The sequence below is a fragment of the Drosophila kikkawai genome, chromosome 2R (genome assembly GCF_030179895.1).
Source record: "Drosophila kikkawai strain 14028-0561.14 chromosome 2R, DkikHiC1v2, whole genome shotgun sequence".
NCBI lineage: Eukaryota > Metazoa > Arthropoda > Insecta > Diptera > Drosophilidae > Drosophila > Drosophila kikkawai.
Genome location: NC_091729.1, coordinates 8,515,308 through 9,076,330, shown reverse-complemented (window position 1 = coordinate 9,076,330; position 561,023 = coordinate 8,515,308). Strand labels below are relative to the sequence as shown.

Sequence of the window (561,023 nt, the reverse complement as noted above, 5' to 3'; positions counted from 1 at the left end):
CCTAGAGATAGTCTCGTTACCCTTATCTGTGGGTGTAGTGACCAACTAAGCTTACACTTACAGAAACTTTTCGACCCACCCTCGCACTTAAAATTATAGGAACTTTTCCATAGCGAAAATAGCTCATAACTGGCTATGGCCAATCGCGATTGACAATGATCGTACGATTGAACAGTTAGTCTAAGGAAAGCTCAGAACCGCGGTTACCTGCAGTCAGCTTCCCAAAGCTTAATTCACTCTTTGATAAAAACCCTTTGGAAAACGTTTATATTTCTCGGCGCTGCCAAAAATTAAGTCAATATTACACGCGGTAATTAAAATTTATTAATTGAGAAAACCGAGTGAACCCAGAGTGGTATAGCCAGCTATATCTTGTTGTGTGAATTTGTGCGTGGAGAAAAGGTGAATAATTGCCAATTTAGTGCGTTTCAATGCTAACTCAGTTTTCATAGGGATCCGACTTCGAAGGCGTGACGGAGGCCTAGGCCTCGAAAAGGCAGATTTCCCTGCTCTACGGCCGTCTTTAGCCGATTCCGCCAACCGTCAGCAGTGGATCTCAGTTGACCTCCAGTTTCACTCCATAGTCAGCGGCCCGGACGGACTTAACCTCCGGCCGTTGCTTACATAACCGCCCACGTTTGGATGAGAGCGGAACCACCCCAAGTGGAAGACCTGAGCGCAGCCAACCAATTCCGCTGCCGCAGTTTTTTTATTAGACCGGAGCAACTGCTTGGTTATCACCATCGGCAAGCTGCAGTGAAAACCCCCTCCGCTCCCCTCATCTGGCCGATGAAGGCCTAAGCTATTGACATACGCTTATCGCCAGCGCAGTGGATGCTGCCTAAGACCCGTTAGGATCGCCTAGACGGACACCTGCCGTCGCGGGAGTCGACTTTTTATTTTCTTTTTGTTTTGATTATACCTTTCTTATATATTCCTAATTAATAATGATTTAAATACTCGCAGAGCAACTGGAGTATGGCATTCGGTAGAAGTTTGACTTAGGGTTCTGTAAATTTGACCCACAGCTCTTCAATGTCAACGTGAACTTGGGCCCAACTTTACGCACATATCATGGAGTGGATAATTAAAAGGTCGTGAGTACTAAATAAAACAACAAAAACAACAACAAATACCCATTATAAAAAATTTCTATAAAATGCCGCTCTACTGTCCCTTTTGAAATCTTGCTCTGTTCCTTAATTATTTGAATTTTCTTTAATTGATATATAAATACTTATTACTACTTTTTATTAAATACTATGAATTAAACTATGGGTTAGGAAATAAATATGAAAGGTTAGAAGATAGGTTAAGATTTGTTAATTATAATTAAAATTAAATTTAGAATCAATGAAGATAAATTTGGAGAAATGGAATTACAAATGAAATAGAAATTTATTGAATATGAATGTTGAATAAATAGTTATAATGGTTTGTCGAGTACTTTTGTCGGACATTTACTTTATTATGTGGTAGGGTTATTTGAACTCGGCCAAGGGACAATGAAGAATTTAAGCAACATTGTCATGGTAGGGAGGGTAAAGACTCGTGGAATTATTAACACCTTAATTCCCAATACCTATCAGAATCCTTAGTTCAGATTTAACGCGAGTCGGCGTGCATCCGTAGTATATTTATAGATTCATTCTCTGATATTATTTCTCTAGTTCAGCTTGATTATGAATTATTGTTTTGAATAAGCCGCACTAATTAAATGTAGTAGCGTCGTACTATCCTTAGCTAAAAGAACCCCGACCTACGGCGAGCTAGACCCGAGCATAGCAAGAGTGCGCATCCCTAGCGAAGGAAGTACAAGGTCCTCTTTTATAGTAACTAACACCCTCTATAAAAAGGCCACATAATAAAAATATTTAAAACTACGTACACTACAACCTACAGGCTATTATTATAAATCAGAAACTCATGAGAGGTTAAAGTGGCACCTTCGCTGCTCACTCAAAATAAATTAACATGAATGAAACTTTAAACTAAATTCTATTAAATGGGACAAGACTCTATTCAAAGATTTATGTCCAATCTAATATCTACTGTATGGCAAGAGGATCTACGCAAAGATTTACATGGCTTATTAGCTCAAACGTCAACCAAAAGGGTATGCAAAAGGTGGGTAGAGATAGCTAATTATATATTGGTGATCACATCAACATGAGAGACATTTTGCCATGTCCGACCGTTAGGATCACCAATAATTTTTGAAACCATTCTAAACATGACACAAAAGTCCAATTAATGGGGCTTAAGTCTTAAAGTTGTGTCCTTGAATTTCTGTAGAATTTAAATTTATATGGTATTTTGCTAAAGATTTTTTACCATATAAAATGGGATCATAAATAGAAGACTTATTTGGCAATACAGGGAGAAAAATCGATATATCTAGCATACATTTTTAATGAATATTTTTTGTTTTCAAAACAGTGACTTTAGAAAATCGTAGAGCTTTGAATTCTTGACTACTTAAGTGAATCATATTTAAAGTTTAGATTAATTCTCCTAAAGCTTGTGTTTATCTTGTAATTAATGAAACAAAACTTAGGGTACCAACTGCAGCTTTCTTACTTTTCTTATTACAATACATAGTTTTTTGTGTAACAAGCTTATAGTTAAATGCTAATGGGTTTGAATAAAATTTAAAATACAATTCAATGTAGTAAAAAAAATGTATCTTTAAAATCTACAAAATCTCTGCATATCAACTTCCATTTGAGCCGTTTAAATGAATTGATTTTTGTAAATATTTTGCCGTTTTGGGCAATTACATGTCTGTGGCTCCAAATCGCTAATTGCAACAAGAAGACTTGCGCTGCGTCGCCCTGGCCTCAAATTCCCAGACGCCCCCCGGCCGGGGCTTATCGGCACTTCCGAGATACTACGTGATTGGGCCAGAACGAGTACGAGTGGCTATCTGGGAGCTTGGTGTCGGATTTGCCATTTCTGGATTCGATAAGCGGGTGATTCATGCGAATCAGATGCATCTCCATCTCTCCGCTGGCATTTCCTCGTGTTGCCAGCAACACTTTCTCTTTCGGATTGCGGCGCGCTCTTTGCTTTCTCTTAGTGCCGTGTTGCTGGCCGGCTCGTTTGCTCTTCGGCCGATGCGGCGCAACATGTTGCTGGCCGACGGGCACTTGTTGCTGGCGACGCGGCGGTTGCGGCTTTTTGGCATCTTCGTCGCGAGCTTGGCTTAAATTGTTACCAAACGTTTAATGATCTTCAGTTAGGCTCCGAACTTTTACCAGTCAGGTCGTGTCCGCCGCTGCTTCCATTGGCCTGGCCACCTCAAAAGTCCCCAACGCGGCTCAAACGTTAACGGAATTTAAAGTCGAGGGAAAGAGAAGAAAACAGAAACTGCATCATTTGCATAAAGCAAATAGAAAACGTAACGAAAATACGACTAAAGTTGATTCGGATTGTGTGTTGTTTCATGTCGCATTTCTGACATTTTTTCGCGCCACCATTTCTGGGATATTTCCCCCAGCGACGTGTTTGTTTGAACGGAAAACAGTGCATCGACATTAAATCGAATTGACTGGAAAAACAATAATAGAAATTATAACCCTTGACTGAACAAATATCATAGCCGGAAGTGAACCATGCGTGTTTCATTGGCAGTTTGGGGCACCCTGTGCCTGTGGGTGGTCGCAGCAAACGCACAAGGATTTATACCGCCGCCCAATGTCGGACCGCACAACGGGGTAAGTCCTTCAGCTGGCTCCTGAAATAGGCTAAGAAATGTGGCTTAAAATATGTCACTATGCCCCATGTTCCACATTCCCAGGCACAAAGGCAGTTCCCTCACAAGCGCCAGTCCAAATATGTGCCAAATAATCATAAAAAGAGTAAAATATTTATCGCTTGATTTGCATTTCCATTGAATCATATGCAAATATCCATTGTTAAATCTATCTTTGTGGGCCCTCCGCTTGTCCCGACCAAATTGACACAGTTTTTAGATCTTTTCGAGTTTCGGCCGAGAAGAAAGTTGCCGTGCCTTGAGTAGTACTCGCATAAATATGTCGAACAGCATTCATTTTTCGATCCCCCAAAGGCTGGTCGAGTCTCAAAAATTCCACGGACTTGCATAAGACTTTCTACCAACAAGAAACCAAACGTTCGATCTGATCGCAGTTCCCAAGCTGCTCATTTGAAAATTCAATTATTTAAATATTTGTATTCGGATCTAAATATTAATTGCTGAAAAATTTATGGCCGCAACTGAAAACGAAAACGATTTTCAACGCCTCAATGAACTTTCCCTTTTCACAAATATATTTTTATCTCTGGCTCGGCGGAGTGTGGGGGACTCGATTAAATGAAGATGCAAAGGAAGAGTAAGAGCTGAGCCGAGACATCGTTTAAGGCAAAACCTGTTCGCTTGGAGTGGTCAGGAGACCAAAAACTGAACATAAAAACCAATCTTCCCAGCTCCAAATAAACCGCCAAGTCATCTGGGATGTTCAGAATTTCTCGGCGGATTCTGGCCAGTTGATAATGGCAACCATTAGATAATTGATGGCCCTGCCCAGCTAGATCCATTGATTTTCCCGTTTTGATGTAACCCCATCAAGTGGGGCATGCGATGTTACAGTTTTCACTTTCGTGGCTAAGTCCGACAAAGATTTGGCCAAAACCACAACAATTTATGATGTGAAATCAGCAGCTTTGTTGTCTCCCATTTTTTCGGCTGTTTAAGCTTTGCTTTGAGACGAACTAATGCCTATAATTGAGGCTTGGATTACGTAAAAGATTTATTTCGATGTTGTTCAAGCTGCAGGCAATGTTTTGATACGGGATTATGGCTGAATGGAGAGACAGATGAAAAGGCCCTGATCACCGCGGACTCTTGCAGAATGCCAGTGCAGTCAGGCGGCAAACAAAAGATGACAGCTCCGCGTCCCTTAAATGACTTTCTTTTTGGAGCCAAGCTCTTCGGTCGTCATCCTCGCCCGTGGCATTGTCCTTAACCTTTCCGTGCATCCGTCGACTTGGCGATTTCCTCTTCGGCAACTTGCACAATTTTTCCCATAACGTAAGAAAAACTTGTCCCGGACCAGATTTCTGCCAACATCATCTCTCACCATTGACATAAGTTGGCTGCGGCCAGCGATTGCATCTTGGCCTTTTCTTTTTATTGAGTTTTTGGTAAAACAAGCAATCACGCGGAATGGAAAAAGTATCATCATCTTCCTTTTGTCTGGCAGCGAACAGGAACTGGTTGCAGTTGCTGCTGGCCCAAGAGGTTTTCGCTCTTAGGATTCGGCATCGATTCGGTGGCGGCTGTGCAATTTCTTTTGTGCGCCTGGGCTTTGTTTTTGCCATTGCCTAATTTTAACTTTTATTATTTTGTATATATTGCCTCACGTAGCGTTCGCAATTGTGTCTTGTCGTGTAAACTTGGCAGCCGGCAGCCGGGCAGCCAGTCAACTGCTCAGAAACATCTGGTGTCCATCGGCAGATCCCAGTTCCCGGTTTCCCAGTTCACAGCGCAGGCGCTGCACAACACAAATCCCCAACCCGACAGAAACAACAATTTACCATCCTCGAACATGTTTTCGCTGGGCCTGCCAAATAGCCGACTTGCTGGTTGTTTTGTATTTTTTTTCTTATTTATTTGTGTATATTTAGCGTTTATTTAACACATTTATGTTGGTTTTCCGCGCTCTGCTTTCACTTTTGTTGGGGGGTTGTCTTGAAAAGAATCTCTAACAAGAAGTACCACATCAAGGACTTGGGAAATAATACCAAAATAAATTTAATTTGAAGGGAAATCAGCTTAAATGAAATGACTTAGTTATGGTTATTCTCAAGTCACACTATTTTGGCTTCCGCTTGAACTTCCCCATAAAATATTACCTCTTTTATAGGTATCCCATTGATGACAGTTTTAAATACAAGTTCATTGTTCTTCTAACTTATCACATAACATTATTTGGCTTTTATAATGCTCTTAACGTATCCATAAGCTCAGCTTGTTAAGCCATTAGTGCGACTCAAAATATGCGTAAACTCGCGTTTTATTACGAGTCTTGGGAAGCACTCACTCTCTCTCATATTACATATCTCTTTCAAACTTTCCTGGGGCGGGAAAGACAGATCTGAAATTGATTTACGTTGCGAGTCCATTGAAACGGGTTGCCAATAATTTTGTTCATCTGACAGGGCCCTACAACCTGTTCACTTTCGGTGCGGCTTTGTTGTGTCGAAACAACAAAAAAAACCATAACAAGAAGCCGCATTTCATTGTAATTTCTTTTTGCGAGCTGCGTTCTGCTCGTTTTGAAGGCAAGTGGAAAGTGGGTCAATCGAGAGATCTTTATAAATATCGCTGCTCGGTTGCATATTTATCTGAAAGATATTTCAGTATCTGGGCGGAGAGGTGACAAACTGTTAATGGATCTAGCTTAAAAATGAAAGTTGTTTTTGTGGTAACAGAGAAAAAAAGACGAAGACGATGGCACTTGCCAGTACTCCAGAGCTAATCAGGCTCAGGGCCCCAATCATCGCACCTCAATCGCCTTTGATTGGCCCCCTCGAGTTTTCCCACTTCAACAAAGTAACGAGCTGCCATTAGCCGGGCGCCACTTTAAATCGAATCGCATCAAAATAAAGCCCATAGAGATCGCCATTCAGCTGCTAACCACAAACAAATAAAATAATTGAACGCTAATCAGCGGGACAGCGAGGGTCTTTCTTTCCTTTCTTCGGGTCAATTTGCCTTGCTGCGCACCCAACCGCTTTTCAGTTCGATTGAGAATTAAATCAATTTCGTTTTTGAATGAGAGGGAAATTGCCTGAAAAGTGAACGAAAACCAAGGTGTCATGCCCGATTGGGCAGAGGAGACCGCAGGGTTGGCCAGGAAACGCAGCTGAAAATTTGTAATTCCATCGGTGATATAACGTGCATTATGAAATCTGTTGGGGTACAGTTTTCCACCTGGCTGTTGGGATTCTAATAACAATCTTGTTATTTTAAGGTCTTTGGTCTCTGCAACTTTGTATTTGACCCACTTTGGCGTAGAACGTGAGCTGGGTAAAAGTTGAATACAGATTTCTTCCGAGAATTGCGGATCGCCCGCTGTCAAACTCATAGGGGTTCAAGGCATCTTCCGCTTTCTATGGCTTCTCATTACCCCGCGAGATCTTCTCAATTATTAAGCCATTAACATAGTTAGTGAACCGCTGACTCTGTTCCGCATTATTTTATGGAAACGATCGCCAGAAATTAGCTCGGTGAAAAATAAAAAAGGTATTACCGGGCAAAACGCTGATCGTTAAAATGACGTCCGAGCTGGGAAAAGAAAGTAAAAGGGCTCGGCGACATAATTCATCGCTGCCGCTGGTTATTGACAGCCCGCCGGATGGCCTCTCTTCTTCCAGGTCATTAAAAGTCGCTTGGATTGGCCACATATCGGGGATGCAGCAAAAGCAAATGGGTTTTGTCATGGCTCTCTGTTGCCTAATTGCAAGTTGCCGCCTGACGAACGCCGCACTTAGCCGAGGTATGTGCAGTAAATATATCAGGGAGATTTTCACCCGCCGACGCCGTACCCAGCACCAAGTGCAGCAAGTGTCAACTTCCGCGTTACTCATACGCCGCGTGGTGCGGCAACGGGTTCCTCAGCTGCATCTTCTTTCTCGCCATAACTCAGCGCAAATATGGCCAAAAGTCAAACGATCCTCGGATCGCTAACGTAATGCAATAGCCAAGCCCAACGCCGCGGCGGTTCAAACTGGGCAACCAGTTATGGCCCGCCGCCGCTGCACTTTCGTTTTCGCATTCGCTGGGCCTTTGTGTCTGGGCGGAAAGTTTATTGCGCGAAAATGAAGAAGCGTTTGTTGCTGGCACACAGTTCCAAAACAAGATTTGAAACAAGCTGCTGCTGCTGCTGCTGCTGCAGCAATGGCATCTGCAATTGGTGGACGGGTCGGGATGGGTCTGGTCTGGTCTGGTCTGGTCTGGTCTGGTCTGGCCGGGTCTGCCGGGAGATGTTGCAAGCCGCAACAGAGTTGCATAACCTGTGTGTGTTTTCCTTTTGCCTGCCGAGGTGGGAGTTGAAACTCTGAGCCGCCCGCCATGCCTAACAGCGCTAAAAACTTGTCCATCGATTTGCGTTTCATTTCTGCCTGCCTGGAGCTGAGGAAAATGCGCAGCGAAATTATTTAATGACATTTTTGCGGTTTGGCAATGTGTAATGGAAAAGTGGTGGATAACCATCTTGCAGTTACCCGGTTTTCAAGCAAAAATCCGAGGGGTTGGGCCACTAAAGGTTAGGGGTTGTGGGAAATTTTACTTCGAAAGAAAGCATTGCAAGAATGTAAGTCAAAGATCCTTAACAAATTTGTTATTTCGAATATATATGGAGCAGGACTGAATTAGTTGGGGGGTTTAAAGACATTTTGAAGACAGTAATTCCTAGAACACAACTATTTCCATATAAAGAAGGACTAACTCCATGTTTCCACTAACTGCCATCATATTTACCCAAGTCTGATGCAACGCTCTCGGCACTTTTCGCCACCTTGAAGGGTTCCCTGCCCGTAAAGTCAAAGTACTCGCTGCGAGAGATACATATACCCTCCTTAGTACCTGTCAGGTGCTGTACGCCCCCAACTTGCGCTGCAGCCCACTTCACACTAGAGTGCTGCCGCTGGCAGCGGCTGCTGCATGCCACATTATCGCCAGCGACCGACCGAATAGCCCAGTGGGCCGGGCCCCTGCCGCAGCCTCTGCTGGCACTTTCCGTTGTCTGCGTCCGAACGAGAGTTGCAGGGAAAGAAAACACTTTTCGCAAGCCTGGCTGATTTTCTGCACCGCAGAAGTTCCATGGCTGGCATTTCAGTTGCATTTTCCATTCGCTTCTTCGGCACCCAAAGTGTTTCGTTTTGTTGCAAATAATAAATTTTAATTTGCTCGGCGGTTTTTGGTACTTTTCCTTCTCATTCCGCTGCGGCTGCGGCTGCGCCTGCGCATTTAAGTGCATCAGCTGAGCATGCAAGGCGAAATGCACATCGCTTTCGATTTCTGCAAGAAAAACTAAGGCCCAAATGAGTCTGGCCGGGGTGAAGAAATTTTGAATGGATAGCGACCGACTGGGTTCAATGGGGAAATCTATACAGAGGGACGAAGACTTCCTTAGAAAATATTTTAAGAAAGAGCTCGAAGGGCTATTATTGATGCAAAGACTGGTACCCCTTTGACAGCAGACGGCTATCTCATGATCCATTTGTAAATACTCTATGGTCAGCACTGTTTCAAGTCTTCCAAAACCCTCCAAGGTCTGGAAAATCAACCGCCAACTTCAGGCAGGGTTACTAACCGCTAAACAATGGTCAGCTGGGTCCCCAACTTGTCGCGTCGCTTTGCGTCCCATCCGGGTAATTGCTAAAAACTGTCACGAACTGCAGCAACACAGTTTACTGACTCCGGCTGCGTCCCACTCCGAGACGGTGGCAATTCGAAACATTTGCCAGACCCCGGGACCCCCGACCTTGTAAGCGACCCTCCGCAATTTGCATGTGCAGACCCGGCGAGCTTCGCTTTTCGGTGCCTCAGCTCCAGAGCTTGCGTGACCAAAGGCGGGCACGAGACCAGCAGAAAGTCAGCAATGTGAGCATTTGGCGAGTCGGGAGCAACGAGGTGGCTCCGATACCATCTCGAAATGACTTAATTGGTTCCTCCAGCGAGTAAATGTAATTAAAATTATAAGAACTTGGCTTTCGAATCCAAAGCATTCGGCTCTGGGGCACTGCTAACCCATAAATTATGGATTCCAGCGAGCACGAAATGGCAAACAGCAGCTGAGGAAATCAGAAAATCAAAAGTTTTTCATTCCACTCCAAACAATGGCGGCCCATTTGACAAATGATATGGCGGGAAGTCTGAGGTGCACGGTGGCATCGCATGTCTGGGAATCTGAGGCAATGCTAATACGTAATTAAGGCATTAGACAAGCGTTAAATCGGATCTCAAGAAAGATCTAAGACGCCATGACATGAGAAAGCAGCATGGGGATGGGTGAGTTGGTACTGAAAAATCCATTAAGATATAAAGATCGGCCAACGCAACCCCTCAAATACAGCTTATGTTCGACCTTATGCCTTCACACTTTCCCACAATTCGTCAGCCAAATTGTTGGCCAAGGTCAAAACCCGTATAAATAAAGATTTCGGCCGGAGTCGTCTAACAAAACATGGCCCATATACTTGCAATAGACGAACGCGACAAAGCCTTTAGAGTTCGCATCAATTGGAATCGAGGCGCTTCAGTTCGAGTGACAGCCCATGGAAACGAGTGGACAAACAATCCCCTCTCGATGGCTCTGAAGTCACTAAAGTAAATACGAGTGCGAAATACAAGAGTTGGCAGAAATACGCGCTTTTAAGGCCTTTGTACAATTCGGAATATTGGCGCCATTGAAGTCCCCAGTGACAGCCCAAAAGAGAGGAGAATTGCACAAAGATTACAAGAGCAGGGGATGCCGACGAGTGTAACAAAGGCTCCCAATTCGGACAGATGATGAGCGTGGAAAGGTTTTGGGCGTTTTGGCGGCTCTGTCAATGAAATTTCACGGCAGAGTTTCGTAACGAAATCTGACGAATGCAAATCCCAGGTACACGCCTTTTGACTGAGAGAAATTGTAATATTTTCGGCGGTTCCCTTGATTGTCCGCTACTGACTTAGCTGATCTAAGCGGAGTGAATAAATCTTTGGCGCCAACAGACCCGTCTGAAGATCGAGATATATGGCACGCAATTTGCGCGGCTGCGTGCGCCAAATTTATTGAATTGGAAAGTAAAAATTGCAGCGTATTTAAATTTATTTCCAACAATAATATAATTTTTAGAGGTTTGTGTTTTATGTTCGACTGGCACGCAATTTGCCATTGATAATTACGAGGATCTTTCTGGCGATTGTCTGCCAAATAATAATTGTGTTATTATATTATTCGGCTGATGTTGTGGTTTCGAAATGGAAGGTGTGTTGAGGTGGAAAATTGAGTTGTTTGTCTGGGAAGATATTTGGCTTTGATATTGATATATGATATATAATTCAAATACGTATTTAAATCGACTGTTCACTTTCTAGTTAAGTTACTTTCAAGGCAGGCATCCCAAAATAGCTAGAAACTATCTTTACGCGATTTAAAAAACTCACAACTCACTGCAATTAGCCATATGAACATGTTAATTACCCAAAAACAGATGGCCCATAAACCTACATTTTCTCATGCCCAAATCCAAGAGCCCAAAGAAGTGGGTTTATTTAAATTACATTTCTTGCTTTAGTTTAGTAGTTGTCAGATACCCAGCAGCAGCAGCAGCAGCAATCCGCAGATGCTGCCCCTGGCAATGCTAATGATATAATAAATCTTGCAGCTCGTAAAAAGTGTCAGAGTGTGTCAAATTAAGCATATGAGCAGTCTTAGTCGAGTGTCGTCGGATGCACTCGCTGAATTCGGATTGGGAAGCGAATTTGGATTCGGATCCGGAGCCACCTGTGTGGGCCGCGTGGGTGTCTAGCTGCAGTTGAAGTTGCAGGGGACTCTGCCAGGAAACGACAAGCATTTTGCTTGATTCACAAACTCATTTGCCGCATCTTCAATTTAATTAAATTAAATTTGTATGCCACTCAAGTTTGAGTGCCAAGATTGCATTAACTTAACACTTTACCCGCGGTTATGCAATACTTCCAGAGCTCTGTGGATGCAACCAAACTGGCAATTAACTGGGAGAAGCAGTTTGCTGGAATTATATGCCTTAGCTCACTCATTCGAGAGAGTAAAAGTCTACAAAGAAATCCAAATTCAAAATTGAAATTGAAATTAAGTTTTTCTGAGCAGTACACATCAGAAGCAGCTTAATGCTTAAGTTTATAAACAAAATTCTCGCCATCTTCCTTTTTCTGTATGTATAAACATTTGTACTATTGCATAACTGGCATTTATGGATCCGATTGCCAAGATCGGCCACAGTAATTAACCAGACAATCATTCGGAGATCATCGGTATGGGTCTACCAGTTAAATTGTCCTAATTTGTAAAAGTGTTTAGCAGCACTCTCCCCGTCTGTCCGGCGATAATATCTGGAGATTAGTACGCGAACGGTAACCGAGCTGGCCAGGTTTCTTTTGCCGCACTTTTCTGGTCTTAAAGCGATGGTTAAATAACTTTTGTTTTTGTTTCTGTTTGGGCTGCTCTTTGTTACTGCTGGAACCTTTTCATTGTTGCACTACAGTTTTTGTTACCGCTGGCCGGTGGCTTCTTTTGCTTTCATGTGGCTGGTGGCCCCTTTTTCGGGTTTCGGGGAAGGTGTAGGTGTTGGCTAAAGCTCCGCTCGAGGCAATTTCTTATTTACCTCAGTTAATTACACAATTTTATGTAAATTTCACTTTTTGCTGTTACTTGGGGCTGGTGCTGCTATTGTTCGCCGAGCATTCTTCTGTGCGGCCGCAAATTAATTACTTATTTGCTTAGCCAGCTAGCTATTTTGCTGGCAATTAAAATGCCTTTAGGAAATCCACACAAATATTTTGTTCGCCTTTTTTTTCGGGGCATCTCTTTGCAAGCAGCCGTCATTTGTCGATAGCCGGAAAAGTGAAAGGGAATTGCCAAATCCTCGGATTGACCAATGCTGCGAGTCGCCGAGCCACAAACTAAGCCATCAGCTGCCATTAAAAGCTTATTATGCACATTTGCTGGCATGGGGAAACTGTCAACAGGGGAGCCGAAGGAGGTTGTCTTCGATTTAACCAGTTCTGGCAACAGCCGCGATTTCGACGCTACTTCAACTTCGTTCTGGACTTTATTCAGATGCCATCGATGAGATGTCGAAATGATGTGAGCACGATTTCCAAGATCTAGCTGGGGCCGAGATGCCTTGCGAAGATAAACAAGACAAACAATTTAATGAGGCGTTTAGTGTTGGTTGTCAACTAACAAATCATTTTAAGCAGTTGCCCCAGTTTTCGATATCATTGAAGAATCAATCAAAATAATAACTTATTACTCCACAAGCAGTCCTTATTTTAATTTAAAAAATTCTAATTAAGGTCTCTAAAACTTACAGTGATGACCGAGCTGACATCTCGCATGAGCATCCCTTTTTATGGCCGTAGCACAAATTGCAAAACTTCCCACAAAAAAGATCCTCTAGTCTACGAGGCATTTGGCAGAGTTTGAGGCAGCCTTGGGACTACACGAATTGCCAAAACAAGCTCGAGCCGAAAAAAAGAAGCCAGTAGCAAATGCATCTGAAAAGTCCAAAACAAAGAATACACCGAGATCCAGTGCAAGCTGGAGGCCAGATGCATTCAGTTTTTCTTAGTTGGCTGTGGGGCAGACAGGAAATCCGAAAGGCAATCGGGGAAAACGAGGCCAGCTTTGGTGCCATTGGCCATTGACAAGATCCAAACCAAAACAAAAAAAAAGTAGGAAAACTAGTAAATTGTGCGACTCGAGAAGAATCTGTCAGATGCCAGAGGCCGTTGTGCAACTCGCAGAATTTACGGCCTCTGATTTTTGGTAACTCTTAATTAAGCGAACCATATCTTGGGGCCTGAAAATCTCGGGGCTCGATCTATTAAATTCTAATTAACATAAACTGCTTAAGTGCCTACTAAATACTGGCAAATCACTTTCACTGCAAAATGAAACTGAGCCCAAAAACGAAAAGAAATTTCCGAAATTCGCTTTCGTTTTGTTTCTCATCTGGCCGAAGGCAGCTCTCGTAATACCCGTCCCGACCCGATGTGTGATGGGAAATCAATTATGAATTATTAACAAATTAGCCGGCAGTTCGAGTCATGTAACTGACAGATACATCACGGATCACAACGCCCCAGCGAGCATGTGAAAAATGTGGACGCGAACTGGTTTCCAGCTGGTGGAATGCAGCAACTTCTACCTGTTGCCGGCTATCTCTTGGAGTATCTTCACCGATTAGCATAATGCTCATTTGATTTGACAGCCCTCGAATGGAAAAGTTTACGTAACGAAATGGAGTTTGTTGTCGCAGTCCAGCCCATTTGTTGCTTTAATGGAACTTTCTTTGTTTAGCCAAGAAAATATTTCATTTGTTAACAAATTTTTACGATTAAGTCTTGAAATATTATGTGCAATAAGGGAAGTATTTTGTTTGGGATCCGAGATCCACAGTTGAATGGAAAGAAGTTAGTGTTTCTTGTTGACTATGTGACAAAATAGATAAAAAATAGATTAAATTTTAAATGTGGTATTGAAGAAGTATAATCGCTATCTCAGAATTAAAAAGTATTTTCTGTAGGCTTATTAAGCTTCCAATTTGAATAATACACCAAATATGTCGTATATTATGACTTCCACACATTTCCAATATTTCTGCCACCGTTTGTCGAGCCGTGACACTTGATTAATCCACATTTGTTCATTTTCTGACACTCTTTGGATGTCACTCGCCTGAGGTGCGGTGGCGATTGGTGACAGCAACGACTTAGTCGACCATGGACGTCACCTGCATTAATGGGTTACCGCGCATGCGCGACCATTTATTGGAGGCTCTCACTGCGGCGGTGCTTGAAAACGAAAGCGTTTTGCATACAGGCGCCGAGAAAATATTGAATGAATACGCTAAACCGAGAAATTGACACGTTGAACACATGTCGGGTATAGAAGGGCGAGGAGGCTTACTGGGCCCGCTTGAAGACTGGGTTCAGTGGCTCTTGGGCCTGGGACGCTGATTGCTTTGGCACTTGATTGATGATTGATTGTCGTTTTCACCAGCCAGCCAGGCAAGTCGTAGGGAAAAGTCATCTCTGCCGATCCAGCCGAAAGAAAATTGTGGCTGGTGAAAAACTCAAATTGGAGATGAAGATGCATGACAGAGCAATGGATTTTTTAGATTGAATTAATACTGGCAACGGCTCTGGGGTGAGTCGTTACTTGATTACAAAAGCTTATTCCTTCACCTGCTCGAACATCTTGTACTTTTCTCCCGGTTAATCGTGGCGCTGTGATTAGGTTGCATAATCCAGAGACCTCCGTCCCAGTGCCAGCTTTTGCCAGCATCATCGGGCAACAGCTCCGCGTCATGATGAGGCGCGGCGTTAGCGGCAACAACATAATTACCATGCGAAAAGAAAGAGTCGGGGCTCCCAAGCAGCCTGATAACGCCTCAATCGGCATCGGCATCGGCAGAGCCCGCAAAAAAGAAGATTTATTGCCGAGGCAATTAAATTATACATACAGCAGTTTAGCCATAAGCCAAAAGGCAGACTACAGCCAAACAGTACCTGGGCCTATAGAGAGGCTCAGCGGAGTGCTTGGCCTGCTACTCCTGGGGCCGCTTTGGCAATGATGTTGGATAACTGTTGTTAAACAATTGCCCGATGTGTGACCACCGCCAGGTCTCTTGATTGGTAGTACGTATACGCGGTGTGGGTAGGACAGCTTGGCCACAAGATTGTAGGGGGAGACACACTAATGACAACTACAGATGGGAGACAATAAAAGTGGGTTACCCAGTGAATAGAGTGGACTTTAGTTGGGCAAGGGCCTGGGACTGTTATTATCCAGACAGATTACTCACAATTTGCGTTTATCTTTGGCCGAGATACCATCATTTAATCTTTGGAATAACGAGATCCATTCATATCCGCCACTCAAGGCGGGGGCATAGTGAACTTTCTTCTTCCGTAACAATTTCGCTTCGCAAGGTGCGATTGCGCCAAACAAGTTTGCCATTTTCATGGACTTCAACTTGACCGAGTGCCCGCTAAAAAGGACCCCTCAGCTGAGCCAGACGCACAGGCTACTCTTGCCGAAATAGAGCAGAGATTGCTTTGGAAATCACCACTGAAACTGGTTCATGTCTATTTTAGGAGCGCTTTGGGGGGATTGCTCAGCGCCGACTTATCTGTGCGAGCTGATGAAAGATCTCGCGCCAAACGAAGCTGGTTTTCTGCACCAGCCTGGATGACGCAACGACAGTGTGCATTTGCAGAGCTCGTAACTTACTCCGCTCCGTCTCCTTCTCTTTGCAGCCGCCCTTTCATAACTCGCAGCGCCGTCAGTTGAACCTGCAGCAGTACAACCAGCAAAACTTTGTCCAGGCGGGAGTGGAGCTGCCCATTCCTCACCGTCCGCAGCAACAGCACACACACCATCACCACCAGGCCCCGCAGCAGCAACACCGCTTTGGGCAGTTCCCACACCAGCCCCAGCAGCAGCAGCAGCATCAGCCCCCTCACAGCAATCAGCAGTTCCAGCGCTCGACCCAAAACCAACTGCAGACTGCTCCCCAATTTCCGCAGCAACAGCAGCAGCAGCACCAACAACAACAGTTGACCTCGCCAGCCACCGGCATTGATCTGCATCATCAGAACTTCTTGGACTTGCGCAACTTCGCTGGCTCCCAGCAGCAGCCTCAGCAACAGCAACAGCAACAGCAGCAGCAGCGCCACAAGCAATTCGGTGAGTGCAACTCTTGATCCTCCACCCGATCTTTCACCTCTGACCGAAGCCCTAATATCCCCTAGACTCCCGCCTGCAGTCAACAGCCTTTCCACCCCAACCTTCGCTTGAAACTTACCAGCAGCAGCAGCATCAGCAGTTTGCCTACCAGCAGCCCCAGCAGTTTGGACCCCATGTGCTGCCCCAGACCACCCAGAAGTTGCCTAGCCAGGCACCAGTGCCCACATTTCAGACTATTTCCCAGCCACAGCAGCAGCAGGTACAGTTCAACTACCAGCAGCAGGCCACGCAGCAGCAGCAGCAGCAGCAGCAGCAGTACCAGCTGACTCCCCAGCTGGGTTTGCCCGTGCCACAGATATTCAACAACCTGCAGGCCACTCCCTTCCCAGAGCCCACCCGAGGCACCTTTCAGCCTCAAGCTCAGCAACAGCCTCAGTTCCAGCACCAATTCGTCAACGCCCAGGCACCAGTCCAGGCTCAGAGCCAGCCCACCGACCAGGAGTACAAGCAGAAGCTGATCCAGAAGCACGAACAGTTCGTGGCCAAGCAGTACGAAAAGTCGCAGCACAAAGTGCGCCAGCAGCATGAGGAGTTCCTGGTTAAGCAGCATCAGATCAAGCAGCACATCCTGCCCACGATCATCACGCAGCACAACGGCAACTATCAGCACTCACCCTACGTGGGAGCACCAGCTCGTGGAAGGCCTGTGGCCCATCCCACAGAGTACAACCAGTTCAATAGCGCCCTGCAGCAGTACTACAAAGAGCACCCGACGACGACGACAACTACCACCACGACTACGACAACTGAGGCAACCACCACGCCGAAGAAGAATATCTATGCGCAAGTGAAATCCGAACTGGGCAAGTATCCCAGCCAGAAGAGCAAGAAGCCGGTGAAAACCATTGCGCGCGAGGACCTGCTTAAGCAGCTAAAGGCTGCCCTGTCCGAAGCTCCACAGCAGCCGCTGACAGGCAATAAGACGTACGATGAAATGGACCTGGTGCTGCCCAATGGCCAGAGGGTTCAGGTCATCCGCACAACAGATCCCAACCTTGTCCAGGGCCAGAAGGCCTACTCCCAGGAGCAACTGCAGACTTTGCTTGCCCAGCAGGCTTTGGGTGGAGATGCGAAGCTCAGCCTGAGCGATGTGGCGCCTAGCAAGAGCAAGGACCTAGAGCTGCCGGGTGGTGGTAAGGTGCAGATCCTGCGATCCCCAGATCCCCAGGAGTCAGACACTCTGCCGTCAGGTGGTCTTCCCGGTGGCGTGGACCTCTCCAGCCTGGCTGCCCTCTATGGTGGAGGCGCAGGTGACATCCAGGGTATCAGCAGTGGAGCGAACAGCATTGCCAGCTCGGCGGTGATTACTTCGGACTCGGACGATCCACCTTCCCTGGAGGAGTTGGCCAAACGAGGCCTCATTCCCGATGGCTACGAGATCGAGGGTCTCAGCTCCAAGTCGCAAGCTCCAGCCACCGCTGCCCCAGCCCCACCGCTGCCCCAGCCGAAGAAGAAGGCCACCTATGTGTATCTCGAGGAGCAGGCAGATGGCAGCTTCAAAATTCAGGGAGTTAAGGCCAATGGCGAGAAGGAGACCAAACAAACGGGTAGCGAAGTGGAGAGCATTCTGGAGCGTATCAGGAGTGGGGAGATCAAGCTGCCACCCTCCGTTTCGCGCCTGACCCTGCCCAACGACGAGCTTGTGGAGATCAAGAGCGGCAAGATCATCCAGACCACGCGGGCTCCAGCTACAACTTCCACGAGCACCACCACGACAACGACAACGACAACCACTACCACTCCCACGCCCTTCGTTTCTCGGGGAACGCCCAGCAACCACCGGCAGTACCATCCATCGAGGACCTCGACCACCAGCACTACATCCGCCCCGACCACAGCTCGCCTCAATCTGGTTTTCGAGAGCAGTACTCCCGATCACGCAAACGCTGCCAGCCTGATTCGCACCACTCCGGCTCCCGTGTATAGTGGCTCCACGGTGACGGGTTCCCCCTATTTGGGAGGTGCCTCCACCCACTTGCCAGTGGTCACCGAGCGTCTGTCCGACGTCGTCAACAGCCCCGATCTGCTGCCACCCGTGTCCCAGTACGCAGATGCCCTCGTCCAGGAGACTGAGAATACGGAAAAGGCGGCGCAGGCCAGTCCTGCGACCAGCTCTGTGCTGTCCAATCCCAGCGAGGATCTACTGCAGATTCTGAAGTCGAACGGCCTGTTTGCCATGGCGAAGTACCTGCGCCAGTCGGGCCTCGACAGCATTCTCAATGAGACGGGACCCTACACCATCTTTGTGCCCACAGATAAGGCCTTCAAGAACCTGTTGGTGCAGTTGGGAGGTCCGGAACGGGCAGAGGAGAAGTTCCAGTCCAATCCCAGGCTATTAAGTGGGGTAAGTTTGAGTAAAATGAATATATTCCGTATTGAATTGATTTATTGGATACTTCTACTGTGATATTATGATCAGCTGCTGCTACACCATGTGATTCCGGGAGCTTTTGAAATCGCCACCTTACAGGACGAGATGACCGGCGTCTCACTGGCCGGAACCCAGCTGCGAGTGAATCAGTACAACATGCATGACCAGGAGTGGAACGATGTGACTGTAAGCTTGTCCCGTGCGATATTCAGTTCCCATGGTGCTAAACAAATTACTTCCCTTTCAGCTCACCACCATCAACGGAGCCATGGTTGTGTTGAACAAGAAGGACATCAAGATCCCCCAGGGTGTGGCCCATGCCGTCGATCGCGTTATGTTCCCGCTGCCCGTCGGGGACCTCTTGCAGACTCTGCAATCTGATCGCGAGGGCCGCTTCAGCAATTTCCTTAAGATTCTGTACACCTCTGGACTATCCGAGAAGCTGCAGAGCAAGGGTAAGGACTTATGAAACTCAGAAAAGTTATGACTCTGAACCTTGATGCTACCATTTAGGAGTGAAAACCTACACCGTCTTCGCCCCCGTCGACAAGAGCTTCAGCGAGCTGGACTCAGACACACTGGAGAAGCTATACATCGACAAGGAGGCCGCAGAGCAGTTCGCCATGAAGCACATTGTGCCGGGTGCTCTCTTCTCGGCCGGCATGCGGTTCTACCAGGTCAAGGACTCGCTGTACACGGGCAAGACCGTGATCCTGCAGAAGACTTCGGCTGGAAAGATCAAGGTGAACGATGCCCAGATGGTCACGTCAAATATACCAGCCACCAATGGAGTGATCCACGCTCTGGATGGCGTCCTGGCGTGAACAAATGCAAACTGCCAGCAACAAGAGTAGCCACTCTGTAGCACAGTTTTCGTTTAGCCCGTAAGGTTTAGGCTAAGCTAGGAGGAGTGTTCATCAACCACATCGAAAATTGTTAGTGAAATCTTGCCAAAGTCCATGGCTGGACTTGAGGAATTGCAATCTTGTATAAACCTGGTGCAAAACGATCGAGTTTAAGAGAATCATACAAACAATTGGTGCTTCCACGAACTTTTCTGTATTTCTCCCTTTCGCCTTCACAAAACAGTCATTAAAAATAGTTCAATTTAAGGAAGAATCAGAAGTATGTAAAAAAGCCTACAAGCAATGGAATCTGACCGGGATTTAAGTTAAGTTCATATCTAATTTATTTTTGGCATTAAAGTGCAAATTATGTAATTTACAAAATTCTGTAAACTTAATAAAATATAGTTAAGTAAAACTCTTAATTCGTTAAATAATTTCGGGGCAAGGATCAAAGCAGATTTTTCATAATATAATTGAAAAAACTAAAAAAAACCGGGTATTAGGGTACTCAGTATATATTCGATAAAGAAAAATCTGAAAGTATCCAATAGATCGAACAGTTAATTTATATAATAATCAGAAAATTGTTATGGTTTAGAGCTTGCAGTACTAAAATATGATATGCTTTCCAAAGCCACCTTCCGGACTTTTGACTTCATATATAGAATAATTTTTAAATTTATAAATATGGAATTTCCAGGAGTTGGGAAAAGTAATTATAATATATTTAAAACGACAAGAGTTTTCAAGCTGTTGATAAAAAAAAGTATTATAAATCTTCAAATGTTCCGCTATTTAAAGAATTTAAAATATCGGAGAATGTACTATAAATTCCATTCCTGGGAAACCAAAAATAATCACAAGTCGATCATGTTACCTAAGAAGCTTCAGAGCATTGAACCATTTATTGTTCAATTGTAATGGACAATAGTCATTAGTTTATCTACCTGAAAACAAAGAAGCCTGTTGGTATTTTTTTACATAAATAGTTTTTCAAAACTTCACGGTTTCAGTACGCACATTGAAGTCACGATGGTAAGAGCTAGTCTGCTTTAAAAGTTCATTTGATAATTATATTTTTTTTTAGACTATGCGCTCCCGTTTGCTAGTTCTGCTGTGCGCTGCACTGGCGATATCCACTTGCTCAACTCAAACCACCACAACGGACTCAACTACAACTGAATCCCTTTTATGCATTATCTTTCCCGTGTTGTGCACAACAACAACTACTACCACCGTGGCTCCTACCACAACTGCAGCAGAAACAACAACTGAATCTCTTGAGTCCGTATTATGCAGACTGTTTCCGCAATTGCCTATTTGCTTAACAACTACTTCTCAAGCGACGACAACAACAGTCGCGCCAACGACGACCGAAGAAGTAACGACTACTACTGATGAAGTAACGACTACTACTGATGCTTCAACGACGACCGAAGAAGTAACGACTACTACTGAAGAAGTAACGACTACTACTGAAGAAGTAACGACTACTACTGATGCTTCAACGACGACCGAAGAAGTAACCACTACTACTGAAGAAGTAACGACTACTACTGAAGAAGTAACGACTACTACTGATGCTTCAACGACGACCGAAGAAGTAACGACTACTACTGAAGAAGTAACGACTACTACTGATGCTACAACGACGACCGAAGAAGTAACGACTAGTACTGAAGAAGTAACGACTACTACTGAAGAAGTAACGACTACTACTGATGCTTCAACGACGACCGAAGAAGTAACCACTACTACTGAAGAAGTAACGACTACTACTGAAGAAGTAACGACTACTACTGAAGAAGTAACGACTACTACTGATGCTTCAACTACGACCGAAGAAGTAACGACAACGTCTATTGCAACAACTGAATCCATTGAAGACATATTATGTCGACTTTTTCCGCAATTGCCAATATGTTTAACCACGACAACCGAAGAAGTAACGACAACTACTGATACTTCAACAACGACCGAAGAAGTAACGACTACTACTGAAGAAGTAACGACTACTACTGAAGAAGTAACGACTACTACTGATGCTTCAACGACGACCGAAGAAGTAACGACTACTACTGAAGAAGTAACGACTACTACTGAAGAAGTAACGACTACTACTGATGCTTCAACGACGACCGAAGAAGTAACGACTACTACTGAAGAAGTAACGACTACTACTGATGCTTCAACGACGACCGAAGAAGTAACAACTACTACTGAAGAAGTAACGACTACTACTGAAGAAGAAACGACTACTACTGAAGAAGTAACGACTACTACTGAAGAAGTAACGACTACTACTGATGCTTCAACGACGACTGAGGAAGTAACGACTACTACTGATGCTTCAACGACTACTACTGAAGAAGTAACGACTACCACTGATGCTTCAACGACGACCGAAGAAGTAACGACTACTACTGAAGAAGTAACGACTACTACTTATGCTTCAACGACGACCGAAGAAGTAACGACTACTACTGAAGAAGTAACGACTACTACTGATGCTTCAACGACGACCGAAGAAGTAACAACTACTACTGAAGAAGTAACGACTACTACTGAAGAAGAAACGACTACTACTGAAGAAGTAACGACTACTACTGAAGAAGTAACGACTACTACTGATGCTTCAACGACGACTGAGGAAGTAACGACTACTACTGATGCTTCAACGACTACTACTGAAGAAGTAACGACTACCACTGATGCTTCAACGACGACCGAAGAAGTAACGACTACTACTGAAGAAGTAACGACTACTACTGATGCTTCAACGACGACCGAAGAAGTAACAACTACTACTGAAGAAGTAACGACTACTACTGAAGAAGAAACGACTACTACTGAAGAAGTAACGACTACTACTGAAGAAGTAACGACTACTACTGATGCTTCAACGACGACTGAGGAAGTAACGACTACTACTGATGCTTCAACGACTACTACTGAAGAAGTAACGACTACCACTGATGCTTCAACGACGACCGAAGAAGTAACGACTACTACTGATGAAGTAACGACTACTACTGATGCTCCAACGACTAATGAAGAAGTAACGACTACTAGTGATGCTTCAACGACGACCGAAGAAGTAACGACTACTACTGAAGAAGTAACGACTACTACTGATGCTTCAACGACGACCGAAGAAGTAACGACAACTACTGACGCTCAGCCACATAATGGATATCATCATCATCATCACTATCATGAGATTGTTGGAGCACCTGGCCTTCCATTTCCACCACCATTACCACCTTTACCGTTCCCAGGAAATTTGCCAGAAGCCGAATCTGCTGTGATAGGTCTGCTGCCCTTACCTTTACCTCCTTTGCTTCCAGCAAGGCCAATACATCACAATTCGCACCCAGCAAAACCTCATATACCTTTTGGAAACCTCTTTGGAAAATAATATATTCTAACGTAATAAGTGGAACTAATATAATAAGTTAACATAACTCTAAGCAAAGTCTAAATTCTGATACAAGCGAGTGGTGAAGTCCGATCTGTAGTAATACAGAATGTAAAAAAACGTTCCCTTTCTATCACAATAATATTTTTAACAGCTTCTTACAAAACTAACTTCGGCATGCCGAAGATTGTTTACCCTGGCAGTTTGCTATCATTTAGAATCGAGCCATTTAGGTTAAATTGATAGAAAAAAATTAAAGGCAATATGTAAAAGTTGTATAAATAATACAAATCATTTAAATGCTGAAAAACACACAAAATAAAGTTTCATTACATTTTACCTAGACTTATAATATTTTCAGTTTGACAGTTAATATCTCAAAAATAATAAAAATTCGTTGAAAAACAAATAATTTATAACTTCTTCTAGCAATGTCCCTATCGGTTTTATTGCAGCCATAAGATATAGTCGTCAGATTTCCATAAAATTAAAACCATAATTCTGAAATAATAAAAAGTGACCATATCTCAAAAATTACAGACGGACATGGCTAGAACAACTCTGCTGTTGGTGCTAATTAAGAATATACGTATACACTTTATAGGGTCGGAAAGGAGACATCACTGCGTTGCAAACATCTGACTAAAATTATAATACCCTGCAAGGTTACAATAAAGATAGGAGCTCGATTTAAAATATCCTTCAAAACAGACTTTAAAAACCATGTTAAATCCATTTTATGAATCAGTTTTAATGTACAAATTGTTCTTAATTTGTATTTAAATATAGATTTTCGGGATTATCTTTAATTATCATTAGAGACGCAGCATGTGACATCACGTGACTAGTCTGGCCTCCACACAGGCAGTGATGGTGGACTAAATTTCCAAAAATGATTTCCAAGGGCACAGCTAGGGGGTAGAAACTGGAAGGTCTGACAAGTTAAAGGCTCCATTGATAAGTTTTCGTAGTGTGGCTCTGTATGGGGGCAATCGAAGTCCCACCAGGAGAATCCTCTTAATTCTCTATCATTTGAGAAAACTTTGGGAAACTGTTTCTGGACGGATATTCTTTTCTGGTGACATAATGGTTCAGTATTCCAGTCTGGGACGCTCTAGGAAAACGTTATGGTGTTCGTTTTGGTGTAGAAATCGTCATATTCCGTCGACCAGCGGCTGGTGACTTATAGACGATACACTAGACCTCAAGGTTTTTTAAGTCTATCTGGTGAAAATATATATTCATAATATAATAAATTCATTATGACTGATAAATAAATTGCTGCCAATCAAAAATCATAATTACTTTGCCTTTAGGTAAGTGCCGCAACTAGTGGCGGTTCATGTAAGTGTTGCTTTTGAGCTTTGTAAAAAAGGTAAAATTTAAAATCTAATTTCTTTAAGCTAGAAAATTTTATTATTTTGTTTAATATAAATATGTAAGATTGAATTATAAATTTAGTAATTTAGTAATTAATTTTTTTTTTTTTGTGAAATGCCATATAAAAAAAGAAAAATTCATAAAAAATGTAATTTGTGAAAGGTTAAACAGAAATAATTTAACAGGATCTCCAAGCCCATAAGATCTATATTTTCTGAATCAGCATCACCAGTCAATTTGATCTTTATATGTCCTGTCCGTTCATTTGTTTGTATGCATTACAAACCTTTATTTTTAGAAAGAGTCTTTTAAAGATGAGAGCCTAAAGGCAATGAGACCGAGAAATAAAAAGTCATTTGACACTCAAAACAAGAATTATTGGTTTTTTCAACAACATTTGCAAATCGCACATTCCTCAAGATATATATCGATAATATCTCTTGACTTCACTAAGGCTTTTGAAACTCCCCACTAATAACTCTAATAAACTTAACTTTGCGAACGTCGCTGGGAACAATCTGCTCTACATCCACCTTTAATCTGTACCTAGAAGCCAATATCGAACCTATTGAAATAGAAATAGAAACTTAGAACTAAAAACAATCAACAGTATCATTCACTCTAACGACACCCTTCTGAAACAAATTATTAACCGGATAACCAAAAATAAAACAAAAAAATACCGATCATCGCCAGTTAATTATTGCGTTACGCTTGGAAAAAGGCTCGAACTTCCTACCTCTTTTCCTAATAAAACTTAACCAACCATACCCCCTGGTTCCTGAATAACAATCACATCGATACCCAATTAAGCGGACTAAAATGATCCAGCACAAATAAGGACATATTTGTAAAAGAATTTTTTGAAACTTCAGACTTCTGTTCACAGACGGATCCTTGAGTAAGGAAATTATTGGCTTTGCGATAACCACAGAAGATAAAATACTCAAACAAGCAGTTTTTCGGGGCTACTTATGGGTATATACAGCAGAGGTGATTGCTATTTTGGAAGCCATCAAAATAGCAGTAGTGCTTATAGGGAGATCCTGCATCTGCTCAGACCCAACACTGGAAGCACTTTTAAACATAAACAATACAATCTTCTATTTAACATACATCCGCGAAATAAAATCAAGCTCCTATGGGTACCCAGCCACATCGCAATCAAAGGCAACGAAAATTCCGATGCAGCAGAGATAAAAGCGACAATCGCTCCATTGATCACAATAACAAATATTAATCATGGAGACATAAACAATAAAGTTAAAACACACACCAAGTTTATTGCAAACAACTTAGCAATGGTACCAACAGATCAACTCAGAATCTATAAGCTTAGCTGACTACACAAAAACTTTACAAACCTATAACGCACCAAGAAGAGAAATCACAAAAATGAGCCACACAGTCTGACCCACGAACATCGTTTCGCTCAACCACCAACTACCAATGCCAGTTCCGCACCAAGGAGAACATATCGATCCCCCATATCCTCAACGACTGTCCCGCTCTACAAACACACACATTAAATTTACCAAGTATTAAACTTACTGATCTCTTAATTAACCCTAGTTTTGCAAATATCCAGCTAATTATAAACTTTCTTAAGTCAGCCAACCTTCATAATTTATAAATCTATCTTTTTTCCCTCAACTCTTAAAAAACTGTTAATCAATCTGTAAATATATAGTGAAATTTGTTAGTACCATTGTAAAAATAAGTACTTAAGCTAATATATTATACATTCCGGCCGAAAATCACCGCTACTATGGCCGAGATTAAGTTTGCAACTTTTGCGTACAGTGAACAACAAATAAATAAAAAAGTCATTAGTTAATGTACATATAATTCTCATAAATTCTTTATCCATTCGATTTTTAAAATGTCTTTTGTTTTTTGTTTCGCCTTGTGTTGGTTTACTTAGTTAATTTACTCTTTTATGCAAATGCCACACATTATTACTCTTAATGCGTTAAATAATTAGTTATTGTTTATAGTTGAATTTAAACAACTAATAAAAAAAACAATTGTATAAGCTTTCGCAGTATTATTAAAATATATTAAAACTCTCGCAACGAATATAATAATTTTTATGTTTTATTCTTGGCTAGCTAACCCGTCGAACTTAGTACCGCGCAAATTAAATGTATTTTTTTAATCTTTCTGAGACATGTTCTTAAGAACCTTCTACAGTTCACTAAAAAATTACACATAGGTTAGCCAAATCGGTCTAGCCGTTCTCGTTATGGCGTGACAACGGGAAACAGGTTTAATTTTTATAGATATAGATTAGTATGAAAAGCCGATTCAAACTAACCAAATCTGCCTGCCCGCCTGTCTGACGGTCGCATGTATAATTTACTTGTTTTTAAAGATATTTAGTTATTAGCGTATTCTGTATATATATTGATAATACAAATCGGAAAGCTGTCAAAGGATTGATCAGTCAATTTATAAAATAATCAGAAAATGTTAATATTTTAGACTTTGCAGGACTTCATTGTAATTAAATTGCTTTAATAGCCAACTTGCAAATTTTATGAGTAAAATATTATATACTTTTCAAAGTTACCTTCCGTTCTATCGACTACATATTTAAAATAATTTTTAAATTTGTATTTATGGAAATTCCAGGAGTTAGAAAAAGTAATTATTATATATTTAAACCGGCAAGAGTTTTCAGGCAGTTGACAAAAAAAAGTATTATCAAATGTTCCAATATTTTAAATTCTTTAAAATAGTGATTATCAACACTATTTTAAAGAATTTAAAATTTTGGAAGATATACTTTAAATTCCAAACCAAAAACTCAAAATTATTATCAAGTAGATAATGTTATCTAAGAAGCTTCAGAAGAACGACCAATTTATAGTTCAATTGTAATGGACAAAAGTCATTAGTATATCTCCCTCAAAACAAAGAAACCTGTTCAGACTTTTTTACATAAATAGTTTTTTCTAACTTCACGAATTCAGTACGCACATTGAAGTCGCGATGGTAAGAGCTAGTCTGCTTTAAAAGTTCATTTGATAATTATATTTTTTTTTAGACTATGCGCTCCCGTTTGCTAGTTCTGCTGTGCGCTGCACTGGCGATATCCACTTGCTCAACTCAAACCACTACAACGACCTCAACTACAACTGAATCCCTTTTATGCATTATCTTTCCCGCGTTGTGCACAACAACAACTACTACCACCGTGGCTCCTACCACAACTGCAGCAGAAACAACAACTGAATCCCTTGAGTCCGTAGTATGCAGACTTTTTCCGCAATTGTCTATTTGCTTAACAACTACTTCTCAAGCGACGACAACAACAGTCGCACCAACGACGACAGAAGAAGTAACGACTACTACTGAAGAAGTAACGACTACTACCGAAGAAGTAACGACCACTACTGAAGAAGTAAAGACTACTACTGAAGAAGTAACGACTACTACTGACGCTTCAACGACGACCGAAGAAGTAACGACTACTACTGAAGAAGTAACGACTACTACTGATGCTTCAACGACCACTGAAGAAGTAACAACTACTACTGATGCTTCAACTACTACTACTGAAGAAGTAACGACTACTACTGAGGCATCAACGACGACCGAAGAAGTAACGACTACTACTGAAGAAGTAACGACTACTACTGATGCTTCAACGACGACCGAAGATGTAACGACTACTACTGAAGAAGTAACGACTACTACTGATGCTTCAACGACCACTGAAGAAGTAACAACTACTAATGATGCTTCAACGACTACTACTGAAGAAGTAACGACTACTACTGACGCTTCAACGACGACCGAAGAAGTAACGACTACTACTGAAGAAGTAACGACTACTACTGACGCTTCAACGACGACCGAAGAAGAAACGACTACTACTGAAGATATAACGACTACTACTGACGCTTCAACGACGACTGAAGAAGTAACGACTACTACTGAAGATGTAACGACTACTACTGAAGAAGTAACAACTACTACTGAAGAAGTAACGACTACTACTGATGCTTCAACGACTACTGAAGAAGTAACGACTACTACTGATGCTTCAACGACGACCGAAGAAGTAACAACTACTACTGAAGAAGTAACGACTACTACTGAAGAAGTAACGACTACTACAGATGCTTCAACGACTACTACTGACGCTTCAACGACGACCGAAGAAGTAACGACTACTACTGAAGATGTAACGACAACTACTGATGCTTCAACGACGACCGAAGATGTAACGACTACTACTGAAGAAGTTACGACTACTACTGATGCTTCAACGACCACTGAAGAAGTAACGACTACTACTGATGCTTCAACGACTACTGCTGAAGAAGTAACGACTACTACTGACGCTTCAACGACAACCGAAGAAGTAACGACTACTACTGAGGCTGCAACGACGACCGAAGAAATAACGACTACTACTGATGCTTCAACGACGACTGAGGAAGTAACGACTACTACGGAAGAAGTAACGACTACTACTGATGCTTCAACGACCACTGAAGAAGTAACGACTACAACTGATGCTTCAACGACAACTACTGAAGAAGTAACGACTACTACTGATGCTTCAACGACGACCGAAGATGTAACGACTACTACTGAAGAAGTAACGACTACTACTGATGCTTCAACGACCACTAAAGAAGTAACAACTACTACTGATGCTTCAACAACTACTACTGAAGAAGTAACGACTACTACTGACGCTTCAACGACGACCGAAGAAGTAACGACTACTACTGAAGATGTAACGACTACTACTGACGCTTCAACGACGACTGAAGATGTAACGACTACTACTGACGCTTCAACGACAACCGAAGAAGTAACGACTACTACTGATGCTTCAACTACGACTGAAGAAGTAACGACTGCTACTGATGCTTCAACGACTACTACTGAAGAAGTAACGACAACTACTGAGGCTTCAACGACGACCGAAGAAATAACGACTACTACTGAAGGAGTTACGACTACTACTGACGCTTCAACGACGACCGAAGAAGTAACGACTACTACTGAAGAAGTAACGACTACTACTGAAGAAGTAACGACTACTACTGATGCTTCAACGACTACTGAGGAAGTAACGACTACTACGGAAGAAGTAACGACAACTACTGATGCTTCAACGACGACCGAAGAAGTAACGACTACTACTGAAGAAGTCACGACTACTACTGAAGAAGTAACGACTACTACTGAAGAAGTGACGACTACTACTGAGGCATCAACGACGACCGAAGAAGTAACGACTACTACTGAAGAAGTAACGACTACTACTGATGCTTCAACGACGACTGAGGAAGTAACGACTACTACTGATGCTTCAACGACTACTACTGAAGAAGTAACGACAACTACTGAGGCTTCAACGACGACCGAAGAAATAACGACTACTACTGAAGGAGTAACGACTACTACTGACGCTTCAACGACGACCGAAGAAGTAACGACTACTACTGAAGAAGTAACGACTACTACTGAAGAAGTTACGACTACTACTGATGCTTCAACGACGACCGAAGAAGTAACGACTACTACTGAAGAAGTAACGACTACTACTGAGGCATCAACGACGACCGAAGAAGTAACGACTACTACTGAAGAAGTAACGACTACTACTGATGCTTCAACGACGACTGAGGAAGTAACGACTACTACGGAAGAAGTTACGACTACTACTGATGCTTCAACGACCACTGAAGAAGTAACGACTACTACTGATGCTTCAACGACTACTACTGAAGAAGTAACGACTACTACTGATGCTTCAACGACGACCGAAGAAGTAACGACTACTACTGAAGAAGTAACGACTACTACTGATGCTTCAACGACCACTGAAGAAGTAACAACTACTACTGATGCTTCAACGACTACTACTGAAGAAGTAACGACTACTACTGACGCTTCAACGACGACCGAAGAAGTAACGACTACTACTGAAGATGTAACGACTACTACTGAAGATGTAACGACTACTACTGACGCTTCAACGACGACTGAAGATGTAACGACTACTACTGACGCTTCAACGACAACCGAAGAAGTAACGACTACTACTGAAGATGTAACGACTACTACTGATGCTTCAACTACGACTGAAGAAGTAACGACTACTACTGATGCTTCAACGACTACTACTGAAGAAATAACGACAACTACTGAGGCTTCAACGACGACCGAAGAAATAACGACTACTACTGAAGGAGTACCGACTACTACTGACGCTTCAACGACGACCGAAGAAGTAACGACTACTGCTGAAGAAGTAACGACTACTACTGAAGAAGTAACGACTACTACTGAAGAAGTAACGACTACTACTGATGCTTCAACGACTACTGAAGAAGTAACGACTACTACTGACGCTTCAACGACGACCGAAGAAGTAACGACTACTACTGAAGAAGTAACGACTACTACTGAAGAAGTTACGAGTACTACTGATGCTTCAACGACCACTGAAGAAGTAACGACTACTACTGAAGAAGTAACGACTACTACTGAGGCTGCAACGACGACCGAAGAAATAACGACTACTACTGAAGAAGTAACGACTACTACTGATGCTTCAACGACGACTGAGGAAGTAACGACTACTACGGAAGATGTAACGACTACTACTGATTCTTCAACGACCACTGAAGAAGTAACGACTTCTACTGACGCTTCAACGACGACCGAAGAAGTAACGACTAGTACTGAAGAAGTAACGACTACTACTGATGCTTCAACGACGACCGAAGAAGTAACGACTACTACTGAAGAAGTAACGACTACTACTGAAGAAGTAACGACTACTACTGATGCTTCAACGACTACTACTGAAGAAGCAACGACTACTACTGACGCTTCAACGACGACCGAAGAAGTAACGACTACTACTGAAGAAGTAACGACTACTACTGACGATTCAACGACGACCGAAGAAATAACGACTACTACTGAAGAAGTAACGACTACAACTGACGCTTCAACGACGACTGAAGAAGTAACGACTACTACTGAAGATGTAACGACTACTACTGAGGCTTCAACGACGACCGAAGAAATAACGACTACTACTGAAGAAGTAACGACTACTACTGACGCTTCATCGACGACTGAAGAAGTAACGACTACTACGGAGGCTTCAACGACGACCGAAGAAGTAACGACTACTACTGAAGAAGTAACGACTACTACTGATGCTTCAACGACCACTGAAGAAGTAACGACTACTACTGATGCTTCAACGACTACTACTGAAGAAGTAACGACTACTACTGACGCTTCAACGACGACTGAAGAAGTAACGACTACTACTGAAAATGTAACGACAACTACTGATGCTTCAACGACGACCGAAGATGTAACGACTACTACTGAAGAAGTAACGACTACTACTGATGCTTCAACGACCACTAAAGAAGTAACGACTACTACTGATGCTTCACCGACTACTACTGAAGAAGTAACGACTACTACTGAAGAAGTAACGACTACTACTGAAGAAGTAACGACTACTACTGAAGAAGTAACGACTACTACTGATGCTTCAACGACTACTACTGAAGAAGTAACGACTACTACTGATGCTTCAACGACCACTGAAGAAGTAACGACTACTACTGATGATTCAACGACTACTACTGAAGAAGTAACGACTACTACTGAGGCTTCAACGACGACCGAAGAAATAACGACTACTACTGAAGAAGTAACGACTACTACTGACGCTTCAACGACGACTGAAGAAGTAACGACTACTACTGAAAGTGTAACGACAACAACTGATGCTTCAACGACGACCGAAGATGTAACGACTACTACTGAAGAAGTAACGACTACTACTAATGCTTCAACGACCACTAAAGAAGTAACGACTACTACTGATGCTTCAACGACTACTACTGAAGAAGTAACGACTACTACTGAAGAAGTAACGACTACTACTGATGCTTCAACGAGGACTGAAGACATAACGACTACTACTGATGCTTCAACGACGACTGAAGAAGTAACGACTACTACTGACGCATCAACGACGACCGAAGAAGTAACGACTACTACTGAAGATGTAACGACTACTACTGATGCTTCAACGACGACCGAAGAAATAACGACTACTACTGAGGCTTCAACGACGACCGAAGAAATAACGACTACTACTGAAGGAGTAACGACTACTACTGACGCTTTAACGACGACTGAAGAAGTAACGACTACTACTGAAAGTGTAACGACAACTACTGATGCTTCAACGACGACCGAAGATGTAACGACTACTACTGAAGAAGTAACGACTACTACTGATGCTTCAACGACCACTAAAGAAGTAACGACTACTACTGATGCTTCAACGACTACTACTGAAGAAGTAACGACTACTACTGAAGAAGTAACGACTACTACTGATGCTTCAACGAGGACTGAAGACGTAACGACTACTACTGATGCTTCAACGACGACTGAAGAAGTAACGACTACTACTGACGCATCAACGACGACCGAAGAAGTAACGACTACTACTGAAGATGTAACGACTACTACTGATGCTTCAACGACGACCGAAGAAATAACGACTACTACGGAGGCTTCAACGACGACCGAAGAAGTAACGACTACTACTGAAGAAGTAACGACTACTACTGAAGAAGTAACGACTACTACAGAAGAAGTAACGACTACTACTGATGCTTCAACGACTACTGAAGAAGTAACGACTACTACTGACGCTTCAACGACGACCGAAGAAGTAACGACTACTACTGAAGAAGTAACGACTACTACTGAAGAAGTTACGACTACTACTGATGCTTCAACGACCACTGAAGAAGTAACGACTACTACTGAAGAAGTAACGACTACTACTGAGGCTGCAACGACGACCGAAGAAATAACGACTACTACTGAAGAAGTAACGACTACTACTGATGCTTCAACGACGACTGAGGAAGTAACGACTACTACGGAAGATGTAACGACTACTACTGATGCTTCAACGACCACTGAAGAAGTAACGACTACTACTGATGCTTCAACGACTACTACTGAAGAAGTAACGACTTCTACTGACGCTTCAACGACGACCGAAGAAGTAACGACTAGTACTGAAGAAGTAACGACTACTACTGATGCTTCAACGACGACCGAAGAAGTAACGACTACTACTGAAGAAGTAACGACTACTACTGAAGAAGTAACGACTACTACTGATGCTTCAACGACTACTACTGAAGAAGCAACGACTACTACTGACGCTTCAACGACGACCGAAGAAGTAACGACTACTACTGAAGAAGTAACGACTACTACTGACGCTTCAACGACGACCGAAGAAATAACGACTACTACTGAAGAAGTAACGACTACTACTGACGCTTCAACGACGACTGAAGAAGTAACGACTACTACTGAAGATGTAACGACTACTACTGACGCTTCAACGACAACCGAAGAAATAACGACTACTACTGAAGAAGTAACGACTACTACTGACGCTTCAACGACGACTGAAGAAGTAACGACTACTACGGAGGCTTCAACGACGACCGAAGAAGTAACGACTACTACTGAAGAAGTAACGGCTACTACTGATGCTTCAACGACCACTGAAGAAGTATCGACTACTACTGATGCTTCAACGACTACTACTGAAGAAGTAACGACTACTACTGAGGCTTCAACGACGACCGAAGAAATAACGACTACTACTGAAGAAGTAACGACTACTACTGACGCTTCAACGACGACTGAAAAAGTAACGACTACTACTGAAGATGTAACGACAACTACTGATGCTTCAACGACGACCGAAGATGTAACGACTACTACTGAAGAAGTAACGACTACTACTGATGCTTCAACGACCACTAAAGAAGTAACGACTACTACTGATGCTTCAACGACTACTACTGAAGAAGTAACGACTACTACTGAAGAAGTAACGACTACTACTGAAGAAGTAACGACTACTACTGAAGAAGTAACGACTACTACTGAAGAAGTAACGACTACTACTGATGCTTCAACGACCACTGAAGAAGTAACGACTACTACTGATGATTCAACGACTACTACTGAAGAAGTAACGACTACTACTGAGGCTTCAACGACGACCGAAGAAATAACGACTACTACTGAAGAAGTAACGACTACTACTGACGCTTCAACGACGACTGAAGAAGTAACGACTACTACTCAAAGTGTAACGACAACTACTGATGCTTCAACGACGACCGAAGATGTAACGACTACTACTGAAGAAGTAACGACTACTACTAATGGTTCAACGACCACTGAAGAAGTAACGACTTCTACTGATGCTTCAACGACTACTACTGAAGAAGTAACGACTACTACTGAAGAAGTAACGACTACTACTGATGCTTCAACGACGAGTGAAGACGTAACGACTACTACTGATGCTTCAACGACGACTGAAGAAGTAACGACTACTACTGACGCATCAACGACGACCGAAGAAATAACGACTACTACTGAAGATGTAACGACTACTACTGATGTTTCAACGACGACCGAAGAAATAACGACTACTACTGAGGCTTCAACGACGACCGAAGAAATAACGACTACTACTGAAGAAGTAACGACTACCACTGACGCTTCAACGACGACTGAAGAAGTAACGACTACTACTGAAGATGTAACGACAACTACTGTTGCTTCAACGACGACTGAAGAAATAACGACTACTACTGAAGATTTAACGACTACTACTGATGCTTCAACGACGACTGAAGAAGTAACGACTACTACTGATGCTTCAACGACGACTGAAGAAGTAACGACTACTACTGACGCTTCAACGACGACCGAAGAAATAACGACTACTACTGAAGAAGTAACGACTACTACTGATGCTTCAACGACGACCGAAGAAGTAACGACTACTACTGAAGAAGTAACGACTACTACTGATGCTTCAACGACGACCGAAGAAGTAACGACTACTACTGAAGAAGTAACGACTACTACTGAAGATGTAACGACTACTACTGATGCTTCAACGACGACCGAAGAAGTAACCACTACTACTGAAGAAGTAACGACTACTACTGACGCTTCAACGACGACCGAAGAAATAACGACTACTACTGAAGAAGTAACGACTACTACTGACGCTTCAACGACGACCGACGAAGTAACGACTAATACTGAAGAAGTAACGACTACTACTGAAGAAGTAACGACTACTACTGACGCTTCAACGACGACTGAAGAAGTAACGACTACTACTGAAGATTTAACGACTACTACTGAGGCTTCAACGACGACCGAAGAAGTAACGACAACGTCTGTAGCAACAACTGAATCCATTGAAGAAATATTATGTAGACTATTTCCGCAATTGCCAATATGTTTAACCACGACAACCGAAGAAGTAACGACAACTACTGATGCTTCAACGACGACCGAAGAAGTAACGACAACGTCGTTAGCAACAACTGAATCCATTGAAGCGATTTTGTGTAGACTATTTCCGCAATTGCCTTTCTGTTCAACAACGACGACCGGAGAATTAACGACAACTACTGATGCTCCAACGACGACCGAAGAAGTAACGACTACTTCTGAAGAAGTAACAACTACTACAGATGCTTCAACGACGACCGAAGAAGTAACGAATACTTCTGATGCTTCAACGACGACCGAAGAATTAACGACTACTACTGATGAAGCATTTTTATGCAGACTATTTCCTCAACTGCCGTTCTGTTTAACAACGACGACCGAAGAAGTAACGACTACTACTGAAGAAGTAACGACTACTACTGATGCTTCAACGACGACTGCAGAAGTAACGACAACGTCGCTAGCAACAACTGAATCCATTGAAGCGATTTTGTGTAGACTATTTCCGCAATTGCCTTTCTGTTCAACAACGACGACCGAAGAATTAACGGCAGCTACTGATGCTCCAACGACGACCGAAGAAGTAACGACTACTTCTGAAGAAGTAACGACTACTGTTGATGCTTCAACGACGACCGAAGAAGTAACGACTACTACTGAAGATGTAACGACTACTACTGATGCTTCATCGACGACCGAAGAAGTAACGACTACTACTGAAGAAGTAACGACTATCACTGAAGAAGAAACGACTACTACTGACGCTTCAACGACGACCGAAGAAGTAACGACTACTACTGAAGAAGTAACGACTACTACTGATGCTTCATCGACGACCGAAGAAGTAACGACTAGTACTGATGCTTCAACGACGACCGAAGAAGTAACGACTACTACTGAAGAAGTAACGACTACTACTGATGCTTCAACGACGACCGAAGAAGTAACGACTACTACTGAAGAAGTAACGACTACTACTGATGCTTCAACGACGACCGAAGAAGTAACGACTACTACTGAAGAAGTAACGACTACTACTGATGCTCCTACGACGACTGAAGAAATCAGAACAACATCAACCAGTGAGGACACAACTCAGGCCACAGGTCCCCAGCCGCATCATGAACATCATCATCATCATCACTATCATGAGATTGTTGGAGCACCTGGCCTTCCATTTCCACCACCATTACTGCCATTACCACCATTACCAGCATTACCAGCACTACCACCATTACCATCATTACCATCATTACCACCATTACCACGATTACCGCCATTACCGATTCCAGGAAATTTACCGGAAGCTGAATCTGCTGTTATAGGTCTGCTGCCCTTACCTTTACCTCCTTTGCTTCCAGCAAGGCCAATACAGCTCAGTTCGCGCCCAGCGAGACCTCAAATACCTTTTGGAAACCTCTTTGGAAAATAATATATTCTAATATAATAAGAGATTTTGGAACTCTCAGCCAAGTCTGTAACCTGATACATGCGATCTGTAGTAAAACAGAAAGTAAAAGAAAAACATTTTGTTTCTACCCTATCATAATAAAAATTTTGCGATCTGACTCAAATCGACCTAGAATTAAAAAAACACACCTTTTAGAAGTTCTTACTACTCGTAACAGCTTCTTATAATCTATCTTTGAAATTAATTTGAACAATTTTGGGAAAAATCTTAATTAACTTTTAATTAATTTTTTTATTTGAAACTAGTGGCTTTTAAGTATATTTTTATAGGTCTATTAAAAACGAAAATTTTTAAACTCATTAGAAGATCCAAAAGAGGCTTTTCGTGTATTGGATTTAATAATCTTTTAATTCTTTACCATCTAAGAAAATTTAGGTAAACCATTTCTTGACGGATATGATCCTGGTCTGGTATCACAATCTATTGGTGTTCAGATAATGGATCAGTATTCCAGTCTGGGACGTTTTTATTGTTTTATTCTATTCATTACGGCTGAGTATAAAATTTCTCCTTGGTCACTCTGAATTTCAAAGTAAAATGTCAAAACAGAGTTTTACATGCTTGGGGTCGAATTCTCATGTAGAATGTCAAATGTAAGTACCGAAAAGTCTGGCAACGCTGGTAGCTGGGACCGAAAAGTCTGGCAACGCTGGTCTAAGATGTCTAAGATGGCGCCACTAGTGGCAGTTCACGTAAGCGTAGTTTTTGCGCAATTATTTCGGTAGGGGGCGCCATGAATCTTACATGTAAGATGTTAAAAACGTGTAAAATTCTATGTTAAATTTCTTCAAGCCAGCAAATTCTATAATTTGGTTTAATATAATTGTGAAGACTTAATTAAAAATGTAGTAATTTTTCTGTGAAATGCCAAATAAAAAATATACAAATTTAGAAAAAAATCTATTTTGTGAAAGTTAAAAAAGTAATAATTGAACAGGATTTAACGCCTGGATCTCCAAGCCCATACCCCACCATACCCAACATCACTAGTCAATTTAATCTGTCTATGTCCAGTCCGTCCATTTGTTTTTTTGCATCAAAAACCTTAATTTTCTTTAATAATCGATCGGAGCAATCTTTGCAAAGAGTCTTTTAAAGATGCGAGCCTAAAGCCACTGGGACCGATAAATAAAAAGTCATTGGTTAATGTACATATAATTCTCATAAATTCTTTATTAATTCGATTTTTAAAATGTCTTGTTTCTTTTGTGTCGCCTTCTTTTGGTTTAATTAGTTTACTCTTCTATGCAAATGCCACACATTATGTTATATTTAAGTATTCCGTATAAATATCTGCCCTCCAAGCAATCATCGAGGTTCTTTCGAGTATTTATTTGGGTTTATCCAATAATTATTTGTTGGTTAAATAATTTTAGCAATTTATTTATATAATTAAATTCTATAATTTGCCTTGCATCGCGCTTCTCCATTCCACTTCACACTCATACATAACCGATGTTGTAAGTGATTCTACGTGTTTGGTTCCTTATCTTATGCACATTTATATTTGCAAAAAACATGAATGGCTATTTTGTATTTAAATATTTATTCAGTATCTATTCAATAATCGAGTGTGAGTAAAAAGCAACAGTCAAACTTAAAATGTTTCAGAATAAATCCCTTAAAGTATATACACCTAAAATAGAGGAGGTCGGACAAAACTCAATGGATATTAATTTTAAAACAATGAATCCTGGAAAACAGTATACAAATGTAATTTCTAAACGTTAAATACACATTTACCAACATCTATGCCATACTTCAGATCCATTTTTTTTACGTTTTCTTGTTTTTCCTCTTATTAATTTTTAGCTTATGCATTTTAATAATTTTTCAAAGTATCACCCTGTGTTTTCTCATAGTTTTACGTTTTTTTTCTTTTGTTTTCGTTTTTCTTAAAAGTTTTTGTATCAATTTGCTTAAAATTTACAACAATACTTCAACTTATTTATTAGTTATTAGTTTTAACCTTTTTCAACAAATCGCGCACTTTGAAAACGGGCCCGGAATCGTCGGCTCTCCGAAGAACGAGAGCCTAAAAAATGCGTAAAAATGAAAGGTCCAAACAAAATCGATGCGAGTGTTAGTGTATGGCTATTGTAGGTTTACTTTTAGTAGACACTGTAGTATGTTGAACTGTTGCTTGGTTTTATTACTATTAGAGCTGCTTTGCCATCTGATTTGTAGCTAGTATCGATAATTTGCGAAGAAATAGTTCGAGGATAAGACTATGGCCTTATTTACGCCAAAGTAATATGATTTCACGACTTTCTCGTGTATCTCGTGTATCTGTTCCAATTCGAATTAATTAATTTATTGTTACCCGATATTAGCAGTTTCAAACAAGGTTACGTTAAAGCCAGTCAGAGGTTCAGTGTTGAAATGAAGTTCGGAAACAAGTCAGCGAATCGCGGCAGCTCTAATGTCCTTACTGTTGTGATATTTTCAATATTTCTTTTGGTTTTTGTTTATCGTTAAATTCTATTTTAAGTATGCTGTACGTAGTGGAGGAAAAAACACTTAAAATGTTTCGTTTGAACGAGCTGCTTTGACTATCGGCCGGATGGCTCTTTCTTCGTTTGGCTCTACGGTTTGACTATTTTCGCTTAGTTTGGCTTGTGTGTCGGAGAGTGTAATTCATTTTAAATTTCATTTAAAATAGGAACAACCCGCGCGCGCCTGGCACCGCTTGGGTCTCGAACCTAGGGGCCACGTCCGCCGCCGCCGCCGCCGCCGTCGCCTACTGCTGCTGGACGAGCAGCTGCTCCACCTGGTCGGCGGTCCGCAGCAGGAAGGCGGCGCTCTCGCGGTACGCAGATATCACCTGCCGGGCCGCGGTCACCTCGTTGGCGCTCAGCTTGTGCGGCAGGATGGGCGGCGCCCGGTTGGCCTGTGAATCCAGGCCACCGCCTCCGGCGCCCACGAGCAACTGCTGCTGCTGTTGCTGCTGCTGTTGCTGCTGTTGCTGCTGCTGCTGTTGCTGCTGGAGCTGCTGCAGCTGCTGGGTGGCGGTCACCAGGGCGTTGTTATTGTTCACGTTGCTTAGGCTGGCCAAGTTGGCGGCGCTCAGCTGCGAGTTCATGTTGCCTGCCGCGGAGTTGCTGCTGTTGTTGCTGACCAGGTTTCCGCCGAGACCGCTAGCCAGGCTGGTCGGCTTCATCGAGAGATCGGTGGGCGTAACTAAAATGATACCATCAAGATTACTAATATACTCTATAAAAGACGATTGGCTACTTACCATTTCCTAGGCCAGCCACCCCCGGAAAATAGCCGGGATAGCTGGGAGCCCGACCTGCAGAAACTGCCGCCGCCGCTGCCGCTGCTGCCGCTACGAATGGCGAGGCTGTCGAAGGTGAGCTAAAGTCCGTAGTGTAGGGACTGCTGGCCGGCAGTCCGGCTCCGTTCGAGGCCCCGGCCCCATTGGCCAAAGTTAGGCCGGTGACACTGGCGCCGCCACTTACGCTGGCGTTCGAGCTAAGAGCCAGCGGAGAGCTGCGTGCGGAACTCATGCCACCACCGCCCCCACCGGCAACACCCCCGCTGGTGCTGCCGCCACCCCCACTGCCAATGCCGCCCACAGTGCCCACCGCCCCGAAAGGCAGCCCGTCCGCGTGCTCCGAGTTGGGTGTGGATCGGGCAAAGCCGACGGCACTGACGAAGGGCAATGCTGCGGCTGCTACGCTTGTTAGACCGGCGGCATCCGCGGCTCCGCCCACTCCGCCGCCACAGGTAACCGTGGCGTTGCCCGCAGAGGTGGTACTGGTGCCGCCGGCCCCGGAGCTAGTAGCTGCCACGACAGCGGCGGCTGCCGCTGCCGCTGCTGCTGCTGCCACAGCACTGCCCGGCGCCGGAACTGCATGGGTGATAGGCTCCAGGCCAATGCGCATCCGCTTGGCGTTCATGGACTCGTTCTCGCAGGCGATTGCCAGGATTTGTTCCGCCTGCACGGACGTCAGGTGGGCGGGCGTGGGTCGGGTCTGCAACAGAAGCAAGCAGTGCCGAAATGATAAAATCAGTTAAGGGACTGAAATGGTCACGATATGTTGACCGTGGAGCCTCCACTTACCGTATTCTCCCATCCATCGCGGGTCTTCTTGTTGCGCCTGCACGACTTGAGATAGGTCCGGATGCGTTTGCGGGATCGGTCACTGAACTCGGGGAACTGTCGGGCACACGAGTCGATGATGGCCTGGATCTTCTCCTTCGGCTGCTTCGAGATGGGAATGATGCGGTCCAGGTTCTCGTCGACGAACAGCCGCACGAACATCTGAAAGGGATGGAGGGTAGGGTTAGTGACCCGACTCCTAACCTTGACCAGGATCTCTGGCGAATCTTTGGCAACGCTTGGCTTTACATTCGCCGCTCACTCACAGCTCTCGCTTTACTCACATTGAAGGCCTTGAGCCGCTCGGGATCGTGGGTGGTGGCCAGCTTCTCGTCCAGCTTGTCGTCGGAGTCGTCCTCAGACACCTCGTCCTCCTCCTTCTGGCCCGACGAGTTCGTCTCGTCCTGCGTCTCCATCGGCGAGTGGGCGTCCTGCCGCGGCACCGGCGACAGCGAGCTGTCCATTTTGACGCTGGCCGCCGCTGCTGCCGCGGCGTTCTGGGCTAGGGCGTTCTGGTACTGCGCCCACAGGCCACCCACCACGCTCAGGTCCGGACCCTCGGTTCCGTTGCGCACCGCCGTCGAGTTCTGGTAGTTCCAGGCCAGCAGCATCAGCTTCAGCTTGTCGGCGTCCTTCATCAGTCCAGCGTAGGCCTCCGACTCGCTGGCTCCGCCGCCGCCCAGGCCGCTGACCACTTCGCCCAGGAGACCCCCAGCGCCGGCAATGCCGCCACCGCCGCTTCCAGTCCCAGACCCGCCTCCTCCTCCTGCGCCGCCGACCGCGCCCACACCGACCAGGCCGGTGGAGGTGTCGGTGCTTACGACCGGTGTTGCCGGAATAGTTTCCTGTGAAGAAAATGGCAGAATGAGTACACAAATTTTCGTCGAAATATATTGTTTAACGTTTATATATATAAAATTTTTTTAGCTTAACCCGAAAGGCCAAGGTATTTTTTTAAAATCATTTTTATCTTCGGTCTTTCCTTTTTTTTAGGGGGTCCATAAGAGAGCTTGGCGGAGACCGCAAAAAGTTTCGGGACTGCGTTCGATATGCCAAATCCCAATGATTAGAAGTAGAACCAGTTGGTGGAAGTTCGTTAGACCATTCAAAAGAATGCAAAAAGACGCAACGTCAAAGAAAGCTTCCCGAGCTACCCCGGCCAGAGATTCAAGGGGAAAGTTTTTCCGACTTTCATCTTCAGGCCAGGTCCAGTCCACCCTCAATCTGCTCCTTTTCCCTGCTGTCCATTCTTGGGGTTGCCTTTTTTCACAGTTCGCTTTTGTGCACTGGAAATTAGTCTACTTGGGTGCCGGGGGTCGGGTCACTCGGTGGCTCGGTTCCCTTCCTGCCATTTGCGGCCAACATGGCTCTAATGAAACATTTCGCCCAAGACGTTGGCGTCCGACACACAAGCTTTTTTCCTCCGCTCTCCTTTGGTTTTGTGGTTGAAGGACACTCCCGATGTGGGGTGGAGTGGGTTCTTAAAATGGGACTGGGACTGGTGCTGGCAGCACAAATAAAGCTGTGTTCCGTGTGGATGGCCATCGAGATTGATGCTTCCTCATTTTTCCCTTTAAATGTAGAAGGACTGCGAGTCTTAATTAACATTAATTTGCTGGATCTCAGGGACACATGGGTGGATAGCCCCAGGGAATGATTTTTGACGTGCTTCGAGGAGCAAAATGGAGCTGTAACTTTTTTATCTGTTTCCTGGTCTGTAAAGCAGGCTGTACCTGCCTTATTCATAAGTTAATTACGATGTGACATTTTTTTCGGGGGGCCCCCAGTAAACTTCATTTCCCTTTTCTGCTCTTCTGTGGAGTTTGAACAAATATTTTCGAGTCTATTGCCAGAAAGTGAAACAAATATTTGCTTTATTGCTTACAGCCTCCAACCTTCCGCCCACCTTACGTGTACACATATGTACATCATTCCGTTCGATACCCACAAGCGCCCCCACTCAAACACATCATGTGCAATTTCTTTTAATTTCTTCAGCACGATTGCGTAGTTGGGTTTCGAATTTGAATTCTCATTAGACTAAGTTGTCAGGCCACAGCTCGAGACCGACTCGAGACTGACAGTCCGCCCCGCTCCCCGCAGCCTTTCCCGGCCGAGCCCGTCTCAAGCATCCACTCGCACCTCCCCCGAAAACCGATGTCGTAACCACAAAAACTTTGGAGCTACCCCAAGCCCCGGCACACACACAAGAGCGCTGGGGGAGCGATGGAGTGGGACTGAGACAAAAACTAATGCATATGTTTAGGCATTTTAATTTATATACGACACACACACTCGAGGAGAGGAACTTCTAAGAAAGCTCACACACACTAGCCCCACACTAGTAGCACTCCGAATCCAGAACCCCAGACCCCAGCCCCGACCCCAGTCCTCCGCCTTCGTCGTTGATAAAAGCAACTTCCATTTCATTTAAACTACAATTTCCTTGACAGTGCACAGAGGCAACCCCTTGGCAGGGATGTTGTTCACTCTGGATCTGGGGAACTTGGAACGGGAGTGGGCTGGCGTTGGGGACTGGGACTGGGGCCCAGGACCTGGCAACCCTTTCACGCACTTATGAGCTAAACGCAAATTTTCTTAGCTGCCTTCTAGGCGCAGCTCCTGCCTCCGTCTGGAGAAATATGTCATCGGCAGTTGGCGGCGGGAGGGGAAGGATCGCAGGGCCAGGCAGCTTCCTGGCAGGGCGGTAATTCATTATGGGTGTGCTTAGAGGTTGCCGGCATTGTAGTGGTAGTGGTGTGCTCCAGACTCACACACACACAGACACCGACACTGGCGAAGTCAAAGTCTGCTTTTAGGCTGGCAGGCAGGAGCAGCAGCACATGTTTATCCTCCACCCTGTCACCTCGTTGGGCTGTTAGTTTTGGGAGCTGGCTTCTGCATCGAACTCTGAGCACACCGCCTCCTGCCACTGCTTACGGCAAAGGACTTTGCTCGTAAGATGCCAAAAACCCGCATATTTCTGATATTCCTAGGAGCTTCCTGCTTTCCCCAGCCGAAAAAGGGTTACAAATTTGTGTGAGACTTCAAAAGCAACTTTCCCCAGCTCGCAGACGAGACGAGAAATGGAAATAAATGCTAGGATTTATGGCCCGTCTCCGAATATTCCAGTGCGTGTGCGTATGCGTGTTCGTGCGCTTCTCTGGCTGGCAGGTGTTACTCATACGCCTAGTGGGCTGCTGTCAGGCCCAAAACAAATTACTTGCCAGGCAGGGACTGCCCCTCATCTTTGGCATGCGGCTGCTGGCTAAGTCAAGGTTGCCCTGGATGAGTTCCTTAGCCAAAGTCGTGCAAGAGGAGCTCAAGCAGAGTCCTGGCCCCGACCGCGTTGAGTCACAAGGACTCCCAACGGAGTTGTTCCTTTTCTGTCTCAGGCTTGGACTTCGAAAAATGTTGTAACTTCCTGGACATCAAGTCTTTGTCAAAGTCCAGTTACTTACCTCTTCTTTCACCTTTCTTGTTTCGTTTTAATTAATGGAAATTTTGTATGTTTTCTTATTGTGGCTGGTCCTTCAATAGCCAAAGATACGGCTAGGTGGAGACCCTTTCCTACTCGATTGGCAAAAGAAATTGAAGAGAAATTGAGGTAGTTTCCTCTCTGCTTAGGAATATGTCTTGGCAGCTAAGGAACTGGAGGTAGACTCATTTGCTAACACTGTACCTCTTCACATGACTTCCAATAGAGAATACCTATTCCAGCCTTCCCGCCTAGGGACACTGCATATGGGTTAAAAATTCAACTGCAACCCTCGAATGCATTAAATCCATGTACAGCCATAGAATACCCGTATATGCAAATATGTCTATATATATATATTTATGTATTGTATATAAGCCCGAAAAAAACGAAAAACTTACACAATAAAATAATATCTACGCTGGTCAAGGCAATTACAAAAAAGAGCGCCGCACAACATGGAAACGGCAGTTTACGTGATGGGAGGCGGTGCACCAATAAAAAATATAAGTCGGGAATATAGAAAAAATCACGAGTTGGAAAGAGTACGGGCCGGGTACGTTGGGCCACTTTCAAATTAGTTACCAGTCACGGTTTAGTCGGGCGGAGAGGGTGTCGCGGCTCACAACAAATACATGTCGTGTATATGAAATATTGAAAGCGATATACATAAGTGATATGTATACGTTTACATAGGTGGCATGTGACTCTGATATTTGTGTAGAGCGGCAAGTTATTTATTTGTTCAAAGCCCAAAGAGGCGACAAAGGGCGTGTGATGTATCAGGTAATAACCGGCTTAGTCTGATAGTCCAAAATGGGGATTATGGCAGGCTAAGCTGTGCCTGGATTTTAAAACGTCGAAGGATAATTAAAAGCCAGTTGACAGCTATTAGTGTTTTGATTCACAGTCCCACGTGATTGTTGATCGTTAACAAGTAACAAACTGAAGGTGCGATCCTCTATTCAGAGTTCCCACTACTTAATACCTTTGATGCTTCTATGATCTGACCCCCATACATCAGTACCATAATGTCAGAAATATCCCTCCAGTCTATTGTTCTCGCATCATCTGCATAAATTGCATGTGAATGTCGGCATGGCAACTCTAGCACTCATACGCTCCGTGGGCGCCATTATAAAATTTTGCGTTTCCGTTGAAATTTCTATTTTATTTTGTTACTGTTTTTTTTTTTTTTTTGCAGCCACACGCATAAAAGCAAGGGGGCGCAGGGTGGAGCTAAAGCGAGGTGAAACTGTTGTGCTGCTCATGCTGCTAAAAAGCGAATGCAGCTGCGGGTGGAAAGTGAAAAGCGGGATGAGTGCCACTGCTGCTGGTGGGATTATACATATTTTAATGCTTTGCACTTCCAGCGAGAAATAAACAAACAACAGTTGCCAGTAAAAAATGTAGTTGTAGAAAGGGACAGATTTAGTGGTAGTCAAGACAGGAATTCGTTATAGTTGATATTCAACATTTCACCAAAATTTTGTTTTGAAAACAAATATCCCTGATTATATGTTAATAAATTATACAACTTTTTGCATTAACAAATGCAGTTTTAACAGACTTATGGAATATTAAATTCTACAGCTTATTGGAAATGTAGATTCTTCTCCTAAGTGGAGAATTGCGAGAAACCTTTTCTAATCATCGATAGAAATTCAACCCAGCAGTCATACCACACATAAGAGCATCGTGAATCGCATTGTGCAACGGAAAAGGGAGGCTTGGCGAACGCTTAGAGGTGGGTGCACGCCCCTAAGCTCAGCCGCTGGCTGCGCGCCTTCCACAAATCCCACCCCCCCATGTTTGACTGCATTGATGTTGTTTTCCTTTTCCAGTTGCCACCCATCGGTAGGCAAAGTTATTTGTCAAATAAGAAAAACTGAAAAAAATTGAAAATCGTTCCCTCTGTGCACTTGATTTGCTTTCTTTTTCGAGTTTTCCGCTGCTGGCCACAGAACGGGGCAAAGTTATTCACATTGGATCGCTGTCGGGGGAGGTCGTGTAATCGCCGAGCTTGTTACACATATATTTTTGGGGGCCACTGTAACTAACGGTACATGCCACTCAAAACGCAAAACAACAATGCTTTTTATGCCGCACGCGAATATTATTTGTCCGGAGGCATAAAGTATGCAACATTGGGTTGACCACCAGGGAGGTGGAAGAATTGATATGGGAGCAGCGTCGCTCCTTCCTGTCCGGTATGATTAGGTAACGACGAGGTCAGGACGAGACAGCGGGCCAGCAAACCAAAAAGTGATACGAGTATTGGAGTTATCAATGATACAGCTTACTTAATAATTTTTATAAGTGATAAAATCATATTAGATACTATCACTTAAGGAGACAATCAACTTTGTCTAATTATGGTCAAAGGAAGGCAGAAGAAAATGTTGATAAATAACAACCAATGTTGACAATTGCTGGGAACATGTTGAGAAAACCCCATTGATGTTGTTATCACAAATTCAGATGTTGCTGAAGTTCAACAAACAGATTACCTATTTTCTCTAATAATTATAATTATCAGACTTATCAGGCTTATCTAAATCGACTTGCCTGCTACTAATTCAGAATATGTGGTAAGAGATGCCTTTTTCTGCCTGTTATAAAAATTCCCGATTGGCCCTAAGCTATAATAATCTAGACCCTACCAGGTCTGTACTTTTATCTTTCTGTTTAGTTGAAGAGATCTGAATTGACGTATATATTCCTTAACAATTTGGATATTTTATTTAAATTTTCATTTACTAAAAAACAATAAACTTTCCGAAACAAAGGACTTAATCATTGAGTTTCCTTGATGCCTGTGTGTTTATTGCACTTCCTTTGGCGCAGAGTCTTTTTATTCTTCAATAATAAAGTCAAATTTGGCGCTCTCCCCCTCGCAGTCCCTTTGCAGCGCATCATTTGTAATTTGTCCCACCTCACTATATATATATATATATATCGTTTTTTACACGCCCCCGACCACCGCCTCGTGTTCCGAAATTGAAACATAATATTGTCAGACATTGATGCCCGCTTCCTTCGGCGACCGCAACCGCACATTCTCCTCTCGCTCGCTCGCTTGTTCTTTCGTCTCTTTCGCCCGCCACTTAACCACAGCGGCCCTGCCTATTTTCCCACATTGCCACCAGACCCAGACCCAGACCCATCCTCCCCAGTGCCCCCCGCCGATCCGATCCCCGATCTGCCGCAGAGGTGCGTAAATAAAATACAAAAAAGAACGCCTACAAGTATGTAAAGAATACCCCGCATATGGTCGGGGATGCCCCATATGGACCAGTTAACCGAACGAGAGGCTGCTTCTTCGGCCATCCGGGTGAGTTTTTTAACGCTTTTTGCACTTGCCATTTGTGAAACGGCCTTCCCAACTTTTTCCCTTATTTTTATTCCCATTTACAACAACAATGAGGCGGCGAGCGTGGGGGCTGCATCCTGCCGCTGCTTATCAGTGATTGCAGGCTGCGTGCGTGATGCGTGAGAGCAAAAGGGAGGAGAGTACAGAGTCACAAATGGCAATTGGTGCGCACACATTTTTAAAGGCGGAGCTTTTTTGGTCCTTTTTTCGCTGCAGCCGCCCTGCTCACACACACGCACGCACTCGGCTCTCACTGGACGGCGGCGGTAGGCTCCGCTGCATCGGTGTCTGTGTCCGTGTCGGCGTGTAAAAATATTACGCACACAAAAATATATACACATATAAATGGAGAAAAAAAGAGGACCACCCGACGACCGCCGAGCGATGGAGCGATGAAGAGATGACGCGACGCAGCGATGCAGCGAGTGCAGCAGCACAAAAAAACAGGAGCATGCAACTGGGGGCATTATTATCAGTGAGGCGACACCACCTCCCACAGCGCGGGGGGGGGGGGGGGGGGTGGCGAAAAAACGCAGGTCCACATACAAGGAAATCTACTTACTCATCTCCTGGGCTCAGCCTGACCAGGCCAGACATCACAATTAATGCGCACCACGCAAATGCACGCACACTGGCCCGGCTGTAGGTTCGCAGGGTTGTTGCCCAGTTAATGCCACCCACTGCCACCCCCTGGAGCCTCCACCTCTGCCCCACCCAGCAGCGCAGCCTCCCCCACTTGCAATAATTTCTACACCCCATTTCGGACAGCAAACAAAAATTGCATTTTATTTTTGGTTTTTGCGCCTCGTGGCGTACGCATTCCAGTCCTTTTTTCCTTTTTTCCTACCCCTACAAATCACAACCCCCGCCCTCGCACCTTAACTGCACGCATGACGTGCCCGTTAGTCAATGCATTAGGCTGGAGTTGAGAGGGGCGGAAGAGAAGGGAGGCGTGTGGGGACAGGACGCAGGAAATGATGCGTGTGTGGATTGCCCAAAAGTTGGCAAGAGATTCGGCCAAAATCGGAGCAAATGATAACGTATTCAGAGCTCCCAGTCACCACTTGATGAAGAAAAAAAGAAGACCTTGGAAGAAGGTATTAGAAAAAAATATCGTTTCTTAGATGACACATTCGGGATCTATTTAGCAGCGGAATAAGAGCTCATCTAGATCAATTATTACCTCAACTATTTAACCTATTGAATTCATTAACTTTAGTATTAGATTGGTGTTCTTTTAGACACCTAAATAAAGTTAATTGGTTTCTATACTCTGCTTAATTCTCTAGAAACGTTTCCGGCGCACTCGTAGCGCATCGCTATATATCGGCTCATAAGTGCATTAACTGCCGCTTATTATTTGCCGAGCTGCATTGCCAAGCAGGCCCGTCCTAAGTCCCTAGTCCTAAGTCGTCTCCGTAACCATTCTTTGAGTCCCGACTCAAAGCCTGCTGTTGCTGCTGATGAGAGCCAAGTTCCGATGCTGATTTGCATATGAATCCGCATCATGATGCCGATGAAGATGGTGCCGGCGATGCTGTTGACGACATCTGCAAGTCGGCAGTGCGTTGCAGTTAAGTGAAATCTATGGCCTGCCGCTTCCTCCACTCACGCACATTCCGCATACGCCGTGTGTGCGGCAGGCCAATAGCATCGTTTTGGGCATACGAGATGGCGAGACTTTGTCACTTCAGGTGAGAGGGAAAGGAAACAAACCCCCACCCAAGGGCACTGCAAGGCATAAGGGAGGCGAGTCGATCGACTGCACTTAACCTGAATGCTAGGGTGGCCTAAGACAATGAAGATGTGCTGCGTATCACGGGCACACCTTGCGCTTATTACAATAATGCATGGGCATGGTGTTGGAGGTATGTCGATTATTGGTTGGTTTATAAAAATTTGCCAATGACTGAAATAAAGGCAGTTAAAGCTCTGATAAATAGTTCTCACATATCTATAAAAAAACTCGAAAACTAACCCTTAGTTTAGATTGTTTATCTATCAATTTCCAGATCGATTTCTTGCCAACAAATTTTGCTCGGTGCACTTATTTATAAAATATTATTTGAATATGCAAATGCCCGAGAAGGAATCGCTTGGGCAAGCATTTAATATTTTTTTCCCCAATCGTGCCAGTTTAATTGTGTTGCTGTATTTGCACGAAGTGCTATTTTTGTGTACGCCGACTTATGTAACCAACTGTACAATGGAATAGCTCAGTGGAGCTGTATTAAATATTAAACGAATGAAATATTAAAGCAAACTAAAAGAATGAACAGCTAAAAAATCATAACAACCCAAATGCCAAATTAAACAAAAATGCATAAGACCTAAAATATACAAATAGAGAATTGTGTATTCGTGGATAAATATATAGAAAATATTTTCCTGTGCCGTCGACGCTGATTGATGCGGTTCGCTGCCTTTGACATTTTTTGTCAGCCATATGCCATAAATATATTTATGAAAACTAAAGAATAGAACGCACCTTAATAATGCCAAAAAAATATGCTGTGGATTGCGAAAACAATATGCATCATGGTGAAAAAGCAACTGTGTTTGCATACCAATATGTATTCGGATGCAATTTTAAAGGGATGGCTTTATTGAATTTGCACTATTAATATACAAAAATTAACCCTTAAATTTACCTTTCTAGGGATAAATAATATTTCAGCCCAAGGCGACGTGTCCTTGCCATAAGAAAATTCTGTTAGAGAAAGCCTTTAAAAAACTGGGTCTCCATCGAATGTGTTCGATCCCAGCACCTTGACAATCGCCAGGCAGCGGGAAAATTATTTTCAACCTCCGGTGGCAGTCAGCCATCACGATTCCCATTCGAAGCGGATGTGGAGGTGCTCCGCTTTTCCCTCGGCTCCCTCCAACGCGACTCGGCCATCGCCTTCGATCGAAACAAATCATAATCAAATCGAATTTCAGTTGATTTTCACTCGCACAGACAGTCGCAGTGGCTCAGTGGCCTGCTCCCTAAACTAAAGCCCGGGACGGGGACTCATTTCCAGGAGAACTAAAGAGAAGCTGCAAAAGTTGAGGCATGGAATGGGGGCAAGGGAAATGCCAAGCGGAGAGAAAAGCGCAAACAAAAAAAATAAAAAGAAAATCGCACATAAAATTGATGATAAACCATTCCAAATAATATTTTCTTCTTTGACGCTATGGGGCCCCGGCTCGGGGGTGGACTGGGGGTGAAAAGTTCTTGCCAAAAAGCTGCGTGGCATTCCTAACTCCACGGCTCAGGATTTTGGCAGAGGAAATACTCTGAAGTCTGAAGGCAAAATGATGAATTATTTGCTGCCTCTTTCGTTAGGCGTCAAAGTTTCTCCGGATGATGGGGGGTGTGGCCGGAATCGGGCGATGCTACGGCAGGGGAAGGACTGGGTCTGGGTGTTGGGTTTGGGTTTGGGTTTGGATGGGCAAAAACATAAAAATGAATGCGCAGCCCAAACAAACGCTTCACGGAAGGTGGAACCCGTAGTAGGTCCACGGCCCAGCCCCCCAACCGCCCGAACCAAACGCTTTTTGACACAATTTGTGCCACTGTCTGAGTTCGACCGGAGATGGGATGCCGGGGCCGTTGGATTGGGTTTTTGGTGGTGTCTGCTGCTTGAATGATTTTTAAACGAGGCAAGAAATCCCAAAAGATGCGGCAAGCGCTTTGCTGGCATGAGCTTACGTGGGCACCCCTTGGGCCCGCTGTATTTTCTTTTTTCTGGTGATATTTTTCGTAAAAATGGGCGTCCTTTATGGGCAGTTCCCAGCCCCGTTCGCCCCTCGGGCGGAAGATAATACAGGCAACATTCTGGCGAAAAGAGTTTTTATTTGCTGGCCCCCACCATCGATGGCTGCAGAGGGGTGTAGCAGCACAAGGGTTGCGGGACTGGGTCTGAGACTTAATTTGAAAGCGAGTTTCGGTCCGGGTTCAGCAGGGTCTGGAGTTGGAGATGGTTGCTAGATCACAGCTAGATGTCCGGAAAGGGTTACTTTCGAAATGGAAATTCATTTACTAAAAAGGTTTATTTGGTGGCATATGAGTGTGTCTGTTAAAGCGGCGCCAGGGGATGGGGAATACGTTCAAAACAAACCAAAGTGGTAGCGGAATCTATCAAAGATTTTGAAGAATTTAATTTAAGATAGCATACAAGTAGCCAGACGATAAAAACATGCTGAGGTTACAGAAATCGATTAGGTTTTTAGAAAAACCCTAAAGGTGTCAAAAATTAGACTACATCGTTAAGAAAGACAAAGGTACACGGATTCAGTAAGAAAAAGTATGTATTGTGTTTTTAAAGATACACTTTTATAACTCTTAAATCACTATTAATTCATATAGACCCCCTAAAGTTTTTATAAGCTTTAGCTTGACAATACAAACATCATATTTGGCTTTCGTCAAAGACTTATTTTATATTTATCTAATTCAAGTGGCATATCGTTTGAATTGACTTCAAATTTATTTAGTGACTTTGAGTTAAATATCGAGAAATATTCAACCAACCTTCCACTGCCTTTTAATCAACAGGCCCTAGCTCTGAGTCCTGAGTGCTGGCTGTCTGCAGGAGCTAAGGATACGCCACGCCCCGCCAAACTTCGTCTCTTCAGGCGACGCTCGATGGCCGGCGCCATCATAACCAACAACGCCTTCAAGCCTCCCCTTCTCCAGACGACGAACCCCTTGAGCCACCACTCCCTCCCTCCCTGCTCCCCAGTTCACACAATCCCCGAAGCGCACTTGAGTTGGGAGCCCGAGCGCCTGAAAGTTGGCAGCACAAAATTTCAAGCAGCGACGGCGTTGGCGGTTTTACAACCTTCGCGTGTCCTCCGACTCCGGGCGGCTCCCTGCTCTTAGCTCCCGGCCTTCCGGACCCTGGACTCGTCTATTTTGTCGGCCCCTTCCCGCTGGCTGCTTAACACACCTAGCCGTGACGTCTAGCAGCGGCAACCTTCGCAAATGGTTACAATTTCAATTTCGCTGCCGCCTTATCGCACCCGCGCACATATGTGCGGAGGTCTGGCCCGGAGACGAGGCAGACCCAAGTCCAGACCCAAAACCCTCTCAAAGTTACCGACTACCGCTGGGGCGCAAAAAAAGCAGAAAACAGAAAAATCCGCCCGACGAGCACGAAATTATTACAAAGTTGGGGGAGTGGAAGAAGAGCGCGCAGAGAGTGGCAAGGCAAAAATGCGTAGCAGATTAGCGATTTAGGGATGTGGAAAACTCGTACGTCTGGCACCCCACCTCCCCACCATTCCACAACGGGGAAAAGGGATCCCCCGTCAGCGCCAGGGACTGTTGCAACCGGGGAAGGCAAAGCTGCAGCAACCATTATGCCAACATTTTTGGTGGCATTTAAATCCCCGACATCCAGCAAGGACCACCTCAGAGCCCGTTTATATTGAAGAGGACTTATGAAATACCCAAAAAACATATAAACAATAGATCAATGAAAGTGGTTTTATAATTGCTTACTTATTTTAATAAAGTCTCATCTGACTTCCTAGTTTACTGTACTCGCGCTAAATCCTTCAGCTCGTTTTCCTGGGAAACTGGGAAGCTTATGTAGCTGGGCCCCGCAGTTACCACTATAGTCGCGGCTGGCTTCTAATGCGGCTTTGATTAAAAAACGCTGCCGTTTTTAATTTGTGGCAACGCTGAGCCCTCGCCGCAGAACCGCGTGCCCCTCTCTTAACCCGCTCCACTTGCCAATCCTTTGGCAGAGACAAAGCCAGCCAATGATTGAAGTGTATATCCTACTTTTCAATTGCCCCCAGCCTTGGAGGCTGCCCCCCGACCCAACGCAGCTGCCAACTTGTCTGTCACTGTGTTTGCCGGGCACAACCCCTGGCCGCCGCCCCAACCGCTTTTCCATCGCCGGCCCAACCCCAGTTGCCACCGCACGACTATAATTTTTATGTTACCCGTGCACTCGCCTACCAATTAAAATGTCTGCAATGGCAGCGGCCGAGGCAGCGTCGGATGTGCTTATGTCGCTAATAAACCGTATTATTAAGTGCTTGGAGGGGTGCGGGTGCACCCTCCGAGCCCGGGCGGCAGGCAGGCAGTGTGGGTGCCACTGCCGCCACTTTCAACTTCCGCTGGCAAATGTATAATTCTATGCCACTGCACTGAAGTTTTTTCGCCCCCCCGTTCCCACCCCCGGACTCGGTACCACTTTCAGAGAGCTCTCTGCCCATGTAAATTAATTTTAAGCTGCTTAAGGTAGAGAACATTTTTATACCCTTGCAGGGTATTATAATTTCAGTCAGAAGTTTGCAACGCAGTGAAGGAGACGTTTCCGACCCTATAAAGTATATATATTCTTGATCAGCATCAACAGCCGAGTCGATCTAGCCATGTCCGTCTGTCCGTCTGTCTGTCTGTCCGTCTGTCCGTCTGTCTGTCTGTCCGTCTGTCCGTCTGTCTGTCTGTCTGTTTCTACGCAAACTAGTCCCTCAGTTTTAAAGCTATCTGAATGAAACTTTGCATATAGTCTTCTATATGCTCTCACTGCTATATATGTCGGAACGGGCCGGATCGGACGACTATATCATATAGCTGCCATACAAATGTTTGATAAATTTTTAGAAAAAAAAGTATAACTTGGCTGTTTTTCAATATTTTTGCATCATTTTTGAGATATAGCCATTTTATATTATTCCAGAATTTTGGTAAAAATTTTATGAAAATCGGACGACTATATGATATAGCTGCCATAGGAACGATCGAGAAATTAATAGAAATAAAATTATAGCTTCGTTGTTTTTCAACGCATTTTTATTTACTCTGAGATATACGTTTTTTTTATTATTCTAGAATTTTGGTATAAATTTCATAAAAATCGGACAACTATATCTTATAGCTGCCATAGAAGCGATCGGTAAATGTATAAAATATATAAAGCTGAGAATGTAAAACTGTAACTGTCAAACTGTAAACATAATAAGTATAGGTAAAATGTAATGAAACTCTGTTTTGTGAGTGTTTTCAGCATTTAAATCTATAAAATAAACATCAAAACCAATCTGCAAGGGTATACAAACTTCGGCGTGCCGAAGTTAGCTTCCTTTCTTGTTCATTTTCATTTTGTGCAGCGCGTGGCTAGGAGGACCTGCATTCAGGCAGTTGCAGGGAGTTTCCGAAAAGGAGGAGTTGCAACTGTTGCACCGATCAAAACGGTGCGGAGATGGAAGGGCAGGATGGAGCTTCAATTTTGAGCTTATCAAAACTGGCACGGACAATGGAGTTGTTTCACATAGCAATGTACTTACAAATAGACAACCGAATTTGCACTATTTTCGGTCACAAGAAAACGTCTATCGTTTGCTTACCTAAAAAGAGAAGAAAGGTGTGTGTTTTACTATTAATTTTAATACTGGGATATTTTTTTAAATTTATTTGATTTACAACATTAAATACTTAAATAACTCTGAGGTAACTGTCTTATATACTCAAAATTACTATTTTAAAAATACTGCAATTAAATGTCGAAACTTTTATATACTTTTAAATACAGCTACTGAAGAATTATATTCTAAATACGATATAGCAAATTGTACACTTTATACATTTTCTCAAACATAAACAATTTATTGAGTATTAAGCCAAATACGCGTCTGTTTTTTGTAAAGTCTGGTTTTGGTTTAAGTTTATCAACTAAGATTCAAAGAACCAACATTAATATTAAACTTACTTTATTGAACTGCTAACAATCTATCAATAAAATGATTTAAATCATTGAAACATTTTTTTAAAGGCAGTTCAATTATATAAATTTACTATAAAAGCTTTTTATATTTTATATTAAGCTTTAATTTAATAATAATTACAATATTGTATTATAACTTTTTCCCTTTATTTTTGTCACCTAAGACATTTTGTTTGGAATGCACTTTGATAATCACTTATTTTGCCATTAATTCTCTCCCCCATATCACTCAATCCATCATTATCGGCTCCTCTATTGGCACCTTACCCCCCGCAACCCCGCCGGCTCCTCACTTATAGAGGTCAAAAGTAAGACAAACAAGCGGTCGGTCGAGTTGCGGATTTCTTTTTTTCGGGCCGAAACTGGAACTGGCATACGATGGCAACAGACAAACACGCTGATAAACTTTCGACCGGGCCGCAAAAAAAAAAGCCAGACGCCAAAAGGCGAGGGGTGTCCTCGCCTCTCTTCCCTCTTTGGATAAGGCAAGAGAGAGGGGGGCGTAGGGGGTGGGATTTCGGGAATAGGGGGTTGGCAGCATGGGGTCAAAATTTATGTGGGCAGCTCGACGGCGATGCAAAAGTTTTGCATTGAATTTGAGCGGGGCAAACAAGTTCTCTATTTTTACTTTTTCCACAGCAGTTTTTTCGGTTTTTTTTTTTTTTTTGCAGTGACGAGGGGTGAGGGATGCGTGGAAAACAAAAGGATTTTGCAGCTAAAGCGAACGGATTTTTAGTTAGTTGTTATTATTTTATATGGCCAGAGCCCTGCGACTCGGACAACTGCAACTTTTCCCGAGCCATCGCCACTGCGTCCATCCCGAACGAGTTGGTAGCCCTGGCAACGAACGAAATGTTCCGCAGGGGTTGGGGCTGGGGCAGGATTGGAGCCGGAGCCGTTAGAGGGGTGGAGCGCTACCATTTTCCTCTATTTTTTCACCCCTCCCGGAATGTACGCCAAAGCATAATAATAAAAGCGAACGGAGCGCAGGAGCGGGGGAACGTTGGCCGGGCAAGGAGTAACATGCTCGTTAGTCCCTGCTAGAGAAACCGTGGCTGGCAGGGGGCGAAAAAAGAAGGAAGGAGCATTGGACAGCAAGCGGCAAGGAATAATCTAAAAAATGGAAACCCAAACGGAACGCAAGACAAACTTTCCTGCCAGCGTGGGTACAAAATAAATGAGGGCCAGGCCCCGAGCCGGCGAGGGGCATAGGGGTGTGTTCAGGAGGGCTGGCTGAAGGACTCTGCGCTGGATGAGTGCCACGGGCAGAGCTCGAACTTAAAATGGACAAACGTGGGAAGGCGGTTTGCGGAGTGGCGGGCGGGGCGAGCACAGTGCTTGGGGTGGGGCTGAAGGAGCAGCCTGATGAACGAGGACGCTGCCTCCGCTGCCAGGAGACTCCGGCTGAGAGCTGGCTCGAACGGAGGGTTCCGGTCCACACCCCAAATGTCGTACATAGAAGGCAGAAGACTGGGGGCGGGGGTAAGTACCAGGAAGGACTAGGAAATGGGCAAGAAAATTTTTGTATAAAAATTGCGCTGGCAAAGTAAGCAAACGGCAGGCGTCCTAGGGCAGGCGAAGGGAGTGGCCTCCTGCTGGGGGTGAAGAAATGCCTTGTGGAGGGTGCGGACCGAGCAAAGGGTTAGTCCGTGGTTGTCTGTGTGCGGGTCTGCCTGTAATCCCAATTCGCTGGTGTTCGTGTGGGACCAGGGACCAAAAACTGGAAGGGGTGCCGGAGATAGTTCTGCCTGAAGGAGGCAAAGCTGAGTGGGGGATAAAAACTCTGCGTCAGCATCGGTCTGTGAAGACAGGGTCAGGCGGTGGCGAAAGAACGCGATGATTTCTCTATGCCAGGGATCCCACTGGAATCTTTCATTCCTTTATCGAAAAAAATGGACTTTTATTCAGACCGAAATACGAGTTTAATTATATAAAGCAACATGACTCCTCTCATGCTTATTGTTTACATTCTATAACTATACTTCAGCTTATTACTTTTTCAGGCCGCATATATAATGTTGATTTAATACGAAAGGATAACAAAAGTTAGGAGCAATTTTAATCAGAATATCCCAAATTTAAACTTCAAGGAATTTAAATAAAATCTTAGCACAAAATATGACTTAAGAAAAGAGAATGTGAGCTGTATGAGTTCCACAGTGCACGACAGTGGTGCTAAGGATGGGCCCATCCTTAGGTTTGTGTCCAACATAGAGCCCTCCATCTCTCTTGGAAAACGAAGCGCACGTTCTCATAAAAGCCCCTGCAGGATAGTCTTTCCCCCTCATCGTTTCAATTTTTTTTTTTTTTCGGGGTGTCCGGGTCTTGGAAACGAGGCGAAAGCGGCTGTGAATAGAGGCGGAGGCGGAGGTGAAGACGCAGGAATAGAAGGAGTGGCAAGGGTGCGATATGAGAGCGTTGAAAGGGTACAAGGCAGCGCTCTCGGTTGAGGAGCTGAAATGTTGCTGACTGGCACTAGTTGGGTCCGACTCTGGGACTTGAGTAATTCGATAAGGCGGCAGGAGAGGCGCGGCGTTTGACTCGGTCCTTGCCCCGCTCCCATCTGGGGAGAAAGTTGCCAGCCAGCGCTATGTGGCGCATTTCATTAGCAGTTGTATTATCAAGGAGCTGGGCTCCTGGCATGAGTAGCTTGTTTCGTTGAGGGCCGCTATAGGCATCCACATACATAGTTGTAGGTGTGACTCCCGCTTAATTGTGTATTTCAGCTGGCTAGACTGGGGTTGATATGATTAGGTCCTGGAAGATAGCCCTGCAAGGGGGACTTTAAAGTTGGCTCCACTCCATCCAGTCCATCCTGCCGTCCTTCTTATTTTCTTCGTTTTTCTTCCATTCGCCGTTTCCTCATTCATTCATTACGTTGGGGGACTGTGCATAAATTTTTTCCAATATCTTGTTCCTCGAAACTTTTGCCCACGAGTCCGGCCCCGAGTTCTCTAATTTGTGTTTGAGTTTCATCTCTGTCCGAAGGAAGTAAGGAACATTGGCGCAACCGGAAACCTTTTTTCCCCGCTCCTCTTCTGCATCCTCTTTTGCCTGGGGACTGAAAGTGGAGACAGAGACCGGACCGTTGGCACAAGCAAGGAGCAGATCCTTTTCGTTGCCTGCCAACTCCGCCTCCATGGCTGCCCAAAATCTTGTCGGCAAAAAGTGGAAGACCCAAGTCGCTAAAAAGAAAAAACAGCAAGGACGAGCGCTTCGGCTAAGCGGAGGGTCGCCTCCCCGATGGGCCTGGACTCTGGACTGGGTGTCGCCCGAAAGCAAGCGAAGATGAATCGTTTCGTGTTGGCGTTTTGAGCACTCAAGTGGGCGAAGTCCTGGCCAGCACTTGGCCAAAGGTTATTGCCTATTTGGTGGTGGTGGTAGGTCTTGGTGCCCTGAGTGTGTGTGTTCCATCTGCACATCAATCGTGAGGCCTCTGCCGGACCAAGGAGCCCCTCTCGTTTTCATTAAGCCAGAAACCCCTCGGAACGGGTGTGCCAGTTGGGGGTTTTGTCCCGAGTAATAAATGTAAAATGTGGCTGATGAAACACTGCACAAAGACGGAGACCGAGGCGGAGACGGAGCGAAAGAGGGCAGAAAAATTTGTAGATGCTGGCTTAGCTCATCAGCAGCCACAGCATCGGTAGAGCGGCAGCAAAATGGAAAATAATGAAGGGTATGCGGAGGAATAGGGCGAGGAGTAGTGGCTCGGATCAGGGAGTCGGAGCGACACTCGGCTACGACATGACGTGGGTTTCATTTGTATGCTGCCTGCCGGCGACAGGCTGGAAGGGGCAGACTCTGGGGTCGCTCCACCTCCACTCCATCCTGCACGTGTGTGTGTGTGTGTGCCGGCACCCCTTTAAGATGTCTCGGGTCTCGAGTCACCGGCACTAAAAACCATCACAAACTAACTAAACACGAGTGGGGAGTGCGGGCGGGAAAGGAGGAAGCGGCTTTTGCGGGGGTGTGTGTGCGGTGGCTTTTAAGCAAACGTCTTTCACAAGTGAAAGGCCCGAGGGGTGGCTCTCCGGATAAGGGCTGGGGGCGGGCGGGCGTTCATAAAAGGAGCTGGCATCAGTGGTAAAAGCCAAAAACGTAACCTAAAACTGCAAGAAAATTAACCAAAAATACTAAGCCAAAGTCGAAGACGCAAACACACATGGGCTATGGGCGGTTCGGGGGTTTTGTGCCTACGAAAAGTGTAGCACACAATTTGGGGCAGGAAGAAGGCAAGTTGGCCGGGTAGAGGCGAGACCGGAGCGGGGGCTTCATGCATGCCAAGGCAAAGACTTTGGCTTGGCAACATTGAGGGGCGGCCAGGAGTGAAGGTGAGGTCGAGGCGCTTGTGTAGAAACTTTTGGCATTGTTTTTGTGCCATTGTGAGTGTGTGGGTAGATTGGGCGAGGGATGCAGGAATCGTTTCTCTTTCTCGCTCTCTGTCTCTATCTGCAGCAGGGGATGAGCCAAGTCTGGCATCGGTCCCTGGTCCCTTCTCCAATTCTCCAATCCTCCATGCCCATCATCCCCTTCCACGCCTGTGAAGCAACTTTGATTGTGGCTGAAGCTGAAATACATCGTTGCCTTCTTCATTTCCTTCTCCCTCTCCTTTTCCCTCCCCTCCCTCCTTTCAGCTCCTCTTTTTTGGCCAAGATGGAGTTGAGTTGGCAGATTGCTTGTGCGACTCGGTCTAGGGCTGTGCTTGTGTGTGTCTGGGGGGTAGCCTGGATGGTCTTGGGTGGTTCTGCGCGTAAAGGTTCCTGGGCTTGTCTGTTGTGCTTCGGGTGGGTGGTGAGTTCTTTTTTTTTTTCCTTTTTATTCGGCTCCGCTTTGCCATGAGGAGGGTTCCGAGGTGGGGAGTGAGCTCTGAGGTGGCCCAAAGCTGATGGTTCTTACTTTTGTGGGCGTGGAAGTGCCACTGAGAGAAATGTTGCAATCGCTTATCGATTAAATGTCTACTCGGTAAAACTAAAGGCTTTCGCTAATTGAAACCGATTATTTTTAGCATCTTTAAATACCGAAGCCTCAGATAAAATATCGACATTATCAATATTTCTGGATCCAATATTATTGCTTATCCACTACGCCTAGTGCTTGTTTTCAGTGTTATATCCCTGAAACCAACATAAGCCCGTCGAGCTCGTCGTTGCCCTTAGCCAAAGTCGTTGTCGCAATCGAGTCTTCTGCCCCCGCCCACTCCAACATTGCCCATCCAACCCGTCCCCATCCCGGTCCGGGTCCCTTGCCTTGTCGTCTTTGGTGTTCTTGTCATCTATTTCTATTTTCGAGCAATGGCTGAGCAGATGAGGGTCTTGGGCTGTCTAACTTGTCTGTTTGTATGATGGCATATCACACACCCCCAGCCAAACCCATCCCAAGCCCAATCCCAATCCCATCCATTCTCTGTTCATGTGTGTGCTACCCTGTACATGTGGCCATGTGTATGTGGGTGGGTGCAAAAAAGCGTAAGCAATTTTCCGTAACATCTAACCGAGGTGGAGACCCAGAGGCAGAGCCGGAGCCGGTGCTGGAACTGGAGCCAGTCAAGACAGTCGACAGACGTCTTAAAAGATGCTGCTCCTTCTGCATCACCATCCCCGGTTTGGTCCTTTTTGCAGGTCCTGCTCCATCTACGGAATCATCTCCGCTCCCCAGACTGTTGTTGACGACATTGACTGGTTTTCGTAGAGATTCGCCACCGGATCTCGCACCCAACCTTGGCGTCTGCTTCGATTCGCTTGGCACGTTGTCTGCAAGAGACACTAATTCTGAGATGTGTAACGGTGGCACAGCCAGAACAGAATCAGGATCAGGATCAGGACCAGGACCAGGACCAAGACACAGACTCACGCCCGTACCCTTCGATTCAAAAAGTTCGATGATGGGCTGATGACTGACTCCCATTCTGACTGTACCAAATCATGTTTGATTACAGCTGAGCAGCATAACAAGTTGTTCCCGTGGAGCGGGCGACCTCAAACTTTTTCAAAGTCTTTAAGTTTTCCCTGGAAATATTTTGAGACTCAGATTAAACAAGAAGACGCTCTCCTCCCTTGGAAACACACGCTGTCCTGCGGCGGCTTATGTGCGCTTAGTCCGAAATCTTGACCCGTCCGCCCACAAAGGGTTGATGGGCTTGGACTTGGGTGTGGGCGGGAGTGGGTCTCATGGAGAGGGGTTTCCTTTGACAAACACAAGCACATACATGGTTACTCAACTATTTATATACAAATGTCGCTGGCTATATACAAAAGTCAATGCTTTTGTGTGTTTGACCGCCGGCTTGGGGACCGGGCGCATTCACGGGTCCAGGCTGTGGAACTGGTCATGGCTTCAGGGAAGGGGTAACGGAGCGCCAATAAGCAAGCAAGCAATGAGCATTTATTTAGGGTTAAAAGAAGTACAGGTGCCTTAAATAAGATCTTAAATTTTTAACTATTAGAGCATCCTTTTAGCTTTAGGAAATAATTATGTAGGATAACCTACATATCAAAATTATAGGTTTATATATATAGTTTAACAATGTATATTTGAATAATATTAATAATAGTTCTACGTTAATATGTGACTTATTTGGAAAATGGAACATTACAAATGAAACCACCATGTATGTAATCCATGATCCAATGAATCATTGAATCGAATCTTCCTGAATCGAATATCCGTAATGCTGTCAGCTTTTTTTACAACCCTTATACCCAATGCAGGAGCACGAGGATTTGCCAGACCCCGAACATAGGCAAAGAAAGTTCACCGGAGGGCTGGTCACTCGCTGGACTCGCTGTGTTTGTGTCTGCCAGTGTGTGTTGGCAGGGAGTAAGACCCAAGAAGCAACTTCTTTTGTGGCGCGCCAAGGAACCCGCAACCCGAAACCCCTCACCCTCTTCCCTCTTCGTCTGCGTCTTCGCCTTCGTCGTTTGATGAATTACCGTGCAGGGAAAATGTGCGAGGGGTGCGGCGCTTTTGAGGGGTGCAGAACTGTGGCTGTGGCTGTGGCTGTGGCTGAGGGTGTGAGTGTGCGTGGGGATGTGGATGTGGGTGGCACTATGGTGTGGGCGCTTTGCGGCGTGCTAGTGTGTGTGCCTCGTTTCGTTTTCGGAGGCTAGCCCCTACGGCCGTGGCCCACACCCTTAAGCCAGACCACCCCAATGCTGTTACACGAGCACCCCTTCCTCCGCCGCGTTGACAGACACACGCACACTTTGCACCCCTCTATTCCCTCGTCCTAGTCCCGATTCGCGCTCCTTTATGTGTACCAAGAAGCAAACACACACACACACTTGGACACCGGCAGCCCAGCGTCGTATATCATTAGAGTGCCTTCCCTCCGCTGAATGGTAAATCCCCCGGCGACCCCATCTAGGCGCCTTTTTATCCAAAAAGGCATTATGAGCAGGTTTTCTTTTGCGATTGCCGCCTACTCTGCGTATTAGCAATATTTTTGCAACTGTCTACGTTTCTTCCGTTCCTTTTTTGCTCCTCGCACTCTTCAAACATATTTTTTCGAACTGTTTACTCTGCGGCTGGGTAAATGTGTCTGGTCTGCGGTGAGTCTCAGAGTGGAAGAAAAGAAACTGGGTTTGGGGCAAAATTGATGCGATATCAGTCTGAAGGCGGACGTAAAGAAAAAAGGTTTTGCTAGGTCTGAGATAGCTGAGTAAGGTCTGAAGGTCTATGGTAAACTGCTTCAGTCAAGTTGAGGTCTATAGGTGACCAAATAATGAAGATAAGACCTACAAGCCTAGATCCAGATATCCTGAAGTTTATGGTTTTGCCTCTTAGGTTAAATATCATTCCCGAGTGTTGAAATGGATACTATTCAAATTATTTTGTGCAAGGAATCCATAAAATTATTTGGATAAGTCGAAACGTGATGATTAATTTTATATCCTCAATATTTTCAGAAATCACGTGACTTCTATAGGTGTTAAATTACAATAATTTAGTATGATTCCTGGGAAAGAAGTCTTTCTAAACAAAATATTTCCAGGGAAATTATTATGTTTCCTCTACTCAAAACAAAAGAGTTCAACTGACGTGAACAAGACAGTCATTGGATGCTGAGTCCACTCTTGTGTAAAGTTTCCCAGATCCAGGGACACTCACCTTGTGCAGCAACACCGAGGCTTTTCTTTTAGATGCCATCTTCGTGCTGGTGGTGGCGCCTCCGCCAGCACCTCCGCCACCGCCACCGGTTGCCGATGCGGTACGTGTCGATGTTTTTGGGGTTTTCCTCGGATTCTTCGGAATCTTGGCAGTTTTTCTGAGTGCCTGCGTGGGTAGAGGAGCTCCTTGGCGCCCGAAGACCAGACAGTTGAACTGGACCAGGCGCTGCCAAAATGCGACGATATCAAAGCTGCAGCTTAGGATGCACCCCGGCTCGCTGGTCTCGTTAGCACTAAACACACTTGTAACACTTGTTCGGATCGAGTTCGTACTGGCTGCAGCGTGTTGGCACTTGTCAGGACTTTTTGGCGGGTTTTTTCGCTCACAGCTCACAGTTCACTGGGATGCACAGTTATGGTTATTCACGGCCCTTGGCACACTTTCAAATCACTGTTCCGCGCCTGTGGCATTCGCACTCGTACTCCTTCTGCAATTTATGCTTTTCGGCAACTCTTGTTTTGGTTTGTTTTGGTTTTAGTTTTGGTCCTGGCTCTAGGATCTGGGTTTGGGCTTTGGCTCCAGAGGCGAACCAAACACGACGAAAGCCAACTGCTGACTGACCAAAACAGAGACGGCCAAGTGGGTTTTGAGCTGAGGCGCCAGGACCTGCGTCGACGTCGGCAGCGCGAGAGAGTGAGAGTACGAGTGCGAGGACCTTAGGTGGCAGCGCCTGCGCAGAGAGGACGAACGGTGAATGTGGGACGCCGCCAAAAGCAGAATGTGCGTGTGCAGGCGAAATGCCGAAAAGTGTGCAACACACGCGGACCCCTCGCCCACTCACTACGCCCCTGCTCCACACCCTCCCCGCACGCCCACTCCCCTCTCCACACTTTTCTCCGGCTCGCTCTCTTCGCGACGAGAGAGTGAGAGTAGAGGGATATGAGTACAAAAACAGAGAAACGCCGATAACGCGGCGCTCGGCGTCAACGAACCACGTTGTCCACGCTGTCCAGGGGCGCCCGATGGGCTGCCAGGGGGCAGCGGGGAGCGGGAGGCGGAATCAGCCGGATGGCGGCGCGGCAGATGAGTTGACAAACAGCTGAGTGCCGACGGTTTTGTGAATGGGATGGGTGCTCGAAAGTGGGGTTGGGGAGAACCACGCGGAAGAGTGAGTGCACGGGAGAGCGATTCGGAGAGGGAGCAATTATTTTTGTTGTTTTTTCTCCTTTTTTTTCGCCTCAACCCACAGTTTGCGGGTGGAGGGTGGAGGGCGGCTGGCTTTCGTTGTTGCTTTTGTCTTTTGCCGGCATGGCGCAAGAAAAAAGGCCGGCTGGATCGTCGCAGGGGTGGGAATGAGAGGGGAGAACCAGCATGGACAGCCGATGGGGGGCGCCCAGAAGCGGGAAAAGGGATGGTGAACAGTGGGCAGTGGGAAGCGAGAAGTGGGCATGGAAAGGTGGTGTCGGCGTTTCGGATATGAAAAACGCACAAAAAATACGGGGAGTGGGTCCGGGAAAAATAAATGAGAAAAATATATGAGCCGGCTACGTTGTTGCTGTTGCTGTTGGCATGGACAGCACGAATTCCGCAACGGCTTCCCTTGCTCCCTCGCTCTCTATGTGACTCCCTCTCTCTCTGTCTCGCTCCCTCTGCATTGCAAGGGCGGTCGTGGGAGGGGTGCGAAAGTGGACAACGTTGTTGTCGCTTGTCTGCCTGAATGGCAACGGCGAGGGGTGTGGGGAAGGTGAAGGCAGAGTGGGCGGAGGGGGGGCCATGGGCGTAAAGTTTTTGAAAAGAATAAAGAAGAAAAAAGCGGCGGGGGACTGTTTTCGGTACTAGTGGGTTTGGGTGCGAAAAGGGTCAAGAGCGAGGACCACGACCATCTTCCGAGGGGGGTGGAGGGGTTGTTTGAGCAGGAAAATGAGAAGGATGGAGGCGAACAGGATCCGTTGCCGGAGTCAAAATTGTCGTTCGACGCCATTGCCGTCGCTATTTCATCGCTTTATTCGTGGTTTTCCGTGGAGCGATCATAAAACTTGACGGATTTCCCAATGATGACTCAGTGCGGTTTGAGTAGAATTCCCTAAAGCGACCTAATGCAAGTTTAAGTTTTATTAAACTTACTTAAATGTTTAATATTTAATTTCAAAGGAGATTTAGACTGAGAAGACCACATTATCAAACACTTGAGTCTGATTTTCTCAAATAACTTTTTTTTTAAATGCCAGCTACAGCAGAAACTATTGAAACATTTACATACAAAACAAGTCAAAATCCTACAGTCGAGTGTGGTCGACTGTGAAATATATGGTACCCAATGCATTGTGGGTGAGGTTATGAGGCAGTCATGTTTAGATTATAAAATCTAAAAATGAGAGTTATTAGTTAATAAAGTCATATGTCTATTCCTATTTAAGGTATTATAACTTTTTAAGTCAAAAGTTTGCAACGCAGAGAAAGAAACATTTCCGACCCTAGGTAAGTATATATATTTATATATATACTAGGTAAGTATATATATTTTTTTTATCAGCATCAAAGGCTATGTCTGTCTGTCCGTTTCTACGCAAACTAGTCCCCCAGTTTGTAAGCTATCTAAATGCAGATAGATTTCTTGTTAGAATTTAATATCCTCAATTCCGCACAGATCTTATTTGTATACCCTTGCGGGATATTATAATCTTAGCCAGAATTTTTGCAACTCAGCTAAGGAGTCATTTTCGACCCTATAAAGTATATATATTCTTGATTAGCATTAACAGCCGTCCTTCTGTTTTCTACCAACATCTATATTTTTCCTTATCCACATATTTTCATCTGCTTTGGGATATGGCCATTTAGTATTACTTCAGAATTTCTTTTTTAATTTTATGAAAATCAGAGATCATTTATAGCTGCCATAGGAACGATCAGTAGATGTAGAGAAAAATGTAAAGCTGTGAAAAACCAAAACTGTAACACTTTAAATATAATATGTATAATAGGTAAATTTAATAAAATTTGTTATTACTTTGTTTTTGATAATTTAAATGTGATTCCAATAAGAGATCTTTGAGATCTGTTGTTTTATACGAAATGGCAAAACGTACAAACGAACATGGCTAAATCGAGTTGGCTGGTGATGCTAAATAAAACCAGAAATATTAAAATTGAATAAAATTTTGAATAATGCTAAAAGCAGCTCAACTTTGAATATGAATATGAAAAGTATTGGGGTTTTGAAAAACGAAGCTCTCTGAAATTGTGGCATGTAAATGTAATGCAAGTATGAAGACTACCACAAACCCAGTTATCAATAGAAATCGAAATACATCAAAATTTTTGTTTAGCAATATTAAAAAATATACCCATAAATATTAAACCTCGGGCCACGCATATGCCAAAGTGGCCATTAGTTGTGGGGATGGGTGATTATTCAACTAGAGATTGTTTAGGCGTTTTCGAAGTCTTTGAGAACTTAGGTGTTTTTGTCAAAGTTTTCGTAATTTTAATATAATTTAGCCCACAGAAAACTAATTTCACGTGTAAAATGTAACTATGTATATATAAAGTACTAATGTTTTCCTTTAAATTAAGTATTCAAAATCGAGCTCATTTGTGGTTGTTCAAACATGAACACGGTTTTAGATAAGAACGCATCTGTTAAGCATTAAATAAATCTCTGCCGCAGTGCACGGTCTAGCACTTGTGTGCATAGCTATAAGAAACAGCCACTTGAACCTATGTAACAAGTAACCCGAAATATGACCTCCTGTGAGCGGTCTGGGATTGTTTAAGATATGTGCTATCGGGTTGACAGTATGCACCCTTATCTCACTTAAAATACTTCCCACGATCGGGAACTGTCCGATGCGTGGGTCTAGAACTAAGATCTACAATGTACATTCTCATGTTAGCTATATAAGCTAGGGTTTGAATGGAATAAAATCAGTTTCTTACGAAAACTCAGCAGATGAAGACTTCTTATTTATTTTGGAGCTCTTTCAGTGGTAGTAAAAAAAAAAACAGGCTCAAAATCAAAGGAAAGTTTATTTATTCTTCAATTATTTGATTTGCACTTTTTGTCTGTTTATAAAAATGGTGCTAATCAATAATCCAAAGACCATTTTTAAATTTATATTTTAATATTGTGTTGTTGGCCGTACTAACGAAGTGCAAAAAGGCTAGTTTTATTAAGTATAGTGCACATCAAAGGAAATCTTTTAATCAAACAAGACCCCGGGATCTAGAGTAGGATATGTTATATGACTGTTTATATACATTACAGTCGGGAGTATGTATAACAGGCAATAAAGGAAGTCTTGGATCTCGCAAACTGTACATATATATAATATATTAAAAATTGTCATTAACAGCTAAGTCTGTCTGTCCGTATGAAATAACAAAACTTGGAGAGTTAGGGAGTAAGAGAGACAATAGAATTCAGAGCAGAGTTCTGCTTTTGAATTTGACAAAACGAAGAATATATATGGTTAATATATGACCCAACATACTTAATAAATAGGATAATAAGCATGTGAGTTACAAGTGCCAAGATCACATACAGATCATTATATTAGTAAGGGTTTTCTCGTTTAACTTTATGTGGACAATGCTTTGAGTGCTAAAAATGTGATAGTGGAGAACAGCCAATATCAGGTTTCTCACCAATGGAGTAGCTGCTAACATAAAACCAGGATCTATAAAAGTTATCTCATGATCAGTAAGCAGAAAGCATTTTAAGTGTTAGTATATTGATTTTACCAAAGGATCGCAAAATGTTTGTAGAAATACCTATACCTTTAAAATGAGATTTAAAAACCTTATGGAAATCAGCAATTGATGACTAAATCAAAGAATTTACTCAGGTCGCTAAAGATCACATCAATATGCCTTAACTTTAAGTCCTTAGATATTAAGGTGGCAGTATTGTAAAGCATTCGTGAGTTATTAAAAATTGCAACTAGTAGGCCTGGCACACTGCTTAAGAACATAGTTACCTAAGTGTCACTGGAACTTGGAGAAAAGCTTTTTATTATTTATTATTAAGAAATAGCAAACATCTGCCATTGTAAAACTATATCTTTACCTCTGACCGGATAAGGAGTGACTCACATCAGGTGGACAAAGGCAAGTGTAGGTGTCATAAGATATTTCGTTTATTAAAGTCATTTCAGCATACAACAAAGAGTTCAGGTCGTTGTAAAGCGAACATGAAAAGATCACGCGCCTCGAAGCTATATGCTAAAAGTAACGTGATAGTCTGGAAGGCACTGAGAAACGTATTTGACTAAGAAGATAACTGAAAAAATATATCCGTTGATTAGTTTATGAAGGGTTAGTTGGTGTAGGGATCATTAAATTCCTTACATCATCATTTAAGAAAGCCAAAAAAAACCCTCTAGCTTTAAGTAAAAGCTCCAGTAGTGGGTAAATAGAACTCTAAGATCCGTTTTTTAAAAAGGGTCCAAAAAACGGGTTTTGAATGAGAAGACCCCCTTAAGTTCGAGAAAGTATGCTACATCACCAGTCTGAAGATGGAGTCAGTCCGGAACAGGAACAAGAATTTTAAGTTTAACATTTTGCGCCTACTTTAAAATATTGCAGATTCTTTTATTTGAAACTCAATTAAATATCTATATTAATTTCAAAAAGTCTAGTGATATGCTGACCGGGGTACTCATAAAAGCAAAGAAAAAATGCACTAATATGATTCAAAAGCGCCACTGCCAACTTTATTCGATGTATTATATCAATTAAAGGGGAAAACAGGCAAATCAAAACGCATTTATAAAATAATAAACCCATGGCCGGAATCGCTTTGTAAATGCGGTAAATCTTTTAAAAATTTCCAGGTACCTAGCTACCGCATAAATTGACGCGGTGTTGCCTCTGCTCATTTATCCCCCTCACTCTGCTGAATAAAACAATAAGAAGTTTAAAAAAATGCGATAAAATTAGTTGCACAAAATCCAAAAACTATTTCATCAAAAATGCATAAAATAATAATAAAAACGAGGCTGGAAAAATAAGAGAACCGAAAATAGAAAAAGTTGAATTAATGAAATATTTATATAGTACACAAAATGAAAGCGCAAAGCACAAAAAAAAAGTTGTTATATGTAAAATAAATAATGTATAAAATATTTATATAAATTGCAAAATGGGCACCTCCGCATAAAAAATAAAATCAGCGTAAAGTGCAAAATGCGCAGTCGCCTCTATTTTTCTATTGAGTGGGCGTGGAAGGAGGCCTAGAGGGGTCCTGGTGTGTATGCATATATGCATCTGCGGATATATAATGGAATATATATAAAATGTCAAATGATTTGTTTGTTTGCTCTCTTTTCCCCCTGTCACGAATGCAGCTGACAAAAAACTAATGCAAAAAACAAATGGTTAGTAATATGGTAAAAAAATCTGAAACCGTGGGGGGTTTGGTTGTCAACTTTTAGGGTGGGCTTCAACGCAGCAGCAACTGCAGCCAATTCAATTAAAAACCTGCCACTTAAGCTCCTGGAAAGAGGTAACGCGGTGGCCTGACCAGGAATGCATAGTTGCATTTGACAGAAGCCCGAATTTCACAGGACACACGCAGCGAAGGATATTAGAAATATTTTTTCCCAGAATGTCATAATAACAATAATACCGAAAAATACATTTTCGATATTTTCTGATCAAAGTTTAAAGAAGCTCTGCTATTTTTTTAGGTCCCAACACAATTCTTTTTTATCCTTTGAATTTAAAATTTACAATTTGAAAGCCCCTTCCATTTCCATTGATCTTGACACAAAAATATTCGACTGGCTTAGATAGAGATCGTATCCCTTCACAATGGCTCCAACAGAGCATCAAACTAAAATCCAACTCGCACTCGCAAACAGACAGCCGACCTGCACACGGTCGCAATTTTGTATATAGCACAAATTTTATTTGAATTTATTTTTAGTGCTTTTTTTGTGCCGCAGTCTCCCTGTTGGAGGAAGGCCGCTCGGGGGGCTGAATGCATTTTGTTTATATTTTTTTGGGCGACAACTACAACACTAAACTGCAACGATACGTGCAGCGCGAGTGTGTGTCCGTGTGGTCATAATAAATAATAAAATACAGGCACGCACACTGCCACAAAAAACGGGGTAACTGGGCTTGGAGGGAGGCCGGCAGGGGACGAAAAAAGCGTAAATGCTGTTTGAATTTTGCGCACATTTTACGCCTGATCGAAATATTTTGCGCCATCCAGGCGGTAAGACCGTTGAAAAAAGTCAGGCGCAGGATCCCCCTATGCACGCGCCTACAAAACTTTTATTGTGCCCACCGATGTTTTTTCTGCTTTGACGCGTCGACCAAAAATTGCCAATGGGTTTTGTTCGACGGAGGCCAGGGGTTCAAGGCTAGGACGGGGAATGGGGAATGGGGCTGGGGTCCTCGTTTAGACCACGACCACGGTTATGGTTATGATTGTGGTGTGATGGCCCGCTCGAGTTCCATTGGCTGGTCTGCTGTTTGTTTTGCGTGGGCTCCCTGCATTGAGGTAGGCTAAGCAGCTGAGAGCGGCATGGAACTATAGACTGTTGGCGCACACAAATGTTTGGTTAATCAGTTATAAATCCCATTTATGGGTGTGGTCTAAAAGCTGTATGCCTGCACTTATTGATGCAGAGCGCGCCGATTTCAAAATATTTACAGAAAAGTGTGTCTGTAAATATTTCAAACTACGTTTGGGACTATTATTTGTACTTTAATCTAAGCTGATCAGTTTCTGTTTTGCGGTTTCTTAAATTATAGTTAAGTTGTAGCTCGGAAATATGCATTCTCTTAAGAACTAACTAAGAAAATTGATCATTCCCAACGACAAGTAATTAGAAATCGTTCACCGAAAAGACTAGCACTTTAATTTCGGCACAAATCGCAACACTTGCAAGCCATCAGCGATTAAAAAAAATCCAATTCCATTTATTTGCTTCAATCAATTTTAATCAAGTCCAGTCGCAGGATGCACACGTAGAAGGAGACAGAGTCCGAAAATACCGAGACACGGGCGACGTCCCGACTTGGCAGAGTCATCGCATCTTAGGCACTTTCCCTCCCCAGACTGGGACAGGTGTGGGTTTATCTTGGGGTTATTACCGCTGAGTGTTGCCACACAAAATAATGCATTAGGGGTGACAGGGCCAGGGACACGGAACAGGGCAACGACAGCAGCTGCGTCGACTGCTGGGGGCGGACAACTGCAAGAGCCACCCCCCAAAAGGGCACACTGCACTCGGCTCCCCAGCCTCCTGAGCACCGCACGCTCGGTGATTTTCCACCCAAGCCCGACTCTTTGCAAATTGATGTGACCGAGTGTGGGTTTTCTTGGGCCTTTTCGGCCAATACATGGCCAATACCTATGTACAACAAAAAAGGCAAGTTGTCTTAAAATTTAATGAATCCTCGTGCTAGAAAGAGAGAGACCACACTCCGGGACTACCAAATCCTTGGGCCTACTTGCAGGCCAATCTTTTTATGTACACGCATACATATGCAGCTGCCTGCACTTGTTGTTGCCTCTCTTACTTGTCAGAGCCTGCAATAATAAGTTTTCCATGCACTTAATGTCAAGTAAACAGAACACCCCTCCTCCAGCCGCACCACCCCTTCTCGGCCGGCTCATCGACTGCATTTTCGGCTGCTTGCTTCGGCCAACGACACTCGGCACACTAGGGGTGCACAATGCACCCACACTGGTGCAGCAGGAGGCCGACTTTTGCATAGTTTTAGGCGCCTTCCAACACATTACGCATACGCACGGTTGCCCGGCAGGCCCCCAGTGTTGATGTTGTTTTTGTAAGTGCAAGTGCAAGTGCAACGACAACGACTGCAGCTGCAGCTGCATCTGCATCTGCATCAGTAGCAGCAACAGCAAAGGCAACTGCCACTGCATCTTCGAATTTCTTGTGCAATTTCTTAAGATCCTGCCCAAGCTTGCCGCACTACTCGCACGGGCCAGCCAGCCCAGCCCTTCTCACTCGCACCCACAGCTAGCAGGCATTGCAGCGTCTTCCTGGGATTGGAAAATTTGTTGCTGCTTCATTTTCTTAAAATTTTGTTCAAATATGTGAATAATTGCAAAAGGTTCGGGCTCGGGCCTATGTGCCTGCCATTTAATTTTCGTAGACGAGAGCGAGTGCCAGGGGGGAAAGGGGGGATTTTCTTGAGATATTACCAGTACATAATATGGAGAATATATTTTGCAATTTGCAATGCAATTTTCCTTTGCTTTGTCAACCCGCCTGAGATTTACATAAATAACTAAAATTTTAATATATGTTTATTAAAGCTCCACTCTTAAGCAGGCCTCTCCCAGCAAAAAGCATTTAGACTAATTGCGTTCAACTTTTGATTGGTTGGCCATTGATTGTGCAAAGTATTTTCTGTATACAAGCCTCACAGTGTGCGATAAACTGGGGGCAGCATTAAATTTGCAACTGCCGATGAGCAGTAAAAAGATCTGCCCGCTTTCTTGGGGTTATTGTATGCTCATTCATGCACATTAGACAGAAATGTTTCGGCAAATGTCCAAGGTACTGAAAATTACAAATTAATATTTAAGTTCAATGCTTGAACGAATCCAAAATTGACATTATTTAATAAGCGAATTGGGTACTTCTTTTATAATCTATATATGGATTGATCGAATGTATTATGTAGCTTTATTATAAATCATTTTTTACTTCTGATTATCTGGTCACTAGTCTTTTTATATAAATATTTTTTATGCGGCATAACTAATGTACTATTTTTCTTAATCATGAACAGTATGTTCAAATCGCTGTACCGTTTTAAAACAGTTGTTGAAATTTAAATAGTAAAGCTCTATAAGCTCTAATTTTTTCACCCAGTTGAATATACTACTTGTGAACTATTTCCTTGATGACTATTTTAAATGACTATTTTGTCTCCTCTGATACATTCTTTTTCGAGTGGAACTAAGATACCCTTGTATTAGGGGACCCCAAGCTAATGATCAAATATTCAGATAAAATTTATTTGAGAGCTACTTTTATAAACAGAGATTGAGTAACCATTGTGACTTTCAAGTATACAAAATAGCAGACTATGAACAATTTTTCCGAATCGTGTTCAATCCAATGCAAGGTATTATTCCTCCTTGATAAATCCCGGTGTTATATGACTTTCCTCACTACTAGCCGTATCCAAGAATTCCCCACACATTTCGTAGCTTTGAGGCTCTAGCCAAGGAACCGGCAAAAAGTGACCGAAATGAAATACAAGTATAAATTGCGTGCGCATTGCCAGCGGCAAGGGCGACACAGCAACGTAACAGAAAAAAGCAGCACATAATGGCGCAAGACATATCCCTCGAAAATCTCACAGCCAGTCAAGGCGATGCGATGGAGACTTGGGGACCCAAAAAGGAACGAAAACTGGAAGTGGGACGGGCTGGGCCGGAATGGGACACATGCGCTGGCCGTACAGGGCACCCCGAAACCCATCAAATCTAATCTCGCAGCGTAGCTGCTGATGCTACCCGGACTCTGGACTTCGGACACTGGACATTGGTTGCTTAGGACTCCGACCTTCTCCCTCCGTTTTCAGACCAGACCTTTGCTGAGCATTCGAAAAACTAAGCGGACAGCTTTCTTGGAATGCTCCCTGCTCCTGCTCCGGTTCCTCCAGCGGCCAGAACGAAAATTGATGACCGGCCAGGGTCTGCTGGTCGTTCTGCCTTTGGGTCGCGGGTATTGGAGTGGGAATGGCAATGGGAAGGGACTGCCGTCCAAGGTGCGGGGGGTGTTTGCCGGATTCGGTTTGGTCATTGGCGCTGCGGCCAAAAGAAGTAATTCATCTTATTTTTTCCCCACAGCCCCTCGTCCTTTCCATTCGTTTAGCCTCTCCACCTTCTCCTTCTGGCTTTCTTTTCCCCTTGCCCACTTTTGTGACCTTTTTTCCCATTCGCCTTGGCGACGGCATCTCAAGACGCCCACATGAGTCAGGGCGAGGATACGCCAAAAGGATAATGAAAGGAGCGCCAGAACTTTGCCATAGAAGGGGGTTAGGTGGACCCGAGAAGGCGGTGTGGCGGATCCAAGGGCCCGGACCCAAGCGTTGAACTTAAGTGAACTCAAACAAAGCGAGCTGGCGACTCGGGGTGCTCCTGGAGAAAAAGACGCAGGACTCACCGAGCTGATCCCTCCGACACACACACACACACACACTCACAGTGGTGGCTGCCTCCAGGCATCATTACATCAAATGTCCTTCGCATTTCAGCAAAACAACAAGATGGCGGCTCCCAACCAGAGGACGAAAAGGCAGCCAAAGAAAAACCCCAAAAGCAGTCGGTTCAGAAATCAGGGGGGATGGGGCTAAGAGCTGGGGGTTACCCAGACGAATTCAAGGCTGGGGAAAACGGAAGCCGGGGCTGGGGAAATCGCCATGGTCGCGCCAGAGACGAAAGGGGCGAACTTGGCGCCCCAAACGCCAAGGCGAAAAGGACTAAGCTGAAATAGAAGTGGATGCCGGGAGACGGGACACGGAAGGTGGGAGTAAGGATGGTGGAAAGGAGAGCCAGCTCATTGGCGCAAGCAATAAACGTTAAATTTTTTCTTGCTTCTGCAGCATAATGGCAGAAGGGGAGGGCATCGGACTCCGCACTCCCGGACAGCACAAGAAGTCCTGCGAGCGGTCCAAAAAGTCTGACGTGCAATAAAAGACCAAAATCCTTTCCATTGCGCTAAGCTCGAAAATGTTTGAAGGGTGGGATGATGGCGAGAAAGAACGGAGCAGAGTTCGGTCCAGGGGGGGGGGGGCAAAAGCAGTCGCTGAAATTTCGGCAGAAGGAAAAGTTTCGGGGCCGAGGGGCAGCTCAAGCTGACGAGTCCTTTTAGGGGGTAGGGGTATAAATGGTATAAAAATAATCGTCATAAGAGGGTGACTGGGCTAGATGGGATGCTCAGGAGTGTACTGAGTGGGTGGGTGGTTACCGTGCTGGCACAGTGGAATCCTTAGCATTCCCGGACTGTTAATCCAAATAGACGGGGTAGTACCTTTTAAAGGAAAAGCGTTGTCTTACGATAAAAATAAGAAATCATATATTAATCAACTTTAAATCAATTTTTAATATATATCGTTTCATTTACTACTTCTCATTAAACTTTAAACTGTACATTCTCTGTAAATCTCTGCTGAGAACTTCAACAAACTTAGTTCAGGGTACAAATTCTAATGGAAATCGCTACTTCTTCAAGGTTATGTAAACTTGGATTAGTTCCCGACTACTTTGAGCTGAGCTTTATAGTTGAATTATAAAAAAAATAATTTAAGACAGCACACTGCTCGTGCTGCATTCATTTATTCCTAATCTACATATATAAAGATACGATCAAGTCATCTTATTCAATAGCAATTAATAGCTACCAGTTTTCGGTTGATTGAATTATTCGACTCGAAGTTACATGCATTGAGTTTGAGGTATTCCACAGTAGTTGCTCGCTGGAGGTAAGAGAGGACAGTACACATAGAAAACCCTGCCAAGCGGTCTCTACTTGCTGTCACGGAGCAGGAATAGCGAAGCGCCACCACGGGCAACTCGTAGTCCCTATTGATTCCCCTCCTGTCCGCGCCTTGGCTTCTGGCCAAAGTCCCTACCATTTTCCATTCCCTGTGTTGCATTAATTTTTACCATTTGCTCTTTGTGCTGCAGCGTATATTTCCCCCTGTTCCGTTCGTTATTTTTTCTTTTTCAGCCAGCTCCGCTTTTTGGATCTGGATATTTTAGAGCTGGGCGCCTAGTTTTTGGAACACATCGCGCCGGAGAGTCCCAGCCCCGCGCCCTCCCAGTTGCACTGTTTGACCAGGGCTTTGTTTTCAACCTATTCCCAAATAACCCGAGGCCATTAAATTGTCCCTCGGTGCACACTCACAGACGCACACACCGACGAGCTGGTCCTTACACACGCAAGGGATAACTATGTTAGGTTGAGCCGACGGCTATGAGCCCTCGGACCCGCGCCGCACATCAAAACTCATTTCATGTAACGCGCATTATGCTTTCCACGGCATTTCGCGTCCACAAACTGACAGTTGACGGATTGGAGGGGCACCACCTCGTACCTCACACCTTGCACCCCCATTCACGGGGCCTTGGTCAATGTTGTATTTGCTATACATAAAGCATTTGAAATCGGTACAAGCTTTTTAAAGCTCCATTCGGGGGGCGCCCGAGCAAGGCAAAGGCGCCTGGATCCGGGGATATGGGTTCCGGGGACCCACACATAAATTCCATTTATATTCCAGCTGACTGCCGCGCCCCAAAGTCGGTCTCCACCCTCACACGGGTTAAGCCACAATTTGATATGTCCATTGTGTCTTATCAGGCGACATGGTTACCGCAGCGAACCCCCAGCGAACGCTCCGAGCTGCCAGAGGGTCTCGACTCGCCTCGAAGTAACACTCTGTGGCCCGGGTCCCCTGGCAGATCGTTGCGGCCTTGCCCAAATAAAACCCCCAATCCCCACGCCTCTACACCGTACCGAGTGAACAAAAAATACCAAAAAAAATGGGGAAAAGGAAAGGCACTCAGAGAAAAATTACACAACGATATGTCAGTTCTAAAAGAGCAATCAATAATACTTGTTTTCTAAAAGGTCTATAAATAGGGCCACTAATTAACTATTAAAAAATATATTTTGAATACCACCGGCTTGGGAAGGAAGAGTACTTGGTCGTTAGGCTGATTGATATTGTCTGGACCCTTTACCTTGTGAATTGCACTAACTACATCCCTTACTTTTAGGTTAAAATAAATACTTTATCTCTATTTTATTTTTAAATAAAGCTTTACACCATCTTTACACATCTTTTATCTAAATTTAATTGATAAAGTATTAAAAACTAAGTTCGGCGATATCTAACCTCATTTAATATAAAAAGCTGTTATATACACATCTCGTCTAATCATTTTCCTAATTATATCTAAGCTTAGAGCAACTTTTATGTAACAAAAACACCTTATATTTTTCCCAGTGCAGGACAACACACTCACAAGGGCGAAATGAAAACGCGCGCTCGTCAGTCAGCTAGGTCCCTTTACCTTTCCCTTTCCACTCGAAGGGGCGAGGCCAGGGCCCAGCCCACATCAGAGAAGCGTTTTTTTTTTTTCAGAAATCCCCCCTTTCCCTTCCCCGGCCACTGATTCCACCCCAGTCCACCACCCCACACCCATCCTTGGCTCGTTTCCTGCTCAACAAATGCCAAGAAAAAGTTTTTTCGACATCGTTCCCCAACCGCCAGCCACCCGACTCCGTCCTCATCATCATTGTCGTTGAATTTGAAACGTTGTTGCAGCCACTGGGGTGGGCGTATATCGGTCTGCGAGGGGGTCAGTCGTCGTCCTCAGCGCCCTCTCGTCTTCGTTTACGTTCTCGTACTCGGTCTCGTCCTCGTCCTCGTCCTCGTCCTCGAGCCAGTGCTCACTCGCTCTCCTTGCGCGGCATGAGCACTAGCAGCGCCACATGGCTGGCCAAAGCAAAGGCAACACATTTGAAGAGGGTCGCACACATCGCCGGAGTTTGAGTTTGAGGCAGGGGCGAGCAAAGAAATGGGAAACTAAAATGAAAGAAATCCAGGGACAGGAACCAAGTGCACTGCACGAAATACAGTGTTTGATCTACAGCAACATCTAAAGATATCTGTTAATAAATTGAACTCTTTCACAATAACAGAAACTTCAATAAATACTTTAGTTTATAAATACCATTATCTTTTTCTTATATCACTTAATCATCTGCAATAAAGCATTTACTATACTTTTTCTCACAGTATTGGAGAGGGGTTATTGGACCCGGGTGCATGGGAGCCCCAGCTCCAGCTGTGCTTGTCTGCTCGTTTGTTCTTCGATTTAATGAAGGATATGCCGCATGGCTCACCTCTAAGCACCCAATTCCAGATCCCAGCCTATTTCTTCAACTTTTTTTTTTTTTATATATAAATTTCATAACTTTTCCCTGCTTGCTCGAAAAAAAGTTTTTGCTTTTAGGCCTAAAAAGCGGGTTGAAGCCAGCCCTCCTTTCGTTCACCCGTTTTTCATGCGGATTTTGGGTTTCGTTATTTCTTTCCATTTTTCCCATCCTTCCCCCGGATTTTTTTGCCAGCTGCTTTGCATAATACGAGGGTTCTCGGGCCAAAGAAAAAGAGTTTGAATGGGGTAGAAAAATGAGTGAAAAAACCGGGCCCACCTTGGAGAGGTGGAAAGAATGGAGAGGAAGATGCCAAAACGATGGCTCAAAAGACAGTGAAAATGTGAGCAAGGCAAGGATAAAAGGCAGAGCGCTGAGATAGATGAAGAGGCTTAGCTGGAGAATGATTGTCATCAGTGAAGTCTTTTCCACCGCCTAACTTACTCTTCGAATATGAAAGTGAAAACAAAACCAACTCCCTGACCACTTACCTACACCTCCGGTCTGTGTCCTAAGCTGGTCCACTGAATCCAATGTCAAAAGCAATATTATTTCAGTTCCTGCATGCAGAGTTCTTCAATTATGCTCCTTAGGCAGCCCCCACTGCCCAGTCGATAAAAGTGGTTGCTTGGGGGAGGGAGTTCCGAAAAACTCTGACTGCAGGAGATGGGATGGTGCGGGTGGGACCCTCTCTCGATATTGTCAAAAAGTAATTAGATTCGAGGTTATTACATAAGCGCAAACGAGCGTCCAAAATTGGGAACCCTCGCACACACAGACACAAACACAGAACGAAGGAGGGGTGGATCTGGGCACAGCCCGATTCCGTCTCTGCCCATTTTTATTTTATTTTTGGGCACGAAAAATGTGAAACAAAGTTACAGAGACGGGCCAAGTGGTGACGTCGTTCCCAGTGCCTGTCCTGCTGTCCCCCTGCCTGCTCCTGGCCCCTGCCCACTCGCATCCTCGTCGTCGCAGGCAACAAATTAAATGCTGAAAATAATACAAAGACATCCTCCCTCCTGGCGGCGCTAACGATTCTGGTGACGCGGGCTCAGTTTACGCTTAGCGTGGAGGCTTACGGCACATGGCACTGGCTGATGACGATGCCGGGCTGATGGGGTGGTGGTGGTCGTGCCTGGTGGAGGTGGCTGTCTTCACTGTCATGACAACAAGGCACAGAATCTTTAGACCCAAAATACGGGTAGAGGTTCTGGCTTGCGGGAAGTTGGGTGCGACTTAGTGCTAGCTATCTTGCACGGGGATAGAGCCTATAATGGATGGAGCCACTGATCTGAACAGCATTCCATTCGCTAACCATACCCAAGAGGAGTACTCCCAATCAAGGTTAAGTATTAAGTTTGCAAGCAGCAGTGAATACAAAATAAAGCATGAGATAATAAAGGTAAAAGGTAATAAATAAAGGTAGATTATTTTCTATAACCGTATAATCACTTTACACTTTGGATAGTAGTGTAACAATAGTTCAATACTAAGTTTAAATTTATTTAATTCCCTGCTACTTCAAGAACTCCTACTATTAAGACAGAGCCTTTGGAAAGGAGCGAATCTTAACGAAATTAGACTCAGAATGCCATTAGTAATGCAGTTGGTTCTTAGGAATATAGAGAAAGCAGTGGCGCCTGTAGCTTTCTTACTAGTTTAGTTCTAGCTTCTTCAATATATTTAAAAAGATTTAAAAGTTTCCAATGTTCTATATACAATCGTTGAACTACCAACTTATTATCCTTATTTGATATTTATTTTACTTGTAACATTCAAATACATATTTCATTAAAAATCTCTAGCATTTGGCTTGGAATTTCCTTTTTTTTTTTTTTGAGAAAATGTATCTGATTTGCATTTTGGTTCAAACAGACCCAAAAAAGGGTTCGTCATGCCCTGGTTAAGGGGTGACAAAGTGATTAAAAAGTGTGGAAAGGGGAAAAGAGAATTTGGCTGTGGAGAGCCCAAGATGCAGGTGAAACCCTCAAGGAAGGCTGGGCGGATGAAGAGCTGCGAGAAGGGGTGAGAACGGAACTGGAACTGTGGTAAACACGGCAAGGGTTGTTCGGCCTGAGATTGTGCCTAGTTTAATTTCAGTTAATTGTGTTTTGCTTCTGAGTAAAACATTCGACTATTTGATGAAAATAATGCCGGAAAAGCGGTGAAATTTCCAGATTCGGTGGTTGGAAAATTCATGAGGGTGGCACGTGAAAGGGTTGAGCCGAGGGGAAGTTTCTATGCGAACTTCTTTGATATAAATAAGTACATACATACGTGTATATACGGAAGTAGTTTGTGCCAAGTCATTTGTGAATCTTATGCTAATGCGAATGGGAAAGCAGCTAAAAGCTTCGGGGGGTAACATGGGGGTGTGCTATTCATTGGAATACTGAAATTTCTTAATTGATTAAATTTATAACTGACAGAGCCATCTATGAGCTTATAGTTTTATAATTTTTGCATGAATAATGCAGTTCCTGAGAGTAAAATTTCTTTGGGTATAAGAGATTAGGTTGAAGAATTATCGATATATATTTATAAATAAACAACTCATTTAGTGTAAATTAATTTGGTTTTTGCACTTGCTGTCAGATAGTCGCTATTATTTCTAAAGATTTCGACCTATTGATTTACATATAAATATTAATATTTAAGTACTAAGTTATTGACAAATCTCAACTATATAACTTGGAATATTTAATTTAATAAAAAGTACAAATAAAAAGTGTTATCCCCTTGTTAAGTCTTGTTTTTTTTTTTTTGGGGCGTTGATCTATTTGGCCCACCATTTCACACATCATTAATCATATGATACTATCAGATTATATGTCGGCATCATCTTTACCCCTGATTTCTAGGAGCGGAGCATGAAAAATCTCTTGTGGCGGCCGTACTGAAAGTTAATTGAAAATCAAGTTAATGCGTTTAATTGAATAGCCATATAAGCATATGTGCTGTCAGGGGCCCAGCGCTAAAAACCTGTACACAGAAATGCAATAAAAACATTAAGCGAAAAAAAAGAATCGAGTACACAAACATAAAGCACACATAATTGCTTACACACACAGAGACACACCTCGGCACACGCACAGCGGGTGTCCGAAGAGGGCTACGGGCGGATGTCCTGTCGATGCGTGGAGGAGACAGAGGCCCATGTGCATATTTATATGTGGGAAATTATATACAAACACAAACACCCACGCCCTCGCGCCCCACGACCCACGGCCCACGGCCCAATATGCCCCGCACAACGCACACACAATATATAGAAAATCATAATGACGACGATGCATCATCGCAGAACAAAGGCGACACGCACAGAGCCAGAACCAGAACCAGACCCATGACCATAACCATATCCAGAACAAGGACCAGGACCTTAGCCCCTGCCCTACGCAGGCCGAGCCCTAGCCCCCTTCCAGAGCAACCCTTTCGGGCAGGTGTGAGTGGCACACTATTCAGGGAATAGGTTGCGTGTGGGCCGGGGAATCCGCCCCAAAGTGTCCCAATCAGACAATCGATGCGATTAGGGGAAGAGTGCTGTTGGGCAGCCACATGGATCGGCCTTAAGAAAGTGTCCTCTTGGGGAGACAGGCGAACCCGCAATTGCTTAGAGCCTTGATAAATAAATCCCGCCGACAGCTTCTTCTAATTATTATTATGGAAATTTCCTCTCTAAAAACCAGGAATCGGTCTTAGAGCCTAAAAGCATGCAATGTTATCGATTTGAGGCCTTGTTGCTTCAAACGCCATCTCGCTCTCTCGCACACACACACAGGAGCCAGCCCTCCCATTCGCTCTGTCTCGGTGCGGTGCGGTGCGGGGGAAATCCATTTTTCTTAAGATGAATTTTGATTAAAATTTTCGACCAACACACACGAGCGACTCTTCCGTCTCGCTCTGGCCCTGTGTAGCTCTCTCGCTCGCTCTATGTATCACTCCAGCCTTTTTGATTCGGGCGTTCCGGTGAGTGTACATGTGTGAGGGGTGAGGTGTGCGTATCAGATGTTTTGGCCCCCTCGAATGTCTTAAGAAACAGCAGTGGCTTGGAAAACTGCAACGAAAATGAATGCAACTCCTTCGATGACCGGGGTGTGGCATTCCTTATATATAAATAGGCAATTTACTTTGTTTTTTGATAAATGGCAGTTGCCACTGAAGACCAACCTAATCAGTGACTACCTTATGAAGGCTTTACCTCATCATTTGCTGTCTGAAATGTCTTTTGTTCAATATCAAACAAGCATTTTGCAATGGGGGATATCAGAGTTATCAGAGTTATTGGTATTATCAGAGTTATCAATATAATCCGAGTTATCAAAATTGAAGATACCCAACTATATTTCTCTGTTGTTGTGTCTCCATGGTCACTGCAATTACGGCTGACATTAGATCTGGACGAGGCGAAAAATGTGATTTTGTTGTGCCGAGTCAGCAGGGGATGTCCAAGGCCCCAAACCAGTGGCTCAATCATTATTCTCGGGCCCCCAAAAGTGGCAGCCACAAACTTTAGTGCACTTTCTTCGTTCCTATAGCTGGCTCGCTCTAGCCACCGCAAGCACAACACACACACGTCCACGAACACTTGCCCTCTCACTTGCTCACTAATAAGAAATTTCCGAATTAGGCCCTCTCGCTCTGGCAGCTCGCATGCCGACTCTGTCTACGGAAAATGCAAAATGCAAAAATGTGCATTAGGCAAAGTCCAAGAAGCAAAACGAAAACTTTTTGGGGCGACATCGGAGGGGCAGGGCAGAAGGAAGCGGCGGAAGGGGGCGAGAACGGAAGCTGTTGCAGCTGCATGCGGTCAGCACGTCTCTGTGTGCGGGTGGGGGTGGGTGGCATATGCAACTGGAGGGGGGCGGGGAGGGCGTGTGTGGTTAGCTTCTTAAAATACAAGCATACGAAATGCCGAGTCCCAAAATTCTTACAAGCCAGAGTGCAATCTCTCGCTCTCTCTACATAACTGTATATGTAAGGATGTGTGTGGTCAGCTGATGTATGGGAAACTCTTTGGTCAGTTTTCTTGCAAGAAAATCTAATCAACACACACACACACCAACACGCACACACACACACACAGACGCAGACTCAGGGCACTGCAGCGTGTTACGTATACGCAGCGTTGGACGAACGTCGTTTGTGCATAATTCGTTCTTGTATGAGAGGGGGCGGGCAGAGGTCCTACTGCAGTTTGCCGGCGGGGGTAATTTCTCCCAGGAGGTAGCCCACAAATACAAGTATATATAAATGCTTTTAATTTGCACAGTACGCACACACAAAGGAGTGCAAAATTTTGAAGAAAATCCAGCAGAACAACTTGCTTTTCGGAAGTTGCTTGCCGGCAGTGGAGAGCCGGTGCTGCTGGGACTGGGTAAGTCTTACGACATTTGGCCATCTGCCTGGGAGGAGGAGTGTGTGTGCGTAATGGGGTAAAAAGAGAGGAGCAGAGAGAGCATAGTGCTGTGCTGTCTTATCTTTTTACTTGAAAGCCACCTCACCTCCTAGAACTACGCAAGGGCCGGGATCTGGATGGGGCTCAGGCGGGGATTGTACATCCACAGTTGAGTTTTGGGCTTTACGCATGCATAATCAATGCATTTTCTTCAAAGTGTCTACGCCCGAGAATCTCGGAGAGGGATGCAGTGTTTCGGGGGCGGGAGATGCGTTCAGCTTATAAATTAGTTGCAAAATATAATTTATGTTATATCTGTGTGTGGAACTTCTTTTGGGCTAATGCACAGCCACAAGACTGATTGCAATTATTGAAAGGTAAGTTCTATCTACAATTATTGTTACATTAATTCACATTATGGCAGAGAAATTTAATGAAAAGATACGTAATGGTATGGTAGGTAGATGTACGTTTAGTTATTTCTTGGAATATTATCATTAGATCTCTTTATGGTAAAACATTTTGGGAAAGGATTCATTTGGAGTTGCTAAGCTTCACCACCGATCGTACTATTTAAATTCTATAAAGCAAGCCTAAGTGAGCTTCTTGGCCTTATAAAATACTGTTGCCTTAAGGTAAGTATTATAACTCAATTTACTTCAATGTGTGCTTAATAATGTGTGCTTGTAATGTAATAATGAAATAACACCAAAAAGAAGCAAAGCATTTCTGGAAAAATCATATTCAGACCTAGTGAATATCCACTAGGTCTTGTTCAACGTGAATTAGAAACAATTTTAATAATTCCGATTACGGTTATTACTCTTAATACCAATAGTTTCCTTTAGATTATAGATCTTATTACGCCCAAAATTTAAAATTAAGCCAAAAACATATCATAACTCTCCAAGTCTCAACCCCCTTCTCGGGTCTTTTCAGTCCAATAAAAACCAATTACAGCCCAATCAATCGGTCATACCAATGGCAAAAATAACAAAATAACTCCAGCGCGAACCGCGGCACAGACTCGAATGATAAATCAAAAAATTGTATTTGCAAAATGACTAAAAATAATGGGGCAAATCCCCCTCGAATATGCAAATAGAGCACAAATATCTTACCCAGCACCCTTTTGTCTGGCTTTGGTTTTTATTTGAATCCTTTTGTGGCCGTCTGCTGGTTGTGCTCCACTTTTGAATTGATTTCGCCGAAAGTCGTAAATTCCTTTGGCAACTTTCGCTCGTTGAATTCTGCATCCTTTTGCCCGGCGTCGATGTTTGTTTTGGAATTGTTTTCATGTTTTATTTTGTTGCACGCCGCGCTTGGCTTTTTGTTGCCGTTTTTACGGCCAAGGAAAATGGAAAAAAGCGTTGAAAGTCGGGATCCTCCATAATAATATTCAAAGCCATGTGTGTGCGAGCGGCCGCGAGAGAGGGAGAGAGAGCGGGTCACAAATACAATGGCACAGCGCTCATCGTCCTTTTCGTCGTCGCGAGTTTCTCTTTGCTGCCTTTCGTCCTCGTTTCTCGCCTCGTGTTTGTTTATTTGCATTTCCGCTTGAGCTGCAGAGCTCTCTCCTGTCTCCTGTCTCCTCTCTCCTCGAGCCGTGTGGGCTTGTGTGTGTGAGTGTGTGTGTGCGCGCGAGGGCTCCACAGGTGGTTGTGTCTGTTGCTTCTCTGCCTTCATCCTCTGGCATTGTCATTGAGGACTTTTTTCTGTTGTTGCCCGCTTTCTAGTTTGTCTTGCTTGTTTTTTCGTCGGCTCCCAAACACTTTTGCCTTCGCATTTCTTTTCCGCTCGCCACGTGTGAGTGTGCGAGTGCGTGCCGGCCCGAATATGTGTGTGTGTGTGTGTGTGAGTGTAGCCTCCAGGACATGCCCATCATCTTCTCTTTGCATTCTCTCGCATTGTCGAGCGGCGTCTCGCTCTCGAGCCGCTTGCTTATTTGTTTGTTTTGCCTCCACTTTGCTTTTTCCTGTTTCTGTTGTCCTTTGGCCGGATTGGGGGCAGTGTGGCGGGGTCGGTTCCGAAGGATAATTTTCTTGGTCGCCCGGTTTGTTTTTTGTGCTCTTATTATGCCGCACACGGCTCAACTTTTCAACTTGTTCTTTTTAGCTTTTTTCGATGGCGGCAAAATAAAATGAAGTAAAAAGTACAATTTCGTCAAGGACGTTAATTGTTTTGCTTCTATTTTTTCGTCTGGCCTGTATGCTTGTATGTGCGAGAGGGACGGCAGCCGGAGGTCTGTCTATGTGTGCGTGAGTCCTTTGACTTTTATTTTTGCTTTTATTTTCTGGCGCTGCTTGTTTATGTTGTTTTTGCATTGCCACCTCAATTTGCGTGCACTTTGCGTCTGCTGTTTCTGTTGCTGTTGCTGGCTTGGCGCTGCGTGTCCTTGCCATTATTTTGATTTCTTTTTTTCCACTTTCTTCCGGTTAGAGCACTCACACACACACACACACATTCTGCCATAAGTGGCGTTTAATTTATCAATTTGTCGTTTGCCAAAGGAATTCATTATTTGATTGTTCTCTCCATTTTTTTTGCCGCTTTCCGCCTCGTCCTTTCGGTCTCTTTCATGAGGTTTGTTTACTATTGTCTGGGCTTAATCTTTTGTTTATTTGCCATCAACGTCACCGTTCCGTGTCGGTGTCGTCTGTCTTTGTGTCTGCCGCTTTGTCGCTGCATCGGAAGCTCAATCGGTAGCCATGAAATCCTTTTTAGCCCGCCCCACCGCCACCCACTCGCTGCGTGCTTGTAGTGTTTCGGTAATTGAAGTCAAATTGCTTATTGAGATGGATGCCATGTTGATTGAGGTTTTTAATGATTGTTTGTCTTCAAAGAGTTATACATTTCGTAGTGGTTCGATTTTTCATTATGTTATCTGTCTTTTATAATTAATATTAGATTTTAATATAAGTTACTAGTATTCGGTAAAGCTTAAATTAAGCTAATTTCTTTATTGGAGCATTGAAATATTAATATATGTTCAAGAAAAATAGAAATCTTCGAGACTTTAAAGTAACTTTACCGGATTTTGTCTGTAAAAGGCAATTTTTTTATAAAAGATCTTAAAAATCTATCTCAAAACAGATGTCTTTTCATACTCCTTAACACAAATCCCTGTTGCTCTCATTCAAATCGTACAAATAATTAAAACGCAAGCCGAACAAGTCCAAATAAGTAATTGCCACCTTGTAGGACAAGTCGTCAGCAAACCTGAACATAGACCATCAAAAGTACCAAAATAAAAAAAAGGGAAAATCAGAAAGACTTCGACGAAGAACACCTCGAACCGAATTGACAAATTAAAAGGGAGAATAAGGCAAAGGAGAGCTCCGAAAGGGACACTGGCTGGGACCCAGTGGACAATTAAGCAGAAGGGTGACTGACAATTAGAGGGATGGCTGAGGAATCGACAAGTTTCGGGCGCGCAATTATGATTATGGGTGCGTCCCCACCCAAATCCCTCCTTAATTGTTTTTTTCTCTCTCTCTCATCTCTCGGTTTCCTTTTGCCAGGGATGCTGCCCAGTTGCCTGGACGGAAATTCATTAGAGCAGCGGGGTAACTGGTCCCTGGCCATGTCAAAGCGGCTCCAAGACGATGTCTTGGCTTTTTTCCTCAGCGAAAATTGCAATTTTTCCAGGACTAGACTTCGACGGGGCTGGGCTGGGACAATTGTCCCTGCCTGGCAGACATCCTCGAGCCCCAACTTTGCTATAAAAAAGGGCTTCGCGTCCTGCTTACGGCACAGGAAGGGGGGGGGCCTGGAGGACAGCTAGACGGGCGGACGAGCAAACATAAAAATGCGTTTTTGCCTTCTGAAGTCCCTTTTTGAAGGGCGGCCCTTGGGGTGGGGCTGGGGAGCGACTTGGACGGGCACCTAAACAGAAAGTAATCAACTCACACACACATACATATATACTTGTATATATATACACACAGTTTCACAGATATAAATAGAGAGACAGGACAAGAACGGCGTCTCCACCTTCGCTCATTTGCACAAAACACACCCACAACTTGGGTCCGAGCTGGAGAAACTTTTTTTTCGCTTTCGCCGCTCCAACATTTCTGTTTCCTCCTCATCGAAGGACGAAACGGAGGGGGAACGGGATGGGCGGGGCATTGTTCTTGTGCCGCCATGAAAATTAATGAAGAAGTGCCCGACCCATGTTCCAAAGGCACTAAAACTCCGTCCTCCGCCCATCCACCGACAGACAGACTGACGTTTTGGTCCCCTGGTTCGTCGGGGTGTGGGTTCTGGGACCTGGGTCCTGGATCCTGTGACTTGGGACTTGGTTGGGGTATGGATGTGGTGGGTCGGCAACCGTGGCTACGACCGCCTCTTGGGGGTGCGTGCCCATATCTCCTGGTGTCCAATTTTTTTTTGACTTACCCTAACTCTAAAGCGGGATTAATTCTGGTTGTCTTTCAGTTTGAACTTATTTATGCTTGAATTTAAATAATTGCAATATCTTTTAAGCAACAAAATTTTGAATAGATATGAAAATTGAGTAAAAACAACAAAAACAGAGTTCTAATTGGCATTCTGTTGAGAAATAAAATATTGAGTTAATCATTGAAATAAAAAATCAACTTGATCCTTAAAAAAATGCTTATTAAATCTGAATTTTTATATTAAATAATACATTAAATTTATATTTAGAAAATAGATAAGAGGTTTAGCAGTATTTAAAATTTGTATCAGAACTCAAATAGACCAACGTTTTGTATGTTGAATCAATGTAATTTAATAAATTTCGGAATTTTTTCATTGGATGAATTTTTTGCCAATAGCAAATGCAATGTTTACAGGTCGCTTGAAGAGAATTTGAATTTTGGGCAGGGCCACTGGGGCAATATAAGCCCACTTGAAACAGCAGCCACACACGAGGCTAACTGGACTTCTCCACCTAGAGGCGAAAATCTGTTAAAAAATGTCACAGACCCTATGAAAATATCTGAAACTAGACGGCCAAGGGGTCCGCCAAAAAACCAGGAGCGAAAGACAATGGAAAAGCGATTTCGACGGGCACACGGAGCATTGGGCAAGCCAAGCCCTTCGGGTGAGTGGAGGATTGTGAATTTGTGGACTGCGGGGGTGACTCACCCAACTGGAACGGGCACCACACACATGGTCAAGTGGGTGTTGACCCGTCCGCATTTAGAGGTGCACGGACTCGGCCAGTGTTGGGTTTTTTTTTCGGGAGGCTAGTCGCCCGCCCGACTGCGGCAACTGTCGCTAGATGGCGCCGAACAGGAGCCGAGCAGCAGCGAAAGGCGGACACGGACACGGACATGGACGAGGACGAGGACGACGCCTTTGCTTTTAGCTTGATTGCCAAGCCTAGTTAACTGTAAAGTTTTATAACTTTGGCCGGTTACCACCAGCCCCCACCCAGTCCCCCAATCACCCAATCACCGCCCCCTCTCAAGCACAGACAAGCCTCACCTGCCGAGCGTTGAAATCGGTTGGTTTATAGCACGCGCCAACGCAGCCCTTGGTCGTTGGTCGTTGGTCCCTTTGCCTCCTAAGCCCCGCCTGGCCGGGCTCTAGCCCCCACCCGTATCCCTGACAGCCCCGACTTTCGCTCGACCCTTTTAAAAAGTCGTCAATACTCTGGCCCTGCTGCGAAAGGGTTTTGGGGAGACGTGCAACGTCCTCTGAACTCGGAAAGGACTGGGTCCGGGAACAGACCAGAACAAGGACCTGAGCTCGGGCGTCTATCAAATTCCAATTTCGGTCCCTTTTTTTCCTCCGCTCCGCTGGCATTCAAGGTTTATGGCGTCTTTTTAGCGTAAATCCTGCATGGCCACACCCGGAGTCCAGTCCTGCTGCTGCACCCTTCGGGGCACCCTTTGTTCCGCACCCCTGAGTCAACCTAATGCTCCACCTCCCGTTGGGGCCACATCTTTACAGCCTCCACCCTCAGACTCACAAACTCCAATGGAACAGTAAAAAAGGCAGTACTGTGTATTTACATCTATTACTTTTGATTTTAAAATGTGGAACGAAAAACTTATATTTCAAAATGTTGGTTTTTTATATTATTAGTTGATTATTTAATTCAAAGTTTAAGTAAATTAATAGAACTTTGATTGCGGATATAGAAGCTTTAGTAAATATTTTCTCTTTATATCAACACATTTGCTTTCAAGCTGATTTCTTTGTTGAAAAATTTGCAAGTTAGCCTCACGATCTCCATTGGGATCATCGAGCCAGTATGATGCAAGCAAAATTCATATTAATCGAACAATGAGAAATTTACCTGCAATGCTATAAAGTCTTAATTTTATTATTACTTTATGCAATACCCTGCTTCTGAGCTCCCACATATATTGGAATATTTTCGTAGTAAATTTAAATTAAAAGAGTGTCAAGGCCATATTATTGAATGATTGATTTTTAACTAGAGAATCTCGACGTAAGAGTTCGAACGATTTTTTTTTATAAATATTTAGTTTTTAAGTTCTGATGAGTATCCACAAGTCAAAGCAGTCTGACTAGTTTTTGATGCAAACATTTGTTGGTTGTATTGTTGGAAACCGGTATTTTTTGTTGGCAAATATAATATATACAGACATACGAGCCATATGCACACTCCATTCATAAAGAACTTTATTTAAGTTTGAATAAGATGTTGGTTATTTACTGTAAACCACTGTAAATTGATGGATTAACCCTTTGAGCTTAAAATGAATTCAAAACCACAAATAAAATGAGCAATACCTGGATTATAATTATATGCAATACTCCCAACTCTATGTAAAATACGTATATTTCCCAGCACAGTGAGAAAAACCCCTCTCAGGGGAGAGATAACCTTTAAATAACAATCAGTATGTATATATCCCCGCGTTGAGAGCGATTAGCTGGCGATTGGCAAGCTCAGTCAGAATTATCAGTCGCGATCAACGCCAAGTTCAGTTCGATTCCGGGATTCAAAGTGTTAACACGTGCCACGCGAAAAATCGAGGATGAGGTACGCCAATCTTGTAGTTAGCTGTGCCTGCTTCCTGCTCCTTCACATTGAGGTAGGTCGTGCAACTCGCCACTGGCTCCTCCACAAGTAACTTTGATGTTCACCTTTAGATGGGAGCAGCCAGAGCCGCCGTCACCGGACCCAGCGAGAGTCTTTACGCCCTGGCCCGGGACCTTGGATTGGATGCTGCCGGATTGGACGAGATATGGCGCACCGGAAAGCCCTTGGTTATCAGAAAACAGATCCCGCCGAATGAAGTGACAACTGTTACCTACAATCTGGGCCCCGACAGACGCACAATTACCAAGAGGGTGGAAAATAAGTTTCACTCTTCTTTCCAATTTCGAGAGAGTTGGGGTCAGCCAGATACCGAGCTCTTTCTTAACCCGTTCCTGAATCCGTTTGGCAGTGGATTTTCGCAGGCATTCTTTGAAAACTGGACGAGAATATTCTCAACGAACCCGTTTATACCTTGCTGCCAGGGGTTTAATGGGCATTATAATCCAAATAATCCGACCCCACCTCCAACAAATGAGCGCTTTCCAAATGAACGCATTCCCATTCAACGCAATCCAACCGCAAACGAGCGTCCCGTCTATACGCCAAATGTAGATGAATCCAATTCAAATGATCCCCAGTGGGTGCCAGTACCAGAGGTTACAACCCGGTTGCCGGTGGTTCCCCTGCCCACTCTGGCGCCCTCAAATAACCCGGGAGCTGATACTGTGATCGACGATTTCCTGGCAAAGGTTGATGTCACCACCACGGATATTAAGGAAGAGGATGGGGAATATGTCAGAACGATCGTGGATAAAAACGGGAGAGTTCTTAAAGCCAAATTCGAGCTGGTCGAAACCAAAAGTCAAAATGGAAATCAGCCCACCAAGTAAATTATTAAATACTATTAGTTGTTAATTAAACATTGCTTGTAAATAAATTCAGCCGCAAAATTGTTATTAAAGTTTCTGGTTTTTCATTTCAAGAATAACATATAAACTCCGTATATATTTTTTCAAGGAAACTTATTGAAATTATGCTGTGAATAAAGATGAATGCATTTCGAGGTCGCCACCTCATAATGTAATTCTCGATTATCTCTGGCAGAAAAACATTTTTGCTTTGCGGTAGGGGTAGAAAAACAGTTTTTTTTTTCCTAGACGTAATTTTGTTGATGTCAAAACTGCATTTTTATAAGAAAAAAATAAGCAAAGTGTATTTAGTTTATAGTGTTCGTGTGTGGCAGGAGTTCCTCTGCCGATTCTGTGACCCGCGGAATAGGGCAGTGCCGACCATTTCACCACTTTTTCTTAAATCGAATCGATCCAGTTAAAAACTGCAAGGGTATATAGTATATAGACAGATATTCGATAATGCTTTGCAGGAGCTTATGACAATGCTGAAATTATTTTAAGGGTATTAAACGATTTGCTTCCAAAGCTATCCTCGTTTGCTTATTTTTGAGCTTTGAGGCCCCTGTTTCAGAGCGATAACCTTTGGGAGGAAAGCTTAATTTTTGAATTTGAAAGGGAGACACCTACACAAGCTCACATCAGACTCTTGAGCGTGATCAAGTGGCGATCGGCCAGCTGAGTCGCCACAATCAGCGTCAGTCAGTTTCTGACAATCAGAGTGTTTGCAAGTGCCGCGGAACGACCGACAATGAAGTACGCTAATCTCTGGGCTAGCTGCGCCTGCTTGCTGCTCCTTCAACTAGAGGTAGGTCAGGCAACTGACCTTCAATCCCCGATTAAGTAAGGTATTTGTTTGGTTTTAGATGGGAGCCGCAAGAGCCACCGTCAGCGTACCCAGCGAGTCTCTCTACAACATGGCCCGGGGAATGGGCCTAGATGCTGCTGGCCTGGACGAAATTTGGCGCACTAGACAGCCGTTGGTTACCACAAAGCAGGGGGAGGCCGGAGAGCAGACTAGAGTGACCTACGAGCTAAGTCCCGATCGCACAGCGCTGTCCATGCACAGGCTCACGGAGAAGTCGACACCGGCTAGGATAGAGGCTAGTGCCACCTCGCTCTCCAAGCCGCAAGAAGAAGAATGGGAGTACGTGCCTAATCCCGCCCGGCTCCCAGCTTCCCGGTTTCCCGAGCAAAATTTTGGTTTCGACAGCTCCGATAATACCTTCGGTGATCCGTTTGGCAGCGGGTTCCCCCACTCATCGCTTTTCCCCAGGTGGGGGCTTCCTGAGGGAGTAACACCTCGATTCGAGACCAAAACGGAGTTGGACGACCAAGGTCGAAGGGTGACGACAACCACCAGCACCTATAGCGGTCCTCTTTCCCCCGGACACAGTTTCTTCAACTCGCTATTCCCCGATATCTCCAGAGCACCCGGTCCCATTCAACCCGAAAACACTCCCCAGGCACAGAGCCCGCCCGTTGGAGCCTTTCCCTCGCTGCCAGCCGGAACGTTCTTCAGAAAACCCGCCTTTCTGCCGCCACTGAATCCTTCGAGCCCTAGTGATCACACAGAGCCCACCTGGGTTCCAGTGCAAGACCCGACTACCACCCAGAGACCGGTGGATCTACTCCCCCCGGCTAGTGGCGCTGAGACAGACTCTACCATTGACGACTTTCTGGCCAGGGTGAACATCTCTGCCGCGGAAATCGAGGAGAAGAACGGGGAGCTCGTCAAGACGATCGTGGATAAGAACGGAAGAGTGCTGACCGTGAGGTTTGTGCTGAGCACTGTCAAGGGGGACCCGGAGAAGCCCAAGCAGGAGGAGCCCACCAAGTAAATCATTTCTAATTTCCATTGGTTAAAGCTTTGATTGTTACTCTAGTATATAATCAAGAAATGTGGATTAAAGCTTATAGTAAACAAATTAGAAAAATAAAAAGGCTCTTGAGTTCATTTATAAAAGTACTTATCAGTCGGGGCTAAGCCCCGAGATAACGCCGGACGGCCTGAGTCAATCTTTTACCGGGAATTTCGCATTAAACAAAGTGATAAGGGTGTTTTTAATCATAACGTGTTTCCGGCTCAATTGGGGAAAAGTTCAAATCGTTCGTGTAAACTTACCTGCTATATTCAAGACATAGAACCTTGTCTCTCCTTAAATATTTATAATATGTATAAGCAACTACAAAGCGCTATAACTTATTCAAATGCTAATCGCATATATACGTTTTAGAAAATTACAATTGTTTTTTATTCAGATCGCTGGCCAAAATTAATTAAAAAGCATTAATAGTTGCGTATGGCTAATTTATTACAATAAATATTTTGGGCGTTGGCTAACAACTGAGCTGTAAAAAATCGAGAGAAATAAATATATAATGGCAATAATAAAAAATCAACATATACAAAACGAAAATAATAACATTAATAGATTAAGCGTGTTAACAACATAATATATGCAATACATAAATTGCAGCCAAAAATAATTCAAGCATTAAGAGATCAAAACTATAAAAAAAACACAAAGGGAGGCGAAACGGGAGATTCAATTTGAATTTCAAAGCAAAATTATAAAAATACGTGAAAGAACTATTGCATAATTTTGTGCGATGCTCAGCGCAGAACGCATTTGGTGGCCGAAAGCGTTTGTGGGTGGAAAAGTTGCTGGGGGTGGTGTTTGCCGTGTACAGTGGGTGGCGAGGTTGTCTGTCTGTCGCTGCCCTTCAGGCTCGATGGCATTGCATTAGTTGGGTTACATTTATAAGCCAAGCATGTCATAGAAAAAAGAAACTAGATTAGTAAAAATTTGTTGGCGGATCAAGTGTATGAAAATCGCAATAAGCAGTGGTTCTTAAATCTAATCTAAATAATTAAGCATTAAAATCAACTATGCGTTAAATAAGTAAGACATAAATATTTCAAGTAGTACTACGTGCGTCATTTCGCTTGTAAAACATGTATATTGTGTAAAATTGTACGTTTTTTGTAAAAGAGATTTCAATAAAATTTATATATCGCCAAGGGCTTTCAAATGTAATATGCAAATGTAATAAAAAATATATGTATATAAAATCGAATTGTTTTAATAAATAAAAAAATATATATAGCTTTTCTTCATCAGCCATTTCTTTGGCGAAACAAACTGGGGATAGTCAGATATTGGGTTATATAAGTTCTGGATTGCTCATTTGAGATCGAATAATTCGAATACGAATTCGAGATTTCAAAGGTGTCCTTAGACTATAGCGAGTACTTAAAGTCCTTACTCACCAAGTTGTCGAAGCGCAAGGCATCCTCGTCGCTGAGGCCCATGCTGCGCGTCAGCTGCAGGTAAGTCGAGGTAATGGGCTTCAGTCGCTCCAGATCCAGCGGCGGCAGCGGCAGTGATAGCTCCACGGGCGGCAGGTGGCGGAGCTGCGGAATCCGCATCTCCGACAGCGGCTTGGGCGGACTAGGCAGCTCCAGCTTCAGCGGCCCATGGGCGGCCACGGGCGTCGATGTCGAGGCCGGGTTTCCACTCTTGAGGCTGCAAAATAGAGATTTCGTTAGATTAATCGGAGTGAGAGGGGCTGTGTCCTTGGCGACGAGGGGCGTGGCTGTTGAGACGGTCGGAGAGCGTGCCTGCACCGAACTGTCCGGAGAGTTCTTAGGCAGGGAGGGATTGGCATTGGTATTGGGAGCAGGAGAGGCGGCCTTGGGAGGGTCTAGCGGCCTGCCCTGAGAAGCGGTGGTGCTGCTAGGGATAGGGGTAGGGGTTGCCGTGGCAGAAACTGGGGTTGGATAGCTGAGGCTCTGCAGCAGGCTGCTGCCATAGAGGGGCGGCGCTAAGACCGGTTCTCCGGCATAGAAGCGCCTCATGAAGTCGTAGTATCGCAGGAGATTGTCCCGCGACTTCAGCAGATGGGCATCAAAGCCCTGGGAACTGGCACTGGCCTGGGACTGGGAAGCCGTATTGGGGCTTGCCTCGACTTGGTCTTGAACGTGGTCCTGTGGACTCGGCGGACCCTGCAACTGGGACTTGACCCGGATTTTTGGCACGCTAACCGGCAATGTTTCGACAGCCGCCTCTGTCACCGTTGGCTTGGGATTGAGACTGGGACCGGGACTGGGCGGTGGTGCAGCCTTCGGCCCATCCTGCTGGGTGGCACTGGAGCCGCTGGCGCCACCATACATCCCGGTACCCACACCCAGTCCAACACCCCCGGTCAGGCCACTGGCCCCCGCAAGCGAGGCCTTGAGCTCGGCGCTCGAGTGCCGGCGGCGCTTGGCCGTGGGCCCCGCCTCCAGAGAGCTCTCCGTGTGCGATGAATAATTCAGGTAGTTCTCCACTTCTGAGGAGCTCTCGTTGCCGGCCAGGTCGGCGTCTTTTCCGCCCACCGAGGGCGAGGAGGGGCGTAGGTTCTTCTTGCACTCGGGACAGATGGTCAGGAAGCGGGTGACCGCCTCACGGGGCAGGAACGCATAGGTTTCGGTAATCTGTAAAAAGAATGCAATATTTATTAGAAAATTTTGATTAACCATCTTTAACTTCCAGCATTATATTATTTATTATATATTATTTTATAATTGCAAACAAAGTTTAAGAAGGACACAAAGAACACAAGCAAAGAAAGCTAACTTCGGTAAGCCGAAACCCGATGTTGATATTAATATAATATCGTTATTAATTAATTAATTAATAAATGATTCTGAAATCCTTTCAAGATTTTACATATTTAGTAATAAGGTCAAGTTCCTATGGAAGCTATATGATATAGCCGTCCGAGACGATAGAAGGACAACCGGACCTAGCTAGTTCGAATTTTCTTTTGATGCTGATAATTATATTATATATTAATATTATATATTAATTATATTATATACACTTCCTATACTTATTCTTCTATATAAAAGTTGGAAAGATTGAAAACATTACTAAGGACAAGAGATCTTAGATAATTAATTTGTTTAATATATAAGAATAGAAATTATAGTTAGGGATGATTTCATTAAAAAACAGGTAGCTACATATGAGCTTTGTACACTACACTCACAATGCGATAGGTGCGCTTCTGACCCGCGTGCATGCCACTGCGTCCGCCCAGCTCCATGTGCACGTTGTAGATGATGTCGAAGAACTCCTCCACGCAGGCCACCTTGCGGTAGATCCGACGCCCGAACCCCTTGCTGGTGGATGCGGCAAAGAGGTCCACTTCCCCGGGATTGTCGGACAGAATGGCCGAGGTGGGCAGGGGCTTCAGGCAGCGCCGACTGCCCGGAGCCTCTTCAAAGCCGTCGGGACGGTTGGTGGTGAAACCTGGGATGAGAGGTTTACCGTAAATGAAGGTCTACCTTTTGAAATCCCCGTTGCCCGTCCACACTCACCCTTTGTCTTGACCCAGAATCGAAACTTGGAGCTGTCCGGGCGACTGTGCTCCTTGCCCTCGAGCGCCTTTAGGATTCGTGCCTTCTTGCGCAGCGTTATCGTCTTGGTCTTGGCCTGATCGCCGTAGGTGCTGAGGGCCCAGGGCTGGAAAAGCTCGTAGATGATTTCCCGCTCACCTGCAGGCTGCTCCAGCTCATCCACGTCCGCATCGTAGGCTAGATCCGCATCCACCTTTCCCACAGTCACCGGCGAGCTCTCCTCTCGCTCATCGATGGCATAGAGCTTTCTCTTGCTGCTCCAGGTCTCCGACGAGGGAATCGCCGCCGAGGACTGTGGCTGGAGTGGCTCAGACATGTCCACACTATGCTTGCGACTGCCATTAGATTGCTCCATGACGTGGATGTTCTGGTTACCAACTCAAACAACTCAAACACTCGGAGAATCAAAACCAAGTCCAAGCGACAGATGACATGGATGTTATTATTCAGATTGAATAGCTAAAAGCTTTTCTCAATTCTTCGTTTGGTGGGATTTCTTGGGAGGTCCTGAAATGGGTGTTTAAAAGTTTTTAAAACTGCACTATTTGTTTGTTAACACTTGTAGAAATTCACGAAAGACAAACTTGTTTTACACGCATGGTACACTTTAAATAGAATTTATAATTTACCTTTGTTTTATTACTCAATTAACGATATGGATTAAACGAACAAACAAATATTTAAAAATAATTATGTAACAAAAAGTTAACGAAAACAGTGTAATTTGTAACAATATAAAGTTAACAGAAATCCCACATTAACGAAAATCAAGCTCCCAGCTCTTTTCGGCTCAACAAATAACCAATGGCCAAAAAGAAAAGAACAACAGCGAACGCGACGCGACCGAATGGAAGTTCAAACTCAACTGACTGGCAAACTGATCTGCGTCCCGCCGAGAACGTCTCGAGGAGATTCGGATGCTTGGCCGCCTCGAAAGATGGTCCTGAGGTCCGGTCGAAGACAGGCTGGTCAAGATGCAAACCGGTATCTGTGAACTTTGAACCACTGCCCCGAAGGCCAGACAGCAGAAAAGCCAAGGGGTAGAGTCCTCGGAACAAGCTCCTCAGCAGTATCTCTCAGATAACCACCGAGGTGCCTACCTCAATAAGTTGCGCAATTGCCGGCCAGCAAATCAGCCTAGCCCAACTTCTTGTTGCCGAGCTGAGCCAACCCGATGATGGTGGCAAAATCCACCCCTAGCCACGGTCCTGCTCTGAACTTTTGCTAGCATACTTTTCGGCAGCCACGGAACGAGGAGGGCCAGCTAACTGTTGCGTTCATTTTACCCCCTCAACAGCAGGAAAGGATGACATTTAGACGCCTGTTGCACCTTATAAAGCCCTGAAGTGTGCACAAGTTGCTTCAATAAAAACGTTAAAGCTGGTAGCGCAAAAAGAAAACACTGCTCTACACCTAAACTGCGATCGATCTTATTCGAGCTTGGGATAGCTCTTAGGTGGTGGTTACTTCTTAGGGGTGTCAGTCATTGTTCTGATCTTCTGAGTTCCTTCTCCTCAACCCAAAATTATCTTATCTTCCCATTGGCTAGCACTGTCCCAGAACCGGCTTGATTCTTGTGCCGCCCCGTTGATGTGACTTCTGTCTGCATCTCAGCATCCAAGGGCCCAGGGCTTTGCTTAATTACTGGACCAGACCAAAAATCACAGTGAAACTACAGAAAACTGGTTGATTTTGGGACTTGAAGGGCATTTGTCTGAATTATGCATTATGCTGTCAGCTGCCTTTGTAACGATCTTTTTCAAAAATCTAGAAGTTTAAAGGACTTGGAATGGGTGATTATTCGTCGAGATATTTTGAGAAACTGGATTACAAGCTTGGATTATTTTTAAAATATATTGAAATTGCAAAGCAGATAGATTCCTTAGTTATATCTTATCCTTTACGCATGGGATCATAGGAAAATATAATTATTTGCACAGTAAATGTTTTTATTTATTTGTTGTTATTTATTGGATATTATTGTGTAGACTTCTGAAAATAATTTGGAAATTAAATATATTATTAAGACAACAGTTTGGATGCCAGCTGGAGTGGTTATATATTAGATTTAGATATAATTAAGAATTATTTAAGAGCGTATCGAAATACCCAAAAGTTTAGGATATATGCCATGTTAAAATGATATTTCATATTTTAATTAAATGCACTGACTTTTGATAAAGAAAACACTTTACTTGAGCATTCATAATTATTTTTAAGCATTGCGAAATTATATTATGATCCTTTATTTATTATAATGTAAGTATATATTACCTTAAAGAGAATTAAACAAAACAATATTATTTTTAATGCTGCTTGTATGCTTACACGCTATTGTAGAAGTTGTAGCTTCAAATATGAACTTTATTTGATTGATTACGTAATTCAAACGGCAGAATTCAAATTTCCCTACTAAAGAAAATGAAAAACCTGTCGAACGTATTTCGTAAGGTATCTCGGAAACCATTAATTTCGGCCAGTTTTTAGTAAATGAGGGGCTGGCCAGCATCAGCTCATTAGTGGCCACGGTCTCATCGCTTATGCATTGAAATTGGCAGTCACTTGTGAAAAAATCAATGCATGTCTGAGTAATCAATGCGCCTAATGGAATATCTAAGCTAATAAGGTCGAGCACGTCATCCACGAGGAGCGACCCAGGTCGGAGCTAAATGGTGACTCCGTTCGAGGACAATTATCGAGGCAACTTATAGACAAACAATGGATGGCTTTTGGCCATTTGGTGAGCTAATGTTTGGCCGGCAGGACGGCTGCCATTAGCCAACTGGCCAAATAGCATGAATAAATCGGCTTGCCGACTAAGTACTTAGTTGATCCAAAGGAGCTACTGGTTCCAGGCGGGAAGGCGGGTCAGGAGTGCAGCATCTGCGACAGGACATAAGATGCAAACACGTTTGGTTCCGCAGCAAGACTTTCCCACGCTCGATCCCAGCATCAGCATCAGCTTCGGCTCCGGCAGGACACGGAACTTTTATAGGAAATCCCTTCATCGTTTTGCTGAACTTTCACATCAAAATTTCAACGGATTCGGACCCAGAACGAGACGGGGCCGATCCCGGCCGGTTTTAAAAACTGGACAACAGCATCAACTGCCGTTGAACTTTGACACGCATCCCGGCCAAGATGAGCATCCACAGCTCGGCATCAACCCTTCCCATCTCGAGAGCAACCAGTTTGCCGCTGGTCACTGCTCAGCCTCCGCTGGTCACTTGGCCCCCGGCACAGCTCTTCGGGGTTGGTTTACACCAGCGGAGGCCTCTGTTGATTCCGATGCTGATGTTTGCCGATGATTTGGCCCGCATGACTCTTCCCTTTCGCTTTTCGGCAAAGATAATGTCCAGTTTTGGTTCCTTTATTGTCTGTCCCTGAACTGCTTGCCATTTGCGTCACTTTTGAAGCGATCGCGCTGCTGATGCTGAGCCAAAGGACACCAATAAAAAGTCCACACATCCCGCCAGTGCGAGAGCTGCAGCCTCACTTGCGGAAGGATAATGAATCAAACCAGTTGTGCTTCCAATGGCCTGTTTCTGGGTACGAATTTTGTGAATTCTTAAGGTTTTCCCACTCAAAAAATTTTAAGAAATATCCGAAAAAAGGGGAATGGGTGATATATTCCACAGGGTGAGGAACAGATACAATACTTTGAAAGGCGAATTAGTGTTATATTTGTGTTCCATAAAAATCAGAAGATATTTTTGTCAAAAGTTGTAGCTTGTTTTATAAAAGCTTTGCTTTTCATGCAATAACTTTAAGCCTGCACGATAAACCATAACCATTGTGGAATGCGTGGCCAACTCAACAACAACAATTTTCACTCAATTAATAAAAATCAATATTGTGATAAACGATACGTTTGGCCAACTATTAAATTGTAGCAGCGGATTCTAGAGATTTAAAAAGAGGAAACAAACGGAAGGAGCGGTTGGGCGTTGTGCTGCTGGTGCCACCTAAAGGCTCTCGATGCTACCGGGGTTGGGACATGGGGGCCAGCTGGAAAAACTGATTCGTTGTCGACTCTGGCGGGCAGATAATGAGGCTGCCGGGAGGGGATTTTCCGAGGGAAAGGCGCAATTTTACGCACAAAAAAACAGTTGTACGGGGGCGTGTGGGGTTGGGGTGTAAGCTTAACAACGCAACATAAATTAACGCATATTTCAGTTGGAATTTAAAAAGCGCACAAAGCGAACGGAACTGCACAGGACGAGTGCGATGCCTGCTGCGCTGCCAGCGTTTCAATTATTTGTTGTACCTTTTCGAGTTATAGTTGTTGTTATCATTACCGTCGTTGTTGTTGTCAAAAGCACCAGCTCAGCGCTTTATTTCAGTTCGCCGCTGCACGCACAAAAAACGAATAAAACCGACAACGCCCCAAATACAGCAAAAAATACCCCCACAGCCTCTGTAAGGATGCATCGATGCGGCTAAAAGTATGCAATGCATCGGCTGCCCATCTGTCTGACTGTCCCTGCACCTCGTCCCACACCACCCACTGTCCACCGCCCATCGCCCATCGCCCAACCCTCTTGCACGACCCACTCATACCACTCATACCACTCGACTCATCCGCCGACACACACACTCGCACGCACACACTCACTTATTCGCATATTCGTCGCTGTACATTATTTACCTCTTGTTCGTTTTTTCCCGGGCAGCGGCAACGTTTTTTACAAGTTTTATTGCATGCGTGCGCGAATGAAAAATAAAATATATAAAAATATATAACGGTACCGCTCAAACCGTCGACGCCACCATTGGCCTCGGTGGCGGCGGCGAACGAACGCTCAAAAAATGAACAAAAAGCAAGAGAGATGCCCAAATGCGAAAACGCGTGCAAGCAAACGGGCCAGCAATGTCCTGTGCCCAGGATCAGGGTACATAGGTGCACTGATTGCCACCATCGAGATGGGCAGGGTGTTGCAGCAGGAGCAGCAGGAGCAACAGGGGCGTGCAGTAGCGCCAGCAGCGACGGCGACGGCGATGGCAGCGGTGGCCATAAAAAACCTCGGGACAGACGCAGGGGCCAACGGTGCGTATGTGTGACGTCGGTAAATGTTGGGCGACAACAACAAAAACTGCAGCAACAACAACAGCAACGAGAACAACAACAATGACAACAACGAAGCGGGAGAGAAAAAATAAATTAAAAATGGTTTGGGCCGCTGCTGCAGCATTTTCCACTGCCATTGTTGTTTCTGTTTTAAGCTCAGCGCAAATATATTGAAAATATTTCCCTTTTTTTTATGCCTACATTTATTATTTTATTTGATTTTTTGTTTCGCCTTTTTTATTGTTTGCTCGCCTAAAAGCGCACAACATTTTTTAATTGGGTTAGTAATTGAAATTTATCGAGAGGCTTCCACGCACAGCGAACTCCACGGCCAGGCGAGGGACTCCAATCGAATATACAAAGCCAAATGAATTCAAACGCGTTTTGATCAATTCCAGATACAACCAGGCAAAGCTATTCAAAAACTAAAAGAAAATACGAGAAGTCCGTTGAATTGGCATAAAAATATTGCAATTTTTTTCAAGCAATGCACTTTTAAGTGTTGGCTCCCGAGAGATGTTTGGCAGATGGTCCCATGAGATAAACGCATAATCAACCAAATTTTTCAAAATAAGAGATTACAATTATTGATTCTTTTGAGGAATTTAAGGAACTTGTGATTGGAATTAATATTTAATTGTTTTTAACGCATTTTTAAAACTAATCTTATGGGAATAACTATTTTTATTTACTTTGGGGAGTACATTAGCAGTTGGACTTAAGTTCGGTATTCTCTTGAAATCACAATTTTAAAATCTATTTAAAATGATAAAAAGGATAAAGTAAATATAAAATAAAAATATTATTAAAATATTTATTTTAAGTGTTTAAAATAATATTTTGATGACAGAAAAAGGGTTGCTAATCTGACTTTAGCAGGGAGATTAACTCCACCATCCCAAATTTCCATCTCTTACTAATTAATAAGCCTGAATTTTAAGTAATAATATTATTTATTATGTATTATTGCAGTACATTGAAAATATAGACAATGACAAGCAAAGAAAAGAGCAAAGTTTGCATACCATCCGCAATTGTAAAAGCTTATTTATCCATACCCTTTGCTGCTCACCTGTACAAACGGCAGGAAAGATGTCCAGGTGTGTTGATGGTCCAGCAGCCTCTTGAAAATTTCAGCCAAGGAAAATCTAAGCGCAAAAAAGTTATTATCGTAAAATAAATTACAAAGCTTCGGCAAGACACTCCATATCCTTATAATGCATGCTGTGCATATTTATTAATACCATTCTCTCTCATCCGAAATTAGAAACAGTGATACACAACAGAACGCAGTGCAATGTATGTACATATGCCTTTGAAAAGCAAGCCAAGCCAAGAATTTATGGCCCATTGCAGCTCTGGTTTGGGTTTTCTTAAGAAAACTTACCAAAATAACCCCGAGAGAATACGCACAAGAAGCAAAAACTGCATAAAGTGCAATGGAAACAACAGCCAGAGCAACGGCAACAACGACAAACACAAAAATGCAATTACCGAAATGATAACAAGGCCTACAAGCGTATAAGGCTTCGATGGACATTAGACGCAGGACACTGGACGGAGTCCTTCATCTTGGTCTTTGCCTTTCAAGCTCAAGATGTTGCTAAGGCTTTATTTCTGCGCCTGTGTGTGTGTGGATGAAGTGGAGCGCAAAATATATATTAATATATATGTATATGTATGTGGCGGAAAAATAAAATATGCGATCCTTAAATACCTTGAAAGTGTACTTATAATACAAGTAGGTAAGGGAGTTACATGCTGCCACTAAAAAGGTAACTTGTTTTAGAGTTACTAATATGAAAAATCAATTAAAATACATTAATTGATTCTATAAAAGTTTTTGGCTATTGTTATTTCATTATATTTAAATATTTATGGTTTATTATAATTTGGAAACCCATTGTTTTATAAAAATATTAATAACTTTCGTTTGATGGAAGGAAACTAAGAGTTTATTTTAGATTAAAGTCAGCAGGATTATGTTGGTATTCCCCTAAGTAAACATTATATATAATTCTTAAGGAAAATCTGTCAAAATATTTTCGATTTTCCAATTTATATATCCATAAAATCAGTTGTTTTAAATGTTATTTATGTATATTGTTCAACTATCCTTAAAGGTTATGTCTCTGACTTATAATTTCAAATTCAAAATTAAGATCTTTTTCTTTTATAAATTGACTAGTTCTGACCTCATTTCAAATGGCAAACAGTTCAAGAAAGTTTTCATACCTTGCCCCATCAAATGTCAGAGCATATTTATATGCCTCTGTAAATATCATGTGACTATATATATGCACATATATATCATATATAAAGATATGCGTCTGCTCCTGCACGTGTGTGTGTGTGTGTATTTTTGAGCAAGTCAAAGATTTTCTATTAAATTTTAAATAATTCAATTTTACATTTTACCAAAAACATTGCAAATGAGTAAAGTAAACCCAGCACAAACACGCACACGCATGCACAAGTGCAAAAGTGCACAATGCAGCTGCATCTCTAGACGTTTCCTCTTACGTGTGTGTGTGCGTGAGTGCAGGGATGGGGGCGGCTCAAGGGTGGTTGGGCATTGAGGGGCTGCTGCATCTTGTCCAAAAATGTTTCATTATGTTTGCCTTGCATCTCGCATTGTCCACTCGAAGAAAATCTTAAGCCTACTTGCAGCTCCCCGATCCGCCCCGCTGTCTTTGTGTTTTGTGAAAATATACTGCATATGCTTAGACTTTGCCTTTTCACACTCACACTCGTGCATGTGCGTGTGCGTGTGTGCTTTTGTTGTGCGTCCAGCTGTGGGTGTGGTGGGAGGGGCATTTTCATTTGGTTTTTCACCGCACCACTCGCCCCACCAGAGGGCACACATAAGTTTCTTCTTCTGGCGCTCTGTATATAATTAGGATGTGCCTTGTGCCGGGTACAGTTTTCTATGTACCGGAGAGTCCTTGCATTACATAAGCAGTCAAGTGCCAGTGTGTGTGTGTGTGCCTGTGTCCAAGTGCATTAAAACAATCGCTGTGGGCATCGGCATCTGCAACTTGAAAATGCCTAAAGTCGCTTTTTTGTTTATGACGCCCCAAATACATACCAGCCTCCGCATTATAAAATTAGTGGCCTTAGGACGGAAGTAACATCAGGCTCAAATAACGATACATTTAAGTATCGCTTTGTAGATAAATATACCTAAGACTTTGATACATTTTGATATCCGGTACTTGCAGAGTTAATGCATTGTGAATTTAAATATGAAATAAATAAATCGAAACTCTTACGATATTTTTAATACCACGTCTTGAAAGCGAATAGAAATATCTTTATCTCTCTGTCGGCCATTTCTAGGGAATGTCTAGATGTCAAGCATCATAAGCATTTTTAGGGATCTATGATGGTCTTCAGTGCTCATCTTCACGGCACTGTATCTTCGGGACTCAAATATAATCGCAAACTTTCTAAAAAAAATTTACTAAAATGCCGGGTAATGTTTCTAAGGTGAGAAAAAACAAAAATTATTAATAAACAGTTCTGTTCTGCATAGCACAACTCATTATTGTTTCAAAAAACAAATTAACTAAATTTTAAGAATATATATTTTACATAATTATATGTTATCTATATTTTATGTAAAAATAGAAGGCTTGTGTGCGATAAAACGAATCACGAGGCCATAAGGAACTATAGATTATATATATCCTATCAGTTTATTCAGATATAGAAACCGAAGTCGACGATATCAATGAGAGAAAACTTAATTTTTCCAATTTTATGTCCTGTTTTTAATTTGCTAATTTATTTTTATTTAGTTTTTTCTTTACAATAGAGACAGAATTAATTCGAATTGCATCTAACTTATGAAGTAACCTTAAAGCACTACTTGACCTTGCCCAAAGTTTTGTTCGATAGCTTCATGTATACTAATCGGTGAATCGATTTCCTGAATCGATTTAATTTTCAAAACATCTTGTTGACCAGTTGAAAAAACATAGTCACACAAAAAAAAAAAAAACAAAAGAAACATAATTATAGGCGTAGGATAATCCGAAGAGCATTTCTTTCAAGTGCTGAAACTCTGTAAGGACACTGAATATTGAATTTTTATTTTACTCAATTATCATAACTTTATAATCTTAAACATATTTATAGAAATGTAGCACGCTCAAAATCTTGGGTTCAATAATCTGTTCGCTGCAGTATAACGACGTAACACGTTATGTGACATGACTGCTCTACAGTAAATGAAACCACGCTTTTACGGTTGAAAGCCTACGAAAATAGTGAAATACACTATGTTACTATATCACTGTACAGTAATTGCAGTTCAAATTACCACCAATATAAAACCAAAAATTATAAAAAAATGTTAATTAGTATTTCTTAATTGCTTTATTTTTAAAAATATTTACACAGGGTCTAAATATAATAATAATACTAATATTGTGGACTTATATATAAATTAAAATACATTTATAAATAAATAATTAATTATTAAGTCAAATGATGATTAGCAATACTAACAAATATGTACATATGCTGTTCTTTCCAATTAATATTGAATATTTACCCGAATATTTCACATCCGAACTGGTACTTTTGTCTCGACTATAGCTTTCCTGAAAAATAAATTGGATTTAAATAAATAAATTTATTTATTAAAATTTAAAGAAAATGGCCAAATAATTTTACTTACATTTTGTTGTTTCCATTTATATAGTTATGTTTTATAGTTATATCCTGAACTGAAAACCAAATAGAGAAGGAGAAAATAATTATATCAGTTAAATAGTGATTAGGTGCACATGAATTTTTAATATATACCATAAAGGAATACTTACAAAAATGTCCCTTGCACTCTCTGAACTTTGTGGAAGTTTCACATCTAGACTATTATCAGGACTTTAATCTAGAGTATTGGTTTCGTGAAAGAATATTTGGATTTTTTTAAATTTATTATTTATGTATTATTTTTTATTATTTAAAGAAAAAATCGAAATAATTACAGTTGGTTTCCTTCATTCCAGAAGCTTCTTATTTTTTCGCCCAGCCTGCTGTTTTTGAAAAGAAACGCTAAATCTGCCTCATTTAGGTCCTTTAACAAATCACATCAACTTGGAAAAATAGGAAAATAAAAAAAATATTTAACATAACCGAATATATGTATACATATCAGAGAGTTGCAACGATCATTTACTTAACCCACCAGAATTTTGTCTGTGTAATATTGGTTTAAAGTGTCCACGACAAAAGTCGAACTCGCGACAATGCAACATGCGTTTCAAATGTTTCTCCATATTAATTGTCTTGTAACTCTTATGTTTATCAGTAGATTATTTCTATATATTCAGAAGACAATACATTTTTCATACCTTTTTCATTAAATTAAATTAAATTAAAAAATTAAAATATAAAAGCTTCTAAACTAAAAGGATTTAATCATAAAGCAGTTAAATTTACCGGCTTACGTCTAAAAAATGTCATTCAAAAAGTAAGTAGATTAATTATTTTGAATTTTAAATCATAACAAAACTCCTGGCAATTTTAATAAATAACAAGGACAAGAAGATCGTCGTAAAAGAATGTAAAATCTTTTATTATTCACAGGAATGTGAGTACGCTTATTTTTCATTCACATCTCCAATAATAAGAATCAATTCTCCTGTGTGCGGAAGCACAGATGTATATGCATAAGAAACTGCCCTAAAATATGGCATTCAAGTGCAAGTCACAGGACATTCCCCCTCGTTGCTCTCAGTCACACCGCCACACGTGCTCCAAGCAGCGCCACCCCCTGTGCCGTACTCATCTTAAACCTCGTTAAATTCAGCACACAGTGTCCAGAATGTGACGGCAAATGCATAAATTAAAATTGCACATAAATTTTGCCATAAGAAACGACACCCAAGAAGGACAACGACGGCTCTGACCCCATGTCAACCCCTGAAACTTCTAAGTAACCGGCACTTCCGCCCACAGACCCCGTTCCCCCCGCTTGGGCGAAATGCGTACTCGTAATTTGTGCTTATTGTGCAGTCCGATGTTGGCCAAGACAGCAGGAGAGCAGTGGGGTTAATGGGTGCTGTCCTCTTGAGACTGGAGACTGTGCCAAGATGCACACGAAGTCACAAAAGAACCGGACAGCGGTGGCCGTTGCACCCCTATATATACAGGCATACACGGAAAATAAGTTCTTTGAATTATATAAATTCTCCAATTATTCAAGGGGGAGATTGTAGAATTCTCAGAATATATAGAAAGAATATATTTAAGTATGCATAACTGATGTCTAAGTCACCCTGACACCCTGGAAAAATTAAAAAAGTTTCTAAATCATATTCATAAAATCATAAATCATAAAACTCAGAAGTATATCCTATTTTAAGTAAATAAATATTATTTTTAAATATTATCTGCATCTACACTTTATACTTAAAATCATTATTTGAATTCCTAAATTAAATCGCTACTAATACATAATTTTAATTTTCCTTAATTTAGTTCTTAAACATTAGGTTACGTAATAATTTGTTTTATATCATATTATTAGAAATATAATTTAAGTAAAAAACTTCGTTTATGATATTAAAAACGATAGTTTTGCGGACAATCAATCCGATTCAGGCTCATAATGTTAAGTTAAGTTAATCACCTGTCATGGGTTTTATGACAGAAAATGCTATTATTTTCGGAATTCGAATAAGATTTCAATTGCGGACCTTTTACGACATCATTATCGGGTATAAACCTGAGAATTCGCGATACTCGTCCGCTATTCCTCCGTTTGCGCGTCCGTTTTTGAGCTCTTAGCGAAACTAAAGCGGAAAGTCCGTTTCTTTCCCCGCATTAAATATTTTTAGTTGACATTTTCCGGATCCATTCGCACCCTGTTCGATCTTTGTCTGCTGGGAGAAGATCACCCGAACCCTTACCCCTAAATTCGATGATCGATTTTGAGAAGACTAAAGTTATAGGTTAAACTGCTACTTACAAATAACATTCTTAAACTTAGAATGTACTTGAATATTTTTAATATATTTGAATATATGTGAATTATGCATTATACTCAAATTGATATCTTTAATTCTAGCTAGATTTGCGCCTTTCCTTTTAAAAGAGAAATTGGAGAAAATGGAGAATTTTGTTGTCTAAGAATTTAGAAATGGAGTTCCCAAGAAACACCTTTGTCTTGTTTCTCTGTAAGAGTACCGGGCGATCTCTGTGTGTATGTTTGTGCTAATATTGAGGTAGGCCGATGCATTGGTCGATGTCGGTGGGGGTGGGGATTTGCGTGGAGCGGGCGCCAGGGCCAGGGGTCGCAACTTGCACTCATCATCAACTCAAACTCAATCAGCAGCAACAACAAGAGGAACAGCAGGAGCGGCAGCATCAGCATCGCGAAGTACGTGCGGCTGTCTGCGTGTGTGCGAGTATCTGTGTGTCGCTTTTGACATTTACTTTATGTATTCTTCGCATGTAATGAGGTAAGTGAGGAATGCGCGGGGGACGAGGCTTATGTACGCGAAAGCGGTGAACGCACATTCGCACATACATATGTATGTGCTGGGCCGTTAATTATATACTTTACACGGCACCACGACACACGCACCAGCACCTCACACAGATACAGGCGGCATTTTAATGTACAACAAAAGTGCATTGTTGCTGCTGTTGTTGTTGCTGCAGTGTTAAATTGTGTGCGAGTAAATAGGTGGACACCCGCTCTATGTACGAAGCGACAGCCACCTATATACACATATTTCATAGTCGTATATACACGGTTTTAAACCGCTTTGTTTAACGGCGAATGTGTAAAAAAAAGAGTATATTTTAATTATTTTTTTCACGCACAAAAATGTGTGTAATATCGCGGGAAAAAAGAAGAGCCGCCCAGTACATGCATAGAAGGGTTTGATTTGCGGGGTGGCAACTACCCTTATCAATATGATATGGCGAAGGGGACTGGGTATTTGCGTGCATTTTTTGCAGAGCGCAACATGCCACAACAGCAGCTCAACAGCGACAACAACCACAAAGGAGCTCGTTGTTGCCTTTGGTAATTTGCACTGCTGCCTGCTCATATAAATATATACATATATACATACATCCATTCAAACGAAATTGTTTGATTTGCGAGGGCAGAAAAAATACAGCAAGAAAAACAAATGGCTTTAAGCAAACAAATATTCGATACATATTGCAAAGGGCAGTCCCATATGCCGCCACTCAATGGCTCGTAATGAACCGCTAACTCAATTCAGACCAGGAATCCCGAGCATTACTAATGATTGTATGATATAGTTTTAAATACAACAAAACAATTTGCTCAAGAAATGACCGTTAAGGCGGAAAATCGAATTTGAAATTCCGTTTCATTCCGCAGTCACTTGTCAACACTGGAAGGAAATTGTTAATACTTCAACCCATGGTTTAGCAAAATGTCAAAATTACTCAAGTTAGCTTTGCGAATTCATTTCCCTTTCTTATTTATTTTATTTATTTAAACATATAAAAAGGTTCAAAAGGTTAATTCTATTTCTCTAAATAATGCAGCGCCACCTAGGCAGACACATTAAACTATAAAGGCGCCATCTGTTGTGTGGAATACCAGCAGGTTCGAGTGTTTATGGCATAATTGCTTAACCCTCTAATGCCACTTTCCACAATAAGTCAAGAAATTAAAGTTTTCTAAAGTGATTTAGTCCCTACGTTTTATAATCATTGATTTGGTTATTAGCGTATAAATAAATATGAATTTATATAAAAAAATCTATAGTGATTTGTGTCATCTAAACTTAAATATGTTATTAAAAAGAACGTACAACCTTTCGTTTACCTGTACTGTAAGAAAAAATTAAATAGGCTTTCAATATTTCACTGCTACAACCCATGCCTATCACATATTTGCATATCTACAATTTTTTCGAATTTTAAATTAACTTATTTTTCAGTAAAAAAAAGGGTTTGGTTTAGTTTAATATTTTAAGTTTTAAAATCAAAATAAATTTTACTTTGCTTTCAACGCTTATATACAAATTTAAGCATCAATTCTTAAATGCTAAAAATATTTAAACGTAAAAAGAGCATTTATTATTTTTGGAATTGTGAATAATGTAATAAGTGCCTGACGACTCTTTTAGGTTCCAGAGGGTTAACTGCTGCTGAGAAAAGGTAGCAGCATCGGCTAAATATTTCAGGTATGCCTGTATGAAAGGGTCACACTATTTATATTTAATTTTTTATTATAAACTAAGAAATGATAAATACTAATTTTATATGTATGATTTTATGAATTATAATAATAATATGCTTTTAGGTAAACTACTCTCTTGAAAAATGTTTATTTTGAGCAATGATTTTTTATAAACAATCAATTTTGTCACTGAAGTTGAATTTTTAAGGTTGTGATTTTATGTGAGTATATGTACATCCATATGTACATATATACCTAGCTGTGCCACGCCCCCGCATAGCGCTTAAAGTTCTTTAAAAGCTTTTGGTAGGCGTAAATTATTACTTTTGTACCTATACATATTTATGCATATGTATATGTACATACTTAAATTTTTTTTAATCTGTAAAATTAATTTAATTTAATTTAATTTTTTTTTGTTCTGCTATCTCAACCTTTCCCTTTCGTTAACCTGCATGTATTTCCATTTTTTCAAAGCTTTTGCACTGTAATAATCAAAGATACATTTGTATCTTTAAGCTACCACAGAAACCGTTTAAAAAAAATCCAAAAATCATTTTGCAGTAACACTTGGTTTATTGATAGACAATAGCGGCTTTTTGCTCAACTACATAGAAACGACGTGAGAAGCTTTTTATTTAACAACAATAAACATGAATAGACCTATGCATTTATATTGTCCCAACGTTGCTGGTAGCTTTTGCAAACACAAAAAAAAAAAAATGAATTCGCCGGGGAGGGGGAGGAGCCTTGTCAGTTACGTAACGGTGACCTCTACTGTGCGTGGTGAGTCCCCCGGCCTGGGCGATGTAGCTCAAGTCCTGCGGCTGCGGCGCTTAGTCCTTGCTCTGCATGTACTTGATCAGGTCGATGACGCGGTTGGAATAGCCAAACTCGTTGTCGTACCAGGAGATCAGCTTGACGAACTTGTCGTTCAGCGAAATGCCGGCCTTGGCGTCGAACACCGACGAGTGGGTGTCGCTGAGGAAGTCGGTGGAGACGACCTCCTCATCGGTGTAGCCGAGGATTCCCTTCAGTGGGCCGTTGGCAGCCTCTTGCACCTTGGCCTTGATCTCGTCGTAGGTGGCGCCCTTGCCCAGGCGCACGGTCAAATCGACGACGGACACATTGGCGGTGGGCACGCGGAAGGCCATGCCGGTCAGCTTGCCGTTGAGGGCTGGGATGACCTTGCCGACGGCCTTGGCGGCGCCGGTGGAGGCCGGAATGATGTTCTGGGCGGCGCCACGGCCGTCGCGCCACAGCTTGCCGGAGGGGCCGTCGACGGTCTTCTGTGTGGCAGTGGTGGCGTGAACGGTGGTCATCAGGCCCTCCACGATCTCAAAGTTGTCGTCAATGACCTTGGCCAGGGGCGCCAGGCAGTTGGTTGTGCACGAGGCGTTGGACACCACCTTCATGTCGGGGCTGTAGGCATCCAGATTCACGCCGCAAACGAACATGGGGGCGTCGGCCGAGGGGGCCGAGATGACCACCTTCTTGGCACCGCCCTTCAAGTGGACGGAGGCCTTCTCCGTCGTGGTGAACACTCCAGTGGACTCCACCACGTACTCGGCGCCGGCGCTGGCCCAGTTGATGTTGGCCGGGTCCCGCTCGCTGAACACGGTGATCTTCTGGCCGTTGACCACCAGGAAGCCCTCCTCCGCCGACACGGTGCCCTTGAAGCGGCCGTGGGTGGAGTCGAACTTGAACAGGTAGACCATGTAGCTGACATCGATGAAGGGGTCGTTGACGGCCACGACGGAGGCGCCCTTGTCGATGGCAGCGCGCAGCACCAAGCGGCCGATACGGCCAAATCCGTTGATTCCAATCTTCGACATGGTTACTTCCGCTTGTCTCACTTTCACTCTCGTTTGTCCGCTGTCTGGGAAACGACTGATTGGCCGGAGGAAAAATTCAGCAAATTCTCGGAAGTAAACTTTTCAATGTCAGATGAAGGACGTGTCCGCCACTTATCCAGTTCTGACACCAATTTTGGTTTGGTGCCATAATTTTTGACACAAAATCTCTCCAGCTTTGTGGGAGCCATAATTTTCAGCAGCCAATGCACAAACCATGTCGGAGGTGCCAATTACTTAGCGGTGTACTCAAACTAGCTAGTTTCTAGCCAAACTTTAAATGGCTGCAACGTAGAGCTGAGAAAGGTTCCCGAGAACACACGGGAAACCAATCATGGATTTTGGTTTCCGGTCGTTCGAATGATCCAGAAGCATCAGTTTAATCCGCCAAGGCGATTGCTGGGCAGCGACAGCTCCGGAGTCACAGAGCGTAATTGATGGTATTGGTATAACTATGGCAAGTGGTGAACTGCTCATTAAAAGCAATTGGTCATTTGATAGTATAGCACACTTCACGACACCGAAGTATATACAGTGGCTCCAAGCTTATTTCGTGCAAGAATTTACAACAACTTCAAATTGGCACTGCCGCTAAACTAATAAGGATATTTTAAAAATTTAAACGCAGTATGTTAGAGAAAGTATTTGTTAATTTAATTAACATAAAATTATTTCCCTAATAATTAAAACAAATAATAAAACCATATAAATAGGAAAAAGAGTGCAATTCTCACACCCAAGCTTATTTCGTGCAGTTCAGAAAATATAAAATAACTTGCTTATTTTTAGATTTTACTATATTTTTTTACCTGTCTTCATTCTTTAACAACTTTCAAAATATTCTATACGAAAAAAAAATTTTTTTTATATATGTTTCTACTAGACTATTAAGCCATTATTTCCTTATAGCACTTTTGAGTTAATATTTATTTTATCTCTTTTTTTATAATGACTGAGTCTACTTTTTGGTTAAAATTTGTATTAACACTTCAAAAAGTTGATTTTTGTAATGTTTTTTATAAATTTTGTTCGTTTTCAGACGAGCCACGCCCTCACAAAGCCTGCCGAGCACGTATGATCTTAGTCTGATATTACCAAAAACGACCCCGTAGGCGCAGTTCTTCTGCCATTTTAAGCAAATTTTTCTTTAATTTTTAAGGAAACATATCGCCATTTACTATTTCATTGAAAAAAATTTGTTTCGTCACGCCAATTGACACCATACAGGCCCAACAATGGAATGAATCCGCCTTGCTTCACAAATGCATTGAGGTGCTTATTTTACAGGCAGGAATTCAGTCACCACAGCACATATTTTAGTCCATCCAAAACTAAATTGGCTAATTATTTACTTATATGTAAGGATAAAATCATTCCGAAAGAAAATCGAGTGAATTATAACCTTCTATGCAGATTTTAGACGATCCTTGCTGTAATGTTTGCTTATAAATGGCTGTTTTGATACTACTTGACCTCTTAATATGTGATCCTGCAACATAGGGCGCACCTAATTCACACTACATTTGTTACATATTTTGTGCTCAATATAATGCATCTAATTTGGGAACTGAAAGTATCTCCTGTTCCTTTATTATAAGGATAATACAACACAGCTCACTGAAAAATTTATAAGTATTTGTCTATCTCGACCCCAATCTGCCACCAAATTCCTACAAAAAAATGATTTAATTATGTAATGGAATGAAGTGTGGGTTACGAAAACCATATCGGAAAAATCACGATGATATTTGTCACTTTTAAAGTGATTTTGGAGTAATTTCCTTTGATCACTCATGGTACATGGTACTGCCACAAAGAATTTCTTATATATCCGTAATTATGTAGGGCCAGCATCTAAAACCAATAAAGTATGTATTGATTAGTACTTAAAAAAGTAATATAGAAAAAAAATTTCGATTTTAAAGTCTAAAATAGCTGTTTTTTGTTTTTAAAATATTTGCACGAAATAAGCTTGGGTGTGAGGATTGACACTTTTTTTCTATTTATTTAATTTTTTAATTTATTTTAAAGATTAGGAAAATAAAATTTTCTTAGTTAAATATTCAAAGTGTTTCTCCAAAATACTGCGTTTAAATTTTAGAAATATCTTTGCTAGTTATCCGGCAGGGCCGATTTAAAATTGTTAATAATTCTTGCACGAAATAAGCTTGGAGCCACTGTATATAGAAATTAGAGGTGGGCGCGGGCCTGTATTTTGAGGCCCGGGCCCGCACGAACACGAACTCTTTTTTAAGAGGCCCGGCCCGCACGAACACGAAACTTTTTTACCAAGGCCCGGGCCCGGCCCGGCCCGCACGAAACTTATTTACACATATAAGAAAATTTAAAAGACATGCAATTTATAGGTATATATAAGTACATATTTATTAAGGTAAATCATAAATCAAATCATATCATATTTTTATTTAAAAATACAATTTTTTCCAAATTTGAGCTTTTTAGCCTAGTTTGTTTTTCATTTAAAACATGGCCCGATGTTGAAAATAGTCTTTCGCTCGTAGACGAACTGGCGGGAATAGCCAGAATGGTTCGAGCTAATTTGGAAAGATATTTTAAGTCCGTTGCATTTTTCCAAAACTCTAAAATATGTGTACCAGGAACTGCTGGATAGGCCAAATATTTGTCAATCTCTATGTCGATAGGGTTTTTCTCAACTTTTCGTTTTTTTATATAGCTTAAATCTAAAAATTCGGCAAACATTCCTTTGTCGGAATTATTTGGGCTTATGTTATTAGTTGAGTCAACAAAGCTACTATAGTCATGATTCCCTATAAATTCGGAGAGCATTGCTTTTACCGTAGCTAAAACAGCATCTCTTTTTTCCTCTGAGAGGAAATTCATCTCTTTATAAGGAGGGTTCAAGAAAAGCCCCACCAAATGAGCGATTGCCGGAAGAAACCTTTTTTCTAATGCGCTTAGGGTCATTGTTTTAAACTCACTTATTATTTGGGAATCAAGGGTGCTAGTTCTGCAAAGTTTACATAATTTTTCTGACCACAATGCAAATATTTGCATTGTTGGTTCCTTGTCAGAGTTAAGCGCTTCAGAGCAGTCCTTAAAAGGTTTTAAGAAGCATAAAATGTTTTCAAGTAATGAAAAATCTAAATTACTAATTCGCTGTAGCTCATCTTTTTTAAGTAAAAGAGTTTTTATTTCCTCTTTTACATCAAATATACTCAAGAGCATAAAAAATGTAGAGTTTCAGCGTGTTTTAACTTGCTGTTTCAGCGTTTTTGAGAGCTTACTGTTAAGCTGAGAATGTTTAAAATATTTTACTAATGATTTGCAGCAATCGATTAAAGCCTTAACTTCCGCAAGAGGATTTTTCTCAACGACGTCATCCATGACAAGGTTTAGATTGTGACAAGCACAAGATAGGCGCTTGAAGCTCTTAAATGCCGCAACGACATTTGCACCATTGTCCGTAACAAAAACATCTCGATCGATAGTTTCAAGTGTGTTGAAATCCTGCAAAATGTCCTGAACATTTTTGAGAATATTTTCTCCAGTTTTCTTCTCATCCAAGAACTCCCTGATTCCTGTAAAAGATACACAAATAAGTTAAAAGCTTCATAAACATTTTTAAATAAATATGTAAATATGTATGTATAAAAATATACATTACATGTGATCGTACATACAAATATATATAAAAATTGATTTATATTAGTACCTAAAAGAGCGACGTTCAGTCGGAAGTCATCATCCACATAGTGAGCAGTCAGCGATATAAAATTTCGCTGCGTGTAGTCGTCACTCCACATGTCGGTCGTGTATGCCAGTTGTTGGGACGCCCCTGGGTCCCGGGTTTAACCACGTACAACAAGCGCCTGGTTGTAGTATACTGATAGCAACAGCGCTGAAATCTTTATTTAATCTTGTTAAAAAAATAAAGAAGTTTTACATTTTCTTCGATCTTACGCTTGTGGTTTGCCGCTCTTCAATTCACAAAGTGACGCTTACACATATAGCGGTCTCATTCTCGCAAAAAAGGGTGTTTTACAATACTATATAGTGTTGGTCAGAACCATTTCTGTGTTATACAACGCTAAACAAATTCAAATTACCGCCCTTTTCAAATTGGGCATCTAGCGCGGGCAGCGAACCTTCGCCAGCATCGCAACACCAGTGTTTGGTCTTTCAAACTTGAGATAAGTTGAATTTTCAAAGATTCGTACTCTTTCTCCATAATGGTAGTGCTTAACACTTTACGGGATATAACCAAATCATTAATAGACTGACTTCCAAATTCTGCTCCTATGTCGAGAAGCGCTTGGCTATATTCACGGAAGCCGCTACCTACCAATTCACAAAAAAAAGAGTCAATCAATAAACACGTGCAATGGGAATAGATTCTATTCAATAGAACTTACCTTCGCTAATATTGAAAGGGCGCAAGTCTTTTGCAACTAAGGCTAGCTGCTTTCGAGCTAACGAATCCCGAAATCGCGTCGAAACAACTTTCTTGCCGAACCTGTCCAATGTGGGCTGTGACTTAAGCGCGTCTTGTTGAGACGTGCACTTGTGGCGGCTGAGGGTGCCCGTGCCTTGTTTTGAATTATACGCCAGCACTTGCTTACAGCTTCGGCAGCACACAAAATCGACATTATTGCCATTATAATTAACGCAATCGAACAGCTTCCATACGTCACTCCTGCCCTTTCCGTTTTGTGTTAGCTTTACACATTCACTTTTTTTATTTACAGCGTCCTGAATGGTTTTTCGCGACATATTTTATATTTTAAAGTAATCAATTTCACAATAAGACGCCAACTTTGAATTAGTGGTGTCCAAGCAAGTAAAATATGTGTAAGCACATCGATAGTAGTATCGATAAACAATTAAAATGCGATAAATGGCGTTTCTAATTTGAGCATAACAAGAATATCGCGAACAAATCAAACTTGTTTTCGGGCCTATTTCGGGCTTTTACGGGCTTTTACGGGCCGGGCCTTTTTGTTAAGGCCCGGGCCCGCACGAAGCCCGCACGAATCTTAATTTAAAGGCCCGGGCCCGGCCCGGCCCGGTCCGGGCCTGTGTAAGCCCGCGGGCCACGAAAAAAAGCCCGGCCCGCGCCCACCTCTAATAGAAATTGACTCAACATACCTACATGTATTTATTTATCAATATTTCTTATGGGAAAAATATCATAGTCTGAAACTCCCTAACCTGTTCCATAATCCAGTCAACATAACTGGTGACATCGGTAAAAACTGCTATTCCATGGTATTTGCTTGTGATCCCGAACTGCGTATAACGTTGAATCCCATTTACAATGACCTTTTTTGTCAGGGGACCGCCAGAGTCGCCATCACAGGGATCTCCTACATTAGATCCAGCACATATCTGACTTGAACGAAGATAAACTAATAATATGGTGTTACACAAATTGCGATCGTATCGATCGAGAGTGACTTTCTGCAGGAGGTTGCTTGTTCGGCTGGTATTTGTTCTTCCCCATCCATAGGCGTCAAATGTATAAGCACTTTCGACTTTGCTTCTAACTTCCGGATTCAGAATAATGCAGATCGGAAAGAGATGCCCTGCGGATGAGAAAACATATTAAGCTTCATTGGATAGGGCATATAGGGCACGATAACACTTACAACTAAACTCAATATCACGTGATAGTTGCAAAAGGCCAATATCATCATTCATTTTTCTTAGGTCAAATCCATTGTGAATAATCTTCTTTCTGACACTATACTCCTGGGCTGGAAGCCGTATGTCGTATTCTCCCAACTTCACAAATCTGCAAACAGTACGAATATATTATACGTTCTATATTGAATCGAAAGCATCTTAAGAGACTTACAGGTTTCCTTCTTGTCTGTCTATTAAGCATTGAGCGGCGGTTAATACAAAGCCTGAGATAAAAGCCGAATTTATTTGTTACTTAAATGAAGTATGTAAAAGTATATGTACTCACGTTTGTGAATGACGGTGCCGCCACATATAAAATGAGATTCATAATGTATTCTGGCCATCCAAGCAGCAGTCTCCGGTTCGGCGTTCTCACCATTCCGAATTCTCGTACTCAGTGAAGTTCCGCATGGTTCAAATAATAATCGGGCTCCGCCAAAGTTCTCGGCACCGAAATCATCTGTTTCAAGAGGAGGTCTAATGGAGACCGTATTGACGATGGCTGCTGATAAATGACATGTTGATGTGTAAGGAGAGTCCTTGAACCATTGAAAAATGCTTACGAGTGGGTGAAGAATACTCGGGAAATAGAGATTCAATCTTTTCCTCAATCCAGTCAGCATAGCTAGTGACATCGGTATAAACCCCCAGTCCACTGCATGATCTTAAACCATAGCTCACCATTCCCACCTGCGTCAGATGTCGAGTGCCATTATAATTAACTTTTCTGATGAGCGGACCACCAGAATCACCCCTACAGGTGTCACGGTTTAAGGACCCAGCACAAATCTGATTTAAAGTAAGTGGCGAACGTGCTATCCTGTTGCACCTACTGCGATCGTAGTGATCGAGTGTGACTCTCTGAAGAATTTGACTTAAGCGGGCTGTCCGTGTTTCTCCCCAGCCATAGGCATCGAATGTGTTAGCATTCTCCACTTCCCTCTTCGCCGTGGGACTTAAATCAATGCAGATTGGATAGATTTGCCCTGCGGAGAGGAAAACAAAACTAAGCTCCATTAGGGGCGATTAACCAGTTAAGACTTACCAGTAAACACAATATCAAGAGGTAGTTGAAGAAGGCCAATATCATTTTGTCCCGTTTCGTAAGAGTATTCCCTGTGAAACACCGCATTGCTGATACTGTACTCTACGACATGGAGCGATAGGTTATACGCTCCCAATCTCACGAATCTGAGGTCATTATTATTATATAATCTTATTACGAATATTTTTGATAATAAGCTTTAAGTGTGCTTACAATTTGCCCTGATCTTTAATGCAATGAGCGGCGGTCAACACAAATCCTGAAAGAAACAAAATAATTTTCTATTATTTATTTATATTTATATAGTATATACATATACTTACGTTTATGAATCAGAGTGCCGCCACATAGAAAATGTGTTTCATTACTTACGCCTGCCATCCAAGCAGCAGCCTCCAGTTCAGCGTCGTTACCATTCGTAATTCTTCCCCCCGTTGAGGTTTTGCAGTTGTCGTCCAAGAGTCGTGCAGAGCTCCTTTGAATCAGGAACCCGATGATCAAACTCGGCCAAAATAACGTCTGCATCTTGCTGCCAGCTGGAAGAAACTAAATCAAGCTGAGTGCGATGAGACGAACGAAGAGTGCTCTAAAACCGCTTATCAGCGTTTTAAAATTTGGCACTTCTGATGTCTCACCTTTACCTTATTGAACTTTTAACATGAAATTCGAGGCCTGCCATCCAAGCAGCAGCCTCAGGTTCATCATTCCCGACATTCGTAATTCTCAAATTTTCTGCATTTCCGCATCGGTCGTCCAATAGACGGGTAGAACTGCATTGAATCAGGCGATGAGACTAACGAAAAGTGTACAAAAGCCGCTTATCAGCGTTTTAAAATGTTATTTATGAATTTATAGAAAATCGCAGGGCCTGGCCTTTAGCTACGTAGAACAGATAATGTTGTCACCAAATTTTTGAGCTTTGGCAAGCAATCGCATAATCATACTATTAGAAAGGGACTTTTATAGAAACTGTATTATTTAAAAACAAACAACTTTGCATTTTTTTATACCCTTGCAGGGCATTATAATTTCAGTCAGAAGTTTGCAACGCAGTGAAGGAGACGTTTCCGACCCTATAAAGTAGTGATCAGCATCAACAGCCGAGTCGATCTAGCCAAGTCCGTCTGTCCGTCTGTCCACCTGTCCGTTTCTACGCAAACTAGTCCCTCAGTTTTAAAGCTATCTGACTGAAACTTTGCATATACAGGCCTGCTCCGGTAATCGTAAAATTTTTTCGATTTCGTTTTGGGCGAAAACGAACCGTTTTCGTTTTTAGCTGCTCCGGTTTTCGGCAAATTTCTGCTATCGGATGTTTCGTTTTCTCATCGTTTCTCACTGCTCAAGCAGCTAACTTGTGTTGTTGGTAATAAGCAAACAACGTAAAGTACTGCCTATTATATTTACAATTGCCCTTTTTCTAAGCCAGAAAAAGGCAAAAAATGGTAGAATTAGGCAAATCCAGGCACCTAAGATGCTGCCACACTTTTCACAGTTTTAATTCCGGTGGTCTCAAATAATTATTTGGTTAAGTTGGACCATTTAAGTAATCACATTAAATAGCATTATTTATAAACAACCATTTTGGCGGTCCTTTAAAGTTATTAATGTATTCATTTATATTCTATAAGTATTTTTAACTGGCTGTTTCGTTCCACCAACAATATGGCAACCTTGGCGATAACTTTTTGCGGTGAACTTATCGGCCTATCGCCAAACCGAGAAAACTGGTTGAACACGGCAAAAATTTTGTTGTCAAATCTGAGGTGGGGTCAGAAATAAATTTTTTATAAAATAACTACCTGCCAGAATGATCTTATGGTGTTGTGGAATAAACATCAATAGACCACTGAGTAAACTATGTTTTTCCTTTTGTAAATAAGGTCTGATTTTATATAGAAAAAGCCATTTACTTTTCATTCCGGCCAGAAAAAGATGCCCGTTTTTCAAACCGAAAAAATCTTTCGATTTCGATTACCGGAGCACCAATTTCTCGTTTTCAAAAACGAAAACGAAAAATTCTTGCCGTTTTCGATTACCGGAGCAGGCCTGATTACTAAAGGAAACGCTTGCTTCATCGGCAACCAACTTATTTCCGGATCAGAAGCGAAGGGAATTGATCATGAACTCTTAGACGTTCAATTTCGGCGTTGGTGGAGGTGGAGGTGGAGGTCGCGGCGACGACGGCGACGATTGGAGGCACTGGTGGAACCGCGGTCCCCCAGCCTGGAGGCCAGGACGCGGGAGCTCAAGGGCACGTGGTGTGCCACGTGCCCGTGGACAACGTGGCAACAGGGGGTCACGCGGTTCATCACGTGCCCTTGGACAACGTGGCAACAGTGGGCCACGCGGTGCACCACGTGCCAATGGATTAGGCGACGCAAGCTCTGCAGGCGGTCTCAACAGACGGGAGCGCTGGGCCTTGGCCCAGCATGCCGTGCAGATGGGCCATCCGGAGCTGAGGGACTTTATGCTACAGTTGCCGAACAGAGCTGCTGCTGCTCCCGCGCCTGCTGGGCCGCCAGGCGATGCAGTCGCCGCCGTAACTTCCGGGCCCCCAGGCGATGCAGTCGCCGCCGTAAAAAATAAGGAAGATTTAAGTAATGCAAAATATATATTTTATTTATTTAAATTTTATTTAGTTAATAAGTAACAAAAATAAATACGTCGGCTTTAGTGCAAATGCTCTGACAATTTTTAACATTCGCATCTCTTTGTTAACTACACGATCTGCGAGCTGGAGCCGAGTAGCACTCCAACGCCCGTCCAGGAATCATCACTTCGACTAAAAGAAAAATATATTTTAAATATTTAATGAAGCTTCCAAAAAAGAGCGCTTCCTTACCTTGGCCATGCTGAGATCAAGTTTACTCTGATTCTGTCTGTCGCCGTTTTCCTTCATTTGTCGCGGCTTCTTCACTCTCGGCTCCTTTTTGGCAGAAGCAGCCTTCTTGGTTTTGTTAGAGGCCTTCGCGCCGCTTTCGACCATCAAAGTAGTCCTTGGGTTCCTTGGCAGCCTTGGGCGTCTTGGCCGCCAGACCCATTTTCTTTTTCATTTCATCGGTGACCTTAAACTCAACCTGCTCGCCCTCGGGATCGGGGAAAATGTCGCCACCACCCTGTCCCACCGTTCCCTTTACCTTTCTGCCCTTGGCGGTTGTGGCGCCCTTCTGGCCCTTGAGTGCCTTGGCCGTCTTTATATTTATGCGCAGCCTTCCGCTGTTTATTCTCCACCACCAGCCGACGATCTACGGTCTGGTCCTCTTTATATAGGGCTTGGCAAGGTTTAGTGTGCCCGCCACTTTTGTACGAGATTATACCTTCTTGGTGTGAATATCGCCAGCTTGGGCAAGTGTAATTATAGGCGGGCGCGTCAAAATGATTTGATTTTGAGTGGAAGAAAAATCGTGGCGGGAGGTTCGGTGGTAGCCGGCGGGGATGTTAATATTGTATATTATATTTAATATTAATCTATCTGCCAGAGGTATTTCGACACAAGAACAACATTTAGCTTTCTTTGTCAAAAAATATTTTTTTTCCTCCTTTTTATATATTTTTTCAATTTTATTAAGTTTCTTTTTATTTCTTCAGTTGTAATTTCTATATATTTGTTTTATCTATTTTATTTGTGTATATATATATTCTTAATTTTATTTTTATTTAATTTTTGGTAGTGACTGTTTGCTACAATCAGTCAGTGTGACTGCTTGCTACATAATCAGGCCTGCTCCAGTAATCGTAACATTTGTTTGTTTTTGTTTTGGGCGAAAACGAACCGTTTTCGTTTTTAGCTGCTCCGGTTTTCGGCAAATTTCTGCTATCGGAATGTTTCGTTTTCTCATCGTTTCTCACTGCTCAAGCAGCTAACTTGTGTTGTTGGTAATAAGCATACAACGTAAAGTACTGCCTATTATATTTACAATTGCCCTTTTTCTAAGCCAGAAAAAGGCAAAAAATGGTAGATTTAAGCAAATCTAGGCACCTAAGATGCTGCCACACTTTTCACAGTTTTAATTCCGGTGGTCTCAAATAATTATTTGCTTAATTTGGACCATTTAAGTAATCACATTAAATAGCATTAATTATAAACAACCATTTTGGCGGTCCTTTAAAGTTATTAATGTATTCATTTATATTTTATAAGTATTTTTATCTGGCTGTTTCGTTCCACCAACAGTATGGCAACCTTAGCGATAACTTTTTGCGGTAAACTTATCGACCTATCGCCAAAACGAGAAAACTGGTTGAACATGGCAAAATTGTTGTTGTCAAATCTGAGGTGGGGTCAGAAATAAATTTTTTATAAAATAACTACATGCCAGAATGATCTTATGGTGGTGTGGAATAAACATCAATAGACCACTGAGTAAACTATTTTTTTCTTTTTGTAAATAAGATCGGATTTCATATAAAAAAATGCATTTACTTTTTATTTCGGCCAGAAAAGGTGCCCGTTTTTCAAATCGAAAAAATCTTTCGATTTCGATTACCGGAGCACCAATTTCTCGTTTTCAAAAACGAAAACGAAAAAATCTTGCCGTTTTCGATTACCGGAGCAGGCCTGTTAATAAAAAAAATCCATAAAAAAAGCGTTCCATCGTCAAAAAACTTTATTAAAATTTAAACATATAAGAATTTCTTTGAAACAACTCGAAACTTTGCATTTTTAAGAACAAATCATGGCTAAAAAATTGAATATTATAATTAACTGCCACCCTGAAGTGCATGGGTTTCAATTAATTTGTTACTAATTTTTGTTTACACATATGTATTCATACATATATATACATATGTATATACATATACGTTGTACGTTATACTATGTACGTTTGTGAATCACTGTGCCGCCACATATAAATTGTACTTCATTTTGTATGCCTGCCATCCAAGCAGCAGCCTCCGGTCCGGTCATTCTCGACATGGCTCCGCTGGGAACTTTGTTATCCGGGGTCCGGAGGTTAAAACCGGGCGCTGATGCTGCTGTCACAGTGGCCAAAGTACAATGGGATTTACATTTGTATTATTTAAAAACAAACAAATTTGCATTTTTTTATTCCCTTGCAGGGTATTATAAATTCAGTCAGAAGTTTGCAACGCAGTGTAGGTGACATTTCCGACCCTATAAAGTATATAGATTCTTGATCAGGATCAACAGCCGAGTCGATCCAGCCATGTCCGTCTGTTCGTCTGTCCGTTTCTACGCAAACTAGTCCCTCAGTTTTAAAGCTATCTGAATGAAACTTTGCATATAGTCTTCTATATACTCTCACTGCTATATATGTCGGAACGGGCCGGATCGGACGACTATATCATATATCTCCCATACAAATGATCCGTAAATTTTTTGAAATAAAATTATAACTTGGCTGTTTTTCAACATTTTTGAATAATTTTTTAGATATGGCCATTTTATAATATTTCAGAATTTTGGTATAAGTTTTATGAAAATCAGACAACTATATCATATATCTGCCATAGAAACGATCGGTAGACGTAGAAAAAATGTAAAGCTGGGAATGCAAAACTGTAACTGTCAAACTGTAAACATAGTAAACGAAGTTAGCTTCCTTTCTTGTTTAGGCATGAAATGATATAATTTAAAATTATAAAAATATTGATGATTCCATAGGACTCTTTCATTTTGTTTGAGATTGTTCTAAGAAAAAAAAGAACTTAAAAAAAATACATATACAGTGGGTCGCAGCTTATTTCGTGCAGGGGAATAAAAAATGTTTAAGTCGTTATTGCCGCTGAACGAATAGGGATATTTCAAAAATTTAAACGCAATATTTTAATTTGGGATATTAACATATTTAATAACTAAAAAAAAAAACTTCATAAACATAAAAAAGAAAAGAATAACGTAACAAAAACAAAATCACAGGCATTTTCAGGGCCGCAGCTTATTTCGTGTACTTAATTATACTTAACATAAAACTCTTATTTTATAACTTAATATTTAGTGTGTCCTCCCTTCTGGTTCTGGACAGCCGTCAGTCGGTTTCTCATTGAAGAAACCAATTTTTTGGTAGTTTCCACGGGAATTTTTCCCCATTCTTCCAAGAGCGCCGTTTTTAATTCATTTTTATTGGAAATCTTCCTTTTCCGGATAGCCTGGTCCAATATTTCCCACAAATTTTCTATCACGTTTAAGTCTGGGGATTGGGCTGGTGTTATAACCACGTGGGGACAATTCCAGACGAGCCAAGTCTTCACAATGCTGGCTGAATGCTTCGGATCATTGTCCTGATAGTATCTAAATCGGTCCCTTATGCCCAACTTATCAGCACTTTGAAGCAGGTTTTCCTCCAGCAGAGCCAAATACATTTTGGCGTCCATAATGCCGTCGATGAAAACCAGGTTTCCGACTCCTGAGGCTGCCATACAGGCCCAAACCATTACATTACCGCCGCCATGCTTCACCGTAGCTTTTAGGTGCTTATTGTCGAGCTCCGTATTCGGTCGCCGCCAAACATATTGCCTCCCATCCGATCCAAACAAATTGAATTTGGATTCGTCCGCAAATATGACGTCATCCCAAAACGAAATGGGATGAAGGAGATGCTCCTTCGAAAATTTTAGTCGAGCCGCTATGTTTTTCTTGCTAATAAAGGGCTTCTTCCGTGCTACACGACCATTAAAGTTGTGATCGTGTAGCACGCGGCGCACCGTATCAGCACTGCACGTTTTGCCCATTTCTTGGGCAACTTCCGACACAATTTTTGGGGCGGATAACTTCGGGTTCTCCTTAATTTTTCGTATTATCCGGCGCTCCTCGTGTTCGGTAAAAAGTTTGTTTGGCGCATTTCGGCCCTTATCCTCTATCCTATTCTCCCGAACAAATCGCTGGATGATGTACTGTACAGTACTAGGACTTAAGGATACGATCTCAGCAATGGCACGCTGACTTTTGCCACTTTTGAAGTGGTGCAGGACGAGTTCACGCTGCTCTATTGTTGTACGTGGTGCCATTTTAGTTTTTCCCCGTAATCTTTTGCATTTAGAGTGACCAATCCCCGAGATGGAGATTATATAACTACTTAAAGTTATATAATACCAAAAATCCAAAAAAAAATTGAAAGTTTGGCTTTAAATTTAATATTTTTGGTATATAAATATGCTGCACGAAATAAGCTGCGGCCTTAAAAATGACTGTTAATTTGTTTTTTGGTATGTAACTTTTTTGTTTTTATGTTTATGCAGTTTTTTTTAGTTATTAAATATGTTAATATCCCAAATTAAAATATTGCGTTTAAATTTTTGAAATATCCCTATTCCTTCAGCGGCAATAACGACTTAAACATTTTTTATTCCCCTGCACGAAATAAGCTGCGACCCACTGTAAATAAAACAATTATGTATGTATGCAGATTGATTGAGACAAATTTGATCATATTTTCAATAAATTTTTATTTAAATAAAATATCGAATCTCATTTAAGGGTGTCTTCTCATTCAAAACCCGTTTTTTGGACCCTTTTTAAAAAAATTCTTATTTGAAAACGCAAAGAATAATTGAAAACTTTTTTTTATTTATTGTATTAAAAAAGGTTCAAAGTAAATAAAAAAATATTTTTTGCCTCGATACGAGGGCATTTGGAAAAGTAATGAGACTTCAAACTTGGTGGTGGAAAAAAAAGGTGTCGTCATGGCGGCCATGATTCAGGATCTCCAGAGCGTCCGAAAAAAAACGGGGTTATAATCAGTATAGATATGTATATAGTATACAGTATAGTATAGTATTCTCGGGTGACGGAGGGAAATAATTTTGTAATTTTTTTTCTACAAAATAGCGGTCATTCAAAAAAAAATTCAATTTCGGGCTTTTTTTTTGTAGTTTAGTGTAAAAGAAAAATACTACCAAATTATTAAAATTAAAACCTACCGTCACCCGAGAATGGTGACAATTCTGCCTCGATTCCACTTTGTTTCATGAAAATCGGTTCAGTTGAACTAGATATATCGTGGCCGCCAGTTCGAAAAACGTGGTTTCGAGATAAACGCGTTCGAAGTTTGAAAATAGCTCATTTGCGAAGACCTTGCTTCACAATAAAGGCTGTATCTTCTAAAGTATTTCGAATTTCTAAAAATCCTTTTGGGGACACAACATCTCAAGCTATAAAAAAATGCAAAAAAAAAAAAAAAAAAAAAAATCGAAAAAAAAGTTGCTCAATGAGAAGACCCACTTAAGTCTGTCCCCCTTCTAATTTAACTAAACTTAAACAAGTAGAATCTACTACTCCACGTTCTATAGAAAAGTATTTAATGACTACACCTAAACACACATTTTGAATAAATAAATATGTATAGATATAAAATAATTAAAAATTATTGTAAATATTATTTTAAAAACTATACACTTGGCCCTCGCTTAACACGGGTGTAACGTTGGTAAAAATCCTCGTGTTAAGCAAGGTTTTTAGCGTGTTAAAAAAGGTCTGGGAGCAAATTTGAAACCGTGTAAGACCGAGTCGTGCTAAAAGAGGCCGTGTTAAGCGAGGTCCAGGTGTATATTATAGTCTTACCCTGTAATTTTGTGACGCTTAAGTCTGTAGATTCGACCAAAAGAAAGCTAAATTTTAAGCCGCCAATGTCCTTAAAATGGGGAGCCAATGCATTTGTAATAATATAAGTGCATTTTGTGCGACGCGTTGTTGCTGTCATCAAAACTTTTTCCAAAGGCATCATGTGAAGCAAACAGTGAAACATGGAGGCGGCAACATAATGGCATGGGGCTGTTTCACGTTGGACAGTTGCTCAAAAATGAAGGGATTATGAGAAAGGATGATTTTTGAACATTTTGCAAACCCATCTTCCTAATTTTCTTGACCAGTGTGCGAACCCAGAGCCGGAAATCACTTTTCAGCTAGGTGGGGGATCACAAGCACATAGCGAAAATAGTTTAAAAATGGCTCGGAAACCAAAATTTTAGGATGATGGAGGGGCCAGCGCAAAGTCGCGACCTCAATCCGATTGAAAACCCATTGTCAATCATAAAGCGACGGCTCGGTCAGTATCAATCAAGCCCATCCAACTTGGACGTTCTTTGGGGGCGTGTAGAATTAGAGTGGAATAATAGTTGAGAGTATTCCAAAATGTATAAAAAATATCATAGAAATTAAGGGTCTCTGGACAAAATATTTATAATGAATTTATTTTGAATTTTTTCTTCAATGGTGCAAAACTGAGTACATGCCGCTTGTTTTTGTTTTTGAATTATAACAATTTAATTTCTTCATCTACAATTTTGCTACGTATGCCTAATTGTAAATAATAAACAAGGTGTTCAATAAAAAAAAAGTTTTTATCATTAACTTTATTCATTTAATTTGTATGTGCGCTCAAACATGAAAACGTTGCTCCCCACTGTATGTATATATAAATTTTATATAATAATAATTGGAGGAATTTTTCCAAGTTTAATAATTATTTAACATTATTAATATATATTATTAACTGTTAGTATTAGTATACTATTTATAATTATTTATTTATAATATAATATTAAAAAATCTTATCCAGGTTCAGTGTATTTTCTATATTACATTTGTTAGAAATATAGAAGTATATGGCAACGCCGTCTGTCAACTGATTCCGATAGTTGCCTGCGAGCAACTGCATATCGAGTATCGATGATTCTGTTCTGTAATTTCGCAACGTGTGGACGCGTCTCTCCTAATTTTCTATTCTTAAAACTCGTAAATAAAGCATTCAACATTTCCAATAACATTCAAACGAATCTTGTCTAATAGCTCGTTTTGTTTATGCCCACCATAGCCAGAAGAAGCGAGAGAAGGAGGCCCGCAAGCTGGAACGATTGATCAAGCGCAATACGAAGCTGATCGAGCGCCAAGCCGCCAAGCTGGATAAGCTCAACAAGCACAATAAAAATATCTCACGCAGCACCGAGCCCGACAGCAGCGACACCAATAGCACGAATTCCATGTCCAGTAGCACAGGAGGAGGTGGAGCGGCAAAGTTTCGCCGATTCTGCTTGATTCCTCCTTCGCCGGAGCGAGTGTAGCAGCGGATGGAGGAGCCGGAGCCTGTGGACTTATGAGCTCGGCGAACAAGCTGCAAAAAAAAAAGCAAAAGATCATTGTAAAAAGAGCAGCAATGCGCAAACTTGGGCAAGAAGCACAAAAAGAGTTACAACAACTAAATGAGCCATTGCCCATAATAGCGAACTTATCAGGCTCAAAGCAAATAAGACGCGCAAAGCGCCAAAGGGCAGCAATTATTGCATTAAAAATTTTGAAAAGCAAAGTCCTGCCTAAGCCAGCTGCGCAACAGTCTCCAGATCATAAACAACAAGAGACTGCAGCTAAAATTGCTAGATTAGAAGAAATCAAGCAAAAACTGCCGGAGAGTAACTTCAAGAGCGAGCATTTGAAGATATTTCACGAAATATTGCTTTTAAATGAAGCTTTTGATTTTGGTAATGGACCAATACACCCATAGCAATGCCCGGACTGCAAAGTTTTTTTGAATTCTTCTCGCACAACACATAATTGCCCTGCAAATAAGGCAACGTATATGTGCATTTGTGCTTTTAAAACGAATTTAAATTCATCCATGCTCGGGCATGCGAACAATTGCAAAAGAATGCGTCCAAAAGCAACAAAGATTCAGCAAACAACACAAGATATTCTTTATATGAATGACATAAACGTAAAAAAAAATATTATTGTCATAAAAAAAAAAAAACATATTAAGAACGATACGATATTGTTTTTTAAATTCGCCAGCCCTATAGAATATAGACAGCGGAATCGCTGTTTATTTCGCTACCGAGCTAGTGTGACCAAAAAAATTAAGGAAAAGCCTGAAACGCCACGAAAATGTACTTTTTATAGAGTTTAAGGATTTTCTTTGGTCACACTGGACAGCTGTTTGTAAACAAATATAAAAAAAAAAAAAAATATTAAAAATATTAATAAATATGGCATTAAAATGTCTTTTGTTGGTTAAATTCCATATTATGGGCTTCCCCTTGACAGCCCCTATCAATGCCACTTTTTTCCTTTAACTTTCCCTCCATTAGTGGTGTCTAAATAAATCAAATGAATTATTTAGACAGCGCGATATCAGCTGTTTACTATCTTGATCTGGCAACGCCATTCAATTTTCGCAGGCTTCATTTTCGTCGTCAGAGTACCGGAAAAAACGACGAGGCTAAAAGTCCTTCTTCTTCCTTTTTCGACACCGTTTTTTTTATATGGAATTTGGCCGCTGTCTAAATTTAGACAGCGAATTTTTCTCGTCAGAGTACTAGGCTTAAAGCCTAGTACTCTGACGAGAAAAATCCGCTGTATAAATTAGACAGCGGAATCGCTGTTTATTTTGCTACCGAGCTAGTGTGACCAAAAAAAAATAAGGAAAAGCCTGAAATTCCATGAAAATGTACTTTTTATGGCGTTTAAAGATTTTCCTTGGTCACCCTGGACAGCTGTTTGTAAACAAATATTAAAAAAAAAATTTTAAAAATATTAATAAATATGGCATTAAAATGTCCTTTGTGGGTTAAATTCCATATTATGGGCTTCCCCTTGACAGCCCCTATCAATGCCACCTTTTTCCTTCAACTTTCCCTCCATTAGGGGTGTCTAAATAAATCAAATGAATTATTTAGACAGCGCGATATCAGCTGTTTACTATCTTGATCTGGCAACGCCATTCAATTTTCGCAGGCTTCATTGTCGTCGTCAGAGTACCGAAAAAAACGACGTGTCTAAAAGTTCTTCTTCTTTTTTTTTCGACACCGTTTTTTTTATATGGAGTTTGGCCGCTGTCTAAATTTATACAGCGGTTTTTTCTCGTCAGAGTACTAGGCTTAAATGTTAACTCTGATCTCATACATTTTTTTTAATAGTGGCAGGACCGCTTAAATATTATTTCATTTTTAAGATAGAAAATATGTATCTGTTTTAACATAAAAATAATTTAAAGATTGATATTCTTATTTAATGTTTTTATGTTTTATATATAAACAAGAAATTAAAACTGTCCGACTATTTTTATATATTTTAAGACTTTTACTTTTTAAATTAATAAGGTATACCCTCAACTTTTTTGAGTATTTTTTTAGATGAATATCCCCTTTTTTAAGAAATTTTTTTATGGCGATACTATTGCGATAGTTTGCAAAAAAAAAAAAACTCGAAACTACCGATGGTGCGACTACCGGTAGTTCGACATCTCTAGCGCAGCACCTCTGTCCCCTGCAGGAGTCTCGGGCAATGCCACCATACCAGCCAACGCCGCCAAGATAATTGGTGTGGATCCTCCTCCAAGTGTGCTACATATGATGACCACGATGGCGGTCCATTGCTGGGCACAGCCCGGCAAACAATTTTACACAAAATTATTTGTCATGTTCAACAAGTTTTTCCGTTTTGGCGATAAGTCCATCGCCAAAGCTGCCATACTGTTGGTGGAACGAAACAGACAGTTAAATATAAATGAATACACCAATTACTTTAAAGTAGCGCAAAAATTGTTGTTTATAAATAATGCTATTTAATTTGATTACTTTAATGGTCCAAATTAACCAAATGATTAATTGAAACCACCCGAATTAAAACTGTGAAAAATCTGGCAGCATCTTAAATGTCAAGATTTACATAACTCGTGCATTTTTTGCCTTTTCCTGGCTTCGAAATAAGAAATTGTAAATATAAAGGGCAGTTCTTCACGTTGTTTGCTATTTACCAAAAAATCAAGTCAACTGCTTGAGCAGTAAGAAACGATGAGAAAACGAAACATTCAGATAGCAATAATTTGCCGAAAACCGGAGCAGCTAAAAACGAAAACGGTTCGTTTTCGCCCAAAACAAAAACAAACAAATGTTACGATTACTGGAGCAGGCCTGATTATGTAGCAAGCAGTCACACTGACTGATTGTAGCAAACAGTCACTACCAAAAATTAAATAAAAATAAAATTAAGAATATATATATACACAAATAAAATAGATAAAACAAATATATAGAAATTACAACTGAAGAAATAAAAAGAAACTTAATAAAATTGAAAAAATATATAAAAAGGAGGAAAAAAAATATTTTTTGACAAAGAAAGCTAAATGTTGTTCTTGTGTCGAAATACCTCTGGCAGATAGATTAATATTAAATATAATATACAATATTAACATCCCCGCCGGCTACCACCGAACCTCCCGCCACGATCTTCCACTCAAAATCAAATCATTTTGACGCGCCCGCCTATAATTACACTTGCCCAAGCTGGCGATATTCACACCAAGAAGGTATAATCTCGTACAAAAGTGGCGGGCACACTAAACCTTGCCAAGCCCTATATAAAGAGGACCAGACCGTAGATCGTCGGCTGGTGGTGGAGAATAAACAGCGGAAGGCTGCGCATAAATATAAAGACGGCCAAGGCACTCAAGGGCCAGAAGGGCGCCACAACCGCCAAGGGCAGAAAGGTGAAGGGAACGGTGGGACAGGGTGGTGGCGACATTTTCCCCGATCCCGAGGGCGAGCAGGTTGAGTTTAAGGTCACCGATGAAATGAAAAAGAAAATGGGTCTGGCGGCCAAGACGCCCAAGGCTGCCAAGGAACCCAAGGACTACTTTGATGGTCGAAAGCGGCGCGAAGGCCTCTAACAAAACCAAGAAGACTGCTTCTGCCAAAAAGGAGCCGAGAGTGAAGAAGCCGCGACAAATGAAGGAAAACGGCGACAGACAGAATCAGAGTAAACTTGATCTCAGCATGGCCAAGGTAAGGAAGCGCTCTTTTTTGGAAGCTTCATTAAATATTTAAAATATATTTTTCTTTTAGTCGAAGTGATGATTCCTGGACGGGCGTTGGAGTGCTACTCGGCTCCAGCTCGCAGATCGTGTAGTTAACAAAGAGATGCGAATGTTAAAAATTGTCAGAGCATTTGCACTAAAGCCGACGTATTTATTTTTGTTACTTATTAACTAAATAAAATTTAAATAAATAAAATATATATTTTGCATTACTTAAATCTTCCTTATTTTTTACGGCGGCGACTGCATCGCCTGGGGGCCCGGAAGTTACGGCGGCGACTGCATCGCCTGGCGGCCCAGCAGGCGCGGGAGCAGCAGCAGCTCTGTTCGGCAACTGTAGCATAAAGTCCCTCAGCTCCGGATGGCCCATCTGCACGGCATGCTGGGCCAAGGCCCAGCGCTCCCGTCTGTTGAGACCGCCTGCAGAGCTTGCGTCGCCTAATCCATTGGCACGTGGTGCACCGCGTGGCCCACTGTTGCCACGTTGTCCAAGGGCACGTGATGAACCGCGTGACCCCCTGTTGCCACGTTGTCCACGGGCACGTGGCACACCACGTGCCCTTGAGCTCCCGCGTCCTGGCCTCCAGGCTGGGGGACCGCGGTTCCACCAGTGCCTCCAATCGTCGCCGTCGTCGCCGCGACCTCCACCTCCACCTCCACCAACGCCGAAATTGAACGTCTAAGAGTTCATGATCAATTCCCTTCGCTTCTGATCCGGAAATAAGTTGGTTGCCGATGAAGCAAGCGTTTCCTTTAGTAATCAGGCCTGCTCCGGTAATCGAAAACGGCAAGAATTTTTCGTTTTCGTTTTTGAAAACGAGAAATTGGTGCTCCGGTAATCGAAATCGAAAGATTTTTTCGGTTTGAAAAACGGGCACCTTTTTCTGGCCGGAATGAAAAGTAAATGGCTTTTTCTATATAAAATCAGACCTTATTTACAAAAGGAAAAACATAGTTTACTCAGTGGTCTATTGATGTTTATTCCACAACACCATAAGATCATTCTGGCAGGTAGTTATTTTATAAAAAATTTATTTCTGACCCCACCTCAGATTTGACAACAAAATTTTTGCCGTGTTCAACCAGTTTTCTCGGTTTGGCGATAGGTCGATAAGTTCACCGCAAAAAGTTATCGCCAAGGTTGCCATATTGTTGGTGGAACGAAACAGCCAGTTAAAAATACTTATAGAATATAAATGAATACATTAATAACTTTAAAGGACCGCCAAAATGGTTGTTTATAAATAATGCTATTTAATGTGATTACTTAAATGGTCCAACTTAACCAAATAATTATTTGAGACCACCGGAATTAAAACTGTGAAAAGTGTGGCAGCATCTTAGGTGCCTGGATTTGCCTAATTCTACCATTTTTTGCCTTTTTCTGGCTTAGAAAAAGGGCAATTGTAAATATAATAGGCAGTACTTTACGTTGTATGCTTATTACCAACAACACAAGTTAGCTGCTTGAGCAGTGAGAAACGATGAGAAAACGAAACATTCCGATAGCAGAAATTTGCCGAAAACCGGAGCAGCTAAAAACGAAAACGGTTCGTTTTCGCCCAAAACAAAAACAAACAAATGTTACGATTACTGGAGCAGGCCTGATTATGTAGCAAGCAGTCACACTGACTGATTGTAGCAAACAGTCACTACCAAAAATTAAATAAAAATAAAATTAAGAATATATATATACACAAATAAAATAGATAAAACAAATATATAGAAATTACAACTGAAGAAATAAAAAGAAACTTAATAAAATTGAAAAAATATATAAAAAGGAGGAAAAAAAATATTTTTTGACAAAGAAAGCTAAATGTTGTTCTTGTGTCGAAATACCTCTGGCAGATAGATTAATATTAAATATAATATACAATATTAACATCCCCGCCGGCTACCACCGAACCTCCCGCCACGATTTTTCTTCCACTCAAAATCAAATCATTTTGACGCGCCCGCCTATAATTACACTTGCCCAAGCTGGCGATATTCACACCAAGAAGGTATAATCTCGTACAAAAGTGGCGGGCACACTAAACCTTGCCAAGCCCTATATAAAGAGGACCAGACCGTAGATCGTCGGCTGGTGGTGGAGAATAAACAGCGGAAGGCTGCGCATAAATATAAAGACGGCCAAGGCACTCAAGGGCCAGAAGGGCGCCACAACCGCCAAGGGCAGAAAGGTGAAGGGAACGGTGGGACAGGGTGGTGGCGACATTTTCCCCGATCCCGAGGGCGAGCAGGTTGAGTTTAAGGTCACCGATGAAATGAAAAAGAAAATGGGTCTGGCGGCCAAGACGCCCAAGGCTGCCAAGGAACCCAAGGACTACTTTGATGGTCGAAAGCGGCGCGAAGGCCTCTAACAAAACCAAGAAGGCTGCTTCTGCCAAAAAGGAGCCGAGAGTGAAGAAGCCGCGACAAATGAAGGAAAACGGCGACAGACAGAATCAGAGTAAACTTGATCTCAGCATGGCCAAGGTAAGGAAGCGCTCTTTTTTGGAAGCTTCATTAAATATTTAAAATATATTTTTCTTTTAGTCGAAGTGATGATTCCTGGACGGGCGTTGGAGTGCTACTCGGCTCCAGCTCGCAGATCGTGTAGTTAACAAAGAGATGCGAATGTTAAAAATTGTCAGAGCATTTGCACTAAAGCCGACGTATTTATTTTTGTTACTTATTAACTAAATAAAATTTAAATAAATAAAATATATATTTTGCATTACTTAAATCTTCCTTATTTTTTACGGCGGCGACTGCATCGCCTGGGGGCCCGGAAGTTACGGCGGCGACTGCATCGCCTGGCGGCCCAGCAGGCGCGGGAGCAGCAGCAGCTCTGTTCGGCAACTGTAGCATAAAGTCCCTCAGCTCCGGATGGCCCATCTGCACGGCATGCTGGGCCAAGGCCCAGCGCTCCCGTCTGTTGAGACCGCCTGCAGAGCTTGCGTCGCCTAATCCATTGGCACGTGGTGCACCGCGTGGCCCACTGTTGCCACGTTGTCCAAGGGCACGTGATGAACCGCGTGGCCCACTGTTGCCACGTTGTCCAAGGGCACGTGATGAACCGCGTGACCCCCTGTTGCCACGTTGTCCACGGGCACGTGGCACACCACGTGCCCTTGAGCTCCCGCGTCCTGGCCTCCAGGCTGGGGGACCGCGGTTCCACCAGTGCCTCCAATCGTCGCCGTCGTCGCCGCGACCTCCACCTCCACCTCCACCAACGCCGAAATTGAACGTCTAAGAGTTCATGATCAATTCCCTTCGCTTCTGATCCGGAAATAAGTTGGTTGCCGATGAAGCAAGCGTTTCCTTTAGTAATCAGGCCTGCTCCGGTAATCGAAAACGGCAAGAATTTTTCGTTTTCGTTTTTGAAAACGAGAAATTGGTGCTCCGGTAATCGAAATCGAAAGATTTTTTCGGTTTGAAAAACGGGCACCTTTTTCTGGCCGGAATGAAAAGTAAATGGCTTTTTCTATATAAAATCAGACCTTATTTACAAAAGGAAAAACATAGTTTACTCAGTGGTCTATTGATGTTTATTCCACAACACCATAAGATCATTCTGGCAGGTAGTTATTTTATAAAAAATTTATTTCTGACCCCACCTCAGATTTGACAACAAAATTTTTGCCGTGTTCAACCAGTTTTCTCGGTTTGGCGATAGGTCGATAAGTTCACCGCAAAAAGTTATCGCCAAGGTTGCCATATTGTTGGTGGAACGAAACAGCCAGTTAAAAATACTTATAGAATATAAATGAATACATTAATAACTTTAAAGGACCGCCAAAATGGTTGTTTATAAATAATGCTATTTAATGTGATTACTTAAATGGTCCAACTTAACCAAATAATTATTTGAGACCACCGGAATTAAAACTGTGAAAAGTGTGGCAGCATCTTAGGTGCCTGGATTTGCCTAATTCTACCATTTTTTGCCTTTTTCTGGCTTAGAAAAAGGGCAATTGTAAATATAATAGGCAGTACTTTACGTTGTTTGCTTATTACCAACAACACAAGTTAGCTGCTTGAGCAGTGAGAAACGATGAGAAAACGAAACATCCGATAGCAGAAATTTGCCGAAAACCGGAGCAGCTAAAAACGAAAACGGTTCGTTTTCGCCCAAAACGAAATTGAAAAAATTTTACGATTACCGGAGCAGGCCTGAATATTGCAGCTCGATCCGCATTATTTGGAGAGCGAAAACCTTCTTTTTTAACACCACGTTGCTTTGAGATCACAAGAAAAGTAGTGGGGAGAAATATATAGAGACGATACTACCGCGATTGTTTTCAAACTACCGATAGTGGAAGCTGAATCCAAACCATCGATAGTACCACCGGTAGTTTGACATCTCTATGCTGCGCAAGACCCTAGAATACTATCTGACCCACCGTACGTACACTAATTTTTAGTTGAATATAGACTGCTTTAACCGAAGGTTCTCTATGATGTCTTTCATTTTGATAACTGTCGAGTGAAGCTTTCAGGTACTTTAATATTGAAGATGGAACATTTTTTCATAACATACTACTAACCGGAAAGTATCCATGGATTTTTACCCCAAGTTTTACAACTTAAACATATCGGTGCTTAAAAAAATGGATGGAGTCTCGAAAACGAAGTATGTAAATTACTTTAGCAGGAGACTACTTCTGGCAAGTAAAGGTAAGAAATCAAACAAGTAAATAATCCTATGATAATACCGGTGGTCATTTTTACTTACTTATATATTTATAGGTGGTAATTGATATAATCTTTAATTGTTATTGTTAGAAGACCCTTAATATCGATATATCATTTGAAGAACACCCTTGATATTGATATTAGTGTGTCGTGGCATAAACACAACTAATGGAAGACGTCCACACTATATTCTGCGTGGTCACTTCCTCTTTCGTTTGTAATCTTCTGAGAGAGAAGACGTGTTTTCTGATTTTCATTAAATAAAAAAAAAAGTGCAGTGCGACGAAAAGATTTAAATTAAAAAGGAAGTACTAAACTTGATTTAAACAAGATTAAACCTTTCTACAGGATGGGTGTTGACTAGATGGGATTGAGGAGATATTGCTGGATTCATCGCGCAGCCTTGTTTTCTGAGACAGAAGCTTTTGGACTTTTTAATATTTTTTTTATAATGTATTCCAGATTAAATTAAATTGAAAGTGGTGGTGACAAATATTAACTGAATCCCAAAAGAAAGAGTCTGTCTTCGCGAATATTTGCTTGGATAGAATATTGTTATTAATTATTTAGTCAAAACATATAGTATAATTTTTTTAAAACTTCGAAGCGTATTATAATTCTATTTGAAATAGTTCTAATTTTTATTTGCAAAAAAATCGTACAAAAAACAGTACTATCGAATCCGCATGGTCACAAGGTATGTGTATTTGTAATCAATTATATGGTTCATATGATCTAATTTCTATTTGAAACTTGAAAGTATATGAGATACAACTCGAGTTCTTTTAAGCCGAAAGCATAAAATAGTACAAAATAATCGATGGGTAGAGAAATATCTAGGGAAAAGGTTTAATTTAAATAAATAAATCATTAATGTAAATGTTCAAAGCTAAAAAGATAAAGATGAGGTTAATTTAAATAAATAAATCATTAATGTAAATGTTCAAAGCTAAAAAGATAAAGATGAGGTTAATTTAAATAAATAAATAATTAATGAAATGTTCAAAGCTAAAAAGATAAAGATGAGGTTAATTTATGTTAGTTTTTTTTTTTAATATGTACAAAGAATGTCGTTTTCATTAGTAACATATTTAAATTAAAAAAAAAAGAAATATCCATAGGATCGTCAATGAATTGATAATTTGTTTAAGAAGTAATTAAATCATTAGAGGTATATCAATCCGCGCGATCACTGGAAGTATTTAAATCAAGTCGTAGTGAAAACTGGAATTATTCATTTAAATTAATTCCTCGTGACTTTCACTAGAAATTTTTAAATCCCCCGTGACATTCACTAGAAAAATAAAATCAATTCGCAGTGACAACTAGAAGAAATAAATTTAAATCGCAGTGAAAACTAGATATATTTATATCGTGACTTTCATTATAATCATAATAATCAGCCAGCCCTCGTAATTACTAGATAAAATCAACCAATCCTCGTAATTACTAAATTAAATCAATCAATCCTCGTAATTACTAGATAAAATTAACAAATCCTCGTAATTACTAGATAAAATCAATCAATCCTCGTAATTACTAAAAAAATTAACAAATCCTCGTAATTACTAGATAAAATCAATCAATCCTCGTAATTACTAGATAAATCCTCATAATTACTAGATAAAATCTGGCAATCCTCGTAATTACCAGAAAACTAAAAGTATTTAAACAGTGAAAACTAAAAGTAATTGAATCAAGTAACGATCCAATCAAATATTTATTTTTTTTTTATGTTAAACGATGTTTCCAAGCACCAACAATGAAATTCTTTTACTAGCGTGATCTTCTTCGTTTCGATTATTGCTAAAAGTTACACAAATGAACCAAGAAATTCTAGAGCATTTAATAGAAACTAGAATCCAGGATGAAAAACTACAACCACCATGCACGTACCAAGGAAAGGATAACGACCAACTTAAAACAAAAGCCAGCTTTCAACTCTCTTCACAGTACGACGAAAAGAACTAAATAACAAGAAAGGAAGCTAACTTCGGCACGCCGAAGTTTGTATACCCTTGCAGATTGGTTTTCATATTTATATTATAAATTATAATGCCGAAAACAGACACTAAACAGAGTTTCATTAAATTTTACCTATACTTATTATGTTTACAGTTTAACAGTTACAGTTTTACATTCCCAGCTTTATATATTTTATACATTTACCGATCGCTTCTATGACAGCTATAAGATATAGTTGTCCGATTTTTATAAAATTTATACCAAATATCTATAGTAATAAGTAAAGCTCATATCTCAGAGTAGATGAAAATACGTTGAAAAACAACGAAGTTATAATTTTTTCTATTACTTTCCCTATCGTTCCTATGGCAGCTATAAAATATAGTCGTCCGATTTTCATAAAATTTATACCAAAATTTTGAAATAATACCAGAAGCTCATGTGTCAAAGTAGATTAAAATACGTTGAAAAACAACGAAGTTATAATTTTTTTCGATTAATTTCCCGATCGTTCCTATGGCAGCTATAAGATATAGTGGTCAGATTTTCATAAAATTTTTACCAAAATTCTGGAATAATAAAAAAAGGCTTCATCCCAAAAATGGTGGAATAATATTGAAAAACAGCCAAGTTATAATTTTTTTTCCAAAAATTCATCGAACATTTGTATGGCAGCTATATGATATAGTCGTCCGATCCGGCCCATTCCGACATATATAGCAGTGAGAGTATATAGAAGACTATATGCAAAGTTTCATTCAGATAGCTTTAAAACTGAGGGACTAGTTTGCGTAGAAACGGACAGACGGACAGACGGACAGACGGACAGACGGACATGGCTAGATCGACTCGGCTGTTGATGCTGATCAAGAATATATATACTTTATAGGGTCGGAAACGTCTCCTTCACTGCGTTGCAAACTTCTGACTGAAATTATAATACCCTGCAAGGGTATAAAAAGGAAATATTACACTTGATTTAAACAAGAAGAAGCCTTTATACTGGATGGGTATTAACTAAATGAGATTGAGGAGATATTGCTGGATTCATCGCGCAGCCTTGTTTTCTAAAAGTGAAACTTCTGGACCTTTTAATAGTTATAATATTAATAATACATAACATAATTAAGGCTTCGTTCACCAAAGCAACATGATCAGTGATCAATGATGGACCAGTAATCAGAAACTTTGTCCTGGTAGACGCTTATGATACATTATAGCCTTTTCCCACTGAGATCCAGAGGCAGTTACGATATTTTTGATTGTTCTCCTTCCAAATGCGATTGAGTTTTTAGCCAAGATGTAGTAGCACAATCTGCAAACCTTATGTACAATCCGTTCAACAGATAGTGTATGGCAGATGGATTGGATCTTTGTGGGAGTACACTTTATAATATATAAAAATTGAAGTTCATTCGAATAATTTTATATATACGTTATAAACTTTATTATTCATAAAATAAATTGGGATAACTGAAGTTATACAGCATTTAGGAAAAGAAAAAAACTTTGATTTGTATATAAAAATAACGAAGTTTTTATCCTGGTTATCGATGTCCTTGTATCCTTGAATAGAAGAATTCAATAATTAAATATTGATTTAATAATGTAATGAAATAACTCACCGAGTTTCGCTCCCAATATTTTTCGCAGTCATGAAAAAGGGTAGAGAACATATTTTAGTCGACACGCAGTTTACAACATTTTTTATGAAATGTATATCATGCATAAGCAAATGTTGAACAAGGTGTGCACAAGAACTAGAAAAGCAGATCTGACTTGAATACTAAATATATATTTGAATCGTTTTTAGAAAATCAGGCATATTCAATTAATAGAAGGACTCAAAGATATCATGCCAAAGTATTGGGATAATAGAGAATATATCTTGGATTGGAAATGTTTCAAAAGGGACCATTATACATAATAACTGTTCATACATACACGCAGCATTCCTTTAGCCTTATGGAAGCTAAAATCTCATGATTGGCTAGCTGAATGTATTATTTTTTTGATTTATTCTTTTATCTGTTATTTGAATGTTGTAAAGAAGGGAGAGGCTTTTAATTTGGATTTCAGCTGGTTGTTGACAAACTGCGCAAGAGATCAGAATTTTCTTTTAGTAAAATTTGCAAAAGTTTGTATTTCTGGGAAATCAGATGTGAAATTTTACCACTTTGAATATAAATATTAAACGATGTATGCATATTTCTCCTTCATTCTTTGGGCTACCTTTTGATTTTTACAGTATTTAAAGTGTTGTTTCGCAATGAGTATGTGAACGTTGATAAAAAATATATACAATTTTAGATGGTATTTCCATTATAATACCATACGTCGATCTAACATTTTACTTCTATATCTTTGCATAATTTACCTTTCCATATAGGACTTGTCTCCATCGAAGCCTTCTTCCTTGTGGGATTCGTTGATGGGAATAAAACCTAATTTGTTTTTTTTTTTTTTGGTATTTCTGTCAAATCATTTCTTTTTGTATTTTTATTATTGAATAATAATTAAAATTTTACAATCCCTTTACTCGGGCTTCCATCGGCTTTTTCATTGTTTCCTTTCAATTTTTATTTTAATTCTGTTTTCTATAATTTACTATTTTGGTCAAAATGGCCAATTTAAATTTTCTTCTAATTCTTTATGTCATATATTTTGTGTTCACTTTTATATAATTCTGTATGTTTCTTTATATGCAATTATTTAAATTTAAATACTAATAACGACATAAAAAATCAGCGCTTTCTTCTTTTTATTTTCTCTTATTTTTGTGTATTTTTTTTTTTTTGCATTTTCCACTTTTTTAAAATTAATTTATTTAAATATTTACTAGGTTACGCTTTCATCTCGCTTGATTTGGTTTCTTGGAACCCTTGTTAAATGACTAATTAAATATTAATTTAAAGTTTTGTGTGTTTCCTTTGTTTTTGTTTTTAATAGAGAAAGGATTTGGTTTCTTTTCTTTATTTTTTTTTTTAAGAAATATATACTTTTATGTATATTTTTTTAAAATTCATTTAAATGCAACTAGTTGTAGGAAAAAGTTTCATCGTTTTCTTCAAATATTCTCTTGTGTTTATTACATCCCATAATATATATATTTATATATATATACTTGCTTGCTCTTGTAAAAGAAGTATATGTATATGCACATATATATTCACGTAAATATACAGAATATGTATACATTGTGTTCGCGATGGTTTACGAAAAACTATTCTTCATACTGTTTTATTATGCACTAGAACGTTGCTTGTATTAATCTCAATCGTGGCTGTGACTAATGTTGTCCATTAAGTTAATGCAGCCCTTAGAGCCTCTCTATTTGCTATATATTTATTTACCTTGGTGACATTTTCTTTAAAAATTGCTTATACGAAAACTTGGGTTCAACTTCAGCTAATTGAATGTTGAACATAATCCAGTTATTGGTTGCTATTGGAAAACTGCCATCAGCTATTTCAGTTGGGTTTCCATTGTTGATTTCTTTTTGTGTTTTAAATAAGCACAATTGATGGAAATGTATAAAATATTTAAAATTAGTTATTGTTTTTATTTTTCATGCTGGCAGCTTGTTGCTATGTTCTCTATTATAATTTGTTAATATTCTTAAACGTTATCGTTAATTGTTCTCACCGACATTCGCGCTGGAAAAGCATACAAATTATAAAATATTCTTATCAAAAGGATTAAGAAACTTCCCACAATCCATTGGTTTTTAAGCTACGTGTGGGTGGGCAACGAAATACAAATAGAATTTCACCTTTCATTAAACAATAACAAGGTCTCATATTATTTTACAATTTGAATCGTTTATCAAAAGCTAGACCTTATTTTTACTTACTTGAGCCAAAAGTAAAACGAACCTAATCGGAAGATTGTATAGATTGGCTTACAAAACCTCAGTAAAAACATTTTTCTTGACATTGCAGTTGAATTTGAAATCATACAAAACTTTTTCCTCTATTTGCTCGGTCTGCGCAATATTTGAATTGCTTGTATGTAAATCTATTGCTAACGAGATTTGTTGAGTTCACATTTTCCTAGCTCCTTGGATAGAGTCTTAATATTTTAAGTATTTCCCTTCTGTGCCTAGTCTAAGTTGAATGACATCGTTTAGTTGCTAATCGTATTTTTTATTTATTAGTTTTGAAATTTTGTTGCATTTTTGCTGTGACCTATATATGTATGTTTATAATGGTTTACTTTTGCTTTCCGTGTTCACTTTGTTTATATTCAAAGAAAAATTCTGATTGTTTACATTGCACAAGATTTACAATTAGAAGCAGAATAACTGTAACTTAAAAATTGAAAAGCTCATTCCATTTCGAACGTTTTCTTTGCTTTTGTGTGGAAAGAAAAGTCAGTGTGAAAACTCAGTTGCTTTTTCTTCGATTCTTGGCCATGGGTGTCGCTTCAGCAAATGTGCAATGAACCAAGTAGTGGAGTCTCTTGGGCGGCTCTCTGCCTTTTAATGCAGGAAGATCTATCCTGTGTAGTGATCTCAGGATTGGATCCATCTTCTCTTTCACATTTTTACATTGAACTCCCAGGCCGTGTTAATTTTTAAGATTTTGATTCTTGTATTTCTTGTTTCGCTACAGAAATTGTGTGCTTGGCCAGTTAGCGGACAGAAACATACTGTGAAACTACACTCTTGGGACAGGAGTCTGGTGTGTGGGCGAGTGGGTGTGTTCAGGGTTGGTATGTGGTACAAATATATGAAAAGTGCGGCCGGAGTGACCCCATCATATTAATCTGTATAAAGCTCTTTGGTTATATGTTTCGGTTGTCGTGACTTAGGATCAAGTATGTTTTGTGCGCTTTATATCTAACCAGCACACAATCGCCCGTGCACCGGCATGTTATGTGTTCTGGGGTCCTGTGATTTTCATTGTTATTGGAATGTCTCGAGTACTGTATCTTTCTTTCCAATTGATTGTTCGGTTCGGTTCGGTTTGTGGTATGTATTGTGAATTGCCTTCTGGTGTCGTACAGTGTTCTTAACTTTTAGTATTCGCTTAAAACTGGGATAGTGCGTGAAATCAATACCGAAAGTTAGACTGCTAATAGCTCGCTGTTCTCAATGTGCTGAAGGAGCGAACTCTTGCCCTCTGTCGTGGACCTCGCGCAATAGTTCGATCGATCATCATTTGCATCACCAAAATCATGCAATTCATCAACACGCAGATATTATTGCTCGCAACCATTCAAATTTGATAAGTTCATATCCGCGTACAGCGCCAGTAAAAGTGAAATGCAATCCCTCGGATGCATTTCACTTGCTGATCGCGATCTGGGCTCATTATCTATTGCCGTTTCGTTCGTAGTTATTCTTAATTTGGCTTGCATTCTCTATTATTTTCATATTCTCGGTTGTTATACTCCAGCGAATTTTCGTAATTCCAATTTAGATTGGTTATTCTATTGGTTTTGGTAAGTTTAAGGGGATGAGGGTTTTCTTTAATGGGTTTGCATTTGGTTTCGGGTTTGCCGGGATAGTCAAAATCGGAAGAGGGAGCTAGATGTACTCAGTAGAGGATATGTAGGGTTGTTTGGTTCTGTTCTGGAGATGCAGTTTCGTCTAGAGGGGAAGTTGAATGTGGCGGAATCTCTTAACTGCCCTAGGTACTAATTGGTAGCAAAAAGTTGCTTGGAACAAACCGCTGGACTGACTTCAGTGTCGAGGAGGATTACAAATTTTGCTATCCTTCTGTTGATCCAAAACCGTTGGGTTCTCATTTCAATTGCATGTTGAAAAGCTGTTTTCTACAATTTTTACTATAAAGCTCACAAATTGTAGTCTTCTGAAAGGGTTTTGGGTTTCGGTCTTAGGGTTTTGTCCTTGAAATACTGCCCTTCTCTAGAAGTCGGTCCGTCGAAAAAAAAAAGTTTCGAAAACCTTTGTGACTATTTTACGAAAATGTCTCGCTTATTCTATAAAATATAAGATCCAAAAGAAAATATACCCGTTTTGCTTGCTTGTCAAACATATACGTATATATATATATATATATTTAATGGAAGAAACATAGATAGTGGGTTGTGGGAGCTTGCGGGGAGGGAAGGGTCTTTCGATTTACCATTTTTAGATTTTTGTTTTGTTTTAGTGTAGAATTAGGAAAATTGGAATTAGTTAGTTTTTAACGCTTTAGTATATGATTTTTGGTTTAGTCTCTTTCAGTGTTAGTTCAATGAAAGACTTTTTAAACGAGATTTATTTAAATTATTGTGTGTTTAGAGACAAATGTTGATTTTTTTTTTAGGTTTTTGTTTTGTTTGCTTGTTTATTATTTAGTAAATGGTTTTTAATCATGTATTTTCCTATTTTTTTGTATTTTTTTTATGTTTCTTTTGGTTTAAGTTACTTAAAAAGTTTCGTTATTAATTTAATAATTAACAAATTGATTTTATAATAAAACCAATAACAATAACCACCTCGCCCATATGGCTACGAGACAATAATATGTGGTGCTGATAGTAGTACAGCTATTGTGGCTAATATTGTGAACATTGTGAATATGATAAGGCACAGTCTGTCAACGACCATAGCTGCAAATTTCCAATCATTGGCAATGTCATTGCACTCGTCATCTTTACGTAGCTGTTTGTTGTGTGTTATTCGATTCGATTATTTAGATACAGAGAGTGAGGTAAATGGGGGAGAAAGAGATGGAGCAATTAAAATTAGTCGCTAACTAGAGTTTTAGTGCTAATGGGGCATGCAATGTGGATGGATACTTCATTTTCTTTTCATAGAACTCTATTGCTCAAGGTGTCTATTGAGATAATGGTTAATATAAATGGATAAATGCGATCTTAACCACACACCATGGCGTCCTCCGTGACCGTCGACGTCGACTGTTGAAAGGGGAAAACTGCCGTGTGGCACCAACTCACCTGATCAGTTATAAAGCGGATCTCCTTTAAGATTAAACCTAGTTCATATTCTGTTGACGATTTGATGCACGTGTGATGAGTGACCGCATCCGGCATTCGGGTGCTGCCAATTGGCCCAATGCTGCCATCGTCGCCTTGTCTGCAAGTTGGCCAAGTGGGCCGCATGCGGAGAAAAGAGGCTCGTCAGTGGCTAGATTCAGTTAACCCAACGGGGCCCGGGGGCCACTTGCGATTCGTTACCCGTAAACCGTGCGATAGAAAGCCGGATTGTGTGGCAGTGTTCCGCCGGGCGTCATGGGGCGGCAGTTGTGACGGAAGTCATCGTCGATGTCCAGGACATTTGCCAGCAGTGATTTCGAGGAGCTTCGATTTGGGGGAGAAAAGCAGCTTTAGTGCCCTCAGTGCCAATATGGAATACGAGTTGGGTAATTTACACAATTTTCGCTCTCGCTTTCACACTCAAAGAAAGCCAGGACGAAAAGTTCGGCAGCACAACAACAGTTGAACTAATCGATAACTTATCGAAAATATGCAAATCCCTCATATAAATTATTGATTGGGCAAATCACAATAGAAGCCAAATTATCACGCTTTTTTCATTTTAATTCACTAATCGACGAGTTAACGAGTGAAAATTATATCTATCATAAGTCGATAACTAATCTAATATATTAATCGTTTTAAAGAAATCACTTTTAATTTGTTTTAAATTTAGTTTTCGATTGGTAAAGCCATTTATTGTACTTAATAACCTTTCCTTAAACTTTTTATATTTCAGATATTAAAAATTGAAAGGCCTATTGATAAATTGTTTACCAATCGATAACTAATCAGAAAAGAAAGTCATATCTATCAATTATACAATTATTTAATTTTAAAATTAAAAACTTCGGCGATAATTGAAATGTTTAATGTGATTCACCCAATAAAACAATAATTTGTTGTTAACAATAAAAAAATAGTAATTTTGTGCTCTTATATCGATTGTTAAATACCGCTCTTTCAGCTCAACTTCAGAGAGGATCTGATGCTTCCGCTCGGACGACGTATCCGAGCAGGGCGTGGTCGGAAATTCCAGGATCAACGGTCGCCCCGGTCGACTCATTCGCAGGATCCATGGCAGCCAGCACAAAAACACGATGCGAATCTAACGGCAGGTGGCAAAATTGAAACGTTTAGTGGAACGAGCCATCAAAAATCAAATTTGATGTATATGTGCTCCAATTGCGTGTGTTACAAGTTCGTGTGGTTAGTTGCTGATGATCTGGTCGGGCCTCTGTCTGGGTGTGAGAGACCGCAAACTTGTGGAAATCTAGCTGGGCGCTCCACGATTTATGGCTATTTTGCATGAACGGACCCCACACACAGACAGATGGCCGCGAGTATGATTTATATTCGATTTTGATTACAACAACACAGCAACACTGTGCGGAGCGCCTCCCGGAGAGGCAGCAACACGTTGGTTTGCTCCGGCGGAGAGTGTTTGTCAGTGTACGCTGGGTGATTTGTTATTACACTTGGCCATAATAATGTGTATACGTGTGTGTGTGTGTGTGTGTGTCTAAACGGGTGTACTACGATGTGGGTGTAAGGATATCTGTGGCTTCGTGTGCCAGAGGTGGAGTGAGTTCGCATTTCGCCAAGGACCTGCTTATTTATAGCTACGGTGCATGCAAAATTTATGATCTACAATACGAATACGGTACAACACATAATGCACATATAGAGCACGAATACAAACACAAACACACAGACATATCTATAGAATAACAGTAACAAACATAGCCGATATGGTGTTAACAATCGTCCTGCGCTCCCGAATTATTGCGGTTGCTACAGTTATTCATAGATTATCAAAACATTTCGGCATTTAGCTGATAAATTCTCTAGAGTAAAAACCGCAATAACACTGTCGCCCAGTTATCCTTTGACTTTTGCAAGGACATTTTGGCTTTGACCGAGCCTAATCAGAAGATCTATTGGATGAACTCTCTAAAAAGTTAATTGGCCCTTCAAAATACTTTCGTTTTACAACCGAGTGGCAATAATTTTTAATCAAAAACAAGCTCTGCCTGTTATTCAGCTGGTTAACGGGACCTACTATGCTCAAGCAGAATTCAAGCTCTGCCACAAAAAAATACCCCACCAAAAACCACTCCAATCGATACTCGGGACATGGTCCGCTCCCCTGCTGCTGCTTTTTCCCCAGGCATCGGGGTAGAGTCCTTCACTGCTTCCCACCATCTATGCAGTTGCGGATCTGAAAAACCGACGCTCTTAGTTGACAACCACGCTTGCAGTTTGCCTGAAAATGTACTCCTGTCGCTCGTCCTCGTCCACGTCCTCCTGGCCTCCTCTGGTGGCGGTTTTTCTTTTTCTTTTTGTCAACAACCGAGAAGCTTACATGGAAATGCGCTTCAGAACGTGGTGTGCAAGCCAAATGCAAAGTTAACCATTGCAATCGAGCAACTGGCATTTGCCTTATCCATATCAATGGGTCTGCGGCCCTCCTTCTCTGTGCAAATTTCGTGCAAATTGATTGTGTTGTTATCACACAGGAGCGGGCTTGGCGGTGGCAGCCACTCCTTTGTGGAATCGGATGGGGAGAGGTCTTCTTGGGCATGCACATTTCTAATACACCTGCCCTCCAATTGGCTCAATTTTCGGGGCCGTGTCAGGACAACTCAGAACTGGGGCAGCTGTCGAGGCGGCCCCAACTTTCCGGTTACTTTGTGTGCACTCGATTCCTCGGCTTGGTTTCCCGCTCCGCGTGATCCAAATTCAATTGTGCGACTATACGGAGGGTCGCTTGGGGTGGCGCCATCTCACATTCTTACGACATACCCATACGAAACTTGCCATGCGAGCGGCGGCTCCTTAAAAGCCAATCGACTTCGACTGGGCTGCTCTTATTCTTGATTTTTTCTCTATTTTGTTGGTGAAACTTTTCATTATGCACTTGCAGGCGATTGCAATAATGTTTAGAAAATTGCTTTCCACTTGGCAGTCGTGAAAAAAGTTGTCAAGAGCGGTTTAAATGCTGGCTGTCGGCAAATAAAAAGGACTCTGACGTTTATTGATTACTCTTTAATCTGAAAAGGTTATATGTGACCTGTTAAGCCCCTCTAATGACTTCCTTTACTGATATTGTAAACGTCTACTTTCATTAACCTTCCACCTAAGTTTCTTATACATTACTCTTTAATATTCCCTTGAGATTAGTTTCCAATCCTTATCAACTAAATAACAATTAGCATTCAGACACACACACAACATCCAATACGAGTTTACAGAGACTATGTACAGAGTTAAATTAATCAAAATACTAGTACTTATAGAGAAAAGAATGACTGACAGGGAAAATAGACACGGGGTACAGCACTTGATATTGATATTACGTAAAACACAGTGGGACAACTCCCTTGATGTTGCCTGTTTTGGTCTCGTTTTCGCTTTACAGGATCTTCCACCTTGGATGCAAATTCAAAAGCGTGTGTGCAACTGGTTAGAAAGCTACGAGCAAAAAGGGATTGGGTCTGGTGGGTGGCTGGGTAGTTGGGTGATTTCGGGAGGGGTGATTCTTGCTGGGATCGAGGTTGTGGCTAGCATACACATAAGTTCAAATTATGGGCCCAACATCAACATTACGATATTTTTCATTACATAAATTAATTTATAGTAGACACGTATAGTAGCTAGACATGTTGGTGGTTACAACATTCATTTTGTACTCTGTACATCCGCCAGTCACATTTCGGGTCAGCATTCCCCTCCTTTCACTCTCGCTTTTGCCTTCGCCTCTCCTCCGTTTCATTACGTTTTTTGGTTTTGGTTATTTGGATTTACGATTTGGGGTCACACACACAGGGAATACGTAGAACTCAACTCAACTGACAGTTTTGTTACTCTTTTTGGCTTTGCTTGGCTTTCGGCTAAATTGCAGATACAGTTATGCATTCTAACGAAATCAAGGGGGGAACATAAAATTGCAGCTTGCATAAGTGCCCCTAAGTAGGCATCGCCAACTAATACAAACCGAATTGAAACCGAACAACATAAACCGGTTGATTTTGTGTATGAAACAGAAATGCACGACAACATCAACAATAATAACAATTGAAAGGATAACAAACAACATTTATTTGTGCAACTATTTGCAATGCGATTTCAGTTGTCTTTAGGTATTGTTTTTATATTTTCATGGAGTTATAGGCGCGTTGACAGTGCAAGTTATGAAACGAACGCCCAATGGTGATTTCTTTTTTTTTGGTTCGTTATGATTGTATTATAAATGTGACTGGAAACTGAGGTTCTGTAAAGAAAAATAGGCCAAGTTTTTGCACAGCGGACTTTGGGAACTAGAAATGGATTGTTTTTTATTTAAACACTTTGTTTGTTTCTGCCCAGTATCCTATTTTTCTAGGGAAGCAGACAAATTTATGAGCAAAATTGATTGGTTATTATGTTTAGCATTATGATATTAAGCCAATTTGATGCGTTATACCCTTGCAGAAGATTTTATAATTTTAAGTTTTAAGTTAAGAAAGCAGTAAATGGGTAATTTTCGACCCTATTAAGTACTATACTATACTTGAATGATCTAAAGACCGAAATAAAAAGAGCTCAACGAAAAGCGCTCAACAGAAAACAGAAATGAAGACAGCAAAACTCTCTTGCTCAGAGCGAAAGCGAGAGAGAATGAACTTTTTCGGTTGGGCTCGCAACAAGCTATCTATCAAATTCATATAATATTTATTAGTATTGAAAACTTGTTTAGAGTTTTGGAAAACCCTTGTGAAATATTATCTGTCCATTCGTCTGTTAGTCTCAAACTAGTCTATACTTTTGTTTATTTTTATGATTTAGGAATTCGGGCTTTTAATATTAATTTTAGTCTGCTGTAGGAGCAATCAGTTAAGGTGTTTATGGCGCTCTGCGGAATCGCGTAAAACCTCTACAATATCGTAAGAACCTACTAATCTGTAAGGGTATACACACTTAGGCCTTCCGAAGATAGCTCCCATTTTTGTTTTTATTTGTAGAGCCTAAAACATCATTTATTGGCATTAAAAGGATAAATTATTTATGTTCTATATTTTTAAGTTTCGTTTTTACAATAAACAAATACAACACAAATTACAACAAGTAACTAAACCAGGTGAAAAAAGCTGACAGAAAAACATTTCGCTAGCTAACACATAAGTTATATTTGCATGATTCTCGGGTATATATTTTTGGTTGAATTTTTTGTCTCCTTGCGGAGATAAATCGGATGAAAAATGCTAATTCAATGCGACAATGGCCACAAAACATACAGCAGCAGAGGGAGGGGCAGATGGGGATTCACCCAACATTGGTCCACGGAGTGGGTACCAGGACAAAGCAGGAGGGAGTCCTCCTCTGGAGCTGCACTTCTGCGGCCACTGGAAGCTATAAAGGATGAGTGATGGTCGCTTTTGCAGTTGTTTCATATTTTGATATTGGGTTGGTTGGTTGGAGAGAGTTTTGTTGGTTGCTGTAGTTGTTTGAGATGGTTGTTGGGTTGACCTATTTGCAACTTACCCATTCGGACATTTCGTGCGTATCAGCATTTCGATGATGATAATTTAATATTAAAATCGTTGACACAACGGATGAAGCTACCATAAACATTATGCAATTGAAATATGTACCTGTTGGTTGGTTGGGCGTGTTGTCAATATATATATATATAAGGTATATATATTAATTGTTGAGTGTGTGAATAAATTGTATTTGATTTGTTTTGTGGTGCGTGTGATATCGGGTTATTGTTTTATTTCATATTGTTGTGTTGGTTCGTTCGGGGTTACGCATATTTCAAAGTTCGGAATTCATTCATAGTGTACGGTTTTGGTTTGGTTTTGAGTTTTGAGTCATATGCATTTTGAGAGCACATATCATTATTGCGGAAGGTACATAGTTTGTTTGAAAGAAAGAAAAAGGCAAGAAATATGTACAAAATATTTTAGTTAGTTCATTAAATGCGAAATTTTTCGGTTAGGTTGTTATTCGTTTTAAAAAGGCATAGCAAATGTTATTTTCGAGTGAAAAAAAACATATAGATTTATTTTTTGTTGTATTAAAGCACACACACGAATTTAACGTTAACTTGTATGTTTCAGAAAAAGGTTACAATACATAGAAATTAAACACCGAAAAGTGTACGCCAAGAACGGAATTAGATTAATAGTATTATTTTTAATTTAGAGATTGAATTCATTTTAATCGATCGGTTGTATTTTTATTTGGTGGAACTGTTCCCTTCTGCTATTTTATCAATTTTTAAGTTTGTAAAAATAAATACAGAGAACCTAATGATAGTTAAAAACATACGATTCAAGAGTTATAAAATTTAATATAATTATTATTTTTTAAATTTAATATTTATCTTTACAAATACAAAAAAGGCGTTGTGAAAATTTAAAATCCGATTAATTTAGTTTTGAATATAGCAGGAACAGCCCTTATCTTGACCTTATCTTGACAACCGAAATAAAGAATATTTATAACGTGCAAGAAACTCGTTGTCAAATAAGTGTGCATTTTTCAAACCAACTCGTGTGTAAAATGTACATATATATTGAGCACTTTTCGCTGATTATGTTCACATAGATAAGGGGAATATTTATCATATTTAGTTCTGTTTTTTCAATATAATTAAGGTTTAGTATCAACATTTATATGCCCTTCTAGTTATGATTATTATAATATTCAAGTCTTTTTTAATAAATTTTTTGTTTGCATCAGCTTGTATTTCTCTCAAAGCTTCATAGCCAAATGTTATTGAGAACATTTGACTTTGCTGCCAAAGAAATATTTGAATAAACACCAATGCTGCTAATCAATTTTATTTCGTTCGAGTTTTTAGTTGTGTGTCAAGGTTTTAATATTATAAAATCATCGGATTTTATTTCGATTTAAAATCATTTTAGAAATGCATGGATATATTAAATGGATTTGCAACTGCAACGTTAGAAATATTTATAAACGAGTACAAAGATATATGAGAGTACCATTAATTTATGATTATTTATGAAATGCGTTAAGGAAATGTCCAACTGAAGAGAATATACACAGCGATCACATGATATAGTATAGTATAGGTATACGGTTACAAGCTCTACCATCGAATACTACTGGTAAACAAAATGATCTTACCCAACAGTGGCACCGCATCGGATGTGGCCGGCATTGTCTCGGCAACCATATTGAGGAACACGGTCAGAGAGAGCAAGATGGTAACACCTAGACATCAGATGGGGAGACTCCATTAAGAAATGAGATAAAGTAGAACGCTTACAAGACTTAGCACTTAACAATTCCAGCAACGATCCTTTTTTTCTAACACAACAAGGACCTACCAAAGGCAGTATAAACTTCAAGATGCGTAACACCATCGAGAAAAGCTCAGTTACACATCTTATTACTTATATTGCCTTGATATCTACCTGTCTTACTATCACTAATGGGAATTACAATTTCAAAGCCTTGACATTGAAAAGCAAAAAAATCTCATCAGGAATTGCTAGATTTTATTTTTTGATTTAGTAGTTTCGTCAGTTCCGATAGTCATGCTACTAATTATGGCAGTACATTCTCGAATGCTAGGCAATACAGTGACTTTGTCATATTTGCTACCAATACAAACGCTTTTTAAGGGGTAAGCCTTGCACTTTGCAGTCCCACTTCCCAGTCATTTATTTCTATTTCGTTGCTGTCAAATGGCAGAGGCAGAATCACTTTTTACTACCCAGCCAGTTCAATAGTTTGTTTACCAAGTCGGTGGCGTCAGAGTCAGGCATGGCTAACGATGCCACTAAGGGGCACTGTGCGATGTCAGTCGATCCGTCGGTGGGTCGGACAAGGAGCTTCTACCCGCCAAGGGCTTATTCCCATCAACACCATTATGAAAGGCATCTAATTTGAAATTCGCTGCCAGCGACGCCGACGAGCCTGTCATTATTTAAAAAGTACTTGGCAAATACTTTTCGGAGCGCCTCTTAAGCTGCTTGCATGTGTGGGCGCCCCTCGCCATCCCTTCGCCTCCTTGAGTACGAGTATTTGTGTTGCGTAAGTGGTTTCAAATTAATGTGGCCCACTCGAAGGCACACCCCCCTGCACTCCTAGTTGGTGGCACTACCATGTCACACCCCATTCACTTACCCAGCGATAATTTTTCACCCGAATCCGGCGGCAGGGTGAATCCGAGGAGGGCCATCGAGGCAATCAGTACACAGGGTATGATCAGGTTGAAGAAATAGTACAGCGTCCGGCGGCGGATGATGATGGCGAAGGTGATGTCTATATAGGGTTCCGGGCAGCAGTTGTAATAGATCTCGTTACGCTTGCCAGGCACACCTGCGGTGGTTCAATTGAACACAGAGACTCGTTACGCACATTATTCTGGAGGGGATTGGTCTCGAGGTCGGTATTATTGTTTCGGTGAGATATATGTATGGTATCTCTGGCAGTCTTTACTTAGTAGTACTTGGCATCTTGTTCAGATTCAGAGCGTATTACAAGAGTTAGGTTAAGTAAGGGGTAGATTGGTAAAAGCGTGTTTCAGAGTAACAGAGCAGAGCAGAGCAGATCAAGACTATAGTGGCTGTGAGTGTAATTGAAGCATTATTGCCATTTACAGTTCCCAATAAGGATGGTTGTGGGGTTACATGGGGCGTATGCATGTGGGAAGTATGTGGGGTGTGGGTGTGCAGTGTGGGTGTGCATGCCTGGGTAGTGTTTAGTTGAGTGTAAACTTAGTTCGGAAAGAGTTTTATTTGTCTAGGCAACTAATTGTAAGTAAAGTTAAGTAAGAGCAGAGCAGAGTAGAGGCAAGCCGAGCAATTTACTACGGCGAAGTTTTTATGCACTTCGCTTTCCAAATGTAAGTACGTAGTAGAAAAGTTATTTAGATAAGAAATTTCCTTGCGGTTTGTTCAAGTATGCATATACATATAGAAAATCAGGGTAAGTTAAGTAGTATTGGGGTGGAGTGGTGTAAGCAGGGCTTCTGGGCTGTACATCTCAAGTCACCTGTGCTGCAACCATCAGGAATCAATCATAAGCCTTAAGAATTTTATGCTCGTTAATGGTTTATATTACTCCTTAGCTAGAATCTTACCAAAATTAAATATTGGTTCGCCTAAATTACTCATTCACAAACTTTTCCTTGGCCCAACTAAAATCTTAGGAAGAACAAACAATAAAAGCTTTTCTCGAGTCCCTGTTAAGCTGCGTCATCTTCAATTTAAAAGTGCATCCTTTCAAAGTATCCTCTTCGCCTGCAGCCTCCTAATTGCCTTTCCCTTCGTCCCTTCGTCTCAACTGGCTCGCGAACATATTCGCAATAAAAACTTTTGGGCAAAAAGCATGCCGGAGATTGGCGGACAACGAAACTTCTAGCTAAATTATTTGCTCAACTTACTCCGGATTACCAGGCGGATTACCAGAGGCGGAGAGTGCGAGCAGAATGCCTTGGTTGCGTATTTAAAAATGGCCCAAAAGGACACCTACCGAATTTCCACAAGCAGTTACTCGTTCTGGGAGCACTTGGCCAGCTCAAAATAATTTGCATAAGCTGCCGGAGAAAGGGAAGCCGCAAGTGCGTATTGAAAAAAGAACAGAAGAGATATATGAGGCGAGAAACTTGGAAAGTTTTACTAAAAACTACGCTCAGACACAAGAGAAGAACACAAAAAAGGAGCTAAACTCGAATGCCAGAAAGGGGAAAATTAAGGGAGTTTCGCAAATGAAACTAAAATTTGCTCAACAAATTTTTCTTTTGCACTTTTGTGGCCAGTGTTGAGTTGAAAACTTTCCATGTCTGCATGGGCTCTAATTTATAGTAGATGTGGAGATGCACAAGTATTTGCCTCTTAATTTTTTAATTGGTTTTGCTGCATGGTTCCGAGCCCGTCGAAAGGATAAAACAATTTTGTTTTCTCCGCTCTGGTCAGTTAGCACGCACTCTCTGCGGTTGGATGCGGCTTAGTAGTTTCTATGAAAACTCTGCAATTTAGTCAATTAAGAATGTGTTTTCCCTTTGCTTAGATAGATTTCCCTGACTCACAATTCGTTTGCTACTTCTAGCTTAATTTTCTAACTTAGTAAGCAATTAAATGTTAACAAAAACATTACAGGTTTGGTTAGCTTTATGGTACAGATCAGGCCACAGGTAGACTTCCCTCAACTTAACTTTATACAAACTGATAGTTAGACAAAAGGCAAAATATCGCTAATGACTATATAGTATATCCCGAGACATTTTGTATACGGGATAAGCATTTAAGCAGTTTCTATTGAGCATTCACTTTCGTTTCGTACTTGCTAGCCGCATGCCTTAGCTTCGATTAGGAAAACGGTTCGAAGAGTCCGGAAAAAATAGTCTAAGATAGTTGCATACAAGGGCCGGGCCTTACCTCTTGATCGGGTTTATAAGTTAGTGGTGCCTGCGGTTGGAGCAGCATACTCTGACAGTATGCTCCACCAAGCAGGCCTCTTACTGAGAGTAAACGAAATGTTTACGCGGCTATTTCGGACTTTAGAAGTTAAAGCGCCCAAGGGAGTTTTGAGTTGATTTGGTTGTCTTGTTTTGAAAGTAGAGTGAGTGGGAGAACACTGGATAAGCGTGTGATTCGGGTGGAGTACGAAAGTTTTGAGTTTTGAGTAACTGGGTGGGATTACAACAGGGTTCATTGAGTGCCTTACTTAATTCCGTATTCATTGACCTCGAAATTGAATTGAATGAAATTGAAAGTACACATATAGAACAGTATCAAATAGCAGTGACGTAACTCTTCCATCTCTAGATGATTGAAAGCGATTTCAATCACATATCGATGGGCAAACAGTCGGAGTTTCGAACGGAACGAGTTCGGAACTGTAGTTCGCAGCTTGAACCCTGCTCGAGAGTGAAAGAGAGTAAGTAAGAGATAGAGCGAGCGATAGAGAGAAAAAGAGAAGTATATCTGTGTGTGCGTGTGTCCTCTGTGGGCCCGCAAAAGTATGCTATAAATCAGCCGCAAGGCCGGCAACTCCGCGAAGGAGGAGCAGCGAGTCTTTATTGTCTCTTCGCCAAAGGGAGCTGTGTTGTTGGCTCTACCTCGCTTTTGGTTGTGCTTTTGGCTTTTGGTTTTGCATTTGCATTGGCATTTCCATTTCCATTTCCATTTCTACTTCCACTTCCACACACACACCCAACCGGGAGCGTATACGAGGTAATTTCTCAATTTTATCTGTCTGAAGAGCGGGAGACCGCCTGCTCAGAGTCTGGGTTTGGATGTCGAAGTATGTAGAGGAAGGCTGTCGCCCCAGGACGACGTTGGCTTACTCACCCAGTAGTTCCCACTCGCCGTTGAGCACGTAACTGCTGATATCACCGCCAGTTTCATCTTGTAATTGTAAATCCAGCTTTTTATACGGTATCGGGGAGAGGGGAGAATAATGTAAATATCTCACTCGCATCGAATCAATGCAAAAAAGAGAACCGAAAAAATCATAAATCGTAAATACTCTCGAATAAATCGGTCAAGCATAACAACTACGAGTTCTTTTCGGTAAGTTAAGTACTTCCTGGTTGCCTTGCTTGGGCGGGAGACTGAACCAAACCTGGAATCCGTCGTAGGTCCAGCTGCCGAACTTCATTTCGCAGCGCTGGTCGTCGAAGGGGAACCACGTGATGTCGATCTTGCACGTCGACTTGAAGATCCCCGGCGGCACGTACAGGCAGGATCCGTTGTTCCGCACCACCACGTTCGTCTGGTAGGTCCCGTCGAACCCCTCGTCGGCACTGTTGTACATCAGCACGTCCGGCTTCCAGATGCGGTGCGGCGGTATGCGCAGATCCTTCACTCCGCCGTAGTCGGAGGTGTTCCAGCGCAGATTCATGTCGTTCCACTCCAGTTTCAACCACACATTCGTGACTAGCAATTGATTTTTCTCGTCCTGCGGCGGAAAGAACAAATGGAAGTCACACAGGAAGTTAATTACACACGTGCACATGGCCTGATATTAATAATTAACATGCAAAAAACTCTATATTTATATAAGTTTGACTGCAAATTTCGCGCTGGTCACGAGTTTTTTTAAAAGTATATCCTGCCGCAACGGATACGAGCTGCTGGGGACTTTGGGCTCACGTTGGTTGGCTCACGTCCAGCAAGGATTGTAATTGAAAATATATGAAACACTTTAAGAGAGTTCTTTAAACTTGGTTTATGGCTGAATGTTCTGCAAAATTAATAAGAAATTCCTCATTTCAAAATAATATTTATAGTTTTTTCTAATTCTTAAAAATCTACAAGTCAAGGGATTCAATTCCATCTCCAATTTAAGCTTTAAAGTTATTTTTAAACCAATGTTAAAGCGAGTTGAATTTTTGATAAACAACCTAACCGACCCGCCCGGGGGAGGCAGGCCAATAACCAAAGTGAAACCAGAGAGCTGCGCGTAAAAAATTAAACAGCGGCACACAGGTCGTATGTGTAATTTACAATTAAATGCCTAAAATATTCATGGCTCACTCGGTGAACACACAGAAACAGGAATGAAATGGGAAAAGCAAAACTCGCTTTGGAAAAATGAAAAGAGCTACCAAAAGCCAAATCACAGGCGCTTAACTAACAAAGGGAGCCAGGATCCCAGGGCCACAGGGAGCGAGGCGGATCGTATTGGAGCAGAGCGGAAGCGAAGGATTCGGCATCGCATTGCACAAATACTTTGACCAAATAATTTCCGTTAGTCAGTGTGCGAGTGCAATCACAAAATGGGTTCGAAATATGCGGTAAGAATGCGATGCAAGTGAAATGGAGCCAAGCCTGCAGGCGATAACCAACTGGTTGGCCCTCAATATGCCATCTAGGGGAGTCCGCATAACAAAATCGAAACATGCGGCAGATATAACGCGGCAAAGGAGCGACGTGGCGGGACTCGGCAATATTGCGGTCATATCGCAGAGCAAAGGCAAACATGGAACGTGTCCTGGCTAAATATAGCCATTACATTATTGCACTTGACTGCAGCGGAGTCCGCCCTGTAACTCTGGTTCTCCCACTCGCACCAGCACACACACACAGGACACACACAGGACACACACAGGACACACACTTATGTTTTGCGGTGCACTTTGCAATGGCGACCACAGCAGACAAACAAATGGTTGACGGTGAAAAGTATGCCAGGATTTTACCCGGCCATCGGGCAGGAGCGGAAGTGGTGCCGAAAGCGACCTAATAAAATCCGTTTTCCAAATTGAGTTTTTGTTGACGCTCACTAATTTGGGCGTTCTTCGGATGGAGTGTGTTTTTGGTCCGCATAATTCGTTTGGCCAGATGGGTCTACCGCAGTGGCGGGAAGTTTCATTACAAGAGTTTTTCCTCTGTTTAAGTCCTCTTTAATTTCAATTTAATAATTCTCTCGCCTCACAATCAACGGCCAGCTTTTGATAGAACGTTGCCCGTCTGCTCTTTTCATATTACATTGCATTTTCAGTTGTATATTCCATTGAAATTTTGAGCGCGCATGTTCATTTACACACAATTATAGGACTAACAACCACAAAAACACACACTGTGAGTAGAAAAATAATTAAATTTAATTACAAAACATTGGAGAGACTAACTCTGGTAGAAGGCTTAAGATTCTTAAACCTATAGGTTTGGCTTAAACTTCAGTTATTTAAGTTATTTTGCTATTTGGGTTACCCTTAAAAATAATAAATTAACCTTTTTATTCACATTTTCCGACTGTTTTTTACACTTACTGTCACTAGACGACAACAAACGTGTAGGAGGTCTGTTTTTCTTAGTGCAAGTGCGGCTCAAAAACATTCTGAAAACAGCCCATGTTTAAATGAGGCTTATTCGCATTCAAATAGTGCTCGTATATATGAATGTATATGCGCTTATGTGAGTGTCTGCCGAAGGAGGCAAACGAAATACATATATATAAATAAAAGGCGACTGCGAGCGGCGGTTGTTGAATTTTAAATGAGCAGAAAAAGCAAACGGCAAAATTATTACAGCCCAGGAGTTTTTATTTCGCCGCCGCTCTCGTTCTTTTTTTTTTCAACCCGCCTTCGACCAAGCCAAAGACAAGTTTTTGGGTTCGAGTGCGGGAATTTGCATATGTGTGGCGAAAAAGCATATTTTCGCTGGGCACACACTGGCAGGGCCAGTTCATTGACATGGCAAGCCAACAACGTTCGGAGAATTTAAAAAAAAAGGAAGCCAACTCGAGGTAGACTGAAACTGTAGCATAAAGCGCGGCGCTCATTCCCATCGCACACGCACACTCACACTAGCAAACGCAGTCGCACACAGGCGCAGGTCTAGTTTCACATTGTCCTGTATGCATAAAAAATGGCTGCCCCATCTCTTCATTACTCATTTTCCGCTGATATCCGTTGATATCCGCCGCCGGAATCCGTCGTCCTGCGCCTCCTTAATCACTTCCTTCACTACAGCCTTGCGCGGCTCCTCGCGTCTTGGCCTTTATCTGAGCCCTCCTTCTGCAGCCGCCTTTCTCGCATTGATGCCAATTAATCTGCGCCTCGCTTTGTCTGCTCCTTTTTAATTAATGCGCCTGGGAGTTGTTTATTCGTACTCTCCTCCCTTCGCCATTCTTATTACCACCCCTCCATTGAGGGAAAGCCTTGTCTTTCTGCCTGCTCAACCGCTTTCCCTATTTTTTCTTTCTGGCTTGGCTTATTTTTTGTTCAGCTTAGTTTTCAGTAATTCCCACTGCATCTCGATTGTCGCTAATTCGCCTGAGAAAAATAAACGATTTTTCCTTAGTTTCTAAGTTTGTTAATCTAACTTGACCCTAGGACAAGCTTTCTCTCTGCTTAGTTTACATAAATTTAAGACAACACTAAGGTCTTGTAGTTTGTTTACTGCTCATTTAACATTTTTTTTTTATGCCATGAACATTGATCTGTAATACCTAAAGGAAACCCGATCAATAGTCCTGATGGCAAGTGTAACTGATCAGTCCAAGAGGTTTGACAATGCCTAAAGCTATTCCGGAAACTTGGAAATACCACAACATAAGGAGTGCATTTTTTAACTGCAATAATCAACAGGAAGTGGGAAAGAATAGCAACTAGAGGCGCTCTGAGTTTTACTTTTCACCTGAGCAGGTGACCTCTTGGTATAAAAATTTCTAAGGGGCAGGCTAAGGACTTTCAATGAATAAATTCTATCATCATTAATGCACCAGGGTCCCGCTCTTAACAGAGAGAACAGAAAATATGTTCATCGTCAAGCGCTTGCGTACTCCCAATCCCAATGGCAAACTAATGACATCGGTGACCTGCAATGGTCGGAAAATCGTTTCCTTTATACGGGCAAAAATAAAAGAAAATGCCAGCCAAGATGGGGGGCGGCAAGAGAGCAATATCCTTTATTATCGCACCATATGCAACTAATTTCCTTACGATTACGATTCCCCGTCAGTCATTAACAACTTTTGATTGCCGTGACATCTAAGCGGGCCAGTTACAGTGCGCAATAAAAGTCTGAGTACGCCGCAGGGCTCATAAACCCTAGTTTGGCATCCCCAATCCCCCTCATGTTACCCAAATGACCCGATTTTGGTTTTTATGTTCCCAGTTCCCAGTTCCCTGTTCCCAGCTACCTGTAATTGCCGCCGCTGCTGGGCTGCGTTTCGAGTGTGCGTGCTGCAGTTTTTACTGCCACCGAGCCGGCAACAAACAACGACTGCCACGGCGCATTGTGCCCATTTGCCTCGCTCCGTTCTTTCAACTTCATTTTGCACCAGCAGCAGCAGCAGCAACTCGCACTTCATTGCTTTTCCCGCACGCAGTCCCTGCAAGGCACCGCGCGCCCTCGGGTTTATATGTTTTGGCACAAGGTGTGAAAAGCACATGTGCAAATTTTATTTATTCATTTTATTTGCATGCCAAGTGTGTACGTATGTGTTTTATTATAAATGCACTGACCGAAATCGGTAAATCTCTTGGAAAGGAAGCATCATTAAAAGTCAAACCAATTTCTTGATTTAATTTAATAATTCTTTTCGCCCTTAATAGCCTTAAGATGCTTATCCATGTTACATGTTCCATAAGGTTGGCTTCAAAATCGACAAAGATTAGGTTCAAGAACCTTTAAGTCTTCGTGGTACAATTACAGTTGACTTTTTGCTAAGGTCGAATCTAAGACTTTGTGATAATAAGATGCATAACGGCAATACATTTGAAATGAGATATGCATGTACGCTCTCTTCGCTCACTCCAAGTTATTGGAAAAATATTTCAAAATAGATTGGACGTACTTGTGCAAGAAATACTTACTAAGTATTCACCTATCCAACAACTGCGTTAGCGAGCGTACAGATCTAGCATGCATGAGACTGGCTCTTGACCACTCTTTATCTCCCTCGCCCTCTCTGAGTTTTTAAACAATACGACAAGAGAGTCTGAGGTCAGCTATGGAGTTACCATCAATAAAATCGTATGACGTTACGCATCTTGTTATATTGGTCTATGGTTTTAGAATAAAAGAAAGGGATACAGCTGAACGTTATGATTTTGTCAATTGTAGTACGTTTTTTGGGGTTTTAGTAAAAACTTCTTGTAAAATGTTTACTAAAATTCATTTCTCTCTGTGTAGCTCGCATTGCTTTCTGCTGTTTGCAGTTGTTCAAGTGTAGTTGTTTGCGTATGTGTGACTTTTAGCGCGTCACTGAATGCGCAGTTTTCTAGCGTCTGGAATCGTTTTCGTTTTTATTCCTCCCACCAACTGCTCTGCTGCTGCTCCGCCCTGCCACTGCCACGCTTGTATGTCCTATATGCCAACAGCAACTTTCAGGCGCTGCTGCTGTGTTGCCGTTGCCGTTGCCGTTGCCATCGCCTTTCATGCCTCGTGTGTGAGTGCCTTTTGTTTGTGCGCTCCATTTTGCTGGATCCCAACTTTGTGCGGGATAGGCAAACAAACAAGCCACACTCACGGACAAATGCAATGCAAATCTAATATGAATCGAGGTTGTCTCACTAACAAAGGCAAACGCCTCGCGTCGACTTTTCCGACAGTTTTGCACCTTATTCGTTATCCAGGCCTTGCTCCGGGTTCCCTGGCTCCCCCGTGCTTCCGCCGTGCCCTCTACGCAGATGTGAGTTAGAGAAAAGTTTTTCCAACTGATGAATGCAGTTCGCCCACACGAAAGGTGAAAATGAGCCAACCGCCGCACATGCCACATGACGTTGCATGTAATTTGCTCGACACTGCCAGTCAGGACGGGGCTGTGTAATGTGTAATGTGTATTCGTGTGTCCTGTCTGCAAATAGGCCAGGGAAGCGGCAGGACGGGGAGCCTGCCATTCAAGGAACAGGCGGCAGACAGGACCCACACCCACGTGAGTGTGTGTGTGCCTCTCTGGCAAATAATTAAAATTTCACTTTCTTGGCAATTCACTTTTTGTGAGGGACCAAATTGTGTCATCAGGGATTCTTTTTTTCAGCTGCAAACTTAAAGGCGCCCTCAGAAAAGTGGGGAAAATGGAAAACTGAAAGTGCTTTGCTGGCACAGGATTGGCGCTGACTTAAGCTGGATATTAAAGAGTTACCTTACGTCAAATTTGGTTAAATCAGAAAAAAAGTATCTGTGGTATGTTGGAATATAATGACTTTTATGCTCTATTTGGGAGATTGTGTAAAGATCAAGCTATAGCTATAGTATTGAATTTGGAAGAGTGAAAATATAAGTAATACTTAGATACCTTTCTGCAGACGTTCTCTAAAAATTTGTTCTAAGTCTGACTATAAACCCAAAAAAGAAGGGTATTATACTATAAATATCTAATATTTCCATCTCAATTAACCTCAGACTTGCTTCTGATTTGAGTCTATGAAACTGAGATTACTTTTAAAACTTGTATTTTTGAATTCGGTCACTAATATTAATTTCTGTAGTTTGGCTTAAACTAGTAAATTTATATTAATAGCGTACGAATCTACGCTTTTAAATTCTAGATAATTAATTAATAAAGTCAGGTAAAAAGTCAAGTACTTACCACATCGATAATTTGCATTAAAGTTAAACCAAAGCTTAATTGTAACGGGTCCGATTCGTTGAGAACGGGACGTTCTAGTGTATTATAAGGATCCAAAAGATCATGTAACAGTCTCTTTTCATGATATCCTGCTAGGCAAACTGCAAGTAAATAAAATTCGCATTAGTAGACACAACTTGTGCAGTTACGTGTGGGGGCGGGGACGGGTACTGCATAAGGACTGCAGTAATTGTTTGCCATTTCACAGGAGCGCCGCAAATCAACATCAATAATTTGGCAAGTGGGGGGGAAAAGCGAGCAACTAAAATTTATTGATATGCTAAAGTTTACGAGTTCTGGCTCCCTGCAGCTCTGGGTCTTGCCTCGGTCCTTGGACTTGGGCAACAGAAGAAGGAGTTCTTCGAAAGAACGTTGGCAGAAAGTTTGCATCCTTTTTGCCCTTTTTGTTCATCGCTTTCCCGGCACACACATATGTCTTTGCTGGCTGTGTGAGAGACTATTGTTCTTCGGCAGGCGAATAACAAAGGGAAACTTTTATTGAGCAAAAGTTTTTTACATACAAATTTTCTTGTTACGTTTCTCCCCGGCGATAATAGATGGCCCCGCACACATTCACGGACGGACATATTCGCATCGTTATCGTGGAATTATTTATGCATGAATGTGGGCAGCAGATGAAACTACAAAAGAAACTAGATGAAGTTGCCAATGGTTCTGTGGAGGAAGCAAACTTCCCTGGCTGCTCTTTGCCTTCCAATTTGATAATTTCTTACAAGATTTCCTTCCATTTTTCAGTCCTTGCAATCTCTCACCAATCAGCAATATATACAACGTTTATTAAATATGTGAGCAATACGTGAGTATCAAAGATAAATCGGAGGTTTAGTCACTGGCTAAGGAAAAGTAGTCATTGAAGATCAAAATGTATAGATAAAGTGGAAATTTTAAGTTCTTGGGTGACTTTCTGAAGGGAATTGTGGATTGCATAGAATTTTTAGACCGCAGAAAGTTGAGATTCTGATTTGCCTAGAAAACTTTTCACTTTCTACGAGCAAAAGCCAGCTCAAGCCAAAAGATTTGCATACGAAATGAACAGCGTTTAGAAATTATGCACATGAATTTTTTAGTTTTAATTTGTCTTCAGTTCTCCGCTGGCCAGCTCTCTCCGCGACTTTCACCGCCAAGGAGCCCGAGCCCCGGTTTTGCACATTTCATTCGCTTTTCACGCGCTCTTCCTTGTTCATTTAATATTAAAACAAAATGACGAGCCTGCAGGCTAAGCAAAAAGGCGACAGCAGATGAAGAAAAACTGCAGCTAACGAGCACAGGCCAACAATGAGTGCGAGTGGGCGGTGTTGGAGTCTGGGGATGGGGATGGGGTCCCGGCTGTGGCTGTGGGTGGGTGGGTGGTCATGCCAACTAGTTAGGCCTTTAAGGCAAAGCATTGACACCAGCGAGGCTGCTGTGTGGGAGGAACAGAGGAGAAGACAAAGCAACAGAGGCTCGGAAAAGGACAAAAACAGCAGGGTAAAAAAAGAGGCCAACGTCTGATGAAGTGTCAAAATGAATGTGATAATAAAACAAATATGAGAGCCTGCCAGATCCTGAGTATCGGGCGGCCATTGTAACTGGACACAAAGGCGACTTTTGCCGACTTTTGACTACGCCATCCTGAGACGGGACTTTTGTTTCTATTTACTCTTGTTGTCTAACCATTGTACACAAAGAAAGTAAGTACCACAAAAAATGTAAAAAAAAAAAAACAGAAATATATAGCCAGAAAAGTTAAATTAACTCAAAAATGACACTAGTTCGCAGTGCAAGAGGATTTGTAAGTCATTTCAGATCGTTGACCACTTTTGAAAGTCGTTTCTTCTTGTTGTTGTAAATCCAATACAGAAAGTCACACCGACATTGTGTCAAATTTATTTTAGAAACCAATTTAGGAAACGAATCGAATTTTAAGCGAAATTAACCCAAACAGGAGTTGAAAATGATTTAAACATTTTTAAAAATCGTATTTTAACTAAATTATTTGTAATTAAACCATTGACATTTTGTTACCAAGGAATATTTATTGTAAATTTTACAAAATTAGAACCCAATTCAAAAACCATTTATTTCCTGATAAAAACGAGTGTAATGAGGTTCTCTCTTTAAAAGTTTCCTAACGACTGCCAAATATATATATATAAATATGTACATGAAAAGTCATTAGCTTTTTGGTCTTCGTGACTTTTTTGGCTTTTTGGATAGTCTACTCATCTTCAACTTTAGCCTATGTAGTCCCCATCCCTTCCTCTGCACACTCCATCCTACAGGCTGCGGCCATTTCGAAATGCCTTTTCAATGGCTGCACTTCCGTTTCGTTATTTCCCTGTTTTTGTTGTGCTGTAGCTGCTGACGTTGTTGTTGTTGTTATTGTCCTTCGGCAGGCCGCATAAAATTGCAATTTTATTGCAGTGGAGCATGAAAAAGTAATTGCTATTTCACAAAGCCAAGCCACGCTGTTGGCCAGACAGAGGGAGGGCCGCGGCACAAGGCGGGAGGCGGCAACAGCTGGCGATGGGTTGGCATTCAGTAGGGCAAGGGGCCTCGGAGGGGCTGCGGGGAACCGCAGTAGAGCGAGCCAATTTAATGTGCAAAATAAAAAGCCAGCAAAATTGGTTAGAAAATGCAGCTGCCTACCGAAACACACGCCGCAACAACAGCAATAATAACGAGAGCAAATTGGCCAACGCTCTCAAGGGGCAACAGAAATATGACCGAAAAAGTATACATATGTATAGGAATGCCCTTCACAAACTTAATTCACTTGGCAATAATCGCGCAGAGTACTCGAAGTACTTAACAATATAAAAATTGTTAAGAAAATTCAATACAAATATTTGTGCTGCAGTGACTTCAAAAACATTTGTGAAATTGAATAGCCTCTTACCGTCTGGTTCTTAGATCTTTTTACTTAATTTGCAGGGAAATTTATATTGATTCAAAAATCATTGAAAGGGTTTAAAATAGTATCCAGGCTCTTTTAATATTTGTAAAAAGTCCCATCACTTGACTTCAAATTCCCAGATTTTTCTATGACACTCTTGTACATTCATCGTTTAAGTGGCACCCTGAGATTAGAGTAACAAAGTTTCGACTAGTAAGTACTGAGGGAAAAGGCAGAACTGTCGCGGCGCTAAACCACTCAGGCTCACACAACCAATACAGAAAGGGTGAGAGCGCGCTTTGGAGGAATCGCTAAAGGGACCAAAGTGATGAATCTTAATGGATGTCTGCTCGGAGCCGCGGGTTCTGGGCGGCCAAAAGAGAGCACGGATAGCGGAGGACAAAGGGAAAATAAGGAAACAAGTGCACCCAGAAGCAGGCATTTTAATAGCGCCAAGGTGACGCTTAACCATTCAAAGCTTAATTTATGCAATAAAAATTCCAACGCTAACGCGCCCCTCTCAACACACACCTCCAGTTTTCTCTAATTGGATGGGGCTTGGGGCTGGGCAAACATTTAATTGCTTATGACTTCTTGTTTCCTTTTTCTTTCCCTTTTCGGGCCAGAAACGCTGAGGCTGGAGTAACCTGAGACGGCAGGCTTAAAAATGGAAACAAATCGATAGACAGCTATCGACAAAGAGGAACTGGTGATGGGAGGAAGCACTTGAAGAAACAGAACAAGGTATTTGGTATTATATTATGTTATATGATATTTCTAGTTAGCATCTGGTTAAAAATAATTTTCAGTGTTTCCGATTCTGTCATTCCAGGGGACACTCGACAAGGCGATCAATCAAAATGCCTTGTGTCCACTATTGAAAATTATGAATGCCATCACATTTGATGATTGATTTTAGTCCAGCCCACATTTCTGTGCCTTCTTTCCCCTGAAATCGTCAGCAGCTACTCCAGCAGGTCAGATCCTTTGTAAAACACTCCTCGTAGTGGTGACGGGCCGGGGATTATTTGTGTTTGGCTGATGGGCCCATCATCTGTCTCAACCCCATGTGTGCGAGCATCTGGGCTTGGATGAGTTTCATAATGCAAATGGCAGGCATGACATTGTGTTTTTCTTTCTTGTAGCAGCCTTTAGCTAATGATGGAAGGATTCCTGTGACATTTATCGAATTTCACTCGACAAGCCTGTGTATGCAAGTGCGGATATTTGGGACTCAGAGGAGTTGACATTTCACAAAAATGCCTGAATAATGAATGAGACTTTGGGTTGGGACTAAAGTTGAAAGCACATTGCACATAGGATCGCAGCTACGATTATCTTTAAAGGTGCGATCTTACTTCGTTAGACATCAGCGTCCTTAAAACAAAATCATTACTACTTAAGCGTCAATGATATGTGTTGTTGCTGTTGAAAGACCCCTTTGTTTCATGCCAGAAATCATAAAAACTTAAGAACGAGAATTCTTAAAGTCTTGATGCCTGCCAAAAGCCTTTCCGTGGCAATAAATGTCATACTTACAGAATATGACTACGGACAAGTGGAACGGGCACTTGGCTGGCCAACGGGGCGTATGAACGATGTCATAGGACAAGCGCAGACTCGGCACAATCGTGAAGTCAGTGGCAGTACCAGCAGTGTTGCCATTTCGTCTTCTTTTTGGACTAAAACCTAAATTTCACATTGCTTAGCAGAGTTATCTATCCCTATTTCCTCGTATATTTTATTTTATTTTATTTATTTCTTATAAATGCAACAATGGTAACTACATTTTATGTACAGCATATACATATATTCTCATATCTTGTCGTGCTTTTTAAGCCCCTGTTGGCAGCACTGAAGAGCTGTTACAGTAACACACAAACCCCGAGTCGCATCCGCAGTAAGCAACGCTGGCAACGTAGTGCAAAGTTTAAATCTGATTAGTGATGGCAGCTGGGCGCACAGAGAGGGCGAAGTGGGCCGGGCAGCAGTACAATATGGCCACGGCGGAAACGGAAGTGCTGCCATAAAATCATAAACATGCACACGCATGTGGACAGGCGGCAATTGTTGTCGAAACTGCTGTTGCTGCCGTCGGTGTTGCATGAAACATGAACCCAAAGCCAAAGCGACAGACAGCCGAAGGGGGAGGGGCGAGTGAACGACTTCGACTGCAAACACAAAGACATTGGCCCAACGTATGCCAACGCTCGAATTTATGATCACGTAAGAACAGTGGTTTGATGGTTGCTTATAAATATCAGCTAGGAATACTACCAACTTGTCTTAGGGACCTTTAAGACAAAATTAAAGGCAGAAATCTAATGAAGGGATAAACCATCTATGTAAGTGAAGTGCAAACTTTTCACTAACTGATAGCTCTTAGTAAGGTGTTAGCTCTTACCTTAAAACCTAACTTTCGTTAACTGTCAGTTTGCATTTCCGAAAAATACTAGTTGGATTTTCAAGCGACTCTCAAAGTAAGGGAATTAAGAAAGGGAAATCAGGATAGAGTAATAATTCATGCTGATAGACTTAATTTACAAAAGTACTCCTTCAAGCACTGGCCCCACTGTTCAAAGTGTGTACTTATTTTCGCGTCCATAGGTTGGCACGCCAACAGAGACACGCGACGTGGATTGCGCCAACCTGAAACATTGGCAACACTTTGAATTCTGGGCTTCTTGTTCTGCCTCATATGGGCAACCATTAATAACCCCAATATGTGTAAGTGGCAGAAGAGCCTCGCCGCACGGCGTCTTCTGGTGGCTTTTTCCGACTGCTATTAGAATGGCTGGCATTTGAGCTGCTGGCCAAACTTGGTCCTTGTCTCGTTGAAAATATTGTTGCCGTGACAAAGAATTTTTAAGCTTTTAGTGCAGCACAGGGGCGGGAGGCGAGAAAGAATACCATTAAAAAGATTTTCCAAGCCAAAGGGCTTTGCCACAACCACTTGCATGGAGGCAGCAACAAGAGATGGGAAATTGTTGTGCAGCAAATGCTTGTGAAAGTATTTATGGCATTGCAACTTTTTAGAGCTGCACCAGCAGCCAGCCACACATTGTTCGACATGACTTTGCTTAGTTTTGGAAAATAGTTTTTGTGCCGGCAAATTTGGGTCAACAAGGGCTGGGAATTTGATTAAATTAACCGAGTGGTTTGGCCAGGAGGCGACTCTGGGAATACAAAGATGCATTATTGGAAAAGGCCATTTTGTTCTCAACAATGTTAATTAGAGGGCCAGTCTTTCAGTAGGGCTCACTCAGCTTGATCTGATCCAACGACGTTTATGCCCTTACGACCTTTCAAGCACCTCCACTGCTTTAGCCACGAACAAGGACTAAGGACTCGTGAAGTGGGGGCGACAGAAAAAGAAAGAAAGAAAATAACCTTAGGCGCAGACGCCTTCAAGTGGCAAGGCCTGCTCTAAGCTGATGCTGGGGCTGTTGTCGTCTCACTTTGCTGTCGTAAACGTCACAACTGACAAACAACAATGACATCAGCTTGGGCCCGCAATGTTTCCCACTGCCGAGTGGCATTCTGTGTCAAAGTGACAATATGTTGCTCTTGCCGGTGTGCATTATGGGGTAGCAGAGCAGCGATGCGGCAACTGTTGCTTGCAAGTGTCGTTGCGACGGCCCTCAAGGGCCGCCACTCAAGGTAAACTGAGAGGGGCAAGGGGCTTACTGGGATGGCACTCACCTTTAGCAGATAAATTCAAATATATCAATAAAAATATCCATGAGTGTTTACTAAGTCCGTTAATTATTTGCGTGCTGCCGCTGCTCTGAGTGCCTCTACTCCTCCTGCCCAAGTGGCAAACGAAGGCGGTGGTGCTCAAAACGCTCCCTCTGAGTCGCCGCAGGGCCAGCAGGGCAACCTGCAGCACGTGCAACACCTGCCACACCTGCAGCAGGCCAGGCGATGGGTCATGCTTCGATCTCAGATTGCTGGTGCTGTCATCGCTGGTGCGACATTGCATGTAGGTGGCTGTGGGATGCAGACTGCTGCTGCTGTTGCTGCTGTTATTGCTAGTGGTTGCCGATGTGGCTGCCTCGCTTGGTGCGGCTGGTTTTCTTTTGCGTCGTCGTCGCAATCTGTTTCGCTTGCGTGCACACAGTCTTATGTTTGTTGGTTTTTGAGTTGCTGCAACTGCAACTGATGCTGCTGTCTGCGGCGACAACATGTTGCTGCTGCTGCTGCTGTCTAGCTGATGCTGCTGTTCCTGCCGCTGGTCATTGCTGCGCGCGTGGCAGGCTACATGCTGGTCAGTCGCTGGCGGCCCCTGTGCCTGGTGTGCTCTGATGTCCTGGTGTTTTGTACTTAAGCTCCTTGGTTTCAGTTGTCTAAGTGGCTGGTTGCTCCTTCTACTGTCCGTGCTGTCGCTTCTGGCGCTGCTGTCGCTGGTGGCTCTGCTGCAGGTACTGCTGCTACCGTGAGCTAATCTTACTGGCAGCCACAGCTCATCATCGTCAACTTCAGTCAGTTTCAGTTGTGCATTTTTCATAGTCTATTTCGGTGTTTGTTGTTGCCAGCGGATATGTTGTCTGCCTTTTACTAGATTATAATAATTTGTGTTCGTTTCGGGTTCGGTTTCGGCTTCGGGCTTCGGTTCCTCGGTTCCTCTGTTCGTCGGCCTTATCCAGCAGCTGCAGTTTACATTGTCCTCCTGGGGGATGGGGTGTAATTCCCTTTTGTTGTGTCCACCTGGGATGCCCTTAATACTCCCTAATCTTGTGAAATTTTCGCCGCCTTTCAACGTTTTCGTTTTATATTAATATGGCAAGTATATGTTTTATTGTTTGCAACATTATTATGCTTTTCCTTTGTCTTCTTGTTTTCTTTACAACCCGAAGAGCGTGTTTCTATTCTGTTTATGCGATTTCCTACAATAAAAGTTTATACTTCAGCTTCCCTTCCTCGTTTATGTGCTTGTTTTACGAATTTCTTTTGGCGAAAACGGCAGCTCTTGCTACTCTATTGTAAGCTTTCCTTCTGAAAGTTTCTCTAAATACAAATTCTTAATTTGCTCTACAGTTCCTGTTTTGCTTTTCCCCTTCTCTGGTTTGTCCTTGGTCTCCGATTTGTAAAGTTCTCCCTTCCAGTAGTTGCTCTATTATTATTCTATATCTTCGTATGGATTTGTAAAAATGCGGAGCTATTCAATTGTTAGATCTCACTATGCAATCAGTTGCAGTTGTATATGGCAGTGCTCAGTAGCATTATGTTTCTATTGATGTACTCGTCGCCTCCTTATGTGTTGTGCTCAAAAGAGTGGGCTGCAAAGAGAGGGATAAAAGTTCTTATTAAAGTAAACTTTATAAATATTAATTAATACAAAATCATTAATATATACAAAGCAATCATGTGAATATATTGTTTGGTTGAAAGACTAATCTTAATCTTCATTAGCCATCTGGTATGTCAAGTGACATTATCGTTTGATTTTGACCTTTCGTTTGTAATTAACCCTGAGGCCTTTGCCATTTCAATTTATCTGCATACAGAGACATCGGTCCCTCAGACCCTTGCTTTTCCATTGGGCCCCAGGCAGTCATCAGGAGGAATTCGATTCGACGTTTACGAAACTGCAGTTGACCACAAAAGGCAACTAGGATATGTGCACTTGCAGGAAATTCAATGGAAGCGAGGACAGTCCCCCGAGCAGTGGCTTCATTTGAGTTTCAATTACTCAAACTAATTAGTTTTGCTTAAACAATAGACATACATAGTGCCCACTGCATGCTAATCACTCTCCGGAATTCGTGCAGCTGCTGGCCTGGCCAGGATGTGGTTGCAGCTCCTCAAACTCCGACTCCAGCCTGGAATGGCCGAGAGGCCTACTTAATGCCAACAACGAGTCCTGTGCCGCAGTGATTCCATCGCCCCCGCTGGACTCCTGGCGAACCGCAGAGACGGCCTTAATAAATAATGCGTATGCAAAACGATAAGCACACAAGGATCCGGGCAAGTGGCCGAGCAGGAATTGAAGCAGCGGCAGGATGCAAAATGCAAATGCCGCATCGGGAGCCCTTAGCAGAACTTTCTCCCGACTTTGATGGACGTGAGCGGTGCATTTGCGGCATGTCCTGTTAGGCAGGACTCCGGCAGATCAGGCTGGATGGGGCTTATGCATATTTATGGCACAAGTTGTTGCACTCTGAACCGTTTGCATCCGAAAGTTTTGCATAAGAAAATGACAATCAAACTGGGGGCACGCAATTACTTTGGCCAAAGACCTCGGGCTCAAATGGAGTGAACGGCGCCCGAATGTCAATTGGATTTTTTCCCTTCAAAATGGCGACCGTTTTTTCTGACAGCTTTCGAATCTCTTGGCTGCCCGAGGGGGAAACGATAAATGCATAGAATAGAAACGTCAACAAAGAGTCTTGCATCCTCTTAGCCTGGCCCTATCCCAGATTGTTTGCCACTCTCAATCATTTGAAGCTGTCAGAGGAATTTGAGAATTTGAATTGAAAGAAATGGGCGTGCATTTCCTCTGCCAACTTTCTGTTCTTAAATGCTATGGAAAGATTTTTCTTCCATTTAAAACAAGAACTTCATAATACCATGAAGCCCAACTAGCGTCTCCAATTTGCTAAATAAAAAACAAGTAAAACACCCATCACAGAGTCCATGCGGCCTGGCCAGAAAAATAGTTGGCAGCCCAAAAGTGAGCGCTGCAAAAAATCTCCTTTCAAAAATATTCCGCGGGGAACTGGAAGCACAGAATTTGAGCTGCAATTGATCCTGTCCTTTCCGGCGGAAGGAAGGAGACGATCAAATGGTGTCCATAAAGCGATGACGTTCAGGACTAGGGACAGCTGGTGGCGGGAGTCTGACTTGCAACAGTTGGCGGCGGCAAACAGAGGTGACATTTTATGGGTCACTTGGCTCGGGCGCGACAACAACGACGCCACTCAAATATTTAGTCGGAGCCCCGGAATACGCGAGGCACTTTATTTCTTGGCCACCTGCCCAGTGGCAAATATTGCGCATACGCCGCGTGGCCAAACTGCATAGGTATCGCTTTTATTGCAATCGCTGTGAAATATTCGAGGAGCTCTGGTCCTGCGGTCTTGCGGTCCGCCTAATCAGGCGAAGTGGCAGAGCGCCATTTTCTCGCACTCGCCCGGCCATATTGATGTATGAAATTTTTGTACAATTTATGCGATGGCCGTCGCATAAAATGAACGACCAACTCAGACACGAGTCCTGGCAAATGGAGGGAAAGCGAGTGGAATGGACGGGGCAAAATGGCAACTGTTTGCGTCGCATTGCAGATGAAACCATTTTTTCGGACTCGAGAGACTTTTCCGGCCAGTTTTTCCGTTTGGCGCGTGAGCAAATTAATTTTCAGCGCACAGAGCAAAAAATGGGTTTTGCATGGGCCTGGCCGGGCCCGGCCAGAGATGGAAATGGGCGAAATGCATGGTGTAAATGATAGCCAACCCTTGGTGCGGTCGCCACTTGCCACTCGCCCCTCTGGCTCAATGAATTATGAATTCGCTTCGCCAGAGAAATTGTTTTTTCTCCGGCCAGTTTTTATTTTGCGGCTGGGAAAAAGAATTATGTGCCGAAATGTTCTTAGCCATGTTCCAGCCAGACTTTCTCCACCTCCCCTCCTTGCCGATGCCGGCCTTGTTGTTTTAGAGCCGGCGAGTTCTGACGACAGTTTTCGCACTGCTGGAAAATTAATATTTGTACAAGTGGATTTCCAGCTGTATTTATCTGTTTTTTCTTTTTTTGGACTGCCAGCTAACCGCGAAAAGTTGATGACAAACTGCGCGAATTTTCGGAGGGACAAGGAGGGAGCTCTCAAGTTGTTTCTTTTGCATGTGACGGGAATTTAGTGTCCATTTTACCCGAGCAGGCGAGGCGATTGCCAAGTTTTCGTATTTATTCTTTGGTTCAGGATTATCGCAAGGCAAGTTTATTGTAGTTGTGGCTCATTGAATTTCGTATTTAAGAGGATGTAAGACGCTAAAGCTTTATGCTTTTTTCATTTCCATAGAAATGCCAGCTAGTCTTCCTTGATTTAAAATGACTTAACACTCTTATTTTATCCATCACCTTGTCAAAGAAAAAGAAAATACCACATTAATAAACCCTAAATGACGAAAATGAAAAACTTGATAAATTTAGACTTGCACACACCCATTAAAGCCAACACACACAGCTACACCAGTGTGTGTATTTATTATTTATGCGACTGCTACGGATGATTTATGTTCGGTTATATTTGTCGACAGGCGACACATTGAAAGCGACACAGAGACACCACTCTACATGTGTTTGGTTAAAAGTGTTTGCCCATTTTTAAATACAAATATGCAAACAACAATGGCCGTAAAAGCGGCGGCAGTGCCACGAACATGGCCAACAAACAAGCAGGCAGGCAGGCAACAAACGAACAAACAAACAGCGCCCAGACAAGCAGCCCATCGACATCGGCATCGGCGACCAGAAATATTCACGAGCTTGTCGGGAGATACAACGGCATATGTAAGGGACCCCAGCCACGCCCAGCTCCAGGCTGTCCGCCCCGAATGTAAAATATTTCCTCTGCCCGCCGTTCAGAAAATAATTTATATGCACTTACTCGTACATTCCGAGTCGAAGCCGAGCCAAGCAGGGCCGGAGCAGAGATGCCATTATCATAGCAGCTGGAAAACACCGGCATTGCAATTCACCGAAGCCAAAGTTCAATAGACTCGGACTTGGGCAAGTTGCAAGAGGCAGAAACGGCCAGTACGGATGCAAATGCCATTCATCACTTTAAGTTTTCCATCGCTTAGCGGGAAATTGAATCGGATTCGGAATAGTAGGAGGGATGCAAAAGTAAACTTAAATATCCTGTGGAGAACTCTCCTGAATGATAAGCTACAGGTAAACTATGCAGCTGCGATTATCTGCGTTCAACTAAGAAAGAAATGTATCTATCTTATTTGGAGCATCGAGGTATCTCTGTTCTCAGTCAGTCAGCACACAAGCTATGCCAGCCCTTTTCCATCAAATAGATAACACTGAGGAAAGCCCATCCTGGAACCCATATGCTTACAACCCATTGAGCAAATCTTCTTGGTTCCTTCGAAACCCCAAGCACAGCAAGGGAGCCCGAGTACAAAACATAAACTATGCAATTTCGGCGTCTGCTTATGAGCAAAAAATATAGCTAATTTAATGGGCCAGACCATATGAAGCCGACCCCCAAGACACCACGCATTACGAGCCCTTTCAACGCACCAACGCATCTCGGACGAAACTAAAAATCATAAAAACCAAACTTTGCTGACCAACACACTGGCCGTCCGCCTAGTCCGAGCCACAGGAATTGGAGAGCATGGAAAGGCGAATGAAATATCATAAAGTAAGCGATTTTTTAACAATAAAATGAAAGAAGAGAGCAACAAAAGGTGCGGCTCCGCCCACTGCCCCACCGCCCGGCCAGTGGGGGCTGCGTTAACAACGGCACAGCTTGGCATTTAACATGGCCCATAAGACCAAATATAGAATGTTCAGGACCAAAAATAAATGACATGCCCATTATGGCCAACAGTCCGGTTTTCGTAGATACACACTGGGCCCATGAACGCCATTTTTCCATCCCCTTTCGTACGGCCAACACTTGGCCGGAACGTGATTTACCAAATTAGTGTTGCTGCAGGTCCAAGTGGCGTTGCCCGAAACCGAAATCACATAAAACATGACTAAAACAATCCCTAATAGTCGATACGATGGCAGTAGCACAACAACAGGAGGATTTCTGTTTTTTTAGTACGTTTGTTTTGGAAAAGTAAGGACACACCTAGCTAGAGGTGTACCTAAACTGTGCAACTGTATTCCTTTGGTTTAAAAGTAAAGGTACTTAATGTAAGGTATAATATTATAAAGTACAATTAATATATTTACTTTATGAAATACTTCCAAAAGTTCTTATTCAAACAATTATTCCAAAAATATTATTATAAAGTTTAGGAAATCCAGTGAATTTATACAAAAAAAGTAAGAGGATATAAATAAAATGAACCAACAATATATTTTCCTTATCAAAAATTAAATTCCTCTTATATGTATAATTTCTTTTCATTAATTATAGTACTAGCTCTTAGCGAAGAAATATATTACCAATATATATTTCCAAAATTAACAATGAACTTAAACTACAATAAATAAGCACACAAACCCTCCATCCCCATATACACATTATTACACATCGTTCAGGATAAATTCCAGTGAGCTGCATCAATAAATAAGAATCGTTTTCGGGGCGATTAACTTGGTAAGCGTGGTGGTGGCTGCGGAGGAGCAACGGGGGGGCCCGTCCAATCCAATATATGTATGTTTGTATATATGGGATTAACCCTAAATGTGCTATGGCAATTATTGCCAAGCGGATGACGCTGACTGCGACGCCGACTGCAGCTTTGGTATGCCAACTTAATTTTTAGCGTAGACGGCAGCAACTTGACCCATATTTCCATTGAGCTGGCACCGCTCACCAACACACCCTTAGCGCCACTCGAAGCACACACACACACAGCAGCCACCACCAATACCCCAATACTCCCCCTTCCCGTTCTCCTTCCCCTTCCCCAGGACGAACGGCCAACGGTTCCTATCCCACTGCACATTAGCGTACTGAAAACTGAAATTTTGTCGTCGAAGCGGCAAATGAGCTGGAAGCTGGTGGCACGGGGCGGGGTGTAGGTGGCAGAGAGGGGGAGTGTTGGTGGTGAATGCTGCTAAATAAATATATATATATGTACGTATATATATTGTACACATAAATCTATATAAATCTGTATGTACACGGAGGTATGTTGGTAACGAAAAACGAACGCAAAAGCGAAAACCGAACTGCGGGCAGTGGCGGTGGCTGAGCGAGTGTGGGAGGGGGCTGGGAGGGGGCCAAAGACGCTGCTTTGCGACGGCGCAAAAATAAATTAAGTAAAAATTAATGTCACAACAGAACAGGAACGGCAATGGCAAAGGCAACGGCAAAGGCAACATTGGAGTCCCAGCGTTGCCTTGGCTTTTTTAAATGAATTTTATTAGGCAGATGAGCTGGCTGCTGGCTTTCTCTCCCTTCTTGTCCACTTTCCAAGCACCGCCGGTGCCTCCCAGCCCCCCGGCCACCCCCTGTGCGTCCCGTGCCCCTGTCCCACTTTTCCACGCATAAACAAACACTTAAAGAGCGTATACAGGGTGCCTCGGTTGCAAAATCAAATTAAGCGTTGCTGTTCTATTCTGCTCCACAAAACCCCCGCCCGCCCACCGTCCTACGCCCACCCTGCAAAGAGAGCCACGCTCTCTCTTCGGCCTGGCACTCTCTCTCTCTCGGGGAGTGGAGAGTGAAGAGTGAAGAAAGTGCGTGCGTGAAAGCTCGTTTTTGCTAAAATTTTAGCCCTGGATGATGCTGGAAGTTCCGCCTCCTTGGGCCCTCCCGAATGTTGTTGCCGTCTTTCAGGCACGCATAGGCATAGACATTTTAATGTCAGACCCGTGCTGCCAGAAAAATAGGAAAAATCGACAGATATATATGTATATATTCAAAGGCATGGAGTGGCAGCAGGGAACCCAAGGGGAGAGTGAAAGCCGAGCACACAACTGCACGCAATTTCGTTACGATTTCCACTGCCGTGGCAGTTGTGAGCGGAAAAATGCATTAAGATAGAATGCCAGAGATAGCGCCTGAATATTGCATGTTATTAATGCTGGTAATGCAATAATGTCTGCCTGTCGGCATTCAGAATGCGGAAAAAGCCGAGGAGTCCCAGCAGCAGGAGCAGGAGAAGGACACCCCCGTCGACTTTAATTTGTGGCAATTGCAATTACACTTGGTTGATTGGCTGTCAAAGGATTTTAATACGTCTTGGCTGCTGAGTACTAGACGCAGAAATAGATCCCAAATACAAAATTAGTTTTCAACTAAAAAAAACCACAGTATGTTTCGAAATAGTATTACTTGTAGAAATGGAGATATATATAATTATATACTACATATACTTTGGGTATACATATGTATACTTTACAGACATATACAGAAAGAATTACAATTTGGTGAAAAAAAAAAAACAGTTTTTGAAATTTTGTACATTTTGAGAACGTTTATACAATACTTCTCTATAGTATGTTATGCTACCTCGGAGTAAACGACTTCGAAAAATGATTTTCCTTACTCAATGTAAAATTCTCCCAATATCCTACTTAACCATTCCATCGTAATGTCTCGTATCATGATTCTTAACCATTTTCGATATAATTATATGAGCTTTGTTTAAACAAATTTATACAGACCCACTAGCTACAGCTACTAGCTACTACATCCACCCAGCAGACAAAAACTTTTGTTTATGATATTAAAAACGATAGTTTTGCGGATTTCAAGCGAACAACATGTCAGATTCAGGCTTGTAAACGATAATAAAGTTAATCACCAGTCATGGGTTTTGTGGCAGAAAACGCTATAATTTTCGAAATTTTGGGTATAATCCTGACAATTTGCGATATTCGTTCGCTATTCGTCCGTTTGCGCGTCCTTTATCGAGCATTTTGCGAAACTAATGCGGAATGTCCTATTCTTTGTCTGTATTTAATATTTTTGGAGGGCATCTTTTGGATCCATCCTCACTAAGTCCGCTCTTTGTCTGGTGGGTAGGTAAGATCCAATGGCGTTCAACCCTTTAAATTCAAGACATACTTAATTTCGAGTACCCGGCTTTCAAAAACCAACTCTGTACCTCTAAAATGCACTTAAAATCAAGTCCTATAGCCGTACCTGCGATTATTCATTCACTCCAACCACCCTGATGAGCCATTAACACTGATTAGTAATGCGTCGCTTAAAAAGATGCAGCTGTGTTGACTGCACACGGCAGGAAGTAAGAGATACTAATACCTGCGGGGCAGCTCCTTGCCGCTGATTATCCTCTGCAGGTGGGCCAAGGCAGGTTGCGTGCTTTCGCCCATCGCTGCCCGCGAGGTAATTGACCAACATTTTCAATTAATTTTTGCCCCAATAAGCAGCCAGGCTACGAGGGATCTGCGACAGGCAAGGCAGCAGACGCCGCTCAACCACCTATTTGGCACCCGCTTCGCAGGAAGCATTTACATGGCCCCAGAATCAGAAACTTCGCTGCGGACGCACCGCAGTTGAGTTATTCGCAGCGCAGCTGTTGGCCAAGTCGGCCCATTCCGCCCAGAAGGCGGCTTGTTGGCCAAGTCCCGGGGTCTGGGAAATACGCCACAAAATATGGCTGTGGAACTTTATATATGGCAACTCGTTAACCTTCTTTTCAGCAGCTGGGATATTTATCTTGTTATAACTATATAGTTAAAGGCAGAGTGTCAAATGGGATAAGCACGGGTGCCCAGAGCACCTGGGCTTCCTTCAAGTTTTATGTCAGGTGTTAACCGGCCCATTAAAAAATAGTTATATTAGGGTGTAACGCTAAAAAATTCAATAAACTTACAATAAAGCTTATGGCTATGGCTAATGGGAGTCATTTCAAATTTAAGTTTTAGAAACTTTCCCGATATTATTATTAAAAACATTAAAGATTATAAGGTGACGGAAAATTGTTTGAAGTTCAAGTCATCCGTTTCGACATCTTTTAAAGGTATAATATATCTATTTCAGGTCTTGCAACAGTTTAAATATAAATACGAAATTTAATATTATTATTAGGTTAATATAATTAAGTTGAAGAATCTCAATAAAGTTTCAAGTTTTCATTAAATTTAAATAAATTTAAAGCTAGCCAAAAAGTTTCTGAACTCGAGTTACTTTGTTCCCCTTTCAGTCCACACCAACCCCTCTCTCTTTGCAACTTTGCAACTATCAACCGCATTTTCCAGAATACCAGAGTACACACCGACTTTCTGTATATATAGTATAGTATATATAGTCGCACGCATCTAAACTCTATATAGCACACACACAGGCTCGCGGTGTAAGTGATTCCATGTGCATTAACTTAAATGCTTTGCGGACTGGGCACTTTGCTTTCTAAAAGCAAAACTAAAATAAAATACAGAAAAAGCGAAAGAAAATTGCGGAGGGCGGCAAGGAAAAGCAGAGGAGCTGGGTAAAAACGGCTTTTTCAAACATTTAACGATTTTTTAGGTCAGCCATGAGCGCAGAAATATTTTAGCATAAAGTACGAGTGCACAAACAAATACAAAATTTATGTAGGTGTGGGCTTTAGTTCATGAAAGTCAGACGACGACGCTCCGCTCGCAAATAATAGTGCGGTTCAGTTTATGAGAATTTCCCTTTGGAAGTTCGCAGCGCGACTTATTAACGTACTTCAGGATGTGCATTAGAGGAGCGAGTGCTGGCGCTGCTTCCTCTAATTGCGGCATCCACAAGAAATGAGGCCTTGCCGCAGCTTGACAATGCTTACCATGAATTTCGTGAGTTCTTGAATACGTGAACACAAAAAAGGGACAAAATCGAGTGTAAGGGATTTAAATTAACAGAAATTCCGCACTGTGTATTGCTGTGTATTAGTGAACAAGAACCAAAAGTCCTTTAATTTATCAAATAATTAAATCAATCATAAGTACATCTGCAATTCCACTTCCATTTTCATGCAATTTTAATTGGTTTAATTCTAGTTGGAAACTCTCCAAGTATTTATTTAGAGTTATAATATCATTTCATTTATATGTATTTCTCAATTTCCGTAAGTCCCTGTATCAATAATGCCCTATTTCTCTTAGTTCATGATGTAAATTCATAAATTATGCTTCGCATAAACATAGTGGTTGTCTTTGACAACTATGACTAGTAGTATTATTGTGCCCCGAATGAAATGCCATCTCTATCGAAAATTTATACCTCGCATAAACACAGTTAACTTTCGCTTGCTAGCGATTACATGAAATGCTGATTATAGACACACTTTTTTACCAATTCGTGAACTAAATTAATTAACTATGTTTCATAAATACCGAAATACGAAATAAACAATCGCAACAATCAGAGATACCAACTGTATTCGACAAGTAAACCTTGCATAAAGGCCTAATAGTAAACCTCCGTCTGTAAACGAATACATGAAATGCTGTTGCACACAATTCGTAAAATGAATTCGTGAACTATGCTTTGCGTAATCATGGAATAATAACAATAGATTTTCGAACCATTTGGCGACTATAGATGGTATTGATTGTGTCAGCGGAATGGGCTGTCATCTCTATGCGACAATTAAGCGGGCTGGGAGCACGGCTTGCAAAATGACGAGGCAGCTGAAAAGCTGCGTTTCGTGATTATTGCACATATGGCACGCACTGCACATCCCTCTCTTTCGCCGGCCCCCACGCCCTCTCTTTCTTTGCGCCGCACTGTCCCTTTCTCTCTCTCTCTCTCTCCCTCTCTCGCTCGTTGGGGCTGTAAATAATTTCAAAGTCTGCGTTCCATTGAGAAAAATAGGTCACCAGTGTTGTTGCTGCCGTTAAACTGGGCGTGACGGCAAAAGTGGCGAGCTGGAGTTGCATTCGCCACGCCCACGCCCCGCATCCCCCTGAGCTCCCTCTGAAGTCCCCCCAGGACCCTTTCAGCATAAGGTTGCTACGTGTAGTCCTAAAATTCAGCCGAGCTCCGCACACTTTTCACTCGCTCCCCGCCCAATTAGGTGGGCGTGGCATACATCTCTACACATAAATTGCACAGGATCAACTAGTGGTTAATATTTGATGGCAGCTGCCTGCGTTTTTTTCCGAGCAGCAGAGGCACGGGCCCTGCAACAACTGCATCCGAGCTAACCTGCAGCGACCTACTTTCCGACAATGCATTATTGCAGAAGCTGCAGAGCGACAAGGGGCTGGGATTTTGGGGGCAAAGTGCTATTCGAGAGCTGCATCAACAAGTACACACTGAATAATTTGCAGACCGCCCGCTAGGAGGAGCTGGGCGCTGAGTGAGGACTCCGGCTTGTTGAATCTTCTTCATTCCTGCGTGGTACTACTGTCCATAAAAAAGAAAGTGGCAAACATAAACTCGATTCCTAGAGTTTTACCCCTTGCAAACATCCAGCGCAGATCCAAATGTCTCACTCAGCCGTGTCTTAACTGGTTTAAGTGAAATCACAAAGGGCCGAGAAAATAAAGTAAGAAAATATCTTGAAATAGTATCATAAAAGCGGGGATAATGGGGGAGAACTAAAGAGGAAACGGAATATGGTAAGTTATCCTTGCAGTTCTATCAGCTTGAGTATTACCAAAAACTAGACATTTCTAGACAAGAATTTGTAAGAAGTTAGAACTGATTTTTCAGAATGATCATTTGTATTAATAAATTTGTTTTACTTCTTTAGACACTTTACTCCCTTCATTTGACAGTCTAATTATTAAATTTACATTCTTTTCAACCTCAGAAAGAAGTGTTAAGTATTTTAAATAACAAATATTAACGCCAAACATGGTTGAGTTGATCTAAAAATTTCATAGTAATTAAAAACAATGATCGACCTGAAGATATCCTGTACAGAAAATATGCAGTGTGAAATTAAAATAAACATGGAAATGGCTAATTCACGTTCTGTAATTATGTTCACACGTATTACATTTTAAATTAAATTAAATTTTAAATTAAAATCTTAAGTCAGAAGAAATGAAGATAAATGTTTCTAGGAACATGTTTAGCAACTCCCAAATAACGAGAAATGTTGCTAGGAACATGTTGAGCAACATCCATTGATGCTGCCAAAACAAATTAGAACTCCAACTTTATTGTTCCTATGTTTATTATCTGATTTTTTTTTTAATTTTAAATTTACTTTTAACCGAAATTCACTTGTATAGCTTTTTCAGGATTTGTCAAGGCGCCAAATTTTAAAACCAACTTTATTTGCATGTAAAAGATAAGAATGGTGTCAACTTTTTTAAATTTAGCAGAAATGCTAAGAAGGACAACACTAGTTAACTTCGGTTCGTGATGCTAATAAAGAATTCGGTGAAGTTAAAATTCACTGTTAAATATGCAAGTTTAGTCATTAGAAAAACTCTTCTAGAGTTTTGGGGCTTTTACTGGATTATTTGTGAAGGTGCTTGATATTAGGACTGTTATGGTAGCTGTGCGACAATTTCTCGAGCTCAGTTTCGGCAAAATTGAACAAAAAGCATCTCCAGGTGCTTGAGTTCCGACTTCACTCGCGTAATTGTGTCACAGCCTCTTAATCCTGTCAGCGAACGACCCATGAAAGGGTTGACTAAAAACTATGGAAAAACGCCACCAGCGAGAAGTACTTGAGGTAGCTATTTTTAAAATTCGTTTATTACAGTTTTTGGGTAGTTTACCTAGTACCTCTTCCTCCACCAGCTAGTCTATCAAGGCTGCGGCCCAACTGTTGGCAGGCACTTTTTATTTTCAGAGCTAAAACAACTTTAGCAGAGCAACAAATAATAAATAAATAACTTGGCAGCGAAAGAGCAACTATGCGAAAAATGAAATAAAATGTGGAGAACGGGGCGAAGGGTGGGCGAAAAACAAGGCAGAAGGAAAAGCGGAGGCTGGCTAGTCCGGCGAGTTGAGTCAAGTTGAGTTGAGCCAGGCCATGTCCTTGGGCAACTTCCCACGCAAGGATGTTGCCCAGCAAAGGTTACCCCATCGCACTCGCACTCGCACACGCACACACAGATATGCGCGAAAGCAATCAAAGAGAATGGCTGAGGCAAACACATAGATAGAGGGATACAGACACACTCAAGAAGAGAGAGGAGAAAACAACATAAAAATTAAAGAAGCTTTAAGTATTCCCTCTGTTGTTGTTGTTGCTGTTTTTGTTGTTGAAAAGGGAGAATGGTTATTGGTTTGGCCGCTCTGCTTCTTCTGCTTGCCACATCTCCTTCTTACCCATAAAATTGGAACGCTACATTATACGCTCTCACGCACTTTCTCGGCTCTCCCATTTTGTTGGTCTCTCTCTCTCTCTCAGTCCTTTTCTCTCCGGTCTCAGTTCCCGGCTCTGCTCTCAGTGTTTGCCTTAAAGCTCTGCTCGGTGTCCTGTGTGCGAGGCCCGTATTAATGTGCAGCGATTATGACCAAAGGATCCATAGTCCGCTTCGGGATACACCTCGCACAGGAAAGTTACAAACACAGATACAGACACAGACACACAAGTGCGTTCGTCTATTTAAAATGAAGTCACATAAGCATTCGAATTTAAGATTCAAGTCCTTCTCGGATCAAAGATTATTCGCCAGTAGCGAATGCCTCCTTGTACTGAATTCATCGGTATTCCAAATGGATAATGAATAGACCAACATTCTGATACTTTATCAAGTCTCAATAAACATGGGTACATTTTAAACGTGTGTCCTTTTTATACCCTTGCAGGGTATTAAACTTTCAGTTAGAAGTTTGCAATGCAGTGAAGGAGACCTTTTCGACCCTATAAAGTATATATATTCCTAATCAGCATCAACAGCCGAGTCGATCTAGCCATGTCCGTCTGTCCGTCCGTCTATCCGTCTGTCCGTTTCTACGCAAACTAGTCCTTCAGTTTTAAGGCTATCTGAATGAAACTTTGCATATAGTGTTCTATATACTCTCACTGCTATATATGTCGGAACGGGCCGGATCGGACAACTATATCATATAGCTGCCCTACAATAAATTTTTAGAAAAAAATTCTTCATGATCAAATTGCAATCTGCAAGGGTATACACACTTCGGCATGCCGAAGTTAGCTTCCTTTCTTGTAATCATAGATTTAGATAGAGTAATATTTGCCAAGGTTATTATATCTTTATCTTTGATTTATATATGGCTTTGTTGTTGAAATTTGAACACTATATCAACATCTATACTTTTTGATTTTATATTTTTTAGTATTTCACGAGCATTTGCAATTTATCTCGTTTGCTGTGGCACCGAGTTTCCCGCCCGAATGATACTAATGAATTTTCATTTTATATGCACGACAGTAATCGGGGTATGAGGGCATATTACTGCTGAGGGACCTCCAAAAGAAGCGCGACCTAATGAAGTGAAATGTGTCATAAACTGTTTAAATTTCTCAGCGATATTAATATTATATTAATGTCACAGATACATGAATACATGAACTAATATACAAATAGATCCTTGAACATATTAAGAAAACACTTTACGACTATTTAAGTTTATATTATTTATTCAAACACATACATACATAGATGACTTTAAAACTAACAATCCAAGATGATCTAACACAGCCCAAAGGTAGAGGGAACCACCTCTTGGGGGCCACCTTATGGCACCCACTCGTCCACGTCGACGGTTTTCTGGGAATACTGGCACTCCATCTCCTTGTTGGCTGCCGCTGACCGCTCCCGTCGATACCGCTTCCCTCCGATGAAGCCCACTATCAGGAGCACGAAGAGGGATCCGCTGGCCACCCCGATGATGGGGATGGTCCAGGGATTCAGCTCATCCTCGTCGTCGGTGGCCTGGTTCAAGCCCAGTATTTGGTCGAACAAGGTGCGCTGGCAGCTGAGCGACCCACCCTCCACGGTGGTCTCGTCCGGGACGTATCCTCTTGAGCAGTTGCAGATGCCGGACTCCAGGCAGGTTTGGTGTGGACCGCAGCCGGTCGTCAAGCAGGAGGCCTCGTTGCTCTCGAACTGCTTCTCCCGGCATTCTCCTTGGAATAACACAAAGTCCTCGGGACACTCTAGGGCGGTGAAGGCCGCCGTGGAAGTGGTACTTGGGGCCTCTGTACTCTCCTCCGAGTCCTTCTCCGAGATGGATTCCGCGCTCACTACAGCACAGCGCTCCTCTGCCTTATCCCAGCGATATCCTGCGTTGCATTGGCAGCGCTCCACGCCAACACACTTGCCGTTCTCACAAGACCCTCCCACCTTGCAGGTGGGCACGCAGTCGCCGCTAACACCGTCCCCGGCTGGCTGCAGCTGGGTGTAGCCTTCGCGGCAGGCACAGGTATTGGGGGCCACACACTGGGCGCCCGGGTGACAGGGCGCCTCACAGATGGGTTCGCAGTAGTGCCCACCATCCTGGTGGTTCCTGGCCGAGACGTAGCCAGCGATGCACTCACAGCGATCGGGGGCGGCACAGCTAGCGTGCGCGGGGCAGGCACGACTGCAGATTGGTTCGCACAGGCCCGACTCCACCGGCAAGTAGCCGGGACAGCACTCCCTGACCAGCCGTTGGGTCTCCTGAACCTCCACCGAATCGTAGATCTCCGTCGTCTTCTCGGTCTTCTTCCATATCTTCCACTTGGACTGGGGCTTCACAATGGTCCGCTGCTTGGTCACGGGCACAGAAGTACGAACGGTCTCATTCCTTTCGCAGTAATTATCCCGCAGGCCAGCCGCCAGGACTGGACTCAGCAGCAGAACAAGGGCCAAAACTGTCTTCATCGCTACCACGTTGACTTGTGTGAACGCCACCACTGTCGGCATAGGACTGAATGCAGGCAGCAGACAGCGCTGGCTTGAGAGCTATCCGAGGAGGATCAGAAGGGAGAGCGCAGGCAGGCAGGCAGGCAGATAGGTCACAACAACATCCGCAGCTAGATAAACCCTCTGCTCGCCACACTGGGAGAAAATTCAGGCTATTTCTGGGGAACCAAAACTGATGTCCGTATGAAAATTAACTTGGTGTCATCTATAATAATTATTAACAAATTGCAAGATTTCTATTATACACATTTAATTTTATGCTTTGCGTTTTGGAGTTTTCCATAACTTTGCACTTGTCAGTGGTTTTATCTCGAAGTGTTACCATATCTGAGCCGCTGCCAAAGGTCACCCTCGGATTGAGGAGACAATGCCGAGTTGGTGCCTCGGTTTATCGCAGTGCCCTCTATGCGGTCCTCTGCCACTATCATAATACCCGCTTCATAAGTCGCCCGCATAAAGACACTGATAAGGTCGGAAGCAACATAAAGATGCAATTGTTTTCCATTGAGAATCGGTACCGATATGACTCACAGAAAGCGGAACCAAATGCCATGCAGTGTATGCGTTTTTGCTATACAGTTATCATCGCTACTAGTAAGGAATTATGTGTGATGTTTCTCTACATACTCCATGTTTTCTATCGGTTCTCATGGTTGGAAACAACTTCTCCACAAAATGCAAGTTATTTTTCTGTTTGACCCATATATATATATATTTCTTTTTACTTTCTTAACTGATTTTTATGTTTGCTACCTGCTCATCTGGAATTTTACCTGCTTGTTCTCCAACTGACCAAAAGAAAACTCTAAACTCACACAGTGACACGTTTATTTTTAACCTAATGAACTGTACGAATCCGTTTCTTAAATGACCCGGACTATTCTGTATTGAATAATATTATTTATGAAATATAAATAACATATATACAAAATGTATTTATTTGTAATGTCTATACCTTTGATTTCAAATAATTCCGTTTTTATACAATTTAAAAACTACAACGACTGCATACTTTCTACCAAAAATTCAAATTTCACTTAAACACTCTTTGGCTTTAAGCTGTAAATAAATCAAAAGATAAACAACAAGTTTTTGATTATACTTGGAACGCCTTCTTAGTCTTGTAAACCATTATCTCCATTGATATACAATTCCTAAATATGGCAAAGGTCATTTATTAACAGACTGGCTGTGCCCATGCAGGCGCAATTCAATTTAGTAGGATGAAACACATAAATGTTTCAGCCACTTGAATATATTCTAGCACGCAGGATGCCTGACGTCATCGGAGCTGGAACAGTTACACATTTGTTACTTTTGTCACGCTCGTTTCAAGTCGGGATCTCTGGGACTCTGTTTTGTCGGGCACATTGACACTCACATTCGCATTCGCATTCCCAGCGAACCCAAAAAGAGGAGCGCTCTCAGGAGCACACGAGTGCTCGCTCGTACGTACGTGTGTGTGTGTGGGCAACGCAACTGTCAATGCAGGAGCAGGAACAGGCGACGTATAGGGCACGTATCCTGGGCCGCAGGATGCCCCTCCCCGTTCCGTCCCTTCCTGGCTGGCAGGCCGCCTTTATGGAACATATGAACGGATGAATGACAGCTGACATAGAGACAAAAGTGTGTGTGACACAGTCACATTCTAATCTAAAATAATTGAATTGAAGTCAGATTGCAACTGATGCCTGGCTTTGCTTGTGTGTATCTCACAGATACAGATACAGATACGGCACGGCACGGCACGGCGCGGAGCGGTTGCTTGCGATTGTGTGCTGGGTGTCCTGCCTGTGCAAAGTGTAACTGTTGGATAACAGATAAACGGCAAACTTGTCGTCGCCGGCATGTGTCACTGGCAGTCGGCCCGTATCTGTGTATCGGCTCGTATCTGTATCTGCCGGCGGCGTAAATTTCTGTACACTCGTAAAAACACCTCTTCATATCATATTATCATTATTTCGTTTATAATAATATTAACACAAGAAGTAATCTCTCCGTGTCAAGGTAATACATTCAAAGCTCTAAAATTGGCGTGAAAGAAATATAAACTTTTTTTCTTTTATCCTTTTTTATAGTGGAGCAGTTGCCGACATTACATATGCGAAGCGCCGCATAAGATAATTAATCGTTAGCTAGGTCTTGCTAACTGGATTTCGGTTTGGCATTGTCTGCGAGGAGGCTCTAGCCCCTTTCGGTTCTGGCCGAGATTTCTCACGTCGGCAACTGCAATTAGGCCCAGGGACTAGTCAAAGTTCTGGGCCCTGAGTTATTGCCCCGACTTCGGCTGCGATTCGCGACTCGCTAATTGCCGGCCATAAATTTGCATTATCTCACGTAGGTAAACCTCCGCCGAGGCATTCAAGCGAGTCCCGTCCCGCCCCGTTTCGTCCTGGAGCGCCCCTTTCGCTCAACTGTTAACTTATCTAAGTTGCTGGCGGCCCCCAGAAACTTTGGCCCCTGTCCATGTGACATCTGCTGCTCAAATGCACAGGCACGTAGCTGCCTCTGGAATCAGTTTGGGCCCGGGTTAAGCCAAGGTGGCTGATGGGGTCGGGATTCCCCTGCCACGGACAGTTTAACTGGCAGCATGTTAAGGTATTTCATGGCTAAGCCTCTCTCCTCACCTGAGTGCCCGCCTCCAGCTCTCCGAGGAGTCAAAGTTTTGGTCGCACGAAACTTTGCTGCTCCCAAATGATACGACAATAATTTTAATTATAGATTAGCAGCCAAATCCTCGAGTAAGCACTAAAATTCCTTAAATTATGGGAGCAAAAGGAAGGTGTTTCCATGAAGGAACTCTATTTCGTCGATCTCATGTGAAGTATGAATGCCAGTTTAAGTAAAATATAAATAACTAAAATAAAGAATATTAAAATATAACAAACAGAGTTGCAATGTTAGTCTTCAAATTAAGATATATTTGTAAAAAACAAATTTGAAACAAAATTGCAACTATTCAAGTATTTGCTTCTATATCCATTACCAGCCCAAGGCCTGGCCTACTTACGAAAAAATTAAGTTGGCAACAAAAAGAATAAAGTACAGAAACTGAAACTGAAAATAGTTAACCTTAAATCTCTTTTTCATTCGTGACGCGAAGGTTAATAGAACAAGCGCAGCCATCTGAGGGGAAAAGTCCAACTAAAATTAAGCATTGTTTTTCAGCTTTTGTGCTTCGGACTGCCAGCTGCCAGTTGTCCCAACTACAAAAACCTAAAGAGGGAAAATAAAACAACAAAATAAATAAAAAGGACACGAAGAAGGGGTTGGGGGGGGGGGACACACGTGAGAAACTTTTGCAAATGGAAAAGTGAAACTGAAAGCAAAAAAACTGCGTCGCCGGCTGTGATTAAAAAGCAGCGACGCTATTTGCTGTAGATACACACACACACACAGACACATGCCGCGTAGTACGAATATAATTTGGTTCAGGGGCTCCTCAGTTCTCGGCTGCGGCCATTTTCATCCGCTGCAAAGTTTAAGGTCCTTCATACATAAATAAGCAGTAGGCAAAGCGGCGTCGCCTCAAAGTACGGCGGCGAGGTGCAGAGGCAAAGGCACAGGCAACGGCAACAACTAAGCGGACATGACACCCACTAGAAGAGCGTACTCCAAAAATGGCCAGCAACAACAGCGGCAACGGCAGCCAGGACACTCATCAACAACGGGCCAAACAAGGGCGATAAAAACAAGCGCAACAAGGACTCTGAAACCCGACATGACACATCGTCGTCATCATACACGAGCGCCGCGTAACAGTTGCCGAGATCCTGGCAACGCCTATGCCCCTGTGTGAGTGGGCGGAGGCTGTTCGCCAGTGTGCGTGTCCTTTGAGCTGGCAGTGTGGCAGTATGGCAGTCAGTCATGGCTGCTGGGACATAATTAAGGACATAGCCGGCCAAAGCGAAGGCAACAATGAGAGCGGCGGGAAGTGAATTACTTTTGGCGATACTCTATTCGTATTCCTGCACAGTGGCTGTTGATAAAGGGAGTTTACAATCTGAATTAGAGGCTATTTTCCAAAATAAAAAAAAGGTTATTGCAAGTGAGTCCAAAATTTAAAGTAGATATTAAAGTATGTGAACAACATCGCGTATTCGGATTTAAACTCATCACAAACAATGAGTTTGAAACCGTCCTTCCTGGATATATCCCCTAGATCCACCACACTCTCAGCTGCACTTGTTTTAGTCACCTCGCTGGCTTGATGTTTGCGTTTGTATTTGCTGATGAGCACGGAGTGTGTCTGTGCTGAAGTCTGCATGAATGAATGATGAAAGGAAATGGCTGGGGAGGCTGCCTGGGCCTCAGAGTGGGGCTGAGCGTAGGAGGGTTTCTTGGTCTGAGCTCGGTCACGGAAGACAAAGCCTCGAATAGGCATAATGAGCGTAAGGAGCGCAAGGAGGCGGCGGGCTGAAGGAGCTCTTGGGCTCGGGACAATGCAGCGTGAACTGTGTCATATTATTAATGAAAAAGAGCCCGGGCCAAATGAGCAGCGAGTGCAAATGATGAAAACAAAACAGGATGCCGCAGTTCTTTTCTCTATGCAACAGCCTCTGCCAAATGTGTGCGCACTTGCGGCCGAGTGTGTTTGTGTGTTTTTTCCCGAAAACGAAAATGAAAATCAAGTCCAAGCCCAAAACCGAAACCGAAACCGCGGCACCGGAGCAAATATAAGGACGACGGAGCGAGATTCAAGTTATTTATTTGGCAATTGTCCTCCGAGTGGGTGCTGCCTTGTTTGCTCTTGGGCATTACTCTTGCTCCCGGCCGCCAGAACGTCTTACCGCCCGACCGACCACTCACCAGTCCCCTCCGGCCCCCGGCCTCTCGGCCACCCACTCACTTGCCAGCTGTGTATTTGAATGTGTCGGTGTGGTCGTCGAAAGGTCAATGGAACAATTTTAAAATGCTTGCCCGAGAAATAAAACAAAAAGCAAATCAAGTCCAGCACCGAGCACGGGGACGTCAACTGAAGCCTCGTGGGGTGCGGGCGAAGCGAAAATAATGCCTGCGGTTATGGGGCCTTGTTGTGCGAGGGTTCCTCCACATTTTCTGTGATTATTGCGAGTTTTAAGAGTGTATGTCAACATAAATACATTTGAAAACAGTCCTAGTTTAAGAGTAGATAAGTTTCAGGTCAACCAAAAGATACAAATTAATATTATTAATAATATTAAATAATTCATTTGTATATTTATTACACGATATTTTAAAATCTTTTACAAGGAAAGTCCTTTAGTAAAATTAAGAACCGTAAGCTTATCAGCATCAGTGCTCTTCAAGGTATTTCTTTTTTAATATATTTTCGTAATTTTGTTTCTCTATTAATAATATTATTGGGAATTTAGTTCCACACCCCCTTTTTCAAAATATCTATATAAACGCGTTTAAAAGGTGTATAAAAATGCAATTTTTGAAAATATTGAAATCTTTAACAAACATTTATACACTGAAATTGGTCGTACCAAATTGTATAGCATGTTTTTAGACAAATTTTGAAAAGTTTTAAAAGCCCTAGATATATATGGAGCACCATAATTTGTAATTCTATATACTTATTTATAATTTTAACATTTTTAAGAGAATGTTCAACCTAAATCTGGTGTATTTTGTATTGTTTTAAATGCAAGACTCACCTTCAAATTCCTTCCCAGTTGGTTCAGAATCAAAAGACTATTTGATCAGTATATAAGGATTCAGATGATCTGGTTGAGCGATCGATTAGTTTATAAATATTTAATTTATTGTATTGCGTGTTGAACTTGTTGTCGGCTTGTTCGTTAGTATTATAATTGTATCAAATACTCTATCAAATCGGTCTCCAAAAATTTGTGTTGTCTGATAAGTAGCGAAGTAATGCAATTAATTTTATTTTAGTTCGTTAATGATTATTATTTAGTTAGATGCGAGTATTGATATATGCGTATAAATGTATCGAGTCGACTTGAAACATTTACTTTCAGCTTATCCAAAGTGTTTATGGAATATCCGATCTTAACGGGGTTGCAATTGAACTGTGGTTTCGTTAGCTGGTTCTTAAGTTATAGCTTATTGTTAGTAATAATATTTATAAATCTTGTGCGTATTTCAGTTTCTCGTTGAGAACTTCGAGTTCTGTTACTGCATTTCAAAATAGTTTGGCGAGATAAGTTTCCAATGGAGGAGGCTTTTCCACGTTGAGCTTTTTTATTGGTTTATTTTGCTGTAATATATATTAAAAAGTTTTTCTGGTTTTGCATTTTGGTATATTTTTATATTTTATATGGCTATTACAGTATGCTCCTCCTTTGCATTTTCAAACATTATTAAAGGGAAGTTTTGGTTAATTTTAATTACAAAATCTTTTCGGTAATGGGCTTATGGATTTCACTTTGAAAAGTTATCTATTCAGTTAAATTTTATTAAAGGTTTCACGATTTCATTTATTGATTTGGTATTTTCCTTATACTTGGCGCTTGTTGCCTTCCGAACATTTAGAACTTTAATTTTAGTTTTCCTTTATTCTTCCGATTCTCACTCAATAAAATTAGATATTGCTTAGCATTAAATTTTGTATATAAACTTTAAAGGGTTTATTTGGTTTTAGTTTTGATATCCATTGTTTGTGTTATGCGAGTCGATGGCTGTAAAGGGGAAGACAATAATACATCTGAATTAATCACAAGTTATTTAATATGCAATCATCGGGAACTTCTCACTTGTTGACAATGTCACTGAGTATCCTTTGGCCTCATTCATTCGTACCCCCTTTGGCACAGGCGGCCGCCCACACAATGTGAACATAAAAGTAACCATTGCCATTTATATTTTGGCACCTGTTATACAGACACACACACACACACACACACACACAAAGATGAGGGACAGAGAGCGAGCATGAGCGAGGGAGAGCGAGAGAGTTGCACTTGACATGTGGCAGAAGGATACTTTCTATTTTGAATCTTGATTGCTTGATGGTCAATTAGCAATTTGCCAGGGAATGAATTCGAAAATAATAAAAAATCCAAAATATCGAAGGGAGAGCACGGCGGAATAGATGCAGGAAGGATGTGCGAAAATATCTGTACAGCAATAAGGCAAGGACGAGCAAAATGGTAACGATAAAACCAACGATGATGATGATGATGCTGATGGAATTTTCACAGGCACAAACACGCACACGCACACGCACACACGAGTCCTGGGCCAGAGAGAGAAGGCAAAACGTTTTTGGTCTTTCTTTACCTCCTCTTCTCAGGAATAGCAATAGGAATATCAATTTCCAGGCACAGATATATCTGAGTTTTGTACATTCACGGGTTTCACAAAGGTCTGTTCATATAGTTAGAGCCTAACAGGATGCCAATCCTTATTTGCAATACTTTTGTGGTCCATAATTCACTGCATACTTTTAGGCACAACAATTAAAATATATTGGGCCCCCTTGACTATTACTGATTTCTGGACTAGTTCAATGGGTTTACCTGCTGGAATTGTTGTACATATTTCTATTTTTTATTTGCAGTCTTTTTGCTTGTGTGAGTGTGGGCACGCTAGTATTAGTATATACACGTATACATATATATAGAATTGTTGTGCACACACACAGACATGGCCACGCACTAACTCGCACACTCACACAGCTATACGCGCGCGCACCGTTAGCGACAGACGACAGACACACGCACACAAACGGGGCGAAACGGATGGGCGAGGAGAGGAGAGGAGCACACGGACACGGAGGCGGAGGCGGAGGCGAAGGCGGGCAAGGATTCGGAGGATGCGGATGCGGACGCAGACCACGGGCAACGCAACGCAACGCAACGCGACGCGACTCTCCGGCTCTGCTGGCACACTCTCAATCGTTCAATCGCTCAGTTCAGTCGCTCAATCTCTCGGCCGTGCTTGGAGGCAAAAGGCAGCTGACAGCACAACCCGAAACCGGAACACCAACTGAGCCCGATGCCTGTGCAGCATTGGCAGCCAGGCGCCGCTGGAAGTGACTGCAGAGTCCGCTGGAGGAGCCGAGGCACGACAGGCGGCCGAGCGCAGCCGAGCATCCCACGACACATCCTTGTGCAGACACGACATCCGACATCCCAGTTCGACGCTGCGATGCCACAGCCCCCAGGCTGGAAGATGGGCCACGAGTCCTTGCCAGTCGTCAGGACTCGCACTCGCGACTCCACAGCGCCTGGAAGTCCGTGTGGTGGCACGTGTGTCTGTCTGTGTGGCTTAGGCGGTAGCTTTAAAGCCCTTCCCGGAAAGCTCGCCTCGGCCACGGACTCGGAGGCTGTAAGAGAGCGCCAAAGATGTGCGCAGCTTCTCTTTCCAGAGCTTCGAAAGTATCACAAATACAGGGTGCCAATTCGGAGTGGTTCTGTGACAGTTGTGCATGATCGGGCTCGGATTTTACTCCAATATAATATTTATATATTTCATTTAATTTTTAATTGGGTCAGAGATCTAAAAATTAGAGTTATGAATATAATACAGATAACAGATAACTGTTATTTTAAAATTGTCGATCCCTGGAAATAACAGCAATTTCGTCTAAGCCCATGCCCATTTATGCCCTTTTATGGCTATCCTGAATGATAGAAAGTGTATTAAAGTCGGGTCTAGATGGAAAACAAAATAACAAAGTGCCACAGAAACTGTATTTTAATAATGTTTGATATTCTCGTAAATGGAGTATTTCACACTTTAAATAAAGCTTGTTAGTGCAAAAGCTTCTTCCCACCTTAGACCCCAAACACGTTGACTAAAGGATGTTATTATATACCTGAAAACGTACTTATTATTTTAGTGTTTTGAGGATTTATAGAAAGGTTTTTTTATTTTCCTTCAAAGTATTGAAAGATACTTGGAGAACATTCATTCATACATAAAGGGTCAAATTCACGATACAAAAGCTTACACCCTCGCTTGTGCGGAACGATATACGGACACACGAACATAAGGACGAGCTTACATACAAAAGCAGCATGCGTAGGTCCAGAGCCAAAAATGATTTATGACCCCACAAAAAAATTAATTTAAAGTAAGTTCGTATGAATGAAAAATGGCTTTCACAAACTCAAAACTACAGGGCGCCTGCTGAGCAAGAAACCGTTGCAAGAGAGAGAGAGAGAGAGATACAGCTGGAGGAGGAAGCTGCAAAGCTGCGCTCTCTTTGGCCCTGGACACTTGTGGGCCGGCGTCTCTTAAAAAACGTTACGCTCCCACTCTCTTTTGCTGGGCTTTAAGCTCTTCAGAGCCTTCCATTGCAGCTATTCCTGTGGGTCCTTCCAGTGGCTCCCAAACCTCGTCGGGCTGGTACCCGACGACAAAGTGAACGAAGGACACGGCAGGAGCAGGTCGGAGTACTGCTCGGCTTTTCCCGTTCACCTTTTTCTCGGCCGTTTGCCATCGGTTGGTATCCATGAATGAATGCTGCCGATATTGCCAGTATTCGCACCTGGCATGCAGCGCAGGGCAGACGGCCCAGGCTGGTAGCTGCAGGACATGCATATCCTGAATTTCCACTACAGCCCCGCCCATATGGCTAGGGGGCAGGGATCTTGTTGCAGAGAAAATTTCATCAGGGCTCGGCAATTTACTTTCTTTGGTTACTCAGCAAGGCCAATGCAGGCAGTCGTCTTTAATTACGTATACGTAGTGTTGGCCGCTCTCTTGTTTTTACTTTCTTTCTGGGGGAGTACAGTTACCTTAATTATCTGTTGGCAATTCCTGATGGGAAATGATGGAGATGTCCCTTTTCAGTGAAAATCAATATCTATATATCGATATATGTAATTGGTAAAAACTAATCATTTCTCCTATGGAGTTGTTCTCTGCCATACGAACACCATTTATATTAAAGAAAACTGATTCGAAATGAACTTGGGTAAACCACAAATGCCTGGCTGTAAAGAAAACAGGAGACTGAGCTAACTGACTATTCCTATTATTAGTTTGCACACTTTAATTGAATGAAAAGGGCTCACAAGAGTTGAAGCCAAGAGGAAGTCTAATTAATTTTCCCTCTCTATTCTGGTCTCATTTCACCCGCCAGCCCCGTCCCGCCCCGCCTCGTTCGCTTTCAGCCATTGTTGTTGGCATTTGTCGCGGCTCTTTCAATTGCTTCATTTTTATCACAAACAAAAACAGACACACACTCTCGCATCCTGTGGCTGTGTCAACCGCATCTAAGTGGCCTGCGCCAGTATCCTTGTGCATGTGTATCCTTGTACGTATCCCGTCGCCGCTTCCTCTTTTTGGGGCCAGTCCACAGTTCTTTGTTTGTGCGGATTTTATTTAATTTGCTTGGCACTTTGTTTGCCTGCCTGTTTGCTTATTTGTTTTGATTTTTCATGCTTCGTGTTTTCTCGTTGGCGTTTCGGGCTTTCCCCCAGTTTATTGTTTGTTGCCTTTGTGGGTTGCTGATTTCCAGTTGTCTTAACCTTTGCCTCCGCCTTGGCTAAACAATTTCTGTCAGAATATTATTACACTTTTAAGGTGATTCGAGGCAATGATGAAGATATCACACTTCCGCCAACACGAAGGGAATATCTTGGTCTGGGCAAATAGCTATGGCTGTGAGCGGGAAAAGTTTCTTAAATAAATTTTCCGCTAAGGAAAAAGTTTAATATTTGCACACAGCCAACGTGCCAATCAATCGCTCCGAATTGACCCATTTAACCAATGTCCATTCGATGCAAAGCCATGTCCCTTTGCCCCCAGTCCCTTTAGATGTCTGCTCCACTTGGCAGCCCTGCTCAAATATTAATTCATATCAAGGTTTTGGCATTCATTTTCAATCCATTGCAGCCGCACTCCCGCGAACCTCTTTTCCCTTCGTCCAGTTCCCTTCGTTTGGGATCGTGTAATGAAATTTACAGACTTGTAAGCCGAATTGTGTAATAAATGAACAAGCCACAAATAGAATGAAATGCAGGCAAGAAAACATAGAAAGCTACAAGACAAACTGCATTATCATAGGATATATCCTAGAAGAGTAAAGCTTTAACCTTTCCCTTTGTGACGAGTGTGTTGTTGTTTAGGAGACTACCTATACGATACCGATAGATGATAGGCGATCGACTATTGGACAACGATTACGATTCCGATACCGATACAGAGGAAGAAGAGCAGCGAGAGGACATAGAGGACGCGGTCCAGATTAAAAACATACTCAATAAAGATTACTCCACCACTCGGAAAAGCCATCCCTTCACACGTTCATGCGTTAATTTGCACTGCTATTTAAGGTTACACATCTGGACGATTTCATGAGCTTCTGGCCGGACTACTTTTCCTTTTCGCACCATTTCCAGGAAGTGAAAATTGGTTGCATTCCCTACCCAAGAACCGAGAAAAGCAAAGCGCGGCAATTTCGTGCACAGAGCCCCACGGAAACTGCATTTGAGGCTCGCCCAAATTGACAGTTCCTGACAGCTCTCCGTGGCGCTCAATTGTTTCAATTTGCTTTCCTGATTTCTCTATAATTTATGCAGCTTGATTTCGCTTCTCACTTTTCCAATTGATTTTGTGGCTGTCAAATGAAGTGAATCCGAGTTCAACTTTCCCTCTCCGCTCTTAGCTCCTTGCCGAAAACTGTGTCGAGGACTTTGGAATTTTAAATGGATTAAAAGGTGTTGGCCTTGGGGATCAACCTCAAAAGTCGAACGGTTTTGAAAACTTCATTCAAAATGGAAATATAATATAAATAGAAGTCATATCTTGTAAATATGAAAGTTGTTATAACATTTACAGTTTAAGTTTGATTTACGAAACCTTTTAGATAAGGAATTTCTTTAAGGTATTCAATAACTATGACTACGAACATTGTTTAAGCTAACGTAATCCCCCAGTCAACGATTCATTTTCGATTCCTTTTAAGCACCTTGCACATCTTATATTCCCTTACTCTTATCTTTATTGAGATTAAAGAACTCGACAGCCTTAATTGCCTTGGCTCTTGACGTTCGACAATCATTTGGCATTTCGCTTCGCTGCTGGCTGCACATTCCTCATTTCGAATCGAGTCAAATATGATAAATGATATGCGAAAGGAGGGAAATTTATTGCCACTTCGATGGCCGGTGCTGGTGAATTTTCAATGCAGAGCGGCTTATCGGCAAAGATGAACAGCGGAAAATAAGCCAAACAGGGAGAGGGACTCTATCGGAATTTTAATCCGTATGAAGGCTTCAGAGGCAGCAGGATGTTCAACCCACTGCAGCTACTCCCAAGGCGGGGCACCTGTACGCGAGTATTCCATTAAGTGCTCAAACCCCGCCCAATCCTCGACATAATAACTTTCCAAGGGAAAAGTGCACTCAGTCACGTACAAAAAGGAAAAGAGTAAAATAATTGATAATATATAAATAAATAAAATCCAATAAATAATTTTTAAATACTTTTAACTCCTAGATAGGAAAACTTGATACTTAATTTCCAGGCATCAGGTTCATAGCTTCCTTCAGCTGAACAGTTAGGGTACTGAAGGACCCATTTCGCCACAGATAATTGGCTTATTCGTCCACTCTTCGTCTCGCTTTGTACTCTCAGCCGCGTTCTGGTTGCTATAATGCAATAATCCTTGAATGTCGGACGCACGAACGAGTTGATAACAATTTCAATTTTTATGACAAGTCAACTTGGCCAGCCATCCGACGGCAAGCAGCCAGTTATCCGGCAACAACGCAAGGGCCAAGCGAAACGAACTCAATCGTGCCGATGGCGAGCAATAATAATAATAAGAGCAACAATAATAACATGGCCGATTGCACCAGCACCCTTCTCGGATCCCGCTCCGTTTCGCCCCGTCACGTATATGTGCAGTCCGCACTCGGAGCCATATGATTTATTGGCATGCAACACGGCGTCCTCGCCCGGAAATGTGTGTGCAGTCAGCCATTTTGATGCGAGAAAGGCGCGGCGGGGGCGGAAGAGCCGCTTTATTACGACTGTTGCCGCCGGGTAAGCTGAGATATCACTCAGCTCGCCTTTTGCACACGACTGTCAACGAATTTGCATCTGCATCCATCTGAAAAGCCAGAGAGGGGGGCGGTTCTCGGAAATTAAATGAAGATGAAGACTCTACAAAGGAATGTGGTACTTAAAGCTTTTTAATAACAAGATTTTTGGCAACAATACCAAGTTGAGAGCGTTAAAATATTAAAATAATAAATCTAGAAACTTTGGATCCAACAACTATAGATATTTATTATGTATACAACTGCCTGAATGCATGTTCAGATTTTAATTTTGTATATAAATTATAAATTTGTTTCAATACAACCGCAACTAACCCATACAGGGACATCGATTATTCAATCACTTTTTGTTAATTTTTGTTTCCAGCAATTACCAATGGAATGCACTCAGCTCTGATTTGCTTAAACTTTCGTTGTCAGCAGCAATTAAAACAACACCGCCTACGTCACGTTTTTCCAACTCCTGTGCACTAAAAAATTCATTGAAAACCCTGGAGTTTTCCACAGCGGGAAACAAAAACAGGAAAGCGTAAAACAAAAACAGTCGGCAGACCGCAAATGGAATTTTTTTACAAGCCCGGCAACGGGATTGGAATAGGGACTGCGATTCGTTCTGGGGCTGCGGAAATGAAGTGAAAAAGTAAAAATGGCATGCAGCCCGAAAAGCGCCACCAAAAGTCTGGCAAGTCAGTCAGTTTCAGGAGCTACTATTTCAGGTCCGTGTCCCCGTCCTTATCCGTTTGCGCATACGTGTCCCGGACTCAAATTCGCTCCCATTCGTTCATTGTTGGCATGCCGAAATTTTAATAGCACACCCAAATAAATAAACACAGCCTCACACTGCCAGTGGAAATTGTTGCAACTGCAAAGGCAGAAAGGAAACACAAACTAAATGCAGTCATGTGCTTCCGGTAATGAAAACTTGGTAACTTCTCTCTCTGTTTTTGTTAGGCCAGCCCAAGGGTAACAAAGGAGTCACACTGTACAAAGCATCGAAGGAGTTATATTCTTTTAAACTGTTAAAAAGGGGATGATAACGAGACTTAATACCATATCATATATATCAATATGTTATATATATATATATATTTTTATGGTAAATAAGGTAAAATAGCATTGACAAGCCTTTGAATCATTATTTATATTTCAAGTTTTACTTTTCCAACTTAAAAAAACTGTTAACCCACCAAATATACCCATTAAGAACCTAGTTGATTGGTCTGAGAAAACTATAAAAACGCTAGCAAAATACCTCTAGTGTTCTTCATTTTACTTTGCTTAAGTAAATAGGAAAAACTCCTTTTAAACGTGAAATGGCAAGCATTCAGCTAATAAACCTTTCAGTGAGCTTAGCTACACTTTTTCCACGCCATGTTATGACTCTGCCAATGGTCAGAATTACAATTACAATGAAGCAAGGGTTTCGCTGAGGAAACAGTGAGGTTTCGGAGGAGGGGACATGCATTCCGGATGAGTTCTGTATGGGAGTTTGGCAGAAAAAAAAAGAAAAGAAAAATCTTATTCGTGTGCGGAGGACAATGCGCTTATTGAAATATTTATAGAAAAGAGTAAACTTGCCGGGGTCTTTGAAATGATTTGATTTCCAGGGAAATTAATGTGCAGTGAATAGAAATGTAACAATGGCTAAAACTGAAAATAAACCAAGTAAAGGCAAGTAAATGAACCAACTCTCATTTTTGGCTAAAAATCTGCTAAGCAGATGATTAGTAAATTCATTTCAAAACCAACCCTGTTTAGCAGTTTTTTATTAACAAAAATCTACAGATTGAGTTGACTGCTTAACTTAACCTCCAAGTAAACCGCTGTGATCCAAGGATCAGAGCTAGATTATCCCAGGCTTAAATATTTAATTTGCTTTGCCAAGGAACATGCTTACATCTCATCCCGAGACTTCATTTGACATAAGTATCATTCATGTAAGTAAATAATTTGCCACTTTTATGTTCATTACTCGAGAAAACATTTTAGGAAAACGAAAAAATCACTGAAAACCCTCGAGCTGGCAAAAATGGAAACCAATTTATTCTGCGGAACTAAATTGAAATAATTTTGGCAGCTGAAATATGTACGAAAATATTTTAATACCACAGACACACACACACACACACAGTCGATGTGGCAGAGTCCTTGCAATAGAGCTGGGAATCCCATACTTGCCTGCGAATAAAAACAAGTTGGTAAGTGTGCAGATATCCCTGCTCCTGCTCCTGCTCCTGCTCCCAACCATCTGCAATGCTTCTGGCAAATGTGTTGGCCGTCCTTTCTGCCTCGTCCTGCGTGCCTTGGCTGGCATTGGGCCAAGGCTTGGTCATTTCTTCTTCCTTTTTATTGCATTGCCCAAAAAGGAAAATGCAGCTAAAGCGTCGGGAAGGCAAACAAACAAGCGGCAGACAAGGAGTACATATTAAATTTGTCATTTTAGCGCAAGGACCGACTTTTTATCTGCGAAGACCTAGAAGTCAAAGTTCCTCCGCCGCTCGGCATTGTTGTTCTAGGATAAATTTAAAACCACATCTCGGCTGGAAAATCAATTTGAATTGCTTTTATTTGGTAAGAGAAAGGCAGAGGAAACTTACATGTCCGTTTGTTGCTCTTCTGTCATACAAAATGATTATAATAGTCTGCAATTACCAGCTAGCTTTAAGTTATTTAAGCTTAAAACATAATATGTTGTCTATAATCAATTGATGTGTGCTTAGATACTTATACTGATTTAGGTAATTTTGTACTTAGCCTGAAAGTTCACAATATTATCCTGATTGTGTTATTGTATTTATTGCCTTACAATTCATTTTAAGTGCAATCTTCCCAGCTACGCCATTACCTCTTCATTTAAGCCGAATCAGGTCAGCCGCAACTCAAATATGTGATGGCATTGCTGCGGAAGTGCACTCTCGCACAGGTGTTAAGCTCTCACATCCGCCGGCCTGGGCCCTTAAACATATCAAAATCAATTTGCCATCCAACAACCTCCGAATAAGTAAAAGCGGCAACAATTGCGGAAGGGAGCAAACTGAATGGTCATAATGGTGTTACCTGGTTTCATCGTGTATTTGCCATGTCCACTGCATTGCTTTTTGTGGCTATTGTGTTCTGGTTATCTCTTTATTTGAAACTCCTTCCACATGCAGGGAGGACTCGCTCGACATGTTGTTTATGCCGTCGAGTCCTGCAAACAGGATAATGTAAAGGTTAAAATGCAGGCGAAAACCAAATACATAAATAAAGCAAACTGGGCGTTGCCCAAGCAAAGATATTTCAATTGTGTGAATTGTACATTTCAATTAAAATATTCATAGCTGCAGCCAACCGAAATGATATCAATATAAAATGCACATACACAATAAGAATTTTAAAGTTACATTTAAAGAACACTTCTTTATTACACTTTATAATGTTATTAAAAAATATATATTATATATTACAAATATACCAATTCGTTCTTATAAAATCCACTTAAGCAGTTCAGAACCAAATTGTTTTTAATTAAATTGAAAAAATATTATTTTCCGTGTGCTTTTGGTTGAACAGGATTTTGCGCCATTTCCATTCCAGCTGTGCTTGCATTCATTAGTAATATTTACATTTCTCTTATAGATTTAGCATATTATGTGTTGCTATGAATTCATAAGCAAGAGTGTCACTGCAGTAAAATCTGACATCCGACAAGTGCAGTAAAACTAAATTAAGGAAAAATGATTCCGGCCCATAACTTGTTATATGTATTAGCTGTAGAAATACCTCATGCTCACAACATTTTAAAATAATCTCAATTTGTACGTACTTAAAAGCTTTACTAAACCTTGCGACTATATACTGAAAGATTAACTAATAATAAATTACTTTGCTCAGCGTCAGAGATTCCTCATCATTACCTTGAGAGCCTCTTGTAAAAATATAATTCTTTGGCAAGGCTTTAATCCTCAGGAAAAATACAAAAACTTTGTGATTTCGAGATGGAACTTAAGCACAGGAGCTTTGGTTATTTAGTTGATGAAACTTCGTATTTCCTGTGACTAAGCTCATAATAATGCAGATCTCTGAATAGATTTAGTCGCAACCAAAATAGAACTTCTCAAAATTGCTTCTCACAACGTTTTCAGCATCTAGTAGATGCATTTTGCAAGTTTGTGAAACAGTAGGCAAGCTTTTCCTTCTACTTTGACTAAAAGGTGAGCAAATATTTTCCGTGGACAAACGGCGACCAGTTGATCAACAGATTACCTATCTTGACGGGCTGTCGGCTGAAACTACAGGCTGCTGCAATAAGATAAGGGCTCTGGTTACAGAAGCCCCAGATCTGTTTTGTTAGTCTACGCCCAAGTGTTCCACGGGATGTATCGGCTGCTAGTTAGTCTCCTGCTGCTGTTCAGGGTCGAGTGCTTGCAGCTGAGCAACTGCAACCACACCGAGGTGACCCTGCTCCGGGACACGGAGCTCTTGACTACGCTTACGCTGAGGAACTGCAGCCTGTCGCACCTGGAGAATGCCTTCTTCGTGCGTTTTGGACATCTTCTTCAGATGGAGTTGCAATATAGCGGACTTAATGATCTTGAGGACTTTTCTCTGAATGGACTGGCCAGACTCCAGTCCCTTTCCCTCAGCCACAACAATCTTAGCACCCTTAGGTCCTGGTCCAGTGAGCCCTTAGGTGCTCTCACCTCTTTGGACCTGAGTTACAACGCATTCAGGCGACTGAGGTCCCAAGGTTTCGCGCTGTTTCCCCAGCTGCAGCTGCTTGACCTGAGCTCCAATCAGATCAGTGAAATCGATGAGGAGACCTTTCACGGGCTGTCCCACTTGAAGCATCTGCATCTGAATGGAAATTTACTGCAGCGCATCGACGGCAGCTCCTTTCAGGGTCTGCACCGCCTCGCAAGTCTGTCCCTTCAGCATAACCTAATAGAGCGCATAGAACTGGACTCGTTCGAGACTAATACACACCTTCGGAGTCTTCGCCTGGATCAGAATCTTCTTACTAGCCTTCCATTTCTTAGCCAGCGGGGACTGGCGCGTCTGGTTCACCTGAATCTGTCAAATAACCAAGTGAAGAGCTTGGAACCACTGGGATTTTCCAAGAACTTTGAGCTCCAGAGCCTGGACTTGAGCTACAATAAATTGATAAATCTTACAAAGGAAGCCTTATCGGGCCTGGACTCATTGGAGGTGAGATTGCCAATTGTAATAATAAGAAAGGGTTAAAAATTCTCTTACTTGTTTTATCTATTACCTCTTGTAAGTATGAAATATTTTCAAATTTTTTTAAGTTTTCCAATTTTTAGTTATGTTTAGGACTTCCAATTCTTCAAAACTAATAATGAATGGAGTTGGAAATAGTCCCTTAAGATGATACAATATTTAACCTTTTTTAATCTGCACAACAGCGTCTCAACATCAGCCATAACTCTGTAGAATCTGTACATACAGACAGTCTGGAGACGCTCGTCAGTCTTCTGCAAATAGACGTGAGCTACAATCAACTGAGTACGCTCCCAGAGACATTTTTCAATGCCAACACCCAGCTGGAGGAGATTATGTTTGGTCACAACCTAATCGGACAGCTGCCGCCACTCGCATTGGCGCACCAAAGTCACTTGCGGCTCATTCAGTTCACCGGTAACGCACTTACCGATGTGGACTTCCTGCAGCGACTGCCTGCATCTCTGAATCGCCTCTCCCTCCATGTCGATCTCAGCTCGAATCGCTTAAGATCCATCGATCTGGCCAGTCTGCGCCAGTTCCGGTACCTGAATTTGGCGGACAACAGTTTCAACTGTGGCTGGTTGATCGAAAACTTGGTGCGGGAGCTGCCCACCTCCGTGAACTTTGCTCGTCCCTGGTCAGTGCTGAATGGTTGGAACGACGACTTCAAGAACATCAAGGGCGTGGACTGCACCGAAGGAGACACCAATCGTTCCATTATATTGCTGAATGCCGCAGAGGTTTCGCAGTACAAGACTAGCAAGTGCGAGTGCGCGGTAAGTATCGCTGAAAAGCCTGGAAAATAGGGGTAATCGATGGACTTTCGCTTGCAGCAAACCTATGACGAGGCGAACCCCTCACCGCCCCCTCTTACCTGGCCCAAGATACCCACGGACCGATTCGACTCGCGATCGGTGATCATCTGGATGCTGGCGGCCATTGCCTTGGCGTTTGCCGGATTACGTTGGTTGCGACGGTTCGTCGACCGAAATGAAGGCAGAAAGGGCGGGATGAAGGCGCTTAATAATATGGTTTGTTAAGGCCTTAAATATCTGTACGTTCTTCGGGCCATTTCCTAGTACTTTAACATATCTTGCAAAGAAAAGTTTACTTTAGAGATAGAAAAATCGAGTTTTAAGGCCTAATAGAGAATTTTAAAATGGCATCTAATATTTTGTTTGTCTTTTTGAGTTTTCAGAGCGCTTTGGAATCAAAAACCAAATACAAAACACAACTTATTTTACAAAATACTTATCTTCAAGATACTAAATATTCAATTAAATTACTGTCTAATATTATGGCTTTTATACAAGCAGCTTGTAGTGACTTCTAAAAGTGTAAATACAAAGCGATATTTTTATTTTGAACTGTAAAATAATATTTTTAGATTAATACTTGAACATACTACAAAAATATATGTTTAAAAATTATTTTACTTGAATAGCTTGACTTTCTTCTTTATCAAGAAAAACCTTGTTTATTTCAGTACGTCGACAAAGGTGAATGGCAGCCACAAAGAAACAATAATGAGATCCATAGTCCCCCCTGAAAATACGACAATATATTTCAAAAATAACCAATTTATTCATATATACTTAATAATTATTTTGGTGATTTATAAATACATAATAAAAATAAGTCTAACGTGTAGAAAAATTTAAAAATAACATAAAAACCTAAAAGAACAATTTACAAAAGAGAATATTACTTGTACAGAAGGTCTATGACCTTGGCATATTTGTCGTGAACAATGCTCCGCCGGATCTTGAGCGTCGGACCCAATTCTCCAGTGGCCAGGGAGAATTCGTGGGGAATGAGGGCAAATTTCTGAACCCGCTGCGCGTTGGAGATGGCATTCTTGTTTGCTCGCTTTATACCCTCTTCGAGGGCTTCAAGGAGCTTGGGTTCGGCAATGATGTCCAGGGCAGCAGACACAGCTGCTGCGTCGTTGGGAAGCCGAAGGTCCGACGGAATGTTTAGAAGACTAGAAAGACTGGTCTCGTGGATGTCCAAATCGCGGAGCCACTCGACGGTCTCCTCACGCAATGCATCCAATGGAATCCCCGTTGTGGCATCGGATTTCGTCTTCAGGGACAGCAACACTGTCAGATACTTGCGATGGTCGCCGACTAGCAGGACATTGCTCACGCAGGGCAGCTCCTTCTTTATTAGATCCTCGATCTGCACCGGGGGAATGTTCTCCCCGCCGGCGGTGATGATGAGCTCCTTGAGCCGACCAGAGATCACGAGGTTTCCTTTGGGATCGATGTACCCCAAGTCGCCGGAGTGCAGCCAACCATCCTCCTTGATGACCTCTTCGGTCTTCTCCCGCAGTCCCAGGTAACCCATGAAAATAGTTCGTCCCCGCATCAGAATCTCCCCCTGGCCACTCCCATCCGAGTCCTGGACTTTTATAGTCAGTCCCTTCATCGTAGGACCCGCACTGTGCAAATTGCTCATTTGATTACCGACATTCATAGAGACAATACCTCCGCTCTCCGACATCCCATAGCACTCGCCCAGAGGCATATCGAGGCTCAGGAAAAACTGCTTCACCTCAACGGAAACGGGAGCCGAGCCCGTCAAGATATAGCGACAGTGGTCCAAGCCAATAATCTCACGAATTCGTTTTACAAGGCGAGACGCCAGCCAATACTTAACACTTTCAGACATTGAGGGGGTTTTTCTAAGGAAAAATGAGTTCAATATAAAGTCGTTAATGCATTGTTTTTAAAATCTAAGCACTTATAAGGTCAAGACAAAAATTTTAGAATCACAACATTTAAAGTACTTAAATTAGACCAACAAAGGTCTCTTAAAGATTTACATCAAAAAGATTAACTCGTATAAAACAACAATGAAAAGTTACTATTTGACCTAGGAGTAATAAAAACATGGGCAAGTTTTTATGGGATTTCTAAGCCATATGAGCAGATCAAACCTACACATTTTTTGTGTTTATTATGAACCTTATACAAAAAAGTGGCATTACCCTGACCTTACCCACTTTTTTAATGTTTGAAGGTTAAGCCTTTTCCAACTCACCCCTCAATCAATGTAGTCCTATATTCAGCAACCGAAGCTCGAGCCAGGGCCAGTAGCAGCCTGGAGAGGGGATTAGCTTTCGCCTCTGCAGCCACCAGTCGTTCCTGCATCTTCTCAAAGACTCGGGGCACTCCGAATATCGCCGTGGGCCTCGCCTTTCGGAAGGTCTTTATCAAGGTCCCCTTAAGGGCGTCCTTATCAGCAAATGTCACGCATCCGGCACAGATTAGACCAAACATCAAATCAGTAATCTGGGCAGCCACATGGCTCAGAGGCAAATAGGACACAAGACGCTCCGATCCGATTATCATATTCTCCAGGAAAGCTTTTGCGGACTTGCCTTCAAAGATAATATTGTCGTGGCTGAGCATCACAGCCTTCGGAAAGCCCACAGTGCCCGAAGTGAATATCAGCATGGCGCACTCGTTGGCATACACTCGACCTTCACGGGCCTTTAGCTCCTCCTTGAGCTCTTTGGAAAAGGTCCTTTCCTGCAGATTCTGCCAACTGAAGTAGCCTGGCTCCTGGTCAACAAAGTTCCCGAAAGGTCCGTGTAGCTGGATCACTGCCTTCAGTCGTGGCAAACGCTTCTTGATAGCTCTCAGCTTGGCCATTTGCTGGGCATCATCCACCACACATACGGTGGACTCTCCGGTGGCCAGGACGTGATATACGGCCTCTGCCGAGTTGCTGGGATAGATTCCTGCCACAACAGCACCAGCTCTCAAAGCGCCCAATTCAGCAAAGAACCACTCCGGACAATTGAAAGCAAGAATGCCCAACGAACTCCGCTCCTCGAGGCCCACGCTCAGGAGCATAAGGGCAGCCTGCTCCACCTGCTTCTGATACCCGCGGTAGTTCAAAGTTGTCCAGCCATCGACTCCGGCTCCTGGGGTTTCCCACTCCAAGGCGGGCAGTTCCGGATACTTTTCACACACCTCCGCGAAGAATTGGGGTATGGTGTGAGGGACGACTCCCTGCGAGAAGGATCCCGGCTCGTCCAGGCGCAGCTTGACAGCCTCGTGAAGAGAGGTGCTGGTGTAGCGTGTTGCTGGCTTAAGTTCGTTCATGCTGAAGGCGTTCGCGACTAATAAACCCGGTAAGATCCAAAGCACAGGTATTTATGTCAACCGCGAAACCCCTTTTCGAAACTCAACTAACTCTAGTAAATGAGAGCTAGACGGAGGTAAAAACTTTATTGAATAATAACTCTCTTGTTTATCATCTAATTAGATATACATTTCCAGAGAACGTCAGCGCATATTTACCAAGTAATTACATTTTTACCGGGTATATCATAGTCCAGCACCATTGCCTGAAGCTTTCTTACTTTTATTATACCCTTACAGGTAATTATAATTTAAAATGATTTCTGATTCTACTAATTAGATAAATTCTTCTATATCCAGTCCGTCCGTCTTTTCGTTCGTCTGTCCGTTTGTCTTTGTTTTTTTTTTTTTTGAGCAATAAAATACGGTTTTTGTTCGTTTTTAAAATATTGTTTTACATACCTTATACCGTGTTTTGGGGTCACGAGGTTAGCATAACCCCTTGCTTAGAAACAATTAAAAAACATTTTTGATGATTTTGTTGTATTAAGATGTCCAAAGTGTCGACCCCTTAGTGTCAACTCTTTCCAGTCGCTGTCGAGCAATTTTCTTATGCGTCAGACAGACGGACTGCAACCACAATCTTTAGTTTCTTGATCTTGATTGAAAAAGCAGCTTGGTTTTACAAATAATATTTAACTCCGCCATATGTTGACAAGTTTTTAGGACTAGATACCAAGTTATCCCAGGTTTAGCCTTCCTTGGCTTCTTATGGTATATCGCAATCACTCAAAGCAGCTCTTTTCTTTCTCTACATTTGGCTATCGGATATTGCCGAGCCGGAAACGATTTAACAACGGGCTCCTGTCGATGTTAACTCTGACATTTATGTATTTTTATATAAAAAAAGTTGTAGAATGTGCAAATGGCAATGGATGCTTCAGTTCGATCATATACACATTTTGATCTATCCTTATCAAAATGGGTTTACCCTTAAAACCTACAACATAGAAGTCATTCTTAGTTATCGTTCTAGTGGCAGCTTTAAGATGTTTTGCTCAAAAGAAAACCTTAGTTGGATAAACCGAGGAAATAATAATAAACCTTTTTTTTTACTTTTATACAAAAATATATTAAGTTCACAAATGCTTAAAATACTAATGATTATTACAATTTAAGTCTAATCAAGTCGAAACTGTGAGTATTATATTTGTAGGCTGAGATTACCATCGCTGAGTTACTTGTAGAGGCGCTCAATGACCTTGGCATATTTGGCGTGAACAATGTTCCGCCGGATCTTGAGCGTCGGACCCAATTCTCCGGTGGCCAGGGAGAATTCGTGGGGAATGAGGGCGAATTTCTGAACCCGCTGAGCGTTGGAGATGGCATTCTTGTTCGCTCGCTTTATACCCTCTTCGAGGGCTTCAAGGAGCTTGGGTTCGGCAGTGATGTCCAGGGCAGCAGCCACAGCTGCGGCGTCGTTGGGAAGCTGTAGGTCCGATGGTATGCTGAGAAGACTAGAGAGACGGGTCTCGTGGATGTCCAAATCGCGGAGCCACTCGACGGTCTCCTCACGTAGTGCATCCAATGGAATCCCCGTTTTGGCATCGGACTTCGTCTTCAAGGACAGCAAAACTGTCAGATATTTGCGATGGTCGCCGACCAGGAGGACATTGCTCACGCAGGGCAGCTCCTTCTTTATTAGCTCCTCGATGTGCACCGGAGGAATGTTCTCCCCGCCGGCGGTGATGATGAGCTCCTTTAGCCGACCAGAGATCACAAGGTTTCCCTTGGGATCGATGTACCCCAAGTCGCCGGAGTGCAGCCAGCCATCCTCCTTGATGGCCTCTTCGGTCTTCTCCTGCAGTCCCAGGTAACCCATAAACATGCTACGACCGCGCATCAGAATCTCCCCCTGGCCATTGCTATCCGGGTCCTGGATCTTCAAAGTCAGTCCCTCGATTGAGGTGCCCGCACTGTACAGGTTATTGATATTGACGTTCAGAGTGATTGCACCACCGCTCTCCGACATCCCATAGCACTCGCCCAGAGCAATGTCCAGGCCTAGGAAAAACTGCTTCATCTCGTCAGAGGTGGGGGCTCCGCCAGTCAAGAAAATCCGGCAATTGTCCAGACCTATCATCTCACGAATTGGCTTTATGATTCGAGAGGCCAGCCAGTATTTTGCACTGCCGTAAATCGAAGGTTTTTTGCTGAAAATAAAAATACAGAAAAATATTAGATAAAGTTCTGGATAAATGAACCGAACATATTTTTATACAAAGACCCACAGAACTTTTAAAAAAACCTAACTTCAAAGGTTCAAATCACGTATCAACCACGGGTAGTCTTTAATACTAATCTAGCGACATATATTTTAAGTGTTTGGTACTGAAATCCATTCTTGATGAGTTTCAGATTTGGTGTTTCCAGTGATGTAACTAAGTGTCAAAGTTCGTCCTGGGTAAACTATGAATGGTTAACCCTTTGACGTTAGTTCCAATAACTTAACTGGGATCACCAAGTGTAAATGCAACTAAAGTTGTAAAAAACCCTTTTTAAAAACCTGCATATATTTCACTGGTTCAGCATTCTGTCAACTCACCCCTCAATCAATGTGGTCTGGTGCTCGGCAACCGCAGCTCGAGCTTGTGCCAAAATAAGCCTGGAGTAAGGCTTTGCCTTGGCCTCCGCAGCCACCAGTCGCTCCTGAAGCTTCTCGAAGACTCGCGGCACTCCGAACATTTTTGTAGGCCTCGCCTTACGGAAGGTCTTTATCAAGGTTCCCTTGAGGGCGTCCTTGTCAGCAAATGTCACGCATCCGGCATGGGATAGTCCCAAAAATATATCGAAGATCTGGGCAGCCACATGACTCAGGGGCAAATAGCTGACAAAACTCTCCTTTCCGATTTGTACATCCTTCAGACAAGCTGCCGCTGCCTTGGTATCAAAGATGATGTTGTCGTGGGTGAGCATCACAGCCTTGGGAAGGCCCACAGTACCCGAAGTGAATATCAGCATGGCGCACTCGTTGGCATACACTCGACCTTCACGTGCCTTTAGCTCCTCCTTGAGCTCGTTGCAAAAGGTAATTTCCTGCAGCTTCTGCCAACTAAAGTAGCCTGGCTCCTGGTCGACGAAGGTCTCAAAAGGACCGTGCAGCTGGATCACCGCCTTCAGTCGGGGCAGGCGATCCTTGATCGCTCTCAGTTTGGCCATTTGCTGGGCATCATCCACCACACATACGGTGGACTCTCCGGTGGCCAAGACGTGATAAACGGCCTCTGCCGAGTTGCTGGGGTAGATTCCGGCCACAACAGCACCAGCTCTCAGACAGCCAAACTGGGCAAAGAACCACTCCGGACAATTGAAGGCAAGGATTCCCACGGAACTCCGCTCCTCGAGGCCCACGCTCAAGAGCATAAGGGCAGCCTGCTCCACCTTCTCCTGATACCCGCGGTAGTTCAAAGTTGTCCAGCCATCGACTCCGGCTCCTGGGGTTTCCCACACCAGGGCGGGAAGCTCCGGATACTTTTCGCACACCTCTGCGAAGAATTGTGGAATGTTTTGGGGGACGACTCCCTGCGAGAAGGATCCCGGCTCGTCCAGGCGCAGCTTGACAGCCTCGTGAAGAGAGGTGCTGGTGTAGCGTGTGGCTGGCTTGAGTTCGTTCATGCTGAAGGCACTCGCGACGAATAAACCCGGCAAGATCCCGAGCACGGGTATTTATGCCATCGCCACCAGACGCTGATAAGCCCAAAGAAGGCATATGTAGCAGGCAGAGATGTTGAGTCTCATGCATGTTTCGCACTGTGGCTCTCAGCCACGTCTATGGACACACAAATCTAAAGAACCTTTGGACCCTGGCTTTGGGAATCTGTAGTCTACATGTAGTTAAAGGTACAAGAGGTACAGAGTAGAATATAACATTATTTACAGGTTTGTTAAATAAATATTGATCATATATAACATTTTTCGATGAATGCAGTATTAATGAGATCAAACAGAATGACTTGGCAAATTTTACATGTGAAATGTAATTGTAATTTAAGAAATTCTTAATGCGGTAAGAGCTCTTACAATACAATACAAAAGTTTCTTACGTAGAATAAGGTAAAAATATAAATATTATATTATAGTCAAGATCGTATTCATTCATAGGATAGGATTTAATATTCAGACAAGTTTTACAGGAAAGGAACGCTCTGTAATCTCTTCATAAAGACTATTAGTAGTTTGTGTCTTAATGTGCTCCTATTCCTATCCATTTTACTTGCTTTATAATATTAACTAAATTATTCATATTTATTGTTACTAGTTTAGTAGCTGATTAGATGATAATACTGGAATACCTTTCGTATCATTAATCTGCAATTGATAAATCTTAACTTCAGTCAAAGAATTTCTATAATTAATATATATATATATATAATTATAGTCAGCCCTCTTTATTAAATCGAATATTCTTTTAAAATCCACAGTACAGAAATCTGGCAATCAATCGCAGCGCGGACACCGATTAGTCAAGAGTTCTTGTTTGTCGTTAGGAATAAATTTTCTGATCTTCATACACGTGCAGCAACATCGGGGATGATTCGGGCTTTGACAGATAAGGGATATAGTCTAGGCAATGTCTTTCCCTGCCCCGATTCTCCCTGCTAAGAAGCCCCTCAGACGGATGCCGATAAAGATAATCGGGGGTCGTGAGCTCACAAATTTTGTGGCGGTCGTTGTGCGATAGTAACAGGATTCAGAATCATAAAACCTTTGAATAAAAGTGCTATTGATTTCATGGGATCTAGAGCAAAGATCAGTAGTAGCACGAGATTATATATTTTAGTGTTAATATGAATTAATTGAAACTATTTGGGAACTATGCATTAAAATATAATAATTTCTCTAATAAAAAATGCAATAATCAACAAGTTGTATTTGTGAAATTCCTATAAATTATTGTTTAGGCTAAATAAAAGTTGTATATTTCTAGAATAATTCGTGCAAAATTTTTCTATAATAAGTTAACTGAAAATTAAATTAAAATAATTAAAATAAGTAATATTTTTCCAAAATTATCATATCCTATCCATATCCATTAAGTAGGTAAAGTGAAGGAAAATTAATCTTTATCATAACAAGAAAATTAGATTAATTTAAAAATAATATTTAAAAAGTTTTCGTAGCACTTTAATCAATTTTCAATTTCGTACTATCGTATGAAAACATATTTAAATTGATAATGAACTATTACAATTTATAAATAATTTATTTTACATTTATTTTACTATTATATATTATTTAAAGGTTAAAAAATTTGAATATTATTCGCGGGATCAACAAATAAATAGGGTAATAGAGCGTAGAAATGTTTTATATTCAAATTTCTCTTTACTGTTTTTATGATTTTATCATTTAATATGATTCCATGAAATATTATATGGTTATATTAGTTTACAACTCTCGCATTTTAGTACAAAACTGACCCTGGCCAAGCACTAGTAATGTGATCGAGTCCCAGGTAGTGCAGGTGACGCCAACTCCGCCCATATGCACACATGATGTGTGTTTGTGAGTTCGTAAAGGTAAAAATGAACCCATTGCAGGTACTGCGGAAGGCGGGGTTTCACGGGGATGTCCCCCGTGAAATACCCCCTGAACCCGTACGGCCATTTGCTCACTCGGACGCTTAGACGAGTGCCATAACACTCGCACACACACCGGTTACACACGCACTGCGTCACGTAGAGAGAGAGAGGAAAAAACTTTCTCGCAGGCCAGCTGACAGCAACAACAAGAACAACATTCGCAGTCGCTGTCGCTGTCGGCGTCGCAGTTGAAGTCGACGTCTACGCTGCTGCTTTGTTGGTTTTCCACTGTGCTTGGGTTTCTGGGCGCCTGTTCGACGAACAGTCATTTTTTGTACAAATTTATAATTTATTGTTTAATTTATTTTATTGCTAAATGTCGGAAGCACCTCAGAGCGAATGTGCCCAGCATTTGCGCTGCGTGGAGCGATTTACATACACTGAACGCCACATGTGGTGACTGGGCACGGGAGCGATCAAGGGAAATATTATTAACCCAATTGCAATTGTTGCAATTCACAGCTTATCTGCTGTTATGCTGGCAAGAACAACATTATTATGAAATTATTTACCAATGAACAGCAGCTCATGAATGCCAACAAGTGTGACCATTCACTGCAAAGGCACTGGGGATGAGGCCGGCGGGGGTTATTGCATCAAAACTACAACACAAATAGTTGCAATATTCTGTTTTCCCCGTTTGTTTCTTTTTACTCTACTCGCAACTATATAAATTTATATGTATTTTCGAGTGTGAGGGGGTATGTGCAGCGGCGGTACATGGACTTGTATCGGCTAGTGCAAGAAAATATAAAAATCGGAATATATATGCGGGCAGGGGCTCAGGGGGCGGCGCCCGAGCAAATGTAATCGCATGTGCGGTGCCAGGGTTTGGGGGTAACCACAAAGCGGCACAGGCAGACGTCAGGGGGAAGAGCTCACCTCAAATGCGAACAGGCAATAAAGCTAACAATCAAATAAAACAGGGTGGTGCAGAGCAATAAGTCCTGATATCAGAATATGGGATAAATAATATGTAAAGTAAATCTCTTCGAGAGGCTTTTATACCTTTTTGTGGAAAGTTTGTTTCGACAATGAAATATATATTGGTCACATCACAGAATTCGAATGCTCAGAACATTACCGTTAAAAAATATAATATAATAATAATAGGAGCGGACGTTTACAATACCCTATAAAAACATGTAAATGAAAGAGTCCATCTGCTTAGACCAACAGCAAAGTAGTCAAGGTGGACAAGTGATGACCATAGAATATTATTTTGTAACCGTCTTAGTTAAGTATGAATAAACTCTTGTTTTTCTACTTAGTTCTCTTTAGTCGCATTTTTGAACATTGTTAGTTTTAAACACCAAAAGATTAATATTAATATGTGGGCAATGTTCCGTATACAATTTTATTGCTTTAGATACTAGAAGGTGCAATGTTCGGAAATGTCCTCCGAAAGCGGAATTGATAAAAAAAAGTTTAATATTTAGAATAAAATATTTTAAAGGTAATGAAAGAATATAGTTCATTCCCATATTACTAATTAGTTGACTTATTAAATTATTATTATTATCAGATTGTTTTTTTTATCTGTCCAGCTTTAAATATTAATAGAACTTTGTGCTTGGCAATGAGAATTGATCCCCAGGCCGATATGCAGCGACTTTAGCGGGATTTGCCGATATGCTGGCCCTTATCCATCTGTGCATATACTCATCCATCCATCCATCCATTCATCCGTTCATCTATTGGCCCTGCATGTGTAACGATGTGTTGTTCTGTACATATTTACACGCACATCGAGTGACCTAATGTGCGGGCTGTGGGATGTGGGCAGAGGTCTGGGGGCTGCGGACTGCGACTAGGGGTGGCCGCATGTCTGCGACTTTTGTAGATTTGTTTGTGTACATATAGATATAGCGAAAACACCCGGCGCACAGCATTGATTAGCAGGCGTGAAAGAGGCGAAGCCGAAGCCAGAGCCAAAGCAAAGCAAAAGCAAAAAGTTCATGCGAGCAGAGCAGCCAGCACCGAAAGCAACAATAACAACTAGCGGCAAACAAACAAGTACACACAACAATAAGGAAGCACACTCTGGCATATGTATGTACGTACGTACGTACATCCGTACATACAAGAGGCGATACCCACACACAAGTACTACAAAAGAAACTACTAGAAGGAGGCGGGGTGGGCGAGGGGCTGGCAGAGATAAACAGCATTTATATTCATGTACCAACAACACATCGCAGACATAAAAAGCGAAACGAAAATCAAATAACATGTGTACATATTGACAAACAAGCGAGCGGACCGAGCGACAAGCGTACATACTTACATATGTACATATGTATGTACGAACCAGTAGAAGCCCACAGTCGAGCATACGTACATTAGGGCGATGTACGGGCAGGGTATGTACGTAAGTATGCAGCCCCCCTGGACCCCCCTCTATCATACTCATTCCAACTTATTTCTACACAAACATATCAGTCGTGTTCGCATTGGGATCCAAGACGCAGGCCCTCTTCTCACGTCCACCTTTTGAGCAGTTAGTTGGTCACATTTGCAAATACAAATGGACATACAATAGTTGGAATAGTAGTAATAGAAACCGGTATTTAAAACAAAAGTTAGCTAGGAACTAAGGCAACCCATTTTAACTATAGAAACTAACATATTCCAATTATCTTCGCCTGGATACCATCGTTGCATGTATTCGTCTCCCTAGAATTTAGATCATAAACTTAGTCAAAGACTGCCTCGAGTTCTTCAAGTGTATTTGTTTTGAGTTCAACATCGCACAGTGGAGCCCATTGGCCAAATGCAATTCATTTGTAATCTTTTTATCGAACTCTAGAAGATACTGCACTCAGTTAGGAATACTCAAAGCCTCTTTAATATTAGAAGGAAAGCCTACCGATGTTCTATTTTTGCTTCTGTCGTCAGAGCAGAGTCACGAGTTCATTTTAAGTGCATTTGCCTGATAAGCCCAGAAGCTAATCAGCTCGACCGGGTCGGTTATTGCATCTGAGCAGCCCCCATAATAGGCACCATCATCACTGTCACTATCATCGGAGATAGCTATGGATGCACTGATTATGGAGTCATACTCTCCCTCCCTTTCACACAATATGTCTATCTCTATTTTCAAGGCGTCGTTCTGAGCCGTTTGTTCTGGATGATGCTTCGATTTTCTGTCGTCATTGTTGATCAGTGGAAAATTCTGAACTCGGATTACCCATACTGGTTGCGATAGAGCTCGAATTGTGCGTGGTCATTGAAAGCGACCAATGACTGTTGTAATTTCCCCAAGTGGAGCAGAACCTCCCATGCTCTGTATGTTGAAAAGTATCAGAGCAAGCTGTCAATTTGACAATTTATTTTGGTCAAGCCATTTTTCTTAAAGAAAAGATCTTGCCTTGGAATGTCATATATGTTTAGGATTTCCTTAGTTTGAGTGCGATATCCCAAAGTCAAGCTACTTCTTGGATTTTGAGAAGCATTCAAATTTTCTCATCTTCCAGGAATAAAGTTTTAAAAAGTTGTTAAATATCTCAAAATAAACTAATATTTTTAGTATGCATTTAGTATTACATTTTCCTTTCATAATTCTTTAAAACGTAAATATACATATGTTTATTCTGAATTAAGCCGGTATTTAGGGGTAAAAGGTTATCTTGTGCATTTCGCTATAAGAAATATTGACCTATTAAGAAAAAGCTATTGTGAAAGACCTCATAATCTTTTGTTTAATACAAAGAACAGGTATTTGTTTTTATTTTTCAAAGAAGGTTATCGAACCCTTAAATCTATTATTTTTCCAACTTAACTATATTTTTACTGATTTTCAGATTAATGGTAAGCAAGGGACTTGTAACTGAGTAATAAAGTAAAGACAATAAACTTTTATGATTATTGGATTTAAATATTCGTTGAAAAGTGAATATATTTAAGAAAGAGATCCACTTGGAATTTAAGTGAACATTAAATTTTAATATATATGCATTTATTTATTATTTTTTTTTATTTTTAATATACATATATTTTTTTTTGGTAAACTGTTATTATATAGATTATCACTAAAGGTCTGGTGGTTTCCAGTCAAGTGTCCTTCTTTTCCGACAACGCCTGTGCGCGACATGTCCCACATTTCTGTCCACGTCTGTGTCCGATTAACTAACAGCCGCTGCCGCCGATAATCACAACAAATTGAGTTGCTGCTGCTCCATCGCCGCCCGGCAGCGACGCCAACGCTGGCTGCGACGCTCACTGCGAAGGCTGGCGTGCCATGGCTGCTGCTACGTCATCGCTGTCAGCATGCAACAACAAAAAAGCTGATTGGGGATGTGAACAGGTCGCGCTGCTTATACATGGTTACATATGTACATATGGCTACATACACAAACAAGTGGTCTTACACAAAGAGAAAAACTACAGAAATTGAAGCTTTTGATTACATTTAAACCTCGCTACCATTATGTGCAAGGCAGATAACAAATAAAATAAGGAACTACAGTTACAAAATTAAAATACTTTTAAATTAGATTTATGTATAATTATGCTAATGATGTTTTTATTTATTTTACCAGATGAATATTAATTTTTCCAATATAATATATCTTCAGCCTGCCAGGTTAAAAGGTGCAAGTTTCTCCAACTGCAGCTGCTCTGCATATTTGAATACCCTCCGCCACGCCGCCTATTACATTTCAGTTTCATTTCATTTCTGGTTTCGGCTTTCGCGCTGCCTGCCCTGCCTGCTATTGCTCATTACACACACTCGCACGCGCTTTAGACAGACGGACGGGTATGTAAACATGTGTACGTTACATACCTACGAATTTGCGAGAACGTCGCCCGTTACCGTTTTAGCTTTCATGGGGTAACATTAACCGCCCCCCCACCTCGGACCCCGCACGCCGCACATACCCGTCTACACAATACACTCTCGCAGCAAAAACAACACAACATCGGAGCATTGCACACCACACACAAAGCACACACGCTCCTCTGGTCTTTCGGCCTGCTAATCATTTCTGCTCGCCTGCTGGCTGCTTATGTTTATTTGTATATATCGAGCAACACAGGCGCACGAAGAGCTCATATGCAAAACCCGCCTGGCACATACAACGCTACCGCTGAGCCGATACACCCGTACAGCCGTATTCCGGAGAGCAGGGCATCCGCATCCGTCAGAGCTCGGCTTCGAGGCAAACAGCACTTGTCTCTGGGGTCGAGTTGTACTATGCTGGTGTCCACTTGGAAAAATTGAGTGTGCGAAGTACTGAACAAAAATACATTTTCCACCTGTAACCAGTAGTTTACCTGTCTTATTATTATAATTATTTAAGTTATTACATAAAAGAGTAATAACAGTATTGGTTGTGTTAATAAGTGGCATATTTTGATAAAGAAAGAAGCATGGATTACGTTTAACAGTTTATGGGTTATACCGAATAGTAAGTATAGTATAGTAGTATAGTAGTAGTAGTTAAACAAGGAACAAATCGGGAGCTCTCATTAAGCTACAAAATTAAATTGTTTAAATTCAAATAAAATAACTATATAATTTGTAACTAAATAATGTTCAATAGCTTTATTTCAAGTTTAATAACAGAAAAGTATCTTAAAATATGCAACTAATTTCAGATTTAAGACTTTGTTAGCTGCTTTGTAAAGCACGCTTTTAGGCGGCTGTTCCTTTTAATTCTAACTAAAAATTTAATTGTTTAAGGCTACAATTACATAATTTCCACTTTATGGTGGATTCTTATATTGAAAAACACATTTTTAGTCAATATTTAAAATAAAATGTGTATTAAAAATTAATAAAACTTTATGTTTTAAGGTGTTAACAGTTGCGCTTCAAACTTGTTGCAAGCGATCTAATGGGTTTCCACGACTAGACCGACACTGTAAGGTTGCAACCTAAATACGATACGACAGCCTTCTTTGGCTCGAACATTTTCGAAGCGAGCTCGATGCTCTCCAAAAGTTCGTCTCGGTACATTTCCAATGCTATTGATAAGGACGGCAGCCGATGCAAAATAAAATAATAATAAGAGCTTGACAGACCCCCTCTTATCAGACGATTGAAGCTGCAAATGGTCCGAAGCGAATGTAAGATAATATAAACTGAAAGAAAATTGTTACACATGAAGTTGAATGTTACTTTATACCATACTTCATACTGCATATTTACTCTCAAGGAAAGCTTTATCAGATATTAAAGTCCTAAACATTTTCTATCATAACCCTAAACTAGAAATCAACTCAATTTTATAAACATATACAAGTATTTATGTTTTATCGTTTGTCAGAAATATTTCTACCAATTGGTTTTGGCATGTCGCAGAATTCAAACTTGGGAATTACTAGTTCACTTTATTAAGTATTTATTTACAAATCGTATAAACTAAACTTGCGGGAAATGGAAACTGAGCATGGCATTCGTAAAGCAAAAGCATTTCCCAAGTGCATTTGCACTTGAATTACGGCTTCGATTTTGTTCTGAGTGAACAGCAGCAAAAGAAGCTGATCGGCTTTCACTTTAATCTGCGGCGGCTGCGTTTAGTGCACTCGCGGCGACGTAAACACGATATCCAACATCAAAGATGCTGCTCCAAGTGGTGCCTCCGGTCGCGGGTCTCGTCCTCATCTGGGCGGCAGTGCAACTGCAGGTGAGCGGCCTGGCCATCACCACCGGACACTGCCAGAAGAATATCAGTGTGAAGTATCAAGTGCCGGTGACGAGAGCTCCAGCTCCATCTACTCCCGGAAACTCCAGCCAGGGGAACTACATGGCCTTTGAGGAGCTCGTGCGCTGGGACAACATACAGGTGTGCTGCCCCGGCTACCGCACCATTCTCTTTGGCTTCTGTGAGCCCGTCTGCCAGGAGCCCTGTCCGGCGCACAGCTTTTGCGCGGAGCCGGACCGCTGCCACTGCCAACGCGGCTACGAGTCCTCGCACCTTCACAGCAGCCACCGACTCACCTGCCGCCCAGTTTGCCAGGGCGGCTGTCCAGAGCACAGCCTCTGCGTGGCCCACAACGAGTGCGAGTGCCGGCCGGGCTTCAAGGATGCCAGCAGCTGGTTCAGCCTCGGACTGCGCTGCGAGCGGGTGCAGTGCGGCCACGAGCAGCGCTTCGATCCCGCGCGGCGCGCCTGCGTCCAGATCGAGATGAGCATGGAGGAGCTGATGCAGCGCGTGGCCGAGCGTCTGGCCAAGGGCCTCAAGCCGGAAGCGGAAGCGATCCCAGAGCCGGAAACCGATAAGGCGACAGATTAGGCAGCTGGGTATGGGAATCTTCCAATCCAATCTGAATCATCACCATTGTATTTGAACTCTTAAATAAAGCGAGCATATTTTTTACACTAATTAGAGTGTCTAGACTTGCTTTTGGAAATAAATTATTTGAAATGTCATGGAACGCACTAATTCCTTTCTTGATTCATTCTTTCTGCATTACCCATGACAACGATTTCGAATAAGTCTATATAGTTTCAGTTTATTGTTGCTCTTCAGACAATAAAAAAGTTCTCTTGTTTCAGTTGGTACAACCAATTAGTATTTACGAATTATGGCTTAGGTGCTAGTTTGACAGATCTCTGGATCTGGTCGGGGCAAGCTAAGGTCTAAATGGGCATACGGGCCCAATTGTCCTAAGATGCGGGGCCTTGAATCTAAATATAATATCCAACAGTTAACATCCGCCTATATCCTATGTAAAGTGGCACTCAATTGGCTTGAAAGTCCGTTAAATTCAAAAATTCACATTAAAGCTCAAGTTCCGCTCCAGCGTGGCTCTGCTGTCTAGGCGTACAGTTTCTCGATCTCGTCGGCGTACATCTTGGAAACCACGTTGCGCTTGACCTTCAGAGTGGGTCCCAGCTCGCCTGTGGGAATGGAGAAGTCGTGCGGCAGGATTGTGAACTTCTGCACCTTTTGGGCGTTGGATATGGAGTGCTTGTTGGCGCGCTTGATGCCGTCTTCAATAGACTTCCACACCTTGGGGCAGGGTCCGGCCGCGAGGATCTCGGACACGGTTTTGTGTTCCACTCCCAGCGACTTTACCCACACCGAAGATTCGTGGCTCAGCTCATCGAGGGGTTCGCCAGAGTCCTTGTCCATTTCGGTCTGCAAAGAAGAACAATTCGTTTCAAATTCTTATTCAAATCTTTTATAGATTTTTGACCTACCTTAATTGTGATCAGCACAGTGAGATACTTGCGCTGCTCGCCCACCAGGAAGGCGTTGGAGATGCCATCCAGCTCCTTCTTGATCATGTTCTCGATGTGAACGGGCGGGATATTCTCGCCTCCGGCGGTAATGATGATCTCCTTGGACCGGCCGGTCAGTGAGACGTATCCTTTGTCGTCGACGAAGCCCAGATCTCCGGAATGCAGCCAGCAGTCGTCGTCCAGCGACTCCTCGGTCTTCTCCTTGTTATCGATGTAGCCCATGAAAACGTGGCGTCCGCGGATGCACAGCTCGCCGTGGCCATTGCTGTCCTTGTTGATGAACTTCGACTCGCATCCGGGCAGAGTCTTGCCAATGGAATTGAGAGCCACCGAGTCGGGCAGGCAGATGGTGTGACAGCCGGCCGTCTCCGACATGCCAAAGGCATCCACTATCTTCAGGTCCAGGCTCAGGAAGTACTTCTTCGTCTCCGGTGACATGGGAGCGGCGGCACTGGCCAGGGTCAGCACCCTGTCGAAGCCCAGGGCCTGTTTCACCTTCGACATGATGAGGGACTTGGCTATCTTGTAGCGGAAGCCCCCGGAACTCTTGCTGCAAAAAGTTGCGGGCGAAAAGTTTAATTAGCTTTGTTGACTGATGAGTTTTGTTGAAGGTTGCTGTGAGCAGACGTGGGATGGCTGCACCTCAATAAATATGGATGAGTTTGGGCCGACCAGAAATGCACTATTAAAGTGGCTACCAAAACCAAAAGGTGGTGCAGTTTTTATAAATTAATTAAATCTAAGGAAAATAATGCATTGGAATACTAAACGCTTTCAAATTAAATTTCAGATTACGTTTACAGCTAACTTTCATCAATGTTACTTCAAGTTTTCTATCAAATTGTTAGAGCTTGATGAGTCTGATGGATTTGCTAGACTTCAATCACTGCTCAAGCAGTTTAACATGAAAAGACCTCCTTGTCGCTGCCTTCCTTTTGCTCCTACTTGGAAAGACTTCTCGCTTGGCACGTCTTAGTCCTGGTCCGTGGTTCTGCACCCACTGCTGGGTGCTCTCGTATTTGCTGGGAAATACCAGCAGAAGCAGCAGCAGGAGCAGCGAGAGCTGGCTGCCTGCATGTTCCACGTGACGTATGAGTAATGTTGTTGTCACTGATTTTCGCTTAAACCAGAGCAACGAAGCGCTGCAGGCCCTGCTTGGCTTGCATAATTTAGCGGGTACCAAACACGGCAGGCAAAGTACACCGGAAACAATTCCAACTAAAATATTTTAAAATGTTTACTGTACGTATCATTGAGGATATAAACTTTTAAGGGCTTTCCATTTAATTTATGAGTCTTTATAACATCAACCAAAATCAATTACCAGGGCCTACCGCTGGATTAAGTTCTTTTCTATGTTGTTTACGTTGGCTGTTAATACTTTTCATACTGGTGACTTGTATTTTTTCTCGTGTACGACTTAAAGCGTCTCAGGGAGCCAGTTTCCTGGCCCAAAAGCAGGCTGAGCCATGAAAAATGCAGGCGGGAGTGTAGGAAACGGAGCTCTGTCATTGCAGCCACTTTAACCGTGCATCCCTTTTGCATAATGTATGCGCATATGTAGAGCTGGAGTTCAAGTATGTGAAGTTGGGCCCATCGGGGAATACTTACCCTTGACTCACCATGTAGTGCTTCAGCGTGATGCCCTTGGCCCAGCTGGCAAGCATCTTCTTCAGGCTGCCGCTGGAGCTGGCCACGGCCACCATCCGCTCCTGGAACTTTTCGTAGACGCGCGGCACGCCCATGAAGCGCGTGGGCCGCGCATCCTGCAGCGACTTGACCAGCGTCCCCTTCAGGGCGTCCTTGTCGGCGAACCAGATGCAACCGGCCACATAGGCGCAGGTGTAAATGTCCACAGTCTGGGCGGCCACGTGCGACAACGGCAGATAGGAGACGATCGACTCCGCCCCCGCCACCACGCGGTCCATGGCCTTGACTATGCCGCGCACATCGAAGGTAATGTTGTCGTGGGACAGCATCACGCCCTTGGGCATGCCCACCGTGCCGGAGGTGTACACCAGGCAGCAGCACTCGTTGATCGCGATGTTCTCCAGGCGGGTCTTGAACTGCTCCTCCACGTCGCTCACGTTCATCGACTCGATCTCCGACCACTGTGGATGGGTTAACATTGGTATGAGTCTCAATACTTAACTCTCCTCCCAAAGTATTAGCTCACCCGGTAGTAACCGTCCTCTTTCTTCAGGTATGGAGAATATGGTTCCTGGATCTGAATGGCCGCCTTGAGCTTGGGCAGCTTGTCGCGGATGGAGTGGATCTTGTCCATCTGCTTGGCGTCGTCCACGATCACGATCTGGGCGTGGGAGCTCTCCAGGACGTGCAGGACCGCGTCGGCGGAGTTGGTGGTGTAAATGCCGGCGATTATGCCGCGCGCATGGATGGCGCCCATGGCAGAGTAGAACCACTCGGCACAGTTGAAGGCCAGCACGCCCACCGAGTGGTGTTCCTCCAGGCCCAGCTTGATGAAGGCCTTGGCCACCTGGTGCACCTTCTCCTCGTATTGCCTGAGTTGGGGGGTGGGTTGGATATTAGTTATTAGATTGCAAATTGGCCAGAGATTCGATTAGCGCGACTCACTTGTACGTGACCGTGGTGTAGCCATTCTTGCCGTTCTTGGTGCGCAGGGCGGGATAGTCGCCGTAGTTGTTCACCGTGCGCTTGAGCAGGCCGGGCACCGAGATGGGCTCCTCGGCGCCGATGCCCTCCTTTGCCAGGCGGATCTTGACGGCGTCCTGGCGATTAGTGGTGCGGTAGACGTCCGAATGCCGCAGGCGGTTGGGCCCGGGTCGGTTGTAGAGCGCGTCAATTGAGGACATGTTGAAGGTCTGTAAGGGGTCAGACGGATTAATTTCAATAACTTTAAAATTTCGTTAGTTTCCCTTCACTATTCTCTGAAATCCAGCTTAGGCAAATGAAATCATACGATCTGTGACTGAAGTACATGCGTGTATTTATTTTTACCACCGTTTAAGATAAGACCCCCACTCCAGCTGGCCTATGTCAAGGCTTCCTTCCCAAGGGGCTCTTATCTTGCGCGAATGGCCAACACCTGATTATGACTCGTAGACCATAGTGTCTTCTGTGTATCCGAAAACAACAAATTAGAAAATTCCCAGAGCGATGGCTAACTTGGCTTCACTTTAATATAAATTTGGTTAATTAGAATTTGGAAAATTCCTGCTATTATGGCATAAGAACTTATCGTGTTCTGGTTCTTATCAAGAAGTCGCTGCTTTTCGATGGTTTGCTTTTTCAATGGGTTCTATGGTCCCGGTGCAAAGGCCAAGAATCGTAAGTCTGATATCTACAATAATGTATGAATGTTTTACTTTCCAGTTTTAAGTGTTTTTTTTTTATTAATCAATAAATTCTCGGTAACTAAGTATTGATAAGACCCAAAATAAACAGGAAAATTAAGAATGGAAGACCCAAACAGCTGACATAACAATCAGCTGAGTCCAAAGGGTCAGCAAGTAGTTATCGTTTATGACTGGGAGCAAATTATAACTATTAGCCGTATTTCGCTAAGGTTTTACCGTGTTATTCAAGATTGATTGGCATAGACAGCATAAATGATTGACAGTTAAATGGCGCTGTGGGTTCAGTTGATTCATAGGTAAAGACCCCGAGGGCACGACATTATCAACTTAATGGAAATGCGTCTCGGTTATTTTGGGGCCGATAGGGGAGGTACTTGAGACATTAACATAGTTTGTTCAGGAATCTTAAGTTATGGCGGCCGCTGATAATATTTAAAAGTGCTCAGAGCGGCACGCAATCGTGGCATGTTAATATATGAGTAATATTTAGCTAAACACTAATTATGTAATAAGGTAATCTAAGCCAGAGATGGCTAGTCAAATGGGGAGTACTGTGAGCAAGTTTAGCACTCAACATATTACAAATAACAGAATCTTGGTAACAAAAATCCAGCATTTAAGACCTATAACTACTTTTTATTTGAGAAATTTAGTTTGAAGAACTTTGCAGACTTTTTTAGAGTATTGTGCCCAAAACACTGCCATAAACCATATGTTTTATGATACCAAATTGGCGAAACGAGAACCTAGAGAACTATGTATAGAAAACCGGCTTTCCGATAAGAGAGAGCAAGAGAGCGCCCTGACATTTGTCATCGCGTGACGATTGGGTGGAAATGTTTGGGACCCAGGCCCCAACTACGCACCGAGAACGCTTCTCGCCGCACAGAAGTTGCGTGTGAAAACAAAACTGATAATAGGCCACAGCTTCTAAAAATATTTGGCCACTATTGCGCCTCGCCGCGACAGACATTCCGAGAGAGAGTGAAGGGGAGAAATGAAATCAAACGTTCGACCGTGATGTAAAAGAGGCTCGATCGGAGCGCGAAATTCGGTCGGCGAATTCAGATCGCCGGGCGATGACAATGAACCCGCCCGCAAGTGCACTGACCCACAGGGAAGACGAAGACTGGGACACAACAAATCAACGCACATGGCCCAGAAACTATTCCAATTGATCTGGTGGCACTTCCTCCTCCGGCAGACTTACGTGGTTGCTAGCTTGGGGTTTGGTGGTGAGCTGTTGGTTTCTGGTTCTTGGCGAATGCTCTCGGCCCGCGACTCGATCGATTTCGGTCTTTCACTATTGTTACTCCCACTAGTTCGCTCGAGACGCGACGGAACACACGACCGCTAGAGACGAAGGCGAAGCGTGAACTGAACTGAACGCCGTTCAGGATCGGATGCTATAGGAAACGAAGGCCCTGATCGCTCTGCCCGCTTCGCCGTCGTTGTCGATGTCGTTGTCGATGTCGATGTCGATATGGGGGCTGCTACCTGCTCCCCTATTATCAGCAGCATTCGATCGGGGCTCTCGCTCTAACCACCGTACTGCGTTGCTGTGACACTGGAATAACGGTTCGAGGTCTTATCGCTGGGGCGTAACGGGATATAGTAAAACTAATCAGCGAGCGTCTCAAATATCTTACGGTCCTTTTGGGACTATGGTGCGGGCAATGATAAGAAGATTCTTACTAAAACGTACAACATTTAACATATATGAAAATAATTGTAAAATAGTTTGGCGTAATCAGAAGAACTTTTTGAACAATTTTAAGTGAACTGAAAAATTAAATTAAGTTAAATTAAACTAAAAATACAAATGATATGCAAGCAAATCCTATTTCTAGTAAACTTACAGCAAGTAATGGATTTAGTTTGCGGTGTAAGTGATAACCCCATCGAAAACTAATCTTTGAGAATTAAAATATTACGCATTTGAAAATGAAATTCCAATCTTCTTTCTAATAAAACTAATTGCTTTAATTATATAATAAATACGTATGAGACTGTGTATAAAGAGGCTTGTCTTTAATAAATAAAATAGGAAAAAAAAAACAGAAGCTAAATAGCAGAGTACCAAAAAATGTAATTGTATAAAAGTATGACCTTTATCTATATTTAGTTACTGTTATTAAAATAAAACAGCGTTATACAAACTTGCTATTTCCGTTCCCTACCCACTATAGTATACATTTATATTATATTCTATAATACTAAGATGCGTAACGTCCTTAATAACTCAATAGTAAAAGGACTTGGCAATAGTGTATGATAAGTAAATTCTTACCGTGAAAACCATTTTATGGATTACTTTTTCTATCTAAGAGGAGATTCTCGCGAAAACAATTAAAATATTCACCGCCAAAACCAAACAGGTGTTGCACTGATTATTAACTAATTTTAAATACAGCTGAGTCAAGCCCTTTTATTCAAACTGGGGCGCCTAGATAGCAAACATTCCGGGAACTTTTTATAGATAAATTTAAATAAATTAATTAATTTTAACTGAGAAACAGCTGATCCGAAGGCGAGTCGGAAAAATAAAGAGATAGCTATGAGTATTGAGATGGTAATAGCGCAATGATTCACAAAAATTAGCAAAATATTTAGTAAATAACTGGAGAGAGTGATAAATGGTATTATCGGTACTGCGTCAACAAATATGAGGGCTATATAAACAATAGGGCGATCCACCTATCGATATGCACTGTTGCCAATTGTTATTTCCCTTTGTGGTGGCATTTTTCGGGTCTGTTATAACTCTTATCGAACTACACAAGCTGGAAAACAGTTTATGATCTGATAAACACGGAACACTTGACCAGTTGGAGGCCATAAGTCGCCATAAGTATGCGCATATAAGGCGGCAATTCCTTTTTAAATTTATGCCACTTCTCTGGACGTAGTGCCACCCGTCCATAGGTCCGACTTAAGCCAAATTTTATTTGGCCCAGTCACGATTTCTATACAATGCTGATTATCCCCTGAATTGACCAGGGTCTATCAGCAACCGATTAGATAAGTCAGTTCACGGTTCGTATAAATCACAGTTTACCAGGATCTCCCCGATTAATATGTGTGTATAGCCCGTTCCGATTACATATCTTCTCTGAAATCACAACTAGCTAATCGTCAAATGCAGTTGCCAGTAGTGGACGTAGTACATTCGATTATTCGCAACCTGTATTTCCACATAGATTATATAAAAATCGACCTGTTAAGTGCAGGCTTATCGCCTTCATGCTAACGTAATGCGCGATAATATTTGGGAATTATTTTTAAAACATTCCCAATGCGGGCAGTGGGAACCAGGAGTCGAACATTTAGCTCGTTTTCGGTTATCAGCTAGCGAAAGCGTGTCCACAAATTCGCGTGGCTCCCTGGTCTTTCACCTGCGGGTCACTCCACTTCCCAAAATCATTGATAGTGTCCAATCCCTAATGACAAATACTGCGATACTTTTTCATATTTCTGAAATGTCTAGGCCATGACAACAAACCGGAGGTTGAAAATTATATTTCATTAAATTTTGCACAAAATATATAACAAGAAAAATAGTTACCTTTGGGACACTATAATATATAGTAAATTTTGGTGGGAACAAGACAGAAACGAAGAATTTCTTGAAATAGAGCTGGCTTTAATTCCTGAACTTAAGTTCGTTTTTAATGTAGGTTAAACCTATCTCCCAAGCTTTGTTGCCCATTTATGATATTTAAGATTTCAGGAATTTACATATGTATATGAATGATCTGTATCCTTCTTTGTAGTACCAATAGAGCGATTTGTAGGCAAAAACCAAATGAATAAATATTCACTGAGCAAGTAATCCCTACAGTACTAGAGTTGACCCTATGATAGAAGAGGATAAACGATCTCCGAATAACAGGGAACGTGGAAAACTCCCTTGACTAACCATATAAGAAATTCCGTTTCTATTGACCACACTGACTCGACTACAGGCACCTTTGACATCATACACATCTCCGAGAGGTTGAATGGAAAGACCCACCGATAATAGCGGAACATTCGAACATTTAACGATTGATCAAAGCGATTACATAGAAGCAGTGCACTGAGCAAAACACTAATATTATTAATATATATAAATAAGAAATGAACTTTCTAATCTTGAAACGTAATTGACTTATCTGTTAATGTCTTATATTTCGAATTTCCAAAGTTATAATATAGGTATAGGGTTTGTTTATGGTAACGCCAATGGAACAATCGTAACCACAGCCGCTACTTGACTATTGACAAGTTCTTTTGTTGTTATTGGCTAAAGTCGCGCTTTTGATCTTTATCAAATCGAAGCCGACTAGACCTTATCTTAAAAAAATAGCTTCGCATTATAAATTTAATAAAATGAAACTAAGATAAATATTTTTATATTAAAGCACAGACTGTATGCATGTTTATTTGCATCTAAAGCAGAAAAAAAAATTGTTTATATTATTTTCCGATAACTTTTATTAAAGCTTTAATCTGGGATACCAATGGAAGTCAATGGAACACAACATTTTAAAATTTGTGACAAATTTAGTAGATATTTTAGTATAGCAGTAGTTATAGTTATAGTAGATATTAGTTATAAATAAAAAATAAATAAAATTTTAGCTTATTACTACAACGTTGGCGCACTGTAAGAATTCTCTTCGAAGAGACTGTAAGAACTTGTTTACAGCTTTATCCATTTACCAAACCCCGAAGCGAAAAGAAAGCTTTTCGAAACGCTTTAGTGTAAAATGTCGAGTTGTGTAAAGTAATTGTCTTAAAGTAGAGTAGCTGGTGATGATGATTGCAATTGCATTTCGTGTTGAAAAGACAAGCGCAATTCGATTCGAAATCGCTGTTTATATCGGCGACAGCAGACAAGCGTCGGGCATAAAGCGAACATCTATCATTAAACTGTCTTTCCGATTTTATTCCCGACTTTGTATGTGACACATCTCCCGACGAACCCGATTCCCGATGTCATGTTAATGAGATTGTCGTCATCAAAGTTGGCATCGAATTACGTTCGCCTGAGCTGCCCAAGGTTCCACAGTGTCCCCTCCACCGCCCCCCACTAAACGCATGCAAATGATGTGATAATAATGTCGGAGGGTGTAGGAATATAAGGACTTTACCCCAACATAAGTATATATGTTTAGCGTTTACATAAAAATAACGCTCAGTCCCATTCAAACTAGAGGTAAGCAAAGCTATGGACGTGTCTGGGCATTTCAACAAGTCGCACGGAGGGGCATCATCATCCTCATCATCATCGTGGGGGTAAGCGCAGAAAGTGTTTGGCTAATTAGCTCCGTTTAATTGTGCGACACAAACACAAAGACAGGTCCACAAATATTGCGTTGGGGATGAAACTGAACTGCATATAATTGGCTCGATACGCCCTCGAAATCTAAACAAAGGAACTGAATGGAAATTTCGAAGGAAGCAAGTACTTTTTGACACTCTCACTGTTTGTAAGGACAAGCGATGACGGTTCAACTAACCGATAAAATTAATTAAAGAGGAATATATTATTTACATAAAAAAATTAAAATAAATTATTATTATTAAATCAATTTAATCGTGAAACCAAGTTTAAGTATTTTTACAGTTTGCATTATAAACTATCGCTCTGAAAACAACTACTCTGTCATGCGGTTTTGATTATATGAAGACAAAATTTCAAAAATTATGCTTAAAAATTATTATTGTCTAGTATCTCCTAAACATTTTCCAGCAGTAATTAGCGTTTATAAAAATAAAAAAAATTAACATAGTAGAAGATGGGAATGGGTTGGAAAATGGAAGATGGTTGCGTTGTTTAAATTTCAAGAACTTTTATTGATTTGGATATAAGAAATTTAGATCGAAACGACAGACTTTGAGCTTGCATAATTATATTAATAAATGTATATAATTAGATTAATAAATAGTATCTATTTTTATCCCATAGTAAAGAGCTTTTTTATTCATTTTCCTGGCCTCTTTCAAAGCACTAATTTTCCTACGCGGACCTCATCCGGTTCTATGGTGTAATGGTTAGCACTTTGGACTCTGAATCCAGCGATCCGAGTTCAAATCTCGGTAGAACCTAGTTGCTTTATTTTTTAATTTTCTTTTTATTTTTAATTTTTTTATTTTTGTTGTTATCCTACCAAACATTTAAGTAGAAACATGGCCCCGTCCTGTGCAATAAGCCAAATAAATCCGCAGCTGCTGTCTTTGGCCACTGAATTTTCAATCGCATTTCCACAGCCAGCTTCAACGTCCAATCAAATAAACAAAAGCGAACACAGACAGCCAGCTGCATTTGCATATGTATGAGGGCTCGTCTGTGCCTCAGTTTCAGTTTTCAGTTTCCAGTCTCTGTTCAGTTACTGCTCCTGTTATTTCCCTTTAGCTTTAACTGCACCAAATAGTTTTGGGTCTCCAATAAAACGGCATTGGCCATAAAAAGTGGCAACTCATTTCGCGTCGGAAGATACGAAATGCCTGAAAGCCAAACAATTGAAAATGTGGAAATGTCGAAGTGCGGAGCTCGTTTCATTAGCCGCTCTGGCTGCCAACTTTGGCCCCAGCAACATTGTTTTGAATAATTTGTCAGCTTAAAGTTTGGCGGCAGCATCTCCGGCAGACAAACATATATGTTAGTGTAGAGTAACTATCGGCCAGACCCAACGAACACTTAACTTTAGCCGACACTAAGCTGGCCATTATGAGTGTTTAACTGGCACCAGACAGCCAGAGCCAGTAAGCTTGTATCTGTGGCTTCCAGCTCAAACGGTTGAATAGGTTGAGATGGGTTGTTTAAATGGAGAATAAAGTGGAAAAGATATTACATGATAATTACAGAAAAGGTAAGAATAACAGAAAATACATTTTCCATTAAGTAAAATAGTGAAATATAACGCTATCAAAAAAGCGTTATTAAGAGTACTCTTTGTGCACTTGGAAAGCGGAATATTATAATTAAAATAACATACATCCTCAATACTTTATTAAACGTCAGATATCTGCCTGTGGCAAACATACCTCAACCGTTTCATCTACTTGCCCGCTCAATTGACCTTTGAACTGGCGTTCATCAATAACAGAACCCCTACAAGGGACAACCTTTGAGTGGCTAATAATAGCACACAGAAGAAACCTTAATCAATAATCGATATGTGACAAATTGCGCAACAATTGCAACATCGCACGGCTTTAATTTCACATCTTCAGTGCTGTCCTGTCGAGAGCTAATTAATTAGATCCTTAAATACGAGAGCTGGCCACTTGACCAGCCTCCGGCTTACTTGTAAAATTGTAAAATTCAGCAGGAGCAACAAAGACAAGGACTTTGTGCCCATTTTGTTGACCCCTTTGCCGAACTCGTTCGGGAGATTACACAAGGTGAAGGGTGAGTTAGTCCTGGCTAGGTGGAAAACTGTTAACGTTAAACTAAACAGGATTCGTCTGCGTCGCTTCGCTGAGTTGCTCCTGCACAAAAACCCCCAAAAAATTCTGTTGATTGCATTTAATGTGGCGAGGTGGGATTGTTATGGCCCTCCACGCCATTCACCTCTTGTGGTATCTATATATACAGTGCAATGAAAGGCGAGCATTCGAGGTCTACATTAAAGCTGGAATAGGTTAAGCATCACATGGATTATTAAACTTAATCGCTAATGTGGCAGTGCGACAGTTGCCTCGAATGGATTTATGGCTAATGGTGAGCGAGATTGATTTTTAAGTTGAGTACATGAAGTGGAGATACTTTAAGTCTGTTACTCACATGATTAAATATCCCTTTTCGTAAAATGTTCATATGTTCAGTAGTCAAAATAAGAGCAAATAGGTTATATTCTACAGGGAACTAATGGGTCTCCGTTATTGAAGTAATATAAGCTCTATAAATGTATAAATTATTTAATTGTATAACTTATGAACTTTTAATAATCTTTGTGAGGAATCACGCTATTAAGTATTTTGAAAGTTTTTCTTAATTTAAAAATTATTTTTTTTTGTTTGGCAGTATTAGAAATGCTTACTTTAAACGTAAAACTTTGAAAAGCCTATACTTATATATACTTATATTTTTCCATAAAGTAAAAATGTCTTTTAGCAACTTCTTTTGTAGCAACTTTAATAATACTTAGAATATACTACAAAATCTCAATTTTTAATATGTGAAATGGAAAATATGAAGTTAAGAATTTAAAGTATTAAATATTTTATGAATTTGTGAAACAAAACAGAGTTTATGTAGAGGGTACCTTGATGGAACCACACCACTTGAATCCATTAAATAAAAAACTAGCAAACTTATTGGGCTATTAAGTAGTTAAACAAATAATATACGTGCTTAAAAATATGTAATGTTAATTTTTTATTTTAGTATACATTTCTTCGCCTAATTCTATAAAATAATTCCAGTGTCCTTGTCAGATTCCTTTGCAAAAAAAAAAAAATTGCCGCACTCAACTTTGACCAAGCGCATTCGGCATTGTTCGATAGAGGCAACTTTTCCATTCATTTTGCATACAGAAAACATTTAACTGCAGATTTCCCCACACCAATTGCCTTTCATCAGTTCAATACGGGTTTCAGTTTTGGGTTTCTTTATTTTTTTGGAATTGATAAACAGCTCCGATAAAGAATTATGAGGCGTATCTACAAAGCGAATATGCGGAGTGACCGAAATAAACTTCTGCAAGAATGAACAAAAACTCCATGACAACAAAAAAAAAGAAAGAAAACAATTTGCAATTTTCATAAAAATGAATGCTGCAATCTTTCGCTGTTGCCTCTTTTAAGTGCTTGTATAAATAAATATATTTTCGAATTTTTGGAATGAACCATTTTATTGGACAGGAAAACTTTTGCTCTTATGGGCTGATATTGAAGAGTGGCATTAATTAAAGCAAAAACTGAAAGAGCTAAGAAGTTGAAAGTGTTGGCAATACAACAAGACTTTGTGTTAAATTACAGGATTTGATGTTTACTGCCCATAGGATAGTTTTTTTTGTTAGATACACCTAACACAAAATTTAGTTACCTTGTCTTAGAAGAATATCCATGCGGTGAGAATACATTTATAATAAAGTTATGAGTCCACAAGTTGACATTTTCCATAAACCCATTGAATCTTTATAAGAAAACTTAATTATTTAGATAACGTAACTAGTACATGTGTCCCTTTTAATCAAATAATAAACATGTCTGCTCAATTTTTTGTTAGGAATTATTTTTCTGGCTCAGAAGTCACAGCCAAATCTGATGCCATTTTGTGCCTTTCCAAAGTCAGAGGAAAATTAATTAAGTTCTTATCGCGATTATCAGTGTGACAAATTTAATACAACCATAAAAACAGCCAAGTAAAGTAGATGGAGCTCTTAAATGTAACCTTTAAAAAGCCAACATTTTTGTCTCCTTAAGCTGGGACAATTTATCAACAAATTAACGCCGAAAGGAAAAGAAGCCGCAAAGCGGGGAAAAATTGCCGCCTCATTTGGGCCGGAATGTCAGAGGTTCGTCTTCGCACAAGGTCAATGGCCAAAGGGCCAGTTGCCTAAGCTCTCCGGGAAATCCGCGGTGGGCTCGGACCAGCAATAATAATAATCAATATTTGCTCCGGCGGGAGGACCAAAAGCGAGCACGAAAATCCCAAAGTCGCCTCCTTTGCGTGTTTGACATGTCATTTGAAGCCAACTGGACAAAGTCAGAGGGTTCGGTTCCCTCTTGGCCTGGGGGAGACAGAGCCGCACACGACTTGGCATCGTCAACGGGAAGCACATTAGGCATAGAGGACTCCACCCACCGAATGGGGGAATACGGAAGGCATAATGGACGAGGTGGTGGCGTGGACATTTAAATTGAAATGGCCTATGATTTGACAGATTTTTGTGGCTTGACTTGCTTAAAGCAAAGCCTCTTCAAGGACGACAAAACACGCAGCACGTACCAAACAAGGAAGCAGAGCAACAGCAGAATGGAATGCGTCAGGTCAGAGGGCATTCGAACGATTGGCTTTTATGGTGGTGGGAATAGTTTATAAGAAGATAACAACTTTTAGGCTTAACTTGAATATGAGTTGGGCGGATTCACATATATTTCTTTAATGGCAGAGGTCTAATAGGGTGAAATGAAACCTATATAAAGTACCTAAACTTAAGGGGAGTCCTTTGAACTAGTATTTGTACATAGAGAACTTGGTTTTCTAAGTAAATCGTATTAAAATCTAGACAATATACAGCATTAGATGCCTAGATCTATGTCACATTTCATCTTAATGCAAATCTCAATATAGCAATGCCAGGACTTCTACTACAATCAAGGCCCCTGAAATCTGTCTCCTCGACTGGAAAACTAAATAATAACTATAAATTTTAGTTGTGACACAAGATATTTGCAGCCACAAGCAATCTACATGTAAAACGTTCACATACATGTCTAACTGAGATTTTTGCTATTTATTTTCATTTTGAATTATGTCTCCCGCCCCCCCTGGCATCGGTAAGGAACTAAGCCAAACCGAAACACAAGAGAGGCAAATTAAAAAAAATAAATAAATAAGCCAAAATGGCAGACCAAACAAAAAACCAATACAGATATAGAAATAGAGGGACGCACATACAAAACCTTGTGAAGGGGCGGAGTGGGTGTGACATGGACCGGCAACCTTGACGTGCGTGGGCCCGATAAAAATTGTGTTGTGTTGCCTACTTTTTTGGGCTGCGGACCCTCCCCAAAAGGGTAAAACGGAACTAGTCAAAAGTTTTCTAGTCCAAGGCGCGTGTGTCGGTCAATGAACTCGGCCCTTCTAATGATGATACGCTTTCGTGTGATTTATGTATGTGCCCGATGCCAAATCTGTACAATTCATCGCTTGGCTAGCTCATTTTGAAATGAAGTTCCGGGCTAATCGCAGTTTATGGAAGAAAAGCATACGACAGGGACAGAGGAGCTCCGTGGACAAGCGCCCTTTGGTTGACTGGCGTGCAGTCTATTTGCATATTTATCTTATCCGGGCCAGATTCGCCCAGGCGGTGACAACATCGCCGTTGCCCCTGTCGGATTGGCTGAGGGTTCAAGTGATGTGCTCGGATCTGGAAGCAGGTCATAGGTGCAGTGGCAGCGTTAAAATACTTGGGGATTATGTCGAGCCAGTTCCAAAGCGAGGCTAAGCTGCATTTAAAATAGACATGCACTTTAAGAAAATAATTATGAGAAAGGGAAATCCGTGGAAACCTTGGAAATACTTTGATTTAAAATTTAAGTTAAGAAATTATTATTATTATCTTGGAGATACATTTTCTCAGAATGTATCTTTTAACGTTCTAAAATCCAGTGAACTCTTCATCTCAATATAAAACGAACTTGAAACACTAAAGAGAACTTTAAAGATAAAATTATGTATTTTCAATTAAAATAATAATTAAATAAACATTTTATCCAAAACTTTTACCGGTGTCCAAAACAATTGAGTTGTACAAAAACAGAAAGTAAAATCGAATCAAATATTTGCGCTATGGCCCAGTGGCTCAGTGCCTTTTACAGGCTCTCCCGCGCTTTGGGACTACGCTCCTGACAATATCCTTAGATTGGTTTCTGCTAAAAGAACCCCAGGAACGCTGGTCGCGAAAGCAAAAAAAAAAAAAAAAAAAAATTGTCACGCAGCAGACATGACAAGGCAGACAGCAGCCCAGTTAACCCGGCTAAATGGCAGGGAGCCAGCACATGCAGTGGCATCGGCAAACAGGATCAACAGGAATTTGCATTTTATGGCGTCTACGAATGCACTGCGACCTCCACTCGGGGATCAGCACGAGCCTGACCCTGTAATTGTTTAAATTAAGTTTTGTCGAAAACAGCGAAATGCAATTAAAGTCAAGCTGATGCCGCAAATTATGTGGCACTGTCATTTGATTCGCAGCCGGGAGCTCGGTGGCTTTCAGAGTATGTCCTTGCCGCTACTCCTTCACTTTTCGGTGGCAATTAAAATGTCAAAAATGTTGAGACACTACGCGTCCTCGGTGTTATTTTACAGCTTTAATTGTCTCTGTCGTTGCAGCTTGTTTATCTTGTACTTGTCGGACAAACGAGACAAAGGATGGCCAAAAAAGTCGCTAGGACTCCTGCGAATGAACAGTCCGTGACTAGGACTTGTTCAGAAATGAAATGGTATTTTACTTTTGTCAAAAATAGATTAAGATATAATTTTCAGCTCTATTGCGTCCAAAAATACCATATACAACATACAATACAATATATTTTAGGCATTCAACTTTCAAAACCCCTGAGCTACGATGTATTTTGTAGGAACAAATGCTTAAAATAATTTTGTTTATATTATAATGAATTTGTCAAGTGAAAACCGAAATATATTTAAACGGTTGACTGGTTTGTATACTAAACTCTACCCCAAAGTTATTCCACTTGCAAGCGATATCCACAAATTTGCTGTAATTCGAGTTTTATGCAGCTTTCGACATGCAATTTGTGCGCTCCATGCTCATCGTGGACGTCTTCGGTTACAGTTCTTGCTGTCTCCATGCCGCTTCCAAGGACCTCCGTCAACGCTGGCACACACATAACGAATGAGAGCTAAATGCTGCCCCTTGAATATTTTCTATCCTAGCCATCAATATGCCAGTAGTTGCAAGTAGGTCGAAGTGGCGAGGCACAGAGGAGGAGTGGGTTTCAAACGGCGCCCGCTGCCTTCTGGTGCATATTTATTGTTTAGACATTGTTTTCTTATTTCCCAAATGAACCAAAAGCAAGCGAGTGCTGACAGTAATGTATCTGTCTTGCAAAAAGCATATTCATGACTTCAAAACGGAATTCCTAAATATGCGTTTTAAAGGCTGCTTAAATTTGCATTCAATCGCATTCAATCCCACTCCTCCTTTGGCCATGGAAAATTTATGATAATTTCGAAAACAGAATTGCTATTTATCACTCAATGGATTTTCTTTGAGCCAATAAAATGTTGATGAATTATGGGTTAAACGTGAGCGATTCTGCAGTTGACAGTATTTTCAATGCTAATGAATAGTTTATTATGCGCCATGAATGGAGCCAAGTGAAAAATATGCGAAATGAGTAGCGTTCCCTCGAGGTCATTTGTCAAATTTTTTATTACACTCAAAATATACTTGGGATCTTAAATAATTAATAATAATTTGTTTTTAAACCTTATTTTTTTCGCTGTCATATATCTTTGGAAAATGTTTTGCATCATTCTATCAAGCAAAAACAGACGAACCAAAAAATTTTCAGCAAAAAAAAAACGCTCAAAAAATAACCGTTATTTTTAGAGTTTTATTTTTTCGCTTAAAAAATAACCATTATTTTTAGAGTTTTATTTTTTCGCTCAAAATAAAAAGAATTATTTTTTAAATTTAATTTTTTTGCTTAAAATAAAAATTTTTCAAGTGATTAAATAAAACTCAAAAATTAATAATACAAATTGGTTTAATATACAAAAATCCAGATTATAAAATTAATCTCATCTTGAAAGAACGTTAAAATTGTAGCCGATTGGTATAATTCGTTTTTTACCAGTATATAGATTTGTTGTTTAAAGAAAATATTAATAATAATTTTTTACAGTCCCTGATCTTTAGCAAGATAAATTCTGTTCGTAATTTTAATACCATTTTATACATCTATAATATAATTCAGTTTATTTTAAGAGGACTGTACATTTTAAATAAGAATTTATTGAATTCATAGAAATATTCCTAGCTTTTCCTTGGGTTGCAGTCCAACTCACTGACTAATTGCATAATTGTCGAACAAACACTGCCCAGCTTTCGGCGAAAGTGCAGTTCAGCGAAAAGGGCATAGGACAAGCCTCCTTACAAGGTCATTACACATACTGGCAGGTCCTCGTGGGCTCTCGCCTGATTTAGTATGTGTAAATATTTTGCTCTCCAAAGGCCCCCTTCAACATGAAAGGTTTCCCGTCGTTGCTATCGTCGTTATCCTGCTCGTGTGTGCCCGGTCAGGACTCTTGTTACGAGGACGTCGTCGGCCAACAGCTACCCTTGGTCCCTCTGCTGCTGATGGACTATATTCCGTGCTGGTTGCAGCACACACTCTCAATCTCATACGCCATTTGCTGCAACTTCCGCTTCCGTTTGGGTTGGCCGAGTTCAATGGCGGAGAGACCGGCTATGTGTTAGTGGGTTCTCAGCAGGACATTCTCTTTGGGATTTACGGGGCCCTCGGTCCTCTGTTACATTCCTCAAATTACCGACACGCATATTTTATATTGGGCCCGCATTAAGGACCATGTCGTACCCCTCTTGCTCTGTATCTATGTACTTGGCTTCCCTTTCCCGGCTATCTCGTGCACTTTGTGGCGCTTTTAATTAACGGGAATTTATGCATAATGCGCTGGAAAACGCCTGGCCCTTCCCAGTCCATTCATAGCCGGAAGTTATGAGCCGTCAGCGAAATGTGAAAATTTGCAAATGAAAGTGAAAAACTGCTCCTAGCTCAGTGGGAAAGTATTTAATTTCGATTTTAAATTTGGTTTTAATGTTAGTTAAGTTCAAACTTTGCGTGTGCTGTGAAAATTCTGTATGCGATGTAAAGATACATTAAATAACTGACTAAAAAGACCTTTAATATATGTAATTATTCCAAATTTATTAGTGGTAACTTCTAAATAACTGAGTGACATCATCGACTAATTGAAATTAATGCTCACACACCTAATTTTCCAATAATTACCCCAACTACAATAGAAACATTTCAAACAAAAACATTTCCACATAGCGACCACAAAAACATTTCAAACTAAATGCTTTGCAATTAACAAATGACATTTTCCGTTTGACTTTTTGACAATTTACACATTTTTTGTTGGTGGAAGGGCGGCGGATGGCAAGTGAACTTTTTGTGACCTCTATAGCTGTAGTGGCGTAACAAAAATAAATGAAAATTCCTTAAAATATTTCCAGCAGCTCGGAATAATAATAGCTGCAGAACAAATAAATCGCCCGACAATAACACAATTTTCTAGGTCCACATAAGCCGCTTTAAAATGACTAAAAATAAAGGAAACTTTTCTCTCTTGCACAGGGCCATAAAAAGTTTTCTTTGTAGCCAGCAGATGTAGCAAATGTAGGAAAATCGAAAGCAGGCCGAGACTCCAACAGGAGCCACGCAGCAACAGGTGTTTATGGCCACTCAATGAATGCCGGCGTAAATCTTGCATTAAGCAGCTTGCCTCGTCAGGCTCGCCGAAGGACATGGGAAACATTCCCGAGCAGAGTCCACGGCGGACAAAATAAAATAAAGTGCGTGGAGGCGTCTTTACTGCGCAACCTCTGCAACATGTAAGGCGAAATTCAAGGATCAGTTTGAGAAACTTGTCTCCGAAATGGGCTTTTAGATGATATAAAACATATATTCAAATAAGTTCTTTGTATAGGGTAAAGAATAGAGTTCAAAATGTATTAGCATCATGATCTGCTTAAGGTTTTGTACCATCTTCGTGGGCTTAAACCAATTACGTGGCACTAAATATAAATTAATATTCTTTATTTTGTAGCTTACCATATCATATTTACACAACTTATGTCTTAATGAAGACTACGTTTATATAATGTTGACTCTTTAAAAAAAGCTTTCATACATTTTAAAAACTTGATGAATATATTATATGTAACATTAAATATTAAAATTCTAAAATAAAAAACACAAAACTGCCTTCACCTAAAGGCGACTATTGACTCAAATTATAATACCCTGCAAGGATATAAAATTGATCAAAATTAATCTCCGATATCCAAATTTTTTGTAAAATATATTTATGAATGGTATAGATACCAGGGACCGTAAATAATGATTATCAATGTTTTTTTTAACAAAAAAATCATCCACTTGGAAAAGCGAGAAAAACGAGTTATACCAATCTCTGCAATTTGGACGCTTTCAAGACAGTCGATGATTGCTTAAATCTATATTTTTAAATATTTAGCCAAGTTTAAATATTTATTATTAAGTATTATATTATATAATTGCGTAAAAAATTATCAAAATTATTGTGAGCGAAAAAATAATATTAAAAAAATAATGGTTAATTTCTGAGAGATATTTTTTTGCTCAGAGTTTCGCTCAAACTGCAATATCTTCTTTCTAAGAGGTTTCTTTCACAACAAATTTTACATGATCCTATAGGATTATATATAACCCAAAACAGACGAAACAGACAGGCGTTTCAGAGGATCATGTATTTTTTTTTTTTCGAACAAATCATTTAGAAAGAAGATATTGCACTATGAGTGAAGTTCTGCAATTCTAAAAAATAATCATTATTTTTTATTATTTCGCTCAAATAAATAATAATTATTCTTTGAGCGATGAAGTAAATATAAAATTATAATTATTAATGGTAAGAAAATATACTAAAATTAATAGATAATCATTAAACATTGCCCTGATAGATACACTTGATCGAAGTTCGCTTGAGGCTTATTGTTCAAATCATATGGTTATTTTTTATAGAAACTGGGGTGGAGTTACCTGAGTAAATCTACAAGTTACATAACGATATAAAACATAAAATGCCTTAGGTAAATCATCACAGCGAGTGCTAGTCACAGCCGAAAAGGAAGCCAAAGGAGTGACGCGGCACCGATACTAGCAACATTCCTGCGTGTTGCTGGCAACATGCTGCCGCGTCGCCTTCAGTCGCTGCTTTGGACGCTGCTTTCGTTGCTGCCAGTTGGAGGCTCCTCCGAAAACGCTTTTCGCTTCAGTACGCTTTGTGCGTTCAACGCGTGCGGTTCGCTTTGACGGATAATTGGACAGACGACTGGCCAGCGGAGTGACTCCGACTCGAAGGTGCCACAGTGCTTGTTGGTAGGCGCGTGAACTCGTTACGCATAAATTATATTTCTCGGGCCTGACCGCGATTTTAACGGATCCAAAGTTGTAGCTGCAGCAGCAGCAGTAGCGGCAAATTGTGGCAAGGAGTTGGCTTGGCAGCACTGTTGCCGCTTTGTGCCACTGCTCCGGTGTGTGTGTGTGTGTGTGTGTTCAGAGTGTGTTTTTATTGGCGTTAAAGGTCGTTTACTTTTTGGCGGCATCAACAACTTTTGTTGCTGTTTTGATTTTCATCTCCCCGGCATCTGTGTTGGTGCCTGCATTTGTCACTCGGGCGAGTGTGTGTGTGAGTGTGTGTTTATAACACACTTTCAATTTTCAATAAAAAAGCACCAAAACGACCAAAGCCGCTAAAATATAATAAAAAATTCGCGCACTGATCTATGACGTCGATTTATTCACGCAGCTCGTGACGCTTTAAATGACCAGAATAACGTGATCGTAACAACGTATATAAAATTGAATATATATTTGATTGTATTCGGAGCATATATGACACGCTGTTTAATGTCCGTGGAAACTGTGTCAGCAAGAGTAAATAATTACTGTGAATAATGGTGATGATATCGTGTAATGATATGGAAATTAAATCTACATTCAAAATGGTTGAGATTTTACGTATGGCAAACGAAAGTTAAAGTTTAATAGGAAACTTTCAAGTGACAAATAAATAGATAAAAAGTGTAAATATATAAATTTAAACTTAGGAATAATACGTTAAGGATAAACCTAGAGCTATACTAAATCTTAAAAAAGTTAATTCAGTTTTTACCCCTAATATCTTAAGATTTATCAACTCCCCAAACACAACTTATGCGCAGTTGAATGTCTTTAGAAACAAATTTCCCAGGGCGAGCATAATGCATGTGAATACCTCCTATTCATTACGACTATCTGTAGTCAGATTTCGTTATGGCACAAGGGGAAAGGCCCCGAGGAAAATGTCAATGCACCCGGGGACAGAACAAGTCACCAAGAAGCCATCAAATATGTTGACATCAACCTAGAGACCGAGCCACGAGTGCAATCGTTAATTATGTATGCCAATCTGGTAGCCAGAATTGTTCATAACACTTTAGCGCCAAAGATACCAGCGGACAGCCGAAATCTCATGCATTTTTATTAAGTGAAGCACAAAGGAAAAATGCCAAAACGAGGGACAGACATCGCCGCCTCAGTAGGAACCACCCACTGACCAGTGACCACGGAACACAAAGTGTTGACGCGTGTTTGGATTGCCATTTAGGCTGCCGAACCGAACCGAAAATTCTCCACGATTCCGATTCAAACTCGGTCTGCATATTTAATCAAAGCCGCTGGGACTCTTCCCCGATGCAGGCCGCATCAATCTCAACTTAATTTGTAATCCATCAGCAGCCCTCGAGGATGAGCGGATGGAGCGTAGCCCTTTTCTCTTAATTTACGAGCTCAAAGTTTCGAGAAAGCCATGTCACGCCAGCCAGAAAAAGGTTGCCCTGCTCCGAGGCGTCATCAATTTCGGCAAATGTTCTCTTTCAGAGACCCGCGAAATTGCAGCTAATTGAAAAGCGATTACAAAACAAATAACAAAACCCGAAGCCTAAGTGCATTTCCAAGGCAAGCCGGAGCCGGTTAACGAGCCGCTTGCGAGGGGAGCCAGGGGGGTTTTCTATTGATGACGACAGTTTATAAAAATTACGCATGAACAAACTAATTTTCATTATGAAAAGCCACAAAAACAAAGGCATAGAACAGCCAAAGTGGGATGAAAAAGTTAGGAATAGCGAAATGTAGACTCTCTCACATTTGACTGTAACTGGCATGTATAAATTTATACATAAATATGGATTTAGAATCTATGGGTGTATACATATATTTAAAAATATTTTAAAAGAAAAATTCATTTAATATTTAAATAAATAATAACTTAGTCCCCAAACGTTCTGTGTTTACAAATACTCTCCCTCAGAGAGTGTATTTCTCTAGCAAACAAGTCTGGCGACTGCAATCACAAATTGGTAGCGCAAAAATAAACATTTTCATTTAAAATGTTATATTTATTGAATGGCGACATCGCTTTTGATATGATAACTCAGGCGTGGGCGCGGGTTCTCAGTGTTTTCGTCGGAAATGGTGAAAATTGCACAGGCAATTGACATGATTCCAGAAATATGTGTCACAATATAATATTATATATGGACACACTCAATTATAAAGTTTGCATATATAGAAGCGTGTCCTAGTGTTAATCAAGAGCAGTGCAAGTTTTTAATGACTTGCTGTAATTAGGCAAATGGAACGGAGTGTTGAGGGAAACGGCGAGTGTCGAAGATGCTGACAAAATCGTTCAAGCTGAAAGGAAAACTTTTTCCCTAATGCAATTTGCGCATTTGCCACAAATGGAACATTTTCCACTTGGCTTTGAGAAACTCTGCTCCTCTCTAGGTGTGGCACTTAAAATTTACCCTTCATTGACCCGAGATGAGGTTTCAATTTCTTAACAAAAAAGTTAAGGGTCCTACAGGAATGTTTGATTAAGTTGTTTCATCAATTAAATAAGGACGGCGCTTAAAGATCTCCAAGGCTGTAGTCTAAGGGCTATAAGTGTCAGTGGCAATACACAAACCACAAAACTCAGCCAGCAATTACACAGATAAGGGCACTGGTGGAGGGGACAACCCCCAGTTAGTCCTCCGTTGCCTGCTGCTGACATCTCCCTGCCACTCGGAGGTCACCAATTTGGGAGCTATAAAAATGTCTGCGGCAAAACAAAACAGTAGGGATGGGGAGAGGCGAGTTTTGGTCTCGGCTTTCGACTGGCCCTGTTCTTGTCTGGTGCAGCGGCGGTCAGTGCTAACCGGGTTCAACGGGTCGTATGCGTAATCAATTGTTGCAGCTGTGTCACGTTCTAGCAGAGATAGCTACCCCCAACAGCCACCATTTACTTAATCAAGTTTTGCACACATTTTCGGGTCAGTTGCCAGTTGGCAGCCAGCCGCCTTTGTGCTCGATATTCTATTGATTGCCAGCTAAGAGATCCAAAAAGTATAACCATAATAAACACAGATGCATTTCCATTGCTCGAGCCAAAAAAAAAAAAAAAAACAAATAAAGGGAACAAAAGGTGGCCACAGAACAACAAGGGTCAATTACTTTCGGGAATCTCCGCGAAAGAATCAAAAGGCTATACCAGACACCTTTCATTCGCCAGACAATTGACCCAAACTGCCAATAAAACTGAGTAGCATGAAATGTAAATAAGAAGCATTCTCTCCTTCTGGCTAATAGCTCGATTATGACCGCGATGACGCTGCCAATTTGGGCCGCACACCGTCGAGGAGAATGTAATGAGAAAGCCATAAAATAAACAGTTGAATAATCGCCGATAATGAGAGCTGCCAGCGAGTTGTTCCCATCTTTCCCCGGGGCCATTTCATCTCAAAGATACACGAAATCGATTGGACAGCAATTCGGCAACAATAACATCCCGCGATACGTGTAAGCAGCCTCACAGTGGGGCCCAGAGAAAGAGGTGTGAGATCAAAGCGGTCGAGAGTTACCCGATCAGAGGGATAACATATAAGAGATATAACATAAACGTCTCTGAGGTGTGAACTTTCGCGTGGCCTCTGCTTTGATTGGAGAACTTAGAAGCTTGAAGAAAAACCACATGGCTGGCCAACTGGAATAATTTTGACAGTTTAAGGTTCTTTGTTGGTAAAAATATTTGCGTATCGAATTAAGTATTTTTAATTCTGATTATGAGAACCACTTAATTAGCCAATCGCCCGAGAGCACACTCCTTTGGCGATTTAGTGGAAAATTGCTTTTCTCCTTAAACAGAAATCACATTTAATTATTTCGCTTTCAAAGCCGTTTTGAGCAAGCCAAAAAATTAAATAAATTATGCAACAGCTGTCATTAATAAAGTCGAGCGCAAAAACAAACGAAAAGCAACAAAAAATCCAAAATATCCCCCAATGAATCAAGGCCAGCATAAGGCAGCATAAATGCATCGGCCGCAGCAGCAACAGCGGCAAATTGAAGTTGCGTTTTGTGTTGAAAATCCAGTTTTGTATTTGGTGAGCTGCACTTGTGCAAAAACACGAAAAAGCGGGCTCACGTTCAATGTGTTGGCTCTTGATTTCTTTTACATATCGAGCGAGCTGAAATTGATTTAATCAAGCCACACAAGTTTGCATTTCGTCGAGAGTTTTTGGGGAAATATAAATTCCCCGCCTGTCAAAATCAATTTTCAACAAGAAAATTAAACTCTGGCCATATCGGGCTTCAAATTTTCCATATTTCCCACACTCACAGCCACAGTACGTTCTTTTGGGGCGTGTCAGTGTCTGGGCTCTTGTAATTAATCGCTGCGAATGCAAGAATTTATGAGCTTTTCATGGGTTTTTGAAGCCTTCTGCGGAGTTATGCGGCCTGCCCACGGATCGGCATTGAGTTGCGTGGAAATCCGAAAAACACACTCACGTGTGACTATATGCCAACTGGCCATATATCAATTAAAGTCACAGTCACAACAGCGCCGTCTGACAATTAAATCCGCCAAATGCCGAAGCGATTGACTTGGCACTCGCTCGACTGTGAAAATTTGCATGGCTTTGCGAAAATTGCGATAAACCGCTTTGCCGATTATGTGATAAGCACTCTGATTGATCTGTCACAATACTCAGTCAATGTCGCCAAACTGAGTTATAATTCGTTAATTAAGACCTGTCCAAACGGCATGGAAATTGAACGAAATCGAATGAAATCGAGTAATAGTAAATGCAATGCAATTAATCGTTATATATAAAGAATTTTTTGAAGATTATATGTGCCTTTGAAATTTAAACTTTCCCAAGAAACCTCACTAGAATATGTTAGAACCAAATCAATTTATTGAAATCAATTTATTCATCCTCAGAAACTGGTATTTTTAGACCCATTTATGCATATTAAGTCCTGAGAAAGCAAAATCCTTTCACATGATATTGGTAACAGAAAAGCCTTCAGAAACACTTCAAAACGTCCCAGATATTGGCCCACTTTTATACAAGCAACCTACGAGTTTTTAGCTAAAAAATCCCTCTTTGCTTCTGATTTGTTTTGTTTTACTTTACCTTTTTCCATTTTCCTCACACCCAGTTAAGGGCGTAAATATTTGATTTTTCACATCCGTTTGCAGATTGTTTAAAGTTGTGGGTGAAAGTTTGCCTTGAGGATTAGTTACCAGGATAGTTTAAGATGCACGAAATGGTTTCTATATTTATAAGATATTTTTAAACGTTTTTTTCCCATGTTCACATACGCCTGTTCAGACTCTTTCAAATTCCCATAAAAGATACTAAATATTCGCGTGTATATAATCAATATTCACAGCAAATAACAAACATTCGGTGTTTACAATTAACGAAATCGAGGGGATCGAAGAGATTATTATTCATGAATGGAAATAGGCAGAGCCATAAAATCTTCACCGATTCGATTAGAGAGGCAATTGAAATCATCGTCATCGTCGTTTGTGGTATATTTTTACAGGGTATTCGCAGAGTACTAAGGAATATAGAGTTCGTGAATTTTGTGAAGCCTTTCTGACACCATAAATCTACTTGATTTATGTAGAATTTTAACTGATGAGTTTTAACTGTTAACATTTTCTTATAACTTAGAAAATTCACAGAAAACTAAAAATAACATCAAGAACTTAATGAGTTTTTGCATCTAAGGCTTTCGAACTTCCTTGATGAATTCAAGGAACACAAAACTCTATTTGTTCAAATTGTTTACCCTGAAAAATCATATGATTAACTCAGAATACTGTTATAAATTTGATAGATATATGTATATATATTTCATGTTTAATCGAATAATATCAATTCATGAAAATAGATAGGCGTGGTACCTCATATTCGACTTAGGGAAATTCATATTTTTTTCACTTCTTGCCTTATCCACGGGCCACATTTCCGAGGTGCCCAACTATCCGTTCGGTTGTTGCTGTTTTCGGTCGCTATTGGCGAGGTCAGTGGAACATAAACATGCCATAAATCATCCGGCAAAAGTGTGAGCGATGCCTTGATGGAGGTGGTGGCGGAGGAGGTGCTTCTGCCGGTGGCTCGAGCTGGGAAAATCTCTTTTATTTTTGGACATATTTTTGTCCTTCCTCATCGTCCCTCGACACATCATCGTGACATTTCGGGGGCGCGGAATGTGGAGTTAAGATTCATTTAGTTGGTTGCCATACTTATAAAAAAACGATTCGTCGACACTTCGTAGCCCATTGCACATCTAAAACTGTCAACAGCCTCATTAATTATGACTCGAGGATAGTGTTGAAAAATGGGTCTTGCCTCTCTGCCCGGCACATTTTGTGTCAAATTTGTCATTCATCAGCTTTGTGCAGAGAGTCCTGTCCTGGTCTTTTGTTTCTGACAGGAACACGGCTCGGCTCACTAACGGTCTATGGCCAGCTGCCGAGCCCAACTCTCTGCCCGGCTGATTAGGGCCTAGAGTTTATATAAATTGTTTGATGGGCTAATTTTCTGCACTATGAGTTTGGTTTGAGTTCAAAAACTATCTTTTGTGGCACATGATGACGGTAATGTGACAAAAAGTTTATGGCCGAGGACACATTGGGTTGTCAAGTTGATAAACAATGGCAAACTTTTTCGGCCTTTTGTTTACAGACTATACAGAAATTATTTCCATAACTGTGAAAATATAAATACTGTAACTATGGCTTCCTATTGTTATTATTGAAAATACAACAATTTTAAGTGTATGTTCTCTAGGGTTTAATATGGTGCTAAAGCGAGTTAGCTAATAAAAGAAAATACGGTGAAAGGTACAACAAATTACATGAAATCATTGTATTGAAAGACTTTATTTTAAATTACCATGCAAGATTTTTTTCTGTATATTTTTATAGTTCTTTAATTGCAGAAAGTACTTCCTATCATTTACAAATTCTTGTTTAGCTTCGATCATCATATCGTTTTTTGAAATTTAAGATACCCAGTTAACATCGATTTATTTACTATATCTCAGAGTTTTGGTATATATTATTTTAAGAAATCTTTTTGGATATTAAAAATCGTATTTGCATTACTACATTTTTTGGGCTTCTCCTTTCTAGCTTGAATTTAGTTTTTAAAATGAAATTCCTAGCTTCTTTTATGAAGAATTTTAGCCAAATGTAGGTTTAAATTATTTGCTATGAAAATTGTAAAATATTGTATAATATAGTAATTTATAATTCACAAAAAATATTTTATAAAAGTAAACTAAGAGGACCAGGGAAAAGGTCTATTTGAAATTGGAAGAATCAACTAAAAACGACCGATAAAAAATATGTATAATTTATTTTATATACATACATACATTTTCCGTATCAGTTATATTGAAATGTGTTCAAAATAAGAAAACAAAAATATTTGGATCAAAAAAGTTCCATGCAAATATGTATCTTCTCCTATAACGACATCATCCTTCTAACATCTTTCCCTGACACAGATTTGACCATCATTTCTCGAACACAGTGGAACCTCTGTGTCTGTTCCGTCTAAAAAAGCAACAATTAATGTGAGTTTCAATCGAGTAACGAGAAAACAAAACGAGTAGTGCAAAGTGAGTAACGAGTGAACAAAATAAACTCAAATCGCGGAGAGGCAGCGACGGCGGCCGGGAATCATGACCGAGGAACGAATCGCACACAAAACTGTCATCAAGTGACAAATGCTTGACAGCATCAATCAGCCACTGCGACGACAGCCACGGCGACAGCGACTGCGACTGCGACAGCGACCGAGGCGACGACGATGCGGCGTCGGCAGAGGCTTGCCTGCTGCTGGCGCCGGCGCTGGCTGCTCTGCTCGCTGCTGCTGCGACTGGTGCTGCTGCCAGCGGCGACGTCCGAAACCAAAGAAAGTGCAATCTTGGCCAAGCCAAAAGCGCTGTCCCAGCAGCATCCTCCTCCCCCCACGGTAAACACAACGTCCCCAGACAATGCGGGCGGAGCCAGCCCTGCAACGCCGGCGGGCATCAGGGAGAACGTCATGCTGCCCTCAGCCGATCCCGAGCGTGAGGCTCAGATCCTCTATGAGAAGTCCCTACAGGAGTACCACGGAAGTCAGCTGTCCGCCACCGTCGCCACTGACGTGGCCGGCGGAAAGCGCACACTGCACGCGCTCTGCGAGCGGTGGCAGCAGAAGCACTGCCAGTGTAGCGGCAGCCTGGAGAGCGTGCGACTCAGCTGCCGCGGCATCGGGATCCTGGCAGTGCCCGTCAACCTGCCCGGCGAGGTGATCGTCCTGTGAGTATAAGTATAGCCAGTAAATAATAACATGTTCAAATGAATTTCGTTATATGGGATCTTTAAAAAAGTTAGGTAAACGTTTATTTTTAAGCTACTTCTTAACTTCTAGCATGTAGGTTACGTTAGGTTAGTCCGGACGGACCTCTCGGGGCCAAGCATAGGCCAATATGGACCTCAGTTGTCCGGGAAATTTCTGGATGAACAGTCTAGCATATACATATGTATTTATACTTTTTATAATAACTAAAGGTAGATAATACAAAATTTGTCTTATCGCTTATTTTAAATTCGTTCGGCTTAAGCTATAAAACCTTTATTTGCTCACTTGACAAATAATAAAGTTTTTTTTAATGATTTCAGCTTTTGTTTGAATAATTTCCCTGATTAAAAATGATTCAGTTTATTTAAATTACAAGGGAGTTATATCTTAAGGGCCCATTCCGTTTGGTTTTATCAAAAAAATCGAAATTTTTATTGCACTTTTCGATAGCTAAAGTATGTCTAGGATAACATACTAAAAGGTCAAATCGAAATAAGTAATAGTTTTAAAAATTATGAGCCATCGAGCCGACAGACTCAAATGCGCTTTCTGGAAAACAACATTTTTCGAGCTGGCGACCGTCATATCTCAGTCAATTATTATTAATGTTTTTTTTTGTTAAATACACGTAATTAAGTTATCCATGGAAGGGCCTACAACTACATAGATAGCTTAAATTACATGTTTTCATCGACAAAAAAGTGAAGACAATTTTCAGTAAAAATGACACTAAATTTTTCAAACGTCGCCATTTTGCTATTTTTGATTCAATTTCGATTAAAGTAGTCTATTCCCTATCCACACTTATACAAAACAAGAACATTTTTAATTTATTTTGTTTCAGACGATTTTTACGACCTGTATAAGGGTCGTCAGAAGGGTTCCTTTTTCATGCAGTGTGTCCAGTTTCAGGAAATGCTTTAATTTTTTTGTAAGATTTTACATAATCATTTTTAAACTATTAGAAATATATGTGAAAAGATTGAATTATCCATGTTTTTTTCTACAAAAATGTGAAAAAAAATTTCCTAAGGATAGCCTATATTTTGACTTACATATACCCCTTAATAGAACTACAGCTTTTATGTCTAAGAGAAATCATTTATCTTAGATGTTAAGAGTGGAGAGCAACTTTGAAAACACAGCTTACCAGGCAATTCTTAAAGCTGGTAAAAATATAATTAAAGAAATGTAGGAAGGCACGTTCTTGTCTTTTCAGCGGTCGCAAACGAAGTGTTCTTTATTCATTCTTCCATTCTATGCTTAGCCTATTACATGTATGTATTGGTGTGTCCGTTGACGATCGTGCGAAAGGGACATACAGAGTAGTGTTCCTAAGCACGATCTTCATGTGAGAGCGAGATGTATCTATTGTGCTTATAACTATCGTATAATTCAGCCGTGTATGTACAATAGGTGTGTAAGTGTATAGGGTAGTGTGACTGTTTGCTACCTCGGTTAGTGTGGCTGCTTGCTACAGAAATTAAGTTGATAGAATAAAATATATACATATATTCATTCAACATTTGCCATTTTCTAGTAATATTTAATTGAAATGTGGTTCCATTTAGGTACTATCAGCCATCTAGGAAATCAACGCATTTTGTTATAATATAAAATTTATTAAAATAAAAGACAGCGGAAGTTACATACCTCAAAAATACCTATGTATTTATACTAATAATCGTGATTAATACAAGTCTAATTAAATCCCGAAATGCCTTATGATTTGTGTAATTCCTTAGCTTTAATATGTCTATATATTTTGGCCTAACATTAGCTCATATAAGGACTATGTTAAACTAGGACCCTTAAGATTCCATAAATCCCAATTACGAAGTGCCAACCATTGTCTCTTAATTCCACCGGTTAATAATTCCTAAACTTTCCTTATTGAGCGATTAAGCTCACTTAGATGGCGGGGCATTGGACCATTTTCCGCTGCTGGAATGCCTCAAATCGCATAATTACAACTCAATTTCGCAGTCTTCGCTCCGATTCGGATGCGGGCGATTTGGGCATGCGGTTTAATCTAATTACACATACGCCACGTTGTGCAGCGTTTCGCAATCACCGTCATCGTCGCCGTCGCCGTCACTGTCACAGCTCCAGCGCAGTGACTGCTCACGTATGTGAGTCACGTTTTCTTGCCGCCGACGGGCACTCGCAAAGGAGTTGGGAACCGCTTTTGGCTTAGCCAAAGTTTCGGCTGATTAATGGCCAACTCGAAAGGCCCAAACATAAATAAATAATTTATTAATTAACGCATCGCTCAGGGGCTCGAGTCATAAGCTATTAAGATCACTCTTGCAGCCTTCCAAGACGAATTCGGTGTCCCTGGCAAAAGTTTTCAATTGAGTAGCCGGTATTTTCCAAAATACTGGGGCCCTGCCAGGCAGTTCATCTTCATTTTTATGCAATTTTCCGCCGGTTGGCTCAATATGCTTTTATGCCATTTCCAAGTTGATTGATGGCCCACTGAGATTTACACATTCCCCCGCGCCCCACTGATATGTTTTGGCATCATCATTTAAGCCTCGTTTCATATTCATGGCAATGGCAAATGCCTTCTATTGATGGATGAATTGTTGGCATCCTGAACGGTTCAATAAAGTTATTAATTTGCTTATTGTTTTGTTTCTGTCATTCGTTTCAACAACAGAGATTTGGGAAACAACAACTTGACCAAGCTGGAGGCGAACTCATTCTTTATGGTGCCGAATCTGGAGGAGCTGTGAGTATATGGGATTGAAAAGCTAATATCGAATACGAGTACGGTCCACCATGTCAGTTTTGAGGTCTCTTTAATTAATAACAAGCTTACCAATCCAAAGTGCCCAGATAATCCCTTTCTACCCCCGAAACTACACTGCAGACCGAAAAAACTCGCAACTCCCTTGGGGTGTTTTAGAACCCGCAAACTTCACCATTTTAATCTGCGTCCGACTCGGACAACAAGAGTACAAAATATGACAGCACAGAAACTTTCGTCATTTTAACAGCCAAAGTTGGCTTCGACGGGCGGGCAACTCATTATTCAATTTCACAGCGAAGCCGCCCGCAAAAAATCACAGCGGTCAACGGACGACCCGACCCTGACCAGACCGCAGCCCCGGACCGCAGGTCCTTGGTAATATAAATTACTTGATTACGCTGTGTATTTCAGCGAGTTGGCACGATTAATTACTCCTGACTGTGCTATCCTTGCAATTTCCTGCACTTTGGCCGACGACACTCGACTCTAGCTTGGCTTTATGCCGGCCATCCGGCCATGCTTTAGGTATTATTGTTGACCAAGGGAAGGTTTATTTGCAGAACTTTGTCCGACAATAGCATCATTAATATGGATCCCAATGCATTCTACGGCCTGGCGAAATTGAAACGTTTGAGCCTGCAGAACTGTGGCCTCAAGTCCCTGCCGTCGCAGTCGTTCCAAGGACTCGCCCAGCTGACCAGCCTGTAAGTATGCACCGCCAAGTGTTTGAAAATAAATACAGCCCTCGGTGTGTTTGTGTTGATGTTTGCTTCTGAGCATTGCCGTTTAGCCGAGGATATCGCCGCGAAGACGGAGGAGTGGAGCAGGACCCTCGCAGTCGCAGCAGGATGAATTTGTTTGCTTCCACGCAAACCCACTGCCGTCCACAAACACATCTGCACTCGCTATTTTCCTATATTACTGGCCTCTTCCCCCTGCACCTCTCTAAGTTCTCTATTTTTTGCCCCTTTAATTTGGACACTGGGTAATGGCTTAAACGCAGCCAACTGAATGGCAACGCCCTGGTCAGCCTGGACGGGGACTGCCTTGGCCACCTGCAGAAACTGCGCACCTTGCGCCTGGAAGGCAACCTCTTCTACCGCATTCCCACCAACGCTCTGGCAGGACTCCGAACACTCGAAGCACTGTGAGCCCCTTGTTCCACCTCGAGATTTAAGAGTATTCATGGATCACCTTGCCCTGCATGCCCCTCGAAATCCATAACACCCAATTGGCGATTGCTTAGTGTTCTAATCCTAGCTGCTGCTGCCGCATTATACTATATGTTGTGTGTGATAACCATAGAATTAAGTGTGTTTTTGGTTAATTTGAGAACCAATCAAAACTCCTAGTTATTAAATTATCTAAGTATTCATGTGCCGAAAGAGTGAGGAGTACCACATGGAACCCTCTTTAATCTTATATATAATATGTTAGCTTTCATGAAACCCATTAAATCAAATTGCATGAATAACCGTCCGCGCTTAGTGACTGAGCGGTGAAACCCATATAAACAAACCATTGCCAATAACAATAATTTTATGTGCATGTTTTTCAAGTACATTGACCCCCTTAAACTTCCGACATCCCAAGTATATTTCCATTTTTAATCTATAAACCCACTCGAGCCACAAAAAAGCATTGAGTTAAATGAAAGTTGGGGAATCATAAAGTCTGGCGATTGCTCATAATTTCTGTCTTCTGCTCCCACTTTAACCATCGACAGCAATTTGGGCAGCAATTTGTTGACAATAATAAACGACGAGGACTTTCCACGAATGCCAAACTTGATCGTGCTGTAAGTAGTCGAGGTCTCCTAGCCACTGTACTCATGTGCCCAAGTTTAAGCATTTATCTTCTTTCCTTTCGCAGTTTGCTGAAGCGAAATCAAATCATGAAAATCTCCGCGGGCGCCCTCAAAAATTTAACTGCTTTAAAAGTTTTGTAAGTAACAACAACTACATGCGAGAACTTTGAATACTTTAAGCACTGCATCCCGGAAACACAAACGCCACATGAGCCGAAAAGACACGGCATACACCCACTGACACCGAGGCGCCTTCAAACTCCAATTGATATCAAATAGTAGAACGATACTTGTATTGTAGAGACAAAAGCCGATTGCCAAATTCTCTATTGGCATTTCCGTTTACATTAACCAGAAAATGCGGTATAAATAAGAGGCTAAGAATTATGATTTCCACATTAAGAAATCGTCACATCATAACAATTGATAGTCTATTTTTTGTATATTTTGTCAATGTTAGGTAACAATTAATTTTTAATATAGACTACTTGCGGAAAAAATAGGTACATGCGTATGAGGTTTGTTTCAAGTCCTATAAAATTTGTTTTATAAACTTAATGAAAAAATCTACTTTATTTTTAGTTTTCGTACTTATTCTAGATAATAAAAGTAGCTGTCAACAGGATTTTACAATTCAAATTTAGAGACAGGAATCAATTTTCTCCAAAAAGAATAATATGTACAGACATTTTTCTAAGCCTAGAACTCGGAACGTATTGAATATTTTTCACTTAATTGTTTTTATTAGGGAATTTAGATTAGTATCCAGTATACCCACCCTTATTAAAGGCAACTTTGGCTATTATTTTTTGGCATTCTAGCCATAAATTTGTGGAAAGCCCTTACTAGAAACTGAGACCAGGTTTCTTTACCAAATCTAGAAAATGAATATGTTAGTTCTAATTCGACGCTCCAAGTCTTCCCTTATATTTTCGATCGAGTTTAAGTTCGGTAACTGACTTATCTAACCCATAACGGTTACCTTGTTGTACCTAAACCAGGCCATAATGACTTTTGATCGTACATGAAGATATTGCTTACTTCCGGATTAGTAGAATATTTTTAATAATAATAAATATCTTTTAATAATGTCTCGCAAACTCATGATGAAAACATAAATACCCTGAACAGAATTTTTAAAAAGCGAAGAATACAAAAAAACCGATGCAACTTGAAGCCAGAGCAAGTGGCAAGTGGAAATGGTGTTTATCCGTTTTGCGGCCATGGCTCGAATAAATTTCAATTTCCCAGCAAAAGCGTGGAAAAGTTTTGGTTCACTTTTTTACACCGCCTTCGGTGAGTTGAGTTCAGCTCAGTAGGGTTCAGTTTGGGTTCAGTTCCGACAGCTTAAACTGTCGTCGCCAGCGTTGACGTTCTGCGCTGCTGTTTACCACAAATTTTTGGCTTTTGCGCTGCACGCCCTCCGCGTACCCATAAACCGCTCTGGCTTCCTTCTCGGCCACCCCAAATTCACCGCCCACCGCAGGGCAACAGACAAATATGCAAATTTATGTTGTGGCTGACAGAGTCCCATTCTCTGACTGAACGGGGCTAAGGAGGGCGACACACCAGGAATGCATCAGACGAAAGTGAAAGCTCTCGCCGTGCATCGCGTAAATCTAAACGTTTGCGAAGAATGGGTAAAATTTTCCGTGTGCATTCTTGCATTTGCCTCGAGATTTATGGATGCAATACCTCTAACCAGCAAAAGAGTGTTAGAGTGGGTCATAAATGGAAATGGCGGGGAAAATGATATGGAAAGTTGGTGGCCAGAGAGCATCTGTTGTTTGCCGTCACCACTTGGCCTATAAAACAGTTATCGAAGTTGCCAACAAAGGTGTTTAAAATAAAATGTAGTAAATACTATTCGTACTTTTAATCATAGGAGAAATTTAAGAATCTGTGATCTTGAAAAATAAGATATAACATAAATATACAAGATTTTATGTTTATTTTTAATAAGTTTTTGTAATAAGTCAATGTAACAAAGAGACCAGCTGTAGATGGAGGTTATCTCAACTAGTCTTAATCTATATTTTCCTCTTTTTTAGTAAAAGTTTAAAAGGTTAGTTAAGGTTAAAAATCCCTTTACACTCTACAGAAACTGGCTTTTCCTACAAATCCTTTTGTTTTTTAACGAACTAAAAAGCCTTGTTCATATTTTACTAAAATTCAACATTTTTACTTTATATATTTATAAATAATTGAAAGTTTTGTATAAAAACTCCCGCTAGCTTTATGTTCACGCATAAATTCAGATTCCAGGACCCTCGCAATTGGAAACGCAGGACTCACGCCTTGGTCTACGTGGCGTCACGTAGAAAAACTGACCCCAAACAAAGTCATGCAAATGGCTCTGATTTTTTGAGAAAAGAAAATGCGAGACCGAAATTTGCAACTCAATTTCTATAATCGAAATCAGGAAATATACATAGTTCAAACATCGCTTACTCTTTTTCCGTTGCAGGGAGCTGGATGATAATTTAATAAGCAGTCTGCCCGAGGGACTCGGCAAATTGTCGCAGCTGCAGGAGCTGTAAGTATATAAAATAAATACAAATTCAGGTGGTCGAGCACGATAAGCCCGAGCGGGGAGTGGGGACCTATTGAAACTGCAACTGATGTTGTTGATTTGCCGCAACATTTCCTACTTCGCCCCTGCCTGACGACTAGCAGGGGGATGCCAAAAATCATAACGCATCATTACTTGGCGAATTTATGGCCGCCACCCAGCACCGTTTCCTCCAATAACTTGCCGGCCGAGAATCGAGGACTGCAGTTGCATCTTGTTTTTGTCGCACGCTGGCTTCCTTGAGATGCGATGCCCCAGTGGCAAGACCACAGTCCGCGGCAACTGTCACAGCAATGCTGACATCGTTTGCGATGGCAAGAACTCCCCGAGGAAATTCAATTTCTGGTAAACAGGATAATTATGAGCATGTTAAATGTTGCGATAAAAGCCACGCTGTGCTGCATCTGCGGAGCCATTGCATCCATGATTGGGGTATTACGCTGGAGAGTGAATTTGTACGAGAGAAGGGGCAAAATCCGTCCGATTTCTTGCCATGTGTGTGGCACAAACAAAAAATTAAATTTAAAAGGATTAAGAACCCCCAGTAAGTGTCTGCGTTCTGTTGACTTCGCTTGGAAAAGAATGGCAGTCGATGCCACAAACTTGGCGAGATAAACAGAATGATATTGTTTGCGGAGAGGTTACTGTGAGAATTCAGTTACATTATCGTCTCTCTTGTTTTTAAACTGCTTGCAATCCAATCCTTGCCATAATTTACAACGAATTCAATTCTTAAATCAAAAGTAAATGGTAAAGTAAAACTGTTTGGTATTGATATTAGATTGCTTTTCCCCCCAAATGTGTGCCAAGAAAACCAAAAGACGTTAACAATATGAGCGCCCAAAAGTGTGCTCGTGTCACAGTTTATTTTTGGCTTTGTCGGCGTGTTTGTGGGACTTGACTTTTAAATGCAGCTGCATCCGAGTGCCACTTGCCAGCAGTGTGTATCCGAAAGATACTTTTCTTGGCATTGGGTAAACGTTTTTATTAAGCTTTCCCCACCTCTTTCCCACTATTCTCCCGCCAGTTCCATCACCAGCAATCGACTGCGCTGGATAAACGACACGGAGCTGCCGAGGAGCATGCAAATGCTGGACATGAGGGCCAATCCGCTGTCGACCATTTCCACCGGGGCCTTTCGAGGAATGACCAAGCTGCGGAAGCTGTGAGTATCACTTGGCTCTGTCCTGTTCAGCTATTCGCCACAGCTCAGTGGGTCAAAAGGGCTACTTCTGATATTAAAAGACTCTTTCCCCCAGGACTCTATCGGATGTGCGAACTCTGCGCTCGTTTCCAGAGCTCGAGGCCTGCCATGCCCTGGAAATACTCAAACTGGATCGCGCCGGCATTCAGGAGGTGCCAGCCAATCTATGCCGTCAAACACCAAGACTGAAGAGTTTGTACGTAGGAACAACCCTTTTGAAATTAGTACTTTGCAACATTGATTCCCTTCTTTTACGCACAGAGAACTTAAAACCAATTCCCTGAAACGCATCCCAAATTTAAGTAGCTGCAGAGACTTAAGGCTGTTGTGAGTATTGATGCACCCCCTTACTTTTTCAGACTAGAAATATATTTCAAACCTCTCCTCGCAGAGATCTATCCAGCAATCAAATTGAGACGATTCAGGGGAAGCCCTTCAGCGGTCTGAAGCAGTTGCACGACTTGTTGCTCTCGTACAACCGCATCAAGGCTTTGCCCCAAGACGCCTTCACCGGCATCCCCAAACTCCAGCTGCTGTGCGTTATTATCGAACGTGAAATACGAAAAAACAATTACAGTTTTTGTTACTTACAGAGACTTGGAGGGAAATGAGATCTCCTATATTCACAAGGAAGCCTTCGCTGGTTTCACAGCACTTGAGGATCTCAATTTGGGGAACAACGTGTTTCCCGAACTACCCGAATCGGGACTGAGGGCCCTGCTCCATCTGAAGACCTTCAACAACCCAAAGCTGAGGGAGTTTCCCCCACCAGACACCTTTCCACGCATCCAGACGCTGATCCTCTCGTATGCCTACCACTGCTGCGCCTTCCTGCCTCTGGTGGCGATGTCGGCTCAGCGGAAAACCTCCCAGGTCCAGGAAGCCGTACTCTTTCCCTCTGACGCCGAGTTCGATATGACGCTGTGGAACAACAGCATGATGAATATTTGGCCCCAGATGCGTGAGTACTCGGAACACTAAGGTATCCTCTTAATGCCGAGCACTATATTCCCTTGCAGATAATCTCAGCAAGCAGCTGGGAGCCACCATGCACGATCCTTGGGAGGCAGCAGCCAACTTCAACGAGGACCAGCTGCAGTCGCAGAGCGGAGGTCAGATCGCCACCAGCTTCATGGAGGAGTACTTCGAGGAGCACGACGTGAGCGGTCCGGCCACGGGCTATGGCTTCGGGACCGGCCTGTTCTCGGGCATGTCCGCCGAGGACTTCCAGCCGGGTTCGGTGCAGTGCCTGCCGATGCCGGGTCCCTTTCTTCCCTGCGCCGATCTCTTCGATTGGTGGACCTTGCGTTGCGGAGTATGGGTGGTCTTCCTGCTGGCCCTTCTGGGCAACGGCACCGTGGTGTTTGTGCTGTTATGTTCGCGCTCGAAGATGGACGTGCCGCGGTTTCTGGTCTGCAATCTGGCGGCCGCCGACTTCTTCATGGGCATTTACCTGGGCATCCTGGCCATTGTGGACGCGGCGACCCTGGGCGAGTTCCGCATGTTTGCCATTCCCTGGCAAATGTCGCTGTTGTGCCAGCTGTCCGGTTTTCTGGCAGTGCTTAGCTCGGAGTTGTCCGTGTACACGCTGGCGGTGATCACCTTGGAGCGCAACTACGCCATCACCCACGCTATTCACCTCAACAAGAGGCTCTCCCTGCGGCAGGCGGGGTACATCATGAGCGTGGGCTGGGTCTTCGCTCTGATCATGGCCTTGATGCCCCTGCTGGGAGTCTCCGACTACAGGAAGTTTGCCGTGTGCCTGCCCTTCGAGACGACCACGGGTCCAGCCAGCCTGACCTACGTGATCTCGCTGATGATCATCAACGGCTGCGCCTTTCTCACCCTGATGGGCTGCTACCTGAAGATGTACTGGGCTATCCGAGGCAGTCAGGCCTGGAACACGAACGACTCGCGGATAGCCAAGCGGATGGCCCTCCTGGTCTTCACCGACTTCCTCTGCTGGTCGCCGATAGCCTTCTTCTCCATCACGGCCATCTTTGGACTGCAGCTCATTTCCCTGGAGCAGGCCAAGATCTTCACTGTGTTCGTGCTGCCCCTGAACAGCTGCTGCAACCCCTTCCTCTACGCCATCATGACCAAGCAGTTCAAGAAGGACTGCGTGACTCTGTGCAAGCACTTCGAGGAGTCCCGGGTGGTGGGAGGAGGCGGAGGAGGACATGGGCAGGGGGGAGCCCGGGGGGCGGTGGCGCGCACCAAGAGGGGTGAGCTGCCGCCGCCGCTGCTGCCCGCTGCGGCCGTCGCCCATCCGCCGGGCTGCCGCTGCCTGAGGATGCTGCCCAGCGAGATGCCCAACTGGCACAAGATGGAGCAGACGCCCAGTCTGTGGCAGCGCCTGCGGGCCTTCTGCTGTGGCGACCGTCGGCGACGCCGCAAGCAGCGACGCCAGCCGCAGCCGCGCCGCCAACGGGCCTACACCGCCGCGGCGGCCAATCCATACCAGTACCAGTTCGCCGAGCTACGCCAGCAGCGCCAAAACCGAGCCAGCTCCATCTCCAGCGAGAACTTCTGCAGCTCGCGCTCCTCCAGCTGGCGACACGGGCCGCCCTCCTCGGCCCCCGTGCCGCCTGGCAACTGCAGCATGCCGCTGAAGATGCTGGAGCCGCACGGCTACCCTCACGGCGGCGGGCACGGCCGGAGGCGGCACTCCGCCTGGCTGATAACCCGCAAGACGTCGCAGGACTCGAACCTGTCCAGCTCGAGGAATGATTCCTCGGCCTCGGCCACCACCGCCAGCACCTCGACCTTCCGTCTCTCCCGCTCGAGTGCTGGCAGCAGCACGCCCCTGCCATCCATCATAGGTGAGTACAATGGCTCCTGATTGCTTTCCTATAACAGTAAGATGCGATTTTTAAAGCCCACAACGGGAAGGCCCAACTGGATGCGGCCAAGCCGAGACTAGTGCGCCAGGAGGCTGTCCAGGAGGAGGAGGACTCCTCGCCTCCCCGGCTGGGAGTGCGATTCTTGCCCACCATTCCCTCGGCAGCGGACAGCTCGGTGATTATGGAGGACGGCGACTCTGCCAACGCTGGAGCGCCCAGTTTCCTGGGCATGCCACTGCCAGGAGCCGCCAGCGGCTTCCTCATTGCACCGTCATCGCCAACACCAACACTTTCACCGCCACCCCCAGTGGTGCTGCAGCCGGCGAAGCCTCCGCCCGATCCCAATGACGCCCCGCCATGATGGTGGGACTACGGCTGGCGGGGCATGCGCAGAGCCAACAGGGAGACCTTTCTCTAGGGTAGCGGGAGCAGGAGAAAAGCTGACTGTGTTCGTAGATTGTATGCGGGCGGGAGAATATGACACCTAGGCTAGTAAGACACCAAGTATGCAGAGTCCCATTAGGAGTCTGCGATATATATATGTATATGTAGTGTTAAGTAGTCAATTTGTTAAGTTAGAGCAGGACCCAGTCAACCATTAGATGTCTCACGAAACCCAACAGGGCGACACAGCTTTAAGGAGACCAGTCCGCAGTCCCATTGAATTTTCATTCAGGATTAATACGAAAAAATTATTTTCAGAATATATGGTTTATTCTTTAATGATGTAGAATTTGTTTTTCTCATTTACAAAATTACAAGAAATAGTTACATGGGAAGTTGACACAAAGTATTATGCATAACTTATTAAATTAGATTGCATTCTTAGCTTTTAACCGTAAATGTTAGGCGTAAATATATAGATTAATTTATAGATGCGTGTATTATGTTCGATGATGCCAAGCATTCATCGGTGTATACCTTGAGTGAAACGAGACGATTACATGCAAAACCTGGCCATAAACATTCGAATTAAATAACATTCACATACATCAGACTGTCTTTTGATTGCGAAAGCCATGGACTGTCCTAAAGATTTCTCAGCTTGGTTACAGAAATAAGAAAGAAAAACTCTTCAATTATGAATTTGAGCTGCCAAAGAGTACTAAATATTTCACTTTTTAGAGTTTTCAGGGTTCTAATATCAAATTTTATAGAAATTGAAGCTGAGGTGGAGAACAGTCTGTGGCTCCTGAGATTGCGGAATTAGTCCCCCAGACCTATGGCCTGCTCGCTGGCCGCCTCCTCGCTGTTGGCCAGCACAACTCCGTAGGAGGGGTTCTCGATAAGGTGGGTCCTCTGCTTGTCGCCTTCGCGCCGCCGACGCTGCAGCTCTCGGATGACCAGCAGGGGCGTCATTACCAGGGCCAGGCAGAGGAGGATGGCCAGCACGAACATGGTCCAGTGGAAGGCCAGGTGTCCAGGCTGGGATGAGCTGACACCGGAAATAATTCCCTCGCACGTGTCCGGGGCTGTGCACTCCCAGCCAAAGCGACAGCCCTTGGAGCAGACCGGCTCGCATTCGCTGCTGCTGCCGGGCATCATCTGGTAGCCGGGCAGGCAGACGCACTTTTCGGGCGCCAGGCACTCGGCATTCACGCACTGCGTCGAGCACTGCGGGCTGCAGAAGTTCGGCTCGCTGGCATTGAGCACTACGTGGCCGGGATTGCAGTCACAGTGCCCGGGAGCTGAGCATACTCCGTTCTCGCACCTGGGCCGGCAGGTGGGAACACACTGGTACGACACCTTAGTGTCCTCGAAGCCCGTCAGGCAGGCGCAGGTGTTGGGCTCCACGCAGGTGCCGTTGATGCAGCTGGGCGAACACACCGGGTCGCAGATGGAACTAGAGCCCGTTCGAAGCTTGTAACCTTCATAGCAGCGGCACTGACCCGCTCCTACGCAGTGGCTGTTCACGCACTTTTGCGGACAATGCGGCTCGCAGGAACCGCGCGGCCAGCGCTTCGCGTAGCCCTCGTCGCACTGGCAGACCTCCGGGGCAATGCAGCGGCCGTGTCCACAGTCCTGGCTACAGATCGGCTCGCAGACACTCGATCCCAGGGTGGCACTGGGTCGATAGCCGGAGAAGCACCGGCACTCGTTGGGCGACACACAGCTGCCGTGCAGGCAGGGCTTTGAGCAGATTGGAATGCAGTAGAAATAGAGCAGCGGCTGGTCGGAATGGATAAATGATAAACCAAGAAAGGTTAGTTACACATAAATTTAATTCTTGATATCTAAAAGAAATAAAATTGTCAGCCTTGGGATTATTTAAGTGTTTGCAAATGTGCAGATGAGTTCATTTTATTACAAGAACTTCTTACCGTGTAACCCTCCAGGCAGGTGCACGTCTGAGGACTGCTGCAGATCCCGTTTCGGCAGCCCCTCTGGCATTGGGGCTCGCACTCAAGAGAGCTTGAGTTGACAAAGTCATAGCCCGGATCGCAGCTGCAGGTGTTGGGATCGATGCATTGGGAGTTGGGCCTGCATTCCGGCTGACAGGTGGGCGTGCACCGATGCGGCGAGGTCTTTACAAAGCCCCCGTGGCACTCGCACTGACCGGGAGAGCTGCAGAAGCCGTTCTCACAGCCGGACTTGCAGGTGGGCACGCACACATTGCGGGAGCCGTCGGCGTAGACATAACCCTCGGAGCAGGCACATTGCCCGGGTGAGATGCAGGTGCCATTCACGCAAGCCGGCTCACACACCGGCTGGCAGCCTGAGGTAAGTTTACCGTCCGTGTGGTTGTAGCCGATCTTGCAGTAGCATTCCTCGGGCTCCAGGCAGGCGCCGTTGGCGCAGCCGCTGGAGCAGATCGGATCGCATCTCCAGGGCTGGCCCAGCCGTGGCGCATGGCCGGCGCGGCACTTGCACTCGTTCGGCGCCACACAGTCGCCGCGGAAGCAGGCGTCCTGGCAGACCGGCACGCACTTCTTCAGCTTTTCGTCCCGCTGGTAGCCGACGTTGCACACGCACTTTCCACCCTCCGCGCAGTGGCCGTGGGCGCAGTTCTCCGAGCAGACCGGCTCGCATACTGTCCTGGAACCGTTGACAAACTTGTAGCCGGAGACACACTGGCACTCGTCCGGGGCCACGCAGCTGCCGTTCACGCAGGACTCGCTGCACTCCGGCTCGCAGTGGCTTCGATTCCGTCGATTAGAGTAGCCCTTGCGGCACAGGCACTCATTGGGCGCCAGGCAGATTCCATCACCGCAATCCTTGCACTGGGGCGCGCATTCACTACGGTGGAAGGACACACTGTCACATAATTTGCCAACATGAAATTATTTGTAAGGATACTAACTCGGCTTCATTTCGCTTGTAGCCATCGCAGCAAACTTCTTCGGACGACATATAAGTCTGGGGGAAAAGAAGTAGGTGAAATAACATAATTTCTTTAAAGCAAAACAATAAGATATTCAAATGATTCTTCTTAATATATTTTAGAATTGTGGTTATCATTTTAAAAGAAGTGTATTACTTGGGAAAATAGTTTTTTATACTCGCAAAAATTATATTTGTTCGCTTTGAATACTAACTATTTCATTGAAGGGATTGGTAATTTTGTTTCTGTAATCAATTTTTTATTAATTGTAAATAATAATATTTTTTAAGCAATAAAACCCATAAAAAGATCAAAACACAAACTGTCCAAAGAGAGCCATACTACTTGTTTGGTTATTGTCGTATAATATTTAAATGTTTATCAATAGCTCTCAAAAAAAGGAAAGCAAAAAGAATAAAATTAAAAAAAGTAGAACTTTTTTTTTCGATTTAAAATTGGTTTCAAGCAAAAAAGGATTGATTACTGTACACTTTTTCTTTTAGAATCCAGAATCTGGTTTCCACAAAACATTTTGTAAAGGATAATTTAATTCTTCACAGCAAAACAATTTTATTTCAATTTAATTTTATGGTGGAAATTTTTGAGGTATCTGAATTAATGTTGAAAGATAATTGGAAATCGTAAAAAATGCTTTTAATATATTTAATAAATATTTCACTTCTCAGAGCTGAATGGAAATTGGCTCCAAATAATTTCAAGATTAAGATTCACTTTACTTACTTCGGTTCGAGTTCTGCCCACCAAGGACCCGCAATTCCCAGTGCAGTTGGCCATATTCTGATTCTTTCGCATTGTCACCAGCGTACCGCGCATTTTCACCATTCTTGAGTTTCGCAGGGGTTTTGCTTGGTTAACAAAAATCTTTTGAAAATACCCAGATAAAGTACTCACGGGACTCGTTCGACACAGGCCTGGACCTGCAGTCCTGCACACACTAAGAATACCACTAGGAGAGACCACATATTCCTTTCCGATCCTGGGAATAACTCTTGAATGATGACTGGGTCGACTGCTCACTTGGAAACACACTTGGCAAATGATCAAGCGATCGGCCTCCAATGGATCCGATGAACGAGCAACGCGGACTTGCACGCTTATCGTTCTGTGTATTCCTCCGCCTATCGCCTTTTATGTGGGACAGATACCCATGTGGAATATGTGTTTAATGAACCCAAAGACAGGGAGAACATTAGCCCCAGAGATTGCGATTCGAGTCCAAGTGCAGTCCACGCAAGTTGAGATCCTTAACATTGAATTGCAAGTAAATCATCGTCGTGCGATTCTGGCTATTGTTATCTGTTAAATACGATTGATTACTTTGTTGAACAATTACACAGTTGTATTTTTATTCTATTTTCTGAATCTCTTGGATGCATATGTATTTTCCGCGCCAAAAAGTACTTTATAATATATTTCACAACTTAATGGAATAGGGAATGAAAAGTTTCTACTATCCATTCGGAATTTAATCGATCCGAAGTTTATAGGTCCAACTAAGCCAATTGTTAAGCAAATTTTTAAAAAGGCTGGCACCACAAAAAATGACTAATCAAACAGCCTCACACAGTTTTATTCAACGCTCTGCACTGTGGGTTATGGCAGCCCAAAAGTGAGGCTTAAAAAGGAAATCAAATTGTGCGCTTGATACATTTGAATATGGTTGTCTGATGTCTGATCAATAAATCATTCATTTTATTAAAACATAATTATTATATGCTATGTAGAAATACACCACTTTTATATATTTTCTTTTATTTTTTTAATGATTTGACCAGAATGAATCGATTCCTAACGATACAATTACAAACTGCAAGAGTATACAAGCTAACTTTTCTTGTTTAAGATATAAAATAGTTGATATCAGCATTAATAATAATATTGACTAAAAAGGAAGCTAAATTTTCCTGTAAGATGATCGTCGAAGTAGGGTCATGCTGATCAAGGATTGAAAGAGAACTACAAAATATTATGTTTTTGTTTTTGCGAATTAATGTCGCTAGAACCATTTTCCGTCAGAATAAAAATAAAACAAAAATTAGCAGCCCCAAAAGCTTCGAATTTGAAAACAATAATTTCGCACTTTCACCCCAATATCATCTGAACGATCAATGTAACAAACCTTACTTTTAAATGAAGTCTAGAGTTCCTGCATTTTTTCGTAGTGTATTTCCTCAACGGAGAAATTAGTATAATTTAAAAGTTGATATTACATTGATAGGGACACAAAAGCTTTGCTCATTAATACATGCACAAATATTTCCTTGATAAGCATTTAGTCATGCACTCACTGCCTTTGAACAAATTGAATTATCTGTAACTCGAACAAGAAACAAATTTCTGTGGGATCAAGGCCACCCAAAAAGACTTTTCAATACGCAATACGCAATTTGTGGTGTACCAGGAAAGACAAGTGTTTAAGTAAACTATAGATCTCACAACTGGAGCTCTTTCAAGGTTAATTTTTTATTTCCAAGCCATAGGAATATTTTTATGTTTTCAAGGTCCTCCAGTTTCTAGGAAGTGTAGGTGAAATTTGAAACCAGGATATTCAAATCGCTTCCAAAGACGAAAGCTTTAATATTCGCAAGCACGAAAGTCTAGTTTATCTCAAGCTCAACGGATGCAGTCTACAGGGAGCCACTACAATGGGAATGTTCCAGACTGAGAGCTCAGTTGAATTCGGAACGTTGAGCGGAACTCTTAAAGATAGCTGAAGTGGAATCATACTTATTTTTCGCAGAAATATCCCCAATATGTCCCAGTTTTTCCATCTGGTGCTTGGCCTCACCCTGCTGGTAGTTGCACACTTCGAAGGGGTTCTGACTTATAGACAAAACGTTTGCTCCCGCAATGCCTATGTAACTTACACTCATTCGGTCTACAAGAGCAAAAGGGTGCCTTACCAGCACCATTCCTTTTGGGGTGGCTGGCAGACTAGATATCGCACTCAGTATGGATGGGAAAATGAGGTAAGCGGAACTACTCAATAAGCTTTAGGTTTAGAGTTCAGATATTTTAATAAATGTAATAATAATGATTGCCGTGGAGTGACATTATATGACTAATAAATCGAGTCTTATACTGGATTAAATGTAATTCCCCTTTACCAAGATTTCTTTGTTTGGAGATCCAGGAAACCCTTTGTTATAGTTTCCCCTTTGTTGCAAAGATTGTTCCAGAAATGTTCATTCGTTAGTGTTTTTCAATTTTATATGCTCCGTTATGTCAATTATCGCAAATATCCAGATGTGCCAAATATTTAAATGCAACATTTTTTCATATAATTTAATATATTTCGCTAAGTACTTAGTCTGTGAAACACAAACTAGATATTTATAATTGGCCCGCTTTCCCCCAGGTGGACTACAAATGGGACACCAATTACTTCTGCTGTCAAGGTTACACAGGATCCGTCGATAACTGCAAGCCAGTATGCTCAAAAGACTGTCCTGTGAATGGCTTCTGCGCAGCCCCAAATCAGTGCCAATGCAACGAGGGCTACGCTGGAGCCGATTGCCACCCCCTGTGCCCCGGGGGTTGCGGCAAGAACGAGGTGTGCGACAGACCCAGTCAGTGCATTTGCCAGAAGGGCTACGAGCGGAAAGCCCTCGGTGACAGCTGCCTTCCCGTGTGCGCCGAAGGATGCGGGAACAACAGTTTCTGCGCGGAGCCAGCCATGTGCGAGTGCCTGCCCGGCTACGCCATGTCGAAGGAAAGCTCCGCCTGCCTACCAGTCTGCGAGGGTTGCGGCAAGAACGAAGTGTGCGACAGACCCAATCAGTGCATCTGCCAGAAGGGCTACGAGCGGAAAGCCCCAGGTGACAGCTGCCTTCCTGTATGCGCCGAAGGATGCGGGAACAACAGTTTCTGCGCGGGGCCAGCCATGTGCGAGTGCCTGCCCGGCTACGTCATGTCGAAGGAAAGCTCCGACTGCCAGCCAGTCTGCGAGCCTGCGTGTGGGCCAAACACCCGCTGCCAGGAACCGAACGTTTGCGCCTGCTTAGAAGGATACCAGAAGGATGGCCAGGATCAGTGCGCGCCCTTCTGCGAGCAGGAGTGTGGCAACCACAGTCGGTGCGTGAGGCCAGGAGTGTGCGAATGCGAGACCGGGTATTCCGCCGGGAGTTCTGGCTGCCAACCCGTTTGCTCCAGCTGCCCGGAGCATGGATCCTGCTTCCGGCCGGATGTATGTATTTGCAATCCCGGCTACGTCATGAAGGGTGATCGCTGCGACCCGCATTGCGCGGAGGAGTGTCAGGACTATGCCCGCTGCGTGGCGCCCAACGTGTGCGAGTGCTATCCGGGTTACGAGTCCACCGGTGACACCGGCAAGTGCCAGCCCAAGTGCAGTAAGGGCTGCCCCAACGGCTTCTGCTTCTCGCCCGAAAAGTGCGTCTGTCTAATCGGCCACTTGATGGGTCCCGATGAAACCTGCGAGCCGCAGTGCAGCCTTCGCTGTATTAACGGCAGGTGCACTGAACCGGAGACCTGCTCCTGCGATCCGGGCTATCGATTCAAGAACGGCTCCCAGCATGAGTGCGAGGCGATCTGCGAAGGAGGCTGCATCAACGGGGATTGCGTGGCGCCGGACGTTTGCCTCTGCCACCAGGGCTACCAGCCGGAGGACAACAGCTCTGTTCCCTCCGTATGCCATCCCGTCTGCCAGGCAACCTGTGTGAACGGCACCTGCTCCGCTCCGGATGAGTGCAGCTGCCTGGCCGGGCACGTCAAGTCCTCGGCCACCACCTGCCAGCCTCACTGTTCCGGGGACTGCGGCTTCGGGGATTGTGTGGCCCCGGAGGAGTGCCGGTGCTGGCCGGGATACGAGCGCACAGCCGAGGGCTGTCAGCTGCAGACCACAAGTACCTCCGAGACAACAGAGTCCGAGACAGTTAGCGACACCACAGACGCCACGATACTGGCCGATACAACCAGTTCCAAGTCATCCGCTGACCTTCTACAACTCCCCCACTGGAACTGCACCGGCGGCTGCCTGTGCTGGGTGGAGTACGACGAGGAGGGAACGCTGAATACCGCCAAGTGCGCCAAGGTGTGTGTGGATGACCAGAACAAACCTTGCCTTAATATGGCCCACTGTCGCTGTGACCTGGCGAGTGGCCAGCTAGCTTGCACTGATGACGGCGACGAGGAGTACAGCTCCGAGGAGGTCCGCTATGTCTGCAAGGTGCCGAAACCCAAGGACACGAGGGCGGAGGCCATGGCCGAAGGCAGAGACCTTGTAAAGACCACCACTTCGGCACCCAAATGGCTGATCCTAATGGGCTGGTGTGCAGGTATAATCGTCATAGCGGCCATTGCAGTCGCAGGCACAAAAATGTATCGAAAATCCACTTCCAGACGTAATGATGAAGGCACAGAGGGGATTTACGAAAACACTCTCTAATATTCGGTTCAAAATTTATTTTTAGTTTAAGCTTTTAGGCTTCAAATGTTTTTAATATTTAACCGTTCAATGCAAAACTGTCTCCATTCCATGTTTAACAAATTTCAAATAAAACAAAAATGAGTGAGATACTAAGTATACAATATATTGTAATCTTTGTTATATTTACAAGATATGTAATGTTCAAAATAAAATTTAAATTATTTTAAAGGGACTAAAAAAAAATATTAAGGACATCTTTTAAGCTTCTCGACCTTTCATTTAGCTCTACTACTTTGATTTATACAAGCTCTTTAGTGTAAATCATTCCATTTTCTCTCATTCGGTCGATATTAAGCGACCTCGGAGTCGCTGAATGAGTTTAAATATCATAAAAGCTGTTTGTAGGGGAACAGCTGATTTCAGTTGCCGATATTTTCAGTAATTCAATCCGCATAATTTGCATAAATAAATTATGACTTTGCCAGGTTTTATATCGATTTTAATTTTATGTAAACCGGGGCACTATTTGATTTTGCTGTTATAGGAACAATCGGTAATTGTAATTATTATTTTAATTTGATTGAAAATAAGTAATTATTTGTATTTAATGGACATTCATTTTGCAGAAAGTTAAACGAATCACTTATATTTTTTTTACAGCAGAGAATATTACAATGCTATGTATGTATCAGAGAGGGCTTTGATAGTCTTAAGATTTAATAAAATTTGAATTTAAATAGCACATACAAAATTTAGCCTCAGATATTTTTACAATCGTAAAACAAAGAAAGTTGTGTACTTCTTTGGCATACTCCTACCCTCGCAGGGTATTATAATTTTAGTCAGAAGTTTGCAATACAATGAAGAGTCTTTTGCGGCACTATAAAGGATTAGATGTGACTTCAGTCATGTCAGTCTTTCAGGTTATACGGAAAATGGGATCCCAGTTCTACAGCTATTTAAGTAAATCATTTTAGATAGTTTGTTTTTCAATTGCAGGTAGAATGGTACATAAGGCAGATTGAGATTAAACGAACATCAGAATAAATGTTGTATTTTTATATATACGACAACATTTGTTCACCTTTTGTTTTGCTTCTTAAACCGAAATCGATCGAATGATCCAATTGCTAACTGCAAGGGTATAGAAACTTCGCTTCGCGAAAGCTTGCCTAATTTTCTTAATGTGAGTCATCATTAGAGTAGCTTTGTATGTTGCGAAAGTAGAATTCTCATTTGTAAATATATTTCCGAAAGTGCGATTAGCGAACTTGGACACATACATACATATGATGTTCGTTTTACATTAATATGTATATGTAGCACCAAACGGATGTGACTTAATTTTTTTGTGAAAAAAAAGTCTGTTATCAACTGGATAAAAAATAGCGCAATTCTTAATGCCAAAAAAATGACCCTACAAAGTGCTTTGGCTCAGTTGAGTTTTTGTGCAGAGCTGTGCGGTTTATTCCAATTAAAATTATAAGTATGAATCGAGAGAAATTGCTAATTGTTTTCGCGGCTCTATTTGCTATTGGATTTAACTATACAGAAGCATTAGCTCGACATGTCTGCCAACAAAACGTAAAAGTTCCTTACATTCGAAAAGTTAACAAAACCGAGCAAATCCCTGGAGGGGTCACTTCAGTTGTGGAAGAGGTACAAATTATATAAAAACAAGAAAGGAAGCTAACTTCGGCACGCCGAAGTTTGTATACCCTTGCAGATTGGTTTCGATGTTTATATTATAGATTTAAATGCTGAAAACATTCACAAAACAGAGTTTCATTACATTTTACCTATACTTATTATGTTTACAGTTTGACAGTTACAGTTTTACATTCCCAGTTTTACATTTTCTCTACATCTACCGACCGGTTTATATGGCAGCTATATGATATAGTTGTTCGATTTTTATGAAATTTATACCATAATTCTAGAATAATAAAATAAGCTTATATCTCAGAGTAGATAAACATACGTTGAAAAACAACGAAACTATAATTTTTTTTCTTTTTTATTTCTCGACCGTTCCTATGGCAGCTATATCATATAGTCGTCCGATTTTCATAAAATTTTTACCAAAATTCTGAAATAATATAAAATGGCCATATCTAAAAAATGGTGCACAAATGTTGAAAAACAGCAAAGTTATAAGTTTTTTTCTACAAATATATCGAACATTTGTATGGCAGCTATATGATATAGTAGTCCGATCTGGCCCGTTCCGACATATATAGCAGTGAGAGCATAAAGAAGACTATATGCAAAGTTTCATTCAGATAGCTTTAAAACTGAGGGACTAGTTTGCGTAGAAACGGACAGACGGACGGACAGACGGACGGACAGACGGACATGGCTAGATCGACTCGGCTGTTGATGCTGATCAAGAATATATATACTTTATAGGGTCGGAAACGTCTCCTTCACTGCGTTGCAAACTTCTGACTGAAATTATAATACCCTGCAAGGGTATAATGACTAATTAGAAAGAGTAATATTCCTATATTCATAGAGTATACTACGAGCTTAATGTGTGTAATCTGTATTCTCAATATAGGAAGCATATAAATTTGAAATACAATCGGTATGTTGCCCAGGCTACGTGGGGTCTCCTGAAAACTGTCAGCGAGCATCAACCACATCTAAGGACATTACATCCACGTCTAGCGTTTCACCCTCAACCGTTAATTATGTGGCTTCTGATGGCGACTCTGAATCATCCAAGAAGCTAACCGAAACACCCAGCGATAATACCGAAACATCAGAGATTTCAGTGGCTGCCCAAGGCGATAACACAAATGCAGTTACAGATGAAACTACCGCCTTTCCTAATACAACTGCACAGATCGAGACAATAGCTACCAAGGAAGACTGGTCATCATTTGCTTTTTGGTTTTTCTGCATTGTGGTTCTTGTGGCATTCGTGGCTGTGCTTGTAAAGGTTTTGGTACACCGCAACGATCGGCGGGCCTATGTTGTCAATAAAAAGTGTACAGCATTTGAGTCAAATTGCTAAAAATCTAGTATTAGTATTCCAATTTTGAAATTGTTAATGGTTGGAAATACACATAAAAACTTGTAAGTGTTCTTTTTTTCAACTTATATTGTTTCAAAACGGAATATAAATTAGTATCTATGCCTGTTTATTCAACATGTAATTTCACATATTACAATTATTATACATAATAAAATATATCGATATTAAAACTTGAATATGAATACTTAAAGACGACATTGCACTATTTCTTGCAGAATGTTCTTCTTAATATTAATGAGATGATAAATTGAAATAGTTAATTAACTCTCAATAATACGTTATAATCAAGAAGAAATGCTACAATTGAGTGGTTTCGACTGTGAGATAATTATTTAAAAAAATGTACTTAAACAAGGCGGAATGTAGAAGAAAGCGTTAATAAATACAAACAAATGTGGATAGAAAATTATTAGCTACACTCATTTTTGCTGTCACCACAAATGTATTTCAAAAGTTAAACATAAACACAAATTTTGTAGGCTAGTAACTTGTGTTTTTATTATAAGATTTCACTTTGGAAAATGTAAAAACAAAAAGTATTGATTTGTGTATAAATATTGTTATATTGAATGGAATGTTAAGGAGCAGCAAAAGTTGTTTAATATACAAATTTAAAAAGTGGTTTCAATTTGATATGTTTATATTTCATTTGTCTCTCTTTCTCTTTCGAATAACTTTAAATAAATTCCTTTAAAATGTTCTTTTGATTTTATAACGCGTTCTCAAAAATGTAAGCTTATTTAGTTTAATGCAGCTTTACTTACAAAGTCCCCCAGATTTTCTATTTTGTTTCCGTATTACAACGTCATTGTCATTAGCTTATCGAGAGCTTCGGTCTCTTTTTCCCTCTTACACTCGATTTTTAAGGTATATTCTCAAAGAAAATCTATCATATTTTCCAAATTCTGGTAATTGTATTCTCGACTTTATTAAAATAAGTTTTGGTAAAACCCGATTTCGAGACAGAAATTACAACACTTTCGACATTCTTTAACAAATTTCTATAAGTTGGATATTATAATATAACGAAACAACATAACATATTTAAATAAGGTGAATGAATCTCAAGGTAAAGGGTAACCACGTCTAAAGGGAAAATGCCGCTCAATTAGTGAAATTTACAAAGTCGATATCCATGCGGGGCTTTTGCCGACTTTGTTAGTTTATTGTTACTTAAAACAACCTTAATAATAACGATAACGGGTTTATTCTAATATTGCCTGCACTTTTGTTATCGCCCCTAAGTCCGGATGTTGTCAATGACATGAACTTTAATTTCAATAAAAAAGTTTAAATTAAAGCAAAACAAGTAAACCTTGTGATCAAGTACTTAGTAGATAAAAGCCAAGCAAATAATAATTCATATTAAAATGTTCGTTTTTATAAACTTGGATACTGTTTTTAGTTCTGAAAAGTTTTTTTCATTCATTAGAGTTATGAATTCTATAAATTAAAATTAAAATTATCTTAAACTTGGATTAAATGCTGGTGCAACCTATTTTTACGATTAAAATTATCCACGAATACTCCAACAAAGTCAGAAGACCCGCAAAATAAGTGAGTAATCCTTCTAGACTGGAACACACATGGTGGACTCCTCGTGGTAGCTAAATCCCGGATCGCAGATGCATCGGTTACGGCTTACACACACGCCGTTGTTGCATTTTCTGTGAAAGTGAAAGGATAGTAAAGGTTAATATTGCAAATTGTGCCTATAATTCAAGAAAAAACTCACTGATAGCAGTCAGCCTGGCAGACGCCATCCTTGCGCTTGTAGCCCGGTGCACAGTCGCACTGGTTGTCCTCCTGGCAGAGGCCACCCACTCCGCAGTCCGGCTCGCAGACTGGCTGGCAACCGACGTCCGTTAGCTGGTAGCCTTTGGCGCAGCCGCAGACCTCCGGCTCGGTGCAGTTGTGCCGCGGACTGTTGCCACAGCCGCTGCTGCAGATGGGCCGGCAGAAGCGTCGCGTCTCGTCCAGCTTGTAGCCCGCATCGCACTGGCAGCTGCCGTCAAGGTAGCAGACGCCGTTCTGGCAGCCCAGTGGGCAGGCGAAGACGCAGTCGCCGTTGTCGTTCTTCACAAAGCCCTCGTAACAGTCGCACTCGCCCGGAGCCCGGCAGCTCCCGTTCCGGCATCCGCACAGGGGCCGGCAGGCAGTCACTCCCCTGTAGCGACTGGCCGAGTAGCCCGTGCAGCAGACCTCGATCTGCGACAGGCGCTTGGATTGGTCTGCCTGGATGACACTGGCGTGCGGGTACTTCTCTACGGTTTCAGGACTGCAATGATGGTAGTAAAACTAGCTTTAGTGAGCTTTGCTTAATAGATTGTCTATGAATAACTTAAAATATTTTCCATTACCCTTAATATATTTTCTTGTATTCTTTGAAAAAGATAATAAACCTAATATGTATGCTAAATAAAACTGTTTTATGCAATATTGTATTTGCGTCATCTGTTAAGGTGTTTGTATATATGTATGCAAGTTAAATTGCAATTCTGATGATATGGATTTAGTCATATATGCTATAACTTTTAATCTTTTTGTACTTCGTATTCAGCCTAGTAAATAGTACGTTTTCAATATGCTAGTAGCGTTTTGATGTAAATAGAAATTATCAGAACAAGAAAATGTTCAGGGCTCATAAGTTTAAAAAGTTTGTATAAAACAAGAATATCCGTGTGTTTGTTTGCCTTTCTTCCTTAAATAGCGGCATTTCTTTATAGAGAAACTTGGAACATCGAAAATATAGACTTATGAGGACAATTTGGCAAAGTTTTGTTTAAATTAAATGAAGAAATGATGAACAAAACAGTTGCCAGCTGGTTATAGAAGATATGGCTTGGATTTCAAAGACTAAATAGAAGATTACACATTATAGATTACAGTACTCAAAGACTTTTAGGCCGTGCTATCAATACAATCCATACTTACGGCACCCATATGCGGCACTTGTTGTGCCCCGATGGTGTTTCATGGGAACGTATCAGATACTCGCGACGCGTTCGCTGCTGATCTACGTTTGTGGCATCTTCGAAATTGGCTGCTCCAGGTCTATTATTATTTCTCAGCTGCCTGTTGTCCAAATAGGCGCCACCATAGTTTCCCGGATCCTGGGAATTGGGTCTTCGCGGGCCATATCGAGACTCGTAGTCCCCGAAATTTGGCAAGTGAGCATTAGTACAATAAATGCTTAATAAAAGGTGCAGAAAACTTAGGCCCAAGCTCAGCTCTGGCAGCCGCATTGTGACTTATTTTTAATATGGAAGTGCTCACTATTTGCCAGCTAAAATTGTACTGATTTTGTTTGAGATTTGTGAGTTTGCTACTCGAACGCTGTTTGTTTGGCGGCTTATCAGAAAAGCTGTGCTGATTTCTCATAAACAGAGCGGAATTCGGTTTAGCTTTTTTAAACATAAAACAAAACAAGTAGGAGAGCTGCAGACGAGTGTGACCGACTTTAAAATACCTGTTAGGCAAAGAATAGATGGTGAAATTAAAAGGAACATGGGTACTCCAAATTCACTATGTCTAATTTGTTTAAATTTATTAAAAACCTAAATTAAACATTGTGAAAGGCAAAAGATGTTGACAAATGAAGAAATAGTAATATGTTGCTAGATGCATGTTGCTAGTACTATGTTGCTAGAAACATATTGAGCAACTAGTGTTGCCAACACAAATGTAGATGTTGCAAAAGTTCGAGAACAGATCTTACAGCTATTTGAATTTATAGGAATACTAATTAAAAAAGTTAAAATAAATTATTACATTAAGTGTAAATATAAAAAAAAAAAAAATTGTTTTTTATATCTGCTCACTTTAAGCGCATTAAATTTTATATCTTATAATAATAGGCTAAGCACCAAAGAGCATACACTAAAATCGGTGTAATTACTAGATTACTTGCTCGCACTTTTTATGCTGTTGTTATGTTTAATCAACTTTAAATTTCTAAAATTACCTTTCCAACCTATGTCCATTCGTGTCTATGTTCCCCTCAATATACAGAGTATCAAGACCTTATTGAATCGGAAGCCATTCCTTCGGTTCGCTATTCGGGGCTTAGACTGGGACCCACTTCGCCGCCTCCCTTCCTATGTTGATAGACCTTCCCTCTCTTAAGGATCGTCGGACCTGCCACGGCGTGATGTTCCTTTAGAAACTAATCAAAGGACATATTTTTTCTAGTCAGCTTCTTAGTCAAATACGTTACTCAGTTCCTTCAAGGCCATCACGTTACTTTCGGCCTTTGGATATTTCTAAAACAAATTTTGAGGCACATGATCTATTCCGCGTTTTATGTTTGCTCTACAACGACCTGTACATATTGTTGTATTTTGAAATGTCCTTCGATTTAAAAAAAAACAATATCTTAAGACACTTATCCTAGCCTCTGGCCATCTGATGTGAGTCATTAAAAAACACTCCTTATCCGGTCGGATAATAATAATATAATATAATAATAAATAATAAATAAATAATAAAGAATCGGTTTGAGCAAAAGCCGAGCTGAGACATTAGCTGGCTCGCGAATCGGGCCTGTAGATAACACAGATTTAAAGTAACATTTGTGCTTACTAAAAAAACAAACGATTGCTATTTGTTCAATTAGCTGTAAAGTACCATACAAGTTCTGTAGTTCATTCTCATTTGACATACTTTGGCCTTGTGGTCTCTGGATCTCGTTCGTTACAATTAAAAGCCAAAAGCCCTCTTATCTGTGCCCCCGGCTGCGATTAAAGGCCTGCCCAGCTGCGTCGCCATCGCTGGAGCAGTGAACAATCGCGACTTGAGCGCTTCGGTGGTGCGGTCAAAGAGCTTGAATCGGGAATCCAGGATGTCGCCCCTACTGCGCAGTCTGTGCATCAACTCGCTCCTGCTTCTCCTCTCGGTCTGCCTTCTCCAGGCCCTGGAGCTCCAGCTGCACGAGCGGCAGCTGCAGCAGCAAAAAGACGAGCAGCTCCGGATGCAGGCGGCGCAGCGTCAGCGTGACCAGCAACGGGAGCTGGAGGCACAGCAAAGGCGCCTGTCCTCCACGACCACCAGTCGAAAGCCATACATAATTCCCAACGGGCTGTCCCTGCCCCGCCGAGGAGAGCATCCGGACAAATGCTACCGGGAAGTGCCGTAAGTTGTTTAGCCAAGCCGAAGGATGGAGGTGCACCTATTGACCTCTTGAATATAAATATAGCATCCTTTATTTAACTACAAATATTACTATAGTTCCGCTTCTAGATATATTTTAACTCCTGTTATTGTGCAGTGCTGTCTTCTTTCAGTACGACAAGGAGGTAAAGATTGTGGGCAACAGCACCACTAATCCCTATTTCAACGTGATCGAGGTGTGCTGCAAGGGCTGGCGGCGCTACGAGTACGACTGGAGCCGATGCGTTCCCGACTGCGGCGAGCGCTGCCAGGAGAACGGCTTCTGTGTAGCGGGAGGCCTGTGCCAGTGCTTCGACGACTTTGTGCTGAACTACCGCAACAACTGCGTACCCACCTGCCCACTTGGCTGTCCCCACGGGCGCTGCTTCCTGAACGGCACCTGCCTGTGTGACAAGGGCTACGAGCTGGACGGTTCGCGCCGCTTCTGCCAGCCACAATGCAACGCCACCTGTGGCCACAACGAGGTCTGCCTGGAGCCGGGCAAGTGCTCCTGCGCCGAGGGTTTTGCACGTGGCCTGCGCGAATCCTCAGCACTCGGATGCCAGCCTGTGTGCATTCCCGACTGCGGCTACGGTCACTGTGTGGGTCCGAACGAGTGCGAGTGCTTTCCGGGATATCAGAAGCGGCTCAATAGGAGCTCTTGCGAGGCTCATTGCTACAAGTGAGTATAAAGTGCCGTAATATATGGTGACTTTACCTTTAACAGGTGAAGCTAAGAGGGTCTTGAAATATATCTAACATTTTCACGAACTCAATATCTTAGAAGTGTCCCTTAATTTTGCTTAAACTTTTTTCAGACGCTGCGAGAACGGCTTTTGCGCTAACTTTACGGCCTGCGTGTGCCAGAACGGATATCGCTACGACGAGAATACGACGAGCTGCCTGCCGGACTGTGGGGACACCTGCGATAACGGGGTCTGCATCTCGCCGGGCAACTGTCGCTGCTTCAATGGCTACGTCCGGAACCGGGAGCGCTGCGACGCAGTCTGCGAGCGGGGTTGCGGCTTCTACGGCAAGTGCATAGCTCCGGACGTCTGCGGATGCGCTGTGGTGCCGGGTCCGGACCGCACGTACCAGAAGTGCGAGTTCGGACTCTGCAACGCCGAGGGACGCTGCCGCTGCCAGGTGGGCAAGACGCGCTTCATCGACAAGTGCATGTCGCCGGACACGGTCACCACCTACGCCTCGATGAACCCCGTACGGGTAAACGCCTCGCTGATCCAGGAATTCAATCTGCTCATAGGCAGGCACTTTGTGTTGGGCGGCTCCAACCTCGTCTACAACTCCATGTGGTGGCTCTGAGATAAGCCCTTGTTTTTGCTCGCACTTTCAGCGGCGGAAGAAAACACTAATAAACACTGAAATATTTCTCAATTGTTGTAGCCTTATCAGTAGGTCATACCCATATCTTGAGCTTCCCATTGGTCTATTTTCGGATTAAATAATGCTCATGCGGGGGATACCTCGCGGAGCCACTTGTCAACAGATTTAGATTAAACAGAATGTTGTTTAATTCTTAAGTGACGAGATCAAGGATTTCAGAGTTACGTAAAACATAAGTAGTTAACTAAGAATGAATACGCCCTGCCCATTCAACATACCCGATGACTACTCGGTATCAAAAATATAATTATCTTTATACGAATATAGACAATTTCTTTCTTCGTACATTTAAATGCCGGGCCTGACGCAGACGACAATTTAGTTGCCCCGAGACGTTGGCGAGCGCTGCTCTCGCTTTTCCAACCGACCTCATTCCTAGTCACAGCGCCAAGCGAAATGCACTTGACATCAGTGCTGGCTGGCCTACTTATCGTTTGCCTGGCCTACGATCTGCCCTCTCCCGCCGCCGCCCAGTTTTGGAAAGCGGCGATCCCCACTCCCAGCTGGCGCACTGATGCGCTGGCCGATCGCCCCTCCGGAATCTGCTACAGGGACCTCAAGTGAGAAGTCCACATTCTCTAGAATCCACCAGCGCCTAATCACAATTCGTTGCTCTCTCACAGCGTGGACACCATCAATCCGAATTCCAGGCGACGGCAGATCTCCTACTGCTGCGATGGCTACCTCCGCATTGGCAGCTCCGAGAAGCTAACGTGCCTGCCCATCTGCCGGGAGGACTGCTCCAATGGTCTGTGCGTCTTGCCAGACACCTGCGAATGTGCGCCTGGCTACTATCGACGAGATGGGAAATGTCATAAGGAATAAATAAAATAAATAAATAAATAGAAATCTACCCCAATCTTAATGTACTTTGGTTTTAAGTTAAACCATTTTTGAGGGGCACTAACTATTAGAACTTTCTGTTAAATATGTAATTACAAAATTTTATTCATTTCAGATTTTTAACGAAAACACTATTAAATGAGCTGAAATATTTCTGATATCAAAATTTAATATGATCAACAACAAAGAAGTTAGAAATAATATATAGAAATAAATAATAGAATGAGAAATAATATATCTAGTATCTAATTAGTCGCATGTTTCATAGTTTCATAGCAGCTAAGATATTCTGTTTCAACAATTCAATTTTTTTTTACCTTAAAAATTTCATATTATAAATATTTGAAATTGAAGGTGCCAAGTGAAGCAAACATTTTTGTAGTGTTATTACACCCTTGCAGGGTATTATAATTTCAGTCAGAAGTTTGCAACGCAGTGAAGGAGACGTTTCCGACCCTATAAAGTATATATATTCTTGATCAGCATCAATAGCCGAGTCGATCTAGCCATGTCCGTCTGTCCGTCTGTCCGTCTGTCCGTCTGTCTGTCTGTCTGTCTGTCTGTCTGTCTGTCTGTCTGTCTGTCTGTCTGTCCGTCTGTCCGTCTGTCTGTCTGTCTGTCTGTCTGTTTCTACGCAAACTAGTCCCGCAGTTTTAAAGCTATCTGAATGAAACTTTGCATATAGTCTTCTATATACTCTCACTGCTATATATGTCGGAACGGGCCGGATCGGACGACTATATCATATAGCTGCGATATATTTTTAGAAAAACAAGAAAGGAAGCTAACTTCGACACGTTGAAGTTTGTATACCCTTGCCGATTGCAATTGGATCACTAAGAATCGAGCCATTCTGGTTAAATAATTCGAATTGAATTTCATGCATTTTTGACTGAGTTGTGAACCTTTGAAAATTAGTTTCTTGCTCATTTTTGTTTAAACAATTATTTAAAAATTACAGGTAAGTATTAAAGCAAAACTAAGTAGGCAGTTTTGTTAAGCTTAGAATAACCAACTTAGAACAACTTTCCGAAATGAATTTCATGCATTTTTGACTGAGTTATGAACCTTTGAAAATTAGTTATTTTCCCCAAAAATAAATCGCACCATTTTTGCAAAAATATGTAAATATGTAAATATTAAAATTCTAAAAAATTGAGAAAAAATGAAATTGAAAAGAACCCTAAACGTAGTATGCAGTTTTGTTAGGCTCAGGCAACTCAGAACAGCTTTCCGAATAGAATTTCATGCACTTTTGGCTGAGTTATGAACCTGAAATTAGTTTTGTTTCTGAAAAATTATCAAAATAAATCGCACCCTTTTTTTTAATTTAATTGCAGCAAGCTGCCAGGAACTGAAAGCGGGTGCCGAAGGCGAGACAGAGAGCGTTGGCAAGGAGGATCAGGACGAGGAGGAGCAGAAGTGCCACCAAGACCGAGTCGAAACCACTGGGAACGACCTCCGACATTCCCACATGCCTCACCTTTTCTTCTTTTATTTATTTAAAGTTGAAAGAAATAATAAACCTTAAAAAATGTGTTATTTTTGAGTTATGAGGAGGATGCGGTTTTTTTTTGGGTGGGATAATTTAAACAGGCTCAATGGAAGGGCATTCTTGTGGTGGAAAATGAAAGAAACATCAAAGCAAAATAGCTAGATGAGCATCACTGACAGTTAGTGAAAAGTCATTTTGTCCCAATAATGCAAAATATCTAGACGCGCATCACTGACAGTTAGAGAGATGCCATTTTGTCCCAATAATGAAAAAAAAAAAACTAGATGAGCATCACTGACTGTTAGTGAGAAATAAATGGAAATAATGCAAAACAGGTAGTTGAGCATCACTGGCAGTTAGAAAAATGCCATTTTGTCCCAATAATGCAAAATAGCCAGATGAGCATCACTGATGCAGATGAGCATCACTGATGCAAGTGAGCAAATTTTTTCATTCGATTTGGCCGCTTTCCAAACTGGGGTAACACAGGCGAACAGAACCCAGCAGCAAGCAACTGAAAACTGGTATCTACTGTTATAAAAACTTTTGGGCAAAAATAATAATTGGTATACACTGTTATATTTCATTTTATGCATTTATACCTATTTGTTGCCGACAACAACAGCTTTTGGCTACAACAACCTTTTTACAACAACATCCCTACAGCAGACCATCCAAATTTCCGAAAATTTCCATGCAATTTGCCTGCTTTTCAAATTGGGGTAACAGGCGAACAGAAACCAGCAGCAAGCAACTGAAAACTGGTATAAACTGTTATAAAAAGTCCAAGTTTCGAACCTTATGGGAGCAAGCGAAAGTCAGCGGAGACTCAACCCTGGCTTCTTTCTCAAAATACAACTCTGTGTTGTCTGCTCTCTTCTTTTCTGGACACTTGCTATCCCTCTCTGAGCTGCCTGCCCAGAGTTGAATTTTGGGAAAACAGCCGTTACATTCGCTTGCTCCTAAATGGTCCGAAACTTGGACTTTTTATAACAGTTTTTAGTTGCTTGCTGCTGGTTTCTGTTCGCCTGGTACCCCAATTTGAGAAAGGGCCAAATTGCATAGAAATTGTCGAAAATTTGAATGGGCTGCTGTAATTATTTTTAATTTCTCTAGCTTCAGTTGCGACTTAAATTATTATTTATTTCCCCCGTTAATTGAAAATTATAATATTTAAGAAAATAAAAAATATTTAATTTAAATATTTATTTATTTAATTTATAATTGGTATAAACTATATAACTGGTATAAACATTTATATTTTATTTTATGCATTTATACCCTTTTACCGCCGGCACAGCCATTTGATTGCAACAACAACCCCATTACAACAACCGCTCTACAGCAGCCATCCAAATTTTCGAAAATTTCCATGCAATTTGCCTGCTTCTGAAATTGGGGTAACAGGCGAACAGAAACCAGCAGCAAGCAACTGAAAACTGGTATAAACTGTTATAAAAAGTCCAAGTTTCGAACCTTATGGGAGCTAGCGAAAGTCAGCGGAGACTCAAACCTGGCTTCTTTCCCAAAATACAACTCTGTGTTGTCTGCTCTCTTCTTTTCTGGACACTTGCTATCCCTCTCTGAGCTGCCTGCCCAGAGTTGCATTTTGGGAAAACAGCCGTTACTTTCGCTTGCTCCTAAATGGTTCAAAACTTGGACTTTTTGTAACAATTTTCAGTTGCTTACTGCTGGTTTCTGTTCGCCTGGTACCCATATTTGAGAAACGGCCAAATTGGATAGAAATTGTTGAAAATTTGAATGGGCTGCTGTAATTATTTTTAATTTCTCTAGCTTCAGTTGCGTATTTTTATCTACTCTGAGATGTAAGCTTTTTTTTACTATATTAGAAATTTTGGAATAAATGTCATAAAAATCGGACAACTATATCATATGGCTGTCATAGGAACGATTGGTAGATGTAGAGAAAATGTAAAGCTGGGAATGTAAAACTGTAACTGTCAAACTGTAAATATAATAGGTATAGGTAAAATGTAATGAAACTCTGTTTTGTTTTTTTAGCAATAAAATGTATAATGTTTATTGTATTAGATATGTATTTCAAATCTAAAATATAGTTTTTTTATATGATTAATCTTAATTTTTTTAATACATAAAAACCAAATTATTATATGCTATTTAACCATAATGCATCGATTCTTAATGATCCAATGGCAAACTGAAAGGGTATTGAGATCCTATTTTGAGTCCAGTTCTGCAAGCTGTAAAACCAAAAATAAAAGAGCTATTAAATAAACAATAAAATGATTATAATGAAATCAATGTGTGTTTAAATAATATATTTATCGTTACTTTGAGTTAATTTACCTTTAATGTCAAATCATCAACCTTTGTAAATTATAAATGAGATTCAGTCAAGAAGAGCACCCTTCTCTGCTCTCTCCAACTCAACAGCCTCCAAGTGTTGCTGAAGTCATCGCTGTTCGCTAAGATTTTCGTGGAATTGCCCATTGATTGTTAACAAAAGAAATTCATTATTTACGTCGGAGCAAATATAAATTATCATTTTGTTTTGCCCTAAGGCTGCCGAGAGCAAACCTTCGCTCCGTTCGCCCCATTGATGCGACCAATGGCGAGGTGCTGATTAGGAGACGGACAAGGGGTCGCCGGAGGCGATTTGCGGCTGCCGGCTTTAGATCCGCAGCTTTCGCACTGGCAGCCGACTAGTCGAAGTGCAGCAGTAGTCGCCAACGGACGTGGACGTGGGCGCACTGAAATTTCCATACGTAATCGCAATCAAGTGACATCACCATGAGCTCACCGCCCCAGCTGCTGGCCCTGAGTGTTCTGCTGGCCATCTGCTCCCTGGGCCAGGGCCAGTTCAAGACGGCAGGCATCAAGACACGCCAACCCCCGTCGGGCAACCTCCAGCTGTCCGGAAACGCCACCGATTTCAACCAAAGCGGCTTCAACTGGGGCAGCTACAACCAGAGCACTTATGGCTGGAACAGCCAAAACCAGAGCAATTACGTCTGGAGCAACCACAACCAGGCTGGATCCAGTAACTTTGTTCCGGCGGAAACATACCAACCATCCACCCTACCGCCTCTTTATGGGCACTATGTCCAGCCTGTGACTGTTCCGGCTAATCGCCGACCCCAAGTCCTCGACGAAACAGCGCTGTTCATCAATAGGACCAGATCTGGGATGGCCAGCGGCATCTGCTTCAAGGAAGTTCCGTAAGTTTTAATCAAAGGAACACATTTTTATTTACTCTCAACTATGGTCAGAGAGCACTCGAAAACAAAGCACACAATTAAAATAATGAACTAACGACCTCGACTTCCTCCACTGGCCTGATAATTAAGTGCTCATTGATAGTAAAAGCTAATAATGTGGATGAATTTAGTGTGCAGTCAAGTACTCGTTTTATGCAACGTGAAGCTTCGAAATGCGGTACATAATTTAATATTGATTCAGGTATCGATGGAATATTAGTTGGGGAATAAAAATATTAATATAAATATTTATCTTTTGAAATATATTATAAATTTGTGATATTATAATTTTGCAGTGTTAAGTAGATAAGTCTTTCAAGATCCCTTTCTGTTTCTCAAATTAAAACAATTCTAATTTTTTTCTTTCAAAAATCAGAAAATAATTAGTGAAAACCCTGTTACTTTTAGGGTCAAATCGATTTGAACAAATAGTTTCCTTAAAATTAAACAAGCATAAGTTAAATTTACTATCAGACCTTATGAAAATCATAATAATATTTAGAAATCATTGCTAGCCATAGAACGATGTTTGGCATTGTATTTTTTTCACAAACTAATCCACGGCGAGGTTGAGAGCCCTGCTAGGACAGCTCAACTTTCAGGTTCCTCGAATACCATCTAGGACTTATGTCCCCTTAGTAATAAATCACTATAGGCGGGAGTTTGAAGTACTAGTACACTTTAGGGTTTTACATGCTGATTACAACCGCCTCACACGGCGCTCGGTTGGGTGGGATGTGGGCGTGGGACTCGCGCAAAAAAACTGTATATGTATTGAATTAACTTAAACTTAAACTCACTTTTAGCACCGCTTCGCTCCTGCGCAACTCCCGCGACAAGTTCGTGGGTAACGGCACCACTCCGGACATGAGTCGCATCGAGGTCTGCTGCGAGGGCTACGAGCGTAATCCGCACATCTACCGCCGCTGCGAACCCATCTGCGCTGACGACTGTCCCAACGGCATCTGCACGGCGCCCAACACCTGCGTCTGCATTCCCGGCCATGTGCGTACCGCCGAGGGCAAATGCATCTCCACCTGCCCGCTGGGATGCGGCAACGGGGTGTGTGACGAGGCCAACGAGTGCCGCTGCCGCGAGGGCTACTCGCTGGATCCGGAGACCCGCAAGTACTGCCAGCCGGAGTGCCGCCCAGGATGCGCCTTCGGTCGCTGCGTCGCCCCCAATAAGTGCGCATGCCTGGAGGGCTATCGCCTAGCCGCTGACGGCAGCTGCGAGCCGGTCTGCGACAGCTGCGAGAACGGCAGGTGCACTGCTCCCGGCCACTGCACCTGTAATGGGGGCTACCTCAAGCTGCAGGGCCGCTGTGAGGCCATCTGTACGATGTGAGTAAACTAAGTCTTGAGAGGAGATTGCGAATCTGTATCCTGACAAAATGCCTCCCCTTCCAGACCCTGCAAAAACGGACGTTGCATTGCGCCGGACGTCTGTGAGTGCGCCTCCGGGTTCGAGTGGGACCGCAAGTTGGCCGAGTGCCAGCCCAAGTGCGACATTCCCTGCCTCAACGGCGTCTGCGTGGGCAACAACCAGTGTGAATGCAAGCCGGGCTACGTGAGGGACGAGCATCAGAGGAACATCTGCCAACCCCACTGCCCCCAGGGATGCCAGAACGGCTTCTGCAGCGCTCCCAACTTCTGCATTTGCAGGCCGGGATTCACCAAGAGCGGCATCAAGGGACGCCAAACCTGCCAGGCCACCTAAGCAACCGTCGGACGCAGGCATACTTAAAACTTGCAATCTTTATTGTTTTTACTCAGGTGAAATTAAAGAGACGCCCAATGAGGGCATTGAACTCGTAACCTAGCTGGTGATTCAAGTGCCTCCTCTGCTCCCTGGTGGAGACTTGATGGGTAAGTTCCTGAGGCTTTAGGCAGCGGTCGACGAAGTGGGATTCCCCCGGAGGGCATGCGCAGTGCCCCATCTCGTCGCAGATTCCATTCAGGCAGTGCTGCTGGGACTGCCCGCAGCCGCAGATATTCGGGGCCAGGCAACGACCATACTTGCCACAGGATCTGTGAAAGTTTAAGCCGTAAGCTGCGTATCTATTAACTCTTCCCCAACGATACCAACTTCTCGCACTTGGGCTGGCAGCCCGTGAGGTGAGCTTCGTATCCTTCAAAGCAGCGGCAGACTCCGGGGGCGATGCACACTCCATTCCCCTGTCCGCAGTTATCGGTGCACTCCGGCAGACAGCTGGTGGTGTTCTGGTCGTAACGATAGCCCTCCCGGCACTGGCACCTGTACCTCGACTCACAGAAGCCATTCTCGCAGTTGCTAATCATTTTTACAGATAAATATAGACCTTTTTTTTACACCAAACTGTGCATACTTACATGTAGCACTCCGCCTCGCAGACATTCCGCTGCGGTCGCTTTATGAATCCGGCAAAGCACTCGCACTGATTGGGGGCCGAGCACTTTCCATATCCGCAGTCAGGAGCGCAGACGGGCTGGCATCCGAGGTCAGGAGTGCGGCGGTAGCCCGGTGAGCAGTCGCACTGGCCTGGCGCAGAGCACTCCTCGTGGGTGCCACAGGCCTGGGAGCACTGCGGACGGCAGAACTGGCGCGTCTCCTGGTCGAGGGCGTAGCCTGGGAAGCACGCACAGGTCCCGTTCAGGTAGCACCTGCCATGCTGGCAAGCGATCGGGCAGGTGTGGATGCAGGCACCGTGCTCGTTGCGGACAAACTCCCCGAAGCACTCGCAGCGGCCAGGGGCTTGGCAGAAGCCGTTGCGGCAGTTGTCCGGCGAGGACTCCGAGCAGTCGGGCACACATTCGCTGGAGTAGCGGTCACGTCGGTAGCCCAGGCAGCAGACCTCGACGCGATGATAGAAGATGGTGGAGCCATTGCCGCGTGGCACGGTATCCTTCTCGGTTTGGAAAAACACGGCCCTGTAATCGGAAAATCTCAACAATCGCGCTTTTTGGGGTTTCCCCTAGTCTGTGCTTCCCAGGCATCAAATACATAGAAGGTCATAATGCTCGGCCGTATAGATATAGAATGTTCTCAGTACTTACGGCACCTCGCGCTGACAGAGATGTTGCTGGCGCTCGCGGGTCAGGCTCAGCGACTCGAACTCCCCCGGAGTCACTATGTCCCCGTAGAGCTCGAGCTCTCCAGAATCGGCCTCGATCAGAGCCGGCGCCGTCGCCAACGTCAGCAGAACAGCTAGCAGAGCCGACGGTCCCCTCGACAGCATGCCGCCTGTAGTATCAAGTTAGGGTGTCGCGGACCGAATGAGCGATTTACTGGGGAACTTCGTAGTGCTCGGGGAGCTTATCAGCACCAGCTCTCGTTCTCGAAAAGCGGTCGACCAGCGTACTCAAGAGAATTTATGCAATTGTAGTTATTTCTTTGTTTTTAAACAGCACATCGCTCAAACATTAGTCTCGCAATGTTGTTATTTCCTATTGAAAATGAATCCCAAAGGAGTCGGATTTTTTAAACCAATATAATCACCATTTTCACTGGCAGTTTATATCCAGCTCTTCGAGCGTCAATACATACGTCTTCCTACCATTTCGTGCATTTAGTTGAGTTTAAATAAATAATAACTAAATTATTACTGTGGCACACAATGAATTTGCTTACTTGGATTGCTTTTTTGGTACTATTATGTGCAGAAATCAATTCAATGCCAAAGGAGGCATTACCACATTTGCAAAAGTCGAAGTTGGGCATGCCTTCACGATTCCTAAGAGAACTGCCGAAATATTCATCCGATACTTCAAACATCAAGGAAAATACCTTCGACAACGATTCGATTGCAGTTTCACAAAATAAAGGAAAAGTGTTCAAGCTTTCAACAACGGCAATACTTGGCTTAATTGGATTAATTTTCGGAATAATAATCTTTGCTGGATATTTGCGTTACAAGTATAACCATCGCACCTCTTACAATCGATAAAGTAATTATGTTTATTTTACATAAAGAAAAACTTATCGCAATAAACTAAGAATCATTTATTGTTTGAGAAGTTTCAAGTTAATAAAAAGCAGAAAACTATTTTCAAATCATTTTATGTACATTGTACAGGTATTACTATCAGATATACTTTAAATTCTTTTTCAGAACCTAAGCCTAACCTTTTAGAATAGGATAGAATACATGAGTATGTAAACAGTAGCATGCATAAATGATTTTTAAAACTATTTTCAATCGATATTTATTATATCTACAAAATGTTTACGTCTGATGCGGCTTTAAATATAATCTTTTAATAATATATTTGAGACAGCTGTGTTTATTGTTTCGGTTACCCTCAGAGATGAGCTATTCTCTTGGCTGTTATTTGGGCGGGCACCTGTAGAAAGTTGGAGTTCTGCGGCGGAATTATCAAGTGGGTTACATGGTGGGGTCGCTGATGGGGCTGGTGGCCACCGCTGATGAATTGGTCACTCCTTGGCATTGAAGGCGGCCTGGCCGGCAGGAATGCGGAGACCGATGTGGAGTGTTGAATGTTTTGGTGGCTTCGCGGCTGGTGATGGTGATTCTGAATGTGGACGTGGGTGTTGTGGTGCTGCTGGTGGTAGCGGATCTCGTCGTAGAGATGCGAGTCCAGGCTGCCCTTGCGCGACTTGGGCGAGACCACTGAGTAGAGGGACTCCTTCCTAGCGTAGGCGTAGGGCGGTGTTTTGACCGACGAGTTGTTGCTGGGCGTGTCATACAATTCTGTGAGCGCTGTTTGGTAATTGTAAGATTTTAGGTCAATTTGTTAACACTTTTAAAGGACTTGTACAAGGATATAACGTAATATAACATTATATTGTATAATTAATAAAATTTGAAATATAAATAAAATTGCTAATACAAAAACGATATGTTGGAAACTAAGACTCAGCAATCAGTGCCTGATAAATCATACTAATTGCAACTCGATTTATGTGAATTAATTAAAACTGATAGAAACTCGACTGAAAATCTCATATTAAAAAACCTCCAATTTATAAATGTTTGGATAAAATCGGATAACAAATATTGTTTCCTATGTTTAACTCCTGCAACATGTTTTACTTTTAGCAACACCAATAGATGTTGCTCAACATATTCCTAGCAACATTTGTCTTTGTTGCGCAACAGTTCCTAGCAATTGTCAACAATTTTCTTCATTTGTCAACATATTCTTCTGCCTTCCGCCCTGTTTAATTTAATTATTGTATAAATTTGAGCATTATTGTGTTCCTTTTAATTTCCCCCAACAACAATGCTTTGGCTACGGGGTATCTTATACTCGTCGCACACTTAACTTTAGCTCTCTTCCTTGCGTTATGTTGTTATTTTCGTGATAGCAATTTTTAAGGTCGGCTGAGACACTTACATACCCTCGTTCGAGTGGGGCGTCACCGTGAAGACGACCGGCGGCTCTGGCAGCGGCTCGTGAAAGTTCTTGCCCAGGGCCGCGGCCCCAGTGAGTACTACCTCGGGGTTACTGGCGGGCAGATTGGACACCGAGCCGTTGGCATTATAGACGCTCGCCTCCTTCAGGTGATGTCGGCGATACACGTAAAGGGATCCAGCTATCGATACCAGCAGGAGCAGCATGATGATGACCAGCATGGTCACCAGGCCCGACTGATGATCGGCAGGCGCCTGACTAGTCTTGGTGTCTCCGCCAACGAACCCGGCCAGGTGCTCCTGCGGCGAGGTGATGCCATTGGTGATGACATGGATAACCTCAGGAGCTGGAACACCGGCGGCCGCAGCGGAGTGTAGATTCTCGAGCAGTTCGCTGCCCGACTGGTGCACAATGATCTTGGGAGTGTGCTGGCCGCTTTCCTGTCCTGCAGGCTGTTTGATCACTATTACCTCCGGCAGGGGACTGGATGGGACTGGGCGTGGTATAATGCCCATTTTCTCCAGCGTTGAGTTGACTGTCTCCACGATGACATGGCTTACATTTACCTCCAGCGGATGGTCCTGCAGAGTGCAAGCACCGGTCTGGGGGTGGCAAGGCTTTTCGTCGCAATCGCAGGCCTTGCGGCACATGATGCCGTGGGTTCCTTGAGGGCAGGGCTTTTCACAGCTGCCGAAAAATAAAATAAGAGCAAAGGATAATCCAATCCATAATCGAAGCACTTACAATTGTCCTGTCCAGCCGGCCAAGCAATGGCAGATGCCGGATTTGTTGTCGCAGGCAGCCCCATTTCTGCACTCGCAGAAATTTTTGCAGTCCAGGCCCCAGCGGTCGTGATCGCAGCCTTTAGGGAAATTATAAATATTTTGAATTCACTCAAGTATTGTGAGCTTATTATACTCACGTTGGGTACAGTGCTTCCCAATGTAGCCCTCCTCGCAGCTGCAAATGTCCGGCATTACGCAACTGCCACGCCCACAGCCGCCACGGCAAATGGGCTTGCAAGTGGCCTGGCTGTCGGAGAGATTTCCCTCGTATCCTTGGCAGCAGAAGCGAACTGTTCGCGTCTTGTTTAATTTCTGCAAACAGCGTTATTCCATTGTTATTTAAATATAAATTAAAGGTGCCTGAATCTTGAAAAGCTCTATAAACCCCTTGGTGTCAAGTAAGGTAAGTTTAAAAACTTATACCATATTCGTAATACATCAATAACCAACCTGAGATTTCCTGGGAATATCTCCTTTTTAAAGAGTTTACAAATAGATCAGAAACACTTTTATTAAGACTTAATTTAAGAGCATTTGCAATTACAAAAACCCCAAAGTATGCCATGTAATACACGCGGCTTTCTGCGGGCCTAAAACTATGCAAGATTCAAGATTCCCACTTAAACAGGCCTCAGTTGTGCCACAAATATCTTTGATCTTCACTGACGCTGAAGAGGGCCTCATTACAAGACATCCCTAATTGAATAAACTCGATAAGAACTCTCCATCAGCCCTGTCAACGCCTTAGTGTGGACTTTGGCCCAGCCCTCGCCAGTTATGGATTGAGATGGAGACGGCTGTGAGGAAGGGCACCCACATTCCCGCGAATACCCCTTGAGTTGCCAATTTAATTGAATGAACTGAGTGCCCACCGAGCTTCTCACACTCATTCTGGGAGCGGTAGTTGGTCCCAGTCCGCTTCCCGACTTACGCATTGTTGATGGATTTGTATCTGGAGGGCGGCCCGCGTATCTGGAGCTGTGTCACTGCCCGAGCACGCGGTCACCCCTCGCATGAATAAGGCGGAAATTTTAATATAAACAGAGAAATTCGATTCGAGTCGAGTTGTGTCTCCTGATTCACTGGCTCTGCATAATTGCGGCTGGCTTTTCAAATGTTCGTCATAACAGTAATTGAATACAAGTTGGACAATTTTTACTTGTGCCTCTCGAGTTACAGCACGGCCCGTGGTCGTGTGGGGTCCATCTATCAATTAAAAATGACACTTTACCTTTGCATAATCGGGAAATCCTTCGGGCTTTGTGGCTCAAGGCGGGATCAAACCAGTATTTCCCATTCAGACCCAAAACCTCTGTGGGTCCGTGTTCATGTTAATTAATTAATCGAAATTGGCGAATTAGTGGCTGCATTTTGTGACCAAAAAGCAAGCAAAGTGTTGGCCAAGAAATTTTCTAAGGCGTTGACTTCAATGGCGACAACTGGCGAAATATGCTGTGGGGTGCCAGCCATTAAGGCGATTCTTCTCCTCTCAAGTGCTCCAATTAAAATAATTATGAAATTAATTCGATCCAAGCAGCGAGCGATCTCAACTCGCACAAATCATTAGACACGAAGCCGACAAAAAATAAACTAAGCCAAAACTGGCTGCCTCTTGTCATGGCGATGGCGGTGGCGATGGCGATGGCGACGCTGCAACTCTGCTGCGTGATGCAATCGAAAGTGTGTCAACAGCTCTGGCATCAAGTCGCTGCGCACAAGTGGAGCTCTTAATACCGTCGATCCAGGCCGATCTGGCCATAAGTGCTGGATTTTCCGCTTTTCATTAGCACTTTCCATCACTGACACCATGACATAATTATTTTCGCTTTTCGCCTGCCCCCGGTCCCCGAAATATTTGAAAAAATAAATAACTGAATAGGAAAAACCAGCTGAGCCTGATTAGGCCCCTCGGATCAGGCGACTGCAACCGGATTCTGGCCAAGCTTGGTCAACACTTGGCCGTTGCAGTTGTTTTTTCGCCTTTTCCACTGCGCAGTTTAAAATCAGTTTGCAGTAGGTATTGTGCATAAGATTCAATGTTTGACTACAGTAAACGGTTTGCCATAATTATTATGATTATACGTTAAATGATTTTTATTCAAGCTCTCAAACACTCACAAGAAATGCAAATATTCGACTATTCGTTGGCTGACATTACCCAATAAAATAATTAATTGACTGTATATTTAACTGGACAGTTTTTTTAATAGTTGAAACCTATGTAGCTTCCATTAACAAACAGGTAAAAGAAATGCGCTTAGACGTGCAGTTTCCCAAAATTTTATCTCGCAATATAATATTTTATTATTTTCCAATAATTTCAAAAAATATTCCAGCTAAAATACTTTGCCAACGCTAAGGAATAGATGAATTCTTGAATAATCATATATTTTAAATATTTTAATATATATATTATATATTTTAAAAATAATTTTACATTTGCGCTGCAGTTCTTTTTATATATGGTGGTCCAAATTCTCAAATATATGAAATGGTGTTAATTCACTAACATTTTTGTGGAATTCATGTATTAAATTCAATAATTCCGCCTCGCATAAACTAAAAAAGAGTACACGAAGAAAACCGAATACGCAACAGGTGCCCAGCGGTTCAAGGGGCCTCAGACTCAAGGACACCAATGACTGGTACTTCAGTTTCATGTACAGAGCACAGCTGCCACCAGCCACATGCGCCTCGGGATCTGACTTCCGTTCTCCATAGCAGACTCGGCAGAGACAGAGGAAATCCAGCTCGGCTTCGCCAGAATTGCGCAATGCACCTGTTCGCGAACAGAACCCATAAAGCGCACCAAATATATGAGAAAAGCTATCAAAGTCGGCCATCGGATCGGGGCAATTTATGGATATCGTGGTGAGCGGCTTCCTGGTTGGGCAAATCGAAATCAGGTTTCTGGCGCAGGCTCCCCAGTTGGTGAAAAAGTGGCCACTGCGAAGGTGTTGCCACTGGCTGGACAATGATGACGCAAGAGATGCCCGCAAAGGCAGAGCCGGTAATGGAACACCTGCGACCATTTGGCAGCCTCCCGGAGTCCGGAGTCAGTGTTCCGGAGGCAGGGCAACTCACCTGGACCCTCATCACCTCGCGCAATTCCGTCTTGTAGGTGGCGCACCGCGGCGGGATTTCCATGCACCAGCTGGAGGTGCGCACGCGCACGGGTTGCATCTCCGGCACCTGGATGAGCTCCACGTACGGCTCCTCGCGGATGCAGATGTTGCCGGGGCCCTGGATCGAGGCCAGGGCCACGGGTCCGTCCGCGATGTCCTTCAGATGCGTGTTGATCTTTAGGCTGCTGTTTTGGCTGGATCCCAGAGGGAGCACAGCTACGAATAGCAGGAGCAGTTTCTCCATTTTTAGTTGTTGAATGTTAACTCGATTTCTTGGATTACACTACGTTTAATTCATTATTTTGAAATGATCAAAATATTTAATTTAGAATTTGAATGATTTAACTTGTGCTTAAAACATCATCCAGTTTAGGTTTGATAATTTCTTTTACGCAAGTATTAACTTTTCTATTTTCACTGACATAAATTTCAGGTATTAAATACTTATTTTACTGTTGTATTTAAGGTTTATTTTATTGTAACTTCTTCAATCCGTGCACTGCATTTTGTATATCGCATTCCGAGTTCCGTCCGCTTGATTGGCGCTGCGCGTACGATTGGAACGCGAGTCTCGTGAAAACTGTTTCCCAGTTGGCGGTGATTCAGTTACTCACCCGAATGTTCCTTCTAAAAAACAAACACTACAATAACAGCACCGAACTACGCTGTCATTGCAAATTGTCGCCGAGCTAATAAAGGCCGGCAGGGGGTTACGGGGACGGGACCCGAGCTCGGAGAGCGGAAGTGCGCACTGCCCAGTAAATGCCACAGAGTGAAAGTGAAGCGCAAGGCGCACACGAGACTCAACTCCCCGAACAGAGCCGATATCGGCGAGGGCAGTGATTGCACTTAATTGAAATGTTGATCATGTCCTTAACATGTTGCTGTCATTGCGTTGGGAGCTGCTGCATCATCACTTTATGTGTCGCCTTGCGCTTTTCTTCATCTCTTAGGAGAGTGAAAAATCTCTCAGGACTTAATGACCGACTGTAAATTAAATCATGTAAAAGATGAGACTAAAAGTGGCTTAGCTTAGGAGACAGAACTTCAATCCACACAAGTAAGAAAGCTACATTTGAGGTTGGCTCGACTGTGAGACACCCAGTACCCAAGCCTTTGGAATTTAAATAAAAGGGCAAAAGCTTTGTCAGAGTCAAGCCCAACTCAAGGGTTCTTAAATAAAAGTCTTTGTTTATAAATAAAGTTTATTGTCTATCCACATCCTGGTTTATCATTCGATTGTACTAAATTTTCTGAGTAAGTCCGAAGAATTGTATTTATAACATATCAGTTAACTTATTACCAAATTCAAGGCAATAAGCCAATACAGTGTTATGTTTTTATGATTTAATTTTGTCGTAAAGTTTGGTAGGTAAGGGAAATATGACTTTTTTTATGATTTTAAGATTTCAAGACTTTCTAATTCTTTGCCAATATTTAGGTATTCATTGTTTAGGTATAGAAAATAAAATAGAAAATTAACTAATAATGAAAAGGATTAAAAACTATCTAAGATGAAGGAATGTTTCAGTCATTTAAGGGTACTATTATTAATTAATTACTTTATATATATTTCAACGACTATTTAAATTATTCATTATCGATGGATTACGCATTATTTTAGCTTATATTTAACTAAGCCGACAGCTTTGAGCTCATCAAGTCTTAATGGCTAGCACTTACTTGCGTCTCTGGTTTCAGCAAATTTAAAGCACTTTGCTCACTTACTTGGAACTTCTCTGTTTAAAGCAATTGCTAGTATTGAGGAATCCGACGGGCGGTGCCACCCGGCTCACTTAGCTAAAGTGTCTTATTTCTAAGATAAACTTTAGAACAATGACACTGAGATGGCCGTGCACCGCCACCCGTAACCCCCGATCAACCCACACAAGTGTTGATTGTCTTGTTTACACTGGACTCTTGCAGTGGCTGTAGTTGCTGCCGCTGCAATTTATTAAATCAAAATTACATACCCTGCTAAAAACCAGTTGGGAACTCCGCCAGAAACCGCAGTCGAGGCTGCAGTTCAGCAGGCAGCAGCTGCAGCAAAAACAAAAGCACAGCTTGCAATTGCAGCAGCTATGTGAGTTTATTTATTTTATTTGATTAAATTGCAGGCAACAACAACGAAGGCAGCGAACCCAACAAATGAGTGGACAATGTGCGTGCGACACCGGAGTTCCAATGACCCGCATGGGTTGCACCTCATCCCCATCGCCACCGGCCACCGGCCCCCAGTCCGTCCTGACCCTCACACGCTGCAATACAGGTTTTCCTCAAGGGGTATTCATAGAACCAAGGTGCATGCCAGGATCTTGAAAATCTACGAAAAACTGTATAAGATTATAGTATTATTAAACGTACATTGCTTAGTTCTTTAAGTTAAGTGAGTGATATTAGGGACTTCAAGCTATACAGTTTCAGTCTAACTGACTTATTAGAGAAATACAATATATAGTGTGAATTCAAACCAACTAACAAGTATCCCCAGTTCGACCAACACTAAATGTATCTATTGCATAGTTTGTTGCAATTTTTAGGGTGCCGCCCGTCGAGCAATTTGTCTGGTTTGTTTTTATGTTTTCGTTTATTTAATTTTAGAATTGTGAGTGTGTATTTTTTGGCATTGATTCAAGTTCAGCTCGGTTGTAGGTGCGACTTGAATAAGCGGAAGCAGTAAGTGGATCGGCCTGTTTGCTATCGGAATTTTAACACTGGTTCGAATGCTCTGGAAATTCAAATCAAAAGCGTGCCGAAGTAGAAGCAAATCCAGAAGAACAGGATGCCCAGTGACGAAGAAGCCCCTTGGCGCTCGCCACCATTGTAGTATCCACCGAAGATTTGCAGTCCAGCTGTCTCGATGCTGCGCTTGCAGTAGTCACCGTCGTAGTTCCATCCAACGTACTCGTTCGTCCGGAGATTCTCCAGTCGCAGCCATTCTTCGAGGGGCGCAAAGTATTCCCGCAGAGCGCTGCCATCCAAGCGGCCATCCTGTAGGGTCTCCTCAAGCACCTCTTGCCAGGGCTGGGAGGCGCCTTTGGCCATTAGTTTCCTGTGGAATAAGAAAGAGAGATAGAATTATCAAATCTGGATTCCTTGTATAGTTAATGTCAGAAAAAAATATTCTTTCTTTTATCTTATTCTGGACTCTAAAGTATTTTATATTGCTTATGTCTTCTTTTGATAAATTTTAAAACAATCTATGAAAGAGTAAAAAGGTTATTATGCATCCCACCCCAAACATTGGTCCTACGAGCCGGATTTAATACAATGCAATGCAATTTAAATAATAATTTAAATCAATAAAAGTTAGTACAACTTATATTTAATATATGATATTTTAAGGAAAAAATTATCATTGTGGATTAGTTATTGTTTACGCCAGGAGGCCCCTGCTTCCCCTCTGCCCACCGAGCGTCCAAAAGCTCAAGCGCTTCCAGCTTAGCAACGCTCGCCCGCTCTCCGCTCCTCGGTATTCCCGATCGCACGCTCCCGTGTTCCCGATCGTCGCTCGCTTCTAGGGACGGCTGCGCCGCTCCAATTCCCGGTTCTCCCGCTCTCCCGCTCTCGCGCCGTTAAGCTGGGCTTCTCGGTCGACAGCGGGCCTTAGGCTAAGCTCAAGTTTCAGTTCCAATACGACTGTCAATAAATGCATGTAAAGGGCACTCCGCCGATGTCATTTTTCGACCCCCTAATTTCTGGACTCTTTTTTCTACGTTTTTCTACTTCGTGGGATAAACTTTTATTGATCCTTTTGCGGAGGATTTACCAGCCACCCCACTCCTAAACAGTTATATTTATATTATTATTATAAACCCAAACTGTTCTGATTAAGCCTCTCATAATCTATTCCTAATATATAAATGACATAAAAATGCATATTACCATTTAAATTTTAGTATATGCCATAGGCTCTGTTTACTACTCACTTGAGAATATTGCCGGCCGCTGGCTGTCGGTAGATATCGCATTGATGCAGCGGCTTCCTGGGATCACCGGGAATATATTGGCCTGCCTCGCGACACATTGCGCGGTAGATCTGGAACTGCAGCACCGTGGAGAAGAAGTATCTGCAAGGGAGAGAGAGGGGAAAACATGGCCTTAATAAAACAATAAGAGCAAATTAGCCAAGAACTACCGCTGTCACGCTTCTTGGTCGCTGTAAACGAGGCTTTGACAGTTGTCTCGGGGAGAGTTGCGAGCTTTGCTAGCTGGCTCTGCGGAGCTGCTCGCTTTTGCATTCTGGCTCAAGGTCGAGCTCCAGTTGAAGCCTTAAACTAAGGCAAATCGCCGCTGCCGAGCGACCAAAGTCGTTTTCTTGCAGTTGCGAAATCATGCAAAAGTCAAGTTTTGTGGTCTTGTAATTGCCAATTGCTTTATGCTCATTTAATCACATTTTTGTTTATAGCATTTTTATGGCACTTCTATGGCGACGGCTGCGCAATCAAGGGGCAATTATTCCAGAGCTAAGGTTGTATCAGCTGCCGAAGTTTAAGATCGAATATAAAATCGTATGGGAGCCGTGTTTTCGCAGAAACACTGTATTTATGGCTAGTCATTGCTTACTGATTTATAATAATTATGCAATATTTCCGAAGAGTTTCGGGGATTTTTTAGCATACGAAACTAGAAATGAGCGAAGAACAAGTTCAGCTAATGGTTTTCTTTTGTTTGTTCTCTTCCTAAACGAAAGGGAAGAGCCAATCGAGCATTTGTTTCTGGCCTTCTGCCAGGGGGTTCCCCAGCCAAAGCGCCTTTGATCGTGTCGAGGCGCTAAGCTGAACCCCGACCCCGACCCCTGCCTCCACCAATCCCACACATTCCTCGATCCCACCGAGAATGTTGCAAGCCCGTCTAGGAAAAAAGGCATTTTTAATGCTCGCTTTTCACAACGTTCGATCACGGCTGCAAGACTCCCAGAAGTAGAAACAACGTGCCGCAGCACCATTAAGTGCATCAGCATCGGCAACAACGGCCACTGCAACTGCAACTGCAACTGCTAGTGCGACTCGGCGGTGTGTTATGTTTTTGGCACTTGGCAGCAACGCTGTTGCCACATTGCCACATCGTCGCCACATTTTCCCAGAGACGCGACATGACCCAATAACAGGGATTAGGCAGCTGCCTCGTCGTATGTTTGTGTTGGTGCCCCAACGTTTGCCATTCGTTCAATCATTCAATCAAACACTTGGCCAGCCTCAGCCTCCGTCTCGGTCTCAGTCTCAGCCTCAGTCGCAGTCTCAGCCTCTTGGTCCAGTCAATCAGAGCCAACATTGTCGGCAATTAGTCCAATTTTTGTTGCCAGTGCAGCCAGTGTTGGTGCTTGTGCTAAAATTAAATATTGCGAAAATTCTGCTCAACGTCTTGGACATGGGACACGGAGAGCATGGGGCATGTGTCGGAGAGACTCAACTGCTGAAAAATATGCGAAAAATCTTTAATTTTCCGAGACTACAAAGCGGGTACAATTATTCGGCTGCCACTGCCGCAAGGCGTATGATGTCGTTTATGCGATCGCTGCTAATGATCGGGTTTCGGCAAAGCCATTCATTTGGCCAATTGCTGAATGGGCCAGCTAAACTATCGATGATTGTCTTCCCCTAAGCAGGCAACCGATGGCAATTGACATTTCTGCTGCCGCTGTCTCGTTTCTGATTTCGACTCCGACTCCGGCATCTCTTGCACAATGCTGCTGGGGACTCGCAGCTGGACAGTGGAGCGGACTCAAGGAAAGCCGGCGAGAACTTCCATTGGATAGCGCCGGAGTTCTCCCCACCGCCGTCACTCAGATCGCACTCTAGTTTTCCCTATATGGCCTGGCTATGTATATCTGGTTTGAGTTTATAATTTAATCGAATCTTTCCGACCGATGTGAATGTCACTACTAGAGGTCACCGGTGCCAGTGGGCTAGTGCTACGGCTTAGATCAGTAGCTGCTAGCCATGTCCCGAAAGTGGTTCAATGTCCATTGGCCGAACCGAATGACCAGTCGACTGACTGATTGACTCTCCGACGGACCCATGAATGAATGCATTCAATCGTTTCGCGGGGTACTACTCGCGGGTCCACCTCAAATTACTTTGCGGCCTGTAATTTGCTGCTAATGCGGCTGCTCTTATGGCAAATATCATTTCTTATTGTCTCGCTTGACAAAGCGAAAATAACTTCGGTGGTGCCTGGCTCTTTACGACTTACACATTTTTTGTTTTGTTTTTTGGTTGTTGTGCCGCTGACCTTGACTTTCATGAGCATGTTCATCGGGTGGAAACGGGTCAGGTTTTGTAATGTAGCGGGGGAATCCGAGAGCAATTTCAATTAATTATATCATACTAAATTTAAGACTTTCAAGTTCAAATATTGTGATAAAGTGTTGAGGTTGCGGGTATACGGTTTTAACTCTGCGATTTTCCCCACTTTGCCTTAGCAGTTTGATTTAATCAGCAAGTACATGGCCATCAAATCATTAAATACATTCTGTCTGCCTGCTGTCAAAGTTCATGCAACCTTTCGGAGTTACGATAAAGTATTTCTAGCAAATAAATGTCATTCAAACGTAGGAAATCCTTGCAGTTTTAGGACCTTACCCTACCCTTCTTTAAAAAAAAAAAAAAAACAAATGTAATTTCCCAAAATTCTAACTTATCTGAAAATACCCTCTGAAAAAATGGGTACACAACCTAAAGACTGTAACATTAACCCAGAATTTCAAGAGCTGTTAACTAAACTACTTATCGAAGACATATATGTTTCATTAGGAAATTCGTTAATTACTTTTCCTGTCTCTTCTAATTTACAACTTTTAGATTTATTTAAATTTTAACCAAAATTTATGCGCATTTGTAATGTATATTTTTTGTAAACAAAAAGTAACCAAAGCGCCAAACTGGTTACTTGTCGGAAATCGCTTAAGTTTTTCACTTGATATGTCAAAATGCCAAAACTGTGCACAGAAAACGTGGCTGGCCTGCGATGTCGAAGTGGAGCCAATGGCCGGGCATTAGGTATACGCCCTGTTGGCCGCCCGAATTGGCCCGGCCAGCAAATCATTTAAGCGCCATGGGCGTGGGGTCCACGCGGCCTAAACTGAGGCGACCACGACAACAAATGGTCAACGGCTTCCTTCAAAGATCGCGACTTGGATCTGAGTCAGATGGCCGGGTTTTATTTTGCTTTTATTTTCCTGGCCGACTGTTTTTCTCTTCTCGTTTAGAAACATTGCGGATGCAGTCGCTCCAAGTAGGCAAGAAGTCGGTCCGGTTTTTGTCTTGGCCATAAAAAGAGTTCGAGTTGATGTCGACTTGGATGGCGATGCAGTGCGTTGCACAATGCACTTTCAGTTTCAGCTTCAGGCTCGTATTTCTATTCCAATTCCAAGCCCAATTCCGATTCGTTTGCGAGCTACATGCGACCTGAGTTATTATTGTATTTGTTGTTCTAAGTCCGCCTTTTCGAACCTAATTAGCATTGGATTCGCGATCACTTTTGATTGTGTCTCGTTTATCCGCCAGATCCGTGCGCATAAATCAATAATCCACTGAACCCAATCGCCAGACAATTCACTCGAGGCAACCCAGACTCGTAGCAGCGATCTTGAGCTGATTACTTTTTGAATTGCCACAAAATGTGGTTATGTTTGTAGTTCTGTTTAAGTCTTATTTTAATATTTTATACTTATTTTATATAGATTATTAGATGGAGGCTGTAAAAAGTTTTATTTGCAGATTAAGTTGGCCAACGTATTATAATTATCTCCTGTGGCTAACTATACTAACGAACTCAAAACTGAATAATAATTGAAACCTTAAATTTCACAAAAGGCAAGCAGGAGTAACATTTATTAATAACTTGATTGGTTTCTTTATTATTTAAATTTATTAATTGTCAGTTTCTAATATAATAAGTCACTTGAAATACCCTCCAACTTGTCTGCTTTTTAAATCATACAAGAAAACTCTTTACGAGCTTACATTGTAGCCTCATTCCAGCATTTACTTGCTTTGGCGGAAAGTGTCTTCTTGTTTTGAAAGAAGTATTAGTGCAAAATGTTAGTCATCTCGTGTATGGTGGAAATTCCCAGACCATTTCCCAACAGCCACTGCAACTCGGTCTCTGCATATAAGCACGCTTACAATTGTGTGAATTATCGCATGCCATTCAGCTGAGTGAGTGAGGATTGCCAGCCAACCTGTGGCCCTAATAAGCCGTAATTATATTCGGTTAAGCTGGAACCCGCCAAGAAGTTCGGCAGCAAGTGGACTGGGCAAACTCTAGAAACGGACCGCAACAGCGTGCACCAAAGTCACAACATCAACAAACATTAACACACTGCAAACAATTGGCCATAAATCAGCATGCAGCAAATGTGCAGGGTCGGTGAAACGACGGGGGCTGTGCAGTTATTGTTGTCGTTATAATCAATGAATTACGTCGCATCGGTTGACCACAATTTATGGCGACTTGGAACATGAGAATCCGCACAGCAGAGTCCAAGAAGCAAATAAAAATTCAAACCGAAACCGAAGCCCAAATGCAGTTGGCGACGAGGAAGGTTGGTTTGGATTTTGCAACTTGTAACCGCATACAACAAAAGCATCCACGAATCGCCGTACGGCAATCAGCCTTGCCTCCTTAGCTCTCTCTTACATTGTCAGAAATTTGTATGAGATACGACAACGAGCATAAGGGCTTTCGATAGAGCTAGAACAATATATTTGCCTGTTACAGGGAGATACTTAATAAAACATTTAAAAGATAAAAATATCAGTAAACAAAAATTGTTACTAATTAAAAAAGCCAATGAGGTACAAAAGTATGATGTTTCTTAAATTTTAAACGGGAACATAGTTTGCCAAACTTATAAACTTCAACTTATATAGTTCAATACAATTTCTCTGGCTACTATTGAGTGTTATCAAAACTTTTGGCATTATTAGAAATTTTCATTGATGAATTTTTTTTCCTGTGCATTGATTGTTTCCCGCCTGGCAAAATTGTAACGTTTGCAGCTCTGGGCAAACAGCTGCAGCGACCCAGTCCAGGCAGACTTGGCTCAGTTCCATCTGGACTAACATAGAAAACGACACATTTTCTGCAAAAAGTACAAGTTGTCGGCCAGAGGCCTAAAGTCCAGGGGAGCTGCCTTAATTGGGAATTCCGATTTAACGGAGAGGAAGAAACAGAAAGGAGTGTTTTGTTTTTGGGAAGTGTCAAAATAGTGCCTTTTCCTCGGCTAAGACTTTTTCACAATCTAAAGAATCCTATAAATTAATTTAAATTTGTGGTGCTACTAAATATTTATATTTCAACAATTTAAACAAGTTTCTTTGAAATTACTAAATTTAACAGAGCTCCGTTATAATATGAAAACATATGTAAACCTAGCAATAAGGTCCTTTTATAAACCTGCTGGAGATATTACAATTACAGTTTCAACTATAAATTGAACTGATAGCTTCATAATACACTTATTTTAAACTAAAATCTAACCACATCTGTGGACTATGTCTTTAAGCTTTAAGAGAAACTGTTTGGCCACAATTAGAGGGATATTTTTACATTACATTCCCCTTATCAGCTTTCTCTATTGTACAAAATTTAATTACTTATTACCATATTCCTGATTAGGAAAGTCTTCTTTACAGTAATGAATAAATTAGTCTACAAATATGCTAGCTGGTCTTATTAAGCAGCCCAGAAGTATAACAAGCTCATGAATATGGATCGAACGAAACCATCTTAAATTGCTTCAAAAATAGAGACAGTTTTTAATGCTTTCAATAGTTGTTTGATAAGTCAATAAGGAACAAAGATTTAAACTAAGGCGGCGGAGTACTACTGATGTTCCTCTGCACAAACAAAACAAAGTGCTTTTATACAGGCTTTTTATTTGTTGAAATTCAAATGCTGACAAAATGTTTTCGAATTTGGAAAGCTGCTTTTTATATCGATTTTCGATCGCTAAATGTTTGCTTTAGTTGGAATTGCTTTTGTAGAATCTGGAAAAGACAATAGAAAATGCAAATATCTTTCCCGTCTGGCGGAGCAAGACAATAAGATTAGTCAATCACCACGGCTCACGCATATCATTTGGGCTGTCAGATGGCGCGTCCAATATCCAACTGGTTTCATTTTGCGCATTAACAAATAATTATGCTGGCAATTGCCAAATCACGGACTCGGCCCGCTGATATATAATCTGATTTTGTGCGAATGCAGCGGCAACTGCTCCGCCACTGCAGCGCCGACCCATAAAGGCCTTTCACTTTTGCGGCAGAGTGCAGATCTCACGCATGGCACCCGATCCCACTCCCGGGCGAAGTCCCCGTCCCAGTCACAGATCCATTTGCAATCCCAGTCGGATCGCAGTCACCCGCGAATTGGGTCCGTACTTGCAACATTGTCAATAATCAATAGCACTGGCCTGCATGGTTTTTTACAAATAAAATGGAATATTAATTAAAAATATATATTTTTTAACGAGGAGAAACCAGCAATAGATTTAAAGAAAACACTATTAAATGGAAGTTGAATTGAAAATAAAAACAATTTTTGTAGGGCTGTGCAACATATTGCAAAGACGAAACCCGAGCCCTGGACCCACATCGTATTGATCTGCAGTTGCATCAGTTTTCACTGCTCCAAGCCGCTGCATCTTTTCCGCTTGGATTGAGACATCAAAGTAACCGAGGCACTCCAACACTTCCAACTTCCGTTTTCTGCTCAATTTTGCAGGAAGATCACAGGCGTAATCTGAGACAGTTGGCGGTGCAAGACCGGAAAGCCCTATATATTATTTATCCATGATAAACATGAAAAGCTATCTCTAGTTATCAATCACGTTTCAAGTTATCGATTAAAAGGGATTATGCAAGCGAAATCAGTGTTAGCACAGATATAGGATAAGCCGAATAGATCTCTGATTATGATATGATTTACTTGTTGAAATAAGTAACATATTCCTCATACTTTTATGGATTAGATGGATATTTAATCCATAAATTTATATTTTCTAGATTTAAGATAATTTAATAAAAAATCACAGATAAACCAGAATTGTAAAACGATTTTAAATAATAAATACTAATAAAAGTAATTAACGAAATGAGCAATATTATTATATAACTCTACGATTTGCACACAATTTTCCCAGATTATTATATACAAGTTTAATATTAACAAAATCAAAGTCGCCAGGGTAAATAATAAAACAACGTGTGATTCGTGTTTGTTTAGAAATTAGAGAACCCTTTGTTTTCAGTAAACATTTTAAAGAATTTATTATATTTGCAAGCCGTGGAGATTTCGATTTCGTTAAAACAACAACAACAAGTGTGGCCTAATAAAATGATTATCATTATCAGCAATACCAAACAAAATACTCTTTTTATTGTTCTTTATCAATTTTTATACCCTTGCAGGGTATTATAATTTCAGTCAGAAGTTTGCAACGCAGTGAAGGAGACGTTTCCGACCCTATAAAGTATATATATTCTTGATCAGCATCAACAGCCGAGTCGATCTAGCCATGTCCGTCTGTCCGTCTGTCCGTCTGTCCGTCTGTCCACCTGTCCGTTTCTACGCAAACTAGTCCCTCAGTTTAAAAGCTATCTGAATGAAACTTTGCATATAGTCTTCTATATACTCTCACTGCTATATATGTCGGAACGGGCCGGATCGGACGACTATATCATATAGCTGCCATACAAATGTCCGATAAATTTTTAGAAAAAAAATTATTACTTTGCTGTTTTTCAATATTTTTGCACCATTTTTGAGATATGGCCCTTTTATATTATTTCTGAATTTTGGTAAAAATTTTATAAAAATCGGACGACTATATGATATAGCTGCCATAGGAACGATCGGGAAATTAATAGGAAAAAAATTATAGCTTCGTTGTTTTTCAACGTATTTGTATCTACTCTGAGATATAGGCTTTTTTTATTGTTCTAGAATTTTGGTATAAATTTCATAAAAATCGGACAACTATATCATATAGCTGCCATATAAACCGATCGGTAGATGTATACAAAATGTAAAGCTGGGAATGCAAAACTGTAACTGTCAAACTGTAAACATAATAAGTATAGGTAAAATGTAATGAAATAATATCTGCAAGGGTATACAAACTTCGGCGTGCCGAAGTTAGCTTCCTTTCTTGTTTTTAGATTAAATTGAAATCTTGATTTATAAATATGACATTAATAAGCTATCTCTGTTTGCTTAATGGAATCAACAATAAAGTCTATAAAATTTCTATAATGGATACCATTTTATTGATTTTAAGAATCAGGTTCTATGGTCTTCTGAAACTTTTAAAACAAACAGAACCACAATTTTGATAGACATATGACCTTTCACTACGAGATATTTTGGGAACAATAATAAAGTGTGGAGAGTCTCAAAGATTGTTTACCGAAATCCGAACATAAATAATCGCTGATCATAGGAAGTTCTTCGGGATTTTCCCAAGATAAATATCGTTTCAAGATTTTGTTAATTTATTTAATTGTGCATTTTTAACGAGTCCAAATTTGCTCCAGTATTTTATGATCCAACTCCGGCCCCTAGAGTAGCCAAGGAAGGTAGTGGTATTGGTGGAGCGCCTCTGTGGTGGTGAGCGCTTCCGCTTGCCACTTTTCGAGTGGCTTGCACACACCAGCAAAGCGCACCAACACAGGCACAGAGCCCGGCCTGGCCGGGAGCTTTGGAGAGAGCGTAGTGGCCCGGTGAGAAAAGCTTTCGACCAGCGCTCGACAACTTGGCTCAAACATGGCTCGGCGGCGTTTTCAGTTTCGTTTTGACACAAAAACTCTTTGGGGGTATAAAAGCCCGCCACTGACCACAGACAGCATCCAGTCAAAGGTTTGGAATCGCTAGTGATTCTACAATCCTTCCACAGTCTATTTTGCCTGCTACTGAGTTGCTTGTAAGCCCAAGTTTATTTCGTTTGTTTTAAGAAATGCGAGCAATGCCCAAAGTTATTTACAAACTGAAGTGATTTCAAACAGTGTAGTGTGTCCCGACGTGTGCCTTTAATTTGTGCATCGAGCAATTCCAAAAGCCAGATAAATTGTTTTTAAAAAAATATTTAAATATTCTATAATAACTGAATCATGTTTTCTGTTTATTTGCAGCCTTGGCAAGTCCCAATCGACTCCGCAATGAAAGTATTCGTAAGTACAATAGACATACTTGGTGCAATAAATTAAAAGAAAAATCCATCCATTAGAATGTGAGACATAAACATAGGTGAATAAGTTAGCCAAGGTGAAAGGGAGAATCACAGAATTGCTATTGAGTCTGACCAATTAGGGGGCAACTCCCACATATAGAACAATACCATCTGTAACTCATTTCCATTATAACAAAAGCATACAATTAATGGTTAATACCACACTAGTTGCCTGGGATTTTCACAAGCTTCTTTGCAATGCAAATATACAATATTGTCGGTCCGCCTCCAGTTACTTCCTAAAACATGACGAACCGTTAAATTGACCACCGCAAATGACAAACTTCAACTTGAATAACATGGCTAATAAGAGCCTGCTAACTGATCGATCATAATTGGAGTGCCGGCCACGTCTAATAGCAGGCCGTAATCGCCTCGGTTCATTTGCTCAATTAAAGCCAGCACTCGCACTCGCAACTCCAATGCACCGAAGAGACGCGGACTGCGCATGCGCAACGTAACGCAGCTCCAGGGCGGTTGGGAGGTGGGCGGGACTCTGGGTCGCATCGCTTATGCGCGGCACGCACGAATTTCACCTGGCCATTTGAATCGCAAGGGAGGCCGATGAGACAACAGTCGCCAATTTGGGCGTCACTTTCTAATGCGATTGAGTAATCGATAATCTATGCAAAAGGGGCACACAGGTGTGATTTATCGTTAGGTAATCCCAGGTAAGCAGAATTGGTTCACAGCTACGGGGATAAAGAACAGCATTATAGTAATTTCTTCTTTGGCTGAAATCAATTTTAGTCTTAAAGGAGACATTGAAATTATAAGCATCATTGAAATATTTCAGGACAAAGTAGAATCTCAGGATTGAATGATTTATGCAACTAATATTGACAATTTGATAGATATAAATATATAATTTTTCCTCTTTTCACTTTCCCAGATACATACATAGAAATCACAGCTAAAAAACTACTAAAAACTTAATCAAATCTTTAGTTAAAACTAGTTTATGTCATAAGATAGATAAACAAGCTTAGCTGCTTAAGGAAAACCTAAATAAACCCAAAATCCTTTGATTTTACTACTAAAACAGGATAAAGAATCCTTTGCTTATACATACTCCCCTCCCCGATCCTTTCAGATCTGCTTAGCCGCTCTGCTGGTGGCCTCCGCCTGCGCCAGCAAAACCGAGGGTGAGAAGGTGCCCCTGGAGAAGAAGCTGGACAAGCGCGGCCTGCTCGACCTGGGCTACGGCTACGGTCACGCCGGCCTGGATGTTGGCTACCTGGGACACGGATCTATTGCCGGACACGGCTACGGCCTGACCGGTCACTCCGCCCCCGGCCCCATCGCCGTGGGCCACAGTGGTCCGGCCATCGCCATCGGACACACCGCTCCCGCCGTGGCCGTCCACCATGCCCCCGCCCCGTATGTGATCAGCAAGCAGGCCGATGTGCACAAGACCATCACCATCACCAAGGGCATCCCCGTGCCCGTGCATGTGGACCGCCCCTATCCCGTGGTCCATGAGAAGCGCGTGCCCGTGGAAGTCAAGGTGCCCGTGCCCCAGCCCTACGAGGTGATCCGCAAGGTGCCCGTGACCGTCAAGGAGTACGTGAAGGTGCCCGTGCCCGTGCCCCAGCCCTACGAGGTGATCCGCCACGAGAAGGTGCCCATCCACGTGCCTGTCGACCGCCCCGTGCCCGTTGAGGTGCCCAAGCCATACCCCGTGCCGGTGGCCAAGCCCTACCCCGTCTACGTGGAGAAGGCCGTTAAGGTGCCCGTGCCCGTCCAGGTGGACCGCCCCTACCCCGTCTACGTGAAGGTGCCCGTGGTGTCGCACTCCGTGGTGAAGCACGCCCCCACCGTGGCCGTCAGCAGCTACCCGGTGAGCAGCTACGGACACGACGCCTCCGTCTACGCCGACCACCACGGCTACCACAAGTAAGCGGACGGCCCTTCCATTGGAGCGAGCGGACTTTCTGGAAATGAGCCGAGGGAAATCTAGCAACATTTTCAACTATCCACTCCCCCTGTCAGTCTCCCCTCCAATCCTACCGTCCCGAGCAGACACCAACCCTGGAAGTTCCACTTCCGCCCTGCCACTCTCTGTAGCTGTTAAGACCCCAAGATGAAGCAAGCAACGCCTTTTGTAAATTATTTCCGATCCAGCCCCCCAATGGAAGCCATTGTGCGGCACGAGATCTTGAGTTTAGGGTAAACACCAGCTAACTGTTTGTAGATTTCGCCGTCTATGGACAGCTTAGCCGGCTCCGTTTACCAGTGAGGGCTTTCCGCGCACAATGAATTGAATGGATAACGACAGAATATCTATGTGGAAATCTATTAAGGACAAAATAAATTAAAATTTATAAAATTAAATCCGAATGGCTTTGTCACTGGTTGGCTGCTGGAAGTACTATACAATCGGGTTACTTGCTGTACAATGTCTTGTATATATATTTTGTAAATAAAGAGTTTTATCATTATTAACGAACTGTGTTTGCTGTTGGTTATAATGTTGGATATTTGGCAAGGTATTAAAAATATTGTTATAAAAGAATGCTTCATATATGTGAGAGCCCTGACTTTGTCATAAATAAATCAAAATCAAAACTGATTTACACTTTTGATTATACATTTATCGATTATTATTAATGACTTGCTTCTGCAAAAAATCATAAGGCAATTTATTGTCAAGGCTGTGAACAATTCAATTTAATGTTTCTCTATCAGCTTTATCTTATTAAAGACTTCTTGGACATCTTGCTTGTGATGTGTCCTTGCAGACAGCTTCCTGGTCTTAACAGCTGAAGCTCCTTTCTCCATGCCAGTCACTTGGGCTGACATGACCCGAATTCGCACAGCCTCAAGTAGGAAGGAAAAGTCGTCTTATGGGCTAATCAATTACAGGTGAAGTGATGATGATGATGAAGGGATGCAGATGAGCTACGATCAGAGTCTGAAAAGTCACGCGCAAGGTCGACTGGAGACAGATCCATTCGCAGACTGACGTCAGCGGAGTTCATTTAAAAGTCGGTCGTAAATTTCAGTTACATTTAGCAGCTTGCGTAGGACTGGCAGAGCAGACACTTGGCATTTTCAGCCTTTTACGAGAAGTGAACGAACTTGGCGGGTTTTTCCTCATCAGAAGCCCAAATATCAACTTTCAAACTGCAAAAAGTTCTTAACGTGTTTGCATTTGATGAATTGAATCAATTAAGTTTAGGGGTATTTAGCATTTGTTTACGTCGATTAAAAAATAAACATAAATCCGGTTTGTGCCATCTTGCGTATTAGCCAAACGAGGGCAATTAAAACAGTTTTTCTAAGCGTGCTCACCATATATTAGAGATCAGCGCGTTTATTTTCGGGATGCGGTCCCCCGAAGAGGGGATTTTAATGGGGGCCAAAGCCCTCTTGAGGCCCGGCCCCAAGGACGTTGCTCGCGACAAAGACGGAACTGAAACAACTTTCTAATAAAAAGTCACCCGTTCTTGTTAATTTCTGACTTAATTTTCTTCGGCATCGATTTAGAAACAAAAGAGAGCCGATCCGCCTTGGGACAGAACTGGTTCTCTGGATCCAGCCCAAGAAGTGAACCCCGCCGCGAAGGTCGCCGGCTTTGCGGACCTCGTGTGCCCACATCCATGGGGGAGTGGCCGAGGTACCAGCAGTTGCATGCACTCGTTATTCCATATCTCAGCAGTAATTTGCTGCGAATTGCACTTCTATTTGCAACGTGCTCTTGACTCTCGTAGGTGTTAGTCCGCTCCGATTCTCGCGCTGGAATACCTACATTAATTTTGATCTTGACTTGAATTGTCTTTCGGGTTACGCAACTGCCAGCCATTACAAAGCGGATCTCTCCGTCAAGCTTAATTGCTGTCAAGCTTAGGGTCTAATTACGCCAAATTAGTTTGCACAAGAATGTTCAGACTAGATCAAGATTTCCCTAGCTGCATAGTAATTAAAATATATATTCTTTAATGCTTAATAATTGCATAGAAGCTAAATGTAAATCTAAAGTTAAGGAATGTTATAGAACTCATACCAAATAATATATGAAATGTTTTCTCTTAAAGTTGGAATTATTTAGAAGTAACTTTTATTTTTACATTTAAAATCACAAATAAGTTAAGTTACAGACACAAAAACGTATTATGAGTTGCCATATTCGTTACAAGTTTAATTTGGAAAAAAGCCTTTGACTAAGTTAGTCTTAGCAACTTGGGATAATAAGTATTAAGTCTTATTTTTATTATAAAAATAAAAACATTATTCCTGTTGATAATATAGTATGATTTCTTATTATTTAATTATTAAGGAAACAAAACGATTGTCAAACCTAAGCCTAATTATTCACCATGTAAAGCTCTGATCTTATGAGCCCTTTAGTAAAGATTTCTTTTTAAACAACATGCAAGTAATATGAAATATCAAAATTAATAATATTTATGAATACAAAAAAATGAATATTCATAACCAGCATCCTCTACTCCGGCGGGCTCTTAACTGGAGCACTGATAACCCATAAATCATTGGCACAGAAACCGCCCAAAATCGAAAGAGAGATCCCACTCAGGCCGCAATCGATTGGCGATCGCGATCTGGGAGATCTGGCTGCGATTACGCAATAATAACCAATCCGGCCAAAAGAGAGACAAGGCAACAAATTGCGGCAACCAACGGCGGCCAATTAAAACAATATTTCTGGCGCCAAGAGTGCGGGAGAGGTGGGTGGCGTACGCATATCTGCAGAGACTTAATTAATTGCCACAAAATGATGGAGACACAAGCGCAACGGCGAACGACAAAAGATGGAAAAACTGAAAACGAATTTTCGCAATTCTCCGCTTTTTCGCTTTTTGCCAGCGTCTGAGAAAAGGCCACAGAAAGACGTTCAGCATGTTCCATGTTGCCAAATGCGAAACTTTTGCTCTAATGAACGACAATATAGCCAGTGGCTTTTTGAAGGTCACCGCCAACTTGTCCATCGCCAAAAGCCAGGCCGAATGCGTCTGCGACGTCAAACGGCTGTCGACCAATTGCGACATGAATTGGTTTAGCTTTAGTATTTGATTTTTCCTTTTGCCAAAATGCATGTCTGTTTGCCAGCCACGGCTGAAATCGACAAACGAAAAAAAATCGCGACAAAAAACTTGCACCAGTTTCTCGATCACAAAACTGAAAACCCAAATCCGAAACTGAAAACCAAAAACCAAAAACCGAAACTGAAACCGAAATCGCAATCGTAATCGAAGTCGCCGCTGCGCAAGTCAAGTGAAGCGAGCGTCTTTGGCAATCTGGAAATCCCAGTGACTCCTACCTGATCCAACCCCGTCCACCGCCATAGTCCCTCCCACATGATCTCCACACATGAGTCTTCTGTCTCGGCCTGCCCTGCAATACGGCTTGCTGGTTCACTTAGCCAGCCAAGACGGCGATTGTAATGCTCGTACTTGCGGCAGCCACAATGCATTTCCAGTCATTGGCATGCCGCATGATCGCATTTCAGCTAAATGCTAAGTCTGTTGACCCCACAGCGATCCAACTCAACGATCCAATTCATCATCATTGGAGAGTGCAAGCCTCGTTGGGAATTTCCTTTTTGGAAAAATTCCGAATAGACAAACAATGTTTCGTACTTCAAGTGGTACTTTATTGCTGAAAATATTTAAACTTTGGAATAATAAAACTGGCTCTAATGCATTCAGTGGTGTTATTGTTTCGTGATGATCAATACACACTTCAGCCTAAATATCTTTCATTTTATATATATTATTTAGCAAGTAATATGAAATCTCGATATGAATAACTACATTTTTGAATATTCATATCCAGCATCCTCTACTCCTTTCTTAATCTTGATTTAGTTTACGATCGACCCACCTGGCTTCTGGTCAACTACTGATAATCTGTACAAACTCATCTTCGCCCCACCTGACAGTGCATTCAAATGGCAAACAATTAGGCTTATAAATGCTACCGCACCACATTCAATCGGATTATGCAACTACACACCCATTATGGCCATAAATCGTGGTCTGGTCTGGCCTAGTCTTGGCCACGGGTGTGTTTCGCACGAAAGCGAGGCGAATCCTTTCACCTGATTCGGGGGAGCGTAACAAAAGACTCAGGCAACGAACCCGAATCCAGCGCGATTCATTCCCATTTACTTGCAATTTCCGTATTGAAAGTGTTTCTCTGGGCCTGCCGACACTCCTTCAAGTTCTTTATCTGTGAAGACAACTGTGTCAAGCCTCTGAGGCGCATTCAACCGTCCGACAGTAGCAAATTGAATAGGAAATCTCTTGGAAAACATCTTTCCCAAAATCAAACCGCAGCGGCGGCAGATTCCCAAATCTGGACAAGCTACTAGGCCACTGCAGGAGTCCAGCCAACTACTGCTGCAGTTGGTGTGCTGCATGGCGGCGAGTTGCTGCAGCTGCTCGGGCAGGCGAGTTGCATAATTTTTGTTTTTGCATTCGACGTCTCGGAGCGGTGCTAGCGTGATCGTTGCTGCTGCTGCCGAGCGGCTTTTGGAGTCACCCAGTTAGTGTGTCACTGTGGCATTTGCAGAAAGCTGCAAGCGGCAAGCTGCAAGCTGAGCACAGCAAACAGTCTGCCGCTGACACTGCCTTTCTGCCCACTCATTGTCTTCTGTGGGATGGCTGCTGTTGATATTAGTAATTATGCATTTCACAGAGTCGAGTCGAGTCATGACATGTTGTTGGAGTTAAATCATTTGCCTAATTTTTCATTGAACCTTGTGGGCGTGGCAGGCGGCTATTCGGGTAAATGTCAATCGAGCAATTGAAGCCGTCCGTTATTATAGGTTAGTTAGGCAAGGTGAATTAGGCAAAACGACAACTAAAACATAAAGCTGAGCGAGATGGTTGTTTATGATAAATTCGTTAATATTTTCCATTTATTTTTGAAGTAATGCCAGATCTAATCCACTCAATGTATACGGTTTTAAAAGTTCCTTGTTTGTTGGTCCTTGTTGCTGTTTAGAATCAAACCTTTTGGCTTTCCAGAGACCCTATGGTTAAAAGTTAATGGCTTAAGAGACTTTCAGCCGGTTCCTATTTACAGTTTAGAATAGATATTTGTTCGACCTTTGGAATTAATATGATTATCTAGGTAGATGAGGTTGCTTGTTTCATTGCCATAATAATTGTCTATTTTATGCAAGAACCAGTTATTCCTTTTTACTCTCATTTACTTTTTTTTAATATTCTTTATATCCAACATGTGTATAAACTTGTAATTGCTATTGGAATTATAAGAATTATTTAGAAACAGCTATAATTTTTCAATTTAGCAGATTAAACTTGGAACATTTTATTTTTAGTTTATTTGTTTTTTAAACTTTCAGGAAAATAATTTTTCTTAAATATTCAAAGTACCCATTTTTTGCGAAATTTGAATTGCTACAATAAAATACCGACTTTCAGGGTGTTAAATACTCCCACCCTCGGCGGTCTTGCAAAAAACTACAGCAACAAAAGTCGATTAGGCGACATAATTCCCAGGCAAGCTGCTGTTTCTTTTTTCGTTTCTGTCTCAGTTCTGTGTCTCTGCTCTTATTGTTTGTAAAAATTTCTTGCACTAATTGCTGCAGAGGTTTCGTACGAACGAACAATGGCCAGAGTTCAAAATGATTTATTTATTTTTATTGCTAAACACGAGCTGATCTCGAACATGGACACAAAAATGTCAATGGTGCCAAACAGGGTTTATAAAGAACCAACAAAACTCTTTTTTAGAGACTGGAAAATATTAAAAGGCAACGGTAATGAAAGAGTTTAAAGTTAGATTCAAAAATTGTTGACTTGTTTGAATAATATGGGTATGAGATACTTATGTAATTACCGTCTTATTTAAAATATCTAAAGGTCAGTGTACTTGTAACCTTAAAGCTTGAAATCCCTTGATTTAACCGAACTGAAGTCGTGGCGCCTAATTATTATACCACAATTATTTATATATTATTACTTTTATCTGGTTTTGGACTTTGAATATTTCCTTGCTGAATCGCTCCCGAAATAATGTCTTTATTTGCATTTTTAAAACTTTTGTGCAGTCAAACTTGACGTTGTTCGTGTGGGAGGGTGTTGAAGTGGGCGTTGAGGGGGCGTGCCAGCCAGTTCTTTACTGGATACAGCCCCCAAGATCTCAGAAGCTGAGCAGTCTGGTTCCGAGTGCACTTCGTGTTCGGCTGCGATCGAAGGCGGTGTTGCGGTATTGTCTTGGTCGGCGGATAATTCAAGGTTCGAAGCGGGGCCGGGCCCCTAACCGCATTTGGCCAATTACACGGAAAATGTCAAATCAAGAGGTTCATTTTGGGGTTTTCACTTCCACTCCATTGTCTGGGGATACATATATATTTTTTAGATTTCCCAAAAATATTACGGCACGAGATTTAAGTGCGAACTGCCCGTCAAAGGTCATTATTGTTGTTAATTTCGAGGGTGTTGAGGTCGCCGAGCCGAAACAGAAGCGAAAATAGTGTCCGTCAACAGGCGGACCTAAAATTCATTTTGGCTCTTTCTGACCTTTTTGCGGGCAATTATCAAACCAAAAAGAAGCAAAAAGTGCCCCATGTAAACAGTTTTTTCTAGGCAATTTTCTTTGCTAACCAAACGTGCACACCAAAGATAAACAAAAAAGAAACAAAATTAAATGTCGAAGGTTTTGCACGATTGTCTTCGACCCGAAGTCCGTACAAGTTTCTGTTTTTCTGGCCATTTCAATTGACAAATGTTACTTGCCCGAGCTCAAGCCCAAGTCGAACTCGGCTCAACCTCAAGACAAAAATCCGAAAGACCTTAGCTGCAGCACGAAATCGTTTACGACCGAAGAAAATCTTTTGCCACTTCATTCGCATTTCAATTCAAATTTCCAGCAATGTGGGTCAAAATGTGTCGCTCGAGCGTCTCTTTAATTATGATAAATTTCGGACTAATTTAGGTCTGAATAAGACCATGACTAGCTACAAGTACTAAAATAGAGTGCAATTAAATGAAGCATTTACCATTCGAGTAAAGTTACCTTCACTGTTTCCTTTCGGAACTCGTCATAATGATAAATGAACAACCCGAAAGTCTGATGATGAGTAAAGCTCGAGTCGATGATTGATATGAGCTTCCTTGGGCTAATAAACACATAAAACCACTTCAAGTTAGCCCAAGGAAACCTCTAACCATTCTCATCATGTACAGTTTACTCGAATTAAATCAAGTTATCAGTTTTTGGGATTCCATTTTAGACAATTTGGAAATCAACTCGAATGCCATTAAGCTGCAATTAGGTGGTTTCAGCACAAAAAGCAGTTCCATAGATTGGATTGGCGAAAATCTAAAGCAAAATTAATCAGCTCGGAGCATATTTGCACGACTCAGACATAGAAACATGTTCGGCATTCGGTTGACAAATGCGAGGCATCTCAAAACTGGAGCAATCGCAATGCTCGGCGACTCATCGATATGGAGGCGCAAAAAAGCTGCCAACAAATGGCAAATGACAAATATTAAGCACCAATCAATAAATCGAGCGCGCTTGAATAAAGTTCATGAGTGCTTTTGCCTTACAATGAACGAAAATCACGGCTTTGATTGTTAATTACTAGCTATATATACAAATTTATAATCTTTTTTTTCTATTTTATCTTAAACAAGAATAGAGCTTGCCATAATACGACGAGACAAATTTGAATAGCTTTGTTTGCTTATTTTATTATCGTTTAATTTATGGCCAGCTAACACGAAAGGTGTCTTCACTTAAATCATTTTTAATGACACAGTTGCCCGACAGAGAACCAAAGTACTTTGGCATAGCCGGCGACTCATAAAATCTCTTTTCTCTAACTTATTTTATCTCATATGCTTAGTGGTAAGTTATTTAATTTTTGTTTACCCAACAAAAATCCCCTAAAAATCCATAAATTTCCGCTGGATAGTCCACTATAATGGAGAGAGAATAATAAAAATGGAAGACTGGTTTTCTGCCATATGTTGTCAAATATAAATACACTGCTGATATATAAGTTTCCTAATATTATAAACAACTTTTAATAATGTAATAAATTAAAAAAAAAAAAGTGCTTCAGAAGAACACTCAAAATTTATAAGATATAAGAATAATAAATGTTAAGGTAGCTGAATATAAATTCGTACAAATCCGGCTCGAAGGACCAACAAAAGTCTAGTTTCGTTGAGTTCATATTTGGGACTTCGTATGCAAGACTATACCAATGCAGTTCCTATATCATTATATACATAATTCTTATATATAAAATACATCTGCAATGGGTTAAATAAACTATTTAAATTTCAAATAAACTAGAAGAGAAATAATATATAAAGCAACACAAAAGAGTATTTAGGTTCTAGAGTAACCCAGCCTTTGTCGAAATAATTTCTTCTTGATAACAAGAAGAGTTTTGACGTCAGTCTTGAATTAATTAAATAAATTAGCAAGCGGCCAGTGAACGCGAAATGTCAAACATCGAATTAACTAATGAAAGAGCCACCTTTCCAACCGACTCAGATAATATGCAAATGACTGATAGATCTGCCTGAACGGAAACAACTTTACTTTGGCACTAAATTATTGATAATTAAATTTGGATTCTTGCCATTTACTATATGTACGTTGTTCTAATAGAAATCAGATACTTTCTAATTTATTTTCAAACTTTTAATGCACATTTTCGCTTTATTTTAGTTATATATATTCTTTATTCCGCATATAATCCGTTTTTAAATTGTTGATTGACCACTGTCGGCGCCAGATACTTTCAAAAACTTTGCTAATCTTAATTTATATTCGTAAAGAACCAAAAGCACTAAAACATTTGCCAAGCAGTCATAAAAATAAGAGTAGATAAGAAAGAAAAAAACATCTTTTTCTGCCATCCACATGTACACAGAAAAAAATTAGAATTAAATAAATAAATATATCTTAATATTAGAAACTTAGTGATCAATAAACAAGAACCAGAATTTTCATTAGGTTAAAAATGACTTTGAGTTAAAATTGATCTTATTGATTTTATCTTTACCTTGACCCGATACATGTTTTGCAGATGAAGTTTAACGATAATCATGAATTGATGACCTAGGGATTTACAAGTTCTAAAATGTTTGCATTTTACTTTAAATTTAAAATTTAAAATTGATTCCTTTTACAGATAATGCCGTAATAAAAGAACGGCACATTTATTGAATTATCAATGTAAATAAAGATATTTCTTATTGATTCGACACCAAAAAATGTAAACAATATATATTTATAAACAAAGGTACACCTTAAATAAAAAATAAAACCGCTGCTTGCCTTATAATAATTATGCTAATTATCTTGAATAAAAAACTAAAATACGCCACCAAACCATTAGAGCTGGGTATTCAAATCAAAAACAACTCCCGAAGCTTAGATCTTCGATCCATCTTTGTCCGTTTATGCAAATGTTGGCAAATCAACAACAAAATGAAAGTGATCTAGAAAAACCATAAAAATAAAGCAAACGAAACATAACAAAATCCAATGCATAAACTTGAACTTGAGCTTGGTGGCCTGGGCTCTTTTGTTACCGTTGATTTCGTGTTTGGTTTGCATATTTCCAATGAGGCGCTTAAGTCATCCGCCCGGCTGCAGTGCGGCGATTCTGCGGCGGAGCCATAGCCTCACATTACTCAAAGAGCTGGCCACAAAAGAAGCGGTGCGAAGGCAAGGCCTACCAACCGCCGTCCCGTCTCCCCCCACAAATGTAGTTCAACTTTGACGTGGACTTGAGGCAGCCAGATTATCGCTCTGGAATACTCTATCAAAACTGAATATCGCACAAATTTTAAGTTCTTGTAATAAATAAAACCTCTTTTTAACAAACGCTTAACCCTTCGAAGCAAGGTCAATAAACTATTATTAAATATAGTCTATAAGTTTAAAAATATATTAAAATGTTCATTATATTTTGGAATTTTCTTGTTGATTTTTTGAATATTTACTCTCAAAATACATCACCAACTCTGCAGACTCTGCAGACCCTGCAGACGTCTGATTGTTGCGTTGATGGTGATGATGCCGGGCGACCTTCGCCTTCAACTGCACATTACAAAGCCTAATGCGCTCCCATATGCCATTATGGCCGGACATTATGCCCACAATTAATTTAATGCACATAAATCTAACATGATTCGGCCAGTGTTTGTTCTGCTTTGTGATCGCTTGCGGTCCACTCATTGTTCACACGTTCCATTTACATGGCCATTGGCGAGTATTTCCTATGCAGCATTAAAATGTCAAGCTACCCACACCGCCGCAGCATTCAATCAATGCACCTTTATCAAGGCTTGAGCTGGCTCAGCCTGGCCGAAAACAAAAAGACCACAAAAAACCAAGCAAAGAGCCAGGCATGCAGAATACTGAGCGAAGCTGAAATCATAGATCAAAAGTTCAGTCACGAAGCCACACAGAATCGAACAGACTCGGCGGCGCATGTTTTCTGCAGACTTTAAATTTACATTGAATATTCAACAGCGGTTGCAACCTGAAATTGTTTGAAATGTGTGGCTAATATGAATTTGACTCATGGCTGTGCAACATTGCTATTGGGTCTAAATTGTTGATGTGAACAAAGTCTTCCCGGTTCGTTATTACTAGGCAATGCCGCCCAGAAGATAAGGATTTATTTTATATTTTTGTGTTGAGAGAACTTTATATAAATTTATTTTATTTATTTTTCCTTTTTTCATTCCATGTATTAACAAATTTTGTTAAGTGACTTATATGAATGAAGTTTTATTTTAGGTTTGTGGTTATGAGAATACACCATGTCATTTTGCTGAGTTGCAATGAATGTATCATTTTTTATGTATTCATTGCAAACAATTTTAAAAATGATAAAAAATCGATTCCCACGGTATTTGGATAATTTTTTCTAAAAAAAAAAACTATTTGTTTGTAAAGATATTTCAGAGAGTACAATTAATATTGATAGAGTTTGCTATATAAGAAAATATTGTAATAAAATAAATAATTAAAAGTGTATTTAAACTTATTTATGAAAGCATTCAATTTAAAGTTATTGTTATTTCTCCATTCATATAATATTTCAAAGTAAAATAAATCTTTTTTCCCAAATGTTAAGTATATTATCAAGTCACTTAACCTATTTTATAATTATTTATTAATTAATTTTAGCCAGGAAGATCCGCTTATTGAAATCTCTACTATGTAAATAATGCAATGAAACGACTTGGAATTTTGCAAAAATATAATAATTCAAAAGTAAAGAATTAAATTCACTAAACACTGAACACGTAAGATAAGATTGGAATTATCTTTTACAAGAATTACAATCATTAATATTCCGCTTAAGATAGATATTTATTTTTGAATGGTTTAAAAATCATTTTTGTTGTCCCTTTACTCTTACAGATTTTCCTCTTTAATGGTTTTAGATTATTTATATTTTTTATATTATATATATTTTATATTTTTTTATGAAAATAAGCTGTTTGTTATTATTTCAGAGTTACTTTTGGCCAAGTTGTGGCCCAAGTACTCGAGTTCCGCCAACTGACAGCTCGATGGCTGCTCGCCTCACACGAACGCTCACCGACGGGCACGCACACGGAAGCGAGTCACACGAACGACACGGACACTGTCCGTGTGAGAGCGCCTGAAAAGCTCTGCTGCTGACGCGTTTCCTTTCGATTGACAAGGCACACGGCTCACACGGATAGACTGGACGGGAGAGCAGCCAAAGCTCGCTCTCTCGGCCGGCTGCTGGCGCGATCTCGATCCGCGGCGACTGCGCAGCCGAGGGCGAAGACAATCCCGGCGCAGCATCGGCCATATAAAAGCTCGACGCGTCTGTGCGAAATTATTCAGTTAACTGCTGCGGGTTGGTCGAGACTACAAGCCCATCTTGATCGCAAAGTGTTGAGGAGCTATCCTAGTGCAAAATGAAATCCATGGTATGTTCGGTTCGAGCAGTGTTCTGTGTTCTTCTTGGAAGTGTTGCCTAGTTAGAGATACTTGTGCTTAAAGAACCCGATTTCCGTTTAAGTGGCTTACCAAGTAAAGAAGTAATATTAAAAAAAAGTGTGCCAGTTTTTTCACATGTTAAGTTTAGTTTAAAGAACCAATCTACTAAAATTCAAAAAACACAACAAGTTCTTTGTCAGTCTTACTGTTTAACCTTGCTGGCAGGACGAAATACTTTTGAAATTTTAAAGGCTTAAAGCTTGTTAATTTTTTAAGTATTAAGTCCCTAATAAAGGCCACGTCATTTGTAAAGTTTAAAAGAATAGAATGGCTGTCAATTGAGATCAAAAACCTGAGATAGAAAACATTTGGCACTAACTAAGCCCTACTTTTGAAAGCAAAATAGTTTGAATAAATTTATTTAAAATTGTTAAAAGTTTACACTTGGTTAATTTTATGCACTCACGTATCAATAAATTCCGATCACATAAGGGGTTGCAAATATTTCACTCCACATTACGTATACGCCGCGATGGCAATATGTTGGGAATCTAGGCCACAATTGAACTTGGCTGATTGCCCAGCCAACTGTCCAGCTTTCCAGCCATTGCATAATTGTCATATTCGAAATTATGGACTGGCGGGAGGCGAACGCGGAAGCGCGGCCATTGCATAACGCACCCGACCGACCCACCAAGCCAACCCCATTTAGGTCTCACTCCCATTTCGTGCGCTTGCCATTGCAGCTCATTTTCGGCCTTGTGGCGATGTGCGTGCTGGTGGTCAGCGCCAGCGAGGAGGCGCCCAAGAAGCCAGTGGAGGCCGCCGAGCCCGCCGAGAAGAAGCAGGAGAAGCGCGGCATCGGCCACGGTCTGGGCTACGGCTACGGACCGTCTGCCGGCGGTGCCATCCTGGGATCTGGTATCGGAGTGGCACATGCCCCCGTCGCCATCGCCGCCCCCATTGCCCACCACGCCGTCGCTGAGCTGCCCACCCAGGTGCACACCAACACCGTGATCAAGACCGTGCAGGTTCCCTATCAGGTGGAGCGTCACGTGCCCTACCCAGTTGAAAAGACCGTCACCTATCCCGTGAAGGTGCCCGTGCCACAGCCCTACCCCGTGGAGAAGATCGTCCATGTGCCCGTCAAGGAGATCGTAAAGGTGCCCGTTGAGGTGCCCCAGCCCTACCCCGTCGAGAAGGTCATCCGCATCCCGGTCAAGATCCCAGTCGACCGTCCCTACCCCGTGCACGTTGAGAAGCCCTACCCCGTGCCCGTCGAGAAGCCAGTGCCCTACACCGTTGAGAAGCGCGTGATCCACAAGGTGCCCGTGCACGTGGACCGCCCAGTGCCCTACAAGGTGGCCGTGCCAGTGCCCGTCCATGTTGAGAGCCACGTGAAGCCCGCCGTGGCCGTCACCCACACCGTTGCCGCTCCGGCCTACATTAGCCATGGCATCTCCGGTCACGGCATCTCCGGTCACGGCATCTCCGGCCACGGAATCTCCTCGTACGGAGTCTCCGGCCACGGCATCTCCTCCTACGGCGTCTCCGGCCACGGTGGCTACCTCCACAAAAAGTAGACGAATCGCAACGCTGTCGAGGGCCAATTGAGAGGTGAAGCCGGGTGAAGACGGGCGAATCAACAAGTCGGAAGTATCCAAAAAGACATCCAGCACCCCACTTTTTCCCATGCCCAGCAACCGCCAACGTACGACTTACAAATTTAGTTCTTAGTTTGTGATACCAACCGAAATTCCAAGAGGATCCCGAGCGGGAGAAGATCACTCATCTGGCGCAAATAGTTCCAGTTCCAGAAAGCTTGCCACATTCCCTCTGGGGCGCCCAGATGTTGCCTGTCCCCTCTCATTCGATGCCTCTGAGTGTACAGTGCTTTTGTAGACAATCACCGAGAAATAACTGCTGACGAGTTGCTCCCTCGACTTTTTCGTGTAAATTTCTTTTCTATGAAATGTTTGTACATATTTAAATAATGTAAATAAAAAGAAAATTAAAAAAAAAAACAACAACAAAGCGACGTGATGAATGAATAGGTCTCCAATAAATTATTTAAGGGGGGATATACATGTAAACCAAATTTTTTTGGGCAAATTTTTTTTTTCTTTAAAAAATAGTTTATTATTTAAAGAATATAGTGTATAAGTTTCATTATCGAATTCCATCTCTAAGTGCCTCAAATCAAGTATGCACGCAAGGTTCACAAGAGTTAACGTGGGCGCATCAAAAACTTTGAACGTCTTTTTCTCAGCTTCTAATTTTTGCATTTCTACCTATGCTCTGGACACGATTCACAAAAAACTATGTAACATATCGGAGTGAATCAAAAATTATTATGATCAGCATGAAATTATCTTCTATTTGAACCTACATGGTTGTTATAAAACTGAGTATTACTATTTTTTAAGAGGGTGGGAAGTGAAAACTGATTACCTGAAAATGGCATTTTTCCTTCAAATCAAAATTTATTTTTTTTGTCTTGATTTCTTTTTGGTTTTTTAGGTTCAAATAGAAGATAAAGGTGTAATGAATACAAACAAATTTAGTTTACGGATTTCGGACAGGAATTACGAGCTCTATCGTGTCCATAGCACGGCAACTCAAAGCTCGAGGCGCTACGGCATATGTTCCATAAGTCCGCCATTTTGTAAAATATTGTTTATAACTAATTTTTTTTATCATCTCTGATTCTACTTTTAACTATATCCAAAGTTTCACGACAATTGCTTGACTATTTCTTATAAAAAAAAAATTCACGAAAAATGGCCAAATTTTGACCGCTTATATGTATATCCCCCCTTAAGGGTACCTCTGGAAATCACTTCATTAAGTGTATTTTTTTATGAAACCCACTAAGGGTTTCACTGCTTAGAACTCGGTTTTTTTTCTGTTTTTATACATTTGCAGAACGATATAAATGTAATAACTGCAAAGTGAACAGCAAATATTCTCGAAAGTACTACCAATCGATGTAGTAATGACATGTTACTCCATTTTTTTTTTTGTTTCAATAGAGAAACGAGTTTCGATTTGAGTGATTCGTTAGACACAAAAGTATTTTGTTAATTACCACAGACTCTAGATTGTTTTTTATTATTGTAAAAACTGGGCCATAAAATAATTAATAAAGCCTAAAACTATGCAAACACTTTAGCATGGAGTTGGATGTCTTGAGCGTTATAAATATACTCAATATCATATTTCAAAATATATTTAAGAAACCATAAGTATAATTCGTGTCTTTTTTAATTCTTGAAAGCAAAGATTTTATATTAATCAAAAATGTAGCAAAGTGGAATACAACTTAAACCCTATTTTGCATAGAGCCCTCCATTGTTCTATTACTTAAATAAATGTTTTCAGAGGTCTTTGTTTGGTATAATTATTTTATATTGTTTAATTCTGTTTTCGTTTTCTGGATCCTATAATACCTAAAGCCTAGGTTTTATAGCCTAAAAGTATGCAAGGCTACTGAAAGTATCTCAAGCTTTTCCACATTGTAATACAAAACCACTTTAAGATAAAGCTATTTTTTTTAGATACCAAAGCTTATATTTTTTAGCCGAGCACAGATACGTAAAGGGTTGATCTCCATAAAGCACTTTTATGATTCACTTACAACATGTGGTTATGGCAATTTTCTGTATTAAAAAATTTAAACACTGTGAAGATATTTCTGACGTAGCAACCTACTCCTTTCGTTTTTTTTAAATCCTTAAAAATTTGTAAAATATTATACCAAGGAAAATATTCCTTATAAATAAGAAATGTAATATAATGAGAAACCAAATATGGTGTGTTGCGTATACATTAAATTCGGCAATTTCAAGGTAGCAACTAAAATTTAAGATACAAGATACTGAACTCTATGGTATACTCTTAAATGTAACAAATTATACCTCGAAGAGTGTCATTTAGTTTTTTAGAAGAAAAATAAAAACACAAAACCAAGATAACTTCGCTTAATTGAAGCTGTAGTGCACATTTATATAAATATAGTACTTAAAATGAGAATGACGAGTCCCACAATCTCAACAACATTTTCTATTGGATCAATTTAGAAACCTAATCTAAAAGAAATATAATTTAATATTGATTTCGTCCATGATATTTCTTCCGGAAATTATGTTAACACCGGAATACTTATCATCGGAATAATTTTTTATTTGTTTATAATATTAACTTTTATCAAACGATATTTGATCATTGAATATTGTCCTATATCTAGTCAGTCAGAATCCGATCAGAAACACTATCATCTACTTGCATTCGGAGGCTTACGGTTTCCTCTGGGACACACATAGTGACAAAAACCAAGTATCAAGTATTTAAATTTCTCTACATTAGTCATCACTGCACGCATTGTGGGTAAATGTATTCAAATAAATAAATATATATATATTAAAACTTTTCTTTTAACTTAACAGAATATAAACAAGAATACAAGATGTAATTCAAAAGATGGCATTTGCAATTGAAACAATTTTATGGAAATAAAAATCTATAGAAAAACCTTACTGAGGTGTATAAAAAACATGAATGAATATGGACCCTGAAATTCAGCTGATTCTCTCATCTTTTCATACAAATTCTCTGATTGTTCCTTTATCTGTTATGTCAGCAAATTTAAATTAAAATAATAGCTTTTTTTTAATATTAAAATATAACTACTTTTTGAAGACAATCGACTTCAGTAGACTACATTATTGTTTTTAGAGTTTTAGTTGTTAGTTTTTTTTTATACTGATTTATTGGTACAAAAGTTTTGCTGCTTTAACTTATAATCTATTATAATATTATTACTAACATTCTTTAATTGGCTATTGACCTGTTTTACTCTCTATCCATTTGATTTTCTTTCGGCATTTCAATCCATTATATTTGTTGCTGTGCAATTTCAAATGTCTAAATTTTATTATATGTATTATATTTTTTCGCGAATAAACGCAAAGCTTATCATGATTTATGGGAGCAGCAGGAAGTGTAGCAGTCAGAATTCAACAGAATAGTGAGGATTTGTACGAATATCCGGGATTCTCGAAATTTACTTGCATGGTGATGCAGATAAATAATATTTATAGTCAATGGATACATAGATGTCACATTCTGCCTTTCTGGTTACCTACAAGTTATTTAATTCTATTGATCAGATCAAACCCTAAGATGTACGAGTTCATAAGAAAAGCCAATCTCTTAATATAAAAACATTTTATATATACATATGAATTTATAAATGAATGTACATATGTAGATATAGCTTGTAACCTCATAAAGACATACATACATAGATAAAATTAATCACAACCAGAGTCGAAGGTCACCGTAGCTAGTGCTCGGTAATTTACCAATAGGTTAGGAATTTTATGCTAAGCCTAATTTTTTTAATAAATAAATAAATATTCATGTGTCCCATGCGTGCCAGACTTAAGAATGAAAACTACTTTTCCCGTACAGACTGACCATAACCCGAGACAAGTTAGTTTAATTACTAATTCTCAAACAAAAATAACTTTTTTCATATTATTGAAGCCATAAACTAATTATTTTTGCTCCCTCAAAATTGGCCACACTGAATTTTTTTTTTGGGCCCGATACCCCACTGTGCGGTTCTGCTGAACCTTATCGAGGAGACGGGAGCACTTCACACTATTAAGTAATTCAGTTATATTTTATTCGCCGACTTGATCGCATGGAAGCTGCAAAAATGTCAAGGCTTTTAATCATTTTTGTGCTCAGCTTTGCAACGCTGAAGGTGGCACATTGTGACGAAACGGAGGAGGTTCGCCATTTGTGTCACCAGTCTATGACTGTAAGCTACACAGAAGAAGTTCCCAAACCACTGAGTGAATTCGGTGACTTAGAAAAATATTTCAAAGAATTGGGAATACCCGGCGGGACTAAGACAGTGGTAAGTGCTTTGAAAAAAAATATTATTCGAGAACAATCTGAAAACATGACAATTCCAAGACCAAAACCAGGCTAGAGGAAGAGCTGGTTTGTTGCCCTGGCTATATAAAATCGGACGCAGGAGACTGTGTGTGGATTCAGACGACAACCGAGACAACAACTGAGACAACAACCGAGACAACAACTGAAGAATACTACACTTCTACCGAACTAATTGGCTCTACGGAAATGGATCAGCCTTCACAAGGCTCAGAATTTGTATCATATCTATTGTATCTCGTATTGGCAATTGGCGTTTTGATCATTTTCGGGGCTACTGTATATTTTATCCAAAAACAAAAGTCAAAAAGAGATCATATTAAAATGGAAATGGAAATGGAAAACGCTTTAATAAACATAACATAAAAAACAAGAAATAATAATTAAATATATAATATATAAAAAGTCATTCACTATTTAACAAAATCAAGAATGAAAACATTTCTGTAAAATACCTCTCTTATACATTCACAAGCTGTGTATGCATTTCACAATTGTATGAAATGCTTAATAACAATAAAATTATTTCATGTTTCTCTAAAGATAAACGCATACAAAGCTGAGCTCACTTGGGTTGATTAAGAACAAAGCCCGTTGTTTATCTTAAGCGAAGGAGAAGTTAATTGCATCATAGTTATTTATCAATGAAAATATGTCGGGGAGCCCCGTAAATGGTTTCTCATAAAGAAAATAAGGAGCTTTAATACAACTAAAGTTGAATTAAATCTTAAAGAAACCTAATCATATGCTAAATCAATCTACCAAATAAAAACTGTATCTTAAACAAACCTATCATATACTTATCTTACCAAACTGTAAATGTAAATACATGTCGTTTTACCGAAAAAATTGTTTCCATGCCAACTATTCTTTAGGGACGAGTGTTCTTGAACGTATCCATTCTGTAACGGATCTTGTAAAGCTAGAGAAGTTTTTGCCTTTGTAAAACGATGGTCTAAGGAATTTAATGATCTATATATATCTCTGGTTCAGCCCATTCTCGAATATTGTTCGTGTATATGGTCCCCTCAATGTACAAGGTATCAAGACCTTATTGAATCGGTACAGAAACAATTCCTTTTGTTTGCTCTACGGGGCTTTGATTGGGACCCACTTCGCTGCCTCCCTTTTTGTGCCGATAGACTACGCGTTTTGGAACTTTCCCTCTCTTAAGGCGCGATGTTGTTCCTTCATAAACTAAACGGACATATTTTTTCCATTCAACTTCTTAGTCAAATACGTTTCTCAGTTCCTTCAAGGCCATCACGTTACTTTCAGTCTACAGCTTTGGATATTTATTTCGAGGCACACGATCTTCCTATGTTTGCTCTACAACGACCTGTACTTTTTGTTGTATTTTGAAATGTCCTTAGATTTTAATAAAAACAATATCTTAAGACACCTGTTTGGAGCAACGGCCAGCACCTATGCGCGCGTAGGTGTACCACTGCACCTGCAGCGCTCGTCTGTTTTCTCTTTTCGTCTCTTTCTTATCTCGTCCAAGCTTTCGCGTTATCTATTCAGTCAAACTACATTTGTAAGCTCATGAGCATATGCATATACGTTGAAGCCAAGCTTTACATAGAACAGTCTGCAGCTCCAAATAAATTAACACAGGACAACAGAAATAAACACTGCTTATATTAGTCTACCCTATTCGTTCGTTATTAATAATAAACCAAAGGGTAGCATATTCGTTGTCTTCCCCATCAACAACACCTATCCTTGCCTCTGGCCACCTGATGTGAGTCGGATCATATCATTAAAAAACACTCCTTATCCGGTCAGAGGTAGGGATATAGTTTTATATTGGCAGATATTTGCTATTTCTTAATAATAAATAAATAAGCAGTCTTTAAATAATAACTCTCCTTAAGTTGGAAATTTAATGAAAATGGATTACTTTGGCAAACCGAATATTCTTCGTAACACTACATATAACATGTATTACATAAGGTCGCATTGTTTTTACAGTAGCTATACGATATAGTTATCCGATGTTATTAAAAAAATTATGTCACTAGAATAAAAAGAAACAACTAATAATGACTGATAAAATATTTCGATTTAGAAAAGAAAGATTTGTCCTATAAAACAATATATGGGTAACTCTCCAGAAACAGCAAACGAAAGTTCTAGAAAATGCGAATTTTCATTATTTTAGTGATAACAACTTTTAAAACAGAGGCATTACCATTTGACTTTTGCTTTTAAACATCACTCGAAGAATGCAAAAGTGGAAATAAAATGCTTAAATGCTTAAATCTAATTTACCTAAAAAGTAAAATCCAATATAAAAAGTAAGGTGGCAAAAATGTCGCTTGCGACAGGAATTTAAATTCAATTAAAAAAACTACCTTATTATTTTAAATCAAACCAAATACATTTTGTGTATTAATCCACGCATAATACATTCAAATTCATTGCATTAAAATCTTTCATCACGTTTCGTAGAAATCAGAGCTTAAACTTGTTTTTTGAATAAGTGAATTCTGTATGGTCGCGTCCGAATGCCTTACATTTTTGTAATTATCTTGAAAACGAACAATTGTCCAAAATTGATCTTTGAAATGTAGTAAAATTAAAATAAAGTCTTGACAAATGCTTTTTTCAGTGGAAATGCGTAAAAATGTTGCGTTCGACAACAGAGAGTTTCCTATTTAATGTGACTTTACACTAGAAGTTAGTATTACAACATTGCGTATTTTATTAAGGGATGTTTTAGTTCACTTTCGTAAGAACTGTACTTGAAAAACCATAATAAATCCTAAAATCCGCTCATTTTAATTACGCTAGTATTATTTCTACCATGTTTAAGTAGGAATCTATGAAAACACCCGACTCCCACTGTACCATAATCCCCACATAATCTCTGGAGCACTTAAGCAAAAAGCAGGTAATTTGCGAAAAGCGAAATGAAAAGTGAGAAATGATGCAACCATTATTATAGCTTATTATACTGCCCGAGAGCGGCAGCATTTATCGGGGGCAATCAACCCCAATGACGGGCAGTCCAGAAAGAGCTGATATGCGTTTCAAGTTCGCTGCTTGAGTCTTTCGTTTCGGGAGAACCTGTTGCCCGGATTGACCAACAGCAGCAACATTGATCTTGTCCTAACCCGAGAAACGCCGCCGTGGCTCGTGCTGCTCGCCTCGGCTTCGAGAGTGTGTGCCAATGGAGAATGGCGCGACCCAAAAAGCGGCAAAGTGAATGCAACACCAGCAACTAAGGCAGACACAACCAATTCAGACGCAATCAATTAGCGATATGCTGATGACGTCGACCTGCCTGATACTGTTGTTGTGATTATTGTTGTTGTCGCTTTGTTGTATTGTGTGCGGAGTGCGGCAGGCACATGTGGCGCGATTGCATCATGGCGCCATGCAAACCGCCTAACGGTAATTGACTTGCAATTTCTTTTGCGCGCAACTTTTCGGTTGCAAAGAAATTTTCCAAACTCGAATGTGTGTTGCAACATTTCGACAATCCAACAAAGCCAAATGAGCGTCAGCCAGAAAAATGGAGAGCCAAAAAGTATATGGAAGCCAGTATGGGTAATTTTTTGACATTAATCGTGGAGCTGATTTTTAAATCTATGCCAGTTTGCAATGAAACTCGCGAAATGAAAGTAAAAATATCTTAAATTATGCTAGATTAAGTTGTTAATTTAATATGTGCTATTTTTGTGAGAATTTCCTTTGATTTCAGAAGATATGAAAGCATATATTAAATAGTTCTGTAAGATCTTGTTTAAAAGGATCACTACCTTGAAGATCCTACTACTGACTACTCACTACTTTACACTTTTTATTCCGCTAAAACCCACTGTATTTAATTTTGAATTGTTTATTATTCGACTGATTTTTACGACCTATATTTGTTATATGAGATTTTTTACTAACTTTAAGTCTGTCGGTTGCTGTAATCAAAATAAATGCCAAAACATGGTACAGTAGAATCTATAATATTATTCATAATCATATTTTATTTTTAACTTTCAAAGTGTTCAGTCTTCAGTTTTCCTGTGCATTACATTTCTTGTTCGGAAGTGGTTTTCTCAATACATTTGCAGCTTTAAATGCGCTTTTGCATGCCACGAAAAAATATAGGAAAGCCTTAAGTACATCTTGATTGATGCGGTAATTATCGTTGCTAATTTTGTTTAAATATAAGCATATTTTTTCCCAATTTGCCAAATATTGTATATATCCCAGCGCTTCTTTTGTGAATATTTTCCATGCTCTTTTGTGTTTTATGCGCTACAGCCGATTGCTCAATACTCGTATTTTTGTTTTATTGCTGTATTTTTGTTCATTTACAGTCATTTAAGTGCTGCCTAATTACGCTCCGCTCTATATTTTTAGACTTAACGAGGTGTGCAGAAGAAGTTACAGTAGGAAATATGAACTTTGGTTTCAAATATATTAATTTAATAATGTAATTTAAAAACTGGTTCACAGAAAAGTGTATTATTAAGTAAAAGCACTTAAATACTGTATTTCTTAAAATGTCTATGGTTATTAACGTTGACTACGATCTCCTAGTGAGCCAATGGAAAGACAATGTAAAGTAGCACTTGAAATTTTATATAATTTCTAAATAAAAACAAATATGATAATGAAAAGATGATTTCGATAGTAATTTTCGACTATTGAAGGATAGGATATTTTTAAATCCAACTTAATATTTTGTGTGTTCAAAGTTTAACTCATCCTTAAAACGTCATAATAAAGCTATTATTTTCAACACAAAATCAAACCTCTTGAGCACCCCTCGGGCTCCCATCTACACTCGCACCAACTAACTGCGGCTTTGCCTCAGTGCGGATCAGAAGGCAGGAAAGCAAAGAGCTGCCAAAAACAGATTTACCAAATGTAAAACGAAAATGCCGACAAGAAACGAGGCAGCTTGAATGTCTACCAACTACCCTGGGCTGCGCTGTAGCATAATGTTTATTCAATTTACGCAATTTACACCAAAAACAAGAGCTCGGCATTTGATTGCCAACTTCGCTTTGGACTTTGGGTGTTGTTGTAATTATGGCCGCAAAAACAGAGGGGCATTGTAGCCGAGAGACTGAAATAAAATTAAAGTCTATATTTAAAATATTTTCTGCCGAAGAAGTGACGACAGCCAGCGGATTTTCCTCACAACGTTTCGCAATCCGTTCGCAGGCAATGCGAAATTTGTTGACTAAGTCAATGGGTCAACAGCTGTCCGCCACAAACTTGGCTGGCCCAAGGCGGAATTATTATGCTAATAAATGGTTTTCCTCCGACTGGTCTTTCAGGCTTTCCCGACCGACCGGTAAATGTGCATAAATTCGCAGGTGGGTCGCAGGCTCAGCGTCGCCTCCACTTCCTTATTAATCAGTTTAGCTTTATGCCGTCACTGCCCGCCGAAAAAAGGGGACCCCAAGCCGCAAACCTGATTAAGTGAACGTCATGGTTAACTGTACATGAGTAAGAGATTTGCATACTTGTGTTTTTCTTAGCCTTAATTGAGCGCAGCCAAAGCGTTCGACGGCGCGTGACAATGTGACCGAATCGCGGGTAAATGCCTAGCCGACTTCCCTCCAAAACGAAAGAAGACATAAACACCACACGCCACAAACAAGAGCCAAGAGTTCAAATGCTTTTGCCATTGACCCCATTTCCGTGCTCGTTGTTTCTGAGTGTTATTTTGCCGATCGGTTCAGAGATGCGTTAACCCGAGATTGTAAACCCTGATTGAGCTCTAATTGCAACGATCATTGTGTGGAAATAGAGAGCTGATCGCCACTAGCTGATTGTGAGGGAAGTGATTGCAGTAGGGCAAGTTCATCGGAATGGGCTATAACCCAAATAAATAACAGATCATGCCGATATTGAAAGCTGTGCTTGTCTGATGAACATTTTGGGCGGCGAAGCTGTGCGTTGGCATTGACTTTGGGGGGTTTTCCTGCTAATCGAATTGAAGATCAAGGAGATTTACTTTCTGATTTTACTTATTAATATTATTATGGGATATGTTAACGTTAAATGGTTCCCTCTTACTTTAGTTCTTAACCAAACTTAACTATTTGTTAATGCATCATTTGATTATTTTATCTGAATATGATATTGAAGTATTCAAAGGCTTTTCTTTTCTTTTTAAACCTAAAACATTTTTGTGTAATTTGCTTGTGATAATGTCACATAGAAACTATTGCAACTATTACAAAACTTGTCATGGGTGTGACAAGTTTTGTAATAGTTGCAATAGTTTCTATGTGACATTATCACAAGCAAATTACCGCCGCAATCGAGCCAACTTTTCAGTCAGCTGGGTAACAAGCCCAAGAAACGACCTTGACCAGCAATGCATTGAACCCTGCGGTTGGTTGGATGTGCCCCATCCGAAATGGCGGTAAACAAGACGCGAAACGGTGAACGACTCGAAGCCCCAAAACAGTTATACGCCTTGGCAGGTGGCGACCACAACCGAGACGGGTGACAAGGGGCTGAATGAGGCTTTTGTAAGCGGCGCATAAAATGTCATAACTGTCAGCTTCGCCTGCATGGCTAACAGCTCTATATATTGTTGGAACTCGTCCAAGATTTAAGACACCACAATTGGTGCCCAACAAACGGCCAATTGGGAACGGGGCGGCATGGCATGGAATGGATGGAAGTGGAATACCCGAGCCAAGAAGACAATTTATTGTTAAACAAATCAGGCAGCGAATGGAAATCAAAGTCAGTGGCTTCTATGGATGATCAATCGGCCGCTGGTTCAACTCTGACACCTTTGTTGACAAATAAAGCCGCCCCGCAGCCCCGGGGGATGAATGAATTTATGTAAAGCTTACTTTATCGCCAAATGCGGCAAGGTCAGGGCGCAGACAATGCGAACAAACGAGCTGCAGCCTGAATATCGCCACAGAGTGGCTAAGCCTCAATCGAAAGATGATTTTCAAAGGCGTCGAGCCACAATGGCCACAATGGGAGGCGGGCGGCGGGAGAGTCAGCCGCATATATGCATATGTGGCGCATATGGTAATTAAGTCAAGGAAGTAAATTGCACTTCAGCTCACGATTATGATCGGGCAAAGACAATGTACTCGAAACCATCTCTCCGGCGGTAGGCGTGCTCTCCAGCAGCCAGTATGACATAATCCCCAGTCAGTTGGAGCTGGAGCTGGAGCTGAGCGGGAGCGTCTAACGGCTGCCTCCGCCCTGGCGCCCCCTCTTTCTTCTGCAGAAGGCCAAAAGGCCTCGCTTTCCGTCGGTTGTGGAAAATGTGAATCGAACAATGTGGTCAAGACATGCAACAAACGCGAATTGAAACGAAATCGAAAGTTGCATGCATGCAACGAAAGCGAGAAAATATTTGCTATCGTAACGAGTCTGGGATTATAAGGTGCCGAACATGTTTGTAAAGGTCCTGCAGTTGCTCAAAAATATTTATAAATCATGTCGATATGAAAGCCTTGTTTCATCAGATTCATTAAATGTAACATTTGCTTATTCCTTTCTTAGTTTCTGTACCAGTTTTGGTCACCTTATGATTTTATTTTTTAGTCATGAAGTAAAAAAAAATACTACCGATATGTTACGCACCTTAAACTTGTATTCAGACTTTAAGTGTGATTTATTTTTGATATATGTACAAGTATAGTGTACTCGATATGTGTGCCAAACCACAGCTGACTGAAGACCCATTGACATAATAACGAGGAAGGTAATCGGACTCAAACCAGACCCCGCCTCGGCCTGATACCACTGGGACTGGTGGTGCTACTGGCGATGGAGCCGGTGGCGGTATTAATTACCCAGCAATCGGAGTGGAATCGAGCGAGTGGAGTGGAGTGGCCCAACTGTTATTGCCTTTGTCTTAGGTTATGGTTGGTGACCGACCACTGCGTATGTGGAGCAGTGACACAACCGAATGACCAACTGACACACTCTCCTGGCGCACTCGGACCTGTCTGGGATCGGTTGAGTGACATAATGGCATAATGTGAAGGCGAAAGCAAAAGGATATAGTCACTTGGCGTTAAGCAAGAGGTAGTGCTACTCAAAAGGGGATTAAGAAAAGAGTGGGTGTCAACTTAGAGGAAAGGAGGAATAGTTAATATGTTTAATATTTGACATTTCCTCTACTATAAGTAGATTCATAAAATACTTCTATTTATGTATGAAACTGTACAATTACATATTAAGCTAATAAGTAAATGGTTTATTTTTCTTATTCTTTGTCTTAATGAAAGTCCCCCTCTAAATACCCATCTTTATAATGGTAATCAATCAATCAAAACAATCGCAGCGCAGGACAATCTCTCAATCACCGAAGGCAGCCTAGAAACAAGTACACATAATCATTTGTGATTACCATAAAAATAACATTGAAATGAAGACCGGCAACAAAGCAAACAGCTCATCACTTGAAGTGGCCCGAAGGCGGCTCATCCAATCGGGTATTATTCAATTACCAGCCCCCAAATTGTGGTGCCTGCTGCTGATGTTGCCGCTGTGGTTTCTCAAGCCTTTTACGTCCACTGACTTGCAGCGGCAACAAGAAGCGAAAAGCGGCAGCTGACGGTAGTCGAATTAAACAGCAAAATGGCACGCATCCATAGACCCTCGTCGGGCCCCGGCCATTCGCGGAGACTCCTCTTGATATTGCAATCTTATTTCTGCTTTAATACCCCTCCAGGGAGAGTTTTACGACTTTTAAGAGTCTTTTGCAATGCCCATTTAAGTACTCAATAAATACTGTTAATTGTTAATACAAAAATAATTAAGAGGAACTTTTGCCAGCACTTGTCACTTAAAGTGACCTAAATTGTTTAATGAAACAATTACAGGGAAATAACTTATATTACAACCATTTTTTTAAGTACAGAGTTTCTATATTTTATTAAAAGTTGTAAAAATTAAATTTAAAATAGGCAGTTTGTGGGAGCCATAACCATTTTATTGTTTAGCTGTAAGTGTTAACCAAGTGCTCAAATGAGTTTTAAAGCTGGATTTAGAATTTATGTTAATTTCATATCTCTTAAAATATATAAAAATAATTTTCAAAACAAGGTTTAGTCCTTAGACATACACTTAAGCTTATAAGTTTAATCTCTGCCTAATATCCTTTTAATTCAATTCAATTGAAGCTGAACATGTTAAGATTTCATTATTGCTAAAGGGTATATAGAGACTGGCCTTTTTGCTGTGAATACCGTTCTTGCTTTTCTTTTTTTTTTCTGCGCTGATGGTGGCGCTGCATTTGGCGCTTGGCTGCGTCGACTTCGCGCCTCCGAAAGCCAGCGGAGGCAGTGGACCACCGAAGGCAGGGAATGCGGCAGGAGGGAAGCTCACGAAAATCACACCGCCGCTCACCATTCGCTGCGCCGCATGTGTTTTGGGCTATTGCGATTGTTATTACTGCCGCCGATCCGATCCGATCCGACCTGGTCTTCGGCTTGGCTTGGCTTGGCTTGATGGTCGCGCATTCGCTTCGTGCATCCATTCATTCGGCGTGGAACTATAAAAGTGCGCGCAGGCGCTGCAGTTGGCATCATTAAACCGTTAACCGTCGAACAGTCTACAGCCCAGTGTGTACGGAACGTGTTAACCAGTGATCAATAGTAATCCCTCGACCAAACGGGATCAGTTCTGACTCAGCTGACTCACGACTAGGGAAAGCGGATTTCCATTCCCGTCCATCGAAGGATTAACGCAGCAGCATGAAGTGGATGGTACGTATCCGAGGGCAGGACAAGACAGTGAAGTGAACCAGTGGCCAAGGGATTCGAGAATATCCCAGTTCGGAAAAAATGGTTATCATTTTGGACTTACAAAATTGCAAGATCAATAGATCTGAAAGCGATCATAGCTGCAGTGATATAAAGTCTTGGTACATTTGCCAGAATGTAAAAGGAGGAAATGAAAATCACATTTAATTGAAAAAATAAATACAATTTCCATAATTGATTATGAAAGTTGGACGAAGATAATGTCTCATTAAAATATCTGTAACAGTACTGATATTATTGCTAAAAACTCTATAAGTTCAATATTATTCTTGTTTCAAATATCTTCTCTTTCTAAGATAATCCCCCATCTAATTACCCCTTCTCTAATTCACAGCGCACAGCGACATCGCTGGCCCTGGTTGTACTCCTGGCCAGCAGCTACGTCCAGGCGGAGGCCGAGAAAGCCGCCGTGGAGGAGAAGAAGGCTGAGCCCGAGGCCAAGCCCGCGGAGGCTGCGGCCAGTGAGGACACCACCAAGTCGAAGAGAGGACTGCACCACTACGAGGACTACCACCACCACCATGTGCCCCACTTCCCGGTGCACGAGGAGAAGACACTGACCGTTATCAAGAAGGTCCCCGTGCCCGTGCCCATCGAGAAGATCGTGCACGTGCCGGTGGAGAAGCACATCCATGTGCCCGTTAAGGTCAAAGTGCCCAAGCCGTATCCGGTCGTCAAGCATATCCCCTATGAGGTTAAGGAGATAGTGAAGGTTCCGTACGAGGTGCCAGCTCCATACCCCGTCGAAAAGAAGGTTCACTACCCCGTCCATGTGCACTACGATCGCCCCGTGCCCGTGAAGGTGGGTTTGGGAGTCACAGAAGCAAGCCAACTAGGGTCTTAACTTGTTAACTTCTTTGTTGTAGGTTCATGTGCCCGCTCCTTATCCAGTTGAAAAGAAGGTCCATGTGCCCGTGAAGGTCCATGTTCCCGCCCCCTACCCCGTGGAGAAGGTGGTCCACTACAATGTGGAGAAGCACGTGCATGTAGACAAGCCCTACCCCGTGGAGAAGGTTGTCCACTACCCCGTCAAGGTGCCCGTCGAGAAGCCAGTGCCCCACTACATTGACAAGCCAGTTCCGCACTACGTGGACAAGCCAGTGGCCGTGCCCGTGATCAAGAAGGTGCCGGTGCCCGTCCATGTCCCGTATGATCGCCCCGTGCCCGTGCATGTCGAGAAGCCAGTGCCGTATGAGGTCAAGGTCCATGTGCCCGCCCCCTATCCAGTCATCAAGGAGGTGCCTGTGAAGGTGGAGAAACACGTTCCGTACCCAGTCAAGATCCCCGTCGAGAAGCCCGTCCACGTTCACATCGAGAAGCACGTCCCCGAGTACCACGAGAAGCACGTCAGCTACAAGGAGCCGGAGTTTGTCCACAAGCACATCGAGGAGGACCACCATCACGCCCCCATCCATCATCATCACTCGCACCCCATCGTGGAGCATGAGCACGAGGTGGAGCATGATTTTGCCTCTCATGATTATCATTCATATCACGGCTACTAAACGGTGAATGAATTCTCTTTCTCTCTTTTCCGCCTCTTTCGCTTTTCTTTGCAGCATTGAGAATGAACGGGATGGCTAGCTAAACTCCTCCATTTCCTCTATATTTCCCAAAAAGCAACCAAACACTGAGTTACCATAACCATAGCCACACTCATAACCACAACCATAACCATAGACCATTGACCATAGACCATTCCCCTCACTCCGAGCACTCCATTTCATACCGTCCCCGGAAAACATTGCTATGCAGAACGTGATAAACGACAGAGATTCAGAGAACCAGACGAGAAACAGACCAACTTAGCTTTTAGACCGAACTCTCTTCTAGCCGTAAGCCATAAGACACAAAAGGAAACCCTGAAACGTTGACAAGACCCGTGAGCAATGTGAACGAGTGAATTGTAAAGGAACTTTAGATTTAGACCTTCAAAGCGACACATTTGGGCCGCACAGGCCACACAACGAGAACGATAACGAGAACTGTAACTAGAACAAGATCAAGATCTAGAAAGAACACCAGCCCACTCCCTCCCCTCCAAGACACTCGATCGGACACACACACACAGTTGCAAGATCCCAGGATCCCAGGCTTGTTGTGCTGCGAAGACGATGTGGATTGTTGGCCGATGGATTCGACACCGCCTGGGTGCATCATCGACGTGGTTGCCGCTGCTGTTTTGTCCTCCAGCCGCGGCTCCTCCCTCTTCTGCTCTGGCCCGCCCGACTCGTGCACCCGGTCCGGTTCCCAAGTGAGATCGGTCGGTCCCAGGACCGATCGGCCCAGTTGTGTGCAGCGTCCCAGCGTTGTGAGCGTGTGATAAGACTTCTGATAGCGTTTAAGCTCGTGCGATATTCGATATTCGAGATAGGAGACCCCTATTTAAGTCAGTTTGTAAACGAACGTATTGTATTAGTTTTTGTAATGTTCTCCGCTACCTAGTTTGTAATATGTCTATGTAATTTTGCTTGTTCTTAGAAGCAAACGAAACGGATTTATAAAAAGTACTTAATTTACCAAATATTTTTTGACTCTGTATAAAAGCTAACAAAAAAAATCTCATACAAAATGAAGCTGATGAATGATATACAATCAAATATATGAAAAAACAAGTGATCAAAACGAACATTTTATCGATTTTTATTATTCTATATATTTATTTAAAAACATCTCCAATTATATCGCAAAAGATATACTTGAAGGCAAAACGTTTACACTTAGCTATTGATGCCTTAGATCTTATGATCTTGATTGATCCTTCTACAAGGATTATAAGCCATAATGGTCCCAGTTTATTAGCCGAAAATTCCTGGATCCCATGATCAAAATAAAGCAATCCAAAAAGTATTTGTCTTGTACAACCTTAGTAAATTAAACTATTTGACCGATAGGTTGGTTTTTTTACATATTTATTGATACCCGACTTTTGAACCTACAATCTATGAGTTCTATTTCAACTTCTCAGATGTACATATTCAAAGAATGTGGTTGTTTAATTCACAGCATTTAAGTTTTTAAATACTATGTACTGTATTTACAGAAGAAGTCGAGGAACTCTACAACGAAACTTTTCCATTAATCTGACCATAATATTCCTCATTTGTTATTATCCAATTTTGGCTATCCTTTCATGGGACAAATCCACTTTCGCTTCGCGTTTAAATCAAATATGGGCACGACAGACGAGGAGGGCGAAGAGATAGATCAAGTCATTCCTCAATTGCCCATAAATGTCTTATCTAATTTTCAAATGAGGTAAACATCGCCTTGCATTCATAATTGCATATTCAAAGTGTCTCGCCCACGGAGAGACAGCCCGAAAGGGGGCGGAGACAGTTCAACATGTTTATTACATTTTCCACACCATCACTTTGCCTTCCATGAGCCCCCGCTCCAGCTCCAGCTCCAGCCTGACTCTAGCTTTAAGCACTCGTGGCCATTTCCTAGCGTTTATTTTGCGGTGTGGGCATTGCTTTTTATTAGCACCCGCGAGGGGTATGGTTTTTTGGTCGAAGCTCCGGCTTGGGTCTTTGCACTCCTTTTTTTTCTTGGCTTTTGCGGCTGCCTGCTTGTTGCATCGACCACAAAGATTGGGTTTCAATTTGCATTTTCGGCTCCATTGAAGCCGCTGCAATTTCAGACTGGGTTAAGTAAAGTGGGCCACGGATTTATCACGTTTTTCCCCAGTCGGTTTGTAGGACATGTGCCGCTAACCGATATTTGAGTCCGAGCCCCGTCGAGTCGCGAGCTGAGACCCAGCTCGCTTTTATTACCATATTGGGGCTAACTCTCTCGGTGGCCAGTTGTTACTGGTAGCTTTGTTTATGTAACTGTAACTGTAACTGTAGCGCTTGCAGTTTATTGATTATGCAATAAATAATAGCCAGCACAATGCCCGGACTGGCGTTGTTATCCTCCATCCTCGTGGCCCCCTCTCTCCTCGCAGAGTGTGTGGCTAATGCCAAAAGAATGGCTGCAATAAAAATCTGGCTAATGGCTCTAATGGAGAACTGAGCTTACACTTCATTATTTCAACAATATTAGAGGGGAAACAGTCTACTCTTAAGAAAATATTTAGTAGAGGCTACTATATGTATGTATCTATTTTTTACAAGACTGTATTTTATATCCTACTCGTTTTGGGTTTGGTAATCACATTTACTGTACAAAAAATAGTTTAGGTTTTTATTCTTTTTAGAACATATTAACTCAAACTATATATCTAAAATATATAGTAGTAGTAGTAGTTAGTAGTAGTTATTCATTTCCAGGCTGAAGGAGGGCGCATAAAGTGTACATATTCATAATCAGCATTGTTTTTTTTTTTAATATTTTAACAAACTCATGTGTGCTGCTCAACATCTTTCGTCATCATTTTACATTTTCTGTCAGTTTTGGCATTTCAACTTTTAATTGTTTCCTATATTTATTAAATTTTTTTAAAAGTTAATGATCTTCTTAAGGCAATTTTCTTTAGTGAAGTGAAGCCACAATAAGCGAATTTAAAATATAAAAGCTTGAAATTTATTTGTGTTATAATTATTACCATTTTATTTTCCACCAACTCACATATAAAATTATTTATGTTAAGCATTTCAAAACGCTTGGCTAATGTGAAACCTCAGAATACGATAAATAAGCAACAGCGGATCTGAGTTTAGTTTACATCTAAAGACGCCACCTCTAATTCTATTTAATAATAATATTTGGGTGAAGAAAAGAAATCCAAGACTGGAAATATATATAGTTTACTGGGTCAGTCGTTCAAATCAAGTCAGTCTAGACTGCGCAGCAAAATTCGGTTGCTGTCTGGATTTTCGTAACAGTTTTTCGCCCGGGCTTATTTAAATGATGGCCAACTAAACCCGCTTCGCCCGGTGGCAGCAGCCATGTGGAAAGTGAATGCGGGAAACGCTACCGACATGTGGGTTTTCAGTTTCATTTCATTTTCTTTTCCACAGAGTCAGAGCTTGCTGAATATATGTGTGTGTGTGTGTCTTGGCCATTATGTGATGTTAGTGGGGCAGCTTTATGGCCGGTTCGACGATCCCCGCGATCGCGACGCGTAATCGCCGGCAATTTGACGGAAAATATTTGAAATCGTGTGTAAATTGTAATCCGAAATTGCAAAATTAATAACATGCCGCAGCTTTGGGTTTTAATTGCCACGGTTATGTAGTAAATTGTATAATCAATTGATAAAAATCACTTAATTAAGAACTTTTCAATGACTTACTTGATATAGGGAATATTGGCTGGTATGTGATACTTGGCCCCCATGTCAAAATCCTTTTCAGAGCGTAAAACTGGAGGCTTTATGCCCGAGTATTTTTCCCTGAAAGTGGTACAATTAGAAGAAAATATTATTATAAACCAGACATTTCATACTCCCTTATACTTACCGCAAATTCCAGTAATGACAATTCATGGTTCGCTTATTTGCATTGCCACTGAAGACATCATAACGCCAATTGTCCAGGGACAGAGCAAAGGGCAGAAAGGCAACCTTGAAGAATCAAGAAAACCAAAACGTGAGAAGGCTATTTATTATAATTTATTTATATTAAAAAACAGAATCAAGCAGAATGGAATGGCAAGAAGAAGGACCTGGAAGGACGGACTACCCATACCTTCTTAATGTTTTCTAATAGCATTTCTACTTAGTTGGGTATTGGATCTTTTGCCACTTAATAATTATATCCTCTTACCATCGAGTACCCATTAAAAAAAGGATGACAATTCCAAATCATAAGAGAATGCATGAAGTTAAGATCTTAGTTAAAATTTAAGCTTAGCTAACGATCTAACTTTGCAACTAAGTAACCAAAAACTTTGGCTAGCCTTCGGATATTACATAATTTATTACGAACCTTATCGATCGCCATGGTAAAAAGATAGTTAATATCAAAGCTGGACTCGTCAAGGGACCTCTGAAGTAATCCCAGGGTTTGCAAGTGTCTGGGAGTGGACACCGACAGACCAATGGCATCGCCCACAGCCTGGTGGAAGGCGGGATTGGCGCCGTTCCTGAAGATCTTGGGCAGGTGACGGTACTGCAAAAAGTACTGAATGTGGGCCATCTCGTGGTGCACACTGATCAAGCTTCGCTGGTTGATATCGGCGCAGATCTTCACCCGAAAGTCATGGCGATTACAGAAATCCCAGGCGGAGGGCTCACAGAGAACTCTCCTGTCCAAGGGCTGCTCGAATATGGAGCTGCGATAGAACTCTGGACCTACGGCGGACATGTTAATGGAGGTGAAGAATTCCTCGGCGAGCTGGAACATCAGCAGCGGAGTGTATCCCTGCTCCACCATGCGCGGCGTGACATCGATGAGCTTGCGCCCCGGGTAGGGTATCAGAATGTCCAAAACATTCGACCAAGACTGGCCGTACATGTTGCCCAGGATGTGCGAGGGAATCGGGGCAATGCGGTTGATGCGGTCCGGCCCATAGTAGTCCCTCAGCTTGCGTCGGACATACGAGTGCAGACTCTCGTAAAGCGGCCGAATCTGCTCCCAAACAATGTCCATGTCCTGCCGGAAGTTACCGGACTCATAGGCCAGATACCAGTACTCCCCTCCGTTGGTGACATCTGCAAAGAAAGTGACTTTATTGGACCACAACTCCGGACATTCCTTCGTCTGCTCACTGTTCACACTGGCCACGTCCTGCATGACGTCGATCAGCTGCTCGTAGCTGTCGCGCATTCCCCGGCCCGCCTTCCTGTGGTACTCCACCCACGTGTGCTGCAGCTCATCCCAGTCCCTGCTCTTGGCCATGATGTCCTTCAGGTGTGGTATGTAGTGGAGGTCGCACTGGAAGGGCTGCTGGTAAGCGCAAATTCCGGCGCTGTTGTACAGAAACAGCATCTCGTTCAGCAGTCGGTTGTACTGTGGTAAAGGTTTTTTTTAACTGTTAATTATACAAGGGACCAAGCACCTTACCCTATCCAATACATCCAAAGGCAAGGCATTTGGCCCCACCTCGGACTGCAGCATGAGTTGTCGGTAGAGGCGGCGGTCAAAGATGAGATCCTTGTTAATCCGCTTGGATTGTTCAGCCGTGATGCGCTGGAACTCTACATAACGCTGTTGAGCATTAAGCTGGAGGGATAAAACAAAATGTATCAGTTTTACTAACGATATCTCTAAAAAAATTACAAATATAAAATATATATTTCATTTTTAATTTAGGGTGCCATAGTGCTTTTCTGTTTTCAATGTCTTTTATATTCGGAAATTATTTGGTAAGTCCAGGAAAAATAGCACAAGAATTATCAATAGGTTTATAGAAACCTTTTTAAAAATATATTTTAAATAATTATGCCAAAGAAAGGTTATAATCGCTTATTATTATTATACTTAGTATTTCCACCACTTTGATTTTTCAACTATAATTCGAAGGGATTTAGCTATTTAAATGAGAAATAATTCAGTTTTTAAAAATAAGCTCAAATGTCTTTTTATAAATACAAGCTAAACTTGAAAAGCATTACAATTACGTAAAATATTTAAAACCTATCTGAAAAACTCAGTTATATGATCTAAAAAATAGATCTTATTACAAAACCTAATCAAGGATTTTGGATAGTAATAATATTTATTAATAAGTTCTGAAGCTAATATGGGTTTTGGATCGTAATTCATTTTTATTTATAAGTTATGAAAGTAATATAAAAAGCAAATTAAAAATTTTGTTTCTTAAAAAATAACAATTTCCCTGCCTTAAACCGCTATACTGCATTACGTTTTTAAAGAAACAAAAACAGGTAAAAGAGCTACAGTCAATCGATTGTAAAATTCCCGGTTCTGATCTTCCCAATACCCAAAATAATTACTCCAAAGGACCTATTATAATATTCCAGAATGAATGGAGAAATACCTAAACTTATTGAACTCAAACCTTACCTTGCTTCTCTCCAATCCTACAACGAGCAAGCTCCTTAAACTTCACAATTTTCTTTAAAAAACAAACCTCCTATACCTTTTATAAAATAGGATCAATATTTAAGATAACATGAATTTAAGCAAAAATCAAAACTTATACGTAAAGAGAAAGACTTTGAATTACAATATTTGTTTAAATAGAATAATAAGAATCAAACCTCATAGATTTTAAGAGAAAACTTTGAATGAAATCTCTAAATCCAGTCAGCCTAAAGTCTAAGTAGCTATGGCTGCCCCCATCTGTAGCTTTAGTTTATAACTTTAAGCAAACAAAATGTAAATAAATAAATAATTTTGCTAAAAACCGTGGTTCGAGAATGAAGATATTAATGGAAGATAGAAAGAGCTTTGGGAAGGGATTAAAATACATTTTTTTGTGTAATAACTCGTATGTTCATCATCTGATGTTTACCAAATTTTCCAATAACTTTCACACTGGTCTTTTTACTCGTAATTGTAATACACCATATAAATATTGTCACTAATATGTAGCATCAGCTCTTACAGTATCTGAGATCTGTGTTTCCATTTATGTACATCTGATCGTCCGATTAACAGACGTAAATGGCCTAAATTTACTTGACTGGTAATATCAATCCAGAATACATATACGAGGTCGGAGATGCCTCCCGCCTGTTACATCTTACATGTTCGGTTGTCTTATTTATGCTGGTTTAGCTTTGACAGTCAAAACTATCTATGTACACTCATATCTGTACCCTCAGCTCTTTGACATTGGCTTGTCTGCCTGGGAATCTGACAAAGCCATTCGACCTTGTGAATGCGACTTTTGGGACCTGTCCGAGTGTGCATGTGTAGGAAAACCTATAGTGTGTGCTATGAGAAAACTCCATCACCACCGCAGAGATCGCGTGCCGTTCAACCACAATTACGCGTACAAGTACAAGTACTTGGCGCTCCGCTCACTCACCGCTTCCGTTTGGGTAAAATCGTTGACGTTCGTCTCGAAATTCCACTGGGCGGCCACATTGGCGGTGCATTCCAAGGAGCCTTTCTGATCGGACTCCACGAGCAGGTTGCGCAGCTTTTCCAGTTCCTGTTGGTAGCGACGATCCTGCTGGTAACGCTGGCGTTCCAGATATCCTTGGTTCAGGTTGAACCGATCCTGGTTCGAGAGGTAGGGGTTCTCGAAGCGATTGCGGTTGTTGATGCCCAAGATCTCCACATTGGGATTATTGTTGTAGTTGTACTGATCGTTGGGGTTGTAATTTCGCTCTCCTTGCGTGGAGATGGGACCATCGGCGAAGCGTCCGTTCAGGCTGGGATCGTTGCCGTAGCTGCGATCGGTTGAGCTGGAGACCGAAGGTCCGTAGTTGTGGTTGGAAAACCGATCCCCGCTGAAGGGCGAGTCACTGAAGTTCACGCGCGGCGAGGGATAGGCATAGCCGAGTCTCATGCGTTCGTCACTAGTCTGACCGTACTGCAAGCGAAAGTTCGAAGGGTTAGGTTGGTTTAGCATCATAATGTAGAGAATCTTCATTAAACATTATATATTTTTAAAGTAGAAAATGTTAGACCCTTTACTCTTTTAACTTTGTTTATATTAAACCATCCATTACCTATACATTATTTCTTATTCGTTAATCATTACAGATAACTTAACCCACCCTAAAGTCGTCCAGCCCGTCGTCGGTGTTGCCACCTCCCCCGGCATCGGCGTAGGGCGGACCGTAGCGCTGATCCCGATCCCGGTCCGCCCGCAACTGGGCGGGCGTGGTGGCCACGTTCGGGGTGTAGCCGTTGTAGAACACTTCTGGCTGCGGGGTGGGTAAATTCAGCTGGGGATTGGCCTGGCTCAGAGTCAGGCTAAGGCCGAGACAGAGCCAGGTTAAGACCGAAACACTGGGCATTATTTTTATCTTAAGATCTATATTCCACACTGCCAAGGTCGCCACTGACAGCTCACTTATTAACTCTTTCACAAGCAATTAAATACTTTAATTGCAGGCCACTGGCAGTATGATTGGCAGACTAGAGTCTGCTGATATTTCGCGATATATCCTATATACTAGCTTTGATCACTCCGAGAGCTTCACTTTCACTTGACACTCGAACTCGTTACTTTCTCTGATCCACTGTACCGCCCACGTAGCGTCCGGCAGCGCGTCTAAAACTCTACTGACTAGACAGTAAGAATATTTTTCGAGATTACTTGCCACTTTTTTTTCAACTCGAAAATGAATTCAAATTTGAACGCAGCCGCGTCGCAGTTGCAGTTGACGTCTCTGCCGGCGCTTTTGTCTCTGATGTCTCTCTACATACAGTATGTTTGTGCAAATGTACATATATTCGTGTGAGATAATCGCAATTAGCACTGGGACGACAACAACAACCACAACAACAATCGAATCTTCCATAAGCTTGGGAACAACAATGAGGTGGAGCTGCAATTGTGTGGGTGAGCCGTATTTATGTAAATCGTTTTTGCATGCATGTCGGCAATTATAAGGGAGGGTAAGGGTGCCCCGCACACAGGTGCATGCCCCACGTCCGTGTGGTTATCGGCCAAAAAGCTCGACCGCATAATAATGGTGACTGTGAGAAAGTACGCGACAGTTGAGTGGGCTGCCTCAGGTCGGAACTCACTCGAAACGAGCCAGAAGTTGGCATACTGCCGGAGTTATCACTCAGTCGGAGTTTTAAAGTTAAAGTCCTCGGACATTAAAAGATTCAAAGCTAAGAAGACAAAACCTGAAGGCATCCTAGACTATACAAGAACCATAAAAAATTAAAAATGTAATTAATTTGCTTAGGCTATAGTACTGGTATATCTTTCTTTATATAACTTCAAGTTGATTTAGGCTAAGACCTGGCTCAGGCTCTCTGGACGTGTTCTTCAAAATCATCTTCTGTTAACAGAATTCAGAAACTAATTAAATTTAATGACTATACGTCATACTCATAGAAATAATATGGATGTTACGAAGTTGTATTATTGTAAAGTCAACCATATACTAAACTCTGCCCTCGGCTACATCTCTCGTGCTCATGCGTTCCACACCACCCATGCAGCACCCGCATCGAGTCGCTTTTATTGTCGCTCTTGACCCAGAGAAATGTGGAAAACATCTTGACTCATGCCGCAGACCGCCAAGCAGTTGTAGTTAATGGAGTTTGCAACGAATGCATTCCACCTGAGACTCGACCTAGCGGCAAAAGCAAAACACAATTTTTTACAGCCTCTAGTAGTCAGAAACAAATGAGTTCCCCTGTATTAGTTCCACTGCCAATAAAACTAATGGCTTAAGAACATGTGTAAGCAGATGAGAGTGCATTAAAGTTAATCTAACGAAAAGTAGCTTGGAATATTTAAAATGTTTATGTAAAAGTATTATCACTTGAACTGTGATTCATTCTAAACAACTGAATAATTTGTTATAATTAATATTCCAAGTATCAATTCAGCACCCTCGCCGGAGGAACTGATTGCACACACTTTCGACCTAGTGAAATGCGAAAAAAGTTCTGAATCATTGCCAATGAACGATCGCAGATCGAGATGAGATATAAGGAGAGAACTATCCTCTAATGAGTTTCACGACCCAATGAATGGAATGACTGGGCATGGTGATTGATGGCTTGATTGCCAATCCAGTGGCGTACAAACGAGAATGCATATAAATAAATATTCGAATATGTGGCGAGATATGTGATTCAGACTGTAATTAGATTGCGATCTGCGAAGTCTATCTGTCTCGGAAATGAGCTCATAAATATTAGCCAGCTTTATGATGTGGTTGGCTGCATTCGTACCTGGAACTGATCCCTGCAAAAAACACTTTTTTGGCCAAAATGCTAATTAAAGTCAAGGTCAATGGGGTTATATTAGCACTAAGCTTTAAACCACATCTTACACGAGCCCTGGGATAGCCAAGAACCGTGGGAAAATAGCGGCAAGTGCCCGTAAGTAATTAATTTACACGAGTGAGTGGCTTGTGTAAGCCGATACGCCCATGAAAGCGCTGGCCGCTTAGCATGACGCACATTAAGCACGTACTGTCGATAATATTTGCTTTTAACTATAGTTATTCGTTATTATGATGAGTGGCTGCCGAGTGAAGAGTGAGGAGCCCTCTCGAGTCATCACAATCAAGTGCATTTTAATTACTGAGCTCGTTTATGCTTTGCATTTGCTTTAAATTCCTTCCGGTTATTTATTTTATTCAGACAAAGCTTTGCTCTATGCACAGGGCGATCATCATTAAGAAAGCATTGACTGATTCGGAGCGAAGGAAAACCCAACGAACTGTGACTTCCTCAGCCACCCAGTTCTGTTTGATGAAACTGCAAACCTATTTCCGTTTTGAATGTATGAATATGAAGTTTGAATATGAGTTTAATAAGGACAAGGATAACGAAAACAAAAGATACACATGCGGATGCGGAAAATTGTTGTCCATAAATTATAGGAAAGGAATTTATAGCAAGGAATTTCACGGGAGTTTTTAATTTTAAAAGTACATACTTTATTTGTTAAAATGCCAATTATATTGCCAAAATTGTTTACATGTTGGAGTTTGAAGTACTAGCAGAACCATCCATTCCATCAGACTGAACGATTGGGTCGGGTCTAATCTCAAAGTTGGTATACCCATACCGTTGGCTCTGGCGATGCGAGCTAAACTTGACCATCTTGACTTCAGACTCCGGACTGCCCGTGGTCTTGAGCCACTCCTTCATCACATCCATCTCGGCGGAGGGGCCCTCGATGTAGCCTCGCACTGTGTTCTCTTGCGAGTTCATGCACCAGCCTCGCAGGCCCAGAGTCCTGGCCTTCCGCAGGACGTGCCTTCGAAAGTTGACGCCCTTCACCTTGCCAAACACCTCGAACTGGCACGAACAGACGCCATCGGCCGCCATGGCGAACCGGAGTTCAACGAGGACGCGAAGCGGCGCGACGCACAATTTGGAAATTTGACAGAAACCAAACAGTTCAAGTGATGCCTTAAAATTACAATTCAAGCCAGACATACTATATTTAAAACAGGTTGGAGTTGGAAGTAAAACCAATTTTACTTTACTTTACAAATACTGGGAAGAATTCGTAGTCTACCTTTGGGATATACATATATAATAGGAGTTTAAACATTTTATTTGCCTGCATTTAGGAAGTTTGGGATGCTAAGTTTTCTGTGATTATAATAATACAAAAAATATATCTATTTGATAAATATATTATTTTTAAAGAAACAAGTTCATTTCCATCCTACATCCAGATTGTTCTTTTCGTTTTCTTTTTCTAGCCAATCGTTTAGAGGCTGGAAGTAGGCCAGCAAGCCATCTACGCTGATCTCGGGCTCTCCTACCAGCTCTTGCAAGACCTTCCTGTAGTGGACAGAAGATCCCAAGGACAGAGCCCTTTGGAGATCCTTCCCTATGCTACGCTGATCGGACAGATCGCACAAATCCAACGGCATTTTGGGATTTCCCCTTTCAAACTGTCCTGTTTTTGTACAAAAGTGATTGAATAGTTGGAACTGCAGAACGATGCTTAGAAATTGGCTGAAAGGAATAAATATGTTGGTTTACATTCGTAACTGCAGACTTGAGGTCATAACCGGCTTCGATCTTATAAAAATCAAGGGCTCGGCTTTAGCTACTTTACTTAAGAGAAATTAATAAAAATGTTGTCTCACCTGGCGTACTGGTCGTCCACCTCCATTAGCAGCTTAGCCGGAACATCAAACTGCTGGTTGCTCCTCTTCGAAGGAGCCGCCGACCCCGTAAAGTGCTCCGTAAATCGCCAATAGGCCTCGTTGTCGTCCCCCTTGATATGTCCGCTAAGCACTTCCACGCGGTATCGGTCGAGGACGTAGAAGACGGGCAGTAGAAAGACAACCCTCAAGCCCTGGATGTACAAGCGGTTCAGTCTAGCGGGCAACCCCTTCCACTGCCCATCCCTCAGCAAACCCATCTTGTGGAGATAGCCTGGCGAACTGGCCGCCAGGGAGAAGAACTTGCCAACGGCGTCGCTGAAGTTGGGAAAGGGCTCCTCCCGCAACAGCGTTGGCTGCGCAGAAGCAGCTCGATAGAAGTGCAAATCCGACTGAGCCTCGAACATGTTGAAGAATCGCTCCTCATCGTTGAGGGGACAGTAGGTGAAATTTGTTCGGGGCAGGGCATAATAGCGCCAGGCTTTGTGCCAGCAGCGGTCGTCATCATCGGTAGACACTGGCTGAGCGTATTCCCACAGGGAGCTGCATAAGGAAATAAAATACACAGCAATTTGGGCATTACATATAATAACTTACCTCTCTAACAGGGGCAGGCCAACCCCCCTGAAAAACTCTGCCACATTCCAAAAAACCCTTTGGGTCGTGGTCAATCCGCGACGATGCAGCTCCTGGGTGATATTTGAGAGGCCAAACTGTGGCGCGGGCAGATCCACATACCACTCGGGCTGCACACGTCGGAAAGCGTTGCCAATGAAGACCTCTGCCAGGTGCTGTGGGAAGGGCCTGTCCCTGGGCACCAATCCCAAGCCGTGCATCTTCCTCAGCGAGCCCCGAACGTGGGCGTGAAACTGGAGAAACAAAGGTCGCAGGCCGTGCATTATGTGATCCAGTAGGGTCATGGCTTCTTGGGCACCCAACTCCAGAGATCGAAACCAGTAGTCCTCGGCCCGGGGGTATCCATTAAGCTTGGCCGTCTTTTTATAAAGATCCATGAAGGCGACAAATTGGTATCTAGTGGCCAAACCCGTGCGCCGCCGCCACTCGAACCAGTAATACTCGATCTCGTCCAAATCTCGGCTCCCCTGAACTATCGACTGAACCTCTGGTATGAGCCGCAGAGTGCAATTATCCGGCTGTTTGTAGGCACACAACTTAACATTGCGGTAGTTGTCGCTCATGTTGGAGGCCAGTTCATAGACCCGCCTCAAGTCCCGGTCGGGCAGAGCCTCATATCCCAGCAGGGGAAGCTTTGACAGCTGCCTTCGTTGGAGGTCGTCGCCCAGACCAAGTCGCCGGAACTTGGCCTTTCGAGTCGATAGGGTTCTCACATACTTAACAAGCTTATTGTCGGTGACCTCAATGTCCAATAAGGCTACCAAGTCATTGGGGCCACGCAGTTCGTGCAGCAACTGTGCCAGAACAGCCTGATCATAGATAACAGCGAGTTGCTGATTGGCATCCTTTAAAAATGTTTCCAAACCGGGATCAGGCGGATCTGCCCGCGTTAAGCATATGTGAAGCTAAACAACAGAAAATAGGAGTTAGGAAAGTGTATCGGCACCTGGAGCCCTTTTCCTTTTGACTTACCACAAGCCACAACCAAAGCCACATATTCCCACACTTTCTACAAACTTCACTTTCGCAACTCAACTCGCTAGCTCATTGAAATTCCCGGCACTTTTGCCTGAACCTGTCCGTCCAAACGTTCTGCGCTTGCCCAGCTCTCGTACTGAACTGGCATGGGCCAACGACACTCCATGGCCAGAGAAGCCAGTTTGTGGCAGGCAAGCTGGGCGCCCAGTTAGCCATTTAAAATTATAATGCGCTCTAGTTTGAAAGCACTTAAAATGCTGAAACATGCACTTACAAAACGTTTTCGTAAAAATTAAAAAAGGGTCTTTTAGAGACTTGATTGATATAATATAGTTCTTCAATAGTCTAAGGAAACAGGTCTCCCAAGAGATGTATTTTATAAGCTCTAAAATTGGTTAAAAAATGTAGAAATACTTTAAGAGTTTCGGAAATTCCTTATTCTAATATTGAAGATATGCAGCTTGAGTCGTTTTTAAGCAACCGTATACGCCATGTGCAAAACTTATTACAACTAATATCCCCGAAGGTTCCTTTAATTGTATTATATATACCCAGGGTATTCTGATATTAGATATTAAAAATCAATTCCGCAAGAGTCACATTGAAAAAGAACATAGAAACAAAGTCCAAGGGAAAGGAGTTCTTACCGGTGCGGTGAAGTAAAGCCCCAACGAGGTCTAGCTGCAAACTGGTGGTAACCACTTTTAATGTTGGTGGCGATCTGTTGATGACCCTGGCAAGGTCAGAAAAAGCTTAAACCAAAACCTGCTGCTTGTCTTTAACAAGATAATTCTGCATAAAGTAGCATTTTCGTTTTTTTGCACTTACTTAGGCGTTCTGTTTAATAAAAACACTACATTAGTTAAATGCAAGCCATCATCACCCATCAATGAAATAAATGTTAATTGCATAAAACAAGTAAGGGAACGTTATTGAAACTTTATTGAACAAAAACTGTGCGAAATCAACATATCATCATATTATACGCATTCTGAAATGAATAATTTAAGAAATTAACCACGGTAAAACAGAATCCAGAGATTATACTACTTACTATCTGAAGCGGTCCAGCCAATGTGAACATTGTTCTTGATGTTCTCCGCCTCCAACCAGACGCGAAGTGGTTCAAAGTACTCGGCAATGGCCTTGCCAGTCATGGTGCGCTCTCCATTGAAGGCCTCCAGTGCGTCGGGCCAGGGCTTAGAGGCGCCCATGGACAGCATGTTGCTAAAGATTGAAAAAGGCATTTGAATAACCATTTATAAATTCACAAGCATCTTCCCAATACTCACTGGAAGGCAGCTCCAGCAGCTGCGCTACCGTAGATGTCACAGTTGTCCAGGGGTAGATCAGGATTGCTGGCATCATACTGGCCAGCCTTAATGCAGGCGGACTTGTAGAACTGGAACTGGATGATGAAGGAGACCAGGTACCTAAAATGTAATTAGTTTTAGCTTTGTTATCTGTCTTACATAAATTTTTTATACAAACCTCAGGTATTCAACATCGGCGGATACATGATATTTGGCCGGAGCATCAAAGTCCTTCTCGCTGCGCACCACTGGAGGCTCGATTCCGGAGTACTCATCCCTCAGCTTCCAGAAGGCGCAGTTCCAGTTGCTCTTGTCGACCTGGCCGCGGAACAGTGCCCACCGGTACTTGTCCATGGTGAAGGCAAAAGGCAGGAACACGATCTTGTCCAGGGCGGTGAGGAACAGCTGGTTGATGCGGGCCTCTTCGTCGCGGACATAGTCCTTTAGCAGACCGATCTTCTCCAGATGCTTGGGCGTGGACACCGACAGGGAGAGAACATCGCCGACGGCCTCATGGAAGCCGGGATTGGCACCAGCGCGATAGATGAAGGGCAGGTGCTGATACTGAAGGAAATACTGAATGTGACCCAGCTCGTGGTGGACGGTGAAGAGCTGATCCTGGGTCACGCGGGTGCACTGCTTGATGCGCACATCGTCGGTGAGGTAAAAGTCCCAGGCACTGGCATGGCAAACGAGGTCACGACCATCGGTGGGCTTCTCAATGATCGACTTGTCCCAGAAGTCCCTTTGCAAAGAAAAAGCAAAAGTAACTCCATTTCCCAGAGCTTTCCTTAGAGTGACTGTACTCACTGCGGCAGCTTGGTGAGGTTCATGGAGGTGAAGAAATCGTCGCCCATCTGGAACATCTTCAGGGCTGTGTAGCCCTGCTTCTCCATCTCGGCACTCACATCGACCAGGGGCTTCTCGGGAAACGGGGACACAATGTCTGCTATCTCGGACCACTGCTGCGCCCACATGTTGCCCAACAGGTGCATGGGAATAGGTCCCTTCTCGGAGACCACTTCGTCGCCATAGTGCTTCCGCAGGCGATAGCGCACGTAGCCGTGGATTTGTTCGTAGAGCGGACGAATCTCTGCAAAGATGTCCTCCAGCTGTTGTTCAAAGGTGGAGTCCTCGTACTCATCCAACCAAGACTCGGCTCCAGACGTGAAATCTAATGGGGGAAGCAAGTATAAGTTTGGTCCGATCTCACCGATATAATTCATTACAAATGTTCGAAACCCCCAAATACTGCTTAAAATTGATATTCACTCACTATTCAGTTTGGCAGCCTTGGTGTTGAGCTCCACGTAGCGCTCGAACTGGGATCGCACGGCGGTTCCGGCCTTGTCGTAGAACTCCCGCCAGTAGTACGTGAGCTCCTCGTGGTCGCGACTGGTGCTGATGATCTCCTCGATCTCCGGATCCAGGGCCAGATCGCACTTGGTCTTGTCCTTGTAGTCGCAGATCTTCACCTTCGCAAAGTTGGACTCCATGGCGGATACTGTTTCCAGGAACTCGGCGTAGTCGGCTTCCGGCAGAGCGGCATAGCCCAGCTTGGTGAGGGACTTGAACTGACGCCGGAGGTCCTCCGACTGATAGCTGCGCCACTGGAACTTCTGGCTGTCGCTGGCCACCTCCTTCATGAACTTGGCCAACTCGGCGGAGACCTCGTTCTTTTTCTTCTCGTTCTCATCGTTGATGTTGGAGGCATAGGCCCAAGCAGCCTCGGTCTCTACATTGGTGCGCTTCGCCAACTCCTTGTTCAGATTCTCCAGATACTCCTTGGCCTGGATCTCCTCCTTGACTAGAGCGTTGGACAACTGAAATCGAAGAGAACCGAAGGGGATTACTCAGGGCCTTTACATCTAATGCTTTACAGGACTCACCGCAAAGGTAGCAAGGAGTGCTACGAGGAACAGCCTCATTTTATGCGCCAAATTTGTTGCCTGGAAAGTTTAGTTAGCATTTTTGAATTTAGAATCTATCACAATTCTATGACACGTTATAATGGCAATTCGATGACGTACATAGATCTAATTTCATTCTGCTGAGAGTCAGTCTCTCCCCTTAATTGATTAAAATGTCTCATGTTCTGATGACTCTGGGGTCAGATCGGCACACATACTGCCAAAGATTCTCAAGTGAATTTGTGGTGCCTATAGATTCGCCACTTCAGCTGAAGAAAACACTTGGCAAATATCACAAGATAGGACATTTCCAAAGATTAGGCGTTCGTAATCAATTGAAAAATCTAAGAGCGACGAACGTGAAACACTGAATAAAGTTAACTAGCAAAAAGTTCGTTAATTACGGGGTCTTCCATTGACAATCAATTACAGCGGTGCCAGTTATGCACAACTAGTCTATATATGGTAATATAATAACAAACATATTTACAACCTACACGAATACCCTGCCTTTCGGCTTTCTCGCCGGGTCAGCCTGAGTAAATACATCGATAAAGCAGATATAGACGTAAGATCGTAAATAACCCCGATAAGCTCCAAATGTGTGTGATATTGTAGAATTTATGACCGTGTCCAGCAGAATGACTGTGGAAATCGTTATGGATCCTAGCCGCGTACCGCCTGATCCCGATAAGATTATCTCCCGATTAAAGTGACGGGTGGAATTGAATTAGTAGTATATTGACTCCAATAAAGGGCAATAACTGTTCAGAAGTAATTACATCAGAATGAGCACATCGATTGCACGCAGCAATTAGTATACCAATTAACAATTAACGAAAGGTTTTTTTCAAAATTCGCTTACTGCGATCGGGGGGAACGACTCGGTTCAAGTTCTAAGGCGTAAGGAAACTTACGTTGCGAGTGAGTGTCTGCGATGTGTCGGAACGGAACGAGCTTGACGACCGACCTGCCGCCGATCTGAACTGGAACTGAAAGTGTTTACGTGCCATTGCGTGAGTTTTATAGTCAAGAGCAGCCAAGCGGTAATGGGCAGGAAAAAAGGTACTCGGAGAAAAAATTATTAGATACACACAACAAAAAAAGTAATGCAAACTAGACATACAAAATTTAAATAAATAAACTAAATATTCGGTATAATAAATAATAGTAAATTCATATACATTGGTAAGTTCTATATATTCAGCTATATAATAAAATATATTCCCATGAAACTTTTATTTTATTTAAACCTGTAATTATAATTTGTTTTTGTAGGGTAATCAATCATCTCAATTTGTAATTTTTTTTTTTTAATTTACTTTATATATTATTCATTCACATTTGAAATATAATTTTTTCGCGTGTAATGTCTCCTCGCAACGAGCTCGACGCTTATCCGAGCGACGTCGCGTCGCCGAGTGAAATGTCCGATAATCGCGGGCATTATTTACTTTTAATGCGAACGCGGCTAAGCCTCGGCTGATGGTCTTCGACCAGATCGGAGACTCCCGGACAGGTAGGAAGGTAGAAGGTAAGCCGAGGTATGGAAGATCATTAATATGCCTGACACATTTCCTCACATTTGGCGGCTTCATTAGCAAATATTGAAGGCGTCTGAAAAAAAGGAGGGAGAAAATGATAAAGCGAGGTGATAATTTGTAAGATGGAAATAAACCTATATGCAAAGACTCCCTTGGGATTTGGAACAGAAGATTACGAAGGTGCGGCTAATGTTCTTTTCATGTTTAAATCAATTTTAAAAAGTCCGCCTAATCGATACATCATTGTCATCGATTTTCGCTATCTCGATCAAACATGCAAGTGTTTTTATAATTTTTTTTCTTTTATTTTAGATTTGCAGATTTTACATTTTCTATTCAGGGACCGAAATCCTTATTAATTTTATTTCTTAAAAGGCTGCTATAATAATTATATTTTTTTTATTGATTATAAAGATTTAAAATTTCGTATTTTTGCCATATACTAATTCTAAATAATTAAAAGACCTACAATCTAAAGACAAAAACACAAAATACGATTTGAAATAACTGTGGTGCCCCTAATATATATTTCCAAAACAGTGAAATAATAAACCTTGTACATTGTTAAATGTCTACTCATTATAAAAAAAAAAAACTTTTCGCTTGCTGGTTTCGCAGCTCGAAAGTCTGTGAACAGCCGCTGTTGTACAAACTGGGTTAAATACGACCTCTTAAAAATCCCGCTCAGACAAACTATAATAATCGATATATCGCTAGCTCCGATAGCTCATCTCTGTCTGGCGCTTACCAACACTGTTGAGGATTTGCCGTCACGAGCACGTTCAGTCCGAATAAATAAGTACAAATAAATAATAGGTATAGCAGACTGTTTTGAGCTGCATGGTGTTCCGTTGATTTCTTTTTCGATTTACCTGGACTCTTTCTACGCCCTCTACAAGATTATTACCTGTTCCTACGCTCGGAAGCAGTGTTCTTAAGGCATTCCGTCATACATCATTCGTGTAGCCGCTCGGCCTGCGCAGTCTGAACGTGTATACGCCATTTTGTTGTTCAACAAAGGAAGAGGAAAACGTGAATTTGCAGAAGCATACAAGCATAGCAGCAACAAATCCGATAAAAGGTAATGCAAATCATGCAGGTAAACAGCCCCGCCCGAGTACCTGGGCCACCGTTAGCTAGATAGCAGATGTCAGCAGTGCATAGAATCGCATTTCTTCGGTTATTTCGCAATCGCAGTATCGAAAATACCAGAGCAGAGAGAGCAGACGCAGGCAACACAGTGTGCGTTTAATTGATTATTCAATAAAACGAAACTACGCCACACACATACAGTCAGGCAACACTCTGCTGTGTGTTCGTGTGCGTCACCAGTTGGTAAAAAACAAAAACAAAGCCGTAAATCGAGTAAAGAAATTTATTTCGAAAAACAATTCGTCAGCGAAAAGTTGGGGAATTTCGAGAAACAGCTGGAGCATTCGAAGGGTATCTAATGGGTAAAAATTGTGTACTGCCAGCGGGGCAGGAACGCGCTGCCTTCGAAACTCCTAATATTTATATTATTTATCTTCCTTGGCAGCATCTAACGAAATGGAGACAACACTCAGCTCGGGCGGCTCCAATGCCTCGAGCGAGTGCGCCATGGACGGGGGAACGAATCGCTGTCGCGGCCTAGACAACGGCAACGGCACTTGCACCCTCAGCCAGGAGGTAAAGGATCTGTACAGGTAAGGTAATTCCCCCGCTCATAACAGCCACCCGCTAACCCTTGCGATTGCCCCGATAGATCCCTCTACACTGCCTCCAAGCAGCTGGACGACGCCAAAAAGAATGTCCAGACCGTGGGCCAGCTGTTCCAGCACGAGATCGAGGAGAAGCGCTCGCTGCTGGTGCAGCTGTGCAAGCAGATCATCTTCAAGGATTACCAGTCGGTGGGCAAGAAGGTGCGCGAGGTGATGTGGCGACGCGGCTACTACGAGTTCATTGCCTTCGTGAAGAAGGCCTGGCACAAGCAGGGACTGGACGCGGCTGCCACACAGGAGAACATGCAGAAGTTGGAGCGGTTCCTCTGCGCGGGCATCTTCAACTACAAACGTCTATCCTCCCGCATGGAGGAGATCTACGACCTGGACCTCAAGTACTTGATTGATTTCTCCATCATCAGTGACGGCTACATAAGCGACATGATCGGCGACTCCAAGGAGGCCTCGCATGCGGGCACTCAGGCGGTGGACAAGAGCCTGGAGGCGGTGTCCTTTGCCCTTGACACCATTCACTCGTCGCTTCTTAGCCTGGGGGATCTGCATCGCTACTTCCTCGACTTCCGCATCGAAAGCAAGCTGAGCATCGGCAAGGAACAGGTGGCAAAGTACTACTTGGAGGCATTCAAACTCAACCCGGCCATCGGGATGGCCCAGAACCAACTGGGGACGCTGTACTATGGGCAGAACTACGACCTAGACTCCACCTACCACTACCTTTACTCCCTCGTGTGCATCAAGCCCTTTGAATTGAGCGAGAACAACCTGAACAAGCTGTTCGCCAAGCACACCGAATATCTGGAAAAGATGGATCCGGAGAAGCTTGAGTTCAGTATCGAGGACTTCTTCGCACGCTTCTATCTCATTGTGGACATCTTCTTCTTCGACAAGGAAGTGCCGGACTTCACCGCCCTGTGCCACTGCGTTCTCATCGACCTCCGCAAGATCCTCTGCTCCCAGCACCTGCACGTCCCGGAGCCAAGCATCTTCAAGATCGTTTCCATTCTGTTCTTCTGCCTCTCCAAGCTCAAGATGATCAACTCGCCGAAGGTCTTCTCGCTGCATGCCTTCTTGGTGGCTGCCTGCTCCGACCTAATGGACGCCTGCATCGTCAGCATCGAACAGACAATCCTGGCCCGCGCCGCCGACAACGAGCGCTTCCAGGCGGAGTACGAACAGCGCTTCCAGGAGTTCGACACGGTTGTGCGCAAGTCTCGCAACGAGTACAAGAACTGGCTAGCCGCCGTCGGGGAGTGCGAGCGCAAGGACAAGAAGCTGATGCCTCCCCGACCCCACTCGCTGAGGGACTGCAGCTCCGACTCACGGGATAGCCAGCACTCCGGGGAAGAGGCGAAGACCCAGGAGGCAACTGACGGCGATAAGATCGGCGAGGCAGTCTCCACGCGCTCCAGTGACGAGGCGAAGGAGTCCGACCTGAAGACCCCGCTCTCGTGCAAGAGCAAGCGCCGTGGAATGCGCCTTCGCCGGCGCCGTCGCAAGATAGCCCAGTCGGACGATAGCTCGTGCTACGACAGCGAAAGTGAGCTGGACACGGACTTTTACAGCGATGAGGAGGACTACACGGATCTCAGTTCGAATTTCGACACCGATTTTAGTGACATTGATGCAGCAGATCCAGGAGATCATCCGTGCGGAGAGGAGCACTACGAAACAGGTGAGTCTGGCTTGGAGACCAATTACCATTATCCCCAATAATTACATCAATTTTTCCATTCCAGCTTCTTACCTCAAGAAGGAGCGCAAATCTGGCGGCGGTGGCGGAGTATACTCGGATAACGACGATGTGGTCATCGAGGAAGAGAAGCTCGTGTACCCCGAGGATGTGGAGGAGCGTCGTCCCAACTCCCAGGAAGTGGACTCTGAGGAATTGCTGCGTAGCTTTGAAGTGCTGCAGCTGAACTTTAAGAGCGCCGAGGAGACTCAGACCAAAAAGTCAGAAGAGGGGCAGGGGCCACAAATTGCACCACCAGTGGCCCTCACCAGCTTCTCAGAACCGCCGAAGAAGTTAGTTTACCGCAACAAGTACGCAAAAATCAATCCGAACATCGTCATCGACTGTCTGCACAATGAGCCGACCATCAGAGCCCTGAAAATGCTTTTCGACTGGCTGCGCATCAATCCGGAGATACTTATCGGCTGCTACCACTCAAATCCAGAGTTTGTGCACAAAATCATGAAGCTGCTGAACTACTGCAACATCGACGTCTTCACCAGGAAGGTTTACTTTGAGCGTGAGCTGCTGACCACCGCCAATGTGCGCGACTCCCTCGTCGAGCTATTCGATGTGAGGGCCAATGTCCCGCTTACCGAGGACTTTGCCTTCAAGAACTTCGACATCTTCCAGAGCACCCAGATCACGCTGGACTGGGAGACAATCATAAGGGAGCGGGTCACCGCCCAGGAGGAGTCGATACTTCGGATTTTCAAAATGGTCGATTTCGGGTTCTTCATCTGCAAACAGAAGAAGTTCAACTACAGATTCTGCGTGAAGACGCGTCGCTTCACTGAGACCCAGAAGAAAAAGCAGCGCGAGGAGAAGAAGGGCGGCGGCTCGCGTCGCCGGGAACGTCGCACCGCTCCGAAAACCAACCGAACCAAGAGAAACGAGGGACGCACCCGTCGCTACTCCGACCGCAAGAACGGCATTGTCCGCAAGAGCTACACCAGCAACGAGGAAAAGGACACCGTGGAGGAGTGCCGCAAGGTGCCGCGCAAGGGTTACTTGCGGAATCGCAATGCCGAGAAGGCAGCTGCGGTCATAGCCAGCGCCACGAGCACCTCGGTGGCTGGGGGAACCTCCGCCTCTACCACCACCAACAGCGTCATCGAGAAGCTAAACGTGCAGTCCAGCTCGGGGGCCGACGAGGAGCGCTCGGAGGCCATGTCGAAGAAGTGCGAGCTCATGGGCAAGCTCTGGCTGCAAAATGAGGTGGAGACGCTCGAGGAGGAGCTGCGCGACAGTCCCGCCCACCTGGTGATGTCCCCATTTGTGGTGGTTGACTCGAAGGCACTGACCGAATACAATGGTATTGTCAAGTCGCTGGTGAGGACGAAGAAGTGCATTGTCCTCATTCCGAATGCAGGTTAGTGCTCCGACAAGTGGTTCTATCGAGTTTAGTTTGAACGAAGAGGTCGATGAAGCGGAATGTTGCATTTGCGACTTTGAATTGAATTTGAATTTGTATTGTTCCTAGCCACATTTCGTTTCTTTTGCCTACGACCTTGTTTAATTTAAGATTTTTATAAGTTTTTGCATTCATTTTAAATAAGTTAAATCATTTTAATTTTACCCATACTGCTGAGTGCCTCTGCATATCTCATACTTCAACTACCCAGCAGACAAACAGCGGACTTAGTGCGGATTAAAGACGGCCAAAGATTCTGAATTTCCGCATTAGTTTCGCTAAATGCTCAAAAACGGACGGGCAAACGCATGAATAGCGGACGAGTATGATATTGATATTGTAAAAGGCCCGCAATCGAAATCTTATTCGGATTCCGAAAATAATAGCTTTTGCTGCCACACCCCAGGACTTATATTATCGTTCTTGAGCCTTAAATCGGCCATTTTGTCCGCCTGAGATCCGTAAAACTTCCGTTTTTAATATTTTTTACAAAGTTTTTGTCTGCTGGGTGTATATATATTATTCCTAGTTGGTTAAGTATAGCGCTTAGAAAACTCAACTAAGGAAGTAAATGGTATGGGTATTCAATTTTTTATACCTCTAAATATTTATCAATACAAAATTCAACACAAAATTGTTTAAATATTGTGTTACTATAAGCTAACTTGAGCCTTTTCAAAACTACAATTTTTAGAAGAGTGACTCGTTTTGCACCGAATTAACCTTTTACCCTTGCCCAAGCTAATCTTTTTTCCTTCCACTTTCAGTGCTCAATGAACTGGATGACTTGAAGAAGCGCAGCGAGAATGTTCGCCATGTCATCCGTTGGCTCGAGCAGGAATTCAAGCACGGCAACCGCCACTTGCGAGCCCAGCGCGATAACGAGAGCCAGCCGCTGTCCCTGTTGAAGATATCTCGCAAGATGGGTGAGTTCGGCCAACGTTTATCGGACATCGAAATATGCCAACTAATGGTTCTTTCCGCAGATCGTGACGCTTCGGTTTTCCTGCAGATTGCCCAGTTCTGCAATCACCTGGTGGCCAACCATGCCGATCCGCACGTCAGCGAGGTGCAAAAGAACGTCGTCACCTACTTGTCGGGCGATAATCTGCACGAGAAGAACCGCCAGCAGCAGAATTTCAGCTACACGGGCATCCTGGACTCGATACCCGTGCGCCATGCCCAAATCCAGAGCTTCTACGCCAAGTTCAAGGCAAACAAAAAATGAGCTGGCCTTAGAAGAGCGGCAACGGTAGCGGGCGCTAAGGCGGCAAAGCGGCAAAGGCGACTACAGACCAGATGCAATTCAAGCAAAAAACGGGTGCAGGTGAGCGAGTTCTCCCTGTACACGCACACATCGACATGGAGTTCCACAAAGTTAACGACAGCCGGCGAAGAGCGACGGCAAAACCAAACCAGCAATCGCTGCTGCAGCCTCGGTTGTGCGTGCAGCCGTGTTTCCCCTTAAAGCAAACTGACATTTTAACCATCAGTGGGCGAGCACGATCCCATTCGCCTGCCCAGCCCAGCCCAAGCAGCAGCAGCAGCAGCTTTGCGCGGAATTTGCTTGTTGTTGTGTTTCGGACAAAAACCAAACCAAAACAAATTACCAATAAAAATCGTTCACTTTCAACTCGATGGCAACAATGATTACGACCTCCAGCTAATGTTACAAGGACAAACGGCAACAACAAAGATATAAAAAAAAAAATATGGAAAAAGGAAAAACGTAAAAAAAAAAACAAAATAAAATATGTTTCGAGGATAACCTTATAGCAGGCGAATGCCTAAGTGGTTCACGGTCAAGAGATCTTCGTGAGGAAGCCACGAGGAAGGAAAGCAAGCGGTATAGCGGATGGATGGACTTGGCTTCGCTTCCGAGGTTTGTTTGCCTTTCCTGTCTCGAGCTGAATTCAGTGGTTTCCGTGACTCTTCATCTTTCCTGCAGTGTTTTTGTTTCGTTCTCGGTTTTACAGACGGAGCAAAATTTATTTATTTTTTTCACGCTCAGAACTACGTGATCATCTTCTCTATAAACAACAATATATGTATAACAACTTACATTATAATGCAGACCTAAAAATAATCTCGTTTCGTGGGAGCCCCAAAAAATGCAATTTCCTCTCATTAAGAAAAAACCGAAAATGCCGCACATACATATGTATCCAAAAATTCTGCATCACTTTAACTGTTTCCAAAATTGAGAGCTTGTTAAATTTGTTTGAATAAATAAAGCGCCCAACCACATATTTGTTGTTTCACTTGAAGACATATAAGATGATTGAGTAATAGTGGTACTTTTCCTTTAGGAGACACAAGACAATTCAAGAGTTTTATTCAAATAATAATAATACTTAATGTTTTTTTCTGATTATTTACTGCTACACATTTTAATATTCTCGGGGAACTTTTTAAAAATATAATTTTTTATACAAATAAATGAGGTCTTAAAAAATTCGGACACATACATAGTTTAGCATTTTAAAAAAATATCGAAAATTATCGATATTTTACGAAATATCTTTAGCCCTGTCCATTTTTATACCCTTGCAGGGTATTATAATTTCAGTCAGAAATTTGCAACGCAGTAAAGCATCAACAGCCGAGTCGATCCAGCCATATCCGTCTGTCAGTTTTTACGAAAACTAGTCCCTAAGTTGTAAAGCTATCTGAATGAAACTTTGCATATAGTCTGCTATATACTCTCACTGCTATTAAATAATCGAGATCAAACCTCTCTAGCCAACAAAACCCGTCTGCCCTAAAGAAATTTTGACATTTTAGAGACAATTTTGTTAATTTTCGCATATATTTTTTGACCTTTTTAATTTTTTTCCTATGGGCGCAACCACTGTGGGTGATGGCTCCCGAGAACACACGGGAAACCAATCATGGATTTAGATTTCCAGTCGTTCGAATGATCCAGAAGCAGCAGTTTAATCCGCCAATGCGATTTCTGCGCAGCGACAGTTCCGGAGTCATAGTGCGTACTTGATGGTATTGGTATAGATATGGCAAGGGGTGAATCAGTTACAAGCTCGCTGCACTGAGACCTGTTGTTTCATTAAAAGCAGTCGTATGCTCCCTCTCACTTAATAGTATTAAACACTTCGGGACTCAAATTGACTTCGCAATATTTTTGTATTTATTTGTCAATATTTCTTATGAGAAAATATCATCTAATCCCCTAACCTTTCGCACAATCCAGTCAACATAACATGTGACATCGGTATTAACTCCTACAAAACTGCATGCACGTGTTGTAAAGCTTAAGATCCCGAACTGCGTTTGACGTTGAAGCCCATTTACAATTACCTTTTTTGTGAGGGGACCGCCACCATCTCCATCACAGCTGCCTCCAACATTAGATCCAACACAGATCTGACTTGAAGGAAGTGAAATTTCAAATAATTTGTTGCACTCACTGCGATCGTATCGATCGAGTGTGACTTTCTGAAGGATGTTGCTTATTTTGCTCTCATTTGTTTTTCCCCATCCATAGGCATCAAATGTGTATGCACTTTCGACTTTGCTCTTAACTTCCGGATTCAGAATAATGCAGATCGGATAGACATGCACTGCGGAGAAGAAAACATAGTAAGCTTCATTGGAAGCGATAAAACTTGATAACACTTACAGCTAAACTCAATATCACGTGATAGTAGCAGGAGGCCAATATCATTAATTAATCCTTCTCGGTCGAATTCATGGTGAATAATCGTCTTGCTGACACCATACTCCAGAGTTGAACCCCGTATGTCGTATGCTCCCAACTTCACAATTCTGCAAACAGTACGAATATATTATAAGTTTTATATTGAATCGAAAGCATGTTAAGATACTTACAGGGTTGCTTCATGTCTGTTTTTTAAGCATTGAGCGGCGGTTAATACAAAGCCTGACATAAAACCTCAATTAATTTGTTACCTAAATGAAGTAAGTGAAAGTATATGTACTCACGTCTGTGAATGACGGTGCCGCCACATATAAAATGAGATTCATAATGTATTCTGGCCATCCAAGCAGCAACCTCCGGTTCGGCGTTCGTACCATTCATAATTCTCGTACTCAGTGAAGTTCCGCATGGTACGGTTAATAATCGGGCTCGACCAAAGTTCTCGACACCGAAAACAGCTGTTTCAGGTGGAGGTCTAATGGAGACCGGATTGGCGATGCCTGCCAATGAAATACATAATGGTGTGTAGGATGGCGAAACCACTTAAAATATTTTCAAAATTCTTACCAGCGAGTGAAGGCTGCCGGGAATACTCGGGATATAGTGCTTCAATCTTCTCCTCAATCCAGTCAGCATAGCTTGTGATATCGGTATAGACCCCCAGTCCTTCGCATGATTTTAAACCATAGCTTACAATTCCAAACTGCGTCAAATGTCGAGTGCCATTATAATTAACTTTTTGGATTAGCGGACCGCCAGAATCGCCATCACAGGTGTCTCTGTCCGAGGACCCAGCACAAATCTGATTTAAGGTAAGTGGCAAACGACCTATCCTGTTGCACCTACTGCGATCGTAGTGATCGAGTGTGACTCTCTGAAGAATTGCACTTATGTTGGCTGTCCTCGTTTTTCCCCAGCCATAGGCATCGAATGTGTTAGCATTCTCTACTTCCCTCTTCGCCGTGGGACTTAAATCAATGCAGATTGGATAGATTTGCCATGCGGAGAGGAAAACAAAACTAAGCTCCATTAGGGGCGATTAACCAGTTAAGACTTACCAGTAAACACAATATCGAGAGGTAGTTGAAGAAGGCCAATATCATTTTGGCCCGTTTCGTAAGAGTATTCCCTGTGAAACACCGCATAGCTGACACTGTACTCTACGACATGGAGCGCTAGGTTGTACGCTCCCAATCTCACGTATCTGTGGGCAATATTATTATTTTATATTATTATGAAATATTATCATTATTGTTTTATATAATGAGCTTTAAGGGTGCTTACAATTTGCCTTTATCTTTAATGCAATGAGCGGCCGTCAAAACAAATCCTAATAGAAACAAAATAATTGTATATTAATTTGTTATATGTATATAGTATAAATACATATACTTACGTTTGTGAATCACAGTGCCGCCACATAAAAAATGTGTTTCATTACTTACGCCTGCCATCCAAGCAGCAGCCTCCAGTTCAGCGTTTTCGCCATTCGAAATTCTCATTCCCGTTGAGGTTTTGCAGTTGTCGTCCAAGAGTCGTGCAGAGCCCCTTTGAATCAGGAACCCGATGATCAAACTCGGCCAAAATAACGTCTGCATCTTGCTGCCAGCTGGAAGAAACTAAATCGAGCAGAGTGCGATACGTCGAACGAAAAGTGCTCTAAAACCGCTTATCAGCGTTTTAAAATTTGGTATGTCTCACCTTTGCCCTATTGAACTTTTAGCACGAAATTCGTGGAATAGGTCCACTTAGTAACATAAACAAAATACATAATAAAATGCGTTCCATCGTTAACAAACTTTATTAAAATTTAAACATATAAGAATTTCTTTGAAACAACTCGAAACTTTGCATTTTTAAGAACAAATTATGGCTAAAAAATTGAATATTATAATTAACTGCCACCCTGAAGTGCATGGGTTCCAATTAATTTGTTACTAATTTTTGTTTACACATATGCATTCATACATATATATACATATGTATGTATATACATATACGTTGTACGTTATACTATGTACGTTTGTGAATCACTGTGCCGCCACATAGAAATTGTACTTCATTTTGTATGCCTGCCATCCAAGCAGCAGCCTCCGGTCCGGTCATTCTCGACATGGCTCCGCTGGGAACTTTGTTATCCGGGGTCCGGAGGTTAAAACCGGGCGCTGATGCTGCTGTCACAGTGGCCAAAGTACAATGGGAGTTACATTTATATTATTTAAAAACAAACAACTTTGAATTTTTTTATTCCCTTGCAGGGTATTATAATTACAGTCAGAAGTTTTGCAACGCAGTGAAGGAGACGTTACCGACCCTATAAAGTATATATATTCTTGATCAGCATCAACAGCCGAGTCGATCTAGCCATGTCCGTCTGTCTGTTTCTACGCAAACTAGTCCCTCAGTTTAAAAGCTATTTGAATGAAACTTTGCATATCGACGCATTTCTGCGAAAGTATCGTATGTCGCTTTTTTTTCGAAATTGAGATCTTAATGCAAAATTGTTAGGCACCTAATGTCTCACTACCCTGTGAAATATTATAACTGAAAGCCCTATAGTTCCGATAAAAATTAAGTTTCAATTTTGTCTTTTCTCTAGTGCTCCCTAAGAGATTAAATCAGAAAAAAGCTTCTCCTGTAAAATTTGATTTTTCCACATACGATACTTTCGCGGAAATGCGTCGATATAGTCTTCTATATACTATATCATAACATAACTATATCATATAGCTGCCATACAAATGTTCGATAAATTTTAGAAAGAAATTATAACTTGGCTATTTTTCAACATATTTTCATCATTTTTGAGATATGTTTTTTTTATTATTTCAGATTTTCGGTTTTAATGTCACCTTTAATCCCAGTTACTTAAATTCCACCAAAAAATAAATATTTAAAATGTTTAATAGATTTTTATTTGAAGGGCTTTCTTTTTTGTAGATTTTTTTGTGATTTTTGGGTGCTATACTTTTCCTTCCAATTAGATTGAGTTTGTCACGTTGTGTGGTTTGTAGTTCGTACTTGAATCGTACACAATATAGGGGGGGTGTATACATATAATAATATTTATAGATTGATTTAAAACTATGTTGTATATTAGGTTTGAAATACTTTCAATTTGCTGTCTACACAGATTCAATTATCCGCTCAACTAATTTGTGTTTTGGATTTTCTTGTCTGCAATTTAGTAGTTTATCAAAAATGTTGTTTGTTTTTGAGTTTGGTTCAGCATAAGCTACATGTCGGGCGTGCTCATTTGATTTAAACGATTATCAAGCAATTTCAACTATAGTATGTATATATGGTAAATATGTTTTTGGCTTTAATCTTAGATCCATTTTGTTTTTACGTATGCTTGCATCAGCTTGTGCCTATTGTATATTGTATATATTAGCTTTTACTTTCGGGAGTCAAGTCTTTGCCATCTACTGATTTAAACCGATAATTACAAATAATATTTCTAATTTGTTGTTTTGCAAACGACATAAAAACCTGCACACGATTAAAACAATAATAATAATAAGTAGTACGTAATTCGAAATAATAAATTATACACTTGAGATTACAACAAGACTGTACAGACTTTTCTTTTGTTTTTTGATTCACTTAGCAACTAAACAAACTAAAAGGAAACATAAATAAAACTTGTGAATTTTCTCATTCAACGTTCGCCAAATAATAATAAAAACATTTGCACAACATTTGTAAAGTCTATACAGATTAAACGCTATACAAATTTACCGCGTTGGAATTTAAACTAATTGCATTACGTATATATAACAAAAAATCTAAACCATTTTACAATCCGCGATTTGCTTATTTGAAATTGAACTATGCCTATTCAGATCACACCGGACACGGATTTCTCGTAGGGCGTGCCCAGCGTGTCCCGTCTGCGGGGCAGGGTGCCGCTCGCAGTCAGCGGTGCCGCTTCGGGGCAGCCCAATCCCTCCAGGAGCTCCACCAAGGCAGTCGTGTCCTCGACGTTGTACTGGGGAGCCGGTATGCCACCATTGGCGGCGGGCGGTGCCGGTGCGGGGATCGTTGTACCCGCTTGCGCAGCTGCAGCAGCCTTAATCGACTTGGCGGTGGCCAGGGACTGGGCTGCTCGGGCGTAAGCCAGGCAGGTACGACCCTCGTGATCCGTGTGCTTAATGTTGGCGCCATTCTGTGAAAGGGAAACCTGGTAAGTACACCGCCTTAAGCTTTTTCCCCCAAGAAGACTTACCCAGATGAGAAGCTGTGCTATGGCCAGATTGCCTATGGCGCAGGCCAGCAGCAGGGGAGTGCGCACATCCCGGGCACTGACATTCGCATTGGTCACCTCCGAGGGGCAATTGGCCAAAATCGAGACTATCGACTTCATGTCGGCCCTAATGACGGCCTCGATCAACTGCTGGCCCGGATGCGCCGAGGATCCACTGCTGAGTGGGGTGAGAAACTCCTTGGCCTCGTACTTGCTGCGTATCCAACGCTCCTTGTCCTCGCGACTGCCCTGCGCCGTGGGCTTGGCCCGCTGCCTCGTATTCGCCTCCCAGACAGAGTTGGCCAGGCTGTTGCCGATGGCCAGCATTACGCTGAGATGTGGAGACCTAAATTAGAGGGGAAGAAAATTAGTTCCAAACTTAGAAGCTCCTTCTTTGCTTCGGTTTACTTACGGCCAGTCATCCAAGCCCAGGGAGCGGACCTTCGAGATGTGCGAGCCAAGGTTGCGGTGCACGCCCGAGCACTCGATGCACATGAGCACGCCCAGATTTAAGCTAGCCCATTCGGGATCTGCAAAGAACATTTGTGAAGGGTAAGTAAAATAATGTTTAAATTATAGCTAACTGGGCGGTTTTTAATTTTTAATTTAAACTTACTTTGTGCTCCGCAGTCGACGCAGAATCCATTTCCTGGCACCCTTTGGCGAATCGCCAGCATGGCGGCCAAGTCGGTACTGGTTGCCTGCTTGGTCTTGGTGCTCTCGATGCTCTGAAGGCTCTTGAAGATCTCCTGCTCGACGGCTGCCACCCACTCATCGCGCTCCTCCGAATTGGCGGCCTCGAAGTGCCACTGCTTGGAGTCCAGCGAGACGATGTAGAACTCGTAGCCGTCATTGTCGTCTGCCTCAGTCGCCTTCACGCTGCTGCTCTTCATCCGGCGGTGTCGCTTCTTCACGTTCGGTGTCTGGGCCTCCAATTTGCTGGTTGCCGCGGCCGTCGCTTCGCCGGCAATGAAGGTCTGCGAATTGGAGTTGGACATGGCAATGCCCTCGTCTCCGCTCGTCTGCTGGGAGCTGTTCGACTTCAGGGGCTCGGCCCCAGCGCCAGTAGCTCCTGGTGCAGCGCCCAGCAGCGACAGTTTCTCGCTCAGTTTGCGCTGATTGTCCTTGGCCAGCGTCAGGCAACCGATGCCGTCGCTGAGCGCATTTTGTGTCCTCTGGCCGTTGGCCATTAGCGAACTGGTCAGCGCGCTGTTCGTGATGATGCTCTTGGAGCCGCGCGGCTTCTGTCCGGGCACCTTCACAGTGACGTACTGCAGCGGAATCTCCTTGCCGTGCACATCGTCCATGTAGTCGTGCAGCGAGGGATGGTAGGTGAGCCTGCCGTCGTCGCAGAGCGTCACATACTTCTTCTTCCACTCCTTGTTAAGCGACTTGCTCGATCGCTTGTAGAGGTAGCCCTGCTTGATGGGTATGGAGCGTCCACTGCCCAGCTCGCTGCTCTTTGGCTCCTTCTCCTTGTCGGCCTTCTTCGAGGACGATGGGATGAACAGGTTGGATCGCCGTCGGCTCTTGCGGCTAGTCGTCGGAGTCGAGGTGGGCGTGGGCAGCTCCTTGCCCGGCGGCGGCGCCAGGTCGCGTGGGTCCCTCAGCTGCACCTGCGAGCAGTCGCCTTGGAGTAGGGAGCTGGCCGCTGCGGGATTGTATTTGGTTATGTTGTTGTTCTCGTTGGTGGTTGCCGTCGTCGCTGCTGCTCCGGACTGCAGGGACCAGAGCTTTTGCTCCGCCTGGGTGAAGTCCGTGCTCATCCGCAGGGGCAGCTGCTGCTGCTGGCTGCGTTGTCCGTTGGTGGGTGGCGCCTGGTAAGGCGCCAATCCTAGGCGACTGCCCTGCGGGGTCGTTGGTCTCGGCGGCTGCATCTGGGGTGGCAACGGCAGGCGTTGCGACAGGATTTTCTGACAGGCTGAAAGCACGTTAGGAAAATAATACGGTTAGAGATTTGAGATCTCCTTGATTGACTCTTGAGTGGACTCACCATCCTGAAAGACACGTTCCACATTCAGGCCATATGTGGCGCAGGTCTCGTAGTAGGAGCAGCGCTTCAGATCGCTGGCCAACTTCCTAGCTCGGGTGTCATCAATCACCCGTGGATTGCGCTCACTGATGGCATCTGGAAAAACAAACAAATCGTGTTAAATAGGTAATAAAAGTAATTTTTTTAAATTGTAAATAATATGAGAGCCCAAATTCGGTAGTAAGGATGTAAAACGAAAGATCCGATAAATAAATATATTAACAATTTTGTAAAGATGCAATTTTATGTATTGCTTTATATGTTAAAATATCGATAATATCGAAAAATATATATATATAATATAAAATATCGTTAAATATTGATGTATTTATCGACTTTCAAATAGTTTCGATAATCAATAATAAGACTGTGCCAGAGAAACACTTGCAATATGCAAAAAAAAAATATTTAAGGTTAAGAATTCATCGTAAATTGGAAAATAAATCTTAAAGCATACTTTCAGATGACATTTTTTAAGTTTTCAACTCATCAGCAGTTTCTGTGGCACGCCTATTTGATATCCTTAAGATGGGTAAATATCCATGTGATCCAACAATGAATTTAAAGCCAAATATGAAATACAAGTTAATTGCTAAAAGATTATTCACTTACCTTGCGTCCCCACCAGTATCATAGGTATTTCTTGTCCATTTCGGAAATGCGCCATTTTCGTGTAATAGTTGTAGACGGTATTGAAGCTGCTCTCGTTCTCGAGGCTGAATACAAAGATTACCGCATCCACCCAGCCAGCGAACTGTAAGGATAAAAAAGAGGCGAGGTGTGAGTAAAATTGCAAAGAAGAAGGGGTTGTGAAAGCTGAAAGCTAAAAACAGAAAACAAAGAGAGTCCTGCGAAAACGACCCGTTTTGGGACGCTCCGAGTCCTTGACTTTGGTCGCCTTACGCGGGGATTCCGGGGAGGAAGGACTTGGACTTGGATTCGACCAAGGAGTAAACAAAAATGCAGCGTCTGGCGGAAGCGCGCAAAACAATGGACATATATGGTATAGCTCCTTGCCTTCCATCTGAGAGGAGTATTTCAGATGGGCTGGATAAGGACTCGGCGCACACACACTTGAGAAAGTCGCTAATGAAGCACTTGAAGCCTTCTATACTCCGCTCGCCAGGCTCGGCGTGTGTTAAACTTTTTAATGATTTTTGTATGCCTCACACAACCAACACACACACACAGAATAACACTCGCCCAGTTCGGCAGGATAATGAACTTTAATATGGGAAGAAGTAAACAGGCTCCGTTGTTTCTGCGCAGGATTGCCTTTGAAGAAGACGGAAGGCGACGAAAGTAGAGTTTGCCAGCTTATATTGATTGACTGTTCTCCAATCGAATCAATTAATAATGCATTAAAGAGGCTCTTCACCTGGACAACTCTGCGAGGTCGTTGAATTATTTATGTAACTCGCTCATGGAGCTGGGGCTGTGTTATCCTGTGACAGTGGCACTAGTGGTCCGTCGAAAAAAAGCCGCCCGCACGCGACGCCAGTCGACAAACAACTGGCTGCCAGAATGTCCTGGCAACGAGGACACTCGTCTGCGTCGCTGTGTTGCTGTGTGCATTGTGTTGTGGTGGGTGGTTGTCTGCTCCCCGCTCCCCGCTTCCTGCGCCCAGCTGCCCTCTCCCCGGCATCCCCTGCTGGCGTCGCCATCATAGCCACTTTTTATGATTTGTTGTGAAAATGTATGCAGAGAAAACAGAGGAAACAGGAAACAAAAACGAAGCACAGGCGAAAAGGGGAACGCAAAAAAGTTGCACCAAATGGCGACGAAGGGCTCGAGTGCCTGGAGATCAGCTTAGTTTATGCGATAAGTTTTATGAATTCTGAAGTACGAAGAATGCCTCTAATGAAGGTCTTAGAGAGTCACATTTTAGCAGTCCTTTATAATCTAAATTGTGTGAAAGACTGATGAAATTTAAAACTAATTCTTGGATTTTCTCTGAATACTTGATATAAAGTTTGTGAACTAAATGATTTCGTGTATGGGGCATCGCATAAACCCTGGTATACTGTGTATGGAGGAGGGGTCCTGTTCCGGCGACTGCTTACTGCACATATGTACATATGCTGATGACGAGAAAAAAAAGAAAGAAAGCTCCGCACAATGCGGGTCACAAAACAAGGGTTTTATTTTTTTCTCACATTATATACATAGTTAAATAAAAAATTGAAGTCTATACGCCGGCATTAAAGATACTGACAAACGATTTATGTTTATTTTGCTCAATAGTCGAGATTCGTAATCAATTTTCTTAGACCCCAGCCTCTGATCTTTCAGGGTTTATAACTATGGAAATCGTTGGCGCCCAACGTGGGGCCGTGCTTAAAACAATTAATTTAATAGTTCTAAACACTCATGGTTTTGATTTTATTAAGTTTATAACTAAAAAAACCACCACAATATAAAAAATACAGGCTCGTACTCCATTATTTGTTTTTATTTATATACAGAAAACTTAGTTATCTCTCGCTTTCCCCGCAACTTCCTAACATGCGCACCTCGAGTGTACACCACCATCACATCTCTCACAATACGGAATCGACAAAATTCTGGTCGCATGCAATATAGCTGGCGCTGTAGTCATCGTCTCATGGCTCGTATATGGTAATGATATCCTTCGCTGGAGAAACCGAAGGAAAAACAACTACAAGCGCGACAGAGTGGCGACGAGTCGCCCATTGAATGAGTGATTTCATCCAGAGTCGGGCGACAGTTACTTCTGTTGTGAGAACGGTGCTGCCCTTGCGAGGGTGGTATTCTGGGTTGCTCACATTTCCCTTTGGGGGGGTTGCTGCTACAGTTACAGTTACTGTTGCCTATTTCGAGGGTTATTTTGCTTATGAAATATGGGTTTATTATGTCCCATCAAGATGTGATATAGCCAAAGAAAGTGATATATAATTAGTCGAGTAGCTCTGGCGCAGACAGCGAACGAATTTGTGAATTGGAAAGAATGGTTATTGCAACAATAGTTTGAGGGGGTTTGGGGTGACAGTGGGATCAAAAAGTGCGCTCAAGTGAGAGGGTTGATTGACAGTTTGGTGAGCGCATGTAACGATTATGCAATGTGCATCAGGAGAAAGTGTGCAATGAAGTGCAAAAAATGAATTACGAAAAGTGTCACTCTGAGTAGATGTCAAACTATAATTATGGAAATATATAAGCGTGGACTTATTCGCATGTTATGCTATACTATCTCTGAAAGTTACAAATTAATAATATGCATTTACATTTTCTAAATCAGTCTAAATTGGGCGTCAAATGTTCCTATTTTGTATAACCGAAACTCACTACTTCCCAACTGTACTTCCAAATTACTCCCTTTTAAGCCGTAATCCTTTGTTATGTGTATCCCACTGACAATTTAGGTCAATCATCTGCTTGACTTGCAGAAATTTTCCAAACTTCTAATTATACAGAAAGGAAATTAACAAAAAAAAGCGATTTGAATAAAAATGGCAAGCGACAGGAGAGAGCAAATAGTGTGGAAGACTGTCAGACAGTCAGCAGGGATAGAGTAAGGATTATAGGGATATTATTGGGATTTCGAGGGTCGCGTGCCTGGCACATTTTTTTTATAACAACCCCCTAGGAACCCCGCCCTCCGCGAGGCGTGTAAATAGAACCGCAAATAAAAAATGAGAGACTAGTGAAAAGCGAAAGCAGCTTAAAATTTATAATCCTCACTTTCGCCCGTTAAGCCGCAGGCGAAGGCTTTGGGCCCCAGGATGTTTTGGCACACGGAGAGGGGTAGCGAAATTGCAATTGCGAAAATGTAAATGCAGACGTCGAGCACACTATATATGTACTATAATACTTCAACATACATATATCAAAGGCGAGAGCCGAACAAAAGCTCCTTGAGCCACAAAAGCCTCGGGCGAATCAATGAGTCAAGGCCCGTTCGAATGTAAATAGCCCGTGGTTAAGTTCACTTTAATTACACTGCCCGTGTATATTGACAAAAGACGAATTCAATTGCATTCGCAGCGGATCGGAGCTGCAGCCGGGGTTGCTGGTTGCTGGCTGCTAGGTGAGCTCCAGGGGTTGGCTGGCAATCTTGGGAGGAGGCGCCATTGTGTGTGCCCTGTGCCTAATTGTATTGCCCAGCTATTGGCTCTCGGCCAGGAGATGATGATGCAGCATCACGTCCTGCCATAATGGCCAACAAAAACACACAGACGTGTGTGTCCCAAGCACACGGACACGTTGAAAACGCTTATCTGCCGTTGCGCCACTGTCCCTGTCAAAGGTCGAAGTTCGATGGCGAGTGACTCACGCTATGTGAGTGCTCCAAGTGTCCTTACACCCCGCACATACCCCCAGAGTCTGGTCAAGGCGAACTTTCGCGCAGGGAAAGAGCGGCAAAAAGTTGTATAATTGCTGCCGAAATAACTGTGAGTAAGCCTGCGAGCTACGGAAGAAAGCTCGGGATACAGTTACTCCAAGTTTCAATCAAATTATATCGTAAATAAAAACCGTCTGAGGGTAACAACCCCTAAAAGTTTTCCCAGTCAGTTGATCCCACGTTGACCTCAATTCAAATATTTACAAGATGATAAGGGAAAATGTATTTGTCTACGGCAGCGGGAAAGGCAAACCTTCCCGGCAATACATCATTTTCCCATTCCCATGAATATTTCATGGCAAACAGAAAGCAGAAACAAGCCCCAAGGACTCAAGTAGACTCACCTGCATTTCGGGGGCTCCACCCTCGTCCCGTATGAGCAGCAAGTAGCTCTGGCCATCGATGAATACCTCCTTCTTAAAGCGACCGCCCTCGGGCGACTCCTCCTGCATGTAGGAGCCTGTAAGGTAGCGGTGCACCAGGGCCGACTTGCCCGAGTTCAGCGAGCCGACGATTCCCAGCCGCAGATCGGGAACGGAGCGCGAAATCGTCCATTCCTGGCTGTTCACAAACGAATCTGGAAGAGAGCATCGATTGGATCATTATTAGAAAGGGAGTTTCTTTCTTAAGTAGTTTGTTTCTGTTAGCAGTGGAAGAAAAACAAGTTCAGTCAGCGCAATTAGCGATCTCGGAAACCCGTTTTCCTTCTGACCTCCCTACATGTCGCGGCCAAAAGTTTCCAGCTCTCAAGAGCCCATCCACCCATCATTATGCTAATGCTGATGCCGGGAATCCTTCCATATATATACATCGGCCTTTCTGGTGTATTCTTAGCAGCCGCCCTTGATTGACAGCAGGAATGTTTGCCAGGAAGCTTCCTTTTCAATTTTCGGCAATTGTTTGCTGTCTTGTGTCTGCCTTATGTGTTCCCCCGTGCAAAAACTTTTAAATTGTCAGTTTGCTCGAACACTTTTCTGATTTAAATTAGCTCATTGTCAAGTCGCAGTCACTCAATCAGACTTAAGATCGAGAATTCCCTGCGTCAGCTGGGCCCAAGGTTGCGAAATGGTCCACGAATAGGTAGCTAATTGAAGCGGCTCTGATGCCTGAGCAAACCCAGCTGCTTGTGGCTGAGCTTTAGAGGCTCCTGCTCGGCAGGAGGATTTACGGTGCACTTCACGCCCGAGTGTGACTATCTGTTGGGAGAAAAATGAAAAGCCCACAGAGGTGCCACCATAAATCTTCCCAAGAGCGAGAGTCCAAGCCCGAGCCATTAGACTTCCAAGTGCTCGCGATCAATTTCACTTCACGCAAGGGGGATACTCCTCTCTTGAGCCACCCCAGGATCCTAGGGAAGAAGGAGTGACAATGGCTGACCAGCGATGATTTACTGCACTCGGCAGAGGACTCGCACGTGAAAATTGCTCTATTATGAGTTGTTAAGAGTTGCGTAAGTAAACACAGAGGCAGCCCCTCTCCCGGGTAGATGGACAACGACAACGACAGCGACAGGGACATGGCCATGGACATGGACATGGATATGGATCCGTCCGTCTCAAGGGGTTGTCTTACGGCGGAAACTTGTTTTCCTGCCGCTTGTTAATCGACTAAGACGATGGACAGCGGCAGACAAGACAAGTTCAACTGGTTTGCACTGTTGCCTTGCTGACCAGAGCGCAAAATTACAAATTAAAATGAAATAAATATGCCTTTTGTGTTATATAATACTGGGAATATGCCGAATACCGAAATAAATCTGGGCCAGGAGCAGCGGCGGCGCATTTCAATTGTTAAACTCAATTGAAAGCGATATGCACACGCCGGCCAAGAGTAAAATTAGCGCGGTTTTGCAATTTGCATGCCCCTAAAGGTAAATGGGAATGGTTTTCGGATCAAAGATGGCGTCGGGTACTGAGCCGGAGGAGACGCGGAAGACTGGTTCCCGCTTCTTTCGGTTCTCAGTGCTCGAATTGTAACAAATTGCAGGCGGCCAGAGACGAGCCCGCCTAATTAATGGCTCGTCATTAGCCTAAAGCGCTTAAAGTTACAAGCCAGTTACAAATGCGTCTTTAAGTTTGACTAATGATGTCAAATGTCTGACGCTGGCTGGGATGGGATCGGATGGGCTGGGGGGTTAACCATCGCCCCGAGGCCTCGGAATCGGGATCGAGATCGGAATAGGGATCCGGAGCGGGATGGCGATCGGCTTATGTGTGAAGTTCAAACCGCCAGCCAGGCCGGGGCAACCCTTTGGCTGCGGCTATCCCTCCTGGCTGCATCTCTTTATCTCTCTGGGATCGTTACTCAAACTCATGTCAAATGTCGCCATCGTTGTCAAAATTCCCAACATAATTACGTATGCAAACTAGCTGCAGTCCGAAAGAGGTTCGATTTCCTAGTCTAGCATTTCCATTCCCATTTCTTGTTCTTGGGAGAAAGTGTCCGGAGAAGGGGTTCCTGTTGGTTGGGATTTGTTTTCCTTTCCTTTATGTTTCCTAGTTTTGTTTGTTTGTGTTTATACACTTTTGCCATTGAGGCGATAAGACGAAGGCAGCCACCCCACCCCGCCCCTTGCCCGTGCTCGGGATTTACGGCTCTTGATGTGGGTTAAGCATTTTAATTAGCGAACAATACGGAAATTTTCATATCCCTTTCCGGCATTCCAACTCACTCTTTCTCTTGCTCTCTGGAAACATGTTCCCCGAACAACAAACAGCCAGGTGACCGACCTTGTGACCCGAAACTTGAAGATATAGATGGCTTAGTTTTATGACTGACAGCTGCTGTAACCGAACTGGACGAAACCAAACCAGGCTGAGTTTTTTATCACCAAGAAGCGTGCCATGCATCCAAGAAAAACATGTACATTAATTTTATTTGAGCAGGAGGCGCCAAGGATTGGCCAAGGAATAGTCGTAAAATGTTTATAAGCGTTTAGTTGTTTACGGTAGCCACAACGAGGAGCATTTTGAACTGTCATCGCAGCTGAAACACAAGACCATAAAACCGGAAGGGAATTGATAAAAACATCAAATGCGACCAAAGTATTCCAAAGTATTCATTGGCTATGAGCGAACCTTCTGAATAAAAGCTGGGACACCGCAGCCTGGAATAACAACTCACGCAATTAGATCCCACAAGCGGCCATCAATAGATCATCCCATTGAATTGCTCTACGGATGTTTTGATACTTCCAGGCATGCCCATAAATGGTCAAATAATGAGATTTTAATAAGCCATAACCATAATAAAGGAATATTTTTCATTTGCCGCGCCCTTCATACGTACATTTATGAATAGCGCCAGATCTCTGGAATAAATCAAATGTATGCGAGTGGGATATTTGCATGGGGCCTACGAAAATATTTAGGTAGGCTGGTCGTGTCGACAGTGTGTCGTCCAGTCTCGAAGATCTGGTAAACAGCAGGCCATAAATCTCTGGACCTCGCCTGTCCCAAATCCAACTGCCTTCTTCCCTTGCGATCTTGGCACTGGAGTTCGGACGCTACGAGTACCTTTCACGATTCAAATGCCCGTTGCCTGTGTACATTCTGCACATCTGCTCCAAAATCTGATTTACTTTCTTTTTGTGTTTGCCCAGAGATCGGAGAAAGAAGATCACGGCGACTGGTGGCATAGAGCGAGATGGAGGCGAAGGTGAACTACCTATTCCCATCCTCGGTCGCTCTCTCTCTCTCTATCTGGGAGCGACAAAAGGCAAAGAAAATTAGCAAGGCCCACAAATGATTCGGGGCAAAAAGGGCGATCGCACAAACAAGATTACAAGAGGAGCAGGCGAAGGCAAAGTCGCAGGAGGATGTCGCAGACAGGAAAAGGCAACAAAAATAATGAATAAATACAGGGAAAGATGATCGAGTACACTGAAAGTAACATTAGCAATTGCAGCTGTATTTGCTAAATTTCAAGATTGTTTTCAAAGTGTATAAAAGAGAGTCAAATGTGGCTTGTTAGAAGATGAACATTATCATACTTTAAAACCTTAAAAAACTGATATGCTTGCCACTTTTCGGCAGCAATCCCCCCTATTCTATTTCGAAATAGAAACGTACAGTAGCAGTTACATTTTGCGATTAATTACAAGTCAAAACAAACAAAACAATAACTTGTACGTCGGCGGGGGCTCCGTCCGACACCGACCGCTCCGTCCAACTGTTGTTTTTCGAGAGGAGAGGAGAACAGTTCTGCACGAATGATTGCGACACTTCAAGGTTCGCCCCCGGGGCATCATCAGCGTCACGCAACGTGAGAGGGATGCATGGATGGCATGGGGATGGGTGTGTACCTGAAACGGTATCCGCCAGTTACATATGACTCGTGTCACGTGCAGTCACATATTCCGCATGGAAATGCGGATTCAAGAACATGACTTCATCGCCCAGAAATCCGGCGAAAACAATCATAATTGACACAGAAATTCACGCATCATTAGCCGATGTGCGAACATCCAAACAAACAAATAAACAGATGGCGGCGAGCAAGTAATTGGACAGATCTCTCAAAGATCTCTCGGAGTGGAGCATGTGTTGGATGGATTTTGATAAATTGAATTGAGGAGATGTCCAAGCTCCGTCGAAGGTCACACACGAGGCGCAGGCCCTCGTAAGACCACGCCCCGAGCCTTTCAAAAGGGTTAAAGGGGTTTTCGAACCCTTAAGGAGGCTCTTCTCGGGATGCTGCCATTGGCCCAGAGATTTATTTGTGTCCTCAGGTAATAAAGCATCTTCGCGGCTGCTCCTCAATGCCGTACTCCATTTTGCCATTTCTCAGCAAACTCGTTCTCATTTGCACCCAGAACAAAAAATATATCACTGTTTATATAGGCATAGACAGACGGTTTCTTTGTTGACTCTTTTTTTCCCTGGGCTTTTTATTTTGGGTTCGTTTATCAGTTTTGGGGCCGAACTGAATTTGTTTCTGTGTCGAAACTCATTTATCATGCGCATACAGTGAAAAGTAATTGCAAAACACGAGGCGGTAAAATAATAAAAAGGTAACAGAGACCTAATAAAGAGAAATCACCAGGCGGAAAGCTACGATTCCTTATCGTTCAGCAGTTAAAGACCCTCCACTCAATGGGGGAAGTGCGGCGTAAAAGCGAGTCTTCCTTATCAGTCTCAACTTATTCCTCAAATCAGTCCCATGCACTACAGATACAGTCCCCAAACTATTAGAAATTTATGCTCAAGTCATATAAATAAAATAAACTGGATTTTTAATGGAAAATAATTTAGTTATCTACAAAGTTACTTCCTTTTTTGAGAACGTTTCTACTTAGTCCACTTTTTTACCTTATCAAAAACAATCTAATCTAGCATTTACTTCTTCTTTCGAATTTCAGATGACTTCACAGCTGATATTTAAACCTTACCCAATAAACTTTTGTAAGGAATTGAGTCATGATGAACGATTTTCTCTGTAAATTTAAATGTTCACATACGCAACCCAAACCGATTAAATGTCAAATTTATGACATGATTGCGTCCCCAATATCATCTTACAAAGATCCCGGAAAAATTCGTATCATTTTTTCCTCAAAATCGTTTCCCTCCCGAAAAGTACATTTTTTTCGATCGAAAAAAAGCGCAAAAAAATGACACCCGGCAGGAAAATCTTTTCAGCTCGTGCGAGTCAATCAAAAGTCGACAAAGGCAGAGGAGAAAGCAAGTGAGAGAACGAGAGCCCGGGGACTGGCAGGACACCATCTCCTGGTGGTTGCTCGGTGGCTTCCTTCACTTACTCGCTCGTTTCCTCAGTAGCTCACAGTACTCTATTAAATATGACATATTTATGAAGTGTCAGTCCCCGAGACAAAAGACGGGAGAAAATCCGAGGAAGAAAGCCAGGAAAAAATGAAAGGAAAGTGCGGAGGGAAATGGGATTTTTCCCGGGATTCGTACTTTTCAGCTGCTCTTGCGCAGCGGCCGATGGTCGGTCGTAAAATCAAATAAAATAAAATAGGAATCGTATTTGTGTTTAATATTTATGCGGTGAGATTGTCAATGATGAGCATTTGATTGTCTGTCTCCGCTCCTGAGGTTTCCTTTCTGCGGTTGGGGTTTGCTAAAAACCCAAATGGGAATACGAAGTGGCAGATCTTCCGAGGACTGAATGGACGTCATTTGTGTCTCATAAATTTCGCTGTAATTAAATTGATTTGGAATGGTCAGGCGCCTCATTAGACAGAGAACAAGCAGCTGGCCAATAATATTCCACGATCACCGACTGCTGACCAACTGACCAGCTGACTTTTCCTTTCCCTTCAGTTCCTTTCCTTTCCGCTTTTCTAGTCGCTCAGGCGCAACAAATTAAACTGCTTACTTTTACTTTTCCCGGCTCTCGCTCCTTCGGCAGCCTCCTTAGCAGTAGTTTGCTTCATGGCCAGTTACCTAGAATCTCAACTCATCTGCCATTGTCGCCCGACCAGCTCGTTTACATCTTTTCTCTTTTCGGAGCAAAAAAATTATGATGACCATTGTTCTGGCAGTGGCTCCTCCATCCTCCGTCCATTACAATCTTATTTATGGCCGTTTTTCGGTGATTTTCTACGTGAGTGTCGCATCGTGTGCGTTCGCATCTCTCAGTCTGAATTTTCTGAATTTTGCCAGAATTTTCTTCTGGTTTTCTTCCGTCTCTCCAAAGTTTTTTGAACGTGTTGAAAGAATTCCAGCCGTGGGCAGCTCCGATCTGCTGCGGCTGCTTGGCCCACTGTCTTTTAGCGGTTCAATGACTCCTTGGCCATTAGCCGTTGTTTGTGTTTCTGCCAAGATACACCAAGCGGCAGTAACTCACTGCTATCAGTCATACGCCAATGCACGGCCCCATATGAGGAGGGTATTGAATTACACTAAACAGCAGGTTTTAAGTCGAAGCCAATGAGCAATTTGAAGTCCTTTATAACGATATTTCGCAATCAATAGTAAATAACATTTATATTGATTATGAAACACGCCATTTTGTTTCATAGACTTCATAGACATAATCTTGTCTTACTACGCTTCGTCTTATCTTAGATATCCCTTTAACCACCTTTTTACCGCCACTTCACCCATATCAAATACTTTTACGAATGTAATGATCATTCCCCATTAAAGTCAATACTTTATGTTTGTGGTGCTTGTAATCTGATCAGAGAACCCGCAGTGCGGTGTAGGATAGTGTAGATATATCGGTCTCTCCAGCAGAAACGGAGATCAGACAACTGCCCACAAAGCATCCAAAAATGCGAGTGAGAACTGGTTATGTTGAAAGAATCACGTAAGACGGGGTAATAACTAGAGTGTGACTGAACTTTCGGCCAAGGCGAAAGGAAATCAATGCTATGAGGAAGGGCTTGCCTCCCAAGAGGGTACACACATCACTCAACTAACTACAGCCCTGGAAGTGCCATTGTAAAAATTATGTTGGAATTTTATTACTCTGTGGAAGCGCCCCCCGGCACCAGCAACAATTTGGCGGTGTCAAGCTCGGCATTTGAATTTCAATGGGCATTAAACCTTAGACTGAAGCGGAGCGCTACTAAAACCTAAATAAGAACTTCCGTTTCCACATGCGTTGGCCGTTCCCTTATATGAAATTCTGGATGGGGCTTTTGGAATTCGGGAAACAAAGGGCCAGGGCCAGAGCGAGCTCGGAACGAAGCACAACGAAAATGCAATCCCCCCTTTGGGCAGGCAACTGGCTATTCAAAATTTGATTGTTGTGTTTAGATACACTTTGCATTCTGAATGGAGTTGACCAATAAACCTGCTGCCGGCTTTCCTCCTAGCTGGCTAGCTATATTTGGGGAGAAAACTCCAACCACCTCGATTGACGCACTTTGGTGGTGGATAGATAGGTATTTTTGTTTTCCCAACAAGTGTCCCACTGTTTGAGGCGGAAGCGGCGTTTGAAACGTGTCGGTTGTCGTCTAATTTGCATATTTTCCAGCTATTTTCTCATTACAGGCAAATGCATTTAAATTTTTCTCCATTTTCCTTTGCCATTTGACAGGTTTTCTGTCTGTTTGTTGGACGGGAAGAGGGGAGAATCGTCTTCATATGATTTAATTGAAAATACGCAAATTTGTTTTCCGTTGTTGTTGTTGTTGTTGGAAAAAGTGTCGAAATAAATTTGAATAGTCTCCCAGCTTGGATGGGAACAGTTTTCTTAAGTAAGGCCCGATCGCTTGATTTTCGTCATGGTCGATGGCATGTGTGCATTTTCCCAGCCCAAAGTCGGGATGATCAACAAATTGGTTTGATATCTTGGAACACCCTGAAGAAAAGCCGAAGGCGTGGGAGAAAAGGAAGTTCAGCTTGGCTTGTTTTAATGCCTTTAAGGTGATGTTTAGAGAAAATAAGTTGAATAGTATTACGTTTAAATCTAGTCTTTAGTTAAGACAAGCTTTTCCTTTTTAATTAATTACATCTCATTATATTACAACACAAGACTGGAAATATTAAAAAGTATTTCCATCTGCCTTAGATGACTTGCTCAAGGAAAGAAATGCCTCAATTTCAAACTATTAATAATATGATATTATCATCCAAGATAGAGACATCATAAACTAGATACGCACAGAAATTATCATATTTTTATGAGAAAGTACTGCGAGAGATCATAAAACTTCATTAATTACATGTTATCCCGAGTTTTCGCTTTTCAAAAACTATGTGGAAAATAAAGATAGATAATTATAGGGCGTGTTCGCCACAGTTAAAAAGATGCCGAATAGGAAAAGGTGCATTTAAAGTGGAGTCTAAAAGGCGGCGCGTGCGTTAACGCCATTTAGAGAGCGAGCCATATAAAGAAGCATCCCGGTCTCTTGTTTGGATTGTCTGTGACCGTGGAGTGCGAATGATTAATGGTTAATAGAACCGATCGATGAACCCCTCCGATCGAGACTCGCTCCATGATTGACACCGTCTAAGAGGTGACACTTCGAACAATATAATCCGATGACTCAAGAGCTGGTTCTGACCAAAATCAGCTATGAAACCAAAAGTCGAGCTGCCTTTTAAGGTTTGCCAAATACTGATCTATGCTTGTGTTGTTAGTGGTGTGGTGGGCGGCTGTTAATTAATGTGGGCGGGTCATTAATTTAACTGTGAATGCAGAGACTTCATCACTCATACATACATTCAGTCAGAACTTGTGGATGCTAATTAAGGGCACGCGTGAGAGTCGTTGAGGAAGTTGACGCATCTCTGTGGGTCCTCAAGGGTCAAGGAGTGGGCAGAAGATCGAACGAGACTAAAGTCGGTGTGCCAAAATGTAATTGAAGACCTTCTTAGACAAACTTTCCCACAAAAATCCCCACCCAAGTTGAGGTCACTCCTCGTCTGGGTCGGGAAGCTAATGTGCCATGATCTCATGTGCCCATCAACTGGATTGCCATCTCCGCATAGATACAGTATGCAGATCCATGTGTTCGTTCACACACTCGTGTGTGCCCCAGGCAAATACAATTGCGTTTTAATTTTAATCATATGAGTTCTTCTTTTTTCGTTCGTAAAAACGTTCTATATTTCGTGGGCTATGTTTGTGTTTGTATTTCGCACAAAATGTGTTGAGCGTATTATTTCGCCGTTGTTGTTGACTCTTTATTTATCTTGTTTAAGCGTTGAGTGCACGGGGCGGCCAAAGATATAAAAACGGTACGTATACAAAAACAGGAAAAAAGAATACAAAACAAATAAAAAATACACAAAACATAGGGAAAAGTGTTGCGTGGAACAGATTGAAATAGCTTGCAAATCGCAATAAAACGTTTAGATCCGTCCACTTTGGGGTCTTTCAAGCGAAAGGCTGTCCAAGGTCTTTGAAAAGTCATCTATCCCAGGTATTTCGTATTCACTCAGCGTACCTGGCTTATCTGGGCTCTAAAACTTATCACTTTTGGGGGTTAGAACGACGCCTTTTAATTAAACAAACTAAATGAACGGAAATAAATAGAACAACTATGTATATGGGCCTCATTAAAGAAAGGAAATTCATTCCTTATCTTATCAATACATGAGGCGACTTAACGCCTTTATCATTGGTAGCAAAAATTACTGCAAAAGCAGAGTATAACACGAACCCCAATACATTCTATTGTAATGCTATTCCGAATGGAATTTGCGATTTGAGTCGAAATTAATGAGCCGATCAGGAATAATATCTCCACACAGAAAAGAATGCAAGAACAGTAATTGCATTATAACAAAGAAATAAAAGCTGTCAGCGATAAAAATAGAAAGCTATCAGGGAATGGGGTATAGATTTAAGTATATTGTTCCTTAGGGTATACACAAGTCTTCCAGAGAACACACATGACTAAGATTTCGCCATTGATAAGCTATCTATGTATAAACTGATTGCAAAGTAAGCTATAAAGCAAAATATTTTAAAGTCAATGGACCTCCTTGGGGAAAAAGAGCTGTTTGTAAACCCCAAAAAAATACATTTATTTTTGTAAACTTGTTCTGATGGTATAAGAATAAGAAGAATACCCACACAGTGATTCATGGCCCTAACAAACGATGATGTATCCCCCCTTTAATCTCACATATCGGACTGCAGATCAATCAAGTAATCTTTTGGATAGATCTCTGCCAGTGGCGAGAACCTGTTGACACATTTACCAGACCCAGAAACCAAGTTTCTTGTCAGCTCTTCATCTGGCATCCCATCCCCAAGTGTCGTGTTGTGGCAGAGGAACCTTCCACCCATCCGCTGATCCACCTCCTTCTCTGTATTTGCGTCATTAAGAGGCATTTGGCATTGGCTGCAATGTGTCGGCTTCTCGGCCGCTTCTCGACCCGCATTATTCGAGAATCGATAATTGCATGCTAAATAAGTGGCAAAGTGAGAGGTGGACAAACTTTCCTCGGTCCGTTGTCACGGCTACTGGAAGTCAATGCCGAAAACATACGAATGTAAGTCACTGTTACAAGTCTGACAAAAGCCACCTTCCCCTATTGAACTTCCCTTTGTGGCCAAATTTACCCCGAACTTTCGCTTTCCGCTGTTTTATCGACCTTTCACTCCTCTTCACTTCGCTTGGTGATTTGATGGAAACAATACGGTTTTGCAACTTTTGTTTATTTGAAGTTTTCATGCAAAATAAGACATAATGGTGTCATAACTCTGGCATAATAAGCCTCAGTCGGAACTGAGGAAGTATCAAAGGGAAACTATGCCAAATTGCATTATATTCGTTACTTGCAACACCTAAAGTTTGCCTCACACTTTGACACATGACACGCGATGTGCCATATTCAAAAGGTTTTCAGCTTTATCTATTTATATTTGTATACTTTTTGTTTTGTTCACTTTAATAGAGTTGAAATGGAGTTTAGTTGGACGGCTGCACATTAAAGGCTAATGAAGCTGGCGTACAAGGTCATTGCTTTACGATTTTCTTGTTTCGCCTAAAGTAATTAACGAAATTGTATAAAATGTATTTAGCTACTAAGCGGGGCCAGTAGTATTTTAAGTTACAAAGCAATAATTATTAAATATTTTAATTGACAGAAAGGCTAAAGTTAATGATGAAAGTAGCTTGCAAACAGGGATAACTTAAGGTGGGGTTTTGGACAAACTAATTGACTTGATAATATAAATATTTTCAATAGAAAGATTTCTAGAGTTGAGCGAGATTGCCATTTTACTACTGCTATATAGTCTTAGAATCTTCTTATTTTCTTATAAAATTTTTAATTATTTGATGTATCTTTAACCCACATTCCCCATATCTGTCGCATTACATCGACACTGTACCTCACCTGATTTGCGTTTCTCCCTGCGATCGGGCACCACCAAGCTTTTGGCGCGCTTCACGCGCAGGGAGCGCCTTCGAATGGACCGGAGGAAGGCCTCGGGCATCCGGGAGAATCGCTGCGGAGTCTCCGGAGCCTTGGCTCGCTCCGGCAGGAAGAAGTTCTTGACCGCCAGCATTTTAGCACAAAACTGCAACTGTTGCTTCTGTTTTCGCCCTAAGCGGCTTTTCTGCGCGTTGGTTTTTCGCTAGCCTCTGGCAGCGCGTGTTGGCAATGAAAAGAGTTTGCTGTTGCTTTTGGTATTTGCTATTTTTGCGCTGTTTGTGTTCGCTGCCGTTCGGGTAATCCTTCTCGTGCGCCTTGCCGTTCCACGTAGTATCTCTTGCTTATTTATTTATTTATATTTGCACTTATTGGCTTCCTCGGCCGCACTTTATTAGTTTGCATTTGCATTTTAGCACATAAATAACCTGTATGATGACTAACACACTTGGTCACTTTGCATTCGAAACTTTTGGGGCAGCAAAAGCACAAAAAACACTCCTCATTTGCCGTATTTATATGTCTGACGGCATCTGTTCGCTTCTGCTAATTTGTTGTTGCTCCGGCTATTTCATCAAGTATCCACAAAAATGTCCAGCCAAAAAAATTACGCGAAAAGTTACGCGCGGGGCCCTAACGCCGAAGACACTGCCAAATCAAGTATCCGCTCGGAACGTCCACATCGAGTGCTGGTCGAGATACAACTGAATGCGAGAGTCTCGAGGCCCGATCCGGTCCGCAGTAGAGGGTTGACGCTAACAGCGCACTGTTAGCCAACAGCAGCTGTTGCTGCAGTTGTAAGTAGCCGTCGCCTCGTGCTGTTAGCAGCTGCCAAGGTGAGCGTGCGGCAGGTAAACAGGAGGTGGAAATCAGTCTTCCCCTTTAACAGCTTGTTGCTGAATACTGGAAACATAATACTTGGGTGTCTCCGCAACTCGCCCACCGAAATTCGTATAGGTAAACAGGAAAAGTATAATTTGGTGAAATAATGAAATGCTACTTCTTTGTAAATATCTTGTAGTTTTCTTTTTAGAATAAATAAAATCGTAAAAAACGAAGATGTCTTACCTGCTGTTACTTCAAAATTTGAAGTTCAAATTAACTACATATGTAATAATGATTGAATGTTTTCTTGGATAGCTTAAAAAAGACTATTGAAGTTAGGGTACGAGATTATTTGGAACCCCTTGACATGGTAAGTTCAAACTCAATTCAAGTACAGCAGGAAAAGCTTGATGATAAGGTGGAGTATATCCTGAATAATTTTCATAGAATTTTGCATTTTGGCAGTCTTTTCCTTAGATTTACACACCAATTGTCGCCCAGAGTATCTTAACTTGGAGGGAGCATTTCCAAGTTGAACTTCGTAGCAATACCATGCACAATCCCTGCAGCATTACATGTCATTAATATCATCAACTTTTCATCAACGAGCAGACATCAACTTTTACCGAGTCGAAGCTCTTATTCACTATCCCTCTCTCAACAATATCAGCGGGGTCATTTGCGTATTAACTATTGAACTATTTATTGTAGCTGCCAAAAGTCAAAGATAGTTTCAATTTTTAAACAAATGTTTATCTTTCAGCAACACATGCATATCGACGCATTTTCGCGAAAGTATCGTATGTCGCTTTTTTTCGAAATTGAGATTTTAATGCAAAATTGTTGGGCACCTAATGTCTTACTACCCTGTGAAATATTATAACTGAAAACCCTATAGTTCTGATAAAAATTAAGTCTAGATTTTATCGTATTTTCAGTGCTTCCTAAGAAATTAAATAAAAAAAGCTTCTCCAGTAAAATTGGATTTTCCAACATACGATATATTCGCGGAAATGCATCGATATGGAAAACACTTGCAGTAAGTATTTTATGTTAGGGAAAAATAACATAATTATTAATGGCAATGTTATTTTCATCAGAAAGTTTGTATGGAAATCCTTCAATGATTCATCAACAACATTGACGTGTATATTGATGAATTACTGATGAATGGTACTGCAGGGTTCTTATCAATTTGAATAAGTAAATGTTGTTGTGGATATTTTTAAAAATTTATAAATTCATTTTGATTTTTTAATGTTTGTTATTATTTTTTATAATATAAATTAAACTTTAAATATTTCCTCTTATATTATTAAGTCTCTCGATGTTTTGCTTATTCGTTTGAGGCTTTATAAATAATTTATCATTTTAAAATTACTTGGATTCGCTGTTAATAATATTAAAAGCAGGGACCGTAAAAATTGATTATCAATGCTTTCTTTAAACAAAAAAACCATCCACTTGGAAAAGCCGCAAAAAAAGAAAAATTATATAAATCGGCTACAATTTGGATGCTCTTTCAGGATAACCAATGATTGCTGAAATCTAGATTTTTAACCAATTTTAATTATTAATTTTTGAGTTTTATTTAATCACTCAAAGAATGATTATTATTATTTTAAGCGAAAAATATCGCTAAGATAATAATAATCAGTTTTCAATTCATAGGACTTTGTAAAATGTTATTCAAAGAAACCTCTTAGAAGGAAGATATAACACATTGATTGAAATTATTAATGGCAAGCAAAAATATATTAAAATCAATAGATAATCATTAAATATTTTTAATGATTTTTATTTTTTCATGTAAAGATGCGACTAAGCAAAGTTAATAATTTCCAATCAAACACAATCTGAGATAAGTCGTGGTAGGGAATGTAAAAAAAATACCGGGTTTTACTAAGGCTAACAGTACAGCGCTCTGTAAACTAGAAAAGTCTGAGCGAAAAAACAATATTTTTGCTGTTTGGGGTTGATGACGGCAAAGAGAGCCTCAAAGAGAGGCAGTGACGTAAAGAGAATCAACAAACAAAACAAAAAAGAAGAGAGGCAAGGAAAACATTATGCGGAAATCAAAATGCAATAATAAACATTTTGCCACTGTTGATGACGATGATGAAGATGGAGATGGAGATAATAGTGCTTGGGGGATACTCGTGGAAGACCTGTGCAGTGCTCCAGCCTTCCCCTGGAAACTGTGCAGACAGCGGTTTGTGGTTATTGTTGTTTTTTTAGTTTTGGGGTTTCGGTTAGTGGGCCGCTCGGGGCTCCTCTGGTTGTTGTTGCCTCGGTTATGCGATTCACTTCCTCCAGAGAGCGATGCTGGCGGGGATTCGACATGTGCTGTTCACTCACGGTACATTATCATCATGTCCAACAATTATACAATGTGGGGAAAGTGTAGAGCTAAATATATGCACTTAGATTTAATATTCAATGCGAAAATGCAATCCGGTGAAACTTATTACCGACTAGCTGTTGATAAGCTTTTGCTATATTTAGTATATATATTTAATTGTAAGCAAACTTATTGCCCAAGCCCATTCTTCTTGATTTTGAAAGTCGAAACTTAGAATTTATCCTACGTCTCCATATCTTCCTTTTAGATTATCGAAAGTTAAGCTGATGCCACGATAAACCATATAAATTATTTTTGTTAAATCAGAAACTGCAGTTTATTTTCAGATTACATCTCTGTCATTACCGCGAAGATGGCCCTAAAGTGCGAGTCCCAGTTATAGCAGCCAGCGACACGTGAACTGCATTATATACTCGATAATTGGACACGCTTGCCACACTTGCTCGCCTCACTTATCGGGGCCACACTCCGCACTCTACTCTACATCATCAGTCCAATCCCGATCCGAATCCCAAGCAGGGACACACTTTGCGACTTAATTAGACGACATCAGCGGCAAGCGACATTGAAATACAAAGCAGTTGCGGGATGGAGAAGGAGGAGGAAGTACAGTCATTGACGGCGAGACATCGCACGCGATATCAGAGGAACTTAAGGTTGCCCCTTCGCCAGTGCTTGTGGGTGGTTGGATCGCTGGGAAGAAACCACCCTAAAAAGAAACTATGCACTGAGAAAACACATTGTAGAAGAGCTACATATCCAAGTATATATAAATTTCAGTCATTGAATAGATTGAAAATACGAAGAGGTTCTTATGAGAAATATATGAGTAGTTACATATTTGTTTAACTCTTTAAATAAGCTTTAGATATGACAAACAAATCTTTTGTATCCCTTGTTTATTGCATATATGTTAAAAGTGGTGATATATAATATATTATATATAATTATAATTGTCAGTGTATCATCCAACAGGACCTGGGAGCGGCTGCTACCGTACGTACATTTTTTTGTAAGGAATTTTAATGGAATTTCTAATCAACCTGCGACACAATCCGCGACGGCCAAGGGGCGCGCCCGTCTGGGTCGCACCCCGCGAGGATTGCGCCGGGACTCGCAGCAGACTTGCCCAGATTTCATTGACGAATGCTGGTTGCACGGGAACTACGCACCGTATCCGTATCCGCAAGGGGTTGCACTTGTGGGTGGGTCAGAGCCTGACTTTGGCCACGGCATGTGCGACACTTTCCATTTCAATTGTCCCAGTTCACCTCGGTTAGCCCCGAATGAAATCATCGAGATAAAGAGGAAAAAAAAAGCACTTTAATGACGTTAATAAAAGCACCTCTTTGCGTTTTAAGGGTTAAAAACTAAAAATCTCCACCCCCTTAAGAGAAACAGCCACAGGCTAATTGTGACCTGAGGGTGCTATGGTCGACGTGGGGTGTTCCCGCTTCACCCAAGTCCTGACAAGAGCAATTCGTTAGCAAACTTAATTGGCTGCAAACGCTTTTGCCAAGGGTGTGTGTGTGTGTGTGGAGGAGGAACTTACTTAAATAAATATATAGCGCAGCTTAACATATTTTAATATTGGCTTTATGTCAGTATAAAAAAGGGATAATTTCTTTCATTATCAGAACCCAATTCATTTTACCTAAATAACTAAAAACAGTAGCTAAATTACTATAAAATAAACCATTTTAACCACCGCAAACTTATATTTGAAACCCCTTTTGAAAATAAGTCGGTTTGCCACTGCCCTGGACCCTTGTATGTGCAAACAAATTAGGCTTCCCTCGGCTAACCACGAATCCTGCACCCCTGCACTGACATTTGATACTTTTGCGACTCCCACTCGGAGCTTGTTGGGCAAATATTGGCCGGGCTTAGCCAAGTTCAGCGTGGTGACTCTGACACCCCAGACAAACGGTCTGGAGAGGGTTGAAGGCGGAAGCGTCCGATTTGTCATAGCGTATGACAAGTCATTTATTTGATTTAGCTGAGTACATTTGCTGCCTATTTGATTATATTTAATATTCAGATTCGCTGTGCAAAACAAGCAAACAGAATAGTTCATTTGGAAGAGAGAGAAAAAGGGAAACATGCCTCATTTGCAATGGAAATAAATGTGCAGAGTGTTTTTTAGTGGGTCAGTGAGTGATCACACATGTCTTTGGGCGGGGGAAACATGATTCATGGGTTATTCGAAAAATTTAAATGAATTTTAAGCATTTTGTGTTTTTATTCCATGCGTAATCGGGCTTACGCAAGTTTATTTTCGGAATTAGTAGCATTACATAGACAACACCAAGGGAACCACATGAGTTTTACTGCATTTTCTCAGACCCCTTGGCAATAAAGGAGATTTGCCAAATGCTATATTCATTGCTCATCATCCAAAACTAATTTCGTATTCATAATTTTCATAATTTGCATGGAAAGTCATTTACAGTTTGTAACCCTTTGGCCAACCTCACATTTTCCACTTTCCTCGCCTGAAATTACAAGCGAATTAGTTCTCACGCCAAATGCGCTTACACATCGGGCATGAAAGGGGTGCTAAGACCGTCTCAGCTCAGCAGCCATAATTAATAATTCATAATTTTCCTAAATATTCCCCGTGGTTCTTGCGATTGCCAATTATCTGCGAGCCTCGATAATGGAGCGTGAAAGAAACATTTTGCGAAATTTGTGAAATCCGTGAAATCGCCCAAGGAACAGGAGAAAATTTTTCCTTGCGCCATAATTTTACGGTCAGACCTGACATAATTATTAGGGTAAGAAGAGTTACGGGCACTTCGGCACAACGGGGGAAAAAAAGTAAAGCCAAACCTCTTCCCATTCGCTCAAGTTGACATCGCTGTCTGTTCATATAATCAGCGCTCGCTACCGCACTGCACTTTTACGCAAATTGAGTTGATTAATTTAAATGTGGAGGAGATACCCGGGCTAGCGGGGGAGCAAACGGGGGTTAACTGTGTTGCCCAGAGGGCAGAATTGCAGACGGCAGAAAATCAATAACTTTAATGGCCTGCTCCCCCACCTAAATCCAGAATACCCTGCTCCATCATTTGCAGACATATGAATGCGAAGTACCTAAAAAATGTATATATATATACATACATATATATGCTTGTTAATGCAAATATGCTAAGTACATGAGGGAGCACCGGTGGAGCAGCAGAGTTTGTATCTCTGTGTCAGCCCAAAAGTTGGCTGGCAGCTCCTCCTCAACTCCAGGAGTCCTTGCGGAAAACGAGGGAAACTCTGTTTGGCGAGTAGCCTAAGGCAAAAGGCAGTCAAATTGAATCTTGTGCTCCAAAAAAGATTTTTAAGCGATATTTTTCGAGTTTGGTTGGTTTGATACACTACAAATGGTTATAGTGGAATACAATAGTTCCCCGAAAATCCGACCTTTGCTCTTAATTTACAAAATAAAGAAGAAATGAAATATATACATAATTAAACAGAAATGTATTTAATAAGTTTATATGTCAATTCCATTTTAAACGTTTTAGAATTTATAGTAACTTTCTTAAAGCTGTAGAGTATTTCTTTGACTCCGTTTGAAGTACAAAACTCCACTGAAATATTAAATATAATTTTCATCATTCCTTCTACACTTTTTCCCCTTAAAATATGAAGAAAGGGAACTAGAATGACACGAGGGTATATATATTCTCTTGCGATTATTGAAACAATTAAATTATATTCGCTTTCATATGCCAAACTCAATTATTTACATACGTAAATTCGGCAAGAACACATCTGACGCAAGTCGTTCCCAGCAACTGAACTCAACTGAACTGAAAGGCAAACCATAAATTGTTCTTATTCAGGGTCAGTGGGTGAGAGGGGGGTGGGGCTTCTGTGCTTTGGCCCTTGTATTTGTTTTGTATTTTTGCTTATTTTCAGTTTATTTCTGTAAATAACGCATCACAATTGCTGCACGCCACGGTGGATCTTCCTAAAAGTGCTCGTTGAGGGATTTAGTGGAAAATATCCAACAAATATTGTGAAAACGCGATATGCGATACCTCATATATGATAGATAGATGCTTCTAAAATTAGATGCGATAACTTGAAACTAATTGGGTTACATGAATATGCACAAGGCACCCCAGAGGGCAAGCGATTTTAATTTGCTTTAAATTCAAACGATGAGATCGAATAATTATAAATAATTTCAACTGTGGGAATGATAAAATGATAAATATTATTATAGTACCTAGCATCGAAAAACTACTTGAAATATTTTATATAATATCATTTTTAAGTGAAAATAATATTAAAAACCATAAAAAACTAATATTCTTTCTTTCTCTGGACAAAAAATCCTTTATATTTATACGTTACAAATGGTTCCTAGTTCACATAACCAGCCAAAAATTAATTAAAACTTCAAATACATTTTTAGGGTGTTTCTCAACTGGATCTTGGTGGGCTGACCGGAAATCAAGGCACGCTCGAGTGATTTTTCTCTGCCAAGGCAAGGTTAAAGTTCAAATGGGAAGACGAACTAAGTAGGGGTAAGAATTTCGCAGAAAAAAAGATCAAATAAAAATGTTTCCAATATTTTCGAACATAAATCCAATTTTGTTCGTTTTTTTTTCAGGCCCAATAATTTCGAGGGGAGGTATTTGGGATTGCAGATCCTTAAAAGGAAGACCATCTTAGGGATGCAATTTTTAAATGGCGTGCAAAATTTAATACTGAAAAAATGATTTTGACATTTTGATGTGAATTCTCATTATTTCATATTTCTTATGTGGTGTTGTGAGATCAGAAGACGGTTTTACGATCGCATTACCAGAGTATAAAGTGTCCCAGATCGTTACTGATTCTCAAAGAATTAGTTTCGGCTGCCTAAGGAAGATAATTTAACCCAAGACTTCTCGAAAATAATAGCTGATCTCATTCAATAAATACAACCTTTGAGTCATATCAATCCAATGATATCATGAATACATATATTACTTGCAATATCCGAGTCATACGCTGACTAAAGCTGTTAATAAGTAGTTGATGTAACCGGGCTTACCTGCAAAGAGAAGAAGAGGAAAAGATTTTTAATTCATTTGAAGCTCATTTTGATACATTTTGGAAGAGATAATAAATTACCGCAAATTATTCAACTAAACGTAAATGAATGTCTGCCATTTAAAGAGAAATTCAATCGCAATTTTCCATTTTTCTCCTAGACAACCCCGCCGCAGTAACCTAAATCAACAACGAAAATTGCAAACAAATTGCACAGAAAAGAAATTTCAATTTCTGCCAAAAGAAAACCCATTTTTCATGCAAAAAGAAGGAATTTCTATGCCAAAAACGTTCGAAATTTGTTTGCCAAATCAATCAAAAGGGAGAGGGGAACAAAGCCAGAGATCGGGGATCATTTCGCTTGGCATTATTCAACGTCAAGATCGTGTGCGGGACATCTGAGGAACTCCCTGCAACCCATATACCAGGACATTTATCTTGCGGCTTCTTGGACATGCGATAAGGCTTTGCGATATAGAGATCCTAAACTAAAACCTAAAAAAATGAACATGCAATTGATACCCGAGCCGCCGTTAAAAAGGAGAAAAACTACCACAAAAAAGGTTTTCTCGCAGGACACATGACGCGTGTCCCTATTTCGGCCAGTCATCCTAATGCATAATTGTGGGTTCCACTGACAAATCGCTGGAAATTAGTTAATTATATCCACGAAACGATACGAAACGAAAGGAACAAATTCCCTCGCGGCATAATTAAAATAATTGAAATTGAAAGTGAAATGGCGAAGGGAGGATGGCCCACAAAAAAGGCAATTAAACAATAAAGTTTACACGGCATTAAGAATGCAGCAACGCCGGCAGCAAAAAACATCATTTAAAGCTGTCCGGTCGGGACAAAGGACAACAACTACTGCGACTGGATGAGCGGGTTGCGTTCTGGTTTGGGACTGGCATTCGGACTGGCAATGGTGAGCAACCCCCGCTCGGGCGTTTCGTGTGATTTAACTTGATGGACATGCGTCGCTTTTGTCGCCACAGGACAATGCAAGTCCTGCAAGCGGATGCCCGGATGACTCTCCCCGCCCTTCATTAGCGGACCGAACTGAGCAAACGCAAACAAAGCAGCCGTGACTCGCTCAAGTGTGCTCATTAGCGGAGGGAAAGGGTTGCACACATCCCGACAGCTTATCCTTATCAAATGCATTGCACGTTCTGCCTCGGAATTATTTATCCGTTCGGTTTTTTATGTGCGCTGCTTATCAAAGAGACACGTTCCATCGCCCGTCCCCCGGGGCGATCACAGATAATTCAAAGCTCATATCTTGATGTTATGAAACTTTATGTCCACCGCATCGTTATGGCAGGCTGCCCAGCATCCGCCGGATGGGTAGCCTGCCTCTCGTTTCATCTGTTTGCATAAACATCACCTACTTCAAAGTGTGTGCCTGGGTGGTTGGGCCGTAGTCCTTTCAGTCCTTTCTCTGTGGCAGCTGTTGGCCGGCAGGATTGAAAGCATCTCGCCCCGTCGGCAATGCCCTCATTCCCGGGGCCAGTGAAAGTGATGAGCAAAGCGTCTATGGCACATAGATGGGTCCACGGATAGGCCATTTCGGGTTTGTTATGATTATTACAGCTGCCTCTGGACTCTGGACGCCCTATTGTCCCACTCAATTGGAAAGTAAAACACGCGTTATGCAAACTAATTGTTTACGAGCTCAGAAGTGTGCCAGGCCAAAATGATCCCTAACCAGGGAGAGAGATGTGTGCAGCACGTTTAGTGGGATAGGATAATGGTTGGTTTATGACTTCTAGCAAAAATATTTTTAACTCTTAATTAATTTTAGCCACAACGATGTGTTCTTTACGAAAGTAAAAACTTATTTATAATGAACTGGGGATATTTTATCAACGAAATGAAAATAGCATTTTTCCTTGCTTTCTTCGTGTTGCAAGACTTTAGGAATCATCATAAGCCAGAGCCCTGGAACACCCATTCCGACATCTAAATTGCTTCAATTAACTTTTGTCCTTTGCAACACATATCCGTGACATTCTTCGGCCATATTCACAAAATGGAAAAATTCCTTTCAAGACTATAATTTTTGATTTGAAGCAATTTCCGCTTATAGTCTGTATAATTGGCGCATGCCAAGGCGATTTGCTGCAGTTGTCCCAGTTGCCGGACAATGACCAAGGATAGCTCCGGCTGGCCATACTAATGTGCAGACCATTGACCAGGTCCTCGTGCTCAGTGCTGCGGCTACTGTTGCTACTTGCGTGACGAATGGCGTTGCAACCGACAGGATCGGCTGCCCGCGGTGCAATTGTCCTGTGCACGAGACACGCGTCATATTTTAATTATGACAGCCGGCCGGCCGTCCAGCCCAGCAAGAGTCCGTCCTCCTGTCGGTCAGAAAGTCAGTCGCTTGGTCCGGAATATGGACACGCAACAGCCACGTAGAAAGGGGTTGCTCTGCTGCTGCTAGCCTCCGTGCGGAAACAGGAAATGGCTCGGTCTCGGCCTCGGCCTTTGTTGACAGATTAGTAGCGATCGCCGCGTGGTTGGTCCATAAACTTGACATTTTTATTTGACACCTTGATTGTCTAAGCTTGTCATGTGGGTTTATTATATTTCGGTATTTGGGAGAGATTCGGTTTGCATTGTAGGCAAATGCAAAGCCCACATATTCATAGTGCCGGCACGTTCCACAGACCACCTCAATGCCCTGAACTTGTTTCATTTATTATTTTTTGCATACATACCGGACGCATTGTCCTGGCTAAACAAACTAGAACTAATGAGTGCACTTTCGGCACGCTGAGTGGAAACATTTTTAGCGAAAAAGTTCCAATTATGCGGGCCGTGCAGAGTCAAGGTGCAAAAATAGCGCGGCACTTGACAGTGGCCAGTGGAGGGATGATGACTGCCACCGCGACTGCCGATCGCGACGGCGAGCGATGCACATGCCCGAGCAGCGGGCAGTCTCTCCCCTATCCCTGCCCTATATACACAAAAAACCCTGCGGAAGGTAACCCCCGCAAACTCTCTCCCTACTTGGGCATTGCGTGCTCGCATTAATTTCATTACGATGCATTTTCCTCATTACAACGCTTGCATTTATTTTAATGAACTGCCCAAGCCGCGGCTCGCGAGTCCTGCGCCGCTCACTCCGTGCTCCGTCCAGGATTTTGAGCGAAGCGCAGGCGCAGACAGTTTAAGTGCAACACGCTTTCTGGGATGTACAACGGTCGCTGAGTCAGGGAGTTAGAGTCGGAGAAGCCAGTTGACCAACGGCTAAGCTCCGAGGGGTTGACGCCGAAGTCGCAAGGGGTCGCAGGGTTTGATTGATTACTCAACTGACCGTTGAGAGGACTTAATGGTTATCAAAGCCTAATGCCATTTGTCAATTGTACGAGTAAGTAGTTTGAACTCATTTGCATGCATTTCGGATTAGTGGGACAGGAAGGGATCGCGAAACGAATTGGATCACTTAGCATGTCGAAAGAATTCGTATGTCCAAGCATCATTATAGATTTATGTTCGTGGTACAGTTAAACACATGTCCTGGTTACATTATTACGTACATATACCCTTTCCAGGAGATATTTTAATTTACGAAAGGAGCTTGCAGTGCAGTAGGGAAATTCCTGGCTTTATGAGGTATCCGTCTTACTGAATAGAATTAACAGCCAAGCAAATCCAGTCTTATTAAGCTATTCTAATATATCAAGTTAAGTTTGATTATAAGAACAACTTTTTTAATGTCAAAAGTGGCTATATAAGTCCCACTATCGGTGTGGTAACAGAGGCTGGCAATAGAAATTACCTGACTAACAAGCTAAGACTGTGCACTATCTGGACGTAACTTTTAATACAGTTTTCATTATACTGAAAGTTTGGACATAAGGATAATTTGTATTTTAAAATCCTTAAAAATCCCGTTTTCTGTGATAACATTTTGCACTGTTTCACAGCGACTTGTGCCTGTTCATCGTTTGTACAGAATATATTCCCTACTAACCGCTCTATAAAACGCAATCGCTTCATAGTTTTCGGGTTTACCTGTTTTGTTTTCACAATGGGGCGTGCTCTGTTTTGGCCTCCGGGTGCAGACCAAAAGATTTTTCCGCATTGACGTTGACAGAATGTCAGGCTGGGATTTACGAGTATGTCCTGGCAGATAGGCCGGGTTACAAAAGGTAAATAAAAAAGGAGATCAACATGCGGCGACTGTCATTCATGGACTTGTCCAAATGCGGGAAATTCCGTTGCTTTTGCAAATGCTGGCCATTTTGGGAATTTGATCCTGTTGATGCCGAAATCCCTTTAGCCCCGCTCCGGCAAGTAATTAGTCGCCTGTCAGCGTTTGGTTTGGTTTGTGCTACGGCTTAGGATCCAGCCAGGATTTGCCACCTGCGCACACAGTGAGACTCTCCTTGAATGTCCTGTGGCAGGCGTAATCTATCAGCGGCTAGAGGCAACGGCAACGGCAACTGCAACAATGTGCGACAGATTCCTCTTCCAGGGAGTGTCCTACATTTGATGAAATGCCTTTGCAAAATGAGAAATTGCCATGTGCTGCAGCCCCTCCATTATGTGCAGACGGGACAGAAGTAGGCTCTGCTCCCGTTTAGTGCTGCATAAAAGGGATAACACAGTAAACATCAACGGCAGCAGCCACTAAATGAGTTTTGCTCTACATTGAGGGCAATGCAGTCCACGTTGCTCCGCTCCAGGAGGAGGCTGCTCCTCTTTATTCTGCCCGGCATTGTACGAAAAAGTGAGCCGCCGGTTTGTTGTCACAAAAACTGTCGCTTATTTAAAGCGAAACTGACAATGCCCTGACATATATGCTGTCCGATCCAAATAAAGGATGATACACTCCATCTCCACAGTCCTGAATCCACACACGTCGCAGGCGACGTCACAAGAAATTAGCTTAAATGCGAACGGGCTTTGTGCCTTATCTCACACCTTCCCCTCTGATTTACGAGGCAGTCACAATCGCTCCCAGACTCACTCAGCTGCCTGTGTAATTGGCTTAGATCGATTTGATGATCTGTGACGATCGATTTGATATAATTGACCGTGGAGTGGCTCTGAACACTTTTGAAGAATGAATGCTAGGGATCGGGGGAGATCGTAAAGTATCATAAAATCTTAGTTTTGAACCTTGAAATGGGATATTTCAGCTCTATGCTGAAAAAGAATTAAAAAGAGACAGAAGACAATGAGATACCCGGCAGCAAAAGCTTTGTGTATGAAATTAAAGAAAAATCATATTTGCAAGCTTCTTCGAATCAACTTTTTTATGGGAATTACAAATAAAAGGGTTACAGAAAATATATTAAAATATTTTGTACAAATTATATAATATATAGTTCAAAATACAATCAATTATGAGTTAGGGTAAGGTGGGGTAAAGCCGACCTAGTAAATGGTTTTGGCTATAAAATGTTTATTTTACATCGGATAAAGTCGTTATATATACCAAATTAAAGGTTAGACTTTTGCGCAACGTTCTATGCATGGCATTTTATTCATACCTTTGAAAAGTTTTGAGATACAAGCGTTTTACGAAAAAGTTCATTTTTGCTATGTTCAAAAATGATGGGGTAAACCCGACCGCCTATGTTTTTGGTTGATTTAGTACAGATATAACCTAAATATAGGTTTTGCAATGATAAATCAATCAATGTTATGTTATATAATGGTAATAAAAGATAAAAGAATTAAAAAAATTAAAATAGCAAAATAATTAATCAGTATCATCTGATTCGCTGCTCAAATAGCTTGCTGGCGTTTTTTGGTTCGAGTTGAACGTCTGGTTGGCTGCGATGTTGATGGTTTTGGTGTGATTGTTGTTTTTTTTGGATTTTTTGCGGCAGGATTTACCCCGCTATTTAAAGGTCGGATTTGCCCCACCACGTAATTTTTCATAAAAACGCAATTAAAAAAGAAATTATGAAAAAAAATGAACCAAACTTATATGCACTTTGTAGGACTTTATTCAAAGAATCTAAATCCACTTACCTTTTCATGCGATAACTTTGACAAAAAGAAATATCCTGCAGTTAATTATGCACAAAAATTAAAGTCAAAATTGTGAAAACAAACTTGTTGTCGTTTGACCATCTCAATGTTGACTAATAAAATGCTGTCATACCACCATTTACATTGTTTTCGATGCTCTACACGACAACACTAATATTAGTTTGCGTAGTGCTTCCGTTTTTCGAAAACAGAGGGAGGTCGGGTTTACCCACACTGTCGGCTTTACCCCACCTTACCCTATGTAAAATTCACCCTGAATATTTTGTTACATAATATTTCAGTGCATCTCAACAAAAAAAGTAATATTCATTTCAAAAGAGTGTTTAAAATCTTTTGCGACCAGAAGAAACCCACAGAATCCAACTTAAATTCCTTGTGACAAACAGACTACTAACTGTAAGATCCCATGGTAACCATTGTGAGCTGCCGTTTTCAAGCCTCAAAAAACAAACCTTACAGAATTTGAAATGAAATGAGTTCGTTGCCAAACTGCAAAACGTAGCCAGCCTCAATTGCAGTCGTTGTCAGGACAACAGAAGTACAACAGCGGGAACAGGAACTGCCGGGAGGGAAGCCAACGGCAGGCTACTTCCTTGACACGGACATAAAAACCTAAATAGTTAATCCTTTTCCTTCCTTGAGCCGCCAGAAAATTGCGAAAACCGCCCGGAGGTGCAGGCCAAGGATGCTGAGACGGGCGGGGATCCCGATTCACTGGCAGGCCTGTGAATATGTCAAAGAGTTGGGCACATTTTCGGGGCAAAGGGTTGCGGGGAAACAAGAGCAGAAACAAATCGAATGCAATCAAAATTAAAGCGCTTAGAGCTGTGACAACAGCGGGACAAACAATTGCCGAGCAGAAGGAGGGCAATCCTTTCGGGATTTCGCACAAAGAATCCACCGGGATGTCCTGCCGGCAATTTAAGCGAATTAAAACGGAGTTCATATTGATTTAGGTCTCGGCTCAGCCCCGAATAAAAGCGGAGAAGCGAACGAACGAAGGACGAAGACGTCTCCTGCTGTGGCTTAAGGAAAAAAATAAAACCTAAGTATATATTGAAGAAAACAGAGCAAGCTGGGGGGAAAACACAAACAAAAACAAAAATACAGCACTCGAAGCGTTTAACTTTGGCTTAAGTGTTTGCCAGGACGTGCAAGGACCTCACCCCTTTTACCTGACAACAACTTCAACGTGCAACGCTGCATATCCTTCCGCCGGCAATAGCTGCGGTGAGCAGCAACCGAAAAATTCCCTCCAAGTGTCATCGACACTTGTGCGGCTGCCTTAAGGGTTGTCCCCCCTCGCGGGAGGCGGAACTCGATCTGGAACAGGAACAGGAACGGTGAAGGAGCACAGGCAGAACGGCAACAGGACTGAGTAGGCCTCACAGTGTCGCCCAAGTGCTAATAAATGTGCCCTCGCACAGTTGGCGGTCGTTTCGGGTTGAGAAAAGGTTGAACAAAAACTTGAACCCAACCATTTCCAAATTCAAGGATCTGCATATTTCCGAAGAAGAACCGAAAACCCCATCCAATCACTGCGAACAAAGTAGTTTAATCTCAAATGGATAATAGCTGAGACCTGATCTAGAGGCGGAATATTTACTCTGGAACCCTGTGATATGTATATGTAACAATGTGTGGTAATGAATCAATTATGGTTCCATGTGTGTGCAATTACACCCGGTATTCATAAGTAGAGGGTTAATATAACATAAATATGCGCATCAGGAAGAAGAAACACCAACAATTAAAAACCCTATACAAACTTACAGTTACGAAATTAGCCTTGAAATTCCCAAGTCTTAATTATGGGACATGACAGTATAAAATCGCAAAAAAGTTAGTCAGATTGTTTACTGATAAGCTTCAGTGGATCGAAACAGATTACTTAGTGCTATTATCCTAGTGATAATCATAAGACAAAGACATATTCTCTGTTTCTTACACTTTCCATTAAGTAAGAAATATATTTTAGCTTAAATTACCATCTTTCATTCAACGTTTTTCAACAATGAAACAAATCTACGCAAATGAATATTACCAGAACTCCATGATTAATGATGCTGCGAAATGCGCTGGGTCATTGCTATATCTCGATCCATGTTTAACATCAAAGAAGTCGAGGACAGTACTACATTTTTGCCTTCCTGTCCACTCCATTAGTGGCGAAAAAAGATCCCCATCATTAGCCAAAAACGGTACACATGAAGGATGATTAATGATCGTTGGTCCTGGGCAAGGACATGCGCCGCATTGCCGGGCTCAAGTGCAAACCACTGAACCGTTACGGATAAATCATAGCGGGCTTCCGAAACCGCAAATTGATCGAATTTTGATGACATTCGAGAAATATTTCTGATTTTTTCTACAGTCTCATTTTTTTCGGATTCTGTTTGTTCCTTACTTTGATTCTTTGGTGTCTTTTATCAATGTGCTCCCATCTAAGAAATTACTTTCACATAATTTCTGTTGTCCTTTCGCCTATCTGTTTTCTTCAGCTTGTATGATTTATTCGCATTCTTAGGATTGCCCTCATACCCCTGCATTTATCTATCCAGGATCGATTACCATTGTCTTGAGTGAAGCGTACGCACATCAGATATGACCGCAGAAGACGTGAATACAAAACCCCAGAGGGACCATTCGATCGGTATAGAAACTTAAATGACGCAATTAAAAGTTAAACTCCTTATATCTGAGATGATGGAAAGAGTAACCACCACAGGCGCAGAAAACTTGATCCCTTTTTGTTTTCTGCGCCTGTGGTGGTTACTCTTTCCATCATCTCAGATATAAGGAGTTTAACTTTTAATTAGGGATAATTAATAAAAATAGTTTACACAATGTAAGTTTCCTAGAATCCATAACCGCATCCTTCTAAAGATAAAAGAAGCTCCATAACAGAACTCGCAGTGTCGGTTAATCACAAAAAATAATTAACTTAAATAACATTTTTCCTTGGGGGGAACCCAAATCGAACTCCTTCCGCTTTCTAGTTCCTTTCACACCTCGCAGATGGGAATCCTCCGCTATGCACTTACTCTTCTTCCGCAGGATCTGTCAGCAAACATTAGATGCGAGCAAGGAATCCGATTGACTCCTAATCCTGACAATACGAAAGCTAAGCTGAGATACATGGAGTAAAAGGAACTTTAATTACGTGTAATTATTCAAGCGTAACGTGACGGGATGAGACGTCCCAAGACAGCCAGGATTACGTACACTCTCACACAAAGTTGGGCAGACGGACAGCTATCCTTCTCCCAGTGCCTGACGTGTCAGAAATCCGGGATTAAACATATGTAGATCAGGAAGAGAGTCCTGTCAGGGGGCATCTTTTTTTTGTGTGTTTGCTGACTGAGATTTTTTTTCATCTTGGCTTGCAGCTTGAGTAACCGCACGGGATCAGCAGCAGGAAAAAATGCATCAGCATTTGAGGGACAATGCCTGGCAGCACATCCTTATGAGATTAAAAATGCAAATCAGGCGAAGGCAGCCGCAAGAAAATATGATGAGTCCAGGAACAAGGAATGACGATGCAGTTGGGCGGAGGGAAACAGTAATTGTTGTCTGTCAGGAAAGGACGACTGCGGTGTGGCCTGCCCAAGAACATGACAGCTTCATGTGAGGGCCTGTGCCCGCGCCCGAATCCCATCGCTCTCCGCTCCTCACGAGGCAGCTGCGCATGCGCCATGGCCCGATGTCTTGGCGGTGGCACGGAAATTTGTGCAGTTTTGCGTTGATTTTCATTAGCATTTACCGTTTTTCCTTTTTCCCATTTTTTGTTTATCCTTGTGCGGGATTTTCGAAGATTTTTTACAGCCGCCTGCATGATTTGACATAATTTTGATGAATGATTCGAGCTGGGCTCGAGACTGTTGCCATATCTGCTGACAAGCGCGGACAACTTTATTTCGTCATGGTTGCATGGTATTGCAAATGAGTTTGGACATTATGCAATCGGTGTATCATTGAAAATAGAGCCACACCGTAAGTGCACAGTATTTCGAAAGGAAAAGTTTCTAAGCGACAATCGCTCATAGCTTTCCATAAAGGTTTTTGAAATAAAGATAGAAGGAAGCGTCTTACACTTCAGTGTGAGTATATAAGAATCCAATACGTAAATAAAATTAATTATAATTATAAATATTAATCAAAATTGAGGGAATTATTTGTTACATTATAAGCTTATGTTTCCGCAAGGCTGATTCTTTTTAGTACAGTCCATATCCCATAGTATATGTATGTTTTAAAAGTCAAAACAGACAAAACAACATCACTACACTACATATGTGGTCTAATATAAACCATATTAGAACAAGACACTTGCCTATATTATGAATAGGAAAAAATCTTGTTGTGTATAAAAGTAAATCATGTATTTAAAATAATTTATTCTGTATCCCTTAAACAATTTTTAATAAAAATACAGTCTTGTTCGTACTTAAGCATCTTTGCTCAAGTTACTTTCCTAAGCCCATAAAATCCAAACAAATGGTTTTAATGAAACATAAAATTAACAAAGCATTGTAAACAATTCGACCAAGAATTGTATTCTGTAGGATTTTCGAAAGCGGCGATCCTCACCCCAGAGCCCGCCAGACAATGGCGCCAAAGGGTTAAAGGTGTAAACATTTGACAAAAGTGTCACAGCAAAGATACGAGGAGGTTGCCCTGATACAGCTGCTGGGCATTGCTACAGCTTGAATTTATCAAGGACTCTCAAGGAGGGCGGCAGGACACCAACTCGTTGTGATGTTAATAGAGCAGCTTGCTGTGGATATGGAAATGGAAAATCTGCAAGTGTGTGCATTTCTTGGTTTGACAGCTGTCAAAGGGCTAATAAGTCATATTCATATTCCTCGGCGAGTGTCTCCGTGTGCATGCCAGGCCTGGATTATTGAATGTAATTGAAATCAATGATTGATTGATTGATGTATGGTTGGCCGGAGTGGAAAAGAGTCAAGCAAACGCACATGTGGGCTGGATTCATTAGCGGCTCAAGTACCAGCATATACGTATGTATTTACAGACGCGGTTACCTCCTTGAGCTGATAAAAATGCCAACATGGAAAAAGTCATTTATTAAACTTAACGTGAAACAAGGACGGAAGCTAACTTTTGGCAACTGTTATTAAGGTTAAAACAAGCAAACATTGATAGTATGAATGAACTTTTTACAGTATACTTTTTTCTCTGATACTTTTTAAGGAGCTTGTGGGAAAATTCCATAATTCAGAAATTATACAAAAAATTTAAAGTTTAAAATTACAGGGAATAGTGTTAAGAAATAACATAAATTAATACCTTTAAAAATATATAACATTAGACTCATTTTCACAACTGCTTAAAATATAAGTCTTAAATCAAAGAACACCTTTGCAGGATTGAAGCTACTATTTAAAGCCAGTAAGTATTTGTCTCTTGTAATCAATCCCTTAGAATACTTGCTAGGAATTTCTCAATTAGAGCAGCCAGCAGAGCAACAAATTGATTGATTCCCATCAGTCTTGCCTCGGGAGAGGTGGGACTTAGACGAGGAGATAAGACAACTTGCAGACGAACTAGGCAAGTTACACCGAGCAGAGCAGACGGCAAGTAGAGGATGTAATCCTGTTAGGCAAAACTTTGGACAGCCCTGGAGGATGAACTTCCGTGGCAACCCATCTGCAGCTCGCAGCAAATGCGCAATTTTCAGCTTGACTTGGCGCATGAAACAAATTCGAGCTGAGAACACTGGGAGAGGGGCATGTCAACCTTAATTGAAAAAGTAAAAGCAAGGCGAACGGGAGAACGGAGCCGCATCCTTGCAGCCTCCTGTCGCATCCTTTTCACTCCTATACTTTTTTTTCGGTGGCGGCTGTTCATTTACAGGACAGCGCACCTTTTCTTCGCGTGCGATTTTCAGGAAATTGCGCTGCTCAATTACAGCGAATCCTTGCGCTCGGTATTCTGAATTTTCTCATCTCGTTTTCACCGTTGACTTGGCCAGGACAATTGCCACGAAAGGGGCACGGAATAGGGAAGCACAGCACAGGTCGCGATCTTACTACGTTTCAAATTAAAGCCCATTTAATGCGCAACAATAAGGAAAACAACGGCGGCAGCTCCTTTAAATAAACAATGGGCCTCTACGTATGGAGGTCCTGCCACTGCTGTAACCCATTTTGTATCTTATCGCGACCTTTGGTTTGTCACTCTCTGATTTATTTCCCCCTTCAGAGCCGCTCTCTAATGAATCCTAATTCGAGTGCTCAACAATTCAGTGCATCATAAATTTTAAATTAACCCCAATTTCGGGCACCACCCGATCCATCCTCGACGAAAGGGGGTTGCCGTGATGCAAATATTTACGTCTTTCGCCAGTGCGGAAAATGAAAAGCAAAGCTTTGCACTCGTTCTTTCAATTAGCCTTCAGGCAGCATGACTGGTGAAAGCAGTTGAGGCCTGAAAGCACTGAGAAGACCCAAAAGCCCGACCCAGGCAATTGAAGATAAAGTCTTAGGAGGGCAATTCAAAGGAGGACTGGCTTAAGTGGTTGAAAATGTCTAAAAGCCAAGAGTAAACTATGAAAGGATTCAAACTAAATTATATCTTACACATCTTAGGAATGACGAAAACGAATTAAAAGGAGTTGAATGTGAAGAACTCAAAAGCGACACAGAAACGATTTGAAATTAAGCTTTAAAATATATTCTTTTTATATTTTGACATAGTAATCCCTCTCTTGTCCTTGAAGAATAAGTTTTTAAATAAAATATGTCTTTCTATAGTTTTCTGCATTAATAATAAATAAAAAAAAAAACACTTAAAAGTATCCCTCTGTGGGAAACTAACAATAAATTCCCAGCTGAGATCCTCAAGTAGCCACCCGGGGAGCACAGGGCATATGCAAAAACCACGTCGCACACTAAATGCTACCATTAAAAAGGAGATGCAGACTTGCTGTGGCCACAGATCGGGGCTAATCAAACTGGGTCACACCAGAGCCCAGGGAGGTGGGGCTGTAAAGGATATTCATCTAAGGATATTTAATGGTTTTTCGAAAAGTGCCTCATAAATGTCAACAAATGGATGCAAATCTAGTTGACTTGGGTTGGGTTAGTACTTTCCAGCTTTGAATGGACTCGGGCGTAGTGGCCAAGGAGTCTACCAAGTAGTCTAAAGTCTACTAGCTCGCACAATGCAACAGACTGTCTGGTAGGTCGTAAAACTTCCTCAGGAACAATACACTCAGCCAGCAGGACGTCTGTCTCGCAGGGACGGGCACTGAGCACGTACTCAGTACTTGGGACAAAACACAACTGCTTTTTGTTTTATTTTTGCATTATGACAATCTCTTGAGGGGACCCTGGGCAACGCAAGGTGTGTTCCGAAATAAGTGGGAAAGGGAAAAGGTGGCTCGTAAATTGCAAATGAAATGAGCCAAAACGAATTCCAATGCAGTGAAAGAAGAAAGAGTGCTAGAGAGCTGAAGAGGCTCGCTATCATGTACGGATGCCCTACGGTATTCTGCACTAATTAACAACAAATAATGACATTAGAACAAAATCAGAGAAAAACGAATAATCGAAATCCGAAAAAACGTATAATAAAAAGAGAGAAAAGAGACTGCGTAGAAAAAACATCTGCTAGGCGAACACAAAAACGCAAAGCCACTCGGAAATCTGAGGCTAGAAAGTGTTGGACCGCCCGTCGATGTCCTGCTGTGCTAGGACTCGTGCTTCGGTTTGAACCCGGCGATTGAGATGTCCTGCTGGCGCTGCTTGGCAGAGTCTTCCGCATTTGTGTTTCCCAATCCGATTATAGACTTTGCCCCGCGTCCCCTGGACCCACAAAGTATCAACATTAATTTATGGTTGAAACGATTAGAGCGCTAAATAGAAATCCCCCAAAATAGGAATTATTATTGATGAAGGCCGAGAATGCTGCATGTGTATACTCACTGCCAATAAACCAGGGAATCTTATCGGGCTTACCTGTAAGGACAGGGGGAAAGAATTTCATTAGTTGCTATAAATATAATTTTAAAAGCTTAACTTTAAAATATTAATATAAAATATTAAATCGTTTTATCAATAAATCCGAATATAAAATGTTACGAGTCTCCCTAACTCTCCATCGGGAATAGGGATGTAAATCGAGAGAAAATGACTGGTTCATCATATTGAAATATATATAAATGTTATATATATAAAATATCGCATTTAAGGTTAAAATATTGATATTATCGAATTTATCAAACCAATTTAATTCATTTATTAAAATATCGATCTCACAGATGTAGAGTTCTTTCTTCGCCCGTTTCCTTCGATTGAGTTGGATTAAGAAAACTTGGAAAAATAGGAAAATTATATTTTTCTAGTCTTCAAGTGAAACAATAACAAAACAAAAAGAAACATCAAAAAATCATAGAACAAAATCATAAAAATAACCCTTTGCTACGGTAAAAACGGGAAGATCTATTTCTCAAACAAAAAACTCTTGCACATTTATGTTGTATTATATTACAGACAGTAAAGTTTATACTCCAATATCCGTTAAATACTTCATTATATTTCCAAAAACTAAGGGTAATACATAGAAATGACACCATATAAATTCAACTAATTGTTATCAAGTTTATATTGTTTAAGCCATTTATTCACACTTGACCACTTGAAACACCTGCCAACCGACTTCCCACACTTCAGCAAATTGGCTCCACCGGCAGAATGCCCTCGACCAGGCCCAGAATGATAGCCGTAATCTCGTACCAGGCCACATTCTCCAGCACCATATTCATTGGTGGCACAATAAGATCCTCCATAAACTGAGAGACTTCGGTGGGGTTGTCGTTGATCATGACCTCCAGATACTCCTTGATGAGGTCGTTAATGAACTTCGTGTAGAGGCGGCTGTTCATAATGCCCGTGGTCTGGGACCTGGCCTCTCCCAACTCCCATTTGACCTTCCAGCTCTTCACATACACGCCACTGGTCGCCGATTTTGGACGGATAATGAAGCTACCGTAGGCTCGGAAGTTGATCAATTCGAGAGCGAGCGCTCCATCACCCCACAGGGAGAAGTCGGATCCGAAGAGACTAGCCAAGATGTCCAGTTTGTAGTTGGAGCTCTTCACGGATATCTTGGGAAAGTTCATGTCGAACTTGATGGTGTGCAGAACGTTGTTCCATTCCAGCTTGGAGAACTCGTAGCCATCTAGACCCTCGAGAATGAGTTCAGTGAAGTTTCCCTGGCAGCTGTGGATTGATACGCGTTTATATTCGATATTCATGCAGAGGGATTCTTGTAGATTCTTTAGCATTTTTTGTTCTCGCAACTGAGTATTCACCCGAAGTTTTCTGTTCTCGTAGCGATTTCCTTGTAGGCAATCTGAGCTGGTGCCAAAATAGGAACTCCCCTTGCTGGATAACCACACCGCATCTGCAGACGAAGGAACTCCGTCAGTTCTCGCAGCTCATCGTCGAACAGCTTGGCGGAGCCCAAGGAGCTGCAGCAGAGAAGGGTCACCAAAATCACACAAGTTCTCATTGCGAATGTCAAACGGTAACTGTAACTGATTCAAGCAACTACTTGGGTGCGATTAGCCACTTAAGTAGCCAAAATCGATAAGATTGGATTAGGCCAGGTGGCAGGGAAGGAGATAAGAGTCCAAGTTCTCAATTTCATTTCCAAAGTATTAAAGAGAATATGAGTATTAGAAATCGTAATTTATAAACAAACACAATTAAATGATCAAAATCAGTGAATAAAGTTTATTCACTGACCGATTTACATAGTATCGTAATGGTTCAAAAACATTTTTGGAAATACACGGAAAATCGATTCGGGAACCGCGCAAAAATAAAACCCCCAAAAGTAGACCAGGGATTCAATGTATCGACAATGTTTATTATTAAGTCAGCTGCTGAAACTAAGCCCAGGGATCGGCAGCGGGATCGCAGTCGACGACAATCGGATCATCCTCGCTCTCGCCATCGCTGCTGGACAGGATCAGGTCCACGAGAGTCCAGAAGTCCTTGCCCTTCAGCATCTTGTTCACACGCGGAACAATGGTGTCCTCGATGGTGTCGGAAATGGCCTGCTGGTTGCCATTGATGGCCTTCACCACGATGTTCTCTACCTGGCGGTTAATGGCGCGGTTGATCTTGCCATTGCCCATGAATCCACTGATGTCCGACTCCACGGACTCCAGGGAGATGGTGGTCTTGAGCGAGGTGATCTTGGCGGAGCCCCACAGCATGGGCAGCTTGTATTTCAGGGTGCCGGCAATGCGCAGGTTGATCAGGTCGAAGAGCAGCTCGCCGGATCCCTCGTACTCCACGGACAGACCCAACTGGCGCAGGGCATCGATCAGGGTGTCAGTGCTGTACTTCTGGGCGGTGGTGTCGATGTTGCTGAAAATGAAGTCGAAGGTCACCTTGCTGGTGATCACGTTCAGCTTGAACTTCTTGATCTTGAAGTCGTTCAGGCCGGCGATCTTGAGGTGGAAAACGTTGTTCAGAGTCTCGAATATGCCCTTCTTGAAGTCCAGGTCGAATTCGTTGATGCGAAGAGGAGCCAGCACCGGAATACCGTACTGGGGCCATCCGCACTCCATCTGCTTCTGGGCCTTGCGGATGAAGCGACGTGCCTGCCAGGACAAAATGAACTGCGGCGCAACTGGAGATTTGACAACAATTTTGGTTAGGTTACCAATTTAATTTATACTTTGATGTTTCTAACGAAAAAACTAATCCGAATACGCTCTTTGAATTAATTATTGAGTGTAATTGATATCCTTGAAAAAAAATTTCACAACTCGAAACAAAATTACTTCGAATCTACATCTTTCCCTCGAATTATTTCGCAAAAACAGATTTCTTTCGATTCCTGTCTCACCTTCGACGGCTCCCTCCTCGGGCTCCACAAACAGATCGATGTCGCCATTCTGATCTGCCAGCTCCATCAGACGCTGCTCCACTCGGTTGGGCAGAGTGCCGGCGGCACAGGCGGCCACCAGGCAGGCCAAGACTAGCAGGAAACGCATTGTTGATTGTTGCTTTCAGTAACTCAACTTGCTACTGAATTGGCTAACCCCCGGGCAGAGACTTATATACCAAAATCAATCCCGGCCGATAACGCCAACGGAGATACTGTGCGGAGATAGCACGCGAAATGGGGGCTAATTAAAACGTAGATCGTGGGCTCGCTTGAATTGCTCATTTCTTTATTGGTGGTTGGATTGGTGCTGACTGCCTTAGTCTATCTTCCTGGACTCCACGGCCAGCCAGGGGGCGGGTGTGGGGTTGCAGGTGCCGGAGGTGGCACCCAGCAGGCTGAATAGGTACCAGATCTTGTGACCCGACAGGAACGAGTTAACAACCGGACCGAAGACCTCAGAAATCGTTGAGCTGATGGCCGCCTGGTTGCCATTGATGAAGGCCGGCACCTCCTTGTCGATAACGTCGTTGATAAACTCGTTGATCCTGCCGTTGCCCATGATTCCGCCAATGTTGGAGGACACGCCACCCAGGGTAATGGCGACCTGGAACTTGTAGATCTTGATGGAGCCGAAGATGAAGGGCATCTTGTACTTGAACTCGCCCTGAATGGACAGGTCCTCCAGGCTAAAGGACATGGGTCCAGAGCTCTCGTAGCGCACAGACAGACCCAACTTCCTCAGCAGATCGACAAAGGTGTTAGTGTCCAGGAAGTGGGCACTGGCCTTAATCTCCTTGAACTTGAAGTGGAACTTAACCTTCTTGCTAAAGGTGTAACTGACCTTCAGCTTCTTGATCTCGAGACCATCAAGGCCATCGAGACGGAAGCGCAGGAACTGCAACAGGGAACTGAGGACACGTGTTAGATTAAGATACTCCCACTCCCCCGGGATAGAGGAAGATACTCACTCGACAACCGACTCGACCAAGTGAATTCGCAGATCAGCATTGGTATAGGGGGCCACTGGCGGGATTCCGTACTCGGGCCAGCCGCAGGGCATTTGGTTAATCAGACCCTTAATGGCCTTCTTGGCCGATGAGTTCAAGATCAGTCCCTGAGTATCGGGCTTGACGGCTGTTCGGGAATAATAAAACAGCTGCTTTATGGGCCCTCAATTGACCGGGGATATACATACGATTGCGCTCGACCAGCTTGTCCCATTGCTCCTCGCTCAGAAGCTCCACCTCGTAGGCTGCTACGCAGGCCAAAAGGGCCACAAAAACACAGACGATAGCTTTCATTGTATAGCCACCTGGTTGTTGTGTCCCGCCGGCCGTCGCCTTTTATAGCAAAAAATGATCAGTAGCGGGGGCGGGGCCTGGGGCTCGGATCACTTAGCCAGGTTAGCATATACATGGTAATCACACCTACTGATTAGGACAGCTCAAATAGCACGATTTAGCGCTCCCGATTTAGCGCACAGGAATTCAATTGCTCGGAGTACGGTTTTTGTAAGACCACAAATCCAAAAAAAAGCCACTTTATCGCTTAAGTGGCTTGTTTTGACTTAATCTCGACGGCCAATTGGCCAATCGAATGTCAAATTCGTTTTGAGAACATTTATGGTCTATCATTGCGAAACACACACGACTGGGACATATAGGCAAATGGCCTGGCTACCGGGGGAAGAACTACGTCAATGTCAATGCAGGTGTCCACGGATTAATGGTATTATTGACTGATTCCTATCACTCGATTGGGGGTAGCTTTTGTTTTCTGTTTTTGTTTCTTGGCCAAACTGCATGGACTCATACTCTTCACATAACTTTAAAGGTTCTCAACAAGTGATTTATTACCTGTTTCGATTAAGATTTTAATCATTGGACCCGAGACATCCGGAAGAACTCCACACCTGGGAATGTAAGTCGTTGGCCTAAGACCGATGGAAACTTTTTGGTTCATAATTAATTTATAGGGTATCTGACTGGCCACCTGGCATTTACCATCTGGGTATTTATTTATAGATTAACCCGCAAAAGTCCTTTAAATAAGCTATTTCAAGCTATCGGTCATAAATCTTTCAACGGCACTCAGGAGTGGCTTGATTGTAAATCAAATAACAAACATTTTGCAGACTTTAGATCCAGAGAAGTGCATGGATTATATTATAATCCGAAACAAACGAGGCCTTTCTTCGTTTTATATTTCGTTTTCGTTTTTTAAGTACATGCATTGGATTTAAGTAGACGACATTTTTAAGGATACTACTTACAGCATGGCTGATCATCATTACAACTAATATTAGTTTTTGGGCAAAGTTATTCCTAGAGGTTTTGCCAAAAAGGTGTTATTATTCAAAGGAACCAGTATCGTCTGAGACACGCCCTAAACAGACTTTGCACACACTTTCCTCACCAAGAGGAGAGTGTTTTTCCTTAAGTTATAACTATATAAGTGATAAGTATCCGTATCAGAATAACAGATCTGATCATTTCCTCGGGATAAGTACTCTGATTTATATAACAAATTGAAATTAAAATTGGCCAAGCGGGAAACCGTGGCCAGATAAGACAGCAATAAAGCATCGATCCAGTGCCCACCCCGCCCCGGTGGCTAATCAATCGTTCTCGGACGGAGAACGAACAACGGAGCGGAGCCCCTTATCTCTTGCCCCACCTGGACGGCCGGTTCGTCTATAAAAAGCGGCTCGTCCGGCCGGAGGGTTGAGTAGTATAAATACCGTCTGTACTGCGATCAGTTGGTAGGACTCTCAGTCAAAACAAAAATGAAAATCTTTGTGGCTCTTTTGGCTTTTGTGGCCGTCGTCAGCGCGGCTTCGGTGGGCGAGCCTATTGGTGAGTATCGGAGATGACCGACCGTACTCCTGATTTGAGATCTAATACAGCGATATACACGCTTTAGGCACCCACTCGATCTCCAGCACGATTGTTGGTGTAATCGAGGGCGTGCAGGAGCAGATGCCTTGTGGCTTCGCCGGGCTGGGCATTCCGCCCTTGGCCCCCCTGAGGGTCGACCACCAGGAGGTCAACATCGACACCGACGCTTTGAAGGCACAGGGAACCATCGACCACTTCCGCCTGAATGGCCTCAACGACTTCGATATCGATGAGATGAAGGTCAACGCTATCACCAGCAAGGTCACCTTCAGGTTCAGCTTCCGCGACGTGAACGTGGACACCCAGTACGACCTGAAAGTCTTGCTCAAGAAGTTCGGCTTCACCATTAACCTTATCGGAGCTGGCCATGCCAAGTTCGCCATCAAGGATATGGTCATCTGGGGCACCCTTAAGTACTCTCTGGGCGTGATTAGCGGAAACTTGAAGCTCAAGACCCTGGAGGTGCGCACCCACCTGGGTGAGGTCGACTCCGAGATCGAGGGCATGCTCGGCGATGGCGTCATCAACGAGAAGATGAACGAGTATCTGGCCGAGGCCGTCGAGCTGGCCATTAACGAGAACGAGGATCTGATCGCCGACACCATTGAGAGCATCGCCCTGCCCGCAGTTAACAGCGTCCTTGATGACGTCAGCCTGGCCGAGATCGTCTCTGGAGCCGGTGGCGGCGAGGGTGGCGAGAAGGAGGTGTGCATTCCTCCCGAGTTCGAGTGGTAATTAAATAATCGCCGATTAAACACCAAACGTTTTTGAATTAACTCGCAGTGGATCTATCTTTTTGGGCTTGGGCTTTTCAGAGGTTATCTCTGGGACTTACTGATAATGTCTGGCCACCTACTTAAGGCTACTTGGGGTATTACAAGCTCTCATAGAATTTACAACTTACTTACCGATCCATTTTTTAGAGAGCTTATCTCAAGTATTGTCTTATCGCTCATAAAACATTTGCCAAATTATTGGCCGATTAAGAATACTAACAAACTTAAGTAACTACACCGGAAAAAAATGTATGCACGTATTATTTTTGCACTAACTCCAAATCAATAGGTACAAAATGATTTAATGAAATAATACAATATTTGAATATAATTGAAAATTATATTTTTAAATTTAATTGAACCCCAGTCTAAAATGAATCTAAAAAGCCTCATCTTATTAGAAATATATACAAAAATATAACCAATTTGTTGTCTTGGATTATAGTGCTTTTGAGTAAACGTACCTAGTCTTATTGTGATTATTATACGTCAGGTTTTTGCCCATTTCAGGTACGATACTTGAGGTACATTTTCATCGCGTACAGATAGTTTATCTCAACGGGCCGATGGCTATAAAAGAGCAGTGGCTCGGTCAAATTTTGACTAGTGGTTTTTGCTACCTCAAAGGTTTAACGTGTGCGTTGTGCCGGCATAGAAATGAAGTCCCTCCTCTTGATTGCACTTATCTTGGCCCTTGGCAGCTGTCACGGCGCCGAATTCGCTGAACCTATGTCCGGTAAGACAATTCGTTTTCTAATAAAAATCGACGACTTCATTAAGCCCTGTTGTTTTTAGCTCAGGACCGGTCCCTTTCCAGCGTGGCTGCTGACGGTCTGGAGTCCCTTAAGGTAGTTCTCCGCAACGGAGCTCCGAATCACGGAATTCCCGTATTGGCTCCTGCGAAGCTTGCTAAGAAATCCGTCAAGTTCAGCACAGGAGAGCTCAGTTTTGACGGTGAAGTCGAGGACCTTATACTGGAGGGTCTGGATGCGTACGAAGTGCTCATCATGAATGTGGACGTGTTCCGAAGCCGCGTTACGTCGACGCTAAAATGGAGTAGTCTTAATGTCACCACTCAGTACAAGGCGGATGTGGGCAGTGGCTATCGCGTGCAGCGCGAAGGTGGCGCCTTCTTTGCCCTTGAAGACTTGGTCATTGAGGCCAGAATCAACTACTCGCTGGGCGTGATATCCAAGAAACTGGGCGTGAAGGACGTCCTGGTCTACCCATCGGTGGGCAATGTGAACTCGCAAATCGAGAACCTCTCCAAGTACCGCATCCTGAACCGCAAGATGAACGAAGTCATCGAAGAGTTCGTCACCCTAACAATCAACGACAACACAGACTTCGTCGCGGATTGGGTCAACGAGTTTGCCACCCCCATTTGCAACGAGATGATCGGAGACCGCACTTTGAGCGACATCATCGGCATTATCACGGGAGGAGGAAACTAATTACCAAATATCCACAATAAAACCAAAAAATACCCGACCTGAGTATTGCATCCACATTTTGCGGTGGGGTAAACGTGTGAACCATAAACCCGTGCGATCTTTTTATTGGCCTGCTACCACCAGCAGCTGCCAAAAACACGCAAAAACACCCTAGCAATTTGGTTAATCTAATCGCTCAGATTAAGCTTATAATAGCATTTCCTTCGCCAAAATTGATTAGGCTAGCTGAGGTCTTGAGTGTTATAGCTATACAAATACTTAAAGTCTTGGCTACATATATTAGTTTTTGAAAAGTAAGGGTTCTTTGCCTCGAAAGAGCTCAATATTTTCCATGATTACAGAAGCAATGAAAAAAAGCAGAAATCACAACTAAGAGTTATGAGTAAAAAAAAGTTACTACCAAAAAATTGAGCTGGAAAGATGAAAAATTTGGTATAAGTATTTTGTATGCAAATGCGATAATCACAATATATATAATTATATACATATGTCAATCTCTAAGATATGCCGCTCCGTTGAAAAGTTATTACAATTCAAGTTTTATTTTCAATTGTTTAAATAAAATTTGACAAATAACTGTTATTTAAAATTTTTTTAAGTAAAAATTGAAGATTAATTTTTATTTTCAATTATTATTATAAACATTAAAAATAAAAGTTATTATTTAACTTTTATATAAAAATTAAAAAAATATAATTATTCTTCAGCTTTTTTATAAAAGTTTAATAAAAGAATTTAATTTAATTTTTTTTTTTTTTAAATAACTCTAATTTTTGAATTTTTATTGTAAAAACTATAACCATTGCGATCTCTAAATAAAAGTCAATTGATACTCAAAACCTTTATTATTCTGAAATTCCTTGGTATTTTTTCACTACATCCTTTTCATGTAGAAAACGGTGGAAACGTTTTTACATGTTACATACAGCTTTGAAAAAACGTTGCATACTTTTTGGATGATCAAAAGTTTCCCAATGTTTGTAGAAATTATTTTAGATTAAACGTAAAGAACGACAAAAATTATTTTTTATTTTAATTACTTTTTCTGGGTGAGGCTGATTTGGTGAGATAAAGGATGTTGATCAGTAGTATCATGCGGGTCTATTTGACTTGACTGTCAATTTTAAATCAATCTATATCTGCCCACAATTCCCATTTATAATTTAGTATTTTAAGAGATAAGGAAGCCGAAGTTTGAATACACTTTTTCTGGTATTGGATCATGTGAAATCAATGGTCAAATGAAAAAAAAGGTGAGGGATGTCCAAAAGCCAAAATTACTGATTGACCGATCCCTCAATGACTGCTACTTATGCCCATTATAATTAAATTAAATGGATAATTTTAATTAATAATTTTTTTTTCCTTATCTAAGGGTATATGCGCAAACATTGGAAAATATAAAGTAATGTTTATATATTTATATTGTTTATATATAAACCTCTGATATGTGTGCTTAAAATAGAGTAAAGAAACTAACAAGCTGTTGTTTTTTATTGTAACGGTTATTGAAATATTTTAAATCCTTAGCATGGCCAAGGTTGTTTTAATGTTTGTGAGACAATCGATAGTGGAATCGTGCCACGACTTAACATACCACCCAAGCAACTAGACAGACCTTGACATAGCATAGATCAATCGCCAATATGCTCGCTGATTCAGGGAACGTGCGATGAGATCTATACTTAAAACGCAATTCAAATGACCGGGAATTCTAAAAGCTTTGGAATTAGTAGTATTCACGAGATCTGAGAGCGTCAGAAAAATCCCTAGTCAGATTATCTGTTCCAGGCCCTCGGTAGCTTATCACCTCTCTTAGAGAATCAAATAGCACGACTATATGAATATATAATACGAAATCAGTCTAAATTTATTGTTCATTCACGACGGAGGTACGAATAAAATTTCCTGAAGAAATGCTGCTCAAATATTTTGCTTTGCCAATAATAACCCAGGTAAACGAAGACTATAAGTGTTTCAAGAATCATACGATTTAATTGAGTGTTAAATTTCAAGCTCTTGGTGGCGACCGCTAAGCCAATTAACCCAGGATTTGATGATCCACAACAGAAGGCGTTGGAAAAGGAGGCCAAGGAGGAGACAGTAAATCTTCTGAACTCCCTTTTTCGCTCTCAGATCGAATATTTCACGGAGGTGAATGCCAACCTGAATCCACAAACGAAGAGGGCCGCTGATATCCGTCTGTATATTACGCGATTGAACCAAGCCATTGCTGAGAGTGAGCTGGACGAAAAGGATAAAATGTGGCTGGACATTTTCGAAGAAGTAAGTTGGACCAAAAAGTCCAAGCAAAAGTCCAAGCAATAACTTCTTTATTATTTTGCAAATCAGTTCAAGGGCTCTCCTTTGCTATTAAACCGGGAGGAGGAGACAGGTCTCACCGATATGCAATACAAAATCGTGTTAACGGGCAAAAAATTGCAGGACATATCAACTGCATTCGTATCGGATGTTGCTGATTATTTCTGGAAAATGGCCAAGATCAGTGGAAAAGTGGTTGAGAACCACTTCGACGGTAAAAATCGCCTCCCAAGTCCTACATCCTAGAGCTCAGTCATATCCGTATAATCAGAAAATGTGAAAATAAAAACTTTTTTGCTAATAATTATCTCAAAAACTATTTTCAATGCACTTTAAAAGAATCATATCTGAATGGGAGTACTTGATATAAATAATTTAAGAACATAAGACTGCTCAGCATCGAAATATAAATATATAATTTATTTAATACTTTTACGAATAATAACAGGCAAATTTCTCTTAAATTATATTTTTGAAATGTTCAGGAATTTAGTGTTTAGCTTAATATCAACATATTGCAACTATATGTTATTAAAAAAAAATAAATCTCGAGCAACTAATTGTATTCTTTTATAAATAAACGGATACTCAACGGCAAATTACGATCCAATCAAAAGTTCGATTTTCCAAATTTCCTTGTTAACTTAAAGTACATATGTAAATAATTGGTAGAGCCTCTATTAGACACCGTAGTGCGATTTTTTTTATATTTTATATTTCATTTTTCACGATCAATCTTTCATAAATGATACTCAACTTGTTTCGATTCGATTTGCTTGATTATGTTAATTAGGAATACATATTCGTTAGAAGTTCTGACAAGCCATACTCACAAAAATAATGCATTTATTTAAATTTTGTAATGAATGAGCTTTTATTTTATAACATTGTTCAATATTCCGACTCACTTTTGTACCTGTACGTAGGTAGCCTGCTAATTAAATGACAAATTCTCTAAAGCCACCACGATTTCGTGATTCATTCCAAGCGACAACCAAATTTGGAAATATTATGACTTAATGGCCATTGCGCAGAAATTCATTTCCAAATTAGCTTTCTTTTGTTCAGCTTTTTTCGGTCGATCGAGAACGACAACCACACACTGTTGTGCAATGCCAATTGAAATAGCAAAGGCAAGCAAAGTGCAAGATATATTTAATGCAATTTACGTTAAAAATAAACGCTTAGTGCACGTGAAAGCCGACTAAAAGGGCTGTGTGTTGAAGGAATGTAACGATTAGGTGGAGGAACAGGGTGTGGAGCAGATGACGAACACGCATGCCATCAACTCCCCGGTCGCACATGTGCCGCTGTCGTGCCACTGAAATTTGGTAATCCACGCACACAAAGAAATATTATGTTTATTAAAAGTGCAATAAGAAAACCTAGAAATATACAGCGATACAATCTTAAGCCAGCGGCGTGCACAAATATAACCGAAGAAGCCACTGGCAAAATTAGCAAATCATTTACTTAGTGTAGAAATCGTAGTGAACCCCACTATTCGTTTTTGCATTCTCAAATGAGCAGCATCAAACCATTTTACCTAACCTCTGAAGCTAAATTCAGGAGCATTGTTTTTGTAGAGCTAGTCGGATTGTTAGAAACGAAGTTATGGAAGAATTGATAGCACTTTCCAAATAGAGTTTATTTAACAAAAATAAAGAGTAATTTCCGCAAGCTCCCATCGATTTAATAACATAAACGAACCTTGGACATACAATACTACATAAGAAAAGACCGGAAAGACGTATTTTAAAGTGGTATGACATCGGAACTGTATACCTTACCACGCGGCAAAAAGAGTATAGACTTTTTATAAAAACTGAAAAATAAGCTTAGCATAATCAAAGAAAATTCATAAAAAATAAGTCGCAGCCCAAAATAATCTTCTTTCTGTGTATGGCAACTGCATTTGTGTTGTTAATGCCAGTATTTGTGGCCCCAATGGCATCTCCATGTTATGCTCTCGAGCGTATCGATGCACAACAACAATTTCCACTTCCGAATGACACACACAAAAAGCCATATCAAACAGAAGCACGAAATGTAAAATAATACAAAAAAAATATATATATAAAAAACTGATATGAGAATGACAGCGACAAACAATTCTCCGCAAGTTCGTCCGCCAATATTATTGTACAATTAAAAGTAAATAAACAAGCTTGCCGAAAGCTAGGCAGCAATAAAGACGGCAGGCCAAATCGCAGACAGATAACATAAGAGGCCAAAAGTTGAGTTCACTCGAAAATAGAGAGACAGCGGCAGCTACCAAGCTTTCCAATAACAAATTATTGCCGACCTGCTTTGTGCTTTTATATTGCACCTCTTGATAACTAAATCACTTAATGATACACCATAAAAGTTATTCAAATACACCATAAAAGTTATTCAAATGAAATAAGACTCCTCCCAAGGAGAAAAGGCAATTCAAATATTTGTGGAAGCAATTATAACACTTTATTTTTGGTTTATTGAAATGAGAATCTTAGATAGATAAGAAAGTCAAATTTCTTAAACAAAAAATAAACTAAAAATATCTTAAGAAAGAAATGAAAGAGCTGCGGCAACTGTAAAAAAATTAAAAAGTCATTAAATCTCAATTAGATGAAAAATATAATAACTTCTGAAAAGAGACTTTGAAGCCATTTTGGGATAATGAGAACTGGGTCGCAGAGGCATCCGAATACGGAGTGGAAAAGACACCAAGTGCTTGGTCTGCAAACAAATTCCCATAGACTAGCATAAAATAATCATTCGTAATCATTAATTATTTAAACGAAAGTCGCAAAGCTAAGGTATGTAAGATGAGCAGACTTGAAGGGAAACAAAAGTACCCTATTCGGGAAGGGTACCAAAAAACCAACAAAATGCCGCTGGGGCTAATTGCAATCGCTTTAATGGGGAGTCGCTTGCTATCCATTTGAGATAAGAGAGGAAATTTGTTTTCCACCGACGCCGGCGGCCTTTCTGTTGGGCCGACTATTACCTTCATATTTACAAACAAACAAGCAGTCGATTTGCCTTTGTGTTTATGTAAACATTGCACTCCAGCAAGGGGGTATTCCAGGTACAATTGAAATACAATTATCGATTGGTCACCATAATGCGATTGATATGCTGATTTCGTTTAATCGATTTACTATTTATGCTCCGTCAAAGAGAACGAGGTGGAATCTTAATGCGGATTCTGCCTTTTATATTTATAAAAAGCAATTTATGACACAATATGCTAATTTTGCTAATTTGGCAACTCAAACAATAGTTAAGTTTACAGAAGGCTTAGATATGTATTTTTTAGAAGCAATAAAATACGATATAATATATACGTATATGTAAATATATACGTACATATGTACATACCACAATTTTTCCTTAAAATAAAGTAAATTTTCTGTGTTTAATAAACTTAATGCAGTTATGGCATATGATTAATCACGTACTTTTTTTAATGATAAATAAAGTTCAATGCCCTCACGAGCTCACTTACAGTGTTTTAAATTCGGAACGATTTACCTACAGCTGAGATTAAGGGAAAGCTTTTCACATATTTTTAACAAAATATCAAAAGACATTATTAACAAAATATTCGAATCCCCATTTTTTCTCTTCAAAGCTCAATACTTTTGACCTTCCCGAATTGTTACTTCACCGTTAGGCACACTTATACCAAAATAAGCATTTTGAACGGGAAAGCCAATAAGAATCCAATCCGAAAACATCATTCATCACGCTGACAGCAAATTAGAATCGGTATCGGTATTGGACTTGCAAACATACAAGCATATTTCTGGTTGGGGTTCGGGTCAATGCCAATAAGACAGTCGCGTGCAAAACGGTTTACGAGATCGTATTCCCGCGCATCATAACAGGTTTGCACGATAAAAGAGCGCAAACAGAGGTCCAGTCTCTGTTAGCGAGTTTATGCGATCAGTTTCATGAATCTTTTTATAAACGTAAAATCGAAATTAGTATCTGGATACTTGGATCAGACAAAGGTGCACTTTTGCAACCACTTCTGCGGAATTACGTTGATAAGAGGGCAATGGTTGTGAAAGCACTTCATGAATTGGACATCGTATACACGTAGACGCTGCCTCTGACGATTTTGTTTACATTTTTGGTGAGCCTTTTGTTGTTGCTATCGCTGCTGCTCGACAAGAGATTTTCTAATAAACCATTTTAGAACCGGTTTTCGGGTTTCGGTTTGATTTTGTGAACGGTTTCAGTTTTTTTGTTTGCCACAGAAAAGCCGAGGATGACGCGAAAGCAGAAGAGGAAGAGCCAGCGCAAGAGGAAGAGGGCATCAAATTTCATGCCCCGCATACACACAGCACACAAACACACACACATTCACAGTGGAAATTATTGGGCAGAAAAGCTTGTTTAAAATAAAAATAAAAAAAAAATCGAAGCCCTTTATTTCGAGGAACAACGGGCGAAGCGAACGACAACACTTTCAATGGCCCCGGTCCGCTTCAATGGGCATTTTGGCAACAATAATCCCCGCACAGGGGTTGCCGTGCTGTTGCTCCATAGATGTTCGGTCAGAGATTAGCATAGAGCACTCCAAACAAAGACGACCACAAGCCCAGACGCTCGCTGCCCATAACAAATAACACAATGAAGGTGTGGATACAATTGCCGGCGATAAACATGTTTAATCAAAGGATTTCGCCTGGACATCTAGCCCTCATGAAAGCCAATGAGTTGTCCGTGCTGCTGCCAGTCCTCACAAAGTCGAAATTCATCCGCTGACTTGAGCGCAAATTGCGAGATTGCAAGATGACTCTTTTTACCATCAAAACAAATTGCAAGGCATTCGAAAGACACTCCTCGAGCTCAAAAACCAGGTTGTGCATGAAACAACGTGTTTGGTTAAGGAATACTTTCAAGAAAATGCTAATATTTGGTTGTTATAATTTAGCAGGACTGGCTAAACCCCTTTAATTATGGTTAATAAACTATCAAATTAAAGATAAAGGAAGACTTAAAATTATCTTTTGTACATCAAATACAAAAGTCACAGTGTAACTTGATTCAGAACTGTAGAATATTTGGACAATCGCTGTATTGGGTAACTGGACTCACCTTCAATGCACACCACATGGTCACGAATGGACTGGGCTATCTGGGCATCGGCCTGCGGGAGCAGATCGATCAGATCGTATATGGCATAGATGGATGGGTGGACGCTCTCGAAGCGCTGAATCTCCTGGCGGATGGCCAGCGAGTTGCTAATCAGCGGCTGCGGCGGCTGGGCGACCAGAATGGATGAGGAGGCGGCTGCCCCCGAAGAGGACGTTCCACCGGATTGCAGCTGGAGGCTGGCGGCGATGGGCGTGGGGTTGTGGCGCTGTTGCGGGGGCGGAAGCTGGTTCTGGAGGTGATTTTGCAGCTGATTCTGGAGCTGCTGCGGATGGGGATGGGGCAGCGCGTGCGGATGCGGATGATAGTTACTCATGGCGGGGGCGGCGAAATCAAGAGTTAGCTAACGTTTTTAATTAACTTAAATTGCTGACACACACACGGCACACACACACACACTACAGAGAAGCGGTGGCACAATTTTTCCGACCGAACATTTTCCAATAACAACAATCGGGGGCAGCAGAGTGATGTCTCGTATTCTCAGAGTCGCAGTTTTCGCCCAATTGACTCAATTCTGTAGATCGATTTTGCACCTGTACAAACAATCACAACACACCGATACGATACAATTACGGTATAACGGTCACAATACACTGCAGCGTGTCACTATCTGGGTTGATTATATTTCAATATTCCTGATGGAGCCGCCCGTTTGCATTGTTTTTCGCACTTCGCGAGGGGAGCGCTTTTGGTTTACCAGAAAACAGTGGGACAACTTAAGACGAGCATTTTTTTTACTGCTGGAATCTGCGTCCAGTATGACCGTACGGCGACAGTGGCGAAACCCATTTGGGGCTGTTCTGGCTGGCAGGTTGCCACATGTCCCCAATTGGAATTTTCAAGCAGGCAGCGGCCTGCGTAGCGTAAACACAACCCTCATTCCAGCGAAGTGGCAGCTCTCCGTGATTTTCCGATCTGGCACCTTCATTTCTTCCCTCATGTCGTAATACTGTTTTCTTAAATTTTCCATAAAATCAATTAAAACTCAATAAAAATGGCTCAAAGTAGGCTGGAGAAGATTGGAACCATCTTCACGAGGTAAGTGGCGACCTCGGGAATGTACTTACTGATATAATACTCCGATTTATTGGCAGAGTTCAGGGCCTGCTGCGTGGGGGAGCCATGAGATCTGAGGACAAGCCCATTTGGTACGATGTGTACGCTGCCTTCCCGCCGAAGGCTGAACCCCGGTTCGACCGGCCCGCACCCGAGATCCCGGTGCGCAACATATTCTACGCAGAGGATGTTGTGAGGGCGTATGTTCGAACTATCCCAGTAACCATGTTTTGTATCTCAGTTACTAAAAGCCTGCTTCTCGCCCAAACAGGAAACTCCACAAGCAGAACAGACCCCAGGAGACCATTAACCTGTTGGACCACAGACGGACGACGCAATCGCAGCATTTCGTAAAGATCTACCAGGACCTCAAGTCGCAGGGAGCGCTCGATGAGCAACGAATCTACGACACAGCTTTGGACCTCCTTGCCGAGCAGCGCCAGCAATCCCGCCTGGACACGGCCGCCGCAGAGGAAAACCTTCCCGAACTGGATGCCGAGGTGAAGACTCAACTAGTAAGCGACTTTAAGGAGGCTGCAAGCAACCAGCAAATCACGTCGTCTACGTCTCCCGCTCCCAGCAAAGCGAGAAAGGACACCGGCGTGGGCATAAACATAGACAGCTTGTTCAAGGATTAGGCAGCAGCACTCTTTTTATAAACTAAAAATAAACATATGTATCGTAACTCAGACAGCCAGGGCATCGTTCTGGGACTCGTGGCTGAGCTGCGTCTGAAGGTTGGAGAGCTTGTTCTTAAGCACTTGGACGCCCATCACTACAATGTTTTCCGGCTTGAGGGCGCCGGAGGACTCCACGTTGAAGAAGAACTTGTTCGGCTTGGCCTCCCAGTTGTAGGGCGCCTCAAACTGATCGTCTTCCAGCTCGGTGTGCTCGCTCTTTGGCCACTCGTCCGGCTTGGGGTACAGCGTGTGACGCATGGAGTTGTCCGGATCGTACTCGAAGCACACGCCCGCCGTCGGGTTCCATTTGGCGTGCTCCTTGCCGAAGCCCTTCTTCGCGTAGGCGCGCAGCTTCAGCTCCTGGCCCTTGCGCAGCTTGATGATCAGGATTTCGTCGTTGCTCTCGCCGTACTCGTTGTCCTCCTCGCCCTGATTGCGCGACGTCACCGGCAGCACCTTGGCGTTGCTTGACTTGAGATCCGCGGTGGTCACGTGGCGCGTCTGCTCCTCGTTGCACTTGACGTCCAAAGTGAACTCCACGCTGCACTCGGGGCAGAAGTCTAGGCAGATGCAATCGCGCGTATACTGCAGGCGCTCGACCACGTCGTCGGAAATGAGCGGGATCAGGCCGATGCGGTGGGCCAGGAACTCGTCCGAAAGCACCGTGGAGTTGGCCTCCAGTTGCACCCAGTCAATGGCCAGCGTCGGCGTTTCGGCGATAAACACGCGTCGCAGGCTGTTGGCCACGCTCAGCTCGGTGTCCTCCAGCACGAACTTGACGTTGTCGTCGGTCAGCTCGGTAATCTGCACGGACGGTTGGTTGGCATACGGCATTGCTGCTCTTTTTTTCTAATTAAGAAGCAAAACAAAATAATTCGCAGATGAAAAATAAAAGCCGGAGCGTCAGTGTGACCGCAGATCTGACGTTAAAAAAAGCCGCTTAAGAACGCGTTTTATTCTTGGCTATTTTCTAGCCAGAAGTTCGACAGCACTGTTTAACTGCAGAAATGTGGCGGCGGCTGAGTAAACGATTTTATTGCAAAATTGCAACGAAAGCGACTGAAAAAGCACCCAAATTGGACTTTAAGCAGCTAACGCATCCCACAAAGGTGCCGCAGACGCCGGTTGACACCGCCTTTCCTGACACAAACAGCGCCAGCCACATCGAGATCGACACAAAAACCATTCAGCTGCTGGAGCGCCTGTCTCTGGTGGATCTGGACAGCGAGCGGGCACTTGCCACGCTCAAGAGCAGCATCCAGTTCGCGGACAAGATCGCTCACATCGACACAGACCACGTGCGCCCACTCTACACGGTACTGGAGCAGCAGCAGCTCCAGTTACGCAACGACCAGGTGACTGAGGGCGACTGCCGGCGCCAGGTGCTGCGCAACGCAAGGGTGACCGACGAGGACTACTACGTCTCCCCGCCGGGCAACATTCCGCTGGAACAATGAACCGGGTCCAGCGGTGCTTCGAGTCTCTGGCCTCTGCTGGGTTCCTCCGCCACCACCTTACTGGTAGCCAACTGGAGCTGCTCTCCCACGGTCGCGCCTACGCCGAACAATTGCAAAGGCAGTGGCTGAGCCTGCGTCCCTTGGCTGCCCACCTAAAAGGCATCCCCCACACAAGTTCCACGTCGCCAACGACGCAGCGCTTTTCCTTTGCCCGCACCACGGAATTTGGTTCGCTTATGCAGCAACTTCTCGAAGAGCATCCCCGCAAAGCCAAATGCCCAACGGTCGTCAAGCATCAAAGCAGCTCCAGTTCCGCCTGCCTCCGCGGTAATCCGCTCTTCAGTGTTACGTCGCCCGCCTCTATTCTGACAACTGACTTCCTGGTGGAGCCAGACCGCGCTCTGGAGCACTTCTACAACTTGCAACGCGAGAGCAAGATCTGGTGGATGCGCCTCTCCTCGAATCCTAGTCGCATCCGCATCGTACCCTGCGATTTGCCGGAGGAGCTCGACCCGCCAAGCTATCAAGCCATCGATCTCAGATCACAGGCCGGAGAAGTGACCGTGGAACAGCTGAGCATGGTGAGACTTGGAGGGGATGAGGGCTCCCTTCGATTGCCGGACGGACGGACAGGAGAATCTGTGCAACCCACTGTCATACGATCCGTCATCGAGCTGGAGACGGCCACTTGCGGTGAGAGGCGGCAGTATCTTTTGAGTTCGCAAGTTATTTTAGTTTTTCCACCGTAGCACTTCTCCTGGACGGCTGCGACCATGGTCGAGACGCGCAATCCCTGCTGCTCAACTGCGCTCTGGCACCGTATCAATGCGGAATCGCCTGTCTGCTGGAAAGTTCGAGGCTCTTGGGTGACTTGGACGACCTCTGCCTGCACCTGAAGCACGTCCTCATCCACGCTGGCCTGCGACTCTGCCAAGGCAGAGGATTTTTCACGGCCAAAGATAATCGGCATCTGGCGGAACACTTTGCGGAATCGGATATGCTTGGCGTGCCCTATACCTTGGTGGTAAGCGAGCAGACACTGGAAAACGGCCTGATGAAGCTGCGGAGCAGGGACACCAGACTGTCGGAGACTATACACATCAGTGATGTACCGGACTATTTATTAAATATATTTAAGAACTGAAAAACAGCTACATGAAATCGCACAGATATTGGCGAACATTGAAGCCAACCACTTTGCCGATCTGGAGCACAAACTCCAGGCCCACAGTACACTGCAGGCGAGCGGAGCCGTCCATGATGTTCTGCTCACCGGACACGAAGCTGAGCAGCTTGAGGTGGACAAGCGTGGAGATCTGGGAGAGCAGGTTGCAGGTCAAGCCCACTTTCTCCTCCAGAATGGCATAGAAAATGGCCAGCAGCCGGTCGATGCTAAAGGACTTTGGTCCCAAGGTGGTAGACATCTTCTCCGTGGTCTGGAATGGGATCGTTAAGGCTTTCGATGCAACTGGTTACTTGGGACTTTCGTTATGGTACCTTGGCTCTGGCATTGACCGTCTGCATCCGCTTGCGTTGCTTGCCGTGGTGCTTGACAAAAAGCCGCTTGTCCTGGTTGGCGGCGTTGTGACTGGCCAGAAAGGCAGCGATCAGCAGGAATTTGGCGTAGTAGGGCAGCTCCAGCGACTGCGCCAGCTTGCGCACGCTCTGATCCTCTAAGGAGGCAGAGCTCTCGGCGCACTCCTCCAGTGGTTTCTCAATGCGCATGTAGATCTGGGTGAGGGCCGCTCTCAGGGGACCCGCTATGTGCCGCCACAGTCGGGAGATGTCACTGGCTTCCACTGCTCCGTCCAGGACGGGCTCCAGGTAAACGGCGAAGCACTTCCTGGCCGTTAGCTGCAGCTCCGGGAGATCTCGACAGGCCTTATAGAAGACGCTGAGAAAGAGATTCAAATAGTTGTTGTAAAAGTCCTCAGTCATGGCTGTCTCGCAGATCTCCAGGCGTCCAGGGTCCGTGGCAAACTGCTCCAGTAAGTGGCCGCGCACCTGATCGAAGTCCGACCCCAGGATGCGTTGCGTCTCCGCCTTGTTGTATTGTGGCAAGTGCAGGCAGATGACTTCGCTCAGACCCGTCTTGTTGTAGAACTTTTCGAAGGGCAACTGGGAGAGAAGGATCACACATAGGTTGAGGCTGGTGAGCTGCTGTAACCGCAGCAGGACGGGCAGCACATTGGCATCCATGTCGCGCAGTCGTTCAGCGTTATCCACGGCGATGAGGAAGCCCGGGGCCTCCGCTCGTCGTAGCTGCTCCACAAACTCCACCATGTTGTCAGCCTTTACAGAGTCCCCTTTTTGTGGAGACGTGAGTGAGTCCAGCACGTTCTCCAGCATGATCTTGGTGGTGTAGCATTCTATGGCATTCAAATGGGCAGTTCGGACACCCTGTCGTTTGGAGCATTCCTTGAGCAGCGCTCGGGTTAGAGCGGTCTTCCCCGTTCCACTGTGTCCAAATAAGTATATGGCCGAGGGGTAAGCCTCCCTTGCGTCGCCTATGAGTTCGCCCAGAGTGGTTATGGCCGCCTCCCGGCAGGGGAACATCGGATCCAAGGCGGCACAAAGTGTTTCCATTTCCGCTTTATTTAAAATAACTTATTTACTTAAGAATACACGGTTTTTGCTTCAAGCAACTGCGAGCATAACGCCGCTTTAAATCTGTGGGACCGCAGCAAGGGCGCCAAATTATACCATACGAAAAAAATGCCACCTTATCATACTGAAAACGACGAATATTTTGAAGCAGTGAGAGAGAGCGAGAGGAAAATAGTCAAGAACGGTAAATGAAAATTAAATATACATTTCCAGCTGTCAGACGCTACTGTTAACGCAACTTACACGCTTATTTTTACCATCCCATCAGTTGCTGGAACTGAAAAAACTAGTTTTCTCCGATCTGAAACTTCCGAACTCGCACTCGAATTCGAACTCATTTTGTTCATTACAAAAACGTGAACACTTGTTGTATTTCTCTGATTTGCTGTCAGGTTATTTAATTAGATTCCATTTATTTTGTTCCTTTATACATATTTACCTTATTTGCCATTTATTTTATTTAATAAATGCTTAAAAAAAAGCCCCTAGGAACTTCAAGAAATAGCCAGATTTGACGGGAAAAAGGCGGATATTTTTTTTTTTAACTATTATTACCTTTAGTATATTTTTAAGGCAAGTGTTGGTGTATTTTTATCGGTCAAATAGCGGTCACACTTAAACTCTTCGGGTGATTAATTTTCTGCATTTTACTTTTCCAAACTACTTTTTCACGCAGTTTGTCTCTTCTGGAGAGCAGGAAAACCAGCCACTATCCTTCAACGCTAGCTTAATCGTGTAGACGGCCCAGAGTCCGCGATTAAAACTAGAGCGAAGCGGAGCGCGCAGCCAGCGGAAACAACGCCCACTCGAACGCTGAAAGCCGAAGTGCAATCCCGGTGAGCCGCTAACTGAAGTTGAATCTACGTGTGTGGTTGGAGTTGGATCAGGACTGCATTCCGAGCGCATTTAGACCCCCAACATGGCCGAGACATTCACTTTTGGCACCTCGCTGGCCTCCATCACCTGCCATGCGTGGAACAAGGACCGGACGCGTAAGTGCCATTACTCCCATTACTCACCCGCTGCCGAAGCCGTGACTCACCGAGATTACCCGCAGAGATCGCCTTATCGCCCAACAACCACGAAATCCACATCTACAGGCGCGAGGGCAGCGACTGGAAGCTAGCGGACGTGCTCAACCAGCACGACCTCCGAGTAATGGGCATCGACTGGGCCAAGAACACCAACCGCATCGTGAGCTGCGCCGCTGACCGGAACGCGTACGTGTGGACGCAGGGTGAGGACGGCAAGTGGAAGCCCACGCTGGTGCTGCTGCGGATTAATCGGGCAGCCACCTGCGTCAAGTGGTCGCCGGCGGAGAACAAGTTTGCTGTGGGATCTGGAGCCCGTCTCATCTCGGTGTGCTACTTCGAGTCGGAGAACGACTGGTGGGTGTCGAAGCATATCAAGAAGCCTATCCGCTCGACGGTCACCTCGTTGGACTGGCACCCGAACAACGTGCTCCTGCTGGCCGGCTCTACCGACTACAAGGTTCGCGTCTTCTCGGCGTTCATTAAGGACATTGAAGAACCGCCATCTCCGACGCCTTGGGGCAACCGCAAGCCTCTTGGCCAGCTGATGGCCGAGTTCCGCAACTCGCTGACGTCGGGCGGCGGCTGGATCAACAGCGTGAGCTTCTCCAGCGACGGCAACAAGGTCTGCTGGGTGGGGCACGACAGTTGCGTCAGCATCGCGGATGCCACCAACGGGAACACGGTGATCCGCTGCCGGACCGGCTACCTGCCCTTCCTCTCCTGCGAGTGGGTCTCACCAACCTCCGTCGTGGTAGCCGGCTACAGTTGTGTACCTCTGCTATACAGCTTGACCGCGGATGGGAAGCTGGTGCTCAGCGGAAAGCTGGACAAGTCGCAGAAGCGCGAGTCCAGCGGCATCACTGCCATGCGCATCTTTCAGTCAATGGACCGCAACATGCGCACGGAGAATACGGACACGGTGGTGGACTCAATTCACCAGAACGCCATCACCAGCGTCCGCTTGTATGCCGGGGACAAGGACAGTGCCACCAAGGTGTCCACCTCGGGCGTCGACGGCCAGCTGGTCATCTGGAACGTCGAGCAGGGCGGCATAAACGGCGGCATGCGCAACCTACAGATCTAGTTCAGATCAAGACGGTCCAAATTTACATGTTATTGTCGTCTGTTAGCGAGTGTGTTGGCGTTGGCCTGGCCAAGTGCGCAGTATTTTGCCAAAATGTTTTCCAAAAGCGCTTCTCCCATTGTTTTGTACCGTGCGAAAGCCTTTTTACATAAATTAACTGAAGAGACTCGTTCTTTTCTCGCTACTTCTTCCACTTACAAGGGTTCTGAAAAGTCTGTGTGTGTGTTTTAAAGTGTTTCAACTCTATAGCAAACTGAATAAAATGTTTTTTATTCGCCAAATCAGCTTATTGTATTATTACTTCCAGTTAGCAGTTCAGTTTCAGGGATTCCACAGGGATTCGGCTGGAATTTGATGTTTGTTATGTAGAGATTAGATTGCCTTGAGTTTAGTACTTTAGAAAGATAAACAACTTCTATTATCTATTAATCCTTATTTTGTTTCTAAATCGTTAGTTCATCTTAAAGTACTGTTTTTGCCCTTCAAAATCAGCTTTAAAAATTTGGAAACAATGCTTATTGGTCTCTGATTTATCGTCTGCGATGTCGTTAAAGTTTCTGTTTTGTCGTTGTATAAAGGAAAATGATCATATTTTTTGAAAAGCTTAAACCAAGCATCAAAAAAAGTTAAGTTAATAGTGACTCCATGTCGATTTGCTTTCCATACAAAACAAATAATTTAATTAAGATCATACAAGTTCCCACAAAAACTAAGCACTAATTGTTTTTGAATTTAAAAACTGACAGTGTGACCGCATTTTGTAAAATTCCCGAAATACAAGGAAATAATAAAAACACAGCGGTTGGGATCGAGTCGCATTGAAAAATGATTGATTGGTAAGTTCGCAATGCAGCGGATCCTGTTCAGAAACTATGCCAGCCAGGCCAGCCGGGAGCGCTATGCCAGCAGCAGTCTCAAGATCTACCGCAGGGCGAAACCCCTGCCGAAGACGACACCCCAGAAACCCAAACAGGCGGAACTCAATGAGGCCGGCAGCCAAGCAGAGTACGCGGAGAATCTCGTGAAGGTGCAAATGATCTCTCGGAATCTGCACGCGCAGCTTTTCCCCCAGGAGCCGCGCACCGTTTCGGAACAGCAGCTTGCCTCCGCCAAGGCGTACCAGGACGAGTTGCGCCGGCATGGCGTCGATATTGAAAGCAGTACTCCTCAGGCAGATGTCCAGCTGAAACTGCCCCCGCTGCGAGGCGCTAATATCGAGGAGCACTTCCACAATATAGCCAGGGAGCAGGTGCAGCCATACGAGGAGCTACTGTTGCCGCTGGTGCAGTGCACGGAGCTACCAAAGAGACCCCAGCGATGGGCCTTCTTCGCTGGCTGGACTGCGTATGATCCTGTCGATGGCACTGCCTCGCCTGTGGATCACCCGGCGGAAAAAGGCCTTGTCTTCGATGTGGAGGTGTGCGTCAACGAGGGGCAGGCTCCCGTTCTGGCCACCGCCGTTAGCACCAATCGATGGTATTCGTGGGTGAGTCCCAAGCTCACGAAGCACCGCTTGAGGGTGCCCAGCGTAGAGCCCCTGGATGGGGCGACCGACGCAGAGCGACCTCACCACACTCCCGACGAACTGATACCCCTGGGAGCCAGTGGACCCGGTCTTGTGGTGGGACACAATGTTTCCTACGACAGGGCCAGGCTCAAGGAGCAGTACCTGATCGAAGACACGGGCACGCGCTTTGTGGACACGATGTCGCTGCACATGTGCGTAAGTGGAGTTACCAGCTACCAACGAGCCATGCTCAAGTCGAAGAAGGAGCCCGCACCAGAGGACTTGGCCTGGCTGGAGCAGAGTTCGCTCAATAGTTTGGTCGAGGTGCACCGTCTTTACTGCGGCGGGGAGCCGCTGTCCAAGGAGCCGAGGAACATTTTCGTTGAGGGAACTCTGGAGCAAGTGCGCCAGAGCTTTCAGTCGCTGGTCAACTACTGTGCCGGCGATGTGGAGGCCACTCACCGCGTCCTTCGGGTCCTGTACCCCCTGTATGCAGAGCGCTTTCCCCATCCGGCCTCCCTGGCGGGTATGCTGGAGATGGGCTCCGCCTATTTGCCAGTGAACTCCAACTGGGAGCGATATATTCGAGAGGCGCAGCTCACCTACGAGGATCTCAGCATCGAGGCCAAGTACCATTTGGGGCGCAGGGCTAAGGAAGCCTGCTCCCTCCTCCACGACGAGAAGTACCGCCAGAATCTGTGGCTGTGGGACGAGGACTGGAGCGTGCAAGAGTTGAAAATGAAGCAGCCGCCCAAACGGAAGCCATTGGCAAGGGCAGAGGTCCCATCCAATGTGGGAACTACTGCAGAGCAGCGACGCCTGCAGGCCAAGTTCCAGCATCTGTATGACCAACACTGCCTACTGCCGGCTCGGAGACCTCTGCTTCCGGGATACCCGCTGTGGTATCGGAAGCTCTGCCGCAAGCCACCGCCGAGCAGGTACAAAAGGGAAGCGGCAGAAGTCCTGGAAGAGGAGGAGGAGGACCTGTGGTCTCCGGGAGCCACCGAAATCAGCACCGGCATGCAAATTGCCCCCAAGCTGCTTTCCCTCTGCTGGGAGGGATATCCACTGCACTATGAGAGGGACCAAGGTTGGGGCTTCCTTGTCCCATTTCGCAGCGACTCTGGAGGAGTTGAACGGCTGCCTTTGGAGCAGTTATTGGAGCGTTGCCCCGTTCCGGAGTTTGCCCGCCAGGGCGCAGGGCAGGCAGAGAGTGATCTGGCCATGGATTTGCTTTCCAAACAGGTGGAGCAGCACCTGGGCAAGCGGGAGCACTATAAGAAGCTGTCACAGAAGCAGCAGAGGCTGGAGACCCAGTACCAAGGTTCTGGGGTGTGGTGCAACAAGATACTGGAGGACTGCTGCTTCTTTCTGAAGCTGCCGCACAAGAATGGACCCTCCTTTCGGGTGGGCAATCCCCTGTCCAGGGACTTTCTCGACAAGTTCTCCCAGAACGTGCTGAGCAGCGGCGATCCGTCTTGTCAGGAGGCCACAAGGGTCGTGGAAATTGCTCGCATGATGTCCTACTGGAGGAACAACCGGGATCGCATCATGGGTCAAATGGTAGTGTGGCTGGATCAGCAGCAACTGCCAGCTGAGATCAGGGGCGGAAAGGCCCAGCTCAGAGCCTACGGAGCCATTTGTCCCCAGGTGGTTGCCTGTGGCACCTTAACCCGTCGTGCCATGGAGCCCACCTGGATGACAGCCTCAAACTCTCGGCCGGACCGCCTGGGATCTGAGCTGCGTTCGATGGTGCAGGCGCCCCCAGGATTCAAGCTGGTCGGAGCTGATGTCGACTCCCAGGAACTGTGGATCGCCTCCGTCCTCGGCGATGCCTACGCCTGTGGGGAGCACGGAGCAACGCCGCTCGGCTGGATGACGCTCAGCGGAAGCAAGGCCAACGGCAGTGACATGCACTCCATCACGGCCAAGGCAGTCGGCATCTCAAGGGACCACGCCAAAGTGATCAACTACGCCCGCATTTATGGCGCTGGCCAGCAGTTCGCCGAGACCCTTCTCCGCCAGTTTAATCCCACATTCAGTGCCTCGGAGGCCAAAGCCAAGGCCATGAAGATGTTCGCAATCACCAAAGGAAAAAGGGTATACAGCTTGCGGGAGGAGTTCCACGACGAATTGGAGGACAGGGCGTGAGTATTCTTCAAGTTTTCTCCGCGAAAGCCGCTTAATTTGACGCTCCTCCTTGCAGATACTCCAGCTACGAGGCCTCACGGCTGGCTTTCCAGCGAAATCGCACCTTGGGCGAGGTCTTCCATCGTCCCTACTGGCAAGGCGGCACCGAAAGCGCAATGTTTAATCGGCTCGAGGAGATCGCCACACAGCCGCAGCCGCAGACACCGTTCCTGGGCGGGCGTCTAAGTCGGGCCCTAGAGGCAGACGGCGGTGCAGAGCAGGAGCAACGGTTTCTGCCGACGCGCATAAACTGGGTCGTGCAGAGCGGAGCCGTGGACTTCTTGCACCTCATGCTGGTCAGTATGCGGTGGCTGATGGGACCACATGTCCGCTTCTGTCTGAGTTTCCACGACGAGTTGCGCTACTTGGTTAAGGAGGATCTGGCCCCCAAGGCGGCGCTGGCTATGCACGTGACGAACCTCATGACCCGCTCCTTTTGCGTATCCCGCATCGGCTTGAGGGACCTGCCCATGTCGGTGGCCTTCTTTTCGTCCGTGGAAGTGGATACGGTGTTGCGTAAGGAGTGCAACATGGACTGCCGCACGCCATCAAATCCGCACGGTCTGCGCATCGGCTATGGGATTGAGCCTGGTCAGAGCCTGAGCGTGGCTGAGGCAGTCGAGAAAGCCGGCGGAAGTGATATTAGCAAATGGAACTGGATCAAGTAGCGTCGCTATAGATTATCATTTTTCTTAAGAGATCTTAGAGACTATTGTGGATAGGGTTTAAGTTCCTGTTATTTTTAAAATTATTTTTAAGACAAACAAAACACACTGTTAAAATAAATGACACATTTATATATGTATTAATATGTGGACAAAATAATAGGTGTACTATTTGGTTGTTAGATATCGATAAAAATCTACATAAACCCCAAATGTTATAAGAAAACAATACATTTTTAATAAGATTACACTATTGTGGGGGATTTCCAAATGCTTATTTGATTTCTGGGAATTGTTTTGTATTGAGAGTGCATATTTTGCTGGCCAAAAATAGTTGAATAGAATAGTATAAGATGGGTCATGGCCGTCAATTGTAATGCGAAGAAGAAAAGGATTTCCAGATGACAAAAAAAAAACTTATCCATCCATTTCCATGTAAGTGACAACATGTTTTTAGCCCGAAAAACATTTGTGAAACTTGGGAAACCCCTATAAAATCTTTACTTATTTGGTCAAAAGACTTGCTGGACGATTACCAACAAAATTTAAAATATTTTTGCCACCGAGTCTTCAATGATGATTGCTACATTTTTACTAGATATTAGAACCGGATATGGATCGCTGGATCTTCGAATGTGACGAATCCAATATAAATGTATAATGTAATGATGCCAAAGAGAATGTTCATTGTCCTAGGCAAAGATTGTGATCCCAGGTACACATGAAGAATCATTGTGAATCCATTGAGGTGGTAGCCTAATTGTATGGGACTGCATTTCTTGGGTTGTGTTTGTTTGAAGGTGGTAATGCTACCATATACCAAGGGTAAAATGAAATTTTTATGGAAATTCCATCGGGAACACGTCCATCGAGTCATTAAGGATTGCTTCTGAGACCAAAAATATGGGTTTACTTGAGTGACTTAGACCATTCACGGATCTCAAGCTCATGAAAAATATCTAAGGTGAATTTAAAACAGTGTAAACCCCTAAATTTTCATATGGCGCGCCATAGTGTGACCAACCATTGTATAGTTATCGATAAGAAACCGATCATAGATTTAAGTTGGATTTTGTAAGAGAGAAAGAACGGTCACTTTTGATCTGGGCTAAAAAGCGACGACAACGTGATTCAGATCTACAATTTGAAAATCATTTAAAATAAAAGCAATCCGTTGGAAATATTATTCAAAAAGAACCTAGGAGTTTACAACAGATATAATGGGCTTTATAATAAAATAAAATGTCACTTTTGGATATTGCCCAAAAGACATGGTACAATGTTCAAATTTAAACTTTTCGGTCCTTAAATTAGGGACCTTAATATCCTCCAAGCCAAGGAACGAAATGAAAGGCCTGTAAAATAATGCCGGATATTTCTAAAGTTAACTGCCATATACCTTAAACGGACCCTAGTCTAAAACTAGTGAAATGTTGACTCAATTTAAATATTTCTTTGCACACCTATTATTTTGTCCAGCCAAATTTAATGCATTTTAAGAAATATTTAATTATTTTAAAATAAAAGAGTCTGTGAAGCGGTTTTTACTTTTCCATAAAGACAATATATTTCTTAAAAGAACTTTGATTTGTTGAGATTAATAAAAAAAATGAAGTTAAAAATAAGAAAAAATAAGAAAAATGCATAACTATTACATATCGTCCGCGAGATAAAATCAAATCAATATGTTGCCTGACGAGATGATAAGTTGAAAATCATTAAAAAGCTGCGTACAATCCTTGTCAGTCTGGCAAATCCTGATTAAAACTCGAATACCCACTACAAAATTCAAATCTAAAACTAACTTTCTACAGTGTAAAGAGAGCAGAGGAACCTACCTACCTTAAAAGAGATTTCTTCTCCATTTCAAGGAAGTCGTAAAAAAGTAAAAATGTACCTCTTTAAATTCCTTCACTTTTATTCTGGGTTTAGCGAAAGGGGGACGAGCTGCAGATCGAGAGAGTTTTGCAATCTCAACCGAAGCAAAACTCTTTAAAGTTCATTACCTTCGGTCTTGGCAGAGGATTCAAATATTCATAAAGATTGAGTCCATTATACAAGCTGTGCTGTTCAGCCTCACTTGCCAGTTTCCAATGAAATGAATTAGATTCAATTTAAATCAAAAGACCTATAAATATGTATTTTGTTCTTGGTTTGGAGGTAATACTTAACATCCAGTATTATATATACAACCCGGGTGTATTAACGATACCCTACAATATTATATGTATGTACGGCATAAGCCTAAGAAGAATGTTTTCAACACTTAACCATTTTACAAGTTTTCGCTTTCGCTTTTCCACTCGAAAACTACAAATTCTGGCCGAGCGACTCGATCTCGTTAAGGAAGTAGACCATATCGGACTCCTCCAGACACGAATTCTGCAGCACCAGCCGGAAGAAATTGGGCAGCTGCCGCAGAGGTTGGTAGGTGATCATCATGGAGCCGTTCTTGATCATGGCCTCCTTGACCTTGGGCGCCACCTTGTGCAACCTGTCGTAGAAATCCCGGTTGCGCTCCATCTGTCGCAGGCTGGGCGGCACATACCAAAAGCTGATGTTGGTGCACTCCGGGCTCTCAAGGACCAGCTCGAACCCTGGACGTTCTCTCACCTTGGCGGTAAAGAATTCGGCCATGCGGAAGACCTTCTCGACGTGCGCCTCCAGGCCCTGGCTGCCCTTTGCCTTCCACATGAACCAGAACTTGAAGACATCCGCCCGGCGACCGCACTGTATGTGCTTGTCACCCGTGTCGTAGGAGGTATCGTAGAACTTGTCCTTCTGGAACAGGTACGTGGCATTGGTCGAGTGGCACTGAGCCAACACCTGCTGGTGGCGCGTAAGAAAGGTTGAGCACTGCTGGGATGCCGCGAGTAGCTTGTGAGGGTTCCATGTAACCGAATCGGCTCTGAAAATGTAGTTATTTTTAACTCTTTCCACTTGAGGAACACTTAGAGGGCCAACTAACCGTTCGATGCCATTGAGGAGATGGCGATACTTCTTGGACATGAGGGCACCGCCACCCCAAGCCGCGTCCACGTGCATCCACATATTGTACTTCTTGCAAAGCTCAGAGATTCCAGCCAGGTCATCGAAGGCGCCAAGCACAGTAGTTCCGGCTGTAGCCGACACCATCAAAGGCTGCCAGTTGTTGTCCAAGCACAGCTTCACCTGATCCTCCAGATCACTCAGTCGCATCTTGCCCACTTCGTTGGTGGCTATCTTACGCACATGCTCGCTGCCGAAGCCCATGAACATGGCCAGCTTCTCCACCGAGTAGTGGGCATCTTCCGAGGTGAATATAATCAAAGGTTTGGCATTGAAGAGGCCGTTTTTCTATACAGAAATAAAGGGGGAACGTTGTGGTTTACAATTAAATGTTTCCTATATATACATAAATGTATCAAGTGAAATATAAGAAGAGAATTTCTTAAATTATTTCTTAAAAATTTGTGAAGCTAAACGTAATCAAATATTTAGATTTAATCTTTGATAACAGACAGTTTAGCGTCAAATTCATTCAACTATTTACGAACATTTTGGAAAATCAAGACGGCAGTTAAATCTAATTATTTTTTAGATTTAAATTGCGGTGCAAAGTTTAAGAACAAATTGAAAAAATGTAGCTTTTATAGTAAATGAGATCTAAGTTTTTATATAACAGACGACAATGGTTATTAAAAATGGTTAAAATAATGAATAAATAATAAAAAAGACAGATTTGTATCCCTCTTAGTCCACAGTTCTTTAAATTATAAAAATGATAATAACAAATCAAAAACAAAATTTTTTAACGTACATTTAACAAGTACAAATAATCTTTCCAAATACGGAGTACACTATTTATGAATCCTTAAAGATTACTAAATTAAAAAAAAATTACTTGATTCTTAGGAAAATATATATTACTAACAAATTTTAAACACATAAATATAGAAAAAGTGGACATCATTGTCGACTTAAAATCAATTGAAATATTTGATAAAATAAAACCATTTGAAGAATAAATAAACTAATTTGTAATAAATATTTTTAGCTAATCAATATCCCATAATTTTATATATAATAGAGCCTTTCATACTTGAAATTTTTTAAATTATTTAACCAAAGTTCCCTTTAGTAAATCAGAATAATAAAAAAAAGTAAATAAACAGGATTCATAAAAATCGAAATCATTTCTAAGCATTCTATTAAAATAGGTCTTTTAATTGGCAAAACTCTCAGTTTCACTTGCTTATATCACAGCTATATGGGTATGACTAACATCTCGGCCTGCACTGTGGCGCTAGACGTCTATTCGCCTTGAGCGGATCGCGGACTTCCGTGTGGAAGTGTGGCCCGAAACCACTTGTGTTTGTGGGAAGTGGGTTCGAGCGGGTACTCACCTTGGACTCGGGCGCATATCTGTAGCGAGCACAGCTGATTGCATAACCGTTGGCTATTGAACCACCAGGACAGAAGATACCATCGCCCTGGCCGCCGTTGGGGAAGCCCACGATGCGCCGCATCTCGGCCAGCACCTGCTCCTCCATCAGCGTAAACAGCGGAGCCACCTCGTACGTGTACACGCTGGGATTGAGGGCATCGGTGAGCCACTGACCCACCAGGGCGTAGGGATCCACTCCGGAGTACAGCTGGTTGATAAAGTACGGATGGCCAGTCTTCACCGAGAACCGAACCGTCTCCCGCAGCAGCTCACGCAGCTTTTCCTGCGACTCCCCCTTCTCCCGCAGCTGGAAGTCGAAGAGCTGGCGCAGCTCCGCGGGCTCGTGCCACTCGACAACCTTAGATGAGCGATTGGTGCCCTGGAAGACGGCCAGCTTGATGATCTCGTCCACGCAGGCCCGGATGAAGCCCTCGAACTGGGCGGCCGGATGGCTGGCCACAAAGCCGGACAGGCCATCCTGTGGCTGCGTGTCCGTGGCGTTATTATTATTATTATTATTGTTACTGCTGCATCCGTTGGCGGTCAGCATTTTGCGGGCGGTCTCGAAGTCGACTGAGACGGTATCAGGCGATGACGACGTGGTCGCCACCGCCGCGGTGGCTGCTGCCAAATCATCGCCACCCGTACTGTAGGGCTTAAATATAGATTCCTTGAAGTGGTGTGCAGGGAAGTTCTCGCTGGCCAGCATTTTGTTGGCTCTTTTGGCTGCTGTTCACGGCAATGTATACTGTATGGAACACTTGGCTAACGCTTCGATGGCGACTGCGGCGGTTTGTTCCTGGTGCTGTTGCACTTGACAATGATTCGAATTGGTCTGCGGGCGAACTGAATGAGCTGACGCTGTTGTTGCTGCTTTTATAAAACGCGGGCCGAGTTCCACAATTCAGAATCCGAACGCGAAGCCACTTACATAAAGACAATGCTACTCGAGCTGCCGATCGGCGTCGATCGTCGACTCGTCGATTCTGGTTCTGGGTGCTGGGTGCTGCTGGCGCTACTGCTGGCCTGGGCGGACCTGGGGGAAAGTATCGGAGGAAAGAGCACCCCACACCTGTGGCTGGGGTCCCTCATCCGTTTATAGCCTGTCACCGAAGGGATTTCCCACTGGCCACCGGCCAGCGTAAAGTTCTCCAAGTTGCCGTCTCGAGGCGAGAGATTGCGGGTAATTGGCTAATTGATATGCTCATGTAATACAATTATGTAGGAAAACGTCCGATGTAATTGCCGCGAGATGATTATGCGCGGGGTTTCTCTCTCATTACCGGCAATCAAGTGAATTAAATGCAAATTCATTGAATAATTCTTTGGCCAATTGTTGTGTAAATTGCACATCTGAAACGTGATATCGGCAGATACGAGGGCTGTACACGAGAATTAGTTGGTGTAGGTCGTTAAGATCTGGTGTTAGGTAATTGCCACCTACGTGAATGTTGGTCAAGTTGAAAGAAAAGCGAGAGCCATCTACCAGTATATGCTGCTTCAGAACAAGCCTCCCCCTGCGATGACCAATCCCATAACTGATCTGAGCAGTGACCTTGACTATAGGCTATGGATTGAGGGGGCGAGATTCTTTAGCAGTGCATGTTCATCGGAAATTTCCCAAGTGTCTGCAATGATATATTAACGTGTTCCTAGGACACAATTTGGCATATAAATAATTGCTCGCCCGATTGCGCATTTCCTCGGATTTCTGAGGTTCCCTTAGCGAAATAATGACGTTTTGGATGTTCCCTGGATGTTATTCACCTTGGCAACAACACCAGCAGGCCATACCGAAGCGATGCGAAAGTTAAATCTGCGGTGCTTTACCGAATCCCCAACCAAAATCGGATCGTTAAGTGACACATCATTGGGATCGAGTGCGGGTAACTAACTGGGGGAATTTATTGGATGCACCCCATAACTCTGGCTATAACTTCTGATAAGGGGCTGGACACACACGCATTCGCACGAAAATACGAAAATACACTCAAAAACAAAAACCTGTTTCCCCGAGAGCAGCCCAAATTAACAGGAAGTATTTGTTCAGAGATCAGCTTTATGACGTCTCTTACGTTAGAAAAGCGAAAGGAACTCACACAGCTGCCTCATATAGATACTACTGTAAGTATGTGCTAAACTGTTCACATCAACTTTAATTGCACATTCAGTGCACTGCCACTAGTACAATTAGTCCGCGTCGACAGCCGCCGCTCTAGTGGTCCCCCACAGTTTTCCTTTCCTATCGAAGCTAATTAGCGATATATGTTAATAGTGGCTACCAATTATGTTGGACACCCCGAGTCTGCCAGGTGCCACATACGTAATCTGAAGTGATGCTGCTGTCAAGGCCGTTAGGCTTTACAAGAAAACCCTGAGTTCTCTTGGAACTTGAATGGGTCACCACTTATTTTCAAATTATAAGAACTTAATAAAAGAAAGAGCTTCTTGAAGGTCCGAGGTCAAGGCGGCTGGATTTATGAAAAGCTGAAAGTTTGGATTTAAGGTTGTTTTATAAAATAAGCCAATAGGTATCATCAGTATCCGTTTGGTGACATATGTAAAATTTATTCCATTTAAAACTATTTATTGTGTGTTGTTTAATTCCGGATCGATTCAATATCATTCACTAGTGACCAATTTGCTCGTATCACAGAACATGGAAGGGAATGCATGTAGGTTTTAGAATTGGAGATGGTGACGCCAGTAGTTGACACATCGTTTCCGTAACTTAAATGGGAAATTCTGGAAACGGACAACACAAAACTCGGTCAGAAATTCAACTTCAGCATATACAAATAGTACAATCCTCCAGAATATAAGAAAAGTCGTAAGATGCTAGGCAGTCATTAAAATATCTTTTAAATGTTGCGTTTAATACTTTTTGTATCTTAAAAGTAAAATTATCTATTTGCCTTCTTTTCCCTTTCTTATCAGAATGACTAACATCTATTTATTTCATTTTGAACTTGTGAATTTTCGAGGTGATTTTTATCCTTAGTGAAATATCCAATCAACCTATTAATTGTTACAGTTATTTGTGCGTGCTTGAGCAGTTCCATTCATCAGTAAATCATCAGCATACAGGTCGGTGTTCTTGATGAATCATCGATGAGAGTCCGAACGATCAAACACTTTTTCATCAACGGTGCATTAACGATTCATCGCCTAATCAATAATGAATCACTTTTACGTCAATAATTTAACACCTATTAATCGTAATAATATATTTGTGTCCGAGCTTGAATCATTTGGGGGTTAAGTAAAAGATATCGCCAACTGTCTAACAATAGTGTTATATTTTATTGTTTTACGTTCTACGATCAATACAATGTTTTTCGATATTTACAAATATTTATAATAATAATTATAATAACATAATTTCATTTTTGCATTTGTTGTTGTTGTGGTTGTTGTTGTGTATCTGTGTGTGTGTATGCATGTGTTGTGCTTCTTGTGTAAATGAGAGTTTGTATTTGTTTAATGAGTTTCGAATAATAAAAATCATCAGATCCAACTCGGTCCATATTTGCTGCATGTGCCTATGCATGCCAACTCGAATACATAATTGTACCTACGTATATAACTCCCGCTCCGGCCATACATATATGTATATCTGCACAGTGGGCAGTGCTCTCAACATTGAATCTTACGGATCATACTCGTAGTTTGTTTTATCCTATCACATCGCCAGGCAATTTAAATTATTCTTGGTTTGTACTTGGGTAAAGAAACATCGTACCTTTATCTGCATCGAATGAAAGTTAATATCACAGTCAAGGGAAATGATGCTTCAGGGTCACTGTCACTCACCTGGATTGTTGTAGAAGTTAGCGCTTAGACTAGGTTTTGGTGGAAGTTTGGGAGTGCCTTCCAGGCTCGTGGCAATCGGAAAGATCTCCTTGGGGGACGAGCGCGTTTGCGTCTGATTTGAATGGTGCTGGTGCTGGTGATGATGATGGTGGGGCAGATGGGGCAGGTGCTGCGTATGATTGTGCTGGTGTCGCATCCGAGCATAGGTGCTCGTGCAGGTGCTCTCCACCGGATGACTGGGAATGTTGGGGGACATGGGTGTGGCGGGCGTAAGCGGTGATGTGGTAGTCGAGGAGCTCAGGGCGGGCGAGATCGATTGCGGCGGCGGCTGTTCGTCCGCTCCCAGTGGCTGCGGCACCGTCACAAGCATTGTATTAATGGACCCTGACCCCATCATCGCTGGCTCCGATTGTTGGGCAGCTGAAGCAGCTCGCTTCTCGATCGCCGAGTTGCGGCGAATCATAATACTGCTGGTGTTGGGCAGAAGCAAGCTGCTCTTGCCCACGAACTCCTTGCCCTGGCTGTGTCGTGAGTAGCCCATGGAATGGTTGAGCCGTGGCGGTATGGGGGGAGGACTCAGCTCGCCATCGCGAGGAGGTAACTGGAACGAGAAAGAATACGTTGTATTGAATACATTAATTGGGCGATGAAACACTTACTGTGGGTGCATCCGGGGCCTGTCGCTTCTGCGCCATGTCGGCACAACTCTCCGTGCGCTCCTTCCGCCGTGGCGGCAGTGGAGGCGGCACAGCTCGATACTCCAGGTTTGAGGCGGTTGGGACGTTGACGTGCGGCGAGATTGGCACGGCTCCGGGCGGCCCCTGCTGATGGGCGCTGTTGTAGTAGAAACCTCCCGTTTGCGGACTTATCTCCTCGCCGGGCATCGCCCCGCTGCCAGCCATCATTCCTGTGAGCGTCACAGTACTGGAAATACTATGAGTGGGGCTGTACTGCATCCGCCCTTGGAATGGTGATCGGTTGCCGGTTGCCGTCTCATGCCGCGGACTGACCACCACCCTGTGCAGCGGCGAGGGCGGCGCATCCGACATGCTGCCGGCAAAGGGATTACTGTCCGGCTGCGATTGCGTTGGCAGATGCTCCGGCAGCGCCGGACTGAACACATCCATTGCAGGCGCCAGGGGGGTCGCGGCGTTGTTGGCCCACACATGAGCCCCCGGTTTCTTAGGGATATGTGGCGCTTGTACCGCTCCCGCAACCCCGTTGCTGTGGTCCGTTCGACTATGCAGCGGAGTGCCGCTCCAACCGCTGGCACTTCTATCCGGTATGAGAACTGACGCGAAAACGGAAAACGCGTGCGGATTGTGCTGGGGACTCTGCTCGTCGGCCAGACCTCCAGTCGACGTAGGATCGATTGTGCTCACAGGCTGCGCCGCTGCTGTAGCTATCGTTGTGGCCGTTGCCGTTGACGAGGCTGCTGCTGCGGCTGTCGAGGTGTTGTTTGACGCCTTGTTACTGCTATTCGTCTGATTTTGACGACGTGGCTTGATGCCCGGCGATTTGAGGGGAATGTGCGGCCATTTACGTGGCTAAAAAAAAAAGAGTTGTTTTAAAATACAAGTTGACTGTCCCGCTTTATTGAGTCTTGTAAATTCTTGTGTTCCGGGTAGGCAACTGAGATCTTTTGAACCGTTTTCTACTCCATTCTGCAGAACTAACTATACCCTAAACGAGCCCATTATTAGGGTAACTATCTTTAGCCACGATTTAGTATTAATTTAAGTTTTTAAGTAGCCAGTTTATGAGAACCTACGTTGGCGAAATAAATAAAAGAGCCATTTATAAGGAAACCAACAGAGTAGCATCGTCTAAAATGTTTATAGGATCTCATAATTCGGCCGATTTTCGTTGGGAATTTTTATTTTACCATTACCAACAAGTACAGGTTTGACTAATTTATTCCTGAACGCAGTCAAAATTATTGTCGGAGACCTTATATCGAGCTAGAAACCGAGCCCTTGCTAGCTACTGTGCAGCAGGACGGCGATCGTGACTTGGTTTGGGCCTAAATAGCTTCCTGTAGAGTGGGGAACATGGTAATTTGGGATCGTTTTCCACTACTTGTAGAGTAACCCCTACTACTACTACTACTTTTGGACATTCGGAAGCTTTAGCTTATATAAAACGGTCCAAATGGGAACAAAACAGCATCACAGTCACCCAGACATAAACATAATATACAAATTCTAGCAAATATTAGACTAGCCATCCGAAAGATTACGAAAATTATCAACGAGGAGTGCCCTATGGCACATTGATAAAAATTATTCTAGAACCCTTAAAAAAATTTGTTAATTTAATCGAAAAATCTTCTAAAAGTTACTCAGATTAAGAGAAAAGGTCACACAAAACTGCATAAAATAAATTAATAATAATAAGTTGATTTAAACGAAGTGCACGAAATAAGCTGAGGCATGGAAAAAGCCCTTAAATTTGTTTTTGTTTAATAACTACGTTAGTTTTATAATTAAGAAGACATTCTTTGTTCAATATAAATGTTAATACAAGGACTAAAGTAAAAGTAATGATTATCTTCAATCGTTTAGCCACTGTATATTAAGACTCGAAATGTATTTAAAAATTTTCTTCGCTTGAAAGTGTAAAAAAATAAAGATTTTACTTCCTAATGTAATTTAATTTACTTATTTAAAACAAAAAATCACTGCATTTTGATAACATTCTGGACAACGGAATAAGTACTTACAAATTTGGGCACTGTCTTGCAGTTCCTTGGCTCAATGCGCATGCTTTCATTGTAGAGATAGTCGGACATCTGTTTGTCGGACAATCCGTTGAAGGGATCCAGCTGCTCGAGGAACTGGCGAATGGTGGACTCCTCGTTGAGGCAGTATGGCTGGTTCTGGTACTGTTGAATTTCGCCAATTATCTCTGCCACTTTCCGCCGCTTGGAGAAGTTGATTAGCTCCGTGTTGGCCAGCAGGTCGGGATTACCCTCCTCCAGGTGCAGTATGTTGGTCAGATAGCGACCGAAGAATGGCACACACGGCGGATTGATGGACCTCAATCGCTCTTGATACTTTTTCAAGTGATCGTCGCTGAGTTCGCGGCACTCGTCCAGAAACTTCCTGTGACGCTCCGTCAGTCCCTGAAACGTCCATCGGAGCCGATAGACCGACGCCGTGCCCATGGCCGCGACAATGGATAGGATCCCGTTGAAGTTGTTCAGCTCCAGCATCACCATCATCACCTCGATGGCTCGCTGCATGATCGCCAGCCGTTCCTCGTAGTTCTCCGCCTCGGTGATGGACTTCTCTATCCAGCGCGTCACGTTGGTGGTGTGCTTCATGATTTTCAGTAGATTCGGACTCTTCACCTCCTTGTCCTTCTTGGTCCAAGGCGAGCCGACCAGCTCCGATGGCTTCACGTTCTTGTACATCTCGAACTCGAGCAGGGTGAGCTGGCGGGCCAGTTCCAGTGGGTGCAGGGTGAGGAGCGTTATCTCGTCGAAGGGAACACTCAGGTGGTGCTCGATGGGTGGAGGATCGTGCCCGTAGGCGTAGACAATCTTCTTATTGCTTTTCTCCTGTTCGTTCTGCAAGAAATTAATTCATTAATTGAACTTGTAATTATAAAACTTTTAAGTTAATCCCACCTTTCGCTGAACAATCTTGAGCACGGAGTCCACCCACTTGCGCATCGACTTGCCATTGACGTTTGCCAAAAAGCTAAGGAGCTTCTGCAGCAGCATGGGATCCTTCTCGAAGTCGTAAAAGTGATGATCCACCCAGTGTCGCAGCACATTCAGGACTCTGAACTGTACCGGCTGAACGTACTCCTTGCGGTAGCGTTTCCAGTCCTCGCGATGCGTGTTCTTGTGCTCCTTGTTGTCGCCTCCAACGCCGCCCATCCCCCCCAGGGGAGCAGTGCCGGCGTCCTGATAGACCAAACTAGGATCGGGTATGTTGAAGCGTTCGTCCAGGAGCTGCAGCAGCTGCTGCGGCGAGCAAAAGTAGCGATATGTGGTGAGGAATGTGCGGACGAAAGTGGGATCGGCGTAGATGTGGTAGGTGAGGCGTTCAATCAGCTTGCACAGCGTGGCTCCCTTGATCATCGGCACTCCGGCGCTCTCGCGCTCCTCCAACACTATGTTGTCTCCGCTGTCCGGCACCGCAAACTTGTAGATCTCCGGACTGGGCATGCGGAGCGGATGCTTCTTTTCTATGTCCTGCAGAATGCTATCCAAAATCCTGTCGAGCATCGACTTGGTAATCACCATGAGCAGGTCGGCCATCCAGTCGTTCTTGTGCTGCGCATTCTTGGCAGTCAGCACGATGGCCGGCGGCCCCCGGGGGACCAGCTCGAAGCTGTTCTTTAGATCGTCGCTGTCCGTTCGGTCGTTGATCTTGACGCATCGCATGAAGAACTTCTCCTTCAGCCGGTAGTCGTAGGTGGTCGCTCCGGCCGACGGCGTTTGCTTCTTGGTATTTGCTTTGCACAACACCATGAGGCCGTCGAAGAGAAAGACTTTGCGCTCGCTCAAGATCCGCTTTCCCGATCCCAGCTTGCACAGCGAATCCTCTGCAAAATATGTATTTTAGAGACGTCGTTCTCGCAGATACCACTTGGTAAACCCACTACTCACCTCGAATAAATTCATTGCAGTTCTGACCCACGTCCTTGTCGTCCCAGTGCTCCACCTTCAGCTGAAGCTCTCGCGTCCGCTCGATGGCCAGCTGGCGGCGCACTCTCCCTCTCACTGGCACCATGCGCTCCTTGGACAGGCTGGCCATCACCTTCTCCAGATCACAGTGGAGCGGATGCAGCAGGCCCTGGACCTGCTCGAAGCTCTCAATGTCGTCCTGCGACGAGCTGAGATCCTTGAGGAGATTGATGTATTCGAAGTAGACAAAGGCATGGCAAACGGGCACCAGAAGCAGCTTGGGCAGATAGTACTTGACAGCGTCTCCGAAGCCGTGGCCAGCAGATCTAAGGGGTGAGGCCTGCAAAGGACAAGAAAAGAAAGTTATCAGTAAAGATCAAAGCTTTTAGTGAGAATCAAACGTACCCCGGGCTTGGACAGGAGATTGGTAAGCGCATCGCGCGACTCCTGCGACGTCACATCGTGGGCATACTTCTTGTAAACATCAAACTCCTCCGCCTCGGCTAGCTCCTCGAAGCAACTCCCCACACATGGGGCGTTCTGCTCCTGGGACATCTCGATGACATCCTCCAGGGAGCCGAGAAGCGTCACCGTCACTTCGTAGATGTCCATGATGTTGGAGAATATCGGTTCCAGCTCCTTGGGGTCCGACACGACCTTCACAAGCTCCTCGCGAAAGACCCGTATGATCATGTGCAGGTCGCGCTGGTACTGCTTTTCGTCGTGGATCAGCTCCTTGACGGTCTCTTCGTATGTGGCGGTGGCTCGCTGGGCGGGCAGCGACAATGGACTTGGCAGGATTTGCGCCTCGCTCTGGTTCAGCATGTCCATGAGGACGCGGTCGGCGTTCATCACCACCTCTATGTCCTCCTTGGTTATCTCGCAGTGCGCGATCCTGATCACGTAGTCGCCAGCCATTTTGAGGATGTCGGCCGAGATGTACTCGAGGACGGCCACCAGGAAGGCGGATACCGAGCTGTCGATCTTATATTGCAGCACATCCTTTTGGAGCAGCGTGTGTACACGCTCCGTGGGCAGGACAGACTTTCGCTTCTTGGAGTTAATCACCTCCTTGGCCTCGTTGAGGGCCCACTGGTCGATGGGGGCCGGAAATGACTTGTTCACCTTCTCCTCCACATCCTGGACGGAGTGGGGCAGCGGCTTGGCGCACAACATGGCCAGCAGGCGGAGGCAGAGTTTCTCCACATAGAACAGTGCATCCTCCTTGGCGGTGACATGCGGATGCACCTGTTCCAGCACCTTTTTCAGCGACGGCGTGAACAGGCCTCGCCAGCGGGCCGCGTTCTCGCACTTGGTAAAGTCGTAGCCGTCGCAGTCCTGCAGACCAGCCCCGCCCCCTCCACCACTGCCAGTGCTGCTGCCCCCGCCCCCCAGCCCAATCCCGCCTCCGTAGCTGATGGTGTGGGCATGGCTGCCGGATCCGGAGAACATCCTATCCGCTGAGGAGCCGACGTTGCGTTGCTGTCGCAGCGCACTCTTTCCTTGGTGCCTTCGCCTTCCCTCCTCCTCCTCCTCCCCGCCCGATGTTTGTATTAGTCAAGCGAAGAGTGGAGCGGACCCAGGCGAACCCGAGCTTCTGGAGCGTCTAAAGAGTGGAGCGGCGCCACTGTGAGCGTCGCATTTCTCACACACACCCGATTCGCGTTCTTTTTAGGCACCGTTCAATGGCGATTTTGTTTTCTGTATATGTATCTTCTTTTTTTTTGTGGTTTAAGTGAGGTGGTCCGTCGCTTGGAAAAATTAGTGTGCCCGTCGCCCTTTTCGGCAATAAAGAATTAACGCCTTGCAGAAGTGACTTGAAGAGTGAGGCATTTATTCTTTCTTATAAGGCTGGTAACACTGTACTGAGGGGTTTTCCCCTGTTTTGCTACATGATAGAATTATAATTCTATAATGCTTTGCTATACAAGCTAGGCCCTCTTACGCCCTTGTGACTCTATTAAAAACATGGAATTTTATGAATAGCCTCATGATTTCGTGCTTGGTAGGGTTTTTGCTTGTCGGGCCCTCCTAAGAGCTAAACAGCGCTAACGTCGCTATGAGACTGTATTATAGCGAAAATCTCGGTAGTTTTATGAATATATGTACATTTAGAAAAATACATCAATCTTTAATTCTTCTTCTTTGTGCATATTGTTGACATTCTACATCTACTCAGAACTGAAAAGTTGGCAGCACTTAAAGTGTTGGTAAACGCATTTGCGACACTGGCAGTTATTCCAGCGAAAGAAGAAATTTAAAAGTTTCGCTTGAGAGTAGGTTATTGTTTTCTTTATTTGATTAAGTCGAGTTTGCCCCATCACCAAAATAAGTTTATTTAAGACCTCAAGAGTTGAAGATGTCCCAGGCTCGAGCAGGCCAGAAACAACCAGAATAGGTACAGGCCTCACCTACTTCGGACTGCGTCCCGCCCCTTGACTATTTCCTATATACACACTGTTCTCCAATGACAACATGTAGTATTAAGAAAACTCTGGACGAACAAGTCCCACGTTCAACTAAAACCCAAGCGACCCACGACGAATCCTCAATGCGGACTTGTTAGGTACCATGCAAAACATCCCTACCTTGAGCCAAACTCCCAAACATTTTTGTAATCTCGCGATACACTACATTTAGAAACGCTGCCATATTTATTTGGCGAACAAAATCTGGACTATCTCTCCAATAGTGTGCCGCGCTGTTTCTTTTGTGGCGGGGGCGCATCTTCTGGCTTTCCTTTGACGCCCACGTCGCTGAGCTTTCCGCCTTTCCGCTGCAGCTGCTTCTCTATGATACGCGCATTGTTTGCATAGCTGTCGGCAATCTCACGCTGTTTGTAGAATGAGACGAGTATGAGGATCATTTCATGGATTTCTAAGGCTAAAAACTTACCGCTTCAATTTCGTCTTCCTCCTCGTCGATGGTGGACACCGTAACCGAGCTGAACTTGCCCATATTCTTTGTGTGCCTCGTTACCATGACCTTCTTTCCACTGGCGTCCACTATACCGGAATCCTCGGCGCCTGCGGTGGACGCAGCTGGTTTTGCGGCCGCAGGCTTGGTATTGCCCTTGCCGTTGCCCACGGCACTTAGGAGTTGGGCCATGGGCGCATCGCCTTTGTTGCGTATCAGGGCATTGAACATAACGAAGGTCACGTGGGAGTCTGGGCTATGGCGATAGTAGAGTGGCAAATTGCAGCTGCGGCACTGCAGGATAATGGTAGGTACATATATTAAGGTGGGCTAAATTGGGGAAATCAGACAGGGGTCGACTTACCTTATACCGGTACTGTTTCTCTATCGCGTTGCCCCTGCTCTTGCGCTTTATGTAGAGCATCTTTGGGGTGGGATTATAAGTCAGTTTGTTCGCGTGTTCGTTGGCATTGATCACCCGGGCGTTGTCCACCTCTCGCAGCGGCAACTGGTCCAGGGTGCAATCTATAAATGGGTGTAAATATGAGACTCGATGCGGGTTTCCATGTCCACAACTAGCTTACCCAAAATCAAAGCCATCTTGCTGCACAGGCAGTAGTATATGTTCAGGGGCTTCTCCTCATTGTATTCCTCCTGGTCCTTGGTATCGGAGCAGACGATGCTGCGCGAGACTACTTTCGGCATGTTTAATAATAAAACAAACCTCTTTTTGTTTGTTTCAAGTAGATTTCAAGAATCTGTGAAAGTAAATAAACGAGCAATGTGACCAGAGTGTTATATGCAAAACATACCAACCGGAATATGCTAAGCTGGTCACACTAGTAGCGGTATAAATAAACAAATTGTAAATAATGTGTGCTAATGAGAACAATAAGCCGTCCCTACAGGATATAGCAAACCTCTGCTTTGACAAATTTAAATCCCTGCCAAAGACCGGCAAACCCACTCCGAGCCAGTGGACCGTTTTAGCCGGGATTGTGGAGTACAACCGGATAACTGGAAGCCTCAAAGTGGTGGCCATCGGTTGCGGAACAAAATGCATTGGTTCCTCCAGATTATGTCCTAACGGCTACCTTCTGAACGATTCCCATGCCGAGGTTCTAGCGCGTCGAGCCTTCCTGCGCTATCTGTATCGAGAGCTGAAGCAGGAGGGGATTTTTCAATGGGACAGCAAACAGAAGTGCTATCAGCTCGATGATCACTTGGAGTTTCACTTCCTGAGCACTCAGACGCCCTGTGGCGACGCCTGCATACTGGCGGAGAAAGATGCAGAAAAGCCGGCCAAGCGTCAGAGACTGGATGAGGAAGAATCCGAGATGGTTTATACTGGCGCCAAGCTGATACGCTGCCCCGAGTCGGATGTGGGGTCCGATGACATGCAGCAGACGCCAGGAGCCCTGCGGACCAAGCCAGGACGAGGAGAACGCACATTATCCATGTCGTGCAGTGATAAGCTTGCGCGCTGGAATGTGCTTGGAGTGCAGGGCGCGTTGATAGACTCGCTGATCGCCAAGCCCATCTACTTCAGCAGCCTCAACTTCTGTTGCGCCGATGCCCATCGGGAGTCCTTGGAGCGGGCCATCTATGGGCGATTCGAGGACAGGCCCTTTCAGCATTCGCGATTTCAGCCACAGAAGCCTCAAATACGCATTTGCCATAGTTGCGATCTAATCTTTGAGCACTCCCAGCGCCTTGACTGGCAGCCTTCCCCCAATGGCTTGGCTTGGTCGCTCCTGCCCGAGGAACTAAGGTACAACCCAATGTTTACTTTCCTTCACATAATTCAGTCTTAATCTTCACAGGCCCTATGATATTTCTGTTAATGGAACGCGGCAAGGGGTGACCAAGAAGAAGATGAACACTCCCCAAGCTGCCTCAGCGGTCAGCAAGTACAGCCTCTTCAAATCCTTTCAGGATCTGCATTGTTCCCATCCGAAACTGAGAGATGCCCGCCCACAAAACGTATTAACTTCGGAGCCAACATCGTATTTGGCCAGTAAATTTTCGGCGGCTGAGTACCAATTGGCGTGGGGTCAATTAAAAAGTTCTTATTTCCTTCAATGGACAAGTAAGCCCAAGGAATTGCAGAACTTTTCCATAAGAACAGATTAGTGTTTATAGCTTGAAAGCTATAACCGAAGGTTATTAGTTCTATTATCGTTATATTTGGTATATTTTTCTGTTACTGATTTCTACATGTGTACAAATATTGTCAAGTCCTCAAGACGTTTCAATAAATAAAAATAATTGTGATATATGTATATATTTTACTGACTTACATTTCCCTGACTTGCATAGATTCCCCCGACTTCAGGTGGTCTTATGTGAACTCGAAATTTTCAAAAATAATTTTGTATGTCCTTAAAGTTCTCAACGCAGTAAAGGAGTCATTTCCGACCCTATAAAGTATAGCCTAGTCGATCGAGCCGTTTCTACGCAAACTAGTCTCTAAGTTATGTAGCTATCTGAATGGATAATCCAGACAATCTTCTTAATTTTCTCACTAGTATATTATTCGGACCGGCCCAGATCGGATGACTCTATCATATAACTTCCATAGAAACGATCGGAAAATAAATATAACTTTGCTGGCTTTTAACATATTTTGTAGCAATTTTGTATTACTATATAATTTCGGTTTTAGATTTATGAAAATCGGAATACTATATCATACATATTTATAGATATTTCCACTTGAGATTTACTTATTTTATTCAATTCTAAAATAATACTGAAATTTGTTTTTTCATCAGTTCTTAGTTCTTCTCTTTTTCATTTAACCAAAATGGATTGATTCTTAATACACAAATTGCAAAATGTGCCGAAGTTAGCATCTTTTCTTGGTTTAAAGTGGAGCCCCTACTTACCCAGATGCTTTCTAATGTTTAACCCGCTAACAACAGTCTCTTTGAGACCCGAGGGATAAGCACTACCCAGCATTTCACAAAAGCATACTAAAGCTGGTGTGATACATTCGGATACCTATTAATGTACGGATCAAACCTATAAAGCACATACAAAGATTGAGGTCACTCGAAAGAATCCCGAATGAACGGTTCCTCCAAAATTGACTAAATAAGCTTAAACTGAGTTAGAATTGAAAATTGCAACACCGCAAGAGAAGAATGCAAAGGGAAGGGTATCCGATAGGGTATCAAACTACACCATTCTCCGATTGGTTTTTGCCACACTTTGGTCAGTCAGATAGTGTCTAAGAACACCTCTACTGAATTCTAGTGATCCTGAATTCCTAAGGAGAACGATAGTTTAATTAATAACAAAATATATGAACTATTTATGTACATAAAACCAGCTGTAAAAGAACCAAACGAAGACCTTAGAGTAAAATAAAAATGCACTGCACGGCCTTCATATGCAACATTTAAGCAAATTATATTTAGTTTGTAATACCATAATAATATTAATCTAATTGTCATTTTGCAAACGATTTACGAACAAACAAACAAACAGGCGTACATTTAAGGTTACAGCTAGACAAACACTGATGCGAGTACGGATACGGATGCCCATGGAGGCGTTATGCTTGCTGCGAGTAGTACGAACTAGAGACGAGAATTGAACAGTGGGGTGTGCTGGTCCAGCTCGAGGCTTAGTCCGATCCTAGCCTGCTGCTGCGCTAATGAATGTGACGATGTGTGAGGTGCGAACAGCTAAGCGTGTGACTCGAAGGCGTCGACTATCCAAGAGACGGCGGTGACCAGGGCTTGGGGCAATCAGTGGCCACCGATCTCGCGCAGCTCACGCTTTCCCAGCGGCAGCGGAGGGCGGAAGTTATTGATGACCTTTCCGTTGAACTCGTTGCAGGGACACTCCTCCTTGACGTCGTAGGCGTTCAGGTTGCGCATGGCGTTCAGCTGGTCGTCCGACACCTCGATGGGCGTCTTGAACACGATCCAGATGACCGACTCGGAGCAAGGAGGGGTGGTCAGGGAGCCCTCGTACGTCCAGTAGGTGTGCACATCGGGCAGCAGCTTGCCGGGATCGCAGCCCTGGGGCAGAGTGACGCGGTCGCCCTTGTGCAGGACGAACTGCAGCAAGCTGCTCACTTTGTCCAGCTCGGCATGGTGGGCACCAGCCTGCAGGAACACGCCCAACACGGCCAGGCCATCGGGAGCAGCAGCAGCCTCACCAAAGGACTTGTACTTGGTTGTGTTCCAGTGCACGAGGTGCAGCTCGCCGGCGTAGGACACGCCGTCAACGGTGTGCTCCGAGCCCTTAGAGTCCGTGCAACCCCAGTGGCAGTGGAACTGCTCAAGCTTGAAGATCTGGTCGCCCAGCGGTCCACCAGTCAGCTCGGATTTTTCGCCGTTTACATCCACGCGCCAGCAGTATCCTAAAAATTGTACAAATAAATTTAAATTTAATACATTTAATAATCTTATTTTACTTTATTTACGAGTATAAGGTGTCTGTTGTTGCACAAGGATCAAATAAATAAATAAAACCAAACATATTCTTACCAGGATTGACTAGGCTTTTAGTGTGCTCCGGCACATACTTCCACTTGAGGGGAGAGACTTTCAGATCACTGCCCTTCTTGGCGCTGGAAGGCGTGATATCGACGGGCGACTGGCGATGTCCCGACGCCTGCGGGTAGTCCTTGGCCCAGTGGGCGGGACCTGAAAAAAACCAAAATCGGAAGGAATGGGTTAGGACACACAGTCATTAGGTATTTGCTCTAGCACTTAAACCAGGTGCTAATCCATCGGTAAGACACAAACAATAAATCAACTAAAATCAATTCAGTGTAGTCCTCGACGTTAATTATAGGTCGTCAGGCCAAGGAATCCTAGGTTGATGGAGTAGTTCCCTCAAACCAAGGGAATGTCCCTCTCTCTTTTTTCATGAGTCATAGTAACCAAACCGCTATTAAAGAACAATTGTGAACCATGATAACTAAAGAAATTTTAGATGTAGATAACAATTTTTACAACTTTATTTAAAAAGACACAATAATTGAATGAGATATTGAAATAATAAACCTTAGGAACGAGAGCTTGTAACTAGTTTGCTAGAATAAAACGTAAATAAACACATAAAGCTTAAGGTGCACATTTAAACCTAGATAATTGCAGGACTTGTCAATGTCAACTGGATTATAGTTGGCCATAAAATTTTTACGAACATATAATTATTTACTGAAACATTGACTCAAAATCATATTTATGGGGGTGTCGCCAGCCCAGGCGTTTACTCAACTGGCAGTCATAATATTTGCATAGACTTTTATCTGACCAACCTACCGGCTGTGGCAACACAAGTATTTGCTCATCCCCTGTTTGCTGCAGTTTACGATCCAGATATGTACCGGTATGCGTATTCTTTTTAATTACTGCCGGAGTGGTGTGCAAAGTCAGAGCAAATGTTGACACAGAGAACCACGTCACGTGCCAGTAAAATCACTCTGAAGACCGCAGACCCGCCTGGTCATGTGATAGGATAGGTTGCAGACGCACGCTCCAGATAAACCGCAAAAGTGTGGGCTGACATTGTGTTTACTTGCGGAATCTGGAAGGGGGGGCATTGCTTGTCTAAACCCCACCAACAAATGCCTTATAAATGCTCAATTGCAATAATGTTAGTTTGCTGGCTGGTTTCCTCGGACCAAGGGGGTGTCAGCATTCTTATCGAAGACACCACCGCGCAAAGCCTCATTTGTCATATGATAAATCACCGAGCTCAAAGCGTCAACAGTTTTGTCGCTTCGCGTATTTATTTCACTGATTCCCAAAGTCCTCTATGAAATTGATAATAAATTATAAAGTCAGGTGAAATGCATTTATCAAAGCCGAAATCAAGATCTTTATTCCCTTTCCAGGTGCAAAATGTTTATGCAATCGCAAATCGGGCCCACATGACGCATGAATGTCACGTATACGCCGTGTTTGGCATACAAAAGAACAACAGAGCGGAGTTGAGTCCCCATGCACGATCCTTTCATGAGTTAGCAGCCAAGTGTAAATTTCCGGTCATATTTAGCACATTGCCTTTTATAATTTGCCATCGAATTTATGTCGTAGGGAAATCAGAAATCTTCATAAAATACGACATATATGTATATGGTATATTTTCACATAAATAATGCTTAAATGCTTAGGTATTATGAGACCAACTATGCCACCATTTGTTAATTTAAATGTGTATTTACATACGCTTCTGCCAGGCATTTGTTTTTGTGTACTTAACTATTTTGTTACTGTCAACTTTAGCTGTAAATACTTTAAGATCAGCTGGCGTCGTTTTTGCAGTGTCTGCGATAACAATGGACTGCCACAAATTAAAAGTAAAAAAAAGCAAACACCAGCAAGGAAATAGCACACTTGTTTAAACAGAAAGCTAGAGATCGGAAATAACCAGTCTGAACTCGGCAATATATGGGCTCGGGGTCCCTTGAAGCTGATTAAACGAACCCTCCTAAATAGCACCATTTTACTTTTCTACTTTACAAAGGGTAAATTTATCTTTCGGCACGCTCATCAAATAATGCATCATCGCTTTTGCAGTTTATACCATTTCAATTAAGATCAGAAGAAACAAAGGCAACGGCGTAATTGTTGCCTTTAATGCTGTGATAAAATCCAAACGGCTTTTTAATTGAGTTACCGCAAACACTTTGCACACATTCATATTCATATCTCCGTAAATACCCCGACAGAACAGAAAACGCGAACGCTGACGCTGTTGGGGAGAACTTGTACCGGAAACAAACATAACATGGAGTCTGCAACAAATATTTCCCAAGCCAGGATTTTCCTAAACGTTGTAGTCTCGACTTCCCCATTTGTCACAAGCACCGAGGACCCGAGAACGAAATACATACGTAGATGCACGAATTAGTTGCCTTTAAATCTTTCCGACAGCTTAAAAAAGCCATTAAATGTTATAATAAAAAGTTAGCAATTAGCATTTGCGATTTACGAGCAGAACGTTCTAAGCGAGCCTTGGGATGATTATATCTGCTGGGGAATCATCGTATTTGGAGGGAGGCATGAGTTTGTCGCGTGTTTTTTCCTTCCTGTGAGCGATCGTAAGGAAGTACTCGAAAAAACTGGTTTGGGCAGAAACCCCACCTCCTGCCATCTGTCCCCCTTGAGTTTCGAATTCCGAGTTGTGAGTCAGTATCTGATATATACAACTGCAGTGCTGGGGCTTTTGTCTCCCGGTTATATGTCTTTTTATAGGCACTCAATTGACCAGGCTAAAAAACGAAAAGCCTCGACCACTCTGGCCCACTATTTTTATCACCCAGTTGGCGCTGCAAGAAGCCCCAGAAGTGCCTTCAGGCCATGGTCTACCTGGGCCACGAACACGACATTTATCTAATGGGGAAGAAAACAAATAAATAGCCACCCCGTCCAACCCTTCAATCACCTGCTAAAATTTTTGCTGTAATTATTTGTTTGCATGTGAGAAACGGTGACAATAAAAACGCAAATGGAATAATTGAATTGCCACAAAACTTAGAAAAACGAAAAGCGTTCGTAACCGAAGTGCCTAATGAAAAGTTTTCCCCTGGAAATGTTCGACGTTCGAGATGAGAACGTAAGTAGTCACGTTCAAGATCCGTTTATGTGAGCAAAGTGTTTTTGGTTTTCCTAAAATTTTCCAACCCGAAAACTGATGCCTTGTTTTTTTATAACGATTTTTTATACATACATATATATATGCGAATAAAAATTTGCTTTTCATCGGAATAATTTTATTAGCGCGCCCAATAAAATATCTGGATTGGCAAGTCAAGTGGTATATATCTATATAGCCGGCCAAAAATAATATCAAACTGGCGATATCTCTCGCACGTTCCTTGCGTGAGAAATTATTTTCGCGAGTCTATTTCTTTCTGTTTTTCCAACCCTATAATAAATATTGTCTTTAATGACCTGGTCGGGATCTGATCTGATGATTAAATGGTAAATAAAAACGCATTGAATCGATAGAATCGAATGAAATATACGTCATTGTAGTGCAATTTTAGACTGACTCAATTATTTCGTGAGTAATTCTGATCCAGCCGAGAAATTGATAAGTCAACAAAAAAATATATAGTATATTGCTTAAAAGCGTTAGAAATCCATCGATCATTCTGATAATGACAATTTAATGATACAAACATCTAGTACACTTATTTTGTTCGCCAACCAGAATGCGTGTATCATCGCAAGATAAAGAAAAGTTCCGACAAAGATACCTCCACTTACGGGATTGGTTTGAGCCAGTAGGGCAGGGCCAAGAGTGTTACGGCACTGGCGATTTAATCAGCTGATAGATAGGAAATCGGCTTCGGGACAGTTGATTGATCTTCACACACATGTAGACACGCGAGTAGTAATCTGTATTGTCCAGATGGAAGCGTGTCGGCTACCATTCAGACAGTTCTGACAGTGCCAGGGGTGAGACTCAACCTGGGCTTTCTGATAAGGACGGCGGCTGCACTGATCGCGCAATCTCGGCCGAGAGCACAAATATATGACACAGAAGTTTCTCATGCCTAATGTGGGCATTTTCGCTTATAAGGGAGGAGCTTGCTGATAAGGCTCTTCTTGCGCTGGAAAGTTACCAGCGCGGCGCGATGCGAAATCAGTATCGAAATAGGCATCGACATCGAATCAATCAGAGCAATCACGCCCAGTTAAGCAAATCAATTGAAATTGTCAAAAAATAGGGGTTCTCTTTCGCCTTCTAAATTGATATGTCGCTAACGCTGCGTAGTCGTATGTATTCTATTGGTGTTATTTATCAAGCATACGATACGTGGACAAGGCAAATTACGTATACGTAAGACCAAGACTTTGGCCCAGCTCTGGAACCGGTCCGGCCGTGTCCGTCATGTGTCCTTAAGCGCCGAAGAACATGCACTTGACAAGCAAATGAACCGCCTTCAAAGCCGCGAAGAGGGACGCTCCGGAGTCGGGGGCTGGGGCTGTGCAGAAAGAGACGGAGCCAAGTCGGCTGCGAAAACAATCGAATCGAATGCCCGATCGGTCGCTCGAGAACTCGAACTACGAGTCGAAGTCGAACTCGTTTGCTCCGCGAGGCGGTTGACTCTGGCGGGGGCCGATCGGTCGGTGGCTTGGTGGGAAGCACCCGATCACGAGACCCAGCTCGTGCGAAACTCCCCGACGCAAAGCAGCGCTCCCCTACGACTTAATTTATGCCCAATATTCATGAGTGTCCGCCTCTAATGACGGGGGGTCTGTTTGCGCAATTCATCGTTCACTGCTTTGGCTTATGGGGCATGAAATCGAAGTGCAGGGCGTTGATGAAAAGCATTAGGAATCGCATTGGGAGGCATTGTGTAATCGGTTCTTAAACCAAAGTCGGAAGTAATCCCCGCAGTCGATACTCTTACTTAATTTCTCTTTCCTCCTCTCGCCGTTGCAATCTAGAATACCCTATCTTAGATAACGCGATTCATAGACTGTTTTGGAGTGCGTTTAAGTGGTAAATTATCTGACTAATTGCCTATTTATTAAGGGTTTACTCACACATCGCTCCAGTTGTTTGTCTTTATTGTTTTGACGCTTTATTGGGTTAGGCTTACCCCTCGAAGTCTACGCCTTTGGCCAGCTACATATATCTAGCCAATATCTTATCGTTTAACGACTAATTTAAAGAGCCCTGTCTGATTCCAGGGTGTGACGTTTTTCGTCAGATAGATCATGTTTGCCATAAAAACAAAATTCCTGTGTCGTGAGTTCTTATATACAAGACAACAGATGTTTTCTTTACAAAAGATTGCCGCACCGTTGTTGAATTGTTGTGGAAATTTCGCTTACGCGACCCACTGCACGGGAGCATCTTTTGGCGGGGTGAAGGTATGGAAACCGGAGAAAATCTTGTTGTTGAGCCACGCATGCGCATCGTGTGCATATGACTCAAAATACTTAATTCGGAACCGAAGCAGACGGGCGATGTCTGATTAGACGAAGGCCAGACAACGGAGCAAAGTAAACAAACCGTAGCCCAAAGCGGGAACCTGATTCGGAAGCTGGCAAAACTCAAAACAAACAAGTGGAGACCGGAGCGAGTGCGAGTGCTCTTTCTGGCCAAGGCACGAGAGCTTACCGTTCTCTTCGGTGTAACCCCAGTGATGGCTCATCTTTGTTAGCTGGATGTACGGATTGTTTGGATTGTCTCTTGAAGGACTCTGGAGGTCTGGTAAGTGTTGTTTCACTCGCGAATGGTGGCACGCGTCTGACTTTCCCTGGGGATCGCACCAAGTGCTTTATAGGACCGGTAGCCGGGAATATCACGAATCGCGGAACTTATGGAGCGCTGACTGTTTGGTTAGTCCGCTGATTGTAGACTGCCGGACCCGGGCAGCGCCGCTGACTTGAAACCTGACGGCGACGGCGACAGCGACAGCGACGGCAACGTCGGCGAAGGCAGCACGCACCTTACGAGCGGCAGCAGTGGAAGAGAGCAGCCCCACCGCCTTTTAGAATAGAGAATGGGAGAGCAGGAGAGTCGCAGAACCAGTGAACTAAACTACCGCTTAACCCCCGAGTCGTGGGTGGTTAGGGGGTTTAGGCAGAGGCGGACGCCTACTGCTGCGGCTGCGGCGTCATTAGAACCGTTGACAGAGCGGCCGGGTTCAATAGTTTGCCGCTGGCCAGCCGTACTTGAGCCCGGCACTATGGGGCGAATACGTAATAAGTTCGTTTTCGATTTCACAGAGCTGCCAGCACCCGGTAGTCTGTTTGTTTGCACTAGCTCACCATTTGACCTTGACTCTGCATTGAAGGCTGGCCGGGATCGGTGGTCAGAAATGGATAGATCGAAAGGAAATCGAGTGGTTCCTAATTAAAGTCAATTTCTCTGGTGCTCCATGATCGATTGCATTTTAATTAGATGGCGTGGCATTGGGTTTTATAATTAATTTGTTAATTAACTGATTGAAAAAATGCAATAAAAAAGCACAAACTTCTTTAAAGAATTCTTAGTAGATTTCTATATTCAATACAGATTCTTTTATCAAAATTCTTTTATGAAAAAAAAGAAAAAGCTTATGCGCTGATGTAGAATCACTGCTATTCCCTATAGAAGAAGTGTTACACTAAAATAAAATGTATATTTATGTAAATATCATTGCGGTTTCTATACCTATTTTATGAACAATATAAAACTATACCAATATATAAAAAATCTATTAAAAATTCAATAAAATATTAAGATAGTCATAAAACTTATAGAAAAGGTGCAGTTTGACCTTGTATTCTCTGCCTTTGAAGTAGCTATTTCACTTTATTTAAAACTGAACGATAATAATAACAACTTTACCAAATAGCAAATTAACAAAAAATGACAAAAATATTGGGCACTAAAACTTCTCATTCATTCCACTGTGCTAGACACTTTGTAAATTGCTCCATACATGCCGTAAATTTATTTTTTTCGGTTTTGTTGTTGAACTTTTGTGCATTGTTTTTGTTGCTGCTGTGGGACTTAAAGCGTGATCGCGATCGCGCGTACTGGAACGCACATACTTTCACAAGTTTTTACATATATCTCAATATATAAGTATCATGGATCGTGGTAGGGGATGAGGGGATGAGGGGATGGGCATGGTGCTGGAAATGACGAGGGCGATGGCGACACGCTAATCGTAGCATATTTGAGGGGAATCGGCTCTCTCAACGGAGACCTGGCCGGGATGGTCAGGGCGAAGCGAAGTGGTAGGTAAGGGAAGGGAAGGGACCAGAGGGATCCATAATTTCCATCAACGCGCTGCTCATGTTATTCCATTAGTCCATTAGGTTGTGCACAGTCACCGCTTAGCACGAAGCCACTTCAGCGAGTTAAGAGTAGAATTTGTCACTAATTTCAATTCTGGCCGCTGCTGTTGTTTTGTTTTCTCTCCGATGCACAATGGGATATAATTGGTTAAACTTTTTCACACACATTTCCCATTCGAGCTCGCATCCAGCTCCGATCGGGGATACGCTGGCCAACATTGCGTATGCGCAATTAATTCGGCTCGTGTGAAATCTTCTTGTGGCTGTTTGCGTTAGGCTTAAGTCTTATCGCACTATTTTCACAGTGCGCCGCCGAGCTTGTTTTCCAATTAGCCGTGCATTATTGTTTGCGCTTTGCAACCCCCGCCCCATTTGCCGCCCCCAGTCATCCCAGCGACCCCACCTCACGTGCAGCTCTACCCGTTTGCTTCCGCCTTTTGGCTTTCCGCTCACCGTTTTGCAAAATGGAAATGGAAATGAAAATGGGAATGCGAATGTATCTGGTTAGAATTTGATTTAAGCTCCCGTTCAGACAGCCCACTTCAAGGTCGAGTAATTATTGTTAATGGGAATTAACTCAGCCCATGTGACGGGCAAAGTTTTGGGTCGGGAACGGGAGTGTGCACCGTGATCGGTGCAAATTGAATGCGAAAAGGAGCAGAGAATACGTGATCACAAATTAAATAGGTTTGCACTTACTGACAGATCTTTCAGAAAGTCAAATAAGCCAAGAGTTAAAGGAAAATCGAATCCTTATTTAAAGATGACCTAAGGGGGTGAAGTGTCTTAATCCTGTTACCATTTCAGTCCTTAAAATTTGTTTATTTCGCAGGTAATTTCATTATTCTTAAATTTAATAAGACATCAACAACTATAGCTTTAGAATAATAACAAGAAAACCCGTAGTTGAAAAGTAAATATTTACCAGAAACTAGAGAGATTATTTTTGGATATTTACACAGATAACTTTTATCTCAAGAGGTTACTGTTTTCATCAAGACCAATGGAATGGGAAGAAAGCGTTTAGACAGTTCAACCAACTCTCCAAGGTAAAGGCGACTATTCATTGTGACCTTTTTAGTTGCAAAAACCCAAAAGATTTTATTATTTTTTGTTAAGTTGATCAAACGTCTATATGCCATACAAGAAGTCTTGTCAGTCTCCTTTATGATGTGCAGGGTAATTGGACCATGTTTGTTTTCTAAATTATTTCTGAGCTGGTAACACGCGTGGCGAAGGATTTGTTTTTATTCTGTTTTTCCAGCAGCTGTTGGACGCCATAATTCACTTTTATTAGGCATATATAAGAGTACGGGCTGCGTGCTTTGTCAAAGATCTTGAACTTTAGTTTGCGGTTAGCTTAAGTCGGATCGAGGTGAGATTTCAGAGTATGATACATGGTGACTCTCTGTACTCTCTCTCTCTCCTTGCACAGAAAATATTTGTCTTCCTCCGTACGTAAGCGCTCGCAATTAGCACCCACCAATGTGATACAAATCGCAAATCGAATCAGAAAGCGAGATCGAGATTAAGTTTCCACTGGAATTGACATATTAACAAGATTGATTAGCGTGTGGCTAAGAATTTCCAAATCACACACGAAAGCCTCTTCCCCAAAGTAATCTTCTTCACACAAGGCCCATTGATTCCTACCCGATCTTCTCAGTTTCGGCCAGTTTGCAGTCGGTGCTGCGTGCTAATCGATCTGTTTAGCCGGCAAATAAACAACAACGCTGCCCCATGTCATGTGGACAGTGGCAGTGACTAAGGTACGAATATTGCCAAAAACAAAACGATAAACTTGTCTTGGAATATTCCAATGGACCCTCTTGCCTAAACAACGTCTCATTTCAAGCAGAAAAAATTACTTTTTGGGCTATTAAACGCAGAGGTGTCGCGAACGCATAAAGATTTAATTCTCATCAAGGTATGTATGCTTATGCAGCTTAGACAACCTGAAATTATAAATACTCTTTATTGCTTTGCACCAATTAATATTTCCTTAAAAAATCTTAATTTTTGTATTTTAATGAAATATTTATTGGTTCCCAGCAATAAAAGAGTATTTTAAATTTCAATTTCAAACAGATATAAGATGTACATATTCAAATATTTAATTAACAAAACCACTCCGATATTAGTATTCCCTACGTTAAGATTTAAAAAAAACACTTTGATCAAACATAAAATCAAGAGGCTCTCACATTCGTTTAAACAAATTCGTAGCACATATCTCGGTATAATAAAAATGCCATAAATCTGGGCACCAAAGACTGGACACATGGCAAGAAGCTTGACAAAAATATACGCCAAATTCTAACCATTTAATTGGCTTTGTTGTAGATTTTTTAAGAAGAGAGCAGCGCGTGATATTTTTGAATTAAAAACTAATTTGGAGGAATCGCGTCTGAAATATAAAGATGCTACATATCTGGGCGCACGATAGCACTCATATAAACATCCCACATAACATATACATATGTAGCACATACCTTGAACTTGATCTTTATATGCATGATGGGGAAAAGTCAATCACAGAACCGAACACTCCGCATTGGTAATAAATTTTGTATTGTATATTTGAAATATATTTATTTGTATATATTTTGATTTAAATTAATAACTAGCGATATACACAGGCTGCACAATATGCTGTTTAATCGGTATTTACGCTACACATTTATTGATAATAATAGGTGAATATTAAAGTGTGTGGTTGCTCCGGAGAAAACAATTTTCAAAATTCGTAACTGAAGGAAACTATATAGACACGCACACATTAAAGCCTTACATAGCATTAGGATAACTATGTATATAAAAACAACAACATTCCATGTTAAGCCTAAAAAACATTACATATTGCCTTATGTATTTCTTTCTTTCTCTTTTTTTGTTTAATATAATAAAAATATACTTATTCGTGTATGATTAGGTGCCAACATAACAACAAAGCCGATGGAACCGAAAATAGTGCACAATAAACTATGATTTGAGGGAAGGGATGGGGGAGGATATCGTTCTATTAACATGGCCAAGTCAATTAGCTAGGCGGCTGAGGAGGCTCCTCCGTGACTATTTAACGCTCATTATATTAAATACTGGACCTATGCGCATGAACACACGCCTAAGGACACTTCTCAGTTCGGGCTTGAGGTCGAAGCACATCATCTCGCACAGCAGACTGTAGTAGTTGGACACGTGGGTTGCAAACTAAAAGATATTACAAAATGTTGACAGATTTTTATTAATTTAGGAATGATTATTATTAATTAATTTATAAAAAAATATCTACAAAATGGGGTTATTATTAGGAATGTATATCGCGATGTAAAGTCTGAATCAAAAATATCGTAAACTTTGAATATGAAATTTTTCAAATAAAAAAAGGAGTTTTAATGTTAGAACGTCGATATTATCGAAAAAAATAACCGAAATGTATTATCTATTTTATTTGTATATTTTTTAATATTATATTATATTATTATTTATTTATTATTATTATTTTATATATGCGATAGATCAAGCTGAATCTAAATTTGGGATTTCGCTACGTTTAAAAATACATTTACAGAAGAACTGGAAATAAAACCCATTAATCGAATTTGTTCAATTATGGGAAACATCGATTTAAATTTTTAGAATCGATTTAATCGAAAAAGTTAAACGCGCATGTGACCTTGTGGAAAAGTTAAGTACAAAATTCTACATTTTTGACGTATTAATTTAATTATAATTTTCAGTGTTTTATAATATCATAAAACAGTATAATGGGTGAATAACACCAAAAAGTTATTTCTTTAGTTATTATTTAAATACAAATATCGACAGATAAAATGTGTAGAACAAAAAAAAAATATATTAATTTATTTTGAATATAAATTAATAGTTTTAATTTTCGATTTTAATTAATTTATTTTTAGAATTTTTTAGTAAAAATCGATTTATTTCCGGCTCTCAATAAAATCGATTCTAAATATAATAGATTAATTGATTTGTACTAAATTTTGCGATACCTCTAACTTTTTTTAATTTATTATTATTATTTATTTATATTATTTAATTCTTTAAGTGTCATATTTCCCATATCATATGAAGTGCGATTAGGTGGAACACTCGCACAATCAGTAGAAGAGGAATAATTCAAATAATAAATTGAAACAGCTCTTTAATAAAAATGATTGAGACCGTGAATGTCCGTGAATAAGGCTTCATTTGGGACAGAAAAAAACTGTTTCTTGCTATCTCTGTTTTACACTTAAAATTCAAGTATTTAGATTCAATCAGTAATATTTTTGTATGCTTACCCTTGCATCGGACATCTTAAGCAGTCGCGTCAGGATGAGCAGCAGAAGCGATGTCCAGGCATCTCGGTGGGCCTCGCTTTGCAAGCTCAGGTAGTAACCCAGCGCCTCCTTGCAGACCTGGACCAGCTCCTGCTCGATGCCCGGCCAGTCGCTGCGCCGGTTCTCATCGCCGTACATCTTAAAAAAGATGCGCAGAACGCAGGCCAGGGACGAGGTCTCCTGCTTGAGCAGATTCGGCTTCACCGACCCCTTGAACCCTGCCCGCCACAGAAGACTGCGCTGATCGTGGTCGGTATTAAAGCGTTTGGCGAACCGATGCGACTGCATTAAGCAGTCGGCTAGAGTGAGCAGCTGTCGGGTTCTTAAGTAGCCGTACATTCCCTGCTCCTCCCGCTGACACTCGAGGAGCTGGGCCTGCGATCCGTTCCTGCCGCCAGTCAAGTCCGCAGCCGCTTGGGCCAGAGTTTCGGCATCTTCTTTCCGGGATGTGGCCGGAAAGAATACGATGTTGTCCATGGTCTGAATCAGTTCCAGCTGTACCACACAGCGGATGTGCAGTGCCTCGAACTGGTTGTGATCCTGGGGCTGATTGTTACTGGAATGTGCTTTTGGGCGCCAGCTCAGCAGCTCCTGGGGAAGTGTGGCGTTGAATATGTCCAGGATGCACTGGCAGGTCTTGTCCCAGGTGGACTCGTTGAACTTGAAGCCATTCGAGATGACCAGGTTCTCCAAGCAGTTGGTGCCGGATCGTGCAAGCTGCTCATTGCTTTGCTGAACGCACCAGTGCAGCTGGGCGAAGAGCTCCTCCAGCAGCAAGTGGCCGAGCACGTCAAAGTACTGCGTAAAGACGTCTATGATGGCGTATAACGCATGGTTGCAGGTGGTCGTCATCCACTCGGACTTCTCGGTCACGTGCTCCGGCAGCTTCATGTTGTCGAAGATGCGGAAGATGACGTTGAACAGGTCCTTCCACCAGTTGGGCTTGAAGCTCTCGCCATACGTCTTCACAATCTCAAAGAGCACGGTCAGGGCTCGGGTCCGAACGTCCAGCTTGCAGCGGTTAACCACGCACGAGAGCGAGAAGAGCATGGGGAACCACCCGCGCACCCACACGCGATCCTCCTCGGCCACCGAGGCGTCATTCTCCATGCCTGCATGTTCGGCGAACAACTGGGGAGCCTCGTGGACGCACTGGGCGCAGGTGCGCACTAGGCGGATGGCCTCCATGCTGGTGTCCGGAAAGCGGGCGGTGGCGAACTCGGACAGGCACTTGACAGCATCCTGGAACGAGTCCACCATGATGGCAAACTGGCGCTGGTACAAGTCCCCGATGATCTTGCCAGTGGTTTGAAAGGCGAGCTCTACAATCGGCTCCTCGTGGTCTCCCGCTGCCAGGTGGAAGATGCTGAAGATGTTCTTCCAGCCAGAGCGAATATTATGGGCCTGCGAGTTCACCATCTGGGCGATGCAGCGCACCACCATGTCGCGAATAGCCGGCGATGCGTTCTTCTTCATGATGTGCTCGAAGGGCCGCAGAAAGTCCTTCTGGAAACGGAAGTTACTGAACTCGCCCTTCTCCATGAACTTCATCGACAGCTGACGCAGCGAGTCCAGGGCAAAGAAGGAGATCTCCTCGTTGCTGTTGCATCCGACGGCATTGAAGTGCTCGCCCAGCACTTGCCATATGCGCGACCACTGCAAACGGATGCGCTCCATGTTGTAGTAGCTAATCTCAACGATCTTCTGCAGGGAGAACATCCTTGGCTGCGGCTGCTGCAGTTCGTCCACCGAAACCTGACACAGGGCCTTCACAAAGTCGACGATGGCATCGCCATCCAGTCGCATGGAACCAGTGAAGATGCGATCGACGGCCACCACCACGCTCTGGCTGCTCGTCTCGCCGATGTGCTCCTTCACGCTCGGATTCAGCGAGTCCTTCAGAGTGGTTTGCGCTCCAGAAAGATACTGGGGCCGTACCCCGGTCCCAATAAGCTGGGCCAGCTCCAGCTGGCTAATGCACTTGACGATATCCAGCCAGCTGCTGCCCAGGTAGTTGCCATCTGTGTGAGCCACCATAATCAGCGTCTTGATGGTGTCGATATTCTTGGCCTTCATTTCGTTAATGGGCGAGTTGGCATTCAGAAGGGTGAACCTCGCCAGGGCCTGCACATAGGCGTCCCGCTCGAGCGACATGTGGAAGATGCAGGCGATCCGAATGGCACAGCGGATTCCGTTCAGACAGAGGGATGCAATTTCCGGATCATCGCAGTCCTGCAGGCCCACCGAAAAGGCGGCTAGGAAGGGCGTCCAGGCCATTTTGAACATGGGACGCACGTGCTCCAGATGCTTCGCCGAAGTGAAGGGCGACTTGACGTGGGACACGGATTGCATCAGATTGGTGGCCGTCAGGGAAATGACCTCCATTTCCATGTTCCACAGCAGCTTGCGCCGCTTCTCCGTGATGAAGGCCTGCTTGCCCAGGGGCTTGGGCTGTTGGAGCATACCCGAGTTGTTCTTCATCTTGATCTCGTGTTCGGCAATCTCGTCGTAGATGGAGGACAGGTACTCCTCAGGCAGGTCCCCCTTGCTGTCGCTGATGCCGCGGTTCATTTTGATGTACTGCTCCTTGGTCATCTTGTGCTTGACCTGCGGCGAATGCAGGTCCGTAGTCAACATAATGATGCTGAAGGCCAGCACGTAGACTGTGTCGGCGCTCTGGAAGAGCTGGTTCTGCGGATTGCACTCGCAGTACCTGCTGGCGAACTTCTCCATCAACCGATCTATCTTCTGCGCCTCGCCCGGCAGCCGGAACTCCTCGAGCAGTATCCTTAGGGCGGCCACTACTTCCAACTGGCGAAAGTTGAAGTCGTCGATGTAGGCACACATCACTGCCTTGGAGTGGTCGTCGTTCTCACCCAGGTAATTTCCAATGACGGTCTTATCCAATCGCTCGTCCTCGTGCAGCCAGTGGGCAATGTCCTGGCAGGTGGGGCCCAGAAGCTGCTTCTCCTGCAGAAACTGGACGCCCTTCTTCGGCTTGCGATTGAAAAGCTCAATGCCCGTTTCCATGACCTCCTTGCGCATCTTGCGCTCCTCAAGCGCCTCGGGCAGATCCTGAAGCTGCTCCTGATTCGAGTTGAGGCTGTGGCTCGAGCCGCTGTGCGCGGTCTGGATGGTTATATCCGCCTGATCCTGCTCAGTGGCCGTTGGCGATTGTACCTGCAAGGGGGGAGCAGGCATATTGGGGTTAACGTACAGGTCCTTGCTCCACTCCACCATGCACTTAAGTATGGAAACCAGGCACTCCAGGCCGCGAATGCGCATTGATTTCTCCTGCATGGGATTGGCGCCCAGCTCGAGGGCCTGCCGCCCCTGGGCAATCTTCGACAGATCGTTGACTAACCGCTCGAAAAGGTTTGCTGCCGAGAAGTCGCAGTCGTAGTTCACATAGATATCCACCACCGACTGGGCATCGGCACAGATCCGCGTCAGCGCCTGGATCACCATCCACTTGTGCTCGAAGCTGCTCGAGTTCGCCTCCAAGATGTTGAGGAATATCTCCTTGAAAAAGACCTCGATCTGGCGCTTAAGGTGCACCTTGAAGTTGGACAACAGGGCCACGAAAATCGACAGCGACAGCTCGAAGACCTCCGGCACGAGGCTCACCCCGTTGTTGGACAAGGCCACGCACAGATACTGCTTGATGGCCATGATAAACATCTCGTTCGAGCGAAAAACCGGTCCGGCATTCTGCAGAATTAGCAGCAGCAGGTGCAGCGACAGCACCTTCGAGCGCAGCTCATGCGACTTGGGATCGGGATGACCCTCCGGCAGCGGTTTCATCGATAGCTTGCACAGGGAACGAAACACTAGAAAGGCATCCTTCTGCAGAATGTGCGTGAACTTGGCCGTGACCACCGCATCGTTCTCGCTGTGTAGTTCCACGCTGTCGTGATCGGAGTGCGACGAGGAGTCGTTTCCATTGGCAATGGGCTCAGCATCTCCGCCAGATTCCTGGTCCTTAGTGGCCTCATTATAAGCGGCTGGAATGTACGAAACAAGGAAACATAAATTGAGTAATCAAAACCAGGTGGGGAGAGCGTCGCTTACACCTTATCGGAAATTTACTTGGCCTGACTCATGCTTATTTATTGGACAAGCAATTGATTCGATAAAGACTTTGGGCAGATAGTTTGAGGCGTTGCCTCTTCCCCTACCACGCACCTGTTATGATCTCCGCCAGAATCTCGGAGGCAATAACCTCGTCAGCATCCCCCAATGCCTCCTCTCCACCACCGTTGGTCCAGTCCTCGGAGTGAACGCTGCCGTTCATTGGATGCGAAGGCGGAGGCGGCACCTCGTACACCTGGTTTTCCATGCGGGCAAAGATCACGTTTAGCATCTGGGTAAGCGTCGCTCGGGCCGTTGTCTGGTTGACCAAGTTCTTGCTGGACAGGTAGATGTCGTAGCAAGTGCGCACCGCCTGCAGCAGCGTGGTCTCATGGATCTCCACATGCTGCGAGGTGACCACCGTGAGCAGCGCCTTGATGATCTGCAGCTGAACGCCCTCATCCGTTTGGGGCCCGCTGAAGCATCCGTAAATGGTCACCACGATGCGGTCTATCAGCAAGTGACCGGGATTCGCCGAGTCCTGGATGGAACCGGTGAGATGGCCATAGGCAATAAGCTTCTGCAGACAGTCCAAGGCCGTGACCACGATTCGGGGCGAGCGGCTCTTGCAAGCCAGCTCGAAGGGCAAAAAGTAGGTTTCCGCATTGATGATGCTCGCCGCATCGTTCTTTGGCAGCGGGAGGGCGGCGCAGGGCAGCTCGTTGCCCTCGGCGATCTGTCCGGCGCTGATCAGCTCTGCCTTGATCTGCTCCAGCGCCGAGTCGCAGGATTTCTTCAGCTGCGAATGGTGGGAGCGCCGAATGTCCTTGTCGGCAAGGATCTTTTCTAGAGCACGCACGATGAACATTTCCTTGGTCTTCGTGGAGTTGTTGTGCATATTGGGCCGCTGCCACTCCCAAGGTCGTCTCCGATGGGTGAGTTCCTCCTCCGCCTCCGGTTCTTCTCCGCCCTTGCCCTCTCTCCGCTTCCGACCAACTTTCCGCTCCTCCCTCTCCTTCCCTCACTGCGCTGCGAGTGCGGAAACGACAGCAACGCAACTTTCGCTGCTGCCTTCTGGTGACCTCTGCCAGCTGGGCAGGGGTGTTCTCCTCGGGTTGCTTGTTGGTACGCGACACTTGGCGTGTTACTTGCGTGTTGTGTGAGTTTGCATTTTGCAAATATCACACTTTTTCACATTAAAATATTCTTCAAAATACAATGCGAAAAAACGTCATCAGTAGCGAAATTACTCAACACTGTAAATGGTAACTTTTTGATCGGTCTGGCAGGACTGGCTGAAGTCCGATAACCCACCAACCGCATTCGCTATCGATATCTAAATAACTCGTTTCCACCATGAACAAATTTAATAAGGAATGGTTATAGTGTCTTAGCAAAGAGTATAGAATTATAGTTCTATACTCTTTGGTCTTAGTTTTTTCAATGATATCCCAGCAGACAAAAACTTCGTAAAAAATAAGAAAAACGGAAGTTTAACGGATCTCAGGCGGACAAAACGTCCGTTACCTGCCGTGGGGTTTGTGGCAGCAACCTATCATTTTCGGAATCCGAATAAGATTTCGATTGCGGACCTTTTATGATAACATTATCGGGTATTATCCTGAGAATTCGCGATTTTCGTCCGCTATTCATCCGTTTGTCCGTCCGTTTTTGAGCATTTAGAGAAACTAATGCGGAAAATCAGAATCTTTGTCCGTCTTTAATATGTTTAGCGGACATTTTCGGATCCGTCCGCACTAAGTCCGCTGTTTGTCTGCTGGGATAATAAACTTGTGCGCGACCACACGAAAAATATAGTCTACTAAAACCCTCCTAATTGAAACGGAATATTCAAAAAAGTATATATTTTCTTTTATAGATCAACTATGGCTTTTTAACAATGCAAATGAATTAGATCTCGATAAATTTGAGTTTTTCTAATGATATTTCTCTAACCAAGAGCAAATTCGCCGAATAGTGTGAATGGTCAAATTTTCACTGTCGTGAAGAAAAACCAGAGTTGCACCGTAAAACTATCGCCAACAGCTCATAAATTCGCACTACTGATGCGGAAAAAAATGAGAAATTTCGGAAGACCGTATAGATATGTCAAGGCAAACTAACATAAAATTGTGAATCGAAGTCTTTCGTGTTGGAGAAATAGATTTAAAATTAAACACACGCCGAGGTATTGGCGACTTACATATATTATACGTAGTAAAAACGCTTTCTTGACTTTTTTCAAATTTATTTTATTGAAAAGATAGTATCTAAAAGTGTTAAAGTAACATATTCAATAAATAAATATTTCATTTTCATATCTTGCACACAGTTAATGTCTTAGATATTAGTATTCACATTCATACATACATTAAGTAGAAAAATCCTGCCGTCAGAACTGAGTCCAAGTGACTGCCGGTCGAGAGGATCAGATGTGTCTTCTTTCCTATTTGAGATTCTCTGTAAAAATGAATACGGGCCGGGGAAGGTGTCAAATGGAATTTTTACAGGTGAGATATAGAGGGATGATGCCGCGAAAAAGGCAGAAGTGATCCTCAGGACGACAGTTTTGTGCTCAGTCTTTTCGATATGCCAAGCCCAACCCACGCTCATACGTGGCTAAGGACTTCCGGGCTTCTCTGTACCGATGATTGGCGTGACGTTGATTGGGACTTATCCTGTTTGTCGAACTTGAGGAAAATATCCTCAAGCGTGCACTCGTTCACAGAGTAATCCTCAACAATGTCCCCCAGCCGATCGGCCAAATAATCTTCCGTTATCTTGAACACATTCGACCACTGGATTACGGTTTCCTGTATGCTTACGAAGTACGTAAGAGTGCCGGCATGGTTCTCCCGCAGCTCTAGTCCTGGGAACTGTGACCTTAGCATACCGGTCACCGTGCACACATTCGACTCTGGGTTCTGTGTTTCTGTGTTCTCCTTCATTTTTAGTTTAATGGTGAAGCCACTCAAACGCTTTAGGGCACAGATATTGTTCAGACATTTGAATTGACCGTGCGCCATGATAGCCAGTCGATTGCACAGCTCCTCGCATTCGTCCATGCTATAATATATATAATAATAAATATAATTAACATTTAATTAATATTTAATTTGTTAAGGTTTTGAAAAGCAAATTTTGAGTAAAACCGAAACGTATCGGCAAGAAGTTAATATGCATTTAGAACAGTAACACTCGGCAACGGTTATTAAGTTAAAAAAGTTAAAGCAACACCAGCTATTATTATTTGTACATAAATAAAGTCTATCTGCACGAAGAGACGGACATGGCTGGATTGACTCGGCTGCTGATTCTGATCAAAAATACATATATGTACATACATACATATGTATTCTTTCCCTGCCTTGCAAACTTCTGACTAATACTATATAATCAGGGTATTCCCTTAACACTGAATGACTGAAAATGTTCCAGAGTTTGTATGAGAATACCTTTTTTCAGTTGAAAATATCGGCTAACTATGTATAGGGATATATCGCCGATATTTTCGGTCTGGATATTCCCTTGACGACTGAATGAATGAAAATATCCGCGATGTATCTCGATAGTTAGCCGATTTTTTCAACGGAAAACACTTCTTCCCCTACAAACTGTTTTAAAAATAGGCTAAATATTGCGATACAGAACCAATATTTTCATAAATTAAGTAGTCAATGGAATACCCAAAACATATGAACATAAATACATAAAGGATCCACTTGGCAGTTGATGCTGATCAAAAATTCAATTACTAAAATTATAATACCCTTTCATGGCTATGAATATATAAATATGTATACATAAATTAGTAAAAGCTTAATATTTTTGTTAACCTCGTTAAGAATAATTCAGCGTTTTTTGCTTTTCCAAAATGTTCTATAGTTAATGGACAATAGAGAGTCACTAGAAGAATTTTAAGAGCTGGCTTTAAAGAGAAAGAAAAATACAGGCGCTCTCTCAAAACAAAAATATTATTGTATATGTGAACACGTACATATGCTCAAGACCCCTTCAGTTCTGGAATTCCCTCCACTTTCCTTCCGACATGTTCGAAGTTCGAAACAATGAAGGCAAACAAAATCCTGGTTGCGCTTATATTTTACTTGTATTTACATATATTTATTTTCGAATAAAAAAAAATTGATGGAAGGGTATTAACGAAATTTGAGTGAAATATGATTCTAATGACTCTTTTAAGAAAATGTTTGTTTTAAATAAAATGTGGTTCTAATTGTAAGGTATTGAAAGGGCCGGATATACCCTAACACGCGTCCCTCAAATTTTGCAGTTTGTTCATTTTGAATTTGACGGCAGCTGTGAGCTCACGCATTCAATTCAAGTCAAGATAATCAAAGTGATTTGTTATTAATTACTACATTTATTTGCGCACTTGATTTCGAAGTTCGGTCTCCCGGTTTGGCATAAGAGCATTACCGGTATATTATTGCAATTGCGTTTCAATATCATCTGTTCCTGGTTAAAGTTGTGCGATATGTATGTATGTAAATTTAAATAAATTCATACATACATACATACATACATACATACATAAATCGCCTGAAAGGGAATGGAATTGGAATGGAAAATATATAAGCCTGATGATAAAAGTGAAGTTTGTGTGCAAATTTCGCGCGCAATAAAAATACCATCGGATCACTACACTGAAAAAAATTATACCGACAAAAACAATATATAAAATATAAGCAAATCCAATTATCTATTTTAGGGAAGAATAAAATCAAAAATATTCAAAGACCATGTTTGAAAAAAAAAAAAAAAAAAAAAAACAAATCTATTGGGCTTAGTCCATCGAAGTTCGAAGCAAAATTCATTCTGCGCTCAATTTGTGTTTTTGTTATGTTATTAACTGATAGAAGTTGTCTTTATATTGATTAGAAGATTCCACACATTTCACTAATATTTACACATTTATCTTTCTTTCATCACTAAATACAAAAACAAAGTTATAACCCAAAATAAAATTAGCAAAGGGATATGGCTGACTCACAGCGATGTGCAGTAAAAAGGCCTTTTGAAATGGAAAGCGAGGACCTAGATGAAGACGCAGGACCTAGCACAAAAGACAATAAGGGACATTTGAAGACACTTTTGGACCAAGGTTCCAAGCCCAAGGATCAGATGGGTGAGCTGGCGAAGAGGCTCCGGTCCTTGGAAAGTAAGCTCGAGGCCAACACCAAAATGTTAGAGGCGAATAGCAAAGAGTTGGCAAAGAGCACTCTACAGGTGTCAAAGCTGGCGGCCCTGCTACAACTTTTACTAAAAGGAAACTCAAAAGATGTTGGAGTCGAGGAATCGTTCCCGATCCCAGACCAAGAAGCCCTGGCAGCACTTGAATTCAAAATAGTCTCTAGCACAAAAAATGCCTACGTTAGTAAATATGATGCACGACTTTAGTCCGTAAAACTGATTATTTCTATTATTACAGATTCTAGCCATAACTGACTTGCTGAATAGCAACACTCTTACTAAATCACTAAAAGGGGTGATGGCCGAATCGTTAATTTGCGACTTCAACCTGGATGGCGTAAATGGGAAGAAGTCTCTTAGAGCATTTCCCGAATTCTTTTCGGTTCTAATCGGTATGTATTTTTGTGAGAAATATTTAATTGAACATATTTAATTTGAACACATTTATATCCTTTTACAGAAAGCATAGGTATGATGAAGGGCCAGCAGTCGCCGGAAAAGGCCCTGGCACATGCAATGTCATGTGTAAAAAACAATGCAAACAAAAAAAGAAATTCAAATAAATAAAAATTATTTTACTTGCTGAGAGATGTTTGGTACTGCCCATATTTGATTTACGTAATTCTTAACGAGATTATAAATAGGGAATCGGAGATTTCGGGAGACGAGTCCTCGGGATGGGAACTGTTTATAATCACACGTTGGATTTTTTGTAGAATTTTACGCTTTCAACTTAATGATAGCGAGAGACAAGCCGACATTATGGTATCATAAGACAGTTAGTCTTCTTCCAACGAGCAGTAGTTAAAACAAAGTAAAGTGAAAGACCGATTTTACTTAGCAATTAGATTTTTTTCGGTTTCAAGCAACGCAAAAGGGAAGATCAACTGAGAGCATTTGACTGAAGAATAAAAAGGTTTTCCCCTCTATGTTCGTTTCTCGAAAACTTTCAATAACGTATTTGAGAGGGTTTTTTCGAGCGTGTTTAGAAACATTTTCCTGAAGAGCGCTTTAGACTCACCACTTAAAATTTTTTAACAGTTATTAATTAAAGTATTTCTTAAAATTTTTTATAAGTCCAAATATTCACATATTTTCGAGATATAGGAAGCTGAAGTACTACACTGAAAAGAAAGGTACTGTGATGTTCAACACAATTCTGGACAATCTGCTAAGTTGTTTTTGAGAAATGGTGTTGACCAGTTAGAAAAACGTGGATTCGAGAAAAACGAAAAAGAAATAATCATTGCAGGAGTAAGCTTCTCTGAAGAGCATGTCTTTTCAACGATGTAACTTTGTAACGACATTGAATATCGAAAAATACTTTTAAGAACTAATAGTACTTAAGTTAAGGAAACGTCATATGGGCCCCATGAGACTCGAAAACCTGTAGAAAACAAATGTTCCTTACCTGTGCGAAGTAAGCACCACAGTCCGTTCCTGTCCTTGAAAGTCCTTAATGCACTGCCATAAAAATCGTCTCGAAATTGGATCTACGCCGGTAGTGGGTTCGTCCAGGAGCACCAGCGTGGGTGCCCCGATCATGGCCATGGCGGCCAAAAGTTTCCGCTTTGTGCCGCCCGAATAATGGCGCACCTCCACCTGCTGATACTTGGTCAAGTGCATCTTTTCCAGCCAGTACTTTACGTTCTCCTTGACGCTGGCCGGCCCCTCAGCAGAGTTACTTAAGCCCCTCAGCAGGCCCATGTAGTGCAGGCACTGCTCGGCGGTCATAAACTTGTTCAGTGCATCGTACTGCGGGCAGTAGCCAAAGCGGTGACGGTAGGCCACTTCATTCTGCCGAATCTCTATGCCATCTATGCAGATGCTGCCGCCGTCGAGCGCCAAGTTGGCAGCGATCATCTGGAAGGTACTGGTCTTGCCCGCTCCATTGACGCCCAACAGACCAAAGCACTCGCCCCGCTGTGCCGCAAAGCTGAGTCCATTGACAGCCACCTTGTCCTGGTATCGCTTGCGAAGGCCACTCACAACCAGGGGATAGCCCTCTGAAGGATGCTCGATGAGCTCTCTGACCAGCTGCTCTTCCTTGGCACAATCAATTGACAGGTGGGTGCCGCTGGGACTGGTGCGCAACGAGTTCTTCTTCTGCGTGAACATTGAGATATTTCGATAGAAGGCTTCCTGCACTTTCCGGCGCAGATACATATGCTCCAGGACGACGGTAAAGAACGCCATGACCAGCACACACACCGCAATGGCGTAGGCAAAGAAGACCTCCTCGCTGAGCAGATGATGTGTTTTTCCGGGAGCCAATACCCGTCGGCGGGTAATAAAGTTTTCATTGATAATGCGCAGCTGGTGGTTCAGATTGAAGTCCGGCAGGAAGCACAAGAATGCGATCTTTGTCTCGTGCAATTTCATCGCGGACGAGGTGCTGGAGGTTATTAGGGGGGCGATGGCTAAGGGGAAATAATTGGACAATTTTAGTATAAAAATGCAGCCCAGAAATAGAGACAGATCTTAGATCATTTACCCGAAACAATCAGCATTAGGAGCAGGTAGGTGGATATCGTGGAAATGGACTTGAAGTTGTTGCCCAGCGCATAGAGAATTGGCAGGTAGCTGCATCCGTAGAAGAATATACTCGCCACAATCACCCGAAGCTCCATCTTGGAATAGAGCTCAGCGGGCATGAACAACTGTTGCAGGAGGAGCAGGGACACGCAGACGACGGCCAGAGTCAGCACGTCGAAGGTAAAGTGAGCGGCCCAGTAGGTGTATCGTGACATGGTCTGAAGTCTGCGGAAACCGTTCGCGTATTCCCTGAAGGGCAGGGCAATGAAGTAGAACATGCAAAAGAACATTCCCACGGACACGATGACCGCATAGTATTCCAGCCTGGAGGCGCTTATGTCGCTGATAAAACGCCGGATGGGAACATAGGTCGCATCTATATCTGACCCTGGCCGCTCTAGCCCTAGCATGGCGGAGTCCACCAGGTTAATCAGTTCCACAGAGCTATGGTAGCGATTCCCGGAGAAGTAGATCTCTATGGTGGGCGTCGCTCCGCCAGTGCCCCTGCCGTCGCCGTACATGTCAATAATGCCCACCACCTGTTCGAGGAAATCGGCCAAGTTGTCGCGTTGTAGGTCGAGGGATTCTACACGAAAAGACAATTATAGACATCAAGTTATTCGAGTCCCCAGCACGGAATGTATAGCATACCATTTTTTATATCGTTGTCCCCACGGAGCTGCATTGTTTTCGCAGTGATCCCGCTTAGCTCGATCTGCTGACGCAGTTGCTGCTCCACCTGGCCATGGTGCCCCGTCGGATTGTATATGTAGACGATTCCACTGCCCATTTGACTGAGTTTCAGCGGCAAAGCCTCCTCGTTTTCCACCACAGACATGGCGTGCATGGCGAGAATTGCACCGAAAACGCAGACAAAGGGAAGGCACAGCTGGCGGGAAGATAACGTTAACAATGGAAAAATACAGTAACGTTGTAATGCAACCTAATCATTTTTGCTTATCAGGCCACTACAGCGGCTACGCAGCGAGACCAATTCTTGGGAATAATTCCAATATTTTCAGCAATGCTCACCATGATCAAAGAGTACAGCCATTCTTGCGAGAGAAACGTCCACTTCTTGTAGAACACCGCCAGCCAAAGCTGCAAAAGGCTAGGTTCAACGTGTTGGCTGGGTAAACGCTTATAGGGAGCCAAGAGCGGCATATCAGTCCGAGATCCGTCCGGGGTATCCACCTGGTCCTGCTCACCGGCACATCTAAAATGTATCAAATGATTATTTTGGTAAATCTCTAAACCAAAGTCAACGCTAGTTGCTTACTTTAAGAACACATCTTCCAGGGTTGTGTCGGTCATGGAAATCGTTTGAATACCCAACTGATTCATGTTGGTCTCAAGCTTGTGAAGCATTTCTGGGAATTGTCTTTTATACGCATACGGCAGACAGATATTCGCGGTCGGTTTCACCACATTCTAATCGGAAAACACAGTGAAAAGTTATGAAGAAGTCGCATATAAGGTCGATTTGATGTATTCAGTGATCTTACCAGGACGGAGGCCGGTGGCACATAGTCGCGTATTGTTTGCATGATTTCGTCTTCTCTGTGTGTAAAGTCGCTGACCTCCAGTTTTAGGCGATAACCGATGCCAGACCTGCGCTTGAGCTCCAGGGGGGTTCCCGTAGTCTGCAACTTGCCATTGGCCAGTATGCAGATGGTGTCGCCGAGCACCTCGGCCTCCTCCATGTAGTGGGTGGTGACCAGAATGGCCTTCTCTTTGCGCAGATTCAGCAGGATGTCCCACAGTTCGCGCCGTGAGTTGATATCCAGTCCTGATGACGGTTCGTCGAGAATAACAATTCTGCAATAAATATTAAGATCTTAGTATGGTTTATGAGGAGACCTAGGCTGCTGACGCCCTACTTGGTATTTCCGGCAATTGCTATGCCCAGGGATAGACGTCTCTTCATGCCACCAGATAAGTTTCGTCCGAACTCGTTTTGTTTGTCACTCAGCCCCAGTTTCATGAGCTTCTCATCCGCCCATCTGCGGGCATTGCTGCGAGTTTCTCCGCGAAGTTGGGCAAAGAACTCCAAGTGCTGGTGGCAGGTCATGTAGCTCATAAATACACTGTGCTGGGGGCAGAAGCCGATCAGGTGGCGATAGGAGGACACGTCGCGCTCGCTGCAGACAACTATCTTGCCCGAATCCTTGGGCACCAGTCCTGGAAAGTAGACGGTCAGCATGCGTATGATTTCATCCCAAGGATATGCTTATGCTCACCCATTATCATGTTCATCATCGTGGTCTTTCCAGCCCCGTTGTGGCCCAGCAACACAGTAATCTCCTTGTTGTTGATCGTCATACTTAGGTTGTCAGAAATGAGCGTTTCTCGTTTACTTGTCTGGAACTTCTTGCACAGCTCCGTGATGATGATGGCCTGTGTGCCTCTTGGTGCGGTCGTATATTCATTGCGCTGCCGCTTCTGGTAGGTTTTGGGCTAGGAATGCAGGAATTAAGGAGTCGACTTAGGCAAATCCTTGCAATGGCCCATTTAGCTGGGAAAACATACCGATTTACGAGTTGAACCGTAACCGAAAAAGTGAGTCTTCCGCTTTAAATCGACTTAAAAGAATAACCGCAACCGAAACCGTCACTGAAATTAACCGAAGTTTAAACCGCGAAAGATAGTAACAAAGAGGTTGTATAAGACGATAATTTTAGGGACCGCAAATAATATTAATGAGTACAAATAACTCTACGTTTCAATACCTTTCGTTTGATGTACTTCATATTTTAAAGGATCAAGACTTTTCAATCTATTCAGCTTATGGATCGCTTTATTAAATATTTTGGGATGTTTGTTTTTGTTAGCATCGACCTTTAACTGATAAGAATTTGTAAAGTATACGTGTCTACAAATCAAAGGCGCGACTTTGGGCAAAAATAACAAAAAGAACAAAGACAAGTAGCAGCTGTGGTTACGATCGTTTCATTGGCCCTACCCAAATCATCAGACCACTTGCTAGCTATTGCTAATTTTCTTTGTACTTTACCTTCTATCTAAGCTAGAATCCGTTGGGAATCCTAAGCGTCGATGCGAAGGCAAAAGCAAACCACGAGAATCGGCCATAGTTATTTTTGTTTTTGTTTATTTTGAATATTTGCACATCAATTTACTTGTTACTCTTATTTGCGATCCCTAGATAATATTGCCCTTTCCCTGAACATAAGAAATATTAATTAATTGGAATTATGGGCAGCCGAAAATACAGATACTGTATCGTTATTTTACGGGAAAGTTGTGAAACCAAATTTATAAATCGATATTTTAACGTGGCGATGCATGTGCGATATGTTGGAATTCGGTCAGGACCGGTCACCGAACGAAAGCGCGAATTCGAGTCCCGGACATAAGAAACTAAGACTACTACTTACGTCCAAAAAGAAGAGAAATGGGCGCTTCAGGCCTCCCGGTCCGGGAAACACACAACCCAAGTAGTTGTAGACAAGGGCGTACAAGAGAGATTGGAACAGCAGGACAATGTAAATCGAGAACATCCGACTGGAGTCATATTTAACTTCACGGAAGAGATCTGCTCCTCCAAAGGTGCGATCTACGATGGTCAAGTGATAAGTTAAAGGAGTGCCCTCGCATTGTGGCTGTGTAAGTCTTACGCTTGTTGGAAAATGTCTGGAAAACGTCCAGACCCTCCAGAAAGGCATTGGTGCTAAAAAAGTAGAAGGCCAAAGCGGTGGCCCAGGTGCGAACAAAGGTAAACACATATGGAATGATCAACATCACCAGGCCACCAATCTTCGCATAAAATACTAGAAAGGAAGTAAGCAGTTCAAGTAAAGAGGATTAATCAGGCGGGTGAATGTTTGGTTACCTGAATGAAAGCAAACCGATATAAGATATGCATACGACATGGTGGCCAAAATGTAAAGCAGGAACAACACAGCCACGTAGGCGAAGCGTATTAGTCCCAGGGCCTCGTAGCAATAGGCGAGGATGAGGACGAAGAGAAGTAGCGCCGCATAGCACACGAGACGGATGAGAAAGAATGTAAGGCCGTTAAGGAAACTCATGGGCGTGACCAGGTTAAGGAACTCCTTCAACCCGTTCTGCTTCTCCTCGACAAAGGGAACCACGAAGGTGCTCAGCAGAACCACGCTGAAGATGACGCTGAACAAGGTGCCAAAGTATATGAGTCGGTGACTGTCCATGCTGGCCACCTCCAAGTTAGGCATGGAACTGACCAGTATATTGTAGTTTGCCTCCAGGCTCTGATACTTCATATATTGTTTGTCCAGTATCAGCTGCAGGGTTAGGAATCCCGACCGAATGTAGTCATCGTCGTCTGAAAGAACAAAGCACAGAGTCAGCCGTTGATCGCGAACAATGGCACCACACGGACCTTTCTGGCGATTGACTTCCTCGTCATTTACGAATCGCTTTCTGGGCGAAAGGCGCATGTGACTTGAGCTCAAGCTGTATCGGAACTTCCCGGCACTACCACGGTTGGGCACCTCCTCAAAGTTGATGGCAAAGCAGCTGCCCCTGCACTGCTGTTCCAGCTCGAGCTGCATCTCGGAAGTGCTGTTGTAAGCCCGGAATCCTGAACAGGAGAGTTTATCAAATCATTTCTCTGCAATTATCATGTTTACTCACGCTCTGGGGCAATCTGCAAATCCAGACGCAGTAGGTCCACGATATCCTCCACATTTTCGATGCTGGGCGCATAGTATATATAGTCAAAATCATTTCCCGGGAAATACAGTTGTTTCAGTACCAGCTGACGTCAGATAACAAATTCATTAGAAATCGCGGTCATGGGACCCCAGGCAACAACAGTGCCAACGCATTAGGCAGACGCTTCTACTCACTTCATTTTTGGGCTCGAAGTCCGTCAATTGCGGCACAGGGGGCTTGATAGACCAGTGCAAATAACCCCATAGTACGCCGACGAGTCCCGTGCAGATGCACAACAGTGGCAGGAAGTTGCAGCGCAAGTAGAGCAGGTTCTTTCGCAGAAAGACAAAGAACAGCGGGCTGCAACTGCAAGCCATTGATAATGGAGGGGATCCGCTTTCCCCACGCTCCTCTTATTCTTTTAACTTTTAATTTTCAATTTTTGCGACGAGGCGTCGTCATCAGCTCCCCTTTGCGATGTGCTAAAAAGTTGTACCGGAAATCTATCGAAACATACATACACACTTTTAGCGACTGCCCCCGAAATTCCCCCTACTCAAAGGGGATCAAACAATAATATTGTACGTGGTGTGTGTGTAATGAGATACGGCCCAGGCCCCAACGCCCTAATGAATGCACATACGCCATACATATTGTATATATAAATATATATATATCGCAGTTATTCCGATTAAAAAGTTAGCTATAAAAAATCTAAATTAAATATCCACTACAAAATACATACATATCTGAATAACAAGAACTAAATGATAAGAATTTTTAACTTTAATGATTTTTAATAATTTTTAATCTTTAGTAGATTATAAGAATTTAATTTAATAAAATAATATATGGTAAATAAATATTCGTACCTCATACGTTTATAGCCGTATGACACTGGCGCATTAATTAGAGACTTCATTAAAGATTTGACAGCGCTATAGCGTTTTACACAAGTGCGAGCAAGACGACTATAGGCGCTCTAATGCATTAGAATAATGTTATTGAAAAATGTATTAGCCAGCTCATTGACAGTATGGTCTTACATTGAGAATTTTATTTTTATATCAAAAAAATGATGATGATGAAAAAATAATTAGAAAATTAGGAAAAATAACATGTTTTGCGGTGCCAAGGTTCTTGCGCTGTAAAATTAATTAAACTTTTTTTTGGTAATAATTTAAAACAAATTAAGCTTTTTAGATTAAAAACGTAAATTTAAAGGATTCTGCATTTATTTATGCAAGAATACTTCGACGAGGAATTCAGAAATTCATAGTAATACGCCGCGAATGGCGGCCGGTGTGACCGTAGTCGCATTACCAAAATAATCCAAGCAAAATTGCACATATAGTGGTGTCTTTCAAGGTTCTAATGAAGTAGCTAATTAATGAAAACTGCATTAGAGTGTCATATGGCTATTATGATTTGGTGATAAACTAGCCAAATCGACATAGCTGCTCGCTTTTGACGTTCCGATATTTCTGTATCGATACATCGATACATCAATTGGTAAATCGAACTCAGTTTGTAACAATAACAATGGGCGACCCGAAATTATTTCCCATAAATCTGAACAACCTTTCGTCGAAGGAGAGGCATAACTATATCCTTAACCACTATGTTCTCAACTCGCCAGCCGAGGCGGAAGCGCGCCGACACAAGAGGGATATCGACGTGATACGGGAGAACCACCGCTTCCTGTGGGAGGACGATGAAGAGGTGGACACAGATTCCCTGAGCTGGGAGCAGCGTCTGGCCTTGCGGTACTACAAGAAACTGTTCAAGGAATACTGCATAGCTGATCTGTCCCGCTACAAGGAGAACAAGATAGCCCTGCGATGGCGAACGGAACAGGAGGTGGTCACAGGTATCGGTCAGTTCCAGTGTGGCAGCCGGCACTGCGGAGAGCGGTCGGGTCTGCGTAGCTGGGAAGTTAATTTCAAGTACATCGAGAAGAAAACGGCCCTGAATGCGTTGGTCAAGGTGGCTTTCAAAAGTGTCCAATGTTTGCTGCCTGTTTATTTACAAATTTGCCAATCTTTTAGGTGCGCCTTTGTCCCACGCATACGGAACAGCTAAACTACCGCACCAAGAAAAAGGAGTACAAGAAGCAGCGCCGCCGGGAGAAGGAGGAACGCAGAGCTGAAAGAAAGCGCAAGCGACGCAAGCTTGATGCGGAGGACGAAGCCTCTGCCTCCTCAGAAGGCGAAGAGGAGGGCGTAGCGGCACCGTCGTCTTTGGAAGTTGAGGTAGAAGCGGAAAAGAAGCAGGTGGAGCAGGAGGAGCCCTCGGCAGACGAGAAAATCTGGCTAAAGCAACCTGATCTCGCCCAGGAGCAGCCCTCCAGGGAAAGGGAATTCGAGAGATATCTGGAGGATCTACTTTTGTAAAATACATAGCACACATTTATTTGGATTCAACGTATGTAGACACTAGTGCTCTTTTTATAGTTACTGGCCGCGAGATGCTTATGAACTACGATGTACATGTACACTATTCACATTTACAGGATTATTTTTCACAAGAACTGTGTGTTAAAACCGACACCAAATCTGAAGTTGAACTGGACATTAAGGCTGTGACTTTGTGTGTTTTGGAAACATTTTCGGACTGCTACTTTCCAAACCGCCATTTCTGTACCCATCGAACGGAAAGCAGAGGTTCAAAAATACATAAACTCGTACGGCTGGGGTAAATGTTTAAATCCAGCCGCTGAAGCGTTTCTAAATATAAATCGCTCTAGAATAAATAGCCTCCTGATTGTGTTTACATTCGACGAGTAGAGAAATCTCGATTGGGCACATCCGCTTCAACTAGGCATAAAGAAGACTCAATCTAAATGTATACAGATAGCATCATTGAACGGACAGGGGCTGGATCTGGGGAAACTGCTACTCCTTGGGCAGAAGTTCGGCGAAAGCGGCTGTCGGCTTGAAGCAGCTCACCTCGGTGAAAACCATCTCGCGCCACTTCTCCACCGGCAGCTCGTTCTCCTCGAAGCTCTGGTCGTACAGCGCGGCGGTCTGCTCGTCGGACGGGTCGTGGTACTTTTCCATGTAGGGATGGGCCAGCGCCTGCTCAGCCGTAATGCGCTTGTCAGCGTCTAGCTCCAGCATCTTCTCCAGCAGGTCGATGGCCAGCGGATTGGCGCCGCGGAAGACGTCGCGGAAATTGCGGCGGGGCATGACCGGCAGAGAACGGATGTAGTTCCGGGCGCTCTCCGAGGAGATGCGGCTCATGAATTCGTCTGCCGGCGTTCCCAGCACCTCCATAATCAGGTTTAGCTGGTGAATGTGATCGGTGCCCGGAAAGAGGGTGCGACCAGTGAGCAGCTCGGCCATGATGCAGCCCACGGACCAGATGTCCACCGTCTGATTGTAGTGCATCCAGTTGAGCATGATTTCTGGCGCCCTGTACCACCGCGTGGCCACGTACCCGGTCATCTCGCTTTCTGCCGGCCGGGCCAGACCGAAGTCCAGAATGCGCAGCTCACAGTCCTCGTTCACCGCAATGTTTGAGGGCTTCAGGTCGCGATGTATAACACCCGCACTGTGGATGTATTTTAGGCCGCGCAGAATCTGGTAAACCAGGAACTGGACGTGGTCATCCGAAAGCTTCTGCGTGCGTATGATGTTGTTCAGATCGGCGTCCATCAAGTGCGTCACCATGTACACCTGCTGGAACTGTTCCAGCGAGTCCGCTGGCTGTCCCGGATGGAAGACGTCCAGCAGCCCAATAACGTTCTCATGATCCATATGCTTCAGAAGGCGCAGCTCCCGGTACGTGCGCTTCGCGTGCACCGCCGACTGGAAGGGCCTGGCCAGCTTCTTAATGGCCACCTTGGTGCTGCTTCCCCGGACTACGGCTTTGCATACCTGGCCGTAGGCACCCTGGCCCACGGGCTGCAGGTTCTGGTACGTCTCCGGAATCTCCCACTCGGTGCGGTTGATGTCCAGCTTGTAGAACTTGGCTATTTTCCGGGCCATATTGTTTTGGATTCGTTATCTCGCGCTGAATCTCTATTTATTTATTATGATTTCAATCCGTTCGTTCGCTGTCTACTGGTGCTTCTTCTTGCTCGCGGGAATCGTTATCGGCGTCAACATTTCTGGGAATGAGTAATGCGGCGGGGGGATTAGTGAAAAGGCCACAGCTAGTATGCCACCCCCCAAAGATTGGGAGGGACTAAACGGGATTACTGCTTACATCTTCAGGATTAACTTGATCTTTATTCGCGCGCCCACAACTGTTCTGATTGGACAACTGTTGTTGGGAAGGTAGTGAAGAGCCCCGACAAATATGCTATTTGCCTATCGATAACAACGGTTTGGGCCAAATTGCAGTCAGCTGTTGCTCGTTTATGCGTTAAAAGGCTCATTGTAAGCGTTTGCCCTCACAAAGTCAAAGTCCATTGGTTACATTTTCGTATTTAACCAGTTTCTGCGTCGTAATTGAAATTTAATAATTAATAATACTTAATAATATTAAATACTTTGTATTTTATTTATAGGATTTGGGCCAAATCGGATAAAAAACCATAAATTCTTACATACTTTAGAAATCGAAAGAACCTAAGAAAATTGTTGAAATGTTTAAATTACATTTGTAGAACCGTTACCGTTACCGTACATATATTTTAGGAAACAGTTTTCAAACTTAAATTTAAGGTAATAAGCTTGACTACATGTAAAATTAAAGTACTGCTCAACTTTGTGAATTTGAAGAATGCATAACGAGGAATTGGAGTTTGTTTAATTAAATCGAGAAAACTAAAAAAATAATAATAAAAATAAAATACAAGAGAAATTAGGGAAATAAATAAAGTTCCTACATTGTAATTCCTGGACTATACATTTAAAGAACATATTAATGAATAACTTTAAGCTCGCCCCTGAAATCGCGTCCCCACCACCACCTGCATGTAGGACATTCCCTCGTCGACCATGGGGCTTTTGGGGCTTACCAACGCCCGGCAACCAAACTCCGGCCAGTTGGAGTACGCTGGCTTAGTTTCAATCGGTCGCTCGTTGGGTCAACATCAAGGCCCGGATCCCGACGCTCTGTCTGCCGGCGTTTTTTGCACGAGTTTTTTCCATACGTATTTGTTCATTGACAAAAACTCAAGCTGCGCTCTGTGCGTGCGAGTGTGTGTGAGCGCGCGCTGGCTGGTGTGTCCGTGCCTCCGAGTGTGAGTGCGCTGCTTTGTGTGCAGAATAATTTTTGCAAACATTATGTAAATGCGCAAATTAAAGTTCAATCGACGCTCGACAGTCAAGGGGCCAGTTTGAATCCGAATCCAGATCACCCGGGCGTTTAATGCTAAGGCGCAACGGCAACAGTTTTGAAAAAATATAGCTCCGAGGGACGACCCGACCACCAGGGGGCGCTGCCTAGAACAGTACACAACACACACGCGCACACAGGATCCGATCGAGTGAGAAGAACCGTTAGTTAGTGGCCGGCCAAGAAATCCAAAATGGCCACGACAGCGGCCGCGATGGCAGCCACCAGCGTTGTAGTTTTGGATCGCGGCAACAACACAACCTGCACCATCAACATGCACGGTAAGCAGAAGCAGTCCAGCGATATAAGCTAAGCAACAATTAATCATAATTAACGAAAACACAGGGCAACGCAACGGCAACAACTGCTGTGTGCAGGCTTTTGCCAAAAATTGTTGGCTTTATTTTTAGCGCATGATTGGCCAGCTCTTTTCGGCTAGTAAGCTAATAAGCTTGATGGACGGACTTTCGTTAACCCGGGAGTTTCCGAAATAGAAACCCGTTTCGCCCCCTATTGACGTACTCGCGACCTCTGGAGGTTATCACTTCGTTCTCGAAACAACCTTGTCTACAGGTTCCTCAAACGCAAACCCACCAACTGGCAAGCTTTCGGCTATCTTATCAGCCGAGATCGTCCAAAAGCGGGCACTCCAAAGCTATGCTGTTGGGGGTAAATAAGTGCTCCGGACGATCTTGGGCCAGCTTGGAGCTCTGTTCCCAGCTCCTACTCGTCGCAGCACATTTCGATTAGGCGTTATGTGTACATAGGCACACACATAGGTGGTGTTCACAGGCCCCTCTCTATGTGCACCTATGGATGTGTGCTGGTACCCAGCGTACTTTCAACAATTACGACTCGCTGTGTCTGGCCTGCCCACGTTAGTTTCGTAGTCGTTCGTTCGGGTTTGAGCAACAGTCAGACAGTCAGAGCCACAACAGCATTTGTAGTTACACCCGAAGAAAAAAAAAAATACGAAAAAAATCTATACTTTCCCACTAGTAATATATTCCATATTCGACTTTAGTGGTACCTTCTAAAAAAACATTTCTAGAGGTAATCAAAATCTATGAATACTTTTAGCTACAAGCAATCCAAAGCAATATGCTGGGATTGCAGTAAAATTTTAATATTTTAGATGGATTTTGATTAATTCGATATATGTTAAACTTTTGAAAAACTTCTAAACAATAAAGTAAGTTAATTTTTGATATTGATATATAGTAATAATAGTTAATAAGAATAATAGTTTCATTAAAGTTATCATAGTGAGATATTAGTTTGATATCCTGTGTAATTCACTGTACTAAACTCTACCTAACTTGGTTAGTTATAGAAAAAAAGTCGTATTCTCATCGCATATTCGATTCTGCGAAAATTTGGGAACAGCAGCAGCTAGATCCTCCCACGCACTTGAAGTGCGCACCCACCCATTGGCCGTGGGCCATCGTCATAAGCTCTGATCCATTCCGGAACCCAAGCCTATATCCCAGGCTTTAACTGTACCAGAGAGTCGGTTTCTGCCAGTTTGCCTTTAGACTGTAGACCAGTTACTTACTGGCGCAATACAGTGCCCGAATACATGAGTGTTGGCCCGCTGTGAGTATGTGGGTTAGAAGTGTGTGCGTCATGTACTTATCACTGCCGTTTGTTGTTGGTTAATTCCCACAGCAGATCCAGCTTTGACTTCATTCATTGATGAACTAGCTCAGGCGTAGTGTGCTTTATTTTCGGGCTTCCTCATTCACAAAACTCTTGCTGTTCTCCAGCTGGCCTTAGCTTATTTCCATGTGCTGAATGTCTTTACCCTGAATGATGCACGTTAGGGATCGATTCAAAACACTGATCTTAGGGCAGAGAACTCACACTACCAAATAATGAAGATAGATTTACGATTGTTTGTTTGTTAGTTTACCCCTTTATTCAACCGATTATTCATTTGATCTTCTTGGATTGCAGGTGCCACAGTTGTCTCCTGGCGTGTCAACAATCAGGAGCAGTTGTTTGTCAGGTGAGTCTCTGGTGGACCTTGCAGCTGGGCAACCTTAAATATTGCTCATACGCCCCGCTGGCCGAACTTTAAGCTCAAACTTACGCAAGCCCACGGTATGCGTTGGTCATGCAACCAAAAAAGTGATTCGCAAAGTTTCAAACACACACAGCGTCGGGGAAGGGGCCGGGCTGGTTGAGAGGGAGCAGCCTTAGCCATTCTGTTTGGCGGCAAAATGTTTTTGTATGACACCCAACAAAAAAGACGTCGGGACCGAGCGGCCCCAAACGTCGAACCAACGAACCGAACCAAAGGCGACCGAATGGCAAAAACACAAAAACACTGGGGCCAAGGGACACAGGGGCAGAGGGACAGGATTGCAAACGGGGGCTTTGGCGGGTAGGAGCCGTTGCACTTGCATTCAAACAGTGGAGCTCCCTGCCTGCCTCCATTGATGTCCGTTTTTTCGCACTGTTGCTGCCCACTCCTCCAGTTCTGGGCTTCCCTCTTCTTCCCTTCTGGGCGAAACAATGTGCAAGTTTTTATGAATGGAGTTTTTGGCGCGGCCAAGCTAGATCGATAAATCCCCACTACACGAATCCTCCGGCTGGCACAGTGGTCCGAGCCTCGCCAACTCTCCTCCAAATGCCAGGTTCTTGGATCCCGAAGCTTTTTGCCGCTCCCACACGAATACGTACGAACCCATTATAGCGTTAGACCCTCGTTCTCGCTCGTTACCAATTTTTTGTTCCGTCTGCTGGAAAGTTTTCAACTGTTTTTGTTGTCGCCGCATTTGGAAACCCACTAAAAACCGGCAGTGGCTGGAACCCGGCAATGGCCACGGCCGAAACGAGGATGAAGCTGAAAACTAAATGAATTATTTGCCTGGTTTCGGTCTCAACTGCATATTTAAATGCAAGTACGTTTACTTAGTGCAGAACAAGTACCTAGTTCTAGCTTGTAGAAAGGATATATACATCAAATAAAGTTTTTAAATGCTAATTAATACTTGGAAAACGGAACTAAATCGAATCTTTAGAGTCAGAAGCATGGAAACTTAGCCTTAAACTAAATTTGGAGTCTTAAATGTTCATATATTTAGTTAAACAGCCTTTAGCTCTAAGATAGACTAGTCAATTGTCAATTAAATATTCATATTCGTGGGCTTAGATAATTTAAACCTTAATTCTGGACATTTCGAGATGCAAACAAAGCAAAACAATTTAAGTAAAGTCGTAGATCCTTTATAAAAACTAGGTATAATTTCTTCGACTTCTCCCTCCAAGTCTTTTAAAATTGTCAAAGAGTTGCAGAAATCCCACTCTACGTCAAAAAATCTTGGATATTAATGGCATTTTGCTTGTCAAATGCGTTCCACAACTAAAAGAGATTACAAATGATGCAGAGAAACTGAGGGAGAAACAAAATCGGCAGTTAGGTGGAGAACCAGAGGCAGAAGAAGCTTGATGGATGCGTCGGCAAATTAGCTGAGAGGAAACTGAAAGCAGGTTCCAACGCCAGGCAACGTCATCTTCAGCGAGAGGAGAAAAACAAAATACAAACAAAAAAAGGGACAAGGAGCATTTTGCCAGACACTTTTTTCTGCTAATAGCATTTCTGAATTTCTGAATGTCTGTCTGTCTGAGTCTGCAAGTGTTTTTATGGCTGAAATATTTTCGAGTAGCGTCTAACCGAATTAATCGAGTCTTTCTCTCCCCGTATCAACCATCTCGTCTTTCCTTAGCAAGCTAGCCTCCTTCGATGGAAAAAAGGCGATACGTGGCGGGATTCCCTTTGTCTTTCGTAAGTTTGCCAACACCAAGGACCTTGGCATTGCGTTATCCTAATGTTTCCATACAATTACAGCTCAGTTCGGTGCTTGGTCCTTTGGGCCCCAACATGGATTTGCGAGGATTACGCGGTGGCATCTGGAGAGAGCACCGGACCGGCTGCACAATGGCGATGTCGAGGCTATGTTCTCGCTGATGGACAACGAATTCACGCGCTCCATTTGGAACTACCAGTAAGCATTCATTTATGTAAACTAAACGATATGAACACAAATAGCTTTAAAATTTACATTGGGCAAATATTTTAGGGAGCATTTCCACAGAAATGTCCACCGTGGCCAAAAACTTAAAATTTATCCAAAACCTTTTTTTTATTAAATAGTTACAGTAAGAAGTGCTTTAATTGATCAAATTTGACAGAATCTAGCATATGCTAAAACAGATATTCGAATGCAATCAGGATTTTTCATTATTTTGATGAAAAACAGAATAAAAAAGGGCGTATTTTGTATTTTTAATAACTTCCAAACCAGAGGCATTAGGTATTCACATTTGCTTTCTAACATCACTTTGAGAATGAAAAGACTTAAAAATAAAGGCAAATGGAAATATGCAATTACCTATAACGGTAATATTTTGATTTGCAAAGTCGCTTTCCCGTGCCCGATGTCCCGTCCGAATCTACTTTAAATTGAATTAAAAATATTGTAATTTTAAGTTAAGTAATTTTTGAAAGAACTCAACAATTTTTAAGAGTCATCAGTGAACGTTTAACGTTTAAAATTTGCTTTAGGATTAGCAAAAATTGGGTATTGAAATGGTCGACCTGAAAAACCACTTCTGTTTTCTTTAAAATTTTAAAAATGAATGTCCGCGCGACCGAGAAATGCCGTACTTTAAAAAATGAAAGCTGTTAATGAATAATTTAGTACTTCCAGGAAATTGAAGTTTAAGTAAGCTTGATGAAATTCTAACTAGAGTATAGTATATATATCAAGAGAAAAAACCAAATATAATACATCGTCGACAATTCGTGTTCATATAAAAAAAATCTTAAAATTTGAAAAATCTAAATTTTAAATATAAATCTAATGTTTTATCGGGAAACAAACGATGTCTTTTTCCGATTATAGCTTCCAATATATTTAAAATAAGATGCATTTATGGCACACTTATTTCAATGTTGGGAGATCGATTAGGAGATTTCTTAAATTACTCAACAGCAACTATACATTTTGCACCTTTACAATAAAATATCTCACAAACGTGACCTAATGTAGTCTATTCTGGGGACGGATTCGAACAATTTTTTAAATTTTGTAGTAGGCGTATTATCAATAAAGTATTTATTTATAATACATCGATTTTTAGAATTAAGTTTTAAAGATTGAAATCGTGGAGTATTCTTAGTTTTCATTGTTATTACTACAAGATCATAAGAAACATATATTTACATAATTATCTTTGTTGAAATACAACATTGTTAAATACCGCTGTTGCCTTTGAAGGTTCCGCATCACCTACCGCCTAATCCTGCGCGAGAAAGAGCTCCACTTCCATATCGGCGTCTACAATCCTAGCAAGGAGCTAAGTTTTACCTTCAACATGCTCTTGCACACCTACCTAAAGGTGCCTGATGTCCGGCGGTGCCAGATTACGGGTCTCCAGGGCTGCCACTTTATCGACAAGACCCGGGAGAATGCGCTCTATCAGGAAGGGCGCGAGGTGGTGACCGTCAATGAGTGGACCGACAGAATCTACCAGCACACGCCGCAGGAGCATGTGATCACTAACGTGGTGTCCGGCCGGAAGATGAGACTGCACAAGTACAATTTTCCCGATACGGGTGAGTGTGGATAAATCAATGAATAAATTGATCTGGGTTAATAGCAAAGAGACCCTCCACAAAAATCAGAAAGTTTCTTTTATCAAAAAGGAGCATTTTATGGTCATGAGTGCCATTAAATAGATGCTAGTTTTGGCAAGGGACTATTATATATATTTTATGTTTTATATATTCTTCATTAATGTCGTTCTTCAGAATTAAAATAGAAGGAATAAAATTATTAAGATATACGTGATATACCCAGTACCATAACGTTGCGCTTTATGCTTATTATCAAAATATAATACAAAGTATAAACAATTTTTTTTACCAAAGAAATGCTGTAATAAGTTAATTATCTACCTAGCAAAATATGTTATATTTGTATTTAAATACCTAAACATTGCATGTCTATATATTTCCATTCAGTTATATGGAATCCTTGGATCGATCGATCCCGTGAGATGAGCGACTTTGGCGACGACGAGTTCCCCAACATGTTATGCGTAGAAGCTGGCAATGTAACCTCGCCCGTGATCCTGCTTCCGGGAACCGCTTTCGAGGCCAGCCAGATCCTTCAGGTAGAGCAGTCGGTGCTGGAGCAGCCTTAGTCCAACCAATCCTAACCACCCGACCCCTACTACCCCAATCCCAGCAATTCAGATGTCCCTATACTAAAAACGCAAGCACCTAGAGAGGAAATCTAACCGGCTTTATCCAAAACGACTTGAATCCGAATCCACCTCCATACTATTCCAATTCAAATTCTTTACTTTGCATGCTATCATCAGATCATCATCGAGGGCAATGTCAGTCGCAAGACCAAGCGGAATCGCTAGCGTTTAAAGAATCGGAACCCGATGAGGTAAACCGATTCGCAACCACGACAAAGCGCACTTTTCTGTAGAGATTTTTGAGCGATTCCTGGACTAGCTCAGCAGACGAGGATCCGCACCAGGAGGATGAGGAGAATGATGATGAGGGAAAGGAAGTAAACCGTTCGTTCGGTTCTTCCCGCACAACCTCTAGACTCCAATTTGTAACTTAAGTAATCGTAAAGCCCTCTAGCAATATATGTATGTAGTGCTAAGAATGTTAAAGGAACATGCACTTGCCAGCCTAGTTGTCCACCTTGAGTGCGGGGAGAAAGGGGTATGGTCTGTAAAACGTTTAAACATTCCTAGCCACCCAAAACTAAATGTGAATTGATAGTTATTTAATCATGGTTTTTGAAGCATGAAGTGACTGTCACAATAATTATTATTATTTCGTCTTCTTTGGCCTCTTTATGTTTGCATCTCCGATCTTAATGCGGACCTGAAAAAGTTCGCTTCGTTTGAAAATAACATTCATTGTGATGATCTCACTTCCTGCTTCGAACTTACTTATTCAGCTAATAAAGGTGAACTAAACTAATGTATGTATATTGGGCACCACCAGCTCTGGTCAGCACCCAATTCGTAAAAGTGTATACGATTGAAAATAGATAACAACCATAAAGATTTAAATTAAATGTGTGTAATATACTAAATGCAATTATATGTACGAAACAATGTAATAAACCATTTATGAACCCAAATGTTAGTGTTTTGTGGGTCAGTTGGGATTTGGCAAAGTCGTGTGAGGAAAAATTTTACAAAAAAATGTTAATGGTCCTCAGGGTAGATGAAATCCTGCGGAAGAATTTTATCACGAAAGTAAAGAGTCGAAGAATCAAAAGATATTTGTCCAGTGACCCTCCCTTAAATGCACAATCTCTTTATAATCATCAACAGCCCATTCAATCTAGTATATAGTAGAACAAATATTTAAATTATATACAGAGAATGTTTTTTTTTTTAAATAAAAAAAACAATATTACTCTGTCTAAAGTTTATTTCGAAATTTTATATTGCGTATAATTTGTAAGCATTTAAATAAACTATTTTTGGTCGGATTAGCTACAAAATCTACATTTTTCTTAAGGAATACATTTTGTTAGGAGGCCAAAATTAACGATTCTACTAGGAAACTAAGTGAATTCAAATAAATATAAAAACCAAGAGGATTTCGATAAAGCTATTTATAATCGAGGAGCTAATTAATGGTCTAAATAAAAACATTTTTTATTTGAATTGCGGATTCCCGAGATAATTCCAATAATTTTGGCTTTGCATTGTGTATACAAAATGTGTTAGAACAAATTAAAATTAAAATTTGAATAGGTTCTAGAATGTTGAGTTTAGAAAATAACTTTAAAAATAACCTTCGGTTTCATATTTTCAGTTTTTATTTACTTTATATGTTCATTACCAGAATATATTTTAAAAATAGATTTTTAAAACTCAAACCTAAAAGGAGTACTGTAACAGAAATAGTATTCTGGTAGCTGCATAGGTTAAAACGCATTTTCTATTGGTTTTAGGTAGGTTTAAGGTTTAATTTTCGGAATACGAAATTTCGATTGCGGACCTTTTATAATCCTGAAAATTCGCGATACTCGTCCGCTATTCGTCCGTTTTTGAGCATTTAGCGAAACTAATGCCAAAAGTCCGATTCGTTGACCGTATTTAATATTTTTAGCGGGCATTTTTCGGAACCGCACTACGCTTTTTTGTCTGCTGGGATGGTACAACTTTTCTTCTTTTATCAATTTTTAGGTTCGGTCTACGACTTGTTAGACTGTTTTCAGTCTGAATAATCCCCATTCATAGGACTATATTTTTCACCAGGTGGGTATTGCTCCGCGCTGCCATCAATATTGAGCCACTCGGTTTTATTCGGAACCATGGCAATCGGAATGAGGTTTCGCACAGCCCAATATAGAGCCAAGCTAATGTTGGACATAATTTTTGCCTTATTGGACATTGTTCGTTGCTGAAAAATATGCAGAACTGTAGGATTCTGGTACTGTGCTCAATCAGTTGGAGCTCACTTCGATAGCGATGACTTGATAGGTGAGGAGGGCCCAGATAACAGGTAGCAAAGCTCGGAATGCGAAGCGAAACATTTCGAAGAGCGAATTTTCCACTCTATCCCGTAGAGACATCAAGAAATACTAACGGAATATACAAAATGTTGCTCGTCGGGCTAACGTATTGTAAGCTGGTTTCTGCGAAGAAATTTAATACCTGCACAGGTGTACAATTAAGCTTAGTTTATTTGATTTTTGTTTGTTTTTATGAGTGGCTTAGATTAGATTCTTTACATACATATATAAATTAGGCATTTCTATAAAGTATACTAAACGCAACGCTCTCGCTGAATATCTTGCTTTCGACTTAGAGGGGGCTGGGACACGCCGGGGATCGTTAGTCGCAGTTTAATTTTTTTTGAGGCGCAGCTGAACGAGCTTGGTACAGTTGCTCTTTAAATATATATGTGGTCAAATAATATTGCAAGGATAGTTTGGTGTACAGCGTGACGGGGGATGACACAAGAGCTTCTTTTAGTCAATCTTCACAGCTCCGTAGATTCTCAGGATAAAAACGTAGGCGGCAAAGAAGCCGATCGATCCGGTCAGCAGCCAAAAGGTCAGCACCATGAGGCCTGTTGTACTCAAGATTAGATCGTGCATTTCGATAACTCCAGGATGACCACTTACCCGTATAGCCCAAGTAGAGCAGTGTTGGTATAAACTCTGTGATCTCGAGTTTGGTGAAGAAGTAGAAAATACTGTAGAAGAGAACATAGACGGCCGAGCCCCCGGACACAACGAAGCTGCGCCACCACCAACGATAGTCCTGCAAAGGCGAGGGAACGCATTAAAGTTTCGCCCAAGCGAAAACTGAGACAGACTCACCTCGCCACACAGCTGGAAATAGGTCATGACTATGGAGATCTGGGCGCAGCTCACAACCAAGATGCAAAACACCAAAAAGAGAAAGCCGAAAAGATAGTAGAACTGATTCTGCCAGATGGCCGTGAACACAAAGAAGAGTTCAATGAAGACGGCCCCGAAGGGCAGGATCCCAGCCATCAGTGTGCTGAAAAACATAATTCAAATCCGGTTAGTATAGGCTGGAATTCTTGAAAAAGAAACGGCTGGGCATTACCTCAAAACGGCATTCATGTACCAATGCTGTGTGGGCACCTGGCGCGGGATCATGTTGGTGCGCACTGGATGCTGATATGGTTGCTTGCGGTAGCCCAGGTAGAAGCCCAGATAAACCAACGGCACCGAAATGCCAAACCACAGCAGGAGCAGAGATATCATCGTGGTAAAAGGCACAGCACCACTGGATGACTTGTCCCATATAAAAAAGTTTAAAAAGAATCCAGTGCTGCAGAAAAAAGGGTAACACCAGGTCAGACATTCCAGATGTGTATGCCAAGCTTTAATGCTCACCCAAAGACAATGCCTGGATAGAGGGTGGCGGTAAGGAAGGCGGCCCGCTTCCACTCGCGACCCTTCATGGTCTTGTAGAGCCTTGCCGCGTAGAAGCCAGCGATGGTGCCCATGAAGACGTACATGAAGATGCCGGAGGTCATGAGGGCTCCCCTCGACGACGGTGACAGCATGCCCAACATGGCGAAAAATATGGTGATCAGAGACATAAAGAAGATCTGAATGCCGCTGCCAATGATAGCTGAGAAGAGTCGGGTGTTCTTCGGTGGACGGAATACGTCGCCGTGGACCAGCTTCCAGCCGGTCTCCTCCAGCGTGTCCTCAATATTGTCATCGGTGTTGTAGCGCGCAATGTCCCGTCGCAGCGTGCGGATCATGATCATGGTGAGAATTCCGGAGAGGAAGAATACCACCACCAGGGAATTGATGATGCTGAACCAATGGATCTGGACGTCGCGCATGCCCAGGTAGATGTCCCAGCGCGAGGCCCAGCTCACCTTGGACTCCTTCCACTCCACGGAGTAGGTGAAGTACAACTGGGTCTCACCGCCGGCATTCACCTGCTGTGGCCGAGCACTGTCTGGGAAGTTGCAGGTGTCGCCGTGGAACTTGAGCTCCTTGTGGCTCACCGAGACAGTTTCCACCTCGAAGCCGACAACACGGTACTTGTCCTTGGAGTGCATGTGGTATGACAGGATGAACTTCAAGTGGTTGTTTATGTAGATGTTGTCGCCATCCACCTGACCCAGCCGGTAGCCGTGCTCGTAGGTGACCTCCAAGGGGTTGTTCACGTTGAGGATGCGTGTTGCCACCGGCAGGTTGTCCACCAGAAGGTGGACAAAGTATTCGTGCTGGATGCGCTCCGCAACCAGTGCCGACTCCTCCTTGCTCCAGGTCAGCGGTCTGTCCTTCTGGTTGCACAGCAGGCGACAGTTGACCTGCTGGTTCATCCGGACCTCGTACGGTGTGTTCACGATCCTGTCGCCGCGCAGCACCTCACCCAGGTTTTCCGACTTGAATATGAGCGTGCCGTTCTTGGGGTAGCAGAACTTGAGCGAGTAGTACTGGTAGGGCAGCTGGGTGCGGCTGCTGGTCATCTTCACCGCCTTCACGTCGATCTTCTGGTCCTGGACGAACTCTACCGGCGCCACGCCGGGCACGTAGAAGCCGTCTACCACCACGCCGAGGGCCACCAGCAGGCCCAGCAGCAGCCATGGCCGTCTAGCCACAGCCCCTGACTGCGAAAAGAGAGTGCTTACATTAGTCCAGTTTGCACCAACACAATTTCCATCCATTCTGGTTGCGTGTCCCTCTGCCCACGTCGCAGCTGCAGGAGTCACGCGGCGCATATTCCGGCGGCTAACTCTGGCACGAGGAACCGGCCAACTCACCTGCATGGTTGGACGTGTGTGGTTGTGCGAGCAAATCGACCCTCGACCGTTCGTTGACTGTAATTTCGCTTAAAAAATGTAAAGTTTCTGTCTGCTGGCAAATCTTTTGTCGTCCAGTGTTGGGTAATTCGTCTGGCTGAAGTGTTGGAAAAAACCGGAGGCACTGCATCCAATACGGTCCCACCAACAACAGAGCGATGCTATCGTTATCGATAATGCTTGTTACAGGCGCGAGAATTTAAAAACAATATTCTTGCTACCAAAGAATTGCGTTTTTAATATAACTTGTTTATAGCCTAAATAGGTTTTTATTTCTAGTATCGAATGAGAGGGTTTATTTTTAGCTGCATTGTGGATAAAAATAACTACTTTATATCGGTGTTACCATTCAGTAAGTACAAGCTCCAAGAACAAATTTAACAGAAACAAATACTTAACGGCCCAGAAGGAAGGTTGTTTGTTTCCATTACTGCATATAAGTATCTTACGAAATATTAAGAATTATGTAGCGAATTTGTTAGGATATTCTTAGAATAAAAAAGAAAAAAAAATAGTATGAATGAGTCTCCCCCTAAAATGAATTACATTTAATTTTATAAATATGCATGATCCAACAACGCATGAATAAATGTATATTTAAATCGTTAAGCTACAGAAAATGAATTTAATTAAATCAATTTAAAAATCTCATTATCCGTTCATACATGCATATGTGTGTGCAAACAAACAGTTTGTTCCGAGGGTGAGATACTATACGAACACTTGTAAAACACACTCGACTTTTCAGTATTTGCAGAACGTTGTTTCAGCTTTCATTTGCACAATAACAACAAATACTCCAGTAACTACGACAGCTTTAGCAGGATCAACAATACAATAAACATTAATGCTTAAACACAGACAAATAAACATAAACATTTATGTCAATAAAATGAACTGATGCTTGACCCGCTCGGTCAGATAAAATGTCTGCCAAAAGCAACCCTCCAAGCATACGCCGACTTACGTACCCAATGTTATACCATTTTCATAGGACAAGGCTTAAATATGCAACAAATTTAATTTTTTGACTTTTTCAAGTAAAATAAATGTTGGTTGTTATAATCAAAACAACTTATAATAGTTGATATTTTCGGCGGGAATGCAGAAATGCATTGAAGAAATACTTATGAAATGTAGGAAATTATTCAACTTCAGACTAAAAATTCAAAATAAAATTGTATACATAAAATTTAGAAAATAATATGTAGTTGTTATGGGTGAAACCTACAGAAATTAATTCTCATTTAAAATGAAAATCCTTTTTTATGTTTTACTTTTTGAAGATGATTTCTTAAAAAATGTCTCGTGTATATTGTAGCGATCGTCTGAGATTCATTTAAATTAGAAAGGAACAAATGGTGCGAATGCCTTACATTTTAGCAACAATTATAGCGCTGAATAAAAGCTATAAGTTTCGCAGATAATAAAATTTGAATTTTGGTATTACATTTGTTTTTTTTTCATGTTTTTGGTTATAGAATTTAAGCCTTTTTTATTTTATTATTAATTCATTATCCTAATGCGACAAGTTTTCACTTCTATTTGCCGCACTATTCACCATAGATTACATTAATATTTTATATATAATATATTTCTTAGTTTAACATTATTTTTCCACTTTCTCCCAATGCAATTCAAATACACACGACCTCAAATTGTTTAAAGCTAATGGGAACTTAAATTAAGGTTGAATGCAAAAGAACTTTTCCCAAAATTTTCTTTGCTTTGTTCGCCATTTTTGTAAAAGTTTAATCATATTCCATTAATTTACATTTTGTTTTAAGGCGGATTATCCGTGGATGGGGAGGCTAATTGTGTTTACATTTTAATATTAATTAAAAGCGAAAAGATTTATGAAACAATTTTTTGTGAGGTTTAAATAGCCATATAAATGCGGCTTACTTTCAGATCTGGTTGGTTGCAAGAGGGGTTGCGTTAACAGTTGTGTTGAACTTGTTTAAAACGAAAAAATCAATTAAAGGAGTGTTATATATAACAGATTGGATTTTAATTAAATTATGGGCGACAATTAGTGAAGAATAAATATTATTTTAAAAATAAATAGGGGAAAACTTTAACTCATTGTAAGTAGTAGTTATGCAAATTATTTATATATTTTTATACACCATATTTTCTTAAAATTCTTAAGGTTTTTCTTATAAACAAATTTAAATGAAGGAATAATTGCAATTCCGTGCAATCGGGGAATTTAAGGGTGAAATTGTACACCTATCATTATTAAATAATTGTGATGTTAAAAATCATCGGGCAATGCTGAGTTCCCTCCCGGCAGAGACAACGAATTCCCCGAGCTCGCAAAAATCTACACAACGTCGGATACATACTTAATGAACATCGATAAAAACTGCAATACTTGTGCAACTGGGCAAATATATTATGATGCTGCTGCTGTTGGTCTCCCTAGTGGAGCATATTCTTCATTTCAACGCGACCCAAATTGCATTTTTAAATATACTGGCATGCCGACGCAAGAGGAGCTGAAAAGCATTTGCACACTCATAAAAATAATTTTCTATATATAAGAAAAATCGCCATACAAAAAAAACGCCCTTAAACTAAGAAAATTTTTCTGGAATTAAGAAAAGGTTTTCATCAATTTAAGGCAGGCACCGTAAAACCAAGAAAAGCCGCCATAAATACACTTTTTTAGGGTTAATTTACATATTTTCCTCAAATTTAGGGCAAAATTTTCGGATTTGCTTCGTTCATTTTCTTTCTTTAATTACGTGCGAATTTTCTTAAATTACGGGAGAATTTTCTTTGTTTTGCTGGTCAACTTTTCGTAAAACTATGGCGGATTCTTTTGGCAAATTCCGCACGCGTGCGCATACAATTCCCAACTGGTTCAAACGTCTCTGGCATGAGGTGACGGTGGCCGGCCAACACTTAGTAAGAGCAAGTCTCTTTTGCAACACCAAAAGTGTTAGCATTTTGGCCGCCTTTGTTAATGTACAATAATAATATTGTTTTTGTTATAATACAACAACAAAAAATATTATTAATATTTATTAACAATATTTTATACAACAAATAATAAATTTGCTTATTTACAAACAGCAGCAGCAACAACAAACAATTGCAATTAGGGCCAATTTTCTCAAATCTAGAGCGACTCGCCTTTGGAGCCTTTTCTATGGCGAATTTCTAAATACAAGGGCGAAAAGAGGCTTTTTAAGGGCGATTTTAGGCAAAAATTTTTATGAGTGCAGTAATAAATAAAAAGGAAATAATAAATATGGTGCGCCAGAAACTTACAAATGCACAGAATGCTGAGAACAGACAAAACAACGAATGGAAAATATTTGAAAAAGCTTTTAAGTGTTATTGATAGTTTAGCTTGGCTCTGCAAATACGGGCTCGTCGATGGAGCAGCATTTCGTTCCATTTGTTTTGTTTCGCTTTCCGTTTTGCATTTGCTGATTTTAGACTGTTGTTTTTTGCCCTGGTCCTGTTGCGGATTCATTGCAGCTGAGCGAATCGCTTCCGGTTATTTGAATGCTAACAAATACAAATGGCTGGGCGTTTGCTGCTCAGTTAAAACGCATCGTTGGTGGCCACACTCAACAGTTGTTTGACACCATTTCCATTGTCCTTCTGCGAAGCGGAACAAGGAACATGGTCCAGAAAATATTTTCCACATCTGGCACACATTTTAAATCTGTCAGTAGATGAAATCAGTTTTTATTTATTTATATACCCGGTATCCTTAGGCTACAAAGGCATTTCCGACCTCATAAGGAATATATTCTTAAGTAGCATTACCGTCGAGTTGTTTTAGCTTTGTCTGTTTTTTAACAGATCTCTTAAAAATAAGAGCTAGAGCTACTGAATTTGGTACCAATATTCTTTTTTGTTTCACGTCAAATAAGTAGATTTCAGTATTGTTTCAAAATTATTTAGATGTCAAAAACATAAAAATTTATGTTTTTCTGGAACAGGGTATACATACATGTTTTTATTTATACGTAATTTTTAGAATTTATTCTTTTGTATATATAATTTATAGAACATTTGTTTTAAACAACCTTTGCCCTAAACAGTCAAGTACAAAGTTTCAGTACCAGGTATCTCATAGTCGAGCACACTTGACTGTAGATATTTATCTTATTTTATTATAATATTTATTTTTAATTAGTGCATTCCCTGTTGTATCAAATAGTTATTTTATTTAGCCAAAACTAAACATATATTATATATTCAAAATTGGGGTTTAAACAATTTATAGAACTCTTCACCTAATTCAAATTCATCAAAATAATATAAAATGTAAAGGTATTTTTCACAATTCTAATATTTAAACAAAGTATGTCGCGCCATTGATATCGATACAAAACAGTTAACTAGATTCAATAAAACCATAGTTCTATGCTGACGAACATTTTAGCTTTTGGTTACGCATACCTCATGGCATTCATAATTTATTTGTGTAGGTTTGGTTTCTGTATTTGATCTTTATTGTGTGTTGTTCAGTCTACATTGAGTGCGGTGTTTCATTGTTTCTACAATGCCGCTTTGTGCATTGGAAAAATGCAATATATGATGACACTTTAGTTTTGTGGCACGTGAAAAACATATTATAAATTTGGTATAAATTGTAAAGTTATGCATAATTTAGACTACATAAAAAATGATAAATGTACAGCTATTTTCTTAAAAAAATGTCTTCTGCTGTTGCTGAAATAAGAAAGAGAATCAGTCGAGTGTGCTTAGATTCCTGGAACCAAAAGCTGCAAGCTTAAGTTAAATACGTACTATAAAAAATAGTTCTTTAAATGATAGGCTATAATTAAGTATGTACATAGTGTGTTATTGAATTGATTCACTCTCAGTGAGTCATTTTCTCTCTAAAAGACACTCTTATGGTGTATATAAGTACATGGTGCATGAAGTACAAAAGCAAAGACATATGCCACCTCAAGTGACAAGAAGTTGCACCATAAATGCAGGGTGCTGGGCTACTTTAAGGCGCTTAAATGCTCTTACCGAGAGTTTCTGGCAGGGCCATAAATAAACTGGCATATGCGCCGTGAAGTATGCAACGCCAGCTCTAATGCAGTTAGATGACGGTTGGCTGGAGGCGGGGGTGCTTGAGTCTAGAACTTGCAGCGTTCTTCGCGCGCGGCAAGATAAATCTCAACAAGTTTTTATGCGTATATCCTGGTCTCTGCATTTTTTCTATTCCCGGCCCTCTGCTTTCTTCTCGAGCATAACAAGTCATAGCGTAAGAAACTTGTTAAAAAAAAAGGCAAAGAAAAACTGCCAAGTCGAGCAAATGCACTAAGCAGTGTGCAGCAGTATGCATCTCTTGTATTTTCCCTTTTGATAGCGCTCAGACACTTACTTTCTTTGATTAGAATCTCGAGGCCTGCAGTGCTGTTCTTTCCCCTTTCAGCCTTGTCTGAAGTTCATGTCGTGGGTGGAGTGGAGGCTCATTAAAGGCGGTGGCAAGGGCATTAAGTATACGCCACGTTGACCTATTTAAGCCTCGTGCTTCCCCCTATTTCTGGGACATTATTGCTACTTTCGCTGGCAGCATCCTTGTTGTTTCTTATGCGCCTTGGATGCACCTCTTGGGCATATTTTTTGTTCCTAATTTAGCCCAGTCATTTGGGCCCAAATGTATGATGTTTATCGTTGAAGCTGAATGTGACAATTGCTCTCTTTGGCTGGCACTGGAAGTTTCCAATGCAAGAGAACGTTTTCTCTTAAATTTGTTTGCCACGAGTTCGTTGACATTCATTAAAAATATATAATTTTTGTATCAAGATCTTAATATTACACTTGCCTATTGACATTGTTTAGGCGATAAAATGACCTCCTCTCGAGGCATTCAAGCTTTGTAAAGAGCATATATTCATAATGAGAAAGGTCTCTTTGATTTATTAATATTATTAAGGTTTTTTTTGGTATTCTTTTAATGGAACTGCTTCTAGACTTTTTCAACATCTTGCATGCTTTTGTGTAATCAACCCTACTTCTCTTAAACTTAATAGTTATTCAGCAAATATTATATAATACCAAACCTGCTAGCATTTATCCATTTACGATTGCATCAATTATACCCAAAATGGAATTTATAAAAATATGTTATAAGTTAAATAACTTTATACATTATTATAAACGAGAACATTTGTATACCCTTGAAGTTTGCAATGGAATTAAAAGTAACAATTTTGTGTCAATTAATCAATTATTTTCCAATAGTTTCAATGGGAGTTACATGATATAGTTTTACGTATTTTGTAAAATTAGAACCGCAATTTTTTAATCTAAGGAAATGGTTATAACTCAGTATATAAAAAAGTATAATATAATAAAACATAATTATAATTTATTTCAAATATTTCCGATTTTCATAAGATAATCTGCAGCTCCAAAACAGAGCAAAGAGGCTAGATCAACTCGGCTTTTGATGCTAATTAAGAATATATCTTTATATTTATGGGGTTGGAGTGTCTACCTTTACTGCGTTTCAAGCTTTTAATCATGCTTTGCAAGGGCATAAAAGGAAAATCATATAATATTGTGTATTTTGACTCGATGCTTACATGTTGGTGTTTTAGACGAAGGCCCCCATACCTTAACCCATTTTTAAGTATTCGGCTTTGCAAAAATAGCCTGAAATTAAAAGCTTTTGTACATTTACGTAATTTAAAAGTCGAGCAAACAACACAAGTTGAACAAATGCACAGAGCACTTAACGGATTAGAACCCACACATTATTGGCACCATTAAACGGCAATGGGAACAGAATGGATTTAAGACCGAACCTTTTAAAGTTGGCCCGGGCTGGGCGGGATTTTTGTTTTGGTTCCGTTAACAAAATAACAAAATAGTTGGTATCAACTGCAGCCGGTGGCAATTCTGATGCTGACAGGCTGCAGTGGCCGGAAACAAACACATATACACTACTGGCCGAAATAATAAGTACATGCGTATGTGGTTTGTTTCAAGTCCTATAAAATTGGTTTGATAAACTTAAGGAAAAAACCCACTTAATTTTTAGTTTCCGTACTTATTCCAGATAATAAAAATAACTGCCTAAAGGATTTTACATTTCAAATTTAGAGACAGGGCTCAATTTTATCCAAAAAGCATGAAAATGTGTTGGCCAAAATAATAAGTACACCCATCCTTCTAAGCCTAGAACTCGGAACGTATTAGATATTTTGCACTTCTTTTTTCTTATAAGTAAACTTAGATTAGTATCCAATAAAACCACATTCGTTTTAGGTAACTTTCGCTATTATTTTTGGCATTCTAGCAGGAAGTCTGTAACAAGTCAGTACTAGAAGCTGAGACCAGGTTTCTTTAGCAAATCTTCACAAATCTTCAACATTTTAAATTGTTTTGGTTACAATTCGACGTTTTAAGTTTCCCCACAATGTTTAGTTTAGGTTTATGACAGGAGACTGACTTGACCATCTCATAACAGTTACCTCTCTCTTGCCAAAAAGGACCTGTTTGGTCATCCAAGGCCATTTCCGGCGAAATTGACATTTAAATTTGAGCTCGAACAGTTTGTAGTAGACTGCATGAGACAGGATTACAAGGACGTATACCCCAAAATGTTCTATTACTTCAAGGAAAATTTTGTCAGATGAAGCAAAAGCTTTGCAATATTTTTTTGGTATGGTCTGAACCGGAGGTGGAAACAAAATACTTTGGGCAATGAAACAAAAATAATTTTTTTTTTGAAAACGATTCTAGACTGTTTGTACGTCAAACCAAACTCAAAAAATTCAGCTTTGAAACGCGAAAAAAAAAGTTAAGCCCGGAGACAGATGCATAAAGGTTAGGGGCTGTTTTTCCTGGCATGGCGTTGTGCAAATACATCTCATAAATGGTATTACGACCGAAATCGAAAATAAAACTTTTTTAACTGGCATCTTCTAACCATATGCTTAGGGAAACATGCCCTTCCGATAGATTTTTCAACGAGATTACGATCCAAAGTAAACCTTAAAAGTCATCATGGCCTGGTTTAGGGACAAAAAAGTAACCGTCATGGGTTGGAAAAGTCAGTTTCCGAACTCATACCTAATCAAAAATTTATGGGGAAACTTAAAACGTCGTATTGTAACCAATACATTTAAAAATTTTGAAGATTTGTGAAGATTTGCTGAAGAAACATGGTCTTAGTTTCTAGTAGTGACTTGCAACAGACTTCTTGCTAGAATGACAAAAATAATAGCGAAAGTTACCTAAAACGAATGTGGTTCTATTGGATACTAATCTAAGTTTACTTATAAGAAAAAAGAAGTGCAAAATATCTAATACGTTCCGAGTTCTAGGCTTAGAAGGATGGGTGTACTTATTATTTTGGCCAACCCATTTTCATGCTTTTTGGATAAAATTGACCCCTGTCTCTAAAGTTGAAATGTAAAATCCTTTAGGCAGTTATTTTTATTATCTGGAATAAGTACGGAAACTAAAAATTAAGTGGGTTTTTTCCTTAAGTTTATCAAACCAATTTTATAGGACTTGAAACAAACCACATACGCATGTACTTATTATTTCGGCCAGTAGTGTACATGTGAACAAGGCGTAGGCTATATGATTATGGACTGACTTGGCTCACAAGATAATTGCCAAAAGTTGTACAAAACTTTTGTGCTCTCTTTTCTCCCCCCCAATCTTTTTTTTTGATGCCTCTAAAACATTTTTCAGCTAGTCAAAAAGTTTGACCGTTGGGTCAAGCTGTGCCTGATCCCCCGAGCTGCGGGGGTGAGAAGGTCGGGATAAAAGTTAGCTAAACATTTTATTTTATCTAATTGAGTGTGTTTAAACTTTAAAGCAGCGATGGGCACGAGATCTAACGGTTTGAGCAGCAGCTCGCTGAAAAAAAAAAAAAAAACAACAACAACCCCCGGCGTTGCGAACCGTCGCACCCACGCGACACACAGAATGTGCGAGCCGAGAAAATACACTGACAAAAACTTTTTGAGTAGATCAATATCTTCAGCCATTTTTCCGCCTAAGAAAAACGACTGCAAAAGAAATCCAAACTTTTTTCTTTAGTGCAGAAGTCAACGCTAGCCGCACAGTTCCCTTTAAAATTGTTCTTGTTTTTGGGACGATGTGCGAGCTCGGGTCGCTTGTGTTTTGTTGTTGCAAACTCGGGATCGCGGCGATGGGCTCGCTACCTGCGCCAAAGGTCAGTGTGGTTGTTTTTGTAAATCTTCACGGTTCGCTGGTCGCGAGCACTGCACTTGTGCGTCTGCAATTGTGCGACATGCTGGCGCCTCCGAAAAAAGATAACGGTTTGAGCAGCGTGAGCAAATTGAGCCACTGCGTGCCCATCGCTGCTTTAAAGTGTGCCAAAGTTTGTTGTGCTTGGCGAACTTGGCTTGATCGCCTCCAACCTACTGCAGAAATCGGTGGTCCGACCACAAACTGTTGCACACTTGGTGTTACAGGCGAATCCACTTACTTCAGAATTAAATTCGATGTGTTGTTGCAGCCGGTGCGCAGTGAAAAAATGGGAAATTTAATTTAAGTCCGAATTTATATTTTTAATATTTTTAATATAAAATTTAGTTTAAATCCGAATTTAAATCCGAATTTATATTTTTTGTCTAAGGACGCTTTTGTTGGATCACAATTAAGCTATCGACTTTCAGTTCAATTTCCTTCGAAAAAAGTCAATTCACAATGTACCTTCCCATGTATTAAATATGAATATTTCAAGATATTTTTGTTATATTTTCTAAATAAATAATTGTACAATAATCCCGACTTAGTATTAAGACAAAAGCTCTTTTAGGTTTTTATTTAAAGCGATAATTACACTCAAATGTTAAGTCGCAAATATGGCTGGAATAATTTTCTCTGCGTGCTGATGCTGTTGTTATTTTGGCTTACTTTTCGTGTTGATTGAGTTTCAGCAATTGTTTTTAATTTATTTTGCTCTTCGTGCATCCGATGCGGAAAATGAGGTCGATGCATACGAATTTCAGCCACTTCTGGTCAATAACAACGCAAAAAATTCACCGATTTTGCAAATGAGAAATAATAAAGTAACACAAATGCCAATTTCCCGTCAATCCGCGATATGCAGGATTCTGCATGCACACACCTCGTATATGCAATGTCCGCGAGCACTCCACCGCCATAGTCAACATTTCTGTTCGAATTGTCGCTTCGCCATGTGCAAATATAACAAGGAAGCACGCTTGGGTCGACTGTCTCGACTATCAGATAACCGGTAATTAGTTTATAATTTTGTTGGTTATATAATACATAAGAAATTATACTTAAAATGGGCATATTTCACGTAAATAGTAATGCAGACTGAAAAATTCTGTGGCTTACAATTAGTTTGGCAATGGTATTTGTTTCTCTTTATTTCTGGCTGATAATATCAAAAGCTGTAGAGAATTATTATTATTAAAAATCAATTTTGCAGATTGTTAAACAATCTGGTAAAAATTGTTTCTTGAATAATTCTACGGTTAAGCTAGATCAACTCAAATTGTTAATGCAGATTACTAATATAATCACGAACATATCTACCTTATAGGACTTGGAAACGCCTGTTGCATACATATATGTTCATATTCTGTATATACGCTTGCACGAATATATGGGGTATAAAAATGGCTTTTGAAATGTATTGTATTGTTGCCACACAATTGATGCTATAAAAATTCTGTCCATATTGGTTGATCATTATTTGCGAGTGCGAACACGACACATGAGAGTGCATACGGAATTGCTTAAATATGAGATTAGCCATAGCCATTCTTTTGCAACCCGAGTATGGGTCATGAAATCGATTCGCTAACAATTACAAACATATTAATAGAACAAAAGCAAAAAATCTCTTTGTTCTTAACATGGTGAATGAGTTAGTATTCTTTTAACGGCCTCTTTTAGCACGACTCGGTCTTACACAGTTTTAAATTTGCTCCCAGACCTCTTTTAACACGCTAAAAACCTCGCTTAATACGAGGTTTTTCAGGAACGGTCTTAACCCCCGTGTTAAGCGAGGGCCAGGTGTATATTGTAGGATACCCGTTTTTAAATTAAAGTTCAAGTTAAGATTCCCATGAGTTCCTTTCAAGAATAAGGGGAGTATTTGTTGTGCATGAACTATAAAAGAATTCTAGATGCTGTAACTTACAATTGACTTAAAAACTTAATTATAAATATCATAGCCTTTGGCAAGGAAGAAAAATAAGATAACAGTGTAATAATGAACAATTTTTTAATAAAAACTTAATTTAGTGGCCCAAGCAACCAATGTTTGTTATTTTATATATATGAAGTTAAGTTTTTAAAACTAGATTAAATTCGATAAAATAAATAAAAATTAAGATAAAAGTCCCAATTAGTTACTGAGTGTTAAATGATTATCAAATCTCACGGATGTTTTTTTCGCTTTATTAGATTTACATTAACATTTAAAATTTCACCACGAAAATGTTGCCATAAAACCTCCAATCGATCCTCGCTTAGAAGTGTTCTTATTTGATTTGATAGAGGATTACAGATTTATATCAAATTTTGGAAAATATTATATTTCAGAAAAATAGTAATCTAACATTATATGTATTATTTTATGCTAAGCTTAATTTCTTAAATAAATAAAATAATAATAATTCAAAAAAATAATTCGGCACTTTGCGACAAGTTCCCAAAAGGTCATTCCAAGTTTATGCCATCCTGTGGGAGAGTTCAAGCTTTGGAAAAGAAACCTGACATTGATAACAATTAAATAACTTTTGCATATGATTTTAAGCTTAACTGTAATTAAAGCTTTCCGGGAAGTGCAAAGCCGCAACAACAACTGCAACTATGGAAACTTTGCTGGCGAACCCATAACTTTTACTTTGAGATGGAGCCAAAGTGCAACAACAATAACCCGAAAAGAGAGCAACTTTTCCCCATTGAAATTCCCAGCACCACCCCCTCTCATGGATACATCTCTCTCGTGTGCTCTGTATGCGTGTGGTGTTAATAATAAACCAAACCAAAAAAGGGTAACTTTTAACGAAAAACAAATAAATTGCTTTGGCTGGAGCTACACAGCTGCGAATCTTTTCGCAAAGTGTTAAGCGTGTTGGTTTTCGGTCTACCATGTGCAAGTGCATATGCCTGTGCACTGAGAGAAATTTGAGTAGATACAGGTTTAACGCCTTGGCTTGCATTGAAGTTAGACCATAACATACATAGTTAGCTAATAGGGATCAACAGTCGTCATCGTCTGTCTTTACTCCTTTAAATAAATCGTATGTAGAATCTTAAAAATGTAAATTGATAAGTACAAATATAATTTGTCTTAAATAAACTTTTGAATACAAATTGCGATGTATTTTAATATTTTAATATTAAATGCTTACATTTTTAAAATAAACTTGATTAGACATTTAATGGTTTTAAAAATGTACAAGTATTATATAGGTATATAATATAAATATATATAAATATATATAAAAAAAGCAAACTACTTTTCTCAGTGCTTTTTTATATGCGTGGCAATGGAAGAGAACAGCAAGTTTTAAGAGCGCAAAGTTTATGCTCTAATTTCCGAAAAGGAAAAATTAGCAAACTATCTGCACCATCGCCATATCATAAACATGGATAGCTGGCAGGCAAAGGAAATGCAGCAGGCCCTCACACTCTTCTCTGGTACAGTTGGTCACAAAAGCAGCATAAATTTGAAATGACACCAGCAGTTTCACAGTTTTTCGAGGTCGTGTGGTGATAAAGTTGTCGTTGCCCTGTCTCTATATTTATTTTTTTTGGGTTTCTCAAAGGAATAGAGCCAGAAATTCAGGCTCGTAAAGTGTGGTTATGTGACGGACATACTATATTTGGAGGGAAAAGCACTCAAATCTGTTAAAGTATGCCATGAAGAATTTTCCAAGTTAGTAGATATCTTACAGTACTGAAGGTGTGGATTGGCCATTTCTGAACTAGGATACTCATCTCCTCCATGTATGGATACTCCCCTTGACTGATCACATGGTAAACTAACGTTGAACCACCTATAATATAGAATTCTTGACTGATCCTAGTTTGGGTATCCATTATACTGTTCATAGATAGTCTTAGCACCAGCTCTAGAATGGGGACCTATAGGAACCTATAGGTTCGACCTTTTACTAGGGTACCCTTGTCCCCAGTGAGCAGTAAACGATGTGGTGGCGAATGACCCTAAAGTCTGGCCTTTCCTATAAAACGGATATTAACATTTCCATTGCCTAGGGTTAGTAAAGTAAAGTAAAAAGGTAGTGGTAGTTCCCTTAGAACTAGTAATATCACAACCTAAGAAGTCCGCAGTATTGTTGGGTAGTAAGGAAGTGAATACGTTTATAAGAGATAATTATAAAAGATAAATATTTCATCATGTATTTCTTATTTATACATACAATTATATAAAACAACCAAGTTCGATATTACTTTTTTAAAGTGCCAAAGTGACAGAATTTAGTATTCCATTAGTGAGACAGTAAACGAATGTGCTAGAATAATTTCTTCCTTTATTCGGTCGCTAAATGAAAATTAAAACTGTTGCACTCACGAATACAAAATCAGGGAAGCCAAACGTGAAACCGCGACACAAATCAAACCACTCGAATTGGCGGGGAGCTCTGGGTGGAATCCCCCATGAATAATTGCCACAAAACAAAATATGTTTAAAATAAATTAAACAATGTGCCAAAGCGCTGACCGCACAACATGCGAAATGCCTGTTCTGGTCGCCTGGCCGGCAAAATGCCGAATAAATTGTAATTAAATTGACAGACGACAGGGAGAAAACAATGATTGCAATCCCAGCAATCCACTCGGTCCGTCCTCGGGGTATATAATGCATTCGAGATTTTCGTTTGTTGCGTAAAACGATTTGTCCGTTAATTATGGCAAGCGGGCCACATGGAAATCAGTCGCTCAGCGCTTTCGACGTGCAACGGAAATCTCTGGCCGACTGACCAGCGGATTGCGGCGATTTAGCCTAGTTCAAAGTCCGCTCTCCCGTGGCAGCCACGCAACAGCGGCACTGGCTGTGGCCACACTTTGGCATCGCCCTTTGATCCGAAGCTGACCCAAATAAAACGGAAATTTTACCCTTTGCCATTGTTGAATTCTCTTTTCTCGGAACCAATTTTGGTTTCGTTTCATCGATATGCATGCTTTGCAGGACTCATCGGGTCTTTTTTGGGTATCGTACCAAGAGTCTTTTTCTTCATTATAATATTTTTACAAAATTAAGAAGGTATATGAAAATGAATTTACTTTTAAGATTATAACTGGAACAATCCTTTTGGACTGACAAAAAAGGTTGAAATTAATTACTTACAGTAGTAAAATCCGAAAAGAACTCCCTTGTTTATTCCTACATATTTGGTCAACAATGTACTGCCAAAGAACCTTTAATAGCAAGATGCATAGCGACTATACATTTAAATTGTTATATGCAAGAAACCGGTGTCTCTACTCGCTAAACCAGAGCAAAAATCGAAAAATAGAATATTGTTCTATATGTGAATATGCACAGATACTGTATTAAGTGCATTTGTTAGTTGCTTACAAGAGTGCAACTGAATTTAGGAAAGCTGTCGATATATTCTAAAGATATTTTAAACAACATAAACAAAAAAATAAAAATAAGGCTTTTTTCACAATGTCATTGAAATTATTTACAAAAAAAAAAAGGCAGATCCAGGTAAGTACTAGATATATTTTCAGGCTGCATTAAGAATGAAAATGTAGCGTGCAATATAAAAGCAATTAAAAAAAAGACATTTTGATCTCGCCTAAATTAATACAAAAATGGAAACTGTCTCCAATATGATATATTGAATATTTTAATATCAAAGTACCTGAAATAACATATTATAAAAAATGTCTTTTTCAGTTCTTAACTCTAGTATTTTTTCCTAAAAAACGGGTTTCTTATTACATTTATATTTTAATAAAATTCATTCAAAAATTTGAACAAAAAACCTAATGGAAAAATTTCACCGTTCGCCATGTACCGTTGCAAAACAGGAATAAAGATGTATAATAAATAAAATAATAGTTATTATAACTTTTAATGAAAAAAAAAACTAGATTTTAATGTGGTTTGAGAGTTTTTTCTTTAAATTACGCGCCACATTTTGCAGACTTTCGCAATTTTCAATAACAAGTTAAGCAAGCCTTTAAATAGTACTGGTAAAAAGCATTAATCGTGAACAAAATTTTATAATTAGTTAATTTAAGTTATATTTTTTCACTTTATGCCGTACGAATGTACTGTACCATCCTGGAAATGACCATGTACAAAAGGGAGAGAGAGAGAGTCAGTTCTCGGGAAAGGACGAATGCCTTTCCACGCTCCTTTTCAAATCAACTTGAAATCTAAAGCTGTTTCGGAGTCAATCCCTATTACTAACAATCGTCTTATTCAATACAAACTAAGAACTGCGTACATCTCAAAAGGAACAAGTTAATGCCAAATATAATCAGACATTCACCCCTCCCACTTTTAGTCGCTTAAGGAGGAATTTCAACGACAAAGTACTCGTGGCACAACATAATTAGGCTTACGGCAGTGACTTTTATGCCCGATACAAGCCGCCAAACGAAATCGCCGCCACTTACACAACTCAATTCCATCCACCAAGCCAACCCCAACCACGTAGGCACAGAACCACCCAAAACGCCCATCTCGCCGCCCATTTCACTCGAAAAGCCGCCCATTTGCGTGCGTCGCTAATTAGTGTAAAATGTTTCCTGTTATTTACCTTTTTCGGTTTTGTAAGCAACAAAACAAACTGCGCCGAGCAGTGTTGCCGTTTTCCAGTAATTATCTGGCTATAACCATTACAGCCATGTAAGATAATTTGATTAAATAAAAGGTTAATTTTTGAATAAAAGAAGTAAAGCTTTTACTTAACCAAAAAATCTATGTTTAATTTATATTTTAAAATTATTAATTTTAGATCATTTATACATTCCATTATTATTATTCGACTTTGGAGGTATGGAATCTTCATATACCCAAATTTCTATTCTGTTTTTAGGTAAGACATTCTTGCTAACAAATATATACACATTTCTAAAATTTCTTTAATTTTTAAGCAAATTTATACAGCATCACTGCGGACAGGACCTAGGGATGAGGAGGCAGCTGTAGAAAATGGTAAATGAACATCGGCCGCTGGGGAGCGCATTTGTTATAGTGGGATACGTTGTATCACTAAACCGTTTCGGTGTCGATTTTTATTTGAGTTGCGTTACGTGACCTGTTTGGTCAATAACGAAGTACGCAGCGCTATTTGTTCAGCAGTTTGTGCACAAACGAAGACGAAATCAACGCTAATTAACTCGTTTTAGAGCATAAACCGGCGGGAAGGACTCGAGTTGCCATTGCCATTCATTTACGATGATCATTCAGCCAGCTCCTCCGCGCTTAACATGCACGCCATCAACCCGGCGCAGCTCCACTCCACTGAACTGAGCTCAACTCGTTGCCCCGTAAATTGCATTTTAAAATAAATTATAATGATTATTATGTTGCAAACAACAGATGTCAGTCCCGACTGTCTTCCTCCGACATCCTGAATGTAGGTCGAAGCTGAAAACTCTCGCTTGGCCTCTCCCTTTTTCCCTTTTTCCCTGCGTTGCCCCCCGACTCATTTTTCCCCGTTTCCCGCCACTCGTTAACGTTGGCAGCAGCCCGTCGCTTTGCCAGTTTGCCACTTTGGTCTTATGGCGCAAGCATAAAAATTTTAACTGAACAACATTAACGCGAGCACTTTATGGCGTTGATCTTAATATTATTAAATCAGCGATGAGTTTATTAAGCGCTAAACGGATGGGAGTGACAACGCAGCGAAGGGAACTTAATCAGTTCTTGTCTCTGAGTTCCGATAAACAAGGCGAGATATTTGATTCCTAAGCTTCTGCCAATATCGAGTATACGCCACCAGTTAATGAGTGCAAAGTTTTATATGGATTTCCCACATTTAGGCCCCATTCATTTGAGCAAAGCTGACCAACTTAATGGCCCTTCCGTTTAAGGCACTTAAGAAAAATGTAAACTTAAACACGGGAAGCAGACCAGACAGGTGGGAAAGGTTAAAGTCGGCTAAAACACGACTCTCTAACTGTCTCTCTCTCTCTCTTGGCCTCAGGCCTTCGTGTCTTGACATTTTGAAGACATTAAACCGAAACTGCTGGCAGACCGCAGGACATCCTGGTGGAAGGGGCCAGGTTGTCGTCTGGTGGCCAGAGGCAGGACTGGAGCAGCAGATTTCCCCAAAGACAAAGACCATGTCCGAGCATCGTCTCTCGACCCGATCCATAGACTCGGAGTTCAAGTTATGAATAATTAATGTCCGTCTAGGTGTGTGCGTGTGCCGTGTGGGCGTCCCCCGGCCGGAAGCTGCCATAGCTGCGAGTGTCTGTCCTGTCGGTGAGTCTGAGTGTGCGTTCGTGTGAGCGAGTTGATAATTTGTTATAATTGCCGGGGGAGGCCACAGGTCAATTTTGTGGGCATTTATATAAATTTGGGCAGACAAGTCAGCAAAAGGAGAAGGCCCGGCTGCAGACGGCAGTTGGGAAAAGTTAAAAAGTCGGTCGACTAATCAAATTACCGCAAAAACTGGGCGAAGCTAGGAGAAAAGTCTTGTGAAGACGATGAGGAAGAATACATTTAATTGACATTCTAAGATACATTTTTCCTCGCTTAAATAAGAGAGTCAGTGGGAAAAATCGTATTGTAGTCCAAGAAATATTTTGATTTCTTTTTAAAATTATAATCAATGTGAAAAGTTAATGAATTAGATGAAGTATGCTAACTTTAATATTATTTAATAAGTTTTCGTATATGTACAAATATACCACAATCTTTTTTTCACATTTTCAGGTTAGGCAACTCCTTGCCTTGAGCCCTTAAAGCCTTTCTCCCCGCCCAAACGGTTACACAATCCTGGTGGACCAACTCAAAGTCAAAGCCATTTCTGACTGCGATTCTGTCTGACTCCGTGGGCCACTCCTGATGACCATAAATACCTTAACGGCTTTCGCTATACTTAAGTCACCTCAGCAGTTAAGAGCCAAGACAGGGCTTGGGCTCGGAAACCCAGCAGCGGGGAGCGTCCTGGTCCGGCTGCATCCGCCAGTTGGCTATGTAAGCACATTAAGCGCTCTCCCGGACGGCCTGCGGGAGGGATAAGTGGGTGTGGCTCGGGTCGTGGTGCAGTCATTTAAGGCCCGTATTTCGCTTAAACGCGCACAAAATGAAACTTTTTGCTGCGCCGCAATGAAATAAACGAGTAAACTCAATAATGCACTTGGCGAGCACAACACACAATTGCCAGGATCCCTCGCCATCACAAACTTAATGTTGCTGCGTTTTTTGTTCCACACTCTTTTAAGCCCATTCAGTGAAACATATGGCAGATGTCGTAGCCATTTAATACCGGTTGTTGCTGAAATGCGCTGTAGTGTGCTTTTTTATTTGCCTTTTGTTTTTAAAAGTTTCCCCACTTAACGGCAAACCTGTTCGATTGATGGCCAACGAGGCGCATACTTGACGCCCAAAGTACAACGGTGGCGGCGACAGCTGCGAGTGATTCACCTGCTGGATGCGATTTTCATTACAATTATATAAGCGAAGGGTTTATATGCTTGCAAATGGTTTTTACAGATGGGAGTCCTTTCAGGACCTTATAAAAATATACACATATAATGTTAATCATATGGCGAATAGCATAGTCTAAAAGTGATTAATTTAAAACTACATTTTCGTTGGTTCTATTAAGGAAAAGTCATAGTAGATCAGCAGAGTACGTTTGATTTTTCAAATAGTAGTACGATTAAATGTGTCAAAACTGCAATTTAAAAATAAGAAAGTTGGAATATTCAAAGTTTTAGACGAACTTAAAGGTTGGGATTTTCATACATTTTCTGCTGGCTTATCTGCCATGCCGTTGCATTTTCCAAACTCCTTTACGGTATAAACAAGGAATTAAAAATATTATATTTATATATTCTTTCACAGGGCTCCAATATATATCCATAGTTAATGGGGATCGTTATGGATTTTCAATTCAGATGCCAAATAGCATTTAGCAAATAACACTACCAGTGACACTGCAATCTGGCCGGCTTTCACAACAACCGAAACCTGAAGGGGGCAAACGGCCACAACGGACATCAAAGTGTTATAAATTAAAATTTATGTTGCCGGTTAAAGTGGCGCAAAAAATTTCGATAAATTTATAAACGCCAAGACCGCAGAATGTGGCCAGCCAGACAATAAAAGCTTCTCCTCAATACGAGCTGCTGAAGTGCGGAAAAAACCACCAAACAGACATTGAGCATAAATCAATTTGGACAAGAAACATGCAACAAAAACCCGAACCCGAAAGGGGTGAAAATGTACTAGTTGCAGAATGGTAGCGAAGCATTTAACTTTCAGGACTGTCAATTCAATTGAACTTCATTTTTTACGTCCAACCAAACGAAACGAAATTAGAACAATTGAATTGTAAATAGTAAAGGAGGAACGACTAGGCGAGAGATGATGATGCTGACAAGAAGCGGGTGGGAGTACAAGGAGCGGCAAGGATGGCCTCCAAATTGAAAATGTTTGTCACGTATTTTACAAATTCACTGCGACGACTTGCCTCCGTAGGATGTAACTGTATCTGTATCTGCCAGACGTGCATGTATCTGTATCTCGTCGATAGTTGCCTTTTTGCCGTAAGGCGGCGAGGTGTGCTCCTGGCCGGGTCTGCGGTTAGTCTGCAGCATCGATTGTCCGTGGATATCTTTTGCGGCTTTCTTTTAGCCTTTCCCATTATTTGGTTGTGGTCGCCTCATGCGACCTGGGATTATAATGCACGTCGTGTCCCAGTGAGCACACACACATCTTTGAGATGAAGCCGCATTGAAATTTCTTCAAGGCTAAGTTGCAGTTGCAAAATGAATTAGATCTGGGTTGGAGCCCAAGGTAAATTATCGACTTTTGAGTAAAATTGCAATTGGGAGAAAATTCAACCATGTAGGTTGAAGATTTTTCCATATAACTATGTAATGTGTTTTTTTCAGACAAGACAAATGTATATTATTTAGACGAAACAAAGCACCATCCAGAAAACTAGAAAGCTGTACTTTATCAATATTATTTAAATTTTAAACGATAAATTTAAGCTTTAATTTCATTGACAGCACTATAAACATGTTTCAGTCTTTTATATAACTATTGAGTATGAACACAGCAATCCTATCAATTTTGGAGTTAAACCCAAGTATAACGACATAACGCGTTCGTCATATGACTGAAAAAATAAATAAACGATACCAAACCATATCAAGAGATACATATATTATATATGTATTGAAGGGATATTTTTAATAATAACAATCATTATTTTTTTTAAATTAAAATATTAATCGGAAGCCGGTCCTAAGATGTGTTCATTCCTTGGTATGTCTGGCATTATAATAATTTTCACCCGTAGGAGTTCATTCGAAACAATTAGAGACTGGCTCTTGGTTGTTGGACTCTTGGGAAATTATGATGGAACGGAAGAAGACGCTAAGAACGGAAAACAGACCAAGAAATCACAGAAAAGTTTGACCAACTGGCACTAATAAGCGCTAATTTCGTTAGCCCTGTAACATGAAACGGGAATGGGACGACAATCAGGAGGACGAGGAGGAGTTACCAGTTACAGCCCCACTGCTGCTGATAGCATGCCAAAAGGCAAGTTGACGCTACTGTGGAGGAGAAGACTCCTCCTGAGTGGACTCTCGTGACGCTGCTCGGACGATTTAGCAAAGTCGCTGCAGCTCAAACACTAATTCCATTCATTAAAAAACTTTTTATATGCCAATTTTTTTGTTTCGCCCCGCTGCCCGTCGTTTTTCTGCCTCTTCCACCAAGTTGCCTTTGAACGTTGCAAAGTTTGCAGCTACTTGGATGCCATAAAGACAAGCTGGATGCTTCAGTCGGGCCAGCTTCCGTTCATCCCTTCGCGCGCTGAGACAAAGCCACCGAAGAGGGGGAAAAAAACGGACAACTTTCTCAGAACTCCACCGTACATCATCAGTCACATAATGAAGTAGTGCAGCTGCTGAAAATACTCGTAACTTTCAAGTTTATGGCTTGTCCGAGCCAAGAGACAAATGTTCGCGGGATGGCCAGGCTGAGTAAATTAATTAAATTTCCCTCTCGGTCTACGTGCTATCCTAAGTAGCTGGCTGTTCTTGTGGTTAACGGAGATATTTTACTATTTATTTTGTTATTTATTCTATGGAGAGTATGTATTAGGTCGTTGAAGGGTCTTATATTTCCAAATGGCGATTCAAAATAGTAATAATTTCTAAAAGATCAAACTGATGTGAGCAGATTATTAAAATATATATATAAAATACCATCTTATACCAACCAGATTATTATTTCGTACTGTTTTACTTATTCATTTATTAAATTAACAATTTATAATAAAATTTAGTTTGAATTATAAGAAGTTTTCCTATATAACTTAAATTTTACCACATTCTAGCACCTCTTCAAGTGGCTTTTAATGTTTAAGTACGGATAATTACATAATTCGCAGCACACTCAAGAATAATCGGGACACAACTGCAATGCAGTCATAAACTCGCACCAAATATCAATTTATACACTTAATTAAGCACATATGTGACTGCGACATTTTGCGATGGCAGAGGAGAGGACCGGCAGCGGCAGAGGCAGCTCGAAGTCAATTGCAATTTTATGAGCTGTTGAAAATGAAGTACGTAAAACGAGAGGGCGAGAAGCCAACTCCACTTCACAACCCATTACGCTGATTGGCTTTTAATGTTTATCAATACATTACGCAGTCAGCAGCAGGACTGATGCTGCTGATGAGCAGGCGAAAAGGACGAAGTGGAAGCCGAGCCGTGCCGGCTGCCAAAGTTGACGGTTGAGGTTTCTGTGGTTAGCATAGAGTGCTCTTTAAAAATGCATGACCCACTACGTACTGCACTCAGAGAGGGCCGGCTGCCGTGTCTGTCCCCCATAAATTTCCATTATCACATGCAAGGCATTTAGGCTGCTGTTATTTTCATACAAGAATTATAAGATGCACCACACTCGCTCTCTAAGGCGGCAGGCCACGCGGCTTTTCCCTTTAGCAGTCGGAGGCAACTCTTTTCCTGGACCTTAATTTTCCCAGTGTGCATAATTTATTGTCAGCGAGGGCAGCGCGTGCTGGTAGCTAAAATACTCGTGTCTCAACTCATTTCATGTGGTCTGTAGCTCGTTCGGTAGATGGCACAGGAAGCCAGGGGGGGCAGCGCGGCGACTATAACTGCCATGCATCATCATCATCGTCTTCAGCTGGCCACAAGCATCGGTGGCAGTGGCAACAATAGCAACGAAAACGGCTGCTACAAGCTGTACTAACTAAATCCTATTATGAACTTTGAGCTTATGAAAGGACCTCAAGCGGCGCACAGAGAAACTTGGCCGTGCTGCGACCTGTGTACTTGTGTGTTGGTGTTGGCCACGTTTACATTTCTGCATAATTAAGTTATATGCCCTGCACTACGGCTCACAAAAACATATGCATTTATATGTGTGTCATGTGTCTGTGTTTGGGCTTCACCTTCGCCCGGACATTCTGCAGCTGCCCGTAGTTTTTCATTGCGCATCCGCCATGTGAGCCGGGCGAAGGCTTGTCCGCTTTAATTGTTATAAATTATGCATAAATTAGAGGCGGCCCCATTAAACCATCTCACTTTAAGTGGCAGACACGGCCATCGCGTAAGGGGACCACCGGCGAACCCACAACCAATTGCGGAGCACAGCTGTTGGCAAATCGAAATTTCTTGCTTGGCTTAGCACAATTTCCGTCCAACCCGCTCTCAATTTATCAGCTGAATGTCGACGTGAAGCGTGGAAAACAATTGGCAGCTAATTTTCCTGAAAATTCTGAGCTATTTTTTATGTTCGTTCGCTGCAATCCAGCTGCGGTGCCGAGGAGCTGGGTCCTTGGTTGCGCTAGGCGATTCCTTCTGGCGGAACCAGCTACATTGCAATTGTAAAATGCAAAATAAATTTCTAATGAATATTGAAGTGTGAAATTTGAATTGATTGCATTTGATTTGTGGATTTACAGTTGGATATTTACTTTGGGGCGGTCGGTCTACCACACTATGGCGGAATGGAGCTCGCAGGGCAACGTGGATGCAAGTGGAAATGGCTAAGTGGAATCGGAACTGGGTTGTTGCTCAATTGCCGTTATAAATTGAATTGAGCAGCCAGCGTCAGGGAATTTGTATCAAAAGCTTTAACGGTATTGATATATTGTGAGGTAATGAGTTTTGAGGAAGAAATATTATCATAAAGTATAAATTTATTGAAATTTCAGTGCGCTATGTAATGTTTTATTTATGGATTTTACTTAATTACGAGAATAATAAGCCAAAACACCTATCTTGTGCATTATGCTTAAATCGTCCTGAAACTTATTCAATAAAATCTAGGCAGCCTAGTTAAAGTTTAATCCAAACTTCAAATTAAATCCGCAAATAATAACGACTGCAGCTTGCGATTTCACCAAGGCAACGCGCCTCTAAGCCGCCTTCAGCAATCAGATGCTGCCCAGAATGGTTTCGCATAATTGCAAAAGTATTGCAATTTGCTGTCTTCCGCTTTGGAGTAAGTCCTACTTCAGGATATAATTGAATTATCCGTGCGGCGCGCCGCAACGGAAAGCTCGCCAAGCCGCAAAACGAAATTGTTGGCAAGAGAAAGGCCGGGCAGGAAGCGGAAATCCAAACTAGACGCCCGGCGTCATGTTTTAATAATTTCGCCCGGCAACATTGCCGGCAAAATTCAATTTTATTCAATAATATTAGCTGCTCACATTCCGTGCCCCACTATCGCTTCCATCCGCTTGTGGTCGCCAACTTTTGCAACCGCATTGGGATTTGCTCAGAAATCCGAATCTGAATCTGAACCTGAAGTCCCGGAAGGAGTCCATGTGTGCGGCTACTGGCCCACTTCCTCCAACACTTCACGCTGCTGCAACCACCTCCGGCCCGGTTTGTTTGACTTGGCACGCCAACTTAGAGCCAAGTTTTGGCTAGTTAAGCCAAAAACCGCCATCTGCCGCATATGGAAATTGGGTCGCCGGAGCAGGCCACCCTGCACATCGACTCCTCGGGCACGGAGCCCGACCCTTGCTCCGCAATCCCCTTGGTCTACGGCTACAAGCCAACTTCTTGGCGCTCTTGTTGACTTTGTTCCGCAGCTGGTGCGAAGTTATGTCACAGTGCCGGAAGGTTTGATTTGCTAATTTGTTATTGGCCAGCCATCGGGATCTGCAAGGTGGCGAAACTTTGCACGTGCATGTAGTTTGAAAGCTCGTTGAAAATGCATGTGCGTCTTAATTGGCTTACAATGAAGCCATCTTAATTTGGCAGGGGCTTAATTTAATTTTACATTACATTCCGGGTAGAAGCACGCATTAAAGAAGCCCATTGCAAACCATATTTGGTAAGCCTTTTTAAATCCCCTATTTATTTCCAATTTATTAGTTTGTTAGTTAATATAAGTCAATATGATACCAGTAGTTTGCACTATTGTACTTGCAAAAAGTCTTGACCATTTTATTGATTTGACTCTGATTTTACCAATATATGGAATGTCAGCAAAAGTTTATACTTACTTTGCGCAGACCCCACAGAATCCGTATTCCAATGCGGGCTTGGAAGCTCCCAAAATACACTGTTGACAGTTCAGGTTGAAGACAGCACGGCTGCGCCTCTCGGTCGGTTGGGCGGGAGGTGGAAAGTGGGACCCCGCGCGAAAAAAAAAAATGATAATTCTGAGCTGTAAGTCTGATATGAAAAGTGATGCTGTAGTGTCCACTTTCTTGGGAAAAACTCAAATATACATATATAATGCATTGTTAGGTATAATTAACATATATAATTTTTAAGACTGCCCTCGCTAGTGTAGTCGCTGATCACCCGATTTTACCGCTATGGCAAATCCCCAAACTAAGATACAACGGTGGAGTACAGGACATACGAAATCTTCACGTCCACTTATGTATGTGTATTCGTAGAACCAAAAGCCCATATAAAGATAAATATCTAACTAATTCAAAAGTTTCCTCGTCGTTCAACCTATTTTCTTTCTAACGCGTCTATATAGATCGCAATCACACTGCTGCGCCCCTCGGTTGGTTGGGCAGGAGGTGGGCGTGGTACTAATTACCTTTACGATATATGATAAATAAATATGATAAAAAAATTAATGTAGGGACTGCCGATAGGTGTACTAATGGTAAATTTACATCTAGTTTAGTTTTCTTTGGTAAATAAACCATTTAATTAAAATGAAACTTATTTATTTCTATACCTATGAAGAATGTAAGCTTAAGAATGTCTCATTATTTCAACTCAACTCAACTCCTGAAATTATTAAGATGCATTAGGACAACGTCCCTTCGGAGCTTTCGTAATCAGGGTCGGGAAAAATAGTTGCTTATTAATTTTGTTTTAACCATAATATCATATATCTGCTGATTGCAATAGTTTAAAATGCTCTGCCAATGCTGACACCTAAAACTAATTAAATGATAAACTTTAATGAAATTCTTTGAAATTATTATTTATAAAATAAATATATGAAAATTAACGTAACGTGAATAGCAAACACATAATTAAACCAGAACAGATATTCAAGACTTTAGCAGAGGGACAGTGACACCAAATGCTTTGAAAAAGGTATTTAACAAGAAAGGAAGCTAACTTCGGCACGCCGATCGCTTCTATGGCAGCTATATGATATAATTGTTCGATTTTGATAAAACTTATACCAAAATTCTAGAATAATAAAATAAGCTAATATCTCAGAGTAGATGAAAATACGTTGAAAAACAACGAAGTTATAATTTTTTTCCTATTAATTTCCTGATCGTTCCTATGGCAGCTATAAGATATAGTCGTCTGATTTTCATGAAATTTTTACGGAAATTCTGGAATAATATAAAATGGCCATATCTATCGATCATTTGTATGGGAGCTATATGATATAGTCGTCTGATCCGGCCCGTTCCGACATATGTATATAGCAGTGAGAGTATATAGAAGACTATATCCAAAGTTTTATTCAGATAGCTTTAAAACTGAGGGACTAGTTTGCGTAGAAACGGACAGACGGACGGACAAACGGACATAGCTTTATAGGGTCTGAAAGGTCTCCTTAACTGCGTTGCAAACTTCTGACTGAAATTATAATACCCTGCAAGTGTATAATGATGAGGTCGTTTTCTAAAAATAGTCAGGCGATAGAGTTTCTGTGTATGATAGACATGTGTTACGTTCCTAGCAACCTATTAATAAAAATTAATTACTAATTACAAAAATCGACAATCTTCTGGCTATGTACATATTTATATTGACGTTGTTTTGTACTTTATGTTTGACGTGTTTCCCTGGTAAATCAGCAAAGAATAATTGGATTAGCAAAATATCTGACATTTACTTAAACAAATACCTATTATTTTGCAGATTATTTTTCTTTAGCGATTTTGTCTACATCAAAAAAGAGGTGTACACGTTGTCTAAAGGTCTATTGGCTAAGTACAACATAAAATAAACTGAATTCCTTGCTACATAAAATAAGTGGTTAGGTTTAATTAATTAAACGATCTTTCAAAGTATGGGAGACTTATAATCAACACACTTAGGTTTCTGGGAAACCGAGGTATTAATAGAGAATGCTCATCTAAATGAACTGTGACTTAATTTGTCGTCTGGTGTCTCTGCCTCTGATTATTTATGTCTGGATGGGCATTCGCAAAGCAAATCCATAGGGCTCCGAAATTTAATCAAGTTGTTACTAAATGAATTTGGATTACAATAGATGATAATTTGGTAAACCTGTAATTTAATTGAGAATAATTTCTAACTTGGCACGATTGAAATATACGAACTGCATGAATGGCTTCGATTTAACCCAATAAGTACACAAACATTTCTGATATCGGAGCCACGGCTGGGGCAACTTTTCCACAAGCTGCTCCTTGCCATTTAAATGTTCATTCCTCTGCTCCTGCCAGCTGCTGCGAAATCCGAGTAGCTCGCAAATTATATGTTAATGCAATTGTAATTGATACAAATTTGATTTCGGAAGGAATAAAAATGTGTTGCTCCAGCCGCTGCTGCTGTCGGCATTGGAAATGAGAAATCATTCGGAAGCGATGTGGGGGAAAGTGGAGGGAAAGCGGCCGGGAAACTCGCATGCCCGGCACATTGTGCCACTACGTGTGTCAGCTGCTATGGGTGGCGAGTGGGTGGCGGCTGCTCGAGATAACGCAATAATTTATATGAACTTTACAGGGTCATTAATTTAAAGCTTATTCAGTTGTTCAAGATTTATTAAATTAACTCAAGTTGTGGCAGCCAAAATTTCGGAAGTTTGAGGGTTTAGCAGAGCGGGCAGGAAAACGGAGGCTGGGTTGGTTATATAATCCATTTCAGGCTCAAAAGGAAGTTGGCTTCAGCGATTTTGGTTTTGTTCTCATAATCCCGGGACTTGACGATAACATCAATGCTAAGAACTTGAATAGAACAATTAAGTTCAGGCAGCGCTTAAATACATTTTCGTTTATGATTTCGATTTACTGATTATGTTCGTATTTTACCTATTTAAAAAATATATCTTTAAAAAAAACAACATAAAGAACTTGTCAATAGACACGTAGCAGCAGTGGCTAAGATCATTGGCTCTAGTAAATCATCAGATGACTTGCTAACTATTATTTATTTTCTTGGTACCATACCCTAAAACTAAACCATATAAACTAGAAACCGTTGGGAATTCTAAGCGACGATGCGAAAGCAAAAGTAAATCTCGAAAGTTTTACAGTTTACTTTCAAACGAAATTCATTCGAAAATGCTATACTTACGGGTTTTCTTGATTTGGGAGAGGTTTCTTTTACATGCATGATCTATCTTTTATAGTATCTGCGATCTGTTGTTTTACACGGATCACTGGTCAAGGATATATATATAAACTTTATGTGGCATACCATTTTCGGTTACCACTAACCTATAACACCATTACCCTATTTCCAGTATCAGTACCCTCTTTCTACCGGGTATAAAAAAGCAGCCAAATGCCGTCTTCGCCCAATTGGTTAGACATAATTAAATTAAAATAAATACGTTGTAATGCCAGCGCAGTTTGGGGATGGAGTAACCGTAATAAGGAATAACAAAGCTACCTGTTTGCTAATATCAAAGCCAAAACCCAATGCAATCCAATTTATTGCATTGACCGCGACCGAATGGGCGGGGATCCGCAGGCAGAGAGTGGCGTCTAGCTTGGAATTGCGATTTGCTTGCCCAGGTAAATGTTGCTGCAAAAACAAAAATTCAAAAGCAGCCAGACGGAGCTACATTTTGATTGAAACGCTGCAATTTGGCCTCGGAAGGCAGGAGGATCGGGCAGGGATAGAATATCGAGTATTCCCCAGACAAGCAGGGAACTGGCAAGGACGGGGAATATTCATGGCAATGCCAATGCCAACCACAAAAACGCATTGAATTGAAAATGTTTGAATATATATTGCAAGTTTGACTTGATTGAAGCACTTGATATCGTTTCCTTTTTGACAGAGCCAGTGACGCCACTTGACGGAATCCTGCCCTCCCCAAACTCAACCCCTTTACTATTCTTTGGCTCAACTGTGCTCGAGGATTACCGGAGGCCGGGCCATGCGGTGGGCCGAGCCACTAACGAATTTACATTCATCACTTCAAGTTGGTCAATTCCTGACGATGACCCATGAGTTAACTTTAATAAGTTTAAATGTATTCAAGTCGAACATAGCAAATGTCAGGTATGCGAGGCTTGAGCACTTAACTGTAGAGAAATTTGTGATAAAATTAATAAATGTGTCTTAAAAATATTGAAGTTTCTGTATGTACCATAGTAGTATTTATTGAGTAGAAACTGGCGTGGCCTTACTCTCTAATTTTAGAAACATTTCAGAGGCTGAGTAACTTTTGTGGCGGCATATCAGACTTCCTCATTACGGTCATTGAGCACTGGGTTCGGCAGAATCATTGCACCGTGCGCTGCTTAGTTTTTATAGCCGGGACGGAAGTACCAGAGTCACTGAATAATAAAAGTCAGAATTTAAACATTAATTAGAGCCATCGATGCGCAGCCAACGAAAATACCTATCAGCGGGACCGGGGCCCACGTGTCCTGCATGCCAAATACGCATCACGTAAGCGGAGAATCCGCAGGATACACAGCAACCGAAAAGTTGCCGCGACCTGTTTAATGTGGATAACAATTTCGGGGCACATTTTGTGTGCTCTCCTTGGCCGCCGAGTCGTGGCATCCGCAGGATTCACAGAAACTAACCGCAAGACAAAATCCGTCGGAGAAGTTTGCGAGGAGTTTAACGCCATTTTTCGTATGCGTGGTCTGCGTTGATTTTACGACATTTTCGGCAGCGATTTCCATAAAGCAAAGTCGACTCGCACGGTCTTATGCCCGTGTGTCCTTGCCGCACGGCGGCTAACTCCATAAAATTACAAGATACTACCTGTTAGAAGTTCCTCTTCGCTGAAATTCCAATAAACTCACTGCACAATATTAGTTTTTATGCGGCATCCAGCAACAACAAAAAATGCTGGCGGAGAAAAGGAGCAAGTACACTTGCAAACAAAAAGGAGGAAAAGTTTGGCGAGCGGAGGAAAAAACTGCAAAATCATTTAAGCAAACAGTCACAGACTTTGGCAGCCTTCCGCTGGATCTACGATACCTGCATGGAAAACTTTCCGCTATGTGACTTTCAGAATTTTTAGTTTTGATTTCAGGACTTTTCCCCGCTGCCATTGTTGTTGGCAGCTTAGTTTTGGTTTTGGCCTTAGCTGCAAATATTGCAAGTTGGCCCAAAGTCACGTGCAAGTTTACAGACATTCGGTTTGGTCTGGCACTTGGCACCCGTGAAATGGTTTTCAAGAGCCAGCTACGTTGTCTTTAAATTCTAGGAAGCTGTGCAGTTGGTATCTGGTAAGTTTCGCCAAGAAGAAAGCGTTGAAAAGCTTGTATTTAAATACGATTTCATATTTTGATCTCTAAGAACAATAGCCATAATATAACTGAGGAGTTTTGATAAGGTTCTAAAGTAATTAGATTGTAGATTACAACTATCCAATTCATTTCGATAATTGTAACAAATAAATAATATTAAGGGGTTCCAATTCAAAAGAAGAGTTTATACATTCATTTTATTACAAAATAGTCTAGAAATTATTATTAAAACTAAATAGTCTAGAAACAATAACAAAAGGTACGAATATTTTTGCTCCTTATGGGAAGTTTCAATATAAAATATGTTACTATGACAACTAAAAGATATTTCAAACAATAAAACGTTTTAATTTATTGGGCATACTGTGTTTTTAAGAAGATTTATTTGGGAAACAATTTAATATGTGCTTATAAGTTTATTTTTAAGTAATTAATATAATTTTAAACGACTTAGTTTGTATTGCGTTTCTCGACTATCAATAGTAAACCAAAATAATAATTGTAAATTTTTATAAAATCCAATTAGCTGCGATCTTGCTGACAGATTAAAGAACAAGTCAAAAAGTTAACACTATATACTATATACAGGTTAATTTGAAAGCGGAACTCCACTGCCATTTAGCCCCAATCCTGTGGCGCTGCCGGGGCAAGGATGAGCTGCTCAACACCTTTTGCAGTGAATGGAGCAGAAGAAATCATATCAAGTGCTTCGGCGAACGGATATAATATATATAACAATTTTCACACAATTTTCCTAACACGTTATTTGCGCGTATTTCACATATCCTCGCTGCGTTGCTGTTGCTGTTGCTGCCAGGATGCCTGCTACTCCTGTGGCTGTAAGTGTGTGCGTGTGAATTAGCGGCAAACGGATGTTGAATTGGTTTGCCTTCGCCTCGGCGTGCCACTCAGCCGTGAAGATGTGTGCGCTCGTTTACGTATACGTACACGGGGGCTCCTTGCTGCTGTGTATGTGGAGGAGCATCTTGTGGCTGGTTTTTCCCCGTCCAATGTTGACTGCTTGTTTTTATTCCCTTTTTGAGCGCAGGATGTGCGCAGCGCAGTCCTGGCACGTTGGCGCGCTTAAATCAAAGCAATTTGCCAAGCACAATCGTGTTGTAAATTATCGCCGCAGGATTTTGTTTTATTAAACCGAGAGTTTGTGTCCGTATGTGAATATGCGATGGGATGGGTCTGTTATTGTGTTTGCGACCTGCCCGAGATTCATCGGGCGGCGTCTTGACTTGGCACTGATTGCTACTGGGATTATGCGGGGGCAAGTTTAAAGTATATAGTTCTTAGCAATCTTAAAGCATAAATACATTAAAATGAGAGCAAGGGCTTTAAGATTCTACAAGATGAGTAGAGTTTAAGTTTTATACCTATACGTATGAGATTAGGAATAAGGGAATCTAGGGACTTTGCAAAAATTAAATAAAAACATTGTCCATAAAGATTACATTTATTATCGCACTGCTTATTATTCGGTACTTCTGCTGTGTTCTTACTTTGGCAGATTTATTAATATTTACTTAGGCGCCGAATGAATAGTCAGCGGGGAATCTAACACAAAGGAAATTGAGCTCACACTGGACTATGTACATCCACTGATAAACCCAAAATCGGCTTTAGTGATTAGTGAATCTGCCTATAAATTGAAGACATTTCTCTCACTGGGAATCGGTGCCAACTAGTGAGTGGCATAGTAAAGTCTAAGTGCTAAGTGCTAATCTTCAGTACTGCAGTATCCATTAAAAAATCGTGATACCGCACTCTTTAGTAACAGATCTTTAAACAAACAAAATGAATTCGGTACAGACTGCCGTATTAAAGAAGATCACACAAACATTCGAGATTGGACAAATACTATTCAACTATGGCGCTCGGAAATACACAGAGGGATCCACTGCTGCAACTTTATATCGGGATATCCGAAAACGTTATGAAAACCTTACCACCTTATTAAGAGACGATGATGTAAATATGAATAAAGTGTTCGAAGAGATAAAAGATTTTGCTGAATACATGAAAAGTCTGGCTCCTAGTGCAATTGCAACTGACATTGACGGTGACATTAAGGAGGAAAATGAGAGAATACGTCGATTGATCATCTCGGTAAAAAATCTGATATGTGATTGCGACCCGAGTATAATAACAGCCATCGAATCTCTCAATGCAGTTACTGCGAACAGTCCCTTGTTAAAGCGCATCGGTGATATGCTAGAGCTAAAACCCAATAGCAAAAAACGGCAACGACGGGAAAAAGACGACGACGATTAAAAAGACGACGAAGCTCTTTTTCTAGAGCAACGACGATCGGCAGGGAGGTTCTACAAGATGAGTAGAGTTTAAGTTTTATATCTATAATTATGAGAATTAGAAGAGTCTAAAGTAAAATCAACAAAAATGAAATAAGGGAAACTGTTATTATCTAAGAACTTTGCAAAAATTAAATAAAAACATTGTTCATTAAGATTACATTTATTATCGCACTGCTTATTATTCGGTACTTCTGCTGTGTTTTATCATTGGCAGACTTGTTAATATTTATTTAGGCGGCGATTGAAAAGTCAGCGGGGAATCTAACACAAAGGAAATTGAGATCACACTGGACTATGTACATCCACTGATAAACCCAAAATCGGCTTTAGTGATTAGTGAATCTGCCTATAAATTGAAGACATTCCTCTCACTGGGAATCGGTGCCAACTAGTGAGTGACATAGTGAAGTCCAAGTGCTAATCTTTAGTATTGCAGTATCCATTAAAGAGACGTGATTCCGCACTCTGCAGTAACAGATCTTTAAAACAAACAAAATGGCTTCAGTACCGACTTCCCTATTAAAGAAGATCACACTAACATGTTTCGAGATTGGAGAGATACTATTCTACTTTGGCGCTCGGAAATACACAGAGGGATCCAATGCTGCAACTTTATATCGGGATATCCGGAAACTTTATCATACACTTACCATCTTATTAAGTCATGAAGTAAAGATGGATGAAGTGTTCGAAGTGATAAAGGTTTTTGCTGAATACATGAAAGTTCTGGCTCCTAGTGCGATGGTAAATGACATTGATGGTGATATTAGTATGGTTAATGAGAGAATAGGTCTATTGATCATCTCGGTAAACAATCTGGCATCTTATTGCGACCATGGCGCCTCGGTGATATGCTAAAATAATTTCTGCATCAAACATGTGTGGGAGTGATTTTACTTATCACTACCACTATCAATACCTACGACGCCCTGGACAACGAGAACGAGTAGACGAATTGGTATACATCCCTGAGCGAAAAACGGCAACAACCCGAAAAAGACGACGACGATTAAAAATACGACAAAGCTCTTTTTCTAAAGCAACGACGATCGGCAGGGAGGTTCTACAAGACGAGTAGAGTTTAAGTTTTATATCTATAATTATGAGAATTAGAAGAGTCTAAAGTAAAATCAACAAAAATTAATAAAAGGAAACAGTGTTGTTATCTAGGGACTTTGCAAAAATTAAATAAAAACATTGTCCATTATGATTACATTTATTATCGCACTGCTTATTATTCGGTACTTCTGCTGTGTTTTATCATTGGCTGACTTGTTAATATTTACTTAGGCGGCTATTGAAAAGTCAGCGGGGAATCTAACACAAAGGAAATTGAGATCACACTGGACCTTGTACATCCACTAATAAACCCAAAATCGGCTTTAGTAATTAGTGAATCTGCCTATAAGTTGAAGACATTTCACTGGGAATCGGTGCCAACTAGTGAGTGGCATAGTAAAGTCTAAGTGCTAAGTGCTAATCTTCAGTACTGCAGTATCTATTAAAAAATCGTGATACCGCACTCTTTAGTAACAGATCTTTAAAACAAACAAAATGAATTCGGTACAGACTTCCGTATTAAAGAAGATCACACAAACATGTTTCGAGATTGGACAAATACTATTCTACTATGGCGCTAGGAAATACACAGAGGGATCCACTGCTGCAACTTTATATCGGGATATCCGGAAACGTTATGAAAACCTTACCACCTTATTAAGAGACGATGATGTAAATATGAATAAAGTGTTCGAAGAGATGAAAGATTTTGCTGAATACATGAAAAGTCTGGCCCCTAGTGCAATTGCAACTGACATTGAAGGTGACATTAGTATGGATAATGAGAGAATACGTCTATTGATCATCTCGGTAAAAAATCGGATATGTCATTGCGACCCGAGTATAATAGCAGCCCAAGCATCTATGAATGAAGTTACTGCGAACAGTCCCTTGTTAAAGCGCCTCGGTGATATGCTATAACCCAATAGCAAAAAACGGCAACGACGGGAAAAAGACGACGACGATTAAAAATACGACAAAGCTCTTTTTCTAAAGCAACGACGATCGGCAGGCAGGTTCTACAAGACGAGTAGAGTTTAAGTTTTATATCTATAATTATGAGAATCAGAAGAGTCTAAAGTAAAATCAACAAAAATGAAATAAGGGAAACTGTTATTACCTAGGAACTTTGAAAAATTTAAATAAAAACATTGTTCATTAAGATTACATTTATTATCGCACTGCTTATTATTCGGTACTTCTGCTGTGTTTTATCATTGGCTGACTTGTTAATATTTACTTAGGCGGCTATTGAAAAGTCAGCGGGGAATCTAACACAAAGGAAATTGAGATGACACTGGACCATGTACATCCACTGATAAACCAAAAATCGGCTTTAGTGATTAGTGAATCTGCCTATAAATTGAAGACATTCCTCTCACTGGGAATCAGTTCCAACTTGTGAGTGACATAGTGAAGTCCAAGTGCTAATCTTCGGTATTGCAGTCTCTCTAAGTAGTATCCATTAAAGAGTCGTGATTATATTCAAATCGACCTTGTGGTTTACTACCTTAAGAAACTTCAGTTTATTCCGGCTTTCATATAGAATCACTATCTTGAATTCCTGACCTAAAATAAGGACATACATATCTGTTAATTAAGAAAATCGTATGTTTAAGTAGTGGATACAACGGCGATTGAACACAATAATCTTCGCAGTGTGTTACCTACTTAATTAGTCGATTTTTACAAGCGTCGTCAGTGAGGCTTTTCACTTATTTCCGCAACAAACATCTATTTATAAAGAAACTTTTTTATAAATAAATTATAAAGCTATTCATAAAAAACCATGAATATCAACTTGATTTTAATCAATTATTTTACAGACTTCGGGAACTATGGGAGCTAATTGGTCAAGTAATGCTAATAGCAAAGGACTTTCATCTAATGTTAGCTCTTAGCTTTATACCAATAGTTAACTTTATATTCTTATATTTAAATAATCAATCCGTGATGTTGGCTAGCTAAACATATTAATGCAATATTGTTTTAAAGTTATGAAATCGGGGAGTTGATAGCTGAAAGGTATATATACAAGATAAGAAGATATGGAAATTGACGTTCATTAGCAGTAATCCGGCCGGTCTGTGAATTTTGAAATATGGGGATCAAAAATTTCGAACGGATTCATATAATACTAAATATATATTAAAACTATATAATTTAATACAAAGGGAAAGAGAAATACATTGTTTAGGTATAACAAAACCCTAATACGGTTCTAATATTTATTTTCGGGATAATTTTGAAGTTTGAATTTAAAAAGTTCAGGATAAAATTCTGAATTGAAAAACGAACTTGAGGTTCATCAAGATTAGGAAAATTCGTATTCGATTTTTAGATAATTTTGGATTAAAATATTTAAACTTTATTCCGAATTTGGTTTTCTTTTGGCCAATCTCCGAGATAAGCAAACTGTAATTTAAGTTAGTTTTCTTTAATCTTATCACTGTCAATTTCTAGACATTTATATTATTTCGTAAAATGTTTTTTAGAGATTAAAAAGTTTGATATTTCCTATTATTTAACTTATTCGACAGATTTCGTTCAGGAAATAATCTGGCGCGAAATCGGCTAATCAGCATTGTATTTCGGCTGAACAGCTCGGCAATTTGCTGCCTTCATTGTGCCGTCACTAAAATCATTAGTCAACCTCAATGATACTCCCGACGTGATCGATTTCCCGACAGACAGCACCCCGTGTGTTTACATGCATAAATCAAAGTTGCGATAAGGTTAATACAATTGCCGCTCGCCCGCGCGGCTGCATACTTAACACCTCTTGCCGGTGTGTGCGCCGAATCAGGGAATGGATGAGTGAATGAAGAAGCTACCGGATAGACGGACAGACAGGCCGGAACGATTTAGCTGACATTCGCAACATTGTTGCCCAAACACAAGGAGCTTGACAGCCTACAACGGCAGCGACAATGGGCCGGGACAGTGTCAACGAGCGGCGGCGGCGGCAACAACCAAATGGTGTTAAAGCTGCCATCGGTGGCATTCCTGCCATTTTGCCATTTTTCGCACGTGTGCCAAAGCCCTGACAGTGAAAAGTGTGTGCGGGGCTGTGACCGTGTGTGTCGGTTCGGTTATGTGAATGATTTTTCACTTTTGCCGAAATACATTTTTATAAATTCTGACAGCGCATTTGTTGAGCTCACTGGTGTCGATGCTGCCAGCAAAGTTGATAAAAATGTTCCCCTTCTTCTCCTTGGAAATCTTTCCTGAAAGGAATATCGGGGCTTGTGTGCGCATCGTCATGGCCCATGACTTATAGGGGCTAGAAGAGCATTGATGGCGGAACAATAAGGAAGCTGAGTTACTTATTCAAGTTGATGGTGGGTCCGTTAAATTTAAAATGTCAGTACAAAACTATTAACTATAAAAATGTTTAAGTTGCACCGTTTTCGATTACTGAATTACGATCAAGACAAGCTTGAACAACATTTGGAATTCAGAAATATTTACGATAGTAATGGGCAACCATTTGAACTGTAATCCGTTTCATCAGTCTCATCTCTCAGTCAGAGGTAAACAAAATTAGCTGTCAACAGCTCCGAACAGGGCAATCCACTTTGAGTGCCACAAGCAGCGGGGATAATAAACCACATAAATATTATAACTTCATCAAGGCTCAACAGTTCTCTACCCCCACAGACGCCGGAAAGTGTTGAGGCGCCAAGATTGATGATACAAAAAGTGTGGGAGACAATGACCGACGTCCTGCAACTGCCGCGAAGACTGTTTCCGACTCGCAGCTCAAATATTTTGACCAAATTCCTCGGCCATCCACTTATCACCGGCCTATCATCGTCTCATAATGTTGACATTTTTCACACAGTTCAATGGGCATCAAAACTGGTACGTGTCTGTTGTTGTCTGACCTTATCTGTGGCTGGCAGGGGATTCAGCCATCGAAGTATCTGAGGGCTGCTGCTGCCGGGGAGATGAGAAATGGCCCGATGAATGTCCCTTTGTTTGATTGACTCGTCTTGGCCTTTGTTTCAATGACTCGAAACATCTTGATGATAACTTGTCCAAACACAGACAATGTTGATATATACAGGGCATTCTGATGTATCTAGGGAGAGGGAGCGATAGCTGGGTAGGGGCCTTGTGGGTGTGACTGGCAGAGATGAGAAGATCTTAGGGTGTCCCAAGTCAGGTAGTGTCGAGTAATAACCTTTGTAGATGAGAATAGGGTTTTACCTTTCTATTTATGTTTATAAGAAAGGTTTTATACAATTAGTGCCAGAATGAGTTATTACAAAAGAAGGTAAATATTAATAGGTAAAACGTTCCTTCTACAAAGAATTATACATCAACGTGTTCCATACTTATGTATTTTAAATGTTCTTCGCATGGCACCCCCGATAGGTTACACCCCAGGCATCTATAGTACCTCAGCACTAGTAACTGGTGGGTCTCCTTTTATTTTTTCCATTTCTTGGTTCAATGCGCGGCAAGTAGTTCAATATATTTTCGACACCATTTACTTGTCATTCAATTCCGGCGAGCGTACTTATATACATTCCTACTTATATAAGAGAACTAATGCCTGTGCTGTTCCAATCGCAATCGCATCATTAGGCAACGACGCCCGCACATCTTGCTGCGGGAGGAAAATAAAAGAAAATCCGGGAAAATTCCATTGGTCCTGTGTTGATTTGTTTGTCTGGCAATTATTATCCTTATCGCTGACACAAATCGCCATTTAATTAGTTCAATGCCTTTGTGCCATGTTTGTACTACCCATTGATTTGTTGACATTGTCTAAGTCGGGCAGGAAGTGGGACCTGGCACTCGGGCCCGGATTCCTGTGTCGATAATGGTCGAGTAGGTTAATGGGGATCACGAGTTTCTGCGGCTGACAGCTGGCAAATATTTCCTCGCAAAAGTCGCATAATTGGCTCGATTTATTTCCATAACGACCCACGCGAATATAACGCGATTTTAACCAGTTTTTCACAAAGTGGCCTGGGTCATTAAATTTAAGAAAAACGCTTTGCTAATTAAAACTTAAATCAATAATAAAATGTTGCAAAAATATGCATAATAAAAGCTATTTGAGTGGAATAAAAACCTTGAATGAGCTTAACTTTTACCTAGAGGCTTCCAGCCAATTTCAATAAATTTTACTCTTTATGTACAACACACACCGGCCATAAATCAAGGGCTTGGCCAGGGTATAAATTACAATTAAAACTGAAGCATAATTATGTTATCTGTGCAGCTCTCCGCAGAGGCAGCAGACCAACAAGTTCACAAAACATTTCCCCGGGACTCTGCGACGTGTGTGCGACCTTTGTGCGAGTATCTCACCTTTTAGAAACTATTAATTATGTCTCCATTAGACGGACACAATAGTCGAAATGTCGCAAAAGTTCTGCTGTTCGAGCACTTCGGCCCTGGGGTTCGTTGGTGCCCATAAATCTGCATAAGCTGAATCCCCAAATCTCTCTGCCGGAACATGTTGGTTGTGGCTTAATTAACATGAAAAGTGGCTGCAATTCACTGCTTCATTTGCTGTATCTGCATCTGTAGCCCGGTCACAAGGGCCATCTTAAAGACTCGGGGATCCCTTCTCGCAGTGAGCCTTCCAGATCCAAATGCACTTTCCTAAGCCGATTAAATCAGCGCTAATGCGATTAGCTTTTATCACTTAAAGTGCATTTATACCAGCTCTAAAGTCAGGACTTTATATGAGAAATATTTCAAGGAATATTTTAGCATTGCTTGAAATTGCTTTAAGGCTGAAATCAATGTCAGCTCTACTATTGTATTTTTTTTTAATATAATTTAATAGTTTTCTGAACGGTCTTTACCATATCCGTTCTTGGCCGATATCTGTTGGCTGAGTATTTTATAGCTCAACTTTCGCCTGGACACTTCCTGCCCCTGTTAGACTCATATTCGCATGCATCCTTCGGTTTGTTTTCACTACAATTTTCTTCGTTGTTCTACACAATTAACAGCCATTCTCATTCTCACCCCGTCGTGTCCTTGCATCCTGGACGCTTCGCCTTTGGCCTGCTTGTTTGTTTGTTTGTTTGCGGGTCCTCTCCGTTTGCTGGCTTGTTTGTCCTGTAGTTGCCGGTGGGCGTGGCTCATTGTAATATGCGTTTTAGATTGTAGGCGCTGTGTGGCGCTCTGGGGTCCTGTTTCAGCCACACTCTCATGTTCTTGGCATGACCCGACCTCTGATCTCCCCCAGCCGTCCTGCTATTCGCTGGGTTCCTATGACTGTGACTTGCATAATGAGTAGCATGTTTGTCGAAGGCCATTGAGGCCTGGCTTTGGACCACATCGTTACTCCCAACAATTGAAAACGTTTAAGGGAATGACGTGTGGAGGATGAAACGTCTGAAGATGCAGTTTCAAAGGACGATGGGTTAGCGTGGCTATTTGTGAGCGAGGTTAGCACGTTATGCGGTCGAAATCGGTTTTGATTAACCCGAGTTATGTTGAAGCTTAGCCAATAATATTTAAAATTCTCTTAAATTCTTTATTAAAATTACCTATGGAAAATATATATTGGTAAGAAAAGGAACCATGATAAGATATCAACCAACACTCCACTCATCCGATTAGCACTCAAACTTTTAAGCAACTCCGTTGTTTCTGGCACAACAGATGGAGTGGAGAGTCCAGATTCTCTCCTTGTGATTCAATCTGTGGGGTGTAATTTCCCGATTCCTTACATGCAATTCAAGTGACAACAAATGAATTGAAAAAAGCTGGCATTCGGGCAGATCACTATTAGAGCTATCAACAGCAGTTGCCATTTCTGGGGGAGCAGCAACAAATGATTTAGAAAATGATTTATGGCACATTCATCTAATTACCAGGACCCGCAGAGTGGCCGGGACCCAGGAGCATCCAGCAAAAAGGACCTGGACCCGGACCCGGACCCGGACCCTGACCAGAGCCAGACTCCTGATGACAATTGTGTCCCATTTGTAGCCAATGTTTCTGCTGTATGTCCGTAGTGGGGGGTGTGGCTCGGGTGTGGCATGAGTGTGTTTGTCAGCAACATCATTGCTGACATTAATGACGCATTCCATCAGTCAGAGTCGAGTAATGTGGCTGGCGCTGGGGCGGCTCTTCGAAGCCTTTTTCCGCGTTTGCGATGCAGCGCATCAATCGTCATCAGTTGCGAGTTTTGCGGCTGTAAAATGGGGCTCGTATTAGTATCGCATCAATTATAATTTCCGGCTGACAGGCGAATATGCGTTTAAGCTCCCAGATTTGTTGCAATTCCTTCGTCTGCCCCTCCGATTGCCAGTGTGGGTTGCCCCGCCTGTGATTGACGTCGGTGCGTTTGTGATCCTGAGGTAACCATTTCCACTTCCACAATTCGAATTTAATTTACGTCGCCGGCACGTGGAAAAAACGTCAGCTCTATGATGACATGTTTTTGTTTTTATTTATTGATTTACCATTATGTGTGGCTTTGTCGTTAGCTCGTTGGTGGGGGTGTGGCCTGTGTCCCTTGTCCAATGGGATATGTTTCGACTAATGATTGTTTTTGGGTAACATGGAGAAATGATTATACGGGCCATGCGTCTGGCTGATAAACTGTTCTATAGCTTCACGGTCAGGTAATTGTTTAATAATAAAACACAATAGGAAAGTATGTGAGACTTCATTCATAAATATTGAAAGCTACATACATTGTAGCATCCATACTTCCTTTAATAAATACCAAACCCTAATTGTATATTGCTGTTTAAGCTATAGAAAAATAACTTGTTCTTCAAATATGACTTGAAGGAGTCTCTGCTTAAAGTCAAAATCGTTCTTAGGGCATAAATCGAAGTCCTCTACCAATACTTCGAGCAATCATCTGCCCAAACCGAATCCGAGACAGGAACAAATCAAAAACTAATTCCAGCTCACCAAAAGAAACATCCTTGAACAAACCAAGAACAGGATTTCAAAGCATTTCAATGCCGCCGGCATGTGGCTGTGGTGGCATGCGCCTTTCTCCTCGCCGCCCTGGCATCTGTCAGAAAAATAAACAAAACTGCAAATTTTATCGTGGGGAACGTTTATGCACAAATTGCTTCCAGGTTTTAGCGCTGTCGTGTCTGTCGCCTTATCGAATTTCAGGACAAGGATGCTGCAGACTCTAACTCGGAGCAGGACTCTGGTGGATCCTGGATTCCGCGGCAAGGGCTCCGTGGCGGAGTAAAGTTTTCCTGCTCAAGGCGTAAAATGAAATCGACAGTAATTTGTGTTTATCTGTCTCCCTCTGACGCAGTGCGTACGTCTGTCGGAATAACAATTGTGACAACTTCTGCCGGCTCCTGCGAGTATGTGGCGAAAAGTTGAACAACAGGAAATTACTTTAATTCGAAAAGTTGACTTTATCAAACTATGATATCTAAACGGCGGCTGGTGTTAATGTGGGCGACAAATATTGTGTCCCCGACTCAAGTTCAATAAGCCGGCTTCATCATATTGTCGAGTCGCAGGACGGCAAGGGAGAGCTGCGGGAGCTGAAGCTCCGGCAGCAGCCCTTAAGACGCTTTGATGGCGCATAAGTAAGGGCCAATGAATTATTCATGTGCTATTTATACAAAATCGAAATGATAATCGTTCACTTTAGCATTTAAATCAGTTCATTTTGCCGGCCGCTGGGGGCAGCACAGTTCCATCCTTCCTTCGATTGGAAGTCAACCTGACGTGGCTCCTGGCTCAAGGCTACGACAAATTTACATCTGAATAGGTATTACTTGGTTAATTTATGGGGAAAGGTGTCTGAAATATACGCCTAATATAAAACATTATTATTCGCAATGAAGTAAGAGTTTTTATCTTCAGTTTTCTTAAACATACAATTATGTTAAATCTTTAAAAAATACGAAATGAACTGAACTGGATCCTCAAATGAAAAATTGTTAAGAATAATCTGTAATAAATTATAAATATGTATGTATATTAAAGAAAAGACTTCCTGCTGTTTGGAGTTCTTACAATAACCGAAGCCACCATGTTGTTTCGCTTTACTGAGTAATTCGGGGATTTACAATAATTAACAGCACAGCTCTCTGTTATTCATTTTCGTTCGGATACATTACAGGGAAGAAATCGATTTGTTCTATATAGATATAGGGTATAGAAACCTGTAACAGTGAATCGAGAAACAACCTCTGAATATTGTTTGTACTTAGTCCAAAGGTTTTCTAATAGTTTGAATACCGCGAAACCCATCAGTCAGCTGCCACTTGGCATATGTGCTTTTTTTCCCAGCCACTTGCTCCTCGATTTGCTCATGAAAACTCAGCTGCTGTATGCCAATTGACATTTATGGCTTGTGCAAGCATGCAAATCCGACGATAACACGCCTCACCACACGCCAATGTGTGTTGGAGAGCCTAAAAAAGGCTGAAAAAAAACCCGGGTGGCACTTGAGCGACGGGGTGTGAAGTGAGTGCGGGCCTCAAGTTCCTATCTGCGCTTATTCATAACTGCAATTGCAACTCGTCCTTCGTCCTTCGTCCTTTGCCTCCTCCAGCGAGCCACACTCACGCATTGGCAAGCTGTCGAGCATGAATTTTTCTGTTAAATTGTCTTGTTGAAAGAAAATCGCACACACTTAATGCCTTGGCAGGGGATAAACCCGATTTGCATGTCACCGCCAATGTCAGCAGCGGAGTTGGAGCTGGAGTCGAAGGTGGGGCTGCTTGAAAGCAACTTGCATAGCTGGAATGCATTTTCCAACTGACAGTTGATAAACGACGTGCACTCAGTTCTTAGATTGTCAAGCTCACACACACACACACCACTGGGTGTGGTGTGGCAGGAAACCCAGAAATGGCAAGCCGGTGCTCGAATGAGTGGAGCACACATTCTCCGTATTATTTCAATTCGCGATGAGTGCTGGGTGCCGGGTGCTGCGGGTGAGTGATGATTGTCAGACAAACTCCGACTCCACTACAGCTCCAGCTCCCGGCTCAAACTCCACTTCGGCCCACTTGGCAGGAACGGTTGCTGGGCTTATCGCACACTTGTTGCCCGGCTTTGCATAATTTATGATCTTTGCCGTAATTGCTCTATTTTATGTCTCCAGGCAGCTTGGATTTAAAGGAACAGCCAGCCCCCCGCACTTGTGCCCACTCTCCGGGCTCTTATCTAGGCGGCGGGACACAGGACTTGGCCGCGGCAAAGACTTTGGCACTTAAGCCCTTTAAAATTTATGTCAAATGCATTTGTAAAATACGGCAATCGTACGAGTGGTTAAACCGATTTCTATGCCATTTAAAATGCACAGTGTTTCCAATACGGTTTAAAATGATTGAATTTGCCTTTACAGGGCAAGTTCTTAGTAGTTTTAAGTCATGTCTTTGCCTTAATTGTCTCCCTTCTCAAAGAAGTATTAAATATATTTACTTTCTAAAATTTTCCATCAATTTATTTGCAATTTAACTTAAAATGGGAAGAGTTCAGACTTTAATTAAACCAATAAAGTTATTTTTGGCTATCAATATTCTGCTACCTTTGAGTCCTGCTATTTGAAAACGTCCCAATGTGCCGCAGCAACGTCGATTGTGAAGGACGAGGGCAAATACGGAATGTGGCAACAGCGAAAAAATCTTGGAGCATTTTTGTGCAGTTGGTCGTGGGAAGTATTCGTGCTCCGAAAATGTAATTTCAGAGCACGTTGGTGGTCCCAAGTCTTGCTCCTTTCTTTGTTCTCCGCGGCAGCTCTTCGACCACATATGCATATAAGTTGCAAATTCTACAAAATGGCGACAGCGGCCCCATTGCCTTCCCTCGATATGTGTTGTCTTTATCAGTTTCGCCATCGCCGCCGATGTCGTCTTTGTTCGCCATTTCGTTGGGGGACTCTGGCTTTCAGCTCGGCTCTTATAGAAAACACATTTGCGACATTTTGGCCGGTAAGCACTAGGAGGTAGGGAGAGCCTTAGCTCAGGTCGGTCTTTCATCTTTTATCTTATGCAAATAACGCTGGCTGCATGCAGAAGTACCTGACGCCACTCGAATGGCAGGTGAACCTCCGCAGATAGGCAGGTGTGTGCACTATTTGCACACGAGATAGTGCGCCCCGAAAATTTGGTCACGAAGTGCTGAAAATATTTGCGGGCATTAAACAAGGTACGGAGGCACGAAGGTGGAGTTGTGGGCCAAAGGCGGGATCGCTCTTTAAATTCCCATTTTTATATCGGGACGTTGCAAAAACATTTCACATGCATATGCCGCAAATCAATACGCACCTCGATACAAATATTCCACTGCCACACACAACGTAAACTCGTGTGTTGTGCAAATAAAATGGCACCAACGAGCACGCACCATATTGTATTTATGTAAATTTATTTCCGTTACATTTCCGCCGCTCAATTGAAAATCGGCAAGTGATTTCCCATTTTTCTGTCTCTCCAGCCAATATTTCCTCAGCTGTAGTTGTGTGCCCAAGCAGGAGTCGGCTCCAAAAAGTATTTAATATAAAAGAAAAACGGCAAATTTTCGTTCTCGTAGGCTTCGAGGTCGATCTGAATAAAAGATGTTCCTGCCCAACTTGCTTGGATTTGTATTATGGTCCATTCAAGGAAGTCAATTGAGCAGAGAACCGTTATAGAATATTAAATTCTCAAATATTGAAAGATTTCGGAGCCGCTTTTTGGCTCTTGACTTGTGATTTAAGTTTTGAGACATTGGTTTTGTAAAGTCCAGCCAGTCGGGGAGGGAAAGAGGCCTAATATCAATAGTTCCTAAGGCAGCTAAGTTAAATATTTTTCAAGTGAGGTATGCTTATAAGATATATATATTAATATCCTCCTAACTTAACTTAACTTTTCCTTATTCAAATGTCTTGTGTTAAATTTAGCAGGCTTAAGAAATTGCTTATGCACATACTCTTAACAAAATATCTATTAGATTCTTTTGGCTGTAATAATTAGATCCATTACGATAATAAGGTCAGTTGCAGCCAATGTATTCAGCTGACTTTAAATTTGTCTATTGTTCAGTTTTCACGTACGTCAGGCTGATAATAAATGAGACCAGTCCGTGGACAAATAATGATAATAATTATGCTCTCATTTGAACTCGGCCCTCGCTGTTCGTTATTCGTTTAAAAGTTTAATTTAATTTGGTTTCAAACAGCTTTCTTTGCGCAGTAAAGGCGGGCGGGAGGCGGGGAAAAGATGTATGTAAAGTAGAGCAGCCAATTTAATTTCCTTTTGGCTTATTGTCCTATCTAAATTGTTTGGCTCTTTTGGCTTTTGTTGCTGCTAAAAGCCAAACAATGGCCGTCTATTGTTTGCCGAACAAACTCAGACAAAGGGCAAACTTTTGTCTCCACTCCGGAGTCGCTTAGTGAATTCCAATTTATATGGACACATGTTGCAGATGCAAAGGAAATTACAGAGTTCTCACTGCACATTTCGCATGGCACTGGCTTAATTTAACGTAAAAAGAAAGCCGGTATCGAATCATCTGCGCCTCATAGCTCATTATCTGCGTCCTCTGTCAGACACCAGACAATGGAGCACTCCCCTCAAAATGTGCACTGCGTTGTTGTGCCGATGCCATTCCTGCCCATGGGTTTAATTTCCTGCAGGCCGCAAACTATTTGTGGCATAATGTGACCCGCTGACGAACTCAAATACCATTTACCATTCACCATATTCGGGCCGTCCTACACTCGGACAAACCCATACGTTGGGCGACTTGTCGGCCTGGGGGCAAAGTTTACGCCACCAGATGCAGTGGCTGGCACTGCTCATCGTGTTGCACCAAATGTTGTCTAATAATCCCAGAATTTACCCGAACTTGGTGGCCACAAACTTTGGACCGACTGCAGCACAATGCCAAGGAAGTTTGGCAGAGTGTAGCTCGGCCGAAAAGGCCGTCCGAGCCCGAGGATGTGGCAACAGCCCGGCAACATTGGCACATTCATCATTTTCGGGCCTGGCGCCATGGCCCAGGATCACATCCAGCATCCACTATCCAGCAGGAGACAGCAGCTGTCGCCGCGGCAACTTCTTGTCACATGTCACGTTGCCGGGCTGCCTTCAGCAAGGAAACAGGACGTTGCGAAGAATGTGAGAGGCGCCTGACACTCTGCATCCTTTTGGAATTTTTCGCAGGCAGTTGAAAGTTTTTGGGAATAAAGGAAGAACTTAAAGCGCCGCTTCACCACAACACTAAACTTTAGCAGACTGAGGAAATTATGTAAGACGTGCTTTATCTTCACTATTATATATTATATGTTTTAGTTAAGAGCTAACTGACATCAAAGAGCATCGAACTATATAGTTCTTTCCTAAAATCCTTCATATTTTATGTGAATTCCTGAAATTGGAAAATAATAGCCCAAGCTCTAAAGAAAGCAGACACATTTTTGTAGATTTTTTTTATATTATATTTATTTTTTGTTATTCAGCGGATCATATATTACAGTTCTGTATCGAGTCCTTAGTCGGGCGGGTTTGTGATTATTGCATGGAATTCTTAGGCCTTGTTGCCCTTGCCGGAGCGCCTCTTGATGGAAGTGCGCCTTCGAGCACCGGCACGACCGCGACGGCCTCCACGACGTCCACCGCGCCTGCGTCCTCCGCGGCGACCTCCACGGCGACCTCCACGGCGACCACGGCGACCTCCACGGCGACCACGACGACCGCCGCGACGACGACCGGCACGAACAATGCGGCGGGCACGGGCATCATCCTTGTTGGGCCGCACAATGGTGTCCTTGTCGTTGGTGGTGGTGTCTTTGTTCTGCTTGTTGTCGGTGCCGACGGCGGCATCCTCGCTGCGACCCTCCAGCTCGCTCCTGTCTTCCTCCTGCTCCTGGCGCTCGAGTTCCTGCTCCTTCTCCTGTTCCTGGGCGGCCAGCTCGGACTCCTCCTTGGCGACCAGCTCAGAGTCGCGGCGTGAGCTGAGCACTCGGCTACGTTGGGCCGCCGCCTCGCTGGTGGCCACCAGGCAGCAGAGCGCCGCCAGGGCGAATATGAGGGAGTACTTGGCTGCCATGTTCTGATCGGTTCAAACTGTTGCTTGTGGAAGGCCGAAAGTGGTTGTGATGCTTTCGAGGTGCACTGCCCTGGGTTTTATACCCACTAAAGATCTGCTAGAACCCTATTGAAGAACTCCAGTAAGCTCCATGGGCATCTGTTCAAATGTTTTCCCATTGCAAGATGTTGCTACACACACCTGCCGGTGTATACCTGCCAGTTTCCACCCATTCCCTGGCCCGTTTCAGCTGTGTTTGCCGCCCCCCACCCCCACCGTATCGATGCTGTTCGGCTATTAATTTGATCTTTTGTTTGCCCTTTCGCCTTTCAACTGCATCGCATTTTCCGGCTCCTCTGCTTACGCTTCATTTCCTTACAAATTGCTTGCCCTCCGGCTGGCTTCCTCCGTTCCGTCCGCAAATAATTGGTTTCGACTGGTGCCCTAACCATGTGCTAACCCGTTGGTCCGCCGGTCCATTGGTCCGCTAGCCCCGCTGGCCAGACGGGAAATATCATTTAAAAAGAATAAACGTAAATAATCGAATTGTGCACAAAAGCGTTTTAGCTGCGCTTTCGTTTGATTTAGCCGAGCACGGTTCCAGGACGCTTTCCCCTCTGGCTGTGTTGGTAATTCCACAGGGATTCCGTCTGTGGAGCTTCCTGAATCTGCACTGCAACAACTTGAAAGAGGGCAGAGGAACATGAACAATAATTAGTTGTAATTGTAATAATAAAGTCTGATATTTCAGTCATTCTGTTATTTATTTAATGTAAAAACAATCAACCAAAATCGAATCAAGAAATTGCTTAAAATTGATTCTTTATTGTCATTATGTTGGGATTTATTAAGTATTTTAATTAAGCTATCGACAAGTGTATCCTCATTTCATGTGTTTAAATATAATTTTAAAAAACTTTCCCTCAAATTTTCCGCACTGTACTCCACTCCACGTAGACCACTTACAGTCCGCGACTTTCAAAAAGTGCAGAGCAAACAGCTTGAAGCGATTTAGTTGCGCGTTTAAATGAATTACAAATTTGCGCTCTGCCAGGAGCTGGCTATGTGGGCGGAGCAGGAACAGGAGCAGAAGGCTATATATGTGTTTATCTTTGGATATCGGGGATATTTCGGGCAACTTGCCAGCAATCAAACATATTTATTGCGCTTAAACGCTTTACCAATAATTTCTGCTTCGGCAGCTGTTGGCGGAACCGGAAGACGGCAGCGTGGCAGCGCCGAGGAAGTGAAGGTGGAGCACGTGCCGCCGGAAATCACGTGGCCGACATTTGTCGAAATGATTTTCAATTACTCGGCCTAAACAGCTGCCGAGAATGAGCTTAACAATTTCTTAAAAACTTTAAATTGATGAGGGCTGTGACATGCGTTCAGAATTTGAACCATGCAGTGTATTTATTGGAACAAATCGATCTGGGATTTGCAGAATTCCTGTATGGGAATGTGCTTGAAAAACTAATTAAAAAGCGCTTAGTATGTAAGCACGGGATTTTCAATTTCACTCAACAAAAGAGGGCTCGCATGTCCCACTGATAGTGACCGGATGTCCTTGTGGCGACGAGCTGCATTGTCGGCCACAGCGGACAGGTCGCCAGCAATTTCATGGTCATGACTGCAGGGAAAGGGAAACACACATACGTATTCCTGGCCTAAGGTCTCGACGGAATACACAGCAAGAAAAAGAGCAGATTGTGTATACCGTTTTCTAATCTTTATACTTTATTAAACGCCTTAAAGTTAGGCAAATTTATTTGGTAACTGCAACTAAATAATACTGACACAAGTCAGTGCCGGTCCCAGATCGCAGATCACCACTTGGCTGGCTCAAGAACGTCTGAGATGGGAAATCACTGGCTCCAGGCCACGCTCTGACAGCTGAGCCAAGCCAGTACTCTTTCGACCTTTCCACATTCGCCCAAGTTATTTGACTTTCTCCGGGTGCCCACAAAGGCCCCGAGCAGCAAAAGGGCAAACATGGGGGCCGGGCGACAGTTGCTGGCCCCTTTTTCTGGAGCCTTGTTGCCAAAACACTGTACTACTCTGGCTTGTGCCATTGTCTCACACGGCGATTCCCCCTTCAGGACCAGGCTCTGCCGTGTGCAGCTGGGGGCCAAGAGCGTGTCAGAGTTTGCATTAGAGCCTGACATGCCTGCAGGGAAAAAGGCAGGAACAGGACGGAAAAAACGCACTTGAATCTTAAAAATCGACCAGGAACAGAAACAATTTCCCAGCTGTGGCAGTAAAAGTTCTGATTTTGAGTTGAAATATAAATAAATTAAGGTCTTTCTTCCGTCATCTTCAGATTTATAAGCTGAAATAAGTTTTTAATCAAATTTAGATTTTATAAAATACATATCCCAGGTAATAGCTAAGCACTTTACCGTTTTTTATAGCACACATAAAACCTAAACCTTTAATTTTACTTTTTTTCTTTACGTGTGCCAGGCAGCCAAGTAGGTAAAGGCCATTGATGTGTGCTGGTTGTTGTCTCGAGTTGATTGAGTTTTATGCACAGTTTACTCCCTCTCCAGCTTCGCAGTGTCGCCTAATAGCCAGCGGGCTAAGCACACGTGCTGTACATCCTTAATTTGACTGACGAGCTGGGGGCTCCAGCTCCCAAATCCCAGCTCCCAACTTCCTCACCACCAGGAGTTTCCCATATTTTTAGCCAACTTTAAAGCAAAGAACTGTCGTCTAAGCTGGGAGCGAAGAGTGTGTGTGCAACTTAAACTTGGCCAAGTGCTTGCGAATGGAATCCTGTGCCGGCAGCCCACTTGTAGGTACTTCAGCGTCATCGTGGCTCATTGTAGTCTGCTCTCTGCTCTCGGTGCTCACCTTTATTTGCTCAACGATTTATTTATTCAAAAGCACAACAATTTCGCAAATCTCTCTCTTTTCTATATATTGGTGTGTTTATTTATTTATCTGGCTTTTAGCTAAACTTTGAGTCTGGTCTTTTGTGCCAAGTTCCGTTTCAATGGGCTCAGCTCGAGTCGTACTTTTGGGCCATTCATGCTCTGTCTGGCATAATGTGTTCCCCCGGATTCCTTGGTCTTTCGCTCCCGACTTGTTAGCAAGTCATTGCTTCTATTTGACGTCATTATAATCCGGGGAGCAAACATACTAGCAGGGAGCCGAGCGCCACAGTCTATGCAGATAATGTCCGTGGATTTCTGCTGCTGCTGGAGGAGTAATTCAAAATTTGATTGAAAACAGGCCGGAGGAGGGGGGGACCGAAAAAAAAGTGCATATTTTATTCAGCAGAAGCCTTTCCTGTCGCCAAATAATCGATATTTCCCCCTGCCCAGCCACCGCATTTGCACTTTTACTTCCCTCGCTAAGCCAAGCCCGAGCAACACTTTCAAGTCGGCTTCAATTACACAGCCTTGACAGCCCAGCCCAGCCCGGTGCTCCGGCTGGAAGAGCAAATAAGTGCTTTTCTATTTGCCATCGCCTTTTGTGCAAATTCTCGGCGCTTATGCAAAAGACGACGGCGCCCATTATGCAAGGTAATCGAAGCGCAAAGACCGAGTTGCTGGCCCAGAATCTTCTACTCTGTTTCCCGTCGCTGTCAGTGGCGAAGGCACCGATTCGGATTTCGAATGGACTTTTCCGGACCAACGGCCAAGGCCAGAGCCATTTAATGCATGCGGGGATGAAGACCTAACCGAAAACCAAGTTCACCACATCGACCCTCACCCAATGGCCCCTGGAATTAGGCAACAAAAATTATGATTATGATGTGTTCATTGTTTTTATGCGGCGCTCTTTTCCGCTGGGGCAATTTGCCATACTCATACTGCGTGTGTAACAGACAAGCGTGTGTACATTTCGACGCAGGCACACGTGTAACTCGTACTTGGCAAGTGCTTACAAATCGTCTTTTGCTCTTTTCTCGATACCCTGTAATGTGGGGGTATAAGGGAAGAGCCAGCAGGAATCCAAAACCTCTAAAAGTGTTAAAAACAACGAAAGGCATTAATAAACACTTGTTCTTTCTGCTTGAGTTTATTTTATAAGGACTGCTAATATATTATTTATATAAATCTTAGCAGTAAGTATTATATTTGGGGGTAAAATGAAAAAGCGAGCAGAAACGATGATTAGAAACTAAATGTTTTATTCATGATTACTCTAATATTTAGTTATAATATTTTTGTAAATCCTTATAAATATGGTATTGTTTTGTATATTTTTGGATTTTCAATTATAGGGTACTAAGCCAGTCCACCCAGGGCAAGCCTATAAGATTCCATATGTTGTTTTTGTGTTTTGGCACCCGAGTTTTGTTTACATTTCGTGCTGCTAATCACATGCAAATCCTTTTAAGTCGCAATGACTTTGTGACTTGAGCGCATAATAAGCTCATTTGCAATAGAAATAAGTACACCCGCCGACATCCGCGTGTGTGCGTGTGTGGTGTTGGGGGTGTGGGGTTTGGCGAGAACAATATGATTCTGTTTGTGTTTCGAAATAGCTGCAGGTTATTTGGCGGGACCTTTTTTGCAACTCTGTTGTTGGCATTCACGAGGAGTCCCTGCGTGGAAACTCTGGCTTTTATTTATGCTCCTTCGGTGTGTGTGTGAGGGTGCTTCTCCTACGCACACCCATACGTTGGCATATTAAAATATGAATCTAATGTTCATTTTATACGCGTAATTTACGCTGTGAGGCATTTTAAGTGAGGCGCGCAAGCTTCATTTGCACTCGTCCTGGCAGGAAACTGATGAAACTCCGGGGCCAGAACCTCCTCGTCTGCTGGGTGAGAATAATGTTTATGGCAGACTTGCAGGCTTTAATTCCAACAAATTCCCAGTAACTTGAAGAACTCAATATGGCCAATTATTTAATAAATTAATATGCATGCGTTAGCAGTAAATCAGCATTTTTACTTTACTGGCAATTAGAAATAATAATTTAATTTAATTGGCACCGTGCGATTCCCATCCACTACATTATGCGGTGCGTTAAATTTAATAAAAGCTCGCAGCTACATGGCATTTAATTTGAAATATATATGATTTATGTGGCATCGGCGGAATCCTTTCAGGCAGTCGCCCCCACATATGTTTGCCCCGCCAATTTGCGACGCTCTTGAAATGCCAGCTAATTTATTAGCCAACTCCCCAGTGCCCGCGGGCAGCACCTTTAAAATGTTGTAATAAATGTCACACATGCCACGACAGCCAGCCCAGCAAGTTATGGCCACGCATTTGTCACACTCGCTCGGCGGCGGCCAAAAAGGCTGAAAAAGTTCGAGTGCAAACGAATCGGAGTGAAAGAACACAAATAAATACGATAAATAAAAATATTTTTAATTAAAATTCCAAATAAGGAGGGCACACGGTTGAGCATTCACGGCAGCTACAGAAGTGTAATTCTCAAGAATAATAACGCTGCGAATTCGCTTTAATTTCAATTGAGCTCAATATTCATTTAGATATTTAATAATTGTCTATTTTATTACATTTCTTTCTCTCTTACTTTAAAGTATGATGTGGCTATCATATCATATTTAATAAATATGATATTTATTTATTATTATTATTATTTATCGAAGGAGTTTTTATAACCTCTAAAAATGTGTCTAAAAGTATGCAATACTTTTTCGAGATGCCTTAGTTTAGTTCTTAAAATATTCATTATTCTATATTAAAAAAGAAATTGCAGAGTATCAAGCAGAAGCATTAAATGATAAAATGCTTAGACGGCGCCAAGTAAATTTTCATTAATTTCATTTTCGGAACATAAATGAATCAAATTTTCTTCAAATGGGAAATTAAAATGGAATGCGCGAGCGAACGAAGCTGCCAATTATAAGCAAGTGAAATTTATGGCTCAAATTTATTTGTTTTCATTTTCCCGTTTTTGTTTTGTGCGAATTTAAATGAACATTTGAGCGTTTTTCCCAGCACGTTTCGTTCTGCTGGCTGAGTTCGGGGTGGCCTTCGCTGGGAAGGAAAAAAAAAATTGCCGCCGTTTCTCTTCGATTGTTGCAGCAGCTGTTGCACTTCGGGCGCTGATTATATAGTTTTCGCTCCGATATCGGACGGCTGTCGTAAAAGTCAATCTCATTTGGACATGCTTTGACCCTTTTTATATCCGCAGGCAGCCTCCTCTGATCCTTTCGCACATATGTGCCAGGGCGTATATATGTTACATACAACTTAATCGCAGCATTTTCATAAAATTTTATTGAAT

The 561,023-nt window shown here is 42.3% G+C and overlaps 60 protein-coding genes, 5 long non-coding RNA genes and 2 other non-coding genes across 83 annotated transcripts; 31 read left to right on the top strand and 36 right to left on the bottom strand.

Annotated features, from left to right (window-relative positions):
- Positions 1 to 3,567: 3,567 nt before the first annotated feature.
- LOC108074445 (serine/threonine-protein kinase Wnk) lies at positions 3,568 to 20,081 on the top strand. Its single transcript, XM_017166486.3, has 6 exons — positions 3,568 to 3,716; positions 16,037 to 16,466; positions 16,532 to 18,870; positions 18,946 to 19,083; positions 19,145 to 19,352; positions 19,411 to 20,081. The coding sequence occupies exons 1-6, from the start codon at positions 3,615 to 3,617 to the stop codon at positions 19,719 to 19,721; spliced, it is 3,528 nt and encodes a 1,175-aa protein (XP_017021975.1). The 5' UTR covers positions 3,568 to 3,614; the 3' UTR covers positions 19,722 to 20,081.
- A 7,717-nt stretch (positions 20,082 to 27,798) lies between these two features.
- LOC108074440 (mucin-22) lies at positions 27,799 to 37,345 on the top strand. The gene is made up of 6 exons (XM_070284383.1): positions 27,799 to 27,886; positions 32,691 to 33,298; positions 33,491 to 33,644; positions 34,683 to 35,509; positions 36,253 to 36,298; positions 36,915 to 37,345. The coding sequence occupies exons 1-6, from the start codon at positions 27,799 to 27,801 to the stop codon at positions 37,343 to 37,345; spliced, it is 2,154 nt and encodes a 717-aa protein (XP_070140484.1).
- A 1,182-nt stretch (positions 37,346 to 38,527) lies between these two features.
- Positions 38,528 to 64,769, bottom strand: LOC108074441 (uncharacterized). The gene is made up of 5 exons (XM_017166480.3): positions 64,171 to 64,769; positions 41,774 to 42,334; positions 41,451 to 41,651; positions 40,623 to 41,361; positions 38,528 to 40,564 (listed from the first exon to the last, which is right to left on the bottom strand). The coding sequence occupies exons 1-5, from the start codon at positions 64,207 to 64,209 to the stop codon at positions 40,125 to 40,127; spliced, it is 1,980 nt and encodes a 659-aa protein (XP_017021969.1). The 5' UTR covers positions 64,210 to 64,769; the 3' UTR covers positions 38,528 to 40,124.
- Positions 64,770 to 91,437: 26,668 nt separating this feature from the next.
- On the top strand, positions 91,438 to 92,459 carry LOC108074403 (uncharacterized). Its single transcript, XM_017166430.2, has 2 exons — positions 91,438 to 91,550; positions 91,609 to 92,459. The coding sequence occupies exons 1-2, from the start codon at positions 91,494 to 91,496 to the stop codon at positions 92,386 to 92,388; spliced, it is 837 nt and encodes a 278-aa protein (XP_017021919.1). The 5' UTR covers positions 91,438 to 91,493; the 3' UTR covers positions 92,389 to 92,459.
- Positions 92,460 to 93,085: 626 nt separating this feature from the next.
- LOC108074394 (putative uncharacterized protein DDB_G0290521) lies at positions 93,086 to 94,363 on the top strand. The gene is made up of 2 exons (XM_017166419.3): positions 93,086 to 93,214; positions 93,273 to 94,363. The coding sequence occupies exons 1-2, from the start codon at positions 93,158 to 93,160 to the stop codon at positions 94,245 to 94,247; spliced, it is 1,032 nt and encodes a 343-aa protein (XP_017021908.1). The 5' UTR covers positions 93,086 to 93,157; the 3' UTR covers positions 94,248 to 94,363.
- Positions 94,364 to 94,844: 481 nt separating this feature from the next.
- On the bottom strand, positions 94,845 to 98,168 carry LOC108074385 (uncharacterized). The gene is made up of 4 exons (XM_017166411.2): positions 97,775 to 98,168; positions 97,444 to 97,706; positions 95,681 to 96,886; positions 94,845 to 95,200 (listed from the first exon to the last, which is right to left on the bottom strand). The coding sequence occupies exons 1-4, from the start codon at positions 98,166 to 98,168 to the stop codon at positions 95,024 to 95,026; spliced, it is 2,040 nt and encodes a 679-aa protein (XP_017021900.2). The 3' UTR covers positions 94,845 to 95,023.
- A 14,447-nt stretch (positions 98,169 to 112,615) lies between these two features.
- LOC108074433 (glyceraldehyde-3-phosphate dehydrogenase 2-like) lies at positions 112,616 to 113,972 on the bottom strand. Its single transcript, XM_017166470.3, has one exon. The coding sequence runs from the start codon at positions 113,895 to 113,897 to the stop codon at positions 112,899 to 112,901; it is 999 nt and encodes a 332-aa protein (XP_017021959.1). The 5' UTR covers positions 113,898 to 113,972; the 3' UTR covers positions 112,616 to 112,898.
- A 3,196-nt stretch (positions 113,973 to 117,168) lies between these two features.
- LOC138928126 (uncharacterized) lies at positions 117,169 to 118,090 on the bottom strand. The gene is made up of 3 exons (XR_011444590.1): positions 117,858 to 118,090; positions 117,610 to 117,802; positions 117,169 to 117,475 (listed from the first exon to the last, which is right to left on the bottom strand). It is a non-coding gene; the product is annotated as an uncharacterized lncRNA (long non-coding RNA).
- Positions 118,091 to 119,033: 943 nt separating this feature from the next.
- LOC108074405 (transmembrane protease serine 9-like) lies at positions 119,034 to 121,369 on the bottom strand. 2 transcript variants are annotated; one of them, XM_017166432.3, is made up of 9 exons: positions 121,266 to 121,369; positions 120,948 to 121,160; positions 120,838 to 120,883; positions 120,625 to 120,770; positions 120,143 to 120,565; positions 119,866 to 120,084; positions 119,752 to 119,803; positions 119,543 to 119,688; positions 119,034 to 119,479 (listed from the first exon to the last, which is right to left on the bottom strand). In XM_017166432.3, the coding sequence occupies exons 2-9, from the start codon at positions 121,147 to 121,149 to the stop codon at positions 119,070 to 119,072; spliced, it is 1,644 nt and encodes a 547-aa protein (XP_017021921.2). In that variant the 5' UTR covers positions 121,150 to 121,160; positions 121,266 to 121,369; the 3' UTR covers positions 119,034 to 119,069. The 2 variants fall into 2 exon arrangements, with proteins under 2 accessions (XP_017021921.2, XP_017021922.2); XM_017166433.3 differs by lacking the exon at positions 121,266 to 121,369 and having other exon boundaries at positions 119,866 to 120,081; positions 120,948 to 121,227.
- A 21,095-nt stretch (positions 121,370 to 142,464) lies between these two features.
- On the bottom strand, positions 142,465 to 195,225 carry nAChRalpha5 (nicotinic Acetylcholine Receptor alpha5). The gene is made up of 13 exons (XM_017167913.3): positions 194,985 to 195,225; positions 172,636 to 174,212; positions 165,999 to 166,138; positions 159,579 to 159,914; positions 159,305 to 159,380; positions 156,135 to 156,329; positions 155,130 to 155,216; positions 153,513 to 153,622; positions 148,946 to 149,097; positions 148,191 to 148,313; positions 147,951 to 148,089; positions 142,667 to 147,654; positions 142,465 to 142,607 (listed from the first exon to the last, which is right to left on the bottom strand). The coding sequence occupies exons 2-12, from the start codon at positions 173,438 to 173,440 to the stop codon at positions 147,502 to 147,504; spliced, it is 2,316 nt and encodes a 771-aa protein (XP_017023402.1). The 5' UTR covers positions 173,441 to 174,212; positions 194,985 to 195,225; the 3' UTR covers positions 142,465 to 142,607; positions 142,667 to 147,501.
- Positions 188,142 to 192,103, bottom strand: NimC4 (Nimrod C4). 2 transcript variants are annotated; one of them, XM_017167763.2, is made up of 2 exons: positions 191,970 to 192,103; positions 188,142 to 189,514 (listed from the first exon to the last, which is right to left on the bottom strand). In XM_017167763.2, exon 2 carries the CDS (start codon positions 189,340 to 189,342, stop codon positions 188,173 to 188,175), a length of 1,170 nt encoding a protein of 389 aa, XP_017023252.1. In that variant the 5' UTR covers positions 189,343 to 189,514; positions 191,970 to 192,103; the 3' UTR covers positions 188,142 to 188,172. The 2 variants fall into 2 exon arrangements, with proteins under 2 accessions (XP_017023252.1, XP_070140823.1); XM_070284722.1 differs by lacking the exon at positions 191,970 to 192,103 and adding an exon at positions 190,298 to 190,981.
- An 11,425-nt stretch (positions 195,226 to 206,650) lies between the features above and the next one.
- On the top strand, positions 206,651 to 209,100 carry LOC108075314 (insulin-like growth factor-binding protein complex acid labile subunit). The gene is made up of 4 exons (XM_017167722.3): positions 206,651 to 207,497; positions 207,716 to 208,309; positions 208,367 to 208,564; positions 209,020 to 209,100. The coding sequence occupies exons 1-4, from the start codon at positions 206,667 to 206,669 to the stop codon at positions 209,080 to 209,082; spliced, it is 1,686 nt and encodes a 561-aa protein (XP_017023211.1). The 5' UTR covers positions 206,651 to 206,666; the 3' UTR covers positions 209,083 to 209,100.
- Positions 209,101 to 209,237: 137 nt separating this feature from the next.
- Positions 209,238 to 211,648, bottom strand: LOC108075380 (long-chain-fatty-acid--CoA ligase heimdall-like). The gene is made up of 2 exons (XM_017167794.1): positions 210,579 to 211,648; positions 209,238 to 210,219 (listed from the first exon to the last, which is right to left on the bottom strand). Exons 1-2 carry the CDS (start codon positions 211,646 to 211,648, stop codon positions 209,238 to 209,240), a joined length of 2,052 nt encoding a protein of 683 aa, XP_017023283.1.
- Positions 211,649 to 212,831: 1,183 nt separating this feature from the next.
- Positions 212,832 to 215,308, bottom strand: LOC108075324 (long-chain-fatty-acid--CoA ligase heimdall). Its single transcript, XM_017167733.3, has 2 exons — positions 214,233 to 215,308; positions 212,832 to 213,840 (listed from the first exon to the last, which is right to left on the bottom strand). Exons 1-2 carry the CDS (start codon positions 215,300 to 215,302, stop codon positions 212,865 to 212,867), a joined length of 2,046 nt encoding a protein of 681 aa, XP_017023222.1. The 5' UTR covers positions 215,303 to 215,308; the 3' UTR covers positions 212,832 to 212,864.
- Positions 215,309 to 219,736: 4,428 nt separating this feature from the next.
- On the top strand, positions 219,737 to 222,333 carry LOC138928171 (uncharacterized). Its single transcript, XR_011444658.1, has 3 exons — positions 219,737 to 219,835; positions 221,847 to 222,028; positions 222,094 to 222,333. It is a non-coding gene; the product is annotated as an uncharacterized lncRNA (long non-coding RNA).
- Positions 222,334 to 223,650: 1,317 nt separating this feature from the next.
- On the top strand, positions 223,651 to 224,603 carry NimC3 (Nimrod C3). The gene has a single exon (XM_017167890.2). The coding sequence runs from the start codon at positions 223,836 to 223,838 to the stop codon at positions 224,508 to 224,510; it is 675 nt and encodes a 224-aa protein (XP_017023379.1). The 5' UTR covers positions 223,651 to 223,835; the 3' UTR covers positions 224,511 to 224,603.
- Positions 224,604 to 224,710: 107 nt separating this feature from the next.
- bgm (acyl-CoA synthetase bubblegum family member 1) lies at positions 224,711 to 236,649 on the bottom strand. Of its 2 annotated transcripts, none has more exons than XM_070284330.1 (6): positions 236,576 to 236,649; positions 228,059 to 228,306; positions 227,640 to 227,985; positions 227,075 to 227,574; positions 225,422 to 226,013; positions 224,711 to 225,359 (listed from the first exon to the last, which is right to left on the bottom strand). In XM_070284330.1, the coding sequence occupies exons 1-6, from the start codon at positions 236,606 to 236,608 to the stop codon at positions 225,036 to 225,038; spliced, it is 2,043 nt and encodes a 680-aa protein (XP_070140431.1). In that variant the 5' UTR covers positions 236,609 to 236,649; the 3' UTR covers positions 224,711 to 225,035. The 2 variants fall into 2 exon arrangements, with proteins under 2 accessions (XP_070140431.1, XP_017023315.1); XM_017167826.3 differs by lacking the exon at positions 236,576 to 236,649 and adding an exon at positions 230,012 to 230,187.
- On the top strand, positions 234,823 to 234,894 carry TRNAQ-CUG (transfer RNA glutamine (anticodon CUG)). Its single transcript has one exon. It is a non-coding gene; the product is annotated as a tRNA-Gln (tRNA).
- Positions 236,455 to 266,023, top strand: rk (G-protein coupled receptor rickets). Of its 2 annotated transcripts, XM_017167685.3 has the most exons (15): positions 245,580 to 245,658; positions 253,174 to 253,972; positions 256,678 to 256,749; positions 257,331 to 257,474; positions 257,774 to 257,917; positions 258,497 to 258,568; positions 258,643 to 258,714; positions 261,045 to 261,113; positions 262,177 to 262,314; positions 262,409 to 262,549; positions 262,615 to 262,680; positions 262,745 to 262,888; positions 262,947 to 263,314; positions 263,373 to 265,175; positions 265,232 to 266,023. In XM_017167685.3, exons 2-15 carry the CDS (start codon positions 253,479 to 253,481, stop codon positions 265,555 to 265,557), a joined length of 4,053 nt encoding a protein of 1,350 aa, XP_017023174.2. In that variant the 5' UTR covers positions 245,580 to 245,658; positions 253,174 to 253,478; the 3' UTR covers positions 265,558 to 266,023. The 2 variants fall into 2 exon arrangements, with proteins under 2 accessions (XP_070140430.1, XP_017023174.2); XM_070284329.1 differs by lacking the exons at positions 245,580 to 245,658; positions 253,174 to 253,972; positions 257,331 to 257,474; ... (1 more) ...; positions 258,497 to 258,568; positions 258,643 to 258,714 and adding an exon at positions 236,455 to 236,512.
- A 123-nt stretch (positions 266,024 to 266,146) lies between these two features.
- NimC2 (Nimrod C2) lies at positions 266,147 to 269,356 on the bottom strand. Its single transcript, XM_017167697.2, has 4 exons — positions 269,260 to 269,356; positions 268,498 to 268,553; positions 267,518 to 268,433; positions 266,147 to 267,365 (listed from the first exon to the last, which is right to left on the bottom strand). The coding sequence occupies exons 1-4, from the start codon at positions 269,350 to 269,352 to the stop codon at positions 266,403 to 266,405; spliced, it is 2,028 nt and encodes a 675-aa protein (XP_017023186.2). The 5' UTR covers positions 269,353 to 269,356; the 3' UTR covers positions 266,147 to 266,402.
- Positions 269,357 to 271,215: 1,859 nt separating this feature from the next.
- NimC1 (Nimrod C1) lies at positions 271,216 to 274,088 on the top strand. The gene is made up of 2 exons (XM_017167815.2): positions 271,216 to 271,508; positions 271,898 to 274,088. The coding sequence occupies exons 1-2, from the start codon at positions 271,293 to 271,295 to the stop codon at positions 273,941 to 273,943; spliced, it is 2,262 nt and encodes a 753-aa protein (XP_017023304.1). The 5' UTR covers positions 271,216 to 271,292; the 3' UTR covers positions 273,944 to 274,088.
- A 4,009-nt stretch (positions 274,089 to 278,097) lies between these two features.
- On the bottom strand, positions 278,098 to 280,245 carry NimB5 (Nimrod B5). The gene is made up of 3 exons (XM_017167877.2): positions 279,900 to 280,245; positions 278,701 to 279,243; positions 278,098 to 278,632 (listed from the first exon to the last, which is right to left on the bottom strand). Exons 1-3 carry the CDS (start codon positions 280,208 to 280,210, stop codon positions 278,536 to 278,538), a joined length of 951 nt encoding a protein of 316 aa, XP_017023366.1. The 5' UTR covers positions 280,211 to 280,245; the 3' UTR covers positions 278,098 to 278,535.
- Positions 280,246 to 281,733: 1,488 nt separating this feature from the next.
- On the top strand, positions 281,734 to 283,541 carry NimB4 (Nimrod B4). Its single transcript, XM_017167837.3, has 3 exons — positions 281,734 to 282,095; positions 282,232 to 282,795; positions 282,932 to 283,541. Exons 1-3 carry the CDS (start codon positions 281,806 to 281,808, stop codon positions 283,434 to 283,436), a joined length of 1,359 nt encoding a protein of 452 aa, XP_017023326.1. The 5' UTR covers positions 281,734 to 281,805; the 3' UTR covers positions 283,437 to 283,541.
- A 286-nt stretch (positions 283,542 to 283,827) lies between these two features.
- NimB3 (Nimrod B3) lies at positions 283,828 to 284,376 on the top strand. The gene is made up of 2 exons (XM_017167902.3): positions 283,828 to 284,077; positions 284,141 to 284,376. The coding sequence occupies exons 1-2, from the start codon at positions 283,914 to 283,916 to the stop codon at positions 284,340 to 284,342; spliced, it is 366 nt and encodes a 121-aa protein (XP_017023391.1). The 5' UTR covers positions 283,828 to 283,913; the 3' UTR covers positions 284,343 to 284,376.
- A 4,158-nt stretch (positions 284,377 to 288,534) lies between these two features.
- NimB2 (Nimrod B2) lies at positions 288,535 to 290,911 on the top strand. The gene is made up of 3 exons (XM_017167848.2): positions 288,535 to 289,055; positions 289,901 to 290,437; positions 290,504 to 290,911. Exons 1-3 carry the CDS (start codon positions 288,628 to 288,630, stop codon positions 290,811 to 290,813), a joined length of 1,275 nt encoding a protein of 424 aa, XP_017023337.1. The 5' UTR covers positions 288,535 to 288,627; the 3' UTR covers positions 290,814 to 290,911.
- NimA (Nimrod A) lies at positions 290,834 to 298,919 on the bottom strand. Its single transcript, XM_017167775.3, has 9 exons — positions 298,318 to 298,919; positions 295,371 to 295,545; positions 295,193 to 295,310; positions 294,435 to 295,135; positions 293,377 to 293,793; positions 292,130 to 292,316; positions 291,446 to 292,003; positions 291,183 to 291,386; positions 290,834 to 291,124 (listed from the first exon to the last, which is right to left on the bottom strand). The coding sequence occupies exons 1-9, from the start codon at positions 298,600 to 298,602 to the stop codon at positions 290,866 to 290,868; spliced, it is 2,904 nt and encodes a 967-aa protein (XP_017023264.2). The 5' UTR covers positions 298,603 to 298,919; the 3' UTR covers positions 290,834 to 290,865.
- A 2,007-nt stretch (positions 298,920 to 300,926) lies between these two features.
- Ance-3 (angiotensin-converting enzyme Ance-3) lies at positions 300,927 to 351,351 on the bottom strand. Its single transcript, XM_041776949.2, has 9 exons — positions 350,857 to 351,351; positions 350,160 to 350,669; positions 348,227 to 348,385; positions 347,932 to 348,172; positions 347,150 to 347,874; positions 346,682 to 346,785; positions 346,516 to 346,614; positions 302,288 to 302,428; positions 300,927 to 301,410 (listed from the first exon to the last, which is right to left on the bottom strand). Exons 1-9 carry the CDS (start codon positions 351,097 to 351,099, stop codon positions 301,095 to 301,097), a joined length of 2,538 nt encoding a protein of 845 aa, XP_041632883.1. The 5' UTR covers positions 351,100 to 351,351; the 3' UTR covers positions 300,927 to 301,094.
- On the top strand, positions 311,197 to 313,902 carry Vajk3. Its single transcript, XM_017181821.2, has 3 exons — positions 311,197 to 311,286; positions 311,495 to 311,533; positions 312,686 to 313,902. The coding sequence occupies exons 2-3, from the start codon at positions 311,522 to 311,524 to the stop codon at positions 313,490 to 313,492; spliced, it is 819 nt and encodes a 272-aa protein (XP_017037310.1). The 5' UTR covers positions 311,197 to 311,286; positions 311,495 to 311,521; the 3' UTR covers positions 313,493 to 313,902.
- Positions 325,451 to 327,489, top strand: Vajk2. The gene is made up of 2 exons (XM_017181820.2): positions 325,451 to 325,532; positions 326,289 to 327,489. Exons 1-2 carry the CDS (start codon positions 325,521 to 325,523, stop codon positions 327,123 to 327,125), a joined length of 849 nt encoding a protein of 282 aa, XP_017037309.1. The 5' UTR covers positions 325,451 to 325,520; the 3' UTR covers positions 327,126 to 327,489.
- On the top strand, positions 331,153 to 332,054 carry LOC108085275 (uncharacterized). Its single transcript, XR_011444634.1, has 2 exons — positions 331,153 to 331,468; positions 331,528 to 332,054. It is a non-coding gene; the product is annotated as an uncharacterized protein (transcript).
- Vajk1 lies at positions 341,060 to 343,249 on the top strand. Of its 2 annotated transcripts, XM_017181819.2 has the most exons (4): positions 341,060 to 341,219; positions 341,611 to 342,078; positions 342,143 to 342,730; positions 342,836 to 343,249. In XM_017181819.2, the coding sequence occupies exons 1-4, from the start codon at positions 341,208 to 341,210 to the stop codon at positions 342,839 to 342,841; spliced, it is 1,074 nt and encodes a 357-aa protein (XP_017037308.1). In that variant the 5' UTR covers positions 341,060 to 341,207; the 3' UTR covers positions 342,842 to 343,249. The 2 variants fall into 2 exon arrangements, with proteins under 2 accessions (XP_017037308.1, XP_017037307.1); XM_017181818.2 differs by having other exon boundaries at positions 342,143 to 343,249.
- A 2,340-nt stretch (positions 351,352 to 353,691) lies between the features above and the next one.
- Acyp (Acylphosphatase) lies at positions 353,692 to 354,221 on the bottom strand. Its single transcript, XM_017181828.3, has one exon. It carries the CDS (start codon positions 354,218 to 354,220, stop codon positions 353,753 to 353,755), a length of 468 nt encoding a protein of 155 aa, XP_017037317.2. The 5' UTR covers position 354,221; the 3' UTR covers positions 353,692 to 353,752.
- Positions 354,222 to 354,444: 223 nt separating this feature from the next.
- On the bottom strand, positions 354,445 to 356,535 carry Ance-2. Its single transcript, XM_017181812.2, has 4 exons — positions 356,512 to 356,535; positions 355,501 to 356,444; positions 354,886 to 355,446; positions 354,445 to 354,751 (listed from the first exon to the last, which is right to left on the bottom strand). The coding sequence occupies exons 1-4, from the start codon at positions 356,533 to 356,535 to the stop codon at positions 354,445 to 354,447; spliced, it is 1,836 nt and encodes a 611-aa protein (XP_017037301.1).
- A 901-nt stretch (positions 356,536 to 357,436) lies between these two features.
- On the bottom strand, positions 357,437 to 360,791 carry Ance (Angiotensin converting enzyme). The gene is made up of 8 exons (XM_017181858.3): positions 360,658 to 360,791; positions 359,720 to 359,779; positions 359,107 to 359,653; positions 358,641 to 359,004; positions 358,009 to 358,575; positions 357,810 to 357,950; positions 357,572 to 357,744; positions 357,437 to 357,508 (listed from the first exon to the last, which is right to left on the bottom strand). Exons 1-8 carry the CDS (start codon positions 360,751 to 360,753, stop codon positions 357,498 to 357,500), a joined length of 1,959 nt encoding a protein of 652 aa, XP_017037347.1. The 5' UTR covers positions 360,754 to 360,791; the 3' UTR covers positions 357,437 to 357,497.
- Positions 360,792 to 362,214: 1,423 nt separating this feature from the next.
- On the top strand, positions 362,215 to 368,395 carry Smg5 (Smg5 nonsense mediated mRNA decay factor). Of its 2 annotated transcripts, none has more exons than XM_017181844.3 (6): positions 362,215 to 362,365; positions 362,822 to 362,969; positions 363,029 to 364,677; positions 364,742 to 366,106; positions 366,916 to 367,074; positions 367,135 to 368,395. In XM_017181844.3, the coding sequence occupies exons 2-6, from the start codon at positions 362,833 to 362,835 to the stop codon at positions 367,374 to 367,376; spliced, it is 3,552 nt and encodes a 1,183-aa protein (XP_017037333.1). In that variant the 5' UTR covers positions 362,215 to 362,365; positions 362,822 to 362,832; the 3' UTR covers positions 367,377 to 368,395. The 2 variants fall into 2 exon arrangements, with proteins under 2 accessions (XP_017037333.1, XP_017037332.1); XM_017181843.3 differs by lacking the exon at positions 362,215 to 362,365 and adding an exon at positions 362,499 to 362,738.
- A 904-nt stretch (positions 368,396 to 369,299) lies between these two features.
- On the bottom strand, positions 369,300 to 370,941 carry LOC108085271 (serine protease grass-like). The gene is made up of 5 exons (XM_017181822.3): positions 370,392 to 370,941; positions 370,109 to 370,324; positions 369,995 to 370,046; positions 369,786 to 369,931; positions 369,300 to 369,726 (listed from the first exon to the last, which is right to left on the bottom strand). Exons 1-5 carry the CDS (start codon positions 370,852 to 370,854, stop codon positions 369,311 to 369,313), a joined length of 1,293 nt encoding a protein of 430 aa, XP_017037311.1. The 5' UTR covers positions 370,855 to 370,941; the 3' UTR covers positions 369,300 to 369,310.
- LOC108085272 (chymotrypsin-like) lies at positions 370,872 to 371,439 on the bottom strand. Its single transcript, XM_017181823.3, has 3 exons — positions 371,221 to 371,439; positions 371,109 to 371,154; positions 370,872 to 371,028 (listed from the first exon to the last, which is right to left on the bottom strand). Exons 1-3 carry the CDS (start codon positions 371,420 to 371,422, stop codon positions 370,872 to 370,874), a joined length of 405 nt encoding a protein of 134 aa, XP_017037312.1. The 5' UTR covers positions 371,423 to 371,439.
- Positions 371,440 to 372,716: 1,277 nt separating this feature from the next.
- Positions 372,717 to 430,803, bottom strand: CenG1A (Centaurin gamma 1A). 2 transcript variants are annotated; one of them, XM_017181829.2, is made up of 8 exons: positions 429,984 to 430,803; positions 380,810 to 381,042; positions 376,715 to 376,856; positions 376,064 to 376,198; positions 374,687 to 375,991; positions 374,483 to 374,600; positions 374,053 to 374,416; positions 372,717 to 373,992 (listed from the first exon to the last, which is right to left on the bottom strand). In XM_017181829.2, exons 1-8 carry the CDS (start codon positions 430,354 to 430,356, stop codon positions 373,666 to 373,668), a joined length of 2,997 nt encoding a protein of 998 aa, XP_017037318.1. In that variant the 5' UTR covers positions 430,357 to 430,803; the 3' UTR covers positions 372,717 to 373,665. The 2 variants fall into 2 exon arrangements, with proteins under 2 accessions (XP_017037318.1, XP_017037319.1); XM_017181830.2 differs by lacking the exon at positions 429,984 to 430,803 and adding an exon at positions 392,234 to 392,958.
- LOC138928156 (uncharacterized) lies at positions 400,143 to 425,810 on the bottom strand. Its single transcript, XR_011444640.1, has 3 exons — positions 425,647 to 425,810; positions 414,461 to 414,493; positions 400,143 to 400,497 (listed from the first exon to the last, which is right to left on the bottom strand). It is a non-coding gene; the product is annotated as an uncharacterized lncRNA (long non-coding RNA).
- Positions 415,051 to 416,081, bottom strand: LOC108085281 (uncharacterized). The gene is made up of 2 exons (XM_017181833.2): positions 415,849 to 416,081; positions 415,051 to 415,756 (listed from the first exon to the last, which is right to left on the bottom strand). Exons 1-2 carry the CDS (start codon positions 416,046 to 416,048, stop codon positions 415,204 to 415,206), a joined length of 753 nt encoding a protein of 250 aa, XP_017037322.1. The 5' UTR covers positions 416,049 to 416,081; the 3' UTR covers positions 415,051 to 415,203.
- LOC108085279 (uncharacterized) lies at positions 416,388 to 417,589 on the bottom strand. The gene is made up of 2 exons (XM_017181831.3): positions 417,399 to 417,589; positions 416,388 to 417,179 (listed from the first exon to the last, which is right to left on the bottom strand). Exons 1-2 carry the CDS (start codon positions 417,544 to 417,546, stop codon positions 416,431 to 416,433), a joined length of 897 nt encoding a protein of 298 aa, XP_017037320.1. The 5' UTR covers positions 417,547 to 417,589; the 3' UTR covers positions 416,388 to 416,430.
- On the bottom strand, positions 417,705 to 418,756 carry LOC108085280 (uncharacterized). Its single transcript, XM_017181832.3, has 3 exons — positions 418,636 to 418,756; positions 418,409 to 418,574; positions 417,705 to 418,348 (listed from the first exon to the last, which is right to left on the bottom strand). Exons 1-3 carry the CDS (start codon positions 418,739 to 418,741, stop codon positions 417,757 to 417,759), a joined length of 864 nt encoding a protein of 287 aa, XP_017037321.1. The 5' UTR covers positions 418,742 to 418,756; the 3' UTR covers positions 417,705 to 417,756.
- On the top strand, positions 420,154 to 421,113 carry LOC108085261 (uncharacterized). Its single transcript, XM_041776815.2, has 2 exons — positions 420,154 to 420,295; positions 420,363 to 421,113. Exons 1-2 carry the CDS (start codon positions 420,226 to 420,228, stop codon positions 421,070 to 421,072), a joined length of 780 nt encoding a protein of 259 aa, XP_041632749.2. The 5' UTR covers positions 420,154 to 420,225; the 3' UTR covers positions 421,073 to 421,113.
- On the top strand, positions 421,728 to 422,604 carry LOC138928035 (uncharacterized). The gene is made up of 2 exons (XM_070284098.1): positions 421,728 to 421,849; positions 421,909 to 422,604. Exons 1-2 carry the CDS (start codon positions 421,771 to 421,773, stop codon positions 422,565 to 422,567), a joined length of 738 nt encoding a protein of 245 aa, XP_070140199.1. The 5' UTR covers positions 421,728 to 421,770; the 3' UTR covers positions 422,568 to 422,604.
- Positions 424,384 to 425,193, top strand: LOC108085282 (uncharacterized). Its single transcript, XM_017181834.3, has 3 exons — positions 424,384 to 424,522; positions 424,584 to 424,853; positions 424,920 to 425,193. The coding sequence occupies exons 1-3, from the start codon at positions 424,484 to 424,486 to the stop codon at positions 425,133 to 425,135; spliced, it is 525 nt and encodes a 174-aa protein (XP_017037323.1). The 5' UTR covers positions 424,384 to 424,483; the 3' UTR covers positions 425,136 to 425,193.
- A 124-nt stretch (positions 430,804 to 430,927) lies between the features above and the next one.
- On the top strand, positions 430,928 to 431,788 carry mRpS23 (mitochondrial ribosomal protein S23). The gene is made up of 3 exons (XM_017181855.2): positions 430,928 to 431,081; positions 431,138 to 431,299; positions 431,371 to 431,788. Exons 1-3 carry the CDS (start codon positions 431,038 to 431,040, stop codon positions 431,735 to 431,737), a joined length of 573 nt encoding a protein of 190 aa, XP_017037344.1. The 5' UTR covers positions 430,928 to 431,037; the 3' UTR covers positions 431,738 to 431,788.
- On the bottom strand, positions 431,786 to 432,613 carry Polr2C (RNA polymerase III subunit RpII33). The gene has a single exon (XM_017181854.2). The coding sequence runs from the start codon at positions 432,611 to 432,613 to the stop codon at positions 431,786 to 431,788; it is 828 nt and encodes a 275-aa protein (XP_017037343.1).
- A 173-nt stretch (positions 432,614 to 432,786) lies between these two features.
- Positions 432,787 to 433,236, top strand: GatC (glutamyl-tRNA(Gln) amidotransferase subunit C, mitochondrial). Its single transcript, XM_017181856.2, has one exon. The coding sequence runs from the start codon at positions 432,787 to 432,789 to the stop codon at positions 433,234 to 433,236; it is 450 nt and encodes a 149-aa protein (XP_017037345.1).
- On the top strand, positions 433,233 to 434,386 carry PolG2 (DNA polymerase subunit gamma-2, mitochondrial). Its single transcript, XM_017181853.3, has 2 exons — positions 433,233 to 433,929; positions 433,986 to 434,386. The coding sequence occupies exons 1-2, from the start codon at positions 433,233 to 433,235 to the stop codon at positions 434,378 to 434,380; spliced, it is 1,092 nt and encodes a 363-aa protein (XP_017037342.1). The 3' UTR covers positions 434,381 to 434,386.
- Position 434,387: 1 nt separating this feature from the next.
- Orc5 (origin recognition complex subunit 5) lies at positions 434,388 to 436,152 on the bottom strand. The gene is made up of 3 exons (XM_017181851.3): positions 436,087 to 436,152; positions 434,734 to 435,967; positions 434,388 to 434,672 (listed from the first exon to the last, which is right to left on the bottom strand). The coding sequence occupies exons 2-3, from the start codon at positions 435,820 to 435,822 to the stop codon at positions 434,388 to 434,390; spliced, it is 1,374 nt and encodes a 457-aa protein (XP_017037340.1). The 5' UTR covers positions 435,823 to 435,967; positions 436,087 to 436,152.
- A 265-nt stretch (positions 436,153 to 436,417) lies between these two features.
- Positions 436,418 to 438,245, top strand: Arpc1 (Actin-related protein 2/3 complex, subunit 1A). The gene is made up of 3 exons (XM_041776899.2): positions 436,418 to 436,471; positions 436,541 to 436,835; positions 436,901 to 438,245. Exons 2-3 carry the CDS (start codon positions 436,763 to 436,765, stop codon positions 437,959 to 437,961), a joined length of 1,134 nt encoding a protein of 377 aa, XP_041632833.1. The 5' UTR covers positions 436,418 to 436,471; positions 436,541 to 436,762; the 3' UTR covers positions 437,962 to 438,245.
- Positions 438,246 to 438,368: 123 nt separating this feature from the next.
- Positions 438,369 to 442,483, top strand: PolG1 (DNA polymerase gamma, catalytic subunit tam). The gene is made up of 2 exons (XM_017181850.3): positions 438,369 to 441,615; positions 441,675 to 442,483. Exons 1-2 carry the CDS (start codon positions 438,809 to 438,811, stop codon positions 442,324 to 442,326), a joined length of 3,459 nt encoding a protein of 1,152 aa, XP_017037339.1. The 5' UTR covers positions 438,369 to 438,808; the 3' UTR covers positions 442,327 to 442,483.
- Positions 442,484 to 444,436: 1,953 nt separating this feature from the next.
- Positions 444,437 to 447,615, bottom strand: b (glutamate decarboxylase-like protein black). Its single transcript, XM_017181859.3, has 3 exons — positions 446,709 to 447,615; positions 445,292 to 445,659; positions 444,437 to 445,231 (listed from the first exon to the last, which is right to left on the bottom strand). The coding sequence occupies exons 1-3, from the start codon at positions 447,456 to 447,458 to the stop codon at positions 444,634 to 444,636; spliced, it is 1,716 nt and encodes a 571-aa protein (XP_017037348.1). The 5' UTR covers positions 447,459 to 447,615; the 3' UTR covers positions 444,437 to 444,633.
- A 2,411-nt stretch (positions 447,616 to 450,026) lies between these two features.
- On the bottom strand, positions 450,027 to 456,968 carry Sos (Son of sevenless). The gene is made up of 7 exons (XM_017181845.3): positions 455,607 to 456,968; positions 455,184 to 455,541; positions 454,194 to 455,119; positions 453,285 to 454,133; positions 451,222 to 452,109; positions 450,563 to 451,163; positions 450,027 to 450,497 (listed from the first exon to the last, which is right to left on the bottom strand). Exons 1-7 carry the CDS (start codon positions 456,651 to 456,653, stop codon positions 450,454 to 450,456), a joined length of 4,713 nt encoding a protein of 1,570 aa, XP_017037334.1. The 5' UTR covers positions 456,654 to 456,968; the 3' UTR covers positions 450,027 to 450,453.
- An 864-nt stretch (positions 456,969 to 457,832) lies between these two features.
- Positions 457,833 to 458,908, bottom strand: LOC108085305 (STING ER exit protein). The gene is made up of 4 exons (XM_017181862.3): positions 458,702 to 458,908; positions 458,482 to 458,642; positions 458,097 to 458,411; positions 457,833 to 458,034 (listed from the first exon to the last, which is right to left on the bottom strand). Exons 1-4 carry the CDS (start codon positions 458,820 to 458,822, stop codon positions 457,879 to 457,881), a joined length of 753 nt encoding a protein of 250 aa, XP_017037351.1. The 5' UTR covers positions 458,823 to 458,908; the 3' UTR covers positions 457,833 to 457,878.
- Adat1 (Adenosine deaminase, tRNA-specific 1) lies at positions 458,286 to 460,393 on the top strand. Of its 2 annotated transcripts, XM_070284430.1 has the most exons (3): positions 458,286 to 458,424; positions 459,026 to 459,888; positions 459,941 to 460,393. In XM_070284430.1, the coding sequence occupies exons 1-3, from the start codon at positions 458,422 to 458,424 to the stop codon at positions 460,248 to 460,250; spliced, it is 1,176 nt and encodes a 391-aa protein (XP_070140531.1). In that variant the 5' UTR covers positions 458,286 to 458,421; the 3' UTR covers positions 460,251 to 460,393. The 2 variants fall into 2 exon arrangements, with proteins under 2 accessions (XP_070140531.1, XP_017037350.1); XM_017181861.3 differs by lacking the exon at positions 458,286 to 458,424 and having other exon boundaries at positions 458,976 to 459,888.
- A 1,113-nt stretch (positions 460,394 to 461,506) lies between these two features.
- Positions 461,507 to 468,452, bottom strand: CAH1 (carbonic anhydrase 1). Its single transcript, XM_017181814.3, has 3 exons — positions 468,225 to 468,452; positions 462,620 to 462,778; positions 461,507 to 462,492 (listed from the first exon to the last, which is right to left on the bottom strand). The coding sequence occupies exons 1-3, from the start codon at positions 468,256 to 468,258 to the stop codon at positions 461,873 to 461,875; spliced, it is 813 nt and encodes a 270-aa protein (XP_017037303.1). The 5' UTR covers positions 468,259 to 468,452; the 3' UTR covers positions 461,507 to 461,872.
- A 3,996-nt stretch (positions 468,453 to 472,448) lies between these two features.
- On the bottom strand, positions 472,449 to 479,566 carry Sec71 (ADP ribosylation factor guanine nucleotide exchange factor Sec71). Its single transcript, XM_017181842.3, has 3 exons — positions 478,423 to 479,566; positions 474,199 to 478,241; positions 472,449 to 473,104 (listed from the first exon to the last, which is right to left on the bottom strand). Exons 1-3 carry the CDS (start codon positions 479,204 to 479,206, stop codon positions 472,967 to 472,969), a joined length of 4,965 nt encoding a protein of 1,654 aa, XP_017037331.1. The 5' UTR covers positions 479,207 to 479,566; the 3' UTR covers positions 472,449 to 472,966.
- An 855-nt stretch (positions 479,567 to 480,421) lies between these two features.
- On the top strand, positions 480,422 to 484,107 carry LOC108085285 (uncharacterized). 5 transcript variants are annotated; one of them, XM_017181839.3, is made up of 4 exons: positions 480,422 to 480,496; positions 483,276 to 483,699; positions 483,758 to 483,911; positions 483,980 to 484,107. In XM_017181839.3, exons 2-4 carry the CDS (start codon positions 483,307 to 483,309, stop codon positions 484,084 to 484,086), a joined length of 654 nt encoding a protein of 217 aa, XP_017037328.1. In that variant the 5' UTR covers positions 480,422 to 480,496; positions 483,276 to 483,306; the 3' UTR covers positions 484,087 to 484,107. The 5 variants fall into 5 exon arrangements, with proteins under 5 accessions (XP_017037328.1, XP_017037325.1, XP_017037326.1 ...); XM_017181836.2 differs by lacking the exon at positions 480,422 to 480,496 and adding an exon at positions 482,603 to 482,747; XM_017181837.2 differs by lacking the exon at positions 480,422 to 480,496 and adding an exon at positions 482,617 to 482,805.
- Eato (Engulfment ABC Transporter in the ovary) lies at positions 480,536 to 491,321 on the bottom strand. Its single transcript, XM_017181835.3, has 15 exons — positions 490,902 to 491,321; positions 490,687 to 490,810; positions 490,433 to 490,633; positions 489,905 to 490,375; positions 489,690 to 489,842; positions 489,450 to 489,628; positions 488,295 to 488,511; positions 487,935 to 488,235; positions 487,560 to 487,872; positions 487,334 to 487,485; positions 487,087 to 487,270; positions 486,706 to 486,943; positions 486,014 to 486,640; positions 484,931 to 485,939; positions 480,536 to 481,374 (listed from the first exon to the last, which is right to left on the bottom strand). Exons 1-15 carry the CDS (start codon positions 491,082 to 491,084, stop codon positions 480,918 to 480,920), a joined length of 4,809 nt encoding a protein of 1,602 aa, XP_017037324.1. The 5' UTR covers positions 491,085 to 491,321; the 3' UTR covers positions 480,536 to 480,917.
- Positions 491,322 to 492,210: 889 nt separating this feature from the next.
- On the top strand, positions 492,211 to 493,479 carry LOC108085292 (protein FRA10AC1 homolog). Of its 2 annotated transcripts, XM_017181849.3 has the most exons (3): positions 492,211 to 492,693; positions 492,756 to 493,131; positions 493,220 to 493,479. In XM_017181849.3, exons 1-2 carry the CDS (start codon positions 492,250 to 492,252, stop codon positions 493,098 to 493,100), a joined length of 789 nt encoding a protein of 262 aa, XP_017037338.1. In that variant the 5' UTR covers positions 492,211 to 492,249; the 3' UTR covers positions 493,101 to 493,131; positions 493,220 to 493,479. The 2 variants fall into 2 exon arrangements, with proteins under 2 accessions (XP_017037338.1, XP_070140854.1); XM_070284753.1 differs by having other exon boundaries at positions 492,756 to 493,479.
- Positions 493,090 to 495,059, bottom strand: p38b (p38b MAP kinase). The gene is made up of 2 exons (XM_017181846.2): positions 494,917 to 495,059; positions 493,090 to 494,818 (listed from the first exon to the last, which is right to left on the bottom strand). Exon 2 carries the CDS (start codon positions 494,694 to 494,696, stop codon positions 493,602 to 493,604), a length of 1,095 nt encoding a protein of 364 aa, XP_017037335.1. The 5' UTR covers positions 494,697 to 494,818; positions 494,917 to 495,059; the 3' UTR covers positions 493,090 to 493,601.
- Positions 495,060 to 495,746: 687 nt separating this feature from the next.
- LOC108085290 (uncharacterized) lies at positions 495,747 to 503,174 on the top strand. 2 transcript variants are annotated; one of them, XM_041776893.2, is made up of 7 exons: positions 495,747 to 496,274; positions 497,950 to 498,001; positions 499,725 to 499,783; positions 499,847 to 500,003; positions 501,279 to 501,616; positions 502,025 to 502,176; positions 502,387 to 503,174. In XM_041776893.2, exons 1-7 carry the CDS (start codon positions 496,187 to 496,189, stop codon positions 502,432 to 502,434), a joined length of 894 nt encoding a protein of 297 aa, XP_041632827.1. In that variant the 5' UTR covers positions 495,747 to 496,186; the 3' UTR covers positions 502,435 to 503,174. The 2 variants fall into 2 exon arrangements, with proteins under 2 accessions (XP_041632827.1, XP_017037337.1); XM_017181848.2 differs by having other exon boundaries at positions 495,750 to 496,274; positions 502,251 to 503,174.
- Positions 503,175 to 504,716: 1,542 nt separating this feature from the next.
- TM9SF4 (transmembrane 9 superfamily protein member 4) lies at positions 504,717 to 507,454 on the bottom strand. Its single transcript, XM_017181857.3, has 6 exons — positions 507,314 to 507,454; positions 505,923 to 507,160; positions 505,630 to 505,857; positions 505,377 to 505,560; positions 505,179 to 505,317; positions 504,717 to 505,123 (listed from the first exon to the last, which is right to left on the bottom strand). Exons 1-6 carry the CDS (start codon positions 507,317 to 507,319, stop codon positions 505,023 to 505,025), a joined length of 1,896 nt encoding a protein of 631 aa, XP_017037346.2. The 5' UTR covers positions 507,320 to 507,454; the 3' UTR covers positions 504,717 to 505,022.
- Positions 507,455 to 509,502: 2,048 nt separating this feature from the next.
- On the bottom strand, positions 509,503 to 511,442 carry LOC138928135 (uncharacterized). 2 transcript variants are annotated; one of them, XR_011444606.1, is made up of 3 exons: positions 511,326 to 511,442; positions 510,632 to 511,034; positions 509,503 to 509,853 (listed from the first exon to the last, which is right to left on the bottom strand). It is a non-coding gene; the product is annotated as an uncharacterized lncRNA (long non-coding RNA). The 2 variants fall into 2 exon arrangements; XR_011444605.1 differs by lacking the exon at positions 511,326 to 511,442 and adding an exon at positions 511,074 to 511,254 and having other exon boundaries at positions 510,632 to 511,016.
- A 14,793-nt stretch (positions 511,443 to 526,235) lies between these two features.
- Positions 526,236 to 528,123, top strand: LOC138928054 (uncharacterized). 2 transcript variants are annotated; one of them, XR_011444540.1, is made up of 3 exons: positions 526,236 to 526,258; positions 526,374 to 527,327; positions 527,839 to 528,123. It is a non-coding gene; the product is annotated as an uncharacterized lncRNA (long non-coding RNA). The 2 variants fall into 2 exon arrangements; XR_011444541.1 differs by lacking the exon at positions 527,839 to 528,123 and adding an exon at positions 527,426 to 527,515.
- Positions 528,124 to 554,246: 26,123 nt separating this feature from the next.
- nur (nemuri) lies at positions 554,247 to 554,863 on the bottom strand. The gene has a single exon (XM_017181826.3). It carries the CDS (start codon positions 554,823 to 554,825, stop codon positions 554,304 to 554,306), a length of 522 nt encoding a protein of 173 aa, XP_017037315.1. The 5' UTR covers positions 554,826 to 554,863; the 3' UTR covers positions 554,247 to 554,303.
- Positions 554,864 to 561,023: the final 6,160 nt, after the last annotated feature.

Bases quoted from the DNA above. Each gene is read 5' to 3' on its own strand.
- LOC108085279 (XM_017181831.3), bottom strand. From the start codon at position 417,546: ATGCGTTTCCTGCTAGTCTTGGCCTGCCTGGTGGCCGCCTGTGCCGCC. The intron at 417,180-417,398 runs GTGAGACAGGAA...TCAAATCTCCAG, and splicing joins CGAGGAGGGAGCCGTCGAAG to TTGCGCCGCAGTTCATTTTG.
- NimC4 (XM_017167763.2), bottom strand. From the start codon at position 189,342: ATGCCGACAGTGGTGGCGTTCACACAAGTCAACGTGGTAGCGATGAAG.
- NimB5 (XM_017167877.2), bottom strand. From the start codon at position 280,210: ATGCGGCTGCCAGAGCTGAGCTTGGGCCTAAGTTTTCTGCACCTTTTA. The intron at 279,244-279,899 runs GTAAGTATGGAT...CCATCATTGCAG, and splicing joins AAGTGCCGCATATGGGTGCC to TCCTGAAACCGTAGAGAAGT. The intron at 278,633-278,700 runs GTGAGTTTTTTC...TCACTTTCACAG, and splicing joins TGCCAGGCTGACTGCTATCA to AAAATGCAACAACGGCGTGT.
- LOC108075324 (XM_017167733.3), bottom strand. From the start codon at position 215,302: ATGAACGAACTCAAGCCAGCCACACGCTACACCAGCACCTCTCTTCAC. The intron at 213,841-214,232 runs GTGAGTTGACAG...TTTTATTTTCAG, and splicing joins CAGACCACATTGATTGAGGG to CAAAAAACCTTCGATTTACG.
- Sos (XM_017181845.3), bottom strand. From the start codon at position 456,653: ATGTTCTCCGGATCCGGCAGCCATGCCCACACCATCAGCTACGGAGGC. The intron at 455,542-455,606 runs GTACGTTTGATT...TGTCCTTTGCAG, and splicing joins ATCTCCTGTCCAAGCCCGGG to GCCTCACCCCTTAGATCTGC. The intron at 455,120-455,183 runs GTGAGTAGTGGG...CATATTTTGCAG, and splicing joins CTGCAATGAATTTATTCGAG to AGGATTCGCTGTGCAAGCTG.
- LOC108085272 (XM_017181823.3), bottom strand. From the start codon at position 371,422: ATGCAGACGTTATTTTGGCCGAGTTTGATCATCGGGTTCCTGATTCAA. The intron at 371,155-371,220 runs GTAAGTATATGT...TGTTTCTATTAG, and splicing joins CGGCACTGTGATTCACAAAC to GATTTGTTTTGACGGCCGCT. The intron at 371,029-371,108 runs GTAAGCACCCTT...TATTGCCCACAG, and splicing joins ATTAAAGATAAAGGCAAATT to ATACGTGAGATTGGGAGCGT.
- LOC108085261 (XM_041776815.2), top strand. From the start codon at position 420,226: ATGAAAATCTTTGTGGCTCTTTTGGCTTTTGTGGCCGTCGTCAGCGCG. The intron at 420,296-420,362 runs GTGAGTATCGGA...TACACGCTTTAG, and splicing joins TTCGGTGGGCGAGCCTATTG to GCACCCACTCGATCTCCAGC.
- NimB2 (XM_017167848.2), top strand. From the start codon at position 288,628: ATGAGCTCACCGCCCCAGCTGCTGGCCCTGAGTGTTCTGCTGGCCATC. The intron at 289,056-289,900 runs GTAAGTTTTAAT...ACTCACTTTTAG, and splicing joins ATCTGCTTCAAGGAAGTTCC to CACCGCTTCGCTCCTGCGCA. The intron at 290,438-290,503 runs GTGAGTAAACTA...CTCCCCTTCCAG, and splicing joins TGTGAGGCCATCTGTACGAT to ACCCTGCAAAAACGGACGTT.
- Acyp (XM_017181828.3), bottom strand. From the start codon at position 354,220: ATGTCTGGCTTGAATTGTAATTTTAAGGCATCACTTGAACTGTTTGGT.
- TM9SF4 (XM_017181857.3), bottom strand. The intron at 505,318-505,376 runs GTGAGTCTGTCT...TCGCCTTTGCAG, and splicing joins ATTTCCAGCTGTGTGGCGAG to GACTATCGTTGGTGGTGGCG. The intron at 505,124-505,178 runs GTAAGTGGTCAT...TGAGTACAACAG, and splicing joins GCTCTACTTGGGCTATACGG to GCCTCATGGTGCTGACCTTT.
- Orc5 (XM_017181851.3), bottom strand. From the start codon at position 435,822: ATGGAAACACTTTGTGCCGCCTTGGATCCGATGTTCCCCTGCCGGGAG. The intron at 434,673-434,733 runs GTACCATAACGA...ATCCCATTCCAG, and splicing joins CGGTCAATGCCAGAGCCAAG to ACCACGGAGAAGATGTCTAC.
- Arpc1 (XM_041776899.2), top strand. From the start codon at position 436,763: ATGGCCGAGACATTCACTTTTGGCACCTCGCTGGCCTCCATCACCTGC. The intron at 436,836-436,900 runs GTAAGTGCCATT...GATTACCCGCAG, and splicing joins GTGGAACAAGGACCGGACGC to AGATCGCCTTATCGCCCAAC.
- LOC108074385 (XM_017166411.2), bottom strand. From the start codon at position 98,168: ATGGAGCAATCTAATGGCAGTCGCAAGCATAGTGTGGACATGTCTGAG. The intron at 96,887-97,443 runs GTGAGTGTAGTG...TTCTTTTTACAG, and splicing joins AGAAGCGCACCTATCGCATT to ATTACCGAAACCTATGCGTT. The intron at 95,201-95,680 runs GTGAGTAAGGAC...TTACTAATCTAG, and splicing joins CCTTGCGCTTCGACAACTTG to TTTCTTTTTTCTATGACATG.
- LOC108074403 (XM_017166430.2), top strand. From the start codon at position 91,494: ATGAGGTACGCCAATCTTGTAGTTAGCTGTGCCTGCTTCCTGCTCCTT. The intron at 91,551-91,608 runs GTAGGTCGTGCA...GTTCACCTTTAG, and splicing joins TCCTGCTCCTTCACATTGAG to ATGGGAGCAGCCAGAGCCGC.
- LOC108085292 (XM_017181849.3), top strand. From the start codon at position 492,250: ATGGGCGACCCGAAATTATTTCCCATAAATCTGAACAACCTTTCGTCG. The intron at 492,694-492,755 runs GTGGCTTTCAAA...CCAATCTTTTAG, and splicing joins CCCTGAATGCGTTGGTCAAG to GTGCGCCTTTGTCCCACGCA.
- NimC3 (XM_017167890.2), top strand. From the start codon at position 223,836: ATGCTGCTCCAAGTGGTGCCTCCGGTCGCGGGTCTCGTCCTCATCTGG.
- LOC108085280 (XM_017181832.3), bottom strand. From the start codon at position 418,741: ATGAAAGCTATCGTCTGTGTTTTTGTGGCCCTTTTGGCCTGCGTAGCA. The intron at 418,575-418,635 runs GTATGTATATCC...ATTCCCGAACAG, and splicing joins CAAGCTGGTCGAGCGCAATC to CCGTCAAGCCCGATACTCAG. The intron at 418,349-418,408 runs GTGAGTATCTTC...ACGTGTCCTCAG, and splicing joins TTGGTCGAGTCGGTTGTCGA to TTCCCTGTTGCAGTTCCTGC.
- LOC108074394 (XM_017166419.3), top strand. From the start codon at position 93,158: ATGAAGTACGCTAATCTCTGGGCTAGCTGCGCCTGCTTGCTGCTCCTT. The intron at 93,215-93,272 runs GTAGGTCAGGCA...GTTTGGTTTTAG, and splicing joins TGCTGCTCCTTCAACTAGAG to ATGGGAGCCGCAAGAGCCAC.
- LOC108085285 (XM_017181839.3), top strand. From the start codon at position 483,307: ATGGCTGACTCACAGCGATGTGCAGTAAAAAGGCCTTTTGAAATGGAA. The intron at 483,700-483,757 runs GTTAGTAAATAT...CTATTATTACAG, and splicing joins CTAGCACAAAAAATGCCTAC to ATTCTAGCCATAACTGACTT. The intron at 483,912-483,979 runs GTATGTATTTTT...ATCCTTTTACAG, and splicing joins ATTCTTTTCGGTTCTAATCG to AAAGCATAGGTATGATGAAG.
- Ance (XM_017181858.3), bottom strand. From the start codon at position 360,753: ATGGCACGTAAACACTTTCAGTTCCAGTTCAGATCGGCGGCAGGTCGG. The intron at 357,951-358,008 runs GTTTGTATAAAA...ATTACATTTTAG, and splicing joins GCCGATGTTGAATACCTGAG to GTACCTGGTCTCCTTCATCA. The intron at 357,745-357,809 runs GTGAGTATTGGG...TTCAATCTTTAG, and splicing joins GCTGCTGGAGCTGCCTTCCA to CAACATGCTGTCCATGGGCG.
- PolG1 (XM_017181850.3), top strand. From the start codon at position 438,809: ATGCAGCGGATCCTGTTCAGAAACTATGCCAGCCAGGCCAGCCGGGAG. The intron at 441,616-441,674 runs GTGAGTATTCTT...TCCTCCTTGCAG, and splicing joins GACGAATTGGAGGACAGGGC to ATACTCCAGCTACGAGGCCT.
- LOC108074433 (XM_017166470.3), bottom strand. From the start codon at position 113,897: ATGTCGAAGATTGGAATCAACGGATTTGGCCGTATCGGCCGCTTGGTG.
- Sec71 (XM_017181842.3), bottom strand. From the start codon at position 479,206: ATGCACAACAACTCCACGAAGACCAAGGAAATGTTCATCGTGCGTGCT. The intron at 478,242-478,422 runs GTGCGTGGTAGG...CGTACATTCCAG, and splicing joins TCTGGCGGAGATCATAACAG to CCGCTTATAATGAGGCCACT. The intron at 473,105-474,198 runs GTAAGCATACAA...AATATCTTTTAG, and splicing joins TTAAGATGTCCGATGCAAGG to TTTGCAACCCACGTGTCCAA.
- LOC108085281 (XM_017181833.2), bottom strand. From the start codon at position 416,048: ATGAGAACTTGTGTGATTTTGGTGACCCTTCTCTGCTGCAGCTCCTTG. The intron at 415,757-415,848 runs GTGAATACTCAG...ATCAATCCACAG, and splicing joins ACGAGAACAGAAAACTTCGG to CTGCCAGGGAAACTTCACTG.
- nur (XM_017181826.3), bottom strand. From the start codon at position 554,825: ATGGCAGCCAAGTACTCCCTCATATTCGCCCTGGCGGCGCTCTGCTGC.
- LOC108074440 (XM_070284383.1), top strand. From the start codon at position 27,799: ATGCAGACTTTTTCCGCAATTGTCTATTTGCTTAACAACTACTTCTCA. The intron at 27,887-32,690 runs GTAACGACTACT...CGACGACCGAAG, and splicing joins CACCAACGACGACAGAAGAA to AAATAACGACTACTACTGAA. The intron at 36,299-36,914 runs GTAACGACTACT...CGACGACCGAAG, and splicing joins TAACAACGACGACCGAAGAA to AAGTAACGACTACTACTGAA.
- NimC1 (XM_017167815.2), top strand. From the start codon at position 271,293: ATGTCCCAGTTTTTCCATCTGGTGCTTGGCCTCACCCTGCTGGTAGTT. The intron at 271,509-271,897 runs GTAAGCGGAACT...GCTTTCCCCCAG, and splicing joins AGTATGGATGGGAAAATGAG to GTGGACTACAAATGGGACAC.
- nAChRalpha5 (XM_017167913.3), bottom strand. From the start codon at position 173,440: ATGAAAAATGCACAACTGAAACTGACTGAAGTTGACGATGATGAGCTG. The intron at 166,139-172,635 runs GTGAGTGCCATC...ATTTACTTGCAG, and splicing joins TTTGAATTTATCTGCTAAAG to TTTGCCTAGCAGGATATCAT. The intron at 149,098-153,512 runs GTAAGTTGCAAA...ACCTGCCGTTAG, and splicing joins CGCACGAAATGTCCGAATGG to ATTCGCATCGTGTTTTTGTG.
- b (XM_017181859.3), bottom strand. From the start codon at position 447,458: ATGCTGGCCAGCGAGAACTTCCCTGCACACCACTTCAAGGAATCTATA. The intron at 445,660-446,708 runs GTGAGTACCCGC...ATTTCTGTATAG, and splicing joins GATATGCGCCCGAGTCCAAG to AAAAACGGCCTCTTCAATGC. The intron at 445,232-445,291 runs GTTAGTTGGCCC...CTACATTTTCAG, and splicing joins CTCCTCAATGGCATCGAACG to AGCCGATTCGGTTACATGGA.
- LOC108085271 (XM_017181822.3), bottom strand. From the start codon at position 370,854: ATGGAGCTTAGTTTTGTTTTCCTCTCCGCATGGCAAATCTATCCAATC. The intron at 370,325-370,391 runs GTAAGAATTTTG...TTTCATTGGCAG, and splicing joins CCGGCAGCCTTCACTCGCTG to GCATCGCCAATCCGGTCTCC. The intron at 369,727-369,785 runs GTAAGTGTTATC...TCTTCTCCGCAG, and splicing joins ACGTGATATTGAGTTTAGCT to TGCATGTCTATCCGATCTGC.
- LOC108074445 (XM_017166486.3), top strand. From the start codon at position 3,615: ATGCGTGTTTCATTGGCAGTTTGGGGCACCCTGTGCCTGTGGGTGGTC. The intron at 16,467-16,531 runs GTGAGTGCAACT...AATATCCCCTAG, and splicing joins GCAGCGCCACAAGCAATTCG to ACTCCCGCCTGCAGTCAACA. The intron at 19,353-19,410 runs GTAAGGACTTAT...GCTACCATTTAG, and splicing joins CGAGAAGCTGCAGAGCAAGG to GAGTGAAAACCTACACCGTC.
- Eato (XM_017181835.3), bottom strand. From the start codon at position 491,084: ATGGCTTGCAGTTGCAGCCCGCTGTTCTTTGTCTTTCTGCGAAAGAAC. The intron at 490,811-490,901 runs GTGAGTAGAAGC...ATCTGACGTCAG, and splicing joins ACTTCGAGCCCAAAAATGAA to CTGGTACTGAAACAACTGTA. The intron at 490,376-490,432 runs GTCCGTGTGGTG...TTGTTCTTTCAG, and splicing joins GGAAGTCAATCGCCAGAAAG to ACGACGATGACTACATTCGG.
- bgm (XM_070284330.1), bottom strand. From the start codon at position 236,608: ATGAACATTTTACGAAAAGGGATATTTAATCAT. The intron at 228,307-236,575 runs GTGAGTAACAGA...GACCCCTTACAG, and splicing joins GAAAAGGGATATTTAATCAT to ACCTTCAACATGTCCTCAAT. The intron at 226,014-227,074 runs GTAAGTATTCCC...AACTTTTTGCAG, and splicing joins CACTACATGGTGAGTCAAGG to CAAGAGTTCCGGGGGCTTCC.
- LOC108075314 (XM_017167722.3), top strand. From the start codon at position 206,667: ATGTATCGGCTGCTAGTTAGTCTCCTGCTGCTGTTCAGGGTCGAGTGC. The intron at 207,498-207,715 runs GTGAGATTGCCA...TCTGCACAACAG, and splicing joins CGGGCCTGGACTCATTGGAG to CGTCTCAACATCAGCCATAA. The intron at 208,565-209,019 runs GTTTGTTAAGGC...TGTTTATTTCAG, and splicing joins TGAAGGCGCTTAATAATATG to TACGTCGACAAAGGTGAATG.
- GatC (XM_017181856.2), top strand. From the start codon at position 432,787: ATGTGGCGGCGGCTGAGTAAACGATTTTATTGCAAAATTGCAACGAAA.
- LOC108085305 (XM_017181862.3), bottom strand. From the start codon at position 458,822: ATGCCGAAAGTAGTCTCGCGCAGCATCGTCTGCTCCGATACCAAGGAC. The intron at 458,643-458,701 runs GTAAGCTAGTTG...ACCCATTTATAG, and splicing joins CAAGATGGCTTTGATTTTGG to ATTGCACCCTGGACCAGTTG. The intron at 458,035-458,096 runs GTAAGTTTTTAG...TTCTACAAACAG, and splicing joins AGGAAGACGAAATTGAAGCG to CGTGAGATTGCCGACAGCTA.
- NimC2 (XM_017167697.2), bottom strand. From the start codon at position 269,352: ATGCGCGGTACGCTGGTGACAATGCGAAAGAATCAGAATATGGCCAAC. The intron at 268,554-269,259 runs GTAAGTAAAGTG...CTTTTCCCCCAG, and splicing joins TGGGCAGAACTCGAACCGAA to ACTTATATGTCGTCCGAAGA. The intron at 267,366-267,517 runs GTAAGAAGTTCT...CATTCCGACCAG, and splicing joins CCTGCCTGGAGGGTTACACG to CCGCTGCTCTATTTCTACTG.
- Ance-3 (XM_041776949.2), bottom strand. From the start codon at position 351,099: ATGCCCAGTGTTTCGGTCTTAACCTGGCTCTGTCTCGGCCTTAGCCTG. The intron at 348,386-350,159 runs GTGAGTGAGCGG...TTATCCCTCCAG, and splicing joins ATTTTACCCAAACGGAAGCG to CTTAATGCTCAACAGCGTTA. The intron at 346,786-347,149 runs GTTCGTAATAAA...TGATTCTTCAAG, and splicing joins TTACCATGGCGATCGATAAG to GTTGCCTTTCTGCCCTTTGC.
- LOC108075380 (XM_017167794.1), bottom strand. From the start codon at position 211,648: ATGAACGAACTTAAGCCAGCAACACGCTACACCAGCACCTCTCTTCAC. The intron at 210,220-210,578 runs GTGAGTTGGAAA...ATTTTTCCTTAG, and splicing joins AGGACTACATTGATTGAGGG to AAAAACCCCCTCAATGTCTG.
- CAH1 (XM_017181814.3), bottom strand. From the start codon at position 468,258: ATGAGCCATCACTGGGGTTACACCGAAGAGAACG. The intron at 462,779-468,224 runs GTAAGCTCTCGT...GGTTTTTTTCAG, and splicing joins GGGTTACACCGAAGAGAACG to GTCCCGCCCACTGGGCCAAG. The intron at 462,493-462,619 runs GTAAGAATATGT...TACAATTTTTAG, and splicing joins TAAAAGCCTAGTCAATCCTG to GATACTGCTGGCGCGTGGAT.
- rk (XM_017167685.3), top strand. From the start codon at position 253,479: ATGCGGCGTCGGCAGAGGCTTGCCTGCTGCTGGCGCCGGCGCTGGCTG. The intron at 257,475-257,773 runs GTAAGTATGCAC...GCTTAAACGCAG, and splicing joins CTCGCCCAGCTGACCAGCCT to CCAACTGAATGGCAACGCCC. The intron at 261,114-262,176 runs GTAAGTATATAA...TTCTCCCGCCAG, and splicing joins TTGTCGCAGCTGCAGGAGCT to TTCCATCACCAGCAATCGAC.
- LOC138928035 (XM_070284098.1), top strand. From the start codon at position 421,771: ATGAAGTCCCTCCTCTTGATTGCACTTATCTTGGCCCTTGGCAGCTGT. The intron at 421,850-421,908 runs GTAAGACAATTC...TGTTGTTTTTAG, and splicing joins ATTCGCTGAACCTATGTCCG to CTCAGGACCGGTCCCTTTCC.
- Polr2C (XM_017181854.2), bottom strand. From the start codon at position 432,613: ATGCCGTATGCCAACCAACCGTCCGTGCAGATTACCGAGCTGACCGAC.
- mRpS23 (XM_017181855.2), top strand. From the start codon at position 431,038: ATGGCTCAAAGTAGGCTGGAGAAGATTGGAACCATCTTCACGAG. The intron at 431,082-431,137 runs GTAAGTGGCGAC...ATTTATTGGCAG, and splicing joins ATTGGAACCATCTTCACGAG to AGTTCAGGGCCTGCTGCGTG. The intron at 431,300-431,370 runs GTATGTTCGAAC...TCGCCCAAACAG, and splicing joins GCAGAGGATGTTGTGAGGGC to GAAACTCCACAAGCAGAACA.
- LOC108074405 (XM_017166432.3), bottom strand. From the start codon at position 121,149: ATGCAGACGTTATTTTGGCCGAGTTTGATCATCGGGTTCCTGATTCAA. The intron at 120,085-120,142 runs GTAAGCATTTTT...GTCATTTATCAG, and splicing joins CGAGTATTCTTCACCCACTC to CAGCCATCGTCAATACGGTC. The intron at 119,804-119,865 runs GTGAGTACATAT...CTTTTATCTCAG, and splicing joins CGGCACCGTCATTCACAAAC to GCTTTGTATTAACCGCCGCT.
- PolG2 (XM_017181853.3), top strand. From the start codon at position 433,233: ATGAACCGGGTCCAGCGGTGCTTCGAGTCTCTGGCCTCTGCTGGGTTC. The intron at 433,930-433,985 runs GTGAGAGGCGGC...TTTCCACCGTAG, and splicing joins GCTGGAGACGGCCACTTGCG to CACTTCTCCTGGACGGCTGC.
- p38b (XM_017181846.2), bottom strand. From the start codon at position 494,696: ATGGCCCGGAAAATAGCCAAGTTCTACAAGCTGGACATCAACCGCACC.
- NimB4 (XM_017167837.3), top strand. From the start codon at position 281,806: ATGTCGCCCCTACTGCGCAGTCTGTGCATCAACTCGCTCCTGCTTCTC. The intron at 282,096-282,231 runs GTAAGTTGTTTA...GTTATTGTGCAG, and splicing joins AAATGCTACCGGGAAGTGCC to TGCTGTCTTCTTTCAGTACG. The intron at 282,796-282,931 runs GTGAGTATAAAG...AACTTTTTTCAG, and splicing joins TGCGAGGCTCATTGCTACAA to ACGCTGCGAGAACGGCTTTT.
- CenG1A (XM_017181829.2), bottom strand. From the start codon at position 430,356: ATGAGTAACTATCATCCGCATCCGCACGCGCTGCCCCATCCCCATCCG. The intron at 381,043-429,983 runs GTGAGTCCAGTT...GCTCTCTTCCAG, and splicing joins CCATGTGGTGTGCATTGAAG to ATTCGTTTGTGAACAGCCAG. The intron at 373,993-374,052 runs GTAAGTCTTCTT...TCCCTTTCACAG, and splicing joins TAGCACAGCTTCTCATCTGG to AATGGCGCCAACATTAAGCA.
- LOC108085282 (XM_017181834.3), top strand. From the start codon at position 424,484: ATGCTGCTCAAATATTTTGCTTTGCCAATAATAACCCAG. The intron at 424,523-424,583 runs GTAAACGAAGAC...TTAAATTTCAAG, and splicing joins CTTTGCCAATAATAACCCAG to CTCTTGGTGGCGACCGCTAA. The intron at 424,854-424,919 runs GTAAGTTGGACC...TTTGCAAATCAG, and splicing joins GGCTGGACATTTTCGAAGAA to TTCAAGGGCTCTCCTTTGCT.
- NimA (XM_017167775.3), bottom strand. From the start codon at position 298,602: ATGGAGAAACTGCTCCTGCTATTCGTAGCTGTGCTCCCTCTGGGATCC. The intron at 292,004-292,129 runs GTAAGTACTGAG...TTCCGATTACAG, and splicing joins CTCTGTCAGCGCGAGGTGCC to GGCCGTGTTTTTCCAAACCG. The intron at 291,125-291,182 runs GTTGGTATCGTT...AAACTTTCACAG, and splicing joins TGCCAGCCCAAGTGCGAGAA to ATCCTGTGGCAAGTATGGTC.
- LOC108085290 (XM_041776893.2), top strand. From the start codon at position 496,187: ATGGCCACGACAGCGGCCGCGATGGCAGCCACCAGCGTTGTAGTTTTG. The intron at 499,784-499,846 runs GTAAGTTTGCCA...ATACAATTACAG, and splicing joins CGGGATTCCCTTTGTCTTTC to CTCAGTTCGGTGCTTGGTCC. The intron at 500,004-501,278 runs GTAAGCATTCAT...TTGCCTTTGAAG, and splicing joins CGCTCCATTTGGAACTACCA to GTTCCGCATCACCTACCGCC.
- NimB3 (XM_017167902.3), top strand. From the start codon at position 283,914: ATGCACTTGACATCAGTGCTGGCTGGCCTACTTATCGTTTGCCTGGCC. The intron at 284,078-284,140 runs GTGAGAAGTCCA...GCTCTCTCACAG, and splicing joins ATCTGCTACAGGGACCTCAA to CGTGGACACCATCAATCCGA.
- Ance-2 (XM_017181812.2), bottom strand. From the start codon at position 356,535: ATGTGGCTTTGGTTGTGGCTTGTG. The intron at 356,445-356,511 runs GTAAGTCAAAAG...TCTGTTGTTTAG, and splicing joins GGCTTTGGTTGTGGCTTGTG to CTTCACATATGCTTAACGCG. The intron at 354,752-354,885 runs GTGAGACAACAT...TATTCCTTTCAG, and splicing joins GTGGACGACCAGTACGCCAG to CCAATTTCTAAGCATCGTTC.
- Adat1 (XM_017181861.3), top strand. From the start codon at position 458,990: ATGTGTGCTAATGAGAACAATAAGCCGTCCCTACAGGATATAGCAAAC. The intron at 459,889-459,940 runs GTACAACCCAAT...TAATCTTCACAG, and splicing joins CTCCTGCCCGAGGAACTAAG to GCCCTATGATATTTCTGTTA.
- Smg5 (XM_017181843.3), top strand. The intron at 362,970-363,028 runs GTAAGGTAATTC...TTGCCCCGATAG, and splicing joins GAGGTAAAGGATCTGTACAG to ATCCCTCTACACTGCCTCCA. The intron at 366,107-366,915 runs GTTAGTGCTCCG...TTCCACTTTCAG, and splicing joins TGTCCTCATTCCGAATGCAG to TGCTCAATGAACTGGATGAC.
- LOC108074441 (XM_017166480.3), bottom strand. From the start codon at position 64,209: ATGGCATCTAAAAGAAAAGCCTCGGTGTTGCTGCACAAG. The intron at 42,335-64,170 runs GTGAGTGTCCCT...TTTTCTTCACAG, and splicing joins CCTCGGTGTTGCTGCACAAG to GAAACTATTCCGGCAACACC. The intron at 41,652-41,773 runs GTGAGTAAAGCG...CATCCCTTTCAG, and splicing joins AGCGGCTCAAGGCCTTCAAT to ATGTTCGTGCGGCTGTTCGT.
- Vajk1 (XM_017181818.2), top strand. The intron at 342,079-342,142 runs GTGGGTTTGGGA...TCTTTGTTGTAG, and splicing joins ATCGCCCCGTGCCCGTGAAG to GTTCATGTGCCCGCTCCTTA.